General features: G+C 39.3%; 21 protein-coding genes, 1 long non-coding RNA gene and 1 pseudogene across 42 annotated transcripts; 11 read left to right on the top strand and 12 right to left on the bottom strand.

Annotated features, from left to right (window-relative positions):
* Nucleotides 1-63305: 63305 nt before the first annotated feature.
* ppap2d (phosphatidic acid phosphatase type 2D) lies at nucleotides 63306-99423 on the bottom strand. Its single transcript, XM_077211792.1, has 6 exons — nucleotides 98415-99423; nucleotides 73852-74009; nucleotides 70517-70800; nucleotides 67251-67308; nucleotides 64742-64918; nucleotides 63306-64645 (listed from the first exon to the last, which is right to left on the bottom strand). The coding sequence occupies exons 1-6, from the start codon at nucleotides 98602-98604 to the stop codon at nucleotides 64544-64546; spliced, it is 969 nt and encodes a 322-aa protein (XP_077067907.1). The 5' UTR covers nucleotides 98605-99423; the 3' UTR covers nucleotides 63306-64543.
* Nucleotides 99424-108114: 8691 nt separating this feature from the next.
* tnfsf18 (TNF superfamily member 18) lies at nucleotides 108115-112478 on the top strand. 2 transcript variants are annotated; one of them, XM_077213803.1, is made up of 3 exons: nucleotides 108115-108319; nucleotides 110583-110634; nucleotides 110858-112478. In XM_077213803.1, the coding sequence occupies exons 1-3, from the start codon at nucleotides 108140-108142 to the stop codon at nucleotides 111199-111201; spliced, it is 576 nt and encodes a 191-aa protein (XP_077069918.1). In that variant the 5' UTR covers nucleotides 108115-108139; the 3' UTR covers nucleotides 111202-112478. The 2 variants fall into 2 exon arrangements, with proteins under 2 accessions (XP_077069918.1, XP_077069917.1); XM_077213802.1 differs by having other exon boundaries at nucleotides 110846-112478.
* Nucleotides 112479-127812: 15334 nt separating this feature from the next.
* On the bottom strand, nucleotides 127813-131573 carry tnfsf14a (TNF superfamily member 14a). The gene is made up of 4 exons (XM_077213801.1): nucleotides 131201-131573; nucleotides 129137-129176; nucleotides 128916-128990; nucleotides 127813-128653 (listed from the first exon to the last, which is right to left on the bottom strand). Exons 1-4 carry the CDS (start codon nucleotides 131402-131404, stop codon nucleotides 128265-128267), a joined length of 708 nt encoding a protein of 235 aa, XP_077069916.1. The 5' UTR covers nucleotides 131405-131573; the 3' UTR covers nucleotides 127813-128264.
* Nucleotides 131574-142013: 10440 nt separating this feature from the next.
* Nucleotides 142014-147620, top strand: tmed1a (transmembrane p24 trafficking protein 1a). The gene is made up of 4 exons (XM_077211795.1): nucleotides 142014-142479; nucleotides 145123-145220; nucleotides 145612-145798; nucleotides 147014-147620. The coding sequence occupies exons 1-4, from the start codon at nucleotides 142279-142281 to the stop codon at nucleotides 147230-147232; spliced, it is 705 nt and encodes a 234-aa protein (XP_077067910.1). The 5' UTR covers nucleotides 142014-142278; the 3' UTR covers nucleotides 147233-147620.
* Nucleotides 147618-210227, bottom strand: dnm2a (dynamin 2a). Of its 11 annotated transcripts, none has more exons than XM_077211770.1 (21): nucleotides 209764-210213; nucleotides 183019-183092; nucleotides 179934-180083; nucleotides 179602-179805; nucleotides 179207-179305; nucleotides 178340-178500; nucleotides 178008-178150; nucleotides 177785-177920; nucleotides 177515-177582; nucleotides 175431-175569; nucleotides 171127-171213; nucleotides 170973-171043; nucleotides 168962-169010; nucleotides 167492-167503; nucleotides 163685-163795; nucleotides 161728-161837; nucleotides 161538-161649; nucleotides 159901-160065; nucleotides 159586-159809; nucleotides 157865-158101; nucleotides 147618-150079 (listed from the first exon to the last, which is right to left on the bottom strand). In XM_077211770.1, exons 1-21 carry the CDS (start codon nucleotides 209922-209924, stop codon nucleotides 150043-150045), a joined length of 2550 nt encoding a protein of 849 aa, XP_077067885.1. In that variant the 5' UTR covers nucleotides 209925-210213; the 3' UTR covers nucleotides 147618-150042. The 11 variants fall into 11 exon arrangements, with proteins under 11 accessions (XP_077067885.1, XP_077067886.1, XP_077067887.1 ...); XM_077211762.1 differs by lacking the exon at nucleotides 147618-150079 and adding an exon at nucleotides 151332-153619; XM_077211764.1 differs by lacking the exon at nucleotides 147618-150079 and adding an exon at nucleotides 151332-153616.
* LOC143721437 (uncharacterized) lies at nucleotides 162196-164611 on the top strand. The gene is made up of 2 exons (XR_013196734.1): nucleotides 162196-162580; nucleotides 163212-164611. It is a non-coding gene; the product is annotated as an uncharacterized LOC143721437 (long non-coding RNA).
* A 958-nt stretch (nucleotides 210228-211185) lies between the features above and the next one.
* qtrt1 (queuine tRNA-ribosyltransferase 1) lies at nucleotides 211186-219060 on the top strand. The gene is made up of 9 exons (XM_077211704.1): nucleotides 211186-211541; nucleotides 211645-211713; nucleotides 214100-214238; nucleotides 215231-215425; nucleotides 216728-216866; nucleotides 216959-217034; nucleotides 218301-218410; nucleotides 218569-218653; nucleotides 218749-219060. The coding sequence occupies exons 1-9, from the start codon at nucleotides 211218-211220 to the stop codon at nucleotides 218899-218901; spliced, it is 1290 nt and encodes a 429-aa protein (XP_077067819.1). The 5' UTR covers nucleotides 211186-211217; the 3' UTR covers nucleotides 218902-219060.
* Nucleotides 219061-223201: 4141 nt separating this feature from the next.
* kcnt2b (potassium sodium-activated channel subfamily T member 2b) lies at nucleotides 223202-308929 on the top strand. 3 transcript variants are annotated; one of them, XM_077211750.1, is made up of 30 exons: nucleotides 223237-223581; nucleotides 257786-257865; nucleotides 258148-258247; nucleotides 260055-260108; nucleotides 262042-262090; nucleotides 263154-263213; nucleotides 264525-264599; nucleotides 266741-266824; nucleotides 267124-267218; nucleotides 268075-268255; nucleotides 270101-270265; nucleotides 270482-270618; nucleotides 271759-271822; nucleotides 273775-273883; nucleotides 285690-285798; nucleotides 289086-289142; nucleotides 293688-293840; nucleotides 293926-294176; nucleotides 295445-295763; nucleotides 296743-296848; nucleotides 296953-297125; nucleotides 297542-297613; nucleotides 299194-299328; nucleotides 299406-299517; nucleotides 299616-299717; nucleotides 300842-300925; nucleotides 301066-301194; nucleotides 302176-302518; nucleotides 303706-303790; nucleotides 304489-308929. In XM_077211750.1, exons 1-30 carry the CDS (start codon nucleotides 223493-223495, stop codon nucleotides 304604-304606), a joined length of 3690 nt encoding a protein of 1229 aa, XP_077067865.1. In that variant the 5' UTR covers nucleotides 223237-223492; the 3' UTR covers nucleotides 304607-308929. The 3 variants fall into 3 exon arrangements, with proteins under 3 accessions (XP_077067866.1, XP_077067865.1, XP_077067867.1); XM_077211751.1 differs by lacking the exon at nucleotides 289086-289142 and having other exon boundaries at nucleotides 223202-223581; XM_077211752.1 differs by lacking the exon at nucleotides 257786-257865 and having other exon boundaries at nucleotides 223431-223581.
* Nucleotides 308930-311400: 2471 nt separating this feature from the next.
* LOC143721397 (C-signal-like) lies at nucleotides 311401-319100 on the top strand. 2 transcript variants are annotated; one of them, XM_077211703.1, is made up of 7 exons: nucleotides 311401-311669; nucleotides 311758-311812; nucleotides 311927-312114; nucleotides 312661-312822; nucleotides 312933-313043; nucleotides 313264-313349; nucleotides 318909-319100. In XM_077211703.1, exons 1-7 carry the CDS (start codon nucleotides 311523-311525, stop codon nucleotides 318934-318936), a joined length of 777 nt encoding a protein of 258 aa, XP_077067818.1. In that variant the 5' UTR covers nucleotides 311401-311522; the 3' UTR covers nucleotides 318937-319100. The 2 variants fall into 2 exon arrangements, with proteins under 2 accessions (XP_077067818.1, XP_077067817.1); XM_077211702.1 differs by lacking the exon at nucleotides 318909-319100 and having other exon boundaries at nucleotides 311409-311669; nucleotides 313264-313574.
* Nucleotides 314872-318332, top strand: LOC143722174 (C-signal-like; annotated as a pseudogene). Its single transcript, XR_013196849.1, has 6 exons — nucleotides 314872-316895; nucleotides 316957-317014; nucleotides 317114-317301; nucleotides 317381-317542; nucleotides 317674-317784; nucleotides 318133-318332. The product of XR_013196849.1 is annotated as a C-signal-like (transcript).
* Nucleotides 319101-321759: 2659 nt separating the features above from the next.
* Nucleotides 321760-324969, top strand: LOC143721396 (C-signal-like). Its single transcript, XM_077211701.1, has 6 exons — nucleotides 321760-322025; nucleotides 322106-322160; nucleotides 322285-322472; nucleotides 323788-323949; nucleotides 324064-324174; nucleotides 324678-324969. The coding sequence occupies exons 1-6, from the start codon at nucleotides 321879-321881 to the stop codon at nucleotides 324789-324791; spliced, it is 777 nt and encodes a 258-aa protein (XP_077067816.1). The 5' UTR covers nucleotides 321760-321878; the 3' UTR covers nucleotides 324792-324969.
* Nucleotides 324970-333616: 8647 nt separating this feature from the next.
* Nucleotides 333617-335612, bottom strand: LOC143721432 (C-signal-like). Its single transcript, XM_077211794.1, has 6 exons — nucleotides 335440-335612; nucleotides 335306-335360; nucleotides 335012-335199; nucleotides 334755-334916; nucleotides 334317-334427; nucleotides 333617-333896 (listed from the first exon to the last, which is right to left on the bottom strand). The coding sequence occupies exons 1-6, from the start codon at nucleotides 335578-335580 to the stop codon at nucleotides 333783-333785; spliced, it is 771 nt and encodes a 256-aa protein (XP_077067909.1). The 5' UTR covers nucleotides 335581-335612; the 3' UTR covers nucleotides 333617-333782.
* Nucleotides 335613-338249: 2637 nt separating this feature from the next.
* On the bottom strand, nucleotides 338250-354315 carry LOC143721420 (E3 ubiquitin-protein ligase TRIM39-like). The gene is made up of 6 exons (XM_077211776.1): nucleotides 353637-354315; nucleotides 343945-344040; nucleotides 343606-343836; nucleotides 343496-343518; nucleotides 343290-343408; nucleotides 338250-341443 (listed from the first exon to the last, which is right to left on the bottom strand). The coding sequence occupies exons 1-6, from the start codon at nucleotides 354168-354170 to the stop codon at nucleotides 340884-340886; spliced, it is 1563 nt and encodes a 520-aa protein (XP_077067891.1). The 5' UTR covers nucleotides 354171-354315; the 3' UTR covers nucleotides 338250-340883.
* Nucleotides 354316-355634: 1319 nt separating this feature from the next.
* On the bottom strand, nucleotides 355635-364368 carry gipc1 (GIPC PDZ domain containing family, member 1). The gene is made up of 7 exons (XM_077211788.1): nucleotides 364166-364368; nucleotides 362213-362660; nucleotides 361409-361594; nucleotides 359971-360151; nucleotides 359780-359886; nucleotides 358133-358214; nucleotides 355635-358050 (listed from the first exon to the last, which is right to left on the bottom strand). Exons 2-7 carry the CDS (start codon nucleotides 362510-362512, stop codon nucleotides 357899-357901), a joined length of 1008 nt encoding a protein of 335 aa, XP_077067903.1. The 5' UTR covers nucleotides 362513-362660; nucleotides 364166-364368; the 3' UTR covers nucleotides 355635-357898.
* Nucleotides 364369-369564: 5196 nt separating this feature from the next.
* Nucleotides 369565-377036, bottom strand: dnajb1a (DnaJ heat shock protein family (Hsp40) member B1a). Of its 2 annotated transcripts, XM_077211791.1 has the most exons (4): nucleotides 376458-377006; nucleotides 374125-374219; nucleotides 373460-374025; nucleotides 369565-371828 (listed from the first exon to the last, which is right to left on the bottom strand). In XM_077211791.1, exons 3-4 carry the CDS (start codon nucleotides 373955-373957, stop codon nucleotides 371598-371600), a joined length of 729 nt encoding a protein of 242 aa, XP_077067906.1. In that variant the 5' UTR covers nucleotides 373958-374025; nucleotides 374125-374219; nucleotides 376458-377006; the 3' UTR covers nucleotides 369565-371597. The 2 variants fall into 2 exon arrangements, with proteins under 2 accessions (XP_077067906.1, XP_077067905.1); XM_077211790.1 differs by lacking the exon at nucleotides 374125-374219 and having other exon boundaries at nucleotides 376458-377036.
* A 1216-nt stretch (nucleotides 377037-378252) lies between these two features.
* Nucleotides 378253-395448, top strand: tecra (trans-2,3-enoyl-CoA reductase a). Of its 2 annotated transcripts, XM_077211787.1 has the most exons (12): nucleotides 378253-378312; nucleotides 381927-382124; nucleotides 382696-382747; nucleotides 382873-382917; nucleotides 384070-384173; nucleotides 390181-390296; nucleotides 390519-390624; nucleotides 392256-392328; nucleotides 392422-392465; nucleotides 392544-392601; nucleotides 392695-392783; nucleotides 394904-395448. In XM_077211787.1, the coding sequence occupies exons 2-12, from the start codon at nucleotides 381957-381959 to the stop codon at nucleotides 395075-395077; spliced, it is 1029 nt and encodes a 342-aa protein (XP_077067902.1). In that variant the 5' UTR covers nucleotides 378253-378312; nucleotides 381927-381956; the 3' UTR covers nucleotides 395078-395448. The 2 variants fall into 2 exon arrangements, with proteins under 2 accessions (XP_077067902.1, XP_077067901.1); XM_077211786.1 differs by lacking the exon at nucleotides 378253-378312 and having other exon boundaries at nucleotides 381822-382124; nucleotides 384073-384173.
* Nucleotides 395449-398689: 3241 nt separating this feature from the next.
* Nucleotides 398690-410769, bottom strand: samd1a (sterile alpha motif domain containing 1a). Of its 2 annotated transcripts, none has more exons than XM_077211781.1 (7): nucleotides 410276-410769; nucleotides 405169-405427; nucleotides 404096-404205; nucleotides 403951-404008; nucleotides 401698-401773; nucleotides 401049-401163; nucleotides 398690-399271 (listed from the first exon to the last, which is right to left on the bottom strand). In XM_077211781.1, the coding sequence occupies exons 1-7, from the start codon at nucleotides 410615-410617 to the stop codon at nucleotides 399119-399121; spliced, it is 1113 nt and encodes a 370-aa protein (XP_077067896.1). In that variant the 5' UTR covers nucleotides 410618-410769; the 3' UTR covers nucleotides 398690-399118. The 2 variants fall into 2 exon arrangements, with proteins under 2 accessions (XP_077067896.1, XP_077067897.1); XM_077211782.1 differs by lacking the exon at nucleotides 410276-410769 and adding an exon at nucleotides 408945-409069.
* A 1354-nt stretch (nucleotides 410770-412123) lies between these two features.
* prkacaa (protein kinase, cAMP-dependent, catalytic, alpha, genome duplicate a) lies at nucleotides 412124-439362 on the bottom strand. Of its 3 annotated transcripts, none has more exons than XM_077211783.1 (10): nucleotides 438347-439362; nucleotides 425484-425545; nucleotides 424942-425070; nucleotides 424059-424157; nucleotides 422033-422115; nucleotides 419704-419830; nucleotides 419464-419559; nucleotides 419254-419376; nucleotides 416562-416726; nucleotides 412124-415238 (listed from the first exon to the last, which is right to left on the bottom strand). In XM_077211783.1, exons 1-10 carry the CDS (start codon nucleotides 438393-438395, stop codon nucleotides 415113-415115), a joined length of 1059 nt encoding a protein of 352 aa, XP_077067898.1. In that variant the 5' UTR covers nucleotides 438396-439362; the 3' UTR covers nucleotides 412124-415112. The 3 variants fall into 3 exon arrangements, with proteins under 3 accessions (XP_077067898.1, XP_077067899.1, XP_077067900.1); XM_077211784.1 differs by lacking the exon at nucleotides 438347-439362 and adding an exon at nucleotides 431953-432091 and having other exon boundaries at nucleotides 412129-415238; XM_077211785.1 differs by lacking the exon at nucleotides 438347-439362 and adding an exon at nucleotides 428642-428908 and having other exon boundaries at nucleotides 412129-415238.
* A 931-nt stretch (nucleotides 439363-440293) lies between these two features.
* On the bottom strand, nucleotides 440294-451299 carry asf1ba (anti-silencing function 1Ba histone chaperone). The gene is made up of 4 exons (XM_077211699.1): nucleotides 450789-451299; nucleotides 449387-449502; nucleotides 442723-442899; nucleotides 440294-440952 (listed from the first exon to the last, which is right to left on the bottom strand). Exons 1-4 carry the CDS (start codon nucleotides 450895-450897, stop codon nucleotides 440761-440763), a joined length of 594 nt encoding a protein of 197 aa, XP_077067814.1. The 5' UTR covers nucleotides 450898-451299; the 3' UTR covers nucleotides 440294-440760.
* A 1307-nt stretch (nucleotides 451300-452606) lies between these two features.
* On the top strand, nucleotides 452607-464153 carry crb3a (crumbs homolog 3a). The gene is made up of 4 exons (XM_077211797.1): nucleotides 452607-453001; nucleotides 453751-453942; nucleotides 457550-457587; nucleotides 462546-464153. Exons 2-4 carry the CDS (start codon nucleotides 453873-453875, stop codon nucleotides 462753-462755), a joined length of 318 nt encoding a protein of 105 aa, XP_077067912.1. The 5' UTR covers nucleotides 452607-453001; nucleotides 453751-453872; the 3' UTR covers nucleotides 462756-464153.
* A 1261-nt stretch (nucleotides 464154-465414) lies between these two features.
* On the bottom strand, nucleotides 465415-472947 carry tubb4bl (tubulin, beta 4B class IVb-like). The gene is made up of 5 exons (XM_077211778.1): nucleotides 472499-472947; nucleotides 470713-471033; nucleotides 469706-469814; nucleotides 467727-467837; nucleotides 465415-466753 (listed from the first exon to the last, which is right to left on the bottom strand). Exons 2-5 carry the CDS (start codon nucleotides 470767-470769, stop codon nucleotides 465696-465698), a joined length of 1335 nt encoding a protein of 444 aa, XP_077067893.1. The 5' UTR covers nucleotides 470770-471033; nucleotides 472499-472947; the 3' UTR covers nucleotides 465415-465695.
* On the top strand, nucleotides 472376-477223 carry LOC143721422 (zinc-binding protein A33). Its single transcript, XM_077211777.1, has 6 exons — nucleotides 472376-472909; nucleotides 473911-474006; nucleotides 474089-474319; nucleotides 474391-474413; nucleotides 475154-475272; nucleotides 476282-477223. Exons 1-6 carry the CDS (start codon nucleotides 472511-472513, stop codon nucleotides 476809-476811), a joined length of 1398 nt encoding a protein of 465 aa, XP_077067892.1. The 5' UTR covers nucleotides 472376-472510; the 3' UTR covers nucleotides 476812-477223.
* A 3428-nt stretch (nucleotides 477224-480651) lies between these two features.
* LOC143722393 (G-protein coupled receptor 4-like) lies at nucleotides 480652-481607 on the bottom strand. The gene has a single exon (XM_077213800.1). The coding sequence runs from the start codon at nucleotides 481605-481607 to the stop codon at nucleotides 480657-480659; it is 951 nt and encodes a 316-aa protein (XP_077069915.1). The 3' UTR covers nucleotides 480652-480656.
* Nucleotides 481608-482889: the final 1282 nt, after the last annotated feature.

Here is a 482889-nt window from a genome sequence, read left to right as displayed (position 1 = left end):
GTTTAAAGAAGGTCTGCTACACTCGCTGTCAGAGGTGGAGAACATTGTGAATCCTGAATGTATGTCCTATCTGCACTCTCTCTTTCTCTATCTGTTTCTACTGTAAGTCTTCTAAGGGGACGTGTGTGCAATCCATTGCATGGAAACTTGTACTGATTGACGCAGGGTCAGTATGTTCACCAGTGTGCTGGCCAGAAGGTGGTTAGTACACCCGGTCCTATATTTAGCCCAAGGCATGTATGATCAGCTTTTATTGAAAGCAATGACCTGAACAGTTTTTGTTTTCATGCTTTCCTTGCAAAAATGTTCCATGTTGATAAGTAGGACCAGTTTCAACTGGTCAGCAGGTTTGACCGTTTGAATGTATTGTCATACACCCTTGTGAACTGGCTCTTTTAGAGCTTAAAATGCTTTCTAAGGAGATCTGCTCCTGACTCATGGCCCTCTTCCCACCTGGCACCACACCGCTGCTGTTTTACCCTCTTACCCTGCTGCACCGGCCCGTGGGAGAGGCTGTTTACCTCTCCCCCTCCATCCCTGGAGACATCCGATGTGCATCACGTTTTCTGCATCTCTCTGCCCTTGCTTGCTTTAAGTTCCCATCGACCCTTTTTCTGCATTCCCCCTGCCTACACCGTTCTCTCCCTTCCCGCTTAGCTCACCAAATTATATTTACATGGCTTTCCTAGTTGAGCATTAATGTGGGAAGATTTGTTATGTTAGTCAAAGGCTTTGTTTACATGGGACTGAGGGGATAATATAGTACAGTGTTGAATATGGTGATAATGACAGTGATTATGCGCTGTAGTAAACTGCTAGACTAAAGCCTGCTCCGAGGGACTGCTACCACCTCCAAAATCCCCATACAACCCCTGATTATCATAATAATACTAAGAGCTATAATCTAGCGAAGTCAACCCACCATGTTCCTGCGCTTTGGGTTTCTCCTTTTGTCTTTTCCCCCTCTCGCTGTTTGAGAGCACTTGTGTTCGCTGTTCTTTAGATATGAAAGGAATCACCCTGATCCACTCTCCATATCAGCCTCGTTTTCATGTCTTCACATTCACTCGGAGAGGCTAAGAGTGCATGAATAGATACTGGATGAGTAGGCCGAGACAGAATCTGCTGCTTCCCGGACAAACCCCCCCCCCCCCCAGCCCTTTTTTATGCGGAATGAGTTTCAAAACGATACGATTATTGGCTGAAAACATAATGAAATTTGCCAAATAGGAAAAGAACTCCTGAAATGGCTTGTCAAATATGGTTTTCTTCCCGATTTTGATAAATTTCCTTTTGAAAAAGGAAGTTTGGGCTGGACATATCAAAGAGTGTGTCCCTTTTTTATATAACCAGTAGCATTTAGTTTACATCACTCATGATCCATGATTTGCTGACAGGTGGAATCAGGGGGAGGGATATTCTGATTCTAGAGCAGTTGATTGGAAAATAAATATACATGCCCATAAAAGTGCAAGATATTTTGGCCTGTTTTCCCAGTAGAGAAAGTACATTTTACTAGCGTATATCTTCTAAAAGTGGATTTGGTCAGTGTTTAGGAGTAGAAAAGCTACTTAAACATAAAGTCTTAATGGACTTTTTAATAATGAATTTAAGTGTGTGTCCAAATTTGCATTTTCTGCTGAAAAAAATTGAGCGCAGATTTCACGTGGGCCTGTGAGACAGAGAGGAAATATAAAGGTCCTCTTTCCAGACGTCTCTTGTCCCTAGCCTGCACTCCTGTGATCTGACAGTCTCTCACCCTGCTGTCATCCCAATCCTCAGCTGAGGCCTGGCACCAGAGAGCCAGAGTCATGATCTCTGATCACGAGCCATCCCCTTCGCTTTTAGAGACACATGTTGACTTGATGTCCAGATAGTAGGATAGATATAATAAAAGAGAGGGAGAGAGTGATGATCAAGTCATTCCCTGCTGTCAAAACAACATGAAGCATCAGCCCTGGGCAAAGCACCCCACCTGCTCGGCCGCACCACGGCTGACAGGCAAAGAGAACCCCTGGAGTTATCTGACATGTTTTATTGGGATCCCTCAGTTACTGAGCGATCAACACTTTCCTGTATCTTGGCCGCATTTGATCCAATGGAGAGACCATTCTAATAGATCTTTCCCACCCCTTTTTTTCCAACCAAATGGTGATTGTGTTAGAGGAATGCATGAGCCTTTCTCACAACTGGCCCACATTTCCAATGACTTGAGAACTGAAAGATGACGTAACTGACTATGTTGCTACGTAGCCTGTCTACGAGCAAACAATGCTTTTCTGTCTTTTAAGGTGCAGTCACAATTACCTTTGCAAAATCCAGTAATTTCAATAGGAATTGCAAGGGTGAAACATTTCCCCTTGCAAATTTCACACAAATTCACAATTGCTTGAATTGACGCTATTGACTAACTTCTTTGCACACGGCCCCATAGCTAACAAAAATATATTCTAAGAATGTTTCGCTAACGTTCCCAATTTAAAAACGTTATTTCGGAATCTTAGCTAATATTTTTTCTTTTTTCTTGGTTATACGAACCTGAAGGGAAAATTCAATTTTATCATTCAGCAAACATTATGGGAACGTTACTTCTGAATATTATCTGAACATATTCAGAAACGGGTACAGTAGCAACATTAAAAAAAAAAAAAAAAACGTTGAACATGACATGAACATGAACATCCAACTAAACGTTTCAGGTAAAAACATTCCTTGAACAATGTATAAATGTTTTTGTGTTCACTTTTTGAGAGCATTATTAAAGACCATATAACTTTGGTTGAATGTTTGATGTAAAGGATGTTCTTTCAAATACATTAACATTCATTTAGTTAGCAGACGCTTTTATCCAAAGCGACTTACAAATGAGAACAATAGAAGCAGTTAAACTAACAGTAGGACAACAATATGCAAGTGCTATGACCCCTCTCAGTTTAACTTTAATCCAACGCAGAGAAAGTGAGAAAGTGAGAGAAAGTGTTAGTATTAGTATCTTGAAAGTGGCTACGGACTCATCACCTCTGGTTGAGTTAGGCAGATCCTTCCACCAGCAGGGAACAGTCAAGGTAAAGGTCCGAGAAATCTTTTAAACAGTGATTAGTAATATTACATTTATAGAGGAGAAAATTCATTCATCATTTAACATGTACAAAATTTTTAATTAGAGCAATAAGCAACAAGAATATATGTTGCAGGAGTATCAGCATTTTACAACAAATCAAACAAAGAAACTATCCGTTATTGAAAATCATTTTACTTCAGCTTGACAGGGAAATTACATTTATTATATAGGCTGTTAGGTCCGACAAAAATGACATAAGCGGTTTTTGGTTTGCAATTTAAGGGTACCTTGCAGAGCCCAGAAACACCTTTTTATATGTGGATCTGGCAAGACTGGGCTTTGGCACCAGCACTGTGTCGATGGAAAATGGGTAACTGTCACAAACATGGAGAGAACAGGCAAGCACTGGTTTTAAACCGATGTCTACACACTAATAATGTAGTATTATTCTGTCATTGATCTCTTGAAGTGTGTCTGTGCTAGAAACAGCACCTGTACTGTAGTTTGAGACTGTGACAAGAGCTCACTGGGGAGGTTCATGCCGTTAACTGTTAACCAGCTGTCTGTCAGTCTTTAACAACGGCTCGGTCGAGCGGGGTGACACCAGAACACAGAGCTCTGGGTAATATTGACTCCCTAAACAGTGTTCACAAAACACTAACACATGAGCTGTGTAGTTTTTTGTACTCTGTACAGAAATTCTAAGAGGATGTAGAAATCTTAAAGCAAGGGCATTTTACATATTTAAGTTTGGTCGATCTGAAGCTTTTTATAGCTTATTTTAGACATGCATTTGACTGTATGTTTGCATATCTGTTTGGGCCAGCACTCAGGAGATGGGTGGGTGTAAAATGGTCTTCTAGGAGAATCACCGCCTTATCATACAGCAAGTTTCTTTAAGAAACATCCAGTCTTTTTTTTCAGTGGTGTGTTCATATCCTGTCAGGGTTGGGTGGTTTTGAGAAAGAGGGCAGGGGACAGAATCACCCTGTATTAGGCCTTCTTGAGTTGGACTATCATATTAGTACATTGTTGTGTGACCGGGCAGTATTAGACATTGTATAAAACAAGCATGGGAGGGAACGAGTCATCAAAGTCCAGGGTAATGATCCTGTCATTTGATTCTTCTTTATTTTTCTGTTCTGAACTCATTGTTTTATTTGAACAACTCTTTGATTAAATTATGATGCTTGGGTCCCGTGTAACAGGAGGGTTAATGTGATTTACTGTTTTTACTGAAGAATGATACATGTTTTATTTCTCACCTTCATTGCTTTGACAGCTGTTTGGGCCAAAGGGGATGGTTTTATGTAAGCGTTTGCGTCAGTACGACCCTGTATCAGCACATATTAATAAAAAATTACTAAAACCGAACATTGGTCATTTCATATCTGTGGTGAATCAAAAAAGCACAAAATCACTGGACAAATTAACATTCAGGTGTGGTCTTTCTCAACCGACCTAAATAGATGTGCAAATTAAAGGGACCATATTCTAAACCTTTTTTTTCTTTTCATTTCCTTTTGTTTTGCCCTGAGATCTACTTATAATGTCAGGCAAGGTTTTCTTGCACAAAAAATAAATGTAATTACATTTTACATGACTCTTTTCCAATTTCTGTGACCTTTAGAATTACACAGGCAGTTTCGACGCTTGGTCACGTAGGGACTTCTGGGAATCTGCTTTTTGAAGTTATGAAGTTTATGTGCCAAAAAACATAAATTTGACAGTATTTCACAGACAAATATAATGTGATGTTAAACCATTAAAAAAATTTCACCATATATGGTACAACACAGCCATTTTTTACAGGTTTTTTACTGTAGCAATTTAACAGTTTTTTTTTTTTTTTTTTTACAGTGTAAAGTTGAGATACTTCAGAAAGCTATGCAGAGACAAAGTGGCTTCCCCATAACCAGGAACAGCACATTCACATTCACTGGATTTCTCGATTTTAATATGAACAGTAGTATCTTCTTCATCTGGTGCTGAACTATTGAAGCCTCATATCTCAAGTTAAGATCTGACAGGTTTCTAACTGAAATCAGCATGGTGTCAGGATGTTTCTGTAATATGGCCCCTGGTGTTTAGGAATAATAATAGTGTCTTACTTCCTCATTACTTCACCATGACTAGCGAATAGGTGTGAAAATATGAGCAGTTTCTCAATGTCAAGGATACTTCCTTGGCAGGATTGATCCTTCCAAGTCATTTCCTTCAGAGGCTAGGCGAGGCTCCTCTTTAGCATTCGGAGAACACGTAAATGGAACAGGCTAGCAATCCACGTCATTGCGTCATTACGTCAGTGAAAAGGTCCGCTTTTGGCGCTGCAAAAATTCAAAAAGATCAAAAAGTTGTGATGTACACTACCGTTCAAAAGTTTGGGGCCAGTACGATTTTAAATGCTTTTAAAAGAATTCTCTTCTGCTAATCATGTTAAATTACTTTGTACAACTTAACTCGTTATTTATAAAAGAAATGCCGGTGACGGCAACCAAGCTAAATGACAGGTCCGGTTCAGTTAGCCATGAATAACGTAATTTGTATATATCTGTATAATTTGTTATATCAATACGGTAGTAATTTGTACTTGCACTTAAACGTTAAACTTTACTTATATGTACAACGGTTATAACAAATGTATGGTAACTTAGATGTACAAGCATAGTGCCCCGTTATTGCTCCGAATCCGCTAACGTCTGACATTGTTTATTTTTTGAAAAAGATAGTAAAGCTGGCGCATAGGATTGTGGGTGATTTGAGAGCGCGAAGGCTACACATATGCATCCTTTCCTGTGTATGGGATATTTTTCGAACGAAGGGCATAGTCCTTGGTTGAAATTCTGAGGATCCTAGACATTGGAACAGTCCTTCGACGGATGTCGATGACGTAGCATCCTCGAAATAACGGCTTCCGAGGATCCTTCCTTGACATTGAGAAACACCTATGGTCTTATTTTAGTGTGCTTGTTGCTCATTAGCTGTGATACACCCATTAAGAGATGTCTAAATTTAGAGGATGCCTATACTGGATCATTTCATTGTAAAATAAAATGGAAATTGTGTTTTCCATAATGCTTGGTTAAAGATGAGGTAACATGCAGGTGAGTAAAGTACCTGAAGAGCCCCATAATTACATTACGGCAAAATTGATTGGCGGATGGCTCCACAAAAACACACACAGTATTAAACATTTCACTGGATATTATCCTGAGCTGTGAGGTCAAAAATAGCAGAAATGAAAATAACCCTGTTTAATGTAAGTCCGTTTCACATTGTGTTAAAAAAAGGAAGATTTTTCGAACTTGTAAATAAAACAAAGATTGGAGTAAGAAATTACAGTAATGCTTTATTTTGCAGGGTTCTTGTTATGTGTTACATGTAGTTACTAAAGTAATGTAGTAAATTAGCTCTAAAGAAATATTAAAAATAAATCATAACTTGTCATAATTTGAGAATATTTGGATCAGTTAATAGAATTAACTTAATGTGGTAAAATTAATATTACAATCAATCCACCTGTTCGTCCCGTGAACACTTACACTTAATTCTAAGAAATGTTCATTTCCGGGGAAGGGAAATGTCGTTCTTACTGTACAGTACTACTAAGAGCCTATAGTCAAAATCTAAATCGTAAAATAAACTTTGTTGCAAGCAGAGAATCAGAACCAAATATGTATTGTGCACAAGTTTTATCAACACTAACATAACTAAACACACATACATACAGGAAATGGAACTATGGAAAAGATCCATTTAACTATGAAAAGAACCATCAGCTTATCATTTTCAGAGCACCTCATTAAATGTATACTTGCATGGCCTTTGCAGTGAAACATTTCATGAAGTTCCTGAAGAAGGATTTTGATGGTCCCATGAGCCTCAACCGATTTCTTCGGCGTTGACTGAATTGGTGATGAACTTGCGTGGCTGGTTTGACTCTGTTCCCATGGCTGGAGTGCAGATTGTGGCCTGCCGGCCCTGGGCCGGAGAGGACACGCAGAGAAAACAGGAGAAGGGAGGACGTCTGAAGAGTTTATGGTTGGAGTTGCGATGGACATTGTGCCCACACTCCTGATGTTGTCCTTTGATTCCGTTGTGGTTGAGAGAGTCCTCTCTCTCCTGAATGAGCACATGGCTGGTTGTGGGCCAAGGCCTGCTGACCTGGGGCCTAGTGTGACCATGCAGGACAGCTATGCAAACCTAATGAGAAGGCCAAGAGAGGGAAGAGCTTGTGTAGAGGCTATTTAAAATCTGAGAAAGGTCCCACCTCTCATTGTTGGCTCGACCAATATTAAATGGGGAATTTCCAAGCAGTAAATTCCACAGTTGGGAGGATTTATGGCTCCGTTTCAAGTTTGTTTAGACATAGACCTTGCTGTTTGTGTTCATTTATACTCAGATAGATATAACAAACACACACTGCATTCTATGAGAAGGTGATGTACTCTAAAGTGTGAGTCATTAATTGAGGATTAATTAGATAGGAGACATGATACAGTTGGGGTTACATTGACCATTGGTTCTATCATAAAATACATAGTATCTAAGACATAATAGTATCAAAAGACACTACACAAGACAGTAAATCATGCACACATTGTCCTGGGTTGCATGTTCATTTACAGATCAGTTCATCCATAGATTAATGTAGGAACGTCTGTTTCAAGGGCTATGGCCTCTGCTTTTTCCACGTGACCCCATATTTAACAGCAATTAAAACCAACTTATCTGATCGTAATCATGGTAACCAAGACCCTTCTTGTCCTTGTTGGGGGGATGGGATCCAAGCGTGAGTTTTAAAGATTATTTGTTAAATATAACAAATAATTGTGTCTGATTTGTCTCAGTCGTTACAGTAATTACTACATTGTGCTTAATTACATGCAGTTAACCCCAAATCCTAACCTTAGTTAATTATCCTAATCCTAGCTAATTATTATTACTCCATACTTAAATGTATTTACACTGTAAAACCTTAAAAAGGGTAACCAAAATGACTATTTCAGTATTTTTTTTCCAAAATTTCATGTTTAATTCAATGTGTTATTTCTTTGTATTTCTTTGAAAAAATTACTGAATGAATACTGTTTCAGTTTGTTGTTTAGGTCTGTCAATCAAAACTAATTTGCATCTAAATTTGTAGCCATGCATATATTTTCATGTTAAATCTTCAAATTACTGTAGAAACTAGCCATAGGCAGTGTTTTAAATATGTGATTTAATAACAATTACAGAATCTAAAAAAAATATTGTAACTTTTAACTTAAGTGAACCAGTGTTCACTATAGTTTAGGTGCCGTTTAAACGACTTTTAACGCGTTTTGGCCGTTCATTTACATGTCAACGGCGTTTTGGGGCCAAAATTTTCAAAACGTGTTTCAAAGTGCACTTTTTGGAAAATGACACTCTTATAGTCTCCAATTAAACTACAAAAACAATCATTTGTGAAAAAGGTGATGTCAAGCACATGTATATTATGTGTTTATATTACGTTTATATAAAGGTGTGTAGTGTTTCTTTACAAAGTGGCATCGCCAACTACTGGCCCGGCATGAAAAACACCTTGATTTTAATCGTTTTCACAGATACGTATGAACTGTGATTTTGACAACATTGTTGTCTGTAAGGGTTAGGTCTGGAAAAAATGCAAAGGATAGATGTGATATTTTTTTAATTATATCATTGTCGTGTAAACATACCCTTAGCTGTGCCTTTTATATAGTGTGTTTGAATATTTGAATGACAGCTTACAGTTCCTATAAGTTTATGGTTTTATATTTAAATTAATAATGTTTTAAAGAACGAAGAAACACCAGCACGAAACGTTACCATGTGACAAAGATGAGAAGACAACTGAGGTTTTAAATTCATAAGATAATGAGTAACAGGTGAGACACTAATCAATGAAACAACTATGGCAACTAACAAAACAGCAATGGAAACCAAGGGGGTAATCCATCAGCCTGAAACTGAAGCCTCGCGGGAGCCGCCATTGTAGCAGAACCCTGCTGTAAGCATTCCATTGACTCCCATTCATTTTGGCGTCACTTTGACAGCGAATAACTTTACATCTGAGGCGTCCAAAGACTTCATTTGTCCATTTTTTATTTTTAAAGAAACACGACAATGTATAAAAGGCTCCATTACTTTGTATCTTACGTTATGGCCCCGTAGAAGCCGTTTTTGTAAAATTAGGCTAACAAATGCGTCATAACCCCTGAGTCGCAGTTTAGAGAAATTACCGTATAGACAGGAGGAGAAGCTCGCAGGCAATCTTTAACGACATAGAGGTATAAAGTCAAGGGAGAAGCCCATAGATAGAGAGTCCATAAAAGTAACAGGACAAAATAATTCAACAACGTGTTTGAGGAATTAGGTGATTCAGATTTGTCTTGGTACAGCTACTAGAAGATTTACAACTGTCAGACTGTCGTCACGCTCAGTTTGAGCCTGCGCAGTCGCTCAGCCATCAGACAGGAAGTGCAATAATCGGGCTTCAGTCTTCTCGGTTGAAATCAATGGGGTCGCTGTGTCCATTTCTTTTACTGTCTATGATGGAAACAGAGGAAGCAGGAACTAAAACACAAGCAAACCAAGACAAAAGAATATCAAAATAAGAGTCCTTGAAAACAGAGACGTAGGGAATCTTTAAATATTATTTATATTTTGTAATAATGCACTGTTAAATGGTCGTCAATGGACAAATACAGTTTTTACAACCAGTTATGGGATCTGCCTGCTGGGTCTAAAAGGGACATGTTTGTTGATGCAACTGGTGCAGATTTTCTCCTGTAAGCATAACTGATAATCAGTTTTATTTGAGGTCATTACAGCTCGGCAGCAGCAGAACAACAATTGTTTGCTATATCAGGTTTTCCGGAACTCTTTCATCAGCGGTTAGTTGTGGAAGGGAATTTGAGTTGTGACCTGAAGAGGACATCCTCTCCACTTTATTACATCAGAATAAATACCTCAGAGAAAGACCTTATGTTATTGCTATCATCCATTTCTTTTACTTCTGCCTCTATGTATAACATTTTAAACTAACAAACAACTTTTATTGTCTGACACAGTGGGAAGGTGTTTACTTTGCATCCAAATATACTCCTTGTTGTAACTCTGGGAATGAATATAACTCTTGAAGCGCTAATGCCTGTAGTTGATTTGTTCATATACGGATGCCAGCAGGTCATCCTATTTCACAGAATCGCTACATTTAACCTCCTTGGCGTACCTACAGAAGACGAGAATGAACCAGCCAAGCAGCCTCTATTCACTCTTACATGCTCCTCTGAACTGTGGAGATGAGGCATTGCAATTCTTTTGTGCTTTTCCTGAAAACAGCCCTTTTCTGCCCTAAAATCGTGCAAACAGCCAAAAAAAAAGTGCTTTTGTATGCATCCAGCGCCCACTCAGGAAACATTATAAGCGGCCACCACACCTACCCACCTTGGAAACGCACCAAATCGGTCAGTTTCATGTAAATCGGCTTGTCTGGACGAAGGATCCAACATTTGTGAGGGTTTAAAGGTGTCGTGCATGAAAGCTTTGACGTGTTTTGTGTATTGATGGAGAATAAATAAGAGCCATTTTTAAAACCAGTGAATGGAGGACGTTCCTCTTCGCTGTGCAGTTGCAGATCCTGTTGTATAGCACGATATGAAGAGGCATGAGGTGAGTAGAGCGCAGTAAATTAATGAAACTTATGGGTTTCACTTTGCCACTGTTGTCTTTTGTCTGCGAGGCTCGATTTGCAGATTAAAAACAGCACACATGGATGTCCATTTAAGAGGCCTGTGAAAGACGCTGTCTGCGGATAAAGTGATTTTAGAGTTCCCTTTCGTTGTCACTCCGAGTTACGTCGGATGACGACGAATGGGGTTTCGCTTAGAAAGCCTATCAACTTCGAGTATTACAAAACGAGCCAATGGCAAAGAAATGCCATGGGTCTGCGGAATTTGCATGGCGTAACTCCGCCCCACCTCGTGGGTATAAAAGGAGGAAGCCGGCAGCAAGCAGATATGTTTTCGCTTCGGAGCCAAGTGTATTCTTCTCTCCACTAGCCATCTCTGAATTGTCAGCTTTACAAACGAGTACCTCGAGTGTTGGTGTGACGGCGATCTACGGCGAGAGCGTGCTTCCTGCTGATCTGTTGCAGTGGTCTGCCAGTCGGTGCGTTTCTCCCCGGGTGCTTCAACACTTGAGTTTTCTCTCACTAAAAGAGCTTACACGTGGCACGTCTTTTTAAAGACGGCTCGCCCGTGCATTTCTGGTTGCAGCGGACTGGTATCGGACTCTGATGGGCACGAGCGCTGTCTAGTGTGTTTGGGCTTTGATCATGCTTGAACAGCGCTCGTGGGTGACTCATGTTCTCGCTGGGAACGTGATCATCGCGTCATATATAGGTCGAGACTCGGTGAACTCGCAAGAGTGAGAGTCCCCTCATCCACCCCCCGATCTTCGGCTGGTGGCCAGGGTGACCTGAGGGTTACGGTCTGGATCTAGGCGCCGACTATGTGTCCGTGACCCCAGCCCCCCTCTTCAATGACGGTGCCCGCTAGTGAACTGCTGATTCCCGCGAGTCTACCCTCTGGTGGCCCGCGTGTTTCAGTTGAAGCTACAGAGGAAGATGCCATGTCTGTTGCAGCATCACTAGGTGGGTTTGAGTCTTCTGGAAGTGAGGGCTCGTCACAGCTGCCACCTTCCGGTGTGCATACGGCTGTGCCTGAGTCTGATCCGGAGATGACGACCATGCTTTCCTGGGACGATGGGTTTTGGGTAAGGCCGCCGACCCTCGTCCACGGCAAACCCCAATACCTCTCTTCCCGGACGTGCATGATGAGATCTCGAAGTCCAAGAAGACCCCCTTGTCTTCTCGGGACCGCTCGCTGATCTCATCCGCCTTTCCTCCCCTCGATGGGGCCGCTGCCCATGGGTACACTGGGGTTCCCCCGGCTGAACGCTCTGTTGCGATGCTATGTGTCCTCAGAGTGCTTCTTCTCGGCGCAATCCTAAGCACCCGCCCGTGGCCTGTAGTTTTTCGTCTACGCTTGTGGCGAGATCCTATAGCGCCACGGGACTGGCAGCCGCCTCACTGCATGCCATGGTCATTCTGCTGGTCCACCTGACCCAGATGCTCATGGACCTGCACGAGGGCGGGACTGACCCAGGGCTCTTCACTGAGCTGCGCGCCGCCACTGACCTTGCTCTCTGAGCGACGAAAGTGGCCGTACGCTCCCTGGGTCAGGTGATGCTCACCAGTCTGTGGCTGAACCTGTCTGATGTGCTGGATGTCGCGCGGACCCGTCTGTCCGACATTCCCATATCCCAGGTCGGCCTCTTCGGCGGTGCGGTTGAGGGCTTGCCCAACAGCTCTCAGCCGCCCATGAGCAGAGTGAGGTTGATTCTGTCCCGACGGCCCCGCCGTCCGCTCAGATCCCTCGTCTGCCCACCGCCGAAGGCGCCCTCCCGCGGCTCCCACCCCGCCCGTTCACGGGCCGTCTCTGGGGGCCGCGGGCGGACGCCACAGCCCTCTCCAGCCCCGCCCCCCGCTACACGCCGGGTTAAGCGGCGCTCGTGAGACGGGCACCTCGGCGATGGAGCAGACTGAGGTTGATTCTGTCCCGACGGCCCCGCCGTCCGCTCAGATCCCTCAGTCTGCCCACTGCCGAGGGCGCCCCCCCGCGGCTCCCACCCCGCCCGTTCACCCGGGTCGGCTCTGGAGGCCGCGGTCGGACGCCACAGTCCTCTCCAGCCCCGCACCCCGCTACACGCCGGGTTAAGCGGCGCTCTTGAGTTGGGCTCCTTAGAGATGGGACTCAGTTCTTTCCAGGAGTTGGTAGCAGGACCACTCCTTTCCCCGGGGAGGGCCGGGGAAGAATCCTTATTCTCCAAAGAGCTGATTCTCCCGTCTCTGAGCACAGAGTTCTCGGACGTCACAGAGCGCCGCCCACAAGCCGTGCTCTCCTCGTCCCCCTCTGTCCCGGAGGTGGTTGACATGGCGTGCCGTCCACGGACCGCTTCGCCGCTGTCCCCCTCTGTCGCCAGACCCCTGGCAGAGCAGGCCCCCGCGGGACGACCAGCCTGGTCCTCCCCTGGCCCCCTCTGCCAGGGCGCGGTTGCTAACTGTGCCCCCTCTCCGGGCCGCTATGCCGTCCACATCTGGGCCAGTTACTCCGCTTCGCTGCCCCTCCGGGGGGACGCCTGTGGCTCGCATGATCCCGTTGGTTCAGTTCCTGGGAGCCTGGCTAGAGCTTCCCCGTCTGTCCCACTGGATCGTGCGTACCGTCAGGCTCGGCTATGCGATTCAGTTCGCACGGTCTCCTCCCCGCTTCAGGGGAGTCCGCTCCACTTTGGTCGGTGGCAATGCCCCTATCATGAGAGCAGAGATTGCCACCCTGCTGGCGAAGGGTGCAATCGAGACTGTCCCTCCAGCCGAGATGAGGTCCGGCTTCTACAGCCCCTACTTCATTGTCCCCAAGAAAACCGGTGGGTTACGGCCAATCCTGGACTTGCGCGTGCTGAACCGCTCCCTTCACAGGATGCCGTTCAAGATGCTCACCGCCAAACGCGTTTTCGAATGCATACGGCCCCAGGATTGGTTGGCAGCGATCGACCTGAAGGACGCCTACTTTCATGTCTCCATTCTTCCTCGACACAGACCGTTCCTCCGGTTTGCTTTCGAGGGGCAGGCATACCAGTACGCGGTTCTCCCTTTCGGGCTAGCCCTGTCTCCTCGCATCTTCACGAAGGTCGTCGAGGCGGCCCTTGTTCCCCTTCGAGAACAAGGGGTTCGCATCCTGAGTTATATCGACGACTGGCTGATCCTAGCTCACTCTCGAGATCAGGTTTGCGAACACAGGGACCTAGTGCTTCGGCACCTAGCCCGTCTGGGCCTTCGGGTCAACTGGGAGAAGAGCAAACTTTGCCCCGTGCAGAGGATCTCTTTTCTCGGTATGGACATCGACTCGGTCGCCATGTCCGCGCAGCTTACGAGCGAGCGCGCGCAGTCACTGCTGACTTGCCTAAGACAATTCGAGGGCAAGAGTGCGGTTCCACTGAAACTTTTTCAGAGGCTCCTGGGGCATATGGCATCTGCAGCCGCGGTCACGCCGCTCGGATTGCTTCATATGAGACCGCTTCAGCTTTGGCTTCGCGACCGAGTCCCGAGGTGGGCATGGCAACACGGCACGTTCCGAGTACCAGTTACTCCGACCTGCCGTCAGTTCTTCACCCCGTGGGCGAACCTCGGTTTTCTCAGGGCCGGTGTCCCCCTGGCACGAGCTTCCCGGCATGTTGTTGTCTCAACAGATGCCTCCACCACGGGCTGGGGCGCCATGTGCAATGGACATGCTGCTGCGGGCTCCTGGACAGGACCCCAGCGGCTGTGGCATGTCAATTGCCTCGAGTTGTTGGCAGTACGCCTTGCCCTGCACCGCTTCCGGGCGTTGCTCAGGGGTCAACACGTACTAGTCCGTTCAGACAATACCGCCACTGTGGCGTACATCAACCATCAAGGTGGTCTACGCTCCCGCCGTATGTCACAACTCGCTCGCCACCTCCTCCTATGGAGTCAGAAGCATCTGAGGTCGCTTCGAGCCATCTTCATTCCCGGAGCGCTGAACTGTGCAGCCGACGAGCTCTCACGGCTTCAGCCCCTCCCTGGAGAATGGCGACTCCATCCCCAGTCGGTTCAGCTGATTTGGGACCAGTTCGGGGACGCGCAGATAGATCTGTTTGCCTCTCACGACTCGACCCATTGCGCCCAGTTCTATTCCCTGACCGAGGGCACGCTCGGCACGGATGCTCTGGCGCACAGCTGGCCGCAGGGCCGCAAGTATGCGTTTCCCCCAGTGAGCCTTCTTGCGCACACTTTGCGCAAGGTCAGGGAGGACGAGGAGCAGGTCATTCTGGTTGCCCCTTACTGGCCCAACCGGACCTGGTTCCCCGAACTAGTACTCCTCGCGACAGCACCTCCCTGGCCGATCCCTCTGAGGAAGAACCTTCTTTCTCAGGGACGGGGCACCCTATGGCACCCTCGTCCCGATCTTTGGAACCTCCACGTGTGGCTCCTGGATGGGACGAGGCAGGTTTGAGTACCCTACCACCAGCGGTGGTGGCTACCATCACTTCCGCTAGAGCGCCGTCCACGAGACACGTCTATGCGTTGAAGTGGAACCTCTTCGTCAACTGGTGCTCTTCTCACCGAGAAGACCCCCGGAGATGCTCGATCAGTGTTTTGCTTTCCTTCCTTCAACAGGGGCTGGAGCGAAGGCTGTCTCCCTCCACCCTGAAGGTCTATGTTGCCGCCATTGCCGCACATCATGACCTCATCGAAGGTAAGTCGGTGGGGAAGCACGACCTGATCATCAGGTTCCTGAGAGGAGCGAGGAGACTGAATCCTCCTCGTCCTCCTCTCGTTCCCTCTTGGGACCTCTCAGTGGTTCTAACTGCCCTGAAGAGTGCTCCCTTTGAGCCCCTGCAATCAGTCGAGCTTAAGTTCCTGTCTATGAAGACAGCGCTCCTGGTTGCACTGGCCTCCATCAAGAGGGTTGGGGACCTGCACGCATTCTCCGTTGACGAAGCGTGCCTGGAATTTGGGCCGGCTTCCTCTCACGTGATCCTGAGACCCCGGCCTGGATATGTGCCCAAGGTTCCTACCACTCCCTTTCGGGACCAGGTGGTGAACCTGCAAGCGCTGCCCTCGGAGGAGGCAGACCCAGCCTTGGCACTGCTCTGTCCAGTACGCGCTCTCCGCGCCTATGTAGACAGAACGCAGTGTTTCAGGACCTCAGACCAGCTCTTTGTCTGTTATGGTGGGAAGCTGAAGGGAAAGGCTCTCTCCAAGCAAAGGTTGTCTCACTGGATAGTGGACACCATTGCTTTGGCTTACCAGCAGCAAGGTCGACCGTGCCCCCTTGGTGTGACTGCCCACTCCACCCGGAGTGTGGCGTCCTCTTGGGCTCTAGCGCATGGCGCCTCGCTAACAGACATCTGCAGAGCTGCAGGCTGGGCGACACCTAACACATTCGCCAGATTCTATAATCTCCGAGTGGAGCCTGTGTCCTCTCGTGTACTCGCTTCAACCAGCTAGTACCGGACCCGCTCAGGTGTCTTCGCTTGCTCGCCATTCCACTCCACGGACTGGATACGTGCGATATTTTTCTCAGGTGAGCTTCTCCGAAAGCCCTGAGCTCCTCCAGCACTCCTGACGTCGGCGCCAGTGTCTATTGCCTGTGCGTCGGCTAGGTGCCTCCCGTGTGCATGGTCCCTCCTCTGAGCGACCCCCACATGTGTATTTCCACTGTAAGCCTCTCTGAGCGTGTGTCTTCCCTTGGCAAGCCACCTTGCCACCCCTGGGGTTGAAATATTCCACCTGCGGCTGGACACCCCAGTGTTTTCCATATGCTTCCTTCGGGTCATATGTGTATTCTCTAAGTCCCCCCCCTCCGGGCTGGCATTAATTGCATACTTCCCCTAAGCTTGGGATATGCTTCCCAGTGTACCTTGGTATTCCTGTGTTATATGGAGTCCTTTGTCCAGGCTGACAAGGATCTCGATTTACGCAGGGCACTGGAAGACAGCTGAGAAGGTGGCGTGATTAGACTGGTAACCCCATTCGTCGTCATCCGACGTAACTCGGAGTGACAACGAAAGGGAACGTCTACGGTTACGTATGTAACCCTCGTTCCCTGAGTAGGGAACGGAGACGTTACGTCTGCCTGCCACTTTCCGCTGTACCGCGGGGATCGCCTGAGCTCAGTCTTGGCTCCTCAGCGAAGAAACATATCTGCTTGCTGCCGGCTTCCTCCTTTTATACCCACGAGGTGGGGCGGAGTTACGCCATGCAAATTCCGCAGACCCATGGCATTTCTTTGCCATTGGCTCGTTTTGTAATACTCGAAGTTGATAGGCTTTCTAAGCGAAACCCCATTCGTCGTCATCCGACGTAACGTCTCCGTTCCCTACTCAGGGAACGAGGGTTACATACGTAACCGTAGACGTTTTTCCACATTGTGTTTTAGCGTGTATGTCAGAGTTTATCTGAGGATGTGTTTTCGAGTATTTTGGGTTGTGTCATTATATTTGCATGGTTCTCCCCTGAGGCCAGTCTCTGCTGAGTCTGGTCATTGTGTCTTCTCTGTTTCATTGAGCAGAAAGAGGTTTGAAAGCTTTTTCATTCTGTGTTACAAACGAAGGCTTGATGTACTAAAGGTTTGGATCTATTAATTTAATTAGATGTGCAAAATAGTGCACATTGGCAGTTTTTTGGGGGGTTAACGAACATGTAATTTGGGCCGTACGTCTATACACGCGCAAGATACAGGGCAGTGTCAATGCAAATGGATTAAATTGTGCCCACAAAGTGATTTTGCAGGCATGAAAGTAATTTCAGAAGCGGTAACTGCCTGTGCAAATTAATGCGACTGAATGGCAGGTATTAATCTGATTCTCGTGGTGCGTCGTAATGCTATTTTATCAAAATAGAGATTTGGAGAGCAGATAATAGTTCTGCTGTGCCACTGACACACACATTCATGTAATACAAGATTATTTTTGGTTTGTGCATTAGTGTTGAACCACAATGATGGCTGGAAATTATTTTTGGTATATGCTCATCGTGCAATGGCTTTATCATTTCAAAATTATTTAAATACAACCTTTTATGCATTATAGAAGGCATAAATCGTTGAAATTCATGGTAAGGTCAGATAACAGCAAAAACAACATTTACCACACACCATGCCTTTTTTTTAAATAAGGTTGTGTTCAATGTATTTGCACTTGTAGCACAGTTATTCCCCTTTAAAAAAATTAAATGTAATTGTAAAAAAATTAAAACATACGTTTTTACATTGCTTTAAGCAGTCAGTATAATGTAATTTAATATGAAATTACTTAAACATCCTAGTTGATTGTATTTTTTTATAAAGAGTAGGCCTAATTGTTATGGAAATGATATACTTTAGTGAAAACTGAATGTGATGATTTCAGACACTTAATTGCATATTATTAACTTAAGAGAGCTTTTGACCAGCTTAAGTAGGACTTAAGTACATCATTATATGTACTTATCTATATCTGAATGTACTGACAAGAATTTATGATAAAAAACTAAAATATTGAAATAGTAATGAATAACACATACAGTTAAAATATGATTTAGTATATTAGTCAACACATCAATTAAAAGTGCACTTTATTAAATTATGCAAAAATATTATTGATTTAAAATGTTTTGATTAAAATGTATTGATGTAATGAATTGATTAAAATTTAAAAAATAATGATGTAAAATGTGCTTTAAATTCGACATGACAAAGTACACTTTGTGTTAAGAAACATTATCAAGAAAGTGTTTTATCTTTAAGTACACTTAAAGTCCCCCTGTGTTGAAAATCAAGCTTTTAATGTTGTTTATATGTCTATGTGGTGTTTTTAATATGTTTTATGACAAACCATGTGTAATTTCATAAGTCAAAACCATTGCTGAGTATTTTCTCCTCAAAACTGCAGTGAACCAAAGACAGTCTCAAAAACGCATGAATTCGCTGGTGTTTCTGACGTCACAATCTACCTTGTAACCAATCAGGTCAATGTGTGATCGTCAACAAGTTGTATATCACACCCTTAAATAGCTTCAAAGTAATTGACTATTCTATGGTAGTATCTTGTAGTAGAGAGTTGATTGATTGTAGCGTATAGCTTGACAAACTGCAGTTTCAAAGTATCTTCCCCAACACTGGTATACATTTACATACAATTATCTCTAGCCCTGACTATTCCTGCAAAAGTGTCAAGAGGTTACTTTCAGACCCGCTGTAACAGTTTGCAGGCACAGAATCTCACAAATCCACTATGAAAAGCATGCAAATGAAAAGTAAAAGTGGATACAGGAGAAAATCACTGCTTTCAGCCGTTCACTGTTGAAAAGGAAGATCATCTGCACAAGAACGTCTCGCAACCACCGAGGGAATAGTGATATCCGGATTACACCTGAGAGCATGTGAGTCATTCAAAATAACATCACCCCAAACACAGTGGTAAATATCCAGCCAACTGGTCTTAGCATTTGAAGAACACCCACCCTTGACCTGAGTGAAATGTTGTGGCATGACCCAAACTCAGCAGTTCAGTCAAGACAACCTCCAAAATTGATTTGAGCAGTTTTGCTGAGAGAAAAGGTCCAAAATACCACCGGGTGGAGGAAGCAACTCTTTGCTGAATGGATAATATGAATTAAAATACTGGTTTTGAATTTTTTTTTCAACATTTATTTTTTTTGCAGGTTTGGTGTTGATGAGGTGTTGAGTGCGGTACACCAGACCAAAAATACGGCTCGAAAACACACTGTGAAAAAATTATATGATGAATATGTTATGACAACATCTGTTTTTACTTTGCTTCATCAAAATAAATTAAGCAATTCTCAACTTTTTTTACAAGTTACACAAGATTCAACTCAATTAAAGTAGAAATGACATAAACATACAAGGTGATTGTACTTTTTTTATTATTTATTTTGTCATACAGTGCACTTATATAGGTTAATTAGTGGCTTTGAGGTTGGTTGACAAATGTAAGATTCATGAAGAGGCAAAAATGGAAAAGCTATCAAACCATTGTTTTGGCCAATAGATAATAAATCATGTCAAATTACATCACATAAACATGGAAAAATTATGGTAAAACATTATTTTCTGACATGTTAAACTTGCTCAGTAACTCACCTGGCACAGCATTGCATTTGCAGTCGGTTAAGTATGAGTCCCATGAAACGTGAGTCAGATAATAGAGCTCAAAGACTTGTAGAAGCTAATAGAAAAATGTGTTTTTACCTAACGATGACTTTTATTAACACTATAATTTAGGTTTAGGGTAAACATTATTTATACGTTATTAGGATAGAGTTTTAACCTTTTAGCACCAATCACTGAATTTTATTTTCAAACTGCCACCATACATACAGCAACCAAAAAAAATGCTGCATGTTTGGGTCAAATATGGACAAACCCAGCCGTTGGGTTTAAACACTTTAGTTTAGGGTCCAATTCTCACTAGTTGCTTATTAGCATGCATATTACTAGGATATTGGCTGTTTATTAGTACTTATAAAGCACATATTAATGCATTATTCTGCATGACCATATTCTAAATCTCTTAAAGGGATAGTTCAACCAAAAATGAAAATTGTGTCAGTATTGACTCACCCTCATGTTGTTCCAACCCCGAAAGACCTTCGTTCATCTTCGGAACACGAATTAAGATATTTTTGATGAAATCTGAGAGCTGGATCACTCCTCCATACTCCTCCATAGGCTTCTAAGGGATTGAAACTTGCAAGCCCCGAAAAGTTATTAAAGACCTTGTTAAAATAGTCCAAGTGACTACAGTGGCTCAATCTTAAGTTTATCAAGCGACGAGAATACTTTTTGTGCGAAAAAATTAAGAAATAAATAACTACTTTATTTCAACTATTCATTTCCTTCTCTGTGGGCCTTGAGTGAGTTCATGTAGTGTAATAACTTCTGTGTTGTACGTCACACGCATCACACACATGACCAGCATCCAATAGTGAGCCTACGTGTGACGTACAACACAGAAGCACTGCACTATTACACTACGCTAACTAACTACTTAGAGTAATTACTGACAGAATTTTCATTTTTGGGTGAACTAACCCTTTAATCCAACCCAATACATAAATTTAACAACTAACTAACAACTAACACAAACTATTAATAAGCAGTAATTAGGGGTTTGTTGAGGCAAAATTCGTAGTTAATGGTGGGAATTGGACCCTAATCTAAAGTGTGATCAAAATTTAAAAATTTTGGCTTCATATGACCCAAACATGGGTTAAAACAACACAGCATTTCTTTAATTTATTTTTTAGAGTGAAGCATCTATGAGATGTGACTTTTGAGCCTTGGAGTTATTGAGGGAACTAATCCTGGTCTCCTCAATGTCATCCTTTTTTCTATGGAGTTACAGACAGCTCTAAAGGGCTTTTACTTGTACAGAACATGTGTCTGTGTTCAGTCTTGTTTCTCCTCCTCACTGTCCTGATCATGGAACTCCCACTGAGAGATGAGTGTTCAGCTCTGACCAGCCGTTCACCCCACACTTCTCTCCTGTTACTGCAACACACAAACACATTATCTGATATCCTAGTGGGAACTTCACATTTGGGATTCTGTATATATTTTTAGACATGTTTTTGCCACCCAAAGAAAACTAAACAAACAATTAATAACCTTCATTTCTAAGCAAACGTTCTGTTTTCTTTCAATTTTGCGATGAAATATGACCTGGACATGTTCTACATCCATTAACTAGTACTATCATGACCACTACTTCTTCTGTCAACACAAACATAAATACATACAGTTACTCAGCGAATAACTGTTACTATTTGCACTGAACTCACACTCATTACCCAGCACACATGCACGCTTGCTGTCCGTTTGATCTTAGCATCAGTGTTGACGCAGTGGTTACAGGCAGACAATGTCTCATCCAGCAGACTTCAGTGAATGAATGCTGTACGACAAGCCTTTGTGCTGAACATGATGGAGCATCAAGAGCCCTGCGTCTGCACCACACTGCCCACATGTGTTCACATCTGTCACTGCAGCACACCACAACTCAACAGAACAAATGCAGGCCTCAAAATCAAAGACCCTATGAAATCAAAATCAGAGTTGTGTGGATTTTGGTCAGTGAGTTTTAGCGTTGATGCTATTTATGGGGTGGTGATGGCGCAGTGGATAAGACACATGCCTTTGGTGTGAGAGACCCGGGTTCGAATCCACTGTGAGACACCAATGTGTCCCTGAGCAAGACACTTAACCCCTAGTTGCTCCAGAGGCGTGCGACCTCTGACATATATAGCAATTGTAAGTCGCTTTGGATAAAAGCGTCAGCTAAATGAATAAATGTAAATGCTACTGCACTCCTAAACACTGACACAATTTATTATATTTTTTAATTTACAGTTTTTCTCTTCTGGAAAAAAAAACAAAGGAAAGAATTTTTTTATTTTTTTTTAAATGACTGATCTTTTCTCTAGATAAGACACTTATTCCTCGGCTGGGATCATGTAGAGCCCTTTGCAGCTGCATTGAAACAGCAATTTGGTCCTTCAAACCGTTGGACCCCATTGAACTCCCAATTGAGAAAAATCCTGGATTGTTTCCCTCAAAAACATTAAAGCTACAATATGTAATTTTTCGCAGCTATGGGTCACAAACCTCTTACAATAACAAAGGCGTAGGTTGATGACCCATAAATCCAGTGGAAAAACACAGGATATCCGCTGTTGTCCACGTCTGTCGCCATGGGTACTATGGCAGTATGAGCGTAAACCAGGGATATCACGGATATTACATCATTGACAGGCGACAAGTGAACAGGGAGTCCATTATTTAAAATTGGAATTTCGTAAAATGTGGAAACATTTGGGATATTGTAAGTACACAATTGCAGGAATTAACGTGATTTTTGGATATTTTATTACAAAATTCTTACATATTGTACCTTTAATTTCTTTTCGACTGAAGAAAGAAAGACATGAACATCTTGGATGACATGGGGGTGAGTAAATTACCAGGAAATTTTAATTCTGAATTCTAAGTGAACCAATCCTTAAAATAGGAAATATGTCAACACATGAAAGAGAAAACTCAATAAAGCACCAAATGTGAGTACAAACTGACTTTGAGTATTAAAACCAAGTTATATTTTTTTCATGTTGAAGGAACATGTTTCAGTTAAGCATTTCAATCAAATATGGAAAACAAATATGTTGGGGGGAGTTATTCTAACTAACTTGAACAGAGCAACATTTTAAGAACTCAATAAGTGATATTTTAAGTACAAGCTCATGCTCAATTTGAATGGCAGGTTTTCCTTTTTTCCACAAGCCAAAATGCTGTGCATGTAAAACTAAAACAAGATGTTCGAAATGATGAGAACATATGAATGCATGGCTCCGTTTCTTGATATCTGTTATACCAGCGTTCATCCATGTCCATGCCGAGCTGTTGGTGGTCCAGCACGAGTCAAGCTGTAGACTGAGATAGACTAACGGGATAGAGAAATATGTAAAACTGATCTGTGCCAGAGCGAGGAGGTTAACTGCATTTTCACAACATGTGGGCCTGTTATATAAACCTATTTCACTGATATTAGTCACTCAATTAGGAGGGCGGACAAAGCTTATTTATATAATGTTTATATAATTTTATAATGCTTTTTTAGGTGCAGGACGAGTTTCTATTGCAAATATGTTAATGTCCTTTAATGTTTTCTGCATGATCACATTGGCATCAGTCCTGTTCATAAACTTTCTACAAGGAACATTAAAATCCCAGCGTGTTGCTTCTAATGTTGTGTGATATTGAGTGAGTCTTTGTCCTTGGGAAGCTCTGTGTGCATATGTTGCGCTCGCACCTTCACCACGTCTCTTCATTCTGAATGAGTGTAACTGCATTCGTCATCCTGACATGTTGTGCGCCATTTACTTCAAGAATAATACTATATATTACACAAATAATACTCAAGAGTGGCGAAACAAATCTCGAGTCTCAGTGGCAAACAAATCAAGGAGAGACAGTGAATAATGACCGTGGAGAGCCTGAAGCGTTCGGATCCACTGACTCCCTTAATATCGTTCACTGCTCCTTACACTCCGTGCACTCATTTAATCCCATAATGCACATAACAACCGATGTATGCTCAACGGCTAGAGAATACCCATAATGCATTGTGACGGTTGCGCCAAATTCCTGCATCTGACCTGAAGATGGCGCCTTAAGTTGAATCATCCATTCATCCATTTTCTAAAACGATGGTCCAATGTGGGTATAGCGTACCACCTACAGGTTTTAATTGATTATTGAATTGCTTAATTAAGGTTTATTTCCATCACAGAGATTAGGATAAATCTGTTCATTACTACTGGAGCTACTAGTTTGCTGCCCAGACAGCAACATAGTGTCGGCCCAGATCCGGGCCACATCTGGTTCATGTGGATTCAAAGCATACCAGACGTGGGCCTGATCAGGACCGACATTATGTGCTGTCTGGGTAAGTTTCAAATGATTATTAAACAGCAAGCACAAACTATGCAAAAGCGGCAGCCCCTCATGCGTACTCAGGCCCTGTTTACAGCTTGAATTAAGATTCATTTTGGTCGATCGGATCACAAGTAGACAAAGGAGATATACCTGTTTACACCTGGTGTTTTGATCCGTCTCTTTGTCCACTTTCCACCATTTCTGTCCTGATTTCTTCGAGGGGAGGGTCTATGGGCAGGTAAATGTATGTTTTTTTCAGATCTTTTAATCTAATGGACCAAATAAACTCGCACAATTTACATATGAATGCAACCGGAGACAATGGAAAAACATACGGAGAGCATCAGCTTTCATTTCTGCACTGACAGCAGCAAGACCACGCCGAAAGCAGTGAGTTTGTGTTAGAAATCAGGAACGGTGAGAGAACATTGTGCTTGGTACATTTTTTGTCTTCAAACCAAACTTGGGTCTTCAGCCGACAAAGTCTAAATCCCTTCTGGCTTGAGGGCTTCCCATCATGTTTATGCACTAGGTCAGTAGGTGGAGAGTAGACTTTTGAGGCTGTTCGAATGCATTCTACTCTACAAGAGCAATACGGTCAAATGTGTTTTCCACAAACTTTGGAAGAGGTAGAAAGTGAACTAGCTCAAAACGTTTTAGACCCTCAGACACTTGTATTTAGCGTCAGCCACTTGTGATCCGATCGACTAAATCACATCTTAATACCAGGCCTCAGTGTCTGAATTCACTCACTCATTTTCAATCACTCCTTCAAGTGGACTATATTAATGGATTAATATAGGGAGTAGTGAATAAGGGTATAGGAGGTGATTTTGAACACAGCTTATGTGAAGAAGTTGACAATATTAGTTGTATGAAAAATTGTGTCAATACTTGGTCTTTCTCTTGTAAATGTGTTGTGTTCCCACAAGAAACTTTGCGTTCGCTCACAAAGATTATCGGAGGAACACAAAAGTTTTGTGAGGGAACACAAAAAGTTTACGAGAGACCGTGAGAGCATTGAAATATATTTTCCTCCCATCTCATTTTAGTATGTTCCTTTAAGGGCTCAATACATTTGCAACGCCCTTCATTGTACCAAATATATTCTGCTGCGCAATGACTGACGGGTAATCCCTATCTTCCTCCTGTGAAGTAATATATTTATGTACACTATTGATGTTTCCTATGCTGTGTCCTTCAAACCGAGCATGTTTTTTCCCTACAATATGGACTCTCACAGTCACTCAAGGTGGTCAAAAACCCTCCAAAGTCCACTTCGAAGGACACTGTCAGGTTCTTAGAACTTTCTATGTGTGAGCAAGTGAGTGAGTGAATGATTATGACAGGATGTGCAGTTGATATGAGGGCCACTAGAGGGCCACAGGGGACCATCTGGAAATCTACAAAGGTGAGATTGAGGGTATGAAGGGAGGAGGTTAAAACAACCTCTAATGCAAACGGAGCTGATGACTATGTTCAGAATGGCCTACTAGTGTACTGCTTAGTGCACACTAATGCATACTGCCTATTGTTTTAAGTATGTGAAACAATATTAGGCCTATGCAACATATTTGTAACGCTACGTGTAGGACGTAATAAGGAAGAAATAAACCAAACAATTGTTAAACTTTTTTTTTCAATAATCGAAGGTAGTGTGTCGATTCAATTAAAAATCCACATATCACATATTTTAAAATATTACATAATTAATTCGTCATCATTTCATTGGACAATGTGCACCAAGGCTGCATTTATTTGATCTAAAATACAGAAAATTTGAACGTGTGGATTTTTAATTGATTCGACACACTACCTTAGATTATTCTAGTTTATGGTGTGAACACACAAAAGACACATTTTTCATATATGATGTAAATGTATGTATGTATGTATATATTTATGTAAACCTCTATAAGTAAAGAAATGAACTGCACGCTCACTCAAATGATTATTTCCAATGTCATTCATGATAAAACCCACATTAAAAACTTTTCCCATATGGTTTGAATGTAGATTCTGGTTTGAGTTGTTTCTTATAAATGAGATGATCTAATTATCTAATTTATATCTTAATATATATATATATATTTTTTTTTCTTTAAATAGTTTACTGATCTGGATTAAAATTTAGGGTATATGCACTTGATGTGGGTTTTTATCATATTCTTTCTTTACCAAGTTCTCTTTAATTTGCATCTCATAAAGGTGTGTTAGCTGGTTTGCTTTAGCTACTTAAGGCAAATGCAAATCTCTCTCTCTCTCTGTAAATAAACAACTTAAAGACACATGGATATGTTTTTATTGAAATTTGCAATTTTCTCTGCAGTCTATCATTAGTGGCCAAAAGAAATCAAAGTGGCTTGACACTTTTTCCAAGTGTTCCACCAAGCAAATTGGTGGAAAAGAAGCAAATTGATGCAATCCACACTCACCTGACATCATGCCATTATTTACAAATAACCATTTTTTTCTACCACTATCCAACTTTTGAAGTGAGCGGGAGCACTTTGACAGGAGGATAGAAAAACAGTTAAAGAAGTGTGGCATGCCATAGGGGAGTCATCTATGGAAGTCATCCTATTCATAAATGGTGATAATGGAATTTTCCCTTGGAATTTTAGTTCATAAATTAGTTAATTGTGTTCATAAAATGCCATGTTCTGTAGCTGTAGTGCCAATGGTGACCAATAGTGAATAGTACAGAAGATATTTAATCGAGGATCCATATGATTAGGCCCACATGGTATGTCTAATGGACTAAATATGGTTAATATCCAAATGTTACTTCACAACAACATCAGTCACTCTCAGTCTCCTGTATATAAACCTACGGTGAATATAACTGTTATACAGTAGGTCATATATCATTATTTTGTCCAGTTGATCCAACTGTGTGTATTTTTAATTTTTCAATTCACAAAAACAAATAGTCTTCTGCAGACTGAGTGAAGTGAGTGAAGCCCAAATTAATCTACAGATACTTTAATCCGTGGTGCAGATCATACCACTGTCTACTGTTTCACTGTCTACATTGTAACGTTTATATAAATGAACAAAAACACTAAATTAGTCTAAGTCTATGGACGGGACGGTTATTAATGTGTAAGTTTCGAGCGTCGATTTAATTATGTTATTTTGCCGTATATCCTTTTCCCCCTTCTGGACGAGATGGAGCACTTTGGCGACACCGATGGTGAAGCTGGAGTTAAATGTCTTTTTGGTCACTTTTTAGACAGAAAATCTAAAGAAAATTATACATATACAGGAAGATAATACAAATATAATTTCACCCACTAAGCCTATCACTTGAAGCAAATATCCATCCCTTCTTAAATGTCCGCGCAAGCGAGCGCGTTGGGCTGTTTAGTCAAACCGAAGCATAAATAGCCTATCTAACGGCAGATGAAGTAAAACCGTAAATCTTCATTATGAATCCTTATAATAAATACAGTGCTTGTTCACAATAACAGTTTAAATAAACAAAATAATGATTTAAACTATGTTTTACTTCTAATATAAACATTTAGATTAAATATGTCATTCTCATTAATGGAGTTAAACACTTAAACTACATGAACAAATTACTGAGAAGTTACCAAAAAACAAAACAAAAAAAATCCAATAAATACAAATATTTGCTGTGGATGCAATGATTTTGAACATTTTTCCTCTGACATGCTGTGTTTTAATGGTAACTACAGAGATAATATTATTCTGATAATAGCAGATTGTCTGTGAAAATGAGGATATGCATAGTAAAACTAGGCGTATACGCTCCATATGATTATTTCGGGGAGGAAACGAATGTGCTCACAATCTTCCCTTGACTGGGATAAAGTGAATGCTGCGCAGGTTCTGGCGTACGCACGGTTTTATTAGTCTGAATATTTTTTGCGTACGCTATTTTTGGCTTTACGTACACTTTTAGTAAGTACAGTTGGGCCGTTTTAAAAAAGTTTTAACTTTTACTTTAGCCTACTCTTTTACTAACTTCTTAAAACAAACTATCTCAAAACATATCAAATAAATTATTTGCTAAAATAATGACAAAACTGAGATATCAGAAACATAATAAGAGCAGGGGTTCAACAATGACAATTATTGTTGAAAACTGTAAAAATAGTATTATTTCTCAACTGTCTCAATACAATGTAATTGTCCTCAAAATATTTTTTTTATTGTTATTGTAACAGACTTTGTTCGATTGTACATGACAGAATCCAACAAAGTCTGTTACTATAATACCGGTAATGATGTACTGGCGCTCGTTGTATATGTGTGTATGCAATGTATTTTTCCCCTCGGGGCTTGCCGTAGATAGGAATGGGTCAATTGCTGCACAAAACATACCGTACATAATCATGCAAATATACTTTATCTTGCTCTTTTTTCTCCTCCTCTGTCCTTTTTTTTTCTATTTTCGGCACCAGAGGGACACGTCCTTTTTAGTGACATGGCTTAACATTACCGTGACTATGCGCAGTTGCTCACAAATTGTCTATGCGCGCGCGAGGTGTCATTATGCGCATGACTTAAACGCTGGCAGACACAGCAGCAGTTGTAGGCAGGTATATTTATCATGAAATAAGAATTTTCTTGTCTCAATATTAATCATTCATTCATTCATATTCATTCATTTATTTATGTCACTTGTTTAAGTCATCTAAAAAATATATTTTTCGACTCGATTGGGGGGCCCCCTGGTGGCCAGCTGCTTAGTTCGCTTATGCCTCGGGCCGGCCCTGAGTAAGTGTAGATGTGCGCTTGTTAAAATAACAATCTCCGAGTTGAGAACACTAGCCTTTATTGTAGCTTAGCACACACACAGCTTATACACAACACTGACTCTGGTAACGTCCAACTTCCATTTTCCCCCGCCCCTTGACGTGATCACGTCATAGCCGTAACCATGGCAACTGTCAACACGGTCTACATCCCCCTTCGTAAGTTAAGTGTCTCCCTCAAAGACATACGTGGTGACACATGGCGAACAAAGGCACAAACTTGCACCGAGAGAAACTCCAATAAACTGTGGAAGTAAACATATGGAAAACGCATATGAAACGTATGCGCAGGGCATGCAGCACTATATTAAACTTCACCTTTTTTTCTCTTTTTTTTTTTCTGAACTGTCAAAGAAAACAGAACCAACAAAACAAACAGTGTCCATAGTCCACATAGCCACCTGAAGAGGCTGTAATACGGGTGAAATGTTAATGTGCCTGCATGTCACAGAGCTGGTCTGTGATAAAGTCATCGTAGAGAGAGCTGGGTTTTGATACTCTCCCTGAGCGAGTAACAGTCAGAGGCCGTTGACCCTGTGCCATTTCTGGTTCCACAGCAACATGTCGTGGACTTGGCGGAGGTGCGAGTTCAGTGACAGCAGGCGGGTCCTCTGCTAAGGGGGCAGAGGCGTAGGTTTCAGGCGTTTGGAGTAGGTGGCGTCTGTTTCTTACATATGTGGCACCTCCAGCCTTGACCTGGTAACTGTTGGGTTGCGGTGCCGTTCCTATCACTGTCGCCAGTCTGTCATAGCCTCTCTGTGTCTGCATTCTCACAGTCTGCCCAGGTCGCAGTGGAGTCAGCGGCCTAGCAGATTTGTCATAGTAGGCTTTTCTTCTCTGTCTCGCCTGTGTCAAGGCCGTCTGAACATGTACTTCCACTTTAGGTGAATACATGGCCTTGGTCATGGGAATGAAGGCCCTGGTGCGCCGGGAAAGCAGGCGCTGAGCTGGTGACGGCAGTCCCTCTCTGGGTGTGTTACGCAGGCTGAGGAGGGCTGCATCTATGTCTGTTCCGTCTCGTGCACATTTCTCCAGCAGGTTCTTTGCAGAGCGCACAGCCCTCTCAGCAAGTCCATTTGACTGAGGGTACTGGGGACTGCTGGTGACATGGCAGAAATCCCACTTGCAAGCAAACTCTTGGAACTCTCTACTTGTGAAGTAGGCGGCATTGTCTGTCATGAGCTGCTGTGGCACTCCGTGAGTGGCAAAGTGGCGTTTAAACTTGGTTATCAGTGTGGCACTTGTAGTTCCAGGGAGCCGGTCTATCTCGAACCACCCCGAGTAGGAGTCAACAAGCACCAGATGCTCTTTTCCCTCCCACTCAAACACATCCGCTGCTGTGAGGGACCACGGTAGGTCAGGGACGACGTGTGGTTGGAGGGGCTCTTTGGGTTGGTGTGGCTTGAGAGCATTGCAGGGGCCACACTTGGAGACCTCTTTTTCAATGTCATTGTGGATGGTGGGCCAGAACATGGTCTCCCTGGCCCTGCGCCTTGTGGCTTCGAGACCAGGGTGTCCCTGGTGCAGCTGCTGCACATAGTAGCGCTGCAGCGAGTGTGGAATGATGAATCGCTGACCACGAAGGAGCAAGCCATCGACAGTTGTGAGCTCCTCTCTCATAGCGTAGAATGGCCTCAGGTCACGTGCCACCTCTTTAAATGTAGTGGGCCAGCCAGCGGTAACAACTTCTGAAAGACGCCGGCAAACAGGGTCAGCCAGCGTCTCACGCTTCAGTTCCTCGACCCTGAGCGAGGAGAGGACATCCACCACCATGACCTCGTAGTCCTCCATTTCCTCAGCCTGGTCAGTGGAGGGCAAATATGCACGGGAAAGAGCGTCAGCGACGTAGAGCTCCCTGCCTCTCTTGTAGGTGACATTGAGGTTGTAGCGTTGTAGGCGCAGCATCATCCTTTGGATGCGTGCGGAGGCAGTGTGTAGTGGCTTTTTCAGTATGGTGATGAGAGGCTGATGGTCAGTTTCAACGGTCACAGCCCGTCCGTATATGTAATGATGGAATTTGGTGCAGGCATAGACAAGGGCCAGGAGCTCTTTTTCAATTTGAGCGTAGTGCGATTCAGTCTCTGTGAGGGCCCTTGAAGCAAAAGCCACTGGCCTGCTGTTTTGGAGGCAGACAGCACCCAGTCCATGCTGCGAGGCGTCAGCTGACAGTACCACAGGTTGGTGAACATCAAAGTATTTCAGCACCGGGGGGCTGGCGATGACCTCTTTTAGTTTGGTGAATGCCGCCGTGTGGGGCTCCAGCCAGCACCAGTCTGCATCCTGACACAAGAGTTCACGCAGGGGTGCAGTGAGCTCACTGTATCCTGGTATGAACTTGGCCAGGTAGTTGGTCATACCTAGGAACCTCTGGAGGCTGTGCTTTTCCTTTGGGGGGGGAATCAGGCGGACAGCAGCTGTCTTGGCAGGATCAGGTTTAACACCCTGGTCGCCGAGTAGGTGACCGACATAGGGGACTTCGGTGACCCTGAACCGGCACTTGTCAGGGTTCAATTTGAGGCTGACAGCCCGTATTCTGTCCATGACTTGGCGAAGGCGCAGATCATGCTCCTCTCTTGAGCGGCCCCACACCAAGATGTCGTCGATCACAATTGCACATGGCTGCCCCTCAAAAAGCTGCTCCATGCACCTCTGAAAAACCTCACTCCCTGTGGTGATGCCATAGGGCATTCGGAGGAAGGCATAGCGGCCCACGGGAGTCATGAAGGTGGTGAGTTTTGAGGAGTCTTCGCTGAGCGGCACTTGCCAGAAGCCACACTTGGCATCCAGAATGCTGAACATTTTGGCATCCGGCATGTCGGCGATCACCTCCTCCACGGTCTTCAGGGGGTGACGGGGCCTGAGGAGGGCTTTGTTGAGGTTGACAGGGTCGATGCATAGTCTGATGCTGCCGTCTCTTTTTTTCGCGGCCACCATGGCTGATACCCACTCAGTAGGCTCCTGGATCGGTGTGATAACTCCCAACTTGGTCATTCTGTGGAGCTCTGCCACGATTTTATCCCTCATGGCCAGCGGCACTCGTCTTGGAGCGCATATGGTGGGGGGCACAGTATCATCCAGGCGCATGTGGTAGACCACAGGTAGCCTGCCAATGGTGCTGTTGTCGAACAGGTCCTTGTATTCTACCAGCTCAGGCATTTCATGCTGGATGACGGCATGCACTTCTGGAGCGAAAGTTACATAACCAAGTCTGACACTGTCTCTGAGACCCAGCAGCGGTTTAACGTTCCTATCCACGACTTGGAATTGCAGCAAACCACACGTAAAGTTCACGTCTGCTGCACCAAGAGTCTGGATGATGTGACCCCCATAGGCGACGAGGTTTGCTTTCTTGCTGAGATTAATGTGAGCAGTAGGATCAGTGTTCTGTAGCAACGCCCTAGATATTACGTTGCATTTGGCCCCAGTGTCAATTTTCACAAGCAGTTGTCTGCCAGTGTTGCATGCAGATAGTTGAGCAAACCTTTCATCTCGCTCACGCACATCCTGTGGTTGGTCTATGCTTTCACAGTAGAAAATTTCTATGCTTTCACAGTGAAACACATTAGTCGGTTCTTGTGTTGGTTGCATGTCCAGTTCACTCACGTGTGCGTATCTGCCCCTACATGCAGTGGGGGGCGGGAGTTGTGCTGGCCTGGTGGCGGTGGATGGTCTTCCTGATCTGCAGCATCTTGAGAAGTGGTTGAGCTTCCCACAGGTGTTGCAGCGCTTGTTGAAAGCTGGACATCTGCTGCGGTCAGGTGCATGTTGCCCACCGCAGTTTGAGCATGCGTTGAATTGCACTGTGCACACCTCTGCTTCCTTCTTTAACTCTCTGTTGCCCTTCTCAGACTGTTCATGTAACATGCAGAGTTCAATGGCAGAATTTAATGTCAGCTTCTTCTCCTTTAAAAGCTGTGCACGGACAGGGTCACTGTGGATCCCACAGACCAGACGGTCTCGGATCAGTTCATCATTTAGTGCCCCAAACTCACATTTCTTAGCCATTATTTTCAGTGTGGAAACATAAGACTGGACTGACTCATGTTGTTTCTGGTTGGTCGTGTTAAATGCATGTCTGTCCATAATTACGTTTTTTACTGGCAGGCATAGCTGTTCAAACTTCTGTACGAGGACGTCAGGGTCCTCTCGGTCTTCGTCCTCGTCGAAGTCAAACGTGTCGAATTTATCCAGCGCCTCCGGGCCGGCAAGGTTGAGAAACGTATAGGCCTTCACCTTTTTTGTAGCTGTTGATAGTCCGGCGTTGCTGTAAACGCGCCATTCCCGCTTGAACTTCTCCCAGTTGTGAGCGATATCCTCATTGAAAACGAGCGGGTCGATCCGGCGGAGTCCTTGAGCCATTCTGACACCATGTAGATGTGCGCTTGTTAAAATAACAATCTCCGAGTTGAGAACACTAGCCTTTATTGTAGCTTAGCACACACACAGCTTATACACAACACTGACTCTGGTAACGTCCAACTTCCATTTTCCCCCGCCCCTTGACGTGATCACGTCATAGCCGTAACCATGGCAACTGTCAACACGGTCTACAGTAAGGATCCTACAGGTCTGCAGCCTCCTCAGTCCCCATTTAGTCGAAAATGGACACTGACCCCTTCAAGTCCGAAGCAAGACACACGCAGTGAAGTGACGCAACCCATAGCAACGCGTTGGCAACGTAAAAATAAATGTGAATTTAGGCTACTTTAGTTTTGTACACATTGTCATGTTAATTACAATCAAATGCATTTTGTTTTATTTACCACAATATTATCATTTATATTTATTTGAGAGTGGCACTTTTGGTTAATTTTGAAAATGATGTTGTTTTGGCAGAAGAACTGTTTATTTCAGTTATTTGTATTAATAAATGTAACTATTTTTAACTCTATATTTGAACTGCACATCATTTTGTGCTTTTTGTGAAGAAGGTGGTGATAGACATCATGAGCATGTAAAGTTGATCAACATAAGTCCTGCTGTATAATTATTACTTCAGTTATTTTGTAAAAAGATTCAATTAACAAATCATTTGAGTCATTTTTGTTTACACACAGATGATCACACGATTTCAGAGTTTACCACTTCATTATCACTTCACAGTACACAATATTATAATAGGACTCAGAACTTGTTCATTTTATACAGTCCTAAAGGATCTGTAAGTAAGCCTTTGCTTTCATTAAATGGAAAAGTGCTGCCAGGACAAAAAATCCTGTTGTGCTCCAGAAGAATGTCATTCAGGTTTGGCATGAGGAAAGTAAACCATACATTCAAAAGTTTTGCGGCTGGTAAGTTCCCTTTCGAGGGAACTCGAACTGCGTCGAATGACACTTAGAGGGAACGCCCGTCAGCGTAGCGCCTCTGAAGCATGAATGAAACTAAACCAATCCTGATTGGTGTTGCGTCATGACGTAACGTGTGACGGCATTATGTGGAAGCTACAAAGGGACACCGGCAAACAACAGAGTTAGCTTTCTGTTCTTCAGCAAGCGCTCACTGTTCTTGTATGTCTTATTTGGTGTTGTTTGTCACAAGCAAATATATATGTCACATCCAGGGCACGAAGCTCCCGTTCCATCACATCACAAAGATGCTCTATTGGGTTGAGATCTGGTGACTGTGGGGGCCATTTTAGTACAGTGAACTCATAGTCATGTTCAAGAAACCAATTTGAAATGATTCAAGCTTTGTGACATGGTGCATTATCCTGCTGGAAGTAGCCATCAGAGGATGGGTACATGGTGGCCATAAAGGGATGGACATAGTCAGAAACAATGCTCAGGTAGGCCGTGGCATTTAAACAATGCCCAATTGGCACTAAGGGGCCTAAAGTGTGGCAAGAAAACATCCCCCACACCATTACACCACCAGCAGCAGCCTGCACAGTGGTAACAAGGCATGATGGATCCATGTTCTCATTCTGTTTACGCCAAATTCTGACTCTACCATCTGAATGTCTCAACAGAAATTGAGACTCATCAGACCAGACAACATTTTTCCAGTCATCAACTGTCCAATTTTGGTGAGCTCTTGCAAATTGTAGCCTCTTTTTCCTATTTGTAGTGGAGATGGGTGGTACCCGGTGGGGTCTTCTGCTGTTGTAGCCCATCCGCCTCAAGGTTGTGCGTGTTGTGGCTTCACAAATGCTTTGCTGCATACTTCGGTTGGTCACGGTGGGTTATTTCAGTCAAAGTTGCTCTTCTATCAGCTTGAATCAGTTGGCCCATTCTCCTCTGACCTCTAGCATCAACAAGGCATTTTCACCCACAGGACTGCCGCATACTTGATGTTTTTCCCTTTTCACACGATTCATTGTAAACCCTAGAAATGGTTGTGCGTTAAAATCTTAGTAACTGATTAGATTGTGAAATACTCAGATCGGCCCGTCTGGCACCAACAACCATGCCACGCTGAAAATTTCTTAAATCACCTTTCTTTCGCCATCACCACCCCTATAAAGACTGTGACATTCTTGGCCTTATGCCACTGTTTTGTTTTTTTTTGGGCTCAATCTTAGATGTCCCAGATGGGACTCGACCCCACAACCCACAGCTCCGAAGGCTGATGCCTTATCCATTAGGCCACTGGGCCACAAATTGCCTGGAAATGTTGGCAGTGTCCCGAGCTCTGAGGAGTTTCCTGCCAGACCTCAAGGGCCATCATGTCCTTGTGAGGTCAGACAATATGTCGGTAGTGGCCTATATAAACCATCAGGGGGGTCTGAGGTCCTGCCTCTATGCAGACTGGCGCATCAGATCCTCCTGTGGACCCAGGGGAAACTGTTGTCTCTCAGAGCAACATACATCCCGGGAAATCAGAATCACAGGGCAGACATCCTGTTGAGACAGGGGCTGAGGCCCGGGGAATGGAGACTCCACCCCGAGGTGGTGGAGTCAATATGTCAGAGGTTCAGCCCAGTAGAAGTGGATCTATTTGCGTCTCGAGAGACGACCCACTGTCCACTGTGGTTCTCCCTCACACATCCAGCCCTGCTGGGGTTGAATGCCATGGTGCAGACATGGCCGAGGCTGCATCTGTATGCATTTCCCCCGATTGCTCTGCTCCTAGGAGTTTTAGATAGGGTCCGTTGCGACGGGATCAGTCTACTGCCGGTAGCCCCGTTGTGGCCGGCCCGAGTATGATTCTCTGACATAATATCGCTCCTGGACAGCCCTCCGTGGGTGAGATTCCCCTCAGGAGGGACCTGTTGACACAGGCAGAGGGCTCAATTTTTCACCTTCGGCAGGAACTATGAAATCTGTGGTTCTGGCCCCTCAGGGGGCACAGTACCGAGAGACCGGCCTGTCAGCAGGAGTAGTGGAGACCATACTCAGCTCTAGAGCTCCCTCCACGAGGAAATTGTATGGCTTAAAGTGGAATGTTTTCACCAATTGGTGTAGAGAGCGTGAGGTGGACTCAGTTAACTACCCAGTGGCTTCAGTGCTGGAGTTCCTCCAAGATCGCTTTTCTGCTGGTCTTACCCTGTCAACACTCAAGGTCCACGTGGCTGTCATTTCGGCTTTCCACACTCCTCTAGGTGATGGGCCTCTGGGGAGACAGCAGTTGGTCGTACGTTTCCTTCCTGGGGCTTGGAGGATGAGACCTGCGGCTCGTACCAGGGTTTCCACATGGGACCTGGCAGTGGTTCTCGAAGGGCTGGCCGAGGCCCCCTTCAAACCGCTGGAGTCTGAGGAGCGTAGGATCTCCAGGCGCTCTCTGTATCCAATGGGTGCCTGGAGTTTGCTCCAGGCGACATTAAAGCCATCTTACATCCCAGGCCGGGCTATTTGCCTAAGGTGCCATCTAATGTGGCACGGCCAACAGTTCTTCAGGCTTTTCATCTTCCACCTCATGTGACGGCGGATGAGGAGAGACTTCATCTGCTCTGCCCTGTCAGAGCTCTTAAATTATATATCCAGAGGTCCTCTTCATGGCGGAAGTCAGACCAGTTGCTGCTGTGTTTCGGGTCACCCAAGAAGGGGCTTCCCGCATCAAAGCAGACCACCAGCAACTGGATTGTTCAAGCTATATCTATGGCCTACCAGGTGCGCAATTTGCCTTCACCTTTGGCCATGAGGGCTCATTCAACCAGAGGCATGGCGTCCTCTAGAGCCCTCCTCTAGGGGGCCCCGATCCAGGAAGTCTGCGATGCAGCAGGATGGACCACCCCTCACACACTTTATTAGGTTTTATAGTCTGGACATTCCATCTACACCTGGCATTCTTGTGCTCTCGTCTAAGTGTGCCTGTGAGCAGCTTCACACTAGGACAGGCAAGGCTCATTGTGGCATAGTGGGTACTCGTTCCCCCAAAATGTAATTTGACGCAGTTCAAGTTCCCTCAAAAGGGAACGTCTCGGGTTACGAATGCAACCCTTGTTGAAACCTTGTACAGTCGTAACCCGAGATGATTTTCTTAGTGTTTATGAAAGAAGTCTCTTATGCTCACCAAGGCTGCATTTATCTAAAATACAGTAATAACAGTAATATTGTGAAATATTATTACAATGTAAAATAGCTGTTTTCTATGTCAATATATTGTAAAATGTAATTTATTCCTACATTTTCAGCATCATTACTCCAGTCTTCAGTCACATGATACTTCAGAAATCATTCTAAAATGATTTGATACCCAAGAAACATATCTGAATATTATCAATGTTGAAAAAGATATTGTGCTTTATATATATATATATATATATATATATATATATATATATATATATATATTCATTCAGGATTCTTTAATCAAAATAATTAAATGTATTTGAAATAGAAATGCATATGAATTTTCACTTTCAATCTATTTAACGCTTCTTTGCTGAATAAAAAAAAAAATCTTACTGACCCCAAACCTTTGAATGGGAGAGTAACTGGCAAAATTTACATTAGTGAGTGAACTATTCCTTAAGTTAAGGAAACATTCCATTTTATCCCTTTGCAAACATTAAGGGAATGTTACTTTTGAATGTTCTCGGAAAATGTAAGTTAATTTTTTCGAACAAAAAATGTTAGATGAACCTCCAAATAAAAGCCCTTTGTGAATGATGTATAAAAAAAATGTTTGCTAATGTTTTGAGAACATTATTAGGGACCTGATAAATTTAAACGAACATTCTAGTAATGTTACCAGTAGCCTACTGTAAGTAACTTTGACAGAACCTTGTGAGAAGTTCTGAGAACGTTCTTTGTTCGCTGGGATGCCATTCTGAACATTAATAACATCACTTAAAGCACCTTAAATTAACCATGAACCATGATCACAGAGAAAGTTGTGTACGAAAGAAAACTTCGCAGTCATGTCTGATGCTTTTAACTGCGTTACACTAGCCGAGGCCTCGGGGAAAGATGTGACCGGTGCCACACGCCAATCAAACACTTCACGCCAGCTGCTCACTTATCTATTAGCACTGGTGCTAACAGATCTCGCTGTGTAATCAGCACGTCACAGCGCAGCGTTTGGATGGATATTGTGTGTGAGTAATTGATGAATGTTGGCGTCAAAGCACACATTGCTAGACACAGTGCCCACATGCTGAACGACAGTGATAAGGAGGGTTGTGAAATCACACAGAGCTATTTCTGCTTGTCTAGGATTCTATCAAATGAGCTGAGCTGAGTGTTTGTGTATGGCACATATGGCTACTGTGTGTGTGTAGGTGTGTTTATGTTGGAGTGTATATAAGGGCTGATAGCACATTGTTGTATTTGGGAGCTGATGCATGGAGTAGGCGTCTCTGTCAGCCCATCAGATGAAGTTCCTCTGATCGGTAGCAGGAACGGAGGTCTCTGCTGAAAGGAGCCTGTGTCTTTCTCTCTCTCACTGACTCACACACACACACACACACACACACACACACAAACGCACACGTATGCGCATGCTGAAAGAGCAGGGGGTACCAAGAGCAACATGCTTCATTTACAGATTCACTACATCTTCTCTGGTCCAGCGAGAAAACACAGACACAAGTTTGTCACTATCTGGGCTACTCGGTGCCCTCTCACTCTAATTCTCTCACACACTCTCTGTTGTTGCGTCCCAATTCGCATGAATCCATCCAAAATATTATCCGAAATTAGAATGTCTCAAATCACATAATGTTCTTCTTCTTTCTTTATATTTTACTATGATAGGATAGTATAGAGCAAACATGTAGAGAGGTGGGAGAGAGAGAGGACAGGATTGGGAAAGGTCCGTGAGCCGGGACTCGAACTCGGGAGGGTCGCCCCAAAACACAACGGTACTATTTGTCGGCGCGCTGCCCGCGAGGCTATTACTGCTGATAAATCAAACTATGTAAAGGTGCGTTCACACCATGTCAAAGATGTCCTTATAGAACTCGTAATTCATGAGAGCTTTTGTTACAGTGTTCTTTTTTATTTGTGAAACAACGGAATGAATATGTCCTCATGCGCCCCATAGAGAAAGACTGAATCCCATGGGAAAGCAACTGCCCAATGGTAAAAAGCCCTGAAGGCTCCGGATGTTAAGGGATGTACATTGCATTACAACATCTGTCACACAGGATACAGGTGTCTGCAAGCAATTTAAAGGTGTTGAAAGAGTAACAATGCTTACGGTATTATTTGAGATGAAAGAGCGAGTGAATATTCAGATGGAAGTGAGATGGAGTGAACAGGAAGTGTGAGTTGCATGTGACCATAAGATATATTTTCCATAGATATTGAATGACTGGACAGTGGTATGCACTTCCTGTCCTTGAGCCAGACAGAGGGAAAAAAAAGACACTATGAGAGAGACGCCAGAAACACAACAGTACTGCAGTGACGCAGGCTGTAATGTAAACACACACCCCATCCTGATGCTCATCAGAACACAGGTTAGTAAACACATCTACCCGTGTTTTTGGTCTGTGTAAACCAGCCTCCACTGCACCTGCATCAGTATTTTTATCATTTCCAGTAAAGATATCTAAACATCCTTACACATACATTGACATGAGAAGCAAAATGATGTACATAATAACCCTCGAAACAATATATCTTGAGTTAATGGCTCTCTGGAAAAGTTGATTCTGATTGGTCATTTGCCGCATTGTGCTGTATTTATTTTTTTGTAAGTATAATAATGATAACTTTATATTTTACTGTTGTCCATGGCAGCATACAAGTCCTATGTTCAGGTCTCTTGTATAGTCTCTCTTTTCTTTAAAACAGGGCCGTTACCGCCCGAAAGGGCCCTAAGTGGTCTAACAGATGGTCAATGTCAAAATGATGGCCAATCAGATCAAAGAAGGCGGTGCTTACAATTCACTGAAGACGAATTCCAATGTAGCGCTTTAGATTTTACATTGTAATATTTAGGAGTGTACAATAAGATGTAAGTTGCTGAACATTTAATATTTGATAACTGTTTTCGGTAGATATGTTCAACGACTTACAGTAACATACAGTGATTCAAACTACTCAACTTGTTTTAATTAAATTTCGCCCTTTTGTATTGATATGCTATCGTTTACATGATCCATGTCATTCATAACTAAATGTGGCGAGACAAGAAATATTTTAGCAGATTAGACAAACAAATAAGAGTGAATGTGTGCACTTCACAACTAAGTTACAATTAGACCTAGAATTTATTTTAAATGAAAAGACACAAAGAGCTGCATGACACAGAAGACATGTTACACTGAAGCTAAGTATGGAATTGCTATTGCTAATAGATACACAGACACGCTGCTGTTAGCATGTAAGTTATGCTGCTGCTGCATGAATAGACATACATACAGATGCTGGTCATATAATTAGAAAATCATCAAAAAGTTGATTTATTTCAGTAATTCCATTCAAAAAGTGAAATTTGGATATTATATTCATTCTTTACACACATACTGATATATTTCAAATGTTTATTTCATTTAATTTTTGTGATTAAAACTGACAACTAATGAAAATCCCAAATTCAGTACCTCCGAAATTTTGAATATTACTTAAGACCAATAAAAAAAAGGATTTTTAGAAAGGTTGCCCAACTGAAAAGTATGAACATGAAAAGTATGAGGATGTACAGCACTCAATACTTAGTTGGGGCTCCTTTTGCCTGAATTACTGCAGCGTGGCATGGCACGGTGCGGCATGGAGTCGATCAGTCTGTGGCATCTTCCTCTTCACAATACCCCATAGATTTCAATAGGGTTAAGGTCAGGCGAGTTTGCTGGCCAATTAAGAACAGGGATACCATGGTCCTTAAACCAGGTACTGGTAGCTTTGGCACTGTGTGCAGGTGCCAAGTCCTGTTGGAAAATAAAATCTGCATCTCCATAAAGTTGGTCAGCAGCAGGAAGCATGAAGTGCTCTAAAACTTACTGGTAGACGGCTGCATTGACCTTGGACCTCAGAAAACACAGTGGACCAACACCAGCAGATGACATGGCACCCCAAACCATCACTGACTGTGGAAACCTTACACTGGACTTCAAGCTACGTGGATTCTGTGCCTCTCCTCTCTTCCTCCAGACTCTGGGACCTTGATTTCCAAAGAAAATGCAAAATTGTCTTTCATCAGAGAACATAACTTTGGACCACTCAGCAGCAGTCCTGTCCTTTTTGTCTTTAGCGCCGGCGAGACGCTTCTGACGCTGTGTCTTGTTCAAGAGTGGCTTGACACAAGGAATGCGACAGCTGAAACCCATGTCTTGCATACGTCTGTGCGTGGTGATTCTTGAAGCACTGACTCCAGCTGCAGTCCACTCTTTGTGAATATCCCCCACATTTTTGAATGGGTTTTGTTTCACAATCCTCTCCAGGGTGCGGATATCCCTATTGCTTGTACACCTTTTTTCTACCACATATTTTACTTCCATTCACCTCTCTATTAATGTGCTTGGACACAGAGCTCTGTGAACAGCCAGCCTCTTTAGCAATGACCTTTTGTGTCTTGCCCTCCTTGTGCAAGATGTCAATGGTCGTCTTTTGGGCAGCTGTCAAGTCAGCAGTCTTCCCCATGATTGTGTAGCCTACAGCAGTGAATCTCAAACCTGTCCTGGGGACCCCTCGCCAATGCACATTTTGCATGTCTCCCTCACCTAACACACCTGATTCATCTCATCACCTCATTAGTACAGTCTGCAAGACTTGAATTGGCTGTGTCTGATGAGGGAGACATACAAAATGTGCAGTGGCGAGGGGTCCCCAGGACAGGTTTGAGAATCACTGGCCTACAGAACTAGACTGAGAGACCATTTAAAGGCATTTGCAGGTGTTTTGAGTTAATAAGCTGATTAGAGTGTGGCACCAGGTGTCTTCAATATTGAACCTTTTCACAATATTGAAATTTTCTGAGATACTGATTTTGGGGTTTTCATTAGTTGTCAGTTATAATCATCAAAACTAAAAGGAATGAACACTTGAAATATATCAGTCTGTATGAATGATTATAATATCCAAATTTCACTTTTTGAATGGAATTACTGAAATAAATCAACTTTTTGATGATATTCTAATTATATGACCAGCACCTGTATATCCCATAGCAGATCTAGGCAGGTGGAGCTGGGGGAGATGGAGGGGTTCAGAGAAACAATGAACCAGGCTATTCAAATGTTGAGCAAGCAGTCTCATTGGCTGCAGAATTAGCTAATCAGCATCTGTGACGATGGTGGGATTGTTGAAAAATACATGTAAAGGACTTATCAGCTTGTGCCTTCTAGAGTTTCATGGCTGAACTATATATATCCCTCACTTTACTTCCATCAGTGTTCTTCTTTTGCACTGTTGCTCGGTGGGACTCATTAGCTTACTACATTTATTAATGTATTAATAATTTACAGGAGTAAATATGAATGTTCAATAGTTTATACCTCCAAAAATTCACCATTGTGAACAAAGAACAAAGTAATTCTGCTGTGTAAGATGGATGACTGCGGGATGCGGGATTCGGACTGACACTGCTAGAATAGAGAGCATATGTCTCCGTCTAGCAGTGTTTAGGCTGGCACAGAATAGGGTCTGACTGTCAGCATAAAGTCTGGTCCTCTTTACAGTACTTTCTAACTGCCCACTTAAAAACAGGAAGAGACTGTCTGTCTCACAGGTAAAACAACCAATGGCAGTTCATTTTGTCCTTACGTGCAATTTATACCGAAATTCGTTTTTTCTTATTTCTTTAAACAGGATAAATGTACCTAAAAAGATTAATTGCATAATGTTAAAGACTTGTTTTAGAGAATACTGAATGAAGTACATTTCCCTTACACTATTGGCCTTTTTTTCTTGTTTTAAAGGAATAGATCACTTAAAAATTAAAATTCTGTCATAATTTACTCCCCCTCAATTTGTTTCAAACCTGTATCAATTTCTTTCTTCTGCTGAACACAAAAGAAGATATTTTGAAGAATGTTGGTAACCAAACAGTTGATGAGCCCCATTGACTTACATAGTATTTTTTCCAACAATTGAAGTCAATGGGGACCATCAACTGTCTGGTTACCGACATTCTTCAAAATATCTTCATTTGTGTTCAGCAGAAGAAAGACATTCATACAGGTTTGGAACAACTTAAGGGCGAGTAAATGATGACAGAATTTTCATTTTGAAGGGAACTATTCCTTTAAGCACAAACTAGATTTTTTTATAACTAGAATTTTCAGTCTGTCCCTCACACAAGTCTTCTGATTTCAGAAAACTCATGCGTTGAATAGAATTTTATTGGTGCTTTTTTTGTCCTTTTCAGAGCTTGTCAGTGTCCTATCATTATACAGTTTAATTCTACAGAAAAGGCAGCGTGAACTTTTTTCAGAATTTTTCCTTTTGTGAAGAAGGAAAATCATTCAAATTTGAAGTAAATGATAGCAGGTTTTGATTTCCATGTGAGATATTCCTTTAAATGGGAACACCAACATCTCGTAGTGGGGATCAGCATCCAAAACCCAACATGCGTGTCTTTTCAGAAGGGTAACGTTTCACACACTCACAGCTGTCCACTCCAGGGAGACTGATTGATACCAGTTTGTTCTTTGCTTTTATGAGATTCTGATGCAAACTGAATTGTAGTACAAAGTGTAACTGAAGTATAATGGCTAATAACTAAGCAGAATCAAAAAGGACTCCCAGCATTTAAGGACGAGGAAACATAATTCCTTTTATTCTCTGTTCCCGGGCCTGTGGTTGGAAAAGGCTTGAGCGTCCTTGTCTCTAGGGTTGGGGTGGAACATGTGAAAGACGATACCCACACGCGAACTTCAGCACTAACCAGACTCAAGAGAACAAAAGTCCAATAACAACACAAGAACGCCAGTCTCAGAAACACACACCATAGCATGCACTTAGACACAGTGAATCCTGTCACACATTGAAATGATTGTGGCTTTATTAAAGAAGCACATTATGGGGACTGCCAAAGTAAAGTAACTGCAAAACTTTCTTTAGAGGAATAATAATAAAATTGCACTACTTATTCACCCTTTAGTCATTTTACGGTACACTTACAGTACGTGACAACAATGTGCCAAAAAAATATATTTTGCATTTTTCACATCCGTACAGTACAACAGCAGTACCAAAACGATCCCCGTTCACGTGGATCTGCGAAAATGACAAAAAAAATTGTATTATTCATTCCAGGTAGTTGGTGACATCACTTTGTAAAGAAACACTGTGCGCCTATAGACTGGAATCCGTAATACACATGCACTGTTTTGCAAATTCATGTTTTTATAGTTTACACGGAGATAATAACAATATCGTTTTTAAAAATCATGCACTTTGAAACCCATTTTCAAAAGTTTTCAGGCCCTGAAAATGCATGTAAATTAATGGCCAAAATGCTCAACAATTTTTTTAAGTTTTTAGTTGAAAACTGTCGTGTAAACGGGCCCTTAGCCCCCCTTTTTTATTATATAAGATCGGTTTGGCAAGCTGTTTTCGAAATCAAACAAACTTAGTTTTTTCCTGATTTTGTTCAATATGACGTCACATCAGTTCGTTTCCAGATTTGATTGAAGTGTATCACTTTAACCGTCAGGCCTCCCACAATTGCTCTCATGTACAGCAACCTGAGATCTCTGTGAAACTCTCAGTGAACCCACCCCCCCACCCCATCTGCTCATTTACTGATGTTTCTAAATCTAATACTTTCTAGGCCGCCGTCCCAAAGGGCCTATCAGCTTTAAGAAAGAGCAGACCTGATACTGTCTGCGTGGCTGGATATTGCCATTTTGATGGAAGGAACCATGTGATTTTACCATAGCTTTAATATTCTCCAATAACTCAAGAGAATGACTTAGCAGCTTCCCTGAAGATGTTGATAAACCGATAAGATGTTTGTGAGGGGGGAAATGAGAGAAGATAAACATGGATGTGTTATCGCACGGAAGTTTGAGCAGCTCATTCCCTCTTTTTCTGCATAAATGATTCATACTCAAGTTGTTTATACGTGCCATTCCCGAGTTAATGCACATGTAGAAACACAACAACTTCAGCTCTGACTGTGTGTCTGTGTGTGTGTGTGTGTGTGTGTGTGTGTGTGTGTGTGTGTGTGTGTGTGTGTGTGTGTGTGTGTGTGTGTGTGTGTGTGTGTGTGTGTGTGTGTGTGTGTGTGTGTGTGTGTGTGTGTGTGTGTGTGTGTGTGTGTGTGTTTTATTTAATGGTGATGTGAAGTACATCCAGTCCTCCCAGAACTCAAAGGAAGCGTGTCTTATTTCTGCAGTGTTCCTCTGAGACAGAGCTTTGTCAGCTTTTGTGACAGCCAATAATAAAAAAAAACAGTCTGTGTGCTACATCTTGCATGCATAACATGTTGTACACATTATTTAAGAAGTTTATAAGTTTGGCAATGCACAAAAACGATTGACAGTTGTCTTACATGTGGGCCACCTTTTGATTTTTCCAAATAGAATATATTTTCTTTGAAACATTTGGCTTGAAGAATGGAAAAGCATAAGAAACAATGACATATTTATTAATAAATTGCTGGCGTTTTCCTGGTAGAATTTGAAAATGGCACTCCACTCAAATAAAAGTAGTGAAGTTATATTTATTAAACTGTGATAAAGCAAAACTGATTTGATCTTTTGGTCACACTTTATATTAGGTGTCTTTTAGTACTATGTACTTACATCAAAAAAAGTAATAGTTATAGTAAACAAAATACTTTTTGTGTTAATGTTTGTATTGTTTAACACTTTTGCTGCTATTGAGGTGGGATACGGGTAAGGTTAGGTTAGGCGTCAATGTAGCAATGTCTGATACACAATGATGAAGTGATGTTTCACTCATAGTCACCGCAGGCAGAAAACAAAAGAATAGGAAGTATCATCAGCAAAATAGTGTCAGTCACTCGATCTGCTGAAGAAGCTGTCAGAGATGTTTTAAGATGGCGAATATGATCCAGATGCTGAATGTACTGGGAAATGAGCTCTGATGGGGACAGTGATGATAATATAAAACATCTGCTCGAACTGAACTCTTTCCCAGCTCCAAAAGGTAACAAAATATGCTTTATTTTATTCTTCTGTAATTGTTACTCTGATATCAGGAGAGTTTTATATTATCGCGACAATTAGCGATCCATCCGTGTTAGATATAGATCCGATGTACAAATGTAGATGTACAAATTCATACGATTTTTGCCAAATCTTACATATTTTACGAGTTGCCCAATTCGTATGAATTCGAACGAATGACTTACCCCTGACCCCGCCCCTAAACTAACACATCACTGGGGTTTAGACAAACCTTTTACTCACTCTTACTAATTCGTACGAATTGGTTGTGAGATAGCGTTGTAAAGACCAGAATATGTAATAATGATTGGTGAAAGATTCATGCATTTAAGGATGAAAACTTAATAAGGTCCAGGATGTCTGCCAATGGGAACATGAATCACCATAATGAACCACATCAAAACACAACACTTATTAACATTATTATCCCACAATGCAGCACAAAATGACTATTTTTTCAGTGATTTGTCAGGAAAAAAACCTTTCAATTATACAGTAAAATTCTAACTGTACTTGTTACATGTTACATACTTACTGTAGTAATAACAGTATAAAGTGCATAATTACAACCTTAAACCAAACTCTAACCCTATAGTAAATACATGTTGTTAATTAATATTACTTAGTACTTGAAGCATTGTATCAAGGACACCTTAAAATGAAGTGTAACCAAAAAACTCTCAATATTTCGTTAACAGTTGGTAATAAATTACAGCTAAATGTTTTAAATTCCTGGCAATATTGTTGTAAAACTGTGTGAAAATTCACTTTGACTTGTTGCCAGTGACAGTATAAGTCTTGTAAGTAATGTTGAAAGTCTACCCAGTAAGAACGAGAGAGAAAGTGAGACAGTGAACGAGTGGAATGATTTATCACACCATCCTCTTCCCCCCAGGATTGACAGCTCTCCCTCCCTTTCAACGCCCCCTTGTTTATCTGGAGTTTGCTTTTTCCCCAGCTGATCTGCACTGGATCACTGCCTGTCACTGTATAAACAGAGCTTTTGTTTAGCTAACCGTTCTCATATCCCTCTCATTGCTGTGGCTGGGAGGAATTCTCAGGTAATACTTTTTTTCTCAAGTAGTATGCAGGTGAGCACATGCGGGGAGCGCGATCTCCAGCCATGTCCAGGCAGGCCTGGTCCCCCCCCCCCCCCCCCCGCACTCCCCCCAGGGGCTAGCGGGTGCTCCCATCACACACCTGTGAAAAACAAGCCTGGCATTTCAAATGATCCCTCTGCCTTCCTGGTGAACCACAGAGCATATAATTACAGGCCGCACTGTCAGGTGGCAGTATTGTCCCGCTGCATTTGTTTTTCACGCTCACAGACGGATGGATGAAAAAATGTCTAGAACTTCCAAAATTCCAAGCACTAATCTGATCGATTTCTCTGAGGCAGGATGCACAAGTTTAAAAATATGAGTCTACTTCATTATTAAGTCAATGTGTGTTACCCTTCAGAAAGGGCCAGCTGGACAGCAGTGAAACACCTTTAAGACGACCGTTTACAGCGGCCTTTAATAGCGTTCTGGTGCCTGTAAGTGCTCGTATAAACTTTAAAACCTTTTCTTTACTCGTTTAGTGACATATAATACAAACCATTTTAAAGAGTTGCTATCATTTGAGCTGTGTCCAGTAGTGCGTACACACACACACACACACACACACACACACACACACACACACACACACACACACAGCCCCGGGCTGATGATAACAGCTGTAATGACTGTGTCCACACCCATGTGGAGTTGGGCCAGTCCTTGAAGTCGCTCCAGCTGATTGTGGAGAAAGGCTGCAATCTTTCAGCCTCATGTCATAGTGCAGCACACCATTCTCACATCTAAATCAGTGTTACCTGACAATAACAGCAGCACAGCCTTTCCTCTGAGCAGACATTAATAAGGGGATGAGGAACAATGCATATATCAATTGCTCTGGACTGATGCTGATGTAAAACATTCGAGTGTGAGAGATGTTACTGCAGTTTTAGGACTGGCGAGTAGCCAATGTACAAAAATGGGTTTATTTTATTTACTATTTCTATAATTAGTGATTTAAAAACAAACTGTAATTTAAAGGTGCAGTGTGTGATTTTTAGCGACATCTAGCGGTTCGGCTGCGAGTTGCACTGAGGGCTCAGCCCACTGCTCACCCCTCCCTTTCGTAGAAGCTACGGTGCCTGAAACTGGACAAACATATCGTCGTCTGAGACAGCAGAGAATAGCCAGAGTAAGCCAAGAGTGTGTAACATTGTCACTGTTCCTGTACCACAGTCCATTATAAACCACATCATGGATAAAGTTTACAAAGCCATAGTCAGGTGAGGATCAAGGGTCTTAATACATAATATAATAATAGTAATCAGCTGATTGTCTCACAAACGTAACCAGCACATTTCCCCTCACATAGCAAACCCATAATACAGTGAGGGAGAAGAACCACATGCAACTATGCAACTATATCTTTTTTCTAACATGAAAGTAAACATTTAGCTGGCTCAATATGAGCTGTTACTGTTGCTGAGCTGGTTAAACCGTTAAGCCTTGTTTATACTGGACGCGTCCGCATGAGCCCAAAGGTGCGTGCGGCAAAAATGACGTGATTGTAACAGAGCCCGCCTCCGCATCCCCTAGACACCACTTACTACACACAATAGGCTTTTTTCTCTGATTTCGGAAACTCGATCGACTTAAAATGCTTCCTAGATCGACGGGTTGGTGATTCCTGTAACTGTTTTACGGTCAATGACAAGAGTACTAATCAGCTGTCTCACGAACGTAACCAGCATTTATCCCCACATAGCAAAGCCATAACACGGCGAGGGAGAAGAACTAAGTTACATGAAACAATGCAACTACATATTTTACACCACTGACAAGGGAAAAGTCACCACTCACAGTGTTTATGGCTAGCTTCTAGCTTTCTACTGCTTCTCTTTCAAGGTAGTGACGAAACGCGCTCTGTAACGCTGTTTGTTCGCGTTCGGCTACGGTAGAAACATGACGTCACAATATGTCGACCTTCATAGAAGGGGATTCCCGCGCCTATGTAGATATAAATGTCTCATTCTAAGTTAATAAAAACATTACGGTTTATTAAGTAAGTTCTTTATACACCACTGAAAACATAGTTATGGATGTCATATTGCATTTCTGTTAATAGATACTCAAATTTTTTACACATTGCCCCTTTAATAAAATGTTTTATACATTTTGGATTTTAACATAATACTCGAGTAAATATTTTGTAAAAAAGTTTTTTTTTTTAAATACAGTATGAGAGATTTTACTCTTATAACATGTTTAGGACTGGCAGGGTTCCAGTGGACATGTAGATGTACCATCCATCCTTACATCCCTCCATCCCTCGATCTATCCATCCTTCCCTCCATCCATCCTTCCCTCATCCCCCACTCCCTCCCTCCATCCATCCATCCACCCCACCCTGCATTCATCCATCCCTCCATCTATCCATGCATCCCTCCCTTCATCCATACATCCCTCCCTCCATCTATCCATACATCCCTCCCTCCATCTATCCATGCATCCCTCCATCTATCCATACATCCCTCCCTCCATCTATCCATGCATCCCTCCATCTATCCATGCATCCCTCCATCTATCCATACATCCCTCCATCCATCCATCCACCCCACCCTGCATTCATCCCTCCCTCATCCCTCCCTCCCTCCATCTATCCATACATCCCTCCCTCCATCCTTCCATGCATCCCTCCATCTATCCATACATCCCTCCCTTCATCCATACATCCATCCCACCCTCCATTCATTCCTCCCTCATCCCTTACTCCCTCCATCTATCCATACATCCCTTCATCTATCCATACATCCCTCCTTCCATCTATCCATGCATCCCTCCATCTATCCATACATCCCTCCCTCCATCCATCCATGCATCCCAACCTCCATTCATCCCTCCCTCCATCTATATATGCATCCACCCCACCCTGCATTCATCCCTCCCTCTTCCCTCCCTCCCTCTATCTATCCATACATCCCTCCCTCCATCTATCCATGCATCCCTCCATCTATCCATACATCCCTCCCTTCATCCATACATCACTCCCTCCATCTATCCATACATCCCTCCCTCCTTCCATCCATCATCCCACCCTCCATTCATCCCTCCCTCCATCTATCCATCCCTCCCTCTATCTATCCATACATCCCTCCCTCCATCTATCCATAAATCTCTCCATTTTTCCATACAACCCTCCACCTATCCATACATCCCTCCACCTATCCATACATCCCTCCATCTATCCATACATCCCTCCCTCCATCCCTCCATCCATCCATCCATCCATCTATCCATAAATCTCTCCATTTTTCCATACAACCCTCCACCTATCCATACATCCCTCCATCCCTCCATCTATCCATCCCTCCATCCATCCATCCATCCATCCATCCATCCATCCAAATAAGAAAATCATGCAAATCTGCTCTACACTTCAGGAATCATCTCGCAAGCCAGACTTTTGACCGCTGGCATAAAGCCTGGCAGGAATTGTAGCTTATTCTGCAACAAAGTGGAAGCTCATTTAAATTCTCTCCATTCTCTTCTGTAGACAACACTGAAGGGGAAAAGTGTGTTGACTTTGGTCAGAGTTTCCCTCCATCCAGAAGTAATAAACACTGAATATTTCAGACACACACGTCTAAAAACAAAGCAGAATATACCGTTGTGCTTGAGGCATTTGTTGGCTAGCTTTACTGTAAAACACAAGTCTGGCCATTCTCAGTTTTTTTATTAGGACACAATGCCAGCAAAGTTTTGACAAAAGCTCTCTCTCTCTCTCTCTCTCTCTCTCTCTCTCTCTCTCTCTCTCTCTCTCTCTCTCTCTCTCTCTCTCTCTCTCTCTCTCTCTCTATCTCTATCTCTATCTCTATCTCTCTCTCTCTATATATATATATATATATATATATATCTGTCTCTTTATCTCTCTCTCTCTCTCTCTCTCTCTCTCTCTCTCTCTCTTGATCTCTTTCTCTCTGTCTTTCTGAACAGATAATTGCAAGCCATGGATAAAGTATTCATATATTTTGAAAACATAAAATATAAATCCCAGAAATAAAACATTGAATAACACAGCTGGGACATTTATTAGTTTTAGCTCAAATGAAACAAACAAAAAAAAATAGATAGATAGTGGTCGGGGACACAAACATCTTAATGTGCCCGTTTCTGTAACTAAAAACAGCCATCTTCCATTCAGTAATGGACAATAAGCATTTAATGAAATGCATTTGCGTTTTGTTGTGTATTCTTAAACACTTTATAGTTGTAGGGTGCAGCAGTGAGCAAAAATTTGTTTAAAAATGTATTTTTTATAATTGTTAGTATTCTGCTTTCTGTAAGTATGGTGCATGCAAAAAACAAAAGTTTGCATTACAGTTAACAACATGCTTAACTGTGCTGTTTTTCCATCTGTATAATATTAAAATATTAGGTTTGTTAGATATATTTTTGTGGAATAATAATAATAATAATATTAATAATAATAATATTAATAATAATAATAATAATAATAATAATAATAATAATAATAATAATAATAATAAACAGTGTCAATAAAAATATACTTATTCCAACCAAAAGCTAATTTGAGCATCCAGAATTTTCAGTTCCATTTCAGTGCATCACTCATTTTGGCCCTGAGTCTGTTGCTACATGTGTGTTTTCACTTTCATTGTGGACAGAAACAGTGCTGCTATTTTCTGTTTTCTCTCACTGTCTCTGTCTTATAAGCAACCCTACAGAGACTCTGATTTTACTGCACACCATTTGTTCTCCATTTTGTTTTAATGGCGAAGAGTCATCACGAACTATTAATGCACACCTGCTCAAACGCACATAACAACACACACTTATTTTCAAGCGGACTGCGACTTAGCTCTCAGACGCAATAACAAACACATAACGTGCTATCTTTTTTAGTACATGTCCATGTCTGTCTCACAGATAAAGTGTTGTATTCATTTAGCTTTAAGAGACTAAGTTACAGACCGACAAGCATGTTGTTTCCCTTGAAATTCCTTTCTGTCTGTCTTATCTCACAGGTGTGGTATGTCTCTCTCTCTCTCTCTCTCTCTCTCTCTCTCTCTCTCTCTCTCTCTCTCTCTCTCTCTCTCTCTCTCTCTCTCTCTCTCTCTCTCTCTCTCTCTCTCTCTCTCTCTCTCTCTCTCTCTCTCTCTCTCTCTCTCTCTCTCTCTCCCTCCCTCTCTCTCTCTGTGACTGTGTGTGGCTTCAAATGCTGATGTAACATAGTTAACCCAGGTAACCTTGACACTGTTTCTGAAGTGGAAAGTCGCCCTAGAGCATGTTTAACATGGACACACAAGAATAAACTAATACCCTGTGTGGTGCCATCACAGATCAGATAACACTCCTCATGACTGTGTGGTCATTACTATATTACTGTAACAGCATGAGCTCACTAGTCATGAAAGAAGCACCTGTCACCCAATGTTGTTTTATTCAAAACCTTTGCATAAACCTGTGAGTGCATGATTTTTGGCATTTAGAAAAAAAGAGAAGTGTATTAACTTTTAGGAGTATGGGAGACCTGGGTAAATTGTAACACCATCTGGGTTTGAATTTGTTTAGCGATCATGTTAATGGAAGTTTAATGACAGGAATCATCTGAATTCTCGTTTAGTTTGGTATATATTGTTTGCCCAAAACTTTGACCTAAATGTTAGAAAAACTGGTTACACTTTATTTTGATGGTCCTCTTTAGACATTCTGTTGACTGTAAGTAAAGATGCACCTATATATCAACTATTTCAATTCTATTCTGTTCTTTTTAAAAGCTTGAATTAAAATGTTTACATTTGAATGAGGTGGGTTAAGGAAACCCAGACAGCACATAGTGTCGGCCCAGATCTGGCCAACATCTGGTACGTGTTGAATCCACATGTACCAGATGTGGCCCGGATCTGGGCCGACACTATGATGCTGTCTGAGAAGGGTTTTATGAGAGTAAAATCATTTTTAAAAAGTTTGATTCACAAAATAAATTCTTCGAAATTCACAAAATTCAAAATTTGGTGTTACAACCATCCTCAATCTCCCCTATACTCGCCTATTTATAGCACTAAAGAAATTGAGTAAAAGCACAAAAAACTCTGTCTTTAACACATTTCCATGACATTTTCTTAGAAAAAGTGTTGCTTTTTATGTTGTACAGAATTTTATCAAAGAAACCGAAGAACTCCGGAGATGTTTGGAGACGCTTCACTTAACACTCTAAATGGATATTCTGACTGATAAAACAGCATCAAAGGTGATCTACCTTTTTGCTGCACAAACATGTGCGAGTGACGTAGAAGTGTGTTGAAATCTGATGTGTGGGTCTGTCTTTTCAGGTATGACTTGGCAGGATCCATCCGGGGTGATGTACGTGTCTTAGGGGAACACAGACACCACAGATCTCCACAGCACATCTGATTCCCATCTTCAGCCCTCACTTCCGACCCTCAGGGGCATCAAGCTATTTTAGAACTCTTTGGGCTTGTAGCGATGCCGTTGACCCTGGTGGAGTCCCTACGGTCAGCTCCAAAGAAAAAAGACTGAGATATTTAGTCATCAGTGCTCTCAGACGGCCAAGTTAATGTCTTTCACAGGCTGGAGTCAGAACACATTGTTCTGGTCGGGGAGCAGTAATGACCACTGCCACTGCATTCTCCATGTTCATTACCGGGATAAATGGAGCAATGCACTCCATATCAGGGAAAGGAACAAGACTGGAACTCCTGAATATAAACAGCCAATTAATCCAAGCTAATTCTATTAGGAATTGGGCTGGCATCACGCAGAGTTGAAGCCGTGAGCCGCGGAGCGTGGCGAGAACAGCGCTGATACCGAACAGTGCTTTCATCCAGCTCATTTTGCCAGTGCTGAGGTTTAGCCTTTTCCCAGAGCAGATTAACGCCACCTTCATAAGCTGCGGTAAGAGCGTAAATAAAAAATGATGATCATTATATAGCAAAGCGTTTGCTGCTTTGGATTTATGAGGTAGTTTTAGTGCCACTGCGGGGGGAATGTCGGTGCAGTGTTGCCGGCCTTTTGTTTGCAAGTGTTCTTGATAATGAGACTATAGGGTCGTAATCAGATCCTGGAAGGTATGTCCTACTTCCGATTGCTGTCTCAGGTATGAAGTGCTCTCGTCTGCCCGGACTGGAGTGAAGGGAACCTACGTGGGAGAATACATGCAAGAGACATCCTTCGCCACACTCGATTCTTATCTCTAGACGTCACTTTTATTTATAAGGGCAGCTATTTTTGAATGTTTGTTCCCTTAATTTCTTATCAGTCTAATTCCCCTGAGGTATGAACCATGTGTTGGTCAAAGAAGAAAATGGGGTAATCTTTATTTTCTTTGATAATGAGGGGTGAAGGGTCTAAAGTATTTCACAGGCTGCTATTAGGGCTCACTCAGGCAGATCGAAATGTCCAGGGGCAAGCCAGATGCTACCTTTGGGAAAAAGAGAAAGTGCAGAAAAAGACATGAAAGTGGAGAAAAAGAATGCATGTAATGTCAGAAATCAGAATTTATTATAAAGTAATACATTTACTTTACATAACCTTTACAAACAGATTACTGAATGCACAACATAAGACTTTGCCTTAAAATCGGCACGAAACGTAAAGTCGGTTGCCACCAACTTTACTACCATTTTGTGATGTGGTATTTGTGAGTGACACTGTTTCCTAAACAAGAAAATTGAAAAAATATATGCACCAATAAGGAGTTCACAATAAGACCAGTAAAATGCATTAAAGGGCTCATTTTTATTTTTATTATTTTTATTCACCGCTGGTGAAATGGACTTTCAATAAAATTTGGCTGTGCAAATAATCTAACAAATCTGATCTGTGCCAAATACTGTATGTAGGAAAACACCCATAATGCACTAGACATGTTGCCATCCAAGGCCACTCCCACCAGTCTGTTATGGATACTCTTGACCAGAATCAAATATCGCCAAGCTTTAGTAGGAAATACTTCTTAGCAAACTTTTAGTCATAATGGTGGTCGACCTGTATTGTTCCTGGGTGCAAGAATTCAAAGAGTAAACGTTTAGTGGGAGTGAGTTACTTTCGGTTTCCAAGGCAGGGGCTAACCCAGACAGAAACATTGTTCCAGCCCAGATCCGGCCCACATCTGGTACGCATTGAATCCACATGTAAATATGAAGGGAACAAACACAGCAAGGGAAAATCTGAAAAAACATCTGTTTGTAGTCAACTTTTTAAACTGGATGGCAACGTACAGTGTTTTAGGCCAAACAGAGGGGGAAAAAACTGAAAGAAACTACAGTTATATCAGTTTCGACCGAAGCCATTATTTTTACCATTATGCTGTTTAAAGAGTATAAGTACGATAACATTTTAGTGATAAACTTACCCTTACAATAACTGTTCTGTTAGCAACCCTCTGTCGATTCAACTCTCCAGGTAGGGATATAAAAATGCGGAAATATATGTAGTTATCACGAAAGGCCTGGAGCTGTCAAAATAAATGACATTTCTCAGTCCAGGAAACACTGAGAAAGAGTACACATTGTTCATTTACAGACTGACATTGGAACAATAGAAAGCAGGGTTGAAAATCGTCTTATACTGACCTTCATTTGTCCCAGTGGTCTTGAGTTTCACAGTGACATCTGCTGTCATGGAAGTTTTGGTTTTTTAATCAATGCCACATCAGAGCACTGATTTCCTTTTTATTGATTACTTTATATGAATCATGTAGTTTAAAAATGGACATTCCCGGACTTAATAACAAACAAGGCTTTGTGTGTTACTGGTGCAGGGAGCTTGTGTGCTGCATTCCACTAGTCTGCTGTGGACGGTGCAGCTGTTTCCTGGATGGAGGGATTTTGTGCTGTGGTGGCTGTGGCCATCATGTTCGTTTCATCACTCCATAGGCACTGCTTGCTTGGACATTTCAGTTTTCCATTCAAAATCATTCTGTTTGGACTGATGGATCGCACACATGCCGATCCATACCGTCACTCTGGACTGACTTGGACTTCGAAAGTCAGAAAAATTGCTGCTTTAAAGACAACATGACATCAAGGTATGATATTTACTTCCATTCCAAATAAATGTTTCTGGTCTCATTCTGCACAAATCATCAAATTATTCACCTTTCTTCACCTCCTTTACCAAATGAATTGTTTTCTGTTTTCTGGTTCTGTCAACCCAGACAGCAACATAGTGTCGGCCAAGATCCGGGCAACATGTGGTATATGTGGATTCTATGCGTACCAGATGGGGACCGGATCTGGGCCGACACTATGTTGCTGTCTCGATTGACAGAACCAGACCTACATGTGCAAGGAAAATTGATTGGACCGTGAACGATGGCCTCTATATAACTGGTAATTGGAGAGAAAGGGTGTGGGGCTAAAAATGAGAGACTACGCATTTTGATTAATGTTTATAACGACACTTTTTTTTAAAGTGAATAAATATTCAATGAAATAACATATTTAAATGTTTTTTGAATAATGTGGATATTCTAGATTTAATGCATACTTTAAATGCTTTGTGAATGCCATGTCATGTTGTCTTTCAAATATCAGGGACTTTTATTTACAGGGAAAATCTTCCTCTCCTTATCGCTGTTGATTCCAGGCTGCAGGACTATGGGGTAGAGTGAAGGTCGTTGGAGAGTCAAAGTGGTAAGACAAGTTGAGCGAAGTGCATTATGTAAAAGAGCAGGGCCATACATTATGGAACATGTCTACACGTCAGGTATAAAATATGTTCCCTGGTAACAACATTGTGAAACAAATCAGACCCAAAACCACAGTCACATTCCTTCCCACTCAAGCACCCCACACCCAGAGCCCCCAACACCTCCCTGCGCCACACAAGCAGCCAACCACAGAGCCCCGCCCCCTTACTCGCCCCTCATACCACACCTCCACTCATGCCTTTACTGCTACTCGCTCCCTCTCTCTCAATTGCTTTATCTCTCCCTCGCTTGCTCTTAACTTGGCTGCCTTTTATTCTGCTCACTGCGTCTGGAAGTAGGTACACTGGAGAAGAAAAAAGAGAAGGAAAAGCCAAGCCTCCTCCTCTTCCTCTCGCACCTTGCCAGCTTCTATCTGGCCAGGAACCACCATGACCCCAGAAACAGCCAATGCGCTCCACTGCACTCAGAGAGAGAGAGAGAGAGAGAGAGAGAGAGAGAGAGAGAGAGAGAGAGAGATAGAGATAGAGATAGAGATAGATATAGAGATAGAGAGAGAGAGAGAGAGAGAGAGAGAGAGAGAGAGAGAGAGAGAGAGAGAGAGAGAGAGAGAGAGAAATGAGGGACAGAGAGAGCTGGAGAGATTGGATGACTAATGATAAACTAGTTTCCTCAAAGAGCTGCTCTTGTGTGTGTAATGACAGCAATGTTTCAATATTTGAGCACTCTAACCTCTTGAGTTCAAGGCTTAAACTTTTGCCTGATGAAGCTAAAAAGGCATGTGAGGTCAGGATGGGGGGAATGTTCAAAGGCCAGTGTTTCTAATTCTGCTTTTGTATCACCCTTGCATTTCTTATGTATTTATTGTCTTTGTATTATTTTGCAGTACTCAAGTGGTCAAAGTTTGATTTTGTTAGCATTGGCAGTTAGCCACTCCTGGTTGAAGAGCAGGGGATCTCAACTTGTCAATCTGTAACTTTCTAGTAATCCTGAAGACCTTGATTAGCTTGTTCAGGTGTGTTTGATTAGAGTTGGAGCTAAACTCCCCTTACAAAAAATAAGAATACTTCAAATTCATTTTATTAAGTATCCTTAATTATTCAATTATATTTTTTAGTATACTTTATGTAGTAAGTATACTAATATCAATGTACTAGAAGTATACTTGTAAACGTACTTCTTCAATACTACTTGGGACTAAACTGGCCCACTTTTTAGTGTATAAAAGTACTTTTAAGTATACTTTAAGTGAAAAAGTAGAAAACTTTGTGTTTACAAAACTAGTTTAGAAGTCACTCAGAGATCATTCTTCTGCCGGAACTAGATTTGCGTATGGCAGTTACCGGAAACCAGTGATTATAGTTCCCTGTCAGTCGATAATGTCAGGCGTAGTCTACGTCGACTGAATGGGATCACGCCAGGGAGCCAGTCATCTTCGAGTACTATTGAACGAGCCAATGGAATTGGCGTCACACACTCCGCCCCCGCGGCACGCTGAAGCAGCTTTTGTGGACGGCTCATGTTCTCATTGCGGGAATATGACAGTCGCGGTGTTGAGATCGAGACTTGCCTTTGTCCGCCAAGTCCCCACTACCATGCCCCACCCCCGGGTGCCGGGTGCCGTGTGGGATGGGTGATCGGAGGATAGTGATTGATGTCTCGCCCAGTAACCATTCCCTGTGGGCTCCTCACTCCTCCATCACACCGCAGCCGATGGAATTCCTGTTGAATGTGCTGGTCCCTCTGTAATGGACCGATCAGCTGTTTCAATTGGGGTTCCCCCAGAGGATAAGATGTCGATAGCAGCATCAGAGGGTGAGCTGGCCTCTGGAGATGGCGACTCGGCTGTGTTATCTCCCTCTGGGAGTGTAACATTGCCCGAGCCAGATCCAGAAATGTCAGCTATGCTGAAACGAGCCGCCGAGGCTGTCGGGCTCCAATTCAGTATTGGTTGGAAGATTGGTATCTCGGGGCGGGTCACGCTGGTTCTCAGCTCGCCGCCCCAGTGCTTTTCTATCCCGAAGTGCCCAGAGAGCTTATCAGGTTGTGGACGGCACCTTTCTCTGCCAGAAACTGCCTGAATAGCTTTTCCCAATCACTAGCCTTGATGGAGGAGCAGTGAAGGGTTGCGAGGCTGTCCCTCCAAGTGGAGCGGTCTGTCACGACACAGGTGCACCTGTGTCTGGCGGCCGCTGCCTTTTGGAGGGATCCTCGTCCCCCCCCTAAGGCCTGTGAGTTCTCGCCCGTTCCGACAGGCAGAGTTTACAAAGCCTATGGGCAAGCCACCTCCTCTTGCGTGCCATGGCGCTGCTACAGGTCTGTCAGGCCAGAGCACCCATGGACATGCACAAGGGTAGCCCAGACCGTAAGCTCATAGGTGAGAACCGCACTTCTCCGACCTCGCCCTCCGGGAAACGAGTGTCATGGCATGCGCGATCGATCTGCCGATGTCCACCTTCGTAGTCCAGGAGCGCCATCATTGGCTGAGCCTGGTTGATATGGCAGATGTGGACAAGTTTCGGTTCCTGGTCTCCCCAATTTCCCAGGTTGTGCTGGTTGGCGTTGCGGCGAAGAACTGTGTCCAACAGTTCTCTGCCGCTCAAGCGTAGACGGAGACAATCCGGCACATCCTGCCCCGGCGGCCCGCTGCTGCCTCCACCCTGCCGCCAGTGGCAGTTCCTCCGCTTGCTCATCGCCGAGGGCGTTCCCTGGCCACCGCTCCCGCTGGGCCTCCGCAGCAGCCTCCAGCCAGGCCTCAGCATGGAGCCGGCCGCAGTAGGGATGAGAGGGATGGAGGAGGATGCTCTTGGAGATGGTCACCGATGCACTCCCTCCCCCTGGGTGAGGGCCGGGTGGAGTCTTTGTTTGTGTGTGTGTCTGTTCCGCTGCTGGCTCCCAAAAGAAGCAGAGCAAGCGGTACCCACACTTCAAAGAAAGAGCAAATTCATCTGATCCTGGGTCCCAAGAGGGCCAGTCTGGCGGTGTGTGACTCTGTATAGCCTTACACCCCTCAGCCCCCCCTACTCAATCATGCCACCGATGAGCCTCATGACAGTTATGGCCAGGGAGAGTGGAGACTCCATCCCCTGGTGGTCCAGCTGGTTCGGGACCACTCCGTGGCCGCACAGTTACTCTGTTGCCTCTCCGGATTCATTCCCCTGCCAGTTGTATATATTCTGTCCGAGTGGACAACCCTTGGACAGACACTGGCTCTCAGCTGCCCCCAGGGGCCCGCAGAAATCCGTTCTCCAGTGAGCCTTCTAAAAAAGCGGCTATGCGATTCATTGTTGCTTGGCGCCTGCTCAAGTTCAGTAATTTCATCACACTCACTTGTTGAGCAGAAATGCTCCTGAAGCTAAGTGAATTTCATCACACTTAGGTGCTGTGCAAAAATGCTCCTGAAGCTCAGTGAAGTTCATCGCACTCAGGTGTTGAGCAGAAATGCTCCTGAAGTTCATCGCAATCAGGTGTTGAGCAGAAATGCTCCTGAAGCTCAGTGAATTTGATCACACTCAGGTGTTGAGCAGAAATGCTCCTGAAGCTCAGTGAATTTCATCACACTCAAGTGTTGAGCAGAAATGCTCCTGAAGCTCAGTGATCTTCACATGTCGTGTTGAGCAGTGCTCCTGTGTTTTGTGCGCTTTGAGCTTAGACCTACTGTGCCAGGTCAGGAGTGGAGCAGGTATTGATAGTTGCCCCTTATTGGCCCAACCAGACCTAGCTCCCCTCGACAGCCTTCCTGACTTCCCCTGAACACATTTTCAGGGACGGGGCACGATGGGCCCCGCGTTCTACCCCTGGAGATTCCGGGCTGGTCCTTCACTGGACGCGGAGGTTCAGGTGGCTATCGCAGGAATATGAGGTAGTTACCATCACTTCTGCGAGCACCCCATGAAAAGAGGTAGTGTGCTTACGCATTAGATCTGGAACCCCATCATTGAGTGAGTCTTCTCTCCGTGAGGATATCCTGGGAGCGTTCGGTCATTTCAGTGCTCTCTTTCCTGCGAGATGGGTTGGAGTAGGCTGTTTTCTCCACCCTCAAAATGATGTTGCCTCTTTTCTTGACGCACATCATGATGCAGAAGCTTGGGAAACACGTCCTGATCGTCCGGTTCCTGAGGGAGCAAGGGAATATCCTTGCGCCCCTCTTTATCCTCTTGGGTCTTATCTCTGGTAAAACTGCACTGCAGAGACCACCCCTCAGCCACTGCAGGCAGTGAGTTAAAAATTCTGTTTAAAACAGTTCTCTTGCTTGCATGGTCTCTACTAGAGGGTAGGGACTTGCTCGCTTTCAGTCAACGAGTTGTGCCTGGAATTCAGGCCGGCTAACTCTCACGAGCTGAGACCCCAGCCTGGATTGTGCCCAAGGTTCCTACCTCTCCCATAAAAGGACCTGGTGGTGAGCCTCCAAGCGCTGCCCCGGAGGAGGCAGACCCACTCCTGGCTTTCTCTGTCCGTCCGCTTAATTGCGGTTATACCTGTACAGAATGCAAGCCTTAGAACATCAGACCAGATCTTATCTGTTAAGGAAATCAGCAGAGAGGGAAGGCTGTTTCCAATGGAGGTTGGCCCACTGAATGGTGGCTGCCTTGGTAAAGATTCCGAGATGCACATGTCCACTTAGGTGGTGAGCTCCTCTTAAATGAGTGTGTGCTCCCGCCTAGGCGTTGACAGAGTGTTTCACTGACAGATATTATAGAGTTGGGGGCTGGGCGACACCTATACTTGAACCGCTACTTTCCGTGGGCTCCCTTCTCATGAAGCCAATTCACCGTGAGCCTGGTTCAAAGTGTCGGCTTGCTGTGCCATTCCTCTCCTATGGACTGGATATGTGCACCATTTCAACTCCAGTTGAGTTCCCCTTAACCGAACCCTGTTGAGTTCCTCCGCACCCCTCCGACGTTGGACGTGGCGGAACGTCCGGTGTTAGGCCTACCACTCGTAAGCAGTGTGGAACCTGTGTTAGACTGGGTCCATATGTTGCAGTCCCTATGGTGATCCCATATGTGTATTCTTCCACGATACGGCTCCCTACGGCAGGCCATGTCTTCCCTCGGCAGAGTCTGCTGCCGTCACTGTCCGGTTGAGTACTCCCCCCTGTCTTAGGCTGGAGCCTCCCCAGTGACATTCCATATGTTTTAACACCGGTCATTCGCCCAGTTCATATGTGTATTTTCCACGTCCCCCCCCCTTCGGGTAGGATTGGCTTACGCAGCGTCCCTTCCTTCCATGTAAAGGGTACGCTTTCCCAGTGGTCCTGTAGGAACAGTAGTGACTTCTCTGGCCTAAACCCTGGCCTAAACCTCTGGCTCCCTGGCGTGATCTCATTCAGTCGACGTAGACTATGTCCTCCGTTCCCTCCTTCTTGCATATGCAACCAGAACGTTTATAAAGTTATAAATATGGATATTTTTCTTACAAATATTTATAATTTCTCTTAAGAAGGCCTTTATTAATCTGTATGGATTAATTTTATGATGGATGGATGCACTTTTTTTGGGCTTGAAAAACTGAGGCTCTATTCACTCCCATTACAAAGCTTTGAAGAGCCAGGATATTTTTTAACAACTCCGATTGTGTTTGGCTGAAAGAAAAAAGTCATATATTCACCTAGGGTGACTTGATGATGAGTATATTATGGGATCATTTTCATTTTTTCATTTCACTAACCCTTTAAAGACGCAACTACAGACCTTATTGAGAGCAGCACCATGACAGGTATTTTTCAATGGCGTTTGCTGTCTACTGTCATTTCTTGTAAAATATTTTTGCATTGTTTCATCAGCAGAACAGTCCAAAAACCCATTAAATAACTGTACAACCCACGGCCCTCAGCCTCGATTTCATTCTCGTTAAAAATTAACCGCGCTGCTGTGAATAAGGTCTATGACAAAGTAGCTTTTTCTTCACAAAAACAGTACATACTTTTAGGACATTGTATAAGTAGGCAAATTGGGACTCAGCATAAAATTCAATGAATTAACATTAACTGGATCTTTATGCTTGCCATGCAACATAAAAATTGTGATGATGTGCAGTCTCAGGTGTTTATCAGCTATTTTACAGCAGCTTTACTCACAGTGGTTGTGTATAAGTGTGTGTGGGAGGATCTGCAGTTTTTTCTGTCACTATATAGGAGGGCAAAACTAGATTAAAAAAAAAAAAAGATTGAACGTTCATTTTATTGGTTTGGTTTATTAATACAGTGGTTATTTCAGCCTAACAGGCTTTTCACAGAGGAAACCAAAAAATGAAATGAAACTAGATAAGTAGAATATAGCTTTCTGATAATCTGTGGCTCAGTCACTAGTCTCTTTAACAATTAGCAACAATAACTCTGCGTACCTGATCAACATGAACGATAAAAACATATAAACACATAAAACAAGAACTTACAAAAGTGATGCTAATACTTCAGAAAATCTGGATCGTTTATAAAATGATTTATATACATTCATATTGAATAATTATAGTTTGGAGGACACACAAAGACGCAAACAAATGGCACTGACCGCAGGAAAGAAAGAACACTGATTTAAGAAGACAAAATATAAAATATTATCTGTAGTAATTAGACGATTCCATAGTGTAATTCAAGTGCTATGAGTAGTAAAGGGTACACAGGTATAGACCCCCGGTCCGCTGAGCGTTTATGCGGAGGGGGGTGAGGAGGTTGTCAGCTCAAACCTCCTTTCAGTCTCACTCATGCAGTGAAAGTGGTTAGTACAAACATGGAGTTTAGCCCACCTTAATACAACATAAGCTTAATAGCATTAGCATTAAATCTGTGCTTTTATAAACAGGGGGTGCCTACAACCCAGGCAGCGACATAGTGTCGGCCCAGATCCAGCCCACATCTGGTTTAGATAACGTACATTGATTCCACACGGCCCAGATGTGGGCCGGATCTAGGTCAACACTATGTTGCTGTCTGAGAATCAGCACTGCTATGATTGTGCAACAGCGCTCCAGAACAATGGGCCAGGTCAAGGGTTGCTGTGATTGGTCCATTTTTGTCCAACATTCAACATGTTCCTGAAAAGCTTTACATGTTGAGAGTTAAATATGGGTTATTATCTTTAATCACTGTGTGAATCACTGACCCTGGACTACAGGTGACAAATTATAATACAGCAATTATTAGCAGCTTCAACTAGAACATATTTCAAAAATATAAAGGATAAACTTTTTTTTATATAAAAATAACATTTATCTATGGAGGGTTGATACCATGCGGACGGGTTTGTTGAAGGGTTAGACATGTATACATAACTGTTCTTCTCTCAGGGTGGGCAGGAATTGGTTCTCTGTGAGGATCTGAACACGTTCCAAAGTTCTTTGTCCCATTCCCGTTATTCGCTCGGCCACTATCGCTTTCACTATCAATCTCTCTCAGGTATCTCTATGTGCAGGTCTGTTAGCAAACGGTTTGCTGGCTGGACAGGGGACTTTCCAGAGACAAGCTTGTGGGAGACATGTCTGGACGAGACGTCTTAAACATGGATGAGATATAAAAGGCCTGAAACCACACAAAGAAAAGGTCAAACAAAAAGTACCTTACACTTCCAGATTCATACCAACGCTTGTCTAGAATGTGTTGCGATGTGATTCTTACCACCCAGTAAGCAGTCAGTCCTCCCTGCAGGAAGCCGGTCAGGACGTCAGTGGGGTGATGACGGTAGTCGGAAATGCGACTGAGTCCTGTGTACACTGCTAACATCACCAACATGAACTGCAGCAATGGTCGCAGGAGTCGCGCCCCTCGCCATGACAGCCGTGCCTGCAGGTAGAACTGCGCAAAGACAGGAAGTTTCAAGAATGATTAACATAAGGGCTGATAAAAGAGTGTACAGACTGATAAATAAAGTTTACAGAGTGTGTTTGTGTGTCTGTGTGTTTGACCTTGCAAAACTATTTATGACACATTTCCTGAAAAATCTCACGGAAGTTAGCTAAATCTGATAAACTACCCTCAAAAGCCAAAATAATGTGCTTATTTAGTTTGAAAATGCAAATTGTTAAATTTTAGGTGAAGATTTAGTCTGCAGTTATTATAAATAGCTTCCCAGACAGCAACATAGTGTCGGGCCACATCTGGTACATTGTGGATTCAACGCTTAGCAGATGTGGGCCGGATCTGGGCCGACACTATGTGCTGTCTGGGTTAAGACCAAGAGCTTAACATCAGCATTAAATCAGAATTTACCCTATCTATTTTCTAAATGCATGTTATTGATATTATATTGTAAAACATTTAAAAACTTTTTGTTTGAATTTTTAATCAAAATGTCATCTTTTGTTGAAGTGACAGACTTCTCTCTGTTGATGTGTGCTGAACTTCTTTAATCATTTTGTCTGCATAAACTCTGTCCTTATAATCAACTGCAAGTTTGCATTAAGATCTGCCTCCATCCAATCAACAAATGATGGACTGAACCAAGACTCTCCCAATATTTTTTTATTTTTCGATTATCCACTTCACTCGGATGTACGTCACAATACAGACGTAACTATCTGTCTCTTCTTCTGTTTCATCACGGCTTTAAATTAGCTTCCAAAGGAACACTATGTCAATGAGAAAAACTAATTCATAGGCCTTCTACTTAGTCGTTACCTAGTTTCTGTATCTCCACCCTAGTAGTGGACGACAATATTAAAAAGGATCCATTGCTTCACTTTAATTCACAAATCCTCTCCCGTGGCCTCATGGGATAGTAAAGTGTTCATCGGATACGCACTTCAGAATCTCGCCAAAAGTAGGAGGTCATTCGGGTACTTTTTGCCTATTGTTTTATGAATACTACAAATGTGGACATACTACTTGGGTCACATACTGTTTTTCAACTACTTTGGAAGTAGGCATATTCGGATTGCAGGGTTGGTCTTCACATCTGTGCTATATTAGACAGAGTGTCTCAAATTGGTCACTTACTAGGCTACATTTCAGTTAGAAGTAAACACTAGCTTCTGATGTGCTCATCGTACCACCCTGACAACCAAGCTATAACGAAAGCCGGGGAGAAATATTGGGGTCAGCGGGCACCAGCAGAAGTATTGGCTGTAGATTAACTTTATGGATATTGATGTCACACAAGGGACCGCAAAACATTCCAGACTTCAAGGGTCCTTGTGCGCGTCCCATCGCCCCCATCACAGGTGTTTGGCTTCCTGCAGTAAAGCCTGGAGCAGCTGGCGCTCAGAGCCAGAGAATGTGGCCGCAGGTCAGCCATTCAAGGCAGGGCTAAACCTGAACAGAGCGTCCATTGGATGGGACCGAGAGAAAAAACAGGCAGAGAGGACAAAGAGCCTGGCACGGATTCACTATAGCTTTTCCCTCGCTCTGTGCTCTACTGTTCATGTTCTCTCTCTCTAATGAGAATTGAAGAGCTCTCCCACTTTTAGAGCAGCCAGAGGCCCGTGAATTGAATCAGATGAATGGTAGAAAATAGCCTGTTTTTACACAGCGGGACAAATTTCTTTCCTCCGTGTGAACGTGATTGGCACACAAGGCAGAATAAATTCTGATAAGGTTTGTGGGGCAGTTGAGTGAAAGAGAAATGTGAATGCTATTGAATGTCAAGCTTTATGATTGCTTGTAAGTGTTTTGTCATTTTTCCCCTTATTGTGCCCCTTCCCCAGGCCATAACAGCGAGTGAGAGAGAGAGGGGTTTAGCTGAAAGAAGCCTGTCTATCTCTCAGCAGGCCAAAGCTCCCCCCCTCCCGGACCCAACCCACAACTAAACAAGGCCTCCTCTGTCTTCGGCTAGCTTTCACTCGCTCTCCCTCTCTCCACTCGTCTATTCATCAGGCCTCTGGAGAACATTCCCCCTTTCACTCAAGCCTTTCTTTTCCGCTTGAAGCTAAATGCCTTTTGGGAGTTTTTTTGCATTCTCAGAGCCTTCTTCTTTCAGTATGAGTGTATTTGTGTGAGTTGAAGTTTTGAGAGAGTTTCTTGTCAGTAGGAATTTTTTGGCATTTTTCCCAAATGGCAGGGATGGGAAGTGAAAGCTGACAACAGTAAAGCTCCTTGCCGACATCCCACAGCAAGCGCAGGAGTTTGCAGCTACCCTGAGGTGTGTTTGAGTGTGCATGTGAAAAATATGGCCACACATGGCGATACTCACTGCCAGGTAAAGCATGGTGTACATGGCGAAAGATGCATGGCCCGAGAAGAAGGACTTTCTGTTTAAGAAGAGCAGAGGATTTAGATTACCAACTAAATGTCACAATCCTGCAAATCATTAAACCACAGCACTGTTTTATAGGCCGTAACATTGTTTGCATGATGTTATATTAGGTAATCATAAGCATACATGTTTTTCTAAGTAAATACCTCCACAGTTCCATAAAACATACAATGTGATTAAAAAGCATCTAACATTTGCACTTGAAATACTGTGCCCGGTTGCAAAAAGCACCTTAAGTGTAATTTTCCCTTAAGTTCGCCCTTATGTTTCCCTTAAACCTAAGGGTGTTGCAGAAAAAAAACCTTAAGTGTTACTTAAGGGTTTCTTTAAGTGAAACGTCATAAACACTTACAATTTCCCTTAAATTTTCAATGGGTAGTGCCCAAGCAACAATCGCTCGGCAAGATTGCCCAGCAACATTGCTCAAAAAGTCGCCCTGTGTATCATCACCTTAAGAGTAACGCGGACAAAAATAAGACGACGTGGCTGAATTTATGCAATTTTCGTCTGTCAGCAGAGTGGTTCACCGGGTTGCGGGGGCTCTTTCCCGTCATTTAAACGCAACGGTCAAGCTGTTGGTCAGTTTTGTAATCGTTAGGTCTTAACACTGTACAGCAATAAAGTGAACTCTTCACCACGGTGCGGTGCATACAATCTTAAAAGCGTAGTCTTGCTTAATCTTACCTGTTTTGTTGGCTTCTTTCTTATAAGCGCTCAGCTCTTTTTTTGTGACCAAAGAGATGTTTTTGTATTTTATAAGGACTTCCTGAACCGTCCTCTTCACGTCAAGATTCAATGCATTGATTTTTTCCGTTATTATTTCTTCCCACTGTTTCTTTTTTTTTTTTTGCTGCAGTTACATTGGGATTTAGTTTGCTTTTCAAAATTGTTTTTCTTTTATCATATTCATCAAGAAGAATGCATTTCTCCTCCTCTGTCCAATTAGGCTTTCTTTTTTTGTTTTCTTTATTCATTCTGATATCCTAGCCTACTTTATTTGATTAAAATGCGAAATTGCTAGAGTTAGTGTTTTGCGTATCTATGGCAACAACAGACGTTTATAACGTCAATCCAGGATCGCTGTCATGAAACACTTAAATGTTTCCCTTACCTAAGAGAACCGTTTCAGAGATTATATGCAACACCCTTAAGTTATTCTCTTAGGTAAGGGGGAATCGCCCCTTAAGTATCATATGTAAGGGAAAAACTTAAGGTGCTTTATGCAACCGGGCATTGTAATTCAACCTTAACTAATCCCCCGGGTTTCACTGACAAGGCTTAAAGGGATAGCTCACCCAAAAATGAAAATTCTGTCAGTATTTACTCACCCTCATGTTGTTCCAACCCCAAAAGACCTTCGTTCATCTTCAGAACACGAATTAAGATATTTTTGATTAAATCTGAGAGCTGCAGCACTCGTCCATAGGCTTCTTCAGGGATTGAAACTTGCCGGCCCCGAAAAGTTATTAAAGACATCGTTAAAATAGTCCAAGTGACTACAGTGGCTCAATCTTAAGTTTATCAAGCGACGAGAATACTTTTTGTGCGCAAAAACAAACAAAAATAACAACTTTATTTCAACTATTCATTTCCTTCTCTGTGGGCCTCTAGTCAGTTAACATAGTGTGATAGCGTAGTGATACGTCACACGTAGGCTCCCTATTGGCCGATACTGGTCATGTGTGTGATGCGTGTGACGTACAACAACAGAAGCACTACGCTATTACACTAGTGAACTGACTCGAGGCCCACAGATAAGGAAATGAATAGTTGAAAGAAAGTCTTTTTTTATTTTTTTTCGCACAAAAAGTATTCTCGTCATTTGATAAACTTAAGATTGAGCCACTGTATTCACTTGGACAATTTTAACAAGGTCTTTAATAACTTTTCGAGGAACAAGTTTCAATCCCTTAAGAAGCCTATAGAGGAGTGATACAGATTTATTCAGATTTATTAAAAAATATCTTAATTTGTGTTCCGAAGATGAACGAAGGTCTTACGGGGTTGGAACAACATGAGGGTGAGTAAATACTGACAGAATTTTCATTTTTGGGTGAACTATCCCTTTAAGTTTAGTCCTAGACTAAAATGCATGTTTGAGCTGTTTTAACTGAAAGTGACTAGCTCTGACATATCTTAAAATATGTCAGTGCCATTGTTTTGTCTCAAGATGCACACCAGTAATGTTTATATATAAAAGCTACTTAAATCTCCTAATTGAACTAAGGTGTAATCCTGGCTTAATCTAAACCCTGTCTGTGAAACCAGCGGCTGGTTGCATAAACCCTAAGACTAGCCTTACAAGCTAGAAATTTTTTTTTTTAATGCCACCACCTACTGCGGTCATCTTTTTTAAACCAGTTACATAAAAACGTAGATTAGCCTAATTTGATACTGAAAAGTAAGACTGACTGCCCCTGACTAACTGCTAGTGGGTCATCCTAGAACTTAAGACAATGCAACCGGCCCGGCCTATAGCTCTGTTTCAGAATCAAGTGCACCTCCTACCTAGGCAGCATATAGCTAGTGCTGTTCCAAACATCTAAGATATCTTCTTTTGGCCAAATTAGAACTATTGCATTTATCCTTCACAGAGTAGACAATCCAAAAACACATTGCAACAAGCTCTAACCAAGATGGTGGACGAAGTAAGAGACTTGTCGATCAAATCATTCTAATTTAAAATGTGAAAATATTGAAAATCAATAGCAATGTGTGTGAGGAAGATCCCACAGGAAACGACCTCAGAATGCACTGTGACAAGCTTACAAAGAAGTGCACTTAATTGTATTGGATGTGCACTTATAGTGTACTTATAAAGTAATTACTTTTAAACAGTACTTCCAGGTAATATAATATTTATGAAATAAAAGGCCACTTACAGTAAGTGTATACACTTTCATGACTACTGTACCTTTCTAAATACATTAGGTACACTTTTAAAAAGTGCACTTTGTAATACTAAAACTATGCCAAACAATTGTTGACAATGTCTACATGACAGATGTAGAACATCTGGATTTCATTCATACTACACACAAACATACTGTAACACTTATTTAAAGTATATACTTAAAGTAAGAACTCATTCAAAAGAACTACATAGTCAGAGAGAATGCAATATTTTAGCAGCCTAGGATTTAGTACAGAGCTCATCTCATCTCTGTGCCTAACAAAAAAAAAAACACTTGTAGTCCACATACCTGGCCTCCTCCACTATCTTGGGCTTGTTCCTGCAGACGACATCTGAAAAGTATTCTCCAGGTTTGCAGTTGAGTGAAGCATAGGTCACATTGCAAGCCGACAGAAAGTGGGGACGGAGTCGGCCCACACTCAGCTTCGCCATGTTGGTCAAGGATTGCCCTACACAGCAGCCAAACAGGAAGCTGCCCAGCTCCTTGTACAGACAGGACACATAGAGGTTGCGCACAAATGCTCGTGAGTGCACACCTCTGAACCGTACCCGGTAACACTCTCCGACAGCAATCTGAGACAGACAGGGGACAGCGTTGAGGTTACAGCCATGCCACATTGAGTTAAATACCATAAGGCCCATGAAGCATAAGATAAATTCACCGTCAGCCCTAAATAATTCACAGTACCTCACACATATTCACAAAGGGAACCTCATGTTCAATAGCAAAGTAGATGAAAAGAGTACATCAATAGCCTTGAGTAACAGGAGAACCGTGGGCTAATACTACTGTGGACATGCAGTCCCTTAAAGGGATAGTTCACCCTAAAATAAAATTCTGTCCTCAGTTACTCACCCTCATGTGGTTTTAAATCCATACGACTCACTTTCTTCAAGGAAACACAAAAGGACCATTTTAATGTACATTACAACAAAGATTTCACGCTTTAAAGGACACAAAACCACCATAGACGTAGTTATCACATATTATATTTCCAAGTCTGTAAGTTGTTATTCACTGAACAATCTTGACATCCACCCTAGCACCCCTAAGCATGTTCATAAAAGCTCATGAGAGAAGTAGAAAGAGTATACATAATTCTTTTGAGTCAGATCTTTTAACCCTCTGGTGCTCTTCATGTTTACAGAATTACAGAAAATATATTTTTTTATTTCAATAAAATGAATGTACTATATTTTAGTTCGATAATGTTTTTTATTTAATATTTTGTAGTGATTTTATGGTACTAAGTTATATTTACGCTGTACTTATAATCCATTTATTCCATTTTCGACCTGAAAATTTAATTTCCAACTTAAACTATCCTAAATCTTGAATGATTTAGAGCAGACTTAAGTTTGACACTTGGCAGATTATTGCTGAAGTGAAAAAGCTTTAAAAAGTAAACATAAAAAAATTACAGAATTTTACGTCTTATTGTCGTGAAAAATTAAATTTTTATATGAAATATATATTTTCAAAAACATGTTTTACTCTAAAACTGTGAGAAAACCAAAGCCATAGATCTAAACAAGTTGTGTTAAAAATTTGAGCCTGATATCTCAAAAAAGATAAGATTAGATTAGATATTCAGTCCCTCCAGGATTTCGCGGGCCTTTTTTGTGATCGTTGCGGCCTAAAATGCCTGATGTTGCGCTGAAAGTTGCGATGTTTTTGGCATTTCTTTTTATAGGTTAAAATGACAAAGGTATAGATTTTTACTTAAAGGGATACTTCACCTCTGTAAAGATGAATGTGTATTTAAAATGGGTCATTTTATGTAGTAGAAATGTGAAATTATTTTTGAATTTGCCATTCCCAAGCCACGCCCTACCGGTAAGAGAGCGCAGTTAAACAACATCTACTAGTGAGTCTCCGTGACAAGTCTGCCCGGGATCGGCAAAAATGTCGGGGATTCGGCTTTTGCGTTCTACAGTCGCCATTCATTATGTTTACTGTGGCGAGCAGGATGAGACTGAGGGCCGTGGGAGAACGACGCGAGTGATTACTGATGAGCGACACCTGTGAGACGCACCGGTCTCGTATCTCTCACGGAGTAGCGGTCATTTTCTTTTATTGTTATATATCTTTTTTTTGTGCATGTTATAGGTTTACAAAGTGAAAAAGCCCAAAGTCCACCCCAAAGGGACTTACCAGGTCCCAGAGAAAACACTGTTGACCATCTGCTCTATTTTAGTCCAGCCTTTACTTCAGGGACATATTTGCTCACTTTGTTTGTAACACAGGTTATAATGCCTGCCTAGCTGCAAAACAATGTTGCATGTAACTTTGAAATGTGTTTTAATTTTACCTATTTTGTAAAAAAGAGTGCGTCGCCCGTTTTGTGAGGAGAGTGAGTCGCCCGTTGTGTGAGGAGAGTGAGCCGCTGCGTGAGGAAAGTGTACGAGGCTTTGCAGGAGACCGCAATGATTGGTCAAAGTTGCAGAAAAGTTGCGGTGATTGGTCAAAATTGCAAGTCGCACTGATTTCACAGGGATTTGTTGAAGTTGTGTTAATTGTTGCAATCGCAACATCGCGAAATCCTTGAGGGACTGGATATTGGTAAGATGTTGTTTGGCTGCAGTACTATAAGTTTCCACTAGATGAAATTCGTCTCCCATTCATTTCCAATGCCATCATTTTTGACCGTGAGGAGCACAAGTGTGACTATTTTTTTCAGGACCATTTAACTTGTTTTGTGTTCACATAGCAAGTGCCAAAGCCTTTACCAAGTTTCGTACCATTCCGATAAAGAAAAACAAAATTAAATGAATCAGCTGATCAAGTATAAATGATTTGTTCACAAAATGGACTGGTCAGGTTGTTGAGTTCAGCTCACTGACTTAAGGCCGTGAGCTGTTAAAAAGTTACAAAAGCAAGCAAACGACAAAGTAAATAAGGAACACACAGAAGGCTCTTCTCACTTTTCATCTTAATCTCATTTATGATGATATTCGCAGTTTTAGCTCTTCTGGTATACCTTTTTGAATGACGGACAAACACCTGCCATCTGCTGGTATGGAGAGTTATTTCCTTACACATACACAAAACGTAATGTGCTAGTTGGCCATTGGCTGTAGTCTTGTTGAAGTGTAGCTTTCTGGCCCAGAAGCATGCAGGCGATGTGAGGTTATTTTTCACACAAAGTTTTCTGAAGTCTTCCGAAGGCACGAGTCGTATTGACCAGTTTTAGCATACTTTCATGTTGATTTCGCATCCATTTTGATGCTTAAAAGCCTCTGTTGTCATTCTTTGCAATTCCATGGAAAAGAAAGACTGGTACAACTATTGAAAATCGTTTGTGTTTCTGTGAAGAAAATACATCCGACATGAGGGTCAAGTCAATCCAACTTTATTTATTTAGAGCTTTATACAATACAGTTTGTTTCAAATCAGCTTCACGATAATAAACAGGAAAATAGAATCAATGATGCAAACTTTATCAAATGTGACACAAATTCAATTTCGGTTGCAAAGCAGCTCTAGACAATTGTCATTATTCATCTCAGTTCAGTTCAGTGCTGATTCAGGGTGAGTAAAAAAAGACAGAATTTGCACCGTTGGGAGAACTATTCCTTTAAGGCCTTTTTAGCAAGTGATATTTCATATGTGTGTGTTCTCACCGTAAGTCCTGTGATTATGATGCCCCCGGCTATAAGCATGCTATCAGGAATGGCCTCATCTTCAATGTAAGGGTAGGTGATGCTGGGGTCCCCGCAGAAGAAGCCCCTCATGTACGGAGTCACCGCTTTGAGCTCACAGGCGAAGAACGGAATGGAGGCTGTCAGGAGAGAGACAGACGGGTTAATGTTTCTGTCGAAACTACCTGGAGGAACGTTCTTGTGAGTGTGTGTTTCTCTGGCACCACGAGATCAGACACAGATGCATCTTTACTACTCTATTATGTGCAATTAGAATCACGAGTAAGGATGAGACATTGAGACTGTCACTGTATTCCTGATGGGAATGGAGATCCAGCCCAAGGAGCTGGCATTCCACGCATAGCTCTGGCAGAAAGAGTACGGGAGGGGGTGGGAGCTGAAAGAGAATGACAGCACGGATAGATGAGGCATGTGGAGAAGAAAAGACCCCAAAGAATACGGGATTGAGGTCAGAGACTATGAGGGGGAAGATGGAAAGTTTCTTGTGAGCCTTGCTGGGAATGCGGGAATATGGTTCACTAGGGAGGGAGTAGGGGATTTTCTCTTTCAGGAAAACAAACAAATTCATTGCACACCTGGATGGTTGCAGGCAGGTGTGTTTGACAGACAACTGTAAGAAATAACAAAATAACTGAATAAGTTCTGCAGACTACTGAAGCTTGTAGAATTCCTTATGGGAGTGTGTGGACTTGCTTTATCCCCTTGTTAAACAATTACTAATTTAAAGATTAAACAGTAGGTGGTGACAGAAAACTTTTCCAGATAAGTGAACCAGGATGATGTTTCAAATAGATGCGTGACCTCTCAAGGTATGAATCAGTAGGCAAATATGTCATTTCAAAGTCACAATCAGTTGTGGCTTGGCAGGAAGTGCATGGGCTTCAACACATTGCGTAGTTTAATATTTATTTTAAAATTACGTCCAATTCAGATAAGCTGACAAATTATTTTCATGCCATGGCCAATAAGCAATAAATAGCTATTATTTGTTTTTTCTCAGGGACCTGTAGATTGTTTTCTTTGTTCCAAAATAGGGACTTAAACTGTTACAATGATGCATTTTCTACCTGGTTCGGTTCATTTCCACAAGGCAACATTTCAAAGTGTACCAAAATGTGTTTATGCAAGTCACATGTGAGTAAAACTAGTCAGAGTACACCTGTTTATGTTCTTCATCCATCAAAATGGATTGACAAGTTTGCTCTGTTAGCTTGAGTTACCTCAAGTTAGTATATACGAATGCTTATAAGCTTTGATTATCACTCAAACTGATAGAGCAGGAATCAAGTCTTCATCGGCAATGCACCTGTTTCGGTGTTCTTTGGTTGTCAACTGCGATAAGTAATGTCCTTACTCACAGATTCAGACACTGTTGCTTTTTACGTAATGCATTCCCCATTATGTATTATGATACAGCTTGATATGTAGGTCCATTGGGTCAGATTGCTTTCTCACCACAAGAGAACCACTTTAAAGTTTGTAACCTCGTTCAGTCAATCTCAAACTGTGCAGATCTGTGTTCATGCCTAAACGAACCAAACTAAAGGAGAAAACATGGCAGTTTCCACTCCAAACAAGCCAGGTGTGAAAACCCTTAATAAAAGGCATCCTGGAAATCAATAAGGAGTACACAGTCCTGATGTGTATATATAGGTCTGTACCAGGAGCTGAGTATGAATATAGAAGTGATGAGTGATTCAGCTGTTGTGTTCTTGGTTTATGCTCTCTCTCTCTCTCTCTCTCTCTCTCTCTCTCTCTCTCTCTCTCTCTCTCTCTCTCTCTCTCTCTCTCTCTCTCTCTCTCTCTCTCTCTCTCTCTCTCTCTCTCTCTCTCTCTCTCTCTCGTTTTCCCCAGGCCCGCACGGTCCCATGCCCTTGATCCACACAGAGCATGAGACTAATGATTAACCCTCCACTCTCTCCCCCAACTGGAACGAATCCAGCCAGTATCACAGACCCTGCCAGGGAATCTTTCAGCATACGTGACTGCTCGGCTTCCAGGGCACATGCACATGCTCGCACACTGCAGGGGGACCAAAACAGATCCAGAGATGGAAAGAAAGTGCAAAGTAGGTCACCGATGGCTGAAACGTACCAGCAAGTTCACTGATCACGACTGTTCTTCAAGAATATTGTGTTAACTAATAGCTCTGAGGCACTACGGAGCATCAAAAAACCCACTGATTTTAACAAATGCAAGGTTTTTGAACAAATTGATGCTCCTTCATATGACCAACAAGTCATTTTGCTGCTGGCTATTGAGAATTTCAGACAGATCTAGTCACTTTCATGAATCAAATTTAATTTATTTTTTATTTATTAATTTATAAATATATTATTTATTAATTTAATACCGTAACTTATGTACTGTATCATTACGGCAACAAGTATTAATATAATGTTAATTTAATAAATGGGAAAATTGTTTGTTTTTAAATTCGTGCAAATAATCTATATGTTATGTTCTTTCAGGTTTGCCACATCATTCTGAAAATATGTCAGGTTTCAAATAATATATTGAAGTGTTTAGGTTGTAAATTGCAGAAGGCATTGCAGTAATGAAAGAAATCAATCAAAATAAAATAAAAATGAAATTAAAAATATGTATTATTTCATAGCTTCAAGTAACTGTGCATGACTGTTAATGTGAAAATGGTTACACTTTATTTTAAGGTGTCCTTGTTACAGAGTAATTATACATTTCAGTACTGAGTAATATTTAGTGTTATGGGTTTAGGGTTATGGTTTGGTTTAGGGTAAGTTGCATGTTATTATGAATAATTTACTACATGTAAATTAGTAACTACATGTAACAAGTGTAACAAGGACACTGTAAAATAAAGTGTTACCATGAAAACGTATTAGCTTTTGTAATGGTATTAATGTTTTCAGGCTGTTGTGGTAAGGTTGAGTTTTTTTAAAGAACTGATTTTGGAAAATATGTTCAAAAATGTATTGAATTGTCAGTAAATGTTTTTAAATTAAAGCTTCTGTCCGTAGCTTTTTTGGGTTAAAAATTATCCAAAATAATAATAATAATAAAAAACGAAGTAGCCAGTGTTTCAAAAATATCGTCTTGCCTTAGCTCGATTCAAAACGGTTAGCTTGTAATAATGATTTTAATTCCAGTGGTACTGGTGGATTTCCGCGGGAAATTCGAGCATGTCTTTGCGTCATTACTTCACATATGTACACATAAAGAAGGTGTTTTGGCTAGTAGGCTATATTGCGTGAGGATGTTGGAGGTGGACATTTTTAGGCTTTTTTCAAAGCACTTTAAATAATTAAATTTATCTTATTAAACTCCAGAAAGGTTGTCACCAGTGACAACTGGAGATTCACCAGTTGTAAAACCCAAAACAATTCGGACTTCAGAGTGGTAAAAAGAGACTGCAACCTGGCCTACGCGAAAACAAGAATAAACATCGGTAGGGCTTTTGAAAGGTGGCATGAACTTGAATTTTGAAGGGATTCAAAACGGACGCAGAGACGGCTTTTTTCTGCTGGACAGGTAAGAATTTTCAATAGTTCAATTGTGTAACAGTAGCACACTTGTTCGCTTAATTCACACAGTTACAGAGTTTCCTTTGTTGTGGCTTTTTTAGTTTTGCTATTATGGTAAATATGAATTATTTTGTGCTAGCTATGACAGGGAACAATTCACCTCTACTCCAAGAAAACCAAACCCGCCTTCTCCGTTGTCAAGCATTAGAGCTGAATCAGATCGGTAAAGTGAAAATTTTTCCTGTCGTAAGATGTTATGCTTTTTTCCCCCTTAATTGATCAGAACAAAAGTGGATGTTACTTACTTGTTCAGATGAAATTTTCCGGTGAAAATTATTATGTTGGTCATACTGTACTTCCAAAAAGTAAAATGTGTGATTCTGAATGCCAATATCCACACCGGCGCGTGTTCATCCGCGCTGTTTCATGCCGATGTACAACTCACGTAAAGTTTATAATTCCGCAAAAAACTGCAATTACAGATTTCGAACAGAGATGGCGACAAAGAGGAAAAGCTACGGACTGCAGCTTTAATGTTAACTCTTAACATATGGCTATTACTGCCTAAAAAAATTCATTTGTTGATGCAAGCCTTTTTAAAAATTGTTTTATTCCCGCTTGATTCAAACTGTTCTTTTTACATTAATATAACTCAAACCCTCCATCATAGCCCTAACAAGCACACATACAGACCTGTATATCAGGATGAACGCTTATGAACACTCCCCTTGAAGACACTGATAAGCACAATCAGAATTTAGGACTAAATTTGGACTGAGTATTGCTGACAGCTGCATTTTTCACAATAAGTAGAAGCCAAACAAAGATAAGGTAAGACGTAACATCCTGCACTGCTGAATATATAGAGGTGAAGAAGACATACTGGTGAAGAGATAGCACAGAGTTCCACATCAGCACACCCCGATCTGACCCTGATCTCGCTTTCGTTCGCTCTCACCCTAGCACATGCTTGACATTTCATCCATGCTTTGGACAGGCCTGTACACTGTTACCCTGCAGGGACCACTTCGGGCCGGCTGCATATGTTTGTGTGTAACTGAGATCCCTATCATTAGCCCTGGTCACCATGCAGGATACAGATATGAAGGGCTGGCGATTAAGCCCCTATCCAACTGGCTTTTACATAGAGGTCTACAGTCCTTACATAATCTATAAGGCAAAATGTTTTACAAGACCAGACTCCTTCAGAGCATTTTCCCTCGCAGATTTATTCATTAAATGGTTTTTGGTTACAGGCCACTCTTGAGGTACATAATTTCAATAATCCGGAAATTGGGTTTGTTTGCATTTATTTTGTGATTTTACTTGTTTAACTTGACATATACTGTACGGCACTGAACTGAACATCCATCCCCCCACCACATAATCTTTTAGCAGGCGAGGAGGCGATGAGAGGGTCGAGCTGAGCTTCAAGCTGGTGCAATCCTGTGAAACTGCTGTGAATGCGCGATAGAGTAATGGACTGTGCGTCTGGGGGCAACTGAGCCACGCTAGTAAGCATTACATCGCTTACGCCAGAATCTGCCATGGACTGGGCTGACAATATGGAAACTTTATCTCTCATTAAAATAATTTCTTCTTGAATCAAAATTTGATTTTGCGAGACACTCCACAGGTCCCTCGTGCTCCCTATGGCCAGTTCATCCTTAAGGAAAGTTGGCCAACAACTGTGTGCGCTTGGAAAAAATCTTTCAACACTTTTTGAGGGTTGAGGGAAGCCAACTGTAACTCCGGACCTCTTCTCGCTTTCCTGGCTTGTCTGTGCCGAGGAACGAGGAGAGGGTTAGCAATCATTTTCCAGTTGTGCTAATCCTCTTATCTGTGTGCGCTCACACTTGGGGCGGTTTGGGAAATCGGTGGAGAAATGGCACCTTTTACACAGCCTCCAACACTTCCGAAGAGCACACTTAACACACGGCGACCTCACAGGCCGCGCTTACGGTGGTCCATTAGCTCACACACCGAAAGGAAGCTCCTTATCACCAAGACAGCATATTGGCCAGCGGCTAGCTGCTGTCAGCTGAGCTAATGATTAGCTAGATCCCTCATGCTAGACTAGGTAACACGTACGCACCTCATGCACAAAGGTCAAGGATTGAGAATCAGTCCAACAACGTCTGTCCTTGAAAGACCCTTTACAACACATTGACACACTTTTGGTTTCAGTTAATGCGTTCCAGTTCTTTAGTTTTATTTAAGACCAATCGGAAAGATGGAAGTGAAGCTGTAATTGAGGAAAAATCTTTAAGTGTCCCTTCTATGCTATTTTAAAGGTTTCTAATTTAGTTTTGGAGGTCACCTACAATAGGTTTTTGCATCCAAGTTAAATAAAAAACACTTTAATTTTCTCATAAAACACATTGCAGCATAACCTCTTTTCTCACAGTATCTGAAACGGTTCAATAAAGGATTCAGTCTCTCTAAACCTCTCCTATTCTCTGCTCTGATTGGTCAGATGACCCAGTCTGTTATAATTGGTCTACCGCTTACAGCGCATATCGGAAACGAAATGGCTATTACCATATCTGAATTACAACTCTGGAGGCTTCTCCAGCACTTGTCGTTGGTTTTACCATATCAATTCGAGCCGGAGTCCTCATCATTTTGGAGTGCATGTTTTTGCAGTGCAGAAAAACAACAACTTGTTTCAGACAGTTCAGAACCGATTCTTTCTTTTGAGAGGCAATGGCTTTATTTTTTGAGCACTTTGATCTTTGAAACTTTGCTGAGCCTTTGCATTCACAAACAGCTATATGTGACCCGATCTGGCGAAATGAGTCGGAAGTCGCAACGTTCCATTTTCAGATATGGGCCGATTATATGGAAAAACAATAAAATATTTTTTTTTTTTTTTTTTTGCTAATTTCAAAGAACAGACATTCAAAAATAATCTCACAAAGATCCGTAGTCCAGATAATTGAGTAAAGGTATTTAAATTTCTATTAACCCTCTGGGGACGGATTGGGCGGTACCGCCCAAAATGACATACTTTTACAAATGTGTAATTATCTTAAAAACTATTAATGATAGAGAGGTGCGGTCTTTTAAACCGTCTTCCTCAGATTCCGCTGAAAACAGTGATAACTTACCCGACTTGAAAATATACACACTTCCTTGTTGCGCAATACCACTATGTAAAAGGCCAATGAAATCGATGTTGTTTGGCAGATTCCGCAAGCAACAACCAATGGAAAAATGCCGATGGAGGAATATTTTTCTTACCCAATCAGAGGAAGGTTACCATGACGTATTCTAGCAAATCAGAGGACTCTATAGCCTTGCAAGGGGTGGTATTTTATAGCAAGGAATATGACGCAAACAGCGTCGAATGGAGAGAAGGAGAGAGAGCGAACGGAGGCTTATGGAGCGGATTATCAGAGATTTATATGAGAGACAGAACAATTATAACACACACATATATATATATATATATATATACACATACAATTATAGCATTATTTATTGTTTTAGCACTTTTATGATGGCAAGCAGTAAACGATTTACGGTGGAACAAGCTCTGGAACAATTACTGGAGAGTGACGAGGAGAAAGCATTGCTTAGAAAATTCTAAGCATTCCTAAGAAAAACGCCTGGGACTATTTGTAAATAAAGTTACATTTTTCCTTGTTATTTACACATTTTATTTAACAATTACACATGTCTGTCAAGAAAAGGCTTTGACAAATATATTTTTTGTTCAGAAACTGTTCACTATTGTTGTTTGATGTGTGATATTCAGAAATAAATAACAAAAATCGAATTTCCGTTTTTGAAATTCTCTAGTTTATTGTACATTTTCACTCATACTTCCTTTATAAACACATTACATCCATGCTTATGTTAGCTTAGGGTCTTCTGAATCCATAGATACCAAACACATAGTGTTCCATCTCCATTACATATGGTTTATAAGCCCAAATGTAAAAATAGAGAAAACGGACCAAAAGGGCTTAGTCCCCAGAGGGTTAAAGTTTACAAAGCTTAACTAAATTCGCTGGAAATGCTGGATTCGCTGGATTTTTTTATATAACGGATGAAAGTTTCGTAGACAGTGTGCTGTGATTGACATAACGTGAGATCGATTTTTTTTTTTTTACGTGCGAAAATTTCGGATTTGAGACCGCCAGTTGAGAAATTAAGTTGTCCCTCTCCCTGTCCAGCTTAGAAGAAAAGAGCTGAAAGGTGAATTTAATGTCAAATTTGAATCTGAGTGAGTGTATTTACTGTGTATGGATGTGTGTGAGTGCAAATGTGAATGAGTGTAGCTATTTTCTGCAAGGAGAATCCATTACAAGTGTTTGATTAACCCAATACAGGGTTTTAACTGTTGGTATCTCCGTTATGAATTTGTTACACTGTTATTGTCAACTAGCCTCACAAAGATATGATTGCATAGACTAGCATTATTCAATTTCAATTGGAAAAAGAGGGCAGACGACCATAATTCAAATGTATATATCTTTACAACCATTCAAGGTATGACTTTGACTATGATATCATTTGAAAGCCTATGGTCTTCTCTTTCCATTAATACCAAAATCTAAATTTTGAAATTTGGGTCACTGTGACTCATTTTGCTGGATCAGGTCACATATTACACACTACATTCGCAATATCTGAAAAAGCATAATGGGGCACTTAAATAAATGTACTTTATAAAACACTTATTAATCATGTCATGTGGTGTAACCATCAGATTCAGGTCATACCTTGAATACATACATTTTATTAATTATTTTGATTAATTTATAAATAATTAATTTTTATAAACAGTTATTTTACAAATATACTTTTCAAGGTGAACAGTGGTTTTTTTGAGGGTTTTTTCATGAACTATTACATAATTCATTAATATCATTATGTTTTGGGGTGTTGCACCAAATGCTTTTTTAAGCTGAACTAACCTTGCCTTGTCATGAAAAGGTCAAATTATCTGACATTTCAAGAGACATAATAACCTTGACACATTCACAGAGTGTGCTCTATCTAACATCATTATTTTAGTTGCACCACATGACCTTGATTTGAAAGGTTAAAAGTTTTTCAAATTAAAAAAGTGAAGCAAGAAATAATAATAAAAGATTGTGCTAAATACAGGGTTTGCAAAATATCCTTAGAGTTGAATTTTGAATTGATCCGGGATACTTGGACAAACAGTTGATTTTGTTAAACAGTGTTTAAAAGTGCTTGAAATTAGAAAAGGAAGGTGTGTGTAGTTTGTATGCATGAGAAACAAATATATATTTCGGAAAAAAACTGTGACATTCCCTGCAAGCCGTGCACAAACTGCACTAAAATGAAAGAGGCTGTTTGATATGAAAAGTGACCAGTCACAGCTTGCACTTTTGTGTCAACCAAAAAATTGTTCATTGTCTATCGTCAATAGTTTAGTTATATATGAAGCAGAACTCACAGAGAAGATTTCTGTAGAAACTAACTAGATTTTGCAGAACAACGATAAATGTGACTGCACCTTCAAAATTACAGTAACATGTAATTGCATTTGTAATTGGATTTAGAATTTTAGGCTAATTGACTGTATAGTTATGTAACCACATTCTTGAGCAGTTAGTTTATGAAACAAGACAAAGCAATAGCAATGTGCTATACATAATGCAACCGGTGGGAAATTAATAAAGGTCTCTAAAGGAAAAGGAATTCACCACACAGTAGGCTACTTTATGAAAAGTAGGCAATTCAGCATACATAGAAGGCTATTATACCAGGGCCGTAGGGTTAGTCTCATGTGTCCACCTATAGGTTGTATTTATTAAATTTGTAAAATAGGATTATAAGACATGTATTCTTAGTCTGTTTTCTTTTTGCTCATTATACTCTGTTTATATTATATGAAGGACCATGAGAATGTGAGATAGTCAATTAAGAAAAACATGTATTTTAAGTAAGTCCTGGAACAAATATGGCGCTGGAAAAAAGTGCTTGGATTATCATGAAATGGTGAACCCTGTAATAACAAGGATTTCTTTTCAAGAATTTCATTCTTTTAATGAGTTATTTTTTTCTTCATTATGATATCAGGACAGCTTTATCAATCAACCTGACAATTTGTGACAAAATTTGTGCATTTTGTGCACATCATCGCCCATGATATAAATCTCACAATTTGCCGTTTTTCAGAATTATTTGTTTGGTCCCACTTTATATTAGGTGTCTTTAACTACTACATACTTATGCCAAAAAGGTACAAAGTACAAAGTACCGAAGTACGGGTAAGGTTAGAGACAGGTTTGGTGGTATGGGTAGGTTTAAGGTTAGGTTAAGGTGTAAGGGAAGGGTCAACACAGTGTAATTATAAATGTGATCACATAACTTAATTACAGCTGTAATTAGATGCAGGTGTTTTTAAATACAAGTATGCACACCTATAAGTGCATTGTATCAAATGATTAATCTAAGTAGTTAAAGAGACCTAATTTTTTAATGTCACTTAACACACGTATCAGGTGTATGCTGTCATTAAAGCTTACTGTATCAGTGACACATTCATCGAATTAATTTATGGAACAAGGCCAAAGGGGCTGGTGTGTGTAAAAAAGCTATGCCTTCCTGGGGTATTGTATAAAACACGGCAAAACACTTCCATTAACGCTGAGGGACGATGTCAGGATCAGTGACCCACCCTAGCAGGCTCGCTTATCTAAAGGACATCGCTAATGGATCCACACGGTAATGCAATATCCCGTATCCACCAGTCTGTTCACTCTGCGTTTATAACCTAGAGCCAGTCGATGCTATTGATTGAGGTACATTCTACATGCTGTTCCATTAACGCTCCATCGTGCCAATGGAGTTCGCAGATCAACACAAGTCCATTAGCAGATCACATCCAAAAAGCCATGGCCCAGGATCCCTGGCATCCCAGAGACAAACAACGCCGTGATTCAATCCTTACCGAGAAACACGCCGCAACCCGGCTTCACCCGAGCCCAGAGCAAACACGCCACACACTAGACAAGCGGCGTACATGAGTCCAAATGAGTACTGTGAGGTCAGTTCAACCACAGCTACACTCTCTCACAGAGCTTCACAACAAACCTCCAAACCACCAACTGGCCGCACGCAATCAGTCAAGCAGCTTCAAGAAAACTCCAACACCTGGCTGAAGGAGACAACACGGAGAAGATGATTTGAAAGTGTGAGAAAGCAGGCCAGAGAAGAAAGGAGATAAACAGCGCGCACGAGTGCTAGGAGTTGCACAATGTGCTCTCGGCCTGTGCTATTTTTTCAGTTTCAAGAGCGATGGGAACAGTACATTAGATGAGAAGCAATCCGTGCCTCGCTCGGAAAGAAAAGGTCTGCTTCTAATTTACACTTCTGAGAACCACAGCCCAGAATGAGCTCACCGTGAACGAATAACAATGAAATAAGAGGGAACAAGGAGATGGAACAACAGCACAAAGCAGAGAGGACGTGGGCAGAAGTGTGCAAAAGCAGAGAGGGCATATTTAGTTTTTCCTGTGTGGATCATTTGTGTTGGTAATTGGTAGTAAACAAGAAAATGCTAAGCAACACAATGCTATGTGGTTAAAAGGATCTACTGTATGGCCACTAGTATGCTCTGGGTGCTACGTTTGTTTTACTAACTTGCTAAAATGTTTGCTTCCTGGCTGTCAAAAGGGTCCAATTCAGCCCAAGTCTGGTCACTAGATATGACTCAGATCCCTCCTCATTTTCTCTCATTTTCTCATTTGATCAAATCAGCATATTAGAATGATTTCTGAAGGATCATGTGACACTGAAGACTGGAGTAATGATGCTGAAAATTCTGCTTTGATCACAGGAATAAATTACATTTAAAAACTAGAAAATAGTTCATTTAAATTTTAATAATATTTCACCATATTTCTGTTTTACTGTATAGTCAATCGAATAAATGCAGGCTTGGTGAACAAGAGACACTTTCAAAAAAAAAATAATAATAATTGGCCAACTCTAAACTTTTGGTAGAGTTTATACTCTGTTCGACTTTGTTAGTAAACGAAATAAGTGAAAAGTTTAGTGAAAGTTTTCTTTTATAATTTACTTTCTACTTTTTCTAAAAGTCTACAAGGCTGAAAGTGTCCATAGTCGAAGAAACACCCCAATATGAGCAAGAGTGAGTGATGCTTGCCCAAGCAAACAACACTAACAATCAACTAAACAGTCTAAAAAGCCCTCAGCGATTGAGGAAAAGGAGAAGAGAATGAGGAGAATAGTGAGTGTGTGAGATGAGAGAGAGAGAACGAGAGTTTGCCAGACGGAGACGATTAGCGGCGGTTCTGGAATGTGAGGTCAGTGAACGAGGCTCAGCTGGGACCTACTTTGTAAACAGGACCCCTCCTCTTTATAACAATACACACACATATACACAAACACCTCATTAATACAATAAACACTTATTCCTACAAAACTCCACACAAACACCTCATCACCTCCAGCCCCTACCCAAACATCCATAGAACGCCTTAACAAACGATATTAAAAAAATACCCAACTGGCGAACTTCAGCACCATCAAAATCACCTCAACATTGGGGGTCGGCTTACGAAACACTGCAGAAACCACTGGTTCCGGACGGACGCACAGATACACAAACATCTCTTAAAACCTCCGCAACCACAGTGCCAATAAACAACCACACGGATGTGAACTCCACAGACTACACCAACCGCGGCGCTCACATACACATACACGCACACGACCCCAGTCAACCTTGATCTATGCAAACAACGAGCAGTGGAAACCCAAGCAGCTTGACAGTCTCATCTCAGCGTGAAACAACAAATCTACAAGCACAAATATGGCTGAGGGAGACGCCGTTGAAAAAAGCCTGGACATTTTTTGTGGGAGCAAGAAGCAAAAACATGTTCACTTTATCACAGGAAGTGTGTGAGAGCTGGGGTGTAATTACCCGTCTAATCTTGTTTAATCTCTGTCTTTGTCTACCCTTTGTCTTCCCATCAGACAAAAAGAGCCTTTGTTGAAAAAATATGGTCAGGTGTGCATGAGTTAGAGTCTGACAAACACACACACACACACACAGATGAGACAGAGATTGTATACCCTATGGCACTGCGGCTGTGTTTTGGATCACAGGACCATGATCCACTAAACTTCTAATTGAAGCTATTGTCTGGGAGAGCGTCTGTTTTGGGAAGAGGCAGAGCTGATCTCTGTGAAGACAGAGATAGCTCAAGGGGTGACATTACTCTTCTTGTTGTTGGTTGGTGTTCTGTTGTGTCTACCCCGATCAGCTCACACTAAAGACAAATCACACCAAGAACAAAGACGCATGCCTGGAGAAGAAGACAGGAACAACACACAGATACGAGCACAAACAAGTACCAAAGCTACAGCACTCTTCAAAATAAAGCTTACCAACAGGGTCTGAGAAACCTTTTATAAGTTATTATGATGTCACATAACCATTTTAAGTTCCTATGAGGTCACATCACATTTTTAAGTTCCTATGATGCATGCCACATAACCATTTTAAGTTTTTATGATGCCACATAACCCTTTTTAATATAATTGTATTTTTTTGTTCCTATTATATCACTCAACATTTTAAGTTCCTAGAACTAAAATCTTTCCCAGTTCTTGGGGTGCAAACACCCCAAAAAGCGGGTACTTCCGCCATTAGTTCTAGGAACTATGAAAAGATTCCTCCGGTGCGAAAGCCCCTTATAATGTTACTGAACATTTTTAGGTTCATGTGATGTCACAAGTTCACATGCCTTTGAACCTTTTTAAATTCCTATGATGTCATTAAAGCCTTTTAAGTTTCTATGATGTCATTACACCCTTTTAAGTTTCTATGATGTCACAGAATCTTTTTAAGTTCCTATGATGTCACTGAACCCTTTTGAGTTCTGATCTTACTGTTACAAGTTGCTATGATGTCATTAAAACCTTATTAAGTTCACATGATGCATTTGAACATTTTTTTTATCATTGTGATGTTATGGAATGTCAATGAATGATGTCAATTAATCTTTTTGATGTTTTCATCTTTGATGTCAATTAATCTTTTTTTTACCTTTCTGAAGTTCTTATGATGTCACAAGTCATTTTTAAGATCCTATATGGAGGTATCACAAATTATTATTGAGTTCCTAGAAGAACTTTAAAAAAATACTTTGCCAGAGATCCTTTTAAATTTCCCAATGATGGTAAAAGACAACCAGTACTAATGATGCCACAGGAGAACCATATTGGCAGCAATGATGTCATAGGAGAACCTTTATAAAGCCCTGTTCTGACAGAACTAGTTTCCCCAGAGTAGGTTAGGCAAATTTCAGTTTCACAGATGTACCTTGTAATTTCCCATCTGAATGAAATACATCTGTTTTTTTCTTCTTCTTTTTCTTGCACAACCTCTTTAAAATAAAATGATCTAGGCTACTGTTTTCGTCTTATTTATTTTGACCTTCATCAAAGTCCATAACAAAAGCTGAACCACTGCCAGGGCAACAATTCACAATTCCTGATACCAAAAACTAACATGTTGATCTGATGATTCTGTATTGTAACACTGTGAACAAAGAACCATATATCCCAACTCAAGAACTCAACTTCTTTGCCTAACCTAACCTGCTGCCATAAGAAGTAATGCACACCTACTGAGTTTAACATTTCTGCATTCCTATGTTGCACAGCCAACTTGTATCCCCTTAAAGCATTTCTAAAAATGCTTCCTTCACACCTAAAAATACACAAATCTGTCAGGCAATGAGGTGATGGAGGGCAGAACCACGGGGAAAGATGAGTCGGAGCTTGTTTGAGATTCCCTCTCATCCCTCTCTGACCCCCACCGCTAGCAAAGCCGCGTCTCTGGTGTTACTGTAGCCCAGTCCAGACATGCGTCCTCGGGCTGGGGGGTTATACTTTACCCCCGTATGTTCACAACACGCTGTTCACAGGAGACACCCAACAGCTGAGTGGGTCAGCGGTGCCTCCAGACTCTTAAAGAGCATGTGTGTTTTAGGGAAGGAGGCTGTGTTGAGGCAGGTCAGTGTGTGAGATGGCATGACAAAAGCAAAACACAGCTTAGGGTATAGAAGGGCATGAGGGTTTCATTAGTTCACACGTTCATGTAATACGGTCCAGACAGGAACAGACAGGGCCGCATATTTTCGGTGCATCATTTTCAGTAATAGAGCTGTGGTAATTGCACTGCTAACTGCCACTCATTTGCTCCTCTCTTGCAAAGAAACAGTGTAATCCTCTAATTTGTTGTGTCTCTCAGCAGGATTCACTCTGGTTTCCCTTCACTCATGAGGGAGACGAGCTGCTATCATATATCTCAGAAAGCACTGTCCTTTAACCTCCGACCTTTCACCCAAATCCATAACAACAGTATTAATCCACCAGCAAACACACACAAATTCTCTCTCTCCAACGGCCCGGGGCGGTTTCCTCATTTAGAGCTGTAACCCTGAGCAGAGAGTTGGCAGGCTGCACTGGATCAGTGTTGAGTAGCTTAGAGCGAGTCTGATGCTAGACTAATGCACTTTAGCCAGAGGGGAGAACACAGACAGAGATAATGGCAGGGTGGTCTCTACGGTCATTTACTGAACAAATGAGAGAGGATTGTACAACTACACTCCCTCTGACAGGATGATTAGTTGCTAATAAAACAGGTGTTTGTGCTGTATAAATTATAGCACAAATTGTTGCTAAACTGAACAGGAAATAATTTAATAAAATCTAAAGATATGATTTATTGTAAGTTGAAATATTTCATAATCATTTATTATAAATGCACAAATATCTTCTAAATAAATAAAATATATAACACTTAAATAAAACATAATATATGTTAAAATTATTAAAATTATTTTGTTTACAGATAAATATATGATGAATTAAAGCTAATTTATACAGATTTATTAAATGATTTTTTTATTATAGAAAAAATATATGTAAATAATATTTATTATATATTTAGATTTTATTAATCTACATTTTATGTATATTTAAATCTTAAACATTTCACATTACAAATATACAAATATAGATATATTATTTATCAAAGTATTATAGTTATTACACAATTAAAATTTTAGATTATTAATATAAGATTTACATTTATGAATTAATATCTATATATTCAGGATTTGCTTTATATATATCTTTTTTTTTACATTTTTATTTCATAAAATTATATTTTACTATATGTAAAATATTTATCTTATATTTACATTTATAAATTAAATCTATATATTTCGGACTTGCTTTTATATACACTTTTTATTTATATTTTAATTTATAAAATTATATTTTACTATATGTAAAATATTTATCTTATATTTACATTTATAAATTAAATCTATATATTTAGGACTTGCTTTTATATACACTTTTTATTTATATTTTAATTTATAAAATTATATTTTACTATTTGTAAAATGTTTATCTTATATTTAAATTTTATGTAATTATTTTTACTTATATTTAGACTTGTATACAACTATTCAGGATTTATATATTTACATCTATAAAAAATAGAGGAATTTAATTATGTATTAGATAATTAACAGTTATTTACATTAAATTTTAAGATTTAAATTGATAAATTCAGATCTATTCAGGATGATTTTTATACATATTTATAAAAGCATAACTTATAAAAGGTGTACAAAAATAGTTTTTTAGATAAATAAAAAAAATAGATAAATCATTCTTATTTACATTCAAGTTTTAGATTTAAATTTACAAATTTCGGTCTGTATATTCTGGATGTACATTTTCATACAAATGAGTTAATTTATAGTTATTTACCTTTAAAATGTATAGATATATAGATGACAGATAGATAGATAGATAGATAGATAGATAGATAGATAGATAGATAGATAGATAGATAGATAGATAGATAGATAGATAGATAGATAGATAGATAGATAGATAGATAGATAGATAGATAGATAGATAGATAGGCGCATACAGTATACATATTACCAAAAACATAATTGATGATTCTTATGCAGCCACATTGATTGAGCTATTAATGTGCAGAGAAGAGAGATGCATTTATCAACATGAATGAGCATGTGGAAACAGCAGACGTGCACCATGTGTTCATGAGCGCGTCTGAATGTGCTGCCGCCCACATAACTGACATGCTGCAGCGTGCTGCAATCTCACTGTCTCACCTGACAACTTTCTCTGCCAACTGAATGGAAACACAAGGCATTTATACAAACATACACTTTATACACACACACACACACACCTGCCTCACATTGACATACACTCCACTGGGTCCTTTGTAAGAGCACTTTTGATTAAATGCTATATTTTGTGGCGGAGAAGAAAGGAGAAGGACAGAGAAGTGATAAACAGGAAGAGGGCCTTCATTCAGGCACAGCCCCACTCCATCTGATAGGCCTCTGATAGGAAAAGATGCTTTACAATGAGATGTTTACACACACACACACACACACACACACAAACACACAAAAACTCATTGCCATGTCTATGTCTTTTGCTTTGATGTCTCAGTCATTTCCTTTAGAATAGACCTGTGGGCGTCTTACCTGTACGAATCTGGTGAGGCACACAGGGTTCAAATGAACACTGAATCACTGAAGCAGAGCTAAAACCAAATCATTCACAAAACCAGTACTGACAGTACCATTGCTCAGTGATCATATCAGTGATATGTATATATGACTATACGTGTTGTAAGTTGTTTCAAAAAAGCCCATCAAGCCATCAAGGCAGTATTGATATATTGTATATTGTACTTTTTCTATGGGAGAGGCTTAAACACTATAATTGATTTGGAAAACACCTTAGAAATCATCCACCCACTTATAGGGTTGGGTATCGTTTGAATTTTAACGTTTCCGATTCTGCATATCGATTCCGCTTCTCATCGATTGATTCCTAATTTCGGTTCCAATAAGGTAAAAAAAAAAAGTAGATAACATTTATCCTATAAGTCTTATTGCAAAACATTTCATTGCAGCTGAATACCATTAAAACAAAAATCACCAGGCTAAAGAGCACTTGCACAAGCAACTTTTGCCTGTGGTTTAAAAATACCATAGCAAAAACAAGTAGCCTAACTAATAGGCCTATACATTTCAAGCATTATTAAAGACAAGTAAACATTCAGTAATTAAAAAAGAACAAATAAAAAATTAGCAATTGCACAACTAAATACAACAAAGATATGATTGACATAAACAGTGTTTTAAGATTTTAAAGTATTCAGGTAAAGAAACTGTAATCACATGTAAAATAACTCTGCACTTTATAAATAAAATCTGCATTACAAATATAGTTACAAAAGTTATTCAGTCAAAAACAGCAAGTGAAAATTATCTGTCTTTTGTATGATTAACGTTAATGTAGAGACGGCAGCAGGAATATTAGGCTGCTGTCACTTTAAGAGCTGCACGGATCAAATACCTGTATACTGTTACACGTGCGTTTTCTTTGTCAACTGTTTACATTCACTTAACCGACTGTTCTGTTCTCGAAATATCGCGATATAAAAAAGTGACGACATGTATTGTTGATGTAAACAATATAAAATAATACTCAGTATCGTACACTATACAGTATGAGAGGCAGCTTTCTGTACACACGATTTGGATGTGTGTAGCGCAGAAATCCACACACGAGCCTTCTGGCATTTGAATGGTTTAAGATCACATCAAAATGTTAACAAGAATCGTTAAACGGGATCCAAATGCACGTCTTATCAAATCCCCGGTTCTTGGAAATTTGAAACCGGTTCTAAAATGGAAATAGGTCTCGATGCCAAACCCTACCCACTTATCCATCCATCCACCCACTTATCCTTCCATCCACCCACTTATCCATCCATCCACCCACTTAACCATCCATCCACCCACTTAACCATCCATCCACCCACTTAACCATCCATCCACCCACTTATCCATCCATCCACCCACTTATCCATCCATCCACCCACTTATCCATCCATCCACCCACTTAACCATCCATCCACCCACTTAACCATCCATCCACCCACTTAACCATCCATCCACCCACTTATCCATCCATCCACCCACTTATCCATCCATCCATCCACCCACTTAACCATCCATCCACCCACTTATCCATCCATCCACCCACTTATCCATCCATCCACCCACTTATCCATCCATCCACTTATCCATCCATCCATCCACCCACTTAACCATCCATCCACCCACTTATCCATCCATCCACCCACTTATCCATCCATCCACCCACTTATCCATCCATCCACTTATCCATCCATCCATCCACCCACTTAACCATCCATCCACCCACTTATCCATCCATCCACCCACTTAACCATCCATCCACCCACTTATCCATCCATCCACCCACTTATCCATCCATCCACTTATCCATCCATCCACCCACTTAACCATCCATCCACCCACTTATCCATCCATCCACCCACTTATCCATCCATCCACTTATCCATCCATCCATCCACCCACTTATCCATCCATCCACCCACTTGTCCATCCATCCACTTATCCATCAACCCACTTATCTATCCATCCACCCACTTATCCATCCATCCACCCACTTATCCATCCATCCTCCCACTTGTCCATCCATCCACTTATCCATCAACCCACCCACTTATCCATCCATCCTCCCACTTATCCATCCATCCACTTATCCATCCATCCTCCCACTTATCCATCCATCCATCCACTTATCCATCCATCCACTTATCCATCCATCCACCCACTTATCCATCCATCCATCCACTTATCCATCCATCCTCCCACTTATCCATCCATCCATCCACTTATCCATCCATCCACCCACTTATCCATCCATCCTCCCACTTATCCATCCATCCTCCCACTTATCCATCCATCCATCCACTTATCCATCCATCCACCCACTTATCCATCCATCCTCCCACTTATCCATCCATCCTCCCACTTATCCATCCATCCATCCACTTATCCATCCATCCACCCACTTATCCATCCATCCTCCCACTTATCCATCCATCCACTTATCCATCCATCCACCCACTTATCCATGCATCCACCCACTTATCCATCCATCCACTTATCCATCCATCCACCCACTTATCCATCCATCCACCCACTTAACCATCCATCCACTTATCCATCCATCCACCCACTTATCCATCCATCCACCCACTTATCCATCCATCCATCCACTTATCCATGTACCCACTTATCCATCCATCCACCCACTTATCCATCCATCCATCCACCCACTTATTCATCCATCCATTTATCCATCCATCCACTTATTATCCATCCATCCACTTATCCATCCACCCACTTATCCATCCATCCACTTATCCATCCATCCTCCCACTTATCCATCCATCCACTTATCCATCCATCCACTTATCCATCCATCCACCCACTTATCCATCCAGCCACTTATCCATCCAGCCAGCCATTTATCCATCCATCCAGCCACTTATCCATCCATCCACCCACTTATCCATCCAGCCATTTATCCATCCAGCCAGCCATTTATCCATCCATCCAGCCACTTATCCATCCATCCAGCCACTTATCCATCCATCCAGCCACTTATCCATCCATCCACCCACTTATCCATCCATCCACCCACTTATCCATCCATCCAACTAGTATCATGATCTCTGTAAAGCCTATATCAAACCTTTAAAATTTTCGGAGAAAGAAAAGATAGTTTATCCTGACAAACTTTCCTTTCTAGTTCCAAATGAGATCTGGCACAGTTCTGTCCTGCAGCAAATTACAACCATATAAATTTGTTACCCAAACAACAATAAAAAAATGTACCCTGAACGGATCATAAATGGTCAGCGCTAAATACAGGTGTAAACAGGGTCTAAAACATTTTGTGATTGGATCACTAAAATCATTGTGTAGAGTAAACGCTCTGCGGCATCTTTGCATTCCACTGCACTACGTTTCCATTGTTTTATCTATGTAAACATACACTAGACGGATGACAAAAAAACGTCTAAAAATGTGCTGTTCTAAAAACAAGGCACCTTTGAAGGGCCGTACACACCGGGACGAATATCGGCGCGCGTTTTTCGGCAGCATTTTTCAACGCGTTTTTTGTGTCCACACCCAAGCGATTTTCGCTGACGATGAGCCGAGTGAACATGCAAATTCATTCCCTGACATTAGATGGCGCTTAATGTAAAACAGAAATAAAAGTTACAAGCTTATACATGAAAGACAATTAAGAGAAATGAAGTTAAGTTTACTTAAGTTATTAAGTTTTTTACTGCAACTTCAGAAGCTCCAGACCCGTGAGCAAAAGTGCCAATCTCATTGGTCGGATAGTTTTTGACGCGGTGCGTCAAACCAAAAAAACGGACCGAGGCGTTTTTTAAAAAAATGACGCTTTTACGCGTGGCGTTTTTCGCGTCGGTGTGCACACTCACATTGGCGCCCTTTGTTTAATCACGAGGCATTAAACGTCGGCGAATATCGTGCGCAAAATTCGTCCCGGTGTGAACAGGCCTTTAGAGTTCACACTTACATAATCAGATATAGTATAGAATATGCATATTTGGCATGCTGTCTGATTAGAGGTCTCCGAGCTCTGAATTTAGCCTGAACCCAGAGTCCTCCCCCCATGAAAGTAATCATTATTCTTTTCCCGGTAATGCATATCGACCGAGCACTTGCAATTGGCTCACTGAAAACCCAACTTAATACCAGGTGTAAACCTGATCCTTACTGTTCACAGATTTTGAAATTTTCGAAGAGAGAGATAAGAAATCAGTATTGCTCGTGTCAGCATGCATTCTCACAACACACACACACACACAGGTATGCCTGTGACCTTTCTTTCACACTTTCACCTTTGACCCAGCTCGAACCAAAGGTACTCAAGCATATCTCCAGGGCAAGCATTTTTCTAAAACCTCCTTATGTATCGCAGCCTGGCCGAGTGGAATGTACTGAGTCTGACAAAAGAGTTGCAGAGAAGCAGAGCCAAGTAAGTGATCGATCGTCCCAGCGTGTCTGGGCGCCTCAGTAAACAATCTACAGTGTTGTTTTCCTCTGCTGATGCAGTCAGCGCTCACATTCACATGCGCAGCGAGAGTTTCTTACACAGATCCGCCATCAAAGCTGCTCTTATTCCAGCTTTGTTGGACTTATTAAAAGTGGACCAGAATGCCGTGGCATTCATACCCTATTCACTGCTGAAAAAAACAATTACAATCCTTCAGCCTGTGATAGTCTCACGCTTCAAAAGCAATAAGCCAGGAACGGTACGATGAAAGATGTTTAGTAAACATTCAAATATATTAGTAATAAAATTCAGAATCAACTTCTGCCAAGAATTATTAGTAAATGTGGGTTGTTTACCGTTTCCAAGCAACTTGTTGCACACAGTTTAAGGCAACTATTGTGCTCTGTAGGGAAGTGGGTTTTCAGCTCGCACGGGTGTTCATATCAGCTAGCCTATTTTGCAGCTCCTTTGAAAAACGTTAATCCAATCAGATTTAAGAGGCTTTATAATTTTAGATTATTCTATATTAATGAGCCAGTTGCTAAACAAATAATAATCTATAGTCAAACTGAATAGCCTAGATGTTGGTGGCTGCCAAGTGCCAAGCAATTAATATTTGAATTAATTGTTTTGATCATCTATGTGCATGCTTTAAAGAAGTTTGAATGTACTGAATTGCATCTTCGCCATTACAAATGTGTAATTAATAATGTATTTAAATACATGACAAATAAGTCTCAATATAAATGCAATTTAAAGTATAGTTTAGATAACTCCTTGTCAGTACATTTTGCAGTACACCATAAATAATAGAAGTAATTATGAAATACATATCAGGACAGGATCTACTCAAGGCCTAATAAAGTGGGTCAAAAAAGTTCTCTAAAGTTCAGCTAATTGCTTTCAATATAAATTTTAACTATAACTGTATTATTTAATTGCGATTAACATGCAATTAAATGTTCGAAAACATTACATTCAGTTCGTACTACTAAGTATATAAAATTATAAGTAGCCTACACTTTATAAAAGTATGCTAAAGTGTACAGAAATGCAGTGTATCTATACTTCAGAAGAATACTGTAAAAATGTTAATACGCTCTGAATGTTTGACAGTTGTAACAAATGTCAGGAGGAAGTCACGCAAGCTCTATGTCCATCCAAATAGGGAAATGTGTTTACGATGTTAACCAAAGAGAGCAGTCGCAAATGTCCTAGTCCCTTATCACATCATCAAGCCTCATCCCACAGCACAGTTCCTCTCTGCTCACTACCGCCTTTCTCCAGTCTGCCATCACATGGTTATATGAACTACTCTTTCTTAATCATGGATTAATCCAGCTATGCACTGCTGAATGCGTGACTGTAACGTCATAAGGCAAAGGCAGAAAGTGACAGTTACTGTAAATCAAAGGTGGCTCTCTGCGTGACATTTCCTCCATAAACGTCAAGCGGTACTACTAGACACGTCACGTTTCTAAAAACAGATTCTGTGGGACAAGGACTTTCACCTGGAGGCCAAGATAAGTTCCTAACGTAGGTCTTATGTGAGTAAGACAGTCGGGCCGGTGAAGAACTTACTGTAACCTGTCTGTCTGCCTGGACAGGTTCTATTTGGCACACGAAAAACAACGACATGAAAAACATAATTAAAGTGTTTATCCCCTTATCCCGGTTGTGAATGTTGTTGTGACACATTAAATCATCTGAAACTGATGGGGTGTGCACTGATTTTACTAGCAGCTTTGCAGAATGCAGCAAATGTGTCAACAAACTAACAGGACAACATTTGTCAAGGATTTGTGCAGACGAAAAAGTCCTTTTGAATGTGGTATGGAGACTTTACGTCATGAGCAAAATGTATATGATGTGCAATCAGTTAGTGTAGTCTAGATTCAAATATTACTATGAAAATATCTAAATTAAATTTCTCTTGAAACTTTGGACACTATTTTGAATGTCCACTTTTTTTCTGTAATGCTTCATAGTCATACAGCAAAAATTATTTTAAGTGTGTTTCATATGGTAACATCCAAAGACAAACTATAACAATATTATTCCAACGGACAATAACGTACTGTTTATTCGTGTGTGCTGCAGTTTTGCCCTCTATCACTTTAAAAGTTTGAGCTCTCTAAAGCAGGATGGATTATGATTGGCTGTCAATGTTTTTATTATTGATCAGCTGGGAATAAAAATCATCTGTTATTTTTATACTTGAGGTGTGATCTCTGCTATTCTTTTACATGTAGAACGATTGTTTGCAGTGCAACTAGCCTAACTCTGTTTTAATAAAAGTTACAATAAAGTATATGAGGCAAAACAAAGTAAACAACACAACCAGTTCAGGCCTTCTGAAATGAAAAGGCAGTATCACTTTTCTCTGGAGAACTGCTTGTTTCCATGGATACGGCTGAATTTCCCAGGACAAACTTTCCTGCCAACTCTAAACTGAAAACACACACACACACACACACACACCACGTGCATAGAGGTTATGAACTTATTATTTTCCCTTTCTGAGCTCTGATTTGGCTTTTGAGTGGATTATTTGAATGGATCGACTTTGGATTCCTCCACTTTTGAAAAGTTGTTCCCATGTCAACTTTTGACATCAACATCTTTTGTGAAGACGTCAAAACTTGTTCCTCTTTTTTTGTAATATTATGAGGAAAACAGATGAAGTGGATGTTCCACAACCTGCAAAGCCCTGCAATAAATCTGTTGTACATTGCTTTCTTTGCATATGAGGGGAAGAGGGAGGGGGGGGGGGGGGGGTACACATTAACAATAATAACATTAGGTAACTACATTATAAAGCTGGACAGATGATCAGTTCATGTACTTTCAAATAGAAATGTCTTTGATTTGACCAGCTTATAATGAAAGTGATTATTGTAACCCAGTTGGCTTACACTTAATGTAAATAATCTAATAGCATGTCATTATGTCATAACATCCATGTGAAAGTTATTAAAAAGTGTCCACCAGCATTGTTTCTCTTACCCACGAGCAGACAGAGGACGTCCAGCCCGACCAGCATCTTTCTGCTGGAGCATTGAACCGTATCCACAGGTTCCGCGGGACTAGGGATGTGTTTGGTGCCGTTTTCCCTCGCTGTGTCTCCGGATCCACCGTGATCCGCCAGCCGCTGCTGGAGCTCCGCGTTACTGCTCACCGAATTCAACTTCTGCATGTTGTCCGTTTAATTCAATACTTGTGCCTGATTTACTTTCCTTCACAACCTCAGTAAAGCCAATCTGACAGGTTAGGAACACGGTTTACTTGAACTTTTTTTAAATCTTCTGAATGGTTTAGGTTAAAATCCAACAACAATCGCACGTGTAGGCTGTATGACGAATATAGAAATGTACACACGTCTTAACTAATGAATCGATCAGACTTGTACAGAGATCCTGGTCTGCTCTCTTTTACACGAGAAATCCTTTCTCCAGCACTTTTGAAAAGTTTCGGCTGCAGTTTGGCCATCATCATCTGGACATGATGGAGAAAAACACATTCCTGAAAACATATGTCAGTCAAAAGTTTGTCAGCCTCTGTGACTATCCATGTCAAACTCGTCTTTCTTTCCCCAACCGAGAGCAAAGTTGAAGCGGATCGTGTTTTGATTTGTGGGTATTAGTGTTATTCCTCCGCCCTCTTTAGGGCTGGCTTAAAACCTAGTGAGCTGACTAACTTACCCAGGCAGCATTTTGGGGTTATACGTGTTCCGAACGCGGGAAAACTTGCAAACTGACTTTGGGGTTAAATAATAATAATAATAATTCGGGTGACCCAACTTGTCTTTCGGCGCAATAGAACACTTAGCCACGTGTTAACTATAGCTAGTAATAATTGTTCTATAAAAAACACTGTTTGTAGCCAAACAGGTGTAGCCTAAATATATTATAAAGTGATAAATAATATTAGTATTGTTATGCTGTCAACGTTGTTAACGAAAAGCGCTCGATCAGTCCAGTTGTTATTTGCCTCCTCGGGTGACCGCCTATTCCATACTGTCTCATTTCGAAGGCTGTGCCCTCCGGAAGTCACATTTCTCCTCGAGGATGTCTCATAAGTCACAATGAAATCAAAATCTTTTAGTTTTTTTTATTTATTTTTTTTTATTTTTTTTTATGGTATATTGCAGTTGGCTTTTTATTATTCTGTGCACGTCTTCTTCTTCTTCTTTTGTATGTGCCCTAGCTCATAATCTTTAATCAAAATAACTTCCCCTCCCTCTTGCAGCCACATCTCTTCTCCAACGGCGTGTTTACTGGCGCGAGGCTGGGCCAACCTGTCACTCACAGGAGATCTACCAATAGTAAACCACAAACATCCAATCAATTCACCATGGACAATACAAATCCCGCCCAACATTTGTTCTTGTTTGAGAAGCCATTTCCCTCAAGAAGCTGACATACCTCACAATAAGGAAGAAAATACTATTGTAACTTCCATTTTCATGCTTACTATAAGAAAAGTAACCATTATAAAATTGACTGTTATTCCTCCTGAGGCTGTATTTTCTTACTTTGCAAGTAGGCTAATTTACTTTTCTTAAAGGGATAGTTCACCCAAAAATTAAAATTCTGTCAGTATTTACTCACCCTCATGTTGTTCCAACCCCGTAAGACCTTCGTTCATCTTCGGAACAGGAATTAAGATATTTTTGATGAAATCTGAAAGCTGGATCACTCCTCCATACTAGTCCATAGGCTTCTTCAGGGATTGGAACTTGCCAGCCCCGAAAAATTATTAAAGATATCTTTAAAATAGTCCAAGTGACTACAGTGGCTCAATCTTAAATGTATCAAACGACGAGAATACTTTTTGTGCGCAAAAAAACAACAAAATAACGACTTTATTTCAACTATTAATTTCCTTGGGCCTCGAGTCAGTTCACTAGTGTAATAGCGTAAGCTTCTGTTGTTGTACGTCACACGCATCACCCACTTGACCAGCGTCGGCCAATAGTGAGCCTACGTGTGACGTAGCTCTACGCAATTACAGTAGTTTAACTGACTCGAGGCCCACAGAGAAGGAAATGAATAGTTGAAATAAAGTCGTTATTTTTGTATGTTTTTGCGCACAAAAAGTATTCTCGTCGCTTGATGAATTTAGGATTGAGCCACTGTAGTCACCTGGATTATTTTAACGATGTCTTTAATAACTTTTCGGGGCCGGCAAGTTCAATCCCTGAAGAAGCCTATGGAGGAGTGATCCAGCTCTCATATTTCATCAAAAATATCTTAATTCGTGTTCCGAAGATGAACGAAGGTCTTACGGGGTTGGAACAACATGAGGGTGAGTAAATACTGACAGAATTTTCATTTTTGGGTGAACTATCCCTTTAAATGAGACAGCCTTAATACCATATGCGGCAAACAAATGTGACCTAAAGAGGGTGCAGCTTTTCAAAATGAGACAAAGCTTCTGTTTAGCCCAAGTGAACATTTATGACTAAAGGGACAGTCATATTTGCAAAGATACGCAGGCAATAAAGGCTCATTGTCTTTTGTCAAGACCAGAGTGAAATATGAAGCACAGCTCAGAAGTCACTTCCGAACCAAGCAACGTTCTGTTAGGAATCCGCATTATCAACATTAACCCATTGCGAAATCTGAATTGTATTGTGTTGTATTGATTCTTTTGATTTCTTTTGAAATTACTGGGTTTTGGATATATATATGAATTACTGGATATATACAGTATATATACAGTATATATATATATATATATATATATATATATATATATATATATAATTTTATTAAGAGGAGTTCAAAGAGCCATTGATTTGCATACTAATTAACTAGACATGCATCCTTTGTAAACACCCCTTATAGCATTTTGCCACCAAATGCTGTCTATGTAGGGAAAATGAGGCTCAACCTTTCTCCTTCTCTCTTTCTACTTGCCTTCTTTTTCATGCCACCAGCAAATGTTGCCTTTCCTTGTCTTTCAACTCCAGCTCTAAAGCACTGATCAGCTGATCTTTTTCTTTTTCATTAAATGGTAACCATAAAGAAAACCTGGCAGACATTTGTCGTGATGCCATAAAAGAACCATTGTGGGTTTCCTAAAGAACCTTTCAGTCAACAGTTCTTAAAATAACCATGTTTTTCTTAGTGTGATGAACATTTTAATAATCTAAAGAACCTTTCTGCACGATAAAGAACCTTTTGTGGAGTGATAAGATTCCATGGATTGTATAGTTCTTAATGAAACCAGTTGCCAATAAAGAACTTTTATTTTCAGAAGTGTACAGCATAAATTACAATAATAATAACTTAATGAAGGCTAATTAAAAAATGTAACATCATATAGTCTTGGGCCGGTCTGTGAGGGTTTCTTGAAGATGTATGAAGTTCTCAATTATTTGCAGGTCTGGTGAACTTTGGAGTATTTGGAAATACTGCCATCTGGTGAGTGTTTAAACAATAACATTTTCCATCCGATCCAGCAGAGTGTGGCTGTGCCATCTTAACTCCGGTTCACATCGATGATTATTAAATAGCTGAAGATCAGTGAGTGTCACACTGGTGTCCACACCCTTCTATAGCCTAGTATTTTCTCATGGGTTACAAAACAAGTGTCTGTGATTAATATCCAGAAATGCCCCTGTCTTCTACAGGATGCAACATTTGTGATGTGGATTAAATGATCTTATTTATAGTCACTTCCATTCCAACGATGTCTTCCACTGAACCCTTGTACATGCAAAGCATTACATAATGTGTAGAAACGTTTTAAGACCTGTAGATGGAGACAAACAGACATTTGTTTCAGAAAGTGTGCTATACACGCTCAATAAATTTGTCTTCATGACACAAGAAAAATATAACTAGCCTACTCATAGATAATAAAATATTTACATAATCTTCACATAATATTTGTGATATTTACATCAGGGTTCTATTTACCTTTATGAAAGCCAAAGTTTTCAACCTTGTAAAATGTATGCGTTATTTTTCATGTCAAATTCTTACATTTGTTCAAAAAATGTAGTTATAATAAGACATAGCCAATACCAATCAAATTAAATAATTTACACTGCAAAATTACAACTGCGATAAATAATGTTATGAGATTAATGTTTTAAATAAATGTTTGAATATACAAAGGGGGAAAAATGCAATGATACTTTTAAACATGAAACTAAACCGCCAATAGGTGGCAGCAAGCGACGTCTTAAAGAGTGAGTCATTGAATCATTCGTTCAAACGAATCACTCAGTAACAAAACACAGAGTGTTACTTTCCTTTGGAACTATTTTTGTTGGTGAAATAAAACCCTCCAAAAAGTCAATTTTGTGTCTAAAATGTAGGTAACTTAATATTAACTATTGAACAATAAAATAACATTTGCTATTGTGATAATATTCAGGAAAACAGCTCCCTTGGCCATGGTATGTTACTATTTCATATGTTCATATGTTTGCATATAAAAAAACTTTACATTTTACCCAAGTATGTTTCTTCTGTAGGGTTTCTTGTCTGTACTGTTATGCTCATTTATTTTTATTTCTCCACGAAATGGAGCCTGAATTGTGGAAATGAAGCCACCAGAGCATCCGAGGTGGAATCAGGGAGGCTGAAGACTGAGGTGACCAAGGACCAAGGCAGAGCTGGTGGGAGGAGGGAGCCCGGTGGAGCTATGAGGACAACGATTTCTGGTGGAGCCGAAGTAGGGAGGACCAAAGGTAGAGCTGATAGGTTGACAAGCCACGGTTGTTCGTAGGCCAGAAGTGGAGGCAGGGGAATCTCCTTACTGGGCGGAGCTAGAGAACTGAAGCTCTGAGGTAGTTCCTCACAGAAAGGTGTTGGAGATGCAGAGGGGCTGAAGTGAAACACCGGAGGCGGGGCTGAGGAACTGGCTGATTAGGGAAGAGGAGGTGGGAGAGGGAGGCTGGGAGGAATCACAGGGAGCACAGGCAACATGGGTTGGGCAAAACCAAATGATGGCAGCCATACTGAGCCAGAACGCCCACCACACACCAGTTTATTGGTGGAGAGGAGACAGAGTGATAGAGCCAATCAGTATATGGGGATGAATAGGAAGCCATGATGGTGGACAGAGGCCAATGGGCAAATTTGGCCAGGATGCCCTACTCTTTTTCGAAAGAGATCCTGTGATTTTTAAAGACCACAGAGAGTCAGGACCTCGGTTTAACGCCTCATCCGAAGGACGGTGCTCTTTGACAGTATAGTGTCCCCGTCACTATACTGGGGCAATAGGACCCACACAGACCACATGGTGAGCACCTCCTGCTGGCCTCACTAACACCTCTTCCAGCAGTTACATAGTTTTCCCAGGAGTATCCCATCCAGGTACTTACCAGGCTCAGCCCTGCTTAGCTTTTCTGTAAAAAAAATTGCGCTGTAAAATACAGTAGAACAGTAATCTACTGGCAGCTGTGGTTGCTCAGTGGCAGGCCAATCTCCACAGTCTGCTGTGGGCTCTTGCCTTTCTGACATAAAGTGTTCTTTAAACTTAAGCCAAGAACACTAGGGTTCTGTTTAGGACCACATAGAACCTTTTTTTCCTAAGAGTGATGTTTTCGGTCACAAAAAACGTCTAGTTACTCGGTACTTGTGCTGTAACCACGGATGTTTTTTGTGTGAAAATTAAAACTGAATGTACATTTCATATGTAAAGTGATGATTTGGCATGATGGGAATATCTGATACTTATTAAAAGATTCAATCCCAGAGCCTGGAGAAGTGAAGTGATGGTTCTGTGTCTTTATCATCAGTAGAATTAAAATTACAGCAGTAAATCTATCCTGAGCAGGATTAATGTCACACTTTGACACCACATCTCACCTTCAAAATCCCCCAAGGGCTTATTTCATCTTTTAAAACACGCCATCTTTACGCCGTCGTTCCATTGAAAGCATTTTCAAAGTAGTGATAGACTGTAGCCTAGTTCATAAGATCATTAGGTGTAAAGTCAGCAAGGTCAGTTGGTAAAGAATGGAAATTGAGTAGGAGAGAGAAAGGTCAGTCGTATTGTATGTTCACGCAACACAATACGTAAATTTCCTGTCCCCTCTTCATGTCTCGGTGTTTTTTGGACGTCTGAACTTCCTCTAGCTGGGCAGAGGTTTCCACACACAAGAGTGACCAGTCCCTAACATACCCCCCCCCCCCCCCCCCCCCCACTCCCCCACCACCACCACCCAACCCCCCACCCCCAAGCATTGAGTCACTGTCACTGGATGACGTTATCTATCAAATATGCCTTTTTGTCTCTTTCGGTTCCTCTCAATCAAACACATAAGAGCAACGTGGTTCCTCTTTTGATTTTCTTCGTCACTGATTTATTATTTCACCCAAGGCTTTAAAAAGATAAAGCTGGGAAAATCTCTTGTGGCTTTGGAAAGTGTTGATATTTCATCATTTCCCTCTTTCCGGTTTATTGGTTTACTATTTTCCTGCAGGTGTTTAGTTTATCTGGCTTATGACAAATAGCAAGAGTCATTCATATAGAGCAACTTTCACAGGTAGACCACAGCCTGGAGCTCACAATATATATAGTCAACATATACATGCCCAGACAACACACAAACGTCATTTTTCTGCTTTTGAATTGTAGTTACATAGTTACTACATAGTTGTTACATGTTTGCAGTTATAAAAATTCATGTGACGTGATTAGCAGAAATTCTTCCAAGTAAAATTAATGCTAAATAAAATGGGAAGCTGAAGGTGGATCAGCTCGAAAATATGACTAATTTGATGGTTGTTTGTTACTATAATCATTTGTCAATAATTTTCATATTCAGGCTTTCTGCATGATCTGGGTCACAGGGGAAAACCACAACTGGGTCATATCCACAGATGTGTAAGAACATAAAGCTTACATGCGCGTTTTTAATGCTTTTTTTCTGATTTGATGTAGTCTTCATAAAATGGTATATGTTGCCAACCATGCGAGTCCAGATCACTTTGCACTTGACCATAATTTGAGTGGATCTCATGAAACTTGTCAAGAATACATCTAGTTCATTTTATACCTCAATATAACGAGGAGAAAAATGTGTGCGTTATTAGAAAGCAAATCAGATAAATTAAATTTATTTTCAGAACCATTAAAATGTTATTATTATTTTTCTATCAAAATTATTTACCTAATATCTAATGCTCATTATGTTAATGTCAAAAAAGGAGACATTTTAATTGAAATATTTACAGCATACATATCATGCTGCTATGTATTATTATTGTACTGTAATTAATTGATCAGATTTGTATATGATTTCTTACTGTAATGCAGGTAAAAAGAGATCTGTATTATTATTCAATTACTAATTATTTTAAAGAATTAGATCAAAGAATCCTGGAATAAAAGTATTTGCAGAAAAATATTGCACAGCACAATTGTTTTCAACATTGATAATAATCAGAAAAGTTTCTAGAGCATCAGATCATCATATTATAATGATTTCTGAAGGATCATGTGACACTGAAGACTGGAGTAATGATGCTGAAAATTCAGCTTTGCCATCAAAGGAATAAATTACACTTTACAGTATATTAAAATAATTGTAATAACATTTCACAAATTACTGTTTTTACTGTATTTTTGACTGTATTTTATTTCAGTATACAGTAGGCTACTTCTTTTCAAAATAATAAAAACAATTACCACTACATTTGAACGGCAGTGTTTTCATGTCGTATTAGCTGTGTATGGATATCAAATATTTATACTATGCTTTGATGGATCGACATTCTGTTATTGTCACCACATGTCAGAACATGTTTAATCAGAATAATAACATATGCAGAAGATAAATACCCCACATAAATGTTAGCGCTAGCTGCAGTCTGATGCGGTGTGGTTATGGTGGTGGTGGATTCCTTTCATATTCTTAACATGTCAGAACAAGTCACTTTGACCACTGAACAAGTTCAGCAAGAAAAACTAAACCAACACCTGTACACAACAGCACAGTATATTTAGTACAGGTCTCACGTAGTGCGTCACATGTGGCATACAGAATGTGATGGTTTTGTATAGTGTAAAAACTCCCAGCGGTCTATTAAAGGGACTGTGACACCTGCTTCCCTCCGGTTGACAGCGAGTAGGAGGGCCTGTCCCTGCCCAGGCGAGAGATGTTTCATATTGCACATCACCCATGCTTTAGGGGAAAGTACACTACAGCAGGGTTTCTCAACATTTTGCCTTCTGCGTCCCACTTTGTTTTTTTTGTTTTTTTTTATGCCAGTCATACGACCCAATAAGGCGGGAAATAAATCAATAGCCTAACTGAAATGCCTCTTTAGACCTAGGCTACACCGTAGGCCTATATGCGTATTTGAATTAATTACACGAAAACACAAATATTTTCAATAATTAGGCAGACTATGAGGCAAACAGATTTTTTTTTACTCACGTTAATGTGACACTTGAGACTAACGCTCTGAAATGATCATATCCAGACGCGGTGGAATTTGGAAAAGTGCGACTCATAGTGTCGCACACAAACTAGCTGTTGTCAGCCTTTTCCTGCTTTTTGTTTTCATGGCTGCGTACTGTAGCAAGACAGCAACATAGTATCGGCCCAGATCCGGCACTATTGTGATAGGACAGTTGAAAAACAGGTTCGAAAGGTTCGAACTACGACATTCAAAAGTACGATTTGTTGGAGGACCGGCTACGTTTACATGCAGAACTTTTGTTTCAATTGGACTGAATTCATTCCGATTGATGAATCTGCATGTAGTGTTTACATGAACGTTAAACGTGATCCGGTTGATGGATGCTTTTATTTGTCACAAGCTTTAAATGTGAATAGATTTTTTGATATGCGCACACTGCACGAATATAGAGAGTTTCCCGCTGTTTGCGCATTCTCTTACATTGGTTCTTTATTTGTTTTAGCCTATAAAGCAGACTTAATATTTCTGGTCATAAATTGGAGACAATGAGCATATGAACCGTTGTGCCGTGCTGCTTATATTCATCACGCAGTAAAACTGCCCAAAACCAGTCGTCTGTGGATGAGAGCCTGTAACAAGGACTGGTGGGACGTTGTCACTTCACTGACGCTGAGTGAGTGAAAGGAGAATTATAGAATGACAGGACAATATGACACTTTATTCAACAGGAAGAACAGCTCGTTCAGCGCGTCTATCAATATGCTATGATGTCCTTTCAGTTTCGGTTTTCAATCCGATCAAGAGTTTGCATAACCTCTCAATTGGATTAGAAAAGGAATAAACCACCCCTTTAAATCCGATCGAAATTTCATTCACATCGAGCTCATTAGGATCGATTAAGGGGTTTACATGACGGCTTTTCAGTCCGATTGAGCCGTCAGTGCGTTTACTAACAAATTATTTGGTTGCATGTAAACGTAGCCTGTTGCAATGAGCCTTTTGTGAAGCGCACTTATTGGCTGTGCCGGTGTAACACCGAGAACACAGAGAAAATCTCGAGACCCCCTATAGAATGAGTGGGTCGCGGCCCCACTGGTTGAGAAACACTGCACTACAGCACTCATCTTGGACATCTGCTGAGAAACTCTAAACAGGAACACAGACACTCACAAAACACAAAGCCATCGTACAGGAAGCTTGACACATTCTGAGGTTTGTCTACGGGCCAACCAGAAGACGAGAGGTGGAGGCCACGCTCATTCGACATCATCAATCCCAGCCTCACCAGTGTTTTCACCTCAGCTCTCTCACTCTTCTCCTACACTGACGCTGTGAGGCATCATGTCTCTATCTGCCGAGTACTGCAGTGAAAAAACAGGTGGCGATGGTGGAGGTCTGGCCCATCAGAGGAAGCTGATCCGGGGATTGCTGGTTTGGGCCACCCTGCTCACTCTAGGCCTGGCCTCGTCAATAACTCTGCACTTCATTTACAGAGAATCACCGGCTCCTGATAAACCACAGGTATGGATGAGATCTATAATCTAAGTTCTTGCCAAAACTTTTATATTTAAGCTATAAGCTTAATTTTTAAGGTTGAAGCATGTCTGTGAACTTCATGAAATGCATCCTGCTCACTCTTAGAAACAAAAAAGGTACAAAGCTGTCACTGGGGAACCCTTTCAGAAGGTACAATTTTTTTTTTACCCTAAAGGGTTCGTATTAGTATTTTAAAGGTAACCTAAGGTGTACATATGGTACATATTAGAACCTTTTGAAAGGGTACCGTCCCAGTGACAGCTTTTGTTTCTGAGAGTATGAAATGCTCTTTAAACAATACTGAAGTTCACATGTACAGTATGCTGGCAAAAACAATAAGTAAATGAAGCAGGGAAGCAGAGACTTGAATCAAAAAATGTTAAGAAAATGATAAACGTAAATTCAGGGAATTGTGTGTAGAGCTGTTGTGTATTGTGTATATGGTGGTCCACAGTCAGACCACAGCAGCTTGCTGACTCAAAACCGCAGATGTGTGTAATCACAACAACCACATATTTATAGACAGAACAGATTCAAACAGATAAGCTCAAATACATATATAATTACCTTTATATGAAGTGTTCCAAAAAGTGTTTGGGCACATTAAAACAAAATTGCTTCTAAATGTCTAAGAAATTTAAACTGAACTTTACCGGTGTTTTTAGTAATTTTTAGTGGATGTATGAAATCCTAGTGTATTTGCAAATGTACACTTCATCACATTCACTATCAATGTTATCCATACTGTTAAAATAAGTAAGCATCCAATGACCACATAATAGGCAAGTCTTTGTTACACAGTAAATCAAACAGTGCCAGTGCCAGTGTTGTTTCAAACAGTAAAACAACACATTTAGTGCCAGTGTGGATACTCAGTATACTCAGTCAGTATTGATACTGCTGCTCAGTGTCAATCATCATTGTTCTTTCCAGCACAGTGGACAGAGAGCTGAATTTGCCGAAAATGCTTATGTTTTTCTCATAAGGGACTAGCTGTGGTATCATGCCAGTTGGAAGGTCAAATCTGGTTACCACATGAAACATGTCAAAACATGTTCTGGCTGCTCAACGAACAATTTAGTGCTAGAGACAATAAGAAATGAAACTTTCTGTGACATGGTTGATAGAGATCAGCATCTGATGCAATTACAATTTACCATCATTTTTGAGTCACAGTTTTTTCATGAAAAGGAACTTTTTTTCTCACACTCTTAAAATTTTCAAAAAGGGGCTTTGCACAAAAATAATATAGAAGAACCATTTTGGGTTACCCAAAGAACCTTGCAGTAAACAGTACTTAAAATAAATTTTTGTAAAGAACATTTTGCGGAATGGAAAGCTCCCGTGGATGTTTCTTCATGGAACCATAAATGCCAATAAAGAACCTTTATTTTTAAGAGTGCAATTGTGCTACAAAAAATAAAACATAAAAAATATCCTTTTCGGGTAACTTTTAGAAGGTTATAGGATTGGCTATAGGATTTAACTGGTGGTTTAATTCAAAAGTAACACCTATAAGATATGAGAATCTGTTTGAAAATGAAATTGGTTAAGTTCTGAAACTATACTTTCTCTTAAAATTTGTTTTTTTTCCGCACACAGACACACACACACACACGTAGATGCAGCATATTGGACTGGTGAAAACAAACATGCAACCGCAGAACAGTTGAACATGACATTATGACATCATTCCACTGAGGGGAAATGCCACCCCTCCTCTTTCCTGGCTTGTCTGACATCAGAAGCGCTGCTTGGGCACATACCTTTTAAATGCATTTGAAAATACATATTTGGGTTAAAAACAAATAAGCTAAAGGGGATAGATGAATTGGACTGAAATTAATTGGACAACATACTATCAACCTGTTGGAAATGCCCTAGTGACCAACCAGAGTAACATAGCAACCAACCTGAGCACCTTAGCAACTGTCAAGAAACCAGAACCCAGGGTCAATGGGTTTGTCCCTGGGTTTCATGTCAGCCCTATCTGAATTAACCCCAATAAGGGCCTTAAATGGATTTGTCGAAAGTTTAACCACTTAAGCAGCATCTTACTACTGTATCTATGTATCTAGGAAATCTCAGATACTGTATAAATGCTTAATGCTCATAATTTTAAAGCTTTTTGTAACTTTTCATTGAAAGACTGTCTTTATGGAACTTGCTTTCGTAGTTTTGTGTACTATATTTTGACTGTAATTGTGAGAGAGATTAAAAAAGCCTTGAACTTACCTTATTTTTTCAGACCCAAGAGGATCCCAGAAAGATCTCGGACATAATTTCATTTTCACCAAACTGTAAGTCAGCGCTTAATCTTTTAGATATTTAAATCTGCATCATAATGTGTCTTCAGTTTGTGATCTTTATTTTTTTTTTACTAGAACCAAATATATTCCTTTAATGTCCTAAAGTAGCCCCCAACACCTATTTGGATACTTAATTCACAATTAAAATGCTATCTTTTTCTATGGTAAGCATAATGAAAACCTGAAAATGACTTATCTCTAGATTTGTTCACAGGGCTTGAAAAAGACGTGGTGGAGCTACTCCAGTGGAAAACACAGAATTCTGACTACAAAGAGGAAGATAGGCAGTTGAAGGTGAAGTACGATGGCCTATATTTCCTGTACCTGCAGGTTACCCTTGTCTCTAGAATGAAAGAAGACAATACAATCACTTTGCAATCGAAACAAAATCATGTGATTTTGAAAAGTCATATCAATGGATCAAATCTCTCAACTGGCTTCATGGGTAAAGCGATTAAACTGGCTAGGGGAGATGTCTTCAATGTGACCTGTGTTCCTAAAGCCAAAATCCAGACCCTTCACACTGCAACCTACCTGGGAATGATCAAGATTCATTAGATCTAGATCGAAGACTGAATTGGATCTGTGACAATATGAATGTGGACTCTGATTTGCACTGATCTGTTGGATTTTGAAGTACACTGGAGGCAGTGTGTGACATGTTTGATTTGGTAAGAAATTACTTTTTTATTTATTTCTTAAAGTCACATCTCCAAAAAAAGTGAAAGCTCTCTGCCTGTATTGCACTATATTTAAGCTTTTCTCCACTCGAAGAACGATGTGTTACTGCACAGACGAATTCTGATTGTTAAATACTCTACAAAATGTTTGGTTGACCCATGTTTGGGTAAAATATGGACGAACCCATCCGTTGGATTTAAAAAAATTTATAAAAAATTTGAAACCAACAGTTGGTTTTGTCAATATTTGACCCAAATATGGTTTGAAACAACCCAGCATTTTTTTAGAGTGTGCCAATGTAAAATTGGGTACTATTGATGCACTTTGTTAAAAAATATATATTTGTGTGCAATTGACCCTTCGCTAAGGCCCTGAACTGCTCCAAATGTTTCTACAACATACTCACTTTGGTATTGTGAACCCTTTATTTACTATCCACACTACAAAACATGGATCAATAAAAAATTTAAATGAGATTAAATCTTACTGATGTACATTTGATTTGTTTGAGAATTATGGTCAACACATCACTTAATCTACAGCTTGAACATGAAGATTTTGTTTTTTTCAAGATTTAAAGGAGCAAGGGGAATAAATACCGCTTGTTTTCTCTCTGGTTATCTTGTGTCACTATTATAAGCTCCTCAACAACCATATTTCTTGATTATTTCTGTAAAATGCCATTTAAAACTAGCAAAACACACTGAATCTACATACATTGAATAGAGTGGGGTTAAGGGGTGGGGTTAAAGTGCAGACAAAGAATATCAGAATACCTCCCTTTAATAAACGCATACTACACTCATATAATACGGCAATATGTCTACTATGCTATTTCGAATTCAGCATGAAGTTTTCGCCAACGAACATGTCATTGGTCAGGTGGTGTATCAAGAGAGCCTAGCCACTAAAAGTATGTATATACTGTAATTGTATCATACGTATGTGTGTTTTCTTTTATTATATACATATATGTCATATTTATCTGTATTTATAGCTGTTAATTACACAATAGCAACCTTCTGGCTACTTAAAATGTATGGTTTATTTTTGGTTAAATATTTAAATTCTGTCATCATTTACTCACCCTCAAGTTGTTCCAAACCTGTATGAATTTCTTTCTTCTGCTGAACATAAAAGAAGATATTTTGAAGAATATCAGTAACCAAACAGTTCATGGTCCCTATTGACTTCCATTGTATTTTTGTTTCCATACTATGGAAGTCAATGGGGTACATATCTTATATATATATATCTTCTTTTATCTTCTCTTGTTCAGCAGAAAAAATCAACTTAAACAAGTTGGAATAACTTGAGGGTGGATAAATAATGACAGAATTTTTTTGGTGAACTATCCCTTTAAGTCACTTATTGGGGTCACTGTAAATGGCCGAATTAATGTTTTGTTTTGTAATATAACTTAATGTCTTGAGATCTCCTTTCAAATAAAGTTACTCATTTTGTGGAGGTTTGTGTCTATATTTTATCACAGATATATCTGTCAAAACGCTTATACACTGTGTAAGACGATTGTTTTAATAAACAACTACATCCTTTCTGCCATTGTAATAAGTATTTTTTGTGATGATGACTCATTCATACTGATGGTAGACTGGCTGATATACTTACAAGAACGAGACAGACAGTGATAAGACTTTCCATCGAGGTGGGAGTGAGGGGGCAGAAACACAGCAGTGACTAATTTCCATGAATCCATCAGCAAATATGTTTAGTTAACTGTGGGTTTTTCAATACTGACATGTTTTCAATAATCATTTCAAGTTGGTACCTAATTTAATCTTACCATGGCAATAAACTGAACCGTCTTCAGCTACCTCTGAGCCTTCTGTCATGGTTCTGCATGTGAGATTGATCTCAGAGTTCTTGAATCTATAGAGTCATCATTCTGTGCTACTGTGATGTCATGTTTTGATGACTCAATAGCGGGACCCTCTTTCTGACAAGAAAGCGAAAGAGTGCGTAAACCAAAACATCACTCAGCACATCTGCTTTCGAGGAGCCCCTTATGAGTTCATCGACATCTATTCACACACTCATCTCACATTCCTGCACAGTTTAATAGCCCTGAATATTATATGCACTGCTTTTGTCTTATCAAAACCTCTTCAGGGATGGGTACGGATGCTTTTTTTTAATTAAATTTATAGGAATTTACTCTGATTCTAACAGAGAAATGCTAGAAGGAAAAATCGCTAGTTAAAAAACATCTAACATGGCAGCTGTGGGAACAAAGCCTGTTTCTCCATGTTGGTTGGTTGAGAAGAAATGAGAATACTAGAGCACTCTCCAGATATTATTCACCTTTTGCTCTAAAACTGGGGTTTTCAAAGTGTTATAAGCCCAAAGTATCCTAGTAGTATGGTTCACATGGATTAAATATCGTTATCAGAGTAGTATTACCAATTACTAATCTTTCACGGACATAAAAATGTCTATTGTCAATAATGTAGCACCGGGCTTAAAACTAACTACACCTGCCTGTGACTTCAGAAAATGTACTGGCCATGAATATTTTTTACTGGCCATGAAACTGCAAAAACAGGAAGTAATGACACCAAAGGTTTAGATATCAGTGAAAATTCACAATTCTCTCTTCCAATTTCGATACCTCAGCTAAAACTACCAGCTTAACTAATATAAATTTAAAACATTATTAAAGATCATAATAAAGAAGTAAACTGCCTGTAAAAAAAAGAACAAATAATCAAATTACAAGCAATAGCACTAATAAATACAGAAGAACAACAATACAAATTAAATAAACAGTGCTTTTCAGGTAAGTCTATGTAACGTGGACGCTGAGGCTGAGTGAGAATCCATGTTAAAGACAGTTTCCACAAACAAATACGATAAGGCAGGTAGAGGGTCAAAACCAAGGTAGCAGTCAGATCTTTCAACATACAAAGGAGAATTCCAGAAGGCAATAGTGAAGGTCCATAGCCCTCCTAGTCCACCAGATATTGGAGCCGACCCTCTCTTCGCCTTGAGTCTAGTAACTCATTCACTTGATAAGCAGGAGTTCCATCAATGTCCAATGGAGGTGGTGGTCCTGGGGTCTCATGACCAGGGTCAGCATTCGGGTGGACCGGTTTGAGGAGGGAGACATGGAAGGAGGGAGAGATACGGTAATTATCAGGAAGCTCCAATTGGTAAGTTACCTCATTAATTCTCTTGAGAATCTTAAAAGGGCCAGACCTTTTGTCCTTGTTGGTAGGGAGGATGCGGGCGACGTCGTCTGTTGGCCTGGAACTCCTGTGTTCTCACGGCCCGCTGGAGACGGACGTGTGCACTGTCCCACACCCTCTCGCTACGTTGGATCCAGTCGTCCACTGCTGGGACTGAGGAAGGTTCGCCAGACCACGAGAACAAGGGAGGTTGGAACCCCAGGACGCACTGGAAGGGGGTCAGGCCTGTGGATGTGTGTGTGAGAGTTCTGAGCATATTCTGCCCAAGGTAGAAACTCAGACCATCATTGTTGTTCGCGACTGCAGTATCTGCCGATTTCTTGGTTGAGGCGTTCAACTTGGCCGTTGGCTTGAGGATGATATCCTGATGTGAGACTTACGTTGATATTCAGTTGTTTGCAGAAAGCTCTCCAGACTTGGGAAGTGAATTGTGTGCCTCGATCGCTGACAATATCTTCTGGGAGACCATATACTCTGAAGACATGGTGGAACAGGGCTTGGGCTGTTTCCATGGCGGTAGGTAGTCCTTTTAATGGGATTAGACAACAGGATTTTGAGAAACGGTCTATAATGACTAGAATAGTGGTACAATTGTCGGAGGGAGGTAGATCAGTGACAAAGTCTATGGATAGGTGGGACCATGGGCGTTGTGGGATGGGTAGTGGTTGTAGGAGACCGGAGGGTAATTCTTTAGGGGTTTTGGACTGGGCATAGACTTGACAAGACTTTACATAAGCGGCGACCTCTTTGGCCATTGCAGGCCACCAAAATGAATTTTGTAGCAGACGAATAGTACGAGAAATACGGGGTGGCCTGCACTAATGGAAGTGTGGATCCATTGCATGATACGTTGACGTAGACATCGTGGTACATACTGTTTGTCATGAGGGCAGTGAGTGGGTTGTGGTTCACGTTGTTGTTCTTGTTCTAAAGGAAGGGGATTACGAAATTTGACTGTCACATTATTTAGTCCTCTGTAATCGATGCAGGGTCTTAGTCCTCCATCCTTCTTTTCAACAAAGAAGAATCCTGCCGCTGCTGGAGATGTAGATGGAAGAATAAAACCTGAGTCCAGAGCCTCTTAAATATAGTCTTCCATTGCTTGACTTTCGGTACGTGAGAGAGGGTAAACTTTGCTTTTGCGAGGCATGGCATTGGGAAGCAGATCAATAGGACCGTCCCAGGGTCGGTGTGGTGGTAGCTGTGCGGCCTTGGTTTTGCTAAAGACTTCAGAAAGATTGAAGTAATAGGCGGGGATGTTCACAGTTTTGTGGGTATCTGGACTTTCAAAGCTGGTTGTGAGGCATGGTTGGGGTTCAGTGGGGAAGCAGTGATTTAGACAAAATCTGGACCAATGAGTCAGCTCACCATGATACCAGGAAATGTCAGGGTCGTGAATAGATAGCCAGGGATGTCCCAGGATGATCTCGAATTTGGGAGAATCAACGATATACAATGTGATAGACTCTTGATGCAGCAAACCAGCATTAAGTGTGAGAGATTTTGTTTGATGAGTGCTCCCCTCTCCAAGGAGTGTATCATCGATGACCTTGATTTTGATAGGTGGGGTACATGGTTGCATGGGGATGTTATACTTCATCTCAATGTCCTTGTTAATCAGATTCAGAGCAGCTCCAGAGTCAATCATCGCTGTTAATTCAAGAATCAACGTGTCAGTCTTGAGAGTAATGGGTAAGGTCAATGATTTGTTACTGAGTAAGGAGAAATGTTCGATATTTACCATGGGAACAGCTTGAGATTTGTGTGGACATCCTAGACTGCGATGGCCTGCTTCACCACAGTAAAAGCATAACTGATGTTGCCGACGCCTCTCCCATTCCCCTTCAGAACGTCGGGAGACGTTGAGTTGCATAGGTTCATCGTGAGTGCGTGCATCAATAGTGACTGGAATCGGTGAATTGCCCTGATTTCCTCTGCTGCCCTTGCGTTTCGGAGCTTGTCTCATGAGGTTATCAATTTTAATGTCAAGAGTGGCAAATTCAGAAAAAGAGGAATTCTCTCCTTTACAAGCTAGTTCGGTTTGCACTCTGTGCAGCAAGTGTTCTGAATTCAATAGCATATTCAGCAGCGGTTTCGGTTACCTTGTGTGATGTTAATGATTTGTGTTGACATATCTTTGCCTCCGGCGGGGTATTCAAACACTTCACGGAGTTGCTGGATGAAACAATCCACTGAATATCTGAACCGTGAATCAGAGTCCCAAACTGCTGCAGCCCAGTCGATAGCTCTCCCCGTTAACAACGTCATTAAGAATGCACATTTTTTCTCCTCTGATTCGAATTTATCCCCTTGATGATCAAAGTACAGTCTGATTTGACGAATGAAGCCCTTACATTGTTCAGCAGTACCATCAAACTTTTCAGGAAGAGCAAAGCTTACCGTCTTTGGCGTTGGCTGTGGGAGTGATCGGATGTAGTGCGTTAGATGTTCGTTGACTGATTGGAGCTTGGTTAGTTGTTCCTGGTATCCCTTTAACATATCGCTTTGCTAAGCGAATGCTGCTTGCAGATTAAAAACTTCCGCTGGATTCATGGGGGGGCGAAGTATTCTGTAACGTGGACGCTGAGGCTGAGTGAGAATCCATGTGCGGAAGTTTATTAAAGACAGTTTCCACAAACAAATACGATAAGGCAGGCAGAGGGTCAAAACCAAGGTAGCAGTCAGATCTTTCAACATACAAAGGGGAATTCCACAAGGCAATAGTGAGTAGGCAGGCAAATGGTCCAAGCATAACATCAGTTCGATCAGGCAACCAAAACAAGGGGATAATCCAGAAAATCGAGAAACAGATAACCAGGCAGAATCATACACAGTAGACAAACAGGATCAACAGGAAATAACGCTCGGTAAGGCAGGTAAACTGGCAATACTTCGCAATGAGTATAAGAATGGTCTCCTGTTAAATAGCAGTCAAACAGGAAATGAGTGCAGAAGAAGCAGAGGGAGGAGAACACAGTCAGTGCTCAGGTGAGGGCTCCCTCTGCTGGTTTGGCATTACAGTCTAATAGTTGTTCTCAGGTACAGAAATGTTATAAATGAATAGCCTGATACCCACTGCGTGGTCTTGACTGTATACATTAAATATAGATTAATCCTTAATAAAGTTACCAAGTCAAAAGCAGTGAGTGAATTTTTTTTCTTTGTCCTTTGTTGTTAAAAAACAGACAGCAGCAGGAATATTAGGCTACTGCCACTTTAAGACATGATGCATGGGTACAATGTACTGATACTGTACACATGCATTGTCTTTCTGGACTGTTTGTTCACTTAAGCCATAACCGACTGTTTACTAGTATACACGACGATATGAGCAATTTTGAAACATAATTTTGTGTGAATTTGTCTGTTCCAGCTCAAGAAGACGTGAAAGAGAGCTCTATTCGGAATTTGCGCGCTGACATGGCTTTCTGGACATTTGTTTCAGATGTTTGTGCTCACAAAACTCCTTACACACAATACTTCATTTTTTTTCTTTCCAAAAATATCTCTGTCTATTGGACATTTCTCTTCATCTTCCCTGAAATGTGTGATTTGCTTTCCAATATGCTTCACCATGAACACACTTGGGAAACATTGTGGCAATGTAGCTAATAAAACTGTAATGTGAATTATTCAAGTCATACTATTTAACATCACTGAATCAACATAGATCATTTATACTAACAAAACAAATGTTCATGGGTTAAATCGGGTAGAAATAGCAAAGGTGACAATTTCAGGTTACCACTTTTTACATCTGACCTTGATGGCATGCAATCAGACTTTGGAAAAACAATGCACAAAGCTAGACTTAAATGAAAAACATTTTAATAGAGCTAAAGAAGCTTTTTTGGCAAAAACTGTTTTAGAGATTTTGGCCTTTCCGTTTAGATAGGAGTTAGCCTACAGGAATATAATGCCAAGATGGATGGACACTGAGTGATTTGCTTAAAAAATTAATTCAAAATTGTTGATTAAATGGTAGTAACAATTTTAATATAACTGATGGAATTTTGCTGAGATCAAATAATATTGGCTTCATGACATGGTCTTTCCAGTCCTACGCAAAAATAATAATTCTGCACACAAAGCGATACTGGTGCACGTCCTGTCTTTCCTGAGTGGGTGTTCCTCTTTCCTCATCTTTTCATGTGGCCGTTCCCAATGAATCGTAAAAGGGCAATCACGCTCATATTAGCCACCAAAAGGTCCATAATGCTAATTTTACAGCCCACTCTCATCAAAATCATCCGCTCTCCACCTCCTCCACAGGAAGAGGGAGAAAATAGAGAAGCATTTCCACTGCACTCGCTTCTGTTGCTGAGGGGAATCTCATTTTCAGTGAAGTCATTCTTTACACAATCTTTGTTTTCTTGAGATATCTTTCCCCTCTCACCCTGTGAAAATGAAATTGAAAAATGCTAATTTGATGTTCTTGCATCTCTTGTTTTGATCAGTGGTGTACAGAGGAAAATATCTCTCATTTCACACATTTCATTTGCCTTTATTTGAACTGTCTCATCAGTTGCTGCTCTCTCTCAGACAATAGCACAACAATGCATTTCTGTCAGATCCGGACGATAGGGGTAAAGAGGCTCTGTCACTTGAGCTCCCATATTACAGCAGCAGGTGGCGCTGTTTTACTTACTGATTTTAACACTATGAGATGTTGGACTTCCGTCCCAGTGTTGTACTGTGAATTTTTTTAAGTCCTTGATAAAATGACAAGTCAAACATTTCTGTTTTGTTAGAAAGGCCCAAACCACCTGAATTCACCCTGTTTATTTTTTCTTACCCAAATTAAGTTATTTCAACTTATTGTGTTTATGTCACCGTCAAATAGATAAAATTGACTTTTTTGGGGGGGGAATATTTATCATAAATAATTTATCCTTGCACATATTTTAAAAAAATGCATGTGCCCTCGTACTCTTTAATCAAAATAACTTCCCCTCCTTCTTGGAGCAACACCTCTTCTCTGATGGCGTGTTTACTGGGGTGAGGACGGGCCTACTATAGACTTGGCTAAACAACCCAAAGTAGATGTACTGACCTGGAAAAGCTTAGGCCAAAAAGGAAGTAAAGCAGCTTGATTTGCACTGGACGAAGACGAACTGATAATACAAGCATTTGCTTTCCACAACATCATTAAAGGTCAGTAAAACATTGGGCTGAGCCTTCGTCCTCCATTGCGCCATTGAAAAGAGTCATGTGATCGCGGTTGGTCTCCACCTGAGATGACATCATTCACCACCGTCGCTTTTTCAATGACGTACGACAGGGGAATATCCAATCTGTCCACTGACATGCAGACGTATCGTACAGTGGAGTGCTCATGGATGGGTGTTGGCGAGCTTCTAAAAAATTACAATAGCGTTGTGGGATCAATAGACTGAAATTTAGATTATGATTCAGATCTACCCATCCGCTGCAGCTCTTAAGTCTCATTCTCTATTGCACATATTAAAACTGGCATGTGACATTCACACAAGAACTGATGGCATTTTGGACTCAATGGTTTCTGCAAACCTGGCATGTCATGTTTATTGGTCCTGTATTTGAATCTAAATGCAATCGATGAGATTTGAGTGCTGCTGTGAATTATCTGTGAGTAAAGACTTTAATTTTGTTCTGTTTTACAGTTTTACACTAAACTATCACAGCAGTACTTGGAATACACAGTGGATGAGACAGCCCGATCTCACGACAATTCGTACGAATTTTACGAGGTGGCTAATTCGTATGAATTCATACGACCTCACTCGTACGAATTAGTATGATTTTTGCTAAATCGTACATATTTTACGAGTTGCCCAATTCGTATGAATTTGAACGAATGACCTACCCCTGACCCCGCCCCTAAACCTACCCATCACGTGGGTTTAGACAAATCATACAAATTCGTACGAGTGAGGTCGTACGAATTCATACGAATTAGCCACTTTTTAATCACTCGTACAAATTCATACGAATTTGTCGTGAGATAGCGTTGGATGAGATGCATTTATGATGGACATGTTGAAGATCCAGAGATGATCTATTGCCATAAGAGATTCAGTTGTTGTTTGGTAAAACAATGGTGAAAAAGATTTGTAGCGTGATATGGAATTTTAAGGGATAGTTCACTCCAAAAAAATATATATATATCATCATTTACCCAACCTCGAGTTGTTCCAAACCTGTATGAGTTTATTTCTGCTGAACATAAAATAAGATATTTTGAAGAATATGGGAAACCAAACTGTAGGGGAAAAAAAATGGAAATCAATGGGGCTCATCAACTGTTTGGTTATCGACATTCTACAAAATATATTCTTTTATGTTCCACACAAGAAAGAACTTCATACAGGTTGGGAACAACATTAGGGTGAGTAAATGATGACAGAGTTTTCATTTTTAGGTGAACTATGCCTTTAAATTTGATTTCCACATGAGTAATCAATGTGTTTTTCATGAGCAAAAAGCATTTTCACACTAGCCCTGAAAAACAGCAACACTTCTAATCTGAATCTACAGTCTATGTGGAGATACACTCTTCACACGCTTTACTGATACTATAAAGTGGAAATTGAAAGGGCAGGGAAATCCAGCCCAATAACTTTCAGTTTCACCCAACCAAAACAGGAGAAAGACTAAATATGCTAATGTGAACATATGGATCATATACGCAACACACACACACAAACACACACCGACACATGAGAAGTCTAAGGATAAACACACACACACACACACACACACACAAAGACCTTCCCATTCAAAATCAGTACACTTAAGGCTGTGCCTGACAATCAAGGCATCATCAAACTCATTGACTGCATGAGTTGAAACTCTTTTCTGAAAGTGATAATTTCATGAAAGGTTGGGCCTGCCGATACACTGTGTCTAAATGTGCCTCTGCTGCTGTGCTGGTTGGAATATTCCACCGAGCTTGTTAGAAAAGCTTCAGTCATAAGACAGACAGATCTGAGTCAGCGAAACAGTCGTTCTCATACCTGTGTTTGCGGCGGGTAGCGTTCCCCACCCCCATTTCCTCTGCAGTTTACAAGCTCTGCTAAGAATACACAGAAGCGTGGGCGTTCACACAGAAAAGCTTCTTAGAATAAGATCAAATAAAAAGGGACCTGATTCAAACGATAAGCGCATATGCGTGACTGAGTAATGGACAACAAACTAAGTGTTTCTCCAAACCTTTCAAATGTTTGTTGCAGTGGCACCACTGATGTCATCTGACACATGTGAACAACAGAAAGCATCTCAAAAGACAAAATGACTCACATCTCTCCGCACCTAGGTTGGAGGATATGATAAGTCAGAAAAACTGTACATCATGAATTTAAAAATAAATTTGCTGGTAAAGCAAGAATCACAAATGAAAGTGTCACTGTAGACGAGCAAGATCGAACCGCAGCATCGGTGATCATTACTTAAATGACGAATCATGTGCCGCGTGTTATATAACAATGTGTAGCTAAGGATGACTTAGAGCAGACTGAGGTTTGGCTGAACTTTCTTTTGAGCAGAAAATCCATTCAAAATAATAAACAAACATTCATTTAATGTACTTGAAATAAAGTTGTGTGCAGCTGATGCAGAGAGAAATTGATCATTCAAATAAATTGTATCCCCTATGCAGATCCAAAAACATGAAGGTGTTGATATGAGATATAAGGGGTCCAAACATTTATAACGATTAGAGAAAATTATTTTATTTTGCGATTAAATATTTCTGTGGGAGTCAATGTTGCGAGGCCTATATAGGGATTCTCAAACAAACAGTGTTTACTATGATTATTACAAAATTACACACTTTGTTGTCAGCATGAAATAGAAATTCTCCCTATCTAGTTTGTAAATGCATGTAATAGATGTTATTGTGGATTTTTTTTTCATAATGTTCAATCAAAATATCAGCTCGATCTTTTTGACCAACACAACCTCATGGCAATTCGTAACTATTTTACGTTTTGCCTAATTGGTAGCTAATTCATATAAATTTGTACAATCTCATTTGTAAATGTTTGTACTTTGTGAACTTAATGCTTAATTTTTTTCTAAAAATACAATTCACACCATATGAATTCATACAAAATCGGCTTCTAGTTACGGTTTCCTGTGAGATTGGGTTTAAAGGACAGAAACCACTCTGGTAACGTACTGTATGCAGGACTTAAAGGGAAAGTTCACCCAAAAATGAAAATTTTGCATAATTTACTCAGTTTTGTTGATTATCAAACAGCTGACTTCCATAGTTAAAAAAAAAAATACTATGGAAGTCAATAGCTACTGTCAAATGTTTGATTACCAACATTAAAGGGGCTTTCGGCAACTATTTCAACTTAATAAAACCATTTAGAAATAATTTGGATGGTTTAATAACCTGTTCTGGTGAGAATGGCTAGTTTCCCCGCTACCCCCAGCGTCCCCAGGTGGAAAACCAACCTTGCAACATGGGGACTAACGTCCCGGTAAGTTGGAAATAGGAAGTCTCGTGAGAAGCGAGAGCGAGCGAGAAACACAAAATCCTTTTTACCGCAATTCGACATAAACACACACGCCGCCCTCAATGTGTATGATGTATTACCCACCTCGGTAGACATAGCTCCACACTATAAAGTTGGCCGGCTCCGATAATAACAAATGCACATGAGCAGCCGGTAGAAAGGGGGAGGAGGGTGCCGCAAGTGAGGTTTTTTACGACATTGTTGTGAAAAGATTAATGATGATCTTTAATGAAAAGAAGAAAAATCAGGGTAAATATGACTAAAACTGAGAGTAGGTTTATTGGTCGTCATTTCCAAACGGCTCATATTTCACATGGACGTAAAAATAACTAGATAAATTGAATCTAATAATGTGTAATTTGTGTATATTTAATGCTAACTCTAAAACTAATATTAACAGGCTAACATAGCATGATATTTTAGAGGGAAAGGGGGGGAATGTCATTTCCACCACCGTGTTCATTGTGGCGGTAAAGACAGGTTGTGGTGGAAATGACATAGTTTGTGCTAAACAGCAAATTATTTGGGCTATAATACTAACAACTTTTATGTAAAAAAAAAACCATATAATTAATTAAGTTAAGGTAGTAAGGAAATATTTCATTATTTTTTTATTGCTACAATATTGTTGGTAAAAAAGAGAACAATAGATAAGTAAGTTTGACATGATGTCACATAATGTTTGGATCACCAATCTAATCCAGTGTCTAATCACTTATCAAAAACATGTTTTTTAATACAGCTTAATTTTATATTGCTACACTGTGAAATTACAGCAAAAGATCAACCAGCCTGCACAATCAGTTATGAAGGATTTTCTAAACTCATCATTCACTCACAAAATTTTTTTTACTATGGCTTCAATTCGACACACACAGACATCAAGAATCAATCAACAAAAAAGATAACATCAAATCTGAACATCACAAACAACACACTGCTAGAAGTCAACACAAAACCAACAGCAAAAATAAAAGCAACCAGTAAATATGAATGAAAATAACCAGACAATTTAGCTGCATATTTTATTCATGCCGCAGTGCATGCTGGCAGTCATTCAAAAAATTTTGTTTGTACTATGGGTACCAACCCAACATGCATTGCAGCATTGAAACTTTTTTGATTGTCACAATTATTGCGATTCATACGCCAATTCTTGATGTCTGTGTAGGTCTGTCTAATATTGAAGTTCAAAATGTTCTGAGCATTAACTTTTTAAAACGATTATAGAATCGTGATACTAACCGAATCGTGGGTAAAAAATCTTGATACTAACCGAAACGTGGGTTTGGTGTATCGTTACAGCCCTAACAAATAGTCACTGTCATCTAATCCTGTTTTCTTTCAGTTTTTTTGCAATAGCAAATGTATTTCAAAAACACAGTTACCACTGCCAAAGAAAAACTAATGTTCAAAAGACAAGGGTCAAGAGCCCAACTAAAGGAAACACTGATCACCATAATGGTAACATCAAATGAAAATAAAATTACATCTAAACCTCTGTCACCTTTTAATAATAACTTCTGTAGACATCAGACATAAAGTCAAACTCGTTAGTAATAAGTGAAGCTGGTAATGCTGTTTGTGGAGTTGTTTAATCCTCCTCTGCTGAGATCTTCAGAGATTTAATGTCTTTTATCTTCAGTTGATTTAATCTTTTTTTTTCTTCTTGTTCTCTTGTCCCTCTTTCCTTCAGTGATTCTGCTTGTTAACAGCAGGTGTTCATCAGTGTCTGAATTAACTCACTAGTTTTTAATCACTCAGTCAATTGGACTATATTAGTGAACTAATGTAGGGAATAGTGAATGAGGGTATAGGGTGTGATTTGGAACACAGTCTCTGAGTGTTGACTTTGAGCGCTGTTAATTTACAGTATATTCCGGTAGGCTACTTTCTCGAAAATGACATATATCACCCAGAATAATTTTTTTCTACTTTAAATTGCTGTTTTAATGGAAAACAGCATGTTACTGTCAAAATGTTGCCGGGTTTTTTTATAGTTTTTTTTAATACATTTTTTTACAGTGTGAGGGACTGATTGGACGTTGGTGTGTGGTACGGAATTATGGGAATTCTTACCCTGGCATTATACAGGATGTGGACCCTGAGGGTTGTGTATATTAAGGTTATATTAAGGTAATGATGTCATAAAGGGTTTTCTCTAGTTTGCTCTAATTTGAACTAGTTTGTCCAAGTTCAGCATGCAGAAAGCAGTGAATAAATGATTTGCTGATTTTTAACACATAGGGCCCTATTTTAACGATCTGAAACGTAAGTATCAAGCGTGAAGCGCAAGTAACTTCCTGGGTGGGTCTTGGGCGTTGTTGCTATTTAACCGGCGGGATAAATGACTCTTGCGCCCGACGCAGGCAAGTTTAAATGGGTTGGTCTGAAATAGCTTCATTATTCATAGGTGTGGTTTGGGCGTAACGTGAAATAAACCAATCAGAGCGTCATCCAACATACCCTTTAAGAGCAGGTTCGCATGTTGCATGGCGGATTGTTATTATTATGGCGGATTTACCAGGCGCGCTTCAAAATCGGTTCTCAGAAATACGGATGATACATGCGTCGGTGTACAAAGTCAATTGCGCTGGGTGAAGGATAGGGCCCATATTCTTGTTTTTTAAGTTTTTGGATTGTTTTTCATTTAAAAACATTGATATGTTTTTGTTTACTAATGCTGTTTCTTATTGATTGGGTCTGGTTCACCACATAGAGCAATAGAAAAATAGTTTTTAATTGGAAGTTGCCTATCTATGTCATTTCCGCCACACACTGTCTTTTCCGCCACGCCATGTCATTTCCACCACAACACATATTTTAAAGTAAAAAATATAAAAAACATACAATCAAACCAAATATATTCAGTGGTGTTGATAATTGTGCAGTTAGGGGTAAGATATGCGTATACCCTTTAAGAAATACATGATTTTGAGCTATGATAAGTAAATGAAATGTTCCAGTGATCTAGTTTTAGGTGTTTTTAGTGTAAACATTGTAAAATCTTTACAGTTACATTTCTGAAAAAAATAAATAAATTACACATTTGATCAGAGATGTGTGTGCTATTTAATCAAATATATTTATTACAGAAGATATTTAATTATTTTCTCTTCAAAACACATGTTTTGCTATGTGATGGAAATGACCGTTCTCTTGGACTGTCAGATAAAAATGGCAAAATATATATATATTATTTAATACAAATCATCACAGCCAACTTAAGGGAAGGTTTCTAGACAGATTGAGAAACCAACTGATACTGTAGAAATGTTTTTATTTTCTGAAACTGTCAGCTCAAAGAGTACCATAGTTGAAGAATTACACATGTATATATATATATATATGTGTGTGTTTGTGCGTGCGTGCGTGTGCGTGCGTGTGCGTGCGTGTGCGTGCGTGTGCGTGCGTGTGCGTGCGTGTGTGTGTGTGTGTGTGTGTGTGTGTGTGTGTGTGTGTGTGTGTGTGTGTGTGTGTGTGTGTGTGTGTGTGTGTGTGTGTGTGTGTGTGTGTGTGTGTGTGTTCAAATTTTCAGACCTCACTGGATAGGCAAATAGTTACATATAATTTAATTAAATATTTATAAGAACGATTTAAAAAAGTAAAAAAATAAAAATATGTGGAAAGAAAAAGGAGCTATATTGCAATAGTATGATTTTACATCTTGAGCATATAAGGTGCAGCAAAAATCTTTCTAAGTTCACCTTTCTAAACGATGAATAATATATATTATTATTATATTTTTTTTAATTTATTTTTTTTATTATATTTTAAAATATATATTTCTGCCGCTTTTTTCTAACAGTTTTGCAGAGCGGCAGGTGCTACACACAGAAACATTACAGGCTTTGAAACTTTTTTTTACTACATTTTACTAAATTTATTGTTAGTCATTTATACAGTGATGTGAATAAGTTAGGACACCCATGCTAAAGTTGCATAAAAAGACGAATAAAATCTTTTGGAAATTGATCTTAATGCCTTAATTAGAAAAATGAGGAAAATCCAACCTTTAAGGACACCAATTTTCTTTGTGTATGAATAATGTATCATAAATAAATAAATGTTCTTCCTTAAAATACAGGGTGCATAAGTCAGGACACCCCTATGTTAAATTCCCATAGAGCCAGGCAGATTTGTATTTTTAAAGGCCAGTTATTTCATGGATCCAGGATAATATGCATCCTGATAAAGTTCCCTTGGCCTTTGGAATTAAAATATCCCCACATCATCACATTCCCTTCACCATATCTAGAGATTGGCATGGGGTACTTTCCATAAGATCATCTTTCAATGCAAATCAAACCAGCTATTAGGCTAACTGAAATAAAACCATGCCAATCTCTAGGTATGGTGAAGGGTGTGTGATGATGTGGGGATATTTTAATTCCAAAGGCCAAGGGAACTTTATCAGAATGCATAGTATCCTGGATCCATGACATAACTGGCGTTTAAAAATAAAAATCTGCCCTGGTCTATGGGAATTTAACATAGGGGTGTCCTGACTTATGCACCCTGTATTTTAAGGAAGAACATTTATTTATTTATGATACATTATTCATTCACAAAGAAAATTGGTGTCTTTAAAGGTTGGATTTATCCTCATTTTTTTAATTAAAGCATTAAGATCAATTTCCAAAAGATGATTTTTTATTCCTCTTTTTAGGCAACTTTAGCATGGGTGTCCTAACTTATTCACATCACTGTGTATATATATATATATATATATATATATATATATATATATATATATATATATATATATATATATATATATATATATATATATATATATATTATTTATAGAAATAATGGCATCTATTCTGTACATTGATCATACAATCTCAAAAGATTAAGTTTGATTCCTTTTGATATGACCCCTCACATGTACTACTCCTTCCATAATTTATTAATTTGGCGTGTTTAACTTGTTTTCAGGTGGAACAATTAGTTTGTACACTTTTAAAGGAAATATAAATATTTTCCATCCAAATCTAGTGGTGCACTTATCCAACTTCTACACATTTCTACAGATTTGTCATAGACAAACACCCGTTCAAAAGCTGTCAGTGGGACGTTACCCCTTCATAAAGTTACATCTTTGTAACGTTCTTTCTTCTAAAGTGTAAATATCAATACCTTTTGGAAGGGAACTGCCCCAGAAACAGCTTTTGTACTTTTTTTTCTCTCTGAGATCTTTTGGTAACAGTCAGACTCGAGAATTCATCTAAACCATGAACACACCGAAGTAGTTCTCAGCAGCATTGGACAACACAAGTGTACAATTTTTCACCCTGACAAAGACAGCATCTCCTTTGTAGAGATGAAACATGCCGCTGAGGAAGCTGTTGTCTGTGATTCTCGGCCTCTGGACTTTAAGATGAAACCTAGAGGACTGGAGAAGCAGAATCTCAGACCCATATCGATCTGTAGACCGAAGTACAGAGTGGGTGCATGTGATTTTATCGTCAAGCAAGTGGATCTTAGAGTAGACGGAATAATATCCCTCTTTCTCTATGACGAGTTTTCCCTCAGCTGGCTTGAGTTTGACTTGGTGTTGGATGGATTCTTGATTCACATTCCACAGCACGACTCCATTAGCAGTTGAATTACCAGCTACATGGAAGAGGACAGCATGAGCGTCATGTATATTAGCACTCAAATGTTTAAGCGCTTGACTGAATTTATATTTCTCATGATTTTAAGGAAAAGTAAATCCAGCTAACAAGTGTCCAACATACATGTTCAATATGCCTCTATTTGTGTTACTTCAGTTCTGATTACTTGGAAATATTCATAGACATTGGATTGGTAATAATGCCAAATAAACTAAACCTAACATTTAAAATAATAATAATAATAACAGCTGTGAAATTACTTGTCAGTTGTGCCATTGGTTTTGACGGCTTCATTTCTCCAAGCTCTTTGTGTTTGCTGAGTGCGGCATCTTTCTCTTTAAAAAAAAAGCATAAATTTACCATAGATTTAAGTGCAATTTAATATTCGTAATATGCCATATTTAACTAGAATTTTAAAAATGCAAAACAATGTAATGCATCAAAGTAAACTTGTGACAATACAGTGTTAAGTGATCTTTACCTTGTTTTCTCATGGCAGTCTGAGGTTCATTTGGAGGGGTCTGAAAGGAGAATAATGCATTTATAAATTCACTTTGAGTCTATGCTTTTTTAAATGCCTTGGGTGAAAACCCCTCAGAAAAAATATTAAATGTATCATGGACTGCTGCTTCTGCGGCGTATATTGTGTCTTCTAGCAGCAAACTCCTGCACTTTATTAATTGTATCAGTTCATAAGCATCACCTCTACATTTTCTGACCCAGATAGCACACGTATGTCTTGTTTTCATCTGGAAAATATCTGTTGTGTACAAACTCTTACAAAAAAAAAGTTTACTTCAAGTTTATTTTATTAAGTATACTTAAGTAGCCTAATGTTTTAAGTATAGTAAGTAAATATAGTCTATGGCAATGTACTAGTAGTAAACTTGTAAGTGTACTATTTCAATACTGATTGGAACTAAATTGGCCCACTTTTTGGTATATAAAAGTTTAATTTTCTTTATAAATCAATATTTTTAAACAATGCAAGTTTTTAAGACAGTTTGTAAAACTATGTGAAAAAAGTATTTAATAGGCTACTCAATCAAAAGAGTAAACACAACTACAAGCCAAGTATGCTTAGAATACTTAACTATACTTTAAAATATATCTCGATCAAAAGATCAAGTACAAGTATAGTCTTATACTCTATAACTATAGTCTTATTTTTTAGTTTAAAATAAGTATACTATTATAGCACACTTGAATAAACTTTTTCATAAGGGAAACTCTGATAAGCATATTTTAAATAGTAGTTTTACATACATTCTAAATCATAAACATCTTCAATACATCTTCTAAATGTATATATAATATCTGACAGGAAACGTCTTAAAAACGTATTGCAGATCTAAAAAGTACATCTTCCAGATGGAAACGCACATCAAATACAAGAATCTGTGCTATGAGGATATAATGCTTCACATTTAACTACTTTTAACATTATTATTAAATAGTGGGTATTTATTTGGCACAAACATAATCAGGATTTTATTATTAAGTCATTTAGTATTATCTGTTTTATAAATTCAAGTTATAGATCTTACAGTGAATGATTCATCATATTTTCACTGGAAAAAAATTGACCCCATTTTTTTTTTTTTTTTTTTTTTTCATAACTGATCTTCCAGTGAAATTGTTTAGTGCTTAAACTTGGTCCATCTAAGCTCACGTGCATCTGCCTCCACTTTTGAGAGCAACTTCCGCATTTCAAAATACAATCAACAACCAATGCAACGAGGCAAGTCGCCACCCTACAGGTTTTATTCTCCCGGATGTATGTGACGACGTTACGGAAGAAAAGATCGGTCGCCACTTCCGCATAATCCCGACTTACTGGAACACATTTTACACTATAGCTACAACTTTTTACTTTTTACAACTTGCAATTCAAACGTATTATTTCCTCCAGTTAACTTAATTTGGGTCACACTGCCACATCAGATCAGATAACCCCCCTGCATGTTGGTTAAGACTGATTTCTCATAACTGTGTTTGTTAGGTCACAGGTTAGGTCAGATAACCACAGCACGCTATGTTTGAGCACCGTCTGTCCAGCTACATTTCTGCAAACTTCATGTAAAGGGTGGAGCCTGATGACACATCGCAATCTACACAGTGTATATTTATGTACATATGGCTGACAATGTTTCTATTTTGCATTGTTTCATGACACACATGACAAATGTGTGAAAAGTCACATTCGGTAACACTTTATTTCAATAGTCCACTTTAGACACTCTACTAACTTTGCAACTACATGTCAACTAACTCACCTTTATTAGAGTATTAGTAGACTTAATATCTGCTAACACTTTATTTTGATGCTCCTCAACAGCCATTCTACTGACTAAAAGAACTACGTCAACTTATTCTACTAACCTGAACCCAAACCTAACAGTCTACTAATACTTTAATGAGAGTTAGTCAACATGTACCGTAGTTGCAAAATTTTAATTTGAGTTCTATCTCGTTTTAATTTTGTTGTTTCAGGTAAATAAATGTTACTGATCAACCACAATGATAAGTTGTGGATGGTACTTACAGGCTGTCCTTTGGTTGAGTACAGACGGTAGATGAAACAAGCCTCAATGGTCATTCCACACAGAGCCACAACGACCAGGATCACCAGCAGCGTCTGGATCTTCTTCTGCCGCTGTCTAACGCCGGGTTTGGGGGGCAGCGGAGGGGGTCTCGTGGGGCTGTCCACCACAAACACAGAAGGATACGATATTTTACCTGGAGCCATGTGCACACCGCCTCTGGCCACGTTACAGATGAAAACTGCACATCCAGAGAAGTGCAACAAGACCCAGTGCAACACAATGAGAGCAAGAGCCACTGTCAGAGCGTGAGATAACCATAACTCATAAAAGCCCACAGGTGGGCGGTCGATGCATAACAGACCACTCTCAGAATCTGCATGCAAACCTGTCTCAAGGGATGGTTAAAGCAAAATCTGCAACGTTTAAATCTAATTTGGTTTCAAAACGAGTAAAAAATCATCAAAAAAAATCTTTCAGACTGACAGATTCCGTTTGGGTCTGAGTAGGTTGGAAGTGGAATCTATAATGGGATTTAGTAAAAGACGTTGTACAAAAGCCTACACAAGCAGATATGCACATTTTCATGGCCATGCAATTGGCCCCACCAATTCACACCTTCCTCTCTGTGCATCAGCTCTCAGCCACAGCTTCCCGTCCTACACAGATCACACACGCTTCTTCATTGTTTAACCCTTATGCTGTGTTCAAACCCCTGTAACAGAGGTGGTCAAAAATGACTCCCTTTTCAAAATTACTTTTAAATCTCTCGTTATGCTATATTATCACCAAATATTGGATTCAGTCTTTTTGTCAACTTGTTTCCTTTCAATTAGGACCGGTTTTGTATTTATTTTTGGAACTGATAGATCGTAGGTCTCGTTGATCTGAGATTACACCTCAGTTTTTGAGTGAAAAAAGCATGATTATTGGATTATTTTTTCAACATTCATCAACATATGGAAACAATTGTACTGTTTATCACTCTAATGTTCTTTAAAAGTTAACTAGGAAGTTTGTTTTGAAATGCTTTTATTTTGTACAAAATGGAACAAAGTCACACTTGTGGTGTTCCTGGTCAAAATTTACCGGCCTACAATATATATATATATATATATATATATATATATATATATATATATATATATATATATATATATATATATACATATATATATATCACACGTCAACCAAAAAGTCCCCAAAAAGTACAAGAATTATCCCAAAATGTTGGCGTAGTTATACTCAGTGTGAGCAAAGTCAGTAAGTCTTAGTCCAATGTGATAAGATTAACTAGCATTTTAGAGAAAAAGAAAATCCTCTCCAGGTTAAAATGACCCGAACACAACATTAGGGTTAAGTAACTTGGCTGTAGAAGAAAGACATTTAAAATCACTTCACACAAAGCCCAAAAAAGTCATTTTGGAGCAGTAAAACACAATAGAGAAGTGACGGTCAATGCAGGCAGATGTACTATTTTTGTTTTGTTATAGTAGTGTGCACATGCGGGTAAAAGGCTATTAATAGTTCACCATAATTAGACCAGTAAACACAAGTATAGTTGAGCTGATCTAAAAATAAATGCAAACAGACTGAGAGAGAGCCATCCAATGCAAACAGACTGAGAGAGAGAGAGCCATCCGCTGAGAATAGAATACTCGTTCAGTCCATATTTAATATTTGATGTCATGTCATATCTTGTGACATACCAAACCAACATCAAAGAAATAGTAGTGACTTTGTTGTTGCCAGCATCTGGGCCAAAAGGTTGTCCTTGAACACACCGCAAAGTCTACATCCAACAGCCTATACCAGTGCATCTGTGCCTGCGTGAGAGAAACTCTCCATACCAGCAGGTGGCAGTAGTCTGGATTCATCAGTCAAAAAAAAAAAGAAAGCGAAACAAAGGCTGAATCCGAAATCGGCCCCTATCACCTCAAATAGGGTATTATTTGAGGGGACAGCCATTTGTAGTGGCGTCCAAAACCATAATGGACGTTATTGAGTGCACTTATTCAATCCCACATTGCACCGCGATTACGAATGTACAACCGGTTTAGGCTATGTTCAACCGCTGTCAGAATGCGCTCACTCGTTTTCATTCACTCCTTCAAGTGAACAGTATTAGTGGACTAACATAGGGAATAGTGAATGAGGATTCAGGAGGCGAATTCAGATTCAGCCTAGGACTGCAGATATACAGTACAAGAAAAGCACTTCCCTACCGTTTTGAATGTAATTCATGTTGATCAGTTGGTATTCACTTTCCTCATTCCATATGGCAATGTCATTATGAAAATATTTGCGTATTAGAATGCTCCGATAAGATGATGTTAAATTGGAAGAGCTTTCTGTGTTCCATCTTGACTTTGATTGTTTGCCTGCTTTTGCCACTTTCTCGATTATTCTAGTTTGAATGTCAGCCCAACCGTGCTTGCTTGGCGAGTGAGAACAAATCTTATTGGTTCTCGCACATGATGGGGCAAGACCACATTATATTAAATCTGTTCAACATATAAAGCGATTTTGTATTTTCAGAAGACTTGAATTACACCTCTCAATTCATATGGATTACTTTTACAATGTCTCTGTGAATCTTTAAAGCTTTACAATTTTGTATAGACAAAAATGAGGAGAGAATTGGGGGGGAAAAAATCTGCATTTTTGTTCTGAAGATAAACAAAAGTCTTATGGGCAGTGTGGGGGAAAGTTATTAAAATATTGCATTACTTCCTGAAAAAGTAACGATACTCGGTTACTAACGTAACCTCGGTTCTCTCTAGAGAGGGAACGAGTATTGCGTAAGTTTAGCTTACGCTACGGGAAAGATTCATCTTCTCGAGATACTGAAGCCAAAAAATTATCCTTAATTTTGTATTCCTTGTCAACGCAGTGCAGCAGCTAGCAGACCTAGAGCAGGCCATCTCGCGTGCTCATTGGCTGCCCTGCGGGCAACTGCTGCAGCCTACCAGTGAGCCCGGCGTGACGTCACGCCCAATGAAGGGCGCCCGCGCCTTCATAGCGTCACAGCCCGCCAGAATGGGCGTGGCTTAGCGTATAACACTAGGGGCTGTAGGCTGACTTCCCTGGTTTTCGTCGACTGAAGCGAAGTCGCTCGTGGCGCGAGCATGGCCGGTTACACAATACTCGTTCCCTCTCTAGAGAGAACCGAGGTTACGTTAGTAACCGAGTATCGTTCTCTTACGAGAGGTTCTCTCGTATTGCGTAAGTTTAGCTTACGCTACGGGAACACTTTGTCAACGCCGTGCGCGCCAAGCATCCACATGAGACCCCGAGCTTTCAGGGGAACCCCATAAGTGGAAAAAATAAGGTGTCCAGCCACGCGGGCCATCACTTGTACATAAGCAGACATAGGGAATACAGAGCAGCGCGCCGGTCTGTATAGGCACATGGCACATACCCTACTTAGTGCAGCTCAACCAGGAGAGCTGAGTCAAGTGAGAGTGATCTGAGCAGGAGATCTGGGCAGAATACACCTCTCCTTCAGACTGACAACAGTTTAGCCTGCAAGGCAGGAACTTCTAGGTTATAAAACCTGACAAAGGTAGACGGGGAGCTCCAGCCCGCCGCTACACATATGTTATGGATAGAAATTCCACTGGACCATGCCCACGAAGAGGCCACGCCTCTCGTGGAATGAGCCCTGATGCCCAGAGGGCAATGCAGACCTTTTGACGCGTAAGCGGCCGCTATAGCGTCTACTATCCATCTGGACAGGCTCTGTTTCGAGGAGGCGAGACCCTTGGTGCGCCCACCAAACGAAACAAAAAGCTGTTCCGAACGCCTGAAGGAGGCGGAGCGCGTAATGTAAAACCTCAGCGCTCTGACAGGGCAGAGGAGATTCACATCACCTTCGCTGTCAGATGCTGGGAGAGCTGACAACGAAATAACTTGCGCTCTGAATGGAGTGCCCATCACTTTAGGGACATAGCCATGTCTGGTCTGAGGATGACTTTAGAGTCATTCGGTCCGAACTCAAGACACGACGCGCTGACAGACAGCACATGCAGGTCCCCTACATGTTTTACTGACGACAGTGCAGTCAGAAAGACGGTTTTCAGTGATAGATATTTCAACCCCACGGAGTCTAGTGGTTCAAATGGAAAAGCTTTCAGGGCCTCGAGGACCAATGAAAGATCCCACATGGGAACCGACGGGGGGCGCGGCGGATTCATCCTTCTAGCTCCTCTAAGGAAGCGGATGGCCAACTCGTGTCTTCCCAATGACTGGCCGTGCGTCGATTCTGCGAACGCTGCCACGGCCGCCACGTATACATTGAGCGTGGATGGGGACCTTCCCTTATCCAACAGCTCTTGTAGGAAGGTGAGCAGATGCGCCACCCCGCATGTCCGCGGGTCCAGACCTCTGTCGGTGCACCATCCAGAGAAAACCGACCATTTAGACGCGTAGAGCCTTCTCGTGGAAGGGGCTCTAGACTGCGTGATCGTGTTCATCACTCCTTCTGGCAGGGCAACGAGTACCCGTTGATCAACCATGCATGCAGAGACCAGCGCTCTGGATTGGGATGCCAGATCTTGCCGCGAGCCTGAGAGAGGAGATCTGCCCTCACCGGATTCGGCCACGGAGCTGTATGTGACAGCCCTGCTAGTTCCGGGAACCAAATCTGATTCTCCCAACGCGGGGCTATGAGGAGCACCGAGTGGCGCGTTTCCCTGATTCTCTTGATCACCTGTGGCAACAGAGAGACCGGAGGGAAAGCATATAGCGGGAGGCTGGGCCAAACCTGGGCCAGCGCGTCCTCGTACTTCGAACAGACCGTCGGGCATTGAGCGTTGTCTTTTGACGCAAATAGGTCGACTTCCGCTCTGCCGAATAGGCGCCACAGTTTCTGGACCGTTTGGGGTGCAGGGACCATTCCCCTGGGGGAACACTGTCCCTGGACAGTTTGTCTGGGCCGTCGTTCAAATGGCCAGGCACATGCGCCGCCCTCAGCGAGCGCAGGTGCATCTGAGACCAAATAAGGAGGCGTTCCGTCAGATTGCAGAGATTTCTGGATCTGACACCGCCCTGACGGTTTACATAGGATACCACAGACATGTTGTCCGAGCGGACAAGAACATGCTGGTCCTGTATGAACGGGAGGAAGCACTTCAGCGCGTTCTCGACCGCTATCATTTCCAGACAGTTTATGTGAAAACCCTTCTCCTGGTCTGACCACTGGCCAAAGGCCGGTCTGCCCTCGAACAGTGCGCCCCAACCCGAGTTGGACGCGTCTGTCGAGATGACTTTACGATAAGAGATGGTTCCCATCATTACTCCCTGCTGGTACCAGTCGGCCACTAACCAGAGCTGCAGAGCTGCTATGCAGGCCTGAGTCACTCTGATTTTCTGGCCGCCAGACACCCGGGGGGACACGCGAGCATTCAACCAGCGTTGGAGCGGGCGCATGCGCAGTAGGCCCAGCTGGAGCACCGCTGTAGCTGATGCCATACAGCCCAACATCCTTTGAAATGTTTTCAAAGGGAGAAAGCTGCCCTTCTGGAAAGATGCGGCTAGGTGGTGAACACGGCGCGCGCGCTGTGTCGATAAACGAGCCGTCATGGTCACCGAGTCCAGTGCTATTCCTAAAAAGGAAATTGACTGGCTGGGCAGTAATGAGCTCTTGGTCCAGTTGACCGTGAGACCCAAGCTTTCCAGATGACTGAGAAGCACTGTTCTATGAGATAGCAGTTCTGTCTCTTACTGTGCCAATATCAGCCAATCGTCCAGATAGTTCATTATTCGCAGCCCCTGACTTCTCAGGGGGGCAAGCGCCGCGTCCATGCACTTTGTAAATGTACGGGGTGCCAGGGACAGGCCGAACGGCAGGACGGTGTAATGATATACCTGACCGTCGAAGTCGAATCTCAAAAATTGCCTGTGAAGGGGTACTATCTGAATCTGAAAATAGGCATCCTTCAGATCTAGAGAAATAAACCAGTCCCTCGGGCGAACGTGCGCGAGGATTTTCCTGGTCGTAAGCATTTTGAACGGTCTTTTCGCAAGCACTTAGTTCAAATGTCTCAGATCTAGGATAGGTCTGAAGGCTCCGTCCTTCTTGGGTACGAGAAAATATCGGCTGTAAAAGCCTGACTCGCTCAGAGTAGGCGGTACCGTTTCTATAGCCCCTTTGCACAGCAGCTTTGCTATTTCGGCGTGAAGTAGGTGTGCTACTTCCGCATTCACTATCGTCGCGGTCCGGGCTTGAAAGCGCGGGGGACGGCGAATGAATTGAAGTGTATAGCCCTGCTTTATTGTGCTCAACATCCATTCTGAAATCCCTGGGATAGTTTCCCACGCAGCTATGTGAGCCGCTAGGGGGCGAATGGCCTCCTGGTTCAGACCGCCGCCATTTGCGGGCTTGTGAAACTGAACCGGAGCCGAAAGCGCGGCGCGCGCGCTCTCGGTTCTGGGCAATGGCTGCTCGCTGAAAGCCGAGACCGGCTGATTTATATGAGATGTCCCAATCATAAGGGATGGGGAACATTCTTTTTTTTTTTTTTTTTTACTTTTTGACGCGCGAGCAGCGCTCCGGGCTGAAAAGCTTCCTGTAAGCGTGAGCGCGTGTGCGCGGGCACGAGGCTTACAAGTGTATTTGACGCCCTGATCATAATGGATGGGGAGCGTTTTATTAATGCCCTGCGTTTTGTGAAAACACTTAAAACGCGCGGACCGAGTCCGGGGGGAGGTTTGTGTTAGCAAAAGTGAACGCACCCTGGCGGGCACGAGACTTACATCCATAACCTGCTTTCTTTTGTGAAACTGACCCGGAGCCGAAAGCGCGGCGCGCGCGCTCTCGGTTCTGGGCAATGGCTGCTCGCTGAAAGCCGAGACCGGCTGATTTATGTGAGATGTCCCAATCATAAGGGATGGGGAACATTCTTTTTTCACTCTTTGACGCGCGAGCAGCGCTCCGGGCGGAAAAGCTTCCTGTAAGATTTTTCTGGGTCGCCGTGAAAACGGCGTTTGTGTGCAGGCGAGAGGGTCAACAAACCGGCTCGTTGGCTGCTAATTGAACCACTGCAGTAGCCTGTTTGAAGGGGACTGACAGGGAATAAACTTCAACACGCACGTCTTTTCGGAGGCGATGTGTCTGTTAGTAAGCGTGAGCGCTCGTGAGCGGGCACGTAACTTACATTCTTAATCTGACATTATACTCACTTGAGATTTCTCTGGGTCGCCGCGAGAACGGCGGATGTGTGCAGGCGAGCGGGTTGCATTACCGGCTCGTTGGCTGCCAAATACACCACTGCAGTAGCCTTATCTAAGGGGACTGACATGGCGAGACATTTCGACGGCGGCGCGCAAGCCCGTCCGGGTCATGCAGAGAGCTCGAGAGGGCTCTGCATGACGCGCGAACGGGGACGCCAGGGCGGGGTAGCTCTCTTGTAACGTAAAGAGAGCTAGCCGCGTGCTCGGTGGTCGAGCAGAACTGGAACAGTGTTTGTACGAGGGCGCGCACACGAGTAGTGGGCACGGGACCTACATGTAACACAGATGATGCCCGTCCGGGTCATGCAGAGAGCTCGAGAGGGCTCTGCATGACGCGCGAACGGGGACACGAGGGCGGGGTAGCTCTCTTGTAACGTAAAGAGAGCTAGCCCGCGCGAACGGGGACACGAGGGCGGGGTAGCTCTCTTGTAACGTAAAGAGAGATAGCCGCGTGCTCGTACGTGTCCCTCGGCCTCATTCTCAGATGCGACGGCAGTGAGGCTCGTGAGCAGCAGCTACGCGTCAGTGAGGAGAGGCGGGGGGTGTTGAAGGCTTCGAGTCGATCCCGCAGGGTCGACAGCGGAAGCGCTTCACAGCCGGAAGTGCGAGGCGTCTTAAAAAAGACACTCGCTGCTCTTTTAGAATAGGTTTTAGAATAGGTTTTAGCAAGGTAAAGGATACGTCGCCGGATAGCGTAGCTCGCACGGATGGCTGAAGGTGGCGTAGATGGCCGGCTTCCTCAGCGCTCTCCTAAGCTGGCTGTCCGCTGTTCGACGGCGGCGGTGGCTTCTCTCAGATCCAGCGATGCGAAGAGCTCGCTGAAGAGATGAAAATCAGGGAAGTCAGCCTACAGCCCCTAGTGTTAGACGCTAAGCCACGCCCATTCTGGCGGGTTGTGACGCTATGAAGGCGCGGGCGCCCTTCATTGGGCGTGACGTCACGCCGGGCTCACTGGTAGGCTGCAGCAGTTGCCCGCAGGGCAGCCAATGAGCACGCGAGATGGCCTGCTCTAGGTCTGCTAGCTGCTGCACTGCGTTGACAAGGAATACAAAATTAAGGATAATTTTTTGGCTTCAGTATCTCGAGAAGATGAATCTTTCCCGTAGCGTAAGCTAAACTTACGCAATACGAGAGAACCTCTCGTAAGAGAACTAATCAGGTCAGTCACTTTTTTGTGAACAGTAATGCATTAGGCCTACGTTACTTTTTCTCACTTTATCTGTTTTTGTGCGAGTGAGATGAGTAAATGCCTGGTCACATTTTACAAACTTGACAATTCACACCAAAGCAAACCATGCTAAAATTATTTGAATAATCTTTAAAATCAGTTCATAGACTTAACTAAAATAAAGCCTCTCCTTGAAAAATTAATTTTATGTAGGCTAATTTTTTATGTAGTTAGTTAGCCTATGTTCTCATAGCGTCGCAGGGATGTTCGGAGTGGCAACCACATTATAGGCTACTCATGTCATTACAACACTAAGGGTTACAGTGGTTTTATTTTTCCTTATTATAAACAATAAACATTACCAGAGCGTTGCAGAAAGGTTTTTTTTTGACTGGCATTGCTGTAGTAGCCTACAGCATAATTAAATTAATTTTCAGTCCCAGTTCAATTTATAGCCAAAATGTAGCCTAAAACCTCCGATCCCCTTCAAACGGTCCTGGAACGTTCCGAGAACGTATGCTACAAGTAAACGTGTCTTGCAACAGAAATATTGAGACCTAGTAACACCAGAACATTAAATATTTCATGTATTTTTTTTTTTTTTTTTACCTTTAACGTTATAAATGATCTTTTTTTTATTTTATTTTTTTTATTTTTTATTGAACAATATTAGTTTACAAACCAAATAGGGAACAATACAATGCCTATTACAAAATATACACTTTTCCATTCATATGTCCATCCTAAATGTCCACCTGTGTATATATTTATCATACAATAACATCAAAGAAAACAAACATTCAATAATCATTGTAGAGGGAGTGCAAGGAAAATAAATACATAAATAAGGTTTAAATCTTACCAAACTTAAAAGGAAAGAGACTCATACATTGATTTATACAGTTCTCCAATGGTTTGATGAAGTGTTTTAAAGATTCTAAGTATTTTTTGCATTCCTTTTTAAAGTAATTTAAAGAGGGTTTACTGTTATTCCACTTACTTTTGTGTATATGGTATTTACCCATTGTAATAATAATATTCAAAGTGTATAACAACTCTTTTGAAAGACCATCAGCATAAATCAAAACCTGAAACAATTTCAGTGATGGAATATCATCGTTTATATCAATATTTAACCAACTGAAAAGATCCTGCCAGTATTTCAATATTACTGGGCAAGAATAAAATAAATGATCAATGGTTTCAGGCTCTACTAAACAAAAAACGCAAGGATCTACTTCAAAACGGAATCTTTTGCGCAAAACCTCAGCAGCGGGATACACATTATTAATAATCCTAAACTGCATATCCTTCATTTTAGGTATAATTGGCCATTTAAGGTAATTACAGAATTTGTTTTTAAAAGTTTCATTTTCAAATTGTTTTAATTTTGAAGTTTTATCATAATCTGGAAATAACTTACATTTTAATACATTCCCTATCACTTTATTATTACACTTTTTGTCGCCAATATATACTTCTCCAATTTTTAACTCGGGCAGTTTAACCGAAACCTTTGAATATGTAAGAGTGCTTTGAATTAGTTGTTTTAAAGCAAGAGGAATGGCTTTGCACAATGTATTATATTCTCTAAATGAACATTTTATCTCAAATTTCTCCATGAATGCAATATGTTGCATAATTAGACCTGTTTCATCTAAAAGATCAACAACATTTAAAACATTTTTCCCATACCACTCTTTTTTGAATGCTGTCTTTCTATTTATCGTAATGGTTCTGTTATTCCATAATGTAGAGCAGTGTGGTGAAACATTTTGAGGGAATATCAATTTCCAATAGTACAGAATCTGTTTGTGGAATTTTGAAAGCTTAATTGGCAATTTGGAAACCTCAAAATCACACTTCAGCAACAAATCTAATCCTCCAACTTGCTCAAAAACAGACTTTGGTATATGGTACCACATTGAGTTAGGTTGTGCTAAATACATTTTAATCCAATTCAGTTTAAGCACTCCAACCATTGATTCAAATTCAGATGCTTTCAAACCTCCATTTTTATATTCTTTAATCATCTGAGATTTTTTAATATAATGAGTTTTGTTTTTCCATATAAAATTAAACAAAATAGAGTTTATCCTTTTTTATCAGTTGAGGAGAAACATAAAGAGAGTAACAGGGGTAAATCAGTTTAGATATGCCTTCTGCTTTAGTCAAGAGTATTCTGCCCATGATAGACAGATCTCTCATAAGCCAATGATTAAGGGATTTTTTCATACTATCAATTCTCTCTTCTATATTTACTAATTCTCTCATATGAGTTTCTTTAAACATTTTTAAACCTAAGTATTTCACTTCAGATTGAACAGGTATGGATTCTATATTTACTTCATTACAAGAAAACAGAGGAAAAAATTCACATTTTTTTAGATTTAGGTAAATGTTTCATGTAGGCTACTGCGACGAGGCAAGCGCGCGTTGACGCTCAAATCCTGACGTCGGAGCCCAATCGACAAATCAACGAGGCTGTTTGCGCGTTTTACGCGACGCGGGAAAACTACGCGTTCATTATCAACGAAGCTGTCAAACTTCAAACCCGGCTGTTTTGTCACTGCAACTTCACGAGATTCCAAAAGAACGCGCTTATAGTGTGGAAGGCAATGATCGCGTCTATTCGGTCGCGTCGCTCGCAGTGTTTGAAACAGCTGCTCTAGTGTGTTTATGAAGAGCAAAGTAATGGAGCGGTTTAAAGCGACGCGTCTCGTAGTGTGTTTGCTGCTCTTTCTGACGCTTTGCGTGGATTTGGGATACGAATTTGCAAAGAATAAGGACACCGTGTTCACTTTCCTTCTTCCTGCCGGAGCAACCGAGTGCTTCTTCCAAACAGCCACTAAGACCGGCAGCTTAGAAGTGGAGTACCAGGTCAATAAACTCTTTTAAATTAAACTATTAAAAATGATATCTTATTTAAAATGATATCTAAACGAACTCAAGAGAAGCCGGACTAAATGGAGTCGGCAAAATTGAGAAAGTAGCCTACTTGTCAAAATGGTTGTGCTAAGTTAAGAATGGCTTTTGGTTATCATTTTATTAACACTATTAGTAACTCTACTGCATTACATTGCAATTTTGCTTGACAGTAATGACCAGGAAGTAGCAGGACGTTTCCTTTTATAGGTGTATTGATGTTTGGTCAAAGTGCATACTGCACTACAGTAAAGACAACACTTTACAATAAGGTTTCATTATCCTACTTAATGTTAATTTCAACATTTACTAATACATTATTAAAATCAAAAGTTGTATCTGATAATATTGAATGGACATTGGCTACTAACAATGAACGGTTGTATTTTTATGAACTAATATGTTAATAAAGTAACACATGCATTGCTCATTGCTACATTAACAGCTTGTGCTTGGTTTGGTTTCATGCTTGTGGATCTTTTCTACAGCTCTGGTGGGAAGTTCAATATTATTGACATCATAGTCAATAATATGAGCAATAATGAGGATTGCTCATACTTGAGCAATCCTCATTCAGTCATCTTTAGAAATCACACACAGTAGCTATACTGTCTTGTGGTCATTCCTGTGCAGCCCTGTGTTGTAACCCTCCTCTTCAAGAGCTTGTCTGGGGTGTGTTTACGTTAAAAGCAGGCACAGCTGCGGGACAGCTGACCCGACCCAAAGCTCATTCCATGTGCCGGAAGGATCAGAGTGTCTCCAGTGCTGCATAGCTGCTGTTGCCACACTTTATGTCTAGTGACGCCGGCACAGCTCATTTGAGCTGCTTTATCAGTTGGTTGAAGATAGGAGACCTGTTATTTGAATTTTGATACCAAGGATAGTTAAGGTTGTCAAACGTTACCATGGGGTGTGACTCCCCAAAAACATGATTCATTGGAGTTAAATAATTTATGATATTTGTTAAAAAATACTGTGCATTGTGTGTGTGTGTGTGTGTGTATATATATATATATATATATATATATATATATATATATAAAACTTTACAAATAACTAAGGTGGACACATGGTGTAAGGTAAATTTGTTATTACTTTTCACTTATTGGTTTCATCACATTTTTAGACTGATTAAAGTCTTTTAGAGTGATTAAAGTCTCCATGAAATCAAAATTTACCATTCTTGTTTTTATTAATTGAATAGGCTATTGCAGTATTTCATGTAAATAATTAATCTGTGCACATTGTTATTTAATTTAAATTCATGTCCTCGTAACCTTTAATCAATTTTTTTTAAGATATAACAACAACATTTCAGTCTTTCCAGTTCACATTCATTATAATAATAACAATACAATTCGTTAAAGGTTGAGAAAAAACAACAATCAAGTTACCAATAAGAAAAATAGACTTGTACAGATTTGTATCCCATGACAAAAATAGTTCTAGTGACATATTATCCATTAAAAAATTCTAAATTAATATTCATTACTGATATGCATTTCTTGTTTGTAATTAAATTAAGAGACTTAAAATAAAAATCCACCTTCCCTTTAATCAAAATAACTTCCCCTCCTCTTCTCTGATGATGTATTTACTGGCCTGAGGGCGGGATCAACCTGTCACTCAAATGAGATCCACCAATAGCAAACCACAGCCATCCAATCAATTCCCCATGGACAAAATCAAGCCCCGCCCTACATTTTTTTTTATTGTTCAAGAAGCCATTTCACTCAAATATACGCCACAAAGGGAAGACTACCACAACTTCCATTTCATGCTGAATTGAAATTTGAAACCATATGAATTCATATTTCAAAACCATATGAAACCAACATTTTTAAGAACTTTGCACGTGTATTTTAAACTAGATTTTTTTCTTTACTGTGGGCACTTATTTTTTCATTGCGCAAAAACATGCATTAATTAGGCCAATTTAGCTTTTTTGTTTATGTTTTATATTAACTTTAATACGCATTGACATTACTGCTCTTATTTGCATAATTCATTGGTTCACATTATTCCAAAGGAAGGATATTTGTCTGTATAATATTTCTTTAAAATCTTTCTGAAACAACTGATGTCACAAAGTTCACTTTTTTTATTATACTTGATGGATAAAATCAAGTCATTTTACAATTTTTCCTTTATTGAATATTCGGTTGCACTTGGATGGACATTGCATTACAGAAGTAAAATGAGCAAAACGCTTTTTCATTCATCAGTCACCCTGCTTGAGTTAGCATGAAGCAGAATTTCCCTTATCGCGGCGTATATCTGAGTGAAACGGCTTCTCGAACAAGAAAAAAATGTAGGGCGGGACTTGATTTTGTCCATGGGGAATTGATTGGATGGTTGTGGTTTGCTATTGGTGGATCTCATGTGAGTGACAGGTTGCCCCGCCCTCACGCCAGTAAACACATCATCAGAGAAGAGATGAGATGTCGCTGCAAGAGCGACGGGAAGTTATTCTGATTAAAGATGTGCACAAATAAATCATTTGAAATAAATACTGCAATATTCCATAAAATAAAATAAAATAATAATTGTGATGTCATTGAGATTTGAACCTCTCTTAACCCATCGGTGTATGTGCAGGTGATTGCAGGCGCAGGGCTGGACGTGGGATTCACTCTGATCTCCCCCAGTGGATACAGACTGGTCTCAGACTTCAGAAAATCGGACGGCATCCACACGTAGGTTTCACATCCCGTCGTGCGACGTGCTGAACCGTCATACATTTACTCATATGCAGTTAGTTTAGGACCGTCATAACCCACCAAATTTGCATGTCCTCTGCTGCAAATTTGCATGCTGTCTGCAAGGCTGACAGTGACCACATTGAAACTGAATTTACTGAAAACAGTTGCCTGAAAATTCGGTCATCAATTGCCTTATGTTGTGTCAAACCTGTATGACTTCCTTTCTTTTGTAGAACATAAAAGAAAATATTTTGAAGAATTTTCGTTGCCAAAAAGTTTTGGATCCATTGAGTTGGACGTTTCTAGGAAGATCTTATGATGTAATACTTCTCTGTGTCATACAGTTATGATTAGTGCATTAGAGTAATCTTGCTGTGTCTGTCAGGGTGGACCCCGCTGAGGAGGGCGACTACAGGATTTGCTTTGATAACAGCTTCAGCCGTGTTTCAGAGAAGATGGTGTACGTGGAGGTGATCGTGGATGGACCAGAAGAGGACGAGGAGGATGAGGAGGACTGGGCTGCTCTGGCTGAACCGGAGGACTCGCTGGAGTACAAACTGGAGGATATCAGGGTACACCTAACAAATATAACTTAGTTCGGTGAAACTGATTTCACCAAGTGCAACATGTTCCTGGATCAGAATCTTTGTTGATCCTGGAAGAACATTTCAATCAATCAATCAGATTTGAGGGAAAAGTTTACAGTTCATGTCAAGTTTAGGCTTAGAACCTAAAGACGGTTTAAGTGCTTCTACATTAGTGTTATTCACCATCATTTCCCTCTGGTTTTAGGGATATGTTATGGGTAGGGTTAGGTTTAGGGGTATGGATAGGGTTAGGACTACATTTTCAGACAGGAATGTTGTTCCAGGATCAACAAAATATGTTGATCTAGTAACATATCTTACTTGGCTAAATCTCGGTGAACAAAGAGATGAATGAAGAGGGTCACCGTGATTTTGCCAAGTAAGACGTTCCTAAATCAACATAGTTTGTTGATCCTGGAACAACATTCCTGTCCGAATATTAAGCCCTACCCTTTTGTAGTGGCAATAATGCAATGCAATACCATGATGATTGAGAGATGATCAAATAAACTTTCCTCAAACGTATGATCTATCATATTTGATACTCACATTTTAGCATGATTTTTCTGAGAAAAAAAAAGAAAAGACGTTGCTTCAGTCCAATAAATGTTCATCTTGAAATATTACTAACAATATAAAGGTTATTCTCACATTTACTTTCTAAAGGTCTGAAAATATGTCACAACAAAAAGACGCGTGAACCACAATCTGAAGGGCGACATTTTAAAAAAATATACTAAATGGTCTTTTAATTGCTAAAAAAGTATAAAATATCAATGCATATTTTTCAGCAAAGTTTTGATCATGCTGATAATTTAGGGGCCGATTGAGCTATAAAGCAGCTCTACAGAAAACAATCATTATTCAGCTCAATTCACTTTGAAGTTTGTTCTTATCCAATTGTCAGTGCAGCTAAATCAATAATATTATTGGATATTAATTGTTTGTGTATCAATCATGACACAGTAGGCTTTATAGGGTTAAAGAAAAGCCACCAGGCTGGTATTTACACAGTGTTTCCAAAATGCCTTTAATGCTTGAATACAATTAGGAAAATGATGTATGTCAAAGTGTTTGAAATGTTGTTTTTAGTTGATTATAGTGTTTCTCAAATGTTGTACTGTGACAACCAAATTGCAGTGTTATAAAATGGCATTGTGGGAAGTTGTAGCAGCGATCATGTTTTCTCTTGCCACGCAGGACACAATGGATGCTGTGCACAAGAACCTGGAGCGAAGCCGTCAGACGCAGGCGACGCTGCGGGCGTTCGAGGCTCGCGACCGCTACCTGCTGGAAGATAACCTGTGGCGGGTTTCCTTTTGGTCCAGCGTCAGTTTGCTGGTCATGGTCAGCGTGGCCCTCACACAGGTCTACACGGTACGCAGATTATTCAGTGACTCACGCAGAGTCTGCACATAGCAGAGATGAACTGGGGGAAGATGCTGTAACGCTGTTAACGTAAAATACAAACCAATGGACTCTCGAAATGAAGACGCGAGGAAGCTCTCAGGTCGAAAAAACCCTTCTAGTTACGACAGAATGAAACGTTGGAGTTTTTAGAGATATCAATGAATCTGAAATCTTGGGGCTTGACTCTAGTTTTAATTGTTCGAGTTTTCTTTTTGTTAGAGTGCTAACTAACACTGGTAAACACTACATTTACTTGAAGTACTGTAGCAACATTTGAATGTGAATGTAATTTTGCACTTGACTTTTGAAATGTTCATTTAACACTGCAGTAAATTGTGAGTAACATATTTCTTATGGATTTATACGGCGGTAAAATAAAGATCCAAGGGGAACGTTTCGCTTTGAATGGTTTTATTATACAGTACATTAGCATCTCATTTGGAACAACTGCAGCACAGTCATATGTGGCATTGTAAGTGCAAATAGAAAATGATTTTAAAACTCATCTGGGTTATTGAGGTTAAATTTCAAGTCAATGGCTGACTGCACTGAGTTATTACTGTGCTGCGGGAATCAGAATCACATAACAATACTTTTAAGACTGTTGAATCTCTTTGTTTCTACAGGTTAATCTGAGGTTTGATTCATTTTCAGTATTTCTAATGTTCATCCATCAACCTACAACAATATACAAATATTCTCCTTAAACAACAAGCCTAGTAAAAACTATGTACAACCATATTCATCACAAACTGCCTATAAATAAATGCAGAGTCCTGGAGTTTCACAGACATGATGCTCAGTTAATGATTCAACTTGCATACGCCATAAAATTTCATTTAAATGAAAAGAAATTTGTCACTAGGTCATCTCTTGTAAATCATAAAATGAGAGTCATTAAACAACCAGAACAGCAATATTTAGAGATTAAAAGAATATTGTGATTCATCTACTGTTGCTGCATGTTTGACTCCAAACTTTCACAAATCCAAAAACATACTCAAGAAAGAAAGTAAAAATGTTTGTCGCCTTCTATATTTAAAGCTCAGATTCTAGAGTCCTGCAAATAGATCTGATTTACTGGCTTCTTTTCATGTGTTTTCATGCTTCGAAGTTTAATGTTTACATGCAACACATTTAATATTTGCTATCAGTAACGAATAAAGGATGCAGACTAACCGTCAAATACTTCATTAGGCTGCTGAATTAAACTTGAAGACTAAAGTTCAACTCTACCTAAACCTAAAACTTCAAATAGTGAGTCCCTTTCTAAATGTTTCAGTATGACCAAAACATGTGGTGCACAGTTCTGGTCTACAAATTTGATTGAACAAACGGCATGCTGGAACTAATTTTTTGTGGACATCTGTCTGTGTTCACAAATGGAGCACAACAGTTGGTTTAATGGTCATGATATATGCTTCTTTATAGGCCACAAATCACCTTTCTAAATCCCCAGTGAAGAACTACACTACCCATAATCTTAAAAGAACAACCCATCAATTGGTTGCTCTAATCAGAAATCACTGAAAAAAACTTCAGCAGTGAAAACAAGCAGTCTCTTCATCATTAAAATATGTCAGCAACTTGGGTCACATGTGCCTCGTCAACCAATCCAGGATCAAGCCACGCCCATAAAGTATTGTGAATTACATCCCTGTAGTGGCAGGGATGACGTATTTTTGTAGTTCAAACCCTTTAAACGGGTTAGCGTTTGAACTCTTTTGGATTCATCATCCTTAAGTCAATGGTTAAATGCCTGAAATAATGTCTGTGGTGAACACAAGCTCATTTTATGCCATCGCATAAACGGTGACTATAAACAATTGGCTAAATGGGACTACAGTGGTTGTCAGGGACATTAAACACGCCGAACAGATAAACTCATCTACTTGCTACTCGCTTTCACAGCCTCATTGTGTTTAAAATCACGCTCTTGTAAACTTTCAGGGGAAATGTTATTTAAATGAAGACTGAAAGAGTTGTGAAAGCTTTATATGGTGTCATTCGACCGTGGTGTAGTTCGTTCATAGCCTATACTTAGCTCTTTTTTTCTAATGATTGTATAGGCTTCATAATTCATGAAAGTTTTGTTCATTTGTCAAGATTTTCATGATGTGTAAATGTGTAAGAATCACAAAGTTTGTTGGTCACAGACCTTATTTTCCACAATAATCCAAAAGCAATTGGAAAATCCTATTGAGTTTTTTTCAAGGGAACGAGTGTGATAAAAACTTAAGGGATTGATCTGCAAAAGTACGTCATCACTGTGGCGCTCTATTCGTTCAACAACTCTGTAAATATTTCCAAGTTTAGAATTTTTTTATTATATTGTATACATTACTTAAAATCAATTACTCAAATTCAACAGTTTTCATTGATTATACCACCATTTCATTATTCAGTGCTTCACCCATGGTTTCTGCTTTAAATCAAAGTTTGCAATGCAACATTTTAATTAATGATTTGTTTTGTCCAAGGCTGAGAACGGTTTATTATATTTATTTGTTTTAAATCTATGAAGAAAATAAATGGGTAAAAACAATGGTTTATTATATTATTTGTTTTAAATCTCTGAAGAAAATAAATGTGTAAAAATACTTATGGAAAAGTAGGTCAACATGAGAAGTTCAAACAAGACTGTGTGATCCATGGAATAATCTCATTATTGGTCAAAGAAATAGCTTAGTAACATTAAGTTGGCTTCTTTCTATACAATTGATTGATATCCTTAGGAAATGGGCATCATGTGGTTATGATCTAGTAGAGCAGCCATACAGTACGGTATGGTGGTCCTCCTCCTGAGCACTGGATCAGCTTCACCACTGGTTCTCCGGCCGTCGGGGAGGTGGACGTCTGTTTAACAACCGCAACCAAAACCACACATCAGCTGGGAGAATTTCATTTATGTGATGTACAGTATTTTAATTTTTACAGTAACTAAACAGGCTCTAATGAGGAATAAAGTGCTGAAGTTTTCGTTATGACCGTGTTCGCTGTGTGAAGAAGGGGTTGGGTTAGATGAATATCTCAAAAGCTGTGAAACCACTTTGTTACATAGAAACAAAGAATTCTGAATCAAAGCCTTTTAAATATGAGCTGTGTGTTACTCATGATCACATGCTGATATTTGACACAACTAACTCCGGTCATTCAGAAGTGGTCGTCTTTTTTTATACTTCCACTGACATGCTCACGAGTCATACTGAGAAAGATTAATCAGCTTCACAGAGGAAGTAGCTGTGACGAAACCATGTGGTTCTCAATCCTGTTCCTGAGACCTTCAACACTGCAAATGTGATTCATCACAAGCTCATTAGATGTTCCCATTCAAAACAGTATCATATGCATGATTAGATTAGAGCATGCATACTTTCTATAGATTATTTATAGAAATAATTACTTGTAGATTTATGAAGTATGATTTTTGGCTACCCCTTGACCTATAAAGGAGGAGTTTGTGGAAGTTTGAATCCAAGAGGTTGCAGCTGTTTTTAACGAATCGGCCTAGAAATAATAACTAATGTATTAGCAAAGGATTTGTTTAGCTTCTTGCTAGCACTTACATGCATATAAGAGAGTCTGGGGTATCATGATATAACTGTATGAATAAACAATATGCTCAGACAAGTAAATATATGGACTTTCTCACTAGGTGTGGGTAACAGTTGGAACCTCACGGTTTGATTTAAAAAAAAGTTTGTAACAAACGAAAATGTATTGGGGAGGTATTAAGTAGTTCCTCCACTGACTAACTTAAAACATTTCTGATTGGCCAGTGCGTTAACACTCAACATTAGTTACTATACATACACAACTTATACTTATTCAAAAGAAGTACCAACTCCAGAGTATGTAATTTGGGACGCGGTCATAGACTGAGACACCTAAAATGTGCAGTGCTGCTAGGAGTCTCCTGAAGCAGGATTGAAAAACACTGGATTACACCAACAGAGAGTATCATCTCACTACACCTGTTAAATATGCTTTATTTCAATGAGAACACAAAGAGGAAGAGATGCATGCTGGGACAGACATGTCATGGTAAATCAAGGAGACAGTGAGGAGACGTGACACAAGGAAACACCGACCACCAGAGCACCAGATCTTTATTATACACAACACCTTTTATTATCTCACTTCCAATTCTCATTGTGCATTTTGCTCCAAGTCCATTTTAAATTGCTACACAGGCACTTGACAATTTGTTATTCCAAAAGCATAAAAAAGTCGTTAAATATGTCCTCAGGCCCTCACTCCAAACAAAAGGACAGATTTATTAGAGGGAGAGACAGGGATTGGGTCACCGTAACCTTAAAGACCACAGGAAAGTTACGGCTGCAGTGATTTGGGCTTTATCCCGTTCTTAACAGATGCTGAAGATATTTGAATTTGGAAAAGATAAAGCTGCATACAATTTAAAAAGCCTTGAATTGACTGGATTGTGAAGAAAGAGCGTTGGCTGCCATCACTGTAGCCATAACATACAGGAGTGACTCAAGAGCATTTGGTATTGAAATTCACAGCTAATTTTTAAGTTTCACCTCATGTCCGATTCAAAGCCGTCGATTATTTACAGACATATTGTGCTGAAATCAAAGTCGCTTGCACCAAATCCCCATTCTTATCCTCAAGTTAATCACGAAAACAGAATTTGTCGTGGCCCATTTCCCTGTGCGCACATCGATAAAAGCAAACATCAAAGATTCTGCAATCAAATCCGGATCAATAGGAAACCAGCTGGACCGTTTTCACTCTTAATTATATTCAACTGTTATTACCGCAACCGACAGGGCACAAATCTGTTGATAGCAAAGAATATCTGTCGTTCTACACCGATGCAAACAGTTTGTGAAAAATGGCAATTAACACGAAGACAAACAACCAGGTTATAAATAATACACATAATACGTGTGTTAGTACATCTACTATGATGTCTACATTAAAGCCTTTGTTTCACCATCTTGCAGTCAGAAAGTTCCCTGTGTGCGTGTCAAGTTTGAATGGACTGGTTCCGTATAGCAGACGCCCCACAGCCCCAAATACACCTGCATGTACCATGTTCAGAGACCCCTTGTTTGAGTGCACTCCCACTTTCCTTCCCTGATGTTTTTCCCGCTCATAAATCCCACCTCATTAAATCCCACCTCATCCGACCCTCATTATTCCAAGCGAAATAAAAGCTCCCCATAAAGGGTTGCAGATTAATTTAAGTTGCAATGATCAAAATGCTAAACTACCAGATTTGGAGTCGGATGTTACCTGAGACACTATCTTACAGAGCGCTGACGGGTCGGCCCGTCGCCAAGTGGTTTCCGTGCTTTCCAGGATTATATTCATATACACAAATTATTATTTGTATAAACAGATCATTACAGAAATTTGCATACAAATCGCACCTCCTCCAGCTATTTAAAAAATTCCCGTCCATGAAACTAGAAGTGCTTTTTAAGAACCAAATTTCCCGACACAACAGAAAGAGGATGTTGAGTGTTGACACCAAATATGCAATGTGTACTTGTTGGTTAGCTGCTATGGATTCAAAATTAACAGTCGCTTGGTACTAGGTGCCGGTGAAGTGCTGAATTCTGTGACCCTAGTAGGCGCTGTAGTGACGGCAGGGTTAGGATTGGGATTAGGAGTAGGTCACATAATTTGGTGGGTCAAAGAATTCGGCACAACACCAGAACCATAATAACGGCCAATTGAACATGAAAGAAGAATAAAATCGGGTCAAAATAAATCCCACATAGTATAATGGTAACGGTCATTGTGTCTTATTTCAGGATATCAAGTTAAGAGTCAAGAAAACACAGAATTAAATCAAAAAACACATGAAGAGGTCTTCAACCACCCTTCAGTTACCCAAGAACAGGAAGACGACAGGCTAGTTTAACAGCAACTAGCTTGCACAGTGCTTGTATACATCTTATCCCACATTAAGCCACTAATCAGTGAGGAGGCATGAGTCATCTAATGTTGGTTCATCTACAAAAGTTGAGTAAGATACCCCCTGGTGGTCACCTGACCTATGTGAGTGATAAAATGACTGAAAGTTGGAGGCCACTACACCCCTTAAGTCACTCTATATATTTCAACAAAATAACAACAATAATAATAATTTTCTTTTGAATAGTTATGTGCTTAATTTAGACCTCTGGGATTTAAAGGTAGGGATGTGATTAGCAGCGCTGATCAGAGGACAGTTTGAGTGGATTATTAAGGTCTATTGGTCAGGCTGTTTGTGTAGACACGCATGCACATTTCAGTGCAGCTCTCCAGCCCTTCCCTCAGGCCAAACACACTATGGTGCCCAGCGCACGGGTCTAGTCTAGCAGGGAGGGCTCAGCGGGGCGGATAATGGTGGGCCGGTTGGGAGCGCCAGGGGGTCTTCTGCTGCAGGAGGAGAAAAGAGTGAGAAACAGAGGTGAGACATACCCACAACCACAGGGAAATGATTGAGGAGAAGAGATAAGGAATTGGATGAGGCGATACGTGAAGGGATGATAGAAGACAACAGTGAGGACAGACAGACAAGAATAGACAAGGACACATGAGAGGAGATGAGACTAGATGAGACGAGAAAAGAAATTATGAGGACAGATGACTAGATGAGGCTACATGAGAGGAGATGAGACTAGATGAGGCAAGAAGACGTGACTAGATGAGATTCGAAGAGATGAGAAAAGACGATGAGATGACATGAGAGGAGATGAGACTACATGAGAAGAAAAAAAGAGAAGGAAAGAAAAGGTGACGAAGAGTTGAAAAGCGATAAGAAGAGACAAGACGAGATGAGACTAAATGAAACTACTTGAGAGGAGATAAAACTAGATAAATTGAGACAAAATGAAAAAATAAAAGATGAGGAAAGACAACACTAGATGAGAAAGCACAAAAGATGAGGTCAGAGAAGATTAGTTGAGATTACATGAGGAGATGAGATGAGGAAAGAAAGGGTGACTGGAAGATTTGAAAAGCGATAAGAAGAGACAAGATGAGATGAGACATGAGAGGAGATAAGACTAGATAAATTGAGATTAAATGAGAAAAGAAAAGATGAGACTAGATGAAACTACATGAGAAGAAATGAGATTAGATGAGACTAGACCAAAATAATTGAAAAGCGAAAAGCAGAGAAAAGATGATGAGAGACTACATGAGATGAAATGAGACCAGATGAGATCAGACAAGACTAGATGAGAGGAGATGAGATGAGAGGATATGAGATGAGAAAAGGAGAAAAGCTGAGGTAAGAAAAGGTGACTAGATGAGCCTAGAAGAGATAAATAGACAAGATGATGAGAGACTACATAAAAGGAGATGAGACTAGATGAGAAAAGACAAAGGTAGAAGATATGAGAAAAGAAGAGGTGACTAGAAGAGGTGAGATGAGTAGAGACAAGACTAGATGAGATGATATGAGAGGAGATGAGACTAGATGAGATGAGGAAAGAAAAGTCAAGTCAAGTCATCCTCATTTATATAGCGCTTTTAACAATGTAGATTGTTTCAAAGCAGCTTTACAGAGATAAACATGTAATTTAAGGTAACAGAGATTGGTTTAGTTTTATAGTGGTTCTTGAAAAATGTTTTTTCCAGCTAAAGTTAGTTTTGATTGATTCACTTCCGTCTAAATGATCATTTGTTATTAAATTAGGGGCCGCTAAGACGACACCGTTCTCTCTAAACAGACTTTAAACGTGAACCTGTGATAGACGCTGATGGCGTTCACATGCGCATTAAGAATTGATTCTATAGTTATGTGCGTTTGAATATATGTGCGCAGGTTTGTAATTCCTTACAAACCATGCCTAAACAAACTACTTGTCTTGTCTATAAATTTTGATGCAGAATTTTATTTTATCTTATCACTTCGGGTAGGTACGCGAACCAAAAAAAAAAATCCACAACGCTTTATCTGTAGAGTGGTATAGGGATCCTCCATAGGGAGAGGAAAAGGTGGCTAGAAGAGTTGAAAAGCGATAAGAAGAGACAAGACATGAGAGGAGATAAGACTAGATAAGTTAAAGGGATACTCCACTTTTTTTGGGAAATATGCTAGTTTTACAACTCCCCCATAGTTAAACTGTTGAGTTTTACCGTTTTTGAATCCATTCAGCCAACTCTCATTCCTGCGTAATAATCAAGAAACTTTACAGCCGGACCATGAGTGCAGCAGGCGTAATGATATGATGCAGCGCAGTTGACGTAAGGTAGCCTATTTTCAGGCGCTGCGTCATATCATTACGCCTGCTGCACTCATGGTACGGCTGTAAAGTTTCTTGATTATTACGCAGGAATGAGAGTATAGTTCCTGGCCATATCAGCCTAGAAAATCGCAACTTTACATTTTCCGTCGGTCTTAGTGCACTATGTAACTAATGAAGAGTTAAGTTTTAAATAGGAAAAATATCGAAACACTTTGGTCATTTTTTTTGAGAAATGCTAATGGTCTTGTCCACTTTAGGGATGGGACGGTATGAAAATTTCATATCACGATTATAGTGACCGAAATTATCGTGATTATCAATATTATCACGGTTTTGTTAAAACAAGATGAAAGTGTTAAAAAAGAACTGATGCTCACACTGAAAACATTTCAACAAGTTTTATATTTGAGAATCAACAAACAACAAATAAAAAAAGCAGCTCTATGCACTTTTTAAAGTAAGATTCTATTCTGTGGCATTTCCTTCTTTATAATGACCGTTGTCAATAGCAACATATTATAACACAGCGCACATCCATGCATCACAAACAGACGCGCTCTCTTCATTCAAATACAACTTGTCATCTTGCGTCTCCGTTTTTGATTGTATTGAAAATGAAATCAGAGATGATTTATTGTTTACAGAATTTGATAATATTGTTTTGCTCATCTTGTCTGGACGAGTTTTGTAACGTTACACTGTAAAATGGATTTAACAGATAAGAATAGAGACATTAATCTCTATTCAATATGTCCCCGTAATTATGTGGTAAAAAAAAATCTATGTTATAAGTGTACAATGAATATACATTATTATCTCTTAAATGTCACTCTTAATAGTCTTGTTTGAACTTGTTAGTTCGTCTTTGGCTCAAAGCCACTTGCTGCGAACTTTTCTTCGCGTAAGCTTCAAGTTTATTTCAAGTGAGTGAGATGAAATATTTCAACTCAAAACAACATTTTGTGCCCAATTATTTCCCAGACGTAGTTTTAGTATTGAGATCAAAGTTAACTTGCCTTGCGTTTGCTACAGTGTGTGATGGTCACACAGAAGACTCGGCAGATTTGAAGTGTTTACTCCTATCGCAACGACTTTTTTTGTGCATGTTCTGCAGACAGGGTGACCATCCTCGATTAAGTTTCCCTCAGGATTTTAGTAAATGGCAAAATATGACCACACCTCAGATTTGGTCCTCTTAAAAGGCTGAAAAATCTCCCAAGCACGGTCACTGCCTTCCGCCATTCCTTCTCGAATAGAAAAAAACCCAAAAAACATTGCGCGCCTGCGGCACACTGTTGCTAGCTGGATAGAATTTATAGTGAGTTATTAAAATCGCGATATTCAAACACGGTTTTAATGATAATTGAATTTTAAACGATATTACTAACCGTCAGTACATTTTATCGTTGTTTATAGTGAAACCGGTAATCGTCCCATCCCTAGTCCACTTCAACGATGTATGCTAAGCTATGCTAAAAGTGGTACCGTCAGAACCGGAGATCGGCTGAATGGATCCAAAAACGGTAAAACTCAACAGTTTAACTCTGGGGGAGTTGTAAAATTAGCCTATTTCCAAAAAAAGTGAAGTATCCCTTTAAGGTGAAATGAGAAAAGAAAAGATGAGGAAAGACAAGATTAACTATATGAGAAGAAGAGATGAAAAGCGAAAAGAAGAGACAAGATGAAGAGAGACAAGTTAGATAAGACTCCATGAGAAGAGATGAGAATAGTAAGATAAAATTAGACTAGACCAGAAGAGAATGAACAAGAGATGAAATGAGATGAGAAGAGGCTAGATGAGACTAAATCGGAACAGACAAAAACAAGAGAAACTTAGAAAAGAGACAAGATAAGAAACAAGGCTAGATGACACTAAATGAGAAAACACAAGAAAGGACGAGATAAAAAGAAACAAGATGACATTAAAACAAACAAAAACAGATGGAAAGAGACAAGTTCAGGACAGATGAGATTAGTAAATGCCAGATGAGACAAAGTGAGAAAGCACAAGAAAAAAATGAGAAAAGAAGTGATAGGGAGAGGCAAGGCTAGATGAGACTAGATAAGAAGAGATGAAAAGAAGATGAGTCTAGATGAGTAGAGACGAGAAGAACCTCTAAAGAAAAAAAAAAAGATCAAATGAGATCAAAAGAGGAAAATAAAAACACTGGAAGGTTAAGTAAGAATATGCTGAGAAAGAAATTAGGCTGAGAATATGCTGAGAAAAAAAATGTATGTGACAGGAGAGAATGCAACTGTTAGTGAGAGAAGAAGAAAGAGTACATCACTCAAACCTTGACAAACCAAGACTTCTTGAGTTTTTCAACAAACCTTCACTCGTCTGAGCTTCAGACACCAGATGCTTGTTCTCACACACACGCGAGAATACATATCTCCATGGAGGTGACACACTGGTTAACGGTCTTACCTGGGGATTCCCGGAGGGATACGGGCGGGGCGGGACGGGATCTGAGGAGGGGCACTGAAAGGATCCAGGCTGCTGTTACCGAAAGCATTCATGGGCTGTCCTGGCCGGGAGGGAATGGGCGGGGCTACATAGGCAGGGATGGGGTTAAGAGTGGGCGGGCCTGGTGTTGGACCTCTCACTGCTGGAGGCCTGCTGGGGGGCGGGGCCGATGTAGGCGGTCTGCGCTGGGGGGTGGGGCTACACAAGACAGGAAAAGAAGACATTTAGAATTAAAACAAAAGTTTATGAAGGACCATACTCTAAAGGGGATTGTTAACCCCAAAATTAAACTTTTATTTCCTCATCTAACATCGTTCCAAATCCATATACAAAACTTATTTTTGAAAACGCCTCAGGCTGCATCTGAAATTACATATTACTTTTGAATAAGTAATTACTTCACGGCCGTTCTATTTAGTATGAATGTTAGGGCTGGGACAATAAATCGATGCATCGCGATTCGTGGATTGATTCCTATTTTTTCCGAATGCAGCGCGATTCTCTCTCGAATCGATTCTGAGCTGAGTTTTGAAAAGCATATGGCGCTCTAGGCTAGTTTTTAACCGCAAGCTCAAACGCTCACGAAGAAGAGCGCTCATGCCTTCGACTGAGTCTGAGAATGTACTTCACCTCAGAAAGCTTTTATGACGCGAGATTAATGTTAACAGCCCACTGCAAACACCCTTTTAATTCGCTTCAACCTTTTCAAACTTTATGAAAGATTATTTTATAGACTGTTCATGTGGTGTGTGTAAGGTATTGGAAGCCAGCAGATTACAGCTGTTTCTAGAGCACGCAATGCCATCTGGTGTTAAACAATAAGCTGAGAATCGATTCGAGAGAGAATCGCGATGCATTCGGAAAAAATTGGAATCGATCCAGAATCATTCCTTGATCCACGTTGCATCGATTTATTTTCCAAGCCCTAATGAATGTGTGTAGTATGGGTGTAGAATGTAATCCGGATGTACGACATCTGTTGTGTAGTTGTTCTTGTGCAACTTCACAAGATGAGCAATGTGCGTGGAAGAAAAGCGAAAGAAATATTGGAAGAGTGCCAGCAGCGCTTGCGAAATGGAGAGATCAAATTGGTCATTGTCATGTGACCGATACGGTTGCTTCACCTCACTGCCGTTCACAATTTCAGTCCCGGGCCTTATGGGATAATAAAGTGTCCATTGGATGTGCACTTTGGAATCTCACTGGAAGTAGTAGGTCGTTGCCTGAATAGTATGAATTCGGACATACTACTCTTTTCGCATACTGTTTTTCTCCTACTATTAATGCAGGGAAGTATGCAATTTCAAATGCAGCCCTAATTTTTTTTTATCCATATAAGGTTTTTTTGGTCTCCAATCCCTTTCAGTTTATTGACAAAAAAAGTAGCAACATTCTTCAAAATATTTTATGTTCCACAGAAAAAGAAAGTCTCAGTCTTGGAACGACATGAGAGTGAGTAATTGATGTGAAATATCCCTTTATTATTTCTGTAGCATTTAGCATGATGCATATTGCGCACAGAAAGGACTACTCAAAACATTTGTGGATTAACGCGCAGTGTTTGACATTATATTTTTTTTAAACAGTATACAGTATACTAGAATTCCAGTCTGAACCAAGAAAACCACAATAATGTGAATCGAATTCCTTCCCAGCTAAATGCATGTTGTTCATGTCCTAACCTCGACTCCGGCACCCAGCTGTCGTTCACGGGCGGAGGCACCGGGGTGGACACGGTGCTGGTGCTAATGTCTCCGATGATGCTGAGCGCCTCTTTGATGGCATGGTACATTCGCAGCATCTCGTCTCTGCGCTGGGCCTGGTCAGCAGACTCCTCCATCAGACTGTTCTGATCTCCTGAGGAGTACAGGTACGCCAGCAGCTCTGAATGGATGAAGTCTTTAGCCTGGGGAAAAAAAGACAGGAGAAGGATATTTGCAATACATTAAAATCAATGCGTTTCAATATACTTACAACACAAACGGTTGAGTACTTACACTGTTGATCATGAGATGCATGATAGTCTTGGGCATGAGGTCTCGGATGGTCTTGTTGACGATACTAATGTAGGAGTCCACCAGGTTACGGATGGTCTCCACCTGCCTCTCCAGCTGAGGGTCCATGGAGAAGGTGTCGGCTGGGGCGGCATCTTCTGTCTCCACCTACACACACACACACACACACACACACACACACTGAATGAATGCATTTTAAAGTCAGCGTGAAATTCAAATTGACCTATCCTTAATAAATAGAACTGTTTCTTATTATGGTCAATACATTAGTGCGCACTATTCTTAAGAATAAAGTTTTCTTTTATCTTTCATGAAATTATAACAACTTTCTCCACCTCTAAAATAGGCTCTACTAACCTAACCAAGACCATGATACTAGAAAATATGATACTAGAAATCATGACTGATGTGTGCCCATGTTAAAGCTGCATTAAAAGGTGATTGTAGTGATCAAGGTAAAAGATGTGATTGCTAAAACTCTACACGTACTCTAAAGGCCAAGAACAATAACTATAAAGATAACTCGAACGATTACTATGTTAGTGTCCACACCAATGCACCAAAACATACTGTTTATTTAAGCATGGTCTGTATTTGTCATCAGCCACTTTAAATGCTCTAGGTCTTTAAAGCAGGATGGATTCTGATTGGCTGTCAATGTTTTTTTCGTTCACCAGCTGGGAAAAAAATTGCCATCATCGCTATAGTTGTGGTGTGGACTCTGCTTGTGGTGTGGAGCTTTCATTCTCGGTGTGAATGAGCCTTAAATGTTGTTGAAGTGTGATTGCTAGAGTGTTTCTGGCTGGTTGCTTACTCAGATTGCTTCGTAATAATACAGTAATAACGTAATAACACACCTGTCTTTAACAAGCAGCAGAATTCAAGATATCAAGTCAATAGCACAAATGGATTATCTGCCTAATTTTGTTAAAATCCCTAAACCCAAGTGCATGTAATAATAATAGTAATGTTTGCCTTTGAAGCATCACCAGCACTACTACTACAACTACTTCTACTAACACTACTAGGGCTAAGTCTACATTAATCCGAATAAATTTGAAAACGGCGTTTTCGTTTCAAAATGCTCCCTGCCCACACTAGGGTTTTCAAAAGCTTTACAAAAGTTGCTCATCCACACTGAAATGTCTGAAAATTTGTAAAGTCCCCCAGTGACGAAAATCCAGCTTTTAATGTTGTTTATATGTCTATGTGGTGTTTTTAATATGCTTTAAAACAAACCATTTGCAAATTCATGTCAACACCATTGCTGAGTATTTTCTCCTTAAAACTGCAGTGAACCAAAGACAGTCTCAAAAACACGGTTTGAAATCGCTGGTGTTTCTGATGTCACAAACTACCATGTAACCAATCACGTCAACGTGCCGACAGGCTTTAGCAAATCATTAACAGCCAGGTTATCCCGGTATATTTATCTGTTGATATGAAAAATCGGGTAGATTTAGCAATATGGCGGTCAATATGCCAACTAGATTTAGCAATATGGCGGGTGTATGATGTATATTACGTTATGATGAACTATATGCCTTTCTCCACTGACGTTCTGAGTTGTTCAAAGCGTTTCTAATGTTCAAATGAGTGTTCGAATGAAACATTTGTACCTGATCTTTCTCAGGGTAAACGCCCGCTCTGAGAAAAGAGGCTTTCCAGCTATCCATGTCCTCCTGCGTGTCACAGGCCAGCTCGATCTGACGCAAGTCCTTATACACGTTCCTGCAAGGGGGATCGAACACATGAAGTCACCGAACACCAAGCGCAAACACAAACATAGAGAGAGCAGTCGGCCCTGACCTTTGCTCAGTGTTGAAGATAGCAAAAATGTGCTTATTGGACATGAAGCCTTTCTCAACGTCTCTGAGCTTCAGGTTGTCCAGAGGGAGCATGTATTTCTTCTCTTTTTCCTATTAGAGTGAAACGAGAGAGGAAGAACAATCTTATAAAGCACGTCACAGTGCATGGTTGCATAGAAAATTGATCTTTCGTGATCAACAGGAACAAAATGACAGGGAGTAAATGATGACCGGATTTTCATTAATAGAGTGAACTGTCCCTTTAAAGGACCACCAGGTTGCCAAGCAAGAGAGGGGGATGTGAGACAGAGAGAGAGAAAATAAAGAGAAAAGGAGGAGTCTGGATGAGGACTAATGCTGCCAACTCGTTCTGTTGCGTTGAGAAGCAGCATCTGGAAACGTTTATGTCTGCAAAGCTACGGCCCCAACAGTTACATCACTCAGAGGAACACTTCCCTGCCCCCAACACACACACACACACACACACACACATATACACACACCCCCCCCCCCAGTAACCCAGTACGATTTCCTGCAAATTCCAAAGTCGGATCCCGGCTGGAACATTTCAGTGCGCTTGCCACGTCACTTTGCCTCCCCTTTCGTCCCTTTTTTACTTTCGTCCCGCTCTTCGTCTCTCCTTTCTACATTTACCGCTTTCTTTTCGCTTCGGACACCACCGCTAAAGGAACATTTCTCCGTGTTTCTCGTAAAACGATGGTAAAGATCGAGACCCGCCAACTGTATGCAGTTCAGATTGTGAGAAAGGAGCCATGATGGCAGAACGGTCCGGATTTCTCTTGAAGAAACTGCAGAGGCCTGGAATATACATTTGCCACGCAGCAAGTGGACTAGTGAGTATACCGAATATACATTTGAAATGAATTCATAATGTAAAGATTATCAAGACGTAATGCTGGGATATGTTATTCTGACCGGTTTCAACATATTTTAGATTCATAATATATTTACTATAGTTTCTTGTGAATCTGTGGGCCAGTTTGAATTGCTTGATTCTTTGTGTGCCTTCATTAACTCAGTAGGAAAATCTTTTTAAATGTACGAATATAAGGTCACATTTCACCCCAAAATCAAAGGATATTATATTTTTGCATTAAAAATGGAACCCTTTTTCAATCTGCCATTACTTTCATGAGAAATAAAACATCATTAACGTAATATGTATGGGTATTTTAATTTTTGTATTCCCATTATTTGCAATGATCCTACTGTATCAATCATTTTACTGTATTATACTTTACAACTGAAATATCAATATATTTGTTCACATTACAATAATTGGAATGAGATTTTTATGATAAAAAATTGCTGTTGAAACGATTAAGAAAAAGTTCTCTTAATGATTATATAACAACCTTCATTGACTTTACTTTTTATCGCTTTATTTGAAATAAGCAGTGACCTGAGCATGTTCTCGACGGGTTTATCAGTGTGCCTGTCTGAACTGTTTACTCTCCTCTGCAGTCGTGTGCGGTCCTCGGGGCAGTGACCTGCGGTCCAGCCGCCCTCTTGCCTCCCCCCCGCCTGCCCAGTGTTCAGACTACCTGTTCATCATGCTGCAGCTGAACAGTAGTCCGCACATTGGTTAGGCTGGGCAGGGACACACACACCAGCGCCTTGAGCAACAAGGACTCTACCATTCGCCGCTGGACGGGGGGAGGGATTTTACGATTACACAAACTCTCTTGGGGCCTAAAGTAAGACGTGTACAATAATGCATTTAGCAAATGCTTGTATCCCAAAAGCAACTTACAGTATACATTGAGAAATGTATGCGCTCCCTAGGAATGAAAACCATGGCGTCGACGCCATGAGAGAACTCTGCTAACGTTCGCACTCATTTCAAACACACATGGAGTTCCGAGTCCAACTTGAGTGGCGCTAGTTCGAGAGGGGGAGGGACTGTGAAAGAGAAATGAAGAACAGATGAAGCTCACCTCCTCGTCCTTGTACCAGGACACCGATTCGGCCGACAGGACGAACCAGTACTCCTTGGAGCCGCCCTTCATGATGCTGATGTTGAGGGTTAGCCAGCCTTTACGGATCACCTGTGGGACAGGAGGGCGGGAAGGGGGGAGGGTGTAGGGCATGCCACAAGGGTGGGGAAACATTCATGAGATCCATTCCACACACTTGTATATTCAACAGTCTTTGTTCTGGATGCTTGTGTCCTATGCTGAACAAACCTAATAACCCTATTGTGCAAACCTTCGACACTTACCTGCTGAGGAAATATTTTCTGGTACCCTGCCAAAACTTTTGTTGTGGTCATCACTTCTAACGACTAACCTGAATAACTAAATAAAGCTGCTTTGTACTTTACAGTCGTGGTTCTCAACTGGTTTAGCAACATTAAAGTGTGGCCAAAGTGGCGAGATTTAACCGGCTAAACGGTCAATTGTTCATTATCAATTGTGTAGCGATGTATTAAGCAGAACTCGTGTAAAGGCCTTTCAAAACAAGCAGCTTTCAGAATTTGCCGAATTGGCCAACTTGACCATGAGAGAAATCTGCGTGGGGAAATCCATCGCCCTTACGCGAAACTACCGATTGCGTGGATTTGGTTAACTATAATAACCCTGTGGTGACTGGGCCTGTCGATATGCACAATCATATGCTTATTTGCACTTTATTATTCACAATTCAACTTGCATTTTTCTCAAACCTGCGATGTTAAGGTTGTGACTCACCAGTTGGGAACCACAGGATCTAATGTTAAACTACACGGAGTCAGAACACAAGGCAGCAATTAAAGCTTAGTCACAAAAGAAACACTCTAGAAACCCTGAACAAACACTAACAAAACCACTGGGGAGTTTCTTGAAGTCTTGAAATAGAGCAACAATAAAAGTACAAAGGAAAAACTTTGTTGTGCTTGTCAATTTTGTTTTTGCCTGCTTTTAAAAGCAATGTGGAAATGTGACAGCAGATGCCATCCAGACCAACTGGCCTGCCAGAGAAACGGAGGTCAGAGGTCGACAGCGGTATGTTAGGGTCAAATTGGTGAGTAAAAGCTAACCTACATACTGGCAAACAAGCAGCGTTAGTGGTGTTAAATGGAGAAAGACGTACACTCAAGTGTGAAAATCTACTGAACAGGGAGGAATAGTGAGAAGACATCGGTAGGCGAGTCATACTGGTAACCAGAGGCTGTTTGCTAAGAGAAGGTGAATGCAAACATGTTAGTTAAGGAAGCAGAGTTTAAAAAGGGAGGGGAAGGGCTTTCAGCAAGATTTCAATGTTATTTTTGAGGGTTAAAAGGTATCCGGAAGTCAAGGATTGTGGGATCAAAATGAATCTTATTTACGATCTTAATGCACATTCTAGTTCCGTCCTGGTACTACATCTTTACTTTGTAATACCACACGGCATCAATGACAATAAACTTATCTCATAACGTAAATGCATATCTACCACAAGCATTTCTAAGACACCATCCCTTTTCTCCCTTTCCATTTTGCTTTGTTCTCTGTAAAGTCGGAGTGAAGCTAAGAAGAGAGGGTTTGAGTTAGTCAGAGAGCGCCAACAGAAACAACACAGACATAAAACTAAGGGCACAGACTATATAGATTGTTTGCCTTGGTGGGGAAATGCCATCAACTTTCTCAAACCTAGAAACCTGATAACAATCTCTAAGAGGGGAAAAAGACAGGAGAGATTGAGAAGGTGATAAAAACACCAAGACAGTACGGCTCAGGCATCTTGTGTTAGGAACGTACTGTAGCGACCCGAACAAATGACCACAAAAACGCTCTTGAATATCTTTTCATTAGACAAAAATCTGTGGTCGGAGCCTGACTCGGGCTCTGTATTGTCTAACATGGATCCAATTTTCCTTTGCCGCCCACAACTGGAAGAAAAGAGAGCATGACCCTATTTTCCATTAGTGTTTTTTTATTTCTCAGCTCCTCGACGTCGCACATTCTGACTGCCGTCTCTCTAGCTTACACTAATTAATCCTAATATTATGTAAAGTGTATAATTATCAACAGTTAATAAAAGAGTTGGAAAAATATGATCAGCTGTCTTATTAAACAGAAATCTGTTGATAGAAGGGGTGATTTTTGAATTAAAGATGAGATGATTAGATGATTACCTGTGAGAGGCGAATGTTAATTACCCCGACAGTAATCCCCCAATTAACTTTGCCCCAAAAAGGATTTCTCTAAGGTTGAGCAGTTAATTTTGTAAACGCGAGTAGACCGATTACTAAAAGAAACCCGGTACTGCCACATTCTGGCCATTACTGGCACACCAAGGGGAGAAAAACTAAAAAAAACTAGGTTTTACAGTAGGGCTGGACAATATATCGAGGTATAAAATTAAGCAACAATTAATATTGTGCTGATTTAAAACACTTTTATTTGGCCATTAAAAGGGATAGTTCACCCAAAAATGAAATTCTGTCATCATTTACTCACCCTCGTTTTGTTTCAAACCTGTATGAGTTTCTTTCTTCTGTTGAACACAAAAGAAGATATTTTGAAGAATATGGGAGGTCAATGGGGTCCATCAACTCTTTAGTTACCAAAAATTATCTTCTTTGTGTTTAACAGAAGAAAGAAACTCATTCAGGGTTGGAACAACACGAGGGTGAGTAAATGATGACAGAATTTCATTTTTGGGTGAACTATCCCCTTTATGTTTCCAAAGGGCTTAACTTGTTTTTTTGTTTTGTTTCTTTTTTAACTTTTTTAACTTTGAACTAATAATTTCAATTTATCTCTGGGTATCAGTTCAAACTGCCAATTTCATTAAATATTTTCACATCTCTGATTCAATAATTCATCAAAATAAAAATGCTCATGCTTTAATTAGACTTTTGTTGTTTACTTTTGAATCTTGACAAGAATGGCAGTTTGGATGCAATGATATTGAATATTGTTAAAGGGTTTTGTTAAAAACCAATATAGCCCAGTCCTACATCAGAAGAGTTGCTAGTATGAAGAAAACAATAATTTTTCAATGGAAAATAATTTTGATTAGCTCTTCATGGCAAACACACTTAAAAAAAAAAAACAATCATTCATTCATTAAAAATGCACACCACATAAAGAAAACTCAAACACACTCCAAATGTTACACACTTGGGTTCAGGTTTGGCTCCTTAGCATGATTGGATGTTTTCTTGACCCCAAACCACCCACCATATGCCGATGGCGACGTAAAGGCTGATTCTCCACAAGGCAAACTCTGCTCACCCAGCCTGGGCCGCCAGGACTCACGTCCAGCAACAGGACAACCGAGGCCTCCATTTCATTCATGTATGCTTTTCTTGTTCAAAAAACATAATATTCTTTCATGCAAAAACAAAAACACTGTGCACAGTGAATTTTTCTCAAAATAAATGGTTAGTAACGTTCACTTGGTTCAATTACAAGAATTACCGAATGTTAGGTGGTGCCACTAATTACAGTGGGCATTTTATGGTGGATCTGAGGTCAGTTACTGATTACTCGTAACTGTAATTGAACGACAAGCTACGAATTATTTTTTTATTCCAGGTTCCACCATTTTGGTTTTTCCACCAGACTATACCTTCTCGACTTCGCCTTCTCTCAGGCCACCTAGCTGCAGAGTGAAAGAAAAACCATCAGCTTTATAACTCTCGGCCGTCAGCACACAGACATCCCGCCCACACTGATAACTATGAGTTGGTTGCCCTGTTACGGCCTCAGTTCTCCTGACTGGATGAGCGCTGATGACCTCTAACTGGGTGTGGCTTGAAGGTTTGTGGTACTTACCAGTACTTCACCCTGCAGTGATAGGGAGGGAGGGGGTGGGGGTGAGTTTTGGGTAGAATAAATGAGGCACAGACACAAGAAACAAAGCAAGAAAAGGAGGACAACGCAGGAGGAAGTGTTAGAAAGACATGTTTTTCAAATGGAAATGAAAAGGTTTGAAAGGGACAGGAGTGTGATGGAGTCAAAGAAGAGAGGAGTTACAGCGAGAAAAAAGTTGGGAAGACAGGGACGCAGGCACATGGTGAAAGAGAGGAAGAGAGAGAGAGAGAGAGAGAGAGAGAGAGAGAGAGAGAGAGAGAGAGAGAGAGAGCAACAGAACAAAGTTACATGCAATTAGATTAACTGACAGTACCACAAATCAGAATTATCTAATAGGTCGTGTCATTGTCACGGCTGGATCCATGCACATTCTGAATTACACTTCAAAACAGAGAGGGGAAGTTTGCTTTACATTAGGGCAAGACTGAAACGCATAAAACAATGCACTGATTATTCATTTGTTATGCGTCAGTGTTACTAGCAACTAGTATTGCTGTGATACAAGTGAAAGCACAGTTTCTCAAAAGCAGGGGAGGAAATGAAAGGGAATGTCCCTGTCTAATAACACAGCGCACTTTCAAGTAGCTTGTGTCATTTCCACTGAAACTTTAATACACAAAAAGCCCATTTCAGGTCTTTCAAGTTTCTAACTGTGTTACTCTTCAGTGCAGAGAAATGTTCATTCAAATGAAACAGTACACAAATACTAACACTGTCCTAACCAGGTGTGACGTGACAAGATTCAAGATGTCAGCACGAATTGTGACATAATGCTTCACAATAACAGCCAAATTTGATTTATAATCTAGCTGTTTAGTCATGACGTCAGTTTGTAGACAAGCCCGAAAGGCTAATAGACTTTGGCTTCCTTCAGAAATTTCCTATGGGTTTTTGGTTTCTGAGTAAAACAAGGTACTTCTTTAGACTGCACGTCATTTATGTTGCGGAACAAAACATGAAACATCCTTTTAATTACCTGAGACTTGAAAATGCTAACTCACTTCCAGGTTTTAGGACTTCAAACTAAACAACGTTATTAGTATTATTAACAACAAAAACAACAGAGATAAAATTAAACAAATTAATTTTGCTTGTGGTCGGTAAAGGCAAAAAGTCAGGTTTACATGGAAGCCATAGGTTTTATCGCTCATTGTTTTTTGTTGCACCTGGTAAGGACACTGTACAAAAGGGTGTAGTTGATAACATGTATAAATGATAGAGGCCTTGGGGAAACATATTGTTCAGTTTTTGATCAAATGAGGTAAAGTAAAAGGGTTGCTTTGTAAGGGATTCATCAGGGTTTAGTGTTTGGCCCTTTTGTGTTTAACTGGAATGGTGGCGGGAGTGATGGCGTTGGAATGTGGGATGTGGGGAAAGATAGAGGGATATCAGAATGGATTCAAGAGCATGTGGAAGTAGAGAAAAATGTACCTGGTTGGGAATGGCCCTCTTCTTGTTGACGATATTTCTTTGCTGGGCGCTGCAGGTGGGGGAAACAGAAAACAATAATTACACACTGATTGGATGCTGCAGTATGTATTTTATGAATAGCACAACAATGAAACAATATCTGTGTAAACCTCCCTGGCGCTCTGGGTGGGAGCGATCCTGCCACTGAGGCAGGAAGATGGAAGGAGCGGGAGGAAAAAGAGGAGATGGGTGGTCTGATTAACATCTATCTAAATGTAGCTTGGTGACTGAGGGGGCGCTAGCGCACCTGTTGTTGGCGTACCCTGGTATGGTACCGTCATCCATCCGTCTGAAGTCAAGACTGTAAGTGACGGCATGAGAACCGTTAATAAAGGTGCCCTGACAAACTCACGACATGCGCATGGAGGCACACGCAGGACGAGCAGGGTCAGACAGGCTTGAAGCTGTAGAGTAGCTTTGCCTCAACTCTTGAAAGCTTTACAGTAACCAACTGAGCATGCAGACATTTCACATGCAAGTCTTAAGCTGTACACTGGCTGTCTAAGAGGTCAAGAACATGCACTAATAATTTTAGTGCACTTAAGTTATGTCCAATGCATTATCCATAATGCACAGGCAGAGGGACTGAAACTGATCATTTTAGTCCACTGCACTGACAGTACACAGGAGATGCAGCACAAAAGATGTTTTAAGAGGTTAAAAACATCCTGCAAATACCGATATACATTTTCTAAATGTATAAATTACATCTTAATATTGTCAATATGTTTTTAAATGCCCCAAGAACAACACAGAGACGGTAATATAGCTTGGGGATGTCAAATGTACTGATGCTTCAATACAAAGTTCATACAAAAAAATGTATGATAAAAAAAAGCCTTTTCATTAAAAAGTTTTTAATGCTTTTTAAAATAAGTCTCTTATGTTCACCAAGGCTGCAGTTATTTGATCAACAGAACAGTAAATACACTAACATTGTGAAATGTTATTTACATTTAAAACAACCGTTTTAATATATTTTAAAATGTAATTTATTCCTGTGATCAAAGCTGTATTTTCAGCATCATTACTCCAGTCTTCAGTGTCACATGATCCTTCAGAAATCATTATAATACTCTGGTCTGCTGCTCAAGAAACATTTCTTATTATCAATGTTGAAAACAGTTAATGCTGTGCGATATTTTTGTTGGAAAGGTGATCATTTATTTTCAGGATTCTTTGATGAATAAAAAGAATAAATTTAATGCATTCTTGCTAAATAAAAGTATTCATTTATTTACCTGTAATTAAACAAGTTTACGAACCTGACCATATCTGTGAATTGCATGAAGGCTAAATATCATTGTCGTAATATTCAATGTTAACATTTATTTAATTATGAAAAAACAAAATGATCAGCAAATTTTATATTAATACATTAGATTAAATAATAATAATAATAATAATAACAATATTAATAATAAATACTTTTTTTTTCTTCTGTCAAGGCTTGCGCCTTGGAACCTATTTCAAGGTTTGCGTTCCCGGGCCACCAGGCACTGTTGTCTTGAATCGATCAAAACTAACTTTAGCTGGACAATAACTTTATTCTAGAGCTGCTGTAAAGCCAAAACAATCTCTGTTACTTTAATTTCCTATTATCACTGTAAAGCTGCTTTGAAACAGTCCATATTGTTAAAAGCGCTAAATAAATGAAGGTGACTTGACTTGACATTCTTCGTAACTTTAAACCTTCAAAAGATTCGAGAGTTTTGTTCGAGACACTCATTATATTCTGCTTTGCTCTCAGGAATAAATGTGGTTTCAGATAAACTCATGTGAAAAGGTCAATTGTGGTTGGTTGTTTTACATGTTGGCCACATGGCCCCTTCCTGTCTACGCGTCTAAATAAACTGGACCGCCGACCAGACTTACAGACTGTCAAAAGTTTGGATACGCAAAACTAAAGCGCTGCTAAGGTTAGGGGTGAGAAACAAAACCCAGAATTTGCCACACTGGATGCTACACATACTTTGCAAATCCAATGAAGTCCTCATGGTTGGTGTTGATGTATGACAGCTCGATGTCAATCAGCAGAAGGACCTGGTTAAGACAATCATTTTGCACAATGAGAAAATAATGAAAAAACTCAAAGTGATAAAAAGGGGATTTCGTTGCTCTCGCACCTGGTCCTTGGTCTTTCCTTCTCTCTCTCTGACGTAAGTGGTAACGATCCTCTCGGTTTCTTCTCGCAGTCTGGGGTAAGAGCCTAGCTGTGGGGAAAAACACCAGATAGATGCAGGCTACAGCGTGTAAACATGGCCACACACACACACACACACACACACACACACACACACACACACACACACACACACACACACACACACACACACACACACACACACACACACACACACACAGGCATTCTGCGACATGAAAGTGGTAGGAGCTAACCACAGTTAGGCCTTTTAACACAGGTCGATGTGAGGACAAGTTTTAGCTAAGCCACCGTGCACAAGAAGAATCAGTGAAAGAGAGAGAGCAGACATGCGCACACTCACACCTACAAGCATGCGGATTTGGGGATTTCAGACAGTTGTGCAGGTAAGACAACATTCACTCCCAGCTAGGAATAGACAGTGAATGAATAAATGAAGTTCTAAGGTGGAGAAAACCAAATTGAAGGGATGGTGTTACTAGGGTTGGGAATCGAAAAACTGGTCGTGGATAGGATTTTAAATGATCGACTTAAATTTCAAATATCAGCTTTGTTTATAATTGACACATTTTGCAACATCGACATTGTTATTGAACTGAATCAACTCTAAACTGACTCAAAGTGAATAATGACACTATCGTCTTCTGCTTCTAGCTGAATTGAACTTATTTCATAATTGATGAAAATAAACTGAACTGAATCAACGCTGAACTATTCTCACTATTTTTCAGTTTATCCCTGCAAAGCGGCTCTGAAACAATCTGTACTCTATAAAGCGCTATATAAATAAAGGTAACTTGGCTTACAATACTACAGCCATATGATTAAGTTTTGTTCTGGTAACAGTTATTATATACAGTCTTCCATTGATGCAGACAGGTTTCCACCTAACCAAGGCAAAATGCATTTTGTTTTAGTGATTTGTTAAAACTCTTTATGAATCAGACAAATGAATCTCAAACTCATTGGTCTTAAATGACTCACTCACTCACTCACTGAATCAGCGGTAGTTGTTACTGAGATAACAACGGACTAACTTCAAGTCCTTATTTTTGGTCAAATTAGACTTGAAATAAACCAAGAACTGTTTTTTGTGTTGTATAGACCTATTTTATGTTAATATAAAGTGGGACCTGTTGTACACAAAGACATACAATCAGTTTAATTAGTGATTGGTTGTTCAGATGTCAGAGTGTATGAAAGATACACATTCGGATAAATGTAAAAAAATAAAAATAAAAAATAAATCCCTAGAATCACTAAATTCCTCACGATTCCCATCCCTAGTACTTACAACTGATCAACTTAAGTGATAACAGTATTTGATGTTGACAAATATGTTGTGAAGTGCAGGAAATATTTACTTTTTGAGGAGAAAAATCTCTTCCAAATCTGAGAGTGAAAAAGTGAAAAGATTAAGAAAATGAAAAAAGTGAATATATATAAAAATAAAGGGTGTGACATTGGGGAGGGAAGACAGAATCAACACAAGTATTGCACTGCGGTTCCTCCTACGACCACAAGATGGCAGATGACCGGCTCTTTGTTGCTATGACAACAGCAGCAGCCTTTTTGTGTCTGGAGTGGTTGGCAAACCGTCTATCACTATGTTTTTTTTTTTTTTTACTTTTACAGCCAGTGGTTCAGATTAACTGGTGCTCTACTAAAGCAACAAAGAGCGAGATAAGGTGATGAGCCACTGACAAACACTGGAACTGGGGCTCAAAAGCTGATACAACTTAGAAACACCCCGTTTTCCCAAGCAATCCGGATGCTATATGTTGGAGTCACAGGGACTACGGAAATGTTAGGCTCATTATGGAACAGAACACCAGCTTCGGACATGTGTGTCATGAACACATTCCAGACAGACGATGGCTGTGGGCTGATTTGATATAGATGGAAAGCTGATAGGGCAGGCGGGCGGCAGAGAGTAAATGGAGGAAGGAGGAGTTTTTCTTTTTTTAGGCTCTGCCTCTTCTCGATCCGCGCTCCTCGTTACCTTGTTGGCACTTTTCCTGACGAGGGTGGTGACTTCAGACACCACCAGGTCCACACATTTCAGGCTGGGCTCTTTCAGTTTGCGGATCTGCTTTTTCACTATAGTCTCAAAGGCCAGGTCAGGGGTGAACAACCCCGTTCTGAGGGGGTCAAGGCGATGCCGTTGGGCGTGGGGCGAGGGGGGTGGGGGTGGGGTGTGGAGGTGTTAAAAGAGGACAGAAAAAAAGAGAAAGAAGGCAGAAGAGAGCATGGAGAAGGGGAAGAATAAAAAGAGAGGAAACTTTTAGTTGATTAATTATTGCTTATCTATTAACAGATACAAAGTTAGGGTCCAAAAGGGGGGGAGTCGCAGGTTTTCACATCCATGAATTATGTATTTTTGCAGCATAATATACATACCCTACAGGAAAGTCTGTTCAAGTCTAAATAAGTCTACAACTAAATAAGCCTAAAAGATTTGCAAAAATATTCACACCAAGTCCAATGCTACAACACAGTGTGTATATATATATATATATATATATATATATATATATATATATATATTAAAACTAGTAACCTAGCCTTCAAAGATTCATTGTTTTGCTTTAAACATTTAGAAATACTGGAATCAAATGGTTTATACGACACTTCTGTTGAAGTTGCGATGAAACGGATGTTTGTCTCAATATGGAGGAAAAGATCGGTTGCTACTTCAGAGAGAAACAGATTATCGGAAAAGGAAAAATGTAGGACGGGACGGTTGATTGGATTTTGAGATGTGGACGTTGCACTCAAAGGTGGAGGCAGAGGTGAGTTTAAAATGGACTAAATGATTGGAGAAGACCTGAATATGTCAGCAGAGAAAGAGCAGTCGTTTTTACCGGAAAGTCCAGTTTTGACATTTTGATTAAACATTATGAGCTCAAAAAAATTGCATGGATGATTTGTTCACAATAAGATCTATATTATGCATTTAGAAAGAGTTTTATTTTAATTTCATGTTGACTTTAATAGCTCTTCAACATCTGTATTCTTCAGCCAATGCGGAGAGAATGGCACATTAAATTGCTAACAGCCATTCGACTGAATCTACAGCACTACGGCAAAGAAATGATATTTCCCCAGAGCTGCGAATCAGCAGTCTACGCTCAGTACGCTAGGAATGAGAAGAGAAAGCGAAAACAAGACTTTGGCCGTGTGTCCACCAAAGCGTTTTTTCACGCAGCTGGCGTATAATTACAATTGTTTTCAATGAGAGCGCCGCGTTTTTTAATCGACATGAGCGTAACGAGGCGCTGAGAGTGTATTTAACGCTAAAACGCTGAGCGCCCGGCGTTTTTTACTGGTCGCCGTCCAATCATAGTGGTGGAGGGGCAGGACAAATGTCACACCCACCAACTGTCACAACATTCTTTCTGTACAACGACATCAACCACCAGAGCTAACCGGACAAAATGGATGAAAAATACATTTTTAGTATGAAACAAATTATCTATGAAATCAGTTACAAGTAAACTGTGCTGTGGAGATTCTGTATCATAGCAACAAATCATCCCAACTGAAAAAACGCAGCGCTGCCGAAACGCTCAAGCGCCCACAGCTAGGGGTTTCCAGCAGAGCGCCTAGCGTTTTCAGCTGTCTAAAAACGCTTTGGTGGACACACGGCCTTAGCTCACTCATACACACACACACACACACACACACACACGGCAATAAAACGTGTGCATGCAAAACCGCGTATACTAAATGAGGCAAGGGAGTTATGTTCAAACTATTTTAAGGCATAAAGAATGTTTTTTCAAGAAAAAAAAAAGCTTTAAATATCAAATGTTGGTGATTAAACGAATGACTACAGGGGGACTTTAAGACATTGGAACGATCCCACCGTTACTTGATATGTATTTCGGACTTGGTGTGAATGGGCCTCAATAGCCCTTGCATTTCATTTTGACCCTTGGCTACAGAGATGCTCAGCATTCAGCAGGATGTTGCGGACCCACGGCTCATCCCTTTTAGACTGCAGATGATCAGAGAGAGTCATTCTCCAATCATCTCCTTCACAAGACCGTCACAACACCCCAACACACGACAGCAGATCCAGCGCACAAGGCAGTCGAGGGGGCCGAGGGGGCCACACCGACACGCAAACACGCTCCCCGGAGTCTATCGTTAAACCTCTAACTCTCCCTCTGTGCTTTTAGCTGAAAGCACCGTCTGTTTGTCTCAGGTGTAGTGTGACCCCCTCACTGGAAGCCCCCCTGTGGCCAGGCTGGGGTACTGCAGTACCTTGTTAGTGCACTGCCTGAAAGTGTTGATGAGCTCCTGAATAACCAGATCGATACATTTCAGACAGGGCTCTTTCAGCTTAATGATCTGCTTTTTCACGATGGCTTCAAACGCCAGATCTGGAGTGAACAGCCCAGTTCTGAGAACGCACAGGACAGACAGACAGCAGGACGTAAGAGGACGGGGACGAACAGTGAGGTGAAAGAAAACAAACAACAAAAGTGCTGAAAAAATAAATAAAACTCAATGACGTGAAATATAAACTTAATAGAAGTGAAACCAAGTGAAAATAGGATACTTGAAGGTGAGCTGGAGGGAAAGAAGAGGATAAATACATTTATGACAAAGACTAGAAACATAATCCTAATTAATACACGGACAGATGAGTGTGACTTGCTGTGGGGAAAAAGAAGTCAATTAAACATTTCAGAGACGACTAGGTTCCTCAGTGATTTTAGGAATCACTTTAGGCCATGCCCTCATGACACAGTTTTTGCGGTCGCGGACGAATATTTGAGGGTCTCACAAGAGAGATCGCAGTCAATTGATGCCCACTCCAATTGCAGACACGTGGTAAGAACGCGTAGAAATTACATAGTCAAGACCAGCTCATTTGAGTCAGAGTCAAGACCAAGAGTAGAAGAGGGTTTTATGCGTCAAAAGAGTCCACATAACCCAAGTCCATTGAGTCCAAGTACAAGAGCACATTTTCATGGATGTGGTATTGGTCATTGATTATGAGCCCATGACTATATTTTTATTGTCTTGGTCTTTGAGTTCAAGAACATATTTTCATGGCCTTGGTCTTTGAGTCTGAGTCTAAGATTATATTTTCATGGACTTGGTCTTTGAGTCTGAGTCTAAGACTATATTTTCATGGTCTTGGACTTGTCAAGGTCGAGCAAGTTTACTCAGTCTTGTCCTGGACTCGATCTTCGTCAGGTCTTGGTCTTGTCAAGGTCGAGCAAGTTTACTCAGTCTTGTCCTGGACTCGATCTTCGTCAGGTCTTGGTCTTGTCAAGGTCGAGCAAGTTTACTCAGTCTTGTCCTGGACTCGATCTTCGTCAGGTCTTGGTCTTGTCAAGGTCGAGCAAGTTTACTCAGTCTTGTTCTGGACTCGATCTTCTTCAGGTCTTGGTCTTGACTTTGACTTGAATGAGCTGGGGCCGGTTGCATAAACCTCTTAGACTAGTCTTACAAGTTAGACATCAAATTTGTTTCTTTTTGACCGTTCATAGCTTTTTTAAATCAGTTATATAAAAACGTAGTTTGGCCTAATTTAATACCGAAAAGTAAGACTGACTGCCCCTGACTAACTGCTAGTGGCTCATACTAGAACTTAAGACACTGTCTTAATGTAATGGCTGTTTATGCAACCGGCCCCTGGTCTCAACTACAACAGTGGAGTGGTTAAACAATGTGATCTGAGCCGGATTTGAGCCAACATTCATTGACATTGTAAGGTTTTTAATCATGTCATTTTTGCCCCATAATGTGCAACAATGATATGCCACAAACCATAACAGAACAAACGGTGGAGAGAGAATGAACAATATTTTCCTTTGCCACATTTTCTTCGGGAACTAAAATACACATTTATAGTATTTATAATGTTTGTGAATGTTTCGCCTTTATTTACCAGTATTTACATTATTTCTGAATGTAATAATAAAGTGTGACTTACACACAGTTGCGACTTACCTGGGGGTTTTTTTCTTTCAAACAATGCAATTTTGACATGGTGTGACTTATATTCCAAAAAATACGGTGTTGAGAAAAGAGTGGCGACATGCAGAAAATACTTGTACCGACTGACAAATGCAATTTGTAATATTTTAATTATTTTTACAACGAGACTAATGATAAGAAAAAGAACGTGGCGTGAGCAGTACGACGATTCTGGTAATTGTGTTGGGAAAGCATGGCCTTACTATAAGACATTTCAGAGAAAGTAAGTGTGTGATTAGAGTGAAAGAGTGAGGGATTAGTCAGTGAACAGAGGATATAAGAAGTGTTGTGGCTTTCATGCCAGCGTAAGGCCTGCGGGGCCGGCAAGCGCCTGCCGTCAATGGGACACCACTTGCCTGACACCATGGACGTTCTTAATGGCGTGACTGATTTCTCGCCGGAGCTCCTTCTCATCAAAAACAATCTGAAAGAGAAAGAGAGACTTCACAACAGGGACTTGCCACTGCGCCTGTGTGGCATACCGGGTCCTCTGGGAACTTGCTGTGACTTGTTATCTCAAGATCATAGTATTTGCTCGATTCTAAACAAGTACAATCATTCAGACAAACCTTGACAGTTCAAAAGCAGATAAAACCAAGAGTTCTGTTGAAAATAAAGGCATTTACCTTGACTAGCTCGAAGGGGAAGCGCTCATGGAAAATTCGGTTTATCCGGGCACCTCCAGACAACTCTGCTGTGTCCACCTGGTCTCCGGACCCTTCGATGCACTTCTCAAAGTCCACTCCAAACTGCTGGACCATCCTGAAAGAGGTACTCAGAGTTATACACATCTGCCCTAAGCCTAGAAATTGCTTTAGTTCGAGACGCTAGTCACGTCACTGGACTCACTGCAGCAGAGCCTTGGTCTTTCGCGTAGGGTCATCCGGGCGGAAGTTCTTATACTCTTCCACTTCCTTTTCCAGTGAGAGAAGCTGAGACTGGAGTTTGCTGCGTAAGCCGGGTAGCGTGTCCCGGATGTGGTTGGTCAATTGCTAAAAATAAAAAAATAAAAGGAAGTGAGAATGTGATACAGTATATAAACATAATGGCACCAAACAGAGGGGGACATTTACCAAACAAAGTCTTTTTAAGGAATTAGAAATATTTATATTATAAGCATATGCTAATCTTTTCCAAAATGGAATTATTTGTGCAATTCCATGGCTAGTGTTGTGTCGTACCTGGTTGAGGGTCTTCTGCAGGTGTGGTGTTCCCATTTTTTCAGCCATGTGTCTGTAGCTGGGATGGGACAGGAAGAACTTCCTTTCTGCCGCCATCGCAACACGAATATCTTTCTTGCCATCTATATCTTTCTGACTTCTGTTTACTACACCAATATAACCTGGGACAGAGAAAGTGACATTAAATAGCCAGTGCAAGAGCTGGATGGACAATATATACCCCATGCAATGGTAGAAATATGTCAACTGGATTCTTGCTATCTCCTTTTGTCCCCCAAAGAACACTTTATATTATATTGTATTCAAAAGTTTGGGTTCAGTACTATATTATTATTTATTTATTTAAAGAAAATATAATTTTATTCGGCAATTCTTTCATTTCAAATAAATGCTGTTCTTTTGAACTTTTTACTCAAAAAAGAATCCTAAAAAATTGATTATGGTTTCCAAAAAAATTATGAAGCAGAACATTATTATTAATAATAATAAGAAATGTTTCTTGAGCATCAAATCATCATATTAGAATGATTTCTGAAGGATCATATACCACTGAAGACTGGAGTAATGATGCTGAATCATTGAATTCAGCTTTGATCACAGGAATAAATTACATTTTGATATATACTAAGATAGAAAACATTTAACACTATTCGTGTTTTTACTGTATTTTTAGCCAAAAAAATGCAGCCTTGGTAAGTGTAAGAGGCATCTTTCAAAAAATATTTTAAAAAACCTTACCAAACCCAAAGTTTGAATAGTAGTGTATATGGTTATGGTATGGTGACATAAAATTACTCATAAATGATAAGATATTTGGCCATAAATTACACTCCTGTAATGTGATTGTTTAAAGTACAAACTGCCCACCTCTGCGCAGCGGTAAGAGTTTATTTTCCAGGATATCCCGGGCATCTGTACCCTCATCCATTAGATCCAGTTTAGTAATCACACCAATGGTGCGCACTCCTGTTGGAATACAAACCAAAATATTAACAACAACTTGTGATCTTTTGTTCTCTCCAAAGGATTCCCATTCTATTGACCAATGAATTTCCATGACCTTTCCAATTGTCTGTGATTACTTGATCAGGATTATTTAAAAAATCATCTAAATTCAAGTTGATTCACTAGAGCTTTTGGGAAAGAATGATTGGCTCGTAAAGTGGAAATCACTATGGTTTCTACGCTACAGGTTTTCCATGACTATGTGAACTCTATCCATCCACCTCCTCTCGTTCTTTTATCTCTCCAGCAATCCTCACCTTGAGGGTCCACCTCTTTAGCCACTTTGAGGGCATCCGAGTTTGCCAAGTCAGTGTTGGCCGGGGTGACGGCGAGGATCAGGCAGCTTTCCCTAGTGATGAACTGCATAATCATGTCTCGAATCTGGTGCTCAATGTCTGGCGGCTGGTCGCCCACCGCAACCTTGGTCATACCAGGCAAATCAATGAGAGTCAGATTCAATACTGTTGAAGGGAGAGAGAAAGAGAGAGAGAGAGAGAGAGAGAGAGGAGTGACATTTTAACATTGGCTGCCAAGATTACAAGAGTGGACTGAGGAAAGCAGTGGTATTAAGAGTCTTTTGTTGTATTACCGTGTGGAGAGTACACTCTGAGGTTGATGGGAATAGGAGAAATGCCCTTATTGGATCCTGTAATCCTGTCGGTTTCTGCTTCAATTTCCTGACGGACTTCATCAAAGTCCACAAACTTCCTCCCTTTGCAGTGCAAGAACTCGGCATATTCTACAAGACAGAGAGATGGAGAGTCAGGTTAAGTGTGATCGAGAGATGGGCGGACGACATTTCAGCATCAAGGCAAACGAGACATGAAAATCATATCGTGGTATTTTCACCTAAAGCCTAAACAATGTCACTGCCATAAAATGTAAGCATTTCACACCAGGGTTATTATAGTTAGCTAAAACTAAAACTAATAAAACAACCATTTATTATGATGTTATTATCTATAAAAAAAAACACATTTTATTTCAGCTAGTTGCCATTTAGTTTTCCTAGATGTTAATAGCATAGCTAAAACTGAAACTAAAATAAAAAGTATGTTGAAATAAAATTAAAAAACGATAGTAATAAAAGATAATCTCAAAGATACTACACTATCACTATTCCACACTAATATACAGAAGAGATTTTACGAAACATACTATTTTCCAAAAGGGCTGTATGATTTAGTTCACACAACAAAAAACCTATTGCAATTATTTTATCAAATATTTCAACTGCAATGAATTATGCCTACAGTAATTATACTGATTTAAAGGGATAGGTCACCAAAAAATACTTACTAAAATACAAATTAATAAAAAATATACAGATATTTTTATGCTAAACTGCTAAAAAAAAAGAAGAAGAAAACATTAGGCAAGCACATCTGAGCTTCCGTTTACTATATTTGATGTGCTATGTGTTGATCAATATATGAATAAAAGTAAATCTGTTTATGATATAAAGTGATTGTGTCTCTTCATAAGATTTTTAGTTGCATAGGTTTTTAATGTAGGAATAGGGATATAAGAGAATAGGGATGTCACTAATGTTTATTTTGGCAAACGAATAAACGGTTGATTATTTTGATGATTAATTGAATAATCAGATTTTTTTGTGGTTGAAGAAAGACCTAAGCCTTTAAAATGAATACAAATAAGTACATAATAACAACGAGGTAATAATATTTGGTTCAAATGAAGTATCAAAAGCAACTAATCATATGGTTTTACAGAACACTGTTAAAATACATAATATACATAATAAAAACGACCATCTCATGTACAGTATTATAACAAATGCCTGCAGAGGGCGCCTACTATAGAAATGCTCCAGCCACTGTAATTTCTCAAACAAGAATGTGTAGACATTAAAAAAAATTTTATTATGCAAACTTAGAGGGTTTAAACTTTTATTTTTAAATCACAGGATGTGTAGAGATGCATATCTACTCCACGCATGCAAATGAGAACAAGAGCAGCATGTACTGTGAACGGAGCCGCTCTGAGACGGACGTAAAAAAATGACAAAATAATAATAATGATTATAATATTGGCCTATATATACATATATATATTAAACATGCAGGTCATATATTACTTAATTGAATCACAGCCTTTATGTTAACCCCTTTTAAATGTTTTACTGCATTGTTCAGCCTTTAAAAAAGGGTCTAATAATGCGGTTCATGGATTCTCATCTGTGGAAAGCGCCACTTCCGGTATTTTGCAGATTACTCGATACGGGTATATCGCAATCGAGGAATTATTTTAATCGAGCACTGGTATTTAATCAAGGAATTGTTACAGTCCTACAAGAGAATATTAAAAATATACACATTTAGAAAAATAGCAAATTATGAACTAACGATTATTACTTAATCGATTAATCTGTTGATTGTTTTTTACTGATTATCTATCCATAAAAGTAACAGTAGCAACGGCATCAATAAAATAAATCCAATCGAGCAGTGAGTTCATCCATTGGATATTTTAAATAACCAACAACAAATCTGTTACCAAGCATCAACCTGTTACAAAGCGTCAAATGCTTTGTAACAGGTTGCAGAGAGCACGTTTGAGCCGTGAACCAAACAAAATAGTATTAATTCAAAATGGAACTGGTTCTCTGCTTCTTGATTCCCAATCATGTGAACGATGCACAGACAACAGCAGTTCAGCTTTGTTATGTTCCCCTTTACGGTCGATTACACTGATTTGGAAGATAATTTGTTCTGTAATGTCTTTCTGTCTGAATTAATTCTCCATTTATGTTCTCGCTACATTACATTACCTCATACTGAAAGCAATATAAATGATAATTGATTGTGAAGTGGCAGAGAGATGTAAATGTTACAAGGGGAAGTTTCAGAGGAGAACTGCCTTGTGTATGAAATCGGAATCAGAAGTTTAACCGTGTCATTATTGCAATAAACAAGTTTTTTTTTAAATATTGTTTTCAAACTAGACTGTGATAAAGCATGTTTATGCATAACGTGGAATGTCATGGAACTTTTCAAAATTTGGATGAAAACTATTTATGCGTTTTGGCCGTTCATTTACATGACAGCAACGTTTTAGGGGCCTGAAAACAGCTTTTCAAACGGAATTTCACTTTTTCATTTAATAAAAAAACTATAGTAAAATTCACACAGCAACTCACAGGTCTTCATAACAGCCTGCTAAAATGAAAGTTCGATTTAACTTGAAGAAATTATGACAGAAATATATTACTAATGTAAACTTGAATGCACTGTAATTATACAATATACACATTTTTTTAGCCCATTTTTTAATTTAAACCTATGTTATGCAGCACTTTGCTTGCCAAAAAATAAGAGGAATTGTTTCAATTTCGTTTGATTACATTTTGTAAGATTAATTAAATTGCTAACGTTTTATGCATTCATTTGATTACCTGTGTTTTCAATAATAAATTTGTATTAAATCATAAAACACAGATAACTGAAAATTAAAACAGACAACACAGAATTAAAAAAAAATGTAAGTGGATTTCATAGGACCCTTGATGTGTCAATTGATCTGACACATTTGTCACTCTAAATATTATGGGCACCGTGTATGAATAAGCGTGAAAGCATGTGGTTTCAATCAACCACATACATATTACGTACCTGAGAAGGCTTTTTTTCAGTTGTGCTCATTAACACACTCACCAGCTTTGTTGTTAACTAGCTGCAGAATGAGAGGCCTGCGGGTGACGATGCCTGAGCCTCGGGGAAGGAAATCCCTGTAAAAAAACAACGAGAGAAAGAGAAAGTGAGTATGGATGGACGAGAGGCAAACACTCCTGAGTCATTCATAGCAAACCAGAACAATTTTCAGGGGTGGTGAGATTGAACAAATTATTCATGAGAGAGGAGCGAATGTTTAGGGGCAACCTCTTTGCATTCATATCAGAACACACACACAAACCAAGACGCTATCATGGGCCCTTGTAGCAATGAATATTAAAACATGGTGGCACCTTTTGAAGTCCCACAATTCCTAAGAGGCTGCAATGCTTTTGCAAATGAATGGCCACAGCCGTATCTTGCAGCCAAATCAGGGTACATTTAATAACACTGTTGCGTATTACAAACACCCTCTGAGATCAAACTGTGAGCCGAGAGCAGTTTCAGCCCTTTACATCCACAGATTTAACAAAGCACAGAGGACAGAACAGGTACGGTTTTAATGGTAATATCAGGACAAATGAGCCAGGTGTTCACTAAGTCCACGATCAGAAACGCAAGAATAACACTGACTGTGAACACAGCCCTGTTGCACATGCATATATAGTAGGGGTGGAACGGTACACAGAAGTCATGGTTCGGTTCATACCTCGGTTCAGACATCACGGTTCGGTACGAGTTCGGTACAATGGAGGGAAAAGCAAAACAAAAATGCAGAAGGCAATTATTTTTATTTTATTATTTTTTACACCCAGTTCTTGAGTCTAAATTAGTTGATTACATTAACAAAATGAGCCAACAATAGCAGACATAAGCCCTTTAAATAAAAATAAATGACCATGTTTTATAAAAAGGTTCACAAAACTAAATAATGTTTAGAAAATATGTAAGATAACGTTAATTTAGTTGTAGGTTACGTTCTCATATCCATTTTTTTTCTAATGTCACAAGGAATAATCTGGTTTACTGCTTTACACGATTCTTTAGTAGTGTGGTTAGGGTGTCCTAAAGTGTTAGTAGAGTACTAAAGTACTAAAATAAACATTCACGAGTGTACCTTACTTCTCACCACTGATTCCTGATGGTTTAGAGGACAATTACACCGAGTCGCACACTGTCGTTTCAAAGAATAGTACACCGGCGAGCGCGAAGTATAAATGCCTAGTCCATTTGGGAAGGCGCGCGCGCGGTCAGCGGAGGCTTGCGCTGCGGAGGCAGGCAGGAAACCTAGCAGGGCAACAGATTAGGTGTTAATGGTAATTTGACTGCATTTATATAGCGCTTTCACGGACCCAATGGCCACCAAAGCGCTTTACATATTTCCCTCTCATTCACCCATTCACTCACCCATTCACACACCGACGTGTCAGCCATCGGGGCGCCATCCAGCTCGTCGGGAGCAGTGGAGTTAGGTGTCTTGCTCATGGACACCTCGACACTTGGTCAGGTGGAACCGGGGATCGAACCACCAACCTTTCGGTTTGTAGACAACCTAGATGAACCACTGAGCCGCCCCAAGTGTCCCTAAAGGACCGCATTACATTAATTAATTTGCACGCGAGTTTTATTTATTTTTATAACGTGTATTCTCCATGTTAATTCATGCACCGAACCTTGACGTCCGTACCGATTCGGTTCAATGCGAATACATGTACCGTTCCACCCCTAATATATAGTATTTGTTTGTGTTACTGTGGTGGTTACAGCCTCCAGTACTCAAGGGGGCGACAGAGTTACCTTAAGATTTTTGCTAGCTATAAAAAAAAAGTAGCATGTTATTATTTAAGCATTAAAGTAACCAGATACATTTTCAGCACAAAAGTTATAAGCGTCACCATAACAAGAATAGCAATGTACGCTAGCCACTAGGAGATTTACAAAATTATCTACAATTAAAATCCAATAATTTAAAGTCCCTCTGTAGTCAATAATTTTATCCCTTAAAAACACCCAAAATTACATATTTAAAAACAAAAAAAAATGCCTTAAAATAGCTTGAATGCAACTCTACACCCATGCTTCATTTAGTACGCATAGCCATATGCAAATGAGCCCTGCCTCCACTCACTCACACAGGCTCATCTACAAGTTAGTGTATCAGACTGGTAATGCATTTTATTATCGCTCTCTAAAACGTTGGACACCTTACGGTAATTAATATGATTAGCCATTGGCTTGACTACGTTATCAAACAGCTAATAATGTGTTGCTAATGTTACACAAACCATATTACCGTTCGCCATCTCAGTCAGACAGCTGCCTTCTAACAATCAGCATCCTTAAACACTTCGAACAACTCAGAACGTCAGTGGAGAAAGAAACATAGGTGATCATAACACTGGTCATGCAATAGATCCTGAATCAGTATTGCCTTGCTCCCAAGTAACGTACAAGGGACGACTTTTTACGGTAAACATTTTCATTTTTTAACCCTAAAGACCCATTCACACCAGGGAGTGGACAATAAAAAGATATAACTATAACTATATAATTATAAAATAAAAACTATAACTATCAAGTTTTAATAATTGTCCTAATTCTATGAGTAGAGGGGTCCAGAGCACAACTATAACAACAATTTCTTTCCAGCTGATGTTCAATCAAAAACATTGACAGCCAATTAATACAGTATTTAAAGCAGCAGACAATAACTAACATCTTCTCAGTTCTCGCGCATGCGTCATGGCGCTCTCGTGAACTCACGTCAGAGGCCCACACAGAAGAAAATTAATAGTTGAATAAAGTCGTTATTTTTGTCCTTTTTTGCACACAAAAAGTATTCTCGTCATTTGATAAACTAAAGGTTGAGCCACTTTAGTTACTTGGAATATTTTAACGATTTCTTTACAAACTTTTCTGGGCCGGCAGATGCAATTACCTAGAAGCCTATGAAGGAGTGAGACAGCTCTCAGATTTCATCAAAAATATCTTAATTTGTGTTCCGAAGATGAACGAAAGTCTTACGGGGTTGGAACAACATGAGGGTGAGTAATTACTGACAGAATTTTCATTTTTGGGTGAACTATCCCTTTAACTAACGCATATACAACTACTTAAAGGGATAGTTCACATACAAATTTAAATTCTGTCATCATTTATTCACTCTAATGATGATACAAACCAGTATGACTTTTTTTAGAAGAGGACAACAAAATTCTTCAAAATATCTTCTACAAAAGAAAGTTTGGAACATGATTTGTCGTGGGATGCATGATGACTGAATTTTATTTTTGGATGAACCAACTCTTTAACAACTCCTGCGGAAAAAAATTCTGTAAAAAAAAAAAAAAAAAGTTTCTAGAAACTACTCAAACTGTCGATCTACCATGATAGCAGCTGACCTGAAATATAAATTTGAACGTAGAAGAAATAGTTTATACTATGAACATTAGCATTAATTTACTTGCATCCGATATGTTTCAGGCCTTTGGGACACTATAAAAACACATGATGAAATGCCTATGATGTGTCTTTTTTCCACATGGGAAGCTTTGATGGCATCCCACATGCTGTGGGTGTGTTGAAAGTGTGTCTGCGGGTTCGAGAGTCGTCCAATCACAGCCTGTCTTAATGAGTAAGCCTGTCTCTCCATGAGTTCCTGCTCTACATCTGGTCCTGATCAAAGCCAAAGCAGTCAGCTGTGAATCCAGCAGCAATTTCCCTGGCCCACCTAACGCACAATGCAGCAGAGCCCGAGGGGAAAGTCAAACCATGCTTTAAAAACACACACAGACCGTAACACAATAAAAGAAGGGTCATACACAAAGAGATGATGACACAAAACAGGGCTTGACAATAAGGACTGGCCGATGGCTCGGGGCCAGCGAGAAAGACGCTGAGGTTCCAGCTGTCACTGGAATTGCGGTCACTGCTGCGTTGCCATGAAAGTTTATCATTTCCAAACGTTTAAAGGGACAAATTCAATGTGTAGTTTTTTAGGTATTTTATTATCTAAAATCAATATTTTTATTCATAAATATGTCCTCAATGGTGTACAAATAGCCTACCTCTGCCAGTTATCTGACTTATCCTCGTAAACAAAGTAATCTTGTCATAGCTTTTTGGTATATAACAGCTACCGTAGATGCAACACGCATTTGAAAAAGCGAGGCGCTGGAGAGCACAATTCGTTTGAATGCAAAACACAATTTCACTGCTAGATGGGAGAAATTCCTACATAATGTCCCATTAAGTCTTGTCAGCTTAAAAGTACAGAAGGCGATTTTTGAGAAACGCTATTGATATTTGAAATCACCAAAGCAAACATACCCCTATCTTAGCTCCACCCCCAAATTCACAAACATGCTATGCATCACAGGCCCCTCTCCCCTCATGAGTGGACACGCTCCTTACTGCTGATTAGCTACAAGTGTCTTTTGGTGCACGATTGATTAACTTTTCTCAGAAATCCCTTACTGCACCTTTAAAGGTGAAGTATATACTTTCTGCAACACTAGTGGCACCTAAGAGAATTACAAAAATAAGGCATATTTTCATATAAACTTGCAAATGCCCCTTTCACGCCTCCCTCCCCTCAAACATCACAACAGCTCTTACTGGTGCTTGTCAAGGCATGTCTCAACATGTGTTTTCAATAAAATGTCTAACATATTAGGAATGCTTTTGGCTGTGCTGTTATGTGTCATGAGTAAGTAATTGATTAGACTTACATTTGGTCTAGAGCGAACGCGAGTGCCTCTCTTATAATAAACCTATCCAACGTATCTGCACCGGGGCACATTTTTTGAGATGACGTGCCACAACTGTTTGAGGCGGTCTGGACAAATCAAAAATTCTAAACTACATTTGTCTTTCTGAACGGGTGCATGATGATGCTATATGGTATTGCAGCGTTCATTGTAGCGCGTAGCATTGCAACAGCCTGTTCGCTAAGTCCGTTTAATCTCTGAAGGTCTAAATGCAGCAAATTGTGGCTTGCACTTATGTAACAGAAGCTGAACGTCTTTTTCCATGTAAAACTTCATGGTCAAACTTCGGTCAAACAACCCTCTGGCTCCGCCTACTTTGGCCACGCCCCAAACTCTTGCTATATGTTAAGCTGGAAAGAGATACGTATAGTCAGACATGTTATAAAGTCCCCTCTGTGGTGAAAATCCAGCTTTTAATGTTGTTTATATGTCTATGTGGTGTTTTTAATATGCTTTCGAGCAACACCAAGGAACTTTTCCTCTGCGGTCGCCCTACAGGTTGGAAGCGGAATTGTCCATTACCGCTGTCGTAAATAATTTAGCCTACCGCAGCCTACTGTCGCACGCGCACACTCGCTGTTTATCCAGCACCGGCTTTGGAATCAACAACGGCCACAGACAAGGTAGAGTATGATGCATGATTTTATGAAAGACATCACAAACGAAGACAAACTATGTATGCCGTAAAGTAGGGATGCTCCGATCGATCGGCCGGAGATCGGTATCGGCCGATAATCACATTTTATGACTCGATCGGTACTCACTAAAGTTGGCCGATCTCACAAACCGATCACAATTTGATTACGTCAAAACGTGAGAAGGTACATGATGTGTGGGCACTTACATTTACATTTAGTCATTTAGCAGACGCTTTTATCCAAAGCGACTTACATGTGAGGACTAAAGCGAAAGTAGAAGTCTTAACTTCTATGAAGTTAATTGATTTGGAAGTCATGTCATCGCTGGTGTGGAATAACTATGATGTGTAGAGAAGAAATGAAAAAAATGAGCTATTTGCCATGTATGTTTCAAAGGAATCTCATGTGGAGCAGCATTGTCCTCCAGAGACATCGCCTTTCTGGAGAGTTGCTTTGCTCGCTCAGTCACACAGCGCCGCTCGCTCAGAACGCCCGCAGTGACGCGCTGGTTAGGAAATATGTGAAATAAGCAGAGCTGCCCGTGCACGACTAAAGTTTTTTTCTAGTTGACTAGTAGTAGTTAATTTAAGCCATTAGACTAATCGCATATTTATATTAATTTAATTACTTAAATATATATGGGAGAAAATACTAAACCATAATGAGCGTTATCGTAATATTGCATATTCCGCATATCGAGCGCATGCATAAAGCTTGCCACAAAGAACCGGCAAAAGTAATGTTTATGCAGCATTATACATTTTAATTGTTTATTAATAAACTAGTGTTTTCTGGTTGCAAAGATACAGTTGGCGATGTTGAAGCCATCTTCGCATGTAGTGAACGCACCTATAGAGAGAAATGCACCCTTCACGGATTAGCCTACACAAGCAGAGAGTAGCTACCCCATTTCTTTTACAATAGTTTTTTTTTTTTCAAGTAGAAATTTCAAGCTTACTATACGTTCTCAGGTCTGTGAGGCAAGTCGTTTATACGCTTGGTTTCGGTTCATTTATGAGACGCGCTCCAGTTAACGCGCGGCCGCCTCCGTGTCCTATTATAATTTTAATTTCGCATCTCATTTATTAAATCCAGCCAATTGGTTGATGAAACATTGATCGAAATTAAGATACAATTTTTACAAAAACGAAATTCACTTTGAAGAATGGCTTTCTACAAAACAAAACTTAATTAAGTGGTCAAAATCATGTCTGAACCACTCCAAATGTCTCCTGATATATTGGGCATCTTATAGTCCTATCTTACCCATCTCATGCGGTTCCTTTTATAATCAACATAGATGAAATAAAAAAAAAGTAACATTATATTATATAAAACAAATAAGAAATGTATATTTACGTTTGTATGTTATATTTAAACGTCAGACCACTCCGCTTTTCTCACTTGTGTGGCCTATGCATGTGTGCGTGCATATGGGGAAGGGATGCGATTTTCGAATAATACAGCTATCTTCGAATATTATTTTTGCTTGAAATGCCCATCCCTTCTAATGAGTAGCATCAAACTAATCCAATTTGTTCTTTTAGGAGTTTAAATTATTTGTTTATTTAATTTTTGTCCTGCTCAGACTTATATTGGACAAGGTTGAAGTTACATCAGATTTCTCTAGGTGATTAAATTCTTTAGGTGATTAAATGTTTATGTTGTCCGCCAAAGTTTACTATTGGACAATGTTTAATTAAACTTTGTGGGCTGCATCAGACTCCTCCATCTTGTTTGTATTTATCTTGGTCTTATATTAAGGCCCCGTTTACACTAAGGGAAAACGCAGATATTTCCCTGGGGTTTGGCCTCTCATTTACACGAACACCCCGTAAATATTCGTTTCTCTAAATACCCAGCTATGTGTAAACGTAGCCTAAGTATATTAAGCATTGGTATCGGGATCGGCCGATCACCATGACAAGAAATCGGCTATCGGTATCGGCTGCACAAATCCTGATCGGAGCATCCCTACCGTAAAGCAGTGGAATTTTGTAGTTCCGAAGTTACATAGTGCCAGTGAAAGCGATACAGACCACGTCAGGCTATGGCAGACGTGTCATTTAACCTATTGTAAGTCGATGTACCATCACAAGGGTCTTGGAAATATATTATGAAGGTTGAAAAACTACATAGTGTTACTTATAGAAAAACCTTGAACAATCAACGCCATTGCTGAGTTTTTTCTCCTTAAAACTGCAGTGAACCAAAGACAGTCTCAAAAACACGGTTTGAAATCGCTGGTGTTTCTGACGTCACAAACTACCTTTTAACCAATCAGGTCAACGCGTGATCGTCAACTAGTGGATCTCTGAGCTGGTGTGAGTGAGTGAAGGCGGGGCTAATTTGCATATTCACAGAACAGCTGTAGTAGTTACATTGTAGTAGTTACATTCAAGCTATTTTAAGGCATGAAGAATTTTTTTCAAGGAAAAAACTTAAATAGCCTATGTCATTTAGGTGATCAAAGATGAGTTTATTGACTACAGGGGGACTTTAAGTGAACGTAAACCCTTAGGAACTTAATCATTTGAACCTTATATTAGTTTGGCAAGTAGTTTTTGCCGTAGTATCAAAATCTGTATTGAAAATTGTGAAATTTCACTGTCATAATAAGCTAATTTATTAGATTACAAGGTTACATGGGTGAAAAACAGCAAAAACAATAACATTTTGTTGATTTGCCGTGGGGCCAGTGAACATTTCCATAGCGTTGAGCCCTGCAAAAGTAAGCTTTCAAGTGTGGCCTATGATGAAGACAACCCGTTTGGCTGCATGAAGCACGTGGCTGTACGACAACGGCCAATGCCTGGAGGGGGAGAAGGGCGAACGAAAACAGGCCATAGAGAGCTGTGTGCTGGCATAACCCTGCATCCATGGCTCTCGACTTACACCCACTCTGCCAGCAAAGTCAAACACCAACACACACCCACACACACTCATTAAAAAAAGATGCCCAGTACACACATGCGCAATGGACCGAGGCGCTTCGCAAATAAGAACAAATACTCATATGGCAGCAATATGCTATGAGCGGTTCGGAAGACTCATTGCTTCGTTTCTCACTTATTTCCAGAGCAAACAGGCAGGTGGGCTGCTGTCCATTATTCATGGGCTTTAAATGATAGAGGAGGCTGAGCAGATTGTGTATCATTTCATCCATTATGCATGCACAACCGCAGAGCGATGCAGAGAGAGTGGAAAGAGACCGGGAGGGACAGACAGGACTCGTCTCACTTCAGATACACCCAGCGTGAGTCTCGGTCCACCAGCTAATCGCCTGCTCACATTAAACAAAATATGAGCGTGCACAGAACCGAACACCTCAGAAGAGTTCACTCATTATAGAGAGAATGGGTCATGGAAAACTGAAAAACATTTTTCTTGTTTGTTTGAAATACGAGCGCGTAAACCCGACAAGAAAGGATCTTGTTCAGCCTAAAATCAAAGAGAAAGAAATGAGAAATAATGAAGCCTATTTTTTGGGCCTTTAAGGTTTTTTTAGACTAACATTTTAAGGTGCGGTAATCATTTTTTTGGAATAGCAGGTATGAAATGTCCCTGACAGCTGACAGATATCACTGAAAATAGATGTTCTGAGTAATCTGCCTCAAGAAAAAAGAGGAAAAGTTAGCGCCCTCACTTTTTTAGCCAATCAGAAAACTCTAGAAATGGGTCAATGTGTGCGAGTGGTGCTCTCAAGGAGATGGATTTAAAGATGTACCTTTTTCTTACAATTACGAGTTTACATTTCGCAATTCTGACTTTTTTTCTCAGAATTGCACGTTTAGGCTATATCTCGCAATTTTGACTTTATAACACGCAATTGACCCTTCGCAGGGAGCTTGATTGACAGGTGATCTGACCAATCATACTTCGCCATCCACCATTTTGTCCGACAAAGCAGTCAGGAGAGTTAGTAGATTAACATGGGAGGATTTGAACTTGAAAAACTGAATATACTGACGCCTTTCCGCGGTTAAAACAACATTCCTTCTTATGTTCATCATGTTTATTTGATGCTATAAATGAACTAGAAGGAAGAGATGATCGGTTTTAGAGATGATCGGTTCACTAGCAGCTTTAACTGAGGCTCTACAGGGATCTGTCACGACACATTAAAGAGCCACAAAACGGTATTCATTATTTTTAAAAATGACCAAATTTGAAAGGTGAGACTTTGTTTAATATGTTTAATATCAAAAGTAACCGAAAAGTAACCTGGTCTGTTCTGTCTGTCAGCGTATTGTCAGTCTCCTCTCTGATCCGCGATGCATTTTTCACTGCGTAAGAACATGGTGTGTGCCTGAGAGCGGCGTAGCTTGTCGGACATAGCGACAGTAACTAAGGGGGCGGGTCTTTGCGAAGGGTCAATTGAGAGATATAATGTTAGAATTGCATGATATAAAGTATTTTTTTTGAGCATTGGACTTTATAACTCACAATTGCGAGTTTATTTCTCACAATTCTGAGAAAAGATGTCAGAACTGCGATAAACTCATAATTGCGAGAAAAACTCGCATTTGTACGTTTATATCTCACAATTCTGACTTTATAACACGCAATATTTTAAAATGTTTTATTCTGTAGCAGAAACAAGCTTCCATAACATGCTGAAAACACTCTCCTAGAAGTTGTCTCTGAAATTATTGCCTATAAAACATTATCAGTAAAAATATTACAGATTAAAAAAATAACTATATAGACTACTATTCAAAAGGTTTGGGGGTCAGTAAGATTTTTTCTTAAAGGATTAAGTCTCTTATGCACTCCAATCATTTATTTGAAAAATATACAGTAAAAACAGTAATATTGTGAAATAGTTTTTACAATTTAAAATAGCTATTTCTGTGTTAAAATAAAAATACCGTAAAATATAATTCATTCCTGTGATCAAAGCTGAATTTTCAGCATCATTATTCCAGTCGTCAGAGTCACATGATCCAGAAATCCTTCTAATATGATGATTTGATGTTCAAGAAACATTTCTAATTATTATCAATGTTGAAAACTTTTTTTGTTGTTGTGGAAAGTGTGATACATTTTTCATGAATCTTTAATGAATAAAACATAACAGCTTTTATGTGTGTGTGTGTGTGTGTGTGTGTGTGTGTGTGTGTGTGTGTGTGTGTGTGTGTGTGTGTGTGTGTGTGTGTGTGTGTGTGTGTGTGTGTGTGTGTGTGTGTGTGTGTCTGTGTGTGTACTATGCATGGGTATAAAACTGCTCATTGGGAAATTAGGCAGACATCACGTAATGTTTGCCAAATTACAGGCTGGTGAATTACAGTAATATTTGATGCAGTAAATTTTTCCCCATAGTGACTTTCTATTTTAAAGTGCTACGGAAAAAGTCAAACATCTCCAACAGCATTATAAAAAGAACAGATGAGGAAAAGAAAAGAAAACCTCAAGCTATTACTGCATAATATTGTAAATAAATATTGTTTATCACAACAAACTGTGGTAGTTTGGCCAAATATGTTATAGACTCATGTTAAACAATCTGTTACAGGAGTGACACAGTTTTTAAGTTATATTTTTGGGCAATTCTTTGCCTATATTTGAGAGGATATGAGGAAGTCGAACTCGGGTCAGCTGATGCGCTGTATTTGCTGGAGCGCTGCCCATGAGGATACGGCTGTGAGTACCGTATACTGAATATTTTTATTAGAACATATTTTTGTTAGAAACCATAGTTACCTTGACCTAACCATGGTAATGAGGAGCCATTCATAGCCATTCATGGTTATGATCTTATTACTACAAATGCTACAGTTAAACTAGAAATTATGTTAAAATATTCATAAGAGTGAGCACACAATGGAATCAAGGTCTTCAAAGCTGGACCTCCATGAATAATGGACCAAACTATCATTTTTCTCCTGTATATGCTCTCTGATTGTTCGGAACAAATCTGGCCTTGTTTGCCTTTATGTATTCCAAGAGATGACTTAAATAAATTAAAAGCCTGATGAAAGGGAAGCTAAGAAGATATATCTGTGAGAGAATAGGAAACACAATGTAAGCTGTAGTCAGAATATTTTAACGACCTTTATACATAAGCCAAGTTATAGTTTGACTTCCCACATTACAAAAGTATGGTAATCGTGATTTCGATTCAAACCCTCATGCAATCTTATTCCTAAATGACAACGATTCGGCTATGTCTTTGACAAAATCATACCTTTCTGTCTTACAATAATTAAAATTAAAACAGGAGTACTGGGATAAAAGTTTATAGTTCGGATATAAACACCGATGTCTACAGTTGCGATTCAGGCAATAGAGCAAACTCCCTTTCGAAAGTAACTTGGAGCTTCAAATAACGGTTGTATTGATTGCATTGTCACACCAGTAGGTGGCGACAAGTGACTGGTAAAAAAAATATTAGTCATCGAATCATTCACTCAAGAGATTCGTTCAAAAAAAAAATGCTGATTCATCCAGTATTTGAACAAGAATTTATGAGTGAGTCATTGAATCAATCATTCAAACTGATTTTTTTTTTAAATAATTAAAATTTAAAAAAAAAAAAATAGACTGCAGCAATTAATATTTTGTCAAAACATTAGTAAATTATATGTTATTTTATTGAGTTGTCTGTTATCATGGGACAATTTTGATCTCTATTTGAAACAAAAAAAATATTCTCAATTTATCAAGAATCGCTGATCAGGTAGCTGATCAGAACTTCACGCAGCTCCCGTACTAATCTCCATTGGAAATGAATGACTTCCGGTCCAACGGCTGCCGTTTGTCGTGCGCAGTGGAAAGGCGGCTTAATGATTATTTTGAAAAGTGATTCTCTCATTTATCAGATAAAATTTCCACACACTAACCAATGTTGTCCTCAAACTGAAGGCTATGAAAATATATAGAGTGAATTATGTGCAAAAACACACTATTCACTCAACAGCAGGGACGTGCACAGGAATTATGAGGGGCAGTTGCTCTGACCTGAAAAAAGGGCTTCCCCTACATTCAGTTGTGCTTCTTGCTCGTATTCAGTTCTGATGGTAGGCTACGGGCAACTACGCATGATTTGTAGTATGATTGCGTAAAGGGAACAGGAATTCCGGTAGGGAACAGAATCGACTGCTAAACCCAGGGCCGATCCTGAACTCCCCCTGGGGCCCTAAGCAAAAGGGGCCCTCTACCTGACCTGTGACGCCGTGAGCTATGTAAACCATTTGCCATTGCCACACAATCACACCTGACACTTCACTGCTCCCAATACAATCCTCCCTCCTTGAAACAAAACAGTCAAAGAATAAGTACAACAATATAGAACAGAATGAGGTTCAAACAAACAATATTTTTTGAATAGAGTATTTTCTATAGAATGTTGACATAACAAGTGAATATTAACGTAAACATAAATAAGAAGAAAATAATAAATTATAACCCTGAGCTTTGGCTTTTGGGATTAACTTTGGTTCTCTCTACAGCCTGGGTATTTTCGGCATCAGTATGATTTTTTTAATTTATTTATTATTATGCATGTTGAAGCAATTCTTGATTTATGGTTATTATTTACTGAGGGATGTGCATCCATATTGACCAGTATGTCCAGCTAATCAACATTTTAAATTCAATATAGCCTATAAATCAATAGTCAATCAATGTCAAATTGTCAATACATTGCTTTCTATCTTGCATAATTAGTGCAGTTGTTTAGAGTTTTTAACTACACTGAGACTAGATAATCAGTTTCTTGTTTTATAAATGTGACTTTGATTGGGAGTGCCATCATTCACGTGCATGTATTGTACAGTATGTCTGGTCTCCACATATTTCTGCTTGAAAAACGCGAGTTTCATTTCGTGCACGCGCATATGAACGCACGATAACACACGCGACGCGGTTATGTTTTCCGAGCTGCAGTAAACAAACACCGTTGCACTTTGTCGTTTATCAAAAACAAACGTAATAAATTTTTTTATTTTACTCTCACTTTTGTCAGGCACAAAGTGATGTAAGAGATGCACTGCCTGCCCAGCTAGGTTAGCAAGACCGAAAAACATCAAACTTTGCTGACATCAAACTTAGAGAGGAGAGAACACAAGTTTACCTGATTGTTGTTCCCGCAATTCACTCTCATGGGTTTTTTCTTCTTCCTCTTTTCGTGACCAGAAGGATAGTTTCGCTTCATTTTGTCATGGATGTTGTACACATTAATTGACACGCTATGACACGAGATGGAGGCGGGGCCTTAAGTAATTTGTGGGGTCTTACGCACCGGTCGCGTGCAGCGCTGCAGCCACGTAAACAGTTTGCCCTTCCCTTACTGACTTTCACTTTCGGTGCACGAATGGAAGTGAATGAGGCTTTGCGATTTAAAAAAATAAATAAAAAATGTATCTAGGCCTATGTGAAATTCTGCAGCCATTGTACGATTTTTATTATTTTTTTCTCGGAAGGGCAACCTGAGTCGAGAAGGGCATATGGGCAGTTGCCCGGGCAACCTGAGCAACCCCCCTGTGCACGTCCCTGCTCAACAGAATATAATTATGAAAAAAGAAGATACTTTGAAGAATGTTGATGAGTTTTTTTATGTTCCAGAAGAAAGAACATTTCTGTACACAGAAATTAGCCAATCAAAACAAAGACATTGATCCAAAAGACAAATACAAGACTTTTGAAAATACCAAACACATGATGTTTAATCCCAATCAACAATGAGAGGCTGGAAAATGGTCATGTAAAGTGTATATTTTTGGACGCGATCACAGTACCATCACTATAGTGTTCTGGACCAGTTCTCAATGGTAAAAAAATTAAATAAATACTTATTGTGGAAGTAAAATACAATAAAGGTTTTTTGGCACAATAAACAACATTTGGAATAACAAAAACAAAAAAAATCAACTTCCTTTGTCTCATACATTTCATAATTAAGAACTGATGGGTTCAGTATCAGTTTCACATTTGCCTCGAAACAGGCCATGGCATTATCTGCCGGATTTGCCTGCCTAACACAAGGTTCACGCTGTGTGTTCTCGCTCCAGTTTTATACTCCTCCCATAGTGAACACAGCTAAATGAACAACAGCCCCACCTAAAGCAGCCGGCGGAGCCAGATAGCAGAAGTCACGCAGAACAATGACATCAGCCCTGCAATAAACAGCCACGACGGAGGCGCTGGCCTGCAATTGGATCAAGTCAGTTGAAACCAGCAGGAGAAAGATCTTGAAAATCCAGTTTGGCAGGATGAAATTTGACCAACAATTTCAACTCATTCAGCTTGGCATGTTTTAACGGCAGATGTGACACGGATTGGGCTAATTAATATGTGTAACTTACTAATGTTTACTGAGCTCTGATTGTGTCCGTGAGATGAATAGTGCTTTTGTTTGTTAATTCCCAGCTGTCTAAATGTTAGTATGGCGGATAAAAGGCCCGACAGAAGGTCAGAGAGCGTGCTAAAGCACTAAGGTAACACTGTTGCTCATAACGTGCCATGCAGTTTTTATTATTATATTTGAACAGACGTTGTTGATCAGACTCAACTGTGCTCCAGTGGTTATTTATTCAAATACGGTGTCGCCTATGTGCCCAATTGAGCTCTCTCTTCAGATGGCCCTACAATAAAGATGGGAGCCAGTGTTAAAGAGTTTCGAGTCAGCTGACAGAACAGCCTTGCCCGTATTGGGCCAATGAACTGAAGTCATAACGTGCACTTGCATCTCTAAATGCTTTTATGATAAGAAATGAATGTAAACAGTCAGTTGTATCTTTACGGACAGGACAAAACATCTGATATGCTAAAATAGATCTGCCGCTGTCTTACAGGTTCTGTGTAAGAATGTGCATACATTAAATCGCTTTTTGCATTGGCAATGTGTGAACAGCGTGTGTTAACTTAAAAAAACAAGACCTTTCTCAACTTCCTGTGTGAAGGACTCGGGCTGGTGTCACCGGATGCAGCGTTTACGCGTGCTCCCAAGAACCTCTCTTACTTTCACATGAAACGCATGCATGTTCAGGATAATGCAGAAAGAGCTACTGTAATGTCCCCAAACTATAGTCTTAGTAGCCTATAGACTCAAATATATACTTTATTATAAAACTATCATAACTCTGTCATTTTAATTGCCTCATCTGTTGACTAGGGCTGGGTATCCATAAAAAATAATTCGATACCGATACCTTGACTTCAATACCGGTTCCTGAACGATACTTTTTTCTATACCAATTTTATGAAATCCATTTTAACAAGATTAGGCTAAATTACATTTTACCTAAAAAAAAAGTTCAGTTTGTTGACTTTTTTTTTACAGACTCAATGTCACTTTATTATTTTTAATTTCAGACAACACTATAGTGAACGCGCATAGAGATAGATTAACCTTTCATTTGGAATACATGATCAGAGAGTAGGCCTATTTGTATTCAATTCAAATCGGTTCGTTTAAAAGACATTTCAAGCTTTCTATAGGAATTTCTCATGTCTGTTATAGTAGCTTTATACGCTGAGTTTCGGTTTGTTTGTGACACACTCCAGTTCTTCTGTTTTTTTTTTAAGAAGTTGAGTCTGAATTGGCCTTAAGGTATATTTACCCAGACTGTTTAATGCAGCTCAGAGGTGCCATGAATATGAAATGAAAAATGAAATTATACTCTAAATGTTAAACTAAAACCACCGGTAGGTGGCGGCAAGTCACTATCTTAATGAGTGAGTCGTTTAATCATTTATTCAGACTGATTCATTGCAAAAACAGACAATATTGTGTATAAAATGTATCACAATATTAATTGCTTGTTTACTGGACTGTTGTATAAAACCAATATCACATTAGTATCCTGCAGATACTTAGGAGAAATCAGCACACTTGCTCATTTGAAATTGCTAAACTAAATCAATGTAACTTGTCAGTCCTGAAAAACTATTGACTAATGGGTGTTAAAGAAGCACTGTATAATAAGGCCGATCTCTGCCACAGTTGAATTGCTTCTTAGGAGGAATACAGATAAGATGCATTCAAAAACAGGTAGAGCAAGTGTCTCAAAATGGGTTTTAAAAAATGTTGACTATTTTTAACTTGCCAGGCCACTTTGGGGCATATAATAAACTACAATAACACTAAAAATGTTGACTAGAAATAGTCAAATAAATCCTTATTGTTGAGAGTCATACGTGCTGAGTTACAGTTCGATAACATCAGAAACATGGTTGAAAAAAAAAAAACCTCTTTATTAGGGTTCAGTGCTTTTACTGCAAGTAAGCCAAGTTAAATCCATGAAACAGCCCACGCTCTGAACAAACTCAATAAACTGGAGCGAGTGAATTCAAATAACACCACCTGTGAGACACAACCCATTCCAGGAAACTATTCCTCTGAGCCTTATAGTCTTACAACTAAAGACTCATAAACAATAACCAATTAAGTTTATTGAACTCTCACGGCAGCACAAGAACATGCCTATGAGCGCCATGCAAACAAAGGCCTAATTTAAATCAAAAAAGTCTTTCAGATGAAATGTATGTTTGTCTAGGTCGGTGATTAGAAACGAGAGCTTCCAGAAATTCCTGATGAGCAGACAGGTGTCAGGTGAACGCTAGTGTGACTCCATTTTGCCTCCCTGAAGGACGGCCCTGCCCTGCCGCTATTATAAACACTGCACAAACACACGCACACAAACATGTTATTTCTATAAGCATGTATGAGTTTAACTAAGCTTATGGCAACAATTTTCATTCTTTCTGACAACAAAGCACTTGAACGCGAGCTCGTAAACACAACTTCAGAAGTGGGAAGTTGGAAACTTCAGCATTAGGGTGTCTCCACACTTGACATGTTTGGTTAGATAGAAATGCACTACTGTGTGATTTCTCTATTAGTGCGGTTCATTTGAATAAGTGTGAATGGAACGCTGACATTCGAACCCTGGAGCGAACCAAACAAGCGGGCCGAGTCCGACCCACACTTTCAGCTTCCAAAAAACTCTGGTGCGGTTCCACTAAAATATATTACACAAGACGGACTAAAGACATCGAAACGAACCAAAAAATAGGATGTGATGTCACAAGCTACGCTGCCTTTTGGAGTATGGTACAAGTGTCGGAAACGCTGTCTCCTTGCAGGAGATCTTCATTTGTGAGAAATGGAAAAAAAATGTGGTGCTGTTTTGACTTCCTGTCACACATTTTCTAAGCTATTCCTGAGTTCTCAACTGGCAAAAATACCATTACACACATAGTCTACATCGAGTGAATTTAGCCCAGCTCAAAGCATTGTTTTGGATGCAAGTTCTGTCTCACTTACACATCATAACACACATCATAAAAGCTGTTTTTTGTTTTGTATCAGGTTTTGGTGTTAAAAATAACAGTGTGAACTCTGTGAACCAGGACTAGGCTAAATGTTCCATTTTCTTTTTTGGTCCAGATCAAAAGAACAAAGTGTGAACAACACACTCTTAAATTGATCATTTTTACCAATAGTTTTTTCACCAATTATTTGAGAATTATTGAGAAATTTCTCAAATTGAGAAAAATCCTTTAATTTTTAGACAGATTCACTAATAAACCATTCAGACCAATTTGTGAGTCAGTTTCATTCAAAATTGGTCAATTTCCTCAAAAGACTGACCACTACATCTTTAGTGTTGTCAGAAGTACAGACTTCAGTACCAAATTTAAAAAATGTGACGATACCAGCATTTCCCTCAAGCATTTTGAGCACTGATGAACTGAACCTTAAACACCTCTGATTGGCCATTGTGTTGTTCACACGCTCAACATATAGACTATGTCTGTGATTGGCTACAATGATCAAAGCTTTGAAAACATGTTATCTTCACTGAGCGCTAAAACAGATCCGTCTATCAGCGAATATATTAGGGATCTGCTGATAGTTGCCTGCTCTTAAACGCTTCCGTGTGTATCTGTGTAAGTGCTTGGTGAAGATAACATGTTTTGGAAGCATTGATCATTGTAGCCAATCACAGACATATATGTTAAGCACGTGAACACAATGGCGCATCAGAAACATATTGAGCACGTGAACACAATGGCCAATCAGAGACATATGTTGAGCGCGTGATTGAATGGCCAGTCAGAGGTCTTTAAGAATCCATTCAACAGCACTAAAAATGCTAGAGGGAAATGCTGGTAACATCACATTTTTTTAATTTCTGTACCGACTTGGTATCGAAGTCGGTACTTTTGACAACAATATAACAAGTTTAGATCTACACCAAATTTAGCTAATGAAATATTAACTAAGCAAGTTTTGTAACTTTAATTTTCAGGCTTGGAAAACCTTAAAATTCCATGATATTTCCAGGTTTTCCATGGCAATATGAATCCTGTATTTTAAAGGATTAGTTCACTTTAAAAAAAAAACTTTTGCTGATAATTTACTCACCCCCATGTCATCCAAGATGGCCATGTCTTTCTTTCTTCAGTCGAAAAGAAATTAAGGTTTTTGATGTAAACATTACAGGAATTTTCTCCATATAATGGACTTCAATGGGCCCCAAACGGTTCAAGGTCCAAATGACAGTTTCAGCGCAGCTTCAAAGGGCTTTAAACGATACCAGACGATGAATAAGGGTCTTATCTAGCGAAACGATCGGTCATTTCAAAAATAAATAAAAAAGTTTAAGTTTTATAAGCACAAATGCTCGCCTTGCTATGTTCTGTGATGCGCGTTCGTGACGGCACGTAATACGTAATTTCGTTGAAAAGGTCACGTTGAAAAGACCCTTATTCATCGTCTGGTGTCGTTCAAAGCCCCTTGAAGCTGCACTGAAACTGTCATTTGGACCTTGAACCGTTTGGGACCCACTGAAGTCCATTATATGGAGAAAAATCCTGGAATGTTTTCATCAAAAACCTTAATTTCTTTTCGACTGAAGAAAGAAAGACATGGACATCTTGGATGACATGGGGGTGAGTAAATTATCAGCAAAAGTTTTTTTAAAGTGAACTAATCCTTTAAGGAGGACAGTGAATGTGAATGGAAAGGACATTTTCTCTTTCAGGACATGTATCCTACATATGCATGTCACACCCACAAGCTTATCAAACAATGATTCAACTGTGCTATCAGGCCCTTAGTTGTGATAAAACAGAGAAGAAACATGACGTCAGAGATTTGTGATGGTAATGAAGTATGATGACTCAGACAGACAGCATTTCTATGACTTTCCAAAAGAGGAAAAATAGACAGAGAGAGAAAAATCACACTCACATAGCAGCATTAACTAGTTTTCTGTCATTTAATTCCAAGGTAAAACACAAAGTACAGTGTTATAAATGTATACTTTAAAGAACATATTAAAATCTTGACTTAGACCTGCAAATTTAATAACAGGAAATGATCTGTGAGTCTGTGAAAAAGGTCTGTTGTGTTCAATTTATTTTCATACTTCACTAACAATTCCAAATTACAAGTGTAATTCCATACATTTCTGGGTTTAAACACACCACCTTGCAATGCCACTCAAACACTTTAAACCCAAATGTCAAAAAATATAGTCGAATCGATGAACAGCATTTATGAAGCTCCATTCTTACAGATCATCAACTAAAAAAAGTTGTTTTAGTACTTAGTTACCCTTTAAAAACAGCTTGTGGCTAAACATAGTAACTCCATTGGCTCTCCAAACTGTCGGTCATATCTCCATGAAAACATAATGCGATTAAGTTACTGCCACAGATACGGCTGTTCTTATGACGAATACACGCATGTCCAACATTCGCTGGGCTAAAATCTCTAGCCATTTGAGGCAACCAATGAATTTCAATCACAACCCAAAGAAAGATGTTAAACATGTAGCATGAGCAGATCTTTTTAAACTAGATTTTTTAACTTCAAGATTTAAATCAAAAACAGAATGGTCTTGATTTTAGATTTTTGAAATTATGCTACATAAGTAACACCTGCACAAAAAAAAACCCAGCCGACGGACTGAATGGAAATGCAAATTCACTCTCTGACAGTAGGTGGCACTTATGGAACAGTAGCGGTTTTGTTTTCTTGGTTCCCGCTGTATATGAAGCAGGCGCTGTGCTTATAAACACTACTTTATACAGAGGTAAGAGGAAAAGAAAATGCCTTCGAAGCTTTTCTGAAGACAGTCGGTTCCTTTCAGAGACATTAATATTGAACCCCCACCATTAAATTCATCAAAATCTCTGGTTTTGAGCATACAAGGTGTCAGCCTGACAAGTGATGATATGAAACTATATATAACATGGAAATAATAATAATAATTAGGGGTGGAACGTCAGGCCCCACGGTACGGCACGCAAGTGATACGCGGATTAACGCCTAAATTTAACCATCACAGAGTGAAAGTTTATAATTTGGAAGTGTTTTGTCTTGGCAATTTACACATTCAAACAATTTTAAACGCAGAAGAAGAGGCAAAAATTAGGACTCGTGCGTTATCTGTGCGCCCAGCCACACACACCCGAAGCGCGCACAAAGAGAAAGAGAGAGAGAGAGGGGGGGGGGGGGGGGGGGGGCGTGTTTCAGTCAGCGCTTGAACATCGAATTGATTCCTCTTTCGCGTTTCCTTGCCCTTGAACGGACACATAAAGACAAAAGTATGTCTAAATGACCGTCTCGGCAACCATGCTCTCGTTTATGTCATAAGTGAACAGTTAGAAAAATACTACATGTTTGTCAGTTTTTGCGGTTCGTGCAGTCAGTCTTAAAGTGAAAGCACACACCTAATATTCCTACTGTTGTCTGTGTCATTAATATGAATTAAACAACAAAATACAGCTTTAACAAAGATGAAACTAGTCCTATATTTAACTTCTACAGTGAGTGATTTCTACATTTATTCTTAATTATTCATATGAATACATATACTGATATATTATTAATGACCCCCCTCCCCCCCATATATATATATATGTTTTTGGGTTTTTTTTTTTTGCTGATCTGAAAAATTATCCGATCCATGGCTCAAAAAAACATAAATAAATCCGAACCGTGAATTTCGAGATCCGTTCCACCACTAATAATAATAAATTAGCCTATCGCTGTAGAATGTTGCCAGGTTCAGACTACACAATATTTTTGTCTGTTATGATAGTCACTCTGTCAGTTTGTGATATTGACTCCTAAATTCTTGTTGTGTCGTGACAAAAAACATGTCAGACCCCACGCACATCTTCCCTAGCCGTCCTTAATGACGTGCGTGATGTCCTTGCTTAATGCTAATTCCAGTACTCAATGGGTTGCTGAAGCGCCTCAACTATCGTTCGTGAGCATTTATTTATTTTAATCTGACATGATAGTCCCGCGGAAACATCATAAAGGCAGGAGTAGGCTACAGAGTGGTGCAGGTATGACATCACTTTGTAGGCCAAAACGCGGAAACGAGCTAGCATTTTAGCACATCCTCCCAAAGTCAATGGGTTTTTGAATGGGGTTATGGTTAAATGGCTGAAATAAGGTCTGTGGTGAACACAAGCTCAAGACTTTCACCTTTTACTCTACAAATTAAAATACATCAGTATTACCCCACTCGTGATATCGTTCCTTGAAAAAGGCAGTTGCTAACAAGTGGCTAAATGGGACTACAGAGGCTATCGAGGACAGTAAACGTCATCACGCTGAACAGGTAAACTCAGTCCGCTTTTACAGCCTCACTTATAATTGTGCTCTTATAAACTATTATACCTCAAACTGTCTGGGAAAATGTTTTAGATTAAAACTGAAAGAGTTGTCGCAAGATTAGTAACGTAGACGTTAGAATCGTGGGACCGCGGTGTAGTTCGTTTATAGCCTACCTTTAGCTTTATAATTCTGGTGACTGTATTTAGGCTTCAGAATTCATAAAAGTTTTGTTCATCTATGAAAATTATCTTGATAGACAAAAAGTATCATAAACAATAATCAGCCCCGACGCCCATTGTCATTTATGACTCACCACGACACGCTATGTAAAAACTGATAGGGCTAATATCATGTAATCTGAACCCCGGCATAAGATGCCAAATATAGCTTTACCTAATGGTTTATGTCTAATTTCTACTCTCAGTTCCAACACTGATTGTTGATCCTGTAATGGACAAACCTGCCCAACCTGATTATGAAATCCAAGATAATGTTGCTATGCATCTTTTGCCACCAGGAAAGCTTGAGACACGTATAGGCATTATTGCAGGACAATATCATTGAGAAACATACTGTGACTTATTTTGCATGGATATCATATAAAACCTGCTTTTATCATGCATTATTTTTCTAATAATCTCAAAAATGATAAATATATCAGTCTTTCACGACTAATCAGTTCCATTTACGAAGGAAATGGATACGTGCATACGCAAGCTTCCAAGAGATGAATGTCTATGGGAAATGGAAACTAAATTTCAGACAATTGACCCTTCGCAAGGAGCTTGATTGACAGGTGATCTGACCAATCATACTTCGCCATCCGCCATTTTGTCCGACAAAGCAGTCAGGAGAGTTAGTAGATTAACATGGGAGGATTTGAACTTGAAAAACTGAATATACTGACGCCTTTCCGCGGTTAAAACAACATTCCTTCTTATGTTCATTCATGTTTATTTGATGCTATAAATGAACTAGAAGGAAGAGATGATCGGTTCACGAGCAGCTTTAACTGAGGCTCTACAGCGATCTGTCACGACATATTAAAGAGCCACAAAACGGTATTTATTGTTTGAATTAATTTTTAAAAATGACCAAATTTGAAAGATGAGTCTTTGTTTAATATGTTTAATATCAAAAGTAACTGAAAAGTAACCTGGTCTGTTCTGTCTGTCAGCGTATTGTCAGTCTCCTCTCTAATCCGCGATGCATTTTTCACTGCGTGAGAACATGGTGTGTGCGTGAGAGCGGCGTAGCTTGTCGGACATAGCGACAGTAACTAAGGGGGGCGGGTCTTTGCGAAGGGTCAATTAGTCTGATTCATACTCTGTCCTCTGCTTAAAATCATCAAGACAAAATGTATTCAAATTGGACCGGAGACAAAGCAGTCGCGCGAATCCAGAAGATTGTGGGAGGAAATGAAGGCGCAGCTCATAATGCAAAAGGAATATTGACAGTAACCAGCGTCTTTTATATGCCTTCCTCTCCCAGATGAGAGTGAGCAGGACTGATTCGGTATCGGACCGGTAGGGTTTGAATGAGAGGCCTATCGGTGACTGCTGTCTGATACAGGTGTGGCAGGCAGTGACCTATGAATACAGCAAAACAGGCGGTTGCCTACACAAAACTCAAGGTCAGGTGGAACAGGAAGGGGAAATCACTCTCTCAATACATAATACATAATTCAGCTTATTTTTCACAAGATAATTGCCTGTACACAGTACTGAGAAGTGATTTAAAATACAGTATATGGATACTCATATACTTCAATAATTAATCTATATTACCTTTATAAAACTAAATTGTCATAGTATGCAGAACTAGTATGTAGCTAGTATAAGTGAACCGTTCAAATATGAGCTATTTTCAGAACCATTTTGATTTTTAATTAATTTTATTTAATTGTTAATGGCCATCGCTGTAGCGCTTATAAACCTCCTTCTCATTACTTATTGTACAATGAAAATAATGCTGATAATTTATTTAAATTGCAAAGTATTCATGCATAATTTTACCACTTCTAAATGATTCAGATTTAAATAGAAACAAATGTATTAAATAGTCTATTACAATAATGAGAATCTAATTTATAAGACCTTTAAAAGTAAGCATTACAATGATGCATTACGGTAATGATATATAAAGGCTAGCTACTTTTAAACCCATTGCAATTTTTAATGAATTATGATTTTCTTCAAATAGTAATGGTCATAATTATCATTATTTTAATGCAAAAATAACTTATTCTCATGCTATAATGTGGAAATAATATTGATATTTTTATTTAAAGTATTTATTTAAAGTAATTACAAAGTATTTATATGTGCCAATTATTCTGGTTTAAAAAAGTGTGTATTACCATAATGAGAATCTAATTTAAATGACCTTCAAAAGTAAACATTACAATGATGCATTACCGTAATGATATCCTATTTTAGGAACATTGCAATTTTTAATGAATTATGGGGGTTTTTTTTCAAAAAATAATAATTGACAATTCTCATCACTGCAATGAAGAGATTACATTTATGTTTGATTTAAATTGCAATTTTAATAGAAATGCATAGAAGTGTATTACAATAATAAATCTTATTAATGTTTTTTTACAAAGTAAACATTACTATGATGCGTTACTGTAATGATATACAAAGGCTATTTTACAACCATAGTGATTTTGAATGAATTACAATTTTCTTCAAGTAGTAATTGTCATAATTATCATTATTGTAATGCAAAAAAACTCATGCTCATCGCTATAATGTGGAAATAATATTGATATTTAAATCAAAGTATTTATTCAAAGTAATTGCAAGTGTTTATGCATTACAATTATTCTGGTTTAAAAATTTAAAATAAAATAAATAATAAATAATCAAAAATAAAATAAAATAAGTGTTCTATAATAAAAAGAATCTAATTTAAATGACCTTCAGAAGTAAACATTACAATGAAGCATTAAATGGTTAGTTCACCCAAAAATGAAAATTCTGTCAGTATTTACTCACCCTCATGTTGTTCCAACCCCGTAAGACCTTCGTTCATCTTCGGAACACGAATTAAGATATTTTTGATGAAATCTGAGAGCTGGATCACTCCTCTATACTAGTCCTTAGGCTTCTTCAGGGATTGAAACTTGCCGGCCCCGAAAAGTTATTAAAGACATTGTTAAAATAGTCCAAGTGACTACAGTGGCTCAATCTTAAGTTTATCAAGCGACGAGAATACTTTTTGTGCGCAAAAAAACAAAAATAACGATTATTTCAACTATTCATTTCCTTCTCTGTGGGCCTCGAGTCAGTTCACTAGTGTAACAGCGTAAGCTTCTGTTGTTGTAAGTCACACGCATCACACACATGACCAGCGTCGGCCAATAGTGAGCCTACGTGTGACGTAGCTCTACGCAATCACACTACGTAAACTGACTAGAGGCCCACAGAGAAGGAAATGAATAGTTGAAACAAAATGTTGTTATTTTTGTTTGTTTTTTCGCACAAAAAGTATTCTCGTCGCTTGATAAACTTAAGATCGAGCCACTGTAGTCACTTGGACTATTTTAACAATGTTTTTAATTATTTTTCGGGGCTGGCAAGTTTCAATCCCTGAAGAAGCCTATGGACTAGTATGGAGGAGTGATCCAGCTCTCAGATTTAATCAATAATATCTTAATTCGTGTTCCGAAGATGAAGGAAGGTTTTACGGGGTTGGAACAACATGAGGGTGAGTAAATACTGACACAATTTTCATTTTTGGGTGAACTATCCCTTTAAGGTGATGATATCCTATTTTAGGGCCATTTTTAATTAATTATGTTATTTTTCTTTCTTTCTTTTTCAAATGGTCAATTCTCATCACTGCAATGAGGAAATTACATTTTATTTAAATTGCAATTTAAATCAAAATACTTAAAAGTGTATTATAATAATACATCTAATAAAAAAAACTTCAAAAGTAATCATTCTGATGTTTTATAGTAGTAATAACTTGATTTAAATGTGCTTATTTCTCATGAAAATAATCTCACAATGGAAAAAGAATCGTTGTACTAACAAAAAATCACCGTGGTTAATCGGTGTATTAAAAAAATACCATGGTACCACTCTGTTCTCTGATGCACCTTGGAGTAGGCTTAGGCTATAGCGCAAATATCACAACACATAAACATGTAGTGCCGTATTATATATTAAAATGCAATGTAATTACCACCTGAATTAATGACTCGAGCATGTTAGAGATTTTATAAGTTCATAATAGACAAAAGCATGACGTCAATGTCCGGAGAAGTGTCAGTGTCGTCACTGTCATGTAAACACGTTAACACTGTGAATGAGGAAATGAATTTAACGACTTAAGACACTTAAGGTTTTGATTTCCCGTTTGGGCAATTCAACTCTCAAGGTTGTCACTAGGGCTATAAGTTCATCCGTGTGTGTGTGTGTGTGTGTGTGTGTGTGTGTGTGTGTGTGTGTGTGTGTGTGTGTGTGTGTGTGTGTGTGTGTGTGTGTGTGTGTGTGTGTGTGTGTGTGTGTGTCGCCAACTTCCCCATTTAGCGCTCCGCTCCCACTTACGCCCATTTCATTTCAATGAATGAAGGCGAGCGTCTGCTTACGTCAACTGCGTAACTCGCATCTGTGAATGACACCCTATAGAAGTGAATCGAGTATAAAAACGCAGCTGGGAAGTAATAAATAAGACCTGTATCTCCGTATTAAGTTAGACACTGATAAATGTAGCGAGCTGAGCTTTTGCACGCGATCGAAGTCAGACCAAAAGAGAAATGGGTAAAATAATAACCAACCTGCCGACGAAATTTTCCAGCACGGAGCTTTTTCCGGCGCTCTGTCCTCCGACCACGGCTATCTGCGGCAGGTCCAAGTTACAACTTTGGCCAATGGAACTGAAAGCATCTTGGAGTTTATTGATCAGGGGGATCAAATCCTCCATCCCCCGGTTGCCCATGGTTTCTGACCGTCTCTCAGCGCGCAGGGACGGGCTCGCGGCAGCACGGCGCTCGGGTTGTTCTCAAGCGTTCAATTTCCAACCTTCAAACACTTCCAGATCGGTCTGTCAAAGACTAATAACTCACAAGTCACTCGCTGGCAGGCAGATGACGCGTATTACGGCGCATTCGTTAAGGTCCGTGTTGTGATCTGAGGATCAATCATTCGTAAACTCACAAAACAAAACTTCTCGCTATCATCCGGTCAGGCGACATCCGACCTCCACCGGTGAAGCGAGTCCCGCCTCCAACCGATGTCGTCCTATTCCTATTGGTCCGACAGAGCGCTTCCTGGTGTGTTCTGTTTTTTGATTGGCTCAACCTTCGTTTCTGACTCAAACAACGGCTCTAATGTCAATTTATTTTTAACGAAAACATTTCGAAAATTGTCAACGTTGCAATATTGTACAAAAAATCAATAATTATAATTTTATTAAATGATAAATATATAATTACGCTAAAATTGTCATGAATAAATTAACCATATTGACATTTTAATAATTTGTATATTTTCTTCCTATGAGAACATAATGAACACATTGTTTGGGGTCTCCAGTCTGTTATATATCCACTAGTAGAAAACAATTAGATCATATTTAAGCGGAATTCTCACAATCGTGCAACATTATACTTATTTTAGGATTCTGACCTGGCTCATGGGTCATTTATTGTGTCGGGAAGTCCGACTAATTTCTGCGAATCGGTTCTTTTAAACAGTTCGTTCAAAACAACCATTCATTGATTATTTTACGTAACTTGGCATGTGGCCTCGCACATTTGCCGTTTGACGCATTTACTGTTTATTTAAGTTGTATAAATAACGCCCCTTATGAAAATTAAACATAGTTTTATTACAGTAAAAGTGTAGTAACCATTGGATGGTTGATTATGATTTGTATAACCACAGTTTTTTTCTACAAGACCTATGGTTAAACTATGATTAGTGTATCATAAACATGGTTGATTTGTGGTTACCATGGTTAAACTTCGATAACCATGGTTTTATTATTATTATTATTATTATTATTATTATTATTATTATTGTTATTATTATTATTCGGCTATTAGTAACTAGTAAAGCCATGGTTCATTTTTGGTAGGGTGTGTTTATTTAGTGTGTCCCAGTTCAGTTTGTCGCAGCCACGATTCAGCTCACGCAACAAACTAATAATTTTAAAATCCCTAATTTGAATGCAGACCTTTATGAAAAAGACGGTTTTCTGATTCGCGTACGAATCGTTCGGCTCCTTTTGATGAATCGCTTTTGTTTTGAATCGGATCTTTTTGATGAATCGCTATTCAAAATGGCTGCGCCCTGCACACATGAGTTTGTAGACAGTATGGCATCAGTGAAGGCTGTATCCTCTGCTGCTCCTCTCGTTCTTCGTATCGTGGCGGAGTGTCCGGTGAGCAAAGCAAGAGCCTGCACTCTTACTCTCCCACACTGCGCAGTAAACACCCCAGTGTTCATGCCCGTGGGCACTCAGGGTACCCTGAAAGGCATCACTGTAGACCAGCTGGAGGATCTGGACTGCCAGATATGCCTTGGGAACACATATCATCTCGGCATGAGACCGGTATGTGAGAGGAAATACTTCAAATTTTGTTTTTGAGTGTTTCGTCAGAATCAAAGCACTATGTTTAAAACTTACTTAACTGTTATTGTATGTGTCCTAACAGGGTCCTGAGTTAATAGAGAAAGCCAATGGATTGCACGGGTTTATGAAGTGGAATAGAAATCTCTTAACGGTAACTATTATTATTCTCAAATTGTTCCCTAACACCAAAAGAACTAGTAAGAGTCAAACGTAGGAAAGATCCCAGACATCAACATAATGTTGTCCCAGATCCAGCCCACATCTGGGACTTGTTGAACCCACATGTACCAGATGTGGCCCGGATCTGGCCCGGACACTATATGTTGCTGTCTGGGATGGTTTGATTTATTCTTTTTCTAATGCAGATTTAGCAAAGTGTCTGTTCGAATAATACAGCCGGTTGGAAATGTAATGGAAATTGTAAATACTTGTCAGTATTTACATTTATTGGTTTAGTAGATGCTTTTATTCAAAGCTACTTGTAAAAAAGGAACAAAAGCAATTTGTCAAAGAGAGCCAATCGGTGTTGGGTGTAACGCATTACAAGTAACTTTTTACATAATCAGATTTTTAACGAGTAAAATAATGCATTACTTTTAAATTTACAATAAAATGTCTGAGTTGCTTTTTCAAATAAGCACTTATTTATTAGTTTATCCATTTATTGATTGACAGCTTTCTTGTACCTATGTTGCAAAAAAAAAGATTCAGAATTACTAAAAATTAATAAAAACAGTCAAATGCAATCTCAGAATATTACGCAAAACTGCAATAATTAAATATATAAAATATATACAAACATACTTTATGAATGTAATCTCATTTTATTAACCAATGTCTTTGCTGCTGACCTTCGATGATCCATTTCAACCTTACTAATAAGCAAAAAATGACTTTAGATAATCACATTTGTCTGATTTTTTTAATGTACATTTTTGTATTGCTGAAGTAAGCGTGTTGAACTATTCTATTCTTCACTCCAGAATGGCAGAACAGCTGAAAGGTGTTTTTGAACTGCTCCCTCTGTACAGGCATGAATTTGCATTTCCTTCAGCATGAGGCTTACTCACTTTACTTTTGTTGTGAAAGGGCCATTAAATTTGCCAAAAATATATATATTTTTTGTTGTTAATAAAGATTTTTTAAAAAGCAAGCCCAGCACAGGTGAGAAACAATAATGTAACGCATTACTTTTCATAAAAAGTAACTAACTCCATTAGTTATTTGAGTTTTGCTCTGCTCCGAAAATATTTCATAGGCTACATATGTGTTGTATAAAACAAACCATACTTTCAAGCCAGCATTACACATAAGTCTGTCCATTTTTAAGGTCTTGGAAACATTTGCATACTAAATATCTCTTTTAAATAATGGTACTGCATATACAATTGGAAATCTGCTGCAGCAATTCTTACCCAGTAATAACGAATTTATATGTTAAATCAATTAACCATGATTCATTTTGTGATTCCAGAATTTGCAAGAACTGCTTGTTCTTCAATAAGCACAACATTTATTGATCCTGGAAAAAATAAATACCATTGCAAATTACATCTTGATTTTAAGTGTTTTTAAACATTTGAATCTAGATTAGATTTAGGTTATTTTAATATATTGCTTTTTCGGATTTTACCTTCCATGCAGTGTGTGATAAAGCTTTTTGTGAATGTAAATGGTCTGCATGTTTATACATTTATTGTCTCCTAAAAGAAAGAATCAATTCTGAACTGCCTGAAACCTGTCGTCAGTTATTCTAGTTTCACTTCCTGCACAAACCTGCATAAGTTTGTAACATATTGTCATAATGCCAGCCTGTTGTCTTCATTGACTGCCCACGGACAATGTCTACTTTGACCGTCAAACGCTGTAGTTGTGGCTGAGGCCTGGAAAAGATTCGTTTGTGTTGTTGACATGTTGAGAAGATGCGGTTTTCTGATGTAGACTGACAAATTTACTGTGCATTTGACCAATCAGAGCAGAGTAGACCAATCACAACATACTGGGTCATCTGACCAATCAGAGCAGAGTAGACCAATCACAACAGACTGGGTCATCTGACCAATCAGAGCAGAGTAGACCAATCACATTAGACTGGGTCATCTGACCAATCAGAGCAGAGTAGACCAATCACAACAGACTGAGTCATCTGACCAATCAGCAGAGTAGACCAATCACATTAGACTGGGTCATCTGACCAATCAGAGCAGAGTAGACCAATCACAACAGACTGGGTCATCTGACCAATCAGAGCAGAGTAGACCAATCACAACAGACTGAGTCATCTGACCAATCAGCAGAGTAGACCAATCACATTAGACTGGGTCATCTGACCAATCAGAGCAGAGTAGGCTTGCGTAAAGGCAGTGTTTAGAGAGACAGAATCATTGAACAAAGCGATTTCAGACTCTTTGAGAAATGAGGTTATGCTGCAATGTATATTCTGAGAAAATGAAAGTTGTTTTGACCTTGGATGCATGTAAACCTATTCTAGGAGAACCCCAGAGTTCTGCATTTCACCCCCAAATTGCTTTTAACAGGACAGTGGCGGGTTCCAGATGGTGTCTCTGGTGGAGCTGTCTGAGGTGACGGAGCAGGGTGTCACGTTCCGTTCCCCTTACGATGGAAAGGAAATCCTGCTCACCCCGGAGCAATCCATCGGCATACAGAACAGCCTCGGTGCGAGTCACAGGGTTATTATACTTAACTAAAACTAAAACCATACAAAACTCTTAATTACTAATATAATAATAAAGTTAACAGTATAGGGTTAGTTCACCCAAAAATGAAAAGAAAGTCTGTCATCATGTACTCATCCTCATGTTGTTATGATTGAACTTCTGTTTACAATATTTGATGTGCTCTATACTCATTCGTGATCAATGTTTCGTGTGAATAAAAGACTAAATTCAATATGTCCATCATATAAAGTGATCGTGTATCTTCAGAAAACTTAGATTAAACCGCTCAGTTCTTATGGATTAGTTTTATGATCCCTTTATGAGCTTTTTAAAGTGTCAGAGTTTTGGGTGAATAAACTTTCAGTGGAGGGACAGAAAGCTCTCAGATTTCATTCAAAATATTTTCATTTGTGTTCAAAATGTGAACGAAAGTCATATGGGTTGGGAACAACATGAGGGTGAATAAATGATGACAGAATTTCCATTGTGAAATAAAATAAAAAATAAAAAAACTTTTTTTAATTCCCATTTTAATTTAGTTTAACTTGATGTAATAAAATGACTAAAACGACATTGTTTAAAATAAAACGCTGTACAGCAATAATATTTTTTAAGCATAATTACTGAATCTTTCAAATTTAAATAAAGACGGGTAGTATAAATATAAAAACTAATTCAAAATATAATTAATATAAAACAGTATAAAACTTGCATTAACTAGTATTTATGTAGCGCTTTTTACAATACAGATAGTTTCAAAGCAGCTTTACAGAGATAACAGGAAAATAATGCTGTAGTAATATTACAAAAAATATCAAATTAAATGTCCCCAACCAAGCAAGGCAAAAGAAAGAAGAAAGGCGAAAAAGGCGTCAGTATGAAAACTATATGTATAGTAATTAGTGTATCTCAATGAGTCGTGTTGCAGATCATCGTCTCCCAGTCATTTCAGAACATTGAACACATGCTTGTTGAACTCTCTGTGTGCAGGCTCAGACATCATGATGCAGCTGGATGACGTGGTCAGTAGTACGGTGAGAGGCCCGCGGGTGGAGGAGGCCATGCACCGCTCCGTTCGCTGGCTGGACCGCTGCATCGCGGCAAATAAGAATCCGGACCGACAGAACCTGTTCGCCATTATTCAAGGGGGGCTCGACGCCAAACTGCGCAAGGCCTGTTTAGATGGTGAGCGCTCCAGGACTGCAAAAGCGTGTCTGTTATGATTGAGTGGCGTTAGTACGACAGCACATCATAAAAATCATATTCAAATTCCATTAACAGACAAAAGTTCGGGGTCAGTAAGAATTGTATTAAAGAAATAAACACTTTTATTCAGCAAGGACACAGCCAGGTTCATTTGATCAAGTGTGACAGTAAAGACGTTTATAATATTACCAAATATTTCTATTTCAAACAAATGCTGTTCTTTTGAACTTTCTGTTCATCAGAGAATCATGAAAAAAAGTCCGTTTCCATAAAAATATGATCTATGTTTCCATTCAAAGCTGTGAATTTAATTTAATTGGAATATCGCATAAAACGTTTGCGAACGAAGCAGAGTTCCCATGTGTTCGAGAGAACAAAATGGTCATTTCCTGGGAAACTGATTAAAAATATCAGCATAAAAAAATAGAGGTTGCTGCAATCAGGGAAGCCACTGTGACACTTTTTTTTTACATCATAAATGCACCGATGAAACGCTGTCATATTTCTTTGGCTCAGGCATTTCAGAACGACCAAATCAACATTTGAGACGCTCTGCTATGAAATTGGTCTGCTGGTTGATCTGTTGGGGCAAAGTCATATGATCTATTGGCTGTGCATCAATCTTTTTTAATGTCGTCTTATCGGAATAAAAAAGGATCCGCCTCAATTGAGCGGATTTTCAATTTCCATTCCATCCAATGATTTTTGATGCAATATCCCAAGATTTGCATTAAAATACGATAATGATAATAAGAAGAAATATTTATTGAGCATCAAATCATCATATTAGAATTCTGAAGGATCATGTGACTCTGAAGACTGGAGTAATGATGCTGAAAATTCAGCTTTGATCACAGGAATAAATTACATTTTGCAATATATTAACATAGAAAACAGTGCTTTTTAAATTGTAATATTTCACAACATTACTGTTTTTACTGTATACTTGATCAAATAAATGAAAACAATTATTTTAAATTGGAATTTTGATCAAATAAATGCAGTCTTGATGAGCGCAAGAGACTTCTTCCAAACACATTAATAAATCTTTCCGAACCTGAAAAGGATTTGGTCACTTCTAAATGTCTGAATGTCATTACATAAAGAGACAAAATATCAAATCAAGTGGCCTCTGTAAAAAATTTTTTAAAAAAAGAAGCCATTTTTTGATTGACTATTTAGCAGCTGGTTTCAGAGTCACTTCTCCTCAGTTTCACACAGCTGTTCCAGCAGAGTAACCACATATGTAGTTCATCACACTATGAACGGTTCTTCACTCAGAAATGACAAAGCGCGATGTGCCGGGCTTCGCCATTGGTGGGCTGAGCGGCGGAGAGGAAAAGGATGACTTCTGGAAGATGGTGACTCTCAGCACACACCACCTCCCCAGAGAAAAGCCCCGCTACCTCATGGGAGTCGGGTAAGACATGATTGTGCTTTCATTTACTATTGGTAGATTTTTCATTATTTGCGAGTATTGTTTGTTGATTGTCTCTATACTGTGTGTTTCAGCTATGCACTAGACCTGGTGGTCTGTGTTGCCTTGGGCTGTGATATGTTTGACTGTGTCTTCCCAACTCGAACAGCAGTAAGTGATGGATTTCTGTTGACTTCCCTTTCTGTTAGGAGTCCGTATCGTTTTTAATGTCTTTCAAATAAGTCTCACCGAGGCTGTATTTTATTTGATCAAAAATACAGTAAATATTGTGAACAGTTTTCCATTTTAATGAATTTTAAAATGTAGTTTATTCCTGTAATCAAATCTGAATTTTCAGCATCATTACTCCAGTCTTCAGTGTCACATGATCCTTCAGAAATCATTCTGATATGTTCAAAAGAGCAGCATTTATTTGAAATGGAAATCTTTTGTAACTATGTAAATATCTTTGCTGTCATTTTTTTTTAAATTTAAAGTATTAAATTCTTCAAAATATATATTTTTGACTATTAGCTATATCACAGAGCCATACTTTCATTACATACGTAATGTTCCTATGTGTTTATCAAAATGCAGTCCAAAGAAACACTTTATTAGAGATTTTGTCCTGCTTTGGTATATAAGGATGAACCTACAAGAGTTTAAGGGTTCCTATTATGCTTTTTTTTTTATTTTTTATTTTTTTTAAATTTTCAGCTTTCTTTAGTGTGTAATGCACAAAGCACAAAATTCACTCCAAAAAGAGTTAAAATATCAGTAAGCCTGAATTCCCTGAAACACCTTGATTGTGTTTACTTTTGGGAACGAACACTTCCCGATATTCCTCATTTAAATAAATCCCGCCCAAGGCATACGCCAAATAAAGGAGTGGGGCCTGGTTGAGCTGCATTAGTAGTGTTGAAACTCACAGTTATGGTAAGGGGAGTGACATTTACCAAACACGGTCGAAGCGGTCGACCAATCAAAACACACTGATCCAGCCGACCAATCAGAGCACATTGTGCTTTTCAGAAGGAGGGGCTTCATAGAGACAGGAACTAAACTTGGGTGCGTTTCCCAAAGCCAACTATGGTCGCAAGTTCCGTCGTTACCAATAGATTTCAATGGAAATTGCGATCATAGTTGGCCAACGATGCTTTTGGGAAACGCACCCCAGAGCGTTACTGACAGACTGGGAAGAGAGGTCCTGCAACAATGTCAAATATGTGAAAAATAATGTGTTCTGTGAACATTTAACCATTAAAACATATTCTAGGAGTCCCCGATAACAAAGTCATCCCTCAAAATCAAGGGCATAGTAGGTCCTCTTTAAGGTTTTAGAACTGTAGAATTACTTGGATAAATCCAGGATACATGTTTACTATAATCTTGTCAGTATTTCTCTCATTTTAATGAGGCAATGTGTGGTTGTTTCAGAGATTTGGATCCGCTTTAGTTCCCTGGGGATCTCTGCAGCTCAAACAGAAACAATATGCTAAAGACTTTCAGCCGATTGACCCTGACTGCCAGTGTTCCACCTGCAAGAGGTACGGACATCTGTCTGAAATTTTAATGACTAAATTGTTAGTTTAATATGCTGATGTTCAGCTGTCCGCTGTGCCAAGAATCCAGAAATGTACTTATCTCATACAAAATCTCTACTTCAAAACCGAAAGATGATTGTGAATCCTTTTTTCTTTGTCAGACACAGTCGGGCTTATCTTCACGCCCTGTTCAAGAGCGACACTGCAGCCATGCATCACATAACCATCCATAACATCTCTTACCAGGTAAATATCAACCAGGGTGACAAATGCACTACATGTTGTTTAGATACAGTATCTGTTATTACTGCGGTCACTTAATTTCCTCCTGTCCACATCAGCTCACGCTCATGCGTTCAGTGCGTCAGAGCATCATAGATCAGAGGTTTCCTGAGTTTGTGAAGGCGTTCATGAAGAGGATGTTCCCGTCCAGTGATCAGTACCCCAGCTGGGCTGTAGAGGCACTGCAGTCAGTCAACATCACCGTCAGCTGAGACGCCCACACCAGGAACATGAAGACAAGAAAAATATATATATATTTTTTTATCTGTTTTTTGGTGGTTCTTTTTTAAATGCTTACATTTTTTTTTTACATATAATATGTGAAATATAGCCTACCTGTTTTGTAAATAAAAACTTGTTTTCATTTTCAATTCCATCTACACTCTTTCACCAAAATAATCATATGTGAAATGGTAATTTTGACTTTTTTATAGAATATATATATATATATATATATATATATAGTCTTCATTTTGAACAGCATATCTTTTGAATGTATCATTTTTAATTACCTTTATCTTTTAATATTACAACAGGTGAGAGAACAAATGTTAATATTAAGTTTATCCTTTATCATTCATAATATCAATGTAATCTTTTTTGTTCCACCATAAATGACCCATTATGGGATTGGGGAAATCACAAGTGTGTGTGTGTTTATAATAAATATTATTTATATAACGTTCAAACATTTGGGATTGCTACATTTAATGTTTTTGAAAGAAGTCTCATGTTGCGTTTATATGATCAAAACAGTAATATTGTGAAATATTATTACAATTTATAATAACTGTTTACTATGTGAATATATTGTAAACTGTAATTTACTCCTTTGATCAAAGCTGAATTTTCAGCATCATTACTCCAGTCTTCAGTGTCACATGATCCTTCAGAAATCATTCTAATATGATGATTTGATGCTCAAGAAACATTTATTATTATCAATGTTCAAAACTGTTTTGCTCTCAATTTCATCCTAAAATAATTTCTTTTTAACTAGATCTTACCGTACCCAAAATTTTGAACAGTATTGTGCATCTATATGTACAATCATGCATATTTAGTAGCATCACCTTAGCCTTTACATGAATGTTCTTTTATTGTGTTTTAATAGCATGATGAGAATCGCTGGAACGCCTCAACTGAACAGGGGCCTGTTTTAATAAGGAGGTTCAACCAACTCTGAGTTAAAAGTTGATTTTCCCAGAGATGGGAAACTCTGAGTTTTCGGTTTCAGAACAGCTGGATTGAGCTAGTTCAATAAACTCTGAGTAGGTTGACTCTGATTTAAGCACGTGCCCCACGACTATGAAAAGCCATGATCAATGGAGCTCCGAAATTACGATTCACCATCGCAACAGCTCCCGACAAAAAGACGTCCACATGTTCCAAGTCAATACACAAGTATAATTCTTATTCACTGTTATATATTTTATCAGGTGAAAACTGACAGAAAGGTAAGTTAATGAACTACTCATTTTCATGGTATCCCACAAAAAAAAAAGTGGCAGCAACTAAAAATTAACAATAAATTCATAATTAAATCAGTTAAATCTTTAAGCTTAAAATGTTCATGGCTGTAGGCTACAAACAATTGACTTATTAAATTAATATAAGGCAGTGTCTATTGCAATGTGCAGCAGCTGTTTCCACAGTGTAGACTAATGCTCTTTTCACAATTAAATTTTCTCTAATCAAACCTGTTACATTTTTTTTATTTTTCTTATTAGGCTAATGAAATTAACATTTGAATTCTACTGGGCCAACAGCAAGAAGGCATGGGCTGGACCTGCACCATCACTGATAGATGAAGAGGAGACACACAATATTGGAAGAATATTAAAATCCAACAGGAAAAAGAATAACTGTTGCTTTTGTATTTGTAGGAAATAAAGATAATAAATTGTGAATAATTTGTGTGTATTTATTTTAACAGTGGTGGAGGTTACGGAATATACCCTTGCATCTGGTATTCCAATGTGGTTTCCAAATCTGGGACAGCATGATCAGCCTAATGTGGGACAGTACTTCAATGAATAAAAAATTTGTGGTGGGGCATGGTTTAATTTTTTTGTTGTAATTTTAATACAAATATTAATAATGTTTATATTAGACAAATCTTAACAAAAGAAAAAAATGTTTCACCTAAGGCATTGATGAAATGGAAACAGGATTTTCATTACCTTTTTTCAGATTCTGAGGTCAGATATGAATAAATATGTAATTCCTAATAAATAAGTCAAAGAAACTCACTTTAAAATAATAAATAGATATTATCCATGTAATGATTTTATCAGTAAGTTTAATGAAGGGGTTTCTCCATTATGCTGTTTTTGTAAAGAGGAAACAAACAATTGTACATTTATTTTTTAGTTGTAATTATACCAAATTATTTTGGTCCAAAGTTTCTGTTTATTTGTCAGGTGTTTTAGAAATTCATCACTATAACTGATATAATGGTCTTGTTTATGGATTGTGATACTGGTTTACTGGAAATGGATAACTAAAAATGTTGTTATTGTACATGTTCATAACCAAGCAAATTACTAACTAAGATTTAAAAAAGAATCTAAAATAAAATAAGATTATACTATTCTATATGTATCAATGTGATTTTTAGTCTTTTATCATAGATTTTTCAGTGTCCCATATTGGGAACACAACTGTCCCACATTAGAAGGCTGCAGATTTTCTCAGACAACTTGCAATAAGAGCACTGATATGTCTATAATTTCTCTTATGAATGGGTTATCTGAATTTTCTCTTTTGATTTGATTAGGACACATACTGGGGTTTTTAAAAAGGTATTGGGTGTGGATATAATGTTTTGGTTACACATCGCAATATGTCACAGAAGTCTGAAGTGCAAAAAATGTCCCACATTAGGGCAATTCACCCTAGTTACCTAGCAAGTCAGTTATTTTCAGTAAATGAATTAATACGCTTCTTGGTCCCCATTGCTTTTGCTCTATAGTTCTCACCAAAATGAAGAGAAAGAAGGACATCATGTCAATTACAGTTACTGGGACTAATACTGAATATGTAATGCAAATGTAAAAATATAATGGAAATGCAAATACATTGTTGAATGATTATAAACACAGTATTTTGCCTGTTAATGCCTGCAGTGCAGTGCAGAAAATGATATGACAACAATAAGGTCTAAATGTAACTGGCCCCTCTAACAGTACAACTGGCCCCAGCTAACCCCCCCCCCCCCCCCCCCCAGCCCACCCCCCGAACCGCCACTGCCTAAAGGAACATCTAATTATTAGGTTACTTTCAGAGGTCACAGCAAGATGTTATCAAATTAATGTAATTTATCAGATCAGCCTCATTTAAACCGATTTCTCCACCACTGTCCTGCAATGTGAAACTCCTCTTTGATGGATCTCATGAGTGTGTGTGCAGGAAACAACACACAAACTCCCAGTAAGAGCTTGAGGGCGAGGAACACTTTCCTTCCTGCTCTGATACAGCAGCTTTACTAATGTGCTCTCTCCGATGGTATATAGAAAAATGTGCAATCAATGAATGTACTGCACTGCAAAAAAAAAAAATGCTTACTTAGCATTTTTGTCTTGTTGTTTCCAGTCAAAATATCCAGTCAAAATATTTAATAATATTATTAAATCAAAATGCATTTGCTAAAAGAAAAACTCTGGGTTTACATAAAAAACCTGCTCCCGACCAGGTTAGGTTCACAGAGAGTGAGTTACCATGGTAACTGACTCTGAGTATAAGTTACAGAAACGGGCTTGACTTACTCTGCTTTTCGGGTTTGACATAGCCTACCTCCCATTCTGAAATTGAAAACCCAGAGTTTGCCTCATTTCAGCGTTAATATACTCAGAGTTTTCACTTAACCTCCTTTGTGAAACAGGCCCCAGATGTGCCAGTAAAAAGACCATCAAAACATTTAAATGTTGAGGTTATATATGAAGCCTTTTAGTCGTATGGGCAGATTTATTGGGCTTCTCCCACAGACAGCCACTGAGGGGCAGAGCGCTCAACATACGTCTCGACTGCGGGTTATTGACAGGAGAGAGAGGAGACTCGATTCTGTTCCAGCGAAGAATCGAATGTGACAACACAATTAATTTGACTCCAGCGTGGAAATGTGACTTCTTTGATTTTGATTGCCTTATTATGCTAATTGAATATTCATGCGGATCAAACACTGCAACAGGTGTTCCCCATCATTTTACGCACTGCTCATTAGCAAACCTGTGGGTAAATTCGCTGCACTATTTTTGGTAAAGCTGATGTAAAAATTAATAATGTATGGCATTGATGGAGATGGGATTTTCATTACCTACATTAGGCTACTGAGTTTTGATTGGCAGTAGCTTTAATTGAGTTCCGGTATAAGAGTGGATTTGTCGCTATCTCATGCATTTCACAACAACGCAGCAGACGAAATTACTTCAGGCGGCTTGCAAGTAGATGAATAATAAATGAACTTTCCTTCCCCTCAAATAACACATGCTTCAATCAATACAGGACAATGGTGAAGTAATGCACTGCAGCAATAACTGGCAACAGTTACAGAGCTGGTGTGAAACAGCTTGTGTCAGCAGCAGCAGCAGTGGAGCAGGATGTCCAGGCTGGCGCTCAGTGTTTTGTGAGCTCAGCTCGGGGAGGCACCAGTTGCTCAGTCACTGCTGTGATAGTGGATCCGGGTCTTCGTTACTGAGTGATGACAACACTTTATATATGTGAGCGAACTGAAACAATCTCAGCGGAGGGACAAACGAGGGCGAAGGCGTTTTAATTTCCACCCCGGGTTGATTTGTGTCGACTATGGTGGAGCTGGAGAAGGAGGTTCTGCCGCTGCCGCCCCGGTACCGGTTCCGAGACCTGTTGCTCGGGGACTGGCAGGCGGACGACAGGTACAGCAACTTCAACTCCTCAGCTTATGTTTACATACGTGCTTTACCAATGACTCACGCTTCCAGTTGAAATAACTGCATGTGACGAGCACTGCACAGGCAATGATTATAGAATTATGGGCATTGTAGCCTAATAGTATGAGTGGGAGTATTAGTAATAGCCCTAGTATTAGCATTAGATTGAGAGTAGTAGCCTATAAGAATTCCAATTGGCAGTAGAGTATTAGTACAGTAACCTACTGGTATTGGTTATTGGTATTAATAAGGTCATTTGAATGCAATAGCCTTCTGGTAGTTTTAGTATTACAATTAGTATTATAATTATAAAGATTATTAGTAGACTGTTACCTTAGCCAACTAATACAGTGTCAGAATGTAGGCTACTATTATACAGTCTAGCTGTGTCTTAAAACTTATTAAGCAAATTGTGATGTCCACAAATGCTGTCTAGCTAGCTAGGCTCTAGTCTGTGTGTTTATCCTGGCATAGGCTATGCGTAGTTGTTTTATGCAGGCTTTGATCCAGCCTGGTCACATTCTGATCTCTTTGACTTCATCAGCCATTTACAGACAGCAAAAGCAGAAAAAGATGAAAAGACAAATATTTGGGGTTGTGCATGTCATAGGCTATCTAATGTCTAATGTGATGATGTTTTGCACACCTCAGATGATATCACCTGTTTATTTAATTCAATGTAGCCGGTTACAGCACTGAGTGAGTGCCATGCATCGAGTCTCCAAATTAATGTGGAAACATGAAGATGGTATATTTAAAATATTTGTTTAATGTCATCTTTTTACTATGTAAAGAAGGCCAGTCCCAGCTAACAAACTTTTAGTTCCCAGAATGTTCTGCGAGTGTTATTTTTGGGTTCCCAGAACATGTATTTATTTGTAACTTTTGTTTTTAGTTTTTGACCAAGAAAGTTTTTGTTTTGGAAATAGAATGTCTTTTGAGGTTTGCAGAACTTTCCTCAAACCTTCCTGTTACGTTTTAACGTTAAAAATAGCCTGCAGGGACCCTCCCTTCAAAACGTACAGTCTTTCACTTCTGTCAAAATGGATCATGGATTTTTATGACATCACCGCAGACTTTTCTTCTGTCCAATCAAATTCTCTTTAGAATCATCCCTCCCCATGCTATAAATACTAGGGCTGGGTATTGACACAAATTTCACAATTCGATTAGATTTTCGATTTAGAAGCTTGCAATCCGATTCGATTTCGCTTCCGATTCGATTCAATATTGATTATTTTGGATATCAGGTAGGCTGTATGGCAAATTCTCAAGGAAAACAAATCTCTGTAAACTATGGGAGTCATTTGTAGCCTACTAGGCTTCATTAGCCTACTATAGTATCGAAGGTAAAAATTAACTGATTTGTATACAAACACTTAAATTACACTTTTATTTATTTTTATAATAATAAAGTTATATGAAAAACAAACATTTAAATGGTGGCTGTCATAAAAAACTTGCCAGATTTATTCAAACATGCATTAAATATTGAAGAATACACTGTTGTTTTAACTTTTTTAATACTGTGCTTACGAGGATATTCGCCGAAAACGTAATGTGCAAGAGACTGAACTTGATTCAATTCCCCGATATACTCACGACTAAGTTATTTTCCTACTTCGCTTAGAAGTAAAAGGAAATTGGAAATACCTTTGCAGTGATATTAGCGAACATCCAGACGCCGTCCACGCGGCTTAGAGCGACGCTTGGATGAATATGTAAATAAACGCACAACAAAAAAGACAGCGGTGAGTAAACTGTTAAGAAAGCAGTACAGAATGGCTTTTTCGGCATTATCCTGAACATTGTATAAGCATTTGTTTCATGTGGATGGAATAGAGGCTCTCGGAGCACGCTGAAACATCACATCCTTTGGATTTTCCCTGCAAAAACGTCCTCACGTAAAAATCAGTCTACAGGCTTTCATAGACAACCTCAGAAGTCGGGGAAGGTCTTGTTTTTTTCTTTTTCTCGTCACTAGCTGTTCACACATTGGCAATAAAAAAGCAATTAATTAAATTCATATTTTTTATGTGTTAACCAGAAGATATTAATCACAGAAATGAATGTTATTTTTGACAGTCCTAATATATTGACTATATCAATCACTTAACAATATGTGCCATTTATCATTTCCCAACTAGCAAATCTAAGAGCATTTAATGCTTTCTTCAAGGAAGCCAATTTACCTGTGATACAGTGGTATATTGTGAGAGCCACAGCACTTAAACGTACACATGAGCTAAATATGCCATTTAGCCAGATGGTGGAACATAAAAATCTGCATTTCATGCTTGACACTCCGTTGCTAGGTGAGGACGGAGGACCGAAACACTTTAGTCCTAGAAAGATAAGAATGAGTTTTCTCCCTTGCTTCTGGTCTTCCTGAGTGGGCGTTTAAAATGCACTAATTGGCGAGCGCTCATTCGTAAGGGGGTTAAAAGTAGGGGACTTGTCTTCGTAAATGGAGCAACTACTTCAGGTGATAATTCCACATTTGAAACGGCCTCCATTTGACACTTTCAAAGGGATCTCATTACTGAAATCATATCTAATCACTCTCACCAACTGGGGATTGATTATGTTATTTGCCTATCAGAAAGCGTGCGGGGGTGGCAAACACCGTGGTCTGTCGCTCTCCCTGTGGATGCGTTTTGTAGTACAGCTGATAAAGAAAGAGAAGCTTGTTTCCTGTTCAGACAACCCACTGAACACTCTCACTGCATAAAGGTGTGTGTGTGTGTGTGTGTGTGTGTGTGTGTGTGTGTGTGTGTGTGTGTGTGTGTGTGTGTGTGTGTGTGTGAGAGAGAAACATTAACCTGCTCAACCTGGCTCCTTGGGGACTCAAAAATAAGGATGTCTGGCTCCTTTGGCTCTGAATTAAAGGCAAAATGCAAGTAGGCAAATGATGCCAGTGTAAACAGAATGTATTCCACATTATTATTGCAGCATGAAAGAATCTGAAGAATCATCATCTGCTCTTTTCCATCCATGTTTCAGGGGTGTTTCTCTCCGAGAAGGCGAGGGAAGCAGTGCCTCCTCAAAAAATTGGATGAGAAAATAATCCATATTACAAAAATAAAACAAATATCACAAAATGTGACATTAAAAAGTGTATAATCACTCACTTTTCTAAAGTAACACCAGCAGATAAAGTTACAGCGGGACGCTGCGTCTCTCTTGCCTCCCCTGAACCCATTGACTTTTAAAGTCCCCCTGTGGTGAAAATCCAGCTTTTAATGTTGTATATGTCTATGTGATGTTTTTAATATGCTTTAAGACAAAGTATGTGCAAATTCATAAGTCAACACCATTGCTTTGTATTTTCTTCTTAAAACTGCAGTGAACCAAATTCGCTGGCGTTTCTAACATCTCAAACTACCTTGTATCCAATCAGGTCAACGGTTGATCGTCAACGAGTGGATCTCTGAGCTGGTGTGAGTGAGTGGAGGCGGGGATAATTTGCATATTCATAGAACTGCGTATACTAAATGAGGCGAGGGTGTAGAGTTTCATTCAAGCTATTTTAAGGCATGAAGAAATTTGTTTTCAAGGGGAAATAAAAACGTTTAAATATGTAATTTTTGTGATCAAAGATGAGTTTTAAAGGGGTTTATTATAAATTGATTACAGGGGGACTCTAACAGACCCCCTAAAGCGTGCGGTGGGTTTGAGTGGGGGTAATTGTGAATGAATGGGGGAAAGTCACGTGAGAGGAGGAAATGCCTCCATTGCGCTTTGATTGGACATGATTTGTTTGTGTGATAAATCCTGCCTGTTGTTTTCATGCGCATTCAAGAATCGGTCTGAATGAACAACATTTCGGAGTTGAAAAAGTACCGTAAAATTAAAACGTAAGTAAGCAACTCGCTTAGATATCACCACTTTGTCACGTCAAAATCAAACTTGAAATGGCCTGAAAACCAAAGACCTTAAGACCAAAATGTACATCATTATTCACTAAAAATCTTTGGCCTCAGCTCTAAAACAATATGGGGTTGTTAGATGTGTCCGGTTTTGATGTCAGTGAGGTTTGGTAATGAGGCACGTGAAAACTATCATTATTTGATTTGTTGGTTACTTTTTAAGGGTGTTCATGTATGATTACTCCCTTTACAGAAAAAAAACTCTATCAGTGATCAAACTGAACATAATTTACGTTAAATTTGTGTCTGGAACCTCAAAACCTCTTTTTAGTTATAGTGATAGTGTACCATCACATTTATACACTGTTGTTTTTAGGAATCCAATCAGTTTGAATATAACAGCAACAACAACATAATACAATATTAGTATAATTGTATAATAACTCTTATAATAACTTATTAACTATTAATAACTTAATAATTACAGAAACTTAAGTCACTTTTTTTCAGTGTTAAACCCTCACATTTTTATATTGGTGCAGAACTGCCTCGTGTGTGTGTGTGTGTGTGTGTGTGTGTGTGTGTGTGTGTGGATTGTCATGGTAAACCTTATTTTATAGATGGGATGGCAATACCAGAAATCTTTGATCTTTTGAGGACATTTTTGGTTGTCCCCATATAAAAACCAACATGTGTGGTGGGGACTGGTGTCAAAAATTGAGGTCCCCATGAGGAAACAATTAAGCTTATAAAACAAGCTTCTTTTTTTATGTAAAAATGCAGAACGTTTTCTGTGATGAGTAGGTTCAGGAGTAGGGTTGTGTAGGGGAGAGAATATACCGTTTGTATGGTACAAAAACCATTACGTCTATGGAGAGTCCCCACAAAGATGGTAATTCAGATGTGTGTGTGTGTGTGTGTGTGTGTGTGTGTGTGTGTGTGTGTGTGTGTGTGTGTGTGTGTGTGTGTGTGTGTGTGTGTGTGTGTGTGTGTGTGTGTGTGTGAGTGTGAGTGTGAGACAGTAATTCCTCCTCCCTGGAGATCCCGTAGCATGGTGTTCCTCACTTCGTGTTGTCACTATCACCTCCTTACATGCATAACAAATACTCTCTAGATAGCTAGATAGACAATGCACAGTGGCTTACTGCAATTCAAGGGATTCCATGTGAATGTGTGTCCTGTGGTGGATGGTGAAATAGTGCTCTTGATGGAGACTGTGATATTATTTTGTTCAATTGTCTTTCTATTAAAGGGTTACTTTAATTTCTTCCTCATCAAGAAACTCACTGGAGTTGTTTGGAAATTGGAACACAGGGTTCTTCAAAATATCTTCCTTAATGGCACGAGAATGAGTAAATTATGGCAGAATTTTTGGGTGAATTATCCCTTTAAATAAGTTTCTCTGCAACATGTTCTTTTCATCCTTCTAGGGTTCTTTCATTTAGAAAGTATAAATCTGGTTTACAGTGGGTTCTAACAGAGAATGTTCTAAGAACTTTGACTAACATTCTGACAAGGTTCTCTCGACGTTATGAACATTCTTCCAGTAGCATTCATAGAATGTTCGTTCAAAGTTATCTGATCTTTAATTATCTTCTCAGTCAGAACAGCACTACTTGTTTCAGAACATTCAAAAGTAATGTTCCCATAATGTTTGTAAAATGGAATGTTCCCTTACCCTTCACATAACCAACAAAAAACCCATTATAAATTCATTCAGTTCAGAGAACATTCAGAAATAACATTTTCATAACTTAATGTTAGTGTTAGCAAAACGCTATGAGAATGTATTTATGTTAGCTGGGTTAGCGCTTGACATTTTATTTTTAAGTAGCTCAGTTAACGTTTGATCTTGACATAAACTACAGTGAAGTGATTCTGAGAAACTTGAATGAAGCTCCATTCTAAAAACATTAATTTGCATCTCAGGACCAAAGTCAGTATACATTTGTGTGAACAAACAGCTTGAACGACGCGTAGGAAAACCATTTTAAACGTATAATAGAACTGACCTAATAGATTTACCTCAAATGTCAGTGACAACGCAGCATCCCATTGGCTGTCTGACAGGAAGTGGAACTTTTTTACTATGTCAGGCTGCATTTACTCTTCTGAAAGTGACAGAAGGCTCAGAGACTTGGCTATTTGAGGAAAATACCTGACAAACATTGTGTCAGAGGGACTTGGTTAGGTTTGAGCAGAAGACAGTAGTTCTGGGGAATGAAGGCCCAGCGCCGATTAAAAGTGACAGACAGGTTAATTCAGCAGCCAACTCGACCAAAGCTTTTCCCACATGTCTCACACCTCTCACTTCTATTAATCTCCTACGCAAGTCTCTAGTGCGTGCACACACACACACACACACACACACACACACACACACACGTATGCCTACGCATATAAATGCCACAATACTCTGTTAGCCACTTATGTCCTCTTGATTCTTGCTGAACACACTTGTGTTTTGAACTTTTGTTTTGAACCATTTCCCCTGCTGCCTACACTTTCCTGTACTCTGTGTACTCAAACAGTGCATGTTTGTTCAGATTACTTGAGCGCCTCTTCGGATAACCCATATAACCAACCCCTTTACCTTCCAAAAAAATTCACACCCCCAACGGGGCTCAAGCTGTGAGCTGTGGATGTACCAGAATTGGCATCGGCAAGTTCCTTTTGAAGTTACATTGAACGCGTGTTGGTTTGAAAAAAGAGACAAATATTTCATCTCAAAAGATAAACAGGACTGTGGCTCTAATGACTTTTTTGGATTCCCAGCAGTAATTAACATTAATACTCGACTAAAAGCACATCTGGTCTGTTAATGGCAGCATGCGACTTGCCATGATTTTCCGGAGCTCAGAATGTGGTTCTGGGCAGCAGATGCAGAGACAGCCTCGTCTGCTCCAGCTGGAACGTTATGGAAAACCAGCATTATTGACAGTATCTAGATCTAATTACCTCTGTATTTTCTTTAAGGGATTGTTTTTTAATAATTACATTTTTCGTCAATCAAAACACCATTCACAACCCATTTAATTTCAAAAATACAATGGAAAACTTGTCGGGCTGGGACTACTCATTTGTTGAGGAACATTTAACATCAAAGTTAACCCACCCACAGGATATTTACGTTAAAATGTCTCTGAAAATGGAAAATAACATGAAATATGAAAAGCGTTACAATTAGAAACTTGAATAAATGTCATTTAAAAAACTCACTGATAGCAAATGTAACATTGCACACCTCCACACTGGGGGCGTTTTTAGGGTCAGTGAATATCCGTAGCTTAGCCAAGACATTTTTGGACTTGTATGGGACTATTGTTTGATGATATATTGAAATAAAATACACTATAAAGTCTTTAAAATTATTTTTTTGAACCTTACACCAGCAAGGAGACATGAGTCTCCTTGTATCTCTTTGCAGAGTTGTATTTTATGCCATATTTCGTTTTATTGTTGGCTAAAATATACATAAAGAGATAACTGGATTTGCCAGAGCGTGCTGAGTGACGCGATCAAGAACGCGCTGTTCCATTTGCAGAATAACCGGACTTGCGTCCTCTCTTCCTTGGGAGTTCGTTCTCCTGAGTCGAACTTGGCAAGTCCGAAGTTTGCGTATACTTGTTATTGAGAAACGGCCTATATCTATGACAACCGCTTACTATTTACGATCGCTTCCGGGTCACGAAAAATACCAATGCAGAATTAAGGATTACGATTTATACATGCGTATTTTGATTTCCGATTTCCATCTATAAACACATGAAGGACAATCGGATAACGAGATTGTTTTTCATTTTTTAATATCAAAACAAAAAACGGATTAATGCGGATTAATGCGAGAATGAAATATGGGTTTGATTTTGGATATATGAAAAACGGGATGAATTCTCCTGTACACTGGAGGAAGATTGAGGCGGACTGCCACCGGACTAATGATCTTGGTGACAGCGAACGGGCCAATGAATTTGGGAGCAAGCTTATTAGAAACGGGGCGGAGAGGAATGTTCTTGGTAGAAAGCCACACTTTGGAACCGACGACGTATACGGGAGGTCTAGACCGGTGAGGAACGGCCTTGGCCTTGGTGCGCGCTCCCACTTGGAGTAGAGTCTCACGGGCTCTAGTCTAAGTGCGATGACACCTCTGGACGAAGGCGTGAGTGGAGGAGACCGCGACTTCGGATTCCAGACTAGGAAAAATTGGTGGCTGGTAACCTAGACTACAATCGAACGGAGATAGGCCCGTGGATGACACTGGTAACGAATTGTGGGCGTACTTCACCATTGACAGTTGTTGGCTCCATGAGGAAGGATTCTTGGAGACCAGACATCGCAACGTTCTCTGGTTGGCTCCCTCAGTTTGACCATTGCTCTGGGGATGAAACCCTGAGGACAGACTAACAGTAGCACCCAGTAATCTACAAAACTCTTGTCAAAATTTGGACAGAAATTGGGGTCCTCTGTCGGAAACCACGTCTGTCGGGAGGCCATGTAACCGAAAGACGTGGTTAACGACTGTTAACGCTGTCTCCTTGGCTGAGGGTAATTTGGGCAAGGGAATGAAGTGGGCCACCTTCGAGAACCGGTCCACCACGGTCAGAACTACCGTGTTACCCTGAGAGGGTGGGAGGGTGGTGACAAAATCTAGTGCGATATGGGACCAGGGTCTCGAAGGGACCGGCAGCGGTTGAAGGAGCCCATCTGGGGGTCGATTGGAAGTCTTACTAGTGGCACAAACTGAGCAAGCCAAAACAAAACTGTGAACGTCGCGAGCCATACGTGGCCACCAAAATCGTTGCTTGACTAAAGATGTAGTGCGATTAACTCCTGGATGACAAGCCACATTGGAACAATGCCCCCACTGAATGACGTCGGACCGTAATCCCTCTGGCACAAATAAACAGTTCGGTGGACAACCGACCGGACGCGTTACCCCTTGTAAGGCCGTCTTGACCTTCGATTCGACCTCCCATGTGAGTGTAGAGATAATTAAGGTCTCTGGAAAAATGCACTCGGGAGTAGATGGGCGTTCGGAACGGTCAAAAATGCGCAATAAAGAATCAGGCTTGGTATTTTTAGAACCCGGGCGGTACAAAAGAGTAAAGTCAAAACGTCCGAAAAAAAGTGACCACCGAGCCTGCCTAGAGTTTAATCTTTTAGCGTGTCTAATGTATTCCAGATTCTTATGGTCAGTCCAGACGATAAAAGGTACCCCTGACCCTTCTAACAAGTGGGGCCATTCTTCCAACGCTAACTTGACTGCCAACAACTCTATTATCAATATCATAATTACGTTCGGCAGGGGACAAACGGTGAGACAAAAACACGCATGGATGCATTCTGTTGTCTGTAAGAGAACGTTGGGATAACACTGCACCTACCCCCACCTCTGACGCATCGACCTCCACCACAAACTCACGTGATGGATCAGGGGTAACCAAAATAGGACGTAAAACAAACCTACCTTTCATTTTAGCAAAATGAAAGCAAAATGCGTCTGACGCCTGAACGCAGTTCTGGGGGAGGTCAAGGCTGACAGAGGCGAGGCTAGTTGGCTGAAATTGCGAATGAACCGCCGGTAAAAATTGGTGAACCCCAGAAACCTCTGTAGGGCCTTACGGGAATCTGGACTTGGCCAATCCACCACAGCCTTAACCTTCTCAGGATCCATATGCATTCCTTCAGATGACACAATGTACCCTAAGAAAGGAACAGACTGTGCATGAAAAGCGCATTTCTCCGCCTTGACAAAAAGCCCATTCTCTAGCAGTCTCTGAAGCACTCGTCGAACGTGCTGCACGTGTTCCTGGAGAGAAGAATAAATCAATATATCATCCAGGTAGACATAAATGAACTGGTGGATCATATCTCGCAGCACGTCATTGAAGAGTGCCTGGAAGACTGGTGGGGAGTTGGACAAGCCGAAGGGCATGACCAAGTATTCAAAGTGCCCCCTGGGGGTATTAAAAGCAGTCTTCCATTCATCCCCCTTCCGGATGCGGACCAAATGATAAGCATTACGTAAATCCAATTTTGTGAAGATCGACGCTCCCTGCAACCTCTCGAAGGCTGAAGACATCAGCGGCAAAGGATAAGTATTTTTTACCGTGATGCTGTTCAGCCCCGGGTAGTCAATACAAGGTCGCAGGGATCCGTCCTTCCCCACAAAAAAGAACCCCGCCCCCGCTGGAGAAGAGGAGGGACGGATGAACCCCGCTGCTAGAGAATCAGAAATCTATTTCTCCATAGCCTCTCTTTCTGGAACGGAAAGTGAATATAACTTGCCCTTAGGTGGAGACGTACCTGGCAGTAACTCTATAGCACAGTCATAGGGACAATGCGGAGGGAGGGAAGCAGCATGAGACTTACTGAACAGCTCGTTCAGGTCTAGATACTCCGTGGGCACGTTTGACAAATCCACTGCTTCCTCCTGAAACGTAGAAACAGAAACTGTTTCAACAAACAAACTCCACTCTGATACTGATTTCTGCTGCCAGTCTATCTTGGGGTTGTGTTCAATGAGCCAGGGGTGACCTAAAACAATGGGGGCGAGAGGGGAGTCCAGAATGTAGAAGGAAATGGTTTCAGTGTGGTTGCCAGATACACTGAGTGTGATGGGTCCAGTGGTGAATGAAATGGTGAGAAGCACTTCACCATTGAGAGCGTGAACTGCGATGGTACGGGTGAGAGGTAGAAGGGGAGCCTGAATCTTGAGTGCAAATGTGTAGTCCATGAAGTTACCTACTGCCCAATAGTGCTCGACAGTCATGAGTGTGGGCTGACAAACTGAGTCTTACCGGGAGGAGCATAGATGTTGATGAGGTCTTCTCAGCGGAGATCCCGCCTGACAGTAGCCTCAGATTTACTGCCGGGCTTGCCCTTTTATGGGGCAGTTGAAAGCAAAATGTCCCGCTGCGCCACAGTAAAGGCAAAGGCCCTGGGATCTCCGCCTCTCCTTCTCCTCCCGGGAAAGCCGAGCTCGCCCGACATGCATGGGCTCGTGATCGTGGACGGGGCTGACCGCGTCCCCGCCGCTGGCTCGCGTCTCCACCGCTCCAGACAACCGAGCGAGTAATCTCTGACGTTCGACTCGGGAGAGTCGGGAATCCACACGGAGCCCCAATTCGATCAACCCATTGTAGTTGGTAAATCCAGAGCGTAAATCTCTCTCTGGACGCGGTCAGCCAGCCCATGCAGGAACATGTCCCACTGCGCCTCCTCGTTCCTCTGACACTCAGCCGCCAAAGTCCGGAACTCGATAGAATAATCAGATACAGATCTTTCGTCTTGCTTGAGGTCTGCTAGAATCCGTGCCGCTTCTCTTCCCGTGACCGCACGGTCAAAAACTTTCTTCAACTCGGCGGCGAGTGTCTGGAACGAGGTACGGCATGGATCTTGGTTCACCCACTCCGCCGTCCCCCATAGCGCTGCCTTCCCAGTCAGTGGCGTGAGCACAAATTTAACCTTGCTTTGTTCACTAGCAAAGGTCCTGGGCTGCAGAGAAAAGTGCATTGAACAGCGTGTTAGGAATGGTCTGCAAAAGTTTGGCTCACCGTTGTAAGACTCGGGAACTGGTAGGCGGGGCTCTGACTGGGAAGCGCTCTCTGGTAGTACGGGGGAGCGGGTGGTGGGGGTAGTGCAGTGGGAGCTCGCATAAGTTGGACTTGCTGGGTGAGCTCGGACACCTGCGCCAGAAGAGCTTGAATAGCCCGACCCGACTCATTCATGTTCCTCTCCTGGGAATCCATCCGTGCAATGCTGGTCTTAATGAAATCTTCCAAAGAAGAGGAGATTCCGCTTGCTGCTTCCATCGCTTGGTCAGATCTTTCTGTCACAATCACTAGGCGGAAGCAAAGATGCAAGTAACTCTTTAATTAAAGTCAGAGGACACAAAACAGTTCAGGAACACGGGTGGCCTGGTGGCGCAGGGACTAGATGGTCAGTGTGCTGGTGAAGAGTGATGGTCATGAATCCAGTGCAGGTGAACATCTAGACGACAAAATCGGACTGATATCATGTAGACTGAATTTGGTCGTGCTACAGATCTACTGTTGTAAAAGTAGCTTGTTACAAGCTGAATTACGAAAACTGAATGTGGAATTACCGTCACACTACTAAAAATATAGCTGCATTTCCTCACTCTAGGGATCCCAACAAAAATATTCTTTAGTGAGCTGTTTTTTTTTTTTATGCACCTTTCCTTGATCAGACAGTGTTGAGTACATAATGGGTGGCCCAAATCAAACAGTCTCACCAGTCTATTAAACCAAGAGCATTTCTGTATCTGACAATAACCCATGACTCAGAAATATTACATGACTAGCTGTAGCATTTCAGGACTGGTGTGGGTTGATGCAACGATTCTCTATGAAAGAAGCAGTCTAGCCTTTTGCTTTGAACTGGATTTAAAATAAAGCTTCAGGCAATAAGATTGAGAGAGAACATGAATGCCACTCTTTATCATTGATTTACTCTCAAGTCATGCCCTTGCAGAAACACCATCCAATCACATTCAAAATGATAAAATCAACATCTCTGGCCTCGCACAAAAATTCTCACACACAAACACACACACACAATCCATCCATCATGCTCAGTAACATGCCTTTTTTTGCAGAACGTGCTTCACTAGCAGCGCCATTCTTCTAAACCGATAGACTGGGACTGCAGTGGGCCGCAGCTCAGCGATGGCACTCGGCTTGGTATTACCATACAAATAACAGCCTTCTGTCTCACAGGCCAAGTCTTTTATCGACTTCGACGCTGTGTCTCCCACTTGACAGACTTCCCCCTGCAGCCCCATTATTCCTCTTTAAGCTCCTTGTCTAGCATCGACCTTGATGAACTAGCTTATACAGCCCAGAGACGGAAAGCTCTGGATTAGATCAACAAATCACTTGTTGTGTACACATTAAATGAAACCAAAATTGACTTGGAACCGAAATTGAATGGTTCAGTGGAATGACCAAAATCATACATCACAGTATGACTAATTGTATGTGTGTCACAGTAGTGGCATACAGTATACACAGTTATTTTTGCAGGGAATCTCAGAGAAAAAAACATCTAGTATAATATAATATATAATTAAATATTTTCACCACAGGGGGACTTTTAACAAAAAAAGTCTAAAGTTAATTAAAATGTTTGATGAAAACGAATTTCTCATATTTCTTATAGGCTATACAGAATGAATATCTTTATAAGTCTCACCTTATATAAAACCAGAGGTGTTTTTAGCCATTTTTCAGTGTAGACCTTAGTCAGGTTAGACACCATATTGAATTAAGCGTGGATGAAAACAATGCTAAGAGGGATAGACTTTGTCTTTACAATGGCAGGCTCTGTATAAAGATCCTAGATCATGTAACTGTCATAACTCACAACTTTTAAAACTGTTTCATGGAGTTTTCTGAATTCTTTTTCCGAGACTGTAGACGGTATGTTGTTTTGGCCCTCACCGCCTCGTTTTTATTCTTGTCAAAAATTACATATGCGCTACTCTGACTTAGATCTGTTAGGGCACAGGATACCATCAAGTTCCCTTATTTTGTAGGGGGGTCTAGGAAAAAACTGTATCAAAAGGTTCACTTCTGATAACTTTGGGAGGAGTTTTTTTTACATTTTCTTGAGTACTGTGGTGTTTAAGTATGGGCTTCAAAGGATGTCACTTGTTAAATGTAAAATAAACATAATTTTACAAGCTACTATTATCATTAACCCGGCAACGGGACAGAAACATTGACCGCTAAATGGAACATTAGCGGGATTCCCTCTATGTAGTGTATTTGCACTCTTAGGCCTATAAACTATCTATGCAAACACTGCATTTGACTTGTTTCTTGAAAATTTTCCAAGCATGCTTACCTTACATGATGGAAAATCGGATATCAAACAGAAGAAAAAGGCACAATGGGATAACCAAGAGCAACCCATTCCACTAAATATGAATTCAAACAATTACTCGTTACCTCATTAGCTTCGTCTTAGTAGCTAACTAACTTACAGTCTGAGCAAATCTGAGATTCCAAAGAAAAAACAAGAGACATTCCACAGTAAAAAGATAACATCACCCTACCTGAGATTAAAATATATTAATTAAAAAAGGTACTAAACAATAAAACTAGCATTGAAAGATGGTTGTTTAAATTCTGATCGGATGAGTCACAAATCTGTGGTGCTTTTCCAAAAGCATAGTTAGCCAATTATGGTCGCAAGTTCCATTGTTACCAACACAATTGACCCTTCGCTAAGCCCCGCCCTCCCTAGTTACTGTTGCTACGCCTGTCCTCGCGTCGCGTCTATTACAGTGTGTATGCACCGGTGTCAGACAATCCCAATGAGATAATTTGAAATTTTTGGCATACATGTGAAATATAGGAGAGAGCAAGACAAAAGGGACTGCAGTATGCATTCGAGGGATATATCCACGACATAATAATCAACCGGTTAACGAATAATTTCATAAAAATTGAAGCTAAAGCCTATAGTCCTTGCGCAAGCAGCAGCCGTCTCATACACTGACCATTTCAAATGGGAAACACACAAATTGAGGAACAGCTATGTTCGTGCACCGCAGGGTAAGTGAAATGTGAAAATAATCTAATAATTATAAATCAAACAGTTTATCCATAAATCTTGTGGAAAAACACTAACACCTGGAGAGCCGCGATCGGATTGGGTTAAAGTTACTCAGTCAGGGGTAGTAACGTTAGGCAATTGATTAACAAAATGCTGAAATATATTTTAAAGTATGTCAGTGAGCCTCCGTCTTGTCTTTAATCGTCTTATTTTACGTTAAAATATATGCATTATGAACAAAGAACTGTCATTATTTCCAACTTCCAAGCAATAGGTGTTTTTGTTAATCCTGTGGACATTTAGATGTGAATGGGGTCTCCCACACTAGGGATGGGCGATATGGACTTAAAAATGTATCACAATATTTTCTGGCATTTATTGCGATTACGATATCAATGACGATATCAATGACGATATAAATATAATACCATATTCACCACTGTTTTTGGCTACAAGTGATAGCTGCATGCAAAGTAAAATGTACCCTTCATCAAATAGGCTCCTATAAAATACCAATTACCGTACATAAAATAATTTAAAAACGGTAAAAATCCAAACAACCCCTGGCAGAAATGGAAAAGTTACATATATACTTTTCTTCTGTAAAAGTGCAGATAATGTTTAAATAGTGCAACTATACTGAAAAACTTCACACAGTTCAAATCATTTACAAGTTTGAAATGTAAAAAAAATAACTAAGAATAGTTATAGATACTAATACTACTACGAATTCTGATACTTATAACAATATAAACTGCACTAAGGATTGATGAGCTGCTGGGTTCATGAATATTATCACGTCTGCGTTTGCGCATTAGTTTCTGCTTGCTCATAAAAGCTGAATAATTCCAAATGAACTCCATTATTTTTACAGGAAAATACAACAAATAATATAATTTACATGTAGACGTCATGTACACTTCAATTCTGTGTGGTATGTAAGACTCTCTCTCATTGAGAGTGTGACAAACACTGAGCGCTCTCAGCAAAGTGACAGCAAGTCATGCGCCTCACACTTGTGTTTACTGCGGGTCAAATACACTGTTCATTGAGATGAACTGACATAGTGGGCTTTACGGATCACTTGACGGAGAGCGAAACTCTCAAGCGCTCAGTCAGTGTTCGGCGAGATGGGCCGGTGAAAATCTGTGTGTAGCCTACCAGTTCCAGATTGTAGAGGTAGGCTAGTAATGGTGTGTTCACACCGAACGTGAAGACGTTCGCGGCAAATGCGTCGCCCAATTCGCGTCATTCGCGACGCCCGGCGCGAATGATGCGTCTATTCGCGTCTTTGCATTGACTTTGTATGTAATCTACTTGCGCAAATAATTAAATTCGCATTCGGTGTGAACACACCATTACTTGTTTAGCAATAAACTTCAACTCAGCTTCAGACTAATTCTTATCGTGAGGAACAATTTTACCGGTATATCGCAAACGATAATATATCGCCCATCCCTATCCCACACTGCTTGATCCACGCCCATCATTTCTCCCCTTGGCTTTTAGATTTTCGGGAAGGAAAAAAATTCCACTCCCCGGTCGAAACTTTTAGGATTCCGGGTATCAGATTTGCACAATCCATACGCACAACGCTTCGGCATGTTTCCCTCGCTCGAAAGCTTGCCAGACCTCCCGCGCCTAGTTACGGTTGCTAAGGCACGATTGGCCAGTGGTGGTTTTCGGGCGTGGCTTAGCAAAGGGTCAATTCAACAATTTGGTGTTTCCCAAAACCACAGTTCTAAAGAGTTTGTTACCCAACTACTGGAAATAAAAGAAAACAACGGAGAACAAAAATCCTTAGAAGTCCTTTAGATCCCATGTTTACTATTTACAGAAATAAAATGACATCTCAAGTCTCAAATCAAATATTTAGCAGAAGTTATTACTCCACCACCTGACGTGGTGTTAAGAACGGTTCTATATTGAACCATCGTGTTATTCGGGTTTGTGAAACAGTCATGACCAGCTAGTTCATTTCTCTAACAATGCATCATACTATGATAGTTAAGTAGTGAGATACATCCTCTGATAGGATTGTACCTACAGTAACACTCATTAATGAATTCTTCATCCTCATCCTGACTTGATGCGGTCACATCCTGCTCTCCGTTTTCACGTTCCTGTTTATTTATCATCTCACTTTTAATAATGTAATGGCTACTTACAAGCACATGGAAATACTCAATTGTCTGCATCACGCAATATATACCATCATCCAATATTACCCTGCTGACCCATATACTTTGGTCAAACTTCACCTTTAATTTGACGTTAATTAGAGTGTGGGTTTAATTAACTTGTATAGTAATAAACCTTAGAGCCTCTAGCTTGTTGGAGAGTGCTAGTATCATTAATGTGGACCTGCCAAATTAAACTAAGCTTCCCACTCCTGGCTTTATTTTAAAAAAGGCAAAATTGTATTAATAATACATGGCAGAGCAGCCTCTTGTGGGTCCTCTGGGAATAAATTAAAATCTTGAAAATGAGGCTAAACGGTCCGTGTGGGGGATAAATTAAAATCCTGAAAATGATGCTAAACGGTCTGTGTGCTGACAATGTATGGTAATACCTGTCAGGGAATACGCTCACTAGATTCTCCCATGATGCCTGTCTGTGCAAATGTAGCGTTGTGTACCTCTGCTGCCAGGATACACTCCACTCATCATTGGATCTCCCCTGCTCCCAAATCACGTTAGTGTAATATGCCGGCAGAATTTCATTTGGCCCTCTGCAACCTCAGAGACACTGCATTGGCTTTAAAGAACAATGCACTTACCATATTTCATAAATGTTTTCATTTGTAAATTGCTTTTAGTGGCAGTTCATGACAGGCCATGTAATAGACTGACATTTATTTTCATTAGATGAAATGCCAAATATATGTCCGTATGAAATTTACAGGGCTACAGAGCAGGCAGAGAGGATGGCGACGCCAAGTAGTGACTCTTGCTAATACTGACAGAGCTCTGGGCTGTACTGCGTCTCTGGGCTAACATAATGGAAGATGGCAATCTAAATGGGCTAATGGACATTAAAAGTAGGGGCTAGACCAGGGGCACGTCTCTTCAAATTACACTGGCATTTTACACCTCCACATCCATATTAACCTGCCACTTAGGGTCATTCGCTCTTAATTTTATTACAGTAAGCCCAAAGATGCGTGCTTCTTTAATAAAGACATCTGATGAGGGATTTAGAAGCAGCACTGGCACATAAGTAGAAACATGAGTAAAAGATAATGGGAGATAGAAGGTGATAAATGTTATAATCAAGTCTACTTTTATCAGTAGGGGGGAAACTGGAGTAAAAGGCTATTGAGTGCATTTACTTACTGTCATAGGCTCTTGCATATGGTGGGTAAATGATGGCCTTCATTTTATTTGTTGGCTGGAATGCATGCAGCGACAGTGGGAGACTTAAGACAAATGCTCCCATCAGTCGTTCCACACAGTGGCCACTTATGCAACTTTAAAAACTGCTGGAGAAGCAGGGACACAAAAGATTAAGTGAAAGCAGCAAATGGAACCCTCATCCCTCGTGGTCCTGCTCACTTCCATGATGCCTCATCTCGTATGCTTCGCTTATCCTTGAAGTCCATAAGACTGTACTGCAGTATTCCTTAAATTCGGCCCTGTAGGGGGTCATTGCAGACAAGCCCGGATTACCCAATGGGCATTATGGGCACAGGCCCAGGGGCCCATACGCACTTGGGGCCCAAGCGAGGGGAAGAAAAAAAAAACTTTTTTTATATTTCCGATAACGGAGCGTATATTTTAGCAAAAAAATGCCCGCCACTAAATAGCTACAGTGGCATAGGTCGTAGGGCGTGAGGTGCTTGAAAGTAGCTTTTGACGCGTTCGACCCAAGTTCGAATCCGCATTTTGCAGAACTCTCTCTTTTCCCTTTTCCCAACATATATGAGATGTAAATTGTATAGCCTAACACAAATGTCTCTAGCGTTATATTTTGCCAACGAACTGAAATCGAAACCGTGATATGGCTTTGTGCCTTTATAAAACATCACAAGACTTTATTTAAGTAGCCTATTGGCAGTCTTTTTGTGCTGCATGATTTAAAGAAAAGTGTGCACTTTGCTCACGTGATCAGCATGGTGATCTGATGTTTTCTCCAGAATAAAAGTTCAAGGGTTTATTTCTTGCAAGTTATTTTCCTATACTATAGTGTAATGTAAAATATACTTTTGAAATATTCATTTTCATTTATACAGTACATTTATAGGCTATATGGATTTTACGTCATAGGAATAATTATATAAATCATTACTGTATTATTATAATAATTGTTTGGCATCATAAAACACAAGTGATAATGTAGTGTAGACTGAGACTCTATATCATAACTAAAAAGATGTTTGAGCCCTTTTTAATGTCCAGGTACAAGTCAATGCTTTTTCTTTGTTCAATGTGCACAGTTCATGGGTTGAAGCCGGTTGAAGCTCTTAATTTTGAGCTCTCAAAGTACACCAGATTGATGCATTTAACCTTAAAATGTAAAAAATTGTCTTGCAGAGAAGAACGATCATTTATGAACTTTACTCCAGTATAGTACAACAAAGTTCCTTCAAGTCAGTAAAACTGTTAATGCCAAATTAAAATGTCCTTGGACAAACTATACATTTGTCTTTGTGTCTTTGATTAGGGTTGGAGCTCGACCATTGCAGTGGCCCTCCTGGGCCAGATCTGAGGAACCTTGCTGTATGGTGTCCCATTTGTCATTTAAATATTCAGAAGGGTGTTCACAAGTTCATGTATGGACTTTAGTGCGAACTAACTCTGACATCACCAATAAGGGCCCCATTTGATGCCAGTTTCTGTTGCATGAACTATTGGACAGGAGATCATTATGAATGGATAGTGTTGTAGTACTCAACTAGACTCTTGTCTCAATTCTCTCTCGAGTCAAAGACCATATTTGCATGGTTTTGATCTCATCATGGACTTGGGAGCATTTGGACCAAGTTCTGTCTCGAGGACTACAATATTGCGTATGCATTTTGTGGTCTGTGCTAAATTGTGCAAATTGTGATGCTGACATGAAACTAGACTTCATGTACCTAAGTGGAAAGCATATTTACACTTTCTGAATCATTCAGACCATCTTCACAAACTCGACCCTATTCTGGTCTCGGTCTTGACTTGGACTCGACCCTATTCTGGGATCGGTCATGACTCAGACTCAACCTACTTAGGTCACGGCCCGGATTTGAGCTGGTCTTGACTACAACAAGATCAAATGAGACACTCTATGGCAGGGTTCTTCTATGGTGTGTTCACACTTGGCATTTTTGGTTAGATTAAAAAAAACCTTGCGATTACTCTGTTAGTGCGGTTAATTTGAATAAGTGTGAACGCTGCCTCCCGAACCCTGATGTGCACCAAACAAGCAGACCGAAACCACTAAAAAGATGGGTCTCGGTCCGCTTCCAAACAAACTCTGGTGCGGTTCAAATGATATATGAACGCAACATAGACCAAAGACATGTAAACAAACCAAAAACAGGAAGATGGGACCCTAAAAATGACAAGGCTCAAGCATACCTGTTTTTTCTCATCATAGTCGAGATATTGCCCGTCACAGTTCGGTACAGGCGTCAGAACGGCGACTCCTCGCAGCAGGTCTTCGTTTTGTGTGTGATAGAGGAATTCCTGCTGCTGTTTTGACTCCTTTACACAGATTATAAGAACAAGTTCTCAGCACTTCAAAATACCATCATATGAAGTCTACGCACATACAACAAGCGCATTTATCCCAGCATGCAGCACTGTTTGGGATGTTCGGTAAGTTCCGTCTCAAAATAGGTAATATTTCATAAAAGCCGGCCAATCAGGTTGTTAACAAATCACTATACTTTTAGGTTCGATATCTGAACGTTATACAGACCAGGTGTAATTTTTGATTAGAGTTGGAGCTAAGCTCAGGATTTGAGGAGCAGGGGTTCTATGTGGATGGGCATGTGTAGGTTACATGCATAATCGTTTAAATTATCTCAACCCTGTTTGCTGAAAACAGCAACTGCAGTAGCAATCTAAAGTTTGTTGCACTCTGAATTCTCCCTAAACTTTCATTAAAAAAGCTTTAATGTTCGCTACATTAAGTATTATCTTTCCCTTTAGTCAGTGGTGGACATGCTGATGTTTGCCCTGCGCACAGCTGTTACAGATACACGCTCCATTTCTCTTCTGTACGCTCTTTGCTCCGGTGATATTACTACACCACCATTACTGTTTACATCTAGTGTCAAACAGATGCTATTTTAATTTAGTTGTTTTTTATTCTCACAACCTCTCAGATGAACATTCATCACATCAGCTCATTCTCAGGTAGGGTCCTCACAAGAATTATTTAACAGAATATGGGAAATGTGTTTCCTTGCGACATTGTCTTTAGCAGTAAAGGCTCAAATAGATTTATTTCCTAAACGTCCCTCTCCACAACACCTGAAATATCAGTGTGTATGCAGTAGGTCAGGGTCAGGCTGCCTTAGCCTCCTTTCGGCTAGATAAAGTAGACTACTCACAAACCTTTCTTTAGATGTAGCGCCTGGGAGGTGGGCAATTTCTTGCTGTCCATCGTGGTTGAGAGAGCATGTCTCTAATAACACAGGAAAAATTACATTCATAGAGTGTTGCTTTTGCCTGCATGTCCCTCAGAAGTGTATGTGTGTGTGTTCCCCGTATCTTATCGCTCAAGGGAAACATTTCTTTCAGATTTTCATCAGCATGTATTGTGCTGGAGTTCATTGTGGAGTCATTGTGTCGCACGCTAGAATTATTTGTCTCTTTAGTAGAGGCTGTAACTGACACTCAATTACAAATCAAAATGTTCTTTGATTAAGAAAAGCCAGATAGAAGTATTAGCTGCCTCAAATACATGCTTTCAATAGAATTCAGTTTTTCATGAATAAAGTAGCTGAGCATGGAGGCCAGATTATTTTTACATGTGTACTGTTTGCACACCTCAATGCATCCTTCATAGTAATTGGACTGAGTGCTACTATCACAATATAACAAATGATGTGAATGGACTCACAGGCATATAATTGATCGAGTGCTGGGTAGTGCTGAGGTCACATCATAAATCTTTGTTGACTTTTGACAAGCTTTGCTTTTATTACAGGACTCTGCTATACCAATATAAGGAAATATTATACAGTGTGTATATAATATTTATACAATAACACATGGATTCCCAGTCGCACTCTTTTGACTTAAAATGTTTACTTGATGTATCAACTGAGATTTTTAGTTTAAATTTGACAACATCAAACAACAATGCATGTTAACGGTCTTCTGATGTCAGTTAAAGTCGCTCAATTGTCAGGTAAAATAGTAAATAATTTCATCCCTTAAAACTCATCTTTGATCTTGATTTTCATCCAAATCGAGATCCAAGAAAAGTTTTACTTAGAGATACTGTTTCACGGATACATTTAAAAATGTAGAATTATTTCTTGTATGAATCCTAAATACCTTATCTTATATTCATCAAAGTTGTTTTGATGAATATAAGGTTTTGATCCACTTCAAATGTTGACCACTGTATGTTAACTGAATGTCTTTTGCAATTTACTTTAATTTACTTAGTCTTGCTGCTGAAATGAAAACAAACGAACAGTCTGATTGCTATATGTTTTCAAGGAGCAGCACGAACATTGTGCTGAATTTCTCCTGTTGTGCTCCACAGGAAGAAAGTAAGTCATATGGGTTTGAAATGACAGAATTTTAATTTCTTGGTGAATTATTCCTTTAAGTGCCAAGGGATTAGGGATGCGTGACAGGCACAAACAAAATAACTAATTAGTTTTTGCAGCGTTATTAAGATGCCCTCCTCTCATTTTTAGAGGAACTGTGTGCACTTCATTAGAGGGTTTGAGTATTAACTAGTTAAATATAGTAAAAAGTAATTTTAGGCATGATTGTTGTGTAATTGCCTGTTTGAGAAAGCAACTGTATTGCCAGTATTCCCAACATTATTAGCAAGGGAGCTGTATAGTGTGTTTGCTTCTCCATAGAGCCCAAATGCTTTTATGAGTTTTTAATGTTTTTCCCTCTTTCCTGTAGCTATAGCAAGTCAACGGTGTTATCAAACCCAGTGCTCGGCTCCTTTCATGTGGTGATGTTTACACTTTACTTGCTCTCTGCTGTTACTCCCTCAAGTGGAAAAAAGTTTAACATATGAAAAAGCATATGAAATAGCATATCAATTCGACACAGGGAACGATCGACTTTTGGGTGAGCATTATCCCTGCTGTGAGACAGAGCAAGACCACAGGGGTGCTTTAGGAACATTTTATCCTTGTGGCATTACAAACCTGTTCCTTCTTCCCTGAAACACAAAAGCAGATGTTAAATAGAATATCCAAGATTCTTGTATGGAAAAGGAAGCTTGTGTGCTTAATTGTATTTAATGTGCACTTGTAATGTTCAAATCGGTTAAATCGATGCGACCATAATGATAGACTGACGTGCAACAAAGTCTCATTCAAACATCAGTTTGCACAGCTGTGACCCACCAGACGCACATTAGTTTATGATGTATCAGAGTTAAGTCTGGTTTGGGTTTTCCTGGCCTATAGTTGCCGGTCACTTTTTATTGTCCTCCTGGCTATCAATGAAAAGCCACAAATAGTCCAGTCATTTTATGAAAAAAGGTTGTACAAATTGCAACAGAAGCAAACTCAACTGATTTTGTATACTCAATATGTCCTGAGTAAGGGGAAAAAAAGCCCTGAAGAATCCCATCAGGGGAAAGTTTCGAAAAAGACCCAAACATAGTCTATTCATTCGCCTATTCATTATTTCTCACGTGAATAGGGTAACAATTTTAACCTTTAGGTATCACCATGGAAATTACTGAGTTGATTACTTACATCAAGACAAACAAAAAATGTATTACAAGTTTTTTTAAATTGTTTGTTAACATGGCCAGACGGTGCATAATCTAATTATATATGTGCTAATTTGCATATATACCCAAACAGACCTAAACATTGGGTATAGCCAGGTGAAAATGTCTTGCTGAATCTTGTTGACATATAACAGTAAAAGACTTAATGTTAAGGGCTGAATGGAACATTAAGGCTACCGTTGAACATTAAAGGGTTAGTTCACCCAAAAATGAAAATGATGTCTCACCCACATGTCGCTCCAAGCCCGTAAGACCTCCGTTCATCTTCAGAACACAGTTTAAGATATTTTAGATTCAGTCCGAGAGCTTTCTGTCCCTCCATTGAAAATGTATGAACGGTATACTGTCCTTGTCCAGAAAGGAAATAAAGACATCATCAAAGTAGTCCATGTGACATCAGTGGGTTAGTTAGAATGTTTTGAAGCATCGGAAATACATTTCGGTCCAAAAATAACCAAAACTACGACTTTATTCAGCATTGTATTGTCTTCCGGTTCTGTTGTGGATCCGCGTTCAGTGACGCTGCTGACGTAAAACGCTGCTGACGTGTGTCTGGTGCGCCCGAGCTTCGTTTACAGTCTGAGGGAGACGCACGCTGGAAACAAAACAATCTTCACAAACATGTCTAAGGATTTCCACACAGAGGAAGACTTGCATTTTTTTGCCCAGCCATATTTATTTGAACCCGAATACACGGACGCACCAGATAGACGTCAGCTCGTCTTACGTCATCAGCGTCACTGCGGACTCGTGAACGCGGATCCCCAACAGAACCGGAAGACAATACAATGCTGAATAAAGTCGTAGTTTTGGTTATTTTTGGACCAAAATGTATTTCCGATGCTTCAAAACATTCTAACTAACCCACTGATGTCACAGGGACTACTTTGATGATGTCTTTATTTCCTTTCTGGACAAGGACAGTATACCGTGCTTAATTTTCAATGGAGGGACAGAAAGCTCTCGGACTGAATCTAAAATATCTTAAACTGTGTTCTGAAGATGAACGGAGGTCTTACGGGCTTGGAGCGACATGAGGGTGAGTCATTAATGACATCATTTTCATTTTTGGGTGAACTAACCCTTTAATACATGAGGCAGGAAGAAGTACTTTAGAAACCAGCCTTTATTAATTATTATTGCAGAGATGGGGTTTGGGCATTGAGTGCATTGTGTACGTAATTTGATTTTTCTGATCCAGACACTTTTTATTTGACCTACCTTTTATCTTCTGCATTCTCCTTTCCCTTGTCTCCTGTTCTTCCCTCAGACTCATCCCCAAGAAACAGTCCCGGACACAGCCCCAAACCCCATCTCTGCAATAATAATTAATAAAGGCTGGTTTCTAAAGTACTTCTTCCTGCCTCATGTATTAATGTTCATGGGTAGCCTAAATGTGTTCCATTCAGACCTTAACATTAAGTCTTTTACTGTTATATGTCAACAAGATTCAACAAGACATTTTCACCTGGCTACACCCAATGTTTAGGTCTGTTTGGGTATTTATGCAAATTAGCACATATGTAATTCGATTATGCACCGTTTGTCTATGTTAACAAACAATTTAAAAAAAAACTTGTAATACATTTTTTGTTTGTCTTGATGCAAGTAATCTACTCAGTGATTTTAATGGTGATATTTAAAGGTTAAAATTGTTACCATATTCACGTGAGAAATAATGAATAGGCGAATGAATAGACTATTTTTGGGTCTTTTTCGAAACTTTCCCCTAATGGGATTCTTCGGGGCTTTTTTTCCCCCTTACTCAGGACATATTGAGGATACAAAATCAGTTGAGTTCTCTTCTGTTGCAATTTGTTCAACCTTTTTTCATAAAATGACTGGACTAAAAAGTTGTGTGGATGTCTCCTTTACTTGCAATTTTCTGCAGGAGCTCAAATAAAACTCTTGAATACCTTTTAAAGATTTAATGATTTAGGATCCTCGGAAACTTTCACAAATCAGCTAATAGCTCCTCTGACGTGCATTTTATCAGCCTCAACATTTTGTGTGTAAGTTTATAGCCAATAGACCTTAGTCAGTAAGCTTCACACTTCAGCATACTTTTAAAAAGAGTACTTACAGAAATAATGTACTTTACATTAAGATTACACTTAAGTATATTCTTTTAATGTTTTCAGACACTTAAATGCATGTTACTTGCAATTAAATGAAAATGTATCGTAAAAAAGTTGAACTTTTTTTACTCATTTAAGTAGGACTTCAGTATCTGTTAACATTATTTTGATGGTCCCCTTTAGACATTCTGTTGACTGTATGTACCTTTGCAACTACATGTCAGATAACTCTCATTAGAGTATTAGTAGACTATCTGCCTATTACTTATAGACGAGAATGTCTAAATGGGACCATTAAAACAGAGTAATTTCATAATTACTTCTATTGTCTTTGAAATATGGATAGTGTACTGCTGAATGTACTGACAAGCATTTATGCTAAATGTAATTTCTATTGAAACTTGTATCGTGTATTTAAATATATTTGTAATTGCACATTTGCAGTGATGGTTACAATTTAGTATATTCAAAATACATTAATATATTCATATAATAAATGATATAGTAAGTACTGTAAGTAATATATTACTTTAAATGTCAAATTGAATAATGACTTTACTTTAGTTTGTTAGTCTCAGTTTTTAGTTAAACTCATCCAAGTATACTTTAAAGGATGACAAGGATTAAATTATTGATCATTCTTTAAAATGTATTTAAAGGCAGGGTAGGCGATTTTTTTTTTTTTTTTTTTTTTTTTTTTTTTTACCAGAATTTTTTTGTTTTGTTATTCTGGTTAAAAGTCTATTCACATCCTGATACCAATGATTAAGTAAAGTGGTCTAAATACATTTCCATAAACGTATATCTTCTGTGGAAGGCGCAGGACTATAAAATGTTTGTCCAATGATAGGATGTCCTTCCTGCCTGTCAACATATGTATTTCTATACCGCGCAGACATCACACATCATCAGCGTGTTTAATGAGGCTATGCAGAGTTGTAGACAGTCTTTTTTTATTGATATATTTCTTAATTTTTTTTTTTAAAGGAATCTATAAACAAATTACTATAATGGTATCTGCCATTGTAAATCATATATTGTTCAACCATTTGTTTAGAAAGTGAACAGTTCGTTCCAGGGTATCCAGATGTTTTGATGAAATGAACGAATGACAAAAATGAGCTGAAATAAAAGAGATTGACAAGCATACAGCGTTAATTTCTATATATGTGCTTTTTCCCGAAGGATGGTCTGTTAGAGAAATGGCCACTGATACTACATGATTTGATGAATATTTAATGAAGCGTCTGTCACCTTATATTAGACACTGGATCACTGGTTCATTAAAACTGTTGTTCAATGGTGACTGTGCTTTCCCTGGTCTTTGGTCCAATTACTCTTAAGAGCTAATTAGCAATGAATACATTAGGATTATAATAGTCAGAATATGTACAACAGAAGGGGTATGTGTGAAAAAAACAAAAAAGTGTATGAAAAGCAGTTTTCTTGTACCGTACATACAGAAGAGAGACACATCTCTGAGGCACGTTTAAATACATCATTAACTAGTTGTTCAGTTCGGTTCCGTTCATACTGCGTAGCATTTTTGTAAATGTGGTTGTCACTCTGATATTTCAGGAGTTAATTCGATTGTAGACTGCAGTTGTCATTCCTGTAAATTAACACTGTGGCTGCATTATTTTTGACTTGGATTAACTTAGCTCAAATAGCGTGTCGAACCAAGCTCAAGTGAAAATATAACTGGAACGTATAATATAAATTTTTCAATTGTAAAAAGGTTTGCGATGTAGTGTTGTCAAAAATATATTTTTTTCAATACGGTTTTCCGCAGAATAACCTTAACACATAACACATAAACCTGCCTCCTTTCACTCACTCGTTTCTTTTGCTCCGTATGAGTATTGTTGCTGTTACAGGTCTCAAATTTCGGCATGGGATTATGCGTATTGTGCATAATTTTACTCATTCCCGCAGTTTTTTGTTCTCACACCCAAAGTGCGTGCAAATAAAGCCGCCTCTCAGCATTAAATTGAGCTCTTTTTTCACTGCTAATTGCGCTTAAACAGTTAAATACACAAAAAATAATGACAAAATGCCGGTCTTGGCGAGTCTTCCCGTAAACACAGTCAGTTATGTTTTAAGTGATCATAACAGTTGAGAAAGAAAACACGTGTAACAGTATAATGGATCCGAGTGTCAGGTCTTAAAGTGACAGCAGCCTAATAAACCTGCTGCCAAATTATGAGATAGTATTAAAAATATCTATATGGCGTTTTTTTCCCCATGGTATCGATGTTAAAATTGTGGCCGGTAAAAAATTAATTGCTTGTAACTTTGGAAAACCACTTTAGCCACAGTGGCTGGTGATCAAAACACTCAATGTCAAGCCCTGACTGGAACTATTCCTTGCCGTTCTTAGACGAATGTCTAAAAGTTGAATTAAACGTAGCCCCCGGTGTACAGATTAGGATTAAACACTAAGGTCCAAATTTACTAACAACTTGTGCCAGCGCAAACCCTATTATGCCCCTTTTAACAAGATGTAAAATAAGTCTAAAATAATGATGTCCCCAGAGTGTGTATGTGAAGTTTTAGCTTCAAGGGGGAACTATCTGACAACTTTGATGTGCTAAATAGAGTGAAACAAGATTGTGTCCTAGCACCAACCTTGTTTTCATTCTTCCTTGCCACGGTCCTAGATGGCGCTTTTGCAGATTGTGATAAAGGTGTGATGATACATACAAGGCCAGGATCTGACCTCTTCAATGTCAATCAGTTCAAATCATCAAGTAGAACTAAACCTCTACTTGTCCGGGAACTTATGTTCGCCGACGATACTGCCTTTGTCGCTCACTCACATCAGGTTCACATCAGATCAAATTATCACCCGCTTTGCCACAGCGGCAACGGCCTATGGACTTAAGATAAATATAAAGAAGACAGAAATAATCTTCCAGCCATCCCCAGGCACCGACAAAAGCAGCCAAAACAACATCCAGATTGGAGGCGAAAATCTAGCCACGGTCAAAGAGATCAAATACCTCGGGGCAATAATAGATTGATGCCGAATTATATCTACGTAAATCTAAAGCTTCGCAGGTATTCGGCTGACTAAAAGAAAAAGTCTGGTCCAACAAAGACCTCACCATAAAGACAAAATGTGCCGTGTATCGTGCAATTGTTTTCCCAGCTCTTCTCTATGGAGCAGAATCTTGGACAGTTTATATGACCCAGGAACACAACCTCAACGCCTACATGATAAGACACCTGAGACAAATTCTAGGCATTAAGTGGTGGCACCATATATCCAACACAGAGTTACTAGACAAAAACAACATACCTAGTATGAAACACTAATCCAGCGCAATCTGAGATGGGCTGGTCCATCTGAGCAGACTGGACAATAGTCGACTACCAAAACAAATTATTTACTCCCAGCTCAAAGAGGGGCACCGTGGCATAGGCAGACCAAAGCTGCACTTCAAAGACACAGTTAAAAGAAATCTCAGGCATAAACAGATCCCACTAGGCAGCTGGGATCGCCAAGCAAAAAACAGGACTCTGTGGAGGAATGTAAATTCGAAGGAAGTCGTCATCGGACACGATGTTCAGCAATTGAACTCAAAATACCCAACAGATAATTTTTTACAGCATGTTTAGATTATCATTTTTTGGGGCTCAGAAAAACGTGCTGTTTTAGTGTGTGTCCCTTTAAATGTAAATGAGCAGCTGCAGCCAGCACAGAGGGCGGAGCCTCACAAGCTCGTGCAATCTCATTATGATAATATCAAAACAGAAACTCTCAGTAGCGGTGTTCATTTCGACCCGGAGTCGGACAATAATGCCCACAGAGTCAAAGAATATATGCTGTACGGAGATAGAACAGGTATAATTTAGTTTAATTACGGTTATATTTGTCATCTGCTTTTATCCACTATTAATACAAGCCTGCTGTAGCGAACCCCATGCAAATGATGGCCAAAAATATACTAATGAGTTCAATTAAGTTTATTGTACATCACACAAAAGATGAAGTGTTAGTTTTACTCCAGAAAATCACTGTAAGAGCTGAATAAACAGGATAAGAACTAAACATTAAAGTCTTCAGCGGCTGGCTCAGATTTCAGGAGTAAATGACTTGGGAGACATTCTCGTCAGTGCAGTAATGGTGAATGTGTACAACTCGCTGTGAACTCGAACAGGGCGGTTCCATGTTAAAACGGCAGTGTTTGTCAACATTCGTGGGCGGGGCCTGTGGCTGATGTGACGTCACACCAGCCCCATGGCTGAAAACAGGTCATTGAGAGACACTGCTTATGATTTATGGGGACCAAAAAAAAGGAGTGGGTGGATTTTTATACCTATAGGGTGGTTGTGTACACACACTGCCAACACACATTTATGTATAAACACCATGCTAAAGTGAAGTTTGCATAATAGGTCCCCTTTAATGTCAGGATTTACTAAAGACACCCGTGAAAAATTGATGCTGAAAAGGCATGGACAGGGTTATTTTTGCGGTTGACTATTGCATGTGCATTTGTAGGGGTTTCCCTTTCAGACGCAAAATTTATGGGAGGATAAATGAGAGTATTTAAATGGGAGTATTTTTCCTATTAAAAAATGGGAGTATTTAAATGAATTTACTAAGGTTTGTGCTTGTCAGATTACTGGTATTGCGCCATTATTTACCGCCCGAAAAAGCATGTCTTAAACCTGATGCTAATTTGAGCTGCTCTTTGCAGATTTCATGGTTTGTAATTTGAAAATGATCTGGCTGCATCTGTGTTCTTCAAATTGTTCATCGTCAGTAGGTCGTCGTCAGTCGCGTAGAACTTACCACTCCCATCGGCGCTTTTATGGGATTACACTCTTGTGCTAATTTGTCCTGTTTAGTAAATCTGGCCCTAAATATGAATTGACAACTGAATTTAGCTGTAGTGTGTATGTGGCCACATAGATTTATTACAAAAAGATTGCTTTTTTCTATAATTACAAAAAGAAACTGTTCTGAAGCATTGTGGTCCCGAAATGGTGAACGTGATTTCACCAAGTACCACACCATCCTGTATCAACATCTTTGTTGATCCTAGAACAACTTTAAGATCAACCAATCAGATTTGAGGGACAAGTTTACAGTTTATGTCAAGTTTAGGCTTAGAACCAGGGTTAGGTGCTTCAACATCAGTGTTATTCACCTATCATTTCCGTCTGATTTTAGGGAAAAGTTATGGGTAGGGATAGGGTAAGGACTAAATTTTGGGACAGGAATGTTTTTCCAGGATCAACAAAATTATGTTGATCCAGGAACATGTTTTACTTGGCAAAATCACGGTGACCGGCATGAAATTGATGAAAACATGATAATAGTCATTCAAATAATGTCACAATGCAAAAAAAAAAACAGTGATCCTAAAATATAATTTGTGAATGCAAATATAATATGATAGAGTAACCTAATGCACAATATCATTTCTTTTGGTTTTGCTGTGACCTGGATGTGTTTTTGTGAGCATAAATCCTGTAATCTTTCCTGTAATTCGCAAGTATTGTTAAGGTGGTCCTCACAATGGCCAAAATGTTGATACGTTGTGCACCAAGAGAGTGTTTTTTTGGACACGTGTATTAATGTGATACTGATTTTCTCACCGCAATCATGACACTTACAGTAGGTAAGATTGTGTGCAAAGGCCATTATTTCCAAGGTGCTCAGAATGAATCAAGTCCTCCACGCCCATGAAACTTGATTATTACAACTAGATGTGTGTGTGTTGGGAAACCCAGAGAAACCTCTGTCGCTATAGCAACACACAGCATGGTCTGACGGGGTTCTCGCTGTGAGGAGAGGATACGTACGGGTCAACCACCACGTGGGGTCCGGATCCCCTTTTCCGCACTTTGAATTCACATTATCTATTTTTCCCCGACATACGAGTGCGAGAAATGGACAGATCACACATTCTCTTCTTTTATTCCCGTTGTTATGACATGACTCACCGGATATTATGTGTCCCTCCATGTTTCCTTCCAATTACGCAGAGCTCTGTGGAAATGAGACTGGCTCCAGAGATCTGAGAGGAAGTCTTTAAAAAGACTGGAGTGATCTGGCTCACACTGATCTGGTCTGTGGCTAATGCCTCTTTATGAGTCCCTGGATAGTTGGAGCCAAGGAAACTGATTAAAACGGGACTGGAAACGTGCCAGAGTACAATGAACTGGATGTGTGTGACATTCTCCCATGAGTGACCTTTAAAGGAACATAATTGTTATTTACAACTTAATGTGTGTGGACAGCTACTGTGGCGTGATGTCAATAACCACAGACGATTATATTGACTGGCATTCAGTATCTATAAATGACCTGGAAACACGTTCAGAGTGCACACACACCGAAAGAAAGTTTAGAACCCTTAAATAAACAGATAGAATATCTATATAACCTATATGACTGAAACATTGCAAGTTACCTTTGAATAATGGCATAAAGGTTCTGACACACCAAACCGACGCTCGACCACCGTTGAGCGTCAGCCGGGCCAGTTTTTGAGGTGTGTTTCACACTCCAGCCACTAGTCGGACCACGTTGTGGGCTTTTTGGCCGATTGAGCATGTTGAATGTTAAGCATGGTGACAAATGCCAGATTTCACCAATCATGTAAGGGCTGTTTACACGACACCGCTTTCAACTAAAAACGTTAAACTTTTACTGTGTTTTGGCCGTTCGTTTACAGGACAACAGCGTTTTGGGTACCTGAAAACGCTAACTTTTGAAAATGGGTTTCAAATTGCACGTTTTTTAAAACGGTCTCCATGTAAACAAAAACGCAAATCTCTGAAGACGATGACATCATGCAGATGCGTATTGCGTGTTCAGTCTATTGCGTGTAATGGCAATCTAATGGCCTGGCAGGAGAATACAGCGTTTTTAGTCGTTTTCGTGGATCCGTGTGAATGGGAATCGTTTAGACAATGGTGTAGTCTGTACTAGGAAAACTCACAGGAAAAACTTCTCCATTTTAAGCAAATCGGTGTCGTGTAAATGTACCCTTAGTCTGCATAAAACCCGCCCCTTTCTAATAATCGACTGCAAGCTCACTTTTAGATCTGCCTTTATCCAACCAACGACCAGCAGACAGATTTGAACTGAATTGAATATTTTTTCTTTGGGACACAATGGCCAAGCTAAAACACTCTTACTTTCCCTTTGTGCCCATGCATGAATTCCAGGGTTGGGGTATGGAAGTAATTTAATTTACCATAAATCAAATTTGCCGTCTATAATCATGTCATCCTGGGTAACTGATCTTGACGTAAACATCTTGAATTGTAAACAGACAGTCAGAGGAATTATAGTTTACATCATTTAACTTTCGTACCATTTACAGTATGAAATTTGAAATAGGCTAAACTTGAATGAAAAACATTTTTCTAACAATAATTTTTTGAATGTGAATTTTGATGCCAACCCAGATATCAAACAAGCAATAAAACATTGTCAATGTTGGCATATCAACATTCATTGATTTCAGTATAGAGCATTGCGCTAGCCACGACAAAGTCAAGGGTTTGAGTCCCTAACTATTACTTAAATTCAGTGCAGTTTGCTAAATATGAAAACATTAATGCCATTGAAATAATCATAATTGATTATTAGTCATAAATTAATCATAAATAATCATAAATGTTGATTTTACATAATTCTCAGTTAACGATGAAACAACTCTGAAATTTCAATCTCAACCAAAATGACTCATAAGCAAAATCGACAATGTATCATTTTGAATGTTGTCAAGGTCTGATTTAAAATGAATGGTCAGTAATGTATATATTCATCTAGTGTGTTTCAAATGCATGCATGTGCAATATGAATATTCTAGAGACAGCTGAAGACTCATCTCCTCCATCAGCACTTAACTCCATACTGCTGAAAAATAAAACATAATATCTATTCTGTCTTACGGTCTATTCTTTTTTTCTATGCTCTCACTATTTCTTAATCCCTCCCTATTCTAGCATGTACTATCCTGAACGATGGCTCAAACTTTCTATTTCTAGCACTTCTCGTGTTTATTCCCTCTTAAGATGAATCATTGTTAGGTTCCTCAATTGAAAGACACTTTGGATAAAAGCCTCTGCTAAATGAATAAATGTAAATGCTCTGAACGTACAGCTTTACAGCTCAAACAACAAACATTTAAGTCCATCCAGAATCCATTTAAGTGCTTTAACAAACACAAGAGCTTCCCGTTTCTGCTTTTAAAAAAGCCATCTAGTGATCATTTGTGCAAATAAGTGCAAGTAAACACATTTGTATTCCTGTTTGGAAATGATTGCCTGTGGTTATTGGCATCTTGCCGCTGCAAATGCCGGACGGGGGTCGAGTCGAACACGAGCTGGAATATTCCTCTACGGTCAGTTCCAGATCTCTGGTGCTTTTCATTCCAGTCCACACTCTACAAACAGAGTTATGGCTCCTCCTGTTGCGTCCTCCCTCGCTGTGGAAGTCATTTATAATTCTGGATTAAGTCAGAGCGGATGGCGAGGTCAACCACAGCCGCCTTGCGCACAAAAGGCAACATCATTTCCTTTTAAAGCTGTTAGAGTTTAATATAACAACAGCACTTTCTATCTCTCAACTGATTGCTTTTTATTATTACGGCAATGGCAATAAGTCTAACTTTCTTGCCTCCTCTCTCATACATGTCATCATTATCTGTCCTTCCCCCTTCCTCTCCATCTCCAACCAAACATCATCATTCCTTTTAGAGTGCAGGTAGAGTTCTATGTGAATGAAAACACATTCAAGGAACGTCTGAAGCTGTTCTTCATCAAAAACCAAAGATCCAGTGAGTTCTCGGCCAGACCAAGGGGCGGCTCTAATTGTGGCTTTTCTTGTCCTGTGAGGTGGTAGTTTGTTTTTGCTTTCACGTGGAGTGCTGTTGACCCCTGTGAGTGGCTCTGTGGAGCTGGTGCTGGGTAATTGGTTGGTCTTGTATTTGTTACTGGCCGTTTGATGTGCTGTCCTCTAGCTGTTGTGTCCCGTCCGTGAGTATTGGGCTTGGTGTGTCTGTTGTTTGTGAAGCTCTTTGTAATACTGATTGGTGACAGACTCACGCTCTTGTGTGCAGGTTTGAGAGTGCGACTCTTCAACTTCTTCCTGAAGGTTGTGAGCTGCCTGCTCTACATCGTGCGAGTCCTGCTGGACGACCCGCGGGAGGAGAGAGACTGGTGAGACACAGCCAAATGGGACCGAGGATATTTTTTACTCGACGTGAAAGCTATTTTAGTAGACAGAAAAACTATTCAGCTTGTTAAGATAATATTGTTTTGACCATATTCTAAAGGTGCCTCATATTAACAAATTTCATGTAAATTTGATGTACATAAACGTAGTAGTGATGCACTGAAATTTCAGCGCACTGAAATTTCAGCAGCCAGAAATATTCCACCGAAAAAGAGTTTTCGGTTTTGGCCGAAACAGTACTAAACATGTGAGCAGTGTCTAGATGGTGCATGTGTCCTCTGTAGAGAAAGCAATCCCAGAATGCACTGCAAGAAGTGTAGTAAAATTGTTGGTTACATTTTATTTTAAGGTGTCCATGTTACAGTGTAATTATAAATTTAAGTACTAAGTAATAATAATTAACTACATGTACTGACAATAGGGTTAGGATTATAGTTTGGTTTAGGGTTAGGCACATGTGATTTATATATATTAATATAGTAACTATATGTAACGTGTAACAAGGACACTAAAATAAAGTGGGTAACACTTTATTTTACAGTGTCCTTGTTACATATGTTACATGTAATTACCATAGTAATAACCGTAAATTATGCCAAATTACATGCCATTAACCCTCAACCAAATCCTAATCCTACCCTAACCCTATAGTAAGTACATGTAGTTAATTAATATTACACTTTACTTAAATATTTAATTGCACTGTAACACAACTTAAAATAAAGTGTAACCATAAAGCGTTAGCAAAATGTTGATCCAAAATGGCAAATCAAGTCAAGGTGAAATGTTCGATTGTTAAAGACAACATTGGAAGTATCCCTCATAAGGCTAATTTTAGAATGCATTGTGACACGTTCACTTTATTTACACTATTTAATTATTATGTTTTTATTCAAGATGGTGGTTGTAGTCAAGGGAAATTTCATTATAAACCACTACTTAAATCAATTTAAAATATATCCATCTATAATATGTGCGTGTTGGAAGTTTTCATGTTATAGCATGAAGTAGCTTAGCTTAGTAGCATACTAACTTCACACTCAGCTAAAATTTGCAATCTAAGGTTTCTGGAGGAACAGCAATTGTTTGATTGTGTTTTAAACAAAGTTAGAGTAGAATTGACCTTTATGAACATTGATGCCATTCTCCTGATACATTTGGAAACAGCGGTCGAGTAGGAACAACAATCTTTACCGACGAAATTGCTAACCGTCAGTCTGAACCTATATCTTTAAGGTAGCGTTTAATCTCTTGAAGTCACTGACTAGTTGTACTGTTGCTTTTGCTAGTAGGTGTTCCTGCTCAACTGCAGCCATACCAGTCGAATGGCTGTCTGCATTTCCATTGGTAGCCACTGCACTACATCACTTCTCATTTGCATAAAATTTAACTTTGTCGCATCGCCAGAAGAGGTTGTCACTCAGGGCACTGGAATTCACTGGAAGAGTGAAGAAAAACAGGCATATACAGAGAAACAAGTCAGAGTCTGTTGCATTTCTGAGTGTAAATGAAAAAAAATAAAAAACATATTTTCTGCCAAAGTGCTGAAAAACAGCATAGCGAGAAGCTCACGCCAAAGAGATGCAAATGAACGACAGGAACAGAGAAGGACGGTCAAAAGTGAAAATCTATTTTCAGTTCAGAGAAGAGTTCATGTGGTGTTAGAGAGAGAGTGTGTGGGTAGACGAAGGTAAAGTGAGATCTGGAGAAGACTGAAGTGCCTTTGCACAGTCCATGCATAAAAAGCAAGCCGTTGCAACTCTTATCTGTGTGTGTTTGCTTCCCCTGCAGTCCTGGCTGTCTCAGACAGAATGCCTCTGCCCACAACAGAAGCCATTTCGACTGGTAAGAATCCAGGCTCTTGACTCTGCAATGAGAAATGAACATGGTGGCGGAGGGCCAGATGCACATAGACATATGGCCATTTTAATAGAGAAAATCTGAAGAAAATCAATACAAATTTAAGGAATGTGAATCTCCACTTTTGAATATGTTTATCAGGAACTTTGCTGCTCATCTCCTCTGATATTTTATATTAAGCCTAATATACCCTTGTGGAAAAGAAGTGTGCTTTGAATGTCCAAATCCTTCAAAATACTAATACGTCCAAATCCTTCAAATCATATATATATATATATATATATATATATATATATATATATATATATATATATATATATATATATATATATATATAGTTTTATTTTAAAGCACATTTTAAATCATTGTTTTAAAGTCCCCCTGTGGTGAAAATCAAGCTTATAATGTTGTTTATATGTCTATGTGGTGTTTTTATATGTAAATTCAAAAGTCAACACCATTGTTGAGAATTTTCTCCTTAAAACTGCAGTGAACTAAAGACAGTCTCAAAAACGCAGTTTGAAATCGCTTGTGTTTCTGACGTCACAAACTACATTGTAACCATTTAGGTCAACATGTGATCGTCAACAAGTGGATCACTGAGCTGGTGTGATGGAGGCGGGGATCATTTAAATATTCATTGAGTGTAGAGTTACATTCAAGATATTTTAAGGCATGAAAAAAAAATCGAGATTTTTTTTCAAATATGTCATTTTGGTGATCAAAGGTGAGTTTTAAGGGATATAATCATTGACTACAGGAGGACTTTAATAATCTTGTCATGATTCAAAGAAGTACACTTATTTGAATGTTGACAAAAAGTGCTTGATTATAAAACTGTTGCGTGTTACATTCAATATTACATTTAAAGTTTATTGGCTATCTTTTAAATATAAATTTTTAACTTCATCGTTGCAAATGTGTGATTACAAATATTTAAATGCATGAAAAATAAGTTTTATACATTGAAGTATGTCTTAGTTTAGCATAAACGCTTGTTACATTCGTCAGTACACTTCTACCATATTTCAAAGACAACATTGTACAGATGCAATTAAGTCCTACTAGTCCTACTCTAAAGTTCAACTAATAGCATTTAATATAAATTTAAACAATAAATCATTTTCATTGAATTGCATAACATGGAGTCAGAAGGTGTGTCTGAAAAAATTACATTCAGTTCACACTTAAATATATTCTTTTAAAGTACAATATTTCCGTATAAGTACATTTTTAAAGGTATTTCTTTTTAACAAGGGTAAAGCTGCTGTGTAACTCCAAACCACTCAATTCATGAAACACGAGCAGAATGTTTTTAACCGACTGCAACAATTGGTTGTTTCTCATTCCTGTGATGTTGTGCTGGGTAGCCCTGCCCACAATTAAATCTGATTGGTCTAAAATTGAACTGTATGTTAATTAACCCAACATGTTCTGAATGGCTGTGATTCAAATTCCTTTTTTGCTAGAAATGTATTGTGTTGTGTACAGTTAGACTGTTTTGTCTCATGCCAGCGGTAGAATTGATTTATTGACTTCAGGACAGTGCACAAGGAGTCTCCGTGACCTGTTTAACAAGGCGGTCAGGTTTATGCTATTTATTAAGAATCAAAAATGCTGGCGGCAGTCTGTAAGCATTTAATGGTGTGTGTCTGACAGGATGCCACTCTGCTCATTACTTTAATGCAGAATTCACACAACACAGCTTTGAATTCTTAATTTGTAACAAAAATGTTCGTATGAATCTGTTTATTGCTCAGGCATTGTAAATGGATTGGATTCTGGAATTGGTGTGTTTGTTTGTCATGTGTGGTAGTGTTCAATTATGGGCCTGCTTCTTGATCCAAGCGTCTCTAATTTGTAATTTCCCTTTCATTCTTTATCTGATTTTGTCATAATAATGGCTTCCTGTCATCAGGTCCCTCATAATTTGGGTGAACAGGCCTCTGCCACTCTGGGCTCTTCAGGTCAGAACAAATCCATTAACACACACACATACACTTGTGTTTCTTCTACAGGCACTTTTGTCCTTTGTGTGATTTTAAAAGTAACTTTTTGGGCTCTCATGATTGTATTTAATATTAAAACAATGGATGCACACACATCACTGAAGAATTCAGAAGAATTCCCTTAATTAATAAAAATCTTCTTTTTTTTCCACATTCCAAATCACAATTAATGTCATGGAAATCACAATGGTGGAAATTAAATTTTTGTTGAAATAAAATGTGCAGTGATTGCTAATGCTAATTTAATAGCATTTTGTGTTTCCCAAGTACAATTAAATTATATTTGCACATATTTTACATTGATGATTTAATTAATGATGTAAGTATTGCAAGATTGGATTCAAATCATAATAAATCTGATTATCTTACTATTCCTTTCAATGATTTATTTTTATAACGTTTTTAAAAATGTTAGCCTGTTAGCATTCACCCCCACTTTTGAATTAATCCCAATAAATGGCATAAACAAACTAAAACAGATACAGTTCAAGAAGCCTTTGCACTAAAAGCATATGTCTGGTCTCATTTGAAACTTAGAAGACACTTGGCAGTTTATTGTAAAGTCAGAATTAATTATGTCATAATGATTTATTTTTTTGTCTCTGAACTCTAAATTTAATTAAATGTTCTATTCACAAGTCTTAATCCATCATTTATTTGATCAAACTTGATCAGAGCTCATTGGCTACTGATACAGCAGGAACCAATCAGTAACAGCCTGTGCCATTGATTGAACTTTGTATTAACTAATGATAACACATGAAACCTTATTGTAAAGTGTTACCAAATAATAGTTGCAAAATAAATATTAAATAAATCCATGGCACTTACAAGAGCCTGTGCTTAAAAGACACACACAGACACATTTTCCATTGTTGTGTTGCCCACAGTTTCGGCATTTATTCTCAGACAGTGTGAAACTCAGTGCTCCTGCTGTTTCTTCCTACACAGCCTCTGCTTCTGTCTCTAATCTCTGTCTCTTTTTTTATCCCTCTGTTTGTCTATTTTCTCCTCTCTCCAGGTGCTTGTTGCATTCATCAGTTTTTCAGAGACAATGTTGCTGGTGTACCTCAGCTACAAGGTGAGTCAAACAACCCATGTGCTCATGGTTTTATCACTAGTACTTGTACTCGCTTCAAAGACGCCTATAATACCTGGAGAGAACTACAGTATCTGTCAGATTCATATTAATTTCAATGCTAGCTGCATTTGAGCTTTTACCAAATAACTCCAAATAACCTTCTGTATTGAGATATTTATATTGCATGTTGTGACTGATAATCATGTTTGTTTTGCTTAGTCCAAAGAAAAGTAGCTCACCAAACAAATCTGCTTGCTTGGCAGTTGACTAAACGAACATGTGAGCATTAATGCTATTATGGACTGTTTAGAAAATACGTTACCTCTTGTAATTAATCTTCATAAGCAGAGCTGGTATGTTTAACATTGTGTCCCATTGACTATTTAGATCGTTCCTACAAAATGCAAACTGCATTCTCATGGCCATGGCCTAATGGTAACAGAGTTGGACTGGTGACCCAAAGGTTGCTGGTTCGATTCCAGTACCGGCAGGAATATGACTGAGGTGTCCTTGAGCAAGGCACCTAACCCCCAATCGCTCCCCGGGCGCCACTCAAGGCTGCCCGCTGCTCCGGGTGTGTGTATCCACGTTTGCAGTGTGTGTGTGTTCAGTACTCACTACTCTGCTCCTAATGTGTGTGCACTTACTTGGATGGGTTAAATGCAGAGGTCAAATTCCAAGAATGGGTTACCATACTTGGCCATTAGGTGTCACTTTCACTTTCACTTTTTTCTGATGGCAGCTGGCACGGTGTGGTTTCTAGATGTTCGTAGCCGGTATTTATGGTCATTAGTTGGTCCAAACTGGTTCATTAGTCCAAACTGGCGAGCTACAGCATTTCAGAAACAAGCTTAACCCCCTTAAGAGTAGAGGAAGAGTTGCGTTAAGCTGTTTTGAAGTGGTGAGAGAAAGCACGAGGCATGACTGTCCTCCAGACACTGAAAGTGAAGGGATCTCTTAGAGTCTCCGACACCTCGTTTGATCCCCGTGCGATGAACACAACCTGCATCAACACATCTCTCTCACGCTTTGGTTTCTTTCTAAACCAACGAGGCTTTTTCACCCACGCAGGTCCCGAATGGATGAGACCTAAACATATATCTTGCTTGTAAAATATGGCACCTTAATTGAGCCACGGGCTCAACTTCATCTGATAAATGAAACATATTTCCGAGGGGGCGAGGAGAGTGACCTTTAACCCTGCTGTTTTTCAATGGTTCAAATCTTATCAAAGCAGCGTTTTATCCTCTAATCCAAGAGGTCACACAGAGACTAGTGTCATGACCCTGACACAAGTATCCTTGTTTCCAGGGCAACGTTTGGGAGCAAGTTTTGCGCATTCCGTTCATTTTGGAGATGATCAGCGCCGTTCCGTTTGTGATCACTGTGAGTAAAAATGTTTTTATTGACATGGATAATTTATTATTATTATATTTAATTTTATTTAACATTTTAAAATATTATTTTATTTTGTTTCTGACATTATTATTATTATTATACTAACAAATAAACACTATTTTGCTTCTTCAGTATAGACCTGCATTGTATTTGCATTTTTAATAGGTCTGTGAAAAGATTAATCGCGATTAATCGCATCCAAAATAAGTTTGTGTTTACATAATATATGTGTGTGCACTGTGTATAATTATTTTGTATATATAAATACACACACATGCATGTATACATTTAAGAAAAAATTATTTATATATGAAATATTTATATTTATATAATATAAATTATATATAAATATATAAAGTATATACATGCAAATATTTCTTAAATATATACATGCATGTGTGTGTATATATATATACAAAATAATTATACACAGTGCACACACATATATTATGTAAACACAAACTTTTATTTTGGATGCGAATAATCGCGATTAATCTTTTCACAGCCCTAATTTTTACACATTATTTTCATAACCGTTATGGTTCTTAGATCATTTCAAGTCATTACCTGTGGTCAAGAGTACATCATTTAGGCTGAATCAGTGAGGAAGTGAGTTGTGTGACTGATTCAATGACTTGCTTGCAGTCAGTGAGTCTTATAATTTATATTTGTATATATAGAAATTATATATAAATATATATATATATATATATATATATATATATACACTCACCTAAAGGATTATTAGGAACAACATACTAATTCTGTGTTTGACCCCCTTTCGCCTTCAGAACTGCCTTAATTCTACCTGGCATTGATTCAACAAGAAGCTGAAAGCATTCTTTAGAAATGTTGGCCCATATTGATAGGATAGCATCTTGCAGTTGATGGAGATTTGTGGGATGCACATCCAGGGCACGAAGCTCCCGTTCCACCACATCCCAAAGATACTCTATAGGGTTGAGATCTGGTGACTGTGGGGGCCATTTTAGTACAGTGAACTCATTGTCATGTTCAAGAAACCAATTTGAAATGATTCGAGCTTTGTGACATGGTGCATTATCCTGCTGGAAGAAGCCATCAGAGGATGGGTACATGGTGGCCATAAAGGGATGGACATGGTCAGAAACAATGCTCAGGTAGTCCGTGGCACTTAAACGATGCCCAATTGGCACTATGGGGCCTAAAGTGTGCCAAGAAAACATCCCCCACACCATTACACCACCACCAGCAGCCTGCACAGTGGTAACAAGGCATGATGGATCCATGTTCTCGTTCTGTTTACGCCAAATTCTGACTCTACCATCTGAATGTCTCAACAGAAATTAAGACTCATCAGACCAGGCAACATTTTTCCAGTCTTCAACTGTCCAATTTTGGTGAGCTCTTGCAAATTGTAGCCTCTTTTTCCTATTTGTAGTGGAGATGAGTGGTACCCGGTGGGGTCTTCTGCTGTTGCAGCCCATCCGCCTCAAGGTTGTGCGTGTTGTGGCTTCAAAAATGCTTTGCTGCATACCCCGGTTGTAACGAGTAGTTATTTCAGTCAAAGTTGCTCTTCTATCAGCTTGAATCAGTCGGCCCATTCTCCTCTGACCTCTAGCATCAACAAGCCATTTTCGCCCACAGGACTGCCGCATACTGGATGTTTTTCCCTTTTCACACCGTTCTTTGTAAACCCTAGAAATGGGTGTGCGTGAAAATCCCAGTAACTGAGCAGATTGTGAAATACTCAGACCGGCCCGTCAGGCACCAACAACCATGCCACACTCAAAATTTCTTAAATCACCTTTCTTTCCCATTCTGACATTCAGTTTGGAGTTCAGGAAACTGTCTTGACCAGGACCACTCCCCTAAATGCATTGAAGCAACTGCCATGTGATTGGTTGATTAGATAATTGAATTAATGAGAAATTTGAACAGGTGTTCCTAATAATCCTTTAGGTAAGTGTATATATATATATATATATATATATATATATATTAGTATATTTGCCATGGAGCTAAAGATTCATCAGTGGAGCAGCAGTGCTCCTGAATAGAGGTGTTACAAACTCTGTATTGTGTGTTACAGCTCTATCACAAAACGCGTTGAATTGAAGGAAATTAAGTCTTTTTTTCTTTCCAATCAGGTGATTTTGCCTTCCCTCAGAAACTTGTTCATTCCAGTTTTCCTGAACTGCTGGCTGGCCAAACACGCTCTTGAGAACATGATTGTAAGAAATGAAGCCTATCTCCTGTCCTTTCTTCCAGTGAAATTGTGTCTGTGTTTTATCACACAGCTCTTATTTTCTTCTCCATCTCTAGCTCACTTCCTCCGCATGCCTTATTTTCCTGATCGTATCTGTCCTCTGCTGTCGAAAGCTTGCTGGTTATCAAATTTGCCAGACCTCGTGATCATTGTTTTGGTTTTTTATAAAGTACAAGCACTATAGCACTATACTTTATTAAACGTCTCACTGTCTCTCATCTCTGCCTTCTTTTATCTCTCTGTTCTCCTTCATGTTGTTTTCAGAATGACCTGCACAGAGCGATTCAGCGCACACACTCGGCCATGTTCAACCAGGTGCTCATCCTCATCAGCACCCTACTCTGCCTCATCTTCACCTGGTGAGAGAAAAGCACAAAAAGGGCCTGAAATTATACATTTAATTCGAAGATTGTTTAACTTTACAATAAATCAGTGGGAGAGCAGAACAATTAATTGTGCTTTTGGTACAAGAAATGTGTAGAATAGCAGAATTCGGATCTGTGGTGATGATGCAGCTGTGTGTGTGTGACTGGTCATGATTTGATAGGATGGTGTTTCCAAAGTGCTGATTAATTAAACACCATGTTGTGTGTGTTCTCTTGTTCTGTGAGGTAAGTAGCAGGGAGGTGCCGAATGTACAGGGTAACGGTGTGTTTGTAAAACCGAAGGGAAAGAATCGAATGACCTTTTCACCGCTGACAGCTGCATGTTGACTCAACCGGCCTTTCAACACGGAGCAAACACACGCGCGCGCGCCACACACACCAGCGGTACTGAAAGATAACCCACACACGGGCACGCAAACAGGGTTCACATCATGTCGTCTTGCGCGAGGCTCGCCACCCAGTTTTGGCTCGTGTTTATCACAGTTTGCTCCAAACCATACGGTCATCATAGAAACCCTCTGGCTTTCCATACACATGCAAATCCTTGAAAACCTGTCGTCCTGAAAAGCCTTTCAAAGAATGGTTTATTCAGAGTTTTTTTACTCATTGTCTAAACCCATATTTGTTTTTTCATAATGTAAAAAAAGAAATCTTAGTACAGCCCTTTTCTACACAACCGTTCATACTCATAGTGCTTTAAAATAACATCATAGATGTTTTGAAGAACACGAGTGTAAGAAAATAATGGCAGACCTATAAATTTTGGGTGAACTATCCCTTTAAATCCATATTTCAGCTGTTCTTACACCCTTTTATCTCTCTTTTCCAGTATTTGCGGGATTCAGCACTTGGAACGAGCAGGGAACAACCTGACGCTCTTTGACTCTCTGTATTTTTGTGTTGTCACCTTCTCTACGGTGGGCTTTGGTGATGTCACACCACAGATCTGGCCCTCTCAGCTACTCGTTGTCATCATGATATGTGTAGCTCTTATAGTTCTACCAATACAGGTAAATTAAATGCATGGTCAAGCTTTCGGCAAGTTCTTTGAAAGAACTTTGAAACTGTGTCATTTAGGTAAATTTTACGAATTGCTGTGGAACATTTACAAAGAATCTAGTGAATGAAAGGGAGTATTTTGTCTTAACTTGCTCAGTTTCCTCAACAGTAGTTCTGTATTGGTCTTTCACATAAGATGATTTCAAAAAGGTTTTCCGCTTTTAGTTTCAACTGTCAGACATTTTATGCAAATATTATGTGGTTATGATGACAAAAGCGCTGAGCCGAATCACTTTTGTGTTTAAGGCCCCGTGAGACGCGACACAGCTGGTGATTTTCACAGTCTGACACACTCACACACACACACAAACGCTTCCATGTACACAGTGCTCTTTAATGAAACGCATTTCACATCCCATTTCAACATATACCCTGTATTGCTGACACACACCCACCCAAACAGGTCTCACACTCACTCACTCACGAGCACGAGCCTCCCGTGGGGCTGAGGAGAGAATGAGATGAGAGCGGGCTTGTCTTTCATGTGTGATGTGAGGGCTTCCCTGCCAGCTTCCTCTTCGGGAGGCTGCTATGTTTCCGTCACACAGGAAATGGCAGTGGCTCCGGCGAGGCCCTCCTACTCTTTTCATCTACAAATACCAGCTGACATTTACTGCTGCCCCCCACACGCAGCTGGTGCTCGAGGGTTATGGCCGAGCCAGTGTTTGTTTCTGGCCTGACAGGGGAAATCTCCGGTATGGCTCACGGCCCGCTGAGACTGACAGCAGCCGCCGTATCCCATCGCTCCCTGTGCACACATCGCTATGAGGTCTTTTTTTTTCTTCGTAGCTTTTGTATCGCAATTAAACAGTGCCAAATCACAATTCACAACTACCCTTTGCCTGGAAGCCACTGAATAGCAGACATTACCCACGACTGCTAATAAAACACCTCAAATCTTTGCTGAGAATCCCTTTATGTTCTCAATACCGGGAGCAAAGCACTTCTGTCAGACATTTACGCCTGCTGTTAAACATCCGTCTGAGCGCTTTTATACAGGAACATTTAAAATATCCCCACTGCCAATATCACCCACACAATCCACAACAGCAGCCTTATCTTTGCAGAAACATGATCAAAAACAGTGTCTAGTAGCGGTGATACGATATCCTCATGTCACGATTCGATCCTTCACGAACTCACGATACGATATTATTGCGATACTCTTTATCTGTAGATTCTGCTTTAGATACAAAAATTTACTGTTGATCAAAATGCTACATTTTATTACATTGTGGGTGTAAATGACTAGGTATGTACTTTGGTGCTGGTAACCCAATGCACAGGACAATGGTGACACCAGAATAAAAATATTCATGATTCAATATTCATGAAGCTGAAAATACAAAATTATTTTAGAAGAATATGCTTGCACTCTGTCACTGACTAGATACATTTAAAATAATGTAGGCCACTTTTTACACGAATATTCCCCCATTGCATTATTATACATTATATTCAACATTATAGTTTAATGTAGCACTGACACAACTCTGAAAACCTAATTTTTTTCTCACACAGTAATTTTTATTTTGGGTGAACTATCCACGATACATATTTTCACTCTCCACGTTGCATTTTTGTATTGCGATATATTGTTACAACCCTAGATTCTACACAAACAATCTACAGCAATATGCAATATTCAAGATTAGTCTAAACTATACATTTAAAATATACCATTATATGAATCAGAATGTGTTCAGAATTAGTTTGCCCGCTGAACTTCATTTCACAGATAGTTATCTCAAGTTCTGAAGTCTTAATGAAGCCCCGTTCCCTGTAATTTCCCATAGTTTGAGCAGTTGGCTTTCTTGTGGATGGAGCGACAGAAGTCTGGAGGGAACTACAGCCGCTATCGTGCTCAGACCGAGAAGCACGTGGTGTTGTGTGTCAGCTGTCTCAAGATAGACCTTCTCATGGACTTCCTCAACGAGTTCTTTGCGCACCCCAGACTGCAGGTAAGTATGCATGTGTACACATGTAATGTGTGCACGTTCATGTTAATATGAGCTCAGACCGCCTGCTGTGCGCTGTTAATCCTCTTCAGGATGACTGGAAGCTTGTAGTAGGATTAACTGAACATCAATTTAATTTAACCAAGCTATATATGTTTGATACGGGTTGCAGTGTCTATCTGACAACGTTTTCCACTAACTTGTGCTCATTATGTCCAGGATTACTATGTGGTCATCTTGTGTCCTGCTGAAATGGACGTCCAGGTGCGGAGAGTACTCCATATCCCACTGTGGGCTCAGAGGGTCATCTATCTGCAGGGGTCTGCTCTCAAAGACCAGGACCTAATGAGGGCAAAGTAAGCCTGCTGAGTAAACAGTACATGTCACCCCAAGACACCCCTTGCTAAAGAAAAGTGCGCTTAATTGTATTGAATGTGCACTTGTAGTATACTTCAAATCTTAAGTTTATTCTTGCTGATTATAATATCAATGGAATGAAAGGCCACTTAGTCATAACCTTATAGCAAGTAGTTATTTATTATTACTCGCTACTTAAATGGATAATTACATTGTAAAAAGGACACCTTCAAATAAAGTGTAACCCAGTATATTTTAGTTTAGCATAAATGCTTGTCAGTATACATTTGCCAGTACACATTAACAATATTTAAAAGTCAATTGAAGTAATTATGAAATCACATATAAAGATGTACATAAGTCCTACTCGAGTGGGTCAAATCACTCTAAAGTTCAGCTAATTGCATTTAATATAAGTGTAGGTATTCTTTTGAAGTTTATTATTTCCATAATGAGTACTGTACTTTTTTTTCACAAGGGACATCATGACCTACTATGCCTCAAGTGTACAAGTCTTAATAAATATTCCATTTCATTAACTCATAGTCAATAAATTTCACTCATTTGAGCACTTCCTACAGCTGAGTCACTGCACTGTTGACTGGAGGCTTTAAAAGCAGTGTGTAGCTCATATTAATGTTAGTGACTAAAAACATGTATTACTAAATGTTTCTAACACATCACACTCTATTTGGTGCCTGATTTGAAATTATGACAATTGTTGTGTGGCGTATTCAGTACTAATCATGAAAATATGATCTCTTATATAATCACATTATATTATCAAAGCTTAAATGCTCAAACTTTTCCCTTTCTTTATGTTTTCTGATAGTCTCGCTTAGACTGATATCTACCATATAAGCTTAACTGGTTAAGAAAAGCTTTTTTTTGATTAACTAGAAATCACACTTATTCATTTTTGTGGGACGAGTTGAAGATATTTTTGTGGTGATCAGTAGCATCGCTCAGATGTCAGAATGATGAACACTTTTGGAAGTATTCGCTTGTATCTTTTACGTTCTCTGTTTTTCTCTTCCGTCCACTCTCTTTCTCTCTTTGTCTCCCTCCTTTTCCCCTGTTATGGAACCTGACCCTGTTTCTCTGGTCTCTTGTATCCTCTTCATCGTGATCGGCTGCAGGATGGACGATGCAGAGGCCTGTTTTATCCTTAGCAACCGGTTTGAAGTGGACCGCTTTGCCGCTGTATGTTCCCCTCCAACTCAATTTTCTCACCCTTTTTCCCATTCTGCTTCTCTACCCTCTCATTTCTGTCTGTAAAATAGGAAGCAGCAGATTCGAACATCCCATGTGTTAGCCTGATTCTCTTTCACTCTTTCACCTCCTCCTTACTGATTTTACATTTTGACAGCTCAACATGAAATGATTTATCCTCAAGGCAGTTGTAAGCGACGATTGAGAAAGTACTTGGATATCTCTCACAAAAACTGTCAAGAAAATGTCAGGGTCATTTCAACCCAAAATCAAAAGAAATAAATTATAATTTTATATTAAGCATCAAGAAAAGGAGACCTAATTTTGCATTGTGAGATTCATTCTCTCCTCCGCTTACTGTAATACATACCATCAATAAAAAAATATTTTATTGAGGTAATATTAAAAAAAGAAACTGTCAGAAAGGGTTGCAGGAAAGAAAAGTTGAGGCAGGATTTAAGCGCAGCAGTGATTTTTATTAACAATAAACCAAAATACAAATACATTGAACACTGAAGAAAAAACAAACAGCTAACGAGAATGGGAAAAAACCAATGTTTCAGGGTAATTTTACACAACAACTATATGCTTAAAACGGAGTAGTTTTTCCTTTGAGTTTTCTGCGTACAGACGACACCGTTTTCAAAACGATCCCCATTCACTCGGATCCGCAAAAAACAACTAAAAACTCTGTATTCTGCTGCCAGGCCATTAGATGGCGATGAAACACTAGACTGAACATGTAATACGCATGACGTCATCATCTTCAGAGTTTGCATTTTAGTTTTTTCAAAAACTTGCACTTTTAAACCCATTTTCAAAAGTTTGCGTTTTCAGGCACCCAAAAAAAAACACATAAAAAGTTTTACGTTTTTAGTTGAAACCGTTGTTGTGTAAACAGCCCCTGAAATTGAGGGCAATGCATACACAGGATAACTGAGGAAGGAAATAAGAGACAGGTGAGACTAATCAATCAAGCAATGAGTAAATATGACAACAAATACCCTGGCCTGACAACCAAGGAAACAGAAAAGAAAAACAGAAAAACAATGAGAAACAAACTAAAAGTCCAAAATCGAATAATTCCCCACTATATAGTAGGTATATAGTATGTCAACAGAGTCGTACTGTATGTCCGAATGACCTAATACTTCCGCTGTCATTCTGAAGTGTGCATTTGATGGACACTTTACTATCCCATGAGGCCACGGGAGAGGATTTCATAATAGCAGTGAAGGGACACAACTGACGCTGGAAGGTTACATGACAGTAACAGCATTGTGGATGTAGTATGTCCGCATTTCATTCATAATATATATATTCATAGTAATTCATACTATATAGAACGTATATTTTTAACAGTCATGAACTAAGTTCCAATTAAAATGTAGTTCCTACTGCAGAAGCAGCACATAAAAATTTAACTAAAATGAAACTAATACAATAACTGAATGTGACAAAAACTATATATATATATATATATATATATATATATATATATATATATATATATATATATAATGTATATGTATGTACAACCTTTAATTTATTTTTATTTAAATAAAAACATTGTATAACCATAATTTTTTTAAAGGAATAATTAAAAAAAACATGGAATGTCTGGAACATGGTGAAAATTTGCTTAATAATGTTAAAATAATATTACATAGCAAAAAGAAAAAAAGGGTAACAGTTCCAAAAATAGGCTTTATTTTCTTAATGAAAAATATAATTTCCTGATTTTTTTCTTTTTCTTTTGATTTTTGCATTGAAATGAGACCTGTTCAGGTTGTAATGAGATTCACCTTCACTAGTTATCAGGCACTTTAGATGTTAATTTCTCTGTAAAGAGGGTAATGGCTGGTACATAAGAGCAGACACTGGGACTAATGGTATACTTCTGTTCCAATGCCTCTCTTTCTCTCCGTTTTTCTTTGACACAGGACCATCAGACCATTCTCAGAGCCTGGGCAGTGAAGGACTTTGCCCCAAACTGCCCTCTCTATGTGCAGATCCTCAAACCCGAGAATAAGTTCCACATCAAGTTCGCAGGTCAGCATGCAAAATGTGTTTCTCTCAGGGATGCAGGTGTGGAGAGTGGAGGATAGTGTGTTATTTGACATGTGTGAGTGTGCTGAGAAGCAGGCGATCAGCCAATCTCCTTCAACACTAAACCCACTTCATATCCCTCTTCAGCTGTGTAAATGTGAATAATGCTTTTTAGTCCACCCATTCCTCACAACATGCTATGGTGTGATGGATGAATTATGTGTGTGAAGGCCAGTATTACAGTGTCTTTTTACACCAAGTGCAAATAGCCCGCCTTGTTGGCAGAGGCTTTTTTACACTAACTCCTCCCACCAATGTCTGGTTGAGCCAGACAAAATGACAAAAGAAATCCCACAGACAACAGAATCAGTGGTGTGGCGTTAGCAAGATCGACTCGAGTTCGAATATTGCTCATTCTTCTCCCTTTTCCCATCGCATATCAGCTCGGAGAGGCATTTATTTGAAATAAAATTGAGAAAATGTTCAAAAAGTGGGAAAAATGTATTTAATGGATTGGGTTTGGAGTGAATGTTTGGAAGGGCTTTAGAAACAGGGACAAGTGATGTCCAAATAAAGCAGCATCCATTTATGATTTTAATACATATAATCATTTACACTCGATATGTTTTTATTATGGACTACATTATGCACTAAACTTCATGACGCACTTCCGTTTTATAGTAATTTATTTCCAGTTATGAATATTTTCAATGTGCTGTCATCACCTCGTTGACTAAACGCCACCTAAAATGAGTGTGTGAAGATTTAAAAATCTGGACATTTTTAGAGACAGGAGAAGAGATATTCTGATGATTACTGTGTAAAGAGTTTTCCAAACTCAACGGACCATGGAAGTTTTAATCCAACCCAAACCGATCTGAGAAAGCAGCGGCTATTAAACATACGCGATTGTTTCACCACAGGGTGTCAGAGCTCGTCTAAACTAGTGACCGCGATGCTAAAATGTGCGAGACCTGATGAATAAGATCAGTACGAACATTTATTTATTTGAATTAAATATTTGAATCACTGTTCTGTGTCATTTTTTAGTGTCAATCATTTTACTGTATGCAATTTACATGTTTATGTCCAAAATTCTTAATTGATATTCAAAGTTAAAAAAAAGTTTTTATTGATATTCAGAGTAGTTGACTGTCATTCTCCTCTACGCTGTGTGCATTACTGTTTAAGGTTCATTACATATTTAACGTTGTTACGTTTATTTGTAAAGGCATGTACAGAGCATTCATTCATTCAACTATTTTACAAAAACTTGAATAAGAGCGCCACACTGTAAAAAAAAATGTTGCCTTAAACATCCAAGTTGATTGTACTTAAAAATTTAATTACAAGTAATTTACAAGTTAAGTAAGTTTCAACTTAAATTACATTAAACTGACTAAAAACTTTGTTGAATCTTGTATAAAACTTATTTTGATGACTTGTAAACCGACTAAAAACTTTGTTGAATCTTATTTAAAACTTATTTTGATGAGTTGTAAAACAAATGAGTTGTAAGCAATTCTTTTTTTCAGTCAAATTCATTTAAAATGTAAACTCAACAGGTATGAAATATGATCAGTAAGAGAATAACACAGATAGGAGATTCAAATACATAAAAAATACAAACAAAATAAATATTTTTGCACCAATTAAATGAACAAAAAAAATGTATGCACTATTTAAAGCTGCAGTAGGGAGTTTTGAGAAAATGTTGACTTAGCCTGAAAATTTGAACAAGCACAACTTACAGGTCCAACCCCCTTGCTCTCTGCTACGCTACAGCCCTCCCTCCACAGCTCCTCCCTCCACAGCTCCTCCCTCCACAGCTCCTCCCCCACAGCTCCTCCCTCCACAGCGGAGCCTGCCGTGAACGCGCAGGCTAGTAAGCAGGACCACCGATGACGGCGGATTATAAACAGTTATGGAACATTCACTAATAGGGACGAAACATCAACAATATGCTTTACATTGACTATGGCCTGCCCATACTTTGACTATAAACTTGGTCCTCAAATCATTATGTATTTTGTAATACATGTAACTTTATAACGTTGCACTCTTTCTATAAGTTATAGCTACTAAGATAACGTTAAAGGATTAGTTCACTTTAAAAAAAAACTTTTGCTGATAATTTACTCACCCCCAGTTCATCCAAGATGTCCATGTCTTTCTTTCTTCAGTCGTAAAGAAATTAAGTTTTTTGATGAAAACATTCCAGGCTTTTTCTCCATATAATGGACTTCAATAGGACACAAACGTTTCGAGGACCAAATGACAGTTTCAGCGCAGCTTCAAAGGGTTTTAAACGATACCAGACGATGAATAAGGGTCTTATCTAGTGAAACGATCGGTCATTTCAAAAATAAATAAAAAACTTTACGTTTTATAAGCACAAATGCTCGCCTTGCTCTGTTCTGTGATGCACGTTCGTGATCCTGTTCGAACTCGTTCATCCAAATGAACAAATATTTTTTCGAGTCATTCGTTCGTTGAATGAACGAAATGACTCCGAAAAAGACTCGTTCAAAATGAACAAATCTTTTTCCGAGTCATTTCGTTCGTTGAATGAACGAGTGACTCGAAAAAAGATTTGTTCATTTGGATGAACGAGTTTGAACTGGAGAGTCACGAACGACGGTACGCGCTAGCGCTGTGCAAGAGAGGGGTGATCAGCGCGTACACGAGCATTATTGACACTGCTAAGACATTCCTCCTGGCTCTGATTGGTTGTTTCTGACCGGGAGCGGTGTATTTCTGCAAATGGCAGGGAGGAGCCAGAGAGGCTTGATTTTTTTCACAGATTATCTGTCTCATATTCTACTTTCAGGACATAATGAGAGTTTTAACAAATATTTGTTTACAAAAGCTACCTACTGGAGCTTTAACTAAAAGATAAAAACTTAAAATATTCCTTAAAAAATACAAACAAAACAAACATTTATGCACCATTAAAACAAGCTAAAAAAAACTAAAAAGGCATTTAAAATACAAACAAAATAAACATTTCTGCACCAATACAATTAACTAAAATATATATATATTTATGCAGTATTTAATGAAATAAAATAAACTGAAATTCAAACCCATAATACAAAATTAAATAAAATATTCATAACTTTTATTTAAATATTCATAACTTTTAAAATATTAATAACTGGCGACTGGCTCATGGTCACCCAGGCTTTTTTTGGCAGAGTCAGTCCCTCTCATGTTCAAAAGCCCGGTCAATCAAGCATACTTGTTGGGATGAGGCGAGAGTGTGGAGCACTCAAACCTCCAGGCGTTTCTGCACAATGATTGTCACATGCAACTGTACCCGTCCCGTCCGCCTTCACTTCAGCTGTCTCAATCATCCGCTGACAATTGATTGTGTTGGAAAAGTGAAGAAAATTCATTCTCTTCACCCTCCACATGCTTCTGTTGCACTCCAACCTCACCCTTCACATCTCCTCTCCATTGGAAACCAATTGGTTCTGTGTTCATTAAATTGACCTTCCTCCCTTGAATGGTTTTGCAGAGTTACTAACTATAAATAGCACTAATAACTTAGTAGCTAGTCGATACAACCCTTGTTAGGGAGTAGTTTCCGGTTTAGGAAGATGCCGTTTCAGTAGTTTTCTCAGCCCCGCGGGATACATACAAAAATTGCAGAAAGTTTCTGGCAAATTGCACATCTCAAGTTTGTAGGATTGCTTTGGTGTGTGTGTTTGTGTGTGCGTGAGGGTTATTTTAGAGTGATTACCGGGAAATGATGGAGAATTTCACGGTGCAGCAGGATGTGAGGTGAGTCAGTGATTAGAGATCCAGATTTGCAGCTCTGCCTCTGCTGAAAAATTATCTAAAAAATGAGAAGACTCACGCGAAGACTCACTCTCTCACTGACCTGTACAGTCCTGTGGTTGTGATGCTGAGAACATGATGGTCTGCGCAGCATGTGGTGACGGCGCTTGTTTTAGGGTCAATGAGAAGGCGGGGGAGGAACAGACACGATGAGTCAGTGAGCTTTACCCAGAGATCAACCACAGATTGCACAGTTTCACACAATCTGTCAATCGAACAAAAGTCACTATAGAGTGCTGCCGTCAAAGGATAACGAGAAATGAATCTGGTGTTCACTAATTCCTGTATCTGAAACTGAAGAATGGTGTCTCACTTCATGACCCAGACTACACTACACTGGTGCCTAAAGTGGGTCGAGACGACCTGCAATACGATTCAGTGTTTTTCTTCTTCAAAAAAATGCATGTTTATTTTAAGTGTAAAGACATCAAGTCGACTACACCATGGCTCCTCCCGCCACCGACTCTGCCCTGGGATTTCATCCTGGCTGGATTCTGGGTGTCCATCACGCTTCTCCTGCTGGCTCCAGCCCAAGCTCCTCCCACCTAGCCTGCCTCCACCCTCCTACGTACATCCGCTCAATTTTCATTTTCCTTCAGTACTAGTCTGGGATTGTGCTGTAGTCTTTGTTTTTTCCGGTCAATTTTTTACCAGGCCAATCAGCGAACAGAGGGAGTGGCTGAGAATGATGACGTTGTTGTCGTGTGTTATTTTGAGATGTAGTTCAGTAATGGCAGCGGAGAAAGATGCGAGCGAAGCCATTCAGTCGGTTGTGGCAACGCTGCCGAATATCAAGAAGTTAAAGCCGGAGCAAGAACCTCTCCACGGGGTTCGGGAAAAGTTTGATTTTCCTGCTTGCTCTGTTAGTGGTGAATGAGTTGGCTAAGGCGAACGCTAGGCATACGTCACGACCAAACGTTAGCGATTGGTTATGGCAGATACAGAGTGACACTGGGCAGATCCAATAGTTTTAGACATTAAAGGGTTAGTTCACCCAAAAATGAAAATTATGTCATTAATGACTCACCCTCATGTCGTTCCAAGCCCGTAAGACCTCCGTTCATCTTCAGAACACAGTTTAAGATATTTTAGATTTAGTCTGAGAGCTTTCTGTCCCTCCATTGAAAATGTATGAACGGTATACTATCCTTGTCCAGAAAGGAAATAAAGACATCATCAAAGTAGTCCATGTGACATCAGTGGGTTAGTTAGAATGTTTTGAAGCATCGGAAATACATTTTGGTCCAAAAATAACCAAAACTACGACTTTATTCAGCATTGTATTGTCTTCCGGTTCTGTTGGGGATCCACCACTTGGCAGATGTGAGAGCAGACAGGATGCCATAAAATCATTGGGCACACTTACCCAGAAATTTGGTGTAAAAGTGATGATGAATTTGTCAAATGTTTTATCTGCTTCTACTATATGTGCAACATGTTGGATTATGAATAAGAATGTGCATCTTTTATTGAGAGTTATCGTTAAAATGATGATATATTTACTTATGTTTCATATCAGTCAGAGGTGGTTATCCCCTGTGGGCGGCATGGCGTCTTAATGGTTTACGGAGCGCTTACTTCTTGACAGTTCGGCAGAACGCATCAATATGCAGTTTTACTATGCGTGGCAGACATGCTGTGACACTGCTAGGAATATAGGCTCTAAGTGGCTGAGTGGGTGGCATAAATGAGTATGGCTGTAGACTTGACTTCAGCTCTACAAATAGCTTAATCGCACCTTAATGTTCACATCAATGTAACAGAAGCTCACAGAGATTGTCTGAGAAGATGAGTGTTTCGTTCACATGCAGCCTGATCTCGCATGGTTATTCCGGGACTTCTGGACCGCTGTTTGTTTTGTTTGACTTTTGCTGCGTTAATTGATTTTATTTTCCTTTCCGTGGGCATGTTTGGAAATAGCAACTCTGGCCGCTTTACCTCTTCCAGTTCTGCAGAGTGTTATGCGTAGCTATATCAACAGCCAGGTCATTCATAAACATAACCAGCATGCTGTTTTAATTATCGCTAATGGCAGAGAAGTGGCACTGTTGTTACCGTCTTGCTGGGGTTCACAGAATGAGCACAGTCTCTCACTGCTACACTGCAAAAACGGCAGCTTTAGAGAAAAAAGGAATCTAGAAACACAATTATGACAGTGCTCTAGCCTGCTGTGCTGTGTCCCCGCTTCTGCCGAGGTCAGTGTGTGCTTTTTGAGGTTGCTGTAAATGAGGGAGTTCGTGAAAGAGGAGATGAAGTGGTCGAACTGAAAGGGCCTGCATGAAGAGGAACCAAGGTCTTTAATTCACCATTTGATCTTTATGAGTGAATGTGCATCTTCAAGTGCTGCATTCAGTACTCCAGCCTGACATGGAAAATAATTCAAAGAACAAAGCCTATTTAGTTATTTATTCATGAAGTTACAGTGACAAAAATAAAAAGATACTGTTTAAATAATATCAGACAAAGTACAATCCTTATTAACTACAGATTAAAGTGTAAGTTTGCACATTTTTAACCTGCTTTATATTGTTACAATGTCGGTAGTCAAGTCAAGTCACCTTTATTTATATAGCGCTTCTTGCAATACAGATTGTTTCAAAGCAGCTTTACAGAGATAACAGGAAAATAATGTTGTAATAATATTGTTAAATATAAAATGAAATGTCCCCAACTAAGCAAGCCAAAAGCCAATGGCGACAAAGGCGAAAAAGGCGACAGTGGCAAGGAACCAATTTCAATTTCAATTTATTGACGGATAGCCCCTTGAGATCCAGCATCTCCTTTTCAAAAGGGTCCAAATACACATATACATAATACAACAGGAAAAACAAAAACAAACAAACAAAAACAAATGCTCAAAACAATTGAGTTACTATGCAGCTTACACCCTCACCCCAGACCAAAGACGCATCATAGCTCAGACATGTTATAGCTAGCTCAATAAGTACATCTCATTGTAACCAATATGTAATGAAATATTCAAATAGTTTGGGAGTGTAGGGAAACATATGCTTCATGGGAGTAGGCGGAGTTAAAGAGTTTGAGATTTGCTTGTCGCAATACTCTGATTGGTGGAGCTCTGGTTGGATCTCATCAAGGAATTCTGTATAGAGCTGAGTATGATCAGCATAACAGTGAAAACTAATGCCATGCTTCCTAATAATATCTCCTAAGGAGACCCCGAAGCCGCCGCCAGGCGCCGCCATTTGCGCCATTTAGAATTTCAGCCGCCGCCAGCCAATAATTTCGTAAGCCAAATTGAGCCGCCATCTGATAAAGTTTGGCTGAGCTGGCTAGAATTATTTGCATCAAATAATAATTCTATCACATAGAGACATACACACACGACACGAATATATAAACAATACACGAGATCTATTTTCCCACTGGATTCATAACAGCACAGTCTTGTGCTCGTTGCTACGATACACAGACTCACAGTGAATTGACGACCAATTAAAATTGCTCGTTTTCCGTACAGAAGAAGCGATGCATTTTTTTCTCGCACTGAGGTGAAATGGCGGAAAGAAGCAAGCAAGGTAATTTTGATCTCACTTCTCACATACTTTGCTAATTCCTACTTACTTTTTTTTTTTAACTTAGGCCTAGCCAGACTTTTGTTAAATCTTCAGGGCACGGTTGCACAAACACCTGAATCAAAGATATGATGTTATGAACCAAATATTCTGTAACGGAGAGATTTATAGCACTGAACGTGATATTACTGCAGTAACAAACCACCGTTTCCACATTGCTAATTCACGACGCATGCTTCAGTGTACATTGAAGTGAAATGTGCAAAACTTTGTCCAAAATAATACTGATAACAGTGTGTGTTTATATTAAGGCGAGACACGGCAGGCAAAAACATCGTTTTTTTTTACTGGTCAATTTTGAGATTTTTGGATATTTGTCTTCCATGTCTTCTTACAGACTTGTGGTGAAAAAAAGTCCGAAATACACATTTAGGTATTTATTTTACTACACTTCGTCTGTTTGCGTCTGTAGATTTCTCATAAATTCAACAAAAGTTTGCGTTCTTAATCAACATAACGTTACTTCTCCGCGATCAGACTACAAAATAAATATGTACATACGTTGTGAAAGTAAAATCTGGTGTTTTCTTTATTACATTGTATTGCATTTTGTAGAAATATAGTGTAAGCCATGCATTGCTTGGAAATATTGAGATCTAGTAAATCAGTATAACATAGACATCTGTAGACATGAAGTGGCAGCTTCAGCCATTTGCAGCTATGAAAAGTTTGGCGGCTGCAGCAGCCATTTAGGTTTTGGCTGAGCCGGCTAGCCAGCCAATAACTTCATCAGCCAGCCATTATTCTCAAAACAAATGGCTTCGGGCTCTACTCCTAAGGGTAGCATGTACAGAGTGAATAGCAACGGCCCCAGTACTGAGCCTTGTGGTACACCATACTGAAATTTTGACTGATAAGACATCTCTTCTGCTGTGAGCACATGGCTTGTCATGTATGTTTCCTTGTGCCATGTGCTCTCCTGTCTATTGTCTAGCCCCACCCATCTTGGTACCTGATTATTGATTAATTTGCTCCACCTGTCACTCTCGTTTCCTGCTTTGTTTGCTCTCCCTATTCATTCTCCTTGTGTTTTCAGTTCTGTGCTGGTTCGTCGTATAACCTTGTTTAGCGTCCCGTCATGTTTCTTGTTCATGTCAAGTCTAGTCTGAAATCTTGCTACCGGTCTTGTTTCCCCCCATGGGGTAGTTTTGGGGGACGTCATGTTGTTTGATTTTGTTTTATTTTTATGCTTGATAAAAGCCCATTGCGTTGCACTTGAGTCCTCGCTACTTTCACCAACCCAAACCCTGAAAATGATGTGCTCATTGCTGCAATGAATTTGTTGTATACAAATATACACAACCAAAAAGTTTACATAATTTACACAATTATATGTACAAATTGTTGGGTGTGCATAGAACAGTGGTGCAGAGATGTATTCTTTTTACAGGTATATAAATAGAGAATTCAATTAAATTTAAATTCATATTTATTTGTATAGCGCTTTTCACAATACAAATAATTTCAAAGCAGCTTTACAAAACGTGCATGGGTCCATATTACAATTTAGAGTGATCTGTTATCAGAGGTAGATGTCTAAGTTATGTATATATACAAAATCACATCTAGCTAAAAATCTATTTATTTAAACAATTAATAATTTAATGTAGAAACAATGAGCTCATTGAAGTAATGAATACTTGTTTGTTAACAAATGATTATGACATTTAGAAAAATGTAGCATTGGTGCATGTTGATTCAGAGTTAGCATCATCTGAAGTCTTCGCAGGAGTTGGCATCGTCTCTTGATAGGTGTTGGGCATATGAAGTCTTCATAATAGGCTGGATACAAACTGGAGCTGACAAACTCTCTAGTTACCTCAGGATAGGCATCCCAAGATAAAACAGAGAAGCAACTAGAACATAATTAGTATAATTCTATACAAATAGAATGTACTAAAGGTTACATGAGTAGGTATCAGTAGGTATTGCAAATGGGGGTTAAAAAGGTGGCATAAATAAATGAGTTGTACATATTGCACTCAGTAGAACTGTTTCCAATATGTACAACTACAAAATAAAAAAGAAATGACAAAACAAATTTTGTGTTAGAAATGACAACAAAAAACAGTAAATACCTAGAAATAAATAGACAAAGCATTGTTTTATCAAAGCAATATTTTGTCAATAACATTAGACAACAATAAGAACAAAGAAAATGTTAGAAATGACAGCAGCAGAAAATAAAAACAAAATTATAAAAAGTAAATAAACTACACAGACAAAAATGTCTGGCAAAACAATAGTATGTGTATAATAACACTATTTATTTATATAAAATAGTAAAGACAATGAATACAAAAAAACAAAGCAAAGTCTATCAAAACAATACTATTTGAATAACAACAAGATTGGCAACACTTTTTTATGTTTGGCAGAAACATAATATAAATACAAAACAATAATTAAACATTAAATAGACAAAATCATGCCAATCAAAACCATAACAAAGATACTAGTCAAAAAGAAAAGAAAAAAAATCCTAGTCAAATAACACTTTATTTTAGCTTCAAAGTTGACATTTTGCTAAATTGTTTCACAGAGAACAATCAGTTCTACTCTCCTCCTGATTCTCCCCATTTCATAATTGTACCTTCTATCTTTCTTCGTGCCTTTGCCTACGCATTTCTCTGAATTGACTCGGGTTATTCAAACAATTGGAGCATTCTTCTATCCTTAGGCGAGTAGCGTGTTTGAATAGATGTCAGTAAAATCTAGCTATGGCTGTGTGCAGGTTTTTCTGCCGACACACATTTCACATTGTTTTTGCAACTCTAAAAACGGTTTGTAATTCCTCAAATCCACTCTGAGAGAAACCATAACATTGTACTAGAGCAAAATAATAAATTCCGACCATACTCTGTTTGTAAACTCATCCACCTCAATAAATCCACCCAATCATGCATTTTGGATAATTTTATACCATTCACTATTTAATAAAATTTAATGCAGGCTTGGACAGAAGATAAAATATAAGGAACAAAACCAAAACACTCTCAAAACAAATGACGTAAAGGACTTTTTTTTTTTTTTTTACCGAATCCAAGGTCAATGTTTTTCTCAATGCTAATGCGATTATATTGACTAATTTCCCTAATTAGCAAAATTAGTAAATGTGTTTTCACTCACCGCTAACAAGCCACATGAAAATTGCACTCCATCCACGAGACAGTCATTAGTGCAGTGCCTGCTATTTTTCCTCTTAATGAACGCATTATTACTATGTGTACACTTAAGAATTCAAAAACATCCTCTTTTTTCTAAGCTCCCAGTTTTTCCTAAGCTCTTTCTGTGTGTTTTTCTGGTACTTTTGCTGGCATTTAAATGGCAGTGGAGGTCTTAACCTGATGTTTGCTCACTCATCTGTGTTGATGGCGTTTAAGAGGGCCGCTGTTTTGAGCATGGGAGTTAAAGGAGCATGCGATCTCAGGAGTTGCCTCATTTAACACTCTGTTAATGGCATCGAGATGCTTCGACCCCTGCGATATGTGTCTTTGAAAATGAAATGCAGGGATGAGATATGCAAATGGGTTAGCAATACTAATCAAGTGGGATGATGGTTTCAATTAATGTTCTGACGGGATTGCCTTTCTGCATGCTATATTAGTAGGGTTCCGATGGTCAGATATTAGAACAGTTTCGTTTGATTTACAGGCTTGGTAAAGTCATGGAAATTTCCATATAGGACACATTACATTAATCAAAAGTGACAGTAAAGACATTTATAATGCTTCAAAAGTTTTCGGTTTCAAATAAATGCTGTTTTTTTTTTTACTTTCTACTTGTCAAAGAATCCTGAAAAAATTGCATCACGGTTTTCACAAAAGTATCCGTATTTTGGGATATCGCATACAAAACACTGGATGGAAAAGCAGAGATTAATCAATACATAAATTCTAAAAATGCACATAAAAAAACGTATGCGCTCAGTTGAGGTTGACATTTAACAAACTCACGTGACTTTACCTCAACAGTGGCTGTGATTGGATAATTGGACTAACCAGCAGACGAATCGCATCACATTATCTCAAATGTTGGTTTGATCAATCTGAAATGCCTATATTTAATATTTATATCAGGAAGTCTCAAGCGATATTTCAGTAAATATGTTAATTTAGTTTTTAGTATACTTAGTATGAAATAAATGTATTTTAATTACATTTTGGTATAGTTTTTGTCACCTGGGGAGTTAAGGACCCATCAGCCTGTGCCATCTAGAGTTTCATGACAGAACTTTGTATTCTTTTCTCTGATAATCAATACAATGTCACTTTAGATTAGATTATGTTGAACATTCCTTCATAATGAAAATACATTCATTAACACAACATTTTAAGAATTAATATTTCTCCTGTGTTCTTGTTTTGCAGACCATGTGGTTTGTGAAGAAGAGTTTAAGTACGCCATGTTGGCCCTCAACTGTGTGTGTCCTGCCACCTCCACCCTGATCACCTTATTGATTCACTCCTCTAGAGGACAGTGAGTATAAACAGTCCCTCTCTTACTCACTCACTTCTAGTAGCCAGGATTTTGACTACAGCATTAAATCTTATTAAAGCTTATGAATTTAAAGGGATAGTTCACCCAAAAGGAAAATTCTGTCATCATTTACTCACCCTGAAGTTGTTCCGAACCTGTTTGAATTTCTTTCTTCTACTGAATACAAAAGAAGATATATATTGAAGAATGTTGGTAATCAAACAGTTAAAGGGCCCCATTAACTTCCATAGTATTTTTTTCCATACTATGGAAGTTAATTGGCCCTTTAAGTTGCCAATTTCACTGGCGAAATCCAGTCATTTGAATAGGAATCTGTGCGATTGGAGTTTCATGTGAGGGTGAAAGATTTCCCCACACAGATTTCACTCATTTTGAAGTTGGTCATGAGAATTTGCTGCACTGAACAACAGAAATCTGCTTGGTTTGAAAGTGTGTTCTTTAGAGCTGTGCTTTATACATCGCTGATATTATAGACCATTAGGTCATAGATGTCACACTTACATCACTGCAGTAGTGCGTGCACTATGGTGACAGAAACACAGTGATAAGAAGTGGGGGGAAATGGGCAAAATCCATGGAATAATGTAAAAAGGTATTGTGCCTTTTGGATGTCAGAATCGGAATAAAAAAAAAAAAAGGTCTTAATTTTTATAGAATATCGTCGTCGAATACGCCCTTTGAAGCTCCAGTAAACGCAGACGTTTATGTTTGCAAGCCATTATACTGCTAAATTACCCTAACCCTACTATTAAAGTTGCAGTAGGGAGTTTTGAGAAAATGTTGACTTAGCCTGAAAATTAGAACAAGCACAACTTACAGGTCCAACCCCCTTGCTCTCTGCTACACTACAGCCCTCCCTCCACAGCTCCTCCCCCACAGCGGAGCCTGCCGTGAACGCGCAGGCTAGTAAGCAGGACCACCGATGACGGCGGATTATAAACAGTTATGGAACATTCACTAATAGGGACGAAACATCAACAATATGCTTTACATTGACTATGGCCTGCCCATACTTTGACTATAAACTTGGTCCTCAAATCATTATGTATTTTGCAATACATGTTACTTTATAAGGTTGCACTCTTTCTATAAGTTATAGCTACTAAGATAACGTTAAAGGATTAGTTCACTTTAAAAAAAAACTTTTGCTGATAATTTACTCACCCCCAGTTCATCCAAGATGTCCATGTCTTTCTTTCTTCAGTCGAAAAGAAATGAAGGTTTTTGATGAAAACATTCCAGGCTTTTTCTCCATATAATGGACTTCAATAGGACACAAACGTTTCGAGGACCAAATGACAGTTTCAGCGCAGCTTCAAAGGGTTTTAAACGATACCAGACGATGAATAAGGGTCTTGTCTAGTGAAACGATCGGTCATTTCAAAAATAAATAAAAAACTTTACGTTTTATAAGCACAAATGCTCGCCTTGCTCTGTTCTGTGATGCACGTTCGTGATCCTGTTCGAACTCGTTCATCCAAATTAACAAATCTTTTTTCGAGTCATTCGTTCGTTGAATGAACGAAATGACTCCGAAAAAGACTTGTTCAAAATGAACAAATCTTTTTTCGAGTCATTTCGTTCGTTGAATGAACGAAATGACTAGAAAAAAGATTCGTTCATATGGATGAACGAGTTTGAACAGGAGAGTCACGAACGACGGTACGCACTCGACCTGTGCAAGAGAGGGGTGATCAGTGCGTACACGAGCGTGATTGACACTGCTAAGACATTCCTCCTGGCTCTGATTGGTTGTTTCTGACCGGGAGCGGTGTATTTCTGCAAATGGCAGTAGGACCACAGGGAGGAGCCAGAGGAGCTTGATTTTTTTTCACAGATTATCTGTCTCATATTCTACATAGTTTTAACAAATATTTGTTAACAAAAGCTACCTACTGGAGCTTTAAAGGGGTCATGAATTGAGAAATCAAATTACCCTTGAACTTTTGACATATAAGATGTCATCATACTATAAGAATATCCTGTAAATTTCAGAACTGAAAACTTCCGTTTTAGTCCAAAAACAGCTTTTATTAAAACCAAGCTCAGAGAACGACTCGTTTTGGAATTACCTATTTATGACGTCATAGATGGGTGAAAGACGGCCTCTACAGAATCAACGCCTACTTCTACATCGTTACCACTGAAGCCCCGCCCACAGATTCGTTAATGACAAGTAGTAGGTAAATAACAAAAGTGACCCTAACACAATGCTAATCACTGCAACCTTTCATGCCATGATCCAAATATAATCCTATGGATCTAAATCAACACTTTTCTCGATTAGTTAACTATTAGCTGTAATAGTAAAAATGTGATAAAAGTTTTCGAGAGACTTCCACTGTTCCAAATGTAATACTTGGCTGTTTCATATGCGAAGATGTCAGCCAATCACAGCAGTGGGCGTTTACGCTGAAGTCACAGCAGACACGGCCCTTCAAACTGAGCGTTCAAATCGGAGGGCTAAAATCAGGGTAGGAAAAATGCCTTTTATTTCTAAATTATGACAATTTTTTATGTAAAAATCATATTAACATTATAAGTGCACCCCAGGAAACATTATAAAATAATGAAGTCCATGGCCCCTTTAAATCATGATTTTGATAAATAATAGATCTGCATAATATACTCATATGCAGTTCATAGAGGGTATAATATATCGGCCCTACAGTTATAGCAAGAATTAATATTTAAACCTATGACATTTATATCTCAAAAGTCTGACTTTTTTTTCTTGCAACTGTGAGTTTATAACTCACAATTGAACTGTAAAAAACTCACAACTATCTCGCAATTATCTTTTTAATTGTTTTAATTCTGTGGCTTCCAAAGTCTTTTACTGCAGAACCGTCACTTAACTGCCACCAGGTAGGCTCCGCCCACAAAACACATTATCGCTGTTTCGCTGATTACCAAAATGGTCTGCACATCGCTACACTATTTACGCCTGCAAAATTTCGCTGACAGTTTGCTAATGTGATAGCAACTTTAGACAGGAAGAGATCTTTTGACTAACATTGAAAGTGACCAACCACATTTGTGTGCATTTTTATTTTTGAGGGTAATACATACATAAAACTTTCTCCGTCTGGTTCTCTGTAAAAAGACATTGGTGGCGTTTTTGATGTTAATTTGCAAATATATTTACACAAACATGATGCCTGAAATAGAACACAATGCCCTGTAGATGATGTGCTTGTGCTGCTTCACAGATCTCTCTGCATGAGTGAGATGTACCGTTTAACTGTTTCATTTTTTATTATCAGAACAGCATCTTCAGAGGCCTTCAAGCAGCGAGCGTGTGCCTTCCAGCCGCTCAACAGGTCAGACCCACCGACTGTAAACTATTGACGCATACACATCGATACACACAGCGGCAAAGATCCTTTAAACTGTGAATTTATCTCTGCCTCATGCATCCTTGTTTCTTCACCTCCTCCATCTTAACACTCCTCCACTCCCTCTGGTTCTCACCTTCCCTACATCTTCCCAGCCATTCGCAGGGATGTCAAAGACACATCAAGCAGTTTTTATGTTCTCTGCCCATCTTTAAGATAGTTTTTTACCAAGCTGAACTGCAAGCTGTGAAAACATTTGGAGGACATGTCAAAGGAAGAGTTCACTGAAAAATATTAAATTCTGTCATAATGTACTCACCCTCATGCATGATTTTCTTTATGTTGTGGACCATAATGGGAGAAGTTTTGAAGAATGTCCAAACTGCTCTTTCCCAAAAAACAAAACTGGATGACGGTGTATGCTGTCAAGCTCCAGATTGGACAAGAAAGTACATGAGAGAACATAAATTTCAATTTTTAGGTGATTTGTTCCATTACATGAATGAATTTATATAGCGCTTTTCATATGTACTACTGTACACTCAAAGTGCTTTACAATCATGTCGGGGTGGCTCTCTCCACAACCACGGATAGACCCTGGCCTAAATGGATAGTTCACGCCAAAATTGGGTTAAACATTATTTTAAGTTGTCACAATGTTATTACACAAATAAGTATGGCGTTATATTAATTAACTGCATGTACTTACTATAGTGTTAAACATGGGGTTAGGTTTTGGTTTAGTTTGGCTTAAAATTAGCTACTTGTACCTCACGAAAGTGAGTACACCCCTCACATTTCAGCAAACATTTTAGGTTATATTCTCAAGGGACAAACAATACTATAGAAATGAAACTTAGATATATATTTTAGAGTGGTCAATGTGCTGCTTGTATAGAAGTATATATTTACTGTCATCACTCTAAAATATATCCAGGAATAATTTCTATAGTATTGTCCCTTGAGAAGATTTGCTAAAATCTCACTTTTGTGAGATACTGTATGTATAATTTACTGTTATTACTGTGGCAAGTACATTTAACATGAAAAATACAAATTTTGTCATCATTATTTCATCCTCGTGTCATTCCAAAAGACTTTTGTTTATTTTCAAAACACAAATGAAGATATTTTTAATGAAACCTGAGAGTTCCCTTTCGAGTGAGAACTCACACTGTTTCCTCTAGAGGACACTATGGGAAATGCCTCCGGCATGACAGGTGTCTGAAGCATGATCTGAACACGACAGTTGCATTGGCTGGCGACAGCCTATGACGGCATTACTTGTGCAACCGTGAGTATAAAAGGGCGCCTGAGGAACACGTCATCCTCTTCTTTGTCTTTTGGATCCGTTTGTTTGAAGTACGTGTGAAGGAGCATACACTTTTCGTCTCAAGGGAGCTAAATGCGTGCGTTGTGAGGATTTCTCAATGAAAGGGGATGTGGGACATGCATTTGGGTGGAATGCCTTTGACTCTTTGAAGAAGCTGTATGTGCTAGGTATGATGCATTTGAGACTGACTACATGAGACGGGTAAGAATCTTTTTCTTTCTGTTTTCTCCTGAGGAATAGTAGTTAGTTTTTGCACAAGGGTGTTCGATTCTCAAGGAAGTTGAAGTCACTCATAGCGATGCATTCGAATCTGACGTTTGAACTAAGCGTGCTTGACTCTCAAGTTTAAATGTTAAAACTCTCGGGTTGAATGTGTAATTTTACAATGCGGTTGATGTCATTTGTTCCACCCAGGCTTGACTCTCTCTTGAAAAAGGTAAGAGTTGAGCTCCTGCACTCCGAGGTTCGTTTCCCATGTGCGCCACTGCGGCAGATGGGATCGAGTGTGGGGGTTGTGGGTGGAGCAAGGGAGGAGTCAAACAGAAACTTTTCCTTTTTGGGCTGCTCTTTTTGGCTAAAATATGGCTACTGCTCAATGTGTTGTTTCTAATTATGAGGAATTAGGGGCAGAAAGAGTGTAGTAGTCATTATTATATAAGACTTTGTGGGCAATTTCTGTTGACATAGCTGTCCCGCTCCTATTTGCCTTCTGTTTCCCCTTTGATCTCTACACTAAGGCAGAGAGATTATAAGAGAAACCATATTCGGCCTGCATTTATCCTTTTATCACAATAAGTAAATGTCAAGGGATTGTGAGCATGGAAATGTGTTGATGTCTCCATACTCGTTTCCATTGGTTGACTGGCAGGATATATGTCCCTCCCTCTTCTGTGCAGGGCTGGTTGGGTTGGCAGGCAGTTCTGTCAAGTTGTCAGGCTGTCTGTGAGCCTCCTTGTCTACTGCTTTTAAAAAAAGAGGCATTGCTAGGCCTCCTCTCATTATAGAGAGTTGTCCTTCTGAGACCTTCTGAGACCTTCGCTCCCTAGAGCGCTGCCTGGATAGCGGCGCCTAGTTGGTAGGCTCTGTGAGCCTCCTTGGTAAGTTGTTCTGATGATAGGTAGTGGTTATATGCTCTCCCTCTAAACTGCGAAATATTGTACTCCTTAGGGTAGAGTTTTGTGTGGTCTCCTCTCATTTGAAGGTCATCTTTCTAGGCCTCTGCTCCCCAAGTTTTTTAGCACTATCAGGTGCTGGCTTTCTACAGCACCCTGGACATACATGAGACTTCCTCAACAGTACGACTCTTGTTTTGTGAGTCGTCTTGTTAGACCCCCACTCCCCAGAGCTTTGTATAGACAGGACTATCAAGATGTAGGGCTCTTTGTGAGCCTCCTCGGTGAGACTGTCTTTAGCCTTAGAGCATGATACAGGTAGTGCTATAGCCGAAGGCTCTCTTGAGTGCCTCCTTGGTTATACTTTTTCAGGGTTGAGTGGTGTAGGCTTCCTCTCATTTTAGAGAATCATTCTGTTAAGGCCCCTGCTCCCCGGAGCTCCGCATCGGTAGGTTTTCAAGATTTGTTTTTTTTTATGAGAATCCTGTCCTGACATTATAGTAGATATTCTTCAGCGTAGAGTGTAGTTAGGCCTTCTCTCTTTAAAGAGAGTAATTTTTTGATGAGGCTTCCGCTATTAGAGCTCTGTACAGACAGTGACACTGGAATGTCTGTATGGTCTTAAAGTTGAGTTTCTGCTTATATAGTATGATTAGTAAGTATGGCTCTGGGAGCCTCTTTCATGAGACAGTTTCTGGCGTAGATTTTAGTTGGGCTTCCTCTCATTTTAAAGGGTCGTGTTGCGGAGTCCTCCGCTCTTAGTTCAGACAGTAGTACTGGAGTTGTAGGCTCCATGGGAGCCTCCTCGGTTAACTGTCTTAAGGGTTGTGTGTCGTTAGGCCTCCTCTCATTCTAAAGAGTTGTTTTGCTGAGGACTCCGCTCGCCAGAGATGCGTTCAGACAGTAGTACTGGAGTTGTAGGCTCTTGGGAAGCCTCCTTGGTTAACAGTCTTTAGGTTTGAGAGTTGTTAGGCCTCTTCTTGTTTTAGAGAGTCGTTTTGTGGAGACCTCTATTCTTCAAAGCTCCGCACAAACAGTGTTATCAATATTATGGCTCTTTAGGAGCCTCTTGGATGGGATGTCTCTGGCGTAGAGTGTTGTTAGGCCTCCTCTCATTTTAGAGAGTCATTTTGAAGAGGCCTCCGCTCCTAGAGCTTCTTGCAGACAGTAGCATTAACGGTGTAGGCTCTTTGTGAACCCTCCTTGGTTACTGTCTTTAGAGCTGATTGTTGTTAGGCCTCCTCTCGTTCTAGAGAGTCATCTTTCTGACGCCTCCGCTTCTCAGAGCTCCGCACAGAGATTGTCAAGGTGTATGGGTCTTTGGTAAGACTGTCTCTGGCTTAGAGTATGGTTAGGGCTCCTCTCTGTTTAGAGAGCCTTGAGAGTCCGCTATTTGAGCTTTGTTTAGCGCATATGGTTAAGTGCAGTAGTACTCCCCTTACCTTTGAGGGTCATTATGCAGAGTAGGCCAGGGTTAATGTGATTTGGCTTTGGCCATATTCCCTTTAAGGAATCTCTTTTTATGTATGAATTCAACCCTTTGAGCCAATGTCTCGTTCACCTTCTCAGGGAACCATGGTTACATGCGTAACCTGAGATAATTTCTGTTCCTCCATTGACAATCCATTTGCCCAAAAATTTGATGCTTCAAAAAGTTCATAAAGACATTGTGAAAAGTAATCCATAAAGTCTCCGTTGACTATATTTGATGTGCTCCAAAATGTGTGTTGATTGTTTATTTGTGAGCAAAAGCCTAAATCTGTTTATCATATAAAGTAATTGTATCTATTCACAAGACTTGGATTAAACCGCTCAATTCATATGGATTACTTTTACAATCTCTTTATGACTATTTTGAAGTGTCAAAATGTTGGTGTAATGGACTTTTAAATAGAGGAACTAAAATCTCTCAGGTTTCATTAAAATGTACTCCTTTGTGTTACAATGATGAACAAGTCTTATGAAAGTCAACATGAGAGTGTAAACAATAACAAAATTTAAATTTTTGAGTGAACTATCCTTTAAATCTATGGAAATAAGATGTGAAATCATTTTCAAAAGATCATCCGTGTCTATCTGTCACAGGGAAGGCGCTGCTGGCTCAGTCGACCAATGGCAGCGCACCTACAGACGCTGTGCGGCCAATGAAGTGCACCACATCAGGCTGGAAGAGAGCAAGTTTTTTGGAGAATATCAGGGAAAGAGTTTCACCTTTGCCTCCTTTCACGCACATAAAAAGTAAGCCTCTGGATTAAGCTCCAGTGAATCAGTTTGTTTTAATTTCAGTAGATGCACACAATAACACTGTTCACTGCTGTGGCAGATACGGGGTGTGTCTGATCGGGGTGCGCAGGATGGACACAGCCAACATCCTCTTGAACCCTGGACCCTGCCACATCATGGGAGCCTCCGACACCTGTTTCTACATCAACATTTCCAAAGAGGAGAACTCGGCCTTTGTCAGGGGCCACAGAGAGCCTGTCAGGGGCCCCGGGGGCGAATCCAGAGGGGTCCCACAGACAATCTATCATGGGCTCACTCGCCTACCAGTGCACAGCATTATAGCCAGCATGGGTTAGTTTGTCAACTCAAATCTTAAAATTAAGGATCACATAGATTATTGAGAATAACAATGATGAAAAAAAGATCTTTCACTTCAGTTTCATCATGACTTTAATAATTAATTTATTCACATCGAATCTGAAATCATACAGTAAAGTGTATGGTTTCCTTTAATGTTTTCTTAACAAATATTGCACAGGATTAATGACAAGAATAATATTTTAAATGTTATATATTTAAGTCTTAGTACTTGAACCTTTTTTATTAGAAGTAGTAGTAATAATCATATTAATAATATTTCATTATGTTATGTTAAAATTATTGTGCAATAGTATTGTATTTTAATTGAGCGTGATCATGGTTATCGTGATTAATAATAGTGATCAGGCAATCATTTTCACTGTATGAAAACTTTGTGAAGATATAAATCGCAATCTTTCTGCCTGAATTAAACCATTATTTATTAGTATAATGCCATGTATTGTGTGCTGCTCACAGTTCAGTAAATTCGGTTACTCTTGTTCTTTACTGTGGATGTGAGATGGATGTAGACAGAAAAAAAGAAACATGCTTCTCAAATTGACTAAAATTTCACTAGGGTTTTTTTGCGAACAAAATATTCTATTTTAGTGCAATATCTCCATCTAGTGAAAAGCACTGGAACTCATGAATCATCTGTCGTCTCTTGGCCCTCAGTGGTTTGATTAAAGGTGCTTTAAGAGATTGGAGCCGATCTGCTAATTTCCACCATTTTTCAACAACACTTACGGAGCCGATCTGCTAATTTCCATCATTTTTCAGTTGAGCAAGTTATTGCATTTTCATGAAAGATTACGACGACATTCATTTTTTATTCTGAATAATTGCACTGATGAATCATGAACTGTAAGACAAGAAACGAGCATTGAAGGGATAGTTCATCCAAAAACGAACTTTTTGTCATCATATTATCACCCTCAAATTGTTTCAAACCTTTATGAATTTCTTTCTTTCTTCTGCTTAACACAAAAGAAGATATTTAGTCAGTTACTAAACAGTTGATGGTATATAGTTTTTCCATACTATGGGGCCCATCAAATGTTTAGTTACCCATATTCTTCAAAATATCTTCTTTTGTGTTCAGCAGAAGAAAGAAATTCATACAGGTCTGGAACAACTTGAGGGTGACTAAATGATAACAGAATATAAATTTTTGGGTGAATTATCCCTTTAATTAAGAAAATTCAGTCAGTTTTGATTTAATGTAGTCTTCAACCTCTAACTCTTTCGTCCTGTAACAGGCACGGTAGCCATAGACCTGCAGGACTCGAGTGACAGCAGTCCCGAGGGTACGGGCCCGCCGGCTCTGGGCAGTGGGACTGTGAGCAGGAGCGGGTCCAGGACAGAAGTGGGGGGATGTAACACACTAGCGCTGCCAGCAATGGGTGGCTCAGCTGAGGAGAGGAGGCACAGCATCGCCCCCGTCCTGGAGGTGGTTGACAGGGTGCATAACCCCACGTTTGACCTACTGGGGGACCAATCAGAGGATGAGGGTGGAGAAGAGGGGAAGGAGGAAGAGGAGGGAGAGCAGAAAGGCCAGTGGTGGGGAGCACACTGCGAGTGAGTATTAGGCCACGTGGGACCAGGTCTTGGTCTCTAGACCACATAAATGTGGCATTGGTCTCATTAGTCTCATGAAGCCAAACTTTTGACTATTGGCATAAATTATGGCCTACTTTTCAAATTCAGATATTTCCCACCTTGTTGGCCACTATAATCTGTAAAGTAATAATTTCAAAAGTACTAAATATTGATTATTTTAAAGATTTACACTAACATTCAAAATTTTGGGGTCGTAAGATGTTTCTGAAAGAAGTGTTATGTTCACCAAATACAGTATTTAAAGTTATTAAAAATCACTGTTTTCTATTTTAATATATATTAAAATGTAATTTATTCCTGTGATGGCAAACCTGCATTTTCAGCATCATTACTTCTGTATTTAGTGTCACATGATCCTTCAGAAATCATTCTAATATGATGGTTTGATGCTCAAGAAACATTTAATTATTATTATCAATGTTGAAAACAGTTGAGCTGCTTCATATTTTTGTGGAAACCGTGATACAATTTTTTTTTCAAGATTCTTTAAGGAATACAAAGTTCAAAATATGTAACAGCATTAACTTGAAATAGAAAACTTTTGTAACATTATAAATGTTAAATGCTAATTTTAAATTAATCCTTTTTTCCCAACAAGGACGCATTTGATTATGGAAAAGATAAAAGGACAGAAAAGGGGTTTGAACTTTCTATTCATTGCAAAATCCATAAAAGAAAATGCATTATGGTTTCCACAACAATATTAAGCAGAACAACTGTTTTTTGAAAAGCATGACTGAAAACACCAAATAATGACGCTGAACATTCAGCTTTGCCATTACAAGAATAAATTACATTTGAATATATATTTAAATAGAAACAAGTAATTTCAAATTATAATGGTCCTTTACAACATTTCTGTTTTTGCCCTATTTTAAAAACTTTTGAATGGCAGAGTTGATGTTTGTATGTTTGTGCACTTGTATTTCTCACACAGATGGGTTAAAGGCTACCCATTAAACTCTCCATACATCGGCAGCTCTCCTGCCCTCTGCCACCTTCTGCAGGAGAAAATGCCATTTTGCTGTCTGCGCCTGGATAAGGTGAGTGTCTGCCTCTCTCCAAATCTTTTATGTCACACAGTTCATAGACGCTCATAACTACACCCCTCTCAGCACAAGATCCTAACAGCTGATTGCTTTCTCAGGCTTGTCATCATATGCCCTACGAGGATGCTCGCTCGTACGGCTTTAAAAACAAACTGATCATCGTGTCCGCAGAAAGCGCTGGAAACGGCCTCTATAACTTCATAGTTCCCCTGCGGGCGTATTACCGGCCCAGGAAGGAGCTCAACCCCATTGTTTTGCTACTGGAGAATGTGTGAGTGTCCTAAAAACAGAAACATTGAGAAATACTCAAGCCTTTAGATTTCATCCATCCTTTGTTTTTCACAGCACTGGTCGTCTTTCTGTATTTATTATGACATAATCATTGTTTCCCCTGTGACAGAAAACTAATATGGGGAGATTCATCGTCATATAATTCAATCAAATGTAATGAAACTCTGAGTCATCTTGTTTTTTCCTGATTGGATGTACACTGGGGAGCAGCTGCAGGCTGGATTTCATTATTTAGATGCCCTGGAGCAGGGCGAAGCGGTGTGATTTTTATAGACATTGGGTCATTTTTGTAAAGTACTTGGAAAGAGACATCAGAGACATTTGTAATTCAGTTTGCATGTTGTTTTCAAAGCATCACCTCAGATTCTCAACATTTCTCTCTGTGGTGTTTGCTAGACCCGAGGCAGACTTCTTGGAGGCCATCTGCTGGTTTCCTATGGTCTACTACACAGTGGGCTCCATTGACAAGTAAGCTTTACTTAATGCATGTGTATAATATATATTATAAATGTATATGTGTATATATATAAAAAATTAAATTTTTTACTGGTTGTTATGACGAATTTATTTTAAATAAAATTGGTCGGTTGGTCTGGTCTGTCTTAGTTTTTATTTATTTATTTAACTTTTTATACCCTGATTTCACTGTTTTCTGTTATATAACAGAAAAAATGTTACCACATGTCACAAATACTGACACATTTTTAAAGTTTCAGCATGTATAAAGCTTTTGACGTGTATTGTAGAACATTTAGTTCCGGTTGTCGCATTTGAGTGCTGATAAACAGTCCTACAGCACTGAGACATTTTTCACTCTTTATATCTCTCCAGGCAGTGTGTGCATTAGTGAGGGGGATTGTTTTTAGCGCCACTTTCTGTAGGTTACATCAGTTACCATCAGTAGGTGCTGACCAGTCTCTTCATGAGTCATTAAAACATTCTTTCAGCCGATTGATTAAAATAAACTGATTAATTCAGGAAAGAAACAAGTGGCAGCCTTCATGAATAAGTCATTAAAACATTCATTTACTCGTTTCGTTCAAACACAGTTTCATTCAGAAACAAAACTAGTGTCTGTCTTCGTGAGTGAGACATCAAATCATTCAGCTGTACTTTGATGGCATACACCAATCGGTCTGCACAGCTTCAAGCCGAACACACCTTCAGTCTTCATGAGTGAGTCATTGAATCATTCTCTCAACCAATTAATTCAAAAACACTGATTCTTTTGGAACACTTTAGGTTGCTTGGAGATGCAACAGTGAATTCTACTTGTGACTTTTTTTTTGAATAATTTTTCCAAAATACACAAAGTAACTAGTTATACTGTGTCTAAAATGTGAGTTACAAAATATGAACTTATTTATTGTTGAATTGTATAAGAGCAATATCACATGTCCTTGACCACAACATATTTTATTTTGTGTATTCATTAATTTGATTTTTAAATTGTCACATCTAATTTACTTACTAAATTTTCCTAAGGCAAAGGGTCTCCATACTTTTTGAACTAAAATGGATTTTTGTAGTTTTTGAAATTACAGGCTTGATCTCTACGAATTCATAATGCATTATATGTACAGACATCAAATAAAATTTTATCAAATTACCAGTCACACTTTACATTACGTGGCCTTACCTACTTTGCACTAACGTTAAATGCTTACAAGACTATATATTTACCGTGTAACTGCATGTTATTCTGGAAAATTCTTACATTTATTGCTAGGTATGTGCTAGATATGTTTAGGGTTAGGATTATAGGGGTCAGTGTTTTGGGTTAATGGTTGGGTTACAGTTAGGGGTAAAGATAACAGTGCAACAACACATGATAACTAAATGCAAGTCCTTAAAATGCATTTACAATGCACCAACATGTATGTTCATAATAAGTAAATTGGATCAAAAGATTAAGTATATAGTAGTTAAATTGAACCAAAATACCTTTTCATCAGTTTGGGTTCTTTGGTTTCTTTCGATTCTGTACAGTTTTAGTCTGTCTGTTCACATCATTTCACTGAGCTTGTCCCTGAACACTATGTGTGCAGTTTGGATAGTCTTCTGCGTTGTGGCGTGACGTTGGCCGACACCATGGTTGTGGTGGACAAAGAGAGCTCCATGATCGCTGAGGAGGATTACATGGCTGATGCCAAGACCATAGTTAATGTTCAGACGCTCTTCAGGTAGGTCCTTCCACATGTGTGTCTTTCTGCTTGAGGCATTGGGGAATCTGACGCTCTCTCCTCACTGTTTCTTAAAGGCTTTTTCCAGCTCTCAGTATAATAACCGAACTCACCCACCCAGCCAACATGCGCTTCATGCAGTTCAAAGTGAAAGACCACTATTCTCTAGCTCTTTCTAAGCTGGAAAAGGTGAGACACAAATGCAATACAATATAAACTGCATTTATATTTTCTAAAGAATCCCAAAATAACCTGATATCCCCACTTCTGCTCCATTTGCGCTGTAGAAAGAGAGAGAGAGGGGCTCTAACCTGGTGTTCATGTTCAGATTACCGTTTGCAGCTGGGAAGGTGTTTAGTGTCAGTATGTTGGACACTCTGCTGTATCAGGTAACCGTAAAGTGATCTTCCCATGACTGAATTGCTGCATTTTTCTGTCTTTCATTATAAGAATAAATAGTTATTATTCATAAAGGGGTGTTCATTCTGTGTGGAAAACCATGACAAAAATTGTCATCATTTGATTCATGCGTTAATGATTTTTCATCTTTGTTCATGATATGATACGTTGTACACTGCTACAAATCATGTACAAACCCATTTCTCTCGATTCATTGTCAAATTACAATGGGATAGAATGACTTCACCCTCTGGTGTTCTTCGGTTCTTTGTTTTTTTTAAATGTTTTTAGTTTTTTTACTTCATCGGAATGGTGTGAAACTTGGTAAAGGTTTTGGTACTTGCTATGTGAACACAAAAAAAAATCATGCACATGATTCAAAAAGGTTAAATGGTCCTGTCTGGAAAAAATAGTCACACTTGTGTTCCTCGCGGTCAAAAAATGACTACATTGGAAATGAATGGGAGACGAATTTCATCTAGTGAAAACTTTTGGTACTACGACCAAACAAAATCTTACTGAAAGTACATTTTTTGAGATATCATGCTCAAATGTGGAGCTTGATACACAACTTATTTAGGTTCATGGCTTTGATTTTCATGCAGTTTTAGAGTAAAACGTGTTTTTGAAAATATATATTTCATATAAAAATGAAAATAGTATTTTTTTAAGTTAATTTTTTAAACATTTTTCACTTAAGCTGAACTTGTGCACAGTCTGAATTGAATGTGATGAGACAGAAAGACTGGAAAAATACAAGCCCATTACACCAGTATGTCTTTTGTTTGCATTGCCCTCAACGTTGCATGTATCCAGTGAGAACAGTGTAATCCAAAGCAAAAGAATGACTCCTATGAGCAATTTTTTAATGAATCAGTTAAAAAGTCTTACAATTCTGTCTCAAACTCATGAGTCACTGGGTTTGAATTGATCTGAAGAGATGCTTCTTAAACATACAAAAAAAAAATGCGGTTCCTCACTTGCCTTTCGTTCACATCAACGAAAGCGCATTAGATATGGCATTTACCCTGACCTAAGGTCGATGGTCTACTGAAACACTGTCATATTTGCAGAGTCATTATCTCTGATTTCATCATTTGTGTGTGTGTTTTAGTCCTTTGTGAAGGACTACATGATCTCCATCACCAGACTGCTGCTAGGTCTGGACTCCATGCCTGGATCTGGCTTCCTGTGTGCTGTGAGTGCCAGCGGCCCATCAATCAATCCATAATGAGACTATCACTTAGCATCTGGATAATTATGCCAATAATGATGGTGGTCATAATACATTTTAGGACATTGATGATAATACTAATACTGCCCTGATGTTCCTTGTAGATGAAGATCACAGAGGAGGATTTGTGGATTCGCACTTACGGCCGCCTCTACCAGAAGCTGTGCTCGTCGACAGGAGACATTCCCATCGGCATCTACCGCACTGAAGCACATAAACTTCCTGTCTCAGAGGTACATTACCAGCCAAAAGTTTGGAATTATTGCGATATTTTTAAGATTGTTTTGAATGAAGTCTCTTTTGCTCAAATAAGGCTGCATTTATATGATCGACACACCGAGATATTGGGAAATATTATTAAACTTTATAATAACTGTTCTCTATTTTAATATATTTTAAAATGTAATTCATTTCTGTGATGCAAAGCTGAATTTTCAGTATCATTACTCCAGTCTTTAGTGTCACATGATCCTTCAGAAATCATTATATTATGATGATTTGCTAAAGAAACATTTCTGATTATTATCAGTGTTGAAAACAGTTGTACTTCATAATTTTGTGGAAACTATGATACACTACCATTCAAAATGTGTGGCTAAGCAAGATTTAAAAAAATAATATATATATATATATATATTGTATATATGTACTGTGTGTGTGTGTGTGTGTGTGTGTGTGTGTGTGTGTGTGTGTGTGTGTGTGTGTGTGTGTGTGTGTGTGTGTGTATATGAATACTTTAACTTAGCAAGGATGTATTACATTTATAAAAAGCTGCAGAACATTTATAATACATGCTATATATTATAATACATGCTAAACATTCTCTTTATCAAAAAATATTAAAAACAGCAATGATAATAATAAAAAAACATAAGTAATTTAGCACCAATAATAATTAATAATAACTGAACATCAAATCATCATATAAGAATGATTCCTGAAGGATCATGTGACACTGAAGACTAGAGTAATGATACTGAAAATTCAGCTTTGATCACAGGAATAAATTACATTTTAAAATATACTCCGATAGAATACACTAATATTAAATTGTAATAATATTCCACAATAATACAGTTTTTACTTTAAAAATGCAGCCTTGATGATCAAAAGAGACTTCTTGCAAAAAAAAACATCTCAATTTCATACTTTTGTCATTGTTGTCATCATAGTGTTTCTGTGGAGGAATGACTCCTCTGTGTGGCTCGTCTCAGTCTCAGGTGTCCATCACTGTGGAGGATTACGAGGATACGCGAGAGCCCCGTGAGCCTCTGCTCTGCCGCTCCGGTCTTCACCGTAACTCAACGTCATCCGAGCCGCCCTCCTCGTCGTCACAGGCCATGGACCACCCGCTCCTGAGGAGGAAGAGCATGCAGTGGGCGCGTCGATTGAGTCGTAAAGGTGGACGGGGCTCCAGCGGGGCTAAGGGCGTTGGGAGCGCTGCGGAGCGCATCAGCCAGCAGAGACTCAGCCTGTTCCGCCGCTCCGAGAGGCAGGAGCTCAACGCTCTGGTCCGCACACGCATGAAGCACCTGGGGCTCTCGCCGTCTGGATTTAGTGAGTGTGCACACCGCTGCTTCTTCAGACTGGGTGATGTACTGTAGCTAAAAAATATAATGTTGCATATCTACTGTCTTTTTCAGAATCAGAATCAGAAAGAGCTTTATTGCCAAGTATGTTTGCACACACAAGGATTTTGTTTTGGTAACAGAAGCAGCTTCCAGTCCACCGAGACAACAGCAGTAGTAAAATAAAAAAATAATAAAGACTAAAGAGATGTATATAAGATACACATATACAGCACACCTGTTTTCAACATTGATTATAATAAGAATAATGTTTCTTGAGCAGCAAATCTGCATATTAGAATGATTTCTGTATTTTTGATCAAATTAATGCATGAGACTTCTTTAAAAAAAAAAAAAAAAAAACTTTCAAAATGTATTTTTGTATAACAGTAAAGTGTGATTAAAAAATACAACAATAATTATTATATTATATTTATTATATTAATCTCCTCTCGGTGCACCAATGCTTCTTTCACATCATTTTTACGCTCAAAAAATAATTAGGCCTAAATTTAAGATGTACTTAAATTGGATAGAACATTTAAATCCATTTGGATTACACAGTTTTAGCATAAACAAACTGATAAACTTAACGTGATGCATATTTGTCAGTCATGCAAAAAAGACTAGTATCTGCAAATTATTAACTATTTGCATATATTTGATTTAAATAATCATATTTTAAATGCATTTATTCAAATGGCCTAGAATCCGCATCAGTCTGTTCACTGTGAAAAAAAAGTAAAAAAGAAAAAAAATGAACATGGTTACAATATGGCTAGCTGTGAATCAAGCAATATTGAGTTAGCTAACATGTATGATATTGAAATGGATTTATTGATGATAAATATATAAAGCTGGTTACTTATTTAAAACACACTGTTTATTAGTACTATTACAGAAATCGTACCTGTTTCGTGCATTTATGACTGACAAGTTAATATCAACATTAGGCTTATTAGTTTATGTTAAAACTGTGTTAAATAATCCAATTGGATGAATTTTATATGCAATTCATATATTGCAAATACATAAAACTTAAATTTAGGCATAAATATAGTTTTAAGGGAATTATTCAAACACTTTGTCCTCTGTGTGAATTCTGTATGTTAATATTTGGAATTTATGTTTGGACTTTGTGATTTATAGTCTTGTGTCCTGCTCTTCTTGTGTCAGATGGGATGACGGACCCGGGCAACAGACTGTCCTATATTCTTATCAACCCTTCCCCTGACACACGCCTGGAGCTCCATGATGTTGTGTGAGTATGGTGACATCACAAGGTAGCATTTCAAGGCATTGTTGGGGTGCTTCCAAAATTTATATATGATACAACTTAGCCGTTACACTTTATTTTGATGGTTCACTTTAGATGTTCTGTCGACTGTAGGTATCGTCGCAACTACATGTCAACTAACTCTCATTAGAGTATTAGTTGAGTAAGTATTAGTAGACTGTTAGGGTTGGGGTTAGTTGGATAAGTTGACAAGTTGCAAAGTTACTTATAGTCAGTAGAATGTCTGTTAGGGGAGCATCAAAATAAAGTGTTAGCAGATATTAAGCAGACAGTCTACTAATACTCTAAAGTTACTTGTAGTCAACAAAATGTCTAAAGCATACCATCAAAATAACATAATAATACCTTCTTTTAGCCAAATATATTGTAAATATATTAAGAGCTGTGATAGTGATGTTTGAGTTGGGGGAGGTGCGACGAGCAAAAGGGGCTTTTGGAAGGTTGCTCAAATATATGCTTTTATTTTTGCTAGGTGCCACTAGTGTTGCAGAAACGCCATACTAAATATTTTTTTTAATAAAAAATGAGTATATAACCCAATATTTGTGTGTGCTTTGCATTTTTATGCTTATTAGATTGTTGTATTCCGTAGATGAGAAATCCACTTGGCTGTTTGTGCAACAAAGCTTGACTCGGCTCATTAACTGTGGTCATTCCTACAGGTATCTGATCAGACCAGATCTTCTGTCACCAGTGCCTAACCAGGCCGGCACTCGAAAGCCTAGCGCAGGCCCAGCGGAGGGACACAGATTTGACACACAGGACAGCACTCATCTATGAACACAATCACTACAGGCCACCAGCGCAAGAATCAACTCCCGAGAAGATGGGGCAAACTGATGTTTGTGCGCGTGTACAGTTGAGAGAGAGTGTAGATGTGCAGATGGGACTGTGAGCTGAATATACACTGTAAAAAGTGATCTTGCTTTTAGTGGCCTTCTCAACTTTCATATAAACTACTCAACAACTGAAGTTGTTGAGTAAACACGATTTTAAACAAGGTTTCAATGATTTAACTAAAGGATGCATTTGACAAAACCTGTCAAGAGCCCGTCCAGGTCACATTTAATGCCAAAATTAAAAGAAAAACAAATACTTTGCATAAAAAACTTTTTAGGACAAGTTTTTAGATGTTTTGAATGACAAGTAAACACATTTCCCATCCCAAATTATCATTATTGTAATACGTCAGGACATTTAGCTTTTTTTCTTTGTAATTAGCATTCTCATTGATTATTTTAATTATATTTCAATTACATTTTACTGGATTGTAATAAAATAGTGTAATACTAGTTACAGTGCAAGAAATACTACCATGAAGCATTATACCATCACAGTTCAGGCAAGGAAAGAGGAGCAGAGAATCTAAATTGCAGCTAGTGATGGGTGCTTCGAACTATTTGCAAATCATTTGTTTTGAACCAGTGATTCGGAGCTCGTATCAAACTGCCAAAGTCACATGATTTCAGTAAATGAGGCTTCATTACATCATAAAATAACAAAAATCAGCGTAACAGCTTCACACATTTAAAGACAATACTTGTCAAAGAGAAGAACCCAACTGGAGGCTTAAATGCATGGCTTTTTAATGAAGTAGTTTACATGACACCACTTTCAACTAAAAATGGAAAACTTTATGCGTTTTGGCCGTTCATTTAAACAACAATGGCGCAAGGGGGCCTGACAATGCAAGCTTTTGAAATCGGGTTTCAAAGTGCACGTTTTTGAAAACGATACAGTTATTGACTCCATGCAAACAAAAAAAATGCAAGTTTGTGAAACCGTTAACATCATGCGCATGCGAATTACGTGTTGGAGCATAGTGTTTTTTTACAAATTGACATCAGCTACTTCTGGCCTGGCATGAATAACACAGTGTTTTAGTCAGTTTTGCAGATCCTTGTGAACAGGGATGGTTTTGACAATATTGTCGCCTGTACGCGAAAAAGACAAGGAAAAACGTTTCTGTTTATAGTACATCGTTGTCCTGTAAACATACCCTTAATGAGGAACCAAACAAGACACGGGTGAACTTAATCAATAAGTACCCATACAAACCAACTAGCCAATGAAACAAAGATAAAAGGAAATAAACACAGGAAGAAACCATGGGAACCAAAGGAAAACAACATAAGAGTCCACACACAGAACAGAACCTAGTTACATATACTATATAATATTGTCTTATACTGAATACTTTACATCATAAACATTTTCTATTAATTAAATGGTGATGTAAGAATTGGTAGAAATGTGCTCACTGTGTTTACAGAAAATAAGTCGGTTATACTTTATTTCAATTGTCCACTTTAGACATTCTACTAACTATAAGTTGTGTGGACACTCAGTCGGTGAGGGCTCTCATTGGCTGCGTGTTCGTGTCATGTTTTGTTTGAGCACATGGCTTGTGATTGTTTTCACTGGCCATGTGCTTGTGTTTTTGTCATGTTTGATTTGAGCGCATGTTTGTTTATGTGTGCCATGTGCTCTCCTGTCTATCGTCTAACCCTGCCCCTCTTGATACCTGATTATTTGTTCATTTCCCCCACCTGTCCTTCCTCGTTTCCTGCTTTGTTTGCTCTCATTTTCCTCGTGCTTTCAGTCCTGTGCTGGTTCGTCGTCTTATGTACCATTCGTATCTTGTCGCACTGATCCTGTTACCGTGTCCAGTCCTGCTTTGTCCAGATGCTAGTCTTGTTTTCCAATACCTAGTTTTTGTTTTATTTAATTAATGATAAAAAGCCAATTGTTCTCTGCATCACTGAGTCCTCGCCTCATCCCTTGCCCAAAACCTGACAGGGGGAACTTCAAAATAAAGTGTTAGCATATATTCAGCTGACAGTGTACTAATGACTGCTAGTTGACATGTTGTAGTTGCAAAGTTACTTATAGTTACTAAAATTTCTAAAGTGGATCATTAGAATACAGTGTTACCAGTAAGTCACACCAGGTCAAATTTGCATTGTTAAAACAAAAACAGAAAGGCTAAGCGTATATGACATACGCTTCTGTGTATCTCATATTGTATTATTATATTCAGAAATAATATAGATGACTGGTAAATACATTGTTTACAAACATTATAAACTATCACTAAAATACATTTTAGTCACTCTGGAATATGTCACAGCACATTTCAGAAGATAAAAAGTGACTTATATTCTGGTAAATTCAGTAATTGTCTTAAAATTATGAAACAATCATAATGGTCGTAAAAAAAAATTTCATGTTCTTTATGCAACATAATTCTTCTTTTTTTTTACAGCTTTCTTAACAGCTTTTGTAAGATTTACCCAAAAAATAAGTTGACTCCATGAGCAACACTGCCCAGTTTGCTAAATAATATAAACTCTATTGCAACAGTTACATTTCTCAGTAGCTCTTAAAGGATAACTAAACCCTAAACTAACTTTCTAGTTAATGATCTGTAAGACTGGGGATTTATTATTGCTGTTCGTTGTTTCAAGTAATTTTTTGACATTTGGGTTTAAAGTGTTTTAATTCTACAATATATGGTGTAGAAACGTCTGAGTGCTGCCCTCTTCAGGTTGAACGGTGGCTACTGCAGTTGAATTTTCCTATTGGATGTTGCGGTGGTTCGTGACGTAAGCAACCACCAGTTAACCACACCCTTGCCTAAAGAAAGACGTCTCAGGTACACGCCCCCCATCCCCCGCTGGGCTCTGCCCACTTTTCCAGCATTTTTCAAATATTGCCAGTGGGTGGAGTCAGGCTCTGACCCGGGGTTTAGTTACCCTTTAAGAACTTGAACGAAAAAAAATCAACCATAATTTCTAAAAAGTCGTTTTTTCAACATACACCAAAAGTCACGTTCCTTTAGGTCAAGAAGCATTCATGAGTTTGATTCCCAGGGAAGACACATACTGATAAAAAGTGACAAAATAAAATATGAAAATGTACATATATTATTTAATCTCAAGACAATGCAATTGAAAACAACCGAAAGTTAATTGTTTTGACTTAAATATCTGTCTCCACTATATAATGTGTCAAGATAAGTAGAGTATTCAAACCAATCTGTTGAATCTTTCAAATACAGTAAATGCATATTAAAAAATCTTGTTTTCTTTTATGAAATTGAAAAAAGTTCTCCAAATAAAATACTGGATTAACTTGACATTATTTTAAATCATATCAATGCAACTGGATTACAAACTTTTGTACATTTAAGCAACAAATCACTTTTTGCAGTGTAACCTAATTCTTATTTTCTTACAAAAGGATTTTCCAACGCATGGACCTTTGAGAAAAACTCATTTACATTTGATTTATTTTTGATGCGAGACAGCTGAGGCCACGTAAGTGCATTTAATGATGTAACTTGTATTGTTATCTCTGTGCATGTGTGTTGAATAGCCAACACTGCCAATCTTGACATGGACTGCCAAAGGAAAACGTTGCCAAATGTATGTGGAAGGGTTTTGTTCTCTGTTGCTCATGTGCATTCAGTGTCTGTCAGCCCGCTCTGCGGACCCTGGGACGATTAGTCAGGCTGTATTACAATAGTGCCGTTCATACGTTTTGTACACAGTTTCTAACATTCTAATTTCTCAAACTCTCTCTGGACTTGCATATTGCTTTACAAGCAGCAAGGCAGCCAAAATGGAGCGTATAAAATGGTCACTGGACCAAATGAATGATCCGCAATCTTTCTCATTTTTTTTCCCATGACATCTGTTCGATTTCCTTAGATGAGGCTTTGGGAACAAGCCTTCTGTGTCTTCATTGACATTTTGAAGTCGTCTTTGAACAAAATTGTATTCTTTCTGTGAAATGGCTGTTTGATGTTTGCATTGATAAGATCATCTGTTCCACTGGGTTTTTGGGGTTTATTTGTTTTTACCCCTTCTATTGAGATGTTTATGCCTTTTCCATGGGTGATTTTTTCATTTGTCAGTTTAATATCCTCTTGCTGGCATGCATGCTAAAGATCATGCATGTATAGACCAAGGATTTGTTCGTCCTGCCATAAAGTACAGGAGTGAGAAAGAATGTACCGTCCCGCTGCTCTGTGTTGATAGTGCACTTTTGCCTTGATTCGGTGCCATTCAAACACGAGCATAATAAAATCAGCCAAACCGATGACTTGTCTCTCATGATTCCGTGTGCAACTTCCCCGAAGGGTTGCCAAGTACCCCAGACAGCAACATAGGGTCTTCACAGATCCGGAACTCATCTGGTACATGTTGATTCCACACGTACCAGATTTGGGCTGGGTCTGGACCGACACTATGTTGCGGTCTGGGACTCCAGGCAAAACATCTCATCCACATCATGACCCCTTTTTTGGATGTAAATATGGACCGATCAAAAGACTCACTACGCTCTCCTAGCTAATTAGGTGCAGACCTATATATCATTACAAATTACTAAGGATATTTGGTAACGCTTCATTTTACAGTCCTGTTCCCCAAGTACATACTATGTACTTATTATAGTAATTAATAAAACTGGGTAATAACTAGGTACTAACCCTGAACCTACCCCTAAACCTAACCTCAACCCATGTACTTACCTTATATTACCCAGCACTTTCTTAGGTAAGTACACTGTAAGTACACTTAAGTTAATGCACTGTAAAAATAAGCATTATTACCCACTACTTTCTTAGGTAAGTACACTGTAAGTAGACGTAAGTTAACGTACTGTAAAATGAAGCGTTTCCGGATATTTTTGGTGTTGACCAGCTCACATGGTGCTCTCTTGAACTGATGTGAACTCATATTTTGGTAAACAGAGTGAATGACTCACAATAATTAAACTGCAAATAGCACTCCAATGTATTTTCAATTATTCTCACAGATTTCCTTTTTTGGCGGTGGAGGTGAATGATAGAAGTCATGGCCTGATGTGTTACAGTTACAGATCTACATGTGAAAAGATTGCTTGAGGACCAACAAATAATTTAAAATAGGCGTGTACCCCAGATAACGTCCCATTAAATGTCAGTCTGCTATAGCCAGACTTGTAACTTCTGGTGTGTCAAATTATCAAACTTTCTGTGAAAATAAGGTCTATTTTCAGTAGTCTAGTGATGTATGAAGCACAACTCACACAGAAGTCACTTTTAAATCAAGAAGCTTTCTATTGGTCGACGTGGCAATTCCGCACAACCAACTAGAACCCGTTGGGAAATATTTCCCTCTCGCCATAGCATTGTCCAAAATATCTTGATATGCTAAACCATTAAGATATCCCTGCACTGAAAGTAAGGGGCCAAGCCCAACCCCTTAAAAACTGCCCTATACCATTATCACTCCTCCACCAAACTTTACAGTTTGCCTGATGCAGTCCAAGCAGGAAATGTTCTCCTGGCATCCACCAAACTCAGACTCACCCATCAAACTGCCAAACAGAGAAGCGTGATTCGAAGCTTTTCCACTGCCCCAGAGTCCAGAGGCGGTGTGCTTTACACTTCAGTCGACGCTTGGCATTGTACTTGATGATGTGAGGCTTGCATGCAGATCCTCAGCCATGAAAACCCATTCCATGAAGCTTCCTCTACACAGTTTTCATGCTGAAAGTGGCAACAAAATATCCCCCACACAATTACACTACCACCACCACCAGCCTGACCCTTTGATACAAGGCAGGATGGATCCATGCATTCATATCGTTTGTGGCAAATTCTGACCTGACCATCTGAATCTGGCAGCAAAAATCCAGACTCATCAGACCAGGCGATGTTTTTCCAATTTTCTATTGTCCAATTTTGGTGAGTCCTTGTGAATTGTAGCCTCAGTTTCCAGTTTTTAGCTGACAGGAGTGGCACCTGATGTGTCTTTTGCTGCTGTATCTGCTTCAAGGTTGGACATGTTCGTTCAGAAATTCTCTTCTGCAGATCTTGGTTGTAAAAAGTGGTTCTAAGAGTTAGTGTTGCCTTTCTATCAGCTCGAATCAGTCTGACCATTCTCCTCTGACCTCAACAAGGCATTTTCGCCCACAGAACTGTCACTCACTTGATGTTTTATTTTTTTCTGGCCAATCTCTGTAAACCCTAGAGATGGTTGTGCGTGAAAATCCCAGTAGATCAGCAGTTTAAGCCCGTTTGGCACCAACAACCATGGCATGTTCAAAATCACTTAAATCAACTTTCTTCACCATTCTGATGCTCAGTTTGAACTTTGAACTTCAGCAAATCGTCTTGACCATGTCTACATGCCTATATGCACCACGTGATTGGCTGATTAGATATTTGCATCAACAAGCAGATGAACACGTGTACCTTATACTCACCGGCCACTCTATTAAGTTAATCTGCTCATAACGTGAAAAATGCACTGGTGAAAAAAGTTGTACAGATGTTTTTATAAAGATACCAGGCAACACAGTTTTTGTTATTTCTTGCAGAGACTGCGCCTTTATTTGAATAAGCAACCACTATGTTCCACCCAGGTGTATTATTGTTGCATTAACAAGCAGTAACAAGCAGTCATTGTTAGTATTTGAATTGATAGCATAAGTCAAACTGAAAACTCATCTTGGCTTGTTTTGTTTCTTTTGGTTTGTTTTTAATTCACTCGCTCTGTGTCTTCATATCATTTATCGTTTCCTCTTAACCTCAATAAGACATGACGCAGTGCAATACACCTGTGCAAAATGGGCGTGGGGTTCACATAAAAAGCACAGGTAGGGTCAGATTGGTTGACAGAAGCAGCTTGATAACCTTAAGAACATGGCAGCAGTGAAAGCATGCAAAATCCTGATCACAGGAGCCAACAGGGGCTTGGGTTTAGAAATGGTTAAGCAACTCTCTGAGGATTCTTGTCAAAAACATCATATTTTCGCAACCTGCCGTGACCCCGATGGGCAGAAGTCTGAGGTGAGTTATAAATAGCTAACACAAATAGAAAAATACCAGGAGAAATCTTAATTTACCTCATTTCATTTTGCATATTACCTTTCTTAAGGAACTGAGAGAACTGGTGAAAAAGCATCCAAGTGTGATCACTATCATACGTCTTGGTATGTGCATGTCTCATTCTTGGTGCATTTTACATTTTCACTGTAAATTAGTTTTGAGATTTACCATTTCATTCCTTAATAATTTAGCACTTCTATTTGTTCTGTTACTATTAGATGCTGATGATCCATGCAGTATCAAAGAGTCAGCCAAGAAAGTGTGTTCTCTCGTGGGAAATAGCGGCTTGAACCTGCTTGTGAATAATGCTGCGATCGTGGCAAATGGCACCATTCTGACCAGCCGTGTTGAGGACATGAAAAACACCTTCAACACCAATGTGATAGGACCCTTACTAATCATTAGGGTAATGTAGAACGGATTATTCTAAGCTCTGAAACATCAATCTCTCCAATGGAAGTAATGAAATTATGAAATGGGTTGGTGCAATGGCCCTGCTGGCTACACCTTTAGGCTGGGTCTTTCACTTTTGTGCCACTGGGATATAGGCTGTTAAAATGAGTGCTTCTGGGGAAGAACACATTTGATGTGCCAGAATTTGTAAAGTTCATGGCATTGTACCAAAAAAAAAAAACAGTTGAAACAAGCCTTAGCTGGTCTTTCAGCCTGATTATCAGACCATCTAGACCCAAAGACAGTGCTGCACCATTATTTAAGTGAGCTACCACTTAGTTGCGAAGTAGTTTATTGCAGTTGCTGCAGATCACTAACTAGTTAATGTAGTCATGGATCACGACATTGCCCTGTCAATCAGTCAACTACTTTTCTAGAATCGTTTTACTACAGTAAAAAATGATTGGTCAGAATAAGCTACAACAACAGACTTTATGCTGATAGACATGTCAAATAAATTTTTAATACAGTGACATGTAATTCTCATTCTTTTATGTAGGAGTACCTACCGATTCTACAAACAGCGGCCAAAGCCTGTGGGACACCAGGCATGTCCTGTAATAAAGCAGCTGTCATCAATATCTCCACTGTGGCGGGATCCATGACCAGAATGCCTGGCATATACAACCATTTCCCAACGTTGCCATATGCCGTGAGCAAGGTACATCAATGTCCGGTTTAGGCACTAGATAAACTGGATTAATGTCATTGCCCGTGAAGTATTGATGGCATGAGTTGATGCATATCTCCAATGCTGTGTTTACCTATCAGGCAGGATTTAACATGCTGACTGTGTTGGCTGCTGAGGAGTTAAAGCCGAATGAGATCCTATGCATGGCCCTTCATCCAGGATGGGTGAAGACTGATCTGGGTGGAGAAGAGGTGAGTGTAGATTCCTTAAATCCATGTTTTATTTAATGTTACTTTCAATTACAGAAATTTTAATTTTAAAAATCTACTTATCTAGCATTTAAACTATTTTTTCTTTATTCGCTGAGTGATCACATAAATCCATTACATCACACAGACTGGTTTGGTAATGCCGCAATTGCAGTTTGAAGCTATATTTATTTTCAATATTGCATGTTTGTTTTTTCAACAGGCAACGCTTGAATCAAAAGAAAGCGTGGAAGGGATGTTGCGTGTCATTGGCAGCCTTACTGAAAACCAGCACGGCGGATTCTTGGACTACACTGGAGAAACGGTGACTTGGTAGACCAGAAGAGCAAACTCTCTCATATGAAAGGTCATTAAAGGCTGATCCAGGTTCAAACTGTCCTATTTTATCTATTTGTCATAAAAGGGCACACCTAATTATCAGCACTTAGTTTCAGGACACAAAAGTTTATGACAGACACATGACAATTTTATATCATTTTATATTTTAAACAATAAAACATTCTGATCAACAAATTAGTACGGTGTCTTTTTTGGTATATGCTGTAATGACTGTGCTTATCAATTACACGCACCATTGAATCAGGGAGAGAAGTTAATAAAAAAAATATTCTCTGTAGTGCAGCAGTTATACCAGTGTAACAGGTATAACTTAGAGCTTAGCATCAGCTAAGAAATCAGTTACCTGAGTCAACCATCATAGAGCTTAGCACTCATTATGCAAATATATTTGTCTACAGAATGCCATGATGGACCAATCAAAATCAAATATTCAGAACAGCTGTGTAATAAAGACTAAATATGAAACTACCTTAGCCGCAAACATGTCTTGCAATATCAAGAATGTATTAAATTAAAGTCAGCCGCGGACTCAGCGCCCTCCACATCAGCAAAGCTAAAGAAAAGTCGAGCCAAATGTCACTTAAAGAAGCGTTTGCTAAAGGGATGTTTGTTCTGGTTTCGAAGCAATACTTTTGAAGGAATAACTAATGCAAGTAGCATAATTGTTACGTGGATGCAGATTGACGAACCCAAAAGCAGACTGAAAGCTCTTCACACAATTTATTGAAGACAAAAAGGGGAAAACAAAGCCCACGAGGGGGCAAAACAAGACAGGACTTGGGTGACTAACTAGACAACGACACTGACAAAATACTAGAAAACAAACAACACTTCGAGAGATACTAACAATGACTAGACCGTCAATGACAAGACTTTCACAGGATACTCACAAGTAACGTTTGGCAATGAACCGACACAAGACAGCAAACACAAGGGGATAAAATAGGGAGACACTAATGACAAAGACAGGTGAAGCTGACTAGACAATAATGACGAGACGAGGATAACAAGGGGGCGGGGTAACGTAACGAGACAACACAAGCACATGGCTCAAAACAAGACCATGTGCTTGCACAAAAAACATGATACTGTCATGATCCTGCCGCAAGACAAGAGAAAATCAAGGACACGAGGGCAGAATCATGACAATAATTGTGTTTTACTTTTTTTTTATAGACCTCAAAAGCAATGCAAGACAAGTTTTCTTTTTATATTTACTTGAATGCACGTAATGTTCCTGGACTTGTACTTGAACTAGCAAAAGTATTCCAAGTTGTTCTAATTGTGTTGTTTAAAATAAAAGTTCTGTATTTTGACTGCAATTGTCTTTGCATTCTGATTCCTCACTTCATTAGAATCATGAATGGCTCTTATTTGTAAACAACAGCATAATTTTCTGGGGCCATGCAAACCTGTATTACTAGTGTGGAATTATTCTACAATATTCACTAATGACAGTAAAATTGGATTGGAGGACTGAGGTGGAGTCGGTGGGACCAATGGCAGAGAAGCTGGAGGAATGGAGGAACCAAGTGGAAACATAGGGGTGAAGGGCCAAGGTACAGTCGCGCCACCGGATATCCATGGTGAAGCCGAAAGGTCGAAGGGCTCAGGTGGATTAATTTGTTCAGAGGGGAAAAGTGGAGCCATAGGGTCAAAATTTATAAGCTGAAAGGTAAGGAGTTTACTGGGCTGGACACGACCAGTGGAGGAGGAAGGGCTAATGGCCTGGGCGAAACCAGGGAGTTCATATGGCTGGACAGACCAGCGGAGGAGGAAGGGCTAGGGACCTAGGTAGAACCAGAGAGTTCATTGAGCTGGATGGGACCAGGAGAGGAGGGAGGGTAATAAGTTTCAGAATTAAATCCAGGATGGACCGATCAATAAACACTGGGTCCAGGACAGATAAGGCAGTGGGAAATGGGTCTAGGACAGACAAAGTTGTGGGTGCTGGCCCCAGGATGAGCATGGCCTCTGGCTGAGTGTTTGTGATGGGCTGGTGTGCTGGCTCATGGTCCATGGTGGACTTGTGCACTGACTCAGGCTCCATACGGAGCTGGGTGCTAGCCCAGGATCTGTTGCAAGTGTGACGACAGGCTCTTCGCCATAAACTCTTTTAAGCTCATCAATCCTTTAGGATTCTATTCTGTCCGTCAGTTTACTAATTTTAAGCAATTTTTTAAATGGCCTCAAAATCAAAACAATCCAAGAAAGATGACGTTATGAAGGACAATGCACATGCATTAGCAGATACACTAGAACATATTTTCCACAGAGCATAGAGGGTCCTTCACTTCAGACTTTAAATATACATTTTTTAACATTGAGGCAAAGCTGGACACATTAGATACAACGGTGAACAACCACGAACAGCGACTCCATTCACCCGAAGCAAACTAATATGAGTGCCTAAGTAATGAAGTTCTAGAGTCGAAGTATGCAACTTTAGTCTAGAGGGACAGAGCCTGACAGAGATGAGCGAATGGCGCAGTACATGGTCTGATACAATGCAAGATTCTACATATTATACTAATGTCAAACTTGCTAAAATATACCCCTCGTTCAGCGATGCATGCAATCTGTACAAACATTCATCGGCAGATCTCATTCATTCATTCGGAGGATGTCATATTTTATTTTACTCACTACTTTAATTTATGTCATTTGTTTATGTTTTCTATGTTAACATTAACATTGGATGTTGCTAAGAGCTTGGTTGTATGGAGCTGTTTGACGGAGATTGGAGTTGATTGGGGGAATAATGCTGGATGTTTGTTTATGATTAGTTATTCCCTTCTGAAAAAAAATATATGATAAATTATGTATTACAACACATGAATATTATAGATCTAATGTAGTAATATTATATTAAATAAGCTATATTAGTTAATTAAATACACTCCAAAACCACACACAATAAAGTTCTTCAATCTCTTTATCTGACGATGCTTGGGTCATTTGTGATCCTTTTATCTTAGCCTACCATTTTGGTTTTGCCTCATGAAGTAAATAGGACATAATTGCATGCGTATTGCCTATAAAAGAATAGCTCCTCAGGGGGCGTTAAGAAAGGCACAGAGTGGGCTGACTTTGACTTACAAAGGACTTTGATTCATTCCAGCTGCAGTACAAGCGATGTGGATCTTTAACCTCTAATCTCACTCCTGACACAGCGTATCTGATTTGATATAAAATATTACAGCTTTTTGGGAAGCATCCAAGTAGTAATATTCCTCATATAATCCTGCCACAGTGTGTGTGTTATGGGGTGTGGAGTCAACTCTGCTCCATATAAACGGCTCTACGGAGAGGCAGGTTGAGAGATTGGAAGAACCAGACTGATCATCTTTGAACATGGCGGCATTAAAGGCGTGTAGTGCTCTTGTGACCGGGGCCAACCGAGGCTTGGGTCTAGAAATGGTCAAGCAACTCCTGGAGGCCCGTTGCTCAAAAGTTGTTGCTGGATGTCTTGACCCAGATGGGACCAATTCTGAGGTGAGTATTCAAGAGATTAGGACAGCTAAAGAAATCTGCATTTATCAATATTCTTTTTCAGATTCAGGCACTGAAAGAACTGGCCAAAAAGCATCCAGGTGTCACCCTCGAGCACCTTGGTACATGTGCATTTATGTTTTAAAATGGAAGTAGTTTTTTGAGATTTTAAATAATATTTAACTTTACGACTTCAATTTTTCTGCAATGATGGCTTCTAGATGTCGCTGATCCATGCAGTATCAAAGAATCTGCCTAGAAAGTGGGTTCTCTACTGGGCAAGAATGGTTTGAACCTGATCATAAATAATGCTGCAGTGTTGCCTTCAAAATCCATGCTGACCGCCACGGTTGAGGACATGATCCACGCCTTCAACACCAACATGCTAGGACCTTTATTTGTCATTAGGGTAATGGAAAGAGTTTTTGTGAACAAGACTTGATTTCTTGCAATATCTAAAACACTTGGTTGTGAATGTCTTTAATCAGGAGTACCTGCCGTATCTGCGTGCAGCAGCTAAAGCCAGTGGCAAACCAGGGATGTCATGTGATAAAGCAGCTATGATCAACATCTCCACAAATGCAGCATCTATGAGCATCGTTCCATCACTGCAAGGGCCGTTCCCGTTCCTCCCATACAGTATCAGCAAGGTACACAAGAATACTTTTTTTTCAAGGGGGCAGCAAAAATCGGATTGTTTCGGCTTATCTGAAACTGAAAAACATATTAGAATTAGGTTCAGTGTGAAAAAAATCTCTTCCTGCATCTGTTTTCCTTTCAGGCAAGTCTAATCATGTTGACTGTGTATACTGCAATGGAGTGAAAGGCAGATGAGATCCTCTGCATTTCCATTCACCCAGGATGGGTGAGGACGAACATGGGGGGAGATCAGGTAAATCTAGATTCAGTAATAAAGCCCTTACAGCTATACTTTTTCCCTTGTTTTAGTCTGTTCCTCTGACTTAATCATTCCCCAGGAGTCAGGTATTATTGATTCTTTCACCTTTTTATGCAAGACATTTGAAATATGCATGAAAAGGTTGAATTTTAGTTTATAATCAGTTCTCGTGATGAAAAGTTATATCAGCCTGATGCTTCAGTGTTTTTCATTACAATTCCTCTGGAGTCTCTCAGAACACAAACAGAAAATAAGGTTTATATCACAAATTTACACATGATGGTCTCTGTGTGACAACATTACACTATTTTAATTGCATGTCATTCCCTGTTTGTCCACCAGGCACATATCGACACAAGAGAAAGTGTGGAGAGAATGCTGCGTGTCTTTGGCAGCCTTTTTCTGAGAATCAGCATGGCAAATTCATGGACTACACTGGAGAAAGCATTGACAGTATAAGAAGTGGACAGAGCCATCTCATTGGAACTCAGTTGAGACAGTTGAAGCCCATTTTTAGCGATTTTTTAGCACTTCCGTTCTAAAAAATGAACGCGCAGACTCAAACCGACTCAAACTAAGCTTGATGACGTGAGCAACCTGTCTGACAGACGTACATCTTCTAGTAGCTGTGCGTGAAAATTGCCAACGTTAATCACTTCATATGTATTCACTTGCCACATACCGAATTATTTCCAATTCCCCAAAAACGTTGTTGAACTATTTTGTCCCGTTGCTTTTATGGACTCATTATCTATGGGCTTCTCCCTTGACGGGACGTCCTCCCGATTGCCTGCGAGCTTCTCCTCCTGTCTATACGGTAATGTCTCTATTGTGCGACAAAAAGTTGCGTGGTTATGACGCAATCGTTAGCCTGTTTTTAACAAAAACGGCTTTCTACGGGGCCATAACGTAAGATACAAAGTAATGGAGCCTTTTATACCTTGTCGTGTTTATTTAGAAATATATAATGGACAAATGAAGTCTTTGGACGCCTCAGATGTAAAGTTATTCGCTGTCAAAGTGACGCCAAAATGAATGGGAGTCAATGGAATGCTAACAGCAGGGTTCTGCTACAATGGCGGCTCCCGCGAGGCTTCAACTTCCGGCTGATGGATTACCCCCTTGGGAGAAACATTGCCCTGGTAAAACAGAGGAACACAATTTCTCCAATCATCAAAAGGCTGATCCAGATGCCATATTTTTACCCCTTTTTTAAACAATAAACACTTCAAATCAACATGGGATCTAACGGCTCAATCTCAATTTAAGAGCAAACTTTCAATCCCTATAATCTCAGTAAATCAAATACATTTTGTGTGTAAATGTATTAAGCTCTATACACTGTCCATTTAGAAGGAAAGACCTTTGAAAGCGATTTAAGTTTGAGATCAAGACGAATCTCCCATATTTACACATATCTGTCAAGTTTAAGAGTTTCTGAGTCTTAGAGTCAGCTTGTGCTGTTGTGAGCCACGTGGCCTGAGTATTCGGAGGGTCCTAGTCCACCATAAAGCCCTATTTCTCATCCACAACTGCAAACAATGCAACCTTTCACTTGGCGGAGATCACCACCATGAGGCTGATAGCGGTACTGCTGTTCCTCGTGGCCTCTGCTTCTGTGGGCCAAACAGTCACTGACAGTTCATCCAGTTCAGCCTTGTTTATTCTTGACACATTCCCTCTGACGTGAACCACAGAAGAGTGTATTTCCTGCGTTTCAACTCAAGTCAAGTCACCTTTACTTATATAGCGCTTTATTCAATACAGATTGTTTCAATGCAGCTTTACAATGGATAAACAGAAAACACTGATTTAATGATGCAAACAGAATTTCTTGTGTTTTCTGTCTTTGGTTTCCTTTTCGTCTGCAGAGCTGTGTCCAAAATCTCCTACTCCCTATAGTAGATGTACATGGGTTGTAAACAACTTCTTGCAGTGCATTCTGGGATTGAATGAGTGCCCTAGATGTTTTCGGACACCACTACAAAATGTCTTGAAAGGTTTACATAATGGCTAAAAATGTCTCTATTCTTACTTCTGCAACTGTTGAGCTCTGTTACCCAATAAAATAGTTGGGTCCGCTGTCTGAACAAGGCTCCTAGAATTATTGTTTTAGAATTGCAGTTCAACTAATACACAGGAGTTTTGAATGCAAGTGTATACTCCTTTCTTTTGCTTTCTGCACCTTTCACAGAAACTGCTGTAGCTTTATTTCCGTGATCTAAAACTTTGTTCCACAGGGAGTTACTGTTGATATTTGAGTTGGGTCAAGCTGAAATGCATCATAGCTTCACTCTCTCTCACTTTTTGTTTATGTCAGTTATCTTTCCTCCTTGGCTTGTTGTGGGGGTGGAGTTAGGCATCAGAGAGGCATTTATTTACCACAATATAAAAACCAAGTCCAAAAAAGTGAATAAAATGTCTGAGGGGATAGTGTCCATTTGATTTTGATTTTATTTTCCTCTAAGCCACTTGATGGCACAAAAATTGCTGCAGCACTTTTCAAAACATCCTTTTCAAGATGCACGTAGAAATATGGCTGATCCTTGGTGCAATCGCGGGCAGCAGCACAAAGTTGATTCTGGGCCGATTTTATCTAATATTTGGTGTTTTTAAAGATTTTGTAGATTTAAGTAGCAAATGAGGGTTGCTAAAATTTATGAATATATTTTGAGACATTGGTTTTCTTAATGATTTTCAGTTTTGTTCAAACTAATTAAAGAAACAGTATTTCAATAACGGAAGAATATGTAAAAGTATGGTATTTGGGGTAAAAGGCCCTGCTGTTGGGGCAAGATGATAATCAACAGCTGGCTGACTTTTGCATTTGTTGACATCACATGGTTAGATTCAGATGGTAAATAACAAATATTAAGTTGGGTGTCCACCTTAGAGATAATCAGCATATTTATAATGAAACCATCATATTTAAAAAAATTTAAAAAATATTTTCATATAATAAAAAAATATTTTTATTATCATATAATAAAAAAATGTTTTTATTATCATATAATAAAATATATTTTTTTGTGTTACTACTGTAAATCTATAAGAAATTATTATGGGATCTCCTTCAATGCTTTCAGAATCTTCACTTTTTAAAATCATTTGAAACTGTATTTTTTTAAAATATATTTCACATTAAAATATTTGAATAACTAAATTTTTTGAACAAAAAATAATTATTTTATTTGATCAAAATAAACAAAAAAAAGTGATTGTTAAAGTGATTGTTTTGAACAAGTATTACATTATTAAAAATATTACGTTAGCTAAAGTATTTGTATCAATACTGTGAGCCTTTTGTCCCGTGTTGGTGAGCATTTTCACCTCGCCACTACATACATTTATAACATTTAAGATTTTTAAACAAAATAAACCACCTTTACGATTTATTTTCACAAAATCTGTTGTTCCATCGATGTTCAATACAGACATAAACCTTTTATGCAATCTTTCACGATGGGAGTAGTGAAAAGCACATTTTTCTAAAGCTGTGCCTGTAACCTAATGAGGAAACAATGATATGTAGCCAAATACAAAATATGAAAAACGATTAATGACTACTCCACCACTTAACCGGATCCTCTCGTCCAGGTCGTTCGTTCTTTTGACACATTATGTAGCATTTTGTTGTAGCTACACAGAATTGATTAGCTCACCTGAACTATAAGCTATGCTGTGCATGCTTGGATAAAAAATTTTTTAAAAAAATAACATTCATTATTGTGACAACTCTCAAATCATTTAAAACGTTAGAATGGTTCATGATCGGTTTCATCACTTGGACCGCAGAGGAATAGTGGCCAGGGATCCTATCCTGAGCTGTTGCTGCTCTTCTGGGACTGGGACTGGGATCGATGCAGCTGCCAGAGTTCGTTACCCTCCTCTCTCACACAAGAGCCTGGCGAGGGGCGGTCATTAAAGGGACGGGGTGGCTCTAAAAGTATGGGGGAGGCGATCTATATCCTTGATTGCACTACGACGCTGCACAATGTTACATAATGTTATAGGGGCGTTGAGTTCTCTTGGTTGCACATACAACACTTTTTAAAGGCAGACAGAAGCAGCTTGATAACCTTAAGAACATGGCAGCAGTGAAAGCATGCAATATCTTGATCACAGGAGCCAACAGGGGCTTGGGCTTAGAAATGGTTAAGCAACTCTCTGAGGATTCTTGTCCAAAACGTCATATTTTTGCTACGTCCCGAGACCCAGATGGACCAAAGTCTGAGGTGAGCTATAAACAGCTAAATAACAGCAGGAGAACCCCTATTTTACCTTGTTTTTATTTATGCATATTATCTTTCTCAAGGCACTGAGAGAACTGGTGAAAAAGTATCCAAGTGTGATCACTATCATACGTCTTGGTAAATGTGCATGTGTCCTTCTTGGTGCATTTGATATTTTCACTAGAAATTATGCTAACATCATTTATTTTTGAGAGTCATATTTTTATAGTACAATAGCACTGCTATTTTGTTCTGTTATTAGATGCTGATGATCCATGCAGTATCAAAGAGTCAGCCAAGAAAGTGTGTTCTCTCGTGGGAAAGAGCGGCTTGAACCTGCTTGTGAATAATGCTGCGATCGTGGCAAAAGGCACCATTCTGACCAGCCGTGTTGAGGACATGAAAAACACCTTCAACACCAACGTGATAGGACCCTTACTAATCATTAGGGTAATGTATAGAACATTATCAGATGTTAAACAACAATTTGTCTATTGCAAATTATGTTTTGTGCAGATTATTACTGGCTAAACCTTTATGCTTAAAGGATTAGTTCACTTTAAAATAAAAATTACCCCATGATTTACTCACCCTCAAGCAATCCTAGGTGTACATGACTTTCTTCTTTAAGACAAATACATTCGGAGTTATATTAAAAAATATCCTGGTTCTTCCAAGTTGTATAATGGCAGTGGATTGCAACCAACAGATTGAAGCTCAAAAACGTGCATCCATCCATCATAAACGAACTTCAAGCGGCTCCGGGGTGTTAATAAAGGCCTTCCGTAGCAAAACGATGAGTTTGTGTAGGAAAAATATTCATATTTAACACGTTACCAGTAAAATTCTAGCTTCTGGCCAAACGGCCATATGCAGTCTACTTGCCCCTAATGGGCAAATTATGAAATTTATGATGTCAGAAGTAGCGTAGTACGTCATGGCGTAGCGTAAATATCAGCAGTTCGTCGCATTACTCCCATAAGTTGCGCTTTACACAAGTGGAATCCGTATGTTCGTTTGGCCGGAAGCTAGTTATTTTACTTTATAAAGTTTTAAATGTTAATTTTTTTCTTACACAAACTCATCGCTTTGCTTCAAAAGGCCTTTATTAACCCCCCGGAGCCATGTTGATTTCTTTTATAATGGACAAATGCATGTTTTTGAACTTCAATCTGTTAGTTGCAATCCACTGCCATTATAAAACTTGGAAAAGTTTTAATGTAACTCCGATTTTATTTCGTCTGATTGAAGAAAGTCATATACACCTAGGATGGCTTGAGGGTGAGCAAATCATGGGCTAGTTTTCATTTGAAAGTGAACTACTCCTTTAAATCTCTCACTGTTGTGCCACCGGAGGAGGCTACTTAAATAAGTGCTACTGTGGAAAAACAAGTCAATGTGCCAGAGTTTGTAAGGTTGTACAACCTTACAAGCATTGTACCAAAATAAAAGCTTAAACCAGCTTAACTGATGTCTTAGCCTGATCAGACAAAGACGCTGCTGCACCGTTGTTTAAATGAGCTACCAATTTTTATTGCGGCTTCTGCAGGTTGCACTGACTAGTCGTTTGTTCTGACACTAGTCGACACACACCCTGGGCGACTAGTGTCAGAACAAACGACTAGTCAGTGCAACCTTTGATAGATATAGATCATATAGATATAGAAATAGATAATTGACCTGTAAATCCACTACCCTTATTGAGGATGTGCCAAATAAACTTTTAATAAATAGATATGTAATTCTTTCTCTTTCCTTTATTTAGGAGTACCTACCGATTCTACAAACAGCGGCCAAAGCCTGTGGGACACCAGGCATGTCCTGTAATAAAGCAGCTGTCATTAATATCTCCACTCTCGGAGGATCCATGACCAAAATGCCTGGCATGTACGACCAATTTCCAGTGTTGCCGTATTGTGTGAGCAAGGTACAACAAAATCCTGCTTAGGCACTAGATAAACTGGATTACATTCATTGCCTGTGAAGTATTGATGGCATGAGTTGATGCATATCTCAAATGAATGCTGTGTTTACCTATCAGGCAGGATTTAACATGCTGACTGTGTTGGCTGCTGAGGAGTTAAAGCCGAATGAGATCCTCTGCATGGCCCTTCATCCAGGATGGGTGAAGACTGAACTGGGTGGAGAAAAGGTGAGTGTAGATTAATTAACAACAGTGTCAAGTTTTTTTAAATATTTTGAGCATAAATGCAGGAAACGTGAGTGCGTATAGAGAGCTATTCCCTAGGGTCCCATATGTAATCCCACTGAACCCTTTTTCAAAGAGTGTATTGCAGATTTAGATCTGCCTGGTAAATGTTGTGAAATTGGGTACACAGATTAATTTAGGGTTTTATCACCAGTCTGAAACTATTTAGTGCTACAGTTCAAATTTTTAATGTGTGATGTAGCTAATATCTTTTGAATCAGATTATTTTCATGTTTTCCTCTGATTCCTGAAGTCATGCCTATTTTAATGCACCTGGTGCTTTTGATTCCCACCATTTTGAATTCTGTCAAACATACTATTTTTGGACTACAACTTTCACATTACACATTTTCACATCGGTATGTTTAGCCTGTAATTGCTGCTTACGGTATATTAATTTTAGTTTGCATGTTAGTCAGCTACATTTATTTTTTTATTTTCACCAGGCACCACTTGAACCAAAAGAAAGTGTGGAGGGAATGCTGCATGTCATTGGCAGCCTTACTGAGAAGCAGCACGCTGCATTCATGGACTACACTGGAGAAACTTTGCCCTGGTAAATCAAAAGAACCTCTCCCATTTGAGAGGTTATGATCCAGTCCAAACCGCCCTATTGTATCTATTTGTCATAAAAGTGCACACCTATTCATCAGAACTTAATTTCAGAACACAAATGTCTATGACACACATATAACAACTTAGTATTTCATATAATAAAACACTTAATGAAGCAATAAAGCCGTACTGTCATTTTTATCATATATGTTGCAATTTGCAAATACTTTGCTTATCAATTACACACAGAGATGGCTCTATCAAATTATTTATAGGGTGGCATGAGGACACTGAGGAGTGGCAACACCAAAGCAAGTGTCCATTTATAGTTCTTGAAATACACATTTGTGTCGTTTGATTATGCATCTAGTTGCATTTCCTCAGAGAGACCACAAAAGTAATCATCTTACTGTTTAAAATGATTTCCATTACACATCCAGGAATGTCACGTGGAGCTCCTTCCTCTCCTTTTTAGCTGATTGAATTCGTTGCCAGATAACACTGATGTGTTCTAAGCATCCTGAGAATCCTGGAATGCCCGCTTTTTGAACTGAAGTGTCAATGAAGCCATTCTTTAATAGGTAGGTTGAGAATCTCTGAGCAATAATGCTGAATAAAATCTTGCCTTCGACGTTTAATAGTGAAATAGGGCGAAACTGACTGATGCTTGTGGCATCTTTTTCTTTGGGTATAAAGACTCCCCCTGCTCTGCGCCATGCTCTAGGTACAACCTGCTTTTCCCAAGCAACTTTTATCAATTTCCACAGAATTCGTAGAACTCCTGAAGCACTCTTGTACACACTGTACGGAACTCCATTAGGCCCTGGAGATGATGAAGCCCTTGCCTTTCTCACAACCTGCTCTATCTCTTTCCACTAAGGTGCACAGACCTCCATTTGAAAAAAAAAATGAAAATGGCTTATTAAACACGTGAACAGATTCTTAATATATCAGCTTCTAGGAGTAGATCTATCATTACTATACAATATAACCTATTTATGTACTTGGGTGATATATAAAACAATTTCAGTGCATCAAAAGAGCAACTAAAAACATTCAAAAACTTCCAAACTCTGTGTGAGTTGCAATGACAAGTTTAGACATGTTTTGTCTTATGTCTATCCATAATGGAAGTGGAGCAGACAGTTGGAGAATCTGCACGGAATGAGAAAATGGTACTTGCGGTACTGGACAGAGGTTTAAATAAAGAGGAGAAGAGTTGTGGAAAATAATGATATATCGCAATCACATAAATCCTATTGTCTACCCTACTTGTCCTATTTTTTGTCAAGTGTGTTGTTATTTTAAATAACAGAGATGAATTTGAAAAAAATACTTTCATAACACAGATAATATGTGATATCATCTATCCAGATGGTTTGAAAACTTGGAAACTATTCCAACTAAACTGATCCAAGAAGTCCAAACATAGCCACAACCCACATCTGTGAAAGAACTGCAACTCTTTCTTAGATTTATCAGCTTCGAACTTCTAGCACAGTGTTTCCCAAGCCTGGTCCTGGAGAACCAACAACACTGCACATTTTTGATGTCTCACTTATTTGACAGACCAATCTGAGGTCTTGGAGTCTTAACTATTGAGCTGATGAGTTGTGAGGTGTGTTTGATTTGGGAGACATCTAAACAGTGCAGTGCTGCTCAGGGACAGAGGTTGGAAACCACCGTTCTAGTGGACTAAGCCTTTCATACCCTTTTTTCAAACACTTTTACCACTGCTCAGGTCATCCTACATCCTGATCTAGAGTGACCCTTGTGGTTGTAGTTGATGCTTCTACCCACCAGTATCTGAGCCATACTTTCTCATCGGCAGGGGGACCCTGTTTAACTCCATCCATGTGTCTTTTCTAAAAATAATTGCCCAGCGTAGCAGAACTACAACATTAGAAACAAAGGAGATTTGTACCATCAAGGTGGTGCAGGAGGAGTGACTTGGGTTTACAGCAAGCATTCCAAGTTATCACTGATCATCACAACCTCAAATACAGTACATCAGGGATGTTCAACAGTTAAACCCTTGCAAGGACGAGTGGGCGAAAATTCTTTACCTGCCTCAATCATCCACAGTTACCAAAAAAATACCGAGGTGGAAGCTCTCCATTGACTCAACTCACCTGAAATGTCCAACTTTCCAGAAGGTTCCAGAACCTATCTGCCATTGACCATTGTCAGCCCCATTCATTGGATCGGGATGAAGAAATTGCGGAAGCCCTCAACAACAATCCTGATCCGCTGAAATGTCCTGCGGGGAACACATATGTCCCAACAGCCCTTCACCAACAGCCCCTAGACTCTCTCCACTCCTGTACGGGCTCAGGTCATTCCAGCATCAGCCAGACCCTCTGGTGACCCTGTCACTACTGGTGACCCTGTGTGCCCCAGGCGATACAATGTTTTATCCAGGCCTGTCCCAATTATTCCATAAGCAAATCCTCATGGCAGGCCCCAGCCAGCAAATTTCTTCCACTGCCTGTTCCTCGTCACACAGTGCCCATTCCTGGTTATACCTAGGAGTGCAGTTCATCATGGATCTCCCACCATCCAGTGGCCATACCATTGATCGAAAGTTCTAGGCCAGAATTTGGCTTAGAATGTCAAAGATCTACTTAACCAACCACTCGCTCTTGTCTGTTGTGTTTAAGAAATAATGATAAGCATGTCTGATTTGAAGTAAAATATTTTTGATTTATATAAACTTTCTGGATAGCACCTAAGTTATGTGAGCTAAACTTCTCTCTTTGCGTTCCCTGGAAAGAAAAAAAGCATACTGGATAGCTTATGAACTGCTTGATGGATATTGTACGCTAAAAATCAAGAGCTTGTGGAAAATTTTTGTTTTAATAAGTACACCAGGCAACAAAGTTTTGTTTTCTTTACATTCTTTCACAGGGACTGCACCTTTATTTGAATGAGCTGATGATTATAGTCATTCATTATCAATCAGTCACTGTTAATATTTCAGTTGATAGCATAGATAAAACTGAAATGTTATCTTAGCTTGTTTGTTTTAAATTCAATATCTCTTTGACTGTTCATATCACTTATCTTTTCCTCTTAACCTCAATAACACATACAGTATGACACAGCATAATACACCCAAGCAAAATCAGCGTGGGGTTCACATAAAAACCACAGGTAGGGTCAGATTGGGTGACAGAAGCAGCTTGATAACCTTAAGAACATGGCAGCAGTGAAAGCATGCAAAATCCTGATCACAGGAGCCAACCGGGCTTGGGCTTAAAAATTGTTAAGCAACTCTGAGGATTCTTGTCAAAAACATCATATTTTCGCTACCTGTCTTGACCCAGATGGGCCGAAGTCTGACGTGAGTTATAAATAGCTAACACATATTGAAAATATCAGGAGAAATCCTAATCTACCTTGTTTAATTATGTGTATTATCTTCCTTAAGGCATTGAGAGAACTGGCAAAAAAGCATCTAAACGTCTTGTTAAATGTGCATGTGTCCTTGGAGCATTTAAAGTTTTCACTGGAAATGTTTTTTTTTGTTTTGTTTCAGAGTTTAGCTCTAGCCCTAATTGAACACCTGAGCCAGCAAATCAAGGTCTTTAAGAACACCATGGCTGCGTTTAGCTCCACTTTTAAACATACTCTCAAGAACTTTCCTAAGGACTTACCCTTCAGGGAATCCCTACCACAATATCAAAGTGTGTTCAGCTTCGTCAGGTGGGTGAGGAAAGTTTATTTGAATGAACCCTCGACCTCTCGATTTTGACCGAGGGAGCGAGTTTACTCAATATGTCCACATAAGGCAGATCCATAGACAACAATGCAACATGATGGTGACGTCACAGCAGATCGCGCTTAATTTACCCCCACCCCACACAAATCTAGTGTATAATATTGGAGTTATTTTGACATTTAACCGTATAATACTTGTAGCTAACTTATAGCATAATCAATGACCTACATCCCAGTGAATAAGATTGAGGGACGTTAGGGAGGAAAGGGCATAAAAATTGGACTTAAATGCAGAAGGTTCCAGGCAGATGTGTTGGAGCTAAACTCTGCAGGAAAATTGCCCCCCAAGAACAGGATTGGACACCCCTGGCTTAATACTTTTACACTGCCATTTTCTTCTGTTAATTGTATATGCTGATGATCCATGCGGTATCAAAGAGTCTGCCAAGAAAGTGGGTTCTCTTGTGGGAAAGAATGGCTTGAACCAATCGTAGCAAATGGCACCATTCTGACCAGCCGTGTGGAGGACATAAAAAACACCTTCAACACCAACGTGATAGGACCCTTACTAATCATAGGGTAATGAACAAAGCATCGTTAAGAACTCTGAAACAACTATTTGAAAGTCATGAAATTATGTGTTGGCCTGCTGTCTAAGCATCTAGGCTAGGGCTTTCACTATTGTGCCACTTAGAAATACTCTTGTGACTAGGCAATTCAAATGGGTTCTTCTGGGGAAGAACTAGTCACTGGATATGCCAGAGTTTTTCATGGCCTTGTACCAAAATAAACAGCTATAACAAGCCTTAGCTGGTCTTTCAGCCCGATTATCAGACCATCTAGACCAGGGATGTCCAAACTCAGTCCTGGAGGTCCACTGTCCTGCAGAGTTTAGATCCAACCCCAATTAAACACACCTGGACCACCAGCTAATCAAGGTCTTAGAGGCCAGAAACTTCCAGGTAGGTGTGTTGAGTCTGAAACTGCAGGACAGTGGCCCTCCAGCTCTGAGTTTGGATACCCCTGATCTAGACCCAAAGACAGTCATTTGTTGTTTGAGCTTGCTGCAAGTTGCATTGACTTTATCTATTTTTTCTGACACTTTTGACACTTGATTAGGGATGCTCTTGATTAGGGATGCTCAAAAATTCTTTGAACCAAATTGTTAGGTGGGCGAGTAAGATCATAGGTGAATCTCAACTCAACCTTGTAGGTCTTTATTCCAATCAGGTATAGCATAAGGCGAATTTCATTATCGGAGACTGTTCTCATCCTTTACATGCTGAGTTTCAGCTTCTCCCCTCTGGACGTCGGTTTGCTGCCACTAGGTGTAGAACCAAACGATATGGGAATACTTTTGTTCCCGCAGCCATAGAATTAATGAATAAAAATAGCAGTAGATGACACTCTTTGCTATGTATGGCACCTTATGTGTTTTAACCAGGGGGGGGTCGGGCGGGTGGGTGGGTAGGGAGAGTGGGGGGTAGGGGGTGGTGGTGTAGTGGTACACTGCCATGTTCCTTCTAGAAGTTTTAGGCTATGGATACTTTATTATCTTTTATGCTTATTGTTTTTTTAATGTTTTTATGTATGGATTGCCGAAATTCTCCTTTCTGCACAAAATTTTACCCTCGGGTACTAATAAAGACACCTTGACCTCAGTTTTGGTATCATGTCCGATTACGTCTTTTTTTAGCCCGTTTCACACATTCTCCGTGTGCAGTGCGTATGCGGTGCGTGTTGCGGTGCGTATACGGTACAGGAGCAGCACACGCTATAGTCCTTTCACATATGCTGCGTTTGCAGTGCGCTACTGATCCGCAGTTTCTGTGTGCCACAAAATCAAAAATGGCTAAGTAATTTTGATTTTAAATCCAAACGTTAAATTTGACATTGTTTAACCCATACAAAAATGTAATATTTAGCCATATATGTACTTATATTTTAAATAGCATGAGATATATCTATAGGCTACATATATTTGACTGAGAACACAATATATGCCTGCAACATATATGAACATTTATGTGTCCAAACATGTGAAGAAAATATTAGAGTTCATCCATATATGATACCATATATCTTCTCATATTAGACTACAGTAGGCTATAGTATTGGTTTCTCGCATTTAATGACAACCTTATGTATAAATATGTGACATATTTGTTTCCCACATATTTAATAAATGTATGTAAACGTACATGCATGTGATACTGAAATAAGTACATATATGCGTTTACATATATTTAAAATTTACGTGCATATACGGGAAAATATATGGCACTTACATGAAAACAGCCATTTTTGCTATATTTTGAAATATGTTTCATATGTCTATGTGTTTTATATGAATTTTGCATAATATATTCTCATATAGGCAGCAGAGATACATGGGCACTGACATTATATATGTAATTTACTTATACTAACAAATATTACATTTCTGTATGGGAAGACATTGAAACAGTATGAAAATTAATTTTAATCATGATTCTTTGTTTTACAAGTAGTTTCCCCTGATCCCCTCCCCAAAATCTCTCTCTCTCTCTCTCTCTCTCTCTCTCTCTCTCTCTCTCTCTCTCTCTCTCTCTCTCTCTCTCTTTACTGTATATGCTGTTATGGCTGTGCTTATCAATTACACACAGTGGAGTCAGGGAGAGAAATTAATAATTAATAGTACTGTAGTGCAGCAAGTATTCAAGTGTAAATGTTATGGTCATCATTTTATAGCCTTGACTGCCTGATTCTATGAAACCACTCCCTCAGAAACAGGCAATGGGCTCAGATTGGTTAGTTGGGCCGCTGTGTTGCAATTGGCTAAACTGCGTAGCGCACGTAGTCCGGAAACTTCACGCCCATTTCCTTTACAGGCGAAAGCTGCATGTGCTCCGGTCAAATGTAAATAATGGTGTCAGTTTGAGCCAGAATCAGACCCAGAAAGCGGCAATGAAGAGAGTCAAGCAGAACCACCCCAAACACGGCTCTTACAAAACGTTTCTGAATGGTTCATTTTTGAATCATTATTATTACTCTATTCTACTATTATTATATAAGAATTTCGATACTGTTACTTGAAAATGCTACTGCTGCTTGTTAGCGTTTGAGAAACGGTTTTCTCCTGATTAAATGTTTAATATAACTGAATAAATGACTGAGTAATACCGGTTTTTAAAGTTATTGTTTTGTCGATATAATGAACAACCGTTTATCTATTCACAAAACTTAGTTTACTCGGTGTATCGTTTCCTTTAGGTGTACATGTGGCAACTGTGTTAAAATGCCAACAGAACGTGAAAACATCTGATAACAGCAGCTGAAGTTTGCTGTTGCGATTACATATATTTTTTTTAACTTTATACACGTTTGTCTTATACACACAAAATAGCAAAGAACTAACTTGCTACAAACTGCGTTGGCATTGGTTTACGTTCTTGATCAAATCGAAAAATTACGTCATGAAGTATACATGGAAAATACATTTACAAAATTAGTACATAATTACAAATTCAGGTCCAAAATGTTTGTACGCATTTGTCATAGACACACAATTAAAATAGCATAACTAAGTGGCTTCTAAATCCAGCGCTCGCATTTGTTTACGTCCTTGATAAAAACTAAAGCATTATGTCTAAAATTATACATGCAAATACATTTAAAAATATTAAGTCTTACTTACAGGTTGTGGCCCAACAACTGCTGCCTCTGGTTTTAAAGTTGGAACTGCTTCATGCTTTAGTAACAGTTTGTTGTTGAATCCGACATTGAATTCGTGGAGATTCTGGAAGCTGTCTTCCGTAAAATGCGCAGCACAGAGAGCTAAATGACGATTGTAATTTTCTGGAACATAATCAAACATAAATTGTAGCCATTGTTGACGAACTACAGCGTCCGTAGGAAGCCCGAACACAGGAGACCTGACAGCTGGGTGAAAATAACACACTTTCGACGGCGTGGCTACTGCTCTCCACTATAACTCTTCCTCTTCGACAAAGCCGCAGAAATATTGGCATGTTAACTTAGTATAATAGCGTAAGCTTCTGTTGTTGTACGTCACACGCATCACACACATGACCAGCGTCGGCCAATAGTGAGCCTACGTGTGACGTAGCTCTACGCAATTACACCAGTTTAACTGACTAGAGGCCCATAGAGAAGGAAATGAATAGTTGAAATAAAGTCGTTCTTTTTGTTTGTTTTTGCGCACAAAAAGTATTCTCGTCGCTTGATAAATTTAGGATTGAGCCACTGTAGTCACTTGGACTACTTTAACGATGTCTTTAATGACTTTTCGGGGCCGGCAAGTTTCAATCCCTGAAGAAGCCTATGGACTAGTATGGAGGAGTGATCCAGCTCACAGATTTCATCAAAAATATCTTAATTCGTGTTCCGAAGATGAACGAAGGTCTTACGGGGTTGGAACAACATGAGGGTGAGTAAATACTGACAGAATTTTCATGTTTGGGTGAACTATCCCTTTAACTCAGTGGATAATGTTTAGTCAAATCACATCACTTTCGTCTTAAGTTTCTCGCCCAGATAGACCCACAATTCCAAAACAAATCTTCTAAAGCAAAACGGAGTAGAAGGTTAAAATACAACATTTCCTCACCTGGAAAACAAATTTAAAGCAAGCGTAAGACTTCAGATCAACAGGTTTTGAATCTCATTATAAACTGTGCATACCTTTGTTTGGAAGTGTATATTTTGAAGTTTTATGGACAATTTGTACATGTTTGTATAATTTACTGATATTTATATTTACCTCATATATAAATGTCAATATTTAAAAAAAAAATCAAATCAGAAAATTCTGTATGTATTGTGCTTTTCACAATGCTATGTTTAGTACAAGTCATATATCAGCTTGCTAATCCCAGTAGATGTATGTAATAGTTTATTAAACTGAAGGATATTTATCAAAAAGTAAAATAAACGATTTAGTGTCTAGAAGGTCCATCCTGTATTGTTTGCTGAGGTGCATGTAGTAGCATAGAAATGTTATCTCAAAACATTTAACAATACTAAATAAGTGAAGTGTTGTCAGAGTTTTTTTTTTCTTATCGAAATGAATGCACAAAAAGTGCGTAAAAATGACAATATTGCAGTATTGTTTGTTTAGTTAGTTTTATTGTATTGAACACAGAATCAATTTGCCATGTTGTCTGTCATAAAAGTTAATGACTGTACTTATCACCTTTAATATGATGGGTAATACAGGGCATCTGGATTAGCCCTTCGTCGACCTTCCTTATGGAAGACTGGTTTGTGCTTCTGTTTTACCAGGGCATAGTTTTTCCAGTGTAGTCCATGAATCCACCATGCTGATCCTCAGTAAGGCTGCCAAAGACACGCATCATCCCCTCCACACTCGTTCTGGTGTCGATATGTGCCTGGTGGACAAACAGAGAATAACATGCAATTAAAATAGAGTAATGCTGTCAAACAGAAACCACCTGTGTTTTTGTGCCTCACTTTTGGTTTCTGAAACTCCAGTCATTTTAATGATGAATATAAACATTGATGCACCATGCTGATTTTTAATTTCCTTTTGAGAGATCATTATGAAAATTTCAACTTGACACTCTTAGAATGTACTTCTTAGAGACCTCAAACCTTTATTTCTACCGTGTTCAAAATAACCCCAAACAGAAATGGATAACAGTCCCATGTATGAAAAAACTGTATGGTGAAATCTTCAATCTATCATCTAGGTTTTAAATTCAGAGGAACATAATATTTAAATAGAATATTAGTTCAATTAATTTCACCCCATTACAGCAAATCACCTTTATTACTGAATCTAGATTTACCTTATCTCCCCCCATGTCTGTCTTCACGTATCCTGGGTGAATGGAAATGCAGAGGATCTCATCTGCCTTTAAGTCCCTAGCAGTATACACAGTCAACATGTTTAGACCTGCCTGAAAGGAAAACAGATGCAGGACCAAGTTTGTTAACACTGCAACCACTTCTAATTTGTTTTTCAGTTTCAAATAAGTTTAGACAGTGTTTGTTAAAAACGTATGTTCAGGCAGTATAGTAGTCAACGAATAGATGAATTTGCACATGGCTCATTATTACACTATTATTATTACATGTGTAGTGTCCCGAATGGACAAAGAGGAAACTTTTTTTTTTTTTAAATCCAATCTGACCATTCAGACTGAAACACATTTCCAAATATCTGATTTAAATCGTGGTTTCAAAACACATTTTCCTGCCTGTCTCAAAAGAGCCTTCTTGTGTACCTTGCTGATACTGTATGGGAAGAGCGGGAATGGCTCTGGCAGTGATGGCATGATGATCATAGATGCTGAGTCTGTAGAGATGTTGATCATAGCTGCTTTATCACATGACATCCCTGGTTTGCCACTGGCTTTAGCTGCTGCACGCATATACGGCAGGTACTCCTGATTAAAGACATTCACAACCAAGTGTTTTAGATATTGCAAGAAATCAAGTCTTGTTTTAGATTAGTTTTGTTCCCAAAAATTATTTCCATTACCCTAATGACAAATAAAGGTCCTATCACGTTGGTGTTGAAGGCGTGGATCATGTCCTCAACCGTGGCGTTCCACATGTTTTTTTTTGGCAACACTGCAGCATTATTTATGATCAGGTTCAAACCATTCTTGCCCAGTAGCGAACCCACTTTATTGGCAGATTCTTTGATACTGCATGGATCAGCGACATCTAATATCGGCAGGAAAATGATCAGTTGTAAAATGGTTATTTCTAACCTCAAAAACCACTATTACTGTAATGTAAAATGTAGTCTAAAAGACAAATCCACATTTACCAAGCTTCACAAGGGTGACAACACCTGGATGCTTTTTGGCCAGTTCTCTCAGTGTCTGAATCAGGAAGAAAATGTGAATAAATGAAATGCAGATTTCTATAGCTGTCTTCTGTCCTAAGCTCTTGAATACTCACCTCAGAATTGGTCCCATCTGGGTCACGACATGCAGCAAAAATTTGGGAGCAGCAGGCCTCCAGGAGTTGCTTGACCATTTCTAGACCCAAGCCTCGGTTGGCCCCGGTCACAAGAGCACTACACGCCTTTAATGCCGCCATGTTCAGAGATGATCAGTCTGGTTTTATCACCCAACCTGCGCCACTATCAGGCTTTTTATATGGGATGCAGAGTGGACGCCACACCCCATATTGCACTGGTTTGTCATTGTTTTTATAAGAGAGAGGTCCTTGCTGAGTCAAGTTGATATTTCAAAATGACTCAGCATAAACCTGTCGGTACTAATAGATTTGAATAATAAAACTGCTGGGATGCTTTCCAAAAAGTTATAGTACTTTATTAAAATCATATACACTGTTTCAGGAGTAAGAGTAGAGATTAAAGGTCTGGAAAACTGATCAGTACCTCCATTATCACCAGTGTGACCTTAAGCAAGGTATTTATCCATAGGTTGTTCAAGAGTAAAATTCCCTTTAGTAATTTAAGGGGAGCAGAGTCCCCAGTGGAGTCCCTGTACTGCTCACGATTGTATCAGACACACATTCGATTTGTGCAAATTGTAGGGGGTCCAATGATAGCTTTACCAAGGGGGAAAGGTACTTCAGGACCAACCTCTCTAAGTCCCATAGGTTTGCGAGCTGGAGCCTCTGTGGATTGAACTTGTTGGTCCATCACATCTCACAGACGCTCAATTGGTTTGAGATCTGGGTAATTTGGAGGCCAGAGCAACACCTTGAACTCTTCATCATGTTCCTCAAACCATTCCTTAACAATGTGTGCAGTATGGCAGGGTGCATTACTCTGCTGAAAGAGGCCACTTCCACCAGGAAACACCATTATCATGAAGGGATGTACCTGGGCTTGAACAATGTTTAGGTAGGTAGCATGTGTCAAATTTATGTCCACATGAATGGCCAGAACTAGGGTTTCCCAGCAGAACATTGCCTAGAGAATCACACTCCCTCCACTGGCTTGTCGTCGTCCGATGCGCTTTCAACGGTGGACAGGGGTTATCATAGGCACTCTGATTGGTCGGCAGCCCCATACGCAGGCGCAGCAGAGTGCGATACACTGTGTTGTGACACATTCCTCCCAAAAGCATCATTAAAATGTTGTGTGACTTATGCAACTGTAGACCTTCTGTTGGCTTGGACCAGACTGGACAGCCTTCGTTGTCATCATGCATCGATGAGCCTTTGGTGCCCAACAACATGTCGCCAGTTTGTCCCTCCTCTGACCACTGTTGGTAAATTCTCCACACTGCTGACCGGGAGCAACTCCCAAGTCCTGCTGTTTCATAGAAACTCTGACCCAGTCATCTTGCTATAACAATTTGGCCCTTGAGGTAAACTCCAACGTGCAAAGGAAAAAGACAGGCAGGAAGGATGGATGGTCAAGGCCAGATGAGGATCACAGTCAGATAAGATTCCTTATGCCAGAGCCATTCCCGCTCTTCCCATACAGTATCAGCAAGGTACACAAGAAGGCTCTTTTGAGACAGGCAGGGAAATGTGGTTTGAAACCACGGTTTAAATCAGATATTTGGAAATGTGTTTCAGTCTGAATGGTCAGATTTGATTTAAAAAAAAAAAAAGTTTCCTCTTTGTCCATTCGGGACACTACACATGTAATAATAATAGTGTAATAATGAGCCATGTGCAAATTCATCTATTCATTGACTACTGTACTGCCTGAACATACGTTTTTAACAAACACTGTCTCAACTTATTTGAAACTGAAAAACAAATTAGAAGTGGTTGCAGTGTTAACAAACTTGGTCCTGCATCTGTTTTCCTTTCAGGCAGGTCTAAACATGTTGACTGTGTATACTGCTAGGGACTTAAAGGCAGATGAGATCCTCTGCATTTCCATTCACCCAGGATACGTGAAGACAGACATGGGGGGAGATAAGGTAAATCTAGATTCAGTAATAAAGGTGATTTGCTGTAATGGGGTGAAATTAATTGAACTAATATTCTATTTAAATATTATGTTCCTCTGAATTTAAAACCTAGATGATAGATTGAAGATTTCACCATACAGTTTTTTCATACATGTGACTGTTATCCATTTCTGTTTGGGGTTATTTTGAACACTGTAGAAATAAAGGTTTGAGGTCTCTAAGAAGTACATTCTAAGAGTGTCAAGTTGAAATTTTCATAATGATCTCTCAAAAGGAAATTAAAAATCAGCATGGTGCATCAATGTTTATATTCATCATTAAAATGACTGGAGTTTCAGAAACCAAAAGTGAGGCACAAAAACACAGGTGGTTTCTGTTTGACAGCATTACTCTATTTTAATTGCATGTTATTCTCTGTTTGTCCACCAGGCACATATCGACACCAGAACGAGTGTGGAGGGGATGATGCGTGTCTTTGGCAGCCTTACTGAGGATCAGCATGGTGGATTCATGGACTACACTGGAAAAACTATGCCCTGGTAAAACAGAAGCACAAACCAGTCTTCCATAAGGAAGGTCGACGAAGGGCTAATCCAGATGCCCTGTATTACCCATCATATTAAAGGTGATAAGTACAGTCATTAACTTTTATGACAGACAACATGGCAACTTGATTCTGTATTCAATACAATAAAACTAACTAAACAAACAATGCAATATTGTCATTTTTACGAACTTTTTGTGCATTCATTTCAATAAGAAAAAAAACTCTGACAACACTTCACTTATTTAGTATTGTTAAATGTTTTCTGGTAATATTTCTATGCTACTACATGCACCTCAGCAAAAAATACGGGATGGACCTTCTAGACACTAAATCATTTATTTTACATTTTGATACATATCCATACATATTTGATACATTCAGTTTAATAAACTATTACATACATCTACTCGGATTAGCAAGCTGATATATGACTTGTACTTAAACCTAGCATTGTGAAAAGCACAATAAATACAGAATTTTCTGATTTAATTTTTATTTGTAAATAGTGACATTTATATATGAAGTAAATATAAATATTAGTAAATTATACAAACATATACAAATTGTCCACAAAACTTCAAAATATACACTTCCAAACAAAGGTATGCACACAGTTTATAATGAGCTTCAAAACCTGTTGATCTGAAGTCTTACGCTTGCTTGAAATTTGTTTTCCAGGTGAGGAAATGTTGTATTTTAACCTTCTACTCTGTTTTGCTTTTATTAGAAGATTTGTTTTGGAATTGTGGGTCTATCTGGCCGAGAAACTTGAGAAGAAAAACAAGTGATGTGATTTGGCTAAACATTATCTACGGAGTTAAGATAAAGAACTGTTGCGGGGTGGGGAATTCAAGGCTAGCCGTTGGGTCGACACTGATAATGGGAACTTCAGTTCTAAAAAAAAGATGATAAAATAAGTTATTGTCAGTTTGTGTCATGAACATAAACACCATGGGTTGCCGGCTACTATATAAAGAGTAGGCATACTTATCTTTGCTCAGTCTCTCCAAGGAATGGTTAAGACCTCTGGCCATTGAATAAATGCTAATGAGAGAACCAATTAGTTTTTAATGCTGCAACATACAAGGGTGGAAGCCTAAACTGGGACACCAGCATGAGTCCACAGTGGAAGAAAATCTCAAAGTCATTGTAGTTTGTCTCAGTGAGTAATGTCCTATAGAGGATAATACACTCTTTAAAAATTAGGTTCCAACGGGGGTTTTCTAAGAACCATTTTCAGTTCTCCAAAGAATGTTACAGTTCTTAAAAGAAACATGTGTTTCTTAGTGTGAATAACATTTTACAAATCTAAAGAACCTTTTATCAGCGTTCTGTCACTTCGGCCTGGTTAATTCTTGTTTGGTGGCAGAGCCATGACACTCCTTCGGTCTGTTCATTCTGAGCGTGCGGTTCCGAGTTCACTCTCTTTCGTCTGCGTGGTGAGTTGATTTGTGTTCAGAGCGAGGTGTTTGGATCCCGGCACTTCGGTCTAGTTTGATTCGGGTTCTGTGTCGGGGTTCGGACATTCATAAATTTTTCTGTTGTGAGTATGCGGTTTCGAGTCCGCTTGGACCGTATCGTGATCGGGTTAGCACGTGGTTCGTGTTTCTATCGGCTGAGTTCTTTCTTCTTGTCTTGGGCTGTGTGGACACTCAGTCGGTGAGGGCTCTGATTGGCTGCGTGTTCGTGTCATGTTTTGTTTGAGCACATGGCTTGTGATGGTGTTTGCTGACCATGTGCTTGTGTTTTTGTCATGTTTGTTGTGAGCACATGGCTTGTCATGTATGTTTCCTTGTGCCATGTGCTATCCTGTCTATTGTCTAGCCCCGCCCTTGTTGTTATCAGATTATTGGTTAATTTGCCCCACCCGTCCTTCCTCGATTCCTGCTTTATTTGCTCTTCTACTTATTCTCCTTGTGTTTGCAGTCCACTGCCAGTTTGTAGTCGTATATACCCATAGTGTCATTCCTGCTACCGCTGTTTGTTTTTAAATTACAAATAAAAAGCCTGTTCTCTGCATCAAGTCCTCATCTCATCTCTTCACCCAACCTTGACACCTTTTTTCACCACAAAGAACCTTTTGCGCAATAGAAAGATTTCCATGGATGTTAAAGATTCTACATGGAACCATCAATTCCAATAAAGAATCTTTGTTTTTATGAGTTTAGTTAAGAGTTTATTTTACATCGGAAAATTGGTCTCAGCAGGTATTTACTGGACAGCTCTGACGCAGAAGAAATTTACATCTGTTCTGTTTCTTTATTTATATAGCACTGTGTAAATAAAACTTAAGTTGACCAAAGTGCTTTACAAAGTATACACAAAAGAGAATAAATCAAAATAGTAATAAATTTAAAGCTAATAGTAGTATTAGTAGTATAAGCTAAATGCATGAGTCCACAGTGGAAGAAAATCTCATAGTCATTGTAGTTAGTCTCAGTGAGTAATAAATTTGGTAATGTGAGTAATGTAACATATTTGGTTTGAACTGTTTAAGTTTCAGACACTGTAGCAGACACTGGCCCAAATAAAACGATTTCCGTCTTGGATTTATTGAGATGAAGACAATTTGAAGACATCCAATTTGGAGACAGGCTATCAAAGTGTCTAAGGCCTTTGCACGACTACATATGGTCCAATTCATTTTTCTACAAAATTATAATTTTATATTATTGTGTTTCCCAAAATGGACAATTTTGATGTCCTTGTTTCCAGCATACATGTGAACATGCATCCCAGAATGCACCTCATGAACTTCATTGAGTACATTGAGAATGTCCAGAGTACGCAGAGTTGAATCCAGATAGATGGCGACTTCGAAGTACATCAAATAGAAGATTTTGAGCTATTTTATGATTTTATTTTATTCTAATATCTAGAAAAATAGTAGATTAAATAGTAAATGTGTCTAAACCTTTGACTGGTACAGTAAAAAATAAAAAGCTGTTGAGCGGTCACCAGGAGGCACTGTTCCAAACTGCCACTCTCACAGGGCAGATCTTAAGTGGCCCTGGATTGTTCCCATTTATATTTGCCCCCGGACAAAAAAAAGGGAACATCCTCTCGGTAAAGTGGTCATTAAATGTGTAGATGGGTGTGACATCCACTGGGTCAAAGAAGCTGACCTCTCCAGCATCATAGTCGAGCTTCACGCGAACCCTCTCCAGGTGTCCCTTCAGCATGAGTGGTGTGTGCGGGGTGGTCATGGCCGTGTACTTCCCATCAGAAAGAGCGATGGTCCAGAAACCTCCTTCTGGACAGCCAGAGATTTTGCCTTTCCTGGCTATGGATTCTTTAACCACACCAATAACCCAGTCATTATTTTGGCCCACGTCCACCTCCCAGGAATGGCATCCGGAGGTGAAACCCTTGGAGCCCAGTACAAAAACAAAGTGATCGAAGCGCTCAGGGTTATCAGGCAGCTGTTTCATCACCCCCGTGTTGGACACACTTGTTAGATTCTTGCTAAGAGACAAACAGGGGTAGGCTGTGTTGGGGTCCAACGTCACTGGCGCTAAGTGGTGGAGAAAGTGGGAAGACATTATAACAAATTTATCTAAAAAAAAAAAAAAAAAACATTTCTTTGACAGTGTTTTAAAAATAGTTGAACTTAAATGTCATTCAAGCATGTAACTTTTTCAGTGTGAAATACTTTCTGCAACTAGCCATTTGTAGTTTTTTCGGCATTTGTTTGGACATCCTCACAAGGCGGGGATATCTGGTTGTTTGACCAATGGCAGATGGGTGCAGTGTTCTGGAAACCTTTTTGATAATACATTTTTGCAATTCCATTTGGTGACGCTATGAGTAATTACATTCATTAGTAATTACACACTTCAGCTTTAAAGCTACAACATGTAATTTAATTCGCCGCTAGGGGTCGCTAACCTCTTACAATAACAAAGACGTAGGTTGATGACGCATAAGCAGAATTATTGGAACTTTTCGTCATGCTGATGGATCTAATAATGTTTATGGATGAGTAAATGCATTGATGTTTTTAACATGAATGTGGTATGAAGTAGGGCGCGATTGCTAATGAGAGACAGATATCCGCGCCACACGCGAATCCCACGGATATTAAGGAATGAGGACATTTCATTCTACCGAACTACCGCAAGTGCTGAATTGCTCACACAGGTCAGTTTATTAGACGAAGGAAACTTGTGAGGTAACGCAGTGCTGTTTCACTTGGTCTACACTATCACACTTAACTGCATTTGAGTGTGTTGAAAGTTATAATGTTATTCTTTGTGTTAGTTTGTCTGTATGAGACTAGCAGTAAGCTAGATCACCATTAGAATAACATACTGATCATATTCTAACATTTCATCATGTTGAGCTATATAACATTATTAGACAGGTGAGCAAATTAATAATAAAAAAAAAAATCAAAGTACATGCAAGTATCTCTGTCAAGTTGAAGTTTGTCGTGGACGTGGAGCTCTCGGCATCTCGAAACGCCACGCTGATATTGATCCTCGTTTTAGTTCTCCTTTTGTCCCAAAGTCTGCTTGCGATGGTCCATAATGTTTGAACGAAGCAACAACAGCGTTAGCGTGCCGCTGGACGTAACACAGTTGTCCACGTCTGTCGCCATGGTTACTATGGCAGTACGAGCGGAAACCAGGGATAAGGCGGTTATTACGTCACTGACAAGTGAACAGGGAGTCCGGGACGAGCCATTATTTAAAATTGGAATTTCTCCGAAATTAAAAAATCTTTGGGAACTTTTGGGATATTGTAAGTACACAACTGCAGGAAATATATCACACTGTGCAAGTGATTTTTGGATATTTTATTACAAAAATCTTACATATTGTAGCTTTAAGTATGTAGAAATAAAATGGAATGAAATACTTAGAAATTCTGCTGTAAGTGTAGATATTAATAAATATTATTTAATAGATAATACATTTAATTTCTATGTATTATACATATTTCCAGAAACTTTAGAAGATATTAATAGCCCGTTTTTGGCAATGACACCTATAGAAAGGTTTAATATATATATATATATATATATATATATATATATATATATATTTATTTATTTATTTTATTATATCATTTTATTTACGTTTTATGTACCATATTCCCAGAATGCTCTAATTTAGTTCAAAGTGGAGCCAAAAAACATGAAGCAGATTTACAAGATGGAGAACATTTCTTCTCCCTTCATTTTTTGAACAAACCAACTTTGAACTTTGAATTTCTTTGAACTGCTGTAATTTCCTCTTTCTGTCTTTGCCTTTCAACCTGAGAGACGTTCAATTCCGATTCCGACTCGTGAATTTAAAGGAAACCCATTCTGAAACCCTGAATGTTTACACAAGCTCATATAAAAACCGAGCACTCACTGAATTCCACCAGACTCTGCATTTTTTCCCACACTCCGAACTTCAGGGATGTCATGTGCTCCGCAACATCGATTAGAGATTTAGGGATGGTTTGCGGTTCGTGAAATGTTATCTGAGCTCTGTAATGACATTAAGTCAGATGAGTTATGATGTATTTTATGCAAACAAAACGATCAAATACTTTCAAACGTGCAGTGTATGATTACCTCATTTTGACATTCTTGTAGTTCTGTGGGGAAAATGTAAATCAGTTACTTGTGCTAATATTTGTAGAAAATTGATAAGATTAGTTAACATTCCAAACACAGCAGATTACCTGTAAAAAGAGGCTGTCATCACCAGCAATCTCATTTTCAATGGCCATGACAGCCTGTGAAAAGATGAGTATATCACGAGTGATTAAGTCAGTTTTCTTCTTCATCGTCTGCTTCTTTGTCTCTTCTTCTTCTGCCAGAACAGCAATCCTTGCAGATTCTTCCATCAAAAGAAATTTTTTAAGCTCTGCAAACTCCTCTCGAATTTGTTTCTCTGTCTGTTCCCTTTGGTTCTATGCAAACCCAACATAAAAGAGGTAATGCACTGAGTAATCGAGGGATCTGTTGATGGTTAGTGTATCATATGACGTTTGTAAGTCTGGAACTTTCTCAGTTGATACCTTGATGTGGACTGTTATGTCATCACATTCTTGTTTGGCCTCATAGAGGAGTTTAAGACTTTTCTTAAGTGGGATGACAATCTGCCGAATTTCCTCCTAGAGAAAGAAAAATGTACATCTCACTCAACTTTAAAACAACTCTATGGCCCTGTTTACAGCTGGTATGAAGATGTGTTTTGGTCGATCGGTTCACAAGTAGACTAGGGAAACACATTCTTGTTTACACCTGGTGTTTAAATCTGTATCTTTTGTAAATGTATGTTTTTTTACAGATCTTCTGAATATAAAAACACACGGAGAGCAGCAGCTTTCGTTTCTTCTCTGATAGCTGCAAGACAATGCCGAACGCGATGAGCAGTGTTGGGCAGTAGCGTCGCTACAAGTAGTGACGCTACTAGTTTAACTACATTTCTCAGTAGCGTGGTGGTAGCGTTGCTGTTTTCTGAATCAAATAGCTTTTCAGTAGCGAAGCTCTTTTTTTGATCAAGTATTGCGGTAGCGTCCACACAAGCTAACGTTACATTTTCCCAAGCATTTCTAAAGCTCAAGCTCAAATCGGAAATACAACTGCTAAGTATCACTGATGCTGGATCAGTTAGTGACGGTGACTTCTTCTTCTTGTTGTTTTACGGTGGTTGGCAACCATAGGGCCATATGATTTCATTAAGTTACCGCAATACGGAAAACATGGACTGAATTGCGATATACATGCATAAAAACAAAATTTACTGTATAACGCGGAATTTCACGGAATTTGTCAGATCTTGGATGAAAAGAAGGTAAGTAGCCTAAACTTAAATAAAATCGCGATATAGACTAGTGTCTGTGAATATTAAACCGCTTAAAGACTATTTAAAAAGGAATCGTACTCGGTTACTAACGTAACCTCGGTTCTCTCTAGAGAGGGAACGAGTACCGCGTAATATCTTACGCTATGGGGAAAACCTCTTTTCCACGAGATATTGAAGCCAAAAATTATCCTTTAATTTTGATTAATGTAAAACGCTGTGCGGCAGCGTGCAGACATAGGCAAGACGGCTCGCGCGCCTATTGGCTGCCCTGCGGCAACAGCAGCAAGCCTATCGAGAGAGGCCCTGCGTGACGTGACATCCAATGAGGGTGCTTCGCGCCCATTTCGTCGCGTCCCGCCAGAATAGGCGTGGCCTTGGCCTATAAATACGCTCGACAGGCTGATACAAACTGGTTTTCATCGTTGAAGCGACCAGCGCTGTGGTATGCACGGCAAGATACGCAGTACTCGTTCCCTCTCTAGAGAGAACCGAGGTTACGTTAGTAACCGAGTACGTTCTCTTACGAGAGTATCTCTCGTACTGCGTAATATCTTACGCTATGGGGAACACAATGTAAGACGCCGTGCGTACTGGGATCCGACACCAAAGTCCCAAGGGCAGTAGCCCGGGGCTCATATAGTGCATAATCACCGTAGACTCACAGAGTCGGAGAAGAGAGGCTACCAGCATCATTCCCCATGAAATAGCATCCCATAGGAGCTAGTTATGTCAACAGTATATCCCGCAGACAGGGTGAACGCGTTCAGCCTGAACTGGGCAAAAGTACGGGCTATTCAACACCCATGGAGCTGTTCCATCGATCAGTGAGCGATACTCAATCAAAACTCAGCATTCTGCGCCGGCGCAGCGGGACAGATAGTACTGAATTCTAGACCGACAGCAGCTTGGCCTGTAAGGCGGGAACTTCTAGGTTATAGAACCTTATAAATGTAGACGGCGAGGCCCAGCCCGCCGCCATACAGATATCATGCAAGGAAAATCCCACTAGACCACGCCCACGAAGAGGCCACGCCTCTCGTGGAGTGCGCTCTGACACCCAAAGGACACTGCAGGCCCTTAGAAGTGTAAGCCAGCGCTATGGCATCGACTATCCATCTGGATAGGCTCTGTTTTGATGCGGCCAGTCCCTTGGAGTGTCCGCCAAACAAAACAAAGAGCTGCTCGGTCTGCCTGAAGACAGACGAGCGGGACACATAAGCTCTCAGCGCCCTGACGGGGCAAAGGAGATTAGCATCCGCCTCCTCATTGTTCACCGGGAGGGCGCACAGGGAAATAACCTGGGCCCTGAGCGGTGTGTTGAGGGATTTTGGCATGTACCCGTGCCTTGGTTTGAGTATGACTTTTGAGTCATTAGGCCCAAACTCCATACAGGACGCGCTTACTGAAAGCGCTTGTAAGTCCCCCACGCGCTTCATTGAAGCAATAGCCACAAGAAATACCGTTTTGAAAGACAGGTGCTTCATGTCTGACAAATGGATTGGCTCAAATGGGGCACCTTTCAGGGCTTCCAGAACCGTAGAAAGGTCCCACATAGGGACCTGAGGGAGGTCTGGAAGGATTCAGCCTCCGAGCTCCCCTGAGGAATCGCACAACGAGGTCGTTTTTCCCCAGTGACTGGCCAGACGTCGGTTTTGCAAACGCCGTTATGGCCGCCACGTATACTTTGAGCGTGGACGGGGTTCTACCCTTATCCAGCAGCTCCTGAAGGAAGGAGAGCACTTCCGTAACCCCGCAGTCTACGGGTGAAAAGCCCTGAGCTTGACACCAGGTAAAGAACACTGACCATTTCGAGGAGTAGAGCCGTCTAGTAGACGGGGCCCTAGCCTGCGTGATCGTGTTTAACCCTCCCTCCGGGAGGTTAGCGGGTACCCGTTGATGGCCCACACATGTAGGGACCATAACTCCGGGCGAGGATGCCAAATCGAGCCCTTTGCCTGAGAGAGGAGGTCTCTCCTCACCGGTATCGGCCACGGGGCAGTGCTAGTCAGCTGCATCAGTACTGGGAACCAGGTTTGGTTCGTCCATAGCGGAGCCACGAGCAGCACTGGGCATCCATTTTCCCTGATTCGTTCCAGCACTTGAGGCAGGAGCGAGACGGGGGGAAAAGCATAGAGTGGGCGTCGGGGCCATACGTGGGCCAGTGCATCCCTGCTCTTGGAGAAAAAGTTCGGACAGTGAGCGTTTTCCTGGGACGCGAACAGGTCCACCTTCGCTCTGCCGAATGTCTCCCACAGCAGTTGGATCGCCTGCAGGTGCAGCGACCATTCCCCTGCTGGGACATTGTTTCTGGACAGTCTGTCTGGTCCCAGATTCAGGTGACCAGGCTCATGCGCTGCTTTCAGTGAAAGCAGGTTGTGCTGAGCCCAGTCCAGGAGGCGTTTCGTCAGCCTGTAAAGGCTTCGGGACCTGACGCCGCCCTGGTGATTTTTGTACGCCACCACTGACATGTTGTCCGACCGGACTAAGACATGGCGGCCTTTTATCTGGGGACAAAAGCGCCTTAGCGCGTTGTCTACTGCCAGCATTTCTAGACAGTTTATGTGTAGGAGCTTCTCCCATTCTGACCACTGGCCAAAGAACGGTCTGCCCTCGAGCAGCGCTCCCCATCCCGAGGTGGAAGCGTCCGTGGACACCACCATCACACTCGAGGGAGTCCCCAGACTCACGCCTGACTGGTACCAGTCGGCTTTTTTCCAAGGTTTCAGAGCCGAGACGCATTTCCTGTCGACCCTGAGGCGAAACAGACCAGCGGCCCAAGCCCCGGGCGGAACTCGTGCTTTCAGCCATAACTGCAGTGGGCGCATGCGAAGCAGGCCCAGCTGAATTACTGAGGATGCTGAGGCCATGAGGCCCAGCATTTTCTGAAACCGTTTGAGCGGGACTATAGAGCCGCGGCGGAAGGATTTCACGGCGCGCTGAATGTTCAGTCCTTGCTCCGGCGACAGACGTGCTGTCATAGACAGCAAGTCCATCACTGTTCCCAGAAAAGAGATTTTCTGGCTGGGAGACAGTGAACTCTTCGCCCAATTGACTGTGAGACCCAAATTCTCGAGATGCTCGAGTAATGCGGTCTTGTGTTCTATGAGCTCTGATCGTGATCGAGCTAGAATCAACCAGTCGTCCAAGTAGTTCAAAATTCGCATGCCCTGAAGTCTCAGGGGTGCGAGAGCCGCGTCCATGCACTTCGTGAATATACGGGGTGCTGGGGACAGGCCGAACGGTAGGACTGTGTATTGATATGCCTGGCCCTCGAAGGCGAATCTCAAGAATCGCCTGTGACGTGACGCAATCTGTATTTGGAAATAGGCGTCTTTCAGATCTATTGACATGAACCAGTCTCCCTGGCGCACGTGCGCGAGGAATTTGCTGGTTGTCAGCATTTTGAACTTGCGTTTCAGAAGCGCTTTATTCAATTGTCGCAGATCTAGAATGGGTCTGAGACCCCCGTCTTTTTTCGGTACCAGAAAATATCTTCTGTATACACCCCCTTCGCTCTGAGCCTGAGATAAAGGTTCTATGGCCCCTTTGCTCAGTAGTTTCGCTATTTCGGTTCAAAGTAGATGAGATACTTAGTTGTCCACCGTGGTTTCGACACGCGCCGTGCAATGGCGGGGACGTCGAGCGAACTGTAGCGAATAGCCTCTCTTTATAGTGTTCAACACCCATTCTGATACCCCGGGAAGCATTGCCCATGCATTCGCGTGGATAGCTAGAGGCAGAATGATATCCGGGCTCTGGCCGCGGCACAGCGGCGGCTGCAGAGCTTCGGTGTGCTGAGACATGAACACTGTGTTTAATGTGTGCGAGGCGGGGGGCGCGCCGATCACGGCGGGCAGCCTGTTCGCACTCGCTTTCTCTATGACAAATTGTGGAGAGAGAACGAGCGGGACAAACCCCGTAGGGTTCAGCGTGTCTGTGAGTGAGGCGTGCGTGTTATACAACAGGCTCATTGCTGCAATATTGACATTTTCAGCCGCTCAAACTAAGAGGGGCTGAGAAATGTTTGAGAAATGGAGATTGGTCCGGCCTCGGCGGGACTAAAAATACACTCTTTCCTCATTTTGCCGGTGACGCATGCCCACGGGGGGCGGGGGCGGGGTAGCTTTCTTATAACGTAAAGAAAGCTAGCCGCGGTTTTGATGCTCGCCCGTTTCCCTGACGACTCGCGGGCAGAAGGGGGAGATCCACAGAGCTCGCCCAATCCTCACTGTCCAACGCGGGGATATAGCAGCTGGCCTCCTCTACAGATGCAGCTCTCTCGTCGTCATTAATGACGGCGCGCGGCGGCCGTTGTCCGTCAGTGAGCGACTCGATTGAAGCTGGTGAAGCTGGCGGGCGAACCGGCGAGCTTTCACGGCTGGAGAAGGATCGGGGACCCGTTGAGTACGGCGCTTTGCGGCGCGGCACTACAGCGGGCGGGAGTCTCACTCACCATGGCAATAGCTGGCCTCCTCTACCAATGCAGCTATCTTGTCGTCACTAATGGCGGAAGCGGCGGCGCGCGGCGGCCGCTGTCCGTCAGTGAGCGACTCGATTGAAGCTGGTGAAGCTGGCGGGCGAACCGGCGAGCTTTCACGGGCTAGAGAAGGCTCGAGGACCCGCTGAATACGGCGCTTTGCGGCGCGGCACTACAGCGGGCGGGAGTGCAGACTCGGAGAAAAAATACCAGTCAAGTCCTCAGAGTCACCATGGCAATAGTTCCACAGGAACGAAGCGTCTTCAAAAAGACGCTGCTCTTTTAGATAAAGAGAGAGAGAGAGAGAGAGAGAGTGTGAGTCGCGACGGCGAACACACACTCTAGCAGTGAAAAAGGATATTAACGCCGGAAAGCGTAGCAGGTACGGCGGCTGAAGGCGGCGAGGTGAAGGCCAGCGGCTTCAGGCTCGAAGGCTCGTCCCGCAGAAGGCTTACTATCAGACGGCGCGGCTTCTCACTCCGGATCCAGCGATGCAGTATTGCTTCGCTGAAGAGATGAAAATCAGTTTGTATCAGCCTGTCGAGCGTATTTATAGGCCAAGGCCACGCCTATTCTGGCGGGACGCGACGAAATGGGCGCGAAGCACCCTCATTGGATGTCACGTCACGCAGGGCCTCTCTTGATAGGCTTGCTGCTGTTGTCGCAGGGCAGCCAATAGGCGCGCAAGCCGTCTTGCCTATGTCTGCACGCTGCCGCACAGCGTTTTACATTAATCAAAATTAAAGGATAATTTTTGGCTTCAATATCTCGTGGAAAAGAGGTTTTCCCCATAGCGTAAGATATTACGCAGTACGAGAGATACTCTCGTAAGAGAACATGCATGTTCTGCATGTCTCTGTGAATGAATGGCTCAGACGCGCGGATTCATTTAACACACACTAAGCACCCATGACGCTTGCGATGTTTTCAGTAATGGATCGATGAACTTCATCTACACAGCCGCTCTGAGAGTCACTTTAGCAGCATTTTAGCTTGATTTGAGAAAAACTTTCGTCATATCAAAAAAAACCCCAAAAAAAACAGAGACTCAAAGGTCTATGTGCAGCATATACGCAGATGTTATGCTTAATGAGTTTCCGTTCATAACAGTTTGAAAACGCAGGCAGCTTGCATGGATCACACGGTAAAATGCCAACCTGTCAAAATAAAAGGTTAGTTTTAACCTTTGAAGAAAGTTTTGCTTAAATCATTAGGCCTACTTTTTAAATAATTGGTCATTACAATTTAAACCATTAAAAAAAATCTATTTTATAGAGCCCATATTGCTTTTGCCATATTGCTGTAGCTTAGCTTGCTACATTTCCCAGGGTGGTAGCTTCAGTGTAGTGAAGCTACATTTAATGTAGAGTAACTGCTAGCTTAGCTCACTACATTTTCTAAGCAGCTTGCCCAACACTGGCGATGAGTGTGTGTGTTAGAAATCAGGAATGGTGAGAGAACATTGTGCTTGGAACGTTTTTTGTCTACAAACCAAAATTGAGTCTCCAGCTGGCAAAGTATAAATCCGTCTGGCTAGCGCTATTCCCATAATGTTTACGCATCAGGTCAGTAGACAGAGAGAAGGCGGTGTTTTGAGGCTGTTTGAACGCATTCGACCACATGAGCGTTTGCACTAAAAAAACAATCCGGTCGAATGAGGTTTCAACTACCTCTGGAAGTGGTCGAAAGTGGGCACGTTTTAGACCCCGTTTACACTTGTATTTAGCGTCGTCCACTTGTGATCTGAAAAACCGAAACACATTCTAATACCAGGTGTAAACAGAGCCTAGGACAGCTCGTAATTTTTTTTTTCAATTTCTGATAAATATTCAAGTATGTTCACTATTAATGTCATTACAGGACAAAACTGTATTGACCTACATTTTTTTAATTCTAAGATATTATCAAGTTTTCTATGGTCGTGGAAAATGACTCATATTTAGGCTACTGCATTCCACAATATTTTCAATAAAGCAAGGTAATCTGTATCCTACCATTGACATTTCAAAAATAATCACATTACTTTCAGTTAAGCACATTTTCGCCAAAATTCTCATTACCACAATGTGAAAACTATATTATTATTTAACATATCCTTTAAAGCTTGACACATTAAAAAAATGGCAGAAAATTATATATTTTTGGAAATTAGATGTTTATTAAGCCTTGAATCAAAATCAACAAAAAAAAAATTTGCCAACTTATTTTATTTATGATTTTTTTGTATCACATTTGATACATCAGGCTTTTTGGGAACGTTTTGCTTACAACAGTGTAGATTTTAGATACAAAAAATCTATTATGCCTTTAACATTTTGAAAACATAGAACATTTTAGGCAGTTTTTCTCTATTTTTTTTTACATAGATCTTTTTTCCAGTCCTTTTATTTTACTTTGTGGTAGTCATAAAGTAGATAACATTACTACAATTTGACATTACTGTTTAGACATAAAGCACCATTAATACCTGCAGTATCAAATTTGATACACAATTTCCAACACGATTTAATTGTAATTTAACGATTAAATTATTAAGTAATTATGCATTATTTCAATTCAGAAAGAGTTAAATTAATTATATCAGGCGCAATCCAATATTATTTTTTACCGTAACAACTTGAAATTAGCCTTTATTTTCCTGCCGAAAGCGTCTGGCTTGATCCAATCGCAGCCGCCATTTTTAAAAGCTAAAAAATCACCCCTTTACTGCCTGCAGTACTGTGAAATTCCACAAGATGGCAGAATACACGTATCAAAATAGATACAACAGGTTTTCAAAGAAAGTATTGCTCTCACAGATTCAATATATGTCTTAGAAACTCGTGTATCAAATATGATACGTGCGGTTTTAAAGGGTTGAATTGCATTGATACATCCTGATAGTATTTATTGTGCTTACTTTAATTTGTGCAAAGAAATAATGAGAATTGAGAATAAAGACAAGTAAAATATTTTTTTTCGCTTTACAAATTCGCTTTTTCGACAGAAAATTCAGCTTTTCAAATCCGGGAACTGCAGGAAAAGCAATGGATTGCCGATTCATAATCTCCATCTGCTGTTAGTTTGCTCACCAGCAGGTGGTGCAAGTGCGTGTTGACGAAGAACAGCAATGGGTGAGAGAGTCATTCATTTCATTCACAAAAACGAATTTACAGATGATTTTGTATGATAAAGGTTGTGCTGATAAAGACAAAAGCTCCATTTATGTTTAATTCAATGTCTTCACGGTTTCTTTAGTACATGCAAGCAGCTTTCTCTACCGTGAATGAGATTATGATGTTATTCCCCAATGCAGATGTAGGCTACAGATCAAACTGAGGAAGACTTCTCTCGGCTTTTTAGTTTCCATAACTTCATATATTGGGCTGCTGTGCTGCAGGGGATTCCCTCAATACATCATACTCCAGGATTCCCTTGCCGTCGGGACATATAAAACGCTTAACATAGCTTGATGGACTAATACAGACAGGGATATAAAAGATGAAACTCGCACCTTATTGGGAATGTAAGCGGTAGGCTACTATATAGGCTACTACAGGCAACCAGATGGACTCAAAACATGAACGTCACGCGAAAATTTTGACGCTAAGCGTTTCCCAGTGAAATACTGGCATAAAGTTCAACTTCAGTAGCATTTGAAGAGAATAACTTGGTCATAAAACCAACTGTAAAGTGTTCATGTAGGTGTCAGACATGATGCAGATTCTTGATATTTAATAAAATAAACTGTCAATTAATGTATATAAAACATATAATACATAATGGCTCTCGCTACCTTTTTTTCTTTCTTTATGTCTCTCTCTACTTGTTGCTTTGGTCTTGGTCAACAGCCGCTTGCACCTCCTGCTGGCGAGGGACTAACAGTAGATGGAGATTATGCATCTGTACTCTACTATTCCTGCAGTTCCCGGATGTGAAATGTTGAATTTGAACCTGAATTTGTGGAAGCGAATTTGTATAGTGAAATAAAATGGACCGAAAATTGCCTTTCGAATATTATAAGTTGTATTTTTAAACAGAATTAATGATTTGGAAGTGTAATCTGAAAGGTGAAAATGGATTATTGCATTTTTAATAATGAAAATGTGTGTGAAATGTTATGAATTGAAATATTCGCAGCTTAAATATATGGCACTGTTGAATTTTAGCCCATAAGAATGCAAGCCCTAAAAATACAATGCATTAAAATGCAAGCACGGATAATTAAATGCTTTTTTTTTCCAGTTAGTGCAATTCAACAAAAATTGTTTCAAAAACATTTGCCATCCATTTTCTTCCATAGACAATTACTAAAAATGAAATAAATAAAACATCTGGATCCATTATGTTCATGAGAATATGGATGGTAAATACAAGACATAATGCCACAATGCAAACAAATAAAACTGCTTAAAACTGAGAAATATTCTTAGAAATATTATCACCTTGAGATCTCTTGCTGCCTCTTCCAAAGGACACACACTGTGGCCTTGATGTTTCTTGGACGTTTGACAAACACAGCAGAGAGCCTCTTCATCCTGTTGGCAGAACAATTTGAGTCCCTCCCCGTGAATGGCACAAAGAGCCTCCGATTTGGACGTCCCGTTGGCAGCATTTGAGCCAGCTCTCGCAGACTCTTGTCCTTTCTGCTCCTGTATGATGGCGTCGCACACGTTCTTCAGAGCCAGGCTCACGGTGGGCTCCGTCAGAGAGCTCTTCCTCCTGCACACCGGACATTCCCTCTTGGCCGCTTTCCTGCTCCAGAACTGACGGAGGCAGAGCCGGCAGAAACTGTGGCTGCACTTCAGGACCACGGGATCGGTGAAGATCTCGCAGCAGACCGGACAAGAGAGCTCATCCTCTAAAGGCGACTTCGAGTGAGACGACGAAGCTCTCGGGCGCAGAATTGGGAGGTTTTTAAGAGATGGAAGGGTGTTTGCTCTTCCAGGTTGAGAGGAAGCCCTCGGTCTCAAGGGCATGGCTGTCTGGTGTTGCTGGAGTGAAGTCCAGTCGCTTTTGATGTGGAAACCCTGATGAGCTCGAGCTGCACCTGCAGTGTTTGTTGTCAGTCAGTTTGGCTAGGTCACAAGACTCCCACAAACACCCACACGTCCCAAGAACGAGACCGCCCTTCGCCAATAATTACCTTTTATAGTGCCGTGACTATCCATAACTTAAATTACCATCACAAAATTCTCAGAAGTCAAGTCTTTGACCACACCTCATCCACTTTTTTTTTTTTTTTTTTACGGTAGTCTAATAGTTGGGAAAACAAGCTTTGCCACTGATCCGTGCAATGTTTGGTGTAAGCATTATTGTTTTGGGAACTCAAAGGCAGTGTGAGGGGTTAGAAGAGAGCAAACAGTTTCCGAACGCTGCAGGGACATTCAGGAAAGTTACTTGTGCGGAAAACACAAATTGCTACAGGAGTGCAGAACATTGCAAAAATGTGTTTCTCTCATGGGGGTTAGTTCGCCCAAAAATGAAATTTATGTCATTATTTACTCACCCTCATGTCGTTCCAAACCCATAAGACTTTTTATTCATCTTCAGAACACAAATAAAGATCTTTTTTATTAAATCTGAGAGCTTTCCATAGACACTTTGACGCTTCAAAAAGTTCACGAAGAGATTGTAAAACTAATCCAAATGAATTGAGTGGTTCAGTACAAATTTTCTACAGAGACACGGTCGCTTTCTATGATGAACAGAATGAATTTAGGCTTTTATTCACATTTAAACATTGATCAACTCGCACAGCAGTTGTGGTAAACGGAAGAACCAGTGAGGTTCATTCTCGTGTGTTAAGCAGCGCATTTGAGCTTCTGCAAGAACCAATGAGGTTCATTCTCGTGTTACGCAGAGCGTTTTAGCTTCAGCAAGAGGTTTGTTCTCACGCATCAAGCAGGTTCTGTTGAGCTTTTGTTAATGTTTGCTGATCAATCAATGTTTAAATGTGAATAAAAGCCTAAATTCAATCTATTCATCATATAAAGCGATCGTGTCTCTTCGGAAAATTTGGACTAAACCCCTCGATTCATATGGATTCGAATTTTTGAAGCGTCAAAGTGTCAGTTGCGTAGCTGTCTATGTATGGAGGGACAGAAAGCTCTCAGATTTCATCAAAAAGATCTTTATTTGTGTTTTCGAAGATGAACGAAAGTCTTACAGGCCGGAACGAGATGTTAATTAATGACAATTTTCATTTTTGAACGAACTATCCCTTTAAGAATACTATATTAAGTAAGTCTTGAATTATATTTTCAGTGCAGGTCACTCATTGCCCTATACAGCCGCATTAGTAATGCAAACGTAAAGAATGGAAATATGCCCTTGGAGAGGTTGTTTAGCCAAGGAGAACGAACCCAATGTTTCAATGAACAACTGTTAGAAACAAAAACACCGCCTGCTTTCCAGAACACAAAAACAAAAAATCACACAAATTGTTTTGTTTATTTTAATACTGTTGAGAAATCAGTAACAAATAACAATTTGGTGCAATAGCATTTCTGTCAATGGAGAAAAATGTAACGCATATAAGACTTATTATGATTATTGCCATTTGAATGCAGTCTGAGAGTCACATGAATCCATCAGGACCGTTACATCATCAGTGTAAACTATTCATTCTTAAAAACAACATATCTAAATATTTTCAAAAAGCATTGAATGTAAAAAGTGTCTGAAGTAAATCAACCACAAGAGCGCTGTGTTCAAGCTACACTGATAGCTTTACAGTATGTAAAAAGTAACACCTAAACATGCTACAGTTTTTTTTTCTTCCTTTTTTAAATGTTTGCTCTGGTTCTTTCAACATTAACTTGTGTCCTCCATAAGAAATGGCGCCTGGCTAAATAATAATAAAGAGGAAGAAATATACAGTTTGGAGTTTTAACCATCACATGATCAGTACTTTACATTTGAAACATGCTCTGAAGTTACAGATGTGGAAAATACTACAGTGTTGAACAGCCTGGTTAAGAGTAATAATAATCTCTGAGTTCAACTAACTTAATAAATCATCATGTGCTTAGTGTACAATGTTTGTGTTTGGTCATATTTGCAGTACTATTGTCAGTATCTTGGAAATGCTACTGTAGTGTAATTTCCGTAAACACATCAACACTATATACACTCAAACCAATGCCATCCACAGCCTCTACCTTCCAATCAGTGCTTTAATGGTCACTTTTAATTAGGGCTGGGCGATATACATCAAATATTCACAATATACTCACACAATAATTGTGCTGGCAGTATAACATTAAGCATAACAGAGTCGCTGAGTCACAAAAGGTTGGCGTTCGCTTGAAAAAATTGAATGAAACTAAATGAGATAGGAGGAAAATTATGTTTCGATGATTTTGCGATCACTCGCAACACTTTTGCTTTCTCTTGACAAAGTATTGCGTTCCCCTGAGAAACTTTGCGTTTGCTCGCAAAAGTTAGTATAGTTTCGAAATGGTATAGAATAGAAATATAGTTTTCCCTCCCACCTCATATTGTTTCATCACAAAAGTTTTGCGAGAAAGAAAGTTTCTCAGGAGAATGCAAGAGAACACATGCTTTAAAAGTGAAAACAAAAGCATAGCGAATCAACGCAAACCTTTTTTTTTAACCATCTAAGTAGTTTCAAAACTCTCAACAATTCAACATTAAACAATGGATTTGCATTATCAATAAAAAAATTCACTTACTTAGCATAAAAATATATGTGGGTAAATATAGTTGTTTATTACTATATACTGGTTATATTTGTGCATAAAGATGAAAATGATTAAATATCAATCTTCATTATGTTCATAATCGTGAAAAACAGTCCGGAAACATTTTGAATCAGTTTGGCTGCAATGACGGTTGGTTTAAAATGAGTCATATCGCCCAGCCCAACTTTTAATCCCTTCCTTATTCCTCTATCAATCCTGAAAAGGATAAATACTATTTATAATACTTCATGATACTTACTAATACTGATTTCACTGAGAAAACAAAGAAAAAGATTTCCTTATGTTTGACCACACTACTAACATAAAAATCAATGTTTTATTTCTTTCCCATTTCTCTTTTAAAATAAGAGCTAAGCCACAGAACTGGAAATGTAAAGCACTAGAGGTCATTTAGAAATAGTTCATTGCAACAACTTCTAAGCCACTTGAAATCCTTAATATAAGAGAGGACAAGAGTACATAACAAGACAGCACATGCTTTAGGGAATCATTATAGTGTTGATAAGACAAATGGTCTGTAATACTGCCACGGGACGGGTCAGATCCACAGCAGTGCAGACCAGCATTGCCTCGATCTCTGCACCGTGTGGTCTGTGATCTGTGCCATAGCGTGCAATTTATACAGCGTCGGGCAACACAGTGCAAGTGAAAGTCACAGTATGTAACAGAGAAACCTCACAGGGGTACGAGACATGGTCCCTGGAGCGAACGCTTCGCAAACTCAATGAGTCTCTTTTGCTCGATATCCTACTAAATAAGACATTTCACATAAGTGATTAGGCTCAACCTAGTCAAACCTGAATACAATTTTAAATCTTTTAAAAATGCATTCAACATAGTGTTTTGATAACATCTGTTAGAAACCTACATACAAGTGTTCCCAGCATCCCAGCGTATGCTCCCAAAAAGAACAAAAATAAAATCCCATAGTGTTCCTAAAGGAGTGTTTTCTAGAATTGCCATTTTAGCCATTTCTAGAATTACACGCGACCGACCTTGGCATCGCCTATGGCACCCCACACATCAAACACAAACTCATCTGGAAATGCGAAATCACCCAGAGTCTCGTCCAAAGCTTCAGCAAACTCATCCGGGTTCTTCTTGTCCTTGCCGAGCTCAACCATCGTGGCAGCTGTGAATGAGTGTGGGAGTTAGAAACACCACTTAAAGAAAGGAAAAACTGTACAAAAACTGGAATACGCAGGGATACATACCAAGTTCACTGTCTCTAATACCCATGTAGCTCTCCAACAGATCATCCACTTTCTCAATAGCCTTTTCTTCAAATGCTGACGGCTGCAACACAAATGAATGAATGAAAAAGTTACAGAATATCTTGCTTACCTAAAAAAAATTACCGTTTTAGACATTTCAGTGTCAATACGCATCAAAATATTGACATTTTCGATAACGCTATGGCATAGCATTACACAAGTGAGGTTTTGTCCTGTTTGTAAAAAATGTCCAATAGTCTTGAAAACTACAAACCAATCCGTATTGTTTTGCATTAGTGTCTGCAAGCTTTTCTGAATATATGGAGTCACATTATAACTGTAGCATTTCCAGCTTGTTGCAAATTTTCTATTTGAAAAGAAAAATTGTGAAGAAAATGTTTGTAAAAAAATAATAAATATAGCTGCAAGCAGCGATACGGGGCCGTTCCAATGGTTCCAGGGGTTCAAAAAGTAGTTAAAAATACATTTTGGGTTCAAAACTTTTAAAGAAACTTTTAATAACCAAAGTATTTCGTTGATTTCACCCAGCTGCCGAGGTTTAGTAGTTAAAAAGAGAATAAACTCAAAATGAAGATTTTGTATATAAATGAAACGCAAGTTATATTTAATAGGAAAAAAGATTAATACAACACTTACCAGTATGATAAAGGAATTGAAATGACACAACATTACACACAATTTTATAAAGTTGTCCCACGTGGGACTTGAACCTACTATCTCTGTCAGATGCATGTCACTCATCTCATCGCGCCACTGGGTCGATATATTTTAACCAAGATGACGAAATTCCATAGTTCAAGTGAGCCTATTACCTAGCAGTCTATGAAGGATTTATCCAGCTCTCAGATTTCATCAAAAATATCTTAATACGTGTTCCGAAGATGAACGAAGGTCTAACGGGGTTGGAACAACACGAGGGTGAGTAAATACTGACAGAATTTTCATTTTTGGGTGAACTATCCCTTTAAAGCAAGGCAAAATTATATTGATAAAAATCAAGTGAGTTTATGATTAAGACATGAACAAATATCTGGCTCAGATAAGTCATCTTAATTCAAAGGGGAAAACTAGTTTTCATACTCCAATGACAAATATTTGTTTTTGTTTCAAGTGTAAACTCGCACAATTCTGTTCAGTTTCTCAGACAACAAGACTTCATATCTTCAGTTTGCATCTGTAGTCATTGTGTGTTGGTTTAAGAACGTTTAGATATTAGTTTTAAAAAAACAAGACAAAAATACTTCAAGGCCTTAATTTCTGTTTTTAAAGACCTGCAGAAACCCTGTGGAAAAAGCAATCTAAATAAGTGCAAACTGTAAAATTGGCATTTCTTCATGAGGAAGATTCAATGAGATCTAGGTCTTCCTCTTACTTTAATCAATCCAATTATAAATCAATACTGCCCAGCATTGATAAGTATATTACTGATTGATAACTGTATTGTTATGCATTACAATACATTAACCTGCGGAATATATATTGTAATGTGTATCGTATTGCAAGTCAGTAAGAGACGCCTAGACCTTTCCAAGGACACAAATGCTTACTCATATTTGCTGACACAGTTTAGTGACCCGTGAACTGAACTGATCCGAGACCATTATACCCCTGAGCAAGGCATCTCACCAGTTCCTCTACGGTTGCCGGTCCTTTAGATCTCAGGCGCAGGGTTCCTCTGCCCGTTCCTAACTGTGCAGAGCCTGACCTGCTTCCTGACCGCTGACTGATCATGTCTAAAAACCAAAAAAGGTCAAAATCATCATATCAAATTCACTGTGGACATCAATGTCAGCTACAGTGTGTTCAAAAACTCTTACCAAATGCCTTCATAGGCTCCACCAGCTTCAGGACAAAGGTTTTCCCTTTGGCCAGTTCCTTCAGCATCTTGGCAACCTCATAATGGCGACAGCCGATGAGTATCTGTCCGTTGATCGACTCGATCATGTCGCCCACGTTGATGACCTGGATCTGATGAATAATACTGCCTTCTCTTATTCTCTGCAAAGGGAACAGATGATTATCAGATGATTTCAGAAGGTTGGGTGGTATGATTGCTTAAGATGAGGATAAGGTTATTATTATTAAGAGGTATTTGATAGGTACAATGTGAAGTTTATGGTTGTTTATTTTTTGCACTGATATAGCATCTAACTGATGTGCAATCAATCACAAGCGTGCTTATATCAGCTCATTTACAACAGTTTCAAATCCGATTCATCCCATCAGAATTATAGACTTTAAGAATTATAACAACCAGCATTACAAAAAACCCTGACGGCGTCCGACTAGAGCCAAAAACTTAGCCGACTGACGCTCAAAAACGCCCCGACCATCGGCTTGTTGTGTCCCAGGAAAGTTAATTATTTCAATAGTGAAAAGCACTTTAGTTTTAGACATCAAAAACATGCACTTGCTTGCCTCAACCCTGTGGTGCTCTTTGGTCATTTTTGACTAAACATTTTTACATTTGTTTTTTTTTTTTATTCATCGGAATGGTACGAAACTTGGTAAAGGGTTTGGCACTTGCTATGTAAAAAAAAAAAAAAAAAATCATGGACATGATTCGAACAGGTTAAATGGCCCTGAAAAAAATAGTCACACTTGTGTTCCTCGCAGTCAAAAATGACCGCACTGGAAAAGAATGGAAGACGAATTTCATCTAGTGAAAACTTTTGGTACTACGGCCAAACAAAATCTTACTGAAAGCTAATTTTTGTTGACATATCAGGCTCAAATTTTGATCACAACTTGTTTAGATTTATGGCTTTGACTTTCTCTCAGTTTGGGAGTAAAACATGTTTTTGAAAATATACATTTCATATAAAACATTTAAATACTATTTTTGAACATTTTTCATAACAATAAACGTAAAATTCTTTTACGAAAAAAGTAAACTTTTTTAAGTTCGCTTTTTAAAACTTTTAACACTTCATTAATAATCTGCCAAGTGTCGTCTTTGAAAAGAGATCAAACTTAAGTCTGTGCTCTAATGCATTCAAGATTTACGACATTAAGTTGGAAATTAAATTTTCAGGTATATGCTCAAAAAGTGAATAAATGGATTATAAATACAGAGTAAATATAATTTAGTACCATAAAATCCCTTAGTAATACAAATTATTAAATAAAAAACCTTATCAAACTAAAATATAGTACATTGATTCATTTCATTGAAATAAAAAAATACATTTCGGTCATTTTTGACCGACTCGTGAAGAGCACCAGAGGGTTGAAAGCCCAGATAATTTCTCTCACCTTAATGAAAGCATAGCCAGCTCCATTATCAGTGATGGTGAGCCCCAGTGCGTCCTCTCCTTTAAACACCTCCACTTCTTTCCTCTGACCCTTTACATGAGCGAATATAAAGTCCTCCAGCCCGATCTGGCCACCCAAAAGTTTGTCCATATCCACTTTGTGAGTATTCAGTGTGCAAAACATCACCTGAGAAAGGATGTAGGCATTTAGTCTAGGGATTGGCATTTCAAGCTAAAATAATATTCGATGATCGCTGGGAATTATTCGATTATTATTCAAAACATGCTCACCGTTACAGCGTTCGCTCAAATCCCGCTCCGACATTAAATTTCTCCGTACTTTACTATACGTGTTGTAGCCATTAAAGAAAACGTATTTAGTTTCATATTTATGTTTAAATAAAATAATGTCATTTTTTAATTTCATCTATGTTTATTACATGAAAAGTGAACAGCATGTGTAAGATAAGATTATTAAAATGATCAACTTCATCTTTGCAGCCGACACTGACACAAAAAACACCAGTTTATTAATAAACAGTTAAAATGTCTCCTTGGAATATTTGACACCTCCATAATCATTACTTTTGCCGTTTTTTTGTGACAGCTTTTTGGTGCGTTATTGGCAGCGGCAACCACCGCATCAGCACCTAATACATGGGGATTTTTTATTTTTTTAAATAATCACACAACCTATTCGATATTCTATAATTAAATCAACTAATAGCATAGGATAATCAAAAATCGTGACTCATCCCTAATTTAGTCAGCATAACCAGCAAAGCACAGACGAAATGCGCCTCACCTCTGTTGGAAGAATCCCAAAGGCCTCTCCGATCTTGGCATAAAGCTCACGCACATTGCTGAAGCCCTCAATGCGTCCCGTGGGGCTGCCGTGAGCCAGCTGGGTGTGGAAGATCAGGCGGGGTCGCAGGCCGGTGGGTGGAGGTGGTAAACCCTCATGGGTAGCTCCTTCACCCAGGCCGACCCTGCCACCATCCAGGTCATCCAACCCTGGGACGTTCAGTCCGGCCCGGATCGGCTCGGCCTCCTCGTTCTCCACCAGCGGAGACGCCTTCTTTCTGCGTCCCAAACCAAGTGGCATTGTGGGTGCTGCTGTCTTTGTTTATTGCACAGGCACAATGTTTTAACACAAAGGGGACTGTGAACCACACTTTAATGCCGTTCTTTATGGGCCCAAATCAAAGGAGAAAGTCTCTTGAGTTCAACCCATTCAGAGGAAATCTCCAGACCTGCGATACAAAGAGAAACAAATGGAAATGGAGAAAAGATATTGCAGTAGGGCTGCAGCACGATATATCAAAATGATTGAAATATCACAAATGTACATATCGCGATATGCGCATCGCAACAGCTTGCGATGACTTAGAGTGACAGCTGCCTAATACAGTAAACCTTCTACTGTCTATAAAAAACAAAAGATAAAGAGAAAATCACTCACTTTTCTAGGTTTAATATGAATTAATGTATATTTAATTCATGTGAAGACTATTCAGTTTTATTTATTATTATATTATTATATTCATTTGATTATTCAGTTTATGTATTGTTTCTTACTTGAATGCTTCTATTTAATCTAATGTAGGTCAACCTGAACAACACAAAGCACTGTTTATTTGCCTCTTTGTTTTTAATAACAAAGACATTTAAATAACAAAAACAATTATATTTCATCTTAAAACGACATTGTTAGATTTGTGTTTATGTAATACTAAAAGACTGCTGTTGTAGTGATGCTTTCTTTTCCCAGAAATAATTTCAGTTTTAATATATATATATATATATATATATATATATATATATATATATATATATATATATATATATATATATATTAAATAAATTAAGAACTTAAAGCATTATCGTATCACGCATCAAATTATTTAACAATTTATCGTATATAGCATTTTTCTTAAATATTGTGCATAAGTAATATACAAGCAAGGAAACAAATTAAACTTAATTTAAAACCTAGACAAGCAAAAGTTCTTACTTATTATTATTTGATGAATAAATGTCAATGTAATTTCTATGACTTTTCTAGCCTTTAATTTAGAAGTCAATTGTCAATCAGACTGATTCACATAATACTTATTTACATACATTAAAAACATACAGTTCAAAAGTCTTAGAAATGTTAGTAGGTTATTTTTACTTGATTTTATGCATAATTATAAATGTAATTTCTATAGCTTCTAAATTCCCTGATATTTTCTATGACTGTGGGAACTCAAGGTTGCACCGATACAATCACACATCAAGACTGATTCTCATGATATTTACATGAATTAAATAAATATTGTTTAATATTTCCAACAATTCAATTAATGTCAAGTCATAGAAACTGTTTCTCCAAGACGACATGGACGTTTCTATGAGATCTAGGTCGTCTTTCTCAAACAGTAATCACAACTGAGAAGGAAAAAAATTACATTAAAGGAAAATGTAATATACAAGCGAAATTTTTATTTGGGATGAAATCATACTTTTATACTAAACTGGTTTCATTCAACCAAAGAAAGAATGGTTCAGCCATGTTAACTTGAACCGCTATCTGACTAACTTAAAGGATGAACTAAACTCAATTAATTTAACCGACCACTGAAAAATCACTTTCATGCGTTTAAGTTTCAGGATTAACGCAGTCTGACATGTTTCTATTCATAGTCTGAAGCTAAAGCTGCTAAAAGTAATGTGAGTTAGCATGTTAGCATCCTCTAGACACCACGGCACTTACCAAACTAACTCTGACAGTGAGGCAACCATGAACCGCTGGGACATCGGACTTATAATGTGTTCATCACAAAATCTGATTGTTGAGGAGGGTTAAAGCGGGTGTTTAGGGAGTATGTTCTGGTATGTGAGAGGAAGGCGGATATCACATCACTCAACAGAACCAGCAGTTCTTCCTCTGTTGAGACCGTTACAACACAACAGCACAGCTCAAACACATGCGCGCTGCTGCCACCTACAGGCGAGATGCGGTCAGAACATCTGCAGTGGCCGTGCTTTTCTGCACAGATTTTTTTTTTTAAATTACATAAAAAACTCGCTTTTTCCAGCTATTTAAATAACCTAAGTTATATCTGACCACTAGTGTCCCCAAAGTACATCAAGTGAAGCCCTGGGCCCATAGACCTACAGATTGAGAAGTGGATAAAACTGCAGATAAAGGTGTACAAGTACAAATAAGATTCCTCTTGTTATACTATTATTATTTTTTTTTTAATGTGACCATGAAATCAAACTGGACCATCCTTATTTTAATGCAATATTGTAGTATTTATTATTGGCCTAAATAATTTATCCGTTTACAACATTATTATTATTTTTTTAATTCTGTTTCAGGGTGAATCTATTTACCTCTTAACGTTAAACAAATGCTCAAGGTCTCTTGTATCCCCAACTATGGATTTTGAAGGAAAACTTTTATATATATATATATATATATATATATATATATATATATATATATATATATATATATATATATATATATATACAGAGATTAAAAATTATGCATCTATTTTTATTCTACAGCCGTTTACAGGTAAACTGGGATGGTGCAACTGGTAACGTGGGACACACATTTTCATGTAGTTTGTGTTTTGTCAACAAAAAAGCAAAACATTACAAACTTAAGACTTAGTTGTCACAGATATTCAGTTGTTTTTATCTTAGTTTCATGGACTTTTAGTTTGAATATCTTTAGATTCCTCCTGGTTTCCTTTGCTTTGATTTTACTTTAGTTACCATGGATACTGATAGATTAGTTCTTTTTAGTTCAGCTGCGTATCATTAATTAACCTTGTTAGTACTACTTGATTATTAAATTTATATTGTGTTTCTAATTAGGAACTAAGCCTAAATATTGATAATCCTTTAAAGGTACAATATGTAAGAATTTTGCAGTAAAATATCCAAAAATCTAGGCCAATGTTATATGTTTTGTTTAGTTGATTACTTACAATATCCCAAATATTTCCAAGTATTTGTAAATTGTGAGAAAATTGCGATTTTAACCAAGGAAACGGGGCGTGTGAGCATGGATGAGGAGTCGCCAGTCAATGACGTCATATCCGCGTTACCCTCGGTTTCCGCCAGGTTTGACCTCGCACTGCCATAGTAACCATGGCGACAGACGTGGACAACTGGGTTATGCCCGTTATGCCTAGCAGGACGCTCACGCTGTTTGTTGTTGAACGCTCCACATCCGCGACTAACTTCGACTTGACAGAGACGCGAGTGTTGCATGTACTTTATTAGACAGGTGAGCAAATGTACATAAAACTAATCAATGTTATTTAGTTCAACATGATGAAATGTTAGAATATGATCAGTATGTTATTCTAATGTTGATCTAGCTTAGTTAGTCTCATACAGCCAACACAAAACCTAACTAACAACATTCAACACACTCAAATGCAGTTTAGTGTGATAGTGTAACTGTTAGAGCAAGTGAAACAGCGCTGCGTTACCTCGAGTTTAATTCGTCTAATAAACTGACCTGAGTGAGTATTAATTCAGCACTTGCGTGTAGTTCGGTAGAATGAAATGTCCTTTATCTTTTATATCCTCGGGACTCGTGTTGTGTGTGGCGCTGGTATACGTCTAGCAATCACGCCCTGCTTCACACCACAGTCATGTTAAAAACATCAATGTATTCACTCATCCATAAAAGATCCATCAGCTTGACGACAAGATCCATAACTACGTTTAATGTGGAATATACGTCATCAATATACGCCTTTGTAAGAGGCTAGCTACCCCTGGTGGCGACAAATCCCTGCATATTGTACCTTTAATTTAGATATTTGATTACCCTCTGTACTATCCCATACTTTAAATTATTCGTTCATTAGGGACCCGATATCGGTCATGTGGATTTCACGGACACAAACCTGTCACCTCTGATCCTAGTCAGTTTACTCACGATGCTGTAACTTGCTAAGTCAGTGATAGTCAGAAATCAAAAAGGTCCCACATGGTGTGCCAAATGCTCTTTTCAATGGCCCTTTAGTTTGACCTATCCTGAATGCAGATTTCCGGAAACGCCAGACTCCACTTTTAAAGGCACTGACATAGCACTGCATGGGGGTCTTCTCAGAATTTTTTTCTCAGAGTTTTCCTTAAATACCTAGACCACAACAAAAGAGCTGTAAATATTTATGACACGAACATCTTTCTCTGATCTGGCCCTGCACGCTACAAAAACGACGGCATAGGCGATTGGCAGAACAATGGCCAGTTTGGTGGTGCTGGAGCGCCACCTTTGGCTCAACCTGACGGAGATAAAGGACATGATAAGGCTGACTTCCTCGACTCCCCATGTGCCGGGCAGGCAGAAACTAGGGGCGGACATGCTGTCCAAGGACAATGCCGCTTCGGGGGAGTGGACAATCCATCCCCAGATGGTGCAAACGATCTGGAGTGTCTTCAGGAGGGCAGAGGCTAACAACTCTCACTGCCCACTTTATTTTTCAAAGGATAGGGACGCGCCGGCCCACGAATGGCCCAACCGGCCCCTTTACGCCTTCCCCCCACTCGCGGTCATCAGACAGGGAGAACAGACGCGCAGTCCTTATGGTGGCCCCCTGCTGGCGGAACCAACCATGGCTCCCGAAGGTAACACAGCTGCTCTCAGCTGATCCGTGGCCAATCCCCTTGAAGAAGGACCTCCTTTCCCAAGCAAAGGGAACATCGGGAAATATGGGCCCTGCATCTTTAACCACTCGACGGGAGCCTGTGGACCTCCCAGTGAGAGTCCCGAACACTATTCCTGAGGCTAAAACTCCGTCAACTAGACGCCTCTACGCCTTTACATGGTCTGTCTTTTCTGACTGGTGTGCAGCTCGGGGTGAAGACCCGATGACCTGTAACATCCCACAGGTTCTGTCTTTTCTTCAAGAGCTATTGGATAAGGGCCGTACCCTTCCATGCTCAAGGTCTATGTGGCAGCCATTGCAGCATTTCATGCTCCAGTGGCCGGCCAGTCAGTGAGCAAGAAAAACCTGGTTGTTCATTTTCTGATGGGGTCCAGGAGGAGAAATCCGCCACGCCCTCTCACGGTGCCCGCATGGGACTTGTCCTCAGGGCCCTTCAGGCCCCTCCAGCTGGCCGACTTATACCCCTTTGGCTAAAGACCTCCCTCCTGCTAGCCCTAGCATTGGTCAAGCAAGTGGGTGACTTGCAGGGGCTCTCTGTGAGCCCCTCCTGCCTTGAGTTCAGGCCTAATGACTGTAAAACCAAAACCAAGGCATGGCTATGTGCCCAAAGTGCTCTCAACTCTTTTTAGAGCACAGGTTGTTTCTCTATCTGCTTTTTCCCTAGTTGCAGATGAGCAGGCGATTTATTTACTCTGCCCTGTTTGGGCTTTAAGAGCATATATTAAGAGGACGGCCCTGTTTAGGCAGTCTGAGCAGCTTTTTGTGTGCTTCGGCGGCTGCACCAAAGGTCATCCGGTCACGAAGCAGATGCAATCCCACTGGATAGTAGATGCAATCGCTTTGCCTTACACTTCTATGGGCCTACAATGCCCCATCGGAGTTAAAGCACACTCCACTAGAGGCATGGCCTCTTCCTGGGCGTGGTCCAGCGGAGTTTCCATCGACAACATCTGTGCGACGGGCGGCTGGTCCTCAGCGTCCACCTTCCACAGATTCTATAACTTCGATGTTCCTGCGCTATAAGCACAGGTCTGTGTAAGCTCTATATGAGTTCAACCCTTATGTGGCTCCGACGTAGGTCAGAGTCCTGTCTCTGGCTACTATACAGCCCTGGTTAGCCTTAGCACCCTTGGGCCCTTATACAAACGCTCTAGGTCTGGGCCCTGGAACGGCTGTCGTTCCGCAGTTCTAAGCACGACATGATTGGACTGGGTTCCCATTGCGTCTAGCGACGCAGTATGAGTGAACAACATCGATAGGGAACATACTCAGGGTACTAACGTAACCTCGGTTTCCTGAGATAACGGAAGCGAGTACTGTGTCACCGGCCGTGCTATCATGCTGCACGACTTGGCGTATCGTGGCTTCAGTCGAATTAACCTGATTCCTATGGCCTGAATGCCCGCTTATATAGAGGGCTGGCCCCACTCATTTCGGTGGGTTTTCACGCCATAGGTTCTCTAAAGGGAGCGACCACTGGCTCGTGCAGTTGCACTGCTTGATTTTATTAAAACTTCAGTAAATCTGAGAAAAAGGAGTTTTTCCCCATTGCGTCTAGGGACGTCGTACTCGTTCTACGAGATTACATAATGTTCGTAACAGAGTACGATACTTAAAGAGACACCACCTAAAAGTTTTCAATCTTTCTCATAGTACAAATGACTGCTGTGAAATTGATATCATTTTACCAATCGCAATGAAAGGTGTTACGTACACTGTGCTATGCAAGCTATTTTTTTGTGCATATTGTTGTTGCATATGCATGTGTGTGTCTGTGTGTACCCGGTCTGTTTCAGATGTGAAATTCGATTGGAGGATCCACTCCTGTCAGTCTGTTGATGTAAGACGCTGACGTCTGTAATGAGCAGTTTATGAATTGCTCTAACTTCAATGGCGACAGTCAGAGAGAGACAGACTCTGTCACGCTCTGTAAGGATGGTTCTCTATATGGGAAGCCAAACACATCGAAAGTGAGACGCAACGGCGCTGTGATACAGAACTTGCATGTCATCTCCGTTGGAGTTGTCAAGTTCTACATTACTGCAGTTGTGTCCCATTTTTAAATCAGAATTCCATCATTAAAATAGTAATAAAATAATAATAATAATAAGATCCATTTATAGAAATAGAATGCATTTGTAACATTGCTTTATATACACTTTTGATTAATTTAATGCATCCTGATAACAACCATAGCAGTTAGCAACATGATGACAACCAGTCACCTGACTTTAAAGGGCACGAGCATTTAAAGTGAAAGAAAACAAAACTGCAGCGTGCATTTATAATAAAAAGGATGTAAACGGGTCCTTTAAATAATTTAGAGCAGAGGAAAACTAGAAAAAAATCATAATAAATGTTCCAATACTTTTAACATTTTTACTCGTAACCTTTCTAGAGCAAACAACAATACTTATCCATGAGAGTGGAACATATACAGTCCAGTAACAGACTTATTACGAGACAGCACTTGCAAGACAGCAAGACAGCCTTTAATTGCATGAAATAAAAACAATTACGCATATGATAAAGGGTTGTCAGGCATACCACTAAAAAACAGCAATATAAAGTAGTTGGGTTTTTTTTACAGAAAAACACATATTCCTTAACTGTATTTATTGTGAATTTTAAATAGCATGCTGTTGATGCAGGAATAGTGTGCGAGGTACTTTAAACTGTGTGCATATGTGCCCTCGTCTCAGCACAATACTGTTATTCCTTTAAAAAAAGTACTTGTGGTAATGGCAGTTCTAAGATGCAATATCCAATTTTATCTATAAAACCATCATCTCAATAAGTGTATTAAAATAACAGATACTGTGTTTTCAGGGCCATGACAGAATATGATTTTAAAGCTACATTTATTGCTAGCAACAGGTGTAATTGTAATTAATGTTTTATGGTGTTTTGTAACTAATTTCACACAAATGAATACCGGTTAGCAAATACAAATGTAGAAAGCTAGAGTGTGTCATTTTTGCACCACTAAAAATATTACCCATTAAGTACATAATTAACGCTACAATCAGGCATTTTAAGCCTGAAACAAAAACACAGCAATAAAAAAAATGTAATAATAAAAAAAAAAAAACTAGAGATGGGATGGTTTCAATGGAACAATTAAGTGCTCAAGATCACAGTGGTGACATGAAGATCACAGTAACCCATCATGGGTCACTCCTAGCAGGAGAAGGTGAGTGTTACCTGCAGTGTAAAGGTGCGGTCACAGCCACGAAAAAATCGAGGCATTCCAATAGGAATCCACACAATTGCGATTTCCCCACGGGTTCAACTTAGCCATGCAAATTCGCTGCCTTGAACAAGTATGCCGCAAACATCCTGAAGCCAAAACATTTCTATCGCCTCCTGGTGGCTGGCTGCAGTATAGGTCATAAACCCCACCCTCGCCATGTAATCGAATGGGACATGAGTCAAACTAAAAAAATCCAATTACACTTAAAAAAAAAGGCATTTTTCCAAAGATTGTTTCTGTAATTTTAGGAAGTTCTTAGTTCATGCTGATGTATGTTAAAGATGTAATGTCACTGACATTGATTGACGGCTGTGCTTGCGATTGAGTCTGTGGGAGCACGATACATGGCTCCACCTCACTATCACTACTATGCAGACACTGGCTCCAAATGATATCATCAGTGCAAGATGTCAACGGTCATTTCTGGGACATTTTGACAAGGTGTGTCCACGTTTTTTATTACTGTCTTTGGCATTGCTCACAAAATTACACCTAAATTTGGTAAATGTGACTATACTTTAAATTTAAATTTCATGTGAAAAATGGTCATTGACCAAACATGAACATGAGTGAAATCTTCTTGGGGAACTTTTTTGCCCTAATGCGAAACTCCCAAACGCACGGATTCTTATTGGAATGACTGGATTTTCAACCTTGAAAATTCTGCCAAGCGCTGGTAAACGTGACCGCACCTTAACATGCTCTGGAAGCACAGTGAAAATGCTCGAGAGCCATTGGGCCCACAGCCCACTCAATTCAAAACTCCCAGCAGCCCCCTCATTGGGATTTCACACCCAAGTCACAATCTCACACACAGTTTTAGAATTACTATTTGAGGTCCTTAAAAATATATAAAACCCTAATGTTCAGAGGTGATGGTTTTTTTTTTATGTTTACTGCTCAGAGTCTAAAATTGGAATACGTTTTTAATAAAAGAAAATAAACAAATCCAAGGGGAAAGAAACCTGAAGAAGTAAACAGGAGGATGACGGCGCATTTACTTTTAGGGTACTGCAAATTGTGCGAAAGTCACTAAATCAATTTAAAAAACATATCACTGTGTTTTGTAAAAGTGCATTGCGATACCAGGAGATATAAATAATACACTGGAGCTCTATCGTGTTTCTCTGAACTTGACTTATTTGTACATTTATCACTGATGCTTTCAGGTGCAATAATCTATATGAAATCAAAAGGGCCCGATCACAGGATCTGATCAGGGAGTCTCTCTCCTCCAGAGGTCGCAATGATCAAGGTGGTAGGATCTGAACCAGATCTTCACGAGCTCTCTGTCCCAACTTGTCCGGAAATTTCACTAAGAACTCGAGCACCATGTCTCCTTTCTTTTCAGGACATTTGGACAGAGGCAGTCCTTCTCCCACTATCCTCTTCTTCATACCAGGCTTGATGACGTCACGTGACGTCACTGTGACAGTTCTGCCGTCCAAGGTGGGAGCGTTGATGGTGCAGCCGCATAGAGCCTGGAAAGAGTGAAAAAGAAAGAGGGAGAAAAGAAAAGACAAAGATAAACAAGATTAACTTTTGCCTTCACTCCTCTTCTTTTAAATCTACTTTTCTCATTCATTTACAATACATCAACCTGAAATAGTAAATAAAGCGTAGAAATTAACATTAACCTAGATTAATAAATGCTGTCATAGCTCATTCTTTGTTCAGGATGGCTAATGTATAAACTAATGTTAACTGAACCTTGTTTATCCAAGGGCTTCACAATTAATCCAAATAAAACCAAAATCCCAATATGGCTTGGTCTGATTATCAAATAGCAATGGCTGCAATTTAATTCCACAAATATATATCTGCTGTTCTGCATGTTTAATAGTGAAGCGCGGCACTGTGTGTGTTTACATGTGAGCAGCTCATGATCTGGTCTTTTCAGTGTCTCAGAGCGGCTCGATTCATAGTAAATACTGCTCCACTAGGGCTGCACGATGTATCGTTTTAGCATCGATATCGCGCTGTGCGTATCCACGATAGTCACATCGCAGGATGTGCGATGTCAAGTATAGGGATCGCAGTTGATCCGTGATTCATGATCAGTAGGCTACGGGCCAGCAAGGGCCGTAATCCTTGTGATTCGTGGATTAATTGAAAAGTTTAACCATCATAGAGTGAGAGTTTATCAATTTGCAAGTCCTGTCAGTTTTAACATCAAGCGTAAGAAGACTGGAACTTGCGCGCTGTTTTCTGTAAGCCTTACTAAAGCGTATTTTTGTCCCACCAAAGCCTTATTTGACCGGTGAGTGATATAAGTGATGTAGATGACTAACTGCTGCGCTTGTTTAACTGAGAACAAGGAGAGAGAGAGAGAGAGAGAGAGAGAGAGAGAGAGAGAGAGAGAGAGAGAGAGAGAGAGAGAGAGAGAGAGAGAGAGAGAGAGAGAGAGAGAGAGAGAGAGAGAGAGAGAGGGAGAGAGAGAGACAGCTCTCCCTGCCTCGCACATATTAATGAATTGAGTTGACTGATTATCTTTGAGAATACACGATGGTAAAAGGTCCGAAGACAGAAAAACATTTTTTTTTCCTGAACTACCGCTGGTTGTGAATTGTGCTAAAATAACTTTGTCTTATCTTCTCTAAAAAGCGTTCCACACATTCAGATGACATAAACCACACTTTCAATAAACAAAAAAAAAATCTATCCAGTGATGAAATGTTTCAAGTGATGACAAAATCACCCCAGTCATTCTAGAATGATTCATTCTTTCCAAATAGAGCTATTCAAGTCATTTGGTGAAATTGTTTTTATATCGCAGAAAAATAAAATATCGCAATCTCATTTTTTTAAATCAATTTTTAGCAATATCGTGCAGCCCTATGCTCCACACACAAAAAAAAAAGCTACGTTTTCGAAATGTAAAAAAATTGCAACTAGACCCTCCCCCCCATACTACACACATTTTTTTACTTTACTTTTACATAAAGATTTACTTTATGATAGGAATTCTAGTAAATAATTCTGTTTCTAAAAGATTGGTTAATAAATCTCTTTACTGTACTCAAACACTTTTAATAAGCTTAACAGAAGTTCACTGGTGTATATTACTGGACGTTAAGTAACTTTATCTCAGCAGCAGACACTAGACACTCACCTCTCGGAGGGATATCTTTGCAGGGTAGACGATGTCAGAGCCATCCCTCCGAAAAACAGGGTGAGTCTTGTCCTTGACCACAAACACTATGTCGGCGGGAATGTTGGTCGGCGTCTCGTCTCCCTCTTTGGGAAAGGTAATCTTGGTCCCCTCCTTCCAGCCACGTTTGATGTCCACGGTGAGGATCTTGTCTTCAGTGCGCATGGTGCGGCCGTCCGGGTTCAGCCTCTTGCGAGAGATCTTCATCTTCTTGGTGCAACCAGAGAACACTTCCTCCAGGCTCACTTTGAGCTCGTGCACTACTGGCGGATCCTTCTTCTTTTCTCGGGGCCTGTGCGGACCGCCTGCCCGAGACTTGAAGGATCTGGGAAATCCGCCCATTCCTCCCATTCCGAAGGCTGCAAAGGGGTTGTCAATGTCCATGTCATCATCTACACCGCCAGCGGATGCAAAAAACTGATCAAACGGGCTACGGCCACCAAAGAACTCTGCAAACATGGCGTGAGGATCACCATGAAAAGTATAGCTGGGGCCGTTGGGGCCACCTCCGGCATGTCCTTTGAGCCCTGCGGAAAAAACAAATGGTTTGTGGTAAACAGCGAGTCAATATTGAGGGGAAATATAAAAACAGCATACTGTGTATAGAAAGAGCAGAACCAGCTCACAGGAATGATCCAGTCACACTGTACAGTTTGAATTCTTAATCTGGAGTTCAGAGCCGCTTTCATTAAGTCCCTCGCCGATTCCACATTACATGCTCCTGTGTTTGCAACATTCAGAGAAAACTCAAACGGTCACCAAAGGTCATCAGGCTTCACTCAGAGAAGCTAAAGCTTAAGTGTATGCACTACTGAGGGTGCTCACTGAGTCCATGCATGCCACACTTAAGGCCCCGATATACTTTGAGTGAAATCAAAGAACCAATGTGTGTGACGTCACTTCAAACTAAATTTGGCCAAAACAAGGGCTGCACGATGCAGGGGGGACTTTTTTCATTTGAGGAGGGAGCTGTGTGTGTGGGAGCATATTTCATACATTTTTTTAAAATTACATTTATCTCACCTAAATGTTTGCTCACTCACTGTATTTTTTGTTTTTAAAATGGGGTACAATGTTTACACACAACATAAGGAAGCTTGATTTCAATCTTTGAATAGAATTAAAAAAGTAGCACAAATAAATAGGCTACAGTAGAATAAAGATACAAATTAAATAAAGAGAAAAGTTTTTGGGTAGTTGTAACATTAGTATCCAGGTACAGAAATACAACAGAAACTGAATAAAGTAATTAAATGTAAAATAACGCTGAATAGTCTTTTAGTCGTGTATAAATTAAATACATAGGCTATTAATCCGGATTCCTTACAATTAAAGAACTCTTTTGTTGTTTTATCAACAATAACAGACACATATTAGGCTGGATCCATTATGCGGTTACACACGCGTTTTCTCTCAACCGACTGTGTTTACGAGGATAATCGCCAATAAACCTCAAAAAAGAACTCAGTTTTGTTATTTGCGAGATGTTTGTGAGGCGGCCTATAGCCTATACGTGTGCAGAGAAAACTATCTCTCAGAGACTGCGCGAGTACCGAATTGTTTAAAATGGCTTAAATGTTTAAATTGGCAAGACTTTAATGACATTATTATTAATCTTATAATCTCCATGGATTCATTTCCTCACAGCCTACATGCTAAAGTAAATAAATGTTTGCGCTTTCGAAGCGCGAGACCTGTGGGAATGATTCAAATTACGCATAAATCCTCGCAAACCTGTGCCGAAAATCCCCAATTCAGTTCTCTTCCACAGCTCATATGGCCAAATACACACAAATTATGTCAAAATGCCCATTTTGGTGAGTATTCACCTAAACACAGTTGGTTATGTCTTAAGTGGAGTAAACAGTTGAGAAAGAAGGTGCGCGGGTAACATTATATTGGATACGTGCAGCTCTTAAAGTGACAGCAGTCATAGAAACCCCAGTCATAGAAACGAGGGCAGCGCATGAATGTATGCAAAGTCAAACAGTATAGGCTACTCGCTACTGTTTCTCCGCGTTTTCAAATTTCTTTTCACCCTAGAGCGACAAAGAACTTCGGCGTCAGTATATCGGGCCTTTAGAGTACCAAAGAAGAGCAGAAACAAATCTCACAGCAAATGACAAATGGCAATAAATACAATCAAACACCTCTAATAAGAGGCCTAAACAATATAATGTGTGACTTTTTCCTTTTAGGATTTATTAATGTCCACAACAATGCTGTGACTGCTGCTGCACTACAGTTTCCCTCATGAGATAATAGCATCTGTGTGTGTGTGTGTGTGTGTGTGTGTGTGTGTGTGTGTGTGTGTGTCTGTACTTTGTCAATTTAACTTTGAAAAAGAACTAAAAGTTGTACCATGGAACCATCACAGCACATTTTTAAGGGATATCTATTTATCTATCAATTTTTCTGTGTAGGCTTTAATCTGTCTATTTATCTATCTATCTATCTATCTGTCAATTTGTCTGTGTGTGTATCTGTCTATCTCTATTTATCTGTATGCCAATTTTTCTGTCAATTTGTATTGAAATCTGCCTGTCTATCTATCTGCCAATTTGTCTGTGTATCTATCTGTGTATGTGTCTATCCATCCATCTGTCTGCCTCTCTATCTATCTATCTGTCTGTGTCTGTTTGCCTGTCTGTCAATTTGTCTATCTATCTGTCTGTCAATTGTTTGTCTTTATATCTGCCTGTCAATCTACTATCTATCTATCTGCCAATTTGTCTCTGTATCTATCTGTGTGTGTCTATCCATCCATCCATTCGTCTGCCTATCTATCTATCTATCTATCTATGCCATGGCACTGCTTTTAGATAAATACCACGGTAATAATTCAGTACCAAATATATCAAAGAACCATATTATTACTATCTAAAATGATCACAGTACTTTGTAAGGACTATCTGTCTATCTACATATCAATCTATTGTGGGACAAAGACGGCTCTTACCATCCTCTCCATATCTGTCATAGATGTCTTTCTTCTTGGAATCGCTCAGGACATCATAAGCCTCGGCGATCTCTTTGAATTTATCTTCTGCTCCGGCTGCTTTGTTTTTGTCGGGATGAAATCTTAAAGCTTGTTTTCTGTAGGCTTTCTTGATCTCTTCATCAGAGGCGCCCTTCTCTATGCCCAGGACCCTGTAATAATCTTTACCCATCACAACACTGGACTAAAACTCCTCTAACATTCAACTACCTGCTTCCATATGTAGAAATTCTCCAAATATCGAAAGATTTGATTAATTTTCAATGATCCTCCTCCTGTCCTATCGAACATGAAGCGCGCGGATGGAGTTCATCAAACTGTCCGCAAGTTATTTATCCAAATCCTCATTTATCGCACACAGCCGCTGCCGCATCTCCGAAATATGTGCCCATTTTCACGAGAAATTTAACTTGAGTCGATATAAAACTTTAATATCACACAGTGTTCCCGGCTCACACACTGTAGTGAAGTTGTCAACGTCGCCGTCCGCAGAAAGTCCGAGAAAACGACTTGCTCGCTGGTGCTGCAGATGCTGATGCTGCGACTGAACGAGCGCCTCGTGTGGAGAGGAGTGTTCACTGCAAACAGACTTCAGCAGCAAGTGAGTATAGAAACTCTACTGACAGTAAGCTAGTAATGAATGCTACCGCACTTATTACTAAATATTGTACTGTACACACGATATTGTTCATATTTTTTAAACAGGAAGTAAAAAAAAAGGTTATGGCAAGCTAATTTGACTTTTAATCATTTATGATTTTTTTTATATCAACATTGATCATTCTTGATATCAGGAATACATTTACACTAGTAGGCTACAAACACAAATTCTTGATATGAACAATGTGGAAATGTAATTTTTTTATATCAAAAATCGTACTCGTACAAATTCCATTTCTGATATCAAGAATGATCATTTTAACTATAACCGAACTTTTATGTAGCCTACAAAAATCGTATCCTGGGAATGATTAAAACTAAGTAATAAAAAAAAATTCCCCTACAAAAATAAGTATACTCCAAGTCCATTTTATTAGGTATAAGCCTACTTAAGTACATTTCGAGTATATTTTAAGTAGCCTATACTCCATTTAGTTAGTAGCCTATCAATGCACTATAAGCCATACTTTGTTTTAGGCAATAAGTGTACTATATCAATACTACTTGGGACTAAATTTGTCCACTTATTAGTCTATATAAGTAAACTTTTAAATATACTTTTTACAGTAGCCTATACGCTTTGAGTGCACACCTATAGTTTGCAAATAAGTTTTTCGTTTACTGCAAGATATTTCACAGTAGCCTAGCACATTTTTAGTTTATGAAAGTAGCTACAATTTGAAGTATATCAGTAAACTACTAGTTTTGTAGTTTTATACTGCAAGTATACTTGTAAGTTTTCTTTAAGTGAATAACATCGTGGTTTTCTATTTATATATTATTTTTGCTCTTTGAGGATACTAGGCTAATATTGTCCTATTTAGGCATAAATATTTATAGGCAACTTGAAATAAGTGTAGCCTACTCTAAGTAGATTTGAAGTAAATTCATAAGTACACTACCAGTGGACTACACAATAATTCACATACTCAGAATTAGGAACATTCTAATAAATCAATATAAAACTATGTGGGGAAAAAGTATTTGAAGTAATATTGACAGCTAGCGGTTGAAAGGGGTACTGCGGTCCACATTTTAAATATTGGATGGTTGTTTCTCCCACCCCTTCTCCTCAGACTCGACGCTCACGCTGGGTTGCCAGTTTGAGAAGTTAAGCAACAGGAACGAGCGCAATGGAGAATGGAGGAGAGACACTGTAAGTTGATGAGTTGATTTATCCGTTTTTTAATAGGCCTCTACTCTGGACATAGAGCTTTTTAGAAGGAAGCCTAGGATTTTTAGGTCTTGTAGAGGCTATGCGATCTCTGACGGCTTCCATTGCTACAATACGCTGTGTTTTCCGCCAACTGGCAACCAAGAGTGTCGAAACACTATTGGGTAAATTGGCAGTGGACGGAGTCTACAGACCAAAACAAAAACAGACATCCGACACGGAAAGCACATTTTAAACTAACGGCAGTAGCATATTGTTTTACAGAGAAACGAGTATGTGAGCGCTTTAGTACAGTAAAATAATAATTTTACATACAAATGAGTAAACACAACTACAAGCATTCTTAGAATACTTAAATTTAAGTATGCGTCGAGTAGCCTACAAGTATAGGTAAATACTTCTGTAACGTTACAAGTCAAGTATACTTTAAGTAGGCTATATTTCTGAGAAGTAGGCCTAGGCTACAACAAATTTATTAGACATAGACCTCCGTGTAAGGTTTGTGTCACAGCTGCCCTAACCCAGGCCAGCTGACAGTCTTGCCTGGGCCCTGGACAAGATAATCAAGACAACAGACCCGTTTGTCCTCCCCTGTCGGCGGGCCTGCCCTAACCTAAGCGTTATTGGTGACTACCAAAATCATTTTCATATGTTTCTGTATGGCTAATCCACCAGTAAGCTGTAGTTGGCCACGTCAAAGTCCGGACTTGAATTCTATTGAACAAATTTGGGATTAAGTGGATTCAAAGATAGATCGCACAAAAGTTTCATCAAAAGCAAGTCTTTGGGAACAACTTGAAATGATTTGGAAGTCAATAACAGAGACAGTGGAAAAGTACATAAAAACAATGCTAGCAAGAATGCAAGCTGTTATCAAGGCCAAAGGACGCCATACAAACAGGTATACATTTTTTGTTTTTTTTTATGTGTGAATAAAGGCTATTTAGTTGTTTCAGTTTGTTATTTGCCTAATTAATGACAATAAAATTGTTAGCCTAGTTTTAAACAAGTTTTTGACAGATTCCTAAAATATTTTTGTTTTCTCTTTATTATGAGAGGTGGTCTAATAAATTTGTTAAGCACTGTATATAAATAATATTTCTTTATATACATCTATAGGATAGACTTAAAGTTTGCTTTCTTATTTTTAGTCTAAAAGAAGTATACTAATACTGTAGCACACTTGAATAAACTTTTTTGTTGTTGTAAGGGTTGATATAGTAGGTTCATGCTACACATGGCCTTATTATGTTGTATGATTTGTGTAAAAAGGTGTTAAAGTAAAAAGGTAGTAAAATAATGAATCCAGTTTTTATTTATCCCATTAGATCACATTAGCATCCAGTTGTAATCTTTTTACAAATTTTGCCTGTTTATATATAGGCTATACTATATATATATATATTTATGTATATATATCATATGGATATTAGCTTTTGTACAAGGAAAACACAGTACATACAGTACTTATACTACAGAAATAGTATATCGTGCTGTATTAGCATGCTATACCAAACATAGCTAGAACTCAGTCTCACAATCCTTAAAAAAAAGAGCAATTTTGCGAAGGTATCAAATAGTAATACATAGGCCTATACTAGAGAATGGCATTCCAAGGTATGTCAAAAAATATCAGGGTACTACCATGTTTCCACACCATGTTATGAACCACTAAAGAGCTTGCAGCATGACAGACGCTGCGTTAGACTAAACACTGAAATGAGGTGTCATGATAACATGTTGTTCTGAAAATGTATATGTTCTAAATCAGCTTTGAAATGTGGAAACAGACCAAGAGTGGTGTACAATTTTTCTCATTTCATGTCTAGACAAGTACGCAGTAGAACTGCAAAGCAAAATGATGTGGTCAAACGTAATCTGAGCTCTTGTTTGATTCCATGTGTGCTCGGTCAGCACACCATGATCATTCAAGCAGCAGTTAAAGTAGGCAAACAAATATAGGCTGTCTGCACACATAGCTAAACTTATCTGAGAGAGACATCATTTCATTTCATCTGAGCATGTGTACATTTCCTTGCAAATTGATTTCAGAGCTTTCTCAATGAATATACTTCCTAAAAATTACTTTTCTTTGCATTTTAATATTTGTGATTTTCACATTCCACTGAATTCAACTCAAAATCAAAGGTTTAAAAACATTACACGTTGTCGAATTTTTCAACTAAAAACTTTTTATGCTTTTTGGTCGTTCATTTAGACGTCAACAGCGTTTTTGGGACCTGAAAACGCAAACTTTTCAAATCTGGTTTTAAAGTGCAAGTTTTTGAAAACGATACTCTTATCGTCTCAGTGTTAACATGTGAATTTGTGAAAGCGGTGATGTCATAATCATGTAACACACTTTACCATAGATATCATGTCTATGCACTTTACAGGCGCGTAGTGTTTTTTTACATAGTGATGTCGCCAACTACTGGCCTGGCATGAATAATACAGCGTTTTTAGTTGTTTTCACAGATCCGTGTGAACGGGGATCATTTCGACAGCGTTGTCGTCTACGCGGAAAAAGCAAAGGAAGAAATTTCTCGTTTTTAGTACATCGTCGTTGTGTAAACATACCCCTTTTCTCATTGAAATAAACTCTTTCATGATTTGAATTTATATTCTGTGATTTAAAAATAAAAAAGAATATAAATCAAACTAAATATAATCTGCTGTCCTGTACCATAATACATATAGAAATAAAAATAGTGTTATTAGAATGAGAAATAAAACTGAAATAAAAATAAAATAACATTTAAAAAACTTTATTTAATTTCAGCTAAATTTCTAATTTTAACTAATAAAAATCAATAAAAAATACTAAAAATGACAAAAACAAAAAATTATGGAGGAAAAATAAAAACCCTCAATGATCTCAATGATACTAAAATAACACTGTTCTGTACATTCCCGTACATTCCTCAAAGCCCAAGAACAGGTGATGGAAACTATAACTATAACTGCCCTTGTAAATATACCGGATAACTCAAGACACTTTGCCTCTCAGTATGTTTGTCTGATCTGCTTACGGCTGACAGACACAAATAAGTTGTGTACGGCAGTGACTTGCCCAAACCCAAAGTGTGAACCACTAGGGACTAGAGAAGTGGCTTATTTATTGAAGCCAAGTCCAATCTCTGATGTATCCATGGACAAACTCAAATAGATTCATTGCATGACACTGCTTGCAATGCAAATGTATTAATATCCCCAGCTGTAGAGATGCACGCTTGCCTAACCCTGAGTAGGCGCTGTGTAGGTACGAGCCACGTCCTACCGAACTGGCCTGAGTCCCACAAGGTCACGGGGCTTCCTGCTGTCAAATTTAGCTTCATGAAAAGCCATGGATTATGTCTTGGGAGTCTCATATTTCGTCTTCAGATGAGTGGTTGTGATGGCCACCCCTCAGGTGTTAAGAGGTGGGACATATTTCAATCACACTGCACTCGTTCTCTGTCGCTCCTCTCTGTCTGCACTGCAGTCGTTCAAAAGAGAGGAACTTGAGTTGGGTTTTGGATTTGTTATGAAGAACGTGAGGACTTATGAGTGATATGTGGGATGTGACAGACCTTTGAACTACGGACTAAACACAGGATTCAGCGTGCAGAAAGTTTGAGGAGGTCATGGATACGTTAGCTTTAGAGGCAAAAGGAGCAAAGAGTGATGGCGCAGCAGCTCCTGCTCCCTCTAAACCCAGGCCAAAACCTCCGAAAAAAGCGAGACGAATTGTTTACTTTGAGGTGGAGATACTTCATGTCAAAACCCGGGAAAAACTACTGCTCCTGGATAAGGTATGTGCTTTTTAGTGTTTTGGGGTTTTTCAAGCTTAAATACCATACAAATGACCGACAGTTACTTGCAAACAGTGTCAGGACTGTCGTGTCGTTGTTGCATTTATTTAAAAATAGTATTGTGCTTAGATTGCGACTCTCAGGCTGAACATAATACAGTCAGAGAAGTAAAGAAATCATCTGCAATCATCAGCTGTTATTAATGACAGATCACTACAGCCAACAGTAATTAGAGCACAACTTATGCTCATGCTGTAACTTTGTAGTAATAAGGTAGTCACTATCGGTCAGATTTTGCATTAGTCATGTTGCTTTTGGAATATGATCATGTCCTCCGAGCTTCCAGGGATTCCTGTGTGAGATCCATTGCTTAGACATGCATGTCGAGAATAGAGTAAACCTGATTTATGACGGCGTGAGGAGGAAAATTGCAGTAGTTAAGAATATATATATATATATATATATATATATATATATATATATATATATATATATATGCTTTATAAGTGAAAAACTGAATGTTGCTGTTATTATGTCCTAGATGTTTAGCAGCATGTCTATCTTTCTGCAGGTTGAGCCAACAGCTACTATTTTGGACATTAAGTCTCTGTTCCACAAATCAAGTAAGTTGTGATAAAGGAGCTATGAAAACGCAAAGCCTTTCTTTAAATAGCTTTCTACTGATAAGTTGATGACATTGAAATAGAGGTTTAGCAAAGTCTTACATGTCAGGCTTCAATTTCCACAGATCCACAATGGTATCCTGCCAGACAGTCTTTATGCCTGGACCCAAGTGAGTACATCTGCTTTATAACGGTTCTTTAAAATGTATTTGGACACTTTAAATTAGGCCTACTTTAAAAAATCCGACAAAATGTGTGAATTAGCCCTACAACTGAAATTAGAAACAAATTATCGTTTCATTATATAACAATATCGAAACAAGTGGCATGCATCGTAACATTTATTATTTTATTTTAAAACATTTCACAAAAAATGTTTAATAGTTTTCAAATTTCAGTAGTGTTCAAAATGAATATTGAAAAGTAGTGTTCATAATGAAAATAAAAAAAAGTGTAATAAAGTGCAGTGTAAATACATCTGATAAACATCTTAAAATGCAGACATCAAATAGACGTCTCTAAGATATTTGTGTGCTATCAGGGCATAGGATCATGTTCATAATTAATGGGATGAACTACATCAGTGTGAAGAGGAGAACTGACTACATATAGGTCACTTTTACACGGCAACAGAATACAGTTGTCAGTCCTGTATTTGAGTCCTTAATACGGTTACGTTTACACACAGTTAACTTATTTACAGGAGTGAAAGCCCCATTCTATAATCGAACTCACAACCATAAAAGTTCAGGATTCACAACCGCATTATCAGAAAACCATGTTCCATGTGAATTGGACTGGACTGGACAACTAGCTGTCCGTCAGTTGTGTGTGCTACACGCTACTCATGCTCCGGCCTCCACCCAGATATAAACACTGCTGTCGGTTCATAGAGATCTGATTGATGAACTCGCGGCTCGATTGGACACTTGTCATATCAAAATCGATAAAACTTTTTTAGTTTAATGGACGTTGCCTTCTTTGATTTAGTTTTATGGACTTTGCCATCTTTGATATTACTTTGGTCACGGTTACTGGTAAGAGAATACAGGTTTGACTCCCATTGCACGTTCACACAGGCAGTATTCGAGATGCTACTGTAAGTTGCTGTGTGAACGGGACATTTCGAGACTCACACCTGTAAGTAAGTGCAGTTGTCAATTAGTGTTGGGCGATATGCTCCATTTTCATATCGTCCTATCGTCAGCCTGTGAGATCGTCGATAAACGATATCGTGCTGGGGGGGATCTCACTATATTCATATGTTAAAATATAAGTTAATTGTTGGTCTCTTAAATAAAGCAATGCGCTTATTGTTTCAGAAGGAAAACCTTTAAGAGATGAGGATATCCTGCAGGAGCTCCCCGTGGGAACCACTGCAACCTTCTACTTTAAAGACCTGGGATCCCAGATGACCTGGGGAACTGTGAGTGATCTGACTAACACACAAACAACAACTGAAGTACAATCACATACAGCAGTGTTTCTCATTCTCAACCTGTTTGGACTCCAAGAAAATATTCAAAGGCCCCATAAAATATTTAGGTATTTCTGCTGTAATGACAATGTTGCTGTCAGGTTAAGATAGGCAGACGAAGATGAAGGAGCAGGGAGAGGTACATCTTAATATCAGCTGTTTAACTTTATTATTAAACAAAACAAATATAATCCAAAACAGGAATCACAGGAGTACAAAAACATAACAGCTTTGGCTTCAACTTACAGACAATACAGGACAATCGACAGAACTAAACTCAAGGCTTACACAAGGTAATGACAAACTCAACAAGAAACAGGTGTGCAACATAATTGGTAAGCAGGGCAACAAATGAAGTCTGAGACTCTTGGGAACAAAGGATACAGGAACAGAAAACAGGAAAACAAGGTGGACTAAAAGTCTATAAAACAGAACAAACCTGACATAACTCCCACCTCCTGTAAGGCTCCCCTTGGCACCGTAAACAGAAACTACACTGTAGTGGTGGGAGGAGGGAGAAAAACAGAAAAAGGTTGTTAGAAGGGAGCAGGAGGAAGAGTCCAAGGGTGGACGATGGAGGGAGAAGCCAGGGAGCTTCCAAGTCAAGTCATAAGGACAAATGCTCAAAACGCAACAGATGGAATAAGAGCCTCAGCAGTGAATTTGATTTGATTTGATTTATTGGTTTATTTAAAAGGGGACAGTGCAATTTCATAAAACGCATGAACAAACATGGTTAAAAAAGCCAGAATTAGCCAAAAGGCTATTTTTCATCTGTAGTCCCCTGGCCAAGATGTAAAAAAAAGCATTACAATACAAACAAGAAAATATATATTTACAAGTCTATGGCAAATTTACTACAATATAACTACAATATAAATAACACTATAAGATAACTTAGGATACACTGTACCTGTTGCAATAATAAGACACACAAAAACACATTTTCAAAAAGGCTGTAGTATATGAAATATATAATACAACTCAATAGGCTCGGCTTCAAGCTCCACCATTATCCTCTGTCACTCTGGTTCCACCACGGTCTTCTGAGACCGTCCGGCGGAACCAAGGGGACTGCCGACATAGATGGAGACTAGGGCGGAGCCGAAGAGCAAAGACAAAGGGGGACACCGCTGGTCTGGAAGGCCAAGGCGGAGCCGATGGCTTGTGGGTCCAAGGCAGAGATGGGGACTCAGAAGACCGTGGTGGAACCAGAGCGACAGAGGATAATGGTGGAGCTTGAGGAAAGCCAAAGCCTGGTGAAGCCAAAAGGGTCAAAGGCTGAGGCGCAGCTGGAGGCCTAGAAGCCCGTGGTGAAACCAGGTGACGTCTCTCCGGAGGGAAAAGGTAGCCCGCCGGAGCTAGTGGGATGACAGTCTACAGTGGAGATGAGGAGGGGTGGAGCCAATGGGTCAACAGGCTGATGTGTAGTTTTGTGCTCGGAGGCCTGAGTTGGAGCCAGGGTATCCTTACACCAAGGCGGGGCTGGAGAAAGGAAGCCCAAGGTGGAGCCGAGGAGCATGGCATAGCTACCAAAGGCAGAGCCGAGGAGCTGAAGGAAGCAAGCAGAGACGAAGGTTAGGAGCTGGAGGGAGGTGGCAGAATAAGAGGGAGAGGGAGGCTGGGTGGAACCAGCGGCAACGAAGGAGACAAGAGACTGGGTGGAACCAGCGGAGACCGGACACAGCAAACACTCATCTGTGGCAGGAAACACTCCACTCAATGGCGTCAAATCTCCACTAAAATTCCCACAGGGACAGACAATGCTGCCGGTTTTTGCACCAGGTCAGACTCTGCGACTGGCTTGGGCTCAGACAGAACTTAACTCAGTTCTGATCTTACACAAGATAAGGACAAATAATGAAACAGACGTGCAACATAATCGGTAAGCATGGCAACAGACAAAGAGAAGGAACGTGGAAAAACAAAGGAAACAGGAACAGAACAAAGGAAAACAAGATGATACAAACTATTCCATAAAACAGAAGATATCCTGAAAGCTCATTTTTAAACTGTTTTGTAAAAAAAATAATAGGATTGACATTATTAACCCTGTAAATCCTGGCATATGAAATAATAGTTCGAAAAATTACATTTTTAAATGGAACAGTTTAATAAACCTTTAGTCAAAATATTGCAAAAAAAAAATATATATGTTATATAATCATATAATATGTTATAGCTATAGGAGAATATGGAGCTCATACTCAAGGTGGAAAATGATTTAATTTGAATCAAAAGTTGAGCCAAAATAGAAAATAAAAATTTTGTCAACACAAAAGTTCTTCTTAGTAACAAAATTGTTCATCGTGTGAGGAACTGAATTTACAATCTTCAAGCAGCTTAAACATTCTGCTTAATAACTTATTTTGTGTACGACAGAAAGTCATAGAGGCTTTAAAACATGAGAATGAGTAAATGACAGCAGAAGAGGAACATTAATAATGTGCCTTCACAGCTGCGCAATTAGCATTTTACAATGGCTTTGAACGTGGCTCATCCAATCAGAATTTAGATTCAGCATTATGATCTTTTTCTAATCTCTCACTGGCATGTTAGAAGGTGAAAGGTTTGTTTGTATCTGTCCAGCTCATGTAAAAGCCAGCTCAGTGGTTGTGTAAGGTATGTGCACAGTCCCCTGGTTCAGTTTTCTCTCACCTCCCCAGTAATCAATCCTGTTTCTTAGAACATGTAATCTCTCTGGCACCGTTTCCCTGCAGGTGTTGATCCCGTTCGCCTCCCGTTCACCTTCTGCACGTGCAGCCTACCCCTGTCCTGACTCATACGGGGCAGGATGATGTCAGCACATGGGAGGCATAGGCTACACTGTAAAAAGTCGATACAGTGAAAAACTGTAATAGATCTAATTTCACATTAGATGTAATTTTACTGTAAAACACTGTTAAATGTACAGTTTTTGGGAGTGAAAAAGAACAACTTATTATAATTTACAGTAAAACATAAATTGACATTCTCAGAATTCTCTGTGATGGCTCTCATATGGTTTTTCATTGATATAACTGTTTATTCTTAGTTTTATTCTTATCTTGTATTTAATTTTACCAAGTACATGTTCCTGGATCAACATCTTTGTTGATCCTGGAACAACATTCCAATTAATCAATCAGATTTAAGGGACAAGTCTACAGTTTATGTCAAGTTTAGGCGTACAAACAGGGTTTAGGTGCTTCAACATCAGTGTTATTCATCTATAATTTCCTTCTGATTTCAGGGATAACTTATGGGTAGGGTTAGGTTTATGAGCAGAGATATGGTCAGGATTACATTTTCAGACAGGAATGTTGTTCCATCCAGGATCAACAAAATATGTTGACCCAGGAACGCCTCTAACTCTGCAAAATCAGGACGTGCAGAAGAGCCAGCCGCAAATTCCATAAGGACTGGTTGATATAAAGATGTTCTTGGCAGGTACATGAACCGACGCTGACGGCCCGGAGCTTACACATCTCCGAAATCTTTAAAGCAAATTTTCAAATAGGTGCTTTGTTTATATATAAATCACATATTTAGGGTCTAAACCAGGGTTTCTGCAGGTTTTATGAAGGTCCATTTAAGACCTTTTTAAGACCAGTTAAAGAAAATTTAAGGAATTAAATTAAAGGGAACATAATACGTCAACATAAACAACTCTAAATATAAATGTCTAGGAAGCACTCAATGAGTTGTATTAGCAACACTTCAAAGTTTGAAAATACAATTTCCAACAGATCTCCATTACTTTATAATTAATTATACACAAAAATAGCTTAAAGATTGAATAGCTCTGCTCCCAAACACTAGAATATGGAAATAACTTTTACTTCTGATCACACGGCAAAAAAAAGTGTTCTTTTTCAGATGTTTTCCAGTGAAAATATCTAAAAGATTCTTAAATCAATATACATCTACTTGAGAAGCAAAATGACAAGATAAGAAATCTTGTGAGTCTTTCTATGATTAAAACACGAACAAATATCTGGCAATGGATTCAGAAAAATCAACTTAATTCAAATGAAAAAGTAATTGTCATACCCATTGACAGATACTTTTTCTTGTTTCATGCATTAATTCACTTAATTTTGTGAAATTTCTCAGAAAACAAGACTTCATTTTTATACATTTTGTATAAATATAAGAAAACAAAAATCCTGAGGAAGATATTCCTTTTATTTTTTGCAGCACATGCAATTTAATTTAGGGCCCAATTAAATCTGTTTAATTTATTTTTTGTTTTCTAGTTTTATTCCGTTTTCATGGTTAAATTAAATTGCATCCAAAAATGTATTAAACGTTTAATACAAGATCATTTTTTAGAGCTGTTTTATTTTTTCTCAAATTCCATTTTATTTCAATTCTGATTTTTCCGTTTTTGGGTGAACTATTTAAACACATGAGGGTGAGTTAATGATGACTCATTTTTGGGTGAACTATCTCTTTGAAGTGTACAGACGCAGGGCTTGACATTAAGCTTTGTCATGAGCTTGTCCTTTCGGACAAGTAACTCTGTCATTCACTTTATTCAATTTATTCTGAAGCAATATTCTCATCAGTGTTCTATCATCTTTGACATTTTTAAATCTGCATTTTTGTGTTATTTACCCTATAATTTAGGCTACCCTATATTTTTTTCTAATCATATTTAATGATAATGTATGCATTAAACAATGTTATGATATTGTTTTTTAAAAAAAATTGAAAATACAAATTAGAAATGTTGGGAAAAAATTATAAAACATGAACCCAAACCGCCAGTAGCCTAGGTGACGGCAATTGGCCGCCTTAATGATTGAGCCATTCATTCAAATGATTCGTTCAGTAATGAAACGCGTTGACTGTGAGATGCGCGATGGTTCTGCTGTGATCTTTGTTTGGAACTATTTTCAATGCTGAAATATAACAAAAACAGTCAATATTGCGTGAATTTTGCATCTAAAATGTAACTACTTTGAACTGTCGTATGAAATCAGTAGCCTATGTATGAAAACTGTCGATTTTCAATTGTAATGGTTTTCAGGAAGACAATACTCCTGTGATGTTACAGACTCCTGTGATCATATGCTATACATTTAAAAACTCAACATTTAGATTTTTTTACCGCAGTAAGTAAACTGAGTTTCTTTGTTAGGGCCCTAATTTAATGCCATGATATTGAATTCAAGACTTGCTGCTCCAATTTAAGACATTTTTAAAGCCTTAACTCTTTTTCGGCCTTCAGGGTCTTTTTGCAAATAACTTTTGCTAAAAAAAAACAAAAAAAAAACGTTCTCTTTGTCCAAATGGTATGAAACTTTCTACGGCCCTCAACAATTTCTGGATCTGACAAAAAATAAAAAAATAAAAATTGGAATGATATCTGTTTTTATGTTAGTGTGAAAAAAAAGAGTCACACTCATGGTAAATGGACAAAATTCATCATCAAAATCAGAAACAACAGAACACACATAGACAGAAATAAAGTGGCACACTTCCAACAATGTAAAAAGCATGCAGAATGCAAAATTGTCATGCTCACCACACGCGCACAAAAAATCAAGCCTGCTCCAACCGTGTCTGCAGAAGTCATGCCATCTACCATGCCTGCAGTGCACTGACTCATAAACACCTGCAGTGCACTGACTCATAAACAACACTGTATGAGATGAGACCAGCAATTATTGTTCCCAGTTTGATTTTTTTCCCCATTTACTGTTTTTTAAACTAAATTTTAATTTGTTACTGCTTTATTTGCTCATTTGCTGTTCAGTTCATTGCATTTTGATGTTCACGTCGTGTATTTTTACTCAATATGAGTAAAACCGTTCATTTCTGTTCATTTGAATTTTTGTAACCCAGTTTTCACCATCCAGTCAGTGGACAAGAACAAATCCTCCTGATCTACATTTTTCCTTCTGAATATCGTTTAATTAAAATGGGCGTTCACTGTTTTATGTTGACTTTATCATTGTGTGTTTTGCAGGTGTTCCTAATCGAGTGCATTGGACCACTTGTCATATACCTGCTGTTTTATTTTCGACTCCCCTTAATCTACACTCCCAAGTATGAGTTCACCGCCAGTAAGCATTTGGTTGTGCAGTAAGTATCGTGAAGCCCATTGCCCTCAGATGTGATTTTACTGCTGGATTCAGGCCATGGACAGTGGGGACAGTATCTTCTAACAGCTGACCTACTGGTCAACCATACTGAACCACAAGTGTATTTTGGGAATTAGGTTAAGCAATTTGATTGATGTCTCTCTGGAATAAACTTTTATTTGATAACCTGACATTAAACCCAGTTTCTGTCTGTTCTCCACAGTATAGCCTGTATGTGTCACTCCTTCCACTATGGGAAGCGAATCTTGGAGACGTTGTTCGTCCACCGCTTCTCCCATGGCACCATGCCGATGCGCAACATTTTCAAAGTGAGGATGCATCACAGTTGTGTGTGTGTGTGTGTGTTTCAGTGTTATTTATGTTTACATACACTATCATTCAGTGGTTTGGGGTCATGTTTTTGAAAGAAGTCTTTTATGTTTATCAAGGCTGCATTTATTTGATCAAAAATAAAAATAAAAGTTATTTTGAGAAATATTACAATTTAAAATAAGTGTTAACTATTATTTTATTTATTTTATTTTAGTGTCATTTGATGGTAAAGCTACATTTTTAGCATCATTACTTTTGTGTCTTTAGTGTCACATGATCCTTCAGAAATCATTATAATATGATGGTTTGCTGCTCAAGAAACATTATTTATTATTATTATCGGTGTTGGAAATAGTTGTGCTGCTTCATATTTTATGTGGAAACTGATACTTTGTTCAGGATACTTTGTTGAATAAACAGCTCAAAACACATCATTTATTTGAAACAGAAATCTTTTAACAATGTGAAAGTCTTCGCTGTTACTTTTGATCAAATTTAATGCATTTTTACAGAATAAAAGTTTTGAATGGTAGTGTATGTTTTGATTCAAGTGAAACATATTTGAATATATTTCTACAGACTGTTTCCTTGTTTAATTCCAAAAAGAATGATGCATGTATTGTTTTTACAAGCTCGGTTTAAAGGCCGCATAAAATCAAAACGACTTGAAATTTGAGTTCATCTATTTGCCAGTGTACTCCAAAATGTGACAGATAAACTTTAAAAAGACACACACAGACCTTCACTTCCAGGAAAACAAACCAAGAATATTGATGACTCATTCTGCACTTGTGGCAAAATCAAATGCAATCATGGCGATTAACCCTCAACTTCCTGTTTAATTATAAAATGCACCAGCACAGGAAAGAAAAATGCACTCAACAAACAGTTTTCTGGGGTCTAGGTATTCTATGTCAGGGTGTTACATAAACAACAAAATTATAGTTTTAGGGGACGCTTGCATGACAGCGACAACAGCGTTTTGAGGGGGCTGAAAAAGCAAACTTGTGAAAACAGGTTTCAGAGTGCAGGTTTTTGAAACCGATACCGTTATCATCTCCATGTAAACTACAAAAACACAAATTTGTGAAAATGGTGGTGTCAGTCGCATGTGTTCAGTCTATCGGCGCATAGTGTTTCGTTACAAAATGACATCGCCAACTACTGGCCTGGCATGAATAATACAACGCTTTTAGTCATTGAATGGGGATCGTTTTGACAATGTTGTTACCCGTCTTTAGTTACCCATCAACGCAGTTCCTGCAGGGCCCTGGTCCTTCAGAGTTTAGCTTCAACCCTAAATAAACGCACCTGATCCAGCGGATCAAGTCTTTCAGGCTTATTTGAAAACTTCAGTACAGGTATCTCAGACAGCACCATAGTGTCGGCCCAGATCCGGCCCACATCTGGTACACGTGGATTCTATGTACAAGTGGATTCGACAGTATGTTGCTGTCTGGGATGTGTGATGGAGCAGGGTTGTAAGTAAAATCTGCAGGACTGTGGCCCTCCTGGAGCGGAGCAAAATAAAAAAAAGAATGCCAGTAATTTAAATGAATATCAATAAAACTTTTTTTTTTTTTAAACAGGGAGTCTGTAAATCACATTGCAGTTGTTTCTTCAACAGAACGGCTCCTATTACTGGTGCTCTGCTGCATGGATGGCTTATTACATCAATCACCCTCTCTACACGCCACCATGTATGTAATACATCACTCAACTCTGCTGTTTGTCATTCAGATTATTACTGTACTCTGAACTGCTGTCTTTAAAGTCAGTCTGTTTACATGCAGATTATGGGGAGAGGCAGGTGAAGGCAGCGCTGGGGATCTTTCTAGTAAGCACTTTGCACTGCCTCCTTCTGCAATATCTGTCTTATCAGCGTTCTTCAGTTTCTGATTTGTGCTTTTTGCAGTTCTGTCAACTGGGCAGCTTGTCGATTCACATGGCTCTGCGTAATCTCAAACTATCTGGTAAAAGCTACAGAATAAATCCCAAATCCCAAATCAGCCACCATGGTTTTGTTAATATATTGCATTCAATTGTATTTTTTTTTTTCTATAAAGGCACGAAGGTTAAGAAGATTCCTTATCCAACCAAGAATCCCTTTACATGGATATTTGCACTTGTTTCATGCCCAAACTACACTTATGAGGTGAGACCCATGAGTGACTGCAGTGTGAGTGATTCCATGTATTACCGAGCGCCGGCAGTGATGATCTGTTTTTGTAGATCAAGCTGTAATTTAAGCATCTCCCGGGTTCCCTCGACAAAAAACCAATAGGATTTTTCCATTTGCTTTTGAAAATGAGTTTATGATCCGTACACGTTTCAGTCATCACGATAATATTCACAAATGAACACAACTTTTATGAATTTTGAAGCCTAAATGCAGTCGCCAGAAGTAAATAGCGAAACGTAGGCTAGAGTGCATTAGTCCCCGCCCACTTTTTCAGCTGCGTTTTTTCCCCCATTTTTTAATACAAAATTATTTGTTAAAGCATTATAAGCCTCGAACCAAGACAATCAGCTACGAGGTGAATAACAACACTACAAACTTTGATTTAAAGCAAAAACGTATTTGAAAATAAGACAAAAATACAAATGTTTAAGACTGTGTACTTAACGGGTTCCCATGAAGCATTGCAAATGGCATAATTAAATTGAAAATGATTGGGAAGTATAATCAACATTTGTAAATTAGTTGTTTTATATGTATAAAAACAATAAAATTTTATTTTATTGCTAAATATGCATATATATTAGAATATTTAAGTACTTTGAAAGCGTAGGGCAGTGTTGCCAAGTCTCCCGTTTTCGTGCAGAGTCGGCCTACTTTTACACGCATGCCACGGGTTGATTTTTTTAAGTTTGCGGGTTGAATTGTAGCTCTGTATAAAATGGCAATGCTGTTGAGGAGTAATTAGCTGGTGAAGAGGATTTATTTATTGAAGACTTAACGAAAGTTATCATGAGCATTCTAATGTTTGAAGCGGATGTCATAACAAATGTCAGTAGACTGCTAAGATTTTAAAACAGGCGATTCATTCATAAATCCGTAAGATCTTACCTTCATTAAAGGGATAGTTCACCCAACAATGAAAATTCTGTCAGTATTTACTCACCCTCATGTTGTTCCAACCCCGTAAGACCTTCTTTGGAACACAAATCAAGATATTTTTGATGAAATCTGAGAGCTGTAAAGACATCGTTAAAATAGTCCAGGTGACTACAGTGGCTCAACCTTAAGTTTATCAAGCATCGAGAATACTTTTTGTGCGCAAAAAATAAAAAAATAAAAATAACAACTTCATTCATTTATTCATTTTCTTCTTTGTGAGCCTCTGACGTGAGTTCACGAGAGTGCCAGGACGCATGCGCGGGAACTGAGTAGATGACGCAGATGGGTCTCGATGTAGTGGTTAAAATGGTTCTAAAGTGTGCATTTCCTGGATGCCCGAATCGTTAGAAACCAACGAGAAAAGCTAAAAGTGCCTTACCGATGCTGCAAAATGAATGGCTTACCTTTCACATTTTCCCATCAAATGATCGTGAGCGTCATCTTCTCAGTTCTCGCATATGCGTCGTGGCGCTCTCGTGAACTCGCGTCAGAGGCCCACTGTGAAGAAAATGAATAGTTGAATAAAGTTGTTATTTTGGGGGGGTTTTGCGCACAAAAAGTATTTCTCGTCGCTTGATAAACTTAAGATTGAGCCACTGTAGTCACTTGGACTATTTTAACGATGTCTTTACAAACTTTTCTGGGCCGGCAGAATGAATTACCTAGCAGCCTATGGACGAGTGAGACAGCTCTCAGATTTCATCAAAAATATCTTAATTCGTGTTCCGAAGATGAACGAAGGTCTTACGGGGTTGGAACAACATGAGGGTTGTACATAACATAACTTCGATAGTACACAACAAGCGCAGCACTGAAAAAGGGGCGGGAAAAACGTCAAAAATCACCACAGACCTTATTTCATGCATTTAACCAAAAACCCAATTCAAAAAACCCATTAATTTCAGGTCGATTCATCCGGAAGTGCTAAAATACTCTTTAAAAACAAATAAATAAATAAATAACTCTTAAATAAAATAACTCCTTTTAGCTTTTGTCCCGACAAAAATACATCATCCCTGCCACACTATAGACCACCTTGACAAGAACGTGTCCTGCCGTGTGAACAACCCATTACAAATAATGAAATGTTGACCTCTACTGGTCACACAGAGTTCATAACAGTCCCTGAAGCTGTGGTTACTGTACTCCTGTAGCTGGGCTCCTGGATTGGATTCACACTGATGACCCAGTGTGTGCCCGTGTTGTTCTTCACTGTGGTGGGATTCATACAGATGACAATTTGGGCCAAAGGAAAGCATCGCAGCTACCTGAAGGAGTTCAAAGAGTATCCCACACTGCGCTCCCCAATCCTACCTTTCATCCTATAGCAGGAAAACACACCACGGAAAATATCAAGAATATTTTTGTTTTTTACAAATATAAATCAGTATTTTGCTAGTTTATACATATACAGCAAGTCTTAATATATATTATTGTATGAAATAAATGCAGTAAATTATGAGACACTGTAATGTTGTATTTATATCAAGTAAAGTTGCTCTATTTTAATAATCATAAATTAAAAAAAATATTTTATTGTTCTTATACATGATTGCAGAAAATTGTGCAAATGTATAGGAACGCAAACAATTAGCAGACAAAGTACTACAACCTAGAAATCCAAAGAGACTGTTTTTGTCTGTGGTGAGAAGCCATGATGTGAATTAAAGACAGTTCTGTGCTTTATTCTTGAGGCAAATATAAGACTCGATTCATTCTTCAGAAATGACTTGATTCACTTGCATGTAGCAGATATATATCACCTCACTTGACTGATGTATTTCCAAGCAATGCATCTGACGTGGCAACAATTTTAGGCTATTGCTTTTTTTTTTGACTGTGTGAATTTATGGGAAACCTTTATCAGATCGGCTTACATTACCTGGGTGAATCTGATGAACATGTCAGGGGTATATTTCAAAGAAACGCATATTTTGCTTTAAAAGTGAAGCCTCTTTGTTAAGACCATTTAGGTTCTTTAGGGGGTGCTTAACTGTTATTAAAATAATGGCAATAATCCAAAACATCTTAATCATCTCACTCATTTTTTAAAGCAAATTATATACTACCGTTCAAAAGTTTGTGGTAAGTTTTTGGTGGTCAGTAAGCCTCTTATATTCACCAAGGCTGTAGTTATTTGATAAAAAATACAGTAAAAACTGTAATATTGTGAAATATTATTGCAATTTAAAACAACTGTTTTCTATTTTAAAACATTTTAAAATGTAATTTATTCTTGTGATCAAAGCTGAATTTTCAGCATCATTATTCCAGTCTTCAGTGTCACATGATCCTTCAGAAATCATTCTAATATGATGATTTGATGCTCAATAGAAACATTTCTGATTGAAATGTGTAGAAAACAGTTAATCTGCGCAATATTTTTGTTAATGCATTTTTTTTAGGATTCTTTGATTAATATAAGGTTCTAAAGAACAATTTTTTTTACAACATAATGTCTTTTCTTTTTACTTTTTAACAATTTAATGCATCATTGTTGAATAAAAGTGTTAATTTTTTTTTTTTTTTTTTTTTAAGAATCTTACTGACCCCAATTTGAACAGTAGTGTAATTTCTTACTTTTTTATTTTGACTTTAGGCTGAATTGTGACCTGGACTTGTTTATGAGAGATTCGGCCACCTGAATCACAATCAACTATGCTTTCTCACCAGCTATTTTATCCAATATAAACGCTTCTCTCACAGTAAATTAATTTGCTGTGCAGGGCTGGAATCAAAGCATCCATCCAAAGATGGAAATTTAACTTGTGTGCAAAATTGGAATGTCGCATAAAACATTCACAAATAAAGCAGTGTTTCCATCCCTTGTGTTCAAGAGCAAAATTGTCACTTCCTGGGAAATTGGCATAAAATATCTGTAATAAAAATGAAAGTTGCTGCAATCGGGTGAAGAAACGGAGGCTCTTTTTTCCTCTATCATAAATGACTTGCGCCTCAGACCACGCAGACGAAACCCAATAAACACGTCATGTTATCTTGCATTCACACGCCTGATTTTTGGCAACGCAATCATGTGAGACGCTTCAGGGAGGGAACTAAACCATGACAGACTTTGACTCAGGCATTTCAGAACGATCAAACTAACATTTCAGATGCTGTGATGCGGATTGGTCTGCTAGTTAGTTCAGTTATCCAATCACATCCTCGGTTGAGGCAAAACCACATGAATTTGTTGTAAATCGAGTGATTTAGGTTTTTATGCCATGTCGCAATTCCCGTAATTACGAGATTACAACTTGTAAAAAGCGATCACGTCATCGTAGAACTCGTAATTACAACTTGTAACCTGACAATAGGTGCGTTCGATTCTGAACTTTAAAAAGCCTTCACATGCTTGTAGAACTTGTAATTACAACGTGTTTACTCGTAGTTTTCTGAGAGTTACGACTTGTATTACGCGGCCACCGCAGATTTAAGGTGTGTTCGACTTGACGCGGTGCTGTAGAGATCGATGAGTATGACACTAAAGTTCTGCGCGAGCGTTTCGAAAGCATATAGATCTTTATTTAACAGCTAATTTTCAGAGAGCTCCTATTTGTACGTACCTGACCACTGCAAATTCATCCTGAATTCACGTTGTGTCGTAATTACCGTAGTCTTGAGAATCACAACACGTGACGTTATATTCGGAGCTATTCATGCCCTCGGACTGAGAGTTATGCGTTTCTATGGCAACACTATCCACGTCTAAATGCAGCAGTCACGTGGTACAAGCTCTCAGACAATTCCCATCTTACAAGCTCTTATTACGAGCTCTACGAGGATGTGAAAGCTTTTTACAAATCAGGAAATTACGGTAATAACGTGGCATGAACGCACCTAAATTTAGGTGTTGATTCTCAGTCCGAGGACATGAACAGCTTAGAGTAGAACTATCACATCATCACGAAATTATGGTAATTGCGACATGGCGTGAATGCAGCATTTAATTGGTAAATGTGTTTCCATCGTAGTTTATGCATGTCACCCAGACAGCAACATCATAAGGGGCTTTCGCACCGGATTATTGGCGGAAGTAACCGGATTTTGGGCGTGTTCGCAGCGCACCTTTTTTGGAGGAACTATTTTAGCTCCTACTTCAGAGTAGGGTTTAACCAACCAGCACAATAGGAACTACCAGGGACGTTAGTGTGCGCTGATTGGACGGACGAACGCACGTGAAACACCAGCACCGCCATTTTTAAAAAAGCCATGTAAACACACATATTATAGCCTATATATTTACTCCAGAAATGAACTCTACAAACATGGAAACCAGTGATAGGCTTACGCTAAGGAGAAAATCCAACGTAACTTTGAGGGGACCAAGCCGAACATGATTACGGTATGTATTTCTGCTCAGCTAGCGACACTGAACATCAACCACACGGCATAGGACAGGACTGTTAGACAGATCGTAAACTAATGAACACGGAGAATGCGCTGTGTGCTCAGGCTGTGGCGTTCTCAGCGCCGTCAAATTAAATTTAACAACAACGAGCGCGGCTTCGTCACTTCCTACTGGTTCCAACTGGTGCTGCGAATGCAACCAGGAAAATGTTCCTAAGGGAACCATTAGTTCTCAGGGAACTAAGTTTCTAGAATTACCCGGTGCAAAAACCCCTATAGTGTTGGCCCAGATCCGGGCCACATCTGGTACGTGGATTCAACGCGCACCAGATGTGGGCCGAATCTGGGCCAACACTATGTTGCTGTCTGGGCTTCTTATCGGATACAAATTTTATCCGTCACAGTTGCACAGCACATACGTTTATTTATAGAATTTATGCATATCTTGGCATTTCCATCCAGCGAGTTTTTATGCAATATCCCAAAATTCATCTAAAAATAAGTGGTTGGAAACATAGCCAACAACTCGCTCCATGTCTCTTCTTGGCAGGCGCGATGCAGAACAGAAAAGATTGATGCCACAAGTGCAGTTTCAGATTCTGAAACTGGATTTTATTTCCTAACTTTGCATGTCCATTTAAAGACTGCTGTAAAACATTGCTTAACATCGTACATTTAATTGGACAAGAACCATGTTTATACAATATTGCTACACTGTAAATTATATCTGACAATAAACACTGGTGAATGAAAAGCTCCACCATAGAAAAAAAATAACACTTCTACTAGCATGAATGGTCCCATCAACCCTGTGAGGGACGGACAGACGGACGCCGACAGGACAGAACAGAAGAACAGACTGCAGGGCTGAAACATGCGGCATGTCCTCACCAGGAAGAAGAGAAGATCGGCTGAGGAGGATTGTGCAAATCAAGTCTTAAAGAGTTAAAGTTTCCCCTCATTTCATGTCCTGCACTCTGAACCAGGAGCATTTCAGTCTGTGTGGCTGAAAACCAGCACTATGAGAAGAGGCGGCTGTCCTCCTGAAACTGGCTTCTCTGCAGTACCTTCACATGATTCTCGTAGATCTTGAGAGCGGGGCCGAGTCTGATCGACAGACCAGTCAACACGTCACTGCGCTGCATCAACAGTAAGGACTTCCCATCTATTTCCTGTTGGAAGATACAAAGGTTACTGGAGATCCGCAGCACCGATCCAAGACATTTCACTTCTGGATATAAATAGAGATGATGTACACTAGCGTTCAAAGGTTTGGTGTCAGAACGGTTTTTATTTTTAAGAAATGAATACTTTTATTCAGCAAGGACACATTAAACTGATCAAAAGTGAGACTAAAAGACATTTATAAAAATTAAGCAGCACAACTGTTTTCAACACTTATAATAATCATCAGAAATGTTTCTTGAGCATCATTAGAATGATTTCTGAAGGATCATGTGACACTGAAGACTGGCGTAATGATGCTGAAGTAGAAGCTTTGATCACAGGAATAAATAACACTTTACATTATGTTCAAGTAGAAAACTCATTTTAAACAGTAATAATATTTCACAATATTACAATTTTTACTGTATTTTTATCAAATAAATACAGCCTTGGTGAACCTAAGAGTGTAGTCTATAGCTTATACTGTAGCATGTTTTAGGTTTTCTTGGCCAATATCATCAAATGAGTGTAATATTGTTTGATAAAAGTATTAAACACATTTAACTCCTATTGATCCTACTTTTTTCAAAAAGAAAAAAAAGCGCAGTGAACCTTTTTGTCCAACTAGTTTTTGAACCTCTATAAGTTCTGAAGAGCGTCAAAGGTTTCTATTTACATTTTTTTTTTTGCAGCGTTGAACATGGTAGCCAATCACAGATATATATCTGTTGAGCATGTGAATGCAATGGCCAATCAGAGGTGTTAAATTAGTCAGAATCGCTCCATTGAGTGGTGCAGGAATGATGTCAGAACCTGCGCTCTTGCTCGCTGTATATAACCCATTCATAATTTCAATAAAAGTACACGCTGCAAAGTTACATTAGTTACAACCATATTAAAAATGCAGGACTGAATCTGGAATATTGATGAGCATAGCAAGCGACGCGACAAAAACATTCTGCAATTTTGTTACCTGTAATGTGTTTCTTTGTTTTTCATTTTATTACAAACTTTTCTTTGAATCTTTTTAATGCAATGTTTACTTAATGGAACAATATGTGAGGTCTACATGATAATGTTATTTATTTACTCAATTATTATTAATGATTAAGTTATTTCATTTATTTAACTTTTTTCCAAAAACTTAAATAAAAACACTATTAAAAATAAAACCGTTACCATAGTTAGTTTGTGCTATGGTACCGAAAATAATAGAGATAACAGTTACATTTTATTAGAATTGGTACGGACTAGAGAATTTTTGTGTCAACCTTAATTCTCATTATCAAAAATATGTGTACAAAAATGATTTTTTGGTTTTGTGATAACTATTGTATTCCCATTGTTGTTTTCAAATGATAACTCTCATTAAAGAAATACTGTAAAACAGTTTGTTTGTTTTTTCGCTCCCGCAACTTTTCATCATTTAAAATCTGAAATAAGCATGAAATATTTTAGAGGTAGAAACTAGTACAATGTATATATTCACTACAGAAATTGTACATTTTATTAATTTCCTGGTCTGGAAATAGCAATTTAAGAACGTCCTAATTTTTGTTTTTCCTAGGCCGTGGCAAGTCTAAAATCAGCATAAATTAAAGAAATGCCTTGTGCATTTTCCTGGCATTTATAGTAATATGAATTAGGGGGGAAATGTACTTAATTATCATGAAAACAGCATCTTTTGCACTGTAAAATTAAGACTTGTTTTCTTTCTTTAGATTTTGGGTTAAGTATAACAAGCACATGTTCTTGACTGGTTTGTTTGACTACAGCACTAACCTGTGTCCTGAAAGCCAGCGCCTGCTCAGGGAAACCCACAGACGTGAAGTAACGGGCCACATCGGCCACGCTCCAAAGCAAAGGGTCCTGCACAACTTCTTCCTCCACCGCATCACTGAGAATGGACAACAACAGTTTCAAACCTCAAAGTTCATGAGCAATACAGACTAGGCTTCTCCATATCACAACAACAATACAATAACCAATGGTGTGAGTTTGAGGTGGTACTACCTGACCAATGGCACGTCCTAAAATACGCTCTAGGAACGTTTCGATAAAGTTATGGAAACATTATTTCTGAATGTTCTCAGAACATTCAAAACATCCAGTTTTTAAATGTAAAAAAAAAATTTTTTTGTGTGTTTATGTGAAGATTAGCAAAAAAGAGTTAGCGAACGTTCCATTTGATGATTTAACAAACATCATAGGAATGTTACATTTTGAATTTTTAATGTTTTGAAACAAGTAGTAATGCTTTAAAAAAAAATAACGATTGAAATGTTTCAGAAAAAAAAAGTTCCATTAACGAAAACATTTATTATTTGTCCAATGGTGCTTGATGCCACAGAAATGACACACTAGAACTTTAAGTCTCAATATTTCAGTGTTTCTTGCCTAAGATACAAAGAAAATATCAACTTTCACTCACTTTTCATTATTCATCTCTCCATTGTCAATGGTTTCTTCCTCTGTCGTGCTTTTGGGCTCCTTATTGCACATTTCACCTGTGAAAGCACAATTTTGAAAAAAAAAAAATATGTACAATGAGTTGATAGATTCGGTGCCGGTTCAGAAATTAATGGGGACTTGGGGTAAAAAAATGCCACTGAAAAGGCCCCCAAATTCAAGATAGGGGGCAAAAAATGCCCCTGCAAAAATAAACTAAAACTATCGTGACTGTCGCGATTGAAGTGAAATGTGAACATGATTGACTGTGGCCATACATTTCAATTTTGTATTTTGATTCAATTTTTTTTTGCAGCATTGAGCATTACAACCAATCACACACATTTCTGTTGAGCACATGAAAGCACTGGCCAATCAGTGGCGTTTACATTAGTCACAGGTGAAAGAACAAACGCTCACTAACTCACTTTATTCCTAGTTTGAATAAACGTTTGTTTTCATGCTACTAAGAAACAACCAATGTGAAGTCTTGATTTTCTAATGCATAAAAACTAATTCATAAACAGTTTTTTTTTGTCTGTGCAGACTACAGGAATATGGCACGCTGTTTCCCCAAACACAACAAAATTTCTGTGTTCTATTAATTGACAATAATTATCATTATTACAATATCAATAGCAATAAATCGACAGTAATCTTTTGTAATTAAACTGCAGCCTTACCCTGTAATTTAATTTTTTTAAATTTCATAATGTAGTATATTCTTCATGTAGGCTATTCATTATGCATTTGTATTGTAAATACATGTATGCCACCTATGAGCAGCATTAAACAGTCTGTTTAAATAAACATAAATGCCATTTCATATGCAGCTTCCTTTCCACCTTGTGAAATGAAACGATGGCTTTTGTTGATGTTGATCAATTGTATTGATAACAGTTTATTATTCTAATTAGTTGAAGTAATTGAAAAACAAGATACAAATAAAAAAGACAACACAGATACATAAGGTAAACATAAAAATTACCCTTACAAAATAAAATAAAAAGCCTCTGGAAATCACTTCCAGGGACAAATATTGATCCTTAAATGTGCAGTAAGTGATTTATGATAAACACTGTTGTATCTGAAATTTGAACACACCCCTCCCTTCACTGCTCCGCCCCCAAAATGCATGAACACACAATGCGAGAGTGGATGTTTATCATAGCTGAAGCGAAGGAAAATAATGCTTGGTATAATAATAATCTTGGTTCTGTGAAACACAGCAAAAAAAAAATGTTACTCGAGTATGGAGCAGAACCAACTCTACGTCTGTTTTCAGGCCTTAGCCTGATTCAGTCTCTCCAGCACTGGAAAGCTTATCTAATATTAACAAGGGTCCTAAAGCTCTTTTCTGATCATAACCCTTCTTTTTCAAGTGATATTCCTCTGAGCTTTTATCTTTTGTAATTTCTCTCAGCCATTTCGCATTCTACAGTCTTTTCATCAAATCTCCCTCTTGCTCACTGTCTCTCCTCCCCCATCATGAGTGGACACACCGCCTCCTACTGATTGGCTCATTCTCTCTCCTCCACCATAATGGGTGGACACGCCCCCTACTGCTGATTAGCTCACTTTCTCGCCTCCCCCATCATGAATGACACACCCCCTCCTGCTGATTGGCTCACTCTCTATCTTCCTCCATCACGAATGGACACGCCCCCTCCTGCTGATTGGCTCATTCTCTCTCCCCATCATGAGTGGACACGCCCCCTACTGCTGATTACCTCACTCTCTCGCCTCCCCCATCATGAATGACACACCCTCTTCTGCTGATTGGCTCACTCTCCATCTTCCCCCATCACGAATGGACACGCCCCCTCCTGCCGATTGGCTCAATCTCTCCCCATTATTATTGGACACGCCCCCTACTGCTGATTGGCTAACTATCTTGCCTCCCCATCATGATTGGACACGCCCCCTACTGCTGATGGGCTCACTATCTTGCCTCCCCATCATGAGTGGACACGCCCCCTACTGCTGATTGGCTCACTATCTTGCCTCCCCATCATGATTGGACACGCCCCCTACTGCTGATTGGCTCACTATCTTGCCTCCCCATCATGAGTGGACACGCCCCCTACTGCTGATTGGCTACAAGTGTGTTGTGCTGCTTGGTCCGATCCACTTTCAACAGTGTTTCTCAGAAATCGCTTACTACACCTTTAATGGAAAACTTAACTCCTGACACTGATACGCTATGGAAGTTAAGGAGCACAGGCATAATCCTCACCTTCCTCAGCATGATCAGAGACAGTGTGAGGCCCTCCGTCTGCCATCACCGCCTCGTCCTGAAGACAGACACGCACAATATGACACAGAGACGAAGAGGAACATGACAGATGTGCTGTGCCTGGAAGCAGGACGGATGTGCTCACCGGCGTGACTGGATCAGGGCTGGCCACGCTCTCCTCCACCCTCGGCTCCTCCTCGGCTTTAAGAGCGGAGAGACAGATGGCCACTGGCTCCTGCAAGGACTCCACGGACCCTGTGGGCCACATTGACAAATACCGTCAGCTGAAATCTCTTCATGTAGAAACTTTACGCCGTCAAAATGTGTGATTGAGTGTTTGTCTCTTTGGACTTTTACTTCAAATTTTCTTCAGTTTTAAAACAAAAGCTGCTGCTCTCCGTATGTTTTCCGTCATCTCAGATCATGTTCATGTGTAAATTGCGCAAGCTTATTTAATCTATTAGTTCAAAAGATCTGAAAAAGCCTATAGATTTACTGGCCCATAGATACTCCCCTAGAAGAAATCAGGACAAAAGTGATTAAAACACCAGGTGTAAACGGGAATGTGTTTCTCTCGCCTACTTGTGATCCAATCGACCAAAAAGCATTTTAATACCAGGTGTAAACAGGGCCTCGGATTCTCAAACAATTGTATAAATGAAGTTTACCGACTAACATTCGGCTAGTAGGATACCAGCTTTAACTGAGGTTGCGAGGAAAACCATAACGTTACAGTCACCATGAAATCAAAATGGACATTTCTTTTTTTTAATGTAATATTGCAGTGTTTATCATAAATGATTAATCTGTGAACATCATTACTTTTTTAATTCATATCCTCATAATATCTAATCAGAATAACTTTCCCTCCAATTGCAGGGTCATCCCTTCTCTTCTCTGATGATGTGTTTACTGGCGTGAGGGCGGAGCAACCTGTCCCTCACATGAGATCCACCAATAGCAAATTACAACAATCTAATCAATTACTGATGGACAAAACCAAGCCCCGCCCCACATTTTTTCTTGTTCAGAATCTCGTTTCATTTGGATATACATCGCAATAGGAAAAAAAAAGATCTTCCATTTCATGCAGACTTTATCATGTTAATTTGCAGAATGGTTTCAAAAGATTGATTCTGTATTTTAACTAATGTATGCGAATTAGCAAATCAATTTAAATGCTGGTTAGTTTGGGGTTTTATCTTGAGAAGTACGTACCCGTGTCCTGCTGGGCTGCTGGCTGTATGTGCTCGGGCAGAGTGTAAGCGCTGTCGGCGTCCTGCCTCAGAGCATCATGGGTAGGAGAGTTCTTTGAGGAAGTGGGTGAAGGAACAGGCAGACTGGTGTTACTGCTGGTGACGGGACTCATGCTGATGCCCGAGTCAGCGGTGCTCTGAGCGCACATGGCGTCCAGACTGCTCTCATCGCCCTCCTCATCCATACTGCTGTCCATTCCTGCCGTGATCGACATCTCGTCCTAAAAAGATTGCCGAATTTTATTTTACTTGATCAGTTAGAAAAAACACACTGCCACAGTCTGCCTACACTCCAGTGCAACATGAAGCTTCAACAGAACGCATCACGTGTGCCATCTGAAACTGTGTTTTCAACAGTTTTCATAACTTTATATATAAAATATCCATATATATATATATATATATATATATATATATATATATATATATATTTATAAAACGGTTAGTTCCAATCCTTGATTCTGATTGGTCAATAGCTGTGCTTTATTCACGATAAAACACGGCTTTGACCGCTTCACCCAACGGCTCTATTTATCACTGCGCCCTTAGCAACACCCTTAGCAACCACACGTATCAACATAAACAGAAAAAAACATAAGAATTAAAAAGGCTAAAATGTTTAAAGTAAATTTCGATTTACTAGGTGGCATGACGATGGATAAGTGGTTTGAGGAACAATTTGTGGAGACTTCTACAAATATGAACCGTCACGCTGAAGTGCTGAAATGTAACATTGATACATTCGAGAAGACTCGTAATGAAAAAAATACCGTGCAGCAAACCCAATGGACAGTGAAATGCTTCGGTGACTGGTGTAGTGAAAAGGGTTGCAGCATTGATTTTAAACAAATCACCAAGACGGAACTCAACGCACTTCTCCGTGACTTCTACAGAACTGCCAGAAGCTCCAAAGGTGAAAAATATGGGACCAGTAGCTACATAGCGTCATGTGCGGGTCTGAACAGATTCCTGAATGACATTCTTAATGCAACAGAAAACACCGCTGACAGTGCTGAGCCCCAACTAAAGAGAACCGCGTTAAATATCACCACAGTGGAGCCAATTGAAATGAGACAAATATTTAATGCGTGCACAATAAACGGAGATGTTCAAATTAATTTTAAATAAACAACAATAAAAAAGTATCTCTTGTTAGGCAGCATTTTAGCAACTAAATTAATAACATTAATAAAATAGATTAAAGACCTAACTGTTATCTATCAAAATATGTGCCCTTGTGATTTTATTTATAGGCTATGTCAATATTTAGTTTAGTGCTGAGAGAAAATAACGGAATAAACAAAAAAATTAACGTTTTCTCATGCTGAGAGATAAGCTATGCCTATATTTGTGTGAGGAAATTTCACAAATATTGTGTTGTAAAAAATAAAAAGAAAGAGACAAAGTTTGAGAACGGTTTGTTGTTTTTATTTGAGCTTTCATGGATATTACATATTGGAACGTTGTTGTTCACGGTCAGGGACTATTTTTTTCTTGCGGAAGGAATGCTTTAAAGGAATGCGTTAAACACGATAGAGCAGAAAAGAAACATGGATGTATGAGAAGAAAGAGCGGGACAAGCTTGATGATGAGTTATTAAAAGAACAATAAACCTCGACTGAGGACAGAATTCGGTACCGTTGGGCTAAATAGATTCTAAATTATTATCATAATATTGGATCAATGCATAAGGTCTTAAAGGGTAACTAAACCCTAAAACAACTTTTTTTAGTTAATGATCTGTAAGACTGGGGGCTTTATTAATGCTGTTCATTGATTCAAGTAAATTTTTTGTCATTTGGGTATAAAGTGTTTTAATTTTACAATATACAGTATGGTGTAGAAACGTCTGAGTGCTGCCCTCTTCAGGTTAAACGGTGGCTACTGCAGTTGAATTTTCCTATTGGATGTTGTGGTGCTGCGTGACATAAGCAGGCACCAGCTCACCACACCCTTGCCTACAGAGAGACGCGGGTCTCAGGTGTACGCCCCCCCTCCACTGGGCTATGCCCACTTTTACAGCAGTTTTCAAATATTGCCAGTGGGTGGAGTCAGACTCTGACCGGGGGTTGAGTTACCCTTTAAAGCAGGGGTGTCCAAACTCAGTCCTGGAGGGCCACTGTCCTGCAGAGTTTAGCTCTAGCCAGACTCAACACACGCGCCTGGAAGTTTCTAGCCTATAAGACCTTGATTAGCTGGTGGTACAGGTGTGTTTAATTGGGGTTGGAGCTAAACTGTGCAGGATGGTGGCCCTCCAGGACTGAGTTTGGACATCCCTGCTTTAAAGTGACTGAAGTCTTATAGGCCGCATCCACATTACATGGTTCAAGTGACCCAATTCAGATTTTTTCCTCCCATGTGGCACAAAATGCTTGGCGAGTATTGACGTAAACAGTCAGTTATGTTTTAAGTGAACGTAAACAGTTGAGAAAGAAAACACGTGTAACAGTACGACAGGTCTTAAAGTGACAGCAGCCTAATATACCTGCTGCCAAATTATGAGATAATATAAAAAATATCTATATGGCAGTTTTTCCCTATGGTATCGATGTCAAAATTGTGTCCAGTGAAAATGCTGAGTCGCTGGTAACTTTGGAAAACCACAAGTCACAGTCGCAGGTGAGCAAAAAAGTTAATGTCAAGCCCTGGATATGACCCACGAACGTGCAAGCCGGAAAAAGGCACATGGATTCCGATATTCTCCATTTGGTTTCATTCATTCATAAGCAGAAATAAATATTGAATCAGATACGTACATTTGTGTATGCATGCAAGAGGACAGATCAGATATTCTCCTGTCAATACGGATTGTACGTCATTGAAAAGCCGACGGTGGCGTACGATGTAAACTTAGGTGGAGCCCAACCACGATCACATGACTCTTTTCAATGGCGCCATGGAGGACGAAGGCAGAACCCAACATTTTGCTGACCTTTAATGATGTTGTGGAAAGCAAATGCTCATTGCCATTTTGTCTTCGTCCAATGTAAATCAAGCTGTTTTTACTTCCTTTTTGGCCTAAGCTCTTCCAGGTCAGTACGTCTACCTGGGGTTGTTTCGCCACGTTTATAGTGTAAATGCAGATATCAGATATTGGTCATTTTTAAAAGAAGATGTAAGCTGGTCGTCACAATAATTAGATATAGTCAACAAATCGAAATTGGGCATCAAGACCTGCAGTGAAAATGGGGCCATACTGTGTCGTTAATTAATCAAAAAACAAAATTAAATTTCTTCAAAAAGAAATCATTCAATGCGTTTCATTGAATATCTTTAATAGCTTTATTAATAATATGTATATGTAATTCATAGAGTGCAGTTCATACTATGCTGTTTAGTTGGGGGGATTTGCCATTTTATTTGTTTTGGTTTCATTCATTCTTTTGTGTTTTATATTTGTGTAAAAAAAAAATCTGAAACGCCAATTATAAACAATTTGATGGCAGTCTCCCAGTATGTCAACTTAACCCATATAATGTGCCAACATGCCCTGCAAAGGCTTCAGTGAACCGCCCTGGGCAATAACACTGGAATGTTCAATAGCCCAGAAATATTTTCACTAAAAATCATAAGCAGCCAGGCAGGAGGAATACAGAAAACATGTATTAGCATTCATTCAGTGGCTTTAAATAGGACTGCATGCTAGAAATACCTGCATTTTTAACATTTAAACGAATATATTTCGACTATTGCACTTTGTGATTATGCTCAAACCGTCCCACTGCAAAACTGGATTACCGTCGAATCAGATTTAGTGGTGTCTGAAGGCCGCGCGCCCTGTTTATTCAGACAGAAATTCCTCGTCGCCCGTCGGTGTTTTCCTACACTTTTAACCCCAGTTTTGGCGATGATTGGCGCTATGATATAAGGAACGTTACTACCAGAGCAGTAAGCATAGCGAAATAACTTATTTATACAGAATGAGGAACATTAGTGAGATTGCTGAACGGAGGCGCGCTGAACTCGCGAGTCGCGGTTCTCCGCCGACAGGCAGCGCGCGCCCTCAGAGAGAAACGGGGCGGGCTCATTAACATTAAGTAGTGTAACCTTCTCCAACAGCACATCAGAACGAAGCGAGCGGGCTCATGAATATTAAGTTACGTGACGTTCGAATGTAGAGAGCGGGCTCATGAATATTAAGTTACGCAACGTTCTTTAGCCGCATAGAAAGAAGCGAGAGGGCTCATGAATATTAAGTGAGCGTGTGGTTCCTCAGTGGCCCGAGAGAGAAGCGTGGCGAGTTTATGTATATTAATTAGGCACGCCGCAAGCGAACTTCACGCAGCCTAGTTAATATTCATAAACCCGCCCCGCTTCACTCTGAGGCGCGCTGCCTGTCTGAGAGAAGCGCGTCCCAAAACAAACCAATGTTAAACGTGGCTATAGCCGACATTTTCCTCCTTTAAAACACATCCAAAACTAACGTTCCCCGTAGGGCACATGATAAATAAGTGGCGCAAGTTCACGAGCCGCAATGACGACTTCGCGCACTTCGCGTGCAAGGACATAAAGGATATCTAGATTCTAGATCAGCCCGTGCGATGACTTGCGCTTCAATGCTCCCTATGAATTGTCGTATTTACTTTGTCACGACCCATACAAGTGAACAAATGCGGTCTCCCGGTAGTAAATAATCGCTATTGCAAGTGCCTCCAGTGTCACTCTCCTTGTGCGAAATGCGTCAGTCGGCTGATCAGTGATGTTTTGGTGACTTTAACCCGCTACTTTGGATCAACGGAAAAGGATTTTATCGCTAAAGTTGAGTTATGGGACTGTCTGCGCTCGAACAAAAACTCGCTCCGAAAGATCTCGACCTCGCAGAATCAGATCAAGCGCTTCCATTGTTGCCGATTTTCCGACGCTCATGAAGGTTCGTGCCGCTCCCCGTCTGCGCCAGTCCGCGCGCGCGTGTGTGTTTGTGCGTGCGTGCGTGCACTTGCTTTCATGTTTCATGCGCCAGAACATTTAAACTAGTGATAAAACACCAATGCTTGCCATTGCGCGTGTGGTTTTTGTCGGAGCGCAACCGCTCTTTTCAGTGCGCCAGCGCTCGGTTAAGGTTTACTTACTTCCATATCCTCCATGTGATCCTCATCCACGGGACCCAGAGCGCTGTCGCCGGCGCTCCAGTCCGCGAGAGAAGGCTGTTTCACAGCACACTTGCTCTGCTCGGTTTTTCTCCTGCCTCTTAGCACCTTTGCCGCGTTGCGATAGGACACCGAGCCTTTATAGTTGACTTTCAGCACCGTTTGCTCCTCTATCAGTTTCTCTAGTTCTGAACGGGTTCGGTCCCAGTCCGAGCCGTATCGTCTTTTAACCATTCTGCAAATTCTGTCCAGGTCCGGTCGCGCTTTTCTCGACCGCAGCGAGTCTATGGAGCCCAGGATCCATTCTCGGTACGGCTTAGACATTATTCCTAATGGGCTTCAAGCTTGACAGAGTGGATGAAGTGCGTCAGTGTTGCCTTCGACGTAACGCTCGCAGTCTTTCGAGTCGCGGCGCGAGCGCGCTGGAGAAAGAGAAAAAAAACGGAAACATACTGTACGCGTGCGTTGATCACATTGAGCGCTTAAGGTGGAATGCGCGAGATGCGCGTCCCGCCACTAGGAGATTTAAGGAGGCTTTGTTCTGTTTTACGTGCAGCTTAAAGTTCTGTTTTGGAATGTGACTAGCATGTTTTTTTAAATAATACGCTAAGTCATTTTTCGAAGGTAAAAACCCGTTTTATTTTCACATTTCTTGTCTAATTAAGCCAGTTATCTCTTAAATAAATAAAAAACGTTGGAATTTTAAATGTTATTCAGTAAAAATCTGTTAACATTTGGCAATATAATAAAGCAACAAGCAACTTGCTTAATAATGAGCTTAATATGCTTCATGTTTAATGTCACCATGAAATTAAACAAAATGGAAATTTTCTAAATGGAATTTAAAATGGAAAATGAAATTTTCTAAATGGAAAATTCTTAATTTTTGATGGAATGTTGCAGTATTTATCTATGATTTATACATGCACATCATTATTTTTGTCTTATTCATGTGTCCTCAAAATATTTAATCAAAATAACTTCCGCCTCCCTCTTGCAGCGACATCTCTTCTTTGATGACGCGTTTAATGGCGTGAGGGCGGGGCAACCTGTCACTCACATGAGATCTACTAATAGCAAACCAGTCATCCAATCAATTCCCCATGAACAAAACAGAACGTTTTTTTCTCCTTCCACAGTCCATTTCATGATATACACCACAATAGGAGAGAAAAGACTATATTGCAAGTTCTGTTTCACACTGACTTTTCATCAGGCAACAAACATAAATATAATCCCAGAATCAAAGTTTGGCAGTTTCATTAAATAATTTAAAACGTTGTTTTTATGAGTTAAACATCTTAAAATTCTGTAAATCCAATCAATTAGAGAAGATTGGATCTGAAATTCCAGGTTATAGATGACACTAGAAATGGAAGGTCAAGTGACGTGCATTGCATTGTGGGATACAGCATTGTGCAGTGTGCTCCATTGCACCCTGCGAACTAGCATATCTCAAGGAGATTCATATTTCCTGCAGAAAGCCGTCTGAATGTCCATGCATCTCAAAAGGAACTTGCTCGACTGGTGCACGAGCACCTGAAATTCATAAGTGATCCGCCATCTTTGCTCATGGGCGCTCAGCTCAGCTGCGAGCTCATTTTGAGACAAAATGTCATGTGACTGACTAGACTTGCAAGAAACTGATGAATCTAAAGGGGGGAACAATCCAATTCCTGCTTCACATACAAATGGTAAAACATTTGCTATGATAAAATATGATGCATTCTGTGCTATGCCGAATGTCTTTACACAGCCTTGAATCTAACTGATAAATATACATTTATGAACAAATTTCAGAAAAATAACATTTCAGACGGCACCACATCATTGTAATTTTAACAATTAAAACTTTATTGGAATGATACATGTTGCAAAATATTATTCTGTGTATTTTTTTATTTTTAAACATACTCGATGTGTCCTACGGGTATCCGTCAACTTCTCCAGAAGGTAAAATAATTAAGACTGTTAAAGGCAGAGAATATACAGTATTGTTTCCCGAAAAAGGTACAATAGACTACACCATCACCATACCCATGTCGGGAGGAAAGAGACTCCTGTTATTGAAAATACACTTAGAAAATATGCAAAAGTAAATCAAATGTTTTCTTCATGATTTCTTTTTTTAAAAAGCAAATAGAAGAGTGTAGGAAACTGGATGTGTAGAAAGGCAAACTGTATCATGGACTGATGCACGCACGCACGCACACACACACACACAAAGATGATTGACAATGTAAATGAACAGATGAGTGAGAGACTGGAGGATGTGTGACACCCATGTATTTGAAAGGGAGGGACGGGGCCCCAAGAATCAGGCAGACATGGAGGGATGACATGAATACCATGAAGCTCTGACAAAAAAAAAAAAAAAGGTGAGCCATAATTTCACCGATTTAAACCCGTTGCTTAAAACAGAAGCCTTCTATATCACTATCAAGCTCAAAGTTGAGGATAAAGCTAATAAGAAAGCCAACCTGTACATTAGAACTCAATGCACCAGTTAAAGATAGTCTTACGTTGCTTCTAACATCACAAAACCAGTGCAGAAGAGCCTGCTGGCAAATCGAAACGAACAGAAGCATCATTTGAACACTGATTGTTTTGTTTTTCAGCTATTGAAACCAAAAGGTGGAGCCGTTTCTGCTGTTTGTACACCCATTTTATGAAGTCTCCAGAAATGGGGCGAGTAAACGTCCCAGCAATAGCTAGGCATGCAGGGAAAAGAGTGAGGAAGAGCAAATCTAAACCTACCCAAAAGTTTTGTGAAATACAAACATTGCCTTTTACTTGTCTCGGTTTCTAAAAGTATCAATGATCAAAAACGGACCCAATCTGATCCGTTTTGGCGGTGCACCTGGCAGCTTACAGTGACATCATTTCCTGAGCGGGAAATGTAAATGAACAGGTATTTGATCTTATACTGTAAAATCAATGGCATCATCCTGTAGTGTCCAATTGATGCTACTATTATTAAAAGACACACTTGAATACCATTTTAACCTGGCACCGATCTGTAACATTCAGCAAAATTAAGTTACACTACTCATCATAAAACAAAAAAAAAAACAAAAAAAAAACAATTTGCATGAGAAAGAGGAGCATCTAGCGCGGCACCTAATGAGCAGAAGACTCCTGAAGAACAAGCGATAATTGGCGTCTCGCATTTAAATGTGAAGCGTGTCAGTTTTGTGCCACTAGAGGCAGCAAACAAAACAAAAACAAAAAAGCAAAAATAATGACTTCTCAATCCATTCAAGCTAATATATTATGTCCTTTTCATTTGGTTGCTCAACACACTGCAGTTTAGCTTGGTGCCACTAGTGGCGCACTTCACCTTTAACATCTAATTACATCTTCATTAACGAGAAACTTTCCGAGCATAACAAAATAAAATCTTTGCAACACACTACGCACTATTGCACGCCTCTGCAAACTAAACAACAAAACAATCATGGGGAAGTTTGCATTTAGATTCTCTTGCATCCTACAGAGTTAAAGAGCAAGAGAGAAAATTGATCAATTCGTTGGACGATATTTCAACAGGCCGAATGGAGCTTCACTAACTGGCCTTAATAACGCACGATAAAGTCTACACGAACAACAAGCTTATTTGAAGCAGAAATAGAGATTGATTAGTGAAGCGCTAGAGAGTAAAAACGGATTGAATATCCGTCTTCTGTAAGGATAAAAAAAGAAATGCCAGAAAGTTTGGTCACTGGCAGGTGACACGGCAGAAACGAATAATAACGAAAAAACATTATCGTCATCAACATCCACCAGGAACCGAGTGGAACCACAGAAAACTTAAACATTTTCCTTTAAAAGCATCATTCTAAAAACAAGAAGCATTTGTGCTCGGCCAATTCACTGCATTCCTTCACTTTTCCATTTCCTGTTGATTTACTCCTGGAAAATTCATCTTTGTGAATTTTGTAAAAGTGTAAAATCATGGATTTGGAGCTTTAAGTATGCTTGTTCATGTTATATAAAGCAGTGTTACGGTCTTAACGGTGGCCATTTTAAAGCCAAAACACTTACGTATGACAAGCTGGGCTTTTAGGGCGCGTAGAACGCCACAACATGATCTAGAGAAAGATGATCAAAATCAACAATCTTCATACTAAGCGGCCGATTCTGCCTGATCTTAGAGCACTGTGGGAAACTGTACCCAACCAATATGTGATGATGATGATAAATTTGAAGGATGGTGGTGCGATGCTTGAAATTCAAATGGCAAATGTGTGATATCTAAAACAAAAAGCCGGAACTCTTGAACGGAGTAAGTGGGATTGATTTGGTATTGGGTGCCAATAGGTGCGCAGGAAGTAAACAAGATGTGACAGAGTGGAGAACTACAGAGCAAGGACACCTTTGCTGATAAAAAAAAGGGGGGGGCAATTTTCTCTGGAGAAGCCAAAATTCAGTACCAGAAAGTAACCTCTATATCTCTGAAAGAAAAAAAAAAGAAAGAAGTAGTCACAAATATCCCCATGCCAGCCAGTCACAGAGAAGTGACTGAATCTCTGCCCAATGGACCCTGGCTACCAAACAAGAGGGAAAACATGAAAATGGACAAGTAACAAGTGACGAAGGATCTGAAAAGGCAACACTGCTGGCGTCTCTCTCAGGACTTTGATCTTCTTCTCCCTCCATCCGTCCGTGTGTGAGGGCTCTACGTTGTTGTTCTTGTCGTTGTTGTTGTTACCAGATACAGGCTCAGTCCAGTCCATCATCTCACCCTGGAAAACGTTTTCTTCTCACTGTTGCCCCACATCTAATTTCTCTCCATCCCTCTCCTCCACTCCTGCTGCTTCTAGAATTCAGCAAACTCCTTTCCACATTTCTCTGTGAAAGACACACGGATTTCTTCCTCCTCGTAGTCGTCAAAGTTGCTGGTGTCCCCGGGGCCTTTGCACTTAGGGATGAAGGGGGCCTCCACCTGAAAACAGACAAATACACACAGATGAGTCAGCGGAAAAGGTTATTACATTTTGATTAAATATTACCATAAAGGCCCGGATGTTCTTCAAGTGAACACGAAGAACGAACATTATTCATCAGGCCAAAACGGAGTACATCAAAACTTTCCGGAAAAGTTCGCTCCGGCTGTTAAACCCTTTCCATTGGTCCGTGGAGATCATGTAAAAGATGGGTGTGGCTCTGAGAATCCACTTTAATTGACATTGGAAATGTTCTCCGGTTCATTTCTTGTGCTCAAGTCCACCGAGGTCAGACGCGAGTGAAAACATGAACACACTGGAGAGCAGTTTTATGGTACAAACGCGATGTAACCGCTCTTTTATACGGCACAAGAGGAGAGTCATAGACCAAGAGGAATACACAAGCACCAATTAAGTGTTCTGCACTATATTCAAAGTCATCTGAAGACATTCCATAGCTTAATGTGAGGGGCAGAAGAATATTTACATCGGTGAATTAAAGTTCACGGAAACGGCTGTCAATCAATCCAAAAGAGACTCTCTTCAATATAATATATTCCCATTATAATACTTGGGGCCAGATTTAATAATCAGGGCAAATTAGAGAGAGCGCAATTCCAAAAAGCGTGCACATGGGAGTACACTATTAATTGGCATCACACACACAATAACTGGAATTTAAAACTGTGAAGAAACAACAGATCAATAAACTGTTGGATAGATATACACAAGGATTTGTGCGCTCAACATCTCTCTCCCCCTCTATGAATTTTATTAAATAATTCATCACAATCATGTAATGAACAAAGCCCTATAATTAATCTGCATAATAGCCAGAGCCTTAAAACAGACATGTGATTGATGGCCAATGTCGCTAGCTGAGCAGAAATACATAATCATGCTTCGCCCCTTCAAAGTCCCGTTGGATTTTCCTCGTTAACATAAAGGTTGACAAGTGTCTGGACTTCGGCGACGGTCCATCTATCGCTGTTTTCCATTTTCGTGGAGTAAATATATAGGCTATAAACTCTGTTTGCACAGCTTTTTTTACATATTTACGTCACTGGTAGTTCCAATTGTGCTGGGTTAGACCCTACTCTAAAGTAGGAGCTAATTCAGTCCCCACAAAACTAAAATCATTCCCAGTTCCAGTGGTGCTATTGTACATCATATCAGGGGATCTCTCCTCAACCAACCACAGTGTGCAGCATCCACATGTACTGATGATTGTTCACAAAATGGGACCAATTTTGATATCGGGTTGACTTAAAGATTGAGGAAAAGGTGAGAACATTGAAAGAAACCCAGTCTGATTCAGGTACCTTCTTCTGGTAGATTGCGATCCAGTCGGTGGTTGCAAACCATTTGTGGCCCTTGATGTCGTTGACGCCGTTCTTGAGGTTCCCGAAGCGCTTCGTGAGATCTACCTGGAGCAGGTTCCTCAGCAGGTCCTTCAGGTCAGAGCTAAAATGCGAGGGGAAGCGGACCTACGGGAAGATCGAGACACACCGTCAGTGCTTGGGATTCATGACGCATTGACTTCCGAAACACCAGAAAGTCTTTTCACAATTGACACAAATGATATTTAATAAACGAGTCAAAGCAACATGTCAGTTTATCTGTCAAATCCTAATTAACTGACAGCAACTGAATGCTTAAATTTAGAGCGCAGCATATCTCACAGTCAAACCATAAAACCAATGGAAACGGTTGACAGAAAACCTGGATGACACAGTTCAAGCTGTCAAATCGATTAGATCAATCGGTTAACTGAGGAATTGAATTGAGTCAACATTTGAAGTGGAACAAAGTTAATCAAAGTTGTCCAAAGACAAGAACGGGTATTGTTCAAAATTCATGTATAGATGAAAGGTTTTGATCCACTTCAAATGTTGACTACTGTGTGTGTGTGTGTGTTTTATATATATTTATAAAACGGTTAGTTCCAATCCTTGATTCTGATTGGTCAATAGCTGTGTTTTATTCAGGATAAAACACGACTATGACCGGTTCACCCAACGGTTCCATGTATCACTACACAACACCCCTAGCAACCACTCTTGGCAACTTGCAACTTGGTAAACACATGTTTGATCTCATTGATATTGTTCATTGTATAGTAGAGTATTGTGGGAGATCGAGTAAGTGTACCTGCATTTACAGTAAACTTAGTATTTCCCTTCAGGTCAGTCCTATATTAATAATAAAAAAAATCTGTTTGAATGTCCGCTGCAATATCTTGTCCTTTTAACAGTTAAGGGGTTGTCGTGCCGATAGTCCACTGTCAGTTGCGTCTTCCTTCTCCGTGATCACAAGTTTGAGTACTTTTTTTTTTCCACAAGTTAGAGTACTTTCAATGTAAAAGTCTTCTCTACTGACTGACTCACTCATTAAGACAATCTTTCCCGCCATCTATTGGCGAAATAATGTATGTAACTTCTTTTGCTATTTTACGGCCAGGGACTATTTTATCCAGCAGAGGGAAGGCTTTTAGTGATTTTACTTCATTTAAGTTGCCTAGATAAATTTTTCGACTTTAATATTTATATCGTGTGGTAACCGTTTTATAAAAGCAATAAGGTACTCAAGGCTAGTGCTGTATTGTGAATAAGTCACGGCTGAAGGGGTTGCAGGCACTCCGCAAACTTCAGGAGTGACTTATTCAGGATACAGCACAGCCTCGTACCTTATTGCATATATATATATATATATATACACACACATACATACACACACACACACACACACTACCGTTCAAAAGTTTGGGGTCAATACGATTTTTTTTTTAAAGAAATTAATACTTTTCTTCAGAAAGGACACATTAAATTGATCAAAAGTGACTGTAAAGACATTAATAATAATGCAAAATATTTATTTTTTAATTAAATGCTTTTCTCTTGAACTTTCAAAGAATCCTCAAAAAATTTATCACGGTCTGCACAAAAATATGATGCAGCACAACTGTTTTCAACTGTGATAATAATCATAAATGTTTCTTGAGCATCAAATAATCACATTATAATGATTTCTGAAGGATCATGTGACACTGAAGACTGGAGAAATGATGCTGACAATTCAGCTTTGATCACAGGAATAACTTACATTTTACTATATATTCACATAGAAAACAGGCGTTTTACATTGAAATAATATTTCACAATATTACTGGGTTCGTTTCGTATTTTTAATCAAATAAATGCAGAAGAGACTTCTTTTAAAAACATTAAAAATCTTACCGACCCCAAACTTATGAACGGTAGTGTATATATACGTATATATATAGTTACGGAATTATGTGTCATTTCGTATAATATGTTTTGATTCTGTATATTGTTTGTATTCGTCATTATTGTTATTTCTCTGTGTGTGTTTTTTTAATTGCTGTTTGTTGTAAGCAGGATCCCCTGATCAGCTGTGGGATGGCTCCACCCCTTTGACTGACGCGGGTTTAAAACTATCCCTTCCGCTCTCTGAAGTTGAGCGGTTGCTATTCCGGGCCGGTCACACTTCTCTGTCAGACCGTTATTTTGGGCCTTGGGTCTTCCTGAAGATTATACTCCCACTGGTTTATGTTACTCTAGAAATACTCAATTTTAATGATATGTTTATCTTCTTCATCTTAAAACGTTTTTCTTGAAATTTGGACTCATTGGTTTATCTTTTGGTCTGACGACTGGCCGTGGGAGTCATCGCATAGCCCCAAATACTTATAATATAAAGCACGTAATACTTTTGTGTCTTTTTTTAAAGCTTGATGTTAATCGCTATTCATTGTCATTATATGGACGAGCGCAAGCGGGACATTATATAAAAAATAAATAAATAAATTTAAAAAAAAAATTAAATGACAACTTTAATTTTAGGGTGAACTATCCCTTTAAGAGTTTCCGTCAAATATTTACATTTTACTTTACCTTTATTTCAAGGAACAATTTGAAACAGTTGGTTTATATGAACAACACTGACACGCGTGTGCAGTGCAGAGTGAATGAAATCCTGATTTTCTGTGCTCACCTTCCCAGAGACAATCTTCTCGTAGATCTGAATGGGCTGGTCAGCAAAGAACGGAGGGTAACCAGCAGCCATCTCGTAGATCAGCACTCCCAGAGCCCACCAGTCCACTGCCTTATTATAACCCTAAGAGACAGAGAGAGCAGGAGGCGGCAAGGTTATGCTGGAATGGACTAGCCAATGACCAAGAAGTAAAGCAGCTTTGTCACTAACTTTACTGAGGATGATTTCTGGCGCCAGGTACTCAGGCGTGCCGCACAGTGTCCAGGTCCTGCCCTTTACACGTTTAGCGAAACCAAAATCTGTTACCTGAGAAAAAAAAGAGCAAGAAGTATGACGAAAAATACTGTATATGAATAGAATCCGACATTAAAAAAAGAACCTGTATGGTCTCAAACACATGTTTGCAGTCTTGTAGTTGCTATCATTACATAAAGCCATCTGCATGTTTACCTGTATGTATCCCTGCTGGTCTATGAGCAGGTTTTCAGGCTTCAGATCTCGGTAGATAAGATCAAGCGAGTGAAGGTATTCAAAGGTCAGAACTATCTGGGCGGCGTAGAATCGGGCATGAGGCTCACTGCGCCGGACAGAGACAGACAGACACAATGTAAACAAACAGAGGTCATGGGACCTGCACGCATAGTAACTATTCAAGAAGGTGAAAAACATCATTTTGAATGGTTTTCAGATGAAACGGGGCAAACAGCGTGTCAGGACACCGTTGCCACATGTCAACTACCCTAAAATATTTCATTACCTGAACTGCACATTGTTTTTTTTGAAAAATAACAGTTATATACAGCTCTAATATAATACGTTGTGTGCCTGGTTAACGCCATGTATTCAGCAGACACAACGAACATGACAGGCAGCAATTACTTGTGCTCATAATGATTCAAATATGAGGATAAAATACAATCTATGTCTTTTGACGGTCAACGTTTTCTGGTCGAGAACCATGTAGATCTTTTAACTGCAAGCTTTTTAATGGATGTGCACAAAAAATATTAGCCAGAAAAATTGGCAGTATGCAAAAAAAAAAATCCACTTGCGTGTTGCAGTCACAATACTGTTTTTCAATGTGACAAGTTATTGTATAATGATAATAATAGTAGGGATGCACCGATGTATCAGCTAATAACCGATATTATCAATTATCAATTATTTTCACTATTGGCCACTATAATTCACTATTAAAACACTATTATTTTCACTGATAAAAACAGCCGATGATCAGGGCTGATTATATCCAAGAGGGCGGAAAAAACGTTGCAGACTGCAACTCATACTGTGTGTATAAAATCTCTCGTGTTGAATCTAGGGCTGTCAAAGTTAACACGACAATAACGCATTAACAGTTTAAAAACAGCGACGTTAAATCAGGCTCTTTTTGACCCTATGAATCAAACAGTTCAAGCCAGGGTTGCCAGGTCTGCGGTTTTCCCTACACCAAACATTATTTGTATCGCACTTCCTATCCAATAATCACAAAGAGCTTTGTGCTTTGTTACTTGTGATAAAGTCTCAGCTTTCAAATTCTGTCCATTTTATCACGAAATCCGAACAATAAATGGCGTTTTGACGCTCTTAAATGAAGACGTGGAAAAACATGCATGAACATCAAAAGGCATGTTGAAAGATACAGTACAACTTACTGAAATGTATCTCGTCTCATGTAGTCTCTCAATCAGTATTTAAACCGCAGAAAGACGTCTTTAAAACAGCTTGTGAACAACGTTATCTTAAGTTGCATTTACTTCAGGAAAGTTCTCCAATGTTCACAGTTCGTTAGTTAGCTATAAAAACACTAGCGAGGAGCACGTTAACTGTTAATATGCAAGTGTGAATAAATTTGTCATGCAAACTGCCTTCTGTGCAAAAGAGCAGAGGCCCGTTTCAAAGAAAACGTAGGAGAGCCCCAATAATAATAAAAAAGACTGAATGCAATGTGACTGCAATTACTTTATTATCTGTTATGACAATATACTGTAATTTTCACATTTAATAGACTATTTATAAACGCATGCCATCTATCCTTTTCCACGCATTCCATCTCTTTAACCAGAATCGCGACCGAAATCACACTCACGTCCGAAAACAAAAACAGCATTCAATCTTTGCCATCCTCAGCAAGCATCTTGGACAGCAAAATGACCAGGCATTGAGAGCAAAGAAATAAAAGTAAGAGAACAAGAAATAGATTAAGAGGTTTAATAGGAATTAGTATTGGCAGAGAAATTTAGTCAGACTGGCGTAAAATATCCAATATCACATATTTCAAACCATCAGTCAGCGCAGCAGTTTCTGAGGAAGGTTGTACAGACAAAAATTAAGGCATGAGAATCAGTTTAAGTATAGTTGCTACAAAGTGCCTCCAGAAAGAAACTCTGAATACATTTCGACGTTGACCATCTGAGACTGACACTGCAACTCAGTGGATTCAGTCGATGTAGTCTGTAGTTACGCAAGATTTACTGCAAAACGTAGCAACACATTTCACCGTCGGCACTGCACATTTGACCAATAAATCTTTGAGCTTTGCGGATAATCCAGTAGTATTTTGAATATGATGCAGTTGTGAGTGTCATCATAAAGACGATGTGGTACAATTTGTAGTACATCACTAAAAACAGTAGAAAACAACAAGAAGCTATAATAAAAGAAAGCAATATGTAGTAATTAGGCTAGTAGTAGTACGTATATGTAGTAATAAAGCAAATTAACGGTTGGATGGAGTAAGCTTATGCAGCTAGTGTGATACGCATAGAGAAAAACTCACCTGAACCGGCCGATTCTGCGTAAGTGGGAGAACATCTCTCCTCCAGGAACATACTCCATTACCATATACAGGTTAGTATTATCCTGAGTGGAGAAAACACAAAAGAAAAGAGTACAAAACCATTTAGATACACACACACACGAAGATTTGTGATTGTTTTTAAAGAAGTCTCTTCTGCTCACCAAGGCTGATCAAAAACTCAGTAAAAACTGTAATATTGTGAAATATTATTGCAATTTAAAATAATTGCTTTCTATTTTAAAGGGGTGGTAAAACACGATTTCACTTTTCTAACTTTAGCTAGTGGGTAATGTTGCTGTTTGAGCATAAATAACATCCAAATGACATTCCTCCGGGTTTGCTGACGTCAGCATATACCATTATTTACTCCGAGAATACTTAAGCGGGGCGAGGCCATTTTATATTGTTGTTTTGGAGAGGAGTTGTCGCAATGCCATCGAAACGCTGCTGTTATTTTCATCCCGGTTGCAGGTCCACTTTGTTCAGCCTTCCTAGGGACGAGGGAGTTAGGGATCAATGGTTAAAATTTATTTTTAACTCGGTCCCTCATAATTATGACCCAAATCTCGCTCTCTGTGCTGCACATGTTACGGAGGAAAGCTTTCACAATCTTTGCGAGTTCAATGCAGGATTCGCACATCGGCTTGTCCTGAAAGATGAAGCCGTTCCAACTTTAAAAACAGAAGCTTTTGTTTACGAGCCACAACCTGTAAGTATGATTTATTTTTCGTCGATGTGTTTTCCTGTTATAGTTCGTATTGTTGATTGTACATTGTAGCAAGGAAGTAAACAAATGAAAACGCTGTTTGGCTCTGCTGGCTTGTTAAATGCTCATTCATACATAACGTTATCCGACAAACACCTAACGTTACAAATATTTTTTAAATCTCAACAGCGAACTTGGAATTAGTGTAAATTATTCTTTGATTAGAGCTTTTATGTTTATCTACATGCTTGTTTATCTATAGGCATGGTAAACATGGTCCTGTGTTTGATTTGGCAGCCGATGTTTAGTGTTCGTTTTGGGTTAATAGTTCTGTCGACAGATATTTGGCTACAATTGTTCTAAAAATACAAAAGTAACGGTGACATACAGTCAGAAATGATCACTATAGATCCGCAGTCTTTACTCAAACAAATCCCTTGAAGGACTGTAGTATAATTTGTTAGAACGATTATATGAAATTCTTGTTTATGAAGCTTATTTTTTTGTAATTCTATAATAATTGGTACAATTAAATAACAGCGTATCTAAAAAATAATGAGAGAACAACAAAAAACAAACCATTCTGAAACGTCGTTTAGCAGCCGCTCTTGAACAGGTTCTGCTCAATCATCTTCACTAACGTTTCTCCGGGTCCGATTGGTTTTATTGATGCCATTGTTTATAATAAACCAAAGCACAAAGTACCATAGCAAACTACCGGTAAAGGTAAGGGGCGTGACGTTTCTGGAAAACGTGCACTAGACGGTTAGCGAATCACAACACACTGGGCCAGCTAACCAATCTGAGCCCATTGCGTAGTTTTGAGGGACTGGCTTCATAGAACCAGGAAACCATCAGACCGTTTTTACACGGAGGGGCAGAGCAGTGTAAAATAAAGGTAAAATATATGAAAAATAATGCAATTTTAAAAAACGAAGCATGAACACATGTTACAGTGCACCCCGCAAACACAATCAAGCCTTCGAAAAAATGCGTTTTACCACCCCTTTAATATATTTTAAAATGTAATTTATTTCAGATCCAAAGCTGGATTTTCAGCATCATTACACCAGTTTTCAGTGTCACATGCTCCTTCAGAAATCGTTCTAATATGCTGATTTGATGCTCTAGAAATATTTCTGATTATTCTTAATGTTGAAAACAGTTGGGCTGCTTATTTTTGTGGAAACCTTGATTTTTTCAGGATTCTTTGATAAATTGAAAGTTATTAGAAATTTAATTATTTTTAACTGACCATCTCATGCTTCTCAAAATCCTAACACACACACACACACACACCTTGAACGAGTGCTCCAATCGCACCAGGAATGGGAAGCTGACGGCCTGCAGGATGCGTTTCTCATTCAGTGTGTGTTCTATTTGTTTCAGTTTCACCACCTGAAAGACACGAGAAAATGATCTCAACACACACACACGTTTCACTATATTAGTAAGGACATTGCATAGACTTCCATTGATTTTATATCATGTTATATGGCCTAAACCAACCCCTAAACATACCCATCACTGAAACCTGTGCAGAACACTAGATATGAATAAAAAAAAAAAAAAACTTTTTAACTAGTGAGGACCAAGAAATTGTTGGTTGTCATAATCAGTGTTGGGGAAAGTTACTTTTAAAAGTAATGCGTTACAATATGGCTTTACACTCTACAAAAAGTAACTAATTGTGTTACTTTTATGGAAAGTAATGCATTACGTTACTTTAGCGTTACTTTTTCACACCTGGGATGGGCTTGCTTGCTTGTTTAACTTCAGGTAACACAAAAAAAAGTTCTATTTTTGGCAAATGTAAAAGTGCAAAGTGATTAGTAAATGCCTGCTCACATTTAGTCTGAACTACAATAACCATCATTTTCACACAGCGCACCATAACTCGCTCCCAATTTCTCTCAACAGAAGAGCTGTCATTCAATATATGGGAAAACAAAGTAACTTGAGTTACTTATTTGAAAAAGTAACTCAGATATTTTGTTGTAAATTTAAATGTAATGCCTTACTTTACAAGTTACTTAAAAAGCAATCTGATTACGTAGCTCGCGTTAATTGTAACACTGCTCATAATATTTCATAATGAGGACATTTGGCCCTCTCAAGTATAGCCGAACCTGTAAACACACACATACACATTTTAGCGATGATTTCTGTTAGAGTGCCTAACCTTCTGTTTGTCAAGGATCTTCATGGCAAAATGCTGGCCTGATTCTTTGTGCTTGACTAGCATGACTCGCCCAAACGAGCCAGTGCCCAGAGTCTTCAACCTCTCAAAATGGTCCAGAGATGCAGTATTCTGTTCATTGAGAGGAATAAAGAAGAAAATATGGTCATTTAGGTAAATACATTTTGCTTGTACAAAAACAAATTTAACACTGACTGTTCTTGTGTGGTCAAACTTGATCGACTGATTATTTTAATTGTTATATCATTTGAATGTTCACTAACAACAAGATCGACATTTCAAGGTATGACTTTCAGAAATGAAATGAAACACAGCAAACGACTTTACATCAAAATGTACTTTTTATATTATTTCCCTAGGGTATCAAGTACAAAAGTTGAGAACTGAAACACTTCTAAAGACTTAAAAAAGACAAACAAACAGCTGGTCAGTTCACCTTGTGTCCAGAAGGAGGCGCACACCATCTCACATTAGCTCACTGGCTGACAAAGTGATTGTGCAGTGCAGAAATGGGATTAACTGACCTGTGCTGGGTTCTCCCATTTCTTTAGGAAATCTTCTTTGGCTTTAGCGAGAAACTCCTTAACTGTACAAGGAGAAAGGGGAAAATAATTGTGTGAGATTATGTGCACAACAGCTGAACATGTAGGCCTACCATGTTGCACTCAGGGACATGCTTATATCCGAAGCAAATGTCTAAAGGGGGCATTGCCTATTGAATCTGTTAAAATGTCAACACAAGTAGGACATGTAAAAACATTGACCATAGCAGTATGGCTGCCAACATCAACCTTTCACAGCCTCTAAAGCACATTACAGTCCAGAGTTGCTTGTCTACCCTTATTTATGACAGTAACTTGCGGCATTTCAGCCAGCTGTGCTGTGGGAAGACTGCTGAGAAGTACTACTTTTTCTACACGTCACACTAGGGCTGGGTATCGTAACATTTTTTTCGATACCGATACCTTGATTTCGACACCGGTTCCTGATCGATACTTTTTCGAATACCAATTTTATGAAACCAGTTTTAACAATATAACATTACCTAAAAAAATAACTTATTTTTTCAGTCAGTTTGTTGACTTTTTTACACATATTTTGAGTATGTAAAAAAAGCACCAATGCTAAAGTTTTGTGTTTACTAATCATTTAACAACATGTATTCTTTACTTCAATTAGCTCATTTTTCTTAATGCATTGTTTAACAATGAAACTGTATGAAAATGAATTGAAATGCATTACACACAGTCACCTCTGATAACAGATCACTCTAAATTGTAATTTAGACGCATGCATTTTCTGTAAAGCTACTTTGAAACGATATGTATTGTGAAAAATGCTATAATGAATTGAATTAAATATGGGCTACTGGAGTGCGGTATATATGCCTCGCACTCAGCACACATGAAGCTTGCCGCAAAGCACTGGCGAAAGTAGCCTAATGATTATGGATGTGTCGGGAAACGATAGCAAGGAGATATTTTAATTGTTTATTAATGAACAAGTGTTTACAGTGTGTTGGCGGCAAAGATGATTATTGCGATGCTGACTCGTCATTCCTGCAGTAGTGAACGGGCGCGCGCTCCTATATGGATTAGGTAATCAAACTATTTATTTAGAATTGTTTCGTTTAAAAATAGATATATTTGGACCGTATATAGGAATATTCCTCATGTCTGTGAGGCAAGTATCCTATACGCTGAGTTTCGGTTCATTTGTGACGCGCTCCAGTTCTTGCAGACGGATAAACTTTCTACTCTCAAGTATATCTGTGCGCTTTTAAGTGCCTTATGATTTACCGTGTTGCCTTCTGACATAAGTAGGTACACTTTTGATCATTTCCACATATTTTCTATCTATCTGGGTTGGGACGCTTACACACACACACACACACACACACTACAGCCTCACGTGCGACGAGCCACGTCTTTAGGCAGCCGCGTAAACTACTGTTTTTCCGCCACGGCCAATCATGCTGCATGCTTATTGTTTCACTGACGTTGACGAGATTAACCATTTAGGTACCGAAACTTGGTACCGAAAAACAAGACATGTTTCGATACTCGGTAGTATCGAGGCAATTCGGTCGGTACCTAAAAAGTACCGAACTCGGTACCAAGCCCTACATGTACACAAAGTGAATCTCATGAAAACACGTCACATTTCACTGTAGATAAATAAAATGATTCCCATTATTCTCAAAAGTGATCTTCATTACAGTGTATTAAAGTACTTTACACACAAGCAGTTTATCAAATATACCAATAATGTGTAGCATGCTTTTCATTATGTTTAAATGTTGATTTAAAGAATGAAATCAGTGAAATTCTGCATATCTGTGGAGCTTTACACAGACTTTGTGGAAAGACACAAATGCTGGTAAGTTATCTAGATTGGTTTAACTTTCAGAGCAAAGCTACACTACCATCTCCATTATATAGAAATTGGCTTTTAAACTTTGGTCCCCGTATTGGCCACTTCTGTGTTTCATCATGTTTGTTGTGTGTTCAGAGCCTGTGGCAAGCACTTTCATTGCTTGTCTGTGGTAAGGCCTGTTCTAATTTCCAGTGTTGTTAAAACCACATCGACTGAGCTCATGTTATCTAATACTTCCTGAGCCCACCATGACAGAACAAGAGCTCAGACCCAAATCAATATCTACAGACTCTCTTTCTTGCTTCATATATCTCTTGCATGTAGTGAAAAATAAAAAAATAAAATCACAGAATCACAATTTCTGCTTAGAAACAGAAACATTTGAAAAGTGCACCAATGAAGTTTCACAAATGCATTCGAGCATGTTTCTCTCTTCTTATGGGGCTGTGTGGGAACGTTAAGAATACAGGCTCTTCCTCATTCCACACCACCAGCGCTTTCTCTGGGGAAATGCAAGCTGTCACTGCCACTGAGAAGATCCAACTGTTGCAACTGCAGCGCCCAGAGGAGATGTCCAAAGAAGCGCAGTGAGATTCCTGCCATTGAGGACCCTACTGTGCGACACACCCTCATGAAGCTTTTCAATGCTTTTAAATCCAAAGTAGGGGCATTAAACGATCTCTCTCAGTGGTGAAAGAGTCAGACGGCGTAAAGCGAGGTTATCGCCATTATCTTCGATCCACATGCTTCAGGCAGAACCAACGAGAGAGATAGAGAGAGAGAGAGAGAGAGAGAGAGAGAGAGAGAGAGAGAGAGAGAGAGAGAGAGAGAGCGCCTCACCCCACAACTTCCCGTCAATTCCCCAGCCTTATTATCTCTGAGAGAGATTCAGGAGTTTTCTTTCTCACAAACACAGTGGTTGATGGGACTGCACACACTCCAGGGTCATATTTCAACTTCATTTAGATAATTTGTATAGGAACTACAGTAGAAGATAGAGAGGCAGAGGAGAGGACAGTGTCCAAAGTTCATCTAAACTCAATGTTGATCCAACACTCAATAAAACAACTAAAGGTGCTTTAAACAGATTCAAAACAAAGGTCAGGCCTCAACAGCTACAGCACATATACAACTAGAAAGAAAAATCAAAGAATTACATCAACCACACATAAAAATAGCCCAGCTGCAATTTCATAAATGGCTCAGGATATGATCCTAGCCTTTGTGCTGGCTTCCCTGACAAACGGGTGCCATGACTACCGGAGGGAAATAGCCGATTCCCACACAAAGTTAGCCGTGCCCTTACCGTCCACTAGGAGCGTGGGACCCTCCACTCCTCCACCTCCTCCCCCCTCCACCGATCCACCAGAAGAACGAGATTCTCCTGAAGAACGAGATTCCCGCTTCCCACCATGCTTTCTGGAGCTTTTTCGGTCACACATGGGCCCTGCCGAGACGGTTCCTCCTTTCTCCTCTTCCTCACAGCATCAGGCTCATAGCCCTACGCCTCTTCCTAAGAGGTCCCAGTACACCTGACCCTCACATCCACTTTAGCTCAAAGCTACAGGTGTGTGTGTGTGTGTGTGTGTGTGTGTGTGTGTGTTCAACGCTGCTTTTGTCTTCAAGCGCTGCTGATGATTCAGTCTGCTGCTCCTGCTCTTCCTCGAGCGCCGAATGCTGAACTAAAGCCCTCGCTTTCTGTGCGGACATCACCCTGGTAAATCAATCGGCCTCATGCTTCGTTTGTATCAATATTTATTCTGTACACAGTGCCATTCCACTCACCCTCAAGTGGAAAACACACACTCCTAAAATGCAAGCACATACACAAACACACGCACCAGATTGATCCAAATAGGGACCTGGCCGCTAAGGGGAGGGACAAACCTATCAGCAATGTTACATCTAATGAGTTGCATGGACAATAAACAGATGGTGTGGCAATTCCCATCAACTTAAAGAAGCAAAGAAATGGTAGACTATTGTTATTTCTCCAGAAATAAAGTGGACGTAAAGGGTATGGCATAATGTGCATCCCGTTGGTCCCCTTAAACATTGGCATTGTCCTCCAGTGGACAGAGTCATCAATTGATTAGTCAGATCAATCAGTGTGGCCCTCGGCTGCTGTTGCTCGCTCTGACGCATACCAAAGGGGGTCGGCTAGTGGTGCATCGACTGCAGGAGTGCCGCTGGTCCACAAACACACACACACACTCACTTGAGAACAGCACCCATTTGCAGACCATGCAGCCTCAGGCCTGGCATTTCAGACTCTAAATGCAGTGGCACTGCAAGAGTGAGGCAGAGGCACAAGAAGAGTCAGGGACAAATGGATTTAAAGACTGAGCCAGATCCAGCCACTGGCCAGGTGGAGACTCAAGGGACAGTGACACCTTTGGTAAGTCTCTTAGAAGACCTCATTTCTCAAGACTATAGGTGCTGCTCTAGTCTAGGTAGAATCTCTTTTCAGCTCTCAGATACTTGGCATGCTTCCAAAGGCTGATTTTGTGGATACAAAGTTAGTAAAGGTAGGAGGTATTTTAAGTAAACGTCAATGTTCTCTGTTTTTTTTTTAAGTTGTAAAAGCAGAGAACGGTCGACTTAAGAAAAGTTGAAAATAGGAGAGTTGACCCCAAAAATTACTGATTTAACAGAAGCTATAAAGAATCCACCTGTTAAACATGTCAAACCACAAATTAAGTGCTTGTAGTGCAATCGGCAGACTTTCAAAAAGTCTCATCCAGCAGTCATTTGAGAGTGGGTAAACGCTAGGTGTGTAACAGTTCAAATTACTCAGGGTTTAGTTTTATAACTGTTTTAAGGTCGTGGTTTTGGTACAGTTTAGTATGTGCTATGTTTAAGGAAAAAGGACTACTGCCAAATAAAAAAAATAATCAAACTACAAGCAAAAGCACAAATAAATACAATAGAGCAAAGATACAAAAAAAGTGCTTTTCAGTAGTTTCAAGGTACAGAAACCAAAAAAAAAATCAATCAAATGTAAAATAAGGGCTCAATCAGACAGAAGGCGTTTTTCAGGTTTGAAAACGCGAGGCACACTGCAATGCCTTTTTTTGAAAAGAGCAGTGCACTGCATTTTTTTGTAAGTTGCTAGGCAACCACCGAATCAGCTGTCCTGTCATTTTAATCATGGATCTAGAATCTTTGGTTTGCTGTCAAGTAAACTGACATATTAGCAGAAACATTAAAAAAAATGGAAAAGTAGAGTGCTTGCAATGACCTTGATCAAGGGTGAGGTGTGTACAAACACATAAAGTGTAAACTTCTGTCATCACAATGGAAGGCCCGCCTCTCCATTCATTTGATTGGACAATAGAAAAAAAAAACACGAATTACGTCAGGTGTTTTTCTGCTCAGAGTTGATTTTTTTTTCAACTTCAGCCACTCCTTTGAGTTCTCCTACAAAAACACGAGACGCCCGGGTCAACGGTTTACATTCACTTAAGACATAACCTACTATGTTTTCTAGGATACTCGTCAAAACGGGCATGTTGACAAGATTGTGGTGAGAATTTGTCCGTTAAAGCACAAGACTTAAAAGAGAACTCAATAATTGTGCGCTATCTGAGACGTGTCTCTCCGTGTGCGCACTTTAGATGAGTGCACACACAAATCTACTTACGGCGCTGAGCTCTCTTTCGCGTCTTCTTGAGCTTGGATGTTTAAATAGGCTTAAATGAGTTTAATTTAAACATAGAAAGCAAAGTATTTGCTGTTCAGGTCTCACCCTGCACTTGCGCGCTATCAACACCTGGGTGATGAAAGCGTAAATGACTGGTCATAATCATATTACAGCATACGGCACTCCTGATGAAAGTTCAACAAAGATTCATTTTTAACCGAGAACCAGTACACACCAATTAAGCATCGCATGAACGGAAAAAGCTGTTAGCATTAGTTCATAATTCAGACTGGCAGGAACGAACAGCAGAACACTGGGACCCCAACAAAGCGGGATTCACTGACAGGTTTCCAGGAGACAGACAGCCAGCTTCCCTGGAACTCCGGTATGACGCAGCCAACGCCAGGCAACAGCACAAACATTAGGAGATGAAGTAAAAAGGGCTTTGTACCCAGAATGTGCGTGTCGGCAGTCCCACATCAATCCACGAAGCACACAGAGAGGTGCTAATTTAAACTCAATCTCCATATCACCCGTGACTTCAGTTTACAACATCCCATTATGAAAAATATCTATAATTTGTGGTCAGTCAATATGGGGTTTCAAAGGGTAATATTAAAATCCAGAGATAAGGGTAGTCGGAATAACACACATATTATATAATGGTTATGAAAGCAATTTTCTGAAGTAAACACTATGACTTATTTTAAACGACACTTAAATGTAAAAATAAACCATTTATCCTCAATTGACCTCAAATAGCCTGATCGATACACCAATCAATCACTATCCATAATCAAAGGTGACATATTTAAAATGATTATCATAATCTTACACACACACCCAGGGAGTTAAGACCTTTAGACATGCAGGTTTCTCCGCCCCTTTGCCAAGCACCACCTTCCACAGCTATATCCAAACCCTCACTGTGCCAACAGCCTTAACCAACATAATGCCTTAGGTCAGTCACTCACTCCAACAAGAGGCTTCTGACGACTCCTGGGACTGGTAGTAGCCGCCCTCCCCACGGCTAGAGTCTCCGAGACAGGGACCGGCTCGCTGGAACAGCCTCTCTGCCAACCTCTGCAGCACTGACATTGTAGACAGCCGTGAAAGAAAGCGTGGCGCAGAGGCATCCGACTTTATACAGCGGTGTTTCAATGTTTTTTTTACTAAATAGAAGTTAGTGTCCCTACTTGTACGAGACTCTTCTGCCTTGACATCTCTGATTCGGGACTCAGGGCAGGCAGGCAGGGCTGAACCTTCTCCATTTCCTTGCTTTCCTGTGCCGGGCTCACACACCCAGTTTCCTCCCGTGGGCTTCCTTGAACAGTCAGGGACTTCTGTTTCCACCACAGCCCACCTTAGCGTTAACCCTTACTGTTGTACCTTGATCTGATCCACAGCGTTGTTTGCCATGTCTTCCTCTGTTGTCCGTCCAGACGGTAAAATATGGACCTCCCCGGCTCATGGACCCGGATGGCAGCCAGCACCTGTCTCTGGGGATCAAGGCAATCCACCGGCAATAGGGTAGACAGGGATGTGAAGCATGCCGTGAGCAAAGTCCCCCATTCCAACCAGGGGAGGGAGTGCAAAAGCCCATCACGAGAGAGAGAAAAAAAAAAAGAAAGAAAAAAAAACCCACTCCATTTTTGCAACTGAATGTATCAAGCATATTCAAATGACATGCAGTCACATGCAAATAGAAATCCACTCTTCACACATAGATTCTAGCAGCAGCATGCCACTGAGATCCATTTCACACATATCTGTTTCACCGACGACTCTAACTGTCCCTGCTGCATGCTAGGCTCGAAAGGTTCTTTGACTTTGGATGAAACTGTGCATCAAATACAGTATATGGAAGAGAAATTGTATACTGTGTAATAGACCAATAACATCTACTTGAACTTTTTCCGACATCAAACTTTACGTTTAAAAAAAATATGAATAATGCACTGATATATATATATATATATATATATATATATATATATATATAAATATTTTTTTAAAAAAGAAAAAAAAAAGAAGAAGAGTAACTGGCCCCGTCCCAATGGCACCCTAAACATAAATGTAACGCAACGCCACTTTGACTGTAGAGAAGAAGTCTGCTGCGGAGGCAAATGCTGCACCTGGGCAAATGTGCGCATTAAGGGCACAGAGCCTATCGACCGCAAAGGGGGCCCTAACAAGCACCCTTCTAAAGCCTAAAATAACAAATGGGACACTCTAGGGTCTCATAGACTTAACGGACACGCCGCGCAGCAGCCATTGTAAAGAAGAAATTTTGAAGGATTTTCATGCTGCTCTTTTCCACACATGTGATGAATAGGTCGAAATTATAGTTTAGCATATTCAACAATCACTTTCATTGAAGAGAATACTAAAAAATAAAGAAAATTTCATTTTGAACTCCACAGAAAAGATTTCCATTTTTGGATATACAATTCCCTTAATGTAGGCCTATAGCGTACAGATTTTAGATGCTGTAGCTGAACATCCATTGTTTTAAGTTTTTCACCATTTAGAATCCCCTTTTTTGCAAACAAGGCATCACAACAAATTCATCATAAAAGTACTCATAATTAATAGGAGTCAATAAAAGCTGTTTTTTAATAGTTTTAGATGAAGTACAGCATTTCCTACTAAACCACCAAATTACACTCCTTCAATAAGGTTCTTCTTTACAGAGCTTCACATTATTCTATGAAAACATTTAGCAGCAGATAATGCCTATTATTGAATAAGTGAATTCAATTCAAGCGATTATTCATAGAATATTAAATCACCATAAGAGAAAACAGAGGCAAACTAATATAATAAAAGAGATAAATAAATATCGTGATAAAACAGAAAATTCAGACTAAATTCTGATTGGATGAATCGGGTTCAAAACCAATTGAACAAGTGACATCAGATGAATTTTACATTGATGCTGCAAATTGCAACGTTATTCAACAGCCATAAACAACTAAACTCTTACATCCAACACATACCCCTTAAGTAATCTCTTGCGTTAACAGTGTATTTTCAGATTACTTTATGTTACCCTATACTCACATGTAAATAAGTCAAAGCAGACTTGCTTGATATGTTGTCAGTACCGGGGTAAACTGCATAGCAAATTCTCTACCGGGCAACACAAATATACCCAACCCTAGCAGGCAAAAAGCACTTATAAAATAAAGGAATATCTTGGAGACATCTGATTTACAACAAGTTTTCCAACAAGAAAAAGACAGAGAGCAAAGAGATTACATCGCCCGAAGATGCAGACAGAAGGCCACACACAAAGTGGTCTTTTTCATGACAGTGGTCATCACATGATGTTCAAGAGACTGTTCAGCATCAACACTCCAGGCTGGCTAGATCACACAGACTGCATCATATGACCCCGCCTCCAAGACTTCACCAGCCCAGACCTCCTCCTCGCATCGGTTCCCAAGTGCTCTCTGAAGACTCGTGGCAGGCCTGTGTTTATGTTTCGGGTCCTCTTCACTCACATCCCCCTCATAAAAACAATTATTGCTGGTTTGACCCTTAGGGTCAGAGATTCCTTTCTCATGAAATCCAGCGTGGCTGCTGAATTAGGGCCCCTTTCCTCAGCTGTTCCTGGAACAAGCTTCCATTTATGATCACATGCAATCATCGCCGCGCTATGAAGTTAAAATGGGCGAGGACAGCAGGCTATTCGACTTAGAGATAAACTCAATGTATTGAGGGACGGATTCAACTGATATAAGAAGAGAACTGCACCTATGAAGACTGCCTGTGACTTTATTATAGTTTAATCAGTGTTTCAACTGCCAAATAAAACGAACACCAGGTTCCAAGAGATGCACTGCGAGCCTTACTGCTCAATTGTGATTTATTGCTTTGATTTATTTTTGGTACAGCGGCTCACATTGTTGTTTCAAACGTGGCCAATATCAGATTCCAGTGCAAACAGATCATGGTCCCGAACTGACCCGCATGCGGAAAAGAACGATAAAAAGACGTTTTTTGTGTTCACACCCAAGCGATTTCCGCTGACGATTAGCCGAGTGAACATGCAAATTCATTCCCTGACATTAGATGGCGCTTAATGTAAAACAGAAATACCCCAGAAATAACAGAAGCTGTTGGAAAAAGTTACAAGCCTATGTACATGAAAGACAATTAAACTCACCAACAAGGCCCATTTGCTCTGTAATACCACTCCATAACAGTTCTCTTTTATCAATATTTTTGTAGTCGCGTTTGTCATACAGTTCCTTATGTTCCGACACCAACGAGACCAGCAGCTCTACATTTATCTTGGCTTGCATCATCCTCCTCTTCTTCCCGGCAGTGTGTAGACGCCATAGATGTCTATGGTAGACGCTACTTGGCGTTTATCTTCTTCGCCGTTATGTATGTGTGCTCGGCAAGACCGTTTTGTGTTTGAGCGCCCCCAAGTTGTGTTTACTGTAACTTCAGAAGCTCCAGACACGTGAGCATAAGCGGCAATCTCATGGTCGGATAGTTTTTGACGCGCCGCGTCAAACCAAAAAAACGAACCCGAGGCGTTTTTTTTAAAAATGACGTTTTTCGCGACGGTGTGCACACTCACATTGCCGCCCTTTGTTTAATCAAGAGGCGTTAAACTATGGCGAATATCGCGCGCGAAATTCCTCCCGGTGTGAACAGGTCTTAATACTTCTGAGTTCTGACACATCACTGACTGCCTGATAACGTTCAGTATGTAAAATCTTTAAAGTGACTCCCATGAGCGCAGAATTGTGACGAATGTTGCTCTAGATTGACGTTAAAGTCGCATGGATTCCGATATGACTGTTTAAACTGCGGTTGCATTGCAAAACATCTGACCTGTATCGGATTTAATAATACATATGGAAGTGGCCCAAATCAGAATGGCAAAGATCAGATTGCATGTGGTTTGTGCTGTTCACACTGTCACGACAAAAACAGATTTGCAGACGAAATCCAGTCATTCTAATAAGAACCCATGCAATCGGGGAGTTTTATGAATTTACCGCTGCGCATTGACAGACAGAATGCTTCTTGGTTTGAAATTGACGTCTGTGCGAGAAGTGCTTCATATATCTCTACGTTATTGACAATAGAGTCCATTTGCACAATACATTTAGCTAATGTGACCGCACCTTCACAGCTATTGCTCTCTATAAATAGGACATGGTAAACATACAATCTACAGGCAAACAATACTCAAAATCTTCTTGCATATCTGATTTCCATTCACGATACTTTCCCAAAGAACGGCACAAACATGACCTTGAAAAGATTAAGACAAAAAGACCAGTCAACAAACTCGCATCAGTTTTGTTTTAAATCCGTTTAACTTGTGTCTTTTGTGGAACACAAGCCTACACACATTTCAAGCCTATGTTTTCAATACAGTGAAAGATGTATCCAAAAAAGCACAATCAAATAGACTTGTGCACAATAGTCCAAGTATTTTGAAGCCATAGAGTAGCTTTGTATGATAAACAGACACAAATTTAAGTTATTATTAGCACAAAATCTTTACTTCTATCACAGTTCATAACACATTTCCAAATATTCAGGCTTGGCGCCATAATGCGATATGTAAAACCAATAGTGCTTGGCATCATGTGATATATTTGAAGACAAGCCCGTGTGAAATGGGAAATGAGATCTGTGACAGAAGGAAAGATTATCAGTGAATAAAGAAGCCCACAATTCTTATGGACTAGATTAATGTTTCTTTTTGACATTTATTGAGATCAACAACCCTAGTTTCCATTTCATTTCATTGTATGGAAAAGTGCAGCTTGGATATACTTTAAAATATCTTTTGTTGTGTTCAACGAAAGAAACAGGTTTGGAATAATAGGAGGGTGAGTAAATTATGGCAAAACTGTAATTCTTTGGGTGAACTTAAGAAAATAAACCTACAGCTTTAACATTTCTAGACGTATAGCATTTACCAAGCATTGCAACCAACAAATGTGTCCTAAAAGTTTCTTGACTTGTGCAACATTACTACAAGAGCCACCAAAACTTCCTGACAATCTCAAGTGTTTACACAAAGAATCCTTGAAAACACTTCCCTAGATTCACTCTACAACCCATTTCTCAGGCAGAAAATGTAAATCCATTATTATATTTCTGCAGTATCAGATTTAATATTAAACTGAGTGAAAATTGAGCACTATAATAACTAGCTCCTATAAATCCAAAGGTAGCGATGTTTATAAAGAAGTTATTAAATGGTTATAACTAGTTGCAAAGGAAGTGCACAATCGGAATGTGAAAAATAGACAGTGTCTAAAAAATTAAACAAATTACAAAACACTGAGTCAATCAAGGACAAGCCGGGTTTGACAATCACACTTAACTGTAACATCTCAAAGCAGTCAGTGAAAGTGACTTTATTAGAAGATCATAAAGGAGCCTAGCTAACAGTACAAATTGACAATTCTTGTTTTTATGAAACATTACAGTATTTATTATACATTCTCTGTGCACATAATTATTTTTTCTTTAATTCATATCCTTGTAATCTTTAATCAAAATAACTTCCCCTCCGTCTTGCAGCGACTTCTCTGATGGCGTGTTTACTTGCGTGAGGGCGGGATCAACCTGTCACTCACATGAGATCAACCAATAGCAAACCACAACCAACTAAACAATTCCAAATGGACGAAATCAAGCCCCGCCCTACATTTGTTCTTGTTCGAGCAGCCATTTCACTAGTATGTACGTTACAATAGGCAAGAATAGACTATCGTAACATCCGTTTCATGACTTCATGAGGAAAAAATTGGTCCACGTTTACTTGGGGAATATGCATCTTTTTACATTGTTTAGGCTACATGTGTTTACATTGTACATATTTGATAAATACCTGCATGTAATTAATCATCTATAATTACGCTTCCCTTACCCATTCCATTCCCAACTTTAATAGCAACACAAGTGTTTGCAATACAACATCAACACAATAAGTACATTTTTTATGTAGGTACACAGTAGTTAAAGACACCTAATATACTACGAAAACATACTACAATTTAATTTACTACCCATCATGTTGCTCTAAACCCAAATATATGTTATTACGAACTGGCAGCCTCGATCACAATTGACTTTAATTGTATCTTTTTTTGATACTTTGAAAGTGAATGCAACTCTCCTTTCGTGCCCCACTGAAGAAAGGTATAAGAACTTGAGGACAGATTGACAATTTATGGGTGAACTATCCCTTTAACCATGATATCAGTAAGATCATGTTAGTCATTCATTCAATGGAAATGAATGGAATAGATGAGTCCAGGAACACTATGCTTTGAAACACAACCCGAGTGCGACTGATTCAAGTAAACACACACAAGCACTCACCGCTCTCCATCTCATTGCCCTTGTTCTTGGCGGTGGGCGCGTTGCCCATGATTGCAGGCCAGGTATAACAGATCTAAATCGACTTTGTTTTACGCCAACTGTCTTCAGACTCCGTCCCCTTTATGATCATACGATTTCTGCGGCCGTTGCACTAGCTATGTCTGGTCATAACTCACTGGATCACAGTATGCTGTCAGATAACATAAAGTCTGGAGGTTGATAATGGCTGGTTAGTTGGTTAGCTAGCTAGCGAGCGAGCGCTAGCTAGCTAACAGTAATTAGCTGTCCGATTGCTGTGGTTCGGGTTCGGTAACGTCTCTCAGTTCTCCTGGGTCTGATCCAGTCCGTTGAAATAGTACTAAGAGGCCGTCTTCTCCTTCTCTCGCTCCTCTTCCTCGCTCTGCTAACACGTTAACCCTCAGCGAGGCCCTCGACTTGAGCGACACAAGCCCTTGTTTTCACGGTCCGTGCGCGATTCCTGTCGCAGCACGCCCACTTATCTGCACCTTTTCGGTAGCGTGAACGTTTGCTTGTTTATGTTGATAAAGCAATTCGGTCTTGTGCACTATGTAGTTCGCATAATTCGACAGTCAGACCCCCTCCATTAATCCTCTATCCACAGCTAGAGGGAACTCCTGCTTCAATGAGACCCGCCCCAACGCGATGCCTATTGGCCGCTATGCTTATGACGCGCTAGCAGAGTCAGAAGCTGATTGGACAAGATGTCATCAATCCAGAGCAGGGAGAGCGATGATTGGCCAACAGATATCTATCTGTAGAACTTTATCCCACCCCCGCAAACTGACAAATAACGTCATCTATTTTCATTCTAATAACACAAGTTTCTCTGCTCGCTTTTCGTTTTTGTAAGCGGCTGCGGTATTTTGCTGTCTCAATACGGATTCGGTTTCATTCACAATCCTTTGATGATCCTCTGCGGTTGTGTTTCTTAGCGAAATGGCCGCGCAGACCCCTCCCGCTAGACTAATCCGTGATAGGCTGTATGACGTCAAGACGGTCTATTTTTAGAAAGTTGGTCAGAATTTGAGGCACGCGCGAACACCCTACGTCTATGGAATATTAAAACTAGGTCTGTCTTCTGCAAAACAACCACACTGAGGTCATTTACGCATGTATTGCATTTCGGCAACAAATTTGCGCGATCAGTTGCAATGAATGGATTCGCCAAAACCTGTGCGTGCTTTACTGTGCATAGCAACTGCATTAATTCTGTGCAATAAAATAAAATAGTAAACCCCATAAGAGGACACTGATATTATTAAACACAATGAATAAATTATGATACTTTGAGTAGGGATGCACGATATATCGGCCACCGTATTATTGCCAACAACCGATATGATAATTTTTAATGCTATTGCCCCGAAAAAAAAATTTGGCCGATATATTGATGCCGATAAATAATTTATTTCCTTCGTTATTTCATTCCTTCATCATTGATACGCAATGCTAGCCATGACAGTTTATATTGCTTGAAATATGACTGAAATCACTATTGAAAATACAGTTAAGTGCAGCACAAGTCTGTCATACACACTACATCAAATTATGAGAACATTATAATTGTGTGCTTGGGACATGGCTTTTAATGGTGAGACTTTAGTTTTTGTATACAGGCTCTCAAAAATTATATAAAAAAAAAAAAGGGATTTCGATTTATCGGCCAATATATCGGTTATCTGCATTAAAATATTAAGATTTATTGGTAATCAATTTTGACCAAAATGTACATATTGGTGCATCCCCAAACACTGAGGTCTTGTCACAAATGCTGCAATAGTCCATGTTGCCAAGCAACAACAAGCAAGCTTCTGTCACTCCTGCATAATGCAACACAACAGCTTTTTTTATGAATGAAAAGACTGCACAGCTGCATCCACTCTGTGCACATCACAAATCAAAGTAAAACGGCTTCAATGAGCATTGTCACATATCAAAACATTTATTTCAAGGAGACCTGGCATACAAAAAGACAGATATATATATTTATACACAATATAATACAGTCCCACCCACAAAAATTTCATCCAGAGTAGCTGACATCTTATCTACTGAGCTGATCTTCAATCGCCTTTCGGTCTGAGAATGGATCGGTTTGGATCAATCGGCATTAGATGCAGTACATCCTAATACCTAAATCATGTGTCAGATACATGACTCACCAGCTCTCCATTCAGGTTTCAAACTGAAAAGCAAATATGTTTATTGCGTACCGGAGGATATTGTGCACTGTCACACCACTGATTTGTTTCAAACAGGTGTGACAACTGTAACAAAATGAGATAACCCCCTATGATGTGTTTTTTTCCCGCCTCTCCTCCACAGTGTCCAGATTGACCTGAGCTCATGGATGAGCCTTGAGATGTGAGGATTATTCACAGGAGCCTGCGTCACTACAAACAGTCCATGGAGTTGTCTGGCACCAGTCCCAGCGGAGGTGCTTTTCCCGGGGTGCAGGACGGCGGCAGCATGGTGTTAGGTGCGGGGTCCACGTTCTCCGAATCCTCCATTTTCTCAGCACATCCCTCCCAGTTGATGTGAAATCTGGTTACACGAGGATTGGAAGCCAGAATGTTCCTCTGGAGCTGTGAGAAAAGCACATGAAGAAAGGCACTTTAATTTGACCCCCATTTTGAGTTTTGAGTTGACTGAAATGCCTGTTTTTTCTTTTCCCTTGACATTGTGACTTTCTCAAACATGCATGCAAAGTTTCAACACGCTGACGCTGATGTGTTTTGACCAAGTGTGCCGAACAAGTGCTGAAAAGTGAAGCCGAAGCCGAAGCCCCCGGTGGCTGGTCCCAGTATAGGTCATAAACCCCGCCTCAACATGAAGTCTAATGGACGACACAATGGAAACTAAACAAGCACATTAAACTACAAATACATTTTCTTCAAAGATGTTTTCTTTCATTTTCTATAGTTTTTAAGCACGCTGATTTAAGTTTAAGTGTTCGTTTTTTAAAATAAGTTTGGTCTTAGTAATTTGATGCTATAAAAACGGGAATGTGACGTCATGATTGACAGCTTCTCTAAACGAAGCAGTCACTGAGGCGCCAACTGACTTTTTGGGGGATTTTCGGGAGGAGATCGGAGCTTCAGCTTTAATTTCTGCATGTCTTTAACTGTTTATTTCACACAGTAAATTTTGTATTAACTGTTTTTTGCAGGAGTGAAGGCGGGACCTTGATCTCATGGCTTTACTTCCTGTTCACTACTGCGCAGAAGCAGGTCCCAAATCTGCGCAAGACGTCAGTGCCATATTAGGACTTTGGCGGCTTCACTTTTCACCAATGGAAGAGAGTGAAGGGGCGTCGTCCATCTTTTTTACAGTCTATGGTTTTGACATATACACACATCGTTTCTATTATGTTTTTAGGGTAATGCACAGCCCCAAAATAATAACTTTTCAAAGTTTGTGGAAATAAAAAGTTGTTTAAACCGTTAACTGTCTGTCACGCTTTTTGACTACAGACAAAAGTAACATTTCATTTTTTATAGAAGTTTAAGTTTATGAAAATATTTTACAAAAGACTAAACTAAACTAAAACATAAAAAAAAGAAAAATCAAAGCCAAACATCTGAACAGTTCTGTGCCCAATTTTAGATATCTAAAAAAATTAATTTTCAGTAAAAATGTTTGTGCGCACTACCAAACTTTTCCACTAGATGCCATCCAGGCTCCACTGGTAACCATATAAGGACACACCCATTTCCATATATTGTTTGAACCATATATATATATATATATATATTGAAGGGCTCATCAATTTTAAAACAGTGAAATGACAGCCATAAATTAAGGTTTGCTACTTGGATATTGCTAGTCCAAGACAGACTGTTCTTCCCTTTTGCGACGTATATCCAAGCGAAACTGCAAAACTACAAAATTTTAAAAAAGGACTTCATTTTGTCCATTAGGAATTGATTGTTTAGTTTACAATGCCCACTTTTCTACCATCCAGAGGCAAGTTTTCAGTCAGTTGTGGAGTGACAGGTTGCTGGAGAAAAGGGATTGAACATTCCTTAAATCACAAGGGCACATGAATAAAAAAAATAAGCATGTGCACAGAGTAATCATTTTAAATACATACTGCAACACCATAAACAAATATTTGTCCATTTTTATTTTATGGTGACTTTAAGGGGAGGACATTGTTATTCTAGAGAGCATTTCATTGGACAACAATTTGTATTAAACATGTGAGTGCAAGACGAGTCAATATTTTTCTCAATTTGTTTCTCCAAAAGAGAAAACTGTACATTTTCTATAGACAGATATAGAACACACATGGACTGAAAGCTGCGAAACTGCAGTTTTAACTTCACAGGGTCGGTACGAAATGAATCTCTCACCTGTCCATAGTTGGGTTTAATGGGCGGGTTCTCACGAAGCTCCGTGTCCGTATACTCATTGTTAACATAGTAGCCGATGCGTATGAACTCCTGTCCTCTGTATGTGCATGTGATCAGAGCAACAGTAACACCCACAGCATCACTCTCAGGTATGAGGGCAGGGTTAGGAGCTTCTGCCTGTTGCACAGAAGAAAAATAAAAAGACAAATATTACTTAGAACACTTGCATGACTCAACTGGGTGTAACTACAGGATAAGTGCACTAATTGTCTTTTCATGTGTACATTTTATAATACAGAACAACATTACATGAACAGTTCACTATTAAAAAAACCTCTTATGTAGTTTCAAATACACAACACAAAATTCACTCATGCTCTGCTAAATCTCTGTGTTCCATTGAAGAAAGTTACGACAAGAGAGTGAGTAAAAGAGTGATTTCCTGAAATTAAAATGTCTCAGCCAGCGGTTGCCGCTGGCGACCCATGGCTGAAGAGGCTCAGTCTCACACAAAGCCCATACATTACCCATATATGGATTGTCCAGAAGGTGGGCGGGGTTAGGATTTCCCAAGATTTCCAAAGATGGCGCCGCCCATACCCCCACACAGTCAGTGTGTGAGGGCAGAGTTTCATAACACGCCCAAATGTATACGCAAAGAAAGGCGGCGTAACTTTTATTCTTGCTGTGTTATTGTTGCTGCCATGTCGTGGAGACGCCGCTGTATTTGTTGCGAAAGCCAAACTACCAAAAGAGGACACAATTAGAAAAGAGTGGGGCAATTCCATCACTGGATCGCTGACCAATCAGAGCACACCGGACTTTTCGATGAACTTTGTAAAAATTGGCTGTTTCAGAAAGGAGGGGCATAGAGGAGCTACAATAATGTACAGTATGCGTAAAATAATTACTTTCTGTAACTTAAAACCGCATAAACGGATTGCATTAAACCAAATACACAAAATAATATTATTTTTAGAATATGACCCCTTTAATGTTTTTGATAGCCTATCCAGTTGAATCTACTCGATGCTGCGCTGCTGTGTTGGTCATTCAAAAACATAACAATATTAGAGAAGCTTGATGGGGAGAAAATCTTGGCTACGTCAAAACCGTGCAAAAACATCTCTGACCATTGCACTCGTGTCTCACACAAGAGAGCTGCATGTTTAGCTAAAAGTAGTTCCACTTTTAAAAAAAAAACGTCTCTAAACTTTGTGGGGGGGGGGGGGGGGGTTCCTTTCCGCTGCATCTCACGTTTATAAACGCAAAAAAGTAGCTAGCTACTCCGTGATTGGTGCTTCAGCTCTTTGAATTAAACTATGCAAGATGCAGTTCGTTCATAATTGTTCATGCAATTTACGAAATTTTATTTGTAAATGTTTAAACGTTATGAACTTATTTTTTACAGTCATGTTACTCTATTGCTTTGAATAAACCATTTAATGTGGTGTGTTAATATTTTGCTCATTGCGCCCTCTTGTGGCCTCAGGACACAAGCCAAAAGCTTTTTTTTCCCTACTTGAAATTATGCCTCTTAAATTCAAATATAATTTGAATAATTAGTAATATTTAATTAAAAAATATATAATTTAGTTTTGTAAGCCCTGCTTTGCCCAGTGACAGGAAATGCTTATCCATATTTTTTTTGGAAGAGTGACAAAATATTTCGCTTTTACAGATGAAGACATTTTAATGAAATCTAAAATATTTATGTCCCTCCATTGACAGTCCACACCACTACCACTTTGACACTTCATAAAGTTCGTAAAGATATTGTAAAACTAATCCATATGAATTGAGTGGTTTAGTAAAAAAAATTCTGAAAAGGGTCGATCATTTTAAATGATCAAACAATTAAATTTTGGCTTTTATTCACAAATAAACATTCATCAACGCACACAACAGTTGTGGTAAACGGAAGCTCAAGCATATTCACTTGACATAAAAGGGAACCAATGAGTATGGTTGGGTATCTTTTGTGTTTTTATGATAACAGTGCCAAATCGATACTTTTAAAATGGTATTGTGTTTTTATTGAAAAAAAATTCTTTAAATTGAACAATATATTAAAAGTATAAGTATACTTAAAAAAATTTATATATATATATATTAGGGATGGGCGATATGGAGCAAAAAATATATCTCGATATATTTTGCTATATCTCGATATACGATATATATCTCGATATCTTTACAGGAAAATAACACAAAAAAAACTAATGCAAAAACAAATATGCCAAATACCACAGTCTTTTTTTTTTTATTGGGGTGCAAAGAGGTAGGCAGTTCATGTAGTCCAAAGTGCTTCTGCGACATTTAAAAAAAAAATCCCTGTATACAAAAATAATAATTGTATACAAATTAATTGCTGTATACAAAAATAATTGCCACCTGTCCCTTTTTACCGGGATTGTCATCCTTTTTAATAACATGTGCCGGGAAATGTATCGTTTTCGAAAGGCTGTGTGAATGTTCAAACCATGGTTCAAACCGTGTAGCGTGCGCACGGCAGATAGGGACAGAGAGCGAGAGACCTTGCGTGTGTTTGCTAGTGTGCGTGTGTGCCTCAAGAAGTGCATGTAAGACAGCATTTAAGACGATCTTTTTAGACGAGTTCTGTAGCCTCCGGGCTAGTTGCGGGCGCCGCCATGTTGAATGAGACAACACGCGAGGGGAGGGGGAACAAAAGCAAGGAGGCGGGGGCGAGCACAGCGCAGAGAAGACAAAGCGGCGAAATCAGAATTAAATATAAACAATATATCGATATATACGATATGTCAAAATCCATATCGTGTTTAAAAAATATCTCGATATATTTTAAATATCGAGATATCGCCCACCCCTAATATATATATATATATATATATGTAAATACAAAACAAAAATTGTACATCAATTCACAATAAAACCTAAGCCACCAGCCTAACCCAACTACAATAATTTAACACTAAATAAGTTACAGTACTAATAACAGACACTAGCAGAGGAATGAAAGCAACCGCGATATCCAAGCTTTTCTTTTTTTTTTCATAAGGGTATGCCCTTCTTTTACACGTTGTGTATGTGTATTATGTGTATGTGATAACAAAACTGTTCATCATTATGAGGGAGAGCGACTTACCTGCGTCTGTCCTTCAGGTCAAGTCATACATTCATAAAAAAAAGAAAACAGTTTGCCATGTCCAAGGGAGGCAAAATCTGTCATATCATCCTTTTAACTTTTAAGGGTATTTCCTATGTGTCAGTGCTGGTAAATGCATTATATAAATGCCATGGATCTATATGAAGTGAAGCATCAATTTCAGCGTTGCCCATGCGACAGATTGCTTCAAGGGGTGTAACGATACACATTTGTATTGACCTGTTCGGTACGAGGCTTTCGGTTCGGTACACATAACAAACCGAACGATTTGTTTGACCATTTTTACTACCGGTGCAACCAAAATTTTGTAAGCAGTCGCACTGGCGCGACCACCACAACGTTGCCCAACATCAAATGCCAAACGTAATGAAAGCGGACCGCAACTGCACTCCTCAATTGTGCTTCACGGACCGTTTATCAGTTTGGACTATTGTCAGTGCAGCGCGAGCCGATCTTGATCAAGCGACACTGTTACTACAGCGCTAAGAGATTAAGTATTTGAATTCGCCACTGAAGTTATTACATCGCAGCAAGATCTAGTGAGAAGCATTCAAATTTCTCCATTTTTAACTGTGGATCAAACAGCGCTGATGTGGAAACCAGGAGAAACATTGTTCCATGAATGAACCAGTTATAGGTATTAAGTCCACAGATCAGCAACATTCACCATGGATTTAATGTAGTAAAACTGACTGTAACCATGGAAGTTCGGCAGGAATAGTAAAATGCTTCCAAGTATATCACACATCTTTTTCCAGCACTTCAAACCTCAAATATTATCATATTTAAATTTAATGCGATGACCAAAACATTATTTGGTCATCCTTCTACAAATACGCCTCATTTATAAGACTGAAAGTTTCAAGATGTAGGAAAACTCAAGACATTAAATTACCATTGTAACCAGTAGGTGGCTGCCATTTCCACTCCCAAATATTTTTTTATCGTTTTGCTTTTGAATTATTTCGACATTGTAAATAAAAATGCTGCCCTCAAATGTTAATCTGGAGCCTTGCAAACAGAATAAAACTGCACATTGTAATTTCTGTAAGTTAAGTCTATTTATTACCAAGGCATTAGGGCTGAACGATTAATTGCATTTGCGATAATATCGGAATATGATGAAATGTGATTTTGTAACCGCAAAAGCTGTGATTACACTGGTCACGTGACACGCGAGAGAAAAGCAGTCTGCGGATCAAGCATCAACTTGGCACGCTACGCATAGGTCTGGAATACAGGAAAGAACAGTTTATTTTTTATGTATGTGATATTGTGTTATTTATTCTCTCTCCAACAATTCTAGATCGATTCAGAGAATTTCAGAATCGAGTGTGACCTTAGTTTTTAAACACAGATGCGTGATGACGCTGCGCGTGCTTTAGAAACAACCGTATTCTGCTTGTTATCTCTCACACACACACACACACACACACACACACACACACACACACACACACACACACACACACACACACACACACACACACACACACACACACACACACACACACACACACACCGCTCGAACCTTCCGAAAAATAAGCTTTCATAAAGTTCGGGGTTTAAGCGAATTACAAGGACAGTCGCGGGCTTCATTGCACAGGTTTTGCCGCTTTGATGTTACTCTTGCAGTGTGCGGTCTTGGCGCCGGAATTTTCCTTACAAATGCTCCACAAAGGCATTATTTATGTCTTTTGGAATGCAGTTGGCTTATATATTAAAAATATGAAAATCACTGAGAAAGCTGCTTTCATTTTAAAATACTTGCATGCATGCGGCTGTGAGCGACTCATTGGTTAAATGTACTTGCATCTCAAAATGCTTTTGACGCGAAATTATGTAAACACGGTCAGTTATATCTTAACCCAACAGGACAAACCACATTTACAATTTCAAAAGAGATATGTGCATTAGTGTGAATGCAGCTTATCGTATAGGGGGAAAATCACTCCAGCTCTTGAAAGGAAAACGTTCAGACGGCCTACTTTTAAATACTGAAAGCACTTTTTGTTTATTGCTTGTAATGTTTTTTTTGTTCCTCTTTATTTACTAGCTTTTATATTTTGAAGCTATATTAGTTTATAGCCCATTTAAAATGCTTAACATGTAATTGGTTAAATTAAATGTGTTTATATGTATATGTGTATATATATTTAAAGTATGTATATTTACACATGTAATTAAATACATATTTTAAGTGTTATTAAGATTAATTAATAAGAAAAAAATTAGATCGGATCATGAGCTGTCTAAAGATTCCCATCCCTACTGTACAATGATTTATTGCTTGTCTTTGTCGACTAATACAGAAGGTAAAGAACTTAAAGTAATCGCATATTAAATCGCAATCGCAATATTGGTTAAAAAAATCGCAATTAGATTATTTTCCATAATCGTTTAGCCCTATTTGTCAGTAATAAAGTCAAAATGGGGGGAAATGTGAATAACTACGCTGCAGGTTGATTTCAGATGTGCCCCTACATTTTCTGCTTGTGTGCCTAAAATGTTCAAACGCCTGGAGCCCAACATGACAATAGGCTCTACACCAGTAGGAATACTTCTAACAAGTCATTCATTCCGACATCGCCCCAGTGAGTCAATAACTGGAACTAGAAGAAAACAAGGAGAAACAGACACACTACAAACTATCCCCACAGCATTTAGTGGAAAATATTACATTTCATTTTTATACCTATGGTACCCAACGCTACCAATGAGGATTATTTTTGGATGTTACACAGCTCGTTTGAGGTTCCTTAAGAACCACTGAGGTACATTCTCGTGTTACGCAGCACATTTGAGCTTTTTTTTTTTTTTAATAATTTGAGTTTAGTAAGAAATATTTTGCTAGAATACATTTAAATCTAATGCAAAGCAATCGAATAAATGAACTTGAGTTCTACAAAAATGGCTGTTAAACTTCTAAAAGATTATTTGTGGCTCATAATGACAATGTTATAGCCTGGCTCCGCCCTCCTACGTACTTCCGCTCAATTTTCATTTTCCTTCAGTACTAGTCTGGGATTGTGCTGTAGTCTATTGGTTTTTTCCGGTCAATTTTTTACAGGGCCAATCAGCGAACAGAGGGAGTGGCTGAGAACGATGACGTTGTTGTCGTGTGTTATTTTGAGATGTAGTTCAGTAATGGCAGCGGAGAAAGATGCGAGCGAAGCCATTCAGTCGGTTGTGGCAACGCTGCCGAATATCAAGAAGTTAAAGCCGGAGCAAGAACCTCTCCACGGGGTTCGGGAAGAGTTTGATTTTCCTGCTTGCTCTGTTAGTGGTGAATGAGTTGGCTAAGGCGAACGCTAGGCATACGTCACGACCAAACGTTAGCGATTGGTTATGGCAGATCCAGAGTAACTCTGGGCAGATCCAATAGTTTTAGACTTCAATAGAGTACCCGCCTACAAGGAAGTTAACGCTTGTCAATGGAGCGGTGCCAGACTCTATGTACAAATGAAATGAAATGTACGAGAGTCTGGTGGGACCAGGCTAACAATGTTATCAACTCACCTGAAAAACAAACATGTGTCGGCCTGCAGGAACTGGACCAACCAGGACAGAGTCAAGAGTCTGATCATACTCCTCACTTTCTGCTGAGCCAACGTAAATAATCTTCCATTCAAGATCTAGAACACAGAAACAATTAATTACTTGTTAATGCTCAATTAAATAACTATTCAGAAAAAAAGAACTATAACACACTACCGTTAAAATGTTTGGAATAATTATTATTCCAAATGTTTGGAATAGTATGTTTTTGAGGCTGCGCTTATTCAATTAAATACAATACAAACATAAGATAATAGTTAATCTTAACTCTCTTAATATATTTTGTGATTATAAAGCAGAATCTTCAGCAGCCATTCCTCCAGTCTTCAGCGTCACATGACCCTTTAGAAATCAGTTCTGCTGATTTACATTTTTTGTGGAAACCATGAAACACTACCATTCAAAAAGTGACAGTAAAGAAAATTATAATGTTACAAAAGATTTCTATTTTAAACAAATGCTGTTCTTTTAAACTTCTTGGATCATCAAAAGAATCTTGAAAAAAAAATTCAGTTTTCATTAAAACATTAAGCAGGACTATTTTTGACATTTATAATAATCAGGAAACTTCAGCAAATGATCACAATAGAATGATTTCTGAAGGATCATGTGACACTGAAGACTGGAGTAATGATGCTGAAAATACAGCTTTGCATCACAGGGTTAAATTATCATTTAAAATTGCAATAATTTTTCACAATATTAATATTTTTCTCTATTTTTCAACAAATAAATGCAGACTTTGTGAACATAATAGACATTCAATAACTTTTTTAAAAAAAACAACATCTTAATTTTTTTAAACTTTTGACCGGTAGTGTGTGATGCCATTATTGGAATTAAAAGAGTAGTTTTTAAAAGTAACCAAAAACAGGCTATTTTCAAACTACTGACATTTGGACTGGATTTAATTTGGATTATTCTTGCATATTTTGTAAGGAAACGCCGATAACGTTGGGCACCTTCAAGTTTCCAAGAAAACGTGGAATTGCAGTAATGCATTTACTAAATTGGGAGGTTTTAATAATTAAATACCATTCATATGTATTATTACAGCTAGTTATTTATAAAGGTTTATCATAACATAATTATATCCACGCATACTAACACGATATTTTTCTTAGAATTACACACAGCTTTCTTCTATCTATATGGCAAGACACATGGTCAGATGAAAACTGATGGTGAGCTTGTCTTTAATTGATATGAGTAGAATAAAGGACAAGATAAAGCAGCTTCCTCGCACGCTTTAATCACCCGCCATTCTGAATGACGTCATCTGGGGGAGTTAGCGCGTTAGCTAGCAAGCCAATAACGGACATCGAGAAAATGCATAAAAAATAAATTAAACTTAAACACTCACCCTCAGGAAGGTCCTCCATGCACTCAAACGTTATTTCGAATTGAAACGGGTTTCCAAATGGACTTGGGTTGTCCAGGACAGCTACATTTAGCACTTGTACTTTTGCCATTGCTCTACTATAGTAACAAGGAAATTATCACAATTTACCCCCAAAACAACTCAATAGACCGAAAAAACAATTTAAATACTCAACAGGCGTTTTAAAGTAACGTTAAAAGCTCGAATACTTGGCTTCTCTTCTTAGCTTGCGAGCTAACTTATTTATGTTGTGAAAGTCCAATACTGTAGAATACTGTTAAAGCAGGAGAATAGAGAAGTCTATGTTGTCTCTCCTCCCAAATTAAAAGAAAAAAGAACGCAAGATATGATGTAGAGTAACGTAGATGTAAAACAAATATTATTTCGCGAACACCGTTCATAAACTGACTGAGCCGCGCACTCTCCCGCCAGACTGTTCAGACAGCTCTAGTGACGCGTCAGGGGAAGCGGATTGGTTTGCGCGCTGATTGGTCAGTACACCAAAGGTTCCGGATTTTGCGGACGCTGATTGGACGACAGTGACAGCTGTTAAATAGACGGGTCCTCCGACTAGCTTCATAGCTAAAGTATAACAGTACAGCCAGGTCAAAAGTTTGGAAACATTACTATGTTTAATGCTTTAGAAATAAGTATCTTATGCTCATCAAGTCTGCATTTATTTGATTAAAAAATACAGAAAAAAACAATGATATTGTAAAATATTATAACAATTTAAAATAATGGTTTTCTGTTTTAATATACTTTAAAATATAATTTATTTCTGTGATGCAAAGCTGAATTTTTCATCAGCCATTACCCCTATTGTTCAGTGTCACACGATCCTTCAGAAAGCAGTCTGTGCTGGTTTGATACTCAGTTATTATCAATGTTGGAAACAGTTGTGCTGCCTAATATATTTTTTGGAACCTGTGATACTTTTCAGGATTCACTGATGAATAAAAAAGTTAAAAAGAACAGCATTTATTCACAATAGACATATTTTCTACATCATAAATATTTACTATCCCTTTTTATCAATTTAAAACATCCTTGCTAAATAAAAGTTTTTTTCTATTTCTATTTTAATGAATCCTGAAAAAACGGTTATACAAAATATTAAGCAGCACATGTTCTGTTTCCACATTGATATTAACTCAGCATATCAGAATGATTAGTGGATGTTGATGTATTGTGGATTGTTTTTTAACTTGTTAAACACATTCTGCCTTTTATGCCTGTAGATATATTATGGTTATTATTACAGCTACTACTACTGTAGGCTATATTTGTGTATTATAATATTATTATCTCCGTTGTTGTTGTCGTCGTACTTTTTACTGTGAGTGAGTTTTATGCTAATTTCCTTTTTTCCTGTGATTTTCTGTGTGTGTACCATCAACGAAACAACAGACACGAAGTGGTTAATACTTTTCCTAAAAGGAGGAAAGGATTAACAGAATTGTGGTATGTCAAGAATTTCTTTCTTATGAGATTAAAAGTTCATTCGCTACCACTGGAGGTCGCAACACTGAGAGAACATTTCAAACTGAATGTATTTTTGATAACGTGTGTGAGAGAGAGGGATAGTTTATGTTGTTTCATTTATTTACGCTTATTTTCTTATTTAGGTTAGGTTAGGTAATAAATGAAAGCTAAAAATCAAAGTTAAAAATAGCTTCCATTGAAACCCCCAAATCAGTCGGGTTCAGTACCGTTTGAAGTTCATAAAACATTCAAATTAGTAAAGGGCGCAAAGATCGAAACAGTGATGATGACGTGCGTCAGTAAAGCCGTTACTGGGAGAGGACACGAGCGCGCGCATCGCTCTAGTGCGCAGGTGGATTTCGGCGCACAATAGCGCGCCTGTCTCGCGCCACAGGTAGTAGCTGGATTCAGGTGTTGTAACACGACACTGAACCATGTGATCAGCGATGAGAATTTAGAAAGAAGACAAACCCAGCTCGAACATTCACTCAACACTCTAGTAAATACAAGACTACCATTGAAAGCAGGGCAGGATCCCGAAGGACAATGTTTCATTATGAGCAGGACGCCGGAGTGACGAGCTAGTTTCGGTTTAAATCCTTAATTTGACTGGTAAGGTGAGAGGCGGAAGCGACCTGCGGACATATAGTCCACATACATTCAGAAAACCTCGCCAGGAAACATCGTGGATTATGAAGGTGGACACACAGGTATGAGTTTATTTCTGTTTATGTGTCGTATATCGAATGGATTAATGTTTCCTTAGCAACACAAATAAGGTGGAAGAAATGTTCATGTCATGAACTGGATAAAGGTTAACGTTACATGAACATAAATGAAAAATGAAGTAAGTTAACGTTACCTGCCAGGAGTCAGCTGTTAAGTATTAAACGCATTCAATACATCTGGACACTCTTAAATATCTGGTCTCATTTGTTAACATTAGTTAATGTATTAACCAACATAACCATGAGCAATACATCTGTTTCTGTATTTGTTCATCTTTGTTATCGTTAGTTAATAAAAATACAGCTGTTCATTGTTTGTTCATGTTTCTTGGCAGTGCTTTAGCTAATGTTAACAAATATAACATTTGATTTGAATAATGTATTAGTAAATGTTGATGTGTTATCAGAACAGAATTGACACATGGTGACCTTGTTTAAAATCCAAGTTTGCACAGATAAAAAACAAGGCCTACTGGAATGAATCAGTGCATTTGGATATTTTTTTTAAATTTAGGAGATCATAGCCAAAACGATTAGTGAGCTAAATTATTCTAAGCCACTTATAAAACAAATAGGCCTAGCAGCTAGTTCCTTTGTACACTCTTACAGATTAAGGTTCTTTATTTGCATCTGTGTTTCTATGAAGAAACCCACTGTTTCAAACAATAGGAATGATCAAATCTGCAAACCAACTTCAGATCCTAACAGACGTTTCTACTCTTCTTTTGCAGCTCGCTAGATTTTTTATTCTTTGATCTCGGACATGATTTATTGATCACCTCCGCTCCTCCCTAGCCGGAGCGTCAGCCCCTTCTGGTCGGGGGTAGGGGTGCAGATTGACTCCATCCCGGAGATGATACGGCAGGTTGGACTTTTGGCAGGGAGTTTTATGCTGCTGCTTTTCAGGAATGTTTCGGCCCAGGGTGAGTCACTCGTTCCACCTCTCCAGTCATGTCCGAAACTGAACTTTGAGAGTATCCGGATTATTAATACACTGCGTTTAAACGGCTCAATTGAGTTGCGTCAGATTAATCTGAACATGAGCCGAGTAACACTCCTCTAACTTGTACTAAGTTAGTACGAGTTTGTACTGGATTGCCTGAAGTGCCCCCAGAAACAAGCTCAAGCATGTCAGTTTTCTGCAGAAACATATAAGGTATTGTTGGGAGGTCATAAAATTGTACTGGCCATTAGGATAAAAAAAATACGAAAAGGTATGAGAACTGTGTAATCATAAACTATGAGTATCATAAAATCTTCCCAGATCACATTTTACCCCCAAAATCACAATACATTATTTTTTCCATATAGAAAATTACTATTTTCTGTATTGTGACTTTATTTTCATGACATGTAGCAGGTACATACCCCTCACAAACTGTACTTATTCACTGTAATACAACATATCTAGTTCTCATTACTTTATTGTGAACATTTTATATAGGCTATTATTTAAATGCATTATTGTAGTAGTATTTGTTGTGCATACTTTGATGCTGATTTAAAAATTGAGAATTTGGTACAGAATTGTGCTTGATTGTCAAAAATAATGTCACAATGCTTCAAATGGGCTACATGTAATTTCTATTTCTTCTCATTTTGGGGAGAACACATTTTGTTGAGATTCATACATACAGTTGATATCGAAATTAGTCAACCCCCTTTGAAAATCAGGTTCATTGGCAAAATGTACAGACTTTTAGCTGTTTGCAATAAACAAATCAAACAAAAGTAATTGATATAGGTCAACACAACAAATGTTTCGAGTGGTTTCCCCAAAATGCAACTTTTAATGACTTCCGCAGTCTCACAATTATTCTGAAAAATGGGTGTTGTCTCAAGCACACCTGATGCAACTAATCAAGGGCTTCATTAGTTGCACCAGGTGTGCTTGAGCTAGGAATGGGGATGTACATTTCCTGCTAATCTCAGTTTCTTTGCTATTTTTTAAAATACCCTTTGTTGAACCTGTACGAGTCATTACATCATTTCTTTATTGCAACATAAGCACATATTTTCAAAGCAAACTCAACTAAGTTAAACTAATTAAAGAATTAACAAAAGTTTCCATCTTCCTAAAAACTTTCTTTGCCACTCTTTTAAAGAAAACATTTAATCAAAAAATGTCCCACTACATACTTAAACTGCATTCACGTGTTTCATGATTAGTCCTGCAACAAGTTCCTTTCCTTCTTTAAAGTTATCTTTGTCCTTGAGGGATTATTTACTCTCGTGAATGATTAACATTGTAGCTTTTTCATATGCATTCTCCCACTCTCTCTCTTTCCCTTCTTCTCTTTCTTCTATTTGTGTTTTTGTGCCTTCATAGCATTTAAACATTATTTTTAGGGACCGTTTACACAACACCATTTTCAGCTAAAAACTGAAAACGTTTAATTCATTTTCGTTGTTCATTTACACGACAACAAAGGTTTTGGGCTTGAAAATGCAACCTTTTGAAAACAGGTTTCAAAGTGCAAGTTTCTGAAAACGATACTGTTATCGTCTCAGTGTAAACTACAAAAATGCTGATTTGGGAAAATGGTGATGTCATGCGTGCATATTAGGTGTTCAGCCGTGTTTCTTTACAAAGTGGCATCGCCATCTACAGGTCTGGCGTGAATAATACAGCGGTTTTAGTCGTTTTTGCGGATCTGTGTGAACAGGGATTGTTTTGACAACGTCGTCGTCTGTACGCGAAAAACGTAAAGGAAGAACTTTTTCATTTTTAGCATTGTTGTTGTGTAAACGTGCCCTAAATCAGCACTTTGCAAGTGTAACATTTATTTTCAATCAAGTCAATGGTTTTTGTACCATTACTTGTTCTCTGACCTTCAAAAGCACACTATAGGTTGTCAAAGTGCAACAATCACAAATGTAAGATTTTACAAAGTTGCCAAACTTTAAGATTATTTGAGGTTTTTGTTATTTGAGGGATTTGTTATTGCTTAGAGAATTGAGGTTAATTATGGGGCACCATGCATCATTTGATAATTTGCCCGTCCTTCTTTAATTTTAAACAAGGAGACAACTATGATAAAGTATAAGGTGATTTATATAAATTCTGAGACTGTGATAGAGCTTATCAATATAGGGATTGGTGCTACAGCAAAACAATGCATCTTATGTACAACAATATAACAGTGCATAGTTATAAACAGCAATGTCTGGTGTCATATATTGTATACTAAAACGTTTACCAATGAAAAATGATATACAGACTTTTCTAAACATTACGGAGTTGATGGTGGAAAAACAATAAATGAATTTGCATTATAATTCACAGAAATGAATTTAACTTTCTAACAGCAACTACCATTGTATGGATCGCCACATTAGACAGTACTTCGAAAAGCTAAAGGCCAAATAACAGATGTTCATGTTGAAAATTGTAAATGTCAACAGCAAAATTATCACTACATATACACTGAATATGACGTCATGCAGTACCACACAAAATATTCAAAGACCATGTAATCACTTGACACAAGCCTTTTTCTTTCCTGTATAGGCGTATTGAAACAGGAAGGGGGATGACACAAGGCTCATCCCTATGTTTTAAAATAGACAATATCCTTATAGTAACCATTCATAGCGTCTTGCTCATTCTGTGGCATTAGGGAGAGGGACATTGTCACTCTAGTCAAAAAACACGTGTATGTGCAAGATGAGTCATTTAAATATTTTTTTTGTCAGTTTTCCCAGAAGAAACAGCACATTTTAAACATGTATGTTTGCTAAAAGTGTATTTTGTCAACTTTTAAGAAAACGTTTCTTTCTTTTTTTTTCTTACTTTTTTTTTCTTTTTCCATATCTTGTTTTTTGATTGCATATTATTATGTCTGGTGACATTTTTGCCCCAAGCCCTCGTTATTTTATGACCCTGTTGTGTGTGTGGGCTGCGTAATGGCACGGGACGGGGCTCTTCTTTGAGCGCAAGCTGAGGCCCCTTTCTGTTGCGAGGCCCGTTTAAAAATGGTACATAGCAAAGGCCGCTACTGCTCAGATGTGTATTAATATAGAATCACACAATAAGCTCTAAATCAGCGCCTCTCAACTTTAGCTATATTTTATCAAATTTTGTGTTAAGGTCCAGATGTCCAACTCTCTGAACATGTGCTGCATGTTGGGTGCTGTGTTTCATATTGTTGCTGCAAATCATTTAAATTGTGAGATTACATCACATATCACAGTTCACACCATTTGACATGATAAAAACACTCTCAAGTTCCTCTTTTTTTAATGTTTCCTAGTTCTCATCCTCTTTGCTTCTTTTTTTGTTAGTGGCGAACTGTGACAGTGGTGCATGTCATAGTGATGTGACTTGAAATGATCCTGAAACACACCTCAGATCAAATATTAAAGAGCCGCAAAGAAAACGCATGCTATTTTGAGCTACAACTCTGTCACTGAGAAACCATTTTGTGATTTGTGAGCCACTCCTAGCTAGGATGAGTACTCATATTAGAGAATGTTATTCATAATCTGTACAATTAATTGTCATCTCATTTTAATGTTTTCTATTTGCAGAGGAAAACACCACAATGCCCAATACAACTCCCAGCCCAGTAAGTAGAGATTTCTTGAGGTGTAGCGGTGTGTTTCTTTCCCCTCTCTATATTAGCCTGAAGGGCATCAACTGTCAAAATGATTTCTCTCATAAATACCTGATTAACTGTTGGAGAATGGTCTATTCATTTGCTCAATAAGAATTAGAATTGGCTCCCTTTGAATATTAAGAAGCCCCGCACATGAGATGCAGGAAAAGTAGGAATAGTTGTGCAACCATGGCCAGTAGTTAAGGGTCAGTAAGAATTAGTTTTTTAATGAATTTTGAAAGGAGTCTCTTATGTTCACCAATGCTACATTTATTTGATAAAAAAAACATTAATATATATTGTTATCATTTAAAATATCTGTTTTCTATGTTAATATGTTTTGAAATGTAATTTATTCCTGTGATCAGTGTGATGCAAACCTGAATTTTCAGCATCGTTACTCCAGTCTTCAGTGTCACATGATCCTTCAGAAATCATTCTAATATGATGGTTTGATGATCAAGAAACATTTACTATCAATGTTGAAAACATTTGTGCTGTTACATCTTTACTGTTACTTTTATTCAACAAGGATGCATTCAATTCATCATGTTTAAAAGTATTACGTTCTTTCATAATAAAAAATACAAATATTAATAACGTTTATGTTTATGGGTAATTCATACTGAAAGAATACTGTAATTATTAACATCTGCACCAACAGCAGTTAAATGAATTTCATTCCATTTGACAACGTCCTCAAATCATGTTTGCTACCTCCATTTAAGCTCAGCTTAAATTCAGGCATTGAGTGTAAAAGAGATTCTCATTTCAATTTTGAGTTTAACAGAAACTAGGCGATCTTGTCTTGGTCACTCATTTGAAATGCAAAAATTGGGCCAGACAGTCATTGCATGCCTTGCATTGAGAAGGACTACGTTTACATGTGCACCAATAATGTAATTATTCTGATTATTCGCTAAGAATTGTGGTTATTTTTACCGCCATTATTCACATACCTCAATGCACAGCACTGTAGTTGTGTTACTGGCAACTGTTTTAATCTACTTGCATCAAATGCAAAACACGTTTCTGCGGACGTATTAAATTCCTTTTTTTGGTGAAGTGCATAAAATGTCTGCATGTCTGTTTTTTATGGAATGCCAAAGCTGACTTAATTAAAAATAAATAAATACATAAATAAATATAAAAATAAATGTAAAAAAGCAAAAATACATAAATATACAAAGAAATGTAAAAACATACAAATAAATGAGTATTTGTACTTTTATTTCCTTATTTATGTATAATTGTATTTTTTCACACATTTTTATTTATTTAGTTATACATTGATTCATTTATTTCCACTTTTATTTATTTCCACATTTATTTATTTATACATTTATTTATTTCTGCATTTCTTATTCTGTATGCTAATGAGGGGGGCGTGTTTTACCTCAGACATCAGCAATCGAGCTCAGAGTGGCAGTGCTTAAGCTTTGAGGCCACAGTGACACCTTGTGGTGTGTGACCAAACGAAACGCAAGAGGTCTGGGACAATATCACATTTTAAGTCATGTATATCACCCTAACTGTATGTAGGGTAGGCTATATAGGGTTAACACACATAGCACACATGAACAGAAACTGCACTTCAACTGGTCTGATAGCAGACACTTGGACATGGAAGCGCATGAAAGTATCCACTATTAACAACAATGTAAACGCGGTGGATAGGGCTGATAAGAGCTTGCGTTTATTGTCGATGAGACTCGCACACAAGCGCAGAACGCGGAGAGAAACCAGCGCACATTTCACTGACTCCTACGCAAGCATATTTATCAATGAGTTTGAAACGCGACTCAATACACTGTTTATGCTTAACTTAAAACACATAAAATGCTTATGAAAACCCATATTTCATAGATGCTGCTCTAAGATACTGATTAATCACAAGTCATCAATTTTGAATTATTCTTAAATCAAACAAAAGGGGCTCATGTAAACGCAGCTATAGTGAGCCACGCATCTCACCCCATGCAGTGGAGGACAGAAGCATCATCATGCCCATTCAAACAGCACCTGTTGTGCCCATGCTCGTGGTGATATTTCCCCCTATAAATTGATTTTATATCTACCCAAACCTTATTAAATAGGTAGGCTATACATCATCATAAATGTCAAGTTCTTAATATTAATCGATAAACTACTTAGTTATAATTATAATAAGGCACTATGCTGTTATCAGTAAAATAAAATTAATAAAGTCATTAAGTCATTAAAAGTCAAAATCCTAATACAGAGGAGAATGCTTTTACACTGCAATTACAATTGCTTAAAAGTCGTTATGAGATTAATGATATGACTCACTTGTTTAAGACAGTGACTTACCGCCACCTACTGGCTGTTTTAGTTTCATATTTAAACATACAATTTAATTGATTCCATCATTTCATGTTTCTATATTTATTTATTTTTAACATTAATCTCATAACGACTTTTACTTTCTACCTATTTAATAAGGTTTGGGTAGATATAAAATCAATTTATAGGGGGAAATATCACCACGAGCATGGGCACAACAGGTGCTGTTTGAATGGGCATGATGATGCTTCTGTCCTCCACTGCATGGGGTGAGATGCGTGGCTCACTATAGCTGCGTTTACATGAGCCCCTTTTGTTTGATTTAAGAATAATTCAAAATTGATGACTTGTGATTAATCAGTATCTTAGAGCAGCATCTATGAAATATGGGTTGTGTTTTAAGCATTTGAATTGACACCTGTTATGCATACGAAATTATGAAACGCAAATGTAAACAGTGTATTGAGTCGCGTTTCAAACTCATTGATAAATATGCTTGCGTAGGAGTCAGTCAAATGTGCGCTGGTTTCTCTCCGCGTTCTGCGCTTGTGTGCGAGTCTCATCGACAATAAACGCAAGCTCTTATCAGCCCTATCCACCGCGTTTACATTGTTGTTAATAGTGGATACTTTCATGCGCTTCCATGTCCAAGTGTCTGCTATCAGACCAGTTGAAGTGCAGTTTCTGTTCATGTGTGCTATGTGTGTTAACCCTATATAGCCTACCCTACATACAGTTAGGGTGATATACATGACTTAAAATGTGATATTGTCCGCACACCTCTTGCGTTTCGTTTGGTCACACACCACAAGGTGTCACTGTGGCCTCAAAGCTTAAGCACTGCAACTCTGAGCTCGATTGCTGATGTCTGAGGTAAAACACGCCCCCCTCATTAGCATACAGAATAAGAAATGCAGAAATAAATAAATGTGGAAATAAATGAATGTGGAAATAAATGAATGTGGAAATAAATGAATGTGGAAATAAATGAATGTGGAAATAAATAAAAGTGGAAATAAATAAATTAATAAATGTATAAATAAAAAAATAAATAAATGTGTGAAAAAATACAATTATACATAAATAAGGAAGTAAAAGTATAAATACTCATTTATTTGTACTTTTTTACATTTCTTTGTATATTTATTTATGTATTTATTTATGTATTTTTGCTTTTTTACATTTATTCGTATATTTATTTATGTATTTATTTATTTTTAATTAAGTCAGCTTTGGCATTCCATAGTTTTCGACCAACAATATACTCCATTATATTCATCGCTCAACATTGTCAACATGAACTCGGCTTCTTCAGCACCCCAAAAATTTGACTCCTTTACCAATATGCACGAATCGCCATTCGTATAGGCTACATCACAAGCACATGCATACTTTGGTCAGAGTAGTATACTGTAAGGTGCGAATTAGTGTTTATGTGCCTGTTTATTGAAATTTATATTTGGCATATGTCATATTTTACTACTCTTATGGTTACTGTGATTATGAGCTTAACTCTTTTCCTGCCATTGATGGAGTTATCCATCATTTATGTACAACACTTCCCCGCCATTGATGGAATTTTCCGGCAATCTCTGTTTTCACTGTAAAATGTTAGGGAGCGCGATTACTCATCTTCTGAAAGAGTACAGAATCTCCTGATTCTAAAAAACAAAGACGAAGAAGCAGCAGGAACAAGCGTTAGAATCATTGCTTACGCACATGTAAAATAACGTGATCATCTAACTTGGCATTTAAAAAAACTGCCCGACGTTATCGAATGAAATGTCGACCCATGAAGAGATACAGAACTATGAAGCTTTGGGGGTGTTCATAGATGTGATCTACTCCATCTATGTTTTGATTATAGTTCTGAATTCTGAACAGTTTTTTTCTTTTGATATATTGCATAGAATATCACAGAATATTTAGTTAACGGTATATGAATTAGAGTTGTCAAAAAGTACCGCCGACTTCGGTACCAGTCGGTACTGAAATTTAAAAAAATGTAACTCTTTGAGCGCTATTGAGCGGAATCGTAAACACCTGATTGCCTATTGTACTCGTGCGCTCTTCGGATTTGTCTGTGATTGGCTACAATGATCAACGAACCGGAGCGTTTGAGAGCACACGGAAGTGTTTTAAGAAACAGGAGTGGGAGTGTTTGAAAGCACAATCAGGCGTCTATTAGTGGACCGCTCTGCTGATAGACGCCTGTTTTCAAACGCCCCGTCTGCATCTAAGCGCTCGTTGAAGAGCGTCATTGATGTATATTTACAACATGTTTTTGAGGGGCTGATCGTTGTAGCCAATCACTGACATTTCCGATGAGCGCGTGAGTGCAAAAGACAATCAGAGGTGTTTATGATTGCGCTCAAAGCGTCACCTTTTTTAAATTTCAGTAGCGACTGGTACCGTAGTCGGCGGTACTTTTTGAGAAATGTAATTCATATAACTAAATATTCTGGGTGCCAAGTTTTTTTAAAATTAAAATCTGGTCGTCATATTGCATTATGTAAACATAGTTATTGCCACAATATCTCAATAAGTCAGTGCTTAATGCAGTCCAGCGTCCTGTAGTACTTTTTCCGTTTGGATGATTAACATTCCTACTTTTCTTTGTCCAGGGCCCTAATATTGTGGCCATTGTTGTACCAACTGTGGTCCTGGGAGTGGTGGCTATTTTGACGGCGATTCTGGTGTTCCTGTTCTGCGTGGTAAAGAAGAAGAGACAGACGGAGGGGACGTATCGCCCCAGCACAGAGGAGCAAACAGGAACCCGTAGTGTAGAGACGCCAGACGCCCTCAAACTACCCAAGGAGGAGAGACTGATTTGACACACTGGTTTATAACTAACCAGCAGCACATGATGATGGTGAATCAATTCCAAAATGGTTAAACGGATAAACATTAACTAAGCACTGTTTCTAAAGGCACAAACTTGGCCAAATGTTTTGGCTAAACAAAGCGAGTCTGACTACTTGGAAGAAACTTGAAGGAAAACTACTCTCTCTAAAAGGAAACACATTTCACAGTACAGATCTGCATGTGCTGTTCTCTAGCATTGATATTCTTATTTTGGACTGGTAGCTTTTCTCTGAAAATTTAATTTTGTGTTTTAATTATTCTTTTACACATCAAAATGCTGATATTTTTATGTAACCTTAAGATATGTTTAAAGGTGAAGTTTGTAATTTTTCCACTCCTAGTGGCACAAATTAGAAATACAATCTGTTTGTTTTTGCATTCAGAAAAGGGCCAGACCAAATCTCTTTAAGGCAAGTCATTTCACTTGGCGGCCATCTTTGAAACGCCTCTTGGGCATCCATTTAATGCAATCTCATTAAATGGGGAAACTTCAAATTCTCGAAAGCTGTTCACCAAGCTTACGACTAACATTCTTATTTGAAATCACCAATGAAATTGATAAAAAATCGTATAAATTGTTTCTAAGGGACTGTTCGTTTTTTATTTAAGGGGCTACCAGAGGAGTTTTGAGATCTATAGTCAAAATAGACTTGACCCTCCCTTCGCCAGCAATACATTTTTCTAGGACCCTCCAAAATGATTGTGAAAAAGGCATGACCCTCCTCGATAATTTATTGATTACTTCTGTACTGGTTTATTAATTTGGGGGTAGTTTACCACTGCCTACACGGCCCACCAGATGGCGCTCCGAGGCAGTGTCTGTTTTCTGACACTAAATTTTACACACTACACCTTTAAATATTTATTGAGATCCATTTGCTCACAATATTGCTTGTTTTTACTCTCATATCTGGTTGGTTGAAACCACTTTGATCATTTCAGAAAATATTTCAATATTTCTTGATTTACCTCAGTTACATTTCTTTATCTATATATTTTTTACTAATTGTCCAGAAATTTGATCAGTGCAACAATGAATTCTACTTAGGATCGTTTTTGATTATTTTTATGATGGCATGAATGTTTACACTCAAATATTTCATGCATTCTATTTAACTTGAATGCCTTTTCAAATTTCAGCTTTTTAGAATTTGATAAGTTGTGCAGTTTATATTTAAACAAAAAGGCATGAGAGGTTATGCTATATTGGAAATATAAACATGGCTGAAGGGTGTCGTTAGGCACTCAGCGGAGTTACTATATTTTCAATTCAGAATGGTCTCGGATGGCTTTGCAGTTACTCCATATTAAAAATATTGAGGACACCACACACATTTTCAATAAAACATGTTGATTGAGCTAATTCATTTAAGTGTTGTTCTTCTGCTGAATATATATAGTCCTGATTCTCAATGGGAGCAGTGCCGTGATATAATGTTGTGGCTGTTTCTGCGGAATGCTGTATTGGCGCATCGGAAGCCAGAACCGGAATTTATGTTTTATCAACAGCCAATTTTAACTTGAATGTGCAAGGTTTCTGGTGTCAGCCTGTTTGAGCTGTACGTAAACAGTCCATTACACTGCATGATGTTGCAAGCTGGTATTTGCGATCATCATAGTATTTTAATTTATTATGGTTATCATAAACACATTGGTTTGTAGTGCATATAGTTTTACTGTTTACCTGTTATTCCTCTTGATAGTTACCTATAGTGTCTAATAAATCATAAGTATCAGATTCACATTCACAGGAAATAACTTAATTCCTCTTTGAAAAATATGGTGGATAACAAGGCCTGTTGAAGATATTTAGTAAAGGTCTCTGAATTTTTAGCTGGAAAGGTGTAGTCTACTTTGAGGTTTTATAACATTACATAAATGTCTTATGATTTCTGACTCTTGTACAATAATATCTGAGTGTGCATAGAGGAGTGTCTTTCTAGGAAGCGTATTGCAATTAGACAGCATTGCTTAAGGCTGGGTCTCAGATTCCTTTGCCAAGAACAAAACAAGATTTATTATGTGGACTAGATCTAAGAAAGACCTGTTCAGTAGGTTGTTTTCAGGAATACTGCTCTCTAGTGGTTGCTAAGATTTTCAGCCTTTTGCTTTTGATTTCATTTGCTTTAGTAAAATGGCACCAAAAATTATACATTTGAATGATAATATCAGTAAACTATCAGGTCTGTACACTTTTAAAAATAAAGGTTTCAAAGGGGGTTTATCACAGTTATGCCATAGAAGATAATGTTTTGGTTCCCAAATAACCTTTTAAAAGAACCATTTTAACTTTAATAATCTAAAGAACCACTATAATGAACTTTTGTTGAATGGAAAGACTCCATGAATGTTAAATGTTTTCCTTGAACCATTGATGCCAATGAAAAAAATAATAATTCTTCACATGGGGAGTGGCAATATATCTAAATTATTTAAATAATTAAATTCAATAGTTTCAATAACTACTAAAATGTTCTTCAAAGTTTAAGCTTTTTACTACCAAATCAATAACCAATTTAGAAGTTCTTAGAAGATTTTAGAAGAAAAAATACAGTTTTTGTAAATTAGACATTCATGTAAACCTCTGTGACTTTAGAAAAAAAACAACAACAACAACAACAAAAGCACTGCAGATTCAGAATTTGCCTTTATTCAGATTGACATGGACAATAGTTTCATCGTTATGGAATCTGAAAGCTTCACAGTTAAAAATCACTAGAGTTGCTGCATTCACAACACTCAGAAACACAATACCAAACCACACAATTGCTCAATGTCACTGGTAGGGCTGTAGTTCATGGATAGTGAATGTATAAACCCATTAATTGTTCTGGAGAGCATCGGTTTGGGGTGAGAAGGATGAAATGATGGTGATGGAGTAGAACACTATTTCAACTGGTGGTTGCGATTTAGGCGACCTCCTCTTCGCCCTCCTCTTCGAACTCGCCCTCTTCGGCGGTGGCATCCTGGTACTGCTGGTACTCGGACACCAGGTCGTTCATGTTGCTCTCTGCCTCTGTGAACTCCATCTCGTCCATGCCCTCGCCGGTGTACCAGTGCAAGAAAGCTTTGCGGCGGAACATAGCGGTGAACTGCTCGGAAATGCGCTTGAAGAGCTCCTGGATGGCCGTGCTGTTGCCGATGAAAGTGGCTGCCATTTTGAGCCCGCGTGGTGGGATGTCGCAAACGGCGGTCTTGACGTTGTTGGGAATCCACTCCACGAAGTAGCTGCTGTTCTTGTTTTGGACGTTCAACATCTGCTCGTCCACCTCCTTCATGGACATGCGACCGCGGAAGACGGCGGCCACGGTCAGGTAGCGGCCGTGACGCGGGTCGCAGGCGGCCATCATGTTCTTGGCGTCGAACATCTGCTGCGTGAGCTCGGGAACTGAGAGCGAGCGGTACTGCTGGCTTCCTCGGCTGGTGAGTGGAGCGAAGCCCGGCATGAAGAAGTGGAGACGTGGGAAGGGCACCATGTTGACGGCCAGTTTGCGAAGGTCGGCGTTGAGCTGGCCGGGGAAGCGGAGGCAGGTTGTCACGCCGCTCATGGTGGCGGAGACGAGATGGTTGAGGTCGCCGTAGGTCGGTGTGGTGAGCTTGAGCGTGCGGAAGCAGATGTCATAAAGAGCCTCGTTGTCGATGCAGTAGGTCTCGTCAGTGTTCTCCACCAGCTGGTGGACGGACAGCGTGGCGTTGTAGGGCTCCACCACGGTGTCGGACACCTTGGGGGAGGGCACCACACTGAATGTGTTCATGATGCGGTCGGGATACTCCTCGCGGATCTTGCTGATGAGGAGGGTTCCCATGCCGGAGCCGGTGCCTCCGCCTAGAGAGTGAGTGAGCTGGAAGCCTTGCAGGCAGTCGCAGCTTTCTGCTTCCTTACGAACAACATCCAGTACTGAGTCCACCAGCTCTGCTCCTTCTGTGTAGTGACCTTTGGCCCAGTTGTTTCCAGCACCACTCTGACCTGCAATCATTCAAATATGAATTGAGCATTGACAGCCCCTTTCAAGGAAAGTAAGTTTACTCTGTGGCCATATTTTCAACGCCTCCTGGGCAGAACCTGATTTCACCAAGTGCAACATGTGCCTGGATCCACATCATTGTTGATACTGGAACAACATTCCAATCAACCAACCAGGTTTGAGTGACAAGTCTACAGTTTATGTCAAGTTTAGGCTTATAGCCAGGGTTAAGTGCTTCAACATCAGTGTTTTTCACCTATCATTTCCTTCTGGTTTTAGGGATAACTTATGGGTATAGGGTTAGGTTTAGGAATAGGGATACGTTCAGGATAAAATTCTCGGATGGAATGTTGTTCCAGGATCAACAAAATATCTTGACCCAGGAATTCGTCTAACTGCAAAATCAGGACTCCTGGCAACTATTTTGGGCATCCAAGACAATGTCCTATCTACGTGAATGGGGTCATTGTGAAATCCCTTAACCTGCTGTGCAAACTCACATTTAAACATTTCAAATCAGCAATAAAATCTGTCAAGAAACTGACTCATAAGTGTAGATTCTTATGCTCAAATAACATTAAAACAATGTATATATCAGCTTGTTGTTCATGTGCAGACCTAAGCCCGTGCCAGGTTTCTAAGGGAACTGGAGCTTCTATGGCTCTCTATTGGCCCTTTTATTTAGAAGGCGGGGCTTATTCTGCAGTATTTAGCATTGCACTTTCTGCCATTCATAGTAATACAAGTGCACCGTCCTCGTCCTGGTATATCTATAGTCTTTGGGGTGTTCATTCTGACACAAATTTTTCAGGCATTCACCAAGTCAAATCTGAACTCCTACTAGCATCTAATAGAAAAGACTATTTCGTTTTTGTCGTTGTGGATTCATACCTACTAATTACACTCATTACAATGTGGATTCATACTCTACTTTTGTTATTTCCATCATTGTGCTGGTACTAGATGAATGCTTACCAAACACAAAGTTGTCAGGCCTAAATATCTGTCCAAAGGGTCCAGAACGAACTGAATCCATCGTGCCGGGCTCCAGGTCCACCAAGATGGCACGGGGAACATACTTCCCACCTAAAAAAAGACAGACAGATACAGTAGGTCAGACTGACCAGAAACTTGAAAACTTGAATGAATTTCAACTGGTCTTTTTTATCTTCCTTTTGCTGTAATGATTGCAGAACTCGAGCTGTTTGTGTAAAGCTTGATGATCATAGAGGCTTTCGCACCGCGTAGTTGTAGGAACTAGCCACCAGGGTGGTTCCCTGAGAACAAATTGTTCCCCTAGGGCATTTTTCCTGGTTGCATTCGCACCGCCAGTAGGAAGTGACGTAAGCCGGCCGACAATGATGTCATAGCACGGCATTCGACAACGACAACAACTGGAGAATAGAGGACGCCGTGATCGGAGCTGTTTTGGTTGTGTGTCATGGATTTCGTGATAACTGAGATGGAATAGACATATACAGGTGAAAGTCAAAAAAGTTATAATTTTGATGACTTTGGCTTACAGCTTATGAAAACCCCAAATTCAAAATCTCAGAAAATTAGAATATTACATGAAATCAATAAAAAAAGGATTTTAAATACAGAAATGTCAGCCCACTGAAAAGTGTAATCATGCATATGTATATAGTTATTTATACTAAATATATTAGTTTCACCTTTTAATTTGAATTACTGAAATGAACTGTTGCACAATATTCTAATTTTTCGAGTTTCACCTGTTATGTGATTGAAAGAGCAAAAATGAGGGCTGAGAGATGAAATCTCCTGTGACAATCTGGAGTGCTAAATATCATCGAGGCTGATAAAAGAAGAACCTCGCTGACAAAGACGACAGGTACATGATGTTAACATTAGCTTTATGTATGTTTATGCCTTATCGCTGTTTTCCATGTTCATGGAGTAAGTATAAAAACTCTGTAAAAATGTCGGGTGCCAGTGTTTCGCATGCGTTTGGCCAATCAGCGTACACTTGCGTCACTGGTAGTTCCTATTGTGCTGGGTTAGACCCTATACTCAAGACCATATACTCCCTATACTCGCTAAATTAGTTTTCACAAAAGTGGAACACACCAAAAAGCGTTTTTCTTCCACCAATAGTTATAGGAACTATGGAAACGTTAATATGGTGCGAAAGCCCCTCATGTTACACAGTGTGATTTGAAAACAATCCAAAGAGCTTCAGCTTGGTTTTTGACATTATTTAGTGCAAAGGAATTAAAAATAGTGAAAATTGTCTTATTTATTTAATTTCATAAAAATTTAAATCAGTACACTTTATTTCCACATTTACATAGTATTATTTTTAGATAATTATATAGGTAACACTTTATAAGGTGTCCTTGTTACAGTGTAAATATACATTTAACTACTGAGTAATATTAATTACCAACATGTACTTATAGGATTATGGTTTGGTTTAGGGTATTTGCATGTAATTATGCACAAGGTGTAACATGTAACACACTGTAAAGTAAATATTTTGAATTAGCTTGTATTTTTATATTTGGGTCAATATTATTAAATTTGTAATTTATTATTTCATGTTTTTTTTAAGTTTTAGTTTAATTTTATTTCAGTTAGTAATTGTATTACTTCAACAGTTGACGAGCTACAGTATGCAACATTTCTTTAAATTTTATTTAGTTAAGGTTTTTTTCATCAGATATTTATATTTTATTTTACTTAAGCGTTTCATTTAACAATTTGGTTTTAAAAGTTATAGTTAACGATAACAATGCTACGTTTACATCCCAGATTTTGGATCCCACTATATTTATGCTTTCATAAAAATATCATAATATTTATTTAAATATTTCATAAAGATGCAGAATGTAAACTTTAATATATATATATATATATATATATATATATATATATATATATATATATATATATATATATATATATAATATATATATTTATTTATTAAATACCTGAGGCCTCATTGTAGTAAACACTGATCCTGTCTAGCTGCAGGTCACTGTCTCCATGATATGTTCCTGTTGGATCAATGCCGTGCTCATCGCTGATAACCTCCCAGAACTGAGAGAGAGAGAGAGAGAGAGAGAGAGAGAGAGAGAGAGAGAGAGAGAGAGAGAGAGAGAGAGAGAGAGAGAGAGAGAGAGAGAGAGAGAGAGAGAGACAACAGGGCGGAGGCCAGAGAGGGAGAGGCGGAGGGAGATAGAGAAATTGAGTAAAGAATTTTATTTATCTGGTTATAAAAGCCAAGAATGCACAGAAGTTACAATTTTATGTAGGATAAAAAAAACTTAATTATTAACGCGGATGAGCAATTGAATGGAATGAATGAATCCCACAAAAAAAAACATTATATATATATATATATAGTGTTTTTTTAAAGGAGTATCTCCAATTTATGTTTGGAATATTAAGGATTACGTCAATTTCACGGAAATGAATCTGAGGAATATCTATAACAATGTGAAGTTATTTTCTTTCAGCGATGTAGCCTAGGTCTCGAATGCATATGTAACTATATATTATAACAATATGTAACATATTTGCAAAATATTAAGTACCAAAGTAGAATATTTTATTTCCATATGCGAATGAAGCGTTAAGTAGGTCATTATCGTCGATAGGAGGACAATCCAACAATTCAATCGCATTGCCATCAATTACCCTGAAGGGTGTATAAGGTCTAACTGTAAAATGTGCCATGAAGGCACGATTATCGCTATTATAAAAAGGGGAAACAGAAGTAATGTTTGATTCCTGATACAATGAATGAGTTGTTACTCTTCAGTCTCTTCGCAATGCGTTCAGATCGGCGTCTTTAAATCCTGCATGCAGCCGATGAAAGCGGCAGAATAAATCTGGAAGATTCTTTAATGACGGATAGTCGCCTCAGGGCATCGCGTGCATGTTTCCAATCTGAGCCGTCCGTTCTCAAACGTAGCAATTTATTTGTGCATTTTACCTTGGCCCCGATCTGGTTGCCGCACTGGCCGGCTTGCAGGTGCACAATCTCGCGCATGGTGCTGCAGGAGGGACACTGGCGGGGATGCGGTAACCGAGCCGATGGCTGGCTGTCTTCTGCACACTCACGGATTGAGCTGCTTTTTTTCTGCTCGTCTCTCTAATAACGCCCGCCTCTGATCTCCGTCACTGGGCTGAACGTGTGGTGCAAGATAACGTCATCGCTGTGGCAACCGAGGCTGGAGAAGAGGAGGAGGACCTTGAGCTCAGACACCGGGTAGGATGCTGAGTGGATAGGCGACTCTCTTGTAAGGACCACTGACTATTAAAGAGACGTTTGTAGCAAATAGGAAAAGGGAAATAGAGAATGGCGTCTTAAGTTACAGAGAACCTGTGCATTTACTTTAAAAAACATCTTAAATTGCTCTGGAATGTTACCTTTTATATATCTTATAGGCTAAATGAAAACACATATTTGAGAAATATTAATATCAGAACCTGAAGTTTCTGAAATAGGCCTAACAAAGCAGGTGAAGTAAATGCATTTGATCGGGTTTGTGTGAAATGTTAAAAGTGCTAGCCCCAACCTTTAAATATTACAATATGAGAGATACATAGACATTCTCGTAACAAAATGCCTAACACTCCTTATTATACTGGGAGGTTTATGTACTTATTTATTTTTTTGTTCATGTAGTGAACTTGTGAACTTTATAGTTGACATTTGAGGCACCTCCATACACTCAATTGTAATTTTGGATAAATCCAGGATATAATGTTTTTACCACCAAAAATAAATAAAAAATATATTTTTATATTTAAAGACAATTTATTTGAATTAAACCAATTAACATATGCGATTAGACCATAAGTAGCCTACTAAGGTTGTGTCATCTGCAAACATTATTGGAGTAAGAATATTTGAAACATTTGACAAATCATTTATATAAATAAGAAATGGACCCCTGAGCAACCCCACGGATTAATCTTGCTTTGCTAGAATAGCAACACTTAAAACAAACAAACACACTCTCTTCTATTACTTAACTTAGTCTTAACTTAATTATAAAAATCTAATAATCTGTACTATTCACAAGCTATCCCTTGCTGGTTTGAGTGCCATTTTTTCCAGCAAAGAAAAAAAAATTGCATAATTTGATGTATAAATTTAAATAATTAGAATGGTTGTTTTGCATTACAGAGATTGTTTTGCTTTAATGAGATTTGCATGTGTGTCACAATGCATAAATATAAACTTATATACATATACACAAATCCTTTAACATCCGCTGAACCTTTCCACAAAAGGTTCTTTATAATGGAAAAAAGTTGTATTATATAGTGGAAGACTTGGATTTAAAAAAAAAGTTCTTTAAACTAATGGTTCTTTTCACTTAACGTTTTTTTTTTTTTGGGGGGGGGGGGGTACCATTCTTCAATGGCATTGCTGTGATAACCCCCTTCTGGAACCTTATTGTGTATATTAATAATGGATTTATTGCGATGTATGGGCAGCAGAACTTAAATGGTGAAACCACAGCTGAATTAGACTACAGGAACGGGCTGTAGGAAGTGGATCAACTACCATCCACCCTCTACATCATTCAACAATCACTTCTAGTTTTACTAGTTCAGTGTGCTCAGACCCCTCCCTCTCTACTGTTGCATGTCAAGACAGACACATTATCAGCTCTGTGCTCCACGAAACCAGAACACCTGTAAAGCTTCAGCTGAGATGTCTAACGCAGACAACAAGCCCTCCTCTTAAAACCCGAAGAAAGCCGTACCTGCTACAGGACATGTCTGCAAACCTTCCCGAAGAGGACCTCTCCTGTCCCGTGTGCTGTGACATCTACCAGGATCCGGTGCTTTTGCCATGTAGCCACAGTTTCTGCAGGAGCTGTCTGGAGCACTTCTGGGAGAGCGCAATCTTTCGCAGCTGCCCCGTCTGCAGGAGAAAAGCCTCCAAGAAAAGCCCTCTTTCAAACCGGGCCCTCAAAAACCTGTGTGAAGCTTTTCAGCTGGGGAAGGGCCAGGGCAGTGCGCCTGGATCAAACACCCTGTGCTGGAGACATGGGGAAAAGCTCAAACTCTTCTGTCTGGTGGATCAGGAGCCCATCTGCGTGGTGTGCCAAGCTTCAAAAATGCACAAAGGTCACGACTGCTCTCCCACGGAAGAGGCGGCTCTGGACTGCAAGGTAGAGTTTGACAGAGCCACATTGTTTCGACACACTGTGTAACATTGTGTTGCTGTTCTCAAGATTTACAGCAGCGGGGCATAAGAATGCTGTTTATCAAGTTTGCTTTGACATTATCACAGTGTTCGGCCAAAAAGATCATGGCAGACTTTCAAACAACACCTTCTTCATTCCCCTTGTTCGAGCTCCCATTGTGGCATATGCTTCCCATTGTATTCTGGGAAAATGTGATCAACTCCATTCAAAATGTGACATAAATCTTTCAAAGTGTACTTGCACCGGTGGATTAGGGTACTGCTGGGAAGAGGAGTTTGTATTGAAAAAGTGCTTCAGTTGTTCATAGTTTTTCTGCACTGGTTGTTCTAGTGGGTTGTATGTCTGTTCTGAAAAAAGACACAATGCAAATGCAACAAACCATATAGGCCTAGTTTCACAGACAGGGCTTAGATTAAGTCAGAATTAGGCCTTAGTTAAATTATTACATTTAGCTTTTATAAACTTTCTTTAGAAAAAAAAAACATTACTGGTGTGCACCTTGAGACAAAACAATGTCACTGACATATTAAAATATTCCAGTGCAATTCACTTTTAGTTAACTTTCAGCTCCATCATGTATTTTAACCTGGGACTAGACTTAAAGGGTTAGTTCACCCCAAAATAAAAATTATCCCATTATTTACTCACTCTCAAGCCAGTGGGAGTGAATGGAGCCTGATCTTTTTTATATACCTAAAATGTGCATCCATTCATCATAAAAGTAGCGAATGAAGCGATGCATTTGTGTAAGTAAAAAAAAATCCATATTTATAACTTCATTAACTATAATAACTGGCTTCCGGTAACGGCCGTATACGAGTCTAGTTCCTGGGGAATAATAAGGCATTGTTAGAACAGCGAAATAAATAAACATATTAACTTTTCATTTTGATGCCCAAAGCAAAATCTTGTTCCTGAAGCAGTGTTTTGCGCACATTACATTGAGAAATATATTTCATTTGCAGGATGAAATGTGTGCTGCCATGAAGATACTGCAACATAAGCTGGAATTATTCAATAAAGCAGGACAAACTTCAGCCTTTACTTTGGAGCACATTAAGGTACATTTTGTATTTGATCAGATAAGTGACTTTTTCAGAAGGTCAGTCAGTAGATTTCTTCAATGTCAGTTATTTGTCTTAGAATCAGGCTCAGCGGGTTGAGAGACAGATGAAGGATGAGTTTCTCAAGCTTCATCAGTTTCTGTATGAGGAGCAAGAGCGCAGGTTATCAGGACTGAAGGAGGAGGAAGAGCGGCGGGTCGCGGCCGTGAAGAACAGAGACGATGATAATGGACGGAGGATATCATCTCTTACAGACATGATCAGGACAATGAAGCAAACCATGAACGCTGAAGATTTAACATTGCTGCAGGTGAGAATTTTTACATATTTTTTAAATAACATCTATTCATTCATTCATTCATTCAACTTTATCTTTTACAGAACTTCAAAGCTACAATAGAGGGGTAAGTATATCAATTACTTTCTTTTTGTTACTTTTTTCCTTTGCTTTCTCCTTTTTTGTTTTTACTATTGCTTCTAATTCAGTGGTTCTGCGAAACTTGTGGGCCGCAGCCTAGAAATGTTTGTGGGGGAAACCATATATACAGTACAAAAATATGTTCTCTGTGTCATTCTTTTATGTCTGTGACCTATTAGACATATAAAAAAGTCGCTGTTTGGATTTAAATAGGCAATAAATGCTTGATGAGTCTATGATTGGATCATTATTGATGTGATTATTATGTTTCTAGCGTGTTATAACAGTTCTTCTAACCCTAATTGATGGAGTGTGTAGCTTTTCATTTCTTAAACAATCATGTAAGAAGACACATCATGGCCTTATTCCAGGATGACAATGTCAAGATTCATCAGGCTCAAATTGTGTTGTGAGGGAGCATGAAAAATCATTTTCACAGATGAATTGGCTCCTCTGAGTCCAGATCTTAAATTCAGTGAAAGTGTTTGGGATGTGCTGGAGGAGACTTTACAGAGTGCTGGACTCTTGCATTGACAATACAAGATCTTGACCAAAAATTGATGCAACTCTTGATGAAATAAATGTTTTGAGGCTACTTTTATCAAGAGGTGCATACATTTTTGGTCAAGATCTTCTACTGTCAATGCAAGAGTCCAGTTCTCTGTAAAGTAGATACAGTATATGTATGATATATTATATTTTTTTATTTTTTTTATTTTTTTGCAGAACATGGAGGACATTGCAGGATCCAGAATGCATGTCTGGATCTTTGTTGGATGAATCTAAGTATCTTGGAAATCTAAAGTACATAGTCTGGGAGAGCATGCAGGCAGTTGCACCTTATAGTAAGTACCTCTTTAAAGTAAAGGACGTGTGTTGGTTTATTTTGAAGGGTTAATGTAGTCAATTTATTTTGCTGCATAGTTATAAGTATTTAAATCTAGGATAATCATATCATGGCTGATAGGACCACATACTTCATAATTGGGATTTTGTGATGTCATATTAGCTGTACTTTAATCAAACTACTATAAAATTATTGAAAGAAAGAATGGGTTGAATCATTCAAAACTTTCAATCAAAGTAGGCCTATTAAATTCCAAACTAGTAAAGGTTCATGGTGCAAGAAAAAAAAGGTGCAAAATATATAGTGTCCCCTATAAGTTCTCCCCTTTTATTAAATTACTCTTTTTTTTTTTAAGCCAAAATATGTAATTTAGCCTACATGATTTGAACAGAACCAAATGCAGAGATTATGTGTATTCCCGCATCGGTTCATAATTTAAAAGTATATAATGACCCAAAAAAACAACCTGTAAATGACAAATAAAAAGCCAAGTGTTGAGCATTTAGTAGGGTAAATTATTCTGCCGAATAAAATCCAGTCGTTTCACAATGCCAATTTTAACAAATCGAAATCATGGTTTTGAAAATGCCAAAACAAAAAAGATGACTTGGTTTTCAAAAGATACTATATATATATGTGTGTGTCTTCCGGCTGCTCCGGTTTCTCCAACAGTCCAAAGACATGCAGGTCAGATGGTTTGGATATGCCTGTCATAGAAGTGTGTGTGACACTGTGACTGTGAATGTGTGTGTGAAGCATACAGTGAAGCTTCTGCTTATTTAACATCAATTTTTACATAACAAATGGGATACTCAGAGTCAGATACATGAATTATTGGGTTTTCATGTCACTAATAACCTAATTTTTAAATAAAGTCTTGTAAACGCACTTTAGTTGCGTTGCCTGGACAATTGGTTAATTCAATCAAGCTAATTTTTGGGAGTTATCAGCATATCAGTGTACACATGCTCACTTGTATGTTTTCAGCATTTGTCTTATTTCGTCAGGCCCAATAATTCTGGACCCAAACACAGCCCACCCTTGCTTGACACTCTCCGATGACCTCACCAGTCTCCACTATAGCACCCCAAACCAAGGGCTCCCCAGTAACCCTGAGCGTTTCCATATCAGCGCAGAGGTGCTGGGTTGCACTGGCTTTAACTCAGCAAGCCACAGCTGGGAGGTCGAGGTTGGTGACAATGAGGACTGGATCCTGGGATTGGCCAGCGAGCGTGTGAAGAGAGATCAGGAAGTACCTGCGAGACCAGAGAATGGCTTCTGGACCATCTGCCTTCGTGATGGGCAATACAGGGCTATGGCATCACCCCCAACATCTCTAAAAGTGGAGGACAAACTGCAGAGGGTCTTGGTTCAGCTGAACTGGGACAGTGGGGAAGTGATTTTTTCAAAGCCTTCATGTCAGGAAATTATATACACTTTCAAACAGGTCTTTACAGAAAGGTTATTGCCATACTTTTACACGCAAAGCAAACATCCTTTGCGAATTCTATCCAAGCCTGTCTTGGTGTCTTTATGAAAGTATCATTTAAAATAGAGAAATGATTATTTTTAAAATATATATTGTGAAAATAAGCATCTGTCAAATGTGTACAAATGTGTAAAGCGATTTACGTTTTATAAGTTCATCCATCTCCTGGAAATCAACCCCTGATCTTGCCATGCTTAACTGTTTGAGCTAAAGAAAACAGTAGGGAAACCTAACCTCTTAGTAGTACACTGCACTTATATTAAATAGAGGTGGTTTTAAACTTTTGGGGGTTTCAAAGTGCATGTTTTTGAAAAATGTGAAAGAAAAACTTCTCAGTTTTTAGTACATCGATGTTGTGTAAACATCCCCTTAATGTGCCTGTGACCTTGTCTTACAATTTTGATTTCTTTACATTATTTTGCAAGCTTATCTTTATTGCTATTAAAAAACACTAAACAAATGCAAATTGTTTTCTGAATCTGTCAGTGATTATCTCAGTGATTGAGAAGCACGTGTCCTCTCAGATTTTTGATCCAAATGGATTTTAAATGCAACTTCCAAAAGACAATATATATATATATATATATATATATATATATATATATATATATACAGGTCCTTCTCAAAAAATTAGCATATTGTGATAAAGTTCATTATTTTCCGTAATGTAATGATAAAAATTAAACTTTCATATATTTTAGATTCATTGCACACCAACTAAAATATTTGAGGTCTTTTATTGTTTTAATACTGATGATTTTGGCATACAGCTCATGAAAACCCAAAATTCCTATCTCAAAAAATTAGCATATCATGAAAAGGGTCTCTAAAAAGAGCTATTAACCGAATCATCTGAATCAACTAATTAACTCTAAACACCTGCAAAAGATTCCTGAGGCTTTTAAAAACTCCCAGCCTGTTTCATTACTCAAAACCGCAATCATGGGTAAGACTGCCGACCTGACTGCTGTCCAGAAGGCCATCATTGACACCCTCAAGCAAGAGGGTAAGACACAGAAAGAAATTGCGGCGTGGCATGGAGGCAATCAGCCTGTGTCTCTCAACTTTCTCTTCACAATATCCCGCAGATTCTCTATGGGGTTCAGGTCAGGAGAGTTGGCAGGCCAATTGAGCACATTAATACCATGGTCAGTAAACCATTTACCAGTGGTTTTGGGACTGTGAGCAGGTGCCAGGTCGTGCTGAAAAATTAAATGTTCATCTCCATAAAGCTTTTTAGCAGATGGAAGCATGAAGTGCTCCAAAATCTCCTGATAGCTAGCTGCATTGACTCTGCCCTTGATAAAACACAGTGGACCAACACCAGCAGCTAACATGGCACCCCAGACCATCACAGACTGTGGGTACTCCAGTGCTGCTTCTCTGTAGCCCAGGTCAGGCGCTTCTGCCGCTGTTTCTGGTTCAAAAGTGGCTTGACGTGGGGAATGCAGCACCTGTAGCCCATTTCCTGCACACGCCTGTGCACGGTGGCTCTGGATGTTTCTACTCCAGACTCAGTCCACTGCTTCCGCAGGTCCCCCAAGGTCTGGAATCGGTCCTTCTCCACAATCTTCCTCAGGGTCCGGTCACCTCTTCTCGTTGTGCAGTGTTTTTTGCCACACTTTTTCCTTCCCACAGACTTCCCACTGAGGTGCCTTGATACAGCACTCTGGGAACAGCCTATTTGTTCAGAAATTTCTTTCTGTGTCTTACCCTCTTGCTTGAGGGTGTCAATGATGGCCTTCTGGACAGCAGTCAGGTCGGCAGTCTTACCCATGATTGCGGTTTTGAGTAATGAAACAGGCTGGGAGTTTTTAAAAGCCTCAGGAATCTTTTGCAGGTGTTTAGAGTTAATTAGTTGATTCAGATGATTAGGTTAATAGCTCGTTTAGAGAACCTTTTCATGATATGCTAATTTTTTTAGATAGGAATTTTGGGTTTTCATGAGCTGTATGCCAAAATCATCAGTATTAAAACAATAAAAGACCTGAAATATTTCAGTTGGTGTGCAATGAATCTAAAATATATGAAAGTTTAATTTTTATCATTACATTATGGAAAATAATGAACTTTATCACAATATGCTAATTTTTTGAGAAGGACCTGTATATACAGTATATATTTGATAATTAAAGGGATAGTTCATCCAAAAATGAAAATGATCCCATGGTTTACTCACCCTGAAGCCATCCTAGGTGTATATGACATTCTTCTTTCAGACTAATACAATCGGAATTATATTAAAAAAATGTCCTGGTTCTTCCAAGCTTTATAATGGGAGTGAATGGGCACTATTTTTAAAAAAATTCATACAAGTGCATCCATCCATCATAAAAGTGTCCCAAACGGCTCCGAGGGGTTAATGAAGGTCTTCTGAAGTTAAGCGATGCGTTGGTGTAAGAAAAATATCCATATTTAAACTTTATCGACTAAAATAACTAGCTTCCAGCAGACGGCCATACACATCGATTTACGGCGAAAGACTAACCCTTGAACTTGACGCACAACGTAATGACAAATGTGGTTGACCATCCCTGTTTGTTTGAAACGCGAGAGGCGTCAAAGCTTATGCTACTCCTACATCCTACGTCAAAATTAATAGTGTCCCGAAACTGTCACCTTTTGTTGAATTTCTCTGTTTTGAAGGCTAAATATTTAATTTAGCCTGTATGATTTGATCAGAAAGAAAGGAATTTTTGTATACTGGTTTTTGGGCAAATCCATTCAAAATTTGACACAATATATAGAATATATTAATTTAAATGTCAACCGTTTTCTGAAACGTGCTAGGGTATCTATGTTAAGAGCCGCAGACAAACATCTCTGATGCACAAAATGCTTTTCCAAATGCAGAGATTGTTTTTTCTCGCTTCAGTTCATAATTTTAAATAGTAAATAGCCCTAATGATTTTTTTTTTAATTGTTACTTTTTATTTGTGGTAGGGTTTTTCCCCCCAAAAAACACAATTGGTGTTATCAAAAAGTCAATTTGCGCTGTTGCAGGATGATCGCTGGCAGTTGGGTTCAGTTGCAATTTTGCTTAGTTTATTATAAGAATTTATACTATATCAGGATTTAAACACAGATGCATGCATACTATAAAGTACACCACTTGACTATCATGACTCACAGCCTCAGGAAAATGTGCCAGAACTGTAATTGGTGTTCCCTAAAAAAACCCATCCCTGCATGTGAGATCTTATCGCCATGATTGGGTGCATGTGTTGAAGTTATGAATGTTATCCAGATCTTAATTCACCTGTAACCTAGCTTTCAATGAGTAGGAGAGCCAGGATACCCTGGCGTAGGACTGGGCCCAATAAGCTTTGCTTCACTCCAGTGAAAACTCTTGAACCAGCACAAACCTGAGACTCAGAAAAGATAAAGCCACTGGATGCAATGATAATGAGTCAAAACAACAGAACCTTATGGGATCACATTTTAATGTACATTCATCAATTTAAGGAAATGGTGAAGGATGACAAATAACAAAATGTTTGAACAAATTTATTTCTGGGGTCCATTAAAAACAGACCAAAAAAACAACTTTCTTAATTTTTGCTCTGTTACACATGGGGGCGCCACAACTCTTTAAATGAACCTTTGAATGTTTTATTTGGAATTCTCAAAATATAAATATGTATATTTGCATAATGAATGATATGATATTCAGAATTCAGTGTTACAACTCAAGACATAACAGAGATAGAGCCTAAAACCTCCAGAACAATAATTGTTTTTGCTACAAAGATCTAAGTTCAATTTATAGATTGTATGATTATATAGATGGAATATTGCAAACCGAAGAGCTATGAAATTGCAGTACTAGTAGGCTACAGTAGGATGTTAAATATTTCAAGCCATATTTCAGACATTATTTCAGGCGGAAGTTATCATTCCTTTAAGGGCTTGTCTTGTTCCTTGCAGCTTAACTTCTTTACACAAGATTTAGGCAAGAATGGTACTTTCTCCAGGCGGGACAAATAAGTTAAGGGCTGGATAGTGCTGCTGATGTTTAAAAAGGCATAACCCACTGGCTGCACATAGCAAGTGAAGACCTTATGTGGATAATGGTCTTCAAAGGGGAACAGAGCAACTGGAGGGAGATAGTTGCTCATGATGATGATCAAGATAGACAGCACCATCTTAAACGCCTTTCTTTTCATTGGATGCATCTCATCTTTACCAGAGCCTCGTGAGCGTTTCAGGGCCCAGAGGATGGCCACGTTACACACCACCATCCAGGTGAAAGCAAACAAGACCTCAAAAGTGAAAACCTTTTCAAAGTTGGGCAGGCCACCAACGGTTTTGGCCGAAGCATAAGCAAAAGTGAGCAGCAGAACTACGATGCTCAGGCCGATCCTGTATTTGATGTCCTTTAACTGTCCGAATGCGATGGGAAAGAGAACGGCTATAAATCGATCCAGACAGACACACGAGAGGAAGAGCGGCCCGCTGGTGTCCTTCACGCCAAAGGAGAACTTCAGAGCCATCCAACCCATAGCACTCCTCCAGTGGTAGAGATTGAGGAACACTATGATTGTCATAAATCCGAAGTAGGTGTCCATGAAAGCCAGGCAGCCCAGGAAGATGTCAGAAGTTGAAGGCTCATTTCGGGTGTTTATTAGGTTTGCTATGACCAGGATATTGGCAGGTATTCCTATGATCACGTTGAAGGACTGTATAGTTATGTCAAAAAGGATACCACTCATCATTTGTTCGCACCCTTCAAACACACTGAAGGCGTGTGTCCCATTGACTGAATCGGTTGTCAGGTTAGAGGAATTCAGGTTGCTTTTGAGGATGTCTCTAGCTCTTGTGTTGTGACATAATCGACCCTCCATGACTTCTAAGGAACTGAAACCAAATAATGAAATTCTGGAGGAGGAGAAAATTACATTATAAAGATAATTGAACATATTAACATGGCAATATAATTAGGTATTCCTGTTAACATTAATGATATATGTTTAAGAAATGGATATCAGATTTAGATAGTTTTATACTAAATAGAGCATTGAATGGTGAAGTGTTTATTTTAGGGCTCACCAAACCTGCTCCTGGAGGGCCACTGTCCTGCATATAAATAATGTATCCTTGACCCAGCTAATCAATGCCTTGACTAGAAACCACACAGGTATGTAGGGGTAGTCTAAACTCTGTAGGACATGGCTCTTCAGGAGCAGGATTGGACATCCCTGGCTTATGTCCTCTGAGTGAGGCAGGGGTGGCCAATCCTGCTCCTGGACAGGAAAACCCTGCAGGGTTTAGATATTGGTAAACCTGACGTAGACCGCTTAATAGGTAAGGCCAACATGACATTTGTGCATGTGGAATTATACTGTCAGCTTCATAGACTTGGAAAGTCCATTAAGGTCTTCCCTAGGGGTAGCCAATTATGTTCCTGGAGTGCTACTGTCTGACAGAGTTTAGCTTCAACTCCAATCAAATAAACCTGAACCACCTAATCAATGTGTTCAGGTTACTTGAGAATGACAGGATTACTTCATGTTTTGGTGCAGAGTTGCAACTGGAGTGTGCAGGAAGGTAGTCCTCTAGGAGCAGAGTTGTACACTTTCCTGAGTGGTAATGAGTACTATTTGGTACTGGGCATCTGATCAGATTCAATCTTAATGGCAATTCATGGATCATCTCAAATTTTGAGATCTGACAATACATCAGCCATGACAAACAGTGTCTCCCCCGGGGATAATCTCCTGTTATCCTGCTACAAATACCCACAGGAGGGGAGCTACTGCACAAACACAAGTACACAGAGTACACAAAAACACATCTGTGCAGAACAACTGTAAAGAGGGAATTCAGGGTCCATAATAGACAGACATGAGACCAGCCCCATTTCCAAAGCTTGGATATATAAGGGCCTACTTGACTATGCAAGGGAGCTGCACTTGTACATTGTAAATTCATGATTAACACTGTTTTTCTCCAACCCTGGTTCTGGAGTGACCCCCAACACTGCACATTTGGTATGTCTCCCTAATCCAAGGGTGTCCAATCCTGCTCCTGGAGAGTGAATGTCCTGCAGAACTTGGCCCAACACACCAACCTGGAAGTTTCTAGTCATCTTGAAGATTTTGTTTAGCTGGTTTAGACGTATTTAAT

This window comes from Siphateles boraxobius, unplaced genomic scaffold (assembly GCF_051911475.1).
Source record: "Siphateles boraxobius isolate OS27281-9 unplaced genomic scaffold, OSU_SipBor_1 66, whole genome shotgun sequence".
Lineage (NCBI taxonomy): Eukaryota > Metazoa > Chordata > Actinopteri > Cypriniformes > Leuciscidae > Siphateles > Siphateles boraxobius.
This window is presented reverse-complemented; position numbering and strand designations above follow the sequence as displayed.

What these genes read in the sequence shown, in the direction of transcription:
- ppap2d (XM_077211792.1), bottom strand. Translation starts at nt 98,604, where the DNA reads ATGCAGAAGTTGAATTCGGTGAGCAGTAACGCGGAGCTCCAGCAGCGG. An exon ending in TCATAATCACAGGACTTACG is followed by an intron (nt 70,801 to 73,851) that starts GTGAGAACACAC and finishes TGTCTGTCTCAG; the next exon opens with ATTGCTGTCGGAGAGTGTTA. An exon ending in GACTGACTGCTTACTGGGTG is followed by an intron (nt 64,646 to 64,741) that starts GTAAGAATCACA and finishes GTGTGGTTTCAG; the next exon opens with GCCTTTTATATCTCATCCAT.
- tnfsf18 (XM_077213802.1), top strand. Translation starts at nt 108,140, where the DNA reads ATGTCTCTATCTGCCGAGTACTGCAGTGAAAAAACAGGTGGCGATGGT. An exon ending in CGGCTCCTGATAAACCACAG is followed by an intron (nt 108,320 to 110,582) that starts GTATGGATGAGA and finishes TTATTTTTTCAG; the next exon opens with ACCCAAGAGGATCCCAGAAA. An exon ending in AATTTCATTTTCACCAAACT is followed by an intron (nt 110,635 to 110,845) that starts GTAAGTCAGCGC and finishes ACTTATCTCTAG; the next exon opens with ATTTGTTCACAGGGCTTGAA.
- tnfsf14a (XM_077213801.1), bottom strand. Translation starts at nt 131,404, where the DNA reads ATGGCTCCAGGTAAAATATCGTATCCTTCTGTGTTTGTGGTGGACAGC. An exon ending in ACTCAACCAAAGGACAGCCT is followed by an intron (nt 129,177 to 131,200) that starts GTAAGTACCATC and finishes TTCTCCTTTCAG; the next exon opens with ACCCCTCCAAATGAACCTCA. An exon ending in GACTGCCATGAGAAAACAAG is followed by an intron (nt 128,991 to 129,136) that starts GTAAAGATCACT and finishes TTTTTTTTAAAG; the next exon opens with AGAAAGATGCCGCACTCAGC.
- tmed1a (XM_077211795.1), top strand. Translation starts at nt 142,279, where the DNA reads ATGAAGAGCAAAGTAATGGAGCGGTTTAAAGCGACGCGTCTCGTAGTG. An exon ending in GCTTAGAAGTGGAGTACCAG is followed by an intron (nt 142,480 to 145,122) that starts GTCAATAAACTC and finishes GTGTATGTGCAG; the next exon opens with GTGATTGCAGGCGCAGGGCT. An exon ending in ACAAACTGGAGGATATCAGG is followed by an intron (nt 145,799 to 147,013) that starts GTACACCTAACA and finishes CTTGCCACGCAG; the next exon opens with GACACAATGGATGCTGTGCA.
- dnm2a (XM_077211762.1), bottom strand. Translation starts at nt 209,924, where the DNA reads ATGGGCAACCGGGGGATGGAGGATTTGATCCCCCTGATCAATAAACTC. An exon ending in CTGGAAAATTTCGTCGGCAG is followed by an intron (nt 183,093 to 209,763) that starts GTTGGTTATTAT and finishes GTTTTTTTACAG; the next exon opens with GGATTTCCTTCCCCGAGGCT. An exon ending in AAGACCAAGGCTCTGCTGCA is followed by an intron (nt 177,921 to 178,007) that starts GTGAGTCCAGTG and finishes TACCTCTTTCAG; the next exon opens with GATGGTCCAGCAGTTTGGAG.
- qtrt1 (XM_077211704.1), top strand. Translation starts at nt 211,218, where the DNA reads ATGAATCGCTTTTGTTTTGAATCGGATCTTTTTGATGAATCGCTATTC. An exon ending in GGAATAGAAATCTCTTAACG is followed by an intron (nt 211,714 to 214,099) that starts GTAACTATTATT and finishes TGCTTTTAACAG; the next exon opens with GACAGTGGCGGGTTCCAGAT. An exon ending in CGGCATACAGAACAGCCTCG is followed by an intron (nt 214,239 to 215,230) that starts GTGCGAGTCACA and finishes CTCTGTGTGCAG; the next exon opens with GCTCAGACATCATGATGCAG.
- kcnt2b (XM_077211750.1), top strand. Translation starts at nt 223,493, where the DNA reads ATGGTGGAGCTGGAGAAGGAGGTTCTGCCGCTGCCGCCCCGGTACCGG. An exon ending in GTTCCACATCAAGTTCGCAG is followed by an intron (nt 273,884 to 285,689) that starts GTCAGCATGCAA and finishes CTTGTTTTGCAG; the next exon opens with ACCATGTGGTTTGTGAAGAA. An exon ending in ATAAACTTCCTGTCTCAGAG is followed by an intron (nt 301,195 to 302,175) that starts GTACATTACCAG and finishes GGCTCGTCTCAG; the next exon opens with TCTCAGGTGTCCATCACTGT.
- LOC143721397 (XM_077211703.1), top strand. Translation starts at nt 311,523, where the DNA reads ATGGCAGCAGTGAAAGCATGCAAAATCCTGATCACAGGAGCCAACAGG. An exon ending in TGCCATATGCCGTGAGCAAG is followed by an intron (nt 312,823 to 312,932) that starts GTACATCAATGT and finishes TTTACCTATCAG; the next exon opens with GCAGGATTTAACATGCTGAC. An exon ending in CTGATCTGGGTGGAGAAGAG is followed by an intron (nt 313,044 to 313,263) that starts GTGAGTGTAGAT and finishes TTTTTTCAACAG; the next exon opens with GCAACGCTTGAATCAAAAGA.
- LOC143721396 (XM_077211701.1), top strand. Translation starts at nt 321,879, where the DNA reads ATGGCAGCAGTGAAAGCATGCAATATCTTGATCACAGGAGCCAACAGG. An exon ending in GACCCTTACTAATCATTAGG is followed by an intron (nt 322,473 to 323,787) that starts GTAATGTATAGA and finishes TCCTTTATTTAG; the next exon opens with GAGTACCTACCGATTCTACA. An exon ending in TGCCGTATTGTGTGAGCAAG is followed by an intron (nt 323,950 to 324,063) that starts GTACAACAAAAT and finishes TTTACCTATCAG; the next exon opens with GCAGGATTTAACATGCTGAC.
- LOC143721432 (XM_077211794.1), bottom strand. Translation starts at nt 335,580, where the DNA reads ATGGCGGCATTAAAGGCGTGTAGTGCTCTTGTGACCGGGGCCAACCGA. An exon ending in GACCTTTATTTGTCATTAGG is followed by an intron (nt 334,917 to 335,011) that starts GTAATGGAAATA and finishes GTCTTTAATCAG; the next exon opens with GAGTACCTGCCGTATATGCG. An exon ending in TCCCATACAGTATCAGCAAG is followed by an intron (nt 334,428 to 334,754) that starts GTACACAAGAAG and finishes TTTTCCTTTCAG; the next exon opens with GCAGGTCTAAACATGTTGAC.
- LOC143721420 (XM_077211776.1), bottom strand. Translation starts at nt 354,170, where the DNA reads ATGCCCTTGAGACCGAGGGCTTCCTCTCAACCTGGAAGAGCAAACACC. An exon ending in ACATAACAGTCCACATCAAG is followed by an intron (nt 343,837 to 343,944) that starts GTATCAACTGAG and finishes GGGTTTGCATAG; the next exon opens with AACCAAAGGGAACAGACAGA. An exon ending in TACAAGAATGTCAAAATGAG is followed by an intron (nt 343,409 to 343,495) that starts GTAATCATACAC and finishes ATGTCATTACAG; the next exon opens with AGCTCAGATAACATTTCACG.
- gipc1 (XM_077211788.1), bottom strand. Translation starts at nt 362,512, where the DNA reads ATGCCACTTGGTTTGGGACGCAGAAAGAAGGCGTCTCCGCTGGTGGAG. An exon ending in GGAGCCTATGAAGGCATTTG is followed by an intron (nt 359,887 to 359,970) that starts GTAAGAGTTTTT and finishes TTTGGTTTTTAG; the next exon opens with ACATGATCAGTCAGCGGTCA. An exon ending in TATTAGAGACAGTGAACTTG is followed by an intron (nt 358,051 to 358,132) that starts GTATGTATCCCT and finishes ACTCATTCACAG; the next exon opens with CTGCCACGATGGTTGAGCTC.
- dnajb1a (XM_077211790.1), bottom strand. Translation starts at nt 376,668, where the DNA reads ATGGGTAAAGATTATTACAGGGTCCTGGGCATAGAGAAGGGCGCCTCT. An exon ending in TGACAGATATGGAGAGGATG is followed by an intron (nt 374,026 to 376,457) that starts GTAAGAGCCGTC and finishes TTTTTTCCGCAG; the next exon opens with GGCTCAAAGGACATGCCGGA. An exon ending in CAAAGATATCCCTCCGAGAG is followed by an intron (nt 371,829 to 373,459) that starts GTGAGTGTCTAG and finishes CACTCTTTCCAG; the next exon opens with GCTCTATGCGGCTGCACCAT.
- tecra (XM_077211787.1), top strand. Translation starts at nt 381,957, where the DNA reads ATGGATACGTTAGCTTTAGAGGCAAAAGGAGCAAAGAGTGATGGCGCA. An exon ending in GTCTTTATGCCTGGACCCAA is followed by an intron (nt 382,918 to 384,069) that starts GTGAGTACATCT and finishes TTATTGTTTCAG; the next exon opens with AAGGAAAACCTTTAAGAGAT. An exon ending in GCGTAATCTCAAACTATCTG is followed by an intron (nt 392,602 to 392,694) that starts GTAAAAGCTACA and finishes TTTTCTATAAAG; the next exon opens with GCACGAAGGTTAAGAAGATT.
- samd1a (XM_077211781.1), bottom strand. Translation starts at nt 410,617, where the DNA reads ATGTCTAAGCCGTACCGAGAATGGATCCTGGGCTCCATAGACTCGCTG. An exon ending in AGCAGCCCAGCAGGACACGG is followed by an intron (nt 404,206 to 405,168) that starts GTACGTACTTCT and finishes TGTGGCCCACAG; the next exon opens with GGTCCGTGGAGTCCTTGCAG. An exon ending in CGCTGGCTTTCAGGACACAG is followed by an intron (nt 399,272 to 401,048) that starts GTTAGTGCTGTA and finishes ATCTTCCAACAG; the next exon opens with GAAATAGATGGGAAGTCCTT.
- prkacaa (XM_077211785.1), bottom strand. Translation starts at nt 428,777, where the DNA reads ATGTGTGACCGAAAAAGCTCCAGAAAGCATGGTGGGAAGCGGGAATCT. An exon ending in ACCAGCAGGGATACATACAG is followed by an intron (nt 419,560 to 419,703) that starts GTAAACATGCAG and finishes TTTTTTTCTCAG; the next exon opens with GTAACAGATTTTGGTTTCGC. An exon ending in AGAAGATTGTCTCTGGGAAG is followed by an intron (nt 416,727 to 419,253) that starts GTGAGCACAGAA and finishes ATCTTCCCGTAG; the next exon opens with GTCCGCTTCCCCTCGCATTT.
- asf1ba (XM_077211699.1), bottom strand. Translation starts at nt 450,897, where the DNA reads ATGGCAAAAGTACAAGTGCTAAATGTAGCTGTCCTGGACAACCCAAGT. An exon ending in GACACATGTTTGTTTTTCAG is followed by an intron (nt 442,900 to 449,386) that starts GTGAGTTGATAA and finishes TCTGTGCAACAG; the next exon opens with GCAGAAGCTCCTAACCCTGC. An exon ending in TTAAACCCAACTATGGACAG is followed by an intron (nt 440,953 to 442,722) that starts GTGAGAGATTCA and finishes CTTTTCTCACAG; the next exon opens with CTCCAGAGGAACATTCTGGC.
- crb3a (XM_077211797.1), top strand. Translation starts at nt 453,873, where the DNA reads ATGATACGGCAGGTTGGACTTTTGGCAGGGAGTTTTATGCTGCTGCTT. An exon ending in CAGGAATGTTTCGGCCCAGG is followed by an intron (nt 453,943 to 457,549) that starts GTGAGTCACTCG and finishes TTCTATTTGCAG; the next exon opens with AGGAAAACACCACAATGCCC. An exon ending in CCAATACAACTCCCAGCCCA is followed by an intron (nt 457,588 to 462,545) that starts GTAAGTAGAGAT and finishes TTCTTTGTCCAG; the next exon opens with GGCCCTAATATTGTGGCCAT.
- tubb4bl (XM_077211778.1), bottom strand. Translation starts at nt 470,769, where the DNA reads ATGCGCGAGATTGTGCACCTGCAAGCCGGCCAGTGCGGCAACCAGATC. An exon ending in TTACTACAATGAGGCCTCAG is followed by an intron (nt 467,838 to 469,705) that starts GTATTTAATAAA and finishes GTCTTTTTTTAG; the next exon opens with GTGGGAAGTATGTTCCCCGT. An exon ending in GCCTGACAACTTTGTGTTTG is followed by an intron (nt 466,754 to 467,726) that starts GTAAGCATTCAT and finishes GAATGATTGCAG; the next exon opens with GTCAGAGTGGTGCTGGAAAC.
- LOC143721422 (XM_077211777.1), top strand. Translation starts at nt 472,511, where the DNA reads ATGTCTGCAAACCTTCCCGAAGAGGACCTCTCCTGTCCCGTGTGCTGT. An exon ending in TTACTTTGGAGCACATTAAG is followed by an intron (nt 474,007 to 474,088) that starts GTACATTTTGTA and finishes TATTTGTCTTAG; the next exon opens with AATCAGGCTCAGCGGGTTGA. An exon ending in GCAGGCAGTTGCACCTTATA is followed by an intron (nt 475,273 to 476,281) that starts GTAAGTACCTCT and finishes TTATTTCGTCAG; the next exon opens with GCCCAATAATTCTGGACCCA.
- LOC143722393 (XM_077213800.1), bottom strand. Translation starts at nt 481,607, where the DNA reads ATGGAGGGTCGATTATGTCACAACACAAGAGCTAGAGACATCCTCAAA.